The sequence below is a fragment of the Bubalus bubalis genome, chromosome 6 (assembly GCF_019923935.1).
Source record: "Bubalus bubalis isolate 160015118507 breed Murrah chromosome 6, NDDB_SH_1, whole genome shotgun sequence".
Classification (NCBI taxonomy): Eukaryota; Metazoa; Chordata; class Mammalia; order Artiodactyla; family Bovidae; genus Bubalus; species Bubalus bubalis.
The window spans coordinates 117820920-118390152 of record NC_059162.1 but is presented as its reverse complement, the minus strand read 5'-3'; the positions used below and the strand labels follow the sequence as shown (position 1 = coordinate 118390152).

General features: G+C 53.7%; 1 protein-coding gene and 2 long non-coding RNA genes across 13 annotated transcripts; 1 reads left to right on the top strand and 2 right to left on the bottom strand.

Annotated features, from left to right (window-relative positions):
- Nucleotides 1–17618: 17618 nt before the first annotated feature.
- Nucleotides 17619–22378, bottom strand: LOC123334189. Of its 3 annotated transcripts, none has more exons than XR_006641237.1 (4): nt 21931–22300; nt 19292–19424; nt 18261–18336; nt 17619–17946 (listed from the first exon to the last, which is right to left on the bottom strand). It is a non-coding gene; the product is annotated as an uncharacterized LOC123334189 (long non-coding RNA). The 3 variants fall into 3 exon arrangements; XR_006641236.1 differs by having other exon boundaries at nt 17619–17930; nt 21931–22299; XR_006641235.1 differs by lacking the exons at nt 17619–17946; nt 18261–18336 and having other exon boundaries at nt 19164–19424; nt 21931–22378.
- A 212858-nt stretch (nt 22379–235236) lies between these two features.
- Nucleotides 235237–531354, top strand: HDAC4 (histone deacetylase 4). Of its 9 annotated transcripts, none has more exons than XM_044945378.2 (27): nt 235237–235379; nt 285192–285429; nt 381463–381534; nt 415744–415988; nt 433473–433623; nt 444292–444412; nt 452236–452357; nt 461111–461242; nt 465201–465313; nt 468631–468747; nt 468842–469040; nt 474907–475145; nt 479623–479880; nt 481979–482165; nt 484438–484571; nt 489126–489231; nt 494845–494891; nt 498680–498787; nt 500886–500941; nt 502276–502363; nt 503843–503962; nt 504638–504735; nt 514155–514273; nt 515693–515826; nt 525119–525203; nt 526118–526259; nt 526663–531354. In XM_044945378.2, the coding sequence occupies exons 2-27, from the start codon at nt 285408–285410 to the stop codon at nt 526700–526702; spliced, it is 3255 nt and encodes a 1084-aa protein (XP_044801313.1). In that variant the 5' UTR covers nt 235237–235379; nt 285192–285407; the 3' UTR covers nt 526703–531354. The 9 variants fall into 9 exon arrangements, with proteins under 9 accessions (XP_044801313.1, XP_044801314.1, XP_044801311.1 ...); XM_044945376.2 differs by having other exon boundaries at nt 235238–235379; nt 489126–489246; XM_044945382.2 differs by lacking the exons at nt 235237–235379; nt 285192–285429 and adding exons at nt 334666–334803; nt 335378–335500 and having other exon boundaries at nt 489126–489246.
- LOC112585748 lies at nt 333589–335278 on the bottom strand. The gene is made up of 3 exons (XR_003110324.3): nt 334724–335278; nt 334009–334177; nt 333589–333846 (listed from the first exon to the last, which is right to left on the bottom strand). It is a non-coding gene; the product is annotated as an uncharacterized LOC112585748 (long non-coding RNA).
- Nucleotides 531355–569233: the final 37879 nt, after the last annotated feature.

Here is a 569233-nt window from a genome sequence, read left to right as displayed (position 1 = left end):
ACTGGGCCCTCCCGCCTGGAGAACCGTGGGTGGGGGGTCACGTGGAGGCCATGACCCTCTCTGGTCTCCGTTTTCGCCTCCTGCGTGGCTCCCCCGGGGGCGCTGCCGTAGACCACCACAGACCTGGGTGCGTGAAACCGCGGCAGTTTCCCCTCTCACAGTTCTGGAAGCTGGACATCCAAGGTCAAGGTTGTAACAGAGTCTCGCTCCCTCTGGAGGCCCCAGGGAAGAGCCTGCGGTGGCTGTCCCATCCTTGGGGCTCCGGGAGCTCACCCGCCACTAGGCCAACCCCTCCCTCCCTCTGCCTTTGCCTCGCACTCGCCCCTGGGGTCTCCATCAGCCTCTCTCCCATCAGAACACAGATCGTTGACTTAGAGCCCCTGGATCATCCTGGAATGAGCTCACCGGAGAGCCTTACCTTTGGCTCTCTGCAGACACCCTTGTTCCAAACCTGAGTCCTGCTCTGAGGTCTGGGTGGGCATGGCCCTCTTCATTGCCCTCCATCTATCAGCCCTGACCTGCCTTCACTAATCCGAGTCCAGAGAGGAGGCCCTCAGTTAACTAAACTGTGCTTCAGAGAGGTTTTTTTTGCCAATTTTCCTTGACAAACCAAGGATTACAGGGTGAGGAACCAATGTCCTTGATTTTTTTTTTAATGTACTAACCTCAGGGTATTAGAAATTTGCAAGAATAGTTGAACAACAATTTCTGGCAGTTTTGTGTAAATCTAATTTCGTATTAGCTTCAGCTCAGATGTCTGGAAAGGAGGCAGTCTATTTGTTCTCCCGATGTTGATCTGGCGTCCGCAGTGTGCCAGGCCTGGGGGCGCAGCGGGGAGTGAAAACAGACGGGAGGGTCTGCATCCAAGGAGAGGCCCGTCGGAGGAGAGCAAGGTGGCCACGCAAGGTCCAGGCTGCACAGACGACCCCGGAGCCTGTACGTGGGCCTGGCACAGCCCGCGAGACAGCCCGCCCTGAAGACCCCCCAGTGGTGCCCTGAAGACCCCCAGCATCGCGACCGCTCTGGTAACACCAAGGACGATGGTTTAAGTCACAAATCACCATCTCAGTTGCAGAATTAGAAACACGCAGGTCAACTGACCCTTGAGTGGCCATACACCGCCTCCCCCATGTCGCCCTCCACCAAAGTGCTGGCCCCAGCAGGGCACCACGCAGGCCCTGGGGCAGGGTGGAGCTTGCTGGGACCAGCTAACAGGGCCCCCAGCAGGGCACCACGCAGGCCCTGGGGCAGGGTGGAGCTTGCTGGGACCAGCTAACAGGGCCCCCAGCAGGGCACCACGCAGGCCCTGGGGCAGGGTGGAGCTTGCTGGGACCAGCTAACAGGGCCCCCAGCAGGGCACCACGCAGGCCCTGGGGCAGGGTGGAGCTTGCTGGGACCAGCTAACAGCGCCCCCAAACTCCCTGACATCCTGAAGCCCGGAACCTGTGGCAGAGGAACTTTGCAGGTGTGATTAGCTTAAGGGCCTTGAGCTGGGGAGACAGTCTGGGTTATCTGGGCGGGTCCAGTGTCATCACAAGGGTCCGGGTAAGAGGGAGGGGGATTGAGAGGAGGAGGCAAGGGAACCACGTAGATGGAGACTGGAGTGACGTGGCCACAAGCCAAGGAGCACCAGGGGCCCTCCAGAAGCAGCCGGAAGAGGAGGGAATAGGCCCTCGCTGGGTCTACTAGACCCTCCCACTGAAGGACACGCTGCAGTCCTGTCCACAAGTCTCATTTCAGCTTTCTGGCCTCCGGAACGGAGAGACAATAAACCGCTATTGTTTTAAGCAGCTAAGCCTGTGGTCCCTTGGCAAAGCTGCTCCATGTGGCTAACCCTGAGAAAAAACATCAGGCCAACCCAGAGGGACCGTCTACAAAATGCCCAACCGGCACTCCTCAGCCTTTTGATGATGAGCCGGGGCTGGACCCCACAGGAGGCACAGGGCTGAGGGTCTAAACACCTGCCCGTGAGAACGGACAGTAGAGAGTCTGGGGGTGAAGAGCCAGAAGCCAGAGGTCAGCGGGAGGAGGCACAGCAGAGCCAGAGCAGCGCTGGGAGAGGCCCACCAGGAGGCCCCACGTGAGGCCGGGGCGTCCAAACGAACCACCGAGTCCGGGCGGAAAGAAGAGCAGGACGCCACCCATCACCCCCAGTGCCCAAGAAATGCTCCCAGCTCGGGGCGGCGGGCTCACCGCCCCGACCCTCCCTGAGCCTCTAACGTCACACAGCCGGCTCCCAGCGCCCGGCCTGGACTGATGCCCCCGCTGTCCACCCAGCTCAGCTCAGCCGCCTCTCCTCCGTGCGCGTCCATTGGCTGGAGCCGCCGGTCCCCCAGGGCGCAGTGATCCGTGAATCTTCCCCGGGATTTTACTCCGGGCAGGGTTCCCCTTCCGACCGTGGGGGAAGCGGAGCCTGGCCCCTTGCCCGTTCTGTGGCCTTGAGTACCTGATCTAACCTCTCTGGGACCGGCCCTGGAGAGGGATGTTCTGGGGCAGCTGGAGAAAGAAACCATAGGAGGAGGCGTGGTAAAAAGCGCATCGCCCTCCGAGCTCGGCCGTGAACGCGGAGGTGTCAGCGGGTTTCGGCCCTCAGATGGATCCCAGGGGAGGCTAACCTTCTGGGTAAGATCAGAGGCCCCGCCGCCTCTGCCCTCGGAACCTGGAGGCCTGGAGCAGAGTCGACCCTGCCTTGTCTCCACGCGGCGGCTCTGACAGCGGCGCTGGGGGCAGGATGGAGCCGGCCCCTGGTCTCACCCTTGCCCACACGCGTGCCCTCCCCGGCCTGGTCTGCAGTGGGAACATCACAAACCCATAGCCTGCCTCCTGCCAGCTGGCTAGGGCAGACGGCAGCGGGCCAGGATGGAACTTGCTGGCACTGGCAAAAGTGACAGCAGACAACAGACCCAGGCCCTCCCGACAGGCAGCGGAGAAGGGCTTACATGAAATCCCACTTGAGAAGCGGGGAGGCCCGCGGGGCTGTGTGGGCGTGGGGGCGAGGCCCACAGGCGACCTTCCCCGATGGCTGGCGCCAGGAGCCCCGAGCTGGGTCATCTCTCACGCCGCCTCCCTCCACTGCCTCACCGGGAGGGCCAGGGCATCCCGTGGAAGGGCTGTGCAGTGTTGAAAACGACGTGAGAGCCGAAGCAGGCATGCAGGTGGGGAGGCCGAGCACCGCAGACCGGAGCGGGGTTACGGCAGTCTGGGAGGGGCTGGTGCCACCCTTATGGGGGCCGTCAGGATGGGGGCAGCGTCCAGGGGCCCTGGAGAAGCTAGCTCCAGGGGCTAGTGCGCTGGGCTGGAAGGTATATAAACAACTGAATGCGAGGAGCCATGGCAATCACCGGGTCCTGCTCTCAGGGACTCGAAGCTGGGCCAGTGGGGCCAGGATGGCAGCCTCAGCTTCCTGGCCAGGAGCCTTGCCTTGGGCGGGCTGCTCTCCAGTCCCGTCCAGCCGACCAGGCCTGCTCTTCTTCTCATTAGCTGGCCCCAGGGCCTGCCGGGCACAGACGTTTGTTCTCCTGACTGCCAGAATGGAAAGGCTTCCCTGATGGCTCAGTGGCAAAGAACGCACTTGCCAATGCAGAAGACGTGGGTTCGATCCCTGGGAGGGAAGATCCCCTGGAGGAGGAAATGGCAACCCACTCCAGTCTTCTTGCCTGGAGAATCCCACGGACAGAGGAGCCTGGTGGGCTGCAGTCCATGGGGTAGCGGAGAGTCAGACATGACTGAGCAACTCAGCAACAACAGAAAGGAAAAAGGGGTTGCTGGTCAGCCTCACTTCACATGTCCCCACGCTCAGCCTTGCAGACGGTGGGACTCAGCTCCACGCAGAAGCTCCCCCCAAATGGGAAGCCCTGACCCTCACCCAGTGGGCTCCAGGCCACTCCTCCCACCCCAAGGCCTTCCTGAGAGCGCACACAGTCACACCTTCCTCTGGACAATGAGGTCCCACCTCTGGTCAGCACCCCACTCACCCCACAGGAACTGAGCCTGAGGGGTGGCAGCTGCGGGGGTCACGTGTACGGCCTTTCTCCTCTATTTTCCATTAATCTGCATATCGCGGAAGCAGAAGTTAGCTACCGTTTTCAATAAAAGCCTGATCAAACAGCAGCTGTCCCCCACCCACCTCTGGGTCTGGGTGGCAGGCTGTTGGTGACACCTTCAGATCACGTGCCCTCTCACTGGCTCAGAAACACACTCACGGGATGTGCTGTGTCCCATTGCTGGGAGCTACGGAGAAGGAGCCTCAGAAGGGGCAGTTGCGTCTACACACGGCCCTCTCTGTGAGTCTCTGCAGCCCCCGGGGAGGTGGCTTTTATCACCGCCCATGTGGCGTGTTACAGAAGGGTCTGGCATTTAGGTCTGGGCCTCCCCGGCTTCAGTGGTTCCCAGAGACCTCAGCAACTGCAGAGCCCCACTGCAGGGGGACGGGAGGGAGAAGCAGGGTGCAGCGGGGAGCTCACCAGCCAGGACGGCAGTGCGGGACCGGCAGCAGCTCCGCCTCATGCTGGGCCCTCAGCACCGCCCTGCAGGGGCACAGCCTCAGTCCAGAGGAAAGACAAAGCCACGGACAAGGGCCTGCCCAGGGTGTGGGCCTTTCCAGGGTCCGTGAGCTCACCTCCTTTGCAGCCACACTTTTCTGCACCTCCTCCTGTCTCCCTTCTGGCCTGCAGATCCCTCCACTCTGGCCTCAGGGTACCATGGGCACTCTGAGACATGCCCAGACTCTCTCTGTCTCCCTGCTCCTTGGCCTGGGCAGGAGGGTGACCCTCCCGGCTGTTCCCGCCTGTCCATCCACCCCAACTCTCTTCAGTCTCTTCTGGGATGCACTTTTCCCTCCAGTGGCCCCCTGGGCCCTTCAGCGTGGCCAGGAGCCCCTGCCCTCCTCCAGCACCCCTTCCCATAGGATGAGCTCACCTGAATGCAGGTGGTCTATCCGTGATGGGAGGGGCCGCCCACCCTCCTCACCTCCGAAGTCTGAGCCTCACTGCTGATGCTGTGTCTCCCCACAGAAAACAGGAGCTGAAGGGCAAAAGGACCTGGGTTTCAGCCCCGATCTGCTTTCTAGAGACCAGGAACACCTGCAATGTCCCTGAACCTCCATGTCTGTGGATGAGGACAGTGCCCCCATGCCCACGTGTTGTCACAAAGGTGGCAGCCTGTGTGAAGGTACCTGGCAGACGCCCAGAGGCCCCTGTAAATACTCGGGTCCACACAGAGGAGTGAGCAGAACCAGAAATGGCCACTGTGTGGATAACTATGAAATGCTAATATTTTAAATGTTTTAAAGCAAGTTAACCTTTCAGCTAAAAAAAAAAAAAAATGGAGTTAAAACAGAAGTAGAGCTAATTTGATAATTACAATAAATACGAATGGTCTAAACACTTCAAAGAAAAGGCAGAAACTGTCAGACTGGATAAAAATCTGGACCAGACTATGAGCTGTTCAAGAGAAATGCACTTTAAATATAAGCATAGAGCAGAAGTGAGAATGCTGAAGGAGAGACCATGTAAACCCTGATAACAAGGGGTTGAGTGGGCACATTAATGCCAGACAAAGTAGACTTCAGAATGAAGAATGCTGCCAGGAATATTCCTGAGACTGTGACAAATCTAAATACACGAGGTGAGAACTGGAAGACGTGAAAGGTCAGACTCGTGAAGATAGTCGGAGGGTTGACGATAGCCTCTCATGACAGATGGAACAGGCAGACAGAAATCACTACAGGTGCAGAGAACTTGAACAGCCTCATCGAACAATTTGACCCATGGAATGTTATAAGCACGTCACCCAAGAGCTACAGAGCATATTCTTTTCAGGAAGAGTTCTCCAAATACACAAACTTCATGGAGGATGGAGGTGCTACCTTAGGTCAAAGAGAAAGAATTTAATGATGATCTGGGAAATTTGCTGTTCAGATGGAAATAAAATAAAATTAGCTCCCAACTCACATGATACCCAAAGATAAAATTCAGGTGAATCAACTTAATTGTGGAAAATAAATCTTTAAAAGTTTCACAAGGAAATATAGGGAGATATTTTGTGACTTTTCAGTAAGGAATGATTTATTAAGGAAGTCTTTAAAAAGGCAAATCATAAAGGACAAAAAATTGATCGATTCAATTGTATTAAAAGTGCAAACTATACATTAAAGGACGTCATAATCAATTTAAGAAAACACCACTTGGACAAAGATGTCTGCACCACAAAAATGGCCAAAGGATTAAAATCCAATGTATGTCAAGCATTCCTGCAACCAATATTAAATAATAAACAGTACAAACAATTTAAGAGCTGTAAGGTGGTTAATGAGAGAAAAGTACAAATGGTAAATAAATCTGGAAATATTATTAACCTCACTAATAATCAGAGAAATGCAAGTTAAACTATAATAAAATTCCATCTCATACCCATAAAATCCCCCAAAATCTCATTATTCCAAATGCTGCAGAGGCTGTAGAGGAAAGAAAGAGCTTGTAGGCATTGCTGTAGGTAGTGTAAGCTGAAATAACCCCTTCAGAAAATGAATTGCCAATATCTAGCGAGCATGAAAATGCATGTCCACAACAATGGAAAACTTCCAGTCCTGGCTGTACACACACGTGTGGCTTAGAGGAACTGTAAGTCCATAAGGAGGGTTTTACAGAACTGTCTGTTCCTAACAGTATTGAATCTTGCTTGGAGATAGAGACATATTTATTATAAAATAAAAGTGTACAGAACTTCTTGGTGAAGATAAACATCCAATCTAAGATGGTGACCAGCTCTTGGAGACGTGCTGAGGGAAAACAGGATCAACTGTGGTTCCAACTGTGTATTTAACACTTTATTTCATGGATACATGTTGCATTATTCTTATTTTCTATGTCTGAAAATTTGCATAAACTTCAGTTATTGCAAATACTTTGTAACTTTGTACAGATAACTACATTCATTACAAAAGTGTTGTTCATACAATTGCTGGTTTTTAAATTGCATCTGTTGCTGTAAAAGTCTTCAGTAAGCTTAGCAAACTTCCCTTAAATGAACACCATGTTACATAGTTTTAGAAACTGAAAAGGGGAGGAGGGTAAAGAAATTAGGCTTGTTGCATGATCATTTGGCTAAAGCCGTATTTCTCAAAGTGGACTGGGACCCCTTAGGGTCTCTGAGACCCTCTCAGGAGCCTGTGAGGGAAGACTCTTTTCTTAGCACTGAGTGTTACTCTGTTCACAGCATTGACGTTTGCACTGAGAGTTCATTGGCAGTGACTGGTGACCCGGCAGGTCCGCGCTTTGAATCCGAGCTGGCAGCAGTTCTGTGCTTCTGAACCAGGCGCTCACCGGAAGCTCCCTTCACTGGAAACTGTTCTGGGCGAAACAACAAAATTACAAGTTCTAGTGAGCCTCGAAGCTTGAGAAGACTGTCTTTAATATTGGAAGAGGGAAAGCGCACACACAGAGCTTCTCTGCAGACTGGAGCACAGTGTCTGTGCTTTTCAGGAAAAGCCGGATGGCTGCGTTGTCAGCTGCACTCACGTTTTCTGCGGAACATCATTTTTACTTGAAAGAACACCTTACAGACAAACTAGTGAGCGTTTCCGAAATGGTCGTTTCAAAGAAAGCCCGTGCCAGTGTTTGTTGCAAGTGATAAAATACGGACTTTCAACTGAAAGCTACATTTTGAAAAATGCGTATCTATCCACCACAGAACCCTTCCCAGCTTCCCATGCCTGAAAGAATTTTCTGATAAGATGGCAGGAGATGTTAGCCAATGTGATTTTTTTATGTTGTACAATGAAATGTGTCTACATTTGAAACTCTCCAGATCTCAGTGAACCAATATTTCCCATGTGACCAAGACAGAATGCCATAAAACCAGGCAAAGGCTGCAGATCCGTTCATGGCAGAAGGTAAACCAGTGCCCTTTCACATAACAGAGAAGAAAGAGTTCACTGACGGTGTTTCAGATTCTTCGTTGCAACTAACCCTTGGGGCACTGGCAAGTCTGCGATGGTGTCAAAGAGTGTCTACCGTTTTATGGACAAACTGTGAGGTGTTTTTGGACAACCCGGCTGCCAGCTTTTCTTCATACCCTCCAACCAAAAAAACACATTCACCTGATGATTATTGAAACACGGTTGAGAACCAGTCAGACTCTGGGGAGATCTGTCAAGTTATAAAGCAAGACCACTGTTTATACTGAATTTTTTAATGGAAATACAGTGGCTTTCATAAGCATGTTATTTATAGTAATATGTAACAGCTTTATTATTGTTACTTTCAGTGATTAGTCATGTCCGACTCTTTGCAACCCCATGAATCGCAGCACGCCAGGCCTCCCTGTCCATCACCAACTCCTGGAGTTCACCCAGACTCACGTCCATCGAGTCAGTGATGCCATCCAGCCATCTCATCCTCTGTCGTTCCCTTCTCCTCCTGCCTCCAATCCCTCCCAGCATCAGAGTCTTTTCCAATGAGTCAACTCTTTGCATGAGGTGGCTAAAGTACTGGAGTTTTAGCTTTAGCATCATTCCTTCCAAAGAAATCCCAGGACTGATCTCCTTCAGAATGGACTGGTTGGATCTCCTTGCACTCCAAGGGACTCTAAAGAGTCTTCTCCAACACCACAGTGCAAAGGATCAATTCTTCGGCAGTCAGCCTTCTTCACAGTCCAACTCTCACATCCATACATGGCCACTGGAAAAACCATAGCCTTGACTAGACGGACCTTTGTTGGCAAAGTAATGTCTCTGCTTTTGAATATGCTATCTAGGTTGGTCATAACCTTCCTTCCAAGGAGTAAGCGTCTTTTAATTTTGTGGCTGCAGTCACCATCTGCAGTGATTTTGGAGCCCAGAAAAATAAAGTCTGACACTGTTTCCACTGTTTCCCCATCTATTTCCCATGAAGTGATGGGACCGGATGCCATGATCTTTGTTTTCTGAATGTTGAGCTTTAAGCCAACTTTTTCACTCCCCACTTTCACTTTCATCAAGAGGCATTTTAGTTCCTCTTCACTTTCTGCCATAAGACTGGTGTCATCTGCATATCTGAGGTTATTGATATTTCTCCTGGCAATCTTGATTCCAGCTCGTGTTTCTTCCAGTCCAGCGTTTCTCATGATGTACTCTGCATATAAGTAAATAAACAGGGTGACAATATACAGCCTTGACGTACTCCTTTTCCTATTTGGAACCGGTCTGTGGTGCAATTCATGGGGTCACAAAGAGTCGGACACAACTGAGCAACTGAACTGAATGAACTGAAGATGTTTGACCTTAATTTCTAATATGGTAAATATTGACAAATATGACCTTTATGAGCAAAAGCTCTCTGAGGCAGTTTTTACATGTATAAAGGGGCTGAGACCACAACATTTGCTCACGTGTGGGGCAAGGCACACCTGTGTGTCTCCTGTCTCATGACTGTGGACACACGGTCACAGGCAGCTGACTCTGAGGACATGGGGAGGGAAGCAAGTGTTTTCTGGAAACATGTCTACACTGCGTCACCGGGCCTGAGTGTGTGGGTGTAGAAGTGCAGGCTTAATAAAGTTGTGCAGAGGAGACATTTTGGAAGGAGTATGTTAAACAGCCACAGTTCTATTTCTGGCTGAGAGAAAAGTTCCTATATTTCTTTGTATTTAAAATATTTAGGTTGGCACAGACTTAGACAACGAGCTTATGGTTGCCAGTGGATGGGGGGTGGGGAGGTGGGGGATAGGATAGTTTGGGAGTTTGGGATGGACATGTCCACCATGCTGGGTTTAAAGTGGATAATCGACAGGGACCTACTCTACAGCACAGGCCACTCTGCTCAGAGTTATGTGGCAGCCTGAAGGCAGGGGAGTTTGGGAGGAAATGGGCGCAGGTATACGTGAGGCTGAGTCCCTTCACGGATCACCTGAAACTCTCACGGTATTGTTAATCAGCTGTACCCCAATACAAAATTTAAAATTTAAAAAAATCAAATAAAATACTTCAGTTGAAAACACGAGCCATATCGAAACATAACATTGCTAACTAAGCGCTGATCAGGAAAGAAAGGGCCCCTTTCCTCAGGCGGAGCGGGGCCTCAGGCCTGCAGGAATTATGCTGGGTGGACCAGGAACCGTGCCCTGGGCTTGAACCTCGGTCTGGTTCAGCCACCTCCAAGGGCTGCAGTGGGTCTTTCGCACCAGCTGCTGTGGCCGAGCACTCAGCTTTGTCGGTGTTCTACCTGGAGCGCTAACTGAAGGCTCACACATCCACCCAATCATTACTTCAGATATTTACCAAATACTGATGGACACCGTACCCATGTTGCACTGTTATGTGGGTGCTGGAAACATAGGGTCAGGAACTGACCCTATGGGGTTGGTTGGGTGGGGGGGAAAGCAGATAATAAGCAATAGATGAAGGGGTGTAATTCTAAGCATCAGAAAGGGAACCGTGACTGACGGCTGAGCGCTGCCTTGGTTGGAGTGGGCAGAAGAGGCCTCTCTCCAGGGGACCTCTGGCAGGGGGAGAGGGTGGCTGTGAGGCTCTGGGGAGAGTGTTCCAGGCTAAGGGGACAAAAGCTGGACTTGATGGGGTGGATGTACAAGCTGGAGGTCATCGGTGCTTCTGAGAGGTCAGGCTGCATGTCCAGTCAGATGCCAGCAAACAGGCCCAGCATGGTCTGAGGTGAGCACAGGGGCCTGCAGGTCGGTGGAGAAGCGGAGCCCAGGTGCATCCCTCTGCCGCTGACGAACGGACGTGAGAGCCTTGCAACAGCAGCCTCTGCCCTGGAAGACCCCTGAGCAGGTCTCGGTTCTCCAGGGACTCTTATCTCAGCTCTTTGCCCACCAGTCAGAACGGCTAAGATAAAAACAGTGACAACACCAAATGCTGGCGGGGATGCTGGGAAAACGGACTCCTCGTCCACCGCCGGGGAGGGCGGTGCAAAGTGGAACGGCTGTTGGAGCAGAGATGGGAGTTTCTTACCCAAACGAACACGCAGCTACATACAACCCAACTCCATACTCCTGAGCATTGATCCCAAAGAAGTGAAGATACGTTCACACAGGAGCCTGCCCATGGACGCGCATAACAGCTAAGACTGGAAATGACACAGATGCCCGTTGGCAGTGCCCATGGTAAATAGATTCCTCCGCACCATGGACCACAGTAAAAAGAATGGACTATGACACAAAAGCCTAAATGATCTCAAGGGAGCTACGCTGAGTGAAAAAGCCAGTCTTGAAACAATACAGTCTTATATGGGGCATAACCTGCCTGCAGTGAAATTGCAGCAATGGAGAGATCAGCGGTGATGGGGGCTAGGGAGTGGGGGGAGGGGGAGGCTGTGGAAGGGGGCCCGGGGGCAGCTGTGAAGGGGCTGTCCCGTGTTGCACTGCGCTGGGGGATCCGGGAACTTACAGGCGTGATTAAATTCATAGGGCAGAATGCCTTCTTTGTTGGTGTTCTACCTGGAGCGCTGGAGGTGGGGCGGGTGGGCGCATGAAACCGGTGAATCTGCACGGCTGGGTGTTTCGTATCAATGTCAATGTCGTGGTTAAGGTGCCACACTCCAGTCACCCAGGATGCTACCTTTGGGGGAAAGCGGGGGAAGGGTGTGGACGTGTCTCTGTATGGTTTCACAACTGCACGTGAATCTGCAGTTATCTCAAAATGAAAAGCTTGTTTGTTTGAAGACAACTAAGACAAATCAACCCTAAAGGAGGTCAAACCAGTCCATCCTAAAGGAAATCAGTCCTGAATGTTCATTGGAAGGACTGATCCTAAAGCTGAAACTCCAATACTTTGGTCATCTGATGTGAAGAACTGACTCCTTGGAAAAGACCCTGATGCTGGGAAAGATTGAAGGCAGGAGGAGAAGGGGACGACAGAGGATGAGATGGTTGGATGACATCACCGACTCAATGGACATGGGTTTGGGTGGACTCCGGGAGTTGGTGATGGACAGGGAGGCCTGGTGTGCTGCAGTCCATGTGGTCTCGAAGAGTCGGACTTGACTGAGTGAGCTGAGCTGAAGACAAATCAGGGGATTTCACGCCATCGCCGTGGAGAGTACTCAGGCACTGTCGCCCAGAGCAGAGGAGAGCAGGACTGAAGAAGGTTATGAATCAGCCGTGGGCCCAGGGTTTCACTCAGTGGCTCTTGGCTTGTGCGGGGCTCGGGTCTCTGAACAGAAGGTGCGTCTGCCAGTCTCCCTCCTGCCCTATCACTTGGGCAGGCCTTGGGCTCCATCACTGAATGTTCCAGGCTCAGCGCTGGACAAGACCACGTGAACCAGGACAGAGGAGGGCCGGGGAGCGTGGACACGGCCTCAGGACCTGCCCTCCAAGCCTAGGTGGCCACTTCTCCAGCCCACATCTTCATTTGTCCCCCACGTACCCCTCTGCTACCACCTTCCAGAACATTCCAAAGGCCCCAGTTCCAACCTTGGTACCAAGTTGATCAAAAACTGTCTGAAACCTTCTCAGCATTGTCCTGACGCCAAGGGGGAGAACTCAGACCTCCGTCCTCTTCGGTCTGCAAAGCCTGAAGTTTTCACAGAGGAAGTGAGGATTGTTCAGCAGGAACCATATTATTTTTCCTTCAAAGCCCGGTGTGGGTTTAGGAGTGAAGGGAACTCCCAAAGCACAGTATGGATCTGCCAAGCCACAAACACTTAAAAACAGATTCTAGACCTTTGCCAAACCCCCAAATTCCATGGAATCCTTTGATCCCTATTGAAGCCCTATAAAGTCAGACCACGTGTAAAGGGGCTTTCTGACCCATTTCCTAGGTTCGGTGAGTCTCGTGTGTCCGTTCAGCAAGGCAATGTGTTCTGACGGGCTTGAGGCAGCTGGTACCAACCCTGCTGATGGACCCAGCCTGCAGCTGGACCTGTGGACCACACTCTGTGACACAGGGTAGCTGCTGTCTTGGACTCCAGGTTGGCCCTGGCTTCTTGGTCTCCCTGGTGAGTGTTCAACCCTGCCTGACCTTGGTTTCCTCATCTACAGCAGAGACCACCTGCCTAGCAGGGGCTTGGAGGAAAAGTGCTGCTCTCTCTCTGCCCCTGCAGGCTTAGGTTTGAATTAAAATATTGACTCCCTAAGCACTCAGCAGGCAAAAAATCCACCTTCAACACAGGAGACACAGGACATGTGGGGTCAATCCCTGGGCTGGGAAGATCCCCTGGAGAAGGATGTGGCAACCCACTCAAGTATTCTTGCCTAGAGAGTCCCACATACAGAGGGGCCTTGTGGGCTACCGTACACAGCATCAAAAAGAGTCAGCCATGACTGAGCAAATAAGCATTTATACAAGACCATGTAACATACCACTTGTGCCTATAACTTGCCTCTTTTCCATGAAAGTCGAAGTACTGTACCCCGTTAAAACCCACCTGCAGGCTCTGTCCTCCCTGGGGTTGCCGTGGGAACCCTGTGTATGGACGAGCTTCTGGCGGGCCTTGCCGGAGAGCCTGCTGCACAGAGGCAGAGCTGAGACTTTGGCTGGTCACAGACCACCTAGGCGGCCCATTGCCAGTGAGGATGTCAGAGTTGATTGGTTACAACTGATGAATGACCGTGATCCCTGGACCTCACACCAGGCTCTGAACTTCCTCCTGCCCCATAGGCCCATCTGTACATCAGTTTCCACCCACCCTCCCTGCCTTCTAGAGGTTTGCATCTCTGGGACTCTTTGGTCACAGATGCAGGAAAGCCAGTCAAAGATGCACAGAGCCGGGGAGGCGGCCACAACCCAAACAATGGTCCCATTGCATCTTGGGAGGTTCTAACTGAGCCCACGGGCCAGGGCCCTACTCCCCTCCATCTCTCACCCACACAAAGAAAGAAAGAAAAGAAAGTCACTCAGTCGTGACCGACTCTTTGCAACCCCATGGACTGTAGCCTACCAGGCTCCATCCATGGGATTTTCCAGGCAAGAGTACTGGAGTGGACTGCCATTTCCTCCTCCAGGGCATCTTCCACACAAGCATGTGTAGAAATGTCGACAGCAGCATTCAGCAGCGGGCAAAAAGTGGAAACAATGCAAATGTCCATCGGCTGATGACTGGATAAACAGAACACGGCACCCACACAAGGGAACATCATCATCATTCAATCACAGGAAGGACTTAAGTGTTGCTGCGTGCTACACGGTGGATGAACCTTGGCAACACTATTGGGGAAAGAAGCCTGGAACTAGAGTCAGTATATTATGTGATTCAACCTCTATGAAGAGTCCAAAGAGAAACCCATAGAGACAGAGGGTGGATCAGGGTTTGCTTAAGGCCAAGGAGGGTGGTAAAGGTGGGAACTTTGTGGGGTGACATGGTTTCTTTGGGGGTCGATAAAAATGGTCTACAATTAACAGTGGGGATGGTCGCACCACCCTATAAATGTACTAAAAGTCACTGAATTGTGTACTTTAAATGGGTGAATTGGGTGTGAATGGTGGCCCTGCAAAGCTCTGAACAAAAACAGAATGCTCCCTCCACGCCTGTGGGTCTGTTTGTGAGCCTCGTCAGGTCCTAGACATCACTGGAGTCCCAGCTCTGATCCTGGCTCTCCCAGGAAGCCCCGGCAGCTGAATCAGGGATCTCCCTGCTCAGCCTCTGTGGTCTCTCTCTTTGTTCGGCCCTGCACACAGTCTGCCTCCAAGGCTCAGCCTCGCCCAGGAAAGAGCAGCCTGAGAGCCCTGCCCTGTGGGGAAAGGACTGTCCCCAGCCTGAGGCAGATGCTGTGTTGACAAGATACAGCGACGTTCCCTGAAGGCCGACCTCACACCAGGTGGAGCCACGTGGTTTCGGCACCAGTTCCAGTGCTCCCAGCAGCGACTGCATAGGCCAGGAGGAAGGGCTGGTCCTCTCCTTTCCAAGATGGACCCCTTGGCCTTGGGCCTTAGGGAAGAAGGAGCCTGCAGCAATCTGGTTTTGAACCACTGGGGGGATAACATCTTGGGCTGCAGGAAAGAGCAGCTGAAGGCAGTCTCTCCTGATGGCGGGCCCAGCCCCTGCAGTCCCCTCTCCCAGAGACCCAGAGAACAGCAGCTGTGTTCATGTGAACCTCCAGAATCAGGATGCTAAAAACATCTTTGTGATAACGGGCCCCTCTGAGCTCTGGTCTGGCCCCCTGTCCCAGGAGGCATCCAAGTCAGAGGCAGGCAGGGTCTCTCCAGGTGGGGGGACAGGGCCTGCTGGCACCTAGAACAGCGGAGAACTCGATCCTCCCACTTTCTGGAGGGCGCAGGGCTGTCTGCCTGGAGCTGCCCCCGGGCGAAGGCCACGTGCGTCAGGCTGTGAGCACACCCCGCAGCGTGGGACCAGCCCCCCAGAACCCGGGCCCCAGCAGGTGACCGGGGCGGACCCCCGCCTGCAGCCAGAGGCAGGACGCCTGGGCCCGGGACCCTGGGTGCCATCTCGGAGCCCCGTCTCCTCATCAGGTGGGAGAACGCGCCCACCAGAGGAGGCCGCGTGAGCGTATTTGGAGGAAGAGCCGGAAGTGACTCAGACGGAAGGCGCCGCTCCACGTGGGCCCAGCCCCCTCCTGCCTCCTCCTCTCTCTGGCCTTCCAGTCCCTCCCCAAAGTCTCAGGACGCTTCTGATGTCAGAACCGGGTCTAGACCTGCAGCCCCCCGCCGAGGGGCAGAGCCCGCCCGGGACCCCGGCGCTCCCCTGGGTCCTGCAGAGTCAGGGTCCTGGGAATCCTCGGACCAGGCCCTCCCTGCTGCCCTTCAGGCGACACCTGACGTGGAACGCGTGGCCCTGGAGCACGTGGAAGGCGGAAAGTTGATTCTTTCGATTCCCCGCCCCCCCCCCACCCTTTTTTTCCTGAAAAGCAGTATTGATTTTTTTTTTTTCCTGCTAAATAAAAATAACCTAAAAAATGGCAGATCTGGAAAAAATATCATGCTGAAATTGTTCATGAATAGAAAAGGAGTCAGCAATAAGATATTTATGCAGATTCATACAAACATACAACTGGGAAGGAGTCGAGTTGCTCCACTGAAATGACTCTGGGGGGGAGGATTTGATGTGTTTCCTTCTTGTTTTAAGCATTCTTAAAGGTCCCCAGTTCCTTTGTTATTCACATGGATAAAGTGACATTTATATAGATTGGCACATGCGTTTATTTGGTCCCCTCAGTGGAAACCGCTCTTCCTGGTGGTCCTCTCTCCTTCTTTACTGTGGGAGACCCCGTTAGTGACCAGGCTGAGGCCATCTGTTAGCTTTAATTTTCAACCTGGGATTCCTGAAGCACATTAGTAAAATTTCAGACATACTGAAAAGTTCGGGAGATCTTTATTTTCTTATGGGAGACCATGTTTTCCTTCTGGAGGCCAAGCCAGCTCCACGACAGGTGTGCAGGGCTTATTTTGACCCCTTCCGTGGAGCGTGGGTCCTGGTTCCAGCCACCCCAGGTTCCAGCCCCTGCTCTCACCCGCTGCAGGAGGCCACACGCTGTCCCCGATGCCAGTCTGGATTTGCCCACACACCTGCCCCAACCGGGGGTCAGCTTCGTGCTGGCCGACCGCCTAGCTCCCCATGGAGCCTACCACTTGGGACTTGCCTTTTCTGCCTCTGAACTCAGCTATGTCTTTAAACACACTCACGTGCATGCATGTGTGTTCTATCCATGAGAACTGGATATTTTTGGCTGAACAAATTTCCGCATCAGCTTTGTGCGCTGTTGTGCAAAATCTGTGTGATGTTAGTAAGTAGAAAGATAAGTGTTCTTTTCAAATGCATTATCTCTTCCTACTGTGTATTCCCTGATGCCAACAATCTGAGAGGTTAAAACAATGGTCTTACGAGGAAGCATGGTTCAGTACAAAACCCAGCAAAGGAGTGAGAAGGGCTGAGAAAGAATAAAAACAAGTAAAAGTACAACCTTCTCAGGAAATTGGGTGTTTTGACATTAGAGATCGTGGTGTATTCCAGACACCAATTTCGACATCCCACAGTGTGCTGGGCCAGGAAGATGAGTGATCCCCTACATACCCCCTGCATATTACTGGAATGGATCATTCTTTTGAATGGCTCAGGGAAGCCGCACACTCCACTCTACCTGACCACACCTGGGAATCACCTGAGGCCAGGTGTGCTGGGCCCAGGTGTGGGTGTGAGGATACCCCTGCCCTTTCCTAGTGCTGGCCCGGTGCTGGTCCCGTGCAGAGGGGGCCATTCTCATCTCAGTGACCGTCACACTTTCACCAACAGTCCGGGCTGTGTTGGACGAGGGCTTGGGAGCCTCCACCTGTGTATAAGGAGAGCTTCTCCAAGCTCCTCCCTGCCCAGCAGGAGTTCTGATGTCAGCTCCTCAGGAAAGGAAATCTTTTCATCCTTGTTATTATGAACATGGGTATTATTATCCATAATGATACTCAGGGTGTATGCAAGGTTTTATACTCTGCATTTTCTGACTTCAAACATCACGCATTTTTCTTGTTTCCTCATAATCTTGAGAATCATAGGAGAAGCAATATAATATCCATTCCAGTCAGTGTACCATAAATTACCTAACGTTCTCCAACTGACAGGCGTCCAGAGTGCTCTGAGAGTTGGATAATTCTGCAATAAGCCTCTTCACGCATAGGCTTTTATCCATTTTTGGAATTTTCTTTCAGAACGATTTCCCAGAAATGTCACTGAGAGGTCAAATGGAACAAACAATTTTATGGTTCTTGTTAAGTGCCGCCAAATGCTTTTCTAAACAGCTTGTCTGCTTTGCCGTGCCCGGGGATGCGGGGGCAGGCAGGTAGAAGGCTCTCGGGGTGGCATCAGGCTGCCTATGGCCTCCAGAGGGTCACTTCTGCAAGGGCTTTGGAGACGATCAGGAAGTGGCCTTAGCAGCCGGTCTGGGGGGATAATACTAGCTGAGTGCAGAGCGGGCAGTCCTGGAGGTGAGAAGCCACATGTCCAATCTGGCCTGGCTCATCCTCCAGGCTGGCGAGAGGAAGAGGTCCCTGCAGGCTGGAGGAGATACAGGCTAGAAAAGCAGATTAAGCCAAGGAATAGATACCTGGCCCGATTCTGATCCACTGCTGCTGCTGCTAAGTCACTTCAGTTGTGTCCGACTCTGTGCGGCCCCATAGATGGCAACCCACCAGGCTCCCCCGTCCCTGGGATTCTCCAGGCAAGAACACTGGAGTGGGTTGCCATTTCCTTCTCCAATGCATGAAAGTGAAAAGTGAGGAGTTTGTTAAAACAACCAAGGTTTCCCCCTCGACCAGTCCATCCATTCATCCCACAATCTTCAAGACCCATGGGAGCCTATACGGGTATCACCAAGAAGCTACTTACTCAGATAGTCCCTTAATGGCCAGCAATAGTGACAGATTATAACCCACAGATGGACACAGCAGTCCATGGGATCACACTGAAACAAGGGGGAAAATGGAATAAGGGGGAAGGAAAAGCTCTTTCCTACAGTGGCACGCACGTGAGTTAACAAACGTGGAAGGTATAGTGGGCTTAGAGAAGAACACACTGCAGCATCACTGATAGCAATTGTTCAGCCTGGAGCCTCCACTGGCTGCAGATGGCTGGTGTGGAGTTGAGAGCTGTCTTGGGCTGAGGCCTCCCAAGCAGAGAGGGGAAGTGATGGAGCCGCAGGTGAGCCTGGAGGCTGCAGCTCACCAGGTGCCTCCACACTGGCTGCACCACCCACAGCCTCACCTCTGGGTGGACCTGCCCAACTGCACCCATGGATTCAACCCTGGGGCCACCCTGCAAACACCTGCCCTATGCACTCCACCGCTGTCGAGGTCAGGGCAGGCAGAGGGGCTGAGGAACAGTTCTAGAAAAGAACAAGCCCAACCAAGCACGACATTCAATGTAGGATGCGATCCTGGACTGGACCCTGGGCTGAGCAAAATGGCCACAGAGGGAAATAAAGGACAAGCTGACACAGGACTGTAAGCTCCAGGTTACTTACAAGAACTGTATTATTGCTTCATTTCCCATTAAGAATATCTTTATTTTCAGGAAATATTCAAAAATATTTAGAGGAGGGGATGTGGTGTTTGCAGCTTACCCCAAATAGTTTAGGTGAAAAGTATCTATCTGTTATCCATCCATCTCTCTATCAGTCTTTCATTGAGAATGGTAGCCCCAAATGGGGAAAATGTTTGTAACTGAAGAACCTGGGTAAAGGTTGTAAAGGAATTCTATGTTCTACTTTTTCAAAGAAGTGATACAGATGAATTCTATATATAAAGCTTTCAGGATTTTTTAATACTTTCTTCCCATTTAAGTGGCAAGGGGTCCAGGTGAACACCGGCTTGCAGTTGTGGAAAGGAGAGGTGAAACAGCTTACTGAGAGTGATACAGACCATACGGTGCAGAGATGGGTCATGGCTGTAATTCTGGCTCATGATGTGATGGGTCAGCAGCATGGGTTACCACTGGTCCTCCACCCAAACCAATCCCAGTGATGCAGCAAAAAGCAGAGGGAAGTTGGTGAATCTAAACAAACAAACAAAAACCTTGACAACATCTGTGTTCAAGGATGTGGAGAAAAGGGAACCCTCGTGCACTGTTGCTGGGAATATAAGTTGGGGCAGCCGCTGTGGCAAGCAATATGGACAATCCTCGAAAAATCAGAAGTAGAACTACCATATGATCCAGCAATTTCACTCCTGGTTATTTCTCCAGAGAAAACAGAAATGCTCATTTGAAAAGAGAGACACACTCCAATGTTTACTGAAGCATTGTTTACAACAGCCAAGACACGGAAGCAATCTAAATGTCCATCAACAGACACAAACGGATGGAGCAGATGTGGTGTTTATATGCAATGGAATACTACTCAGTCGTAAAAAAAAAAGAGTGAAATCTTGCCATCTGCAGCAGTATGGAGGGATCCAAGTCAAAGACAAATATGACAAGTATGATTTTACTTATATGCATAATCTAAAAAGCAGAACAAACTAAATGAAACAAAAGCAGATTCATAGAACAAATGGTGATTGCCAGAGGGGCAGGGTAGGGGACTGCATGAAATAGGTGAGGGGAATTAAGAGGTACAAAACTCCAATTGTAAGATGCGTAAATTGTGGGGATGTAATATGGAGAGAAGGAATAGTGTCAATAACATTGTAATAACCTTGTATGAGGACAGGTGGTCCCTTGACTTATCATAGTGATCATTTCTCAGTGTATGAAAATATCAAATCACCATGTGGTATACATGAAATTACCATGATATTGTTCTATTTCAATTTTTAAAATTCCAGCACAGGCGAAGCCCTTTCTAGGTGAGCTGCATTCACCAACCATTTACTCTCCTGAGGGCATTTTCTGAGTCTGAGCAGCGGCTGGTGTTGGGGCTTGTCCTAGACAACGGGGCTGTCTTGGGGAAACATAAGTGCATGAATATTTTGAAAATCACATGGGCTAGTGTGAGAGATTAGAATCTAGAAGAGACCAAGATATGTAGCTGTTTTCTTCTGCAGATTCCTTGCTAGGTACTGTGGATGCAAGAGATGGAGTGGCTAGGCTGGAAAGGCAGTGAGGTTGCCAACCGCCTCCTTTACTAGGGAGACCCCCAGTCAGCCTTGTAACAGTCAGTGTTATGTGTCAATTCGACTGGATCCAAGGACACCCAGATAGCTGACTAAGCCTTGTTTCTGGCTGTGTCTGCCAGCTGTTTCTAGATGAGATTGGCACTGAACTTGGTGGACTCGTAACGTAGATGCTGTTTTTGGTAGTTTTAGTTGCCAAGTCATGTCTTTTGACCCCACGGACTAGCCTGCCAGGCTCCTCTGTCCGTGGGATTCTCCAGGCAAGAATACTGGAGTGGGTTGCCATTTCCTTCTCCAGGGGGGTCTTCAAAAACTAGGGATCGAACCCTGGTCTCCTGCACTGCAGATTCTTTACTGACTGAACCACCAGGGAAGCCCAATACTGTGAAGGCTTAAAAAGAATAAAAAGGTGGAGGAAGAAATCCGTCCCTTTTCTTTCTGCCTCATTGCTTGAGCTGTGAGTCAGTTTCCATGGGTCTACTCCTCATAATAAGTCTCCTTTTCTATCCTACTTGTTCTGGTCTCTGGAGAAGCCAGACTAACACAGGTATTAATCCATTAACATGGATTAATCCTAATGCTGTGGCCCAATCTTGACCCAGCTCAATTTCTAACTAGGGTCTGTGGGGGCGGGGAAGGGGGAAACCTCAGAGGAACAGTCATATCAACTGTAGACTCGGTTGTTTTGTATGCACAGCATCTGGCTGACAACCAAACTTACATAAATATGAAGTATGAAAATATGCTGCTACTGCTAAGTCGCTTCAGTCGTGTCTGACTCTGTGCGACCCCATAGACGGCAGCCCACCAGGCTCCCCCGTCCCTGGGATTCTCCAGGCAAGAACACAGAGTGGGCTGCCATTTCCTTCTCCAATGTATGAAAGTGAAAAGTGAAAGTGAAGTCACTCAGTCGTGTCCGACTCTTCGAGACCCCACGGACTGCAGCCTACCAGGCTCCTCCGTCCATGGGATTTTCCAGGCAAGAGTACTGGAGTGGGGTGCCATTGCCTTCTCCAATGAAAATATGAGTCATTGCTAAAAAGCAGACAATAAAAGTAGACCAATAGATGATTCAGATACTAGTGTTAGCTCTAGGACTTAACGTTAACAATTACAAATCTGTCAAAGACAGCATGGGAAAGATGCACTCAGTGGCTGAAAAGAAGGACATTTTCCAAAAAAGATTAGAATCTATAAAAAAAAAATCAGCTAGACGTTGCAAGTGAAAAGCATAGTATCTAAAATTAAAAACTCAGTGAATAAATTTGTCAGCAGACAGGGCACAGCAGAAGACAAGATGAGTGAACAGAAAGGAAAGACTAGAAAGAACAGACCCGAATCCAAGTCAACCGTACTAACTTCTATTTGGAGTCTCAGGGGAGGGGTGGGGGAGGGTGAAGCAGAAGTAGTATTTGAAGAGTTCATGGCTGAGATTTTTCAAGACTGACCTCAGACTTCAGTCCACTGATTCCAGAAGCTTCATGGAGCCCCACTCAGTCTGTGTGAGAAGAGAAGGCATCTTAGGGCTTGTGGGGCTGGTGGATTAAATCAAGGACTCAACTACACTCTCACTGGGGTGAAGAACAGTGCAAAACTGGTCCTTCCGGACTTTCCAACCACTGAGCGTTCCTTTCTCTCTGCTCAGGTGTGAGGTCATCACAGTGGGGAGGCAGTTCTAGAACAAGCCAGTGCCAAGGAGGGGGTGTGACGTCTGGCACCAGACACTTTCCACCCTGAGATGCAACCTCCTTCCTCCCCACGAAGTCTTCGGAAGCGGACCTGGCATGACTTTATCCTCTCCCCTCAGATACCCGTTCCCAGAGAAGATAGAGAAGATCCCAGGAATGCATAACCTCCCAGCAAAAGTAACAAGACTTCTTAGGAATATGACTGCTGTAAAGAGAAAGACAACAGAATGAGGAAGAAACGCATTCCAGATGAAGCAGGATCAATGGAACAAGAATTCCATTTACTCCATTAAAGCAGAACAGGAAGTTTTGAAAAGCCTGTTCGATCTCTTCTAAGAAATAAGACAGAGGGTGGAGACTATTGCGAAGATGAAAGAGCAAGTAATTATGTAGAAAAGAAAAAACAAGGGAGTATTTATTTATTTAAAAATATCAGTAGCTAGGTTTAATGTGAAAATTAATTTTACTTGATGATAGTAAATGAAAACACCAGTCTTAGGAATCGTCTAAAAGAAACAAGGAAGATAGGAAAAGGATTTTTCCTAGCAGAAATTCAAGTGATACAGAACACTGAAGAATTAACTTTCCAAATGTTTGGGTCCCAGAGAAGATAAAACAATAAGAATGAAGGAGACAAATTTGAACAACTCTTGACCAAGAATTTCTCAGATTTGAGGAATATGTACAATCTTAGTAAGCAGGGGAGAGAGCCAGCCACACCTCAAGACACTGTAGAGAAACTTATGATTATAAAGGAGATGAAATGATAAAACTTCCAAAGGGGGAAAAAAACAGTAATTTTTAAAGGCACACCAATCAGATTGACACCATATTGATCAATGACAAATGCAATAAGAATGCAATAAGATGTAGAGTGAAAGAGGTCCATGTCAAAAGACCACAATCTTTAAACTTATAGTTTTATACCCAGCTAAGTTATTATGTATGCTTTGGCAAAATAAGGATATTTTCAGATGCCTAAGGAAGCCTTGGGGCTTCCCTGGTGGCTCAGTGGTAAAGAATCCACCAGCCAGTGCAGGAGACACAGGAGACTCAGGTTCAATGCCTGGGTTGGGAAGATCCCCTAGAGAACGAAATGGCAACCCACTCAAGTATTCTTGCCCGGGAAATCCCATGGACAGTGGGGCCTGGCAGGCTATAGTCCATGGGGTCACAAAAGAGTTGGACATGACTGAGTGAACTAAACAACAAAAATAAAGGAAGCCTCAGAAATTTTATTTTACAAAGACTGGGAGACATTTTTTTTTAATTCCTTCAGTGAGGAAAAAAAAAAAAACTCTTGAAATGTAAGAAGTCTCAGTGGCAAATCACTTATTAAAGCAAGGACTAGACAAAACTCTAGATGAATACCCACATGCTATGGAGGAGGGTATAGGAGAGTCAGAGAAGACATAGATACTGATAAATTTAAGAACTGATAAGGAGAATAAGCAGGGCTTCCCTGGTGGCTCAGATGATAAAGAATCTGTCTGCAATTCAGGAGACCCAGGTTCAATCCCTGGGTTGGGAAGATCCCCTGGAGAAAGGAATGGCTACCCACTCCAGGGTTCTTGTGTGGAGAATTCCATGGACAGAGGAGCCTGGTGGGCTACAGTCCATGGGGTCGCAGACAGTCGAATATGACTGACTGACACTTTCTCTTCACTTTCAAGGAGAATAAGCATTATTATTAAAAAGAATAAGCAACTGGGAGTTTAAATTGACTATTATTATTGCTTATTCTTGTTAATTATTCTTCCCAATCCCTCTCCCCCAACCCAAAACCCTGTTCCAAGTTAAGTGCTGATCAGTAAGGAATTGACTTCTGTAAAGGATTCCAAGGAACTCATCTCTGAGGAGGGCCCGAGGCTCGGGTAAGAAGAGGCTGCCTGTAGCCCCAAGAAGAGGGCTTTTGTGGGCCACTGGGGCTCAGTCCCTGTGTGACAACTGGACTGCAAGGCAGCTGAGGGAGGCAGCACCCTGGCCGTGCCCTGAGGCTCCCGGGACCTCTGGCTCCGAGCTGCAGACGGGTGCCAAGTCCTCCTACTGGCAGGAGATGCAGGCTGAGCTGGCCTGGGCCTGAGATGCCAGCCAGGTCTGCACCATCTGACTTCCACTGAGTATCTGGGAGGTGAGTGGCTGTGACAGCCGCACATTACCCGGACAATTAGGCCGTCCTGTCCTGAAGGGACCTAACAGGCTGATGGGGGACACAGATGTGCAGACATATTTCAGACACACGCCGTGGTTAAAAGCGCAGGCTTAGGTTTCAGGAAGACTCAGGATAAAGTTCCTGACTCACCACTATGTAGCTCTAGGCAAACTCAGTTTTCTCCCTGGAACCTCAGCTTCCACACCTGCAAAACGGGGATGAAATCAAGAGTACCAAGCGAGAAGAGCTCTCCATAGGATCTGAACTGATGTATAGAGAGCGCTCAGCCCAGAACCTTCAGCTAGGAGGTTATTACCTGGTTGCAACTTGTACATTAAAATAGTGACTCTTGAGAAAGAGGGAGCATCTGTCGTGCACAGCTTTGAGAACTGTATTCAGTCTATTTATTGCTGTGTAGTTTACAGTCAGCTAAATCTTTAGACAGCATCACCAACTCAATGGACATGAATCTGAGCAAACTGTAGGAGGCAGAGAAGGACAGGGAAGCCTGGCGTGCTGCAGTCCACGGGGTAGAAGTCAGACACAACATAGCGACTGGACAACAACATCTTTGCAGCAGGGGTGGCCCTGGAGGCGACCCAGCAGGGTAAGGGGAAGGGGCATGCAGGGCCTTGGGATGGATGAGGACATGACCTGCAGGATGGAGGTCAAGTTGAAATAAGACAGAGCTGGCCCATCTGGCCTGGGGAGCCCAGAGCTTCCTAGAAGAGTCTTCCATCTTGACCAGGGGCCTTGGGAGGGAACAACCCTGCTCACAGTGGGGTGGGCAACACAGACCAGGTCCAGGGCCAGTTCTGAGAGGGTTCAGGTACCACTGGGGGAGCATGGAGGTGGCTGGGCCTTAAGCAGAGAAAGGCATGGCCTGGTGGTCTGAAGGAGTGTGCTGGTGCAGACTTGAAGATGGGAGACAGAAATCTGGGTGAGAAGACAAGCGGGCTGACCCCGAGAGTGGCCGTGGCTTAGGACGGGGCCACGTGGGTGGCCACATTCAGTGATCAACCATGGTGGGAGGAGCGAGAGAGGAGAGACGCCTGAGGCCTGGGTCTTGCCCTGGGCGGCCCCTTCTGCCTCCTGGACCCGGAGCACCCAGGGTCTGCGACACTCCTCTCGCCAATGCCAGGACAAAGCTGAAGGGATGAGCCATCCATGAAGCTCACAGCCAGGCTTGTCAATGCCTGCAAGCGCTCCACATCTTATTATACAAGTGCACAAAGAGCCATTTGCATAGTTCTGACTTTTCATTGCTCGAAAATAGACAAGAATCACTACCCAACAGTTGCTATAGATATGCTCTTACCAGTACTAGATTTTATTTTTAAAAATAATTGGCTTTATTGTGCTAGAAATAGTCACTGTACATATTTTATGCATTTTTAAAGTTGGCTTGCTTTGACTTCCATGGACCTGATAAATAAAATTAATTCTGTGTCTCACAATGAACGAAGTTAATTTGTTACGCAAGTAATTGAAAGACTATTTTGTGCTTAATTGCCTAGTGCTCTTGCTAAGTGGTACCTCTGTCCCCAACCCCGGAGGCCCCGGAGGATGGAGCCCGAGGGTGACTGTGGGTATCACGTCTCCAGGCCCAAGGCGGTTAACTGGGCCCACAGGAGGCACGTGGCCACCCAGAGAGACACACAGGGCTGAGGGTCTGCATAGATGGGGCCTCTGATATGTTCTATCTCCCCAGGGGGACACGGGAGAGCTGCCAGTTCTTTAGATCAGAAGTCTCAGCCTGAGATGCTGGTGCAGCCGGCGCGGACACAGGTGTGGGGGCCACCCCAGGGAGGACACAGGGTGCCCAGGGGCCTAAGACTGGAGACGCTGGGCCACCGTGCGCGCAGTACATAGTTTTGGTCATGATCGACTCTCTGTGACCCCAGGGACTGCAGCCCACCAGGCGCCTCTGTCCATGGGATTTTCCAGAGAAGAATACTGGAATGGGTTGCCATTTCCTCCTCCACAGGATCTTCCTGACCTGGGAACTGAACCTGCATCTCTTTACATCTTCTGCATTGGCAGGTGGGTTCTTTACCACTAGCACCACCTGGGAAGTCCTGGGTGACTCAGTCCACAAGCTGCCCGGTGGCCACACCTGTTGGAATGACGGGCCTGGTGTCAGGCCTGTGTGCTCAGATGGGGACTTACTGGGACCCAAGCGGCCAGGCCAGGAGGGAGGAGGAGAACGCTGGGGTCAGTGGGATAGGACAGAGGCAGACCTCCTCCCCCGTGAGCCTGGAAGCTGTGGGGCTCCAGGAGTGGCTGATTGGGCTGGAAGCACAGTAGGTGTCAGGGAGGCCGGGCAGTGGAATAGAGTCTGGTCTGTGATCCCGAGGTCCTCCCCACCCAGGAAGAGCCCAGCAGGGACTGTGGAGGCAGGAGCAGGTTTGCTGTACCCCCCACCCCGGATCTGGCTCTGCGAAGAGCAGCTCAGGGCCCGGCTCCGGACTGCCCGTGCAGCACTGAAGCCTGGGGGTACAGGGGCGAGGGCTCCCTGGAAGAGGTGTGGTGATCTGGGACACCATTGCTCCCTGGTGTAGACAGGGAAAGAGCAGAGGGGCCCAGTGCATCCTGGGAGGATGAAAAGAGAGTGTGCACAGGAGAGACTGGTGTCGGGAACCACCTGGTCCCCGGGGATGGGATCTGACAAGATGGAGGTGGGTGGAGTCTTTAGCGCCAAGCCTGGCCTTGTTGACAAGTAGCCCCATTAGAGCAAATATTTTCCCTTGGTGGACACACTGCAGCATGCTTCCAGGCACAAATGCACAAAAGACAACTTTCCAAAGCTGCTGCATTCGGAGTAGAAGGTCTTCTCCTGTCCAGGGCAGGGAGGCGCGGGCTGATCTGTGCCCACCAGCCCTGCCATGGCCCCTTCTCCTGTTTCTCTTCACTGGCTTCAGTGGGGAGTCACCACTTTATTGGTCAATAACTTCTGAAATTTTAGTTTTGTAAAAAAAAAAAAAAGTCAGATAGTTTTCTTCCCTGTGGGTGTGGGGAGGTATGTATATGTGTGAGTACACAAGGGGTGTGCAGGGGGGACACGCATGGGGGGGCGTTCGTGGCAGTGAGAAGCGTTGGAGCTGATGATGCCTCCTCTGAAGACGACGGCTCAGTCAGCCTCTGACCCCCGGGGAGGAGCAAGGGATGTGCGGGAGGCGTAGGGGGGTGCTCTGTGCTGCTGGCTCCTCCCGGGACACTGAGTCTGTGATCTGCATCTACTCAACAGTTTCCAGGCCCAGAAGCAGTTTTTGAATGAAACAGGCAAAATTTAATTGGAGATGACTGTTTCTAAAAGCTTCTTGCAGCAAGATGGCATTCATCACATCCATGGGATTAAGGGACGGGCGACCTTGGGGGGTCTCACGCCTGGATCGAAGGCACGTAGGGCTGATCACTTGTCACTCTGCCTGCCGCTCGAGCCGGGCATCATAGTGAAGTCCACCACAGGTCAAGGGACCACTGCCTGTCACGCCCTGGCCCCACCCACAGCGTCCTCAGTGAATGCGTGAATGAATAAATGAACACATGGAGCTCATGGGAAGCTCCCTGCCCGCACACGTCACCCAGGCCAAGACCCCCACCTTGCTCCTTCTTCTGGGGGAGCCACGGGCCCTCCGGGGGGTGCCCTGGCCCAGCAGCGGTTCTCACCCCTGTAAGCTTCAGGACTCAGAATTAGCAAGGACCCCAAGGACTCTTGGCGTGCAGTTATATATTGTTATTCACCTTACCTCAAAGTAACACTGAGAATTTTTAGAATATCTATTAATTCATCTAGAAATAATAATAATCCCACTACATGTTAACATATTTCTATGAATAAAATAGCATATTTCTGCTGCCAAAAAAATAAATAATTTAGTGGGAAGAATGGCTTTGTTTTAACTTTTATGATTCTTTTCCACATCTGGTCTAGAGGAAAATACACTGTCTCTCTATCTGCTTTCAAGCTCCAGCTGCTTCGAGGTGTCACATTGGTTGAACCGCATGAAGGCAGTCTGGCCTCACACAGGTGTGTCGTTTGCAGAGTGTTGGGTGGCTTTTCCAGGTAATCGTGTGCATTCTGCTTTGATGCTACACCGAAATTTGATGAGTGGCAATTTCTTTTTTTTTAGTTTATTTTAATTGGAGGGTAATTAGTCTACAATAGTGTGATGGTGGAATCTGAAACCTTACCAGGACTTAATGACGTGAACTCCATGTGCTCAGTTACATTAAATTCAAGGGCCAATCTCACTTCAAGTGGATCTTTTACCAAAGCTTGATTTGCCGATGTGACAGTGGGCCGCCGTTTCTTAGAAAGAGTGGAAGCTGTTTCTTCACTGAGTTATGCAGATTTCCTGAACGCTGAAACATTTCCTCATTCAACATTTAGCAAATCTCGTTCATTAATACCACCATCAATTTATCAGAACAGTGCTGGGGACCGGTCAAGCTCATGGTGCAGACAGAAGCTTTCCAAAATTCTAACTTTCATCACTGACAGTGAGGAGGACGGCCCAGGTCGTCTCTCGCGTATGTCTCTGCAGGACACGTATTTGGGACTGACAAGGGTCCCTCAGCATCACTGACACAGAGACCTCCGGACGTCCGCCCTCCCCGGAAGCCCCTCCCACAGAGGACCCGCGTCGCGCGGCAGAGCTCTGGCCCTGAGTCCAGCGCCCACTGGCTGGGCCCCGCGTGCCCCCTCCAGCTGACGTGGACCCCAGTGCCCGCTCCCGGAATCTGGGGAGGGCGTCACCCGCACAGCCGAGCAGAGTGGGCACGTGTGTTCCCGCAGGAGTTGATGCTTTGTTTTTAGTAAACATCTGACAGTTTGATTTTGAAAAATTCTGAGAATGAAAGGCTCAAAAACATGTTCTAAGAAATGGCTGCAAGCACAGGGACGTTTTCATGGCGTCTGGCGCGCGCTGCCGCGTGTGAAAAAAGGAATCGGTCCCCGCAGCCGGCGCAGGTGGGCGTGGCCTGGGGGTCCACCCGGAGCGGGCTCCTGCTCCCGGGGGCAGGGCTCTTCTCTTCTCTTCTGTCTGCTCGGTGCCCCTCTGCTGCGAAAGACACGCGGACACACGGCGTGTCTGGCCTGCACGTGGGCCTGGGCGATGCTGTTTGTCACCCGCCAGCGTCCTCCTCACGACAGCTTCCCCGCGAGCAGGAGGTAAGGAAGGCTCCGGGGGCCCACTTGCATGCCCGCTACCCACCCCAGCCCTCCTTCACCTCCGAGGCACGCCTGCAGGTGCCGAGGTCCGCGGAAGAGCGACCTCGTCTACTGGATTGTAGATGGCCGGAGAAACCTGAGTCCCTCCGCCTCCCAGTGGTCTCGCAGCCCCATCGGTTAGCCCAGACCCCTTCATACCTGCGGCCACCTGTGAGTGGCTGGAGGAGTGAAGGGGGGCTCAGGGGTCTTCCCAGGCCACTCCTTTCAGGAAGAGGCCCATCTAGAAAGTTCCTCCATGTCAGGACACGCACTTCAGCATGTGTTGCCTCTTCCCAGAGTGCACAAGAGGCTGAGGTGGACGTTTGAAGGGCAGCTTTAGGCAAAGCCAATGTCCCCAGGACTCCAAGGCCCTGGTGTCGGACGGGAAATGGCACGCTTCTTTGCCATCTGCTGCCTGCTGCCTGGACTACTCCACAGGCCATCGAAGAGCTTGGGGCGGGGGGTGGCGGGGGTGGGGGGCTTCCCCATCCCAGGAAGCCCTGTTTTCCCCCAGGCATGAAAAGGCCAAAGAGCAAGTCATCTGTGCCCAAAAATCAGGAAACTTGAGACACCGCTAATGAGAGGTGGGGGTTTCTGCTTTGTCCCATCCAAATTGCTGAGGAGCTTCAGACTTTCTGAACCACCGTGTTTAGCAAAATTCTGTCCATATTTGAGGGGTGTGTGTGGTTATGTGTGCAGATGTGTAGATGTGTGAGCAGGTGTATGTGTGTGTATGAGCATGTGTGTGCACACATGCGAGGTGGGGTGTGCATGTGTGTGGGCATGCGTGGAAGGCTGGAGTACAGCGACTCTGTCCCGTCTTGTCTTCTCCACCTACAGGGTTTAAAGACGTTACTTAAGCACACGGCCTGTGTCAACGTGCAGCTGTGGGCAGGGTGTGCACTCTGACACCTCGTGATCAGACTTTTCCTGGGCCAGGAAACCACCTCGGTCCCACAGCCTCCCAGGGGCCTCTTCCCGGACAGGTTTGGTGGGAAGAGATTTCAACTCAACAGATACCCAAGTGCTGGAAAACACCCAAGCCCATGGGTTCCCCAGGCGCTCTCGCTGGAACCCACACATGCTTCCCCCTGTTCTGTTTCTCCTGATGGGCAGGGTGACGTGAGGGCCCAGGATCTGAGGGACGAGAACATACAGCTCCGCCTGCCTCCCTCACTGCCCACCAGCCCTGCAGGAGCCGTGCCCAGAGCAGCCCCAGAGCTGGGCACGTCTTCTTCGGAAGCACATGCGAAAACAGAGATACCCAGCAGGGCTTGGCTGCCAGCAATGCCCGGGAAGCAGGCCCATTTCCTACAGAGAGGATAACAGTGATCCTGCTGACAGGGTGGGAGGAGGACCATTTGGGTCTTAACAACCTGGCAACAATACAGTTATTTTCTTTAAGATGAAGGGTCCTGAGCAGCAATTGACAGTGCTGTTTTTGGAACCTACAAGCTATTTTTACTGTCCCCAAAAGGAGATGGAGATTCTCTCTCTGAACAAACGCCGCTTCTCTGTTTCCACGGACCTCTGTGGATGGATAATTGGGTTTAAATTCATTTTTCTGCACTCCCCAAGACCCCACCCACGGGGAGGAGGAGCCTCCTTGGCCACAATCAGGGAATACAGAGGATCAGGTTGGTACCCCTGGCTCCTCCTCAGCACCTCACGGCTGACTTCCCCATCTGCGCAGTGGGAACCCCAGCAAGCACCTGCTGGAAGGTGGCAGCAAGAATTCACCAAGCCAGACGATGCTTCCTTAGCGGTGCAGGCTCCCGAGAGCTGGGTCTAGTGCCTGCCTGCTGGTGTGGACTGGGGGCCACTGTCACAAAAAACGGGCTTCAAAAGTTAATTAATAAAATTCTCCCGATGTCAGTTTTTTCCTTCCACCTATAAACTCATCTCATGTCTTCCCGTAGCTCCCACTGCAGCTCAGCTCACCAGCCCCCAGAGATGGCAACTGCCAACCAAAATGGCAGCCTGGAGAAGCCCCCGCTGGGCACTACTCACTGCTTCCAAGTGTGGGGACCATCATGGGTAAAAGGACCTCTCTGTGACAAAGAGGCCCTGGTGAGCTGGAGGGGGTTTGTGTAGGACATAAGCCATCAGATGACATGCACCCCTTGGGCTGCTTGCCTCCTACATCTGCTGCCCAAAACTAGGGGGGACCACACTCATTGGTGGACTCCCCAAACCTGGGGTGGGAGGCACCGTGTGCACACGGAGCTGAAGCCTCAGGGGAGCAGTGGGATCCCCCCACCTCCTGTGCGGTTAGGAGCAGGGTGCGGGTGGGTTGTGTGTGTGTGTGCACATGAAAGGAGCATGTGTGTACATACATGTGTGTACACACATGTTTGTGGGCACATGCATGCATCTGTGCACATGTGTGTGCACGTGTGTGTGTGTGGCGGGGCCTGGCTTTGGTGGGAAGGGGAGAATGACTTCAAACACACACCAAAGATGCCTCCTCCAACAGTTTGGCACATCTGAGCAGGGCCGGAGAATGGAACAGATGGAGCCAAGACAGGCCGTCTCCATGCGGGGTGGGCCGGGCTTCAGGGCGCAGTCCTGTAGACCCAGGGCGCCGCTCTCCTGGCGGGAGCAGAGCCTCACTGGGGGAGCCACTTGGCTGTCCTTCAAAGAAAGACTTTTCCCACCCCAGGCAAGCCTGGGAACCGAGGGAGGAAAAGAGTGGGGAGCAGGAGGGAGGGACCCGACCACAGAATCTGGTTAGAGAGAGAAAATAGGCAGGGCGGGGCCCGACAAAGCCAGCACCTGGCGGCCCGGAGCCCCGGCTCTGTGCCGGGTGAGCAGAGACCAACCAGCCGCGTGGTTCCTGTCCTAGAAGTTCCTCCAGCCCTACCCCGATCACACCGGCCTAGGACAGTGCAGACTGGCCTGCACCGCACACCCACGTGTCCCAGGGAGGCAGGTCAGACGGCTTCCAGGGGAGGGAGGCAGGAGCAAGGTCTTGGAGGGCCACGGACGGGAGACATGCAGAAATGTTGGTGGGGATGGAGGAGAAGCCTCTGGAGCCCTGGAGGAGGCTCATCTGACCTGCCAAGTTCAGTTCACACCACAGAGAGGAAACGGGGTAAAAGCCAGACTGAGGTTCGCTCTGGACCCTTTGCTGCCTGAGGGCCCTCAAGAAATCAGAGAATCTTACGTCCATATCAGAGAATTAAAATGCTTGGCTTCTTTAGCCCTCATTTGATGCCATTTGCATGTAAAGCATAAACCACAGATCAAAACATGGTGATTATCCCTCATTCCACGGCTCCTCCCTGACGTCTTAGGGTAATTGCATCAGCTCGGGTTAAAATCTCCCTGTCCTGCACTCCCAGGGCTCAGTGTGTCTTCGAAAGCTTGGTCTACATGTTTGCTGGGATTGAAGCCCCAGGGCGCCACGTGGAGGCACTTGGAGCAGAGAGTGGAGAAGGGGTGAATCCACCTGGTCCTGCTGGAGACACGTGGGGCACCCAACGCCCAGCCTCCGGCTCTGGCCTCGGCTACCGCCAGCTTCTGCATCTGCTGCTGGGCTCTGGGTGAGGGAATCCACATGACTCATATTTCGAGTGGACAGAGGAGCAGCAGACACAGGCATCCACGCTAGGAACCCCAGCTGACGATGGTGGCGAGACCCAGACATATGAACATCTGAGGGGCTTTCTCTCAATACTGCCTTCTGCAGGACCACACAAGGGGCACCTGCCTCCTGCCTGGGAATTTCCTGGGTGGGCAGCTCTGCAGATGGGGGAGTCTCCCCAGGGTCTGCTCCAGGTGGGGGGAGTGGTCTTGCATCTGTTGGAAGAAGCAGAAGAAAGCACGTCCAGTGGGGATAGAGGAGCTGTCCGCCCAGCAGTGGGGGGCACAGTCAGTAGGGAAACATGGGAAGTGGGGGCAGGGGCAACCGGAGGCAAACCCCCAAATCACAGGGGTTGGCCCAGGTGGAGCCGTACCCAGCCTCTGGGGAGCGGCAGGGACCCCTGAGGACTTACAGGATGCTGCCAGGGGAGGAGAGGGAAGAATCGTGAAAAGAACCTTGAGTCACGTGGGGCCTCAGCAGCCATGGAAGGGGAAGGGGTTCAGGGGAAGAGACTGGGGCACAAAACTCTCGGCAGGTCTGAACAGGATCCTGGGGCGGGGCAGGGGGCATTGCTGTGGGGCGCGGTAGGGCTTGACGTCAGGGATCCTGGCGGGACTCCCACAGAGATGGCCCAGAAAGATGAGGTCAGACTGGGTGGTATTTTGGGTGAATGGTAAGGTGGCCCAGATCCAGACAGGAGGAGAGATGAGGAGGACGCTGAGAGGACCGAAGTGGCTTTAAGACTCTGGCCAGGGCCAGAACTGCCAGAGGGAAGAAGGCAGTGGTGTCTGGATGGAGACCCAAGAAGGTCTGGAGAGAAGGAGAAGGAAGAGCCAGGTGTGGGGAGAAGGCCATTGGTCAGCCCAAAAAGCGAGGTTCGCATAAAAACAAGAATAATGATAATAAAAATATAAGATGCTTCCCAGGTGGCTCAGGGATAAAGAATTCGCCTGCCAGTGCAGGAGATATAGAAGATATGAATTCGATCCCTGGGTGGGAAGACCCCCTAGAGGAGGAAATGGCAACCCACTCCAGTATTCTTGCTGGGAGAATCCCATGGATAGAGGAGCCTGGCGGGCTACAGTCCATGGGGTCACAAAGAGTCAGACACAGCTGAGCAAGCACAATCAAGAAGCAGTCAAATAAATGCAAGAGACTGAGGAGAGATGGAGACAGTGAAATAGAGGCCAGGCTGCAGATGAGGGTCTGGTGCCCAGCGATGAGCAAAGAGCGTGAGAGGGGAGAGTGGGCAGGAGCCCCACGGAGAGGCGTTACGCACGGGCAGAGGGACAGGGCAGCCGGAGCTAGGACGGCTCATCAGCACTGCCCCTCACTGGCCCGTGTCCAGCCCTTATCCAGCCCGTATCCCCCTGCCTCGAGCTGATGCTGCTACAGAGGGTCTGGTGGTTCCAGGGCCTGCTCCCACACACCCACCGCTGGGCCGACAGCCCTCCCCTGGAGGAGACCCAGGGCGGCATCCCCTTGTCCATCACACTCTACAAACAAGCCCTCCTGCCAGAGAACCCCACTCACGCCCCTGAACAGGCACCGCAGCAGCTGTTTGAGCCCGGCCACAAAGGTATGCAACGAGGTCTTTTTCCACTGGACGTGACTCAGCTCTGACGTGTCCAGTCTGTGGCCCTTTACTGAGAGCGCCAGGGCCTCCGCACGCCGTCCATCCCGCCAGGGGGCGGAGAGACAGGCTGGGTTACAAGGAGACACAGGCTGGGTTAGAAGCCTGGAAGGCAGTACATGGTGTAGAGAATGTGGCCCCCAGAATCAGACCACCTGAAGCCCCAGAGCGGAGCCCACATCCAGCCCACAGGGCTGTGACTCCGGGCAGCTTGCTCAGCCCCTGCCTCTGTCTCCTCAAATATCAAGGGTAAATAATCAGGGTTCTTCTTCTCAGGGTTAAGGATAATCAGGCAAAGCATTCAGAACCACGTCTGGGTCATAATGACAAGTCTTTAATTGCAGTTATTTTTGGAAGAAATAAAACAGCTGGCTGTTGGTGCAGCTAGGTGGAGAGAGACGGTGGCGATCATAGCCAGCAGGAGAGATAAATGTGGAGTTACACCAACAAGTCCGGGATGCAGAAGAGGTCACATGAGCCCGTCACACCCCCAGCCCCCTGGGAAGGGGAGAACCAAGGACACTCAGAGCAAGGCAGGAAGGCGTGCTCAGGAGTAAGCGGAGAATGGGACAGCTGGTTCCTAAAGATTGCACTCAGCAGCCCTGAAAGAAGGGTGGCCCTGCCCCAGCCACCCTGTGCATGTTCCGCAGCATTTTTAGAAGACGCTACTGAAAGAAATGGTCCCCTTCCAACCTAAGCACCAGTCAAAGATGCACACGTGTCCTTCACAGAAAAATATAGGAAACAGCATTGTCATCAAGGGGTGAGAGAAAAGACACTTTCAAAGGAGAATAAAAACACTTCAAGTAAAAAAATTCCCCCTGATGACAAAGGAAAGTTAAAACACAGTTTCCTGAAAACAAAAACTGAAGGCAGAGATCCAGAACACATAGATGCCAAGAGATTAAAAAATAATAATAATAATAATAATAAGGTGCTAGAGTTCGGATAAGGAAATGTAAGAGAAATTTTAAGATATACAGAAATAAAAGTCACAATATAAATAGAAAAAATGAATAGATATTGCTAAAAAATGAATAACTTGAAAGATCAAAATGCAACTGAAGAAAAGAGTATTAACGTGATTAGAGAGAAAATAAAAGATCTGGAAGAAAGACAAAAAAGGGATAATATACTCAAACTTGGTGGTCCCCCCAAAAGAGAACAGGACAGATAGAACAAAAAAAAAAAAAATTGCGAAGATACAATAGAAGAAAACTTAAAAGAAGACCTGACTCTGCTCATTGAAGGGACGTACTGTGTCCCAAGAAAAGTTTAAACAGAGCAATCACGTTCTAGCCGAATGACTAGATTTCAAGAATAAACCACCCCATGAGCATCCGGGAAAGAAGACGTTGAATTGCCACCACAGGAGAAACCAGACTGGCCATCGATTTTCTCCATCTGCAGAATATCCCCTGGACAAAAAGCATATAGATGTCTTGGAACACGCAAGAATGCAGGGCATGGCAGCCCCAAGCTCTCTTTGAAAACAAAGGCCTGAAATCCAGTCAGCGAGAGATGAAGGAGGACGTCATCAAAGCTCTGATTGTATCCTAAATACAAATTCAGAGCTATAGCTAAACTACTGTGCAAATTTCAATTACAGAACAGAATTGAGTCTATCAATTTCCTGGTGAAAAAATAATACAGCAATAAAATCAGGAGGTGGTGGAGGAAATAAATACTTAAACTGGTTGATGAAGTACTAGAAATTTTAGTCTTTCATAAAAATGTTTAAAGATAATCTCAAAAAATTAAAAATATATATTTAAAAAAAAAACCTTAAACTAGGAGGTTGAAGAGAGGAAGGAGAGTTAGGAAAAAGGATAAAAAAAGTAAGTGCCATGGGGCTGGGAGAGATTAGAGTTGTCCAACAAACAGAGGTTTTACTGTATTAATAAAAGCTGTAAGTAACTGCTAGGCCACAGACAGGCCATAAACACCCAAATCACGTGCACATAGGTGTAAAAATACACACGCAAGTGGTGTGAGTCATATAGTCATTCTTAAAGAATCTTTAAAAAGGCAAAATGACAAAACCAGGAAAAAATGGTCATATTAAATATAAATAGATAAAACTCATCTATTAATAGGAATAAAAGATTCTAAGCCCAAACCCTGAAATGTACAGAATGTGCTGCTACCAGACACGGGGGTCGTGCGAAGGAGCTTGGGGTGGGCTGGGGGGAGAGAAAAAGGATTATGAGAAAAGCAACATAAAAAAAAAAACAAAACAGAAGACAGCAATCCAAAATAAAAATCTGTCAAATTTCTTCCGTGCCACATAATACAATATTAAAATGCTTAAAGCAGAAACTGTAAGAAACGCAAGGGTAAAACTGCCGGTCCTCCCAGGAACACATCACTCTGATGCTGGCCGAACTCTTCCAGAGGAGAGGTGGAAAAGTAAAGCTGCAGATACTTTTTATTGTCAGCATAATAGCAGCACACAAAGATGACTGAATGCAGACAGGCTTCAACACAGTCTCCTTCAGACACGTTAATGTAAAAATAATAGACACGTGGAATGGAGCAGAGCATGAAAGGCATAACACACAACAGTCAGGGCTCAGTCGAAGAGCTTTGATTGATGTAAGAAAATCTATTACATCACCCACCAAATGAGTAAGCATTGGAGGAAACCCATATGGCGAGCCCATTGGAGGAAACCCAAACTCCTCCATTGGAGGAGCCCCTTAGGTTTCTTAGCTAGGCTTTTTATTTTGCGATATTTATAGATTCACATCCAGTTGTAAGAAATAATACAAAGAGACCCCCTGACCCTTGCTAGCCAACGGCAGCAGCTTGGACCACAGCACCACGGTGAGGGTGCTGACACCCGTGGCACCTGCCCGTCAGCTCAGGGTGCCCCGAGCGGCACGCCCCTCCCCTCCCCCGTCCCATCCCCTCTGCTCAGTCCAGTTCAGTCACTCAGTCGTGTCCCACTCCTTGTGGCCCCTTGAATCGCAGCATGCCAGGCCTCCCTGTCCATCACCAACTCCCGGAGTTCACTCAAACTCACGTGCATCGAGTCAGCGATGCCATCCAGCCATCTCCTCCTCTGTCGTCCCCTTCTCCTCCTGCCCCCAATCCCTCCCAGCATCACAGTCTTTTCCAATGAGTCAACTCTTCGCATGAGGTGGCCAAAGGACTGGAGTTTCAGCTTTAGCATCATTCCTTCCAAAGAAATCCCAGGGCTGATCTCCTTCAGAATGGACTGGTTGGATCTCCTTGCAGTCCAAGGGACTCTCAAGAGTCTTCTCCAACACTACAGTTCAAAAGCATCAATTCTTCGGCGCTCAGCTTTCTTCATAGTCCAACTCTCACATCCATACGTGACTACAGGAAAAACCATAGCCTTGACTAGACGGACCTTTGTTGGCAAAGTAATGTCTCTGCTTTTGAATATGCAATCTAGGTTGGTCATAACTTTCCTTCCAAGGAGTAAGCATCTTTTAATTTCATGGCTGCAGTCACCATCAGCAGTGATTTTGGAGCCCACAAAATAAAGTCTGACACTGTTTCCACTGTTTCCCCATCCATTTCCCATGAAGTGATGGGACCAGATGCCATGATCTTCGTTTTCTGAATGTTGAGCTGCAAGCCAACTTTTTCACTCTCCTCTTTCACTTTCATCAAGAGGCTTTTTAGTTCCTCTTCACTTTCTGCCATAAGGGTGGTGTCATTTGCATATCTGAGGTCATTGATATTTCTCTGGCAATCTTGATTCCAGCTTGTGCTTCTTCCAGCCCAGCGTTTCTCATGATGTACTCTGCATATAAGTTAAATAAGCAGGGTGATAATATACAGCCTTGACGTATTCCTTTTCCTATTTGGAACCAGTCTGTTGTTCCATGTCCAGTTCTAACTGTTGCTTCCTGACCTGGGTATAGGTTTCTCAAGAGGCAGGTCAGGTGGTCTGGTATTCCCATCTCTTGAAGAATTGTCCACAGTTTATTGTGATCCACACAGTCAAAGGCTTTGACGTAGTCAATAAAGCAGAAATAGATGTTTTTCTGGAACTCTCTTGCTTTCCCCTAGAAACCACTAACCTGGACTAACCACATGCCTGTAAATTTGTCTCTTCAAGACTTTTATGTGAACATGATCATGTGCAGCAGTTTTGGGGATAGGATATTTTCACCCTGTAATTCTCTGACAATTCATCAAGTTGTGAGTATCAGTACTTGGCCCCTTGTTAATTCTGAGTGTCTGCTCCATAAGGTAGACACACTGCTGTTTATTCAACCACTCACTCCTTGAAGGACGCACAAGTTGTTCTAACTTCTGCCTATTACGAATAAAACTCCTATAAATATTCATGTGCTGCTTTGGTGTGAGCATAGAAGTTCATTTCTGTGAGAGAACACGCAAGAGAATGATTGCGAGGTCATATGGTAGTCCCACGCTTAGTTCTACAAGGCACTCAAAACTGTTTTCCAGAGAGGTTGCACCATTTTATGTCCTGTCTTTCATGGATGAGTGATCACTTTCTCCACATCTTTGCCAGAATTTAGTGTTATTACTTTTTTTTGCTTTAGCCATTCTGATAAGTACGTGTTAATAACTCACTGTGTTGTAGAGAATCCCAGGGAGCCTGGTGGGCTGCCGCCTATGGGGTCGCACAGAGTCGGACACAACTGAAGCGACTTAGCAGCAGCAGCTGTGGCTGATGATAGTGAACCTCTTCTCACTTTTCATGTGAATTTTCCATGTTTAGTGTCGTTACTCATTTTCTACCTGAGTTGTTTCCTTTTTTCTATTGTTTTAAGAGTTCTTTATGTGCCCTAAGATCAAGTCTTTTGTCAGATATATGGTTTGCATGTATTTTCCCCGACTCAGGAGCTTATCTTTTCATCCTCTTCATAGAACAAAAGTTGTTAACTTTAATGAGATCCAATTTATCAGATTTTCCTTTTTTGATTTCGGTGTCAAAATCTGAGAACTCTTTACCTATCCCTAGGTCCCAAAGGTTTTGCCTTTTTTCCCAGAACTTTTGTGATTTTGTATTTAAGCTCACAATCCCATTTCAGTTGGTTTTTGAGGAAGGTCTGAGCTCGACATCGAGGGGAGGGGGTTTGGTTTGGTTATTGCCCGAGGATGTCAGGTTCCTTCTGCATCATTTGTTACAAATGCCATCCTTTTTGTATTCAGTTGCTTTTGTATCTTTGTCAGTAATCACTTGTGAGTGTTTTCATTACAAACTCTAACCGTTTTAGGATTAATCAGTTTATCTATTTCATTTTAGTTGAATTATGGTAGTTTGTAGTTTTTGAAAACTTGGTTCATTTCCTCTAAGTCGTCAAATTATGAGCATAAAATTGTTTGTATTAATAGTACTCCTTTACTGTCCTTGTCATATCTGTAGGCACCATAGTGACACCCCCTGTTGTATTTCATTACTGATACTGGTAATTTGTGTCTTTTCTCTTTTTATCTCAGTCATTCTTGTGAGAAGTTAATCAATTTTATTGATTGTTGTTCAAAGGACCAGCTTTTTCTTCCACTGATTTTTCTCAATTGCTTTCCTGTTTTCAATTACATTGATTTCTGTTCGTTACTGTTTCCTTTCTTCTGCTTGCTTCTGGTTTACCTTACTCTTATTTTTCTAGTTCTTGAGGAAGAAACTTAGAATGCTGATTTGAGATTTTCTTCTTTTCTAAAGTGATCATGTATAAAGTTATAAACTTCTCTTCCAGCTGTATTCCACATGTTTTGGTTAATTGTGCTTCCATTTTCACAGTTCTATGTATTTCTTTTATTTCCTTTCAAACTTCCTCTTTGACCTATGGATTACCTGCTGATGCTGCTGCTGTGTCGCTCAGTCGTGTCCGACTCTGTGCGACCCCGTGGGCTGCAGCCCACCAGGCTCCCCGTCCCTGGGATTCTCCAGGCAAGGGTACTGGAGTGGGGTGCCATTGCCTTCTCCGTGGATTACCTAGAAGGGCCTTATTTAATTTCTAAGTGTCCAGAGATGTTCCTGTTGTCTTTCTGTATTGATTACTAATTTGATTCCATTATTGTCACAGAAGATACTGTATATGATTTAAATCTTTGAAGCTTGTTGAGGTTTGATTTATGACCCATATGATCTATCTTGGTGAATGTTCCATGAAATAAAAAATGTATATTCTGCTGTTTCTTACAGAGTTTTGTCTGCATATCAGTTAGATATCACTGTTTGATTGTGCTATTCGGTTTGTGTTGATCACTAAAAATAGGGCACTGAAGAGCCCGACTAGAGCTGTGGGTCTGTCTTCTCCCTTAAGCTCCATCAGTTCCTGTTTCGAGTATTTTAATGCTCTCTGTTTGATGCACAGCCTTCAGGATTGCTATGTCTTCCATTTGTTTGATCCTTTTATCATTATATGATGTCTCTCTTGTCTCTAGTAATTCTTTTTGATCTGAAGTCTGCTTTATCTGATGTTACTAGTGCTGCTCCTGCTTCTGTCCTTATTAATGTTTGCATATTTTTTCCCCGTTAACTTTCAAACTACCTGTGTTGCTCTATTTGAAGTGTTTCTTATACATAGAATATTTTTGGATTGTGGCTGTTCTTATGCATGGAATACTGTTGGAGCGTGGTTGTTGTTTCTAACTCCACTCCACCCATTTTTGTCTTTTAAGTGGTATATTAAGCCATTTACATTTAAGGTTATGATTGACGTGTTAAGGCTTAAGTTTCCGTTTTCTTTGTGCTTTGTTTTTATTTCCTGCTTATCCTCCTTCTGCTTCCCTTCTTGTACCTTCCTGTGGGTTACCTGAACAATTTTTGGAATTCCATCTTGATTTGCTCATAGTGTTTTTGAGTCTATCATGCAGTATTGGCTTAGTGGTTGCTCTGTACAATTCACATAGGTAACTTACGGTTTCTAATACAAAGAGCTTGCTGCTTTGAAGGGAATGTGGTGACCAAGCTCCCACTCCTTTGCCACCCCCTCACTTTTTAAACGGAGTTCCCTGGTGGCCCAGACAGTAAGGAGTTTGCCTACAAGCAGGAGAGCCAGGTTCAATTTCTGGGTCAGGAAGATGCCCTGAAAAAGAGAACAGCAACCCACCGCAGTATTCTTGCCTAGAGAATTCCATGCACAGAAGAGCCTGGAGGGCTACAGTCCACGGGGCCACAGAGTGTCAGACACAACTACACAACCAACACTTTTCATTTATTTTGCACTTTTTAACTATCGTGGCCTTGAGTATTTCACTTCAACACCTCGAGCATCATGCCCAGTGTTGTATATTTTGCGGCAAGCATCAAGTACATTTAAGAGATTCACCAGAAAAAAAGTGTTATGTATGAGATTTACTCCTATTTTGCCAATTTTAATGTTTTTCTTCCCTTTCTGAAATTCCAGTCTTCTTCTGTTACCAGTTCCTTGATGGGGAACACATGTACACCCATGGCTGATTCATGCGAATGTATGGCAAAAACCACCACCACATTGCTAAGTAATTAGCCTACAATTAAAATTAAAAAAAAAAAAGAAAGAAATTCTGTTGGCTATTTTTCAAGGATAGATGTATTATCAACAAATTATCTCAGTGTCCCTTCATGGGAAAATGTCTTTATTCCCACTTCATTCCTGAGGGATGTTCTCTAGGATTGAGAAGTGGCTGCCACTTGCTTCTGGCTTCCCTGATTCCAGATGAGAAATCCACTAGCGCTGAAGCTATTTTTTCCTGTGGGTAACATATCGCCCACAATATATCAAGGCCATGGCATTGAAAAAGTACTTGGAAGCAATCTCAAAAATGACAGAATGATCTCTGTCCGTTTCCAAGGCAAACCGTTCACAGTGATCCAAGTTATGGCCCGACCAGTAATGCTGAAAAAGCTGAAGTTGAATGGTTCTATGAAGACCTACAAGACCTTTTACAACTAACACCCCCCAAAAAATGTCTTTTTCATTATAGGGGATTGGAATGCAAGAGTAGGAAGTCAAGAAACACCTGGAGTAACAGGAAAATTTGGCCTTGGAGTACAGAATGAAGCAGGGCAAAGGCTAATAGAGTTTTGCCAAAAGAATGCACTGGTCATAGCAAACACCCTCTTCCAACAACACAAGAGAAGACTCTACACATGGACATCACCAGATGGTCAACACCAAAGTCAGATTGATTATATTTTTTGTAGCCAAAGATGGAGAAGCTCTATACAGTCAGCAAAAACAAAACCGGGAGCTGACTATGGCTCAGATTATGAACTCCTTATTGTCAAATTCAGACTGAAATTGAAGAAAGTAGGGAAAACCACTAGACTATTCAGGTATGAACTAAATCAAATCCCTAAAAATTATACAGTAGAAGTGAGAAATAGATTTAAGGGACTAGATCTGATAGACACAGTGCCTGATGAACTATGGACAGAGGTTCATGACATTGTACAGGAGACAGGGATCAAGACCACCCCCGAGAAAAAGAAATGCAAAAAAAGCAAAATGGCTGTCTAAGGAGGCCTTACAAATAGCTGTGAAAAGAAAAGAAGCAAAAAGCAAACAAGAAAAGGAAAGATATACCCATTTGAATGCAGAGTTCCAAAGAATAGCAAGGAGAAATAAGAAAGCCTTCCTCAGTAATCAGTGCAAAGAAATAGAGGAAAACAACAGAATTGGAAAGACTAGAGATCTCTTCAAGAAAATTAGAGATACCAAGGGACTATTTCATGCAAAGATGGGCTCAATAAAGGACAGAAATGGTATGGACCTAACAGAAGCAGAAGATATTAAGAAGAGGTGGCAAGAATACACAGAAGAACTGTACAAAAAAGATCTTCACGACCCAGATAATCACAATGGTGTGATGACTCACCTAGAGTCAGACATCCTGGAATGTGAAGTCAGGTGGGCCTTAGGAAGCATCACTATGAACAAAGCTAATGGAGGTCACGGAATTCCAGTTTAGCTATTTCAAATCCTGAAAGATGATGCTGTGAAAGTGCTTCACTCAATATGCCAGAAAGTTTGGAAAATTCAGCAGTGGCCACAGGACTGGAAAGGTCAGTTTTCATTCCAATCCCAAAGAAAGGCAATGCCAAAGAATGCTCAAACTACTGCACAATTGCACTCATCTCACACGCTAGTAAAGTAATGCTCAAAATTCTCCAAGCCAGGCTTCAACAATTCATGAACCTTGAACTTCCAGATGTTCAAGCTGGTTTTAGAAAAGGTAGAGGAACCAGAGATCAAAGTGCCAACATCCACTGGATCATCAAAAAAGCAAGAAAGTTCCAGAAAAACATCTATTTCTGCTTTATTGACTATGCCAAAGCCTTTGACTGTGTGGATCACAATAAACTGTGGAAAATTCTGAAAGAGATGGGAATACCAGACCACCTGACCTGCCTCTTGAGAAACCTATATGCAGGTCAGGAAGCAACAGTTAGAACTGGACATGGAACAACAGACTGGTTCCAAATAGGAAGGTTCCAAATAGGAAAAGGAGTGCATCAAGCTGTATATTGTGACCCTGCTTATTTAACTTATATGCAGAGTACATCATGAGAAACACTGGGCTGGATGAAGCACAAGCTGGAATCAAGATTGCCGGGATAAATATCAATAACCTCAGACATGCAGATGACACCACCCTTATGGCAGAAAATGAAGAGCTAAAGAGCCTTTTGATGAAAGTGAAAGAGGAGAGTGAAAAGTCAGCTTAAAGATCAACATTCAGAAAACTAAGGTCATGGCATCCAGTCCCATCACTTCATGGGAAATAGATGGGGAAACAGTGGAAACAGTGTCAGACTTTATTTTGGGGGGCTCCAAAATCACTGCAGATGGTGACTTCAGCCATGAAATTAAAAGATGCTTACTCCTTGGAAGGAAAGTTATGAGCATCCTAGACAGCATATTAAAAAGCAGAAACATTACTTTGCCAACAAAAGTCCATCTAGTCAAGGCTATGGTTTTTCCAGTCATCATGTATGGATGTGAGAGTTGGACTATAAAGAAAGCTGGGTGCCGAAGAATTGATGCTTTTGAACTGTGGTGTTGGAGAAGACTCTTGAGAGTCCCTTGGACTGTAAGGAGATCCAAACAGTCCACCCTAAAGGAAATCAGTCCTGAATATTCATTGGAAGGACTGATGTTGAAGCTAAAACTCCAATGCTTTGGTCACCTGATGCAAGAAATTGACTCATTTAAAAAGACCCTGATGCTGGGAAAGATTGAGGGCAGGAGGAGAAGGGGATGACAGAGGATGAGATGGTTGGATGGCATCACTGACTCAATGGGTATGAGTTTGAGCAAGTTCCGGGAATTGGTGATGGACAGGGAGGCCTGGCGTGCTGCAGTCCATGGGGTTGCAAAGAGTCAGACACAACTGAGTGACTGAACTAAACTGAATCAGTTATCAGTTAACTGAACTGATATCGCTCTCCTGACACCACCAGGCAGGGGACTCTGAGTTGGTCACCTGCTTCTGTGAGGTGGGGTGGAGAGAGTGGGGTGGGATGGATGACCAGTTTCCCCTTTTCCCTGCTCAACCCAGAGGGTGGGAGGCAGTCATCCACCCGGTGCTTGGCTGGCGGAGGGCAAGCAATGACCAAAGACTTTCCTGCTCCCAGACAGCCCTTGCCCATTCCTTTGACTGGGGGAACTCATTTCTCTTGACACCTTTTTTGTCGGTGTCTGTTGTGAGTTCAGGGATGAAGGTCAGGAGGGACCCCAGGGACTCCATGCACATCTTCTCCAAGTCCTAAGACCCCTTGGCAGCCCACCTCCTTCCTCCCACGTATCAGTCCTCCTGTGCCTGACTGTGGTGTGCGTCCAGAGCTTCTGAGTTGTGGGAAAGATGGGGCCACTCCATGTGGGTGCAACAGGAGGTCTCCGCTCCTTAGAGGTTGATAGCCACTCTATGAAATTCAATATTCAACCTGTCTTTAAGCAATAATAATGGAGGAATTTGTTGGTTTATACCTTAGAGTCATCAGAATACTTATCTCAAATTTTAAAGTATAATCCTTCTTACTATAAAAGAAAATAAGCCCTCTCCTTAATGTTGAGTGAGCAAGGATATCCCAAAGTGCCACATCATTTAATGCTTTTCTAGAAGTTCTAGTCAATGCAACAAGAGAATGTTACAAAGGAAAGAGGAAGTGGTGTCCAACTATTTGCTTAGGAGACCCAAATAGAGCTGAAAATGTACTTGAAAATGGTTACCAACTTTAAAAATTGGTACCAACATAATGTTGGTCACAAAATTAACATACTAAATTTTTACATAAACAATAACCTGTTAAAGATATGAAAAAACAAAATACCTAGGAATTAATTTAACAAGAAAATTTTAAAACCATATTAAGAAAAGTTTAACATCCTACTGAGACACAGAAGACTTGACTATGTGGAAAGATATATCTTAATTTTGCATAAGAACTCAATTTTCTGAAGAACTGCTACGTTAATGATCTTTAGAAACCTTAATGTGAGCCTAATAAAATAACAGCAGGAACTTGACAAGCTAATTCTAGCTTTTATATGGGAAAATAAACATAATTACAGAATTAGAGCCAGGGAGGGCCATAAAATGCAGAAAACCAAAGGGCAGTTGTCCCAGACTGGAGACTGCCCTTTGCACCCACCACAGTGGAGTGACAGGGTCTGGGTTTATCCTCCGCTTGAAATAAAGCTGACAAAGCAGAAGTGTCCGAGACCCTGCATGTCAGGTGAGGCGGCCCTGGGCTGCCCTGGGTGATAGCTGGAGCGGGCATCCAGGCAGCAGGGCAGGTTCAAGGTGGAGTCAATGCCAGGGACCCAAAAGCAGCCAGCAGGAGAAGGCAGAGCTGGGAGAGGCGACAAGTGCTCAGGGGTCATGTCCTGGAGAGCACTCTCTTTCGAGCTGAGTGCCCAGTAGGGTGTGGGTGAGAGGAAGCCTCCTGAGCAATGCCCCCAAAGAGCTGGAAGAACAACCCTCAGATGGCTGGGGAGGGGGGGGTGGTGGTTTCTATTCCTACCAGCAGCGTGGACACCTTCCTCGCTCACCAAGATTCCAAAGGATCAAACCATCCTTGCAGCATCCCTGCATCTTGGAACAAAGCTCAAGGACTTCCACAGGAATGCCAGGGTAACCAGCTCCCTGCAAGGGGAACCTCACAAAGCCTGGCTCTGTTCATGTCTGCCCAATGCTGGGAGAAGCCCAAACGCCCTTAACATGTGAATGGACAGCCTGCGGCATCTGCAGGGGAGCACGACTCACCCACAAAGAGGGCAAGCTGCCCACATCCTTGCTGGCCAAAACGATGCCAACAGTATCACATGCAGGAAAAGACTGACCTCAAAGTCTCCATATCATAAGATTCTATTTTTATGTCATTCTAAAAACAGACAACTGTATGATGAAGGACAGTTGTTGCCAGGGGTTACGATGGGGAGAAAGTGAATGTGAAGAACATGTTAGTCCTGGTATCTGTGACCCCGTGGACTGTAGCCCACCAGGCTCCTCTGTCCTTGGGATTCTCCAGCAAGAATACTGGAGTGAGTTGCCATTTCCTCCTCCAGGGATCTTCCCAACCCAGGGATAGAAGCCGGCTCTTCTGCATTGCAGGCAGGTTCTTTACCATCTGAGCCACCAGCGAGGCCTCTACGATGGAGAGAGATGACCATAAAGAAACTTTCAGACCTGTTGTGATGATCCCATGAATGAGATTACTTGCTAGCACTCATGGAACTCTAAGCCTAGAGAAAAATGTCTATTTTACTATCTGATTGCTTTTAATTTTAAAAAGAATAAGAATACATACTATATTTCTATTAACAGATGATTCTAGAAAACGAAAATGGATCTGCAAGGTGAGAATGCAGGTCAGCAACTGCCTGTGGATGGCACCGTGGGGACAGAACCAAGGGGTTACCGAGGGGTCACAGAACCGAGGGTCACACACTCCCCCCACACGGTCCACGCATACAACTCACACACTCACAACACACATTCCCCCACACACACTCCACATACCCAACTCACACACTCACAACACACACTCTACACACCCAACACACACACACCACACACTCCCCCAAACACACACTCCCCACACACACACTTCATGCACCCAACACACACACACACACTCACACAAACACATCCAACATACACTCTCTGACAAACACTCCACACATGCAACACACACACTCACAACACACACTCCCCCATACACTCCCCCCACCCAACATACTCCACGCAGATAACACACACTCCTCCACACACACTTCACACACCCAACACACACACACTCACAGACACACCCAACATACACTCCCCAACAAACACACCCCACCCATCCAACACACACACAACACACACTCCCCGAGACAGACTCCACACGCTCAGCACACTCACACCACTATGCACACCACACACACACACACGTTCTGCACTCACACACCCTCTGAATGCAAAGCCTGCCTCTCTGTAGGTGTCTGAAGGTGTCCCCCACCCCTGGCACACGCCCACCCCCCACAGGAGTCCTCACTCGTCTCAGGTAGGTCCACCTGAGGACCTCAGGAGACGGTGGTCAGGGTCTGACGGTGCCCTCCTGGGTCCTAGCCCTGATGGAGGTGCAGGAGGGAGACACAGGAGCTGAGGTCACTGTGGAAGTGGCCCGTGCATGTGTTCAGGGAGGGCGGAGTGTGACGTGTGTGCATTATACGGATGGGTGAGGTGTGTGAGGTGTGTGGTGCATTTGTGTGCGGTGTGTGTGTGATGCTTATTGTGTGGTGCTGTGTTCTTGTGTGGTATGTGGTGTGTGTGGTGTTCACTGTGTGTGATGTGTGCGGTGTTTATTGTATATATGGTGTGTGTGTGTGTGTGTGTGTGTGCGATTGGGCAGTGTGTGTTTGTGTGTGATACCTGTGTGTGTGTTGGAGGGCTGTCACTCACACAGCACCCCCTCCCCTTTCACCCCAGCAGCCCAGCCCCTCTACAACTCACGTGCACACACCCCGAGCCTTGAGCCGAAGGCCTTGAGTGGGAGGGACGTGCACACACCCCAGGACCCGGGGGCTGAGCGGGGCTGCGGAAGAGGGGACCCTCATCTCCACTCAGGACACAGAGCCCCTCCTCCTGTCACCTAGTTCATGGCTGGCCCGCAACTGTCCCCAGCCTCAGTCTCTTCTCAAACATGAAGGCTTCTGTTTCCTCTGGAACACAGTCCAAAAATGTCCCACAGCCAGAGAAGATTCCTGCACGCAGGGGTGCACAGCCCATGGCAAGAAGGGTGTCGCAAGGCCCCATCGGCTCCCGGTCACCGGCCCCCTGGGAGAATGTGCAGACCTTCCATTCTGGGGCTGACACTGGCCCAGATTTTGTGTAGAAAGCCTGCCCAGGGAGGCTGAGACGCCGGCCCAGAGCTCGTGCAGAAAACCCGCTGTGGGAGGGTAAAGGGACTTTGGCAGGGGTTCCCCCAGAGAAAGGAAGCCCTAGGGGCGGAGAGCAAGGTGGGCAGGCCTGGGGTTTGCAGCCAGACTGGGGGACGAGGGCCCAGCCAGCCTGTCTGCTCCAGAAAGCCCCAGATCACTCTGCCACCCAGCTCCGTGGAGCACTCTGTTGCCCAGATGATTTTTTTTTTAGCAAGAAAATAAGTTAGACTAGTATTTTCTTTGCAAACCTGGCTCTGACAAGGGTCTGAAATGTCTGTTTTAATCTGCTTATGTTGAGCGGGGAGCTTCCTTTTCTAATTGACTCTTCACTGGAGAGTAATTAACCTCAAAACTGTTTACAGCCGAGGAATTACAACATGGCTTAGAGATCGCAATTTGAAGGATGGGTGTATGTTAGATTAAAAATCTTTCTGAGTTTGCTATTACCCTCTCTAAACATGGCAAGGCCCTACACGGAGGAGCTCAGATTTGGTATAATTAACTTTTAAGGACTTGAACCTGTCTGGATGTGTAATTTCTTCCCACAACATTTGGGAGCTATTATGTAGTCCATGATGTCATTAACATAATTATTGTCAGCATTTCACGCTGCAGTTTCTTCCTCTTATAGCTGAACTTGCATACATAATCATTTCTCTCCTCTATGGGTCATATTGCTTTACTCAGTTCCTCAAACACCATGTGGCTTCCTATTTCTTTAAGATTGGATCACCTCTTTTTAGGGCAGGGCTCTGTATCCAGGGCCATACCTGCCTCTAAGCTCTAGTCACAGAAGTAGAATCAGGCCCTGAAGACACAGCATGAGGCTTTCTTTGCCCTAGAACACACTTTCTGTCCATGGTCCAGCTAATCCTTCACCCCAGCAGAGTTCAAATGTCCCTTCCTACAGAAAGTCCTCCAGGATTTCCACCCTGTGGTTCACCCAAGAGAGGAGAGATGGAACCAGCTGCCCCAATCTCTTTTTTGCTGGGAGTCTCCAGGGAAGCATCAGGATGATGGAAGTGGCAGGTCCAGGAAGAGCTTTGTTAAAGGTCAAGGTCAAAGTTCTGTAGGGTCTGGTTGTCTGGCTCCAGGACAGGAAGGGGGCTCAGTTGGCAAGGAAGGGCTGTGACCAGCTTCTTCCTCTGACCACAGTTGGTCTCAGACAGTGGCACCTGCTACCATCACACCAGACTTTGTTCCTGAAAGATGCTCCCCCATGGTCAGGTTCCAAATCAGTTAGATAAGTACCTTGCAAGACTAACACACAAAGATAAAGTCAGGGGTCGTACTTGGGATCAAGCTTTCTTTTAGCCATTTTGTGCTGGGAAATTTGGTTACTTGTCTTTTAGATAAATTTATGATGACCAAGTTGCTCCTCTCTGGTTCAGTTTTCAGGGGTTCTCAGTAGCAAAAAAAAAGAAGAAGAAGAAGAAAAATGCTGCTTTCAATTACTTGAGGATCTTTGAGAGGGCTTCCCTGGTGGCTTAGATGATAAAGAATCTGCCTATAATGCAGGAGACCCAGGTTCAGTCCCTGGGTCAGGAAGATCCCCCGGAGAAGGGAATGGCAACCCACTCCAGTATTCTTGCCTGGAGAATCCCATGGACAGAGGAGCCTGGTGGGATGCAGTCCATGGGGTTGCAAAGAGTCCCACACAACTGAGCAAGTAACACTTTCACTACTTTGGGAGGGTGGGGTTCAGAGTATCCATAAGGTAAATGGTGAGGACCTGGGAGGAAGGGGGACCCGGTGCACAGAACACCGTCCAGCCCAGAGCAAATCGGTGGGGTGGACGCTGTCCATTCACCTCCAGGATGCCCCCCACCCCATCTGCCTATGAGAGGCCCCCACCATGACTGATGGGCTCTCTGCTTCCAGTGGATTTGCACCCTTGACCCCCTCTGTCCTTGAGCTCCAGAGGTGACTGTCTGGGACTGCTGGGTGATCCCAGAGCCTGTACCCCGGCCTTGAAAACAGGCTCAGGGGCAGACCCCTGCAGGGCTTCCGCAGGGCACCCACACGCTCCGCCTCCATCCCGCGCCCTCGACGCTCCTGTCTTCTCTGAAGAGCCTTTCTGGACAAGCCGCGTGCACACAGGCACGCAGGCTGCATCTCAAGGTCCGATCCGCAGAGGACAGGCTGGGCCCTGGCACCACCGCGACTATGGCCGGCAGGGCAAGGTCCCCACGCGGCACAGCCAGGAGCAAAGGGGCGGGAGACGGGGCCCCGGTGCTTTGGGAGGATGCGGTGCGCCTGCGGGTGTGGCCGGACTCGAATCCCCTGGGTGCGCCGCTTGCGCGTTCCCGAGTGAAAGCGGACGCTCGGCGGAGCCAGCGCGCCTGGTGCCTGAGCCTCTACCTTCCCAGCCTCGGGCATCCCGTCGCCCGATGTCGCCAGCCTCCGGCTCCTCATCAGGGTCTTTATCTTCCTGACTTCATTTCCTCTGAGGGTAGGAGACCATTAGGAAAGTAAACGGACGTCAAGCGTAAGGCTTTAAAAAGAACAAATGACGGCATCTCAGGCGACTGTCCCTTCCTGTGACTCGGGGTGGGGGGTAATCACAGCTGCAATCTGGGGGCAGAAGCCCCCTGGGTTCCACTGAGGACGTAGAAAGTTCTGCTCACACTCCAGCAGGGCCCAGGGGAGACTGAAGCCGGGGCGCCCAGGGCCCCAGGAGCCGGGCTCCGTGGAGGTGGATGCAGGGAGGGCAGGAGGGCAGGAATGAAGGGGGCTCGGCCCCCGTCTTGTGGATACAGAAGGCGAGGCCAAGGTCACACAGTGCCAGAGCTGGAACTGGGGCTGGACTCCTGGTCCTCCCACGCCCTGGGCTGCATTTGTACCTGTGCCAGGTGGGGATGCCCCTCTGTGTGGGTGAGGCCAGCAGGGCAGATGTACCAGCCTCTCCCCATCCTGCACCCACACGCTGCATGGTTCCATGGGCGCAGAGAGGCACCGTGACCAGCCGGGGTTTCCAGCCTGTACTCAGGGCCTTCTGGGCGGCTTGGCAGGCAGACAGTCGCCTCCCCGTTTACTCTCCCACCCTCGCTCTGCAGGGAGAGCGTTTCAGTTTCCTCTGGGTTCAGCAGATTCTAGCGACAGCCCTCTCCCACCAGACACCCCGCGGTTTTTCCCAAGCCTGACTCTGTTGAGACAGGGGCTCTGACCCTCCCGTCTGCAGTCACCGGCTAGCCGCTTGCCCTTTTGTGTAACCTCCTCAATTTCTGGCTCCGCTTCCTTTGTCTTCTTGTGATACCTTGTCATCATCCTGATTACAGCTCTTGCACCAAGTTCTCATATAAGCTTGTCGCTAACGTTCACAGGCAGCCCGGTTCCTTCCCCTGCTTGAAAAATGTGTCTGCTTCTCCTGGCTGCCGGGGGCTCCTCCCGCTAGTTTTCTGGGCATTCGATTTCTGGGAAGGAGGGTGTGGGGCCTGCCCTGGGAACCAAGAGAGGACAGAGCTGTATTCTTCTGTCACCCACAGTCCTCACCCAGGTGGGCTTGCTGGCACCCGCGGTGAAGAAGGAGGGGATACACCTGGACCAGAGATGGTCGTGAAACAAAAGCCAAGAGGATGAGTGACCGTGACCTTGGTCACCCTTGACCTTGATCATGGCCACTCACCTCTCGGCCTTCTCTCTGGTCGCCTTGAGGAGTCTCTGGGATTTCTTCTCAACACTTAAACATGGCCTCTGTCAGGGTCCTCGGCCTCTCCCGCAGGCGCTGGCAGACCACAGAGGCGAAACAAGGAGACCCTGAACGCGTCCCTGTGGGTCCAGGCAGTGCTCTGAGCACTTAGATAAATCTTTCAGTAACTCCGCACAGCCAGCAGCACTGCTGTGCGCTTCGTACAGGTGGGAAGAAGGCTTAGAGGGCAACGCCCAAGCAGGGCGGCCACACAGCTCTCTGAGTCCAGAGTGCCCACGCTGAGAGCCACGCTCACCCACACGGGCCGGGACCGACGGGGTGAGTGCGTAGCCCCCACAGCCCCTGCGTCTTCTGTTTGGATCCTGAGGAAGCAGCATTTGCACCATCTACTGCTGCACAGAGAATTCCCGCAGGTTTATTTGTTGGTTGTGATCATTCCCACATCTACTCTCTCACAGTGTCTGTGGGTCAGAGGTCGGCAACCTTAGCTTTGGGTCCCACAAGCCTGCAGTCGAGGTTTGGGCCAGGGTGTGGTCTCCCCTGAGGCTGGGCAGGGGTCCACTTCTCCACAGACTAAACACGGTGGGCAGGGGGTCCCACGGAGATGCTGCCGCCCACAGGCATCTTCTCCACTTGGCGGTGGTGCCATGGGTTCTGTGTGATGGGCTGTGGGACCCGAGGCCAGACCTGCCGACTCTCCTGGGCTCTTATTCTGGGGCTCAGAGAGGGTGTGCAGGGATTCCCACCAAGACGAGGGTCCTGGAGGAAGGGCAGGGATCATGCTGAGGAATGGCCACCGGTCCAGAAGGACCCCGAGAGGGGTCAGATAGGGGTGGCCACAAAGAGGAGGCTTCAGATGGCTTCAGGCTTCAGGGCCTGGACTCCGACACGGCGAGTCGTGATGCAGGATTGTTGGGGCCACGGGTTAGGCACCTCCTGCTGCCATCAAGCTTCCTGGATATCTAACCTCTTGAAACAGCAGACATTTATCACTGCACAGAGTTTCCAAGGATCAGGGCTCTTGGCACAGCCAGGTGGGTGGCTCTCACTCAGGAAGCTCCAGACAAGCTGAGGGCTGGAGCTGTGGTCCCTCCTGAAGGCTTCGCTGGGACCGCAGTCTCCACGTTCACACACGCTCCAGACAAGCTGAGGGCTGGAGCTGTGGTCCCTCCTGAAGGCTTCGCTGGGACCGCAGGCTCCACGTTCACACATGTGCTCGTGTGCAGGAGGCCTCTATGCCTTGTCCTGTGGGCTCCGCTTGGTGGCTGGCTTCCCCCAGAGCAAGCGATCCAAGAAGGTGAGACAGAGCAGCTAAGACGGAAGTCACTGCATCCTCAGCCGTCTAGTCTCAGAAGTGGCAGCCCAGCCCCCTCCATCACCCAGACCGCCCACCCTGGTACAGTATGGGAGGGGACTGCACCCCCGTGTGGGGGCGAGGGGGCCCAATCAGAGGCTGACCACCACCTCCTCTGATGTTGCAAAGAGGGGGCAGCTCAGAATGCAAGGTGCTGCTGAAAATAATGGCACACCTCCCTTACTCCCTCCACACGTAGCACGGGTGTGACTCACTCACCCTCCCAGGAACTGGAGAAGTGGCCTTGTCCTCACACCCACTGGACAGGCTGCACGTGTCCGGTGACTCATGCCTGGGGGGGCCGGGGATTCCCCGCGGTTACAGGGGAAACTTGGAGTCCCACACTCACCCCACTGGGGGGCAGGCTGTGAACTGGAGGGTGGGGAGGGCCCCACACACACTGGGGTGCAGGCCTGGGTGGTGGGGAGCTGGATCAGGTGGGGCCTGCACCCCGGACCTGCTGACCCCCAGCTCCCCACATGGGCTACGGTCTTGGCCCAGGCATGGGGCCCTCCCAACCTGACAAAGAGGAGGACAAGAGAGGCCAGAGGGGTCCTCTCGCCAGGGCAGGAGGAGGAGAAAGGCCCAACCCTGGGGCAGCTCCTGAAGAGCAGGTGCCACCGAGACCCGCGGGAGATGGTGGTTTGAGGGGCTGGCTCACCAGCAGGAAGGCCCCAGGCGTGCGGAGAAGAGGGCATCACCAGTACACCTGGAGCTGCAGAGTCAGCGGGGTCCGTGGGCAGGGGTCTCGCCCTCCAGCCGCCCAGCCCGCCCCTGCGCAGGGTGGTCAAGGCGCTGCTCAGAGCCCGAGGAGTGGTGAGAGCGGGTCTCATGAAGGCCAGACCAAGGGAAAGCGGGTCGCAACTCGACCCATACCTGGCACCTGTGCTGAGCACTGCACGCTCTGCCCCACTCACCCAGAGGCCTTGGGGACAATGCTGATGTCCCCCGCATCTGGGGACGTGGAGACCCATCTCAGAGTGAGCAAATTGCCCAGCATCCCACAGGAGGCGCCTGTCACTGCCTCTCGGTCTCCCCATTCCCGGTTCCGGGTGGAGAAGTACAGGCTCGCAGAGGCGACAGGTCCATGCACTTGAGGGTCCCTCTCCATGGGTTCTATCCTCTCTTAACTACGTCTTCAGTAAAGTGCACGAGGGGAAAATGCCACCCTCTTGGCACTGAACTGGCAGGAAAGGAGGCCTAGGAGAGCGGATGAGGGCCAGGGGAGACCCAGCCCATCTTACCTGCAGACCCTGGGAACAGAGGCGTGAGGTGGGGAGGTGAGGCTGGCCTAGGCTGAAGCTGGGGAGGTCCCTGCAGAGTCTGTCCTTTGGGTCAGAAGCAAAGAACGGGAGAGCATCCTGAATTGGTTTGGATGCCTTGGAGGATACAGGAGGTGAGGAACAGGGGAGCCCAGGGGACCTCAGGGCAGGAGCGGGCCCCCGCAGGAAGGCTGCCCAGAGGCGGCGAGGCCAGGAAGAAAGTGGTAGAATTTCCTTTTTCAGCTCGTTGCTCCGTCCTTTCTCTTCTTGTTGTTCAGACGCTCAGTTGATGTTCTGAACTTATTGATGGGACCGAATGCCGTGATCTTCGTTTTCTGAATGTTGAGTTTTAAGCCAGCGTTTTCACTCTCCTTTCACTTTCATCAAGAAGCTTTTGAGTTCCTCTTCACTTTCTGCCATAAGGGTGGTGTCATCTGCATATCTGAGGTTATTGATATTTCTCCCAGCAATCTTGATTCCAGCTTGTGCTTCTTCCAACCCAGGGTTTCTCATGATGTACTCTGCATATAAGTTAAATAAGCAGGGTGACAATATACAGCCTTGACATACTCCTTTTCCTATTTGGAACCAGTCTTTTGTTCCATGTCCAGTTCTAACTGTTGCATCCTGACCTGCATACAGGTTTCTCAGGAGGCAGGTCAGGTGGTCTGGTATTCCCGTCTCTTGAAGAATTTTCCACAGTTTATTGTGATCCACACAGTCAAAGGTTTTAGCATAGTCAATGAAGCAGAAGTAGTTTTTCTGGAAGTGAGAGATTCGAGCGATTAGCTCCTTTCTCTACACGTCTATAAATCACACTACAGATTCTATACATGCGCCACTGCCCTGACTCTTCAGTGGGTGCATATCGTGGGGGTCATTCTTAAACTCCTCTTTTATAGGAATGTAAGATCTGGAGACCTTAGTAGGAGCAACGCTGGGCCGGATTGATGCTTTGTGTTTTCCATCCTACAGGGGCCCCGACACTTGAGAAAAAGGGAACAAGGAAGTGGAAAGGCCCACGATCTGGGCCAGGTCATTTGGACCCCGGGCCAGGCATGGTGCTGGGCGTCCCCGCCCACCTGGCCACTGGCCAAGCTGCCAGTGGTGCCAGGGTGGCGTCGATGCCCCTGTGCCCCTGGAGACAGTACTTCCTCGGGAGGGCAGGGCTGCAGTTCCAGCACGCCCAGGTGTTCTGTGCTCCTGCACCCGGAGACAGGAGGGAAGACGACGGGGGAGGCTGCCGGCCTCTGTGCCCCCATGACCACTGCTAGGGAGCCCGTGGGGATGAGAGCCCCCCAGCCCCTCCCGGAAATGCAGGGAACACCCCCTCCCTCCCCACCAAACTCTCACCTGCTTTCAAAACGCTGCCCTGGGGCCCAGCTCTGACTCCATGCCCTCCTCCTACTCGGAACGCTGGTGTCCACTGAGGTGGTGTGGTTGTAGGAATAGCCACTGGGCTTATATAATAAAGCAAATTATTCATAAACCTAGTACTTTAGATATTCTGGGTGATAAATTTACAGAAACCGCCTCACCACTGGTTTTGACCTACAGGTGTTCTGATGCTCTGTCTGCGCTTCTGGGGGTGTCCCAGGAAGGTGTGACCTGGGGGGGGGGGTCCCAGGAAGGTGTGACCTGAAAAGGGCGGGCGTTCCAAGGAAGGTGTGACCTTCTGGGGGGCAGGGGGAGGATGTGACTGGTGCCGGAAGACCTGGACTTTGAGCTGAGACCCTCCATGACGCCCAATGGCACACCAGCCTGCCACCAAAGGCACAGCTCACATGGACCGTTAGAACTTCAATGACAAGGACGTATGCACACGAGTCATCGCTGTACAGCAGTGATTAACACAACCCCGTAAGCAACTACAGTAAAAAAAAAAAAAAAAAAAAAAAATTTTTAAACTTCTCAAAAAAAGTAAAACAAAATATGGAAAAAACTTTAGTGAAGAAACTTTAAAGGTGAAAGTTTTCTCCCCAAGGGTCATGCAAAGAACACCAAGAGGAAACTGTGAAGAAATGAGGAGAATTAGGACTGGACCCCCACCGGGTCAAGACCAGTCTTTTGTAACTTGATATATACTAAACTTTGCAATATGGATCACTGTTGAGTTAATGGGAGAATTATAATTCTCTAACTCTCCATAACCGGTCTCATTAAATCGAAGCAAACATTTGGTACTTGGGAGCCCTGCATTACAAATCTAATTAAGACTCCATAAAAGAAAATAATTCCAGTCTGCATTCAACCATCCCATTATCTCGCTCGGTATATGATTGCTGTTTTATTAAACATCAACAAAGAAAAACAAGTTCCAAGCGGGTCTGTCCGTTTGTTTGGGAGTTGGCGAAACAATATGAAACTCAATCACTCATAACAATGGGCCCCATCTTGGGAAGATTTTCAGCTGCAGCGTGCACGTTGCTGGCCAGGCAGATTCTCTGTGGGTTCAGGAACCTCGGAGACGCAGAAGCAGAGACCGGTTCCCTCCGGGGACTGCAGCTCTGCTTTTTAAGTGTAGGATTCTGGAGGTCAGAGTTTGGCTGGCTGGACAGGGGAGTGAGATCACCCTGGGCTCAAAAGACTTCTCGGGTGCTGGAGCAGGGAACTCTCTGCAGAGGGCAGCCTGGGACGACCACCCGAGGATGGCAGAACGGGGCTGGCTCACTCACGTCAGTCCCAGGCCCCCCAGAAGTGAGGCCCACCTTAGGACAAGGCTTCCTTTGATTCCTGGGGGGTGCTGCCGTGTCTTCCGGACATGTCCCCCACCCCCAGGTGTGTCCACGGACTTGCCTTCCCTGTGCGTCCCCAACTCCCGGCATCATTAATGGAGACTCACTCCATTTGGTTTACAAAACAAAATTCTGAAACCCAGAATTAACTATGCAAAAGTCTCCACAAGATCAAATGTGCCCACCAGCTGGTTCCCACCAAAATCCAGGCAGGGCTGACCTGTGCTTTCCCTGCACCTGAATTTGAGACGTTATTAAGCGATTGAAGGAAGCGCCCTGAAGGTGCTCATGCTCACACAGGGAAGCCTCTTAGCTCCGAACTCCCGTCTCTGCTTCCAGCGTCTGACCCTTCCTGTTCTGGGCTGTGAACAACTTGCAACATGGGTTCTCTTCCTCTGTGGGACCCACTAATGGACTCCAGCTGTCCGCTTGCAGCTGGTTGTCACACCAGTCCTCTTTATGGGGAAACTTGATGGATTTTCTTTTACTATAAACATGCACAATTGGAAATGCCGGTTCCTTTCCGAAGTGTGAGGGGAAGACATAACAGGTAATCGTGCCTTCAAAACATTAGCCATGAGAACTAAAGCTTGATTTCCATCTGCATCCCCCTCCACGCACCTTGGGAGATGGACGAGCTGTCAGTTAGAATGGCTTTTCACAAACGAAAACTTATGTTTGGTGGGAAGTGACTTTCTGTTAAAAATCAGAAAAAAGCCTGAAATGGATGAGAAAGAATCAAGTAGAAGCTGCGACGGTGCAGATTCTCACGGTGACCTATCGGTAATTCACCACACAGGGCCGTAGAGTAAGCCCTTGAGGATTTTCTGTGTGTGCTCAGTCGCTCGGTTGTGTCTGACTCTTTGCGACACCATGGACTGTAACCTGCCAGGCTCCTCTGTCCTTGGGATTTTTCAGGCAAGCATACTGGAGTGGGTTGTCATTTCCTCCTGCAGGGGATCTTCCTAACCCAGGGATCAAACCTGAGGCTTTTACGTCTCTTGCATTGGCAGGCGGGTTCTTGACCACTGAGCCATCTATCTGGTAAGTATTTCAGCTCTCATGAAATAAGCTTCACATTCGTTTCTACAGTGTGAATCCAGATTCTGCAAGAGCTCAGAGGTGCTCCTGCTGTTAACAGGGCTCCAGGGCGCTTCCTACAGTGTTCTCTGTTGCAGGAGCTGAAGGTTATTCTCACCTTCATACAATCCGAGATCCAGCTGTCTAGGTAACTCTACGAGCCTGCCATGTCAGCCCTTAACTAAGCAAATTTTAAAATATAAAGGTGACTGCACAAGAGTTTATCTCAAGCACCGATATAAGTAAGAGTTTTGACCTATCGAACATCTACTACCACCACGTACCCTCCGACCTGCATCAGCCCACCCGGTTCTTCCTCTGAAAACAGAAGATGAGACTTTGAAGGCCTGTTGTTAAGGGTTCCCAGGTGGCGCTAGTGTTAAGGAATCCACCTGCCAATCCACAAGATGTGGGAGATGGGGGTTCGATCCCTGAGTCCGGAAGATCCCCTGGAGGACGAAATGGCAACCCACTCCAGTATTTTTGCCTGGAGAATCCCATGGACAGAGGAACCTAGTGGGCTACAGTCCATGAGGTCGCAAAGAGTTGAAGACGACTGAGGACTGTTAAGGTTAGTGAAGTGTGTGCAACCCAATGTCCACTTGAGCAGGTTTAAACAGGAAAAGGTTAATGAAAGAACTATTTGGTAATTTAAAGAATCCCTGAGGAAGACATTGATGAAGTTCCAAAGGCCACCCAGCCAGGAACCCGCAGGCAAAGATGACACTTGGGGACAAGTGGCCGACCACGTGGCTCTGGGGGGACGCTGAGGCCCTGCCTCTCCCAGGGTCATGGGTGATGCTCATGACGGGACCAAGCGGCTCACCTCTGCCCCTGTCTCCAGGACACCCGCAGGGTGGACCCAGGGCATCTAAGTATCCTCCAGACAAGGGCCCTGGGGAGATGTGATCACAAGGTGCCTCCAGCTGGGAGGGGCTGGAACAGTGTTGAGTGGGGTGACCAGCTGGAGCCACTGGGGGAGTCCCAGGTTCACCCACTAGTGACCGACACAGAAGAAAGGGGATCAAGAATACAGACCAGGCCGTGTGAGGGGCTGGCCAGGACTCAAAGCCTGGTCACCCTTATTGACCAGCTAAGTAAGGGAGCCATGCAAAGATGCTCTGTGAACAGGGCATCATTCCCTCCTGTGGGGTCTTTAAGGAGAACCCCAACACGGCCACAGGGACAACATGCAGAGAAGCACGTGAAATTGAGGGATTCATTATTCTCGAGGCCCCGGAGGGCGGGCCAGGACCACAAGGAAAAGCGTCTGCAGAGTGGGCACCGCCAGGAAGGAGGGGATCTGGGGGAGGGAGCCCTGGGCCTTCACAGGGCTGGGGTGCAGAGCTCAGCAAGACGGCAGGGGTTTTCATGGGTGCGGCTGAATGTCAGTGAGTTACATGGGGGCGTGTGAAGGCGAGCTCGCGCCGGGGCGGCCTGGCCACCCTCCTGCGCCTGGTCCCCTGGGGTGGGGTGTTCATAGGCTGTTTGTGGGATGTTGAGGCAGCAGGAAAATATGAAGCTCTAAAAACAAGCAAAAGGAAAATCAAATAAGTGCTGCACGAAAATAGTGTAACATCTGCCCAACCGAGTTGTCGGAGTTCTCGTTTGGTCGTGGAAACTTCTCTCTCCAAGTTCTAACTGCCAGCATCACTGGTGATTGGCCTAGCAAGGTCGGAGCATCTCGGATCCGCAGGATCCAGCCTCCCCTGGGGTCCGGGCGCCTGTTTCTACCGGCCTTTCTGAAGTACCTGCTTCCTGCCTAGCCCAGGGCGAAGCTGTCTTGCTTCCTCTCCGCACTCTAGGCTGGTGGCGGATGACTTCACCTCTCAGCTGTTTTACATTAACCTTCGCCTCGGGCTGTACCAGGGAAAAGATGAGGCATGATTTAGGGTGAAAACACTCTCTGTAAAGCTGGCTTTTTAAGATCAGTCTGTTATTTTCTTTTAACTGCTCAAATGTTCATGAGAGACAAAGGGTAAAGTCCTTTTATGAAGCCGGGTTTGAGGAAAAAGTCAGAGAAGCCGCAGAGGCGTGGTAATGAATAGCCATCAATACGGCCCACGAAAGAGAGTTCAGGGGAAGGGGAAGCTGAGCTGGTGCAGCCCCAGAAGCTGGAGGAGACTCGTGTGCTGGAAAAGAGAAGCAGAAGAGAGTTTTCTCCTACATCTCTGTTTGGACCTGCGAGTAGAGACTACTGCTGATGAAGCTCAGTTGGAAGGAGGGCTGAATCTGCTGAGTTACCACGGCTATGAGGGACCAACCCACGTTGCCATGGCACCAAACTGGCATCTCCAAGGCAATTCACACACTCTGTAAGACTCCTGACGTTTCAAACTGAACATTCTGGTGAGGAAAAGACTGTTTCCTCTCAACCTGGGAGGTAAATCCAGAAGTAAATTAAGAGGAATAATTTGGTAATTGTACAACTCAGCTTCTCGATAGTAAGTGGTGTGCATGGCTTTTAAATATGTTACCTCTTAATTCTCTTTATGACCAACCTAGATAGCATATTGAAAAGCAGAGGTATTGCTTTGCCAACAAAGGTCCGTCTAGTCAAGGCTATGGTTTTTCCAGTGTTCATGTATGGATGTGAGAGTTGGACTGTGAAGAAAGCTGAGCACCAAAGAATTGATGCTTTTGAACTGTGGTGTTGGAGAAGACTCTTGAGAGTCCCTTGGACTGCAAGGAGATCCAACCAGTCCATCCTAAAGGAGATCAGTCCTGGGTGTTCATTGGAAGGACTGATGCTGAAGCTGAAACTCCAATACTTTGGCCACCTCATGCAAAGAGTTGACTCATTGGAAAAGACCCTGATGCTGGGAGGGATTGGGGGCAGGAGGAGAAGGGGACGACAGAGGATGAGATGGCTGGATGGCATCATTGACTTGATGGACATGAGTTTGAGTGAACTCCGGGAGTTGGTGATGGACAGGGAGGCCTGGCATGCTGCGATTCATGGGATCCCAAAGAGTTGGACACGACTGAGTGACTGAACTGAACTGAACTGAACTGAATCCTCAAAATGGTGCTGTGAGGCGCAGACATGTACCTATTTTGCAGATGAGAAAGTGGAGCTCGGCTAACTGGCCAGAGCCCCACAGCCGGCACGTGGTAGCACCAGCCCAGAGCATGGGCCCCTGCAAAGGCTTGGACGGAAAAGAAGGACTTGATTCATGCCATGGCGTCATTTTCTATAAATCTTGCTTCAAGCTATTTTTTCTTAATATTAATGTATGAATGGGTTACTTTGACTATTCTTTATTTAATTAAAAAATTAGCTATTAAACTTCAAGTTAATATTAAATCTCTATGGTTTGTCCACTGCACCCCTACACCTATCATATGTCTTGGACACAGTAACTCACTAAAGATTGGGTGCATTAATGGATTACTTGGCTAATCCATCAACTAATCAAGAGTGCAGCTGGGCTACAGGCTGCAGGATGTGAGCGCTAGAACTGTGCTCCGGTCTCATCTACAGAGTGACTGGTAAACAGCTGACCCATCCCCACCGCAGGACACTCAGTGGTGACCCCCAGAGGTGCCCGTGTGGGTCACTGGCTTCTGCATGTAAGGATGCTCTTCTCCCCTCTTCACTGCCCTCCACCCGCAAACACCTGTCAGCACATCCCTCAAAGAGGAAACAGTCACCTCCTGTCCATGAGGACAGGCCCCACCTCAGTGACCACAGGGACCACCACTGTCCTTTAAATTCCAGAAGTAGCAGGCACCTTCATCAGACCTTTGCAGTTAAGAACCAAGCTATGCAGCAGCAGGAGGCAGGGGCCAGTGCGCCACCTAAAGCCTGAACTCTGAGCAAGCGTAAGAGTTGGCACCAGCCATCCACTGATCTGCCCACAAAGCATGCATCAGGTGCCCATGGCACTCCCAGAGTGACTGCAGACACTGGGGACTTGGTGTGACTAAAATTAGTAAGATCCTTTGTTTTTGGAACTCAACATAAATTAGGTGATGCAGGGAGAAGATAGACAGTAGACAGATAATAGATTAAGATGGAGAAAGAGATGATAGACTGATAGACAGTAGAGAGATAACAGATTGACAGATGAAAGATGGACGGATAGATATTCAATAGGTAGATAATAGATTTGATAGATGGCAGATGGATTGAAGCGCCGAAGAATTGATGCTTTTGAACTGTGGTGTTGGAGAAGACTCTTAAGAGTCTCTTGGACTGCAAGGAGATCCAACCAGTCTATCCTGAAGGAGATCAGTCGTGAATATTCACTGGAAACACAGATGCTAAAGCTGAAACTCCAGTACTTTTGCTCTCTGATGCAAAGAACTGACTCGTTGGAAAAGACCCTGACGCTAAGATTGAAGGCAGGAGGAGAAGGGGACAACAGAGGATGAGATGGTTGGATGGCATCACCGACTCAATGGACACGAGTTTGAGTAGTCTGTGGGTGTTGGTGATGGACAGGGAAGCCTGGCGTGCTGCAGCCCATGGGGTCACAAAGAGTCAGACACAACTGAGTGACTGAACTGAGATGGATAGCTAGATAGATTAAATAGGTAGGTCAAGAGATGGAGATCAATAGGAGAGAGTCAGAAGGGGGAAGAGAGAGAAAGGAGGAGGGGGTGACCCTAGAAGAGCCTCCCAGATGGAGGGATGGTGGGATGAGTGCGTGCAGAGCTCGGGTGGGGGCACCGTGAAGGGACGGTGCAGGGGTGCTGGGCAGGGAGGCCATGCCGAGGCCCTGGGACTTTTTTCCAGGAAACAGGAAGCCGCTGAGAGACTTTAAATAGGACGGCACTGACCCAACCCACCTCTGTACTTTATGAGCCGTCAGCTGGAGAAGCAGCACTTCTTCACAAGCCAGTTCTGCTGGAGAGAATCTTATTAATAAATCAGGCAGACGACTTACTGCTCACCTGGCAGATGAGCCTCCTTCCTACGGTCGGGTGCTGTTGGACTGTCTCTGGGAGGATAAACCCTCCTTAGGTGTACGCAAGAGAAGTGCAGACAAACACTTTGGTTTAGTGAACATGAAATTGTAATCACACTGGCAATCCTGGTCAAGGTGGATGCCAAACCACGGAGCCCACACGCTCCGGCTGTCAGCCAAGAAGGGGGAGGCTCAAGAGGTCAGCCCTGTGTGCCCAAGGCCAGCCTCACCACGAGCCACGGCACTGCCCTCCCACAGGCCATCGGCCCTGGTGACCACAGGGCATCTAGAGCCCCTGCACCTTGCTCTGTGCCAGGGACAACCCAGGGCCCACGCACCACCTCCGTGCCGCAGGGTGATGGGTGAGCTGGCCCCAAACTCCACGTCACCTCCTGCTTTCTGGGGACCACTTGTGTGAGTGCCTGTCCTCAGAGGGAGAACGGGGTGGGCTGGGGAGGCTGGAGGCCGTCAGGCTGGGAATCGGGGCTGATCCTGGGAAAAGCAGAGAGGGAGCTGGGAAAAGGATCTCAAGAAGTCAGCCTCCAGTGGGAAGTCATCAAGCCCAGGTGATGGGAGGGCCCCACACCCCTTGGGAATCAGCCTGACTAACCAGCCACGTCTGCTCATCAGCAGGAAGCAGCCTGTGGATAGAGGCGTGGCCGTGTGAAAACCATGGTGGGTGTGGAGCCCAGCGGTGGCGGCCGGTGAAGGTAGGAAGCACACACCCTGGCCTCCCCTGGGAGAGATGCCCACTCCCCATTGGCAGGGGGATATGAGCTGAACACCAGGGAACTGGCCATCCCTCTTAGAACCAGGGTCTCATCCGCTCCAAGACTGAAGCTGACTCTGGAAGGAATCGGCCTCCTGGCATGTCACCGAGACCCTGTCCCCTACCTGCTGAGGTCACCCATCCAGACCTCGCTCCCCCCAAGAGGCTGTCCTTGTCTCCCTGCATCCACACCTGTTGAGTGTCCTCCATGTCCGCCCATGACCTTCACACCTGGGTACTGCCCCTCTCAGAGCTGTGCTGATCAGAGCAGGGGCTTCAGGGCCCACTGGCTCCTGTCCACAGCCTGGTCTTTGGACCTTGACAAAGTCATCCGACATCCTCAGCCTCGTATTGCTCCCACCTTGCCAGAGTTCCAGGAGGGCCTAATGAAATAGTCGGGAGTGGAGGGAGGGAAGGGCAGTCTCCCCACGTCCTCCCTGCTGGCCCTTCTCACTCCTTCCAGGGCTCCTGGGACGTGGCCTTGCCCCCTCTGCCACGTAGCAACCTATACTGAGCCCCCTCTGTCTCCGTCTCTCTGTCTTGGGCCAGCACAGCATCTCTCGTGTTTGGGGCCCTAATCCTCACCCCCAGCTTGGAAGTCTTGGCTCAGCCAGGACCTCTGCCTCTTCCTGGGCTCACCGCAGCACCGAGTATCTTGGGTTTGGGATGTCCTCTCACAGACAGTGCTTCTAAATGAGAATCAGTCAGTCCCACTGGAATCCTAGTTCACATCTTAAAATTTATTAGACATTTACATTATTCATTAGAAAGCTCAATCCAGGTCCCATTGATTCACATGGTGTCTAGAGACCAGGCGGGCTATGATTACAATTAACATAATTGATGCCAACACTCTTCTCTGAGAGCTTCCTGGCCACATCCACTGTTTCCTGGGTTTAGATGTGAATGAGGTGAGAAGAGACCATACGTACAGGAGACACCAAACTGAGCTACGCTGATGCCGAGCAAAGAGGCCGCGCTGCTGTGCGGACCAGCAGATGGGCTCTCCCTGGACTAAAGAAATCTGAGCCTCTGGTCGGGGAACTCGAGCTCCTGCCTGTCCCTGCACCTCGCGGCATGACATGCAGTCGCCGTGGTCCATCATCCAGGTTTAGGTCCAAGTGAAAGTGGGGAGCTTTTGTCTGAGTCGAGGGCCCAGGCAGATGGTTCGTATTCCAGAGGCCATCACTCTCAATGAGATCAGCAGTAGAATGCACGCAGGAAGCCCCAGCAGGGAGTGAGGTGCCGAGCTCAGCTCCACCACCTCCCTGCCTTTCTCCCTCTGAGTTCTTTCCCCCGCTGATTCATTGATTCCAGTCCTCTCCCTTCTGACCTTCTCCTTCCCTCCTTCCTTCCCCTCCCCCTCCCTCCTCCCCGCCTCCCTTCCCTCACCAGGTTTCTGGCCAGCCTCCTACCACGTGCCAGCTCAGCGCTGGACCAGGGGGAGGCAGGACAGCATGGGCGGCTGGCCCTCAGGAACCACGTCCTCTCCAAAGATCAGTCTCTCGTTCCTTTCTCACATGTCCCCTGTGGCTGATTGTCAGCCATCACCCCTGGACAGCAGGGTCGATTGCTGATAACCAGCTCAGCATTTCGAGCCTCAGCAAAGTCCCAAACGTTATTAATAATCGAGCAGCAGGTTGATTTATATGGCCGCTTGCGAGAAGGCCGGGCAGATGGTCCCTGACAGTGCTGAAGTGGCGCCCACGTGCAGGACGGCGGCTTCCTCGTCCACCTTCTCAGCCTGGCTTTGTGAGGACTCCTGGTCCTGAGAGAACCACAGACAGAGGCCAGGTCCTGTATGTGCCCGGGATGCAGGGCTGGGTGGGGGTGCTCACAAGGTAGCCCGACCCCGCCCTCCTTTCCCCCCTTGAAGCTGCGCGCAACCCCAGTCTCTGGTCGTCTGGTCCTGAGGACATCCAGTTTCCTTCTCGCCAGTGTCGTCTTCGGGTGGCGGAGCTCTGTCTCAGGTTCATGGCCGAGGTGTCATCTCCCCTAATGCATAATTAACACTTCTCCATGGCTTCTCAGGGCTTCCAAGCGCAGGCCAGCCATCGTTATACTTCTTAACACTTTAAAATAGTTTCTTAAATATAAATAAGGAAATAAAGACTCAAATATATGGTGGTTTATGCTGAACGTATTTTATTATATGCCAAATAACTGCTGCTACTGCTGCTGCTAAGTCGCTTCAGTCGTGTCCGACTCTGTGCGACCCCATAGACGGCAGCCCACCAGGCTCCCCCGTCCCTGGGATTCTCCAGGCAAGAACACCAGAGCAGGTTGCCATTTCTTTCTCCAATGCATGAAAGTGAAAAGTGAAAGTGAAGTCGCTCAGTCGTGTCCGGCCCTCAGCAACCCCATGGGCTGCAGCCTTCCAGGCTCCTCCATCCACGGGATTTTCCAGGCAAGAGTACTGGAGTGGGGTGCCATCACCTTCTCCATGCCAAATAAATGACAGGTGTACATCTTATGTGGCAGAACTTAAGGTCAATTTCAAAGAGATTAGGTAGTTATGAGTAATCTTCTCTCCATCACCCTCCACGGTTCACATTTACAAGTTTCCCATCCTCAGAAGGCAAGTCTAAGCTGGTGGTGCCTCCTGGACACACAGCATCCCTCAGTCTCTCCCCTTCCCGGCCTCCTCTCCCCTCCCCCAGCCCTGCTTCCAGGGACCCACTCCCCACAATTTCACAGCCTGCCCTGGAGTGCACCTCACACTTTTGCAAAGCTTCTTGACCTGCAGGAGCAGGGATGAATCTGGGCCCCAGTCTCCCTGTTTGCTAAGCTGATAGGGCCAACAGTAAGGACTTCTCCAAGAAGCATTCACTCTGGGGTTCCCCCACCAACCCCTTCATTGCACCTTCCTGCATGAACCAACCACTCTCAGCTTCAGGACCATGAGGCCAGGGAGCCTGAGCTGGGATGCCAGCACACCCCATCCCTTCCCCACCGACCCCCACTCAGCAGCCTCTCAAGAGATGCCCCCCAGCCTGTGTGCCAATGGCCACGAACACTCCGTGCCTTGCTGCTCAGCAGAGCTTCTACACATTCACCGGCAGTGGCTGTGGGTGGCTTCAAGTGAAGCAGCAACAAAAGCCGCAGGGAGGACACGTGCGCTTCCTGAGAGAGCCAGGCTTTTGTCTAGTCGTTTCCAGCCATAGGAAGTGTCGTGTGGCTGCGTGCGGAGCGCCCACACCAGGCTGTACCCCCCGAGGAACCACCCCACTCCACACGAGCGTGTGTCCTGGACAGGTGTATGCTCTTCTTGACAGTCACCCTTCCCCTCCCCAAGTTGCAGGGGTAGCCGGGCAGATGTGGCCGCGGTGTCCTGCTGCCTCTGCACAGAGGGTGGGTTTGCCGGACTCAAGAAGGAGCTCGCCCTGAGGTCTGAAGCCCCCCACACCTGGCCCGGGGTCAGGAGCTGCCAGCTCTCCTCTGCTGCTGCTGCTGCTGCTAAGTCACTTCAGTTGTGTCCGACTCTGTGCAACCCCATAGACGGCAGCCCACCAGGCTCCCCTGTCCCTGGGATTCTCCAGGCAAGAACACTGGAGTGGGTTGCCATTTCCTTCTCCAATGCAGGAAAGTGAAAAGTGAAAGTGAAGTCGCTCTGTCGTGTCCAACTCTTCACGACCCCATGGACTGCAGCCTTCCAGGCTCCTCTGTCCATGGGATTTTCCAGGCAAGAGTACTGGAGTGGGGTGCCATCGCCTTCTCCGAGCTCTCCTCTGACAGCCCCCCAATCCATCCACTGCCACCACCATGGCCTCAGCAGGTCCCTGTCTATCTAGGGCTTCTGCAGGAACCCCCTAACTCACCTCCCACGTCCCTCCTCTCCCTCCTGCTGGGTGTCCAGGGAGACCACTGATGGCCACGAAGCCCTGCAGCCTGCCCACTGCCTAGAGGACCAGCCCACTCCTCCCAGGTCGCTCCAGACTCACCAGGGCTGGGCGCCCACTCTCCCCACAAATTGCCTTTAGTGCCACACAGCCCCGCCCCGAGCACCCCATTGGGTCAGGGGGCCTCACACACACGCTGCCCCCTCAGCTCAGTCTCGGGCCACCCTTCAGAGCGGCTTCTGTGGCCGACCCCCCACCCCCGCCACCACTGCCCGGATCCAGGCTGAGCTCTCCGAACCTCCATCGCACACACACCTGCCCTCCTTGCTTGCACTCACCCGGGGCTGGGGGTGGCCGTGTGCCGACGGGCGCTGGCTGTCCTCCACCCGCTCTGTGGTCCTCAGAGATGCAGAGGCCGTGCCAGGATGGGCATGACGCGGGGCTCCTCCAAGCTCCTCCTCCAAGGCCTGACCACTCCGCCAGCTCCTGGGCAGGGCAGTGGGACCACACGTCCACCAAGCCCTGGCCCTGATCTAGTCTGGGAGCCTCTTCCCAACCAGCTCCAAGGGCTGTGTCGTGTCTGGTGAGTTGTCATTCCTCCAGCGATCTGCAAATGCTTATGTCTGTCTGAGCTAACACTCCCGAGTGCACCTGCGTGTCAGGCACCCCTGGATTGGCCCGTCTGATTCCATGACAACCTCAGGCCTGGGAGTTATGATCCATCCCAGGGTGAGCTCGCCATTGCCGTGACAACAACACCGTCCTCAGACAGCCCCTCGCCCCTCTCTCCCACGCCCCTCCTCCAGGCCAGCCCTCCAGATGCCCCGGCCGACCCCATGCCCCCACGTGGCCCCCAAGCTGGCCGTCATCGCACAGCGCGTGCTCCACGCCCACCTGGACTCACACATGCCCAGCCTCTGCTCCCACCCAAATCCTCATCTCAGTAAATAGCACTGAGCTCTTCCGGCCAAGAACGTGGGAGTGGCCGCGATCCCCTGTCAGCTGACATGCCTGTGTCCTGCCTCCAGTAGAAGCCGCCCCAGAAAGGCAGCCCCATCAGCCAATCCATCAGCAGTCCTGACAAGTCTCCTCCCAGCACAACAAGCTCTGATGCCCTCACGGTCACCTCCACAGGGGACCCCGCCCTCCCGCCCTCCCCCCTCACCTGTGCCTCTATGTCCAGCCTCCGTTTGGCCAGAGGGATCATTTTCAACCATCACACAGGTCATGTGACCCTCCTCCACTTAAGACTGTCTCACTTCCCACCTCACTCAGAGCAAAGTAAAAAATCCATACCACATCCCAGAGCACCATGGGTGACCTGCAACCTGTGACCTCCAGCCACTCACACTGGCCTCCCAGTTGAAGCAGAGCTCCTGCCACAGGGCCTTTGCACTTACCGCTCTACACCTGGAACGCTTTTCACCCAAATAACGAGGCTGGTCCCTCCATCCCTCAGACCCTGCAGGATCTGCTCAGCGAGCTCACCCTCGATGGCTGTCTGCACCCCTGCCCTTGTGGTCTTGCTGAGCTCTTGTCCAGGGAGCGAGGGTCCTGGTACATATGTCTCCTGCCTCCGCAGAAGCAGCCCGTGAAAGCCGGTCTCAAGTGGCTCTGAGCTGCATCCCGCGCTCGTGGCAGAGTAGAGATGCCATAGATAGTTGTTGAACAAATGAGTTTCAGTTTTTCAGATGAAGAGAGAGAGGCAAGAAAAAGGGTGGGGTGATCGTCCAAGGTCACACACTGAGTGCCTAAGTCCCTTCAGGCCAATGCAACGAAGTACCCCAGACTGCAGGCCTGAAATGATGTTTATTTATGGAAGTCCAGGGTCAAGGGGTCAGTGGATTGGTTACCTGGTGTGGGCTGCCATCCCTTCCCTGTGTCCTAACAAGTGGGGAGCCAAGAGCTCTCTGTGGGGTCTCTCATGGGGCCCCAGGCTCTTCTCCTGACACCACCGCACTGCAGCTAGGATTACATTTGACTCTGGGGGCACGTTCAGCCCATGGCCGTGAGCGGTGGAGATACCAAAAGTCCAGCTGCAGAGCTCAGTCTAACAGAACGGCTACCTGGCCCTCAGCATCATCCCTGTGGCTGATGGCACCTCCTGGGTCTCTGTGTGCATCCTGCCTTTGGGTGGCCTTAGGCAGAACTAAACAAATAGATCCATCAATAATCAGATAATCACTCTCTGACAAGCACTATAAACAAAGCACGCAGAAGTAACCAAACCAGGGAGATCTACCTGGTTGTCCAGGTGTCTGAGGACGGGGAAGTCAGGGCTCTGAGCAGAACGAACCAACTGCTCATCCAGACGTGGGGCCAGAAGGAGATTTGCTCTCATGAGGCTTGCAGAGGCAGGGATGTGTGTTTGTGCATGCATGTATGTGAAAACATGTGTTTATGCATGTGTGTGCATGTGTATGTTTGAATGCATGCGCATATGTTTGTGTGCTTGTGCCTATGTACCTGTGTGTGTTCATTCATGTATGCATATGTGTCTTGTGCAGATATATATGCATGTATTTGTGTGTATCATGTGTATACATGTGCATGCATACATATGTGTGTGTGCGTGCATTGGTGTGTGCCATGTGTGTACACATGGATGCACACATGTTCACGTGTGTGCGTGCATTTGTGCGTGCTGTGTGTGCATGTGCGTGCATACATATGCATGTTTGTGTGTGTGTGCGTATGTGAGCATTGCGCATCTGCAACGTGTGCACTGGAGCTGAGGAGGTCTTGGAGCACTTGGAAGGACAGAGTCAGACCGACAGACCCGAACCTGGCTCTCCTCCTCAGGGCAGCCTTGGGCCAGGAGCTTACCTCCTCTGAGTCACAGTTTCCTTCTTTGCCAAAAATTCAATGATCCTTTGGCACCGCGGCCATGGGGCCACTTGTGGGACACGTGAGACAACATAGAGGCACACAGTCAACTGTCCGCCCTGTCCCCCACCCACCCGCATTCCTGCTAGTGGACCCCAGTTCTGTCCCGTCAGCAGAGTGACCGCCAGATACTCACTTCCCAGCCATCCCCCGCCCCCCAAGCTGGAACGGCAGCCTAGCAAAGGTTTGGCCAATGTGATGGATGTGGTAGACTGGCCAGCTTTCGCTCTCCTCACGTGGGGTGCACCCTGCTGACACTGCCCTTCTCACCTCCTCCCTTCTGCTGTGAGACACTGAGCCTCACTGGCCGCGCCCCTCAGGCTTGGTGGGGAAAGGCAGCCCCACCCCCATCGCCTCGGAAGCGAGGTCTCTGTATCTTGCAGCCAAGTGCATGCCAGCTGGCTCCAGGCTGACGAAGCAGGCTTCCCATAGGCCCCCTGTGAGCTGCACTTCCCCAGGGCTTCCCGGGGCCCAAGCCCCGGCCCAAGCCTATGAGCAGTCAGGCCCCCAGTTCCAGGATGTCCCTGGTTGCAGGACATGGAACACACAGTCATTTGTCACTGTTGAAGTGGGTTCTGATGATTTAAGTCATGTCCAGCTATTTGGGACCCCATGGACTGTAGCCAACCAGGCTCCTCTGTCCATGGGATTCTCCAGGCAAGAATACTGGAGTGAGTTGCCATTTCCTTCTCCGACCCAGTGATCAGACCCACATCTCCCGCATTGGTAGGGGAGGTTATTCATCACTGAGCCACCAGGGAAGCCCAGGTTCTGATGACAGGGGTGTCCAGTGGCCAGGGGATGGTTGGATGCTGAAGAATGGGGAGCAGGGCTGGGGTGTGTGCCAGCCCTGGACCCTCTGACATGGCCCTCTCTGCACCAAGCTGGGCCGAGTGTGGTCACTGCCATATTAACTTGGAGACAGGGAGGTCTCCAGCGAGGGGTCTCCAGCTGGCTCTTCCCAGTGTGGGCAGGAAAACAGATGGCGGGGGTCCCACTTCTATGCCCAATGTGCTCCCCGTGGAAGGGCATAGAAACCCGGCAACACAGGGAAAGAAAGAGAAACGACCCTCCTCCTGCGCTTCCCAGCATCTTGCCTGGAGCGGGAACCCTCCGTCAGCCTTTGTCCTGCCCCCTGGCCAAGACCTGAGCCTGAGAACAGCCCTGGGGGCTGCAGGCTGGGGCGGGGCCCCCGCAAGCCGGGCCGGGACGTGCCTTCACAGCACAGGCCAAGGGGAAAGGCCGCAGGGCGGCCCTGCCCCAGCCCCGACTCTCACTGGGGGTGGGCGCTCTGTCTTCCCAAGGACGCACGGTCACATTTTCCCAGGAAATTCTGTAAGGGGCTTGGGAACGTGGGGTTATTTCTTTCCTGAAACTGCCCAGAGACCTAATTATAGGACACAGAGCAGCTGGGCCCAGTTCCCTTAGATGTTATGAAAGAGCTAAATGAATGTCAGATTTCTTCTTATAAAAAGAAACAGAAAACTTTACCAGAAAGCAGTGGGTGGGTCAAAAGGAAAAAAAAACAGCAGAGGAAATGAAGCAAAGGTGAAGTCAGGGGCGTTGGGCAAATGGCCTGCCAGAGAAAAATCCAGAAAAGGAAGCTGGCAGGGGAGAGAGGAACTCACCCTTATATGGCCGTGGGGTCAGCAGGGAGCCAGGTTCTAGAATGTCGCCCCATGTCCTGAGTCCCGAGGTCTCAGGTCCATGTGCTTCTGGCCCCTGGCTCATTCCACGGTTCCCTGACCAGGAGACCCCTGGGGCAGAAGGCCCTCTGGCTTGTTCCTCCACCCCCCATCCAGCTGACCTTTCTAGATCTTTCTTTACTGGCTCCTTCTCCCCGCTGGACTATAAATCTGCTATGACCAGAGATCCCATCTTTACGTTCTCCTCCTCACCCCGCCTGGAGTTTAAACAGCATCACCTCCTATGATTCAGAAAGTGGTACCACCACCAGCTTCTCCCCTGAGCTCTAGACCCATGTATCAATCACCAGGATGGATGACCAGGGGCCTGACTTGAGCCAACCCTTCCCTCCAGTGTGTGGACGTGGAGACACTGGTTTCCAGGGCAACCATGTTAAGGAGTTTGGGTATCCTTCCACTGAACCATCAGATGGTCTACTGGACCCCCAGCTCACTCCTCCATCACACAGCCTCCATCTCCTTTAAAGTCCCCTCTGCACCCCCCACCTTGGTGAGGGTGCCACCATCCCCCAACCCCCAGTCCTGATGCCGGGCCTCTCTCTCCTGGTCTGTCCCACGTCCTGCTGCTCATTCACTCTGAACTTGCGTCTAAGCTGGGCTCCAGCAGAAGAAAAGGCAGATGGGAGTCCTGCCCCAGCTGACAGCCCTGGACCCTCTCCCACAGCTCTCTGTACCTCTCCCCTCCTCTCCGCACCCACTGCCCCAAGCTGGAGGCCCCCCCACTCTCTCATCTCTCTCTGAGCTGTCACCCAAACACAGGCCCAGCATCTCCCGGGCAGTGCTACTTCCCCAGGATGTCCAGGCCTGCCTGAGGGCAGACATGAGTTCTCAGAGCCGGGCCCTGGGGGGCAGAGATGGGGGAACTGGCAGGTATGGAACCCACAGAGGCGTGGTAATCCCACAGATGTCCATGAAGTGCTTAGTGGAGCCATGGGCCAGCGAGATGGCAGGACTCACCAGGCAGCAAAGAAAGTCATGACAGGACATTAGTTGCCACTTGGCCGGGTCAGACCATCAACTCAAATCACTCAGAAGGATGTCTGGGGCCTGACTTGTGCTGACCCTTCCCTCCAACATGCATACGTGGAGCCTCTGGTTGCCAGGGCAACTGTATCTGCATGTCCTTCTGTTGTACCAGTGCATCCCCCTGGATGCTCCCAGGGCCCATGAGAGGACACGACTGCCCCCTGAGGGCATTGCTCAGCCCCAGGGGGCTGCGTCAGAAGTGGGTATGGTCAGGAAGGAGGCCAAACCCACCGACTCAGCTTCCTGCTGCAAGCACTCCTGAGGGCAGGCCCATCAGGCACCCTTGACATTTAGAGGGACTGAACCACTCCAGAGAAATTGCATTTTGATCTTCGTGAGATATAAGATTGTTCCTTAATTCTTCAATTTGCAATAACTCAGAAAATCTTCCTTGTCAGGTTTCTGTACGTATTCTATTGGGTGTTTGACGTTCTTAGAGAGAAAGGGAAATTATTTAGCTTGTGCATGCATGTTAAGTCGCTTCAGTTGTGTCTGACTCTGTGCAATCCCACGGACTGTAGCCCACCAGGCTCGTCTGTCCATGGGATTCTCCAGGCAAGAATACTGGAATGGGTGCCCACGACCTCCTCTAGGTTATTAAGCTTAGAATTGCAGTTTTAGTTATACGGGGAATTTAACTAAGTCTGTAAGTAAAACTAAGGATGTGATTTAATTTAAATTAATAACAATACTTAACTTCTTAAGCACAATTACATTTAATGTAACATTTACTAGATTTCTAAGAAGGATAATGTGATTTTGGAAAGAGATTTCTAGGTATGTAGCTCCAAGGATTCAGAGTTGGACCAATTGTGAAAAGACTCTTCTCTGGAACCTAGAGCATCCTGCTGGGACCACAGCGTGGGCACCGTGGGCACAGCAGGACGACCCCACCCTGGTCACTGAGAGGTCACCCCCTCTGATGCCCACAGTGAGGCCCGTCACCCTGGCTCTTCAGGCAAAGCTGAGTGGGTCTTCCCGTGTCCAAGTGAGGGCCACCACTTGGAGACAGTCCCTTCCCCTGGACGGGTCACGCTTGGCGTGTGTGGCATCATCATCATTGAGACAACCTGCCTCCAGGGGTGGGAGAGGCTGGATCCAAAAGGGACCTTTGAGGAGCCGGACGACCCTGCCCTCAGCCACGGGACCCTAGACGAGGATCAAGCCTTTCCAGTCTCCCTAGCTCCAGAAGGATCTCCCGGCTGCACAGGGACACCAGGGGTCATTGTGGACACTAGCTGGCGCTCTCCGGGCAAGATGCGGAGCGGTGTCCTGGGGGTCAGTAGAGACATGTTCTCACTGTTTCCCTCTGACCTGGTGATGGAATTGCAGGTTGGGTTCCCTGGTCCTCAGCAAAGAGTGAGCAAGGCTGAGCCAGGAAACATATCCCAGACCCTGAGCAGGACAAGTGGGATCCCAGGACCCTCCGCAGCAGGGTCACATGGATCTCGATCTAGTCCTTCTGGAGGACGGAGAGCACCCTCTGTCCCCTGCAGCTGGGGGAGCTCTGTCCAGTAATGAGGTGCGGACCACCCATGGAAAGCTCCAGAAGTCAGGGGGCTGTGGAGGAGGCCCTGGAGGGAGCTTTGCTTCACATCCCAGACCACCCAGACCCCAGACTCAGAGCTGGACTGTTTCTCCCAGCTCCGGTCCTGGAGCGGGGACATGGGGAAGCGGGCTGGTGAGTGGCCAATGTTCTGTGAGTGAGGCCCCCCACTGGCCAGCACCCTCTCAGGGTCTGTGCTGACCGCAGCACGCCCCTCAGGCCAGGTCACACCCAGTGACACCAGTGATGTGCCCACACTGCCAGCCGACCACGTGGCCCCTTGGGGACCTCAGCTTACCCTCACACACCTGGGCATCGCCAGCCTATGTCATCCAGGCCTTCCCCTGCCTGCCACCCTCTGGGCACTTGCTGTCAGCCCTGGACCCCGTTCAGCAGGGCCCGTCCTTCCTGGACCCTTCTCTCCCAACACGGTCACCTCCCTGAAGGGCAGACTTCATCCTCAGTGACAGCCACAGAGCACCCCCGAGCCTGCAGGCAGAGGGGCGCCCCTGCCCAACGTGAGCATCCGGGCTCCAGGAAGAGACTGGGTGTCGGGAGGAGCCAGGAACAGACCCCGGAGCTTCCTGGGTGTCTGGGCTCCCCGTGTGGGCTTGATCAAGACCCCCCGGAGGAGGGCCGCGTCAGCAGGCTCTCTGGGGTCCTGGGACGCTACACCTGGGGATTCCAGGGCCGCCCCCACCCCCCAGAACCACTGTCAGCCGGGCAGGCCCAGCCCCCTCACTGCACAACACTCACTTTGCACTGATTATGTGTCTTCACAGAAAGACCCCCTTTCTCACCACCCTGCATGCATATGTGTTCAGTCACTCCGTCGTGTCTGCGACCTCATGGACCAGAGCCCTGCAGGCTCCTCTGTCCATGGGATTTCCCAGGCAAGAATACTGGAGTGGGTAGCCATTCCCTTCTCCAGGAGATCTTCCCAGCCCAGGGATCAAATTGGATGTTTGATGCATTGGTAGATGGATTCTTTACCACTGCGCCACCTGGGAAACCTACAAGATACACAAAGACCAAGACCCCAACTTCCACTTCTAAAGAGCTGGGAGAAACAGCAAGGTACTGCGCGTGCCCGCTGCACACACCACCACAGGGGTGGGCAGACCACCTAAGCCACCGCTCCAGACTGCCCCCTGGACCCACCCCCACCCTCACCCCATGCAAGAAACGAGCTCGCCCTACCTCGGAGAGCGACCAAGAGAACCTGTTACCTGTTCTCACGCCTCCTGCTGCAGCAGGAGCCCCAGAAAAGCCTTGCCTGAATTTCTTGCCTGGCCTCTGATCAATTTCTATCGACTGGGGAAAGCCAAGCACCCTGGCCAGTGTCACCTCCAGCAGGGAGACCTAGATCTGACCCACACGTAGTTCCAACAAGCCTGCCTCAGAGTTGAAATTTCAGTTTTTTCAGACACAGAGCATAGCAGAGAAAGCCCTCTGCTGAAAAAACACCTCGTTTTGGGTGCTAATCTTGGCCCATGTTTTATAGGAATGTTGCTTTCATGGTGTGTTCAGTCCATAAAAGTCCAGGACATACACACTTAACGATATGTGTGCTTTACTGCATTAAATTAGATTTCAATATAACATTTAAAAAAAAAGACTGCATTTCAAGGCAATTTTCCCTAGAAAGGCCTTCCTCCCAACTGCTTTTGAGTTATTCCACTCCTTCCTCAAGTTTTCTGGCAGTTAGAGCCTCAGTCCCCATTTAAATCAGAAACACAATATTTAAAGAATAATTTCCCTTTAAAATGATTTATAAATAATGGAGTGCTGGGCAACTATTTCAGAGAAAATGGCGTCTCTTTATGAACTGATATAAGTAAGTCTTCAAAGGGCACTGTTAGGGTACAGAGTCAGGTATATAGGAAGGTACATTTGCATCATTAAAAACTGAAGAAATAATAGAATGTATGTGCACAGAGGTACCCAGGACAACAGAAGAAGCTGAGGACCCTGGGTGACTGGGGAGGCACTCCTCTGCGCAGGTGAGGACAGGGCTGAGTGAAAGCCGCTTCTTTTTCCATCTGTTAAAGCTGTTTCCTTTTATGTCTTTTGAATTCTGTTCCATGTGAATTGTTATGTGTTAAAAACCAATTTGAAGGACTACCCCGCAGTCCAGCGCTTAGGACTTCAACTTCTAACGCAGGGAGTACGGGTTCAATCCCTGGTCAAGGAGATAATAACCCACATGCCTTGAGGCCAAATAATCCAAACATAAAACAGAAGCAGTACTGTGACACGTTCAGTAAAGACTTTAAAAGTGGTCCACATCAAAACAGCTTTTAAAAAAGTAATTTGATTTTTAAAGGGTAAGCCTTGTAAAATGAAGGTCATGTTTCTATCATCACCTATTGTCAGATCTGCTTCATTTTTCCTGGGCTCTTTGTACCTAAAACGAAGAATTCAGAATGACTCCTAGAAATTTCCTTTGTAATGTCAAATGGCAAACATCATAACCTTGAATCATCAGGGCTTGCTCTTCAACAGCTGAAAGAAAAAGGTGTCATTGCTCCTGAATTAAAAATATGCAGGAATGCACTTGCTCTAAGCACAATCTGATCAACATTCCCCAAATGACATACAATCAGAGCTTGTTTTTTTCCATTAAAAGAAGAGACATACTTAAGCTGTGAAAAACAGTATGACAATTTCTTTAAAAAATAAACATAAAACTTCCATATGACCCAGTTCTGGGTATACATCCAAACAAAACAGAGCTTCAATCAGATATTTGCACATCAGTGTTCAGAGCAGCGTTATTCACAGCTGAAATGTGGAAACAGCCAAGTGTCCATTGACAGCTGTGTGGATAACAAGACGTGGTTCATCCATAAAGTGAAGATTATTCAGCCTTGAAAAGGAAGGAAACTCTGACATACATTACAATTGGGATAGACTTTATAGATATCACGCTAAGTGAATAGTTCAATTCAGTCGCTCAGTCACGTCCGACTCTTTGCAACCCCATGGACCGCAGCACGCCAGGCCTCTCTGTCCATCACCAACTCCGGGAGTTTACCCAAACTCATGTCCATTGAGTCAATGATGCCACCCAACCATCTTATCCTCTGTTGTCCCATTCTCCTCCCGCCTTCAATCTTTCCCAGCATCAAGGTCTTTTCAAATGAGTCAGCTCTTCACATCAGGTGACCAAAGTACTGAAGTTACAGCTTCAGCATCAGTCCTTCCAATGAACACCCAGCACTGATCTCCTTTAGGATGGACTAGATGGATCTCCCTGTAGTCCAAGGGATGCTCAAGTGTCTTCTCCAACACCACAGTTCAAAAGCATCAATTCTTCAGCGCTCAGCTTTCTTTATAGTCCAACTCTCACATCCATACATGACTACTGGAAAAACCATAGCCTTGACTAGATGGACCTTGTCGACAAAGTAATGTCTCTGCTTTTTAATATGCTGTCTAGGTTGGTCATAACTTTCCTTTTAAGGAGTAAGCATCTTTTAATTTCATGGCTGCAGTCACCATCTGCAGTGATTTTGGAGCCCCAAAAAAATAATGTCAGCCACTGTTTCTACTGTTTCCCCATCTATTTGCCATGAAGTGATGGGACCAGATGCCATGATCTTAATTTTCTGAATGTTGAGCTTTAAGACAACTTTTTCACTCTCCTCTTTAACTTTCATCAAGAGGCTCTTCAGTTCTTCTTCACTTTCTGCCATAAGGGTGGTGTCATCTGCATATCTGAGGTTATTGATATTTCTCCCAGCAATCTTGACTCCAGCTTGTACTTCATCCAGCCCAGCGTTTCTCATGATGTACTCTGCATATAAGTTAAATCAGCAGGGTGACAGTATACAGCCTTGACATACTGCTTTACTGATTTGGAACCAGTCTGTTGTTCCATGTCCAGTTCTAACTATTGCTTCCTGACCTGCATACAGATTTCTTAAGAGGCAGGTAAGGTGGTCTGGCTAACTCAATGGACGTGAGTCTCAGTGAACTCCGGAGTTGGTGATGGACAGGGAGGCCTGGCGTGCTGCGATTCATGGGGTCGCAAAGAGTCGGACACGACTGAGCGACTGATCTGATCTGATCTGAAGATGGTCTGGAATTCCCATCTCTTGGAGAATTTTCCACAGTTTATTGTGATCCACACAGTCAAAGGCTTTTGCATAGTCAATAAAGCAGAAATAGATGCTTTTCTAGAACTTTCTTGCTTTTTTGATGATCCAGCGGATGTTGGCACTTTGATCTCTGGTTTTTCTGCCTTTTCTAAATCCAGCTTGAATATCTGGAATTCCATGGTTCACGTTCTGTTAACGCCTGCTTTGGAGAATTTTGAGCATTACTTTACTAGCGTGTGAGATGAGTACAATTGTGCAGTAACTTGAGCATTCTTTGGCATTGCCTTTCTTTGGGATTGGAATGAAAACTGACCTTTTCCAGTCCTGTGGCCACTGCTGAGTTTTCCAAACTTTCTGGCATATTGAGTGAAGCACTTTCACAGCATCATCTCTTAGGATTTGAAATAGCTAAACTGGAATTCCGTGACCTCTATTAGCTTTGTTTGTAGTGATGCTTCCTAAGGCCCGCTTGACTTCACATTCCAGGATGTCTGGCTCCAGGTGAGTCATCACACCATCATGATTATCTGGGTCATGAAGATCTTTTCTGTACAGTTCTTCTGTGTATTCTTGCTACCTCTTCTTAATATCTTCTGCTTCTGTTAGGTCCATACCATTTCTGTCCTTTATTGAGCCCTTCTTTGCATGAAATATTCCCTTGGTATCTCTAATTTTCTTGAAGAGATCTCTAGTCTTTCCCATTCTGTTGTTTTCCTCTATTTCTTTGCACTGATTACTGAGGAAGGCTTTCTTATCTCTCCTTGCTACTCTTTGGAACTCTGCATTCAAAGGGTATATCTTTCCTTTTCTCCTTTGCTCTTCACTTCTCTTCTTTTCACAGCTATTTGTAAGGCCTCCCCAGACAGCCATTTTGCTTTTTTGCATTTCTTTTCCATGGGGATGGTCTTGATCCCTGTCTCCTATACAATGTCACGAACCTCCATCCATAGTTCATCAGGCACTGTGTCTATCAGATCTAGTCCCTTAAATCTATTTCTCACTTCCACTGTATAATCATAAGGGATTTGATTTAGGTCATATCTGAATGGTCTAGTGGTTTTCCCTACTTTCTTCAATTTAAGTCTGAATTTGGCAATAAGGAGTTCATGCTCTGAGTCACAGTCAGCTCCTGGTCTTGTCCTTGTTGATTGTATAGAGCTTCTCCATCTTTGGCTGCAAAGAATATAATCAATCTGGTTTCTGTATTGACCATCTGGTGACGTCCATGTGTAGAGTCTTCTCTTGTGTCGTTGGAAGAGAGTGTTTGTTATGACCAGTGCGTTCTCTTGGCAAAACTCTATTAGTCTTTGCCCTGCTTCATTCTGTATTCCAAGGCCAAATTTACCTGTTACTCCAGGTGTTTCTTGACTTCCTACTTTTGCATTCCAGTCCCCTATAATGAAAAGGATATCTTTTTTGGGTGTTAGTTCTAAAACGTCTTGTAGGTCTTCATAGAACCGTTCAACTTCAGCTTCTTCAGCGTTACTGGTTGGGGCATAGACTTGGATTACCATGATATTGAATGGTTTGCCTTAGAAACAAACAGAGATCATTCTGTCGTTTTTGAGATTGCATCCAAGTACTGCATTACGGACTCTTTTGTTGACCATGATGGCTACTCCATTTCTTCTAAGGGATTCCTGCCCGCAGTAGTAGATATAATGGTCATCTGAGTTAAATTCACCCATTCCAGTCCATTTTAGTTCGCTGATTCCTAGAATGTCGACATTCACTCTTGCCATCTCCTGTTTGACCACTTCCAATTTGCCTTGATTCATGGACCTAACATTCCAGGTTCCTATGCAATATTGCTCTTTACAGCATCGGACCTTGCTTCTATCACCAGTCACATCCACAGCTGGGTATTGTTTTTGCTTTGGCTCCATCCGTTCATTCTTTCTGGAGTTATTTCTCCACTGATCTCCAGTAGCATATTGGGCCCCTACTGACCTGAGGAGTTCCTCTTTCAGTCTCCTATCTTTTTGCCTTTTCATACTGTTCATGGGGTTCTCAAGGCAAGAATACTGAAGTGGTTTGCCATTCCCTTCTCCAGTGGACCACATTGTGTCAGACCTCTCCACCATGACCCGCCCGTCTTGGGTGGCCCTGCATGGCATGGCTTGGTTTCATTGAGTTAGACAGGCTGTGGTCCATGTGATTAGTGTGGTTAGGTGTCTGTGATTGTGGTTTCAGTCTGTCTGCCCTCTGAAGCCCTCTCTCAGTGTGCACCATTTTACTGGGGTTTCTCTTACCTTGGACGTGGGTTATCTCTTCACGGAGATACTAAGTGAATAGGCCAGACACGAAATGACACGTGCTGTGTGATGTCACTTACATAATGTGCCCAAAGTAGTCACAGTCACAGAGACAGTGGAGGGGTGGCTGCCAGGGCTGGGGAGGAGGATGGGCGTGAGTGTTTAGCGGGGACAGAGTTTCGGTTCTGGAGACAGACGGTCAGACGGTGACACAGCAAGGTGAGCATCAGGCCTGCCCCCTAACTGGACACTGGAGAACAGCTAAAACGGCAACTTTTAAGCTAAATGGTAAATTTATAAACATTTTGCCATAAGATTTTTAAATCTAAAAGATATTTTTGAAAAGATACAAATGAGCTTATTTATAAAACAGAAATGTTCGTCACGGACATAGGAAACAGATTTATGGTTACCAAAGGCGAAGGCAGTGAATTAGGAGTTTGGGATTAATGTATGTACACTACTATATGCAAAGTAGATCACCAGCAAGGACCTACCGTCCAGCACAGGGAAGTCTGCTCGGTATTTAGTAATAACCTATAAGGAGAAAGAATCTGAGGAAGAGTGTGTCTGAGTGTGTAAGTGAGACAGTGCGCCACACACCTGAAATTAACACACTACTGTAAATCCACTATACTGAATACAATTTTTTGTAAAAAATAGATCCTTTTTTAAAAAGCGTATTTGATGAAAAGCACCCACTTTAAACAGAGTAACCGTTTGTAAAGACTTGGGAGCTGACGTGAGTTGCAGCGCGCAAGTCCACTCTGCACGTAGTGGCGTGACATGTCAGTTTCTCCCCCAGCCTGGGAAAAGACAGGTGTGAGGCGTTTGTAGACCTGGCCATGGTAACAGACAGACCTGTCTGAGGACCCAGCGCTGGGCCCCGGCCGTCCTGTCTGCGGGATGAGATCATGGGTTCCTCCCTCCTAACTCCCTCCTTTCTCACTCTCTCCCCACCTCCTTCCCCTCCTCCCTCTCACGATGCCTCCAGCCCACCCGAGGAACTTCCCGGCCCCCTTCACCTGTAGCTCAGTCAGCCTCCAGTCACAGAGTAAGTTAAATATTTCCGAAAGTCAGTTTTCCTATCTCAGTCTCCTGGAAGCTCCAATGTCTGGGGTGCGTGTATGAGGAAGGGAGCACTTCTGTTCCCGCCTCGGCCCCCCTCCACCCCACACAGGGGGCCCCGCCAAGGCAAGCAGGCTCAGGTCCTCACCCAGGCACTGAAGCTCAGTTTGTTGGGGAAGAGGATGCAGGAAGTCAGGACAAGCTGGGCCTGGTGGAGAGAACACTCCCAGCCCCACCCAAGCCCTCCTCACTCAGGGGGCCTTTGGGAGCTCGGAGCCAGGACAGCGTGCTCACCGTGCAGCCACAGCCCAGCCCCGGGGCTCGGGGGGCTCTGACGGCTCCCCCCGGGGCTGTGCATAGGGCCAGTCCCAGCCCGACTCCTTCTACACTGGCATGAGAGACCATCATGGAACAGGACAGACCTGTGCTGGGGTCCCCGGAGCCTCCAGCAGCGGACCTGGAGCCCTCAGACAGTCCTAGGTCAGCCAGGGCCTCACCCTGGCCGGTTCTCACAGTGGAGGCCGAGGTCTAAAGAGGAGCCCCTGGGCACGCTCACTCCCCATGCGTGCTGTGGGCCAGGCAGGTCATGACCTCAGCCCAGACTCAGAGCTGGAGGCTGACCCCCACGCTGGAGGCAGGAGCCCCAAGCTCATCGCCGAGAGAAGTGGAGAATCACGCTAACTTCCCTATGTACCTCATTATGGAGCAAAGCAGCTACGGACCCTGGAGAGCCTTGAGCTTTTTTATCGAAAGTGTCTACCTCGGATTCGTCCAGGAGAAGAGAATCAGCCAGTGGACCAGCACCGGCTGCGTATCCGGGTGACAAGCCCTGGCCTGGGCCAGTGACCCATCATCAGTGGGCATTTCTTCTAGAAAGCCATGATTCATCCAGATGGAAACCCGGACCACAGATGCGGGGACTCTCAGATGAAAGTCCTTCCTCTGCAGACAGGTCGTGGCTTCTAGGGAGGGAGGTGACTTCCCGAAGACCAGCCATCCACAGGTGAGAACCAGACTGAATCTGGGTGTGTGAGCCACCCCACCCTGCTCTTTCAACTAACACAGTATCTCCCAAGTTTCCCGGCAAGCTCCTTTCTGCATCTGAAAAGATAAGTGGTAATGACTAGAGAGGCAGTTGAAGAGTTTCGCTCACATCCTGGTTTTAACATATACTGATCCAATGCAGGGCTCTTGGACGTAAACATGAAAAGGAACAAAAATTAAAAAGAAGGAAAACCTCAGCTAGAAACGTCTCTAATCAGGCACTCACGCCTTGGTACACAGACGCTGTTAACTTTTGCAGGACCACTGCCAAGTCTTCCCAGGCCATCGGTGCATGAAAACAATGTAATATAGCGATTCAATTTTCTAAAGAATCAGTTAGCAATTAAACCGAGAATGTTTGGGAACAGATATTAAATTCTAAAGAGAATTGCCATTTAAACTTTAACTTTTCTGAGCAACAAAGGAATAATAGGGAACAGCTAGAAAGTTTCTCTTGAATTTCAGTGAGGAAATTATAAAAATTGAGGTCAAAGGCCCTTTGGGATTCTTTAAATGAATCAGTAACCTTGATATGGTACTAGAAAGCAACAAGGGCGTTTAGGATTGTCTTGTGGGGTGCTCATTTGCTCTTGTCCCAGTTATCAGATCTAGGGATATCCAAGAAATTCTTGGCACACTGGTTAAGGATCATTTTGTTGTTCAGTTGCTAAGTCGTGTCCCAGTCTTTGGGACCCCATGAACTGCAGCAAGACAGGCCTCCCTGTCCTTCACTATCTCCCAGAGCTTGCTCAAACTCATGTCCATTGAGTAGATGATGCCATCCAACCATCTCATCCTCTGTCATCCCCTTCTCCTCCTGCCTTCAATCTTTCCCAGCATCAGGGTCTTTTCTAACTGTTGTTAACTAACTGTTGTTCCCAGTTGTTCTAAGCAGATGGTTCTAGAAACACAGGCCAGCTCTGTAGGAAAAGTAAGCTTGGGCAAGAATCATCCACCTACTTCTTCATTCATCCAAAGATCTCAAGGACTTAGAACCTGCCACGCCTGGGTTCATACATGGCCACTGGAATACTGCAGTGTGGAACCCTCTTCCTGCGGTTCACCTTCCAGGGCCAGAAGCCTCAAGACTGTGTTCCCCAGACTCCACTCTTGTTGAAGAGGCCCAGCCTCCACTTCAGCGTCCAGCCCAGCATCCAGCTCAGGCGTGGACAATTAACCCGAGTCTGAGCTTCCTCTCACATGTGAAATGTGTGTTAGCCCAGATTGCCTCCAGTCCCACCAGCAACACCAAGTTGTGCCCGTGGCAGCCAGGATTCCATAGCACTAGATGGAGCTTTAATAAGTCCCTGGTGCCCTCTTGTTCAGCCAAATGGGCCCGACCCATTCACCCAGCTCTTCCAGGTTTAGCTTTGTGTCCACACATAAACACAACATGAATTTATCAGAAAGGGGCTTTGGAGATGTAGTTAATTGCTATGGAAATTTGCTATTTGTGCTGACCGTCGACTACTCAGACTGAAATATGTCAAAGGTCAGCAATCTATTCAGAACCAGGATAACGGGGACCAATAAATCAAGCATGGTGTGTGCGTAGATCCCACGAGAGAACTGGGTCCCCTGCTGGAAATTCCGCTTGCAGGAGGAACATGGAAAATGTAAATAAAGCTCCACCAGGAAAAAATGGCCCCAAAGTTGAAAATGCTAAAATAAAATGAACAAAAACCCCCAAAACCATACAGAGAATGGTTGGAAGAACTTGTGTGGAAATCCTAAAGGAAGGGGCTGCGTTTTCTCAGTGGGATTCTTCCGAGGGGAATCAGGCCCGGTGGGTGGAAGTGACCGAAGATGGTTTATTCACTCAGCAGGAAGGTGGTCTTGGCATAAAGGAATGGATGTGTCAGAGTGTAGATGGGTCACCTCAGGAGTGGTGGACCCCACGAGTCTATCCTTCTAAATTACCCCACCCACCTCACAAATCCAACAACTTCCTGCAAGGGGCTCTGCCCCCGGTGTGCAAAGGAAAGCTTCCCGCGGCCCCCACTGCCCACCAGGCACCCCCAAGCCCTCTCCTCCTTCAGGGGCAGACTTCTGTAAGGACGAGGCCCTGTTTGCTCCGCACACCCACTCGCAGTCCCTCCTCCTCCTCACCCAGCCGTCGGGCTCCGGCTCCTCAGAGGCGGCGCCTCCTCCTCAGCCAAGTCCCAAGCACTTTGCATCCTCATCTCAGCCCCGGACCCACAGAACCACGCTGTCCCGCTGCTGCTCCTACAGGGCCGTGCCCAAACCGCCTTCCCTGTGCTCCACCACGCGGCTGCACTGAGTAACTCCCCCAGGACCGCCCTGCGCCCTCTCCTCCCCTCACTCTATCTCCCCAAGCAAGTCCCAGGGTGGTGGGGGGTCTCCATGACCAACTGACGGGTGTGACTCACAGACTCACGTTTAGTGCAAACTCCTGCCCCGAGCCCCAGACCCAGCTACCACCTGCCCGTGAAAGCTGCAGAGACGCCTCTGGCTGAACTCCGGACACCGCCTGCCCGACCATGCGCCTCCCTGACGTGGTCCTCCTCCAGGGTCCTCACGAGCTCACAAACCAGGGCCGTCCTTCTCTCCCTCTCTCCACCTATCTAACACCAAATCCTGCTCCCTTCAGCATCTGCGTTTTGCTCGTATTTACCTGTTTATCTTCATCCACACTGCTGACCCCGTAATGCCATTAACCCCAGCTTCTCTCACCTTGATGCCTGCGATCACCTCTGACTGATCCACTCCCTGCCTTCTGCCCTTTGCACTGCTGCCCAAAAGCCAAGTCCATGACATCACCTTCTGCTGCAAGCCCTTCCCAGGCCCCCCATCCCACTGTGGCCCCCCCCACCTGCCTTCTGCTCACTTCCCTCACCTTTGCATCAGCCCCCACCACCAGCACCTCGTCCCCCTCCTTCACTTAATTCTCTCTATTTGCCTGCTTTTCCCTGCGAAGCTCTCCAGCCCCCTTGACCGGGTCAAGCTTCCATTTATCACAAGCTCTCAGCACTACACACCACGTCTCTGTCTCCATCAATTGCTTCTCTGCCCGCAGCCTCTGAAGAAAGAAAACCAGATCAGATTTCTCTGCTGCAACATCGGCCAGTGAATTCTCACCTACGCTCAGAATAACACTTACCTTCCTAACCGTGGCATTTGAGGCTCCCGTTATGCGACTGCTGACTTGATCTTCCACGGGGTCCCGAGTGTGCGGACCCCTCACACGCTCCTGAACACGCAGCTCCGGTGGCCTGAAAACTTCCACAAACCACCCCTCATCCCGGAAGGAAGAGGCAAGTCCTGTTCATCCTTTAGGGAGCCTTTGGGGTCTGCGTGGTAGGACCCCTTCACGTGTGATCTGTCCTCTTATCAGAACTGCAGTGCGTGATTCAGCATGGATAGCGGGTTCTACAGGCAGTGCTGTGGAGTGAAGTCTAGACCTGATTCCTCTCGGGTGAGCGAACCTTCACACCACTGAACCATTTCTCCCCACCCCCTCCTCCCAGCCCCTGGCAACCACCACTCTGCTCACAGCTTCTATGAGCTTGACTGTGTTATAAACGTCATATAAGTGGAATCACATAGTATTTGTTTTGTTACTGGCTTATTTCACCAAGTCTACTGTCCACCAGGAAGGGCTTCCCTGGTAGCTTAGACAGTAAAGCGTCTGCCTGAAATGCGGGAGACCCAGGTTTGATCCCTGAGTTGGGAAGATCCCCTGGAGAGAGAAATGGCCACCCACTCCAGTAGTCTTGCCTGGAGAATCCCATGGACAGAGGAGCCTGGTGGGCTATAGTCCATGGGATCACAAAGAGCCGGACACGACTGAGCGACTTCACGAATTCACACTCACTTTCACTGTCCTCAGGTCTCAGCCATGTAGTCACATGAGGCTGGGTTTCCTTCTTTCTCATGGCTGAATTTGTTGTTCAATCACTCAGTCATGACTCTTTGCAACCCTGTGAACTGCAGCACGCCAGGCTTCCCTATCCATCACCATCTCCCAGAGCTTGCTCCATCTCATGTCCACAGAGTCCATGATGCCATCCAACCATCTCATCCTCTGTGGCCCCCTTCTCCCTCTGCCTTTCTCAGAATCAGGATATTTTTCAGTAAGTTGGCTCTTCATATCAGGTGGCCAAAGTATTGGAGCTTCAGCTTCAGCATCAGTCCTTCCATTGAATATTCAGGGTTGATCTCCTTTAGGATGGATTGGTTTGATCTCCTTGCAGACTCTCAAGAGTCTTCTCCAACACCACAGTTCAAAAGCACAATTCTTTGGTGCTCAGCCTTTTTTATGGTCCAAATCTCAAATTCATACATGAATATTGGAAAAACCATAGCTTTGACTACACAGACCTTTGTTGGCAAAGTGATGTCTCTGTTTTTCAATAAGTGTCTAGGTTGGTCACAGCTTTGCTGAATACCATTCCACTGAACCGCCTCTTCTCTGTCTCTCGATGTATTTTTAGGTTTTCCCACACCTTGGCTCTTGTGAATAACCTTGCAATGATCTTGGGAGATCAGAGACCTTTTCAGGATTCCGATTTTATTTTTTGGGTAGAAGTGGGATTACTGGATCATATGGTAGTTCTATTTTTAATCTTTGGAGGCATCTACTTACTTCTTTCCATATCGGCTGCAACAATTTACATTTTCAACTCCCACCAACAGTGCTCAAGGGTTCCAATTTCTACACATCCTCACCAACCCTTATCCTTTCTCTCTCTCCCTCTCTCTTGTAATAGCCATTCGAACAGGTAAAAGATGCAAAGTGGTTTCAATTTGTATTTCCTCAATAATCAGCAATGTTGAACATGTTTTCGTGTACCTGTCGGTCATTTGTACGTCTTCTTTGGAGAAATGTCTATAAAAGTCCTTTGCCCATTTTAAAATATAGTTGCTTGTTTCTTTTATTACTGACTGCTTCTCATATATTTTGGTTATTAAACCCCTATCAGATATAGGGTTTGCAAATATTTTTCCCATTCAGTAGGCTACCTTTCTGCTCCGTTGCTTGTTTCCTTTGTGCAGAGACAACGTTTGTTTCAGTGTAGTCCCACTTGTCTATTTTTGCTTTTATTCATGTGCTTTTGGTGTAATATCCAAGACATCATTGCCAAGACCAATGTCATAAAGTTTTCCTGTAAAGTCTTCTAGGATTTTTACAATATCAGGCCTTATGTTTACATTTTTAATTCCTTTGAGTTGATTTTGTGTATAAAGTAAGATAAAGATCCCATCTCAATCCTTGGCATATGGAAATCCAGTTTTTCCTGACACCGTTTGTTGAAGAGAGAATGCTTTCCCTGTTGTGTGTTCTTGGTATCCTGTCAAAGATCAAATGGTCATACATGCATGGATTTGTGTCTACACTCTTTTCTGTTTTGCTGGTCTATAAGTCTATTTTTATGCCAGTGTTACACTGTTTGGATTACTGTAGCTTTGTAATATACTTGTAAATCAGGAAGTGTGATCCTCTAGCTTTCTTTATCTTTCTCAAGATTGTTCTGGCTACTTGTGGTCCCATATGAATTTTAGGAGAGGTTTTCCTATTTTTATAAAAGTGCCATTGGTATTTCCATGAAAATGAAATTCACAGTGATTGCAGTGAGTCTGGAGATCACTTTGGGCAGTGGGGACACTTTAACAATATTAAGTCATCCAGTCCATGGACATAAAATGTGTCTTCATTTATTTGTGTCTTAATTTAATTCATCAATATTTTGTAATTTTCAGGGTCCAAGTCTTTCACCTCTTTAAGTTTATTCCCGAGTATTTGATTCTTCATGTTGCTACTGCAAATGGCATTGTTTTCTAAATTTCCTTTTCACGTGGTTCATTATTAGTGTATAGAAACAAAACATTTTTGTCTGTTGATTCTGAAACATTATTGAATTCATTTATCGGTTGTAACTGCTGCGTTGATGAATCTTTACAGTTTTCTCCATATAATATTCTGTCATCTGTTTTTACTTCTTCCTTTCCAGTCGGGACACCTCTTATGTCTTCTTCCTGACTTGTTGCCTCCTCTGTATCTTCCCCTTATGTCTTCTTCCTGACTTGTTGCCTCCTCTGTATCTTAGGTGTCATGGGGCCCCTTCCTCAGGCGGGCCTTCCCTGTCCACCTGCCTGTGTTTTTCCATCGTGCCACCGTCTTCACTGTTTTCACAGCACCTGTCTATCACAACTAATTATATTACACTCATCAGTGTCTTCACACGTGTGCTCAGAAGCAGGGGAATTTCCACGGCAGTGGGACAAGGGTCTCTACTAATTCCCCAGGGTCAGGCCCAGTCTTCATGATGGCTCAGCACCCCACACTGAGGAGTCCCGTCAGGGCTTCAGGAGTCCCCCCAAAAAGGCCCCACCTCTTCAGGGTGGCAAGGGGTGCTGAGGAGAGACTGTCTGTGGGTGCTCAGCTCTCTCCAGAAGCTACAACGAGGAGCAGAAACGAGATGGGGGCATGCAGAGGGGGCAGGAATGCCTCCTGGGGAAGAGCCGACGGTCACAGATCTGGCTTCGCCCACCCTCGGGTCGGGGCCAGCCTAGGGGCTGAGCGGTGAGGGGACACGCTTGCTCACTGACCACGATGATGACTCCAAGGCCCTTGGCTCGGCCCCGTCCCGTGACCGCTGGTCCCCACCCTCTGGGTCGCCAAGGATCTCCTTAAACGCCGCACAGTCGACGTAACACTCGCACCTCACCTGCGGCTCACCGCTCCGTGTGTCTCTGCACTGGATCAATACCATCCACTGAGGACCCTTCACCAGAAAAACAGGTCAGAAACTTTGGCCAAGACAGGAAAATCGTGACGGAGGAGCCACTGCCATGGGAGGAGTCCATCCACAGCTCACGTCACAGAATTCACTCGGCTCAGGGCACAGGCTTCAAGTTCCCAGGCTGAGTTTCCCTGACCGTGTGGGAACAGACAGGGGCTTGCCGGGAGGGGAGCACGCCGCCCACCCCCCCCAGCCCCCCGCCCCGGGTTGGATGCGCAGGGGGCACATGTCCTGGTGTATGGGCCAGAGTGATGTGATGCTTCACGGGGATCCTTCCAGAGACTAGCAGAGCTATAATTTCAGAGACAAATCAACACTCCTTGGCCGGCCTTAAACACAGTGTGCGTGTAGAGCCTGTCAGACTGTGATTTACCAGTAAACAGTGAGCGTGTCAAAGATTCATTCAAGTCGTTACTGACAGACCCAGAGGCGGCCAAGCTGGAAAAGAGCACTGTGGGACCTGGATGTTTACAAGCAAGGGACCAAGGATGCTGAGTGAGGCTGCTAGGTTAGAGGGAAAACGGGCTCGCATCCTACAGGGCGGCTGCACCCTGAGGCTTGGAGCTTTCTCTTCTTGCCACCTGATGTGAAGAGCGACTCCTTGGAAAAGACCCTGATCCTGGGAGAGATTGAAGGGAGGAGGAGAAGGGGGCGACAGAGGACGAGATGGTTGGATAGCATCACCGACTCATGGACATGAATCTGAGCCAACTCTGGGAGTTGGTGAAGGACAGGGAGGCCTGGCGTGCTGCAGTCCCTGGGGTCGCAAAGAGTCAGATACGACTTAGGGACTGAAGAACAACAGAGTCAAGAATCATTTGCATCTCTATTGAGCAAAAATCTGTAAGCTCCAGCATAATTTCTCCAAGTCCTGGCACTGCTCAGTAAATAGCGTGTCAATAAGGGGGTTCATTCCGCTAAAGAATGACACTGCCTTCCCTAGGCCTGGGATGACACCTCAGAAAAGACAACAGCCACCTTTTTCTGAGCAGAATATTAGAAAAGAGAATGGCCATTATTTGCAGATGATATTAGTTGTTTTTGTTGTTCAGTCACCAAGTCATCTCCGACTCTTCACAACCCCATGGACTGCAGTACTCCAGGCTTCCCTGTCCTTCACTGTCTCCTGGAGTTTGCCCAAGCTCATGTCCACTGAATCAGTGATGCCATCCAACTGTCTCATCCTCTGTCACTGTCTTCTGCCTCCAATCTTTCCCATCATCAGGGTCTTTTCAAATGAGTTTACTGTTTGCCTTGGGTGGCCAAAGTATTGGAGCTTCAGCTTCAGCGTCAGTCTTTCCAATGAATATTCAGGGTTGATTTCCTTGAGGATTGACTGATTTGATCTCCTTGCAGTCCAAGGGACTCTCAAGAGTCTTCTCCAACACCACAGTTTGAAAGCATCAATTCTTCAGTGCTCAACCTTGTTTATGGTCCAGCTCTCACATCCATACATGACTACCGGCAAGACCACAGCCTTAACTATTCAGATCTGTGTCAGCAAAGCGATGTCTTTGCTTTTCCACACTCCGTCTAGGTTTGTCACAGCTTTGTTGCCAAGAAGCAATAGTCTTCTAATTCCATGGCTGCGGTTACACAGAGACAATTCAGGGAGTCACTAAGAAGCCTTTCAGTTTATGGGCTGTTCTGTTCCCCCAGGTTTGTATAAGAACACTGTGACTGGTGCCTCAGACTGCATCTGGGTGGGGCCTGCGGAGAGGCGAGCCCTAACCCCTCACAGCAGGGGTCCTTGCAAGAAGAGGAGGTCAGGACAGAGGGACAGGCAGACGGATGACCCCACGAGGACACAGGGAGGAGACGGCCGTCCACAAGCCAAGAAGAGGCCTCAGGGGCCCAGCCCTGCTCACACCTCGATCCTGGACTTCCAATCTCCAGGCCAGTCTCCAGGACTGTGAGACAAATGTCTATGGTTTAAACCACCCACTGTGTGGTCTTTGTGACACAGCAGCCCTCGCAGACTAATAAGGAGCACATCACCAGGTGTGAGCAGTCACGGCCAGCGCGTCTGGGGGTGCAGAGAGATCCAGGGGTGGGGCAAGCGGAGGTGCATCCACACCCACTGCCCTCCCCTCCTCCCCACGTGGGCCCGCGCGCCCCAGGCCACTGGCTTCTTCTTGCTCCCCTGAAAGCAGGAGCCCCTGAACTGGGGTCCAGAAGGGACAAACAGCTGAGGCTCCCCACTGACAAACATAAATGTTATAGAAGAGAAATCGTGCTCGTATTTGAAGGAAAAGTTGTGAAATATCTGGCAACACATTTAATGAGAAACATGCATAAATAACATGCACAAATATAATCTTCTTACAAAGAAGATTATAAAACTTTCCTGGAGGACATACTAGGAGGTCTTTTTAAATAAAGATCCATCTTGTTTCTGGATGTGAAAATGTTCTAAATAAAGATATGACGTGTCTTAGACTAAAAGTTACAGTCACTCCAACGTGAGTTAATATCACAAAAAAAACTTCTATTTGAAAGGTTGATTCTAAAATTCTACTGAAAGCATAAAAATATAAATATTGCCAAGAAATTTATGAAAATTAAGACCATCATGAGAGAATTTCCCTATTGCCAACAAATCAAAGTACAGAGCACTACTAATCAAAACAGTTAGATGCTGGCACAGAAATACACAGATCAGTAGTTCAATAGATCAAAACACAATGGACACATAGTTCAAAAGCTACTCCAGAATGGCCATTTATTCTATTATAATATATATATCATACAGGTGGCAATTCAATTCAGTATAAAAACTGTTCATTAAAATCAAAGTGGACACAACACTGTAAATCAACTATACTTCAATTAAAAAAAAAAAAAGATTGATGGACTTTCCTGGTGGTACAGTGGGTAAGAATATGCCTGCCAATGCAGGAGAAATGGGTTCGATGCCTGGGCTGGGAAGACAATATGCCTTGAAGCAATGAAGCCTGCACCCTAGAACCCACGAGCTGCAACCACTGAAGCCTTTGCACCCAGAACCCGTGCTCTACAAGCAGAGGAGCCGCCGCAGCGAGAGGCCCCCACACCATGACGGAGAGTAGCTCCCACTCGCCGCAACTAGAGAAAGCTCGCGTGCGGCAGTGAGGGTCCAGCACAATCAAAAAAGAAAAAAGATGGAACTGATTAAAACTTTTAAAAAAATAGAATTGCAAAAATAGGTTTCTCATTTGAAAACCAGATTATTCCTATCATATTCAAACTTTAAAAATTAATTCTTGACAAATAAAACATCTGAATACTTCTAGCTATCAGCAGAATAAAACATAGGAAGATAAATGTTTATAACCCTGGGGTAAGGAAGGTCTTCATAATCGGGATGTGTGTGTGCTCAGTCTCAATCGTGTTCGACTCTTTGCAACCCTACGGACTGTAGCCCACCAAGCTCCTGTGCCCCTGGTATCTGGAGTGGTTTCCACTTCCTCCTCCAGAGGATCTTCCCAACCCAGGGATTGAACCCCTGACTCTTGCAGTGGCAGGCGGACTCTTTACCTCTAGCGCCGTCTGAGAAGTCTCATAATCAGCATATGAAACTCAAAATTCTTAGAAGGAAATACTGACAGATTTGGCCTCAGGAATCTTTTAAATTTCCAAAGAGTAAAAGTTAAAATGACAGATGAGGAGAAAACATGTGTATAACTGTAGCAGGCAAGGGATCAAGTCATTTCCTAAGAAGGTTTTGTAACTTAAATTTCTGATTCTGAATTCTTAATGAAAGCATTTGCTGTTGTTGTTAGTCACTAAGTCATGTCTGACTCTTTTGTAGCCCATGGACGGTAGCTCACCAGGTTTCTCTGTTCGTGGGATTCTTCAGGCAACAATAGTGGAGCGGGTTACCATTTCCTTCTCCAGGGGATCTTCCCGACCCGGACTGAACCCGCATCTCCTACATTGCAGGCAGATTCTTTACCACTGAGCCGGCAAGGAAGCCCAGTGAAAGCATAAATATCTAAAAAGTGACAAGAAAATTGTATATGTCTCAGTAAGACAATATTGTCAGTAAGGCAAATTTAGAAATATATTGGGAAAATTGGGCCACTGCCGCCTTGACCTGGTGGTGGACCCAGGATGTAACACAGGGCCTTGAGGTAGGGAAAGAGACGCTGGGCTCCGAAACAAGGGGAAGTTCCCACCTGGAGGAGCGAAGTCAGGCCACAGGGTCCAGACAAACCTCCAGCCCAGAAGCTCCCCCAACCCGCACGCCTGGTGCTAGTTTTATTAAGAGAAGTGGTGTCCGTAGTAAGAAAGGTATCTTTCCCTACCACCTCCCTCCTAACTGATGGAGGAGAAGAGATACAGGCTTTGCCCAGGGGCCCCCGGCTCTTCTATTTCAAGGCAAGGAGGTCACCTGGTCACCTGGTTACCATTCTCCGGAGCCCTCGCGGCCAGTGGTATCTGGAACACTAAATATCAAAATTAAATGAATGTGGGATACCCCGCTTTGCATTCTCTGCACAAATTCTCCACAAACCTACTGTCTACGTATCGTCTCAAAGTGTTCCAAAGGCAGATACTATCATAGAAAGTTTCTGTCTAAAAGCCCAGGGGTTCTGAGGTTTAAGATGCTTGCCTGGGGAAGAACCAGAGCAACTGAGAGCTCTCGAGCCTGCCACTCTGTTGCTCTGGGGACACCAACCCCCATGGGGGGCACATGGTTCCAGGGACATCTGGATGCCCCTGGGCCCTGTGCTCCTTCACAGCTGGCCCTGCCAAAGGTGCCAAGTCGCCAGCACCTTGTCAGATGCCCCTCGGCCACCCAGGAGTCGGGCCTCCCCGTCTGGGAGTCAGTCAATCCATCTCAGGGTCTGAACAAGGCTCCCACTGGAAGCAGCTCTGAGGCCTCCCTGAGAAGGGCACGATCCGGGGATGCATGGAGGGGAAGCAGGGAGGGGGCCCTGTCTGCTCTGCGCCCCAACCCCAGGAGCCAGAGCCGCACCTCGATTCCCAGGGGTTGCCGCCCACTGGGGAGCAGTGTTCTCCTGGAGTCACACCGAATGAATTTCCATGTTTATAAAACCATGAATTATTGAAGAGCACTTGGGAGCCGTGTTCCATTTATACGAATCAATGAGCAGAGAGCTGCATTCAACCTTTGCTTTGCTGCTCACGGTTTATAAAGACGGAGCAAACCAACGACATCCAATGACATGCAAAGCAGCTGCCCCAGCTGCGGTAAATAAAAAGAGTGGCCTTTAAAAGAAACCGATGCAGAACCGATGAACCAAATGACAGGGTCAGTAGGTAGATAGATAATTTTTTTTTTTTTTTCACGGATATTTAAAAGGCACACGAGAGCAGAGAAGACTGTGTGAAGAATTCCTGGGAGCCCGCCAGCCAGCACCAGTGTGTATCGGCGTCTTGCACGGCTTCCTGTATGCAACTGCTCACTCTTCTCAAAACCACAGCAGAGTAGAAGATAAATGAGCTGAACACCTGGATCCACACAAATGTATTTGCAGAGGCACCAGATAGTCAACTCAAATGTTATAAAAATGGCAATAATTCTTAAATAAGATCAGCTGCCATCTCAACAAAAAATTCCAAAAGGACTTTTCTCACACTATCAAAATAATTCTAGAATTTAGGCAGATAAAAACAAAACACATTAAAGTTGCCAAAATGCATTTGAGAAAGAGGGCAAGTTTGATATACTATATATGCAACCTTAAACCATAAAAAGACACCATCAGAAAGAGTAGGCGGGGTTTTTTTAGAATGTTGGGGTATGAAAGGGTTTTCTAAGCCTAACTCCAAAGCCAGAAACCATTAAGAAAAATATTAAATAATTTGGTCTTATAAAAATTTAAAACATTCCCATACTTGCAAATCTAATAATTTAATGACGCACTATTATAATTAGTCAGTGCATTTGGTAAACTTAACCTGTTATAAAGTCAGGGTTTAAAAACAAACTGTATTTCCATATAGTTAGCACACAGACAGAAAAAGAAATGTGTAGAAGACAATGGTTATCTGGGAATAAATTTAACCAAAGAGGCACATAAACTTTAGCAGAAATCTACAAAACATTATCAAGAGAAATTGAAAATGTCCCAACAGAAGAGGTACAAAAACCTCCTCACAGAAATCTGCAAAGTGGTGTTGAGAGAAATTTTTAAAGTCCCAAATAATGGAAAGGTTTACCCTGGTGAGGGCAGTTCTCCTCAAATCAATCTGCAAATTCAGTGGAGCCCAGCTGAAATTCCAACAGAGAGCTTCTGCAGAAATTCACAGGCTAACTCAAAAACTGTCATCAGTCCCAGGTAATCTCGACAAAGGACAAGGCTTATGCTGTAGTGATTGAGAAAGTTTGATGCTGGCCAAGGACAAACATGCCCAGTGTCCAGAGTAGGGCCCAGCAATAGACACACACACACACAATCTATACGGGAAGGAAAGGGTTTTTTCTTTCATAAATGAGGCCGAGTCCACATCTCTGGAGATGTCTAGAATCCTGTGTGCATTTGATCGAATGGCTTTCTAGAAAAGCTGTGCAAACCTATAAACTACTAAACCGCTAATCATCACCACCGGCAGCTTCTCCAGCGGCTCAGCGGTAAAGAATCCGCCTGCCAGTGCAGGAGACTCGGGTTCAATCCCTGGGTCAGGAAGATCCCCTGGAGGAGGGCATGGCAACCCACTCCAGTCTTCTTGCCTGGGAAATCCCAGGGACAGAGGAGCCTGGTGGGCTACAGTCCATGGCATTGCAGAGAGTCAGACATGGCTGAGCAGCTGAGCCCAGCAACACCTCATGTCAGGTTTTAATTTTGTCCTTCCTTAGGACATAGTAAGTCACAACTTCTTCACAGTGTGCGAGGCCACGTGTGTTCTCATCTCCTTGTTGTAGGTCTGTCCTGCTTCCCTGATGACCTTGCTGCCACGTCTGCGGTCCGTCCTTCTGTCGGGATGGTCACAGTTTCTCTCAGTCACTTGTCACATGTTTTGCAACCTCTCTTCTTATCAAAGGCTCATCTCTTTCTCTGGAGCATTTTGAACCTACCGTCCCAGAGTCTCCACTGTCTGCCGAGTGCAGTGTCGAGGGGCGGTGCCCTACTCTGGTGCCCCCATCCTGGCTCTTGTGATAACCAGTGGATGCAGGGACTTAACGCCCAGCCCCCACCCCAGATCATGGTGCCCATGAAGGGTCGCCTACTTCAGGCCTCTCTCTGGGCTAGGCTGGGCCCCAGACCTGCCCTCTCCTTCCCTTCCTCCCTGTGGTCCCCAGAGCTCCCATGAGTAAATGTCCTGCCTACTCATCTCTGCATCAGACCCTGCACATGGGGGTGCCTACTCTGACCCGCATCGTGGATGCAAGGAGGGCCTCATGTTGTTAAAGCTGTTCGTCTGTGTCGTGGGTTTTGCCTCTGTTGACTTCTATGTTCCTGAGAGTATGGGAATGCTAACTATTTAGACTTAGCATGTTAACGCATCTAGAACAAGCTGTAAAGGCTCTAACCTCATCTTTCTCCAGAGGCCCAAGCAGCAGCCCCAATTCCACTGAATGACCAGTCAATTCTTATGCCACGGACTTGAAACATCCCCGTAATCATGGAGTCAATGATTGAGGACCCTGGGTTTGCTTCTGGGCTTTCTTCCCTGCGGATCTGCTTGTCCGTCTGTCCCTGGCCAGGGTCTCCACCCTGCAGCTCGTCACTCCAGCCCCGACAAGGGACCCCCACCCCCAGCAAAGATCTGTGGGTTCAGAAATTCTTCACGGGGATGGCTCAGCTAAAGGCACCACTCTGCCTTTCGATGGGCGGTTCTGCTAGAAACAACTGCACATGTTGTTCCTGCTGTTTCTTTCTCCATCTTTGACAGCCCCCCTCTCACTCACGCCTGCCCCTGGGGCTCAGCCCCGGACGTTCCAGCTGAGTCAGTCCGGGGATGTCACCCCCTGCCTGGGGGCACCTGCCCGTTTCAGGACCAGGCCCTGCACCACCTGCCCGGAGGAGCCTCCACCATCCCTGCCCCTTCCCCCAGGGCAGGGATTCTTCAGTGTCCACTCCTGCTCCGTCCCCACTGCCCCTGGGTCTCCGGTGCCGGCGTCTCACGTCAGGGCCGATCACAGAGCCGCATCCGCAGACCCACCATCACTGCGGATTCCTCATCACCCTCCCCTTTGGCCGAGCCACCCCTGTTCAGAATTTCTGAGCCCACAGAGCTTTGCAGGGGCGGGGGAGGGAGGGTGCTCCTAGAGTGTTCACCAGGCGACATTGTGTCCCTGGCCCCAAGCTCTCCTTTTGCTCCAAGCTTCGGGGGTCAGTGGGGCGAGGCAGAGATGAGAGAGGTCGTGGGGCTCCCTGGGGTATGCAACTTAAAAAATCTGTAGAAACCTCCAGAGCCAGTAGCATGATTTTTTTTAAGTCTACTTTGAAATACATTTAAACTTCTTTAAAAGTCACAAAAACAGTGGAGAGAGTGCCTGCACATGATTCACCCAGCTCCCCCTAAAGTCAGCATCTTCCATTGCCAGGACGCAATGAGCAGAACTGAGAAACCAACCTTGGTGCCGCAGGACTAGCTAAACCGTGGGCTTTCTTTGGACTTCATCTGTTTGCCAACAAATGTCCTTTTTCTGTTCCAGGATCTCATATTGCATTTAGCTGTTATGCTTGCCTTCCTTTAAAAGATCTCCAAGAACTTATTTATTTTTTCAGGGTGTCCTTCGAAGGACCTCACACCGGCTTCATGAGAAAGAAGTCCAGGGCGTGGGTGTCCTGGGGGCACAACCTATTACTCCATCTGGCAAGTGTCCACCGGCACTCGCCGAGGAAGCCGATCCAGCCTTTGTAAATAGCTAGGTGGATTTTGGAGCCCGACCGTCACAAGGTAGCCTCAGGTCACGCCAGCTGTGGGGACAGAGAGAAGTGCCCAGTTCTTCCCCCGGCCGGGGCTGGCAGCTTCCTCACCAGCCACACGCCACATAACACAGTCATCTGGAAAGTGTCCTAAACCTGCCTGAGCTCAGGAAGGATGACAAAGGAGGTCTGGAGCCCATGAGGGCACAAAGGCCTGACATCGTGCAGGGCGTCACTGACAGGGCGGGCCTTCTTCTAGAAAAGCTCGCGCCCCCGAGGGTTGCCCAAGATACGGGGTGCTTCCCCCATGGGCATGTCTTCCTGTAACCAGCATCTCCACGTGAGACTTCACAACAGAGCAGTGCCAGGCTCGCAGCATCCACATGCTGGGGTGGGCGGTTGGTGGGACCCAGTGTGGGCTCAGGTCGGGAGTTCAGGCTGCAGACTTTAAGTTCCCGAGGAGAGAAACAGCACAGCCCTGGCCCCAGAGGCTCTGCCCCGACCGGGTCCCAGGTTGGGCAGGATGGCAGACCTGGAAACCTACTCACACAAACTCCTAACAGCAATTTTGCTGTCCAGGCCAAGCACAGAACCCAGAGTAGGCGGGAGAGATGAGGTCCTGTGTGGTCCCCTCTCTCACAGGGCTGCAGGCGGGCACATGTGCCATCTCTGTGCCTCCATCACCCCTCACCAGCTCGCCTCATCCCCTGGCACCGAGAGGATCCCACAGCTACGTCTTCCTGGATGCTGCCCCCCAACCCAAAGACCCTCACCCATCTCCGCTTGCGGCTCCAATGCCCCCGCCAGCACCCCATAATCCCGCACAGAGGGGAGTCTCCCAGCGTGTCACCTGGCTCCAGGAAGCTCTCACTGCACTGCCCGGAAATTCCATGTTGGCACACGGCTCTCACCTTCCAACTGGGCGTCCACGTGGGCAGGGTCCTCAGGAGTTCACATCTGATGCTCATGGTCCCAGCGCTGAGCACGAGGCCTGGGATGGCCTGGGCTCCCAGGGAGATGGGTGGGAGGAAGGGGAAGATGGAGGGAGGAGGGAAGGAAGATGAGGCACGCCATTTCTCTAGGAAAAGATGGTCCTAGCAGATCTGCACGGCAGAGTCTGAGGGGCTCTGCCCCAAGCCCCGGCCGTGTGGTTCTGGCAGGAGGGGAGCCCAACCCTTCTCACTCAGAGGCCCCGAACTCCCACCCAGAAATCCCCAGATCACCTGCCCAGGTGTCATACAAGGAGGTGGAGTCCTAGAAGGGGAAAGTGCCCGAGGATCCTAACGCCATGCAGATGCCTCCCTTGACTGGAGGATGCATCCCCAGAACCAGAGGTGCCCAGAGCACCCATGTGAGCCGGAGGCTGGCTGGCCAGGAACATGAACCCACGCTGAGTCAGAGGAAACCCTGGGACACCGGCTAACCTGGGGAACCAGAAGTGTTTCTGGTGGTAGTACAGCAAATATTACAGTTAGGTATTCAATATAATGGAATATTTGCAGAGCTTGGCATGGTACAAGAATGATTCCACTCATGCCACAGATATTTACTGGAAACCCGTTATGGACCTGGCACTGCTGTGGATGCTTCGGGACATTGGTGAACCAACAGAACCAGTGGTCCTGCCCTGGTGAGCTGTCTGCACAGAAACAGCTTTCTGAGCAACTAAAGACTGCAGCCGTGGTCACAAGGCACACGCGTGACCCAGAGGCCGTGCTCCCCTCCCCTGGAGACACACACAGCTCGTCTCCTGCTCTAGGCCCCCTCCCAGCTCCTCATAATCGGGAATGTCCGGACCACAGATGCTTCGCGACCGATGTTGATAGAGATGACTTTGGATTTTCTTCCTTAAGACTCAGGGAGGTGAAATTGACATCTTGTTTTTAATTCAGCCTCATAAAATGCAAAGAATACCATTAGCTTTTCTTAAGACACTGAAAAGAAGATACAGTTTGCAAAGGTTATCTTTTTGTTTAGTTTTATAAAAGATAGCATTCCTCCCCCCAAAACCTACAAGGACTAGAATTGTAATAGGATCTACTGCCCATTAATCTGCCTGGTCTTATTACTGAAATGTTTATTTGGAAAAGACCTGATGCCTTTTCCAAAGTTATCCAGACAGCTCACTCTCTACCAACATGTTCATAATAACTGTCAATCTAGTTTTCTATCTACTTAACATTTAAAAATTCTGGATAACGTATACATAAAATTAAAAGCTCCTCCAAGCATATTAATTACGGCAGAAAGCGAAGAAGATCTAAAGTGCCTCTTGATGAAAGTGAAAGAGGAGAGTGAAAAAGTAGGCTTAAAACTCAACATTCAAAAAAACTAAGATCATGGCATCCAGACCCATCACTTCATGGCAAATAGATGGGGAAACAATGGAAATAGTGAGAGACTTTATTTTCTTGGGCTCCAGAATCACTGTGGATGGTGACTGCAGCCATGAAATTAAAAGACTCTTGCTCCTTGGAAGGAAAGCTATGACCAACTGGGACAGCATATTAAAGAGCAGAGACATTACTTTGCCGACAAAGGTCCCTCTGGTCAAAGCTATGGTTTTTCCGGTGGTCATGTAGGGATGTAAGACTTGGACCATAAAGAAAGCTGAGCACCAAAGAATTGATGCTTTTGAACTGTGGTGTTGGAGAAGACACCTGAGAGTTCCTTGGACTGCAAGGAGATCCAACCAGTCCATCCTAAAGGAAATCAGTCCTGAATATTCACTGGAAGGACTGATGCTGAAGCTGAAACTCCAATACTTTGGCCACGTGATGGGAAGAACTGACTCATTGGAAAAGACCCTGATGCTGGGAAAGATTGAAGGCGGGAGAAGAAGGGGACGACAGAGGATGAGATGGTTGGATGGCATCACCGGCTCAATGGACATGAGTCTGAACAACTCCAGGGGTTGGTGATGGACAGGGAAGCCTGGGGTGCTGCAGTCCATGAAGTCGCAAAGAGTTGGACACAACTTAACCACTGAACTGAACTGAACTCTTGCTAAAATATTCATATACATCTGCAGTTTAGCCAACATAAAATTTCAGTATAAAACACACAAGGAGCTTTTCAGCCCAAGTGAGACCTGTGTGCTTCCTTATTAGAAAGTGAAGACAAGCTGGATCCCATCTCCCCCGCTGCCTGCATCTGTGACCCTGGGTGCACGGCCCTCACGTTCACGGACATCATGCTGAAGTCTGCACTCCACTGTCCAACACGACGAGCAAAGCGAGAGCCACAGGCTGTGGAGCCGGAGCGTCTTGGCGCTCACAGAGGCCAGCCAGCGGTGACCCACTCCATCCCACATACAGAGAAACCGTGGCTTTCCTGTTCTCCAGACACACAGAAGAGGCGAGCCATCCAATGAGGAGGCGCCCCTGACCACCTGCACATCGTCGGGCAGCAGCCCTGGAGCTTGGCTTTCCTCTGGAGCCGTGATGACTTCCTGAGACACAAACGGAGGCCACGTCCGGGGCGGGTAGAGGCGTGAACACCCTTCCAGAGAGGAGAGGCTCCCTCGGCTCTAGCTTCCAGAAGAGCCCGCGGACACTCGTCATCCAGATCTAATTCAGAACATCGGACTTTGGACCTGAAGACTTTATCGGTCTCCTGGTCTATGAAGGTGTTTGCAAGTCAATGAGAAACGCCCCACCTGCATGCGTGTGTGCATGTGTGTGCGTGTGTGTGAGTGTGCGCGTGCATGCATCTGTGCATGTGTGCGTGCATGTGTGTCCATGTGTGCGTGCATGCATGTGTGTCTGTGCATGCATGTGTGCGTGTGTGTGTCTGTGAGTGCATGCGTGCACGTGTGCATGCATGTGTGCATGCGAGCGTGTGTGCGCACACGTGTGTGTGCATGCGCGTGTGCATGCATGTGTGCGTGCAAACGTGTGTGCGCGTGTGTGCACGCATGTGTGTGCGCGTGTGCATACGTGTGTGTTCACTGAGACAGATCAAACTACAGCATTCAGGCGCTTAAATGAGCTGGCCAGTTTACCCAGGACGGTGCCAGGGTCCTGCTGTCTCCTGGGGTCCTCTCATCCACCCTTTTGAAGAAAGTGCAAGGGGTAGGCTGACCCACATGCAAGAATGTTTTGAAACTCTTTTTCAGTTGTAACAAATTCCCTTCCCTTAGAGAGAGGGGTTCTCCTTAAAATGTTGTCTGCACACCTGCTCAGAGTCTTCACTCACTGACTTTCATAAAATCACCGCTTTTCTTCAGTGTCACCTTGTAAAGCAGTGGCTGTCGGATCCAGCAGCCAGTGGCCCACCATCCGTGGTGGCTGGGCCCTGGATTGATTAGCCTTTGTTCTCCGTGGCCACAAGGGGTGCATTTTAACCTCTCAGGAAGGGAAGACCCCTTCCCAGCTGATCAGCTAGAGACCCAGAGAGTCCAGCCCATATCCTGAGATGATCAGACAGGGAAGACGGTGACAGCTTGGAGTGACCAGTGACTTCTGACCCACAGTGTCCCACCATCACGCAAAGCCGTGCAGAAGGGAGTCAGTGCCGCGCCGCTGCCCACTGAGGACTGTGGTGCTGACCCAGTGCGCTGGCCGGGACGGGGGTCTTGCAAGGGCAGGGGGCTCCTCTGAAGGCTGGGAAAGAGGGTTAAAATCCCCAGCAGCCACTGCCCCATCCAGAACCAGCGCCTATGGTCAGTGGTGAAGGGAAGCAGAGACCTGGAGAGAGGAAGATACTTCTTTTCAGAGTGGGACAGCCACAGGAAGTAGGGGACCCGCCCTGACACGAAGCTCACCCCTGCTCCACCTCAGAGGCCTCACGCCAGCCTTCCAGCACTGCACACACGCTGGCCTGCCTCTCCTGCCCCCACTTTACGGTCAGCAGAGCGGTGGCCCCCCAGGAGGCCCACATCCGAACCCCTGGAGCCTGTGAACACGAGACCCCACAAGGCAAAGGCGCTCTTCAGAGATGGTTCGGTTGAAGATTTCGAGATGGGAAGGCTGTCTCTAAACCACAGGGGCCGCTCAGGAGTAGTTAGTAAGTAGGATGGCAAAGGGCAGGCCAAGGACTCAGGGCAGATCCTGGAGGACGAGCCCTAGCAGCCAGCATGGGCAGGAAGGTCTCTGGCTCTCATCCCTGAGCAGAACCACTGCAGGGATGGGACAGAGGCCCCGCTGAGCAGGCGCTGGGTGTGGAAGGGGAGGCAGGATGGAGCCAGAGGGCAAGGTGGGGTGAGGGCGCTTTCCCGGGGAGAGAGCAGGACAGTGTGTGTGCAGATGGGTATGACCTTATAACCCAGGAGGCGGCCACGCCCAGGAGGACCGCAGAGGCAGAGGCTTAGGGACCCTGTGACGAGAGGGCAGTGGGCAGGAGGCCCAAGGTCAGGAAGGGAGCATGAAGGAGCCTCTGGAAGCTTCCACTTCCTCCATGAGAGGAGACTGACGAGGGGAGTGGGAGGAGGGTGGAGAGAGAATACAAGAGGAGCCCACAGGCCAAGGGTGAGAGGTCCCTGGGCACCTCAAGGGCTATGGCCACAGCTGTACTTTAAACTGAAACAGTAGCTCAGTCGTGTCCGACTCTTAGCAACCCCATGGACAGTATCCCGACAGGCTCCTCTGTTCATGGGATTCTCCAGGCAAGAACACTGGAGTGGGTAGCCATGCCCTCCTCCAGGGGATCCTCCCAACCCAGGGATCGAACCCAGAGCTCCCACATGGTGGGGAGAAGGGGATGAGCTGGTCTCTCTCAGGGTCGTGCGGTGTGATCCAGGGAAGACGTGGGAAGGGGTGGATGGACCTTGAGGAGCAGCTGTTCTTGGCGCTGCAGGTCACAGCTGGGACCCTGGGCCCAGGCAGGAAGCGGGCAGGGCTGAGAGGGGGCCCAGAACTGCACAGAGCAGTCTAACTTGGTGCCCACCTGCCCATCCTGTCTATGGAAATCCCACAGTGTCAGTGGGCAGCCTCGTGGGAAAGAGCAGAAGTGAAGTGAAGTCACTCAGTCGTGTCCGACTCTGCAACCCCATGGACTGTAGCCCGCCAGGCTGTTCCATCCCTGGGATTTTCCAGGCAAGAACACTGGAGTGGGTTGCCATTTCCTTCTCCAGGGAAAGAGCGGGGAGAGGTGTAAATGCAAATTTGTCCTGCCAGTCCTCCAAACTGAGTCTCAGAGGGGTCACTCTGGGGGTCCACCCTCACCATTTGTCATGTCTCCCAGACCAGTCGTGAGACAGCCTCTTCCTGAGGTGGAGGCAGGATCCATGGGTCAGTCCTGACCCACCCCACCCCACCAAGCCCAGCAGGAGGCCTCGGCCAGGTGGAGCCGCCAGCCCTGTGGGCAAGGCTGGTGAGCATCACACCCAGGGGGGCAAGAACCCCACAGGTCACTCTTGACCTTCCCGGGAAGAGGTGGGGTGTCAGGACTGCTCGCGAGCCCCACCCGGCCCCAGGGGCCTGGTTCAGACAAGACGGCCCCGCACACCCAAACACCCTGCGCGGCTGTAAGAAGCCCCCGGCAGCCCCCACCAGCCCTGCGCTGATCAGTAATGATGTGTTTAATAGGAATTTCAAGGTTCATTACGGAATGTGGATTAATTAAGTTGAGAGGGAAGATAATGAAAAGAATTCCCACTGGACGCATAACAGAGCAGGCCTGCTGCGAGGGGAAACGGGGAGGAAATGTGTGGCCCTGCCAGACCCTCTACCTTCCCCACTTGGAAAGGAGCGGAGTCTTCTGCTGTGTCCTCTGAGCAGAGTCGATGGCTGAGCCCCCACTCAGGGGGCCGCAGGCCGCCCGGCCGGCCTCCCGTTCTTGTTTGGAATTTGGGGTGAGACGAAGTTGGTCCCCACCGGGCTCAGCATCACGCTCAGAGTCACTGGATCAAAGACACTGGAACATGTCCTCCCGGGAGCTCACAGGGACTCCTCTCTGCACTTTCTTTCCCAAGTGTCGGGGAGGGAGGCTGGAGGGAAGCCTGCCGCAGTCACCGGGAGGTGACCTCCCAAGGGGAGATCAGGGGAGGAACAGCCTGACCAGAGGCTCCGAAAGCCCTGCAGGTCAGGGGGTCCGGGACATTCCCCCAGAATCTCCTCGGATGCTGGCGAAGTTGGCTCCGAGTTCACTGACAAACCAGTGAAAACGCAGGAAGCGACTGAGTTTCAGAATCCTGAATACTGAGCCTTCAACCCCAGGGTCCGTGCTCTCATGGCAAGGAGGGTCCCGGGTCCTGTGTCGGAGCAACGGCCTCTGTGCTCCCTCCTCTTGGGCCTCCGTGGCCCACCTCGTCCCGCCCTCACCGGAACCCACCTGTGAGGGTTAGTGCATCCATTTTACTGACAAACACGAGGTGAACCACTGCTCCATACAGCATAGCTACAGCTCACCAACAAAAATGCTTCTTACAAAGCATAGAGTTACAAGGATATGTAGCATGCATCGTCAATTATGTAGCAGGTAGAAATGTTTAAAGGCAAGACAGTGGTTGCCTTTGAGGAGGTGGGGTCGGGCGGCCTAGAAAGGGACATGGAGACTCTGGGCCCTGGCAAGGACTTCTTGCTCCACACGGGCGGAGGCTGCATAGAGACGTCTATCGTGGGATCCCACACTCCCCTGACATGGAGGTGTGGGCACTTTTCCACTGTACTCCAGCTAGAAGTAACTGTTCTAAACATGGCTGAGCCCTGTGTCCATTAAGCTGCCCTGCAGAGAGCATATTCCTTTATCCACTTCACTATTTATCCTCCTCAATTTATTCCAAATGAGAAATTTTGATGTCTCATAAAATGAAGGTGTTTCTATTACAAATGGGTGTTTGGAAATGGATTCAGGTTCAGGGTGAGTGGCCTGACCAGGGCCCTGGAGCTGGAGCAGACCTGGGTCTCAAATCCATGTCCAGAGTCCTTCTGCTCCTCTGCACCAGAGTAAAGCCCTCTTGCCTAAAACTGGACCAAGGCCCCAGGTGGCTATGGTTGGGTTCTCAGTACCAGCAGAGCTATTTTGAGACGCGTTTCTCATGGCTCATGAGAGCCTCAGGGCAACAGTAGAAATTATGAACTTATGACCCTGGAGAGTCCGTGGTAAGGCCAGGAACGCACCTCCGCTCTTGACTCTCAGCCTGTTGTGCTGACCAAGTCCACTTTCCATGCGCCCAATTATCTTGAAATTTTCCTTCATCCTCCTAAATCAGCAGGATTTGCCAGGAGGCACAAAGGAGGTTGAAATTCTTTTCCTATACAGCAATTATTCACACCAGCCAAACCTCATTCATCCAGATAAACTTCTCTTCCAATTTATATTCCATAACTCACCCCTCTTTAAGTAAGGGAAAATGACAGCCTGCTTCAGGGGAAGACAATTAGTTTATATGGATCTCAAAAGCTCAAGCAGCTCTTTGCTTTGGTGTCTGCATTGTATTTGCTGACGTCTTCAAGCAGGGCAGAAGTGATGGAAGTGCAGATTCTACCCGCAGGGCTTCACCACCAGGAGTGGGAGGAGATGACGGTCAGAGAGGAGGTACCAGTGAGGGGTCCACAGGTGGTAGGAGGTCAGGCCTGCCAAGTCCCCTCTGGACCAGAGCTGGACCAGACTGCTCCTTTGTGCTGGAGACCTGGCAAATCCGGACTCTGGACCCACAGCGGCCACTCAATGGAGGGGACTAGTCCCAGGGTGAAGACATGGAAAGACAAACCCCCCTGGGGGTGGAGAGGACTCCACGCGGTGGGACAGCCAGGTCTAGCTCTTCTTCCTGCAGCCCAGCCCCGCCCACTTACAGGGGGTGGCAGAGACCCGAACCCAGTGCTGGGCCCTCTGCTGGCCATAGGGCCACACAGAGAATTCAAGGGAAGGGGACCCTGACCTTCTTCATGTTTCCGTGAGGCCTTTAACACCTAAGCATCCTTACAGTGACCGTCGTCTGGGGTGGATGTCTCTCATGTATATGGCTACTGCGAATCTCATGGAACTAGCTCGCATCCTGGGCTCCAGGATCTTAGAACATGCAGAAACCACCAGAGTCTACCACCCACAGATGCATCCCTGGAGAAGCTGTTGAGGAAAACATTCCAGAATGGAGGTCCTGGGTGGCATGGAGAAGGGGTGAGTAAAGACTAAAATGCAGCAATTCTAAATACACACTGACATTAAAATCATCAGACAGAAATAAAACATGAAGCCTAATAATGCTGTCAGCAATACACAATTAAATTTCAAGCATGCTAAGTCACTTCAGTCTTGCAACTTCAGTCTTTGCAACGCTATGGACCATAGCTCGCCAGGTTCCTCTATCTATGGGGACTCTCCAGGCAAGAATACTGGACTGAGTTGCCATGCCCTCCTCCAGGGGATCTTCCTGACGCATTGATTGAACCTGTGTCTCTTACGTCTCCTACATCGGCAGGCAGGTTCTTTATCGCTAGCACCACCTGGGAAGCCCACAATTAAAGGCAAAATAGTCTAAGTTTCTTGGATTGTTCAGAAGGAGGGAAGAGGGTTCCACTGAGTCTAGTTTCCGAGTTCAGTTTGTAGGTTAAATTCTAAGGGTAACCACCAGAGGGACAAAAGAGGTTGTAGCTTTGTAGAGTTCAAGACACAGAGGAGGGGACGGGGATTGTAAACATGAAATCAATTCAAAAGAAGGCTGGAAAGAGCGTGAGAAATGCAGAAGACAGAGAAACCACAAAATAAGAGGGTAAAAACAATTCAAAATTTACCAGCAACAGGGACAGAATTCAACAGTTCAGAAACGGTCAGATTTGACTTTTTAATTTTAATCCAGTTATAGTTTGTCTAAAAGTATTTAAGATTTTCGTAAATTTAAAAAGTTGCAAAAGAAATATATCAGACCAATATTAGCCACATATATGGAAAAACAGATTTGAAGGCTAAAATATTATGAAAATGAAAGAGTCACTGGTGAATAATGGTCCATTTTGTTTAGAAACTTTGTCTTCCTGGTGAACTGAACTTTTACCATTATTCACCAGTGACTCTCGACCCAACAAATGGAAAATATATACTCTTCTCAAGTAGGTATGCATTATTAATGAGACTTGACTGGATACTAGGGCAAATTTCAAAGACTTCTTAAATATCAATTTCAAACAGAACACTTTCTGTGACCATAATTCAATTAAGTTAGAAATCTATTATAAAAGCAATATACTTTTTGGAAATTTACAAGCACATTTCTAAATAATTCAAGACATGTAGATTAAACTTTAAAAATACTATTTTATTGAAAAATTCTTTAGTTCAGTTCAGTTTAGTCACTCAATCATATCTGACTCCTTGCAACCCCATGGACTGCAGCACACCAGGCTTCTCTGTCCATCACCAACTCCCAGAGCCTACTCAAACTCATGTCCATTGAGTTGGTGATGCCATCCAACCATCTCATCCTCTGTCGTCCCCTTCTCCTCCTGCCCTTAATCTTTCCCAGGATCAGGTTCTTTTCAAATGAGTCAGCTCTTCGCATCAGGTGGCCAAAGTATTAGAGTTTCAGCTTCAACATCAGTCCTTCCAATGAACACCCAGGACTATCTCCTTTAGAATGGACTAGTTGGCTCTCCTTGCAGTCCAAGGGACTCTCAAGAGTCTTCTCCAACACCACAGTTCAAAAGCATCAATTCTTCGGCACTCAGCTTTCTTCACAGTCCAACTCTCACATCCATACATGACCACTGGAAAAACCATAGCCTTGACTAGACGGACCTTTGTTGGCAAAGTAATGTCTCTGCTTTTTAATATGCTGTCTAGGTTGAGCTGAAAAATTATGTAAAGCCTACATATCAAAATGTACAGATGCAGCTTAAAATTTTAGGAAAATGAGTGGCCATAAAACTTGTCCATAAAGAAGAAGAGCTGACAAACGGTGGGCTGAAAATCCGCCCTTGAGGTGAGCAGTCAGGAGAGTTCCCAGGATGAAGACCAGAGCAAGGACATGGCTCCTACACACGGGCTTGGGGGTCCAGCCAGCGCTGCCCTGCACTCTGGTCCCCACACGGTGACCGCCCCGCATTTTAACATCTGAAGCTGCATATTTTCTCATTAACGTCACTGAAAGCTGCTTGAGTTTGTAAGCCACAACTCAGTCAGTCTCTGTGCCTCCCCTGTGAGGACAGGCTGAGACGGCTCCTAGTGCACCTGGCACCTGCCTGCCCCTCCCACCCTGGGTCTCGCAGCCTTACAGGCTGACACTTGCTTCACAGCTGCTGGTGGCCATGGCTTAGGGCACATCCTCAGGACACAGACCCTACTGGTGAGCCGAGGGGCCTGTGGGCTCCTCCAGCATGGCCCTGTTGAACCGTTAAACGCTGACATTAAACACAAGCATTGAATAATCTAAGCTAGATGAAGCCAGCTACCATGGCCAACGAACCACCCACAGTTCCTCCCACCAAAAGGCCGACAGTCTAATAGTGAAGAGTCATTCTTCAAAAGTGAATTGTATTAAAGCTACAGAGAGGCTTCACTCCCCATGTATCTACCAGAATGACGAAAGTGAGAATGACCCCAACGTGGGTGAGGACGCAGAGGAACCTCGTATGCTGCTGGTGGGGGCACAGAATGTGCAGCTATGGGAGAGGACGCGGTTTCTTACCAAAGTGAACACGCCATCACCAGGTAACCCAGCAACTCTACCCCTGGGCATTTACCCCAGAGAAATGACAGATATTCAAAATCCTGTAGTGTTCATAGCGGCTTTCCTCACGATAGCCAAACCCCGGAAATAACCCACATGTCCTTCAATGGGTGAGTGGATAAACAATCAGTGCCCCTCCCAAAATAAGATAAAGCCTGATTGTCACAAATATCACCAAAAAAACAAAGAAAGTAGTGGTCCACGCCCCCATGGAACACTACTTAGCAGTGAAAAGCAACACATTACTGGTACCCTCAGCCACAGGGAGGGATCAAAGGGAATTATGATGAGAGGGGAAAGCCAGTCTCAAAGGGTGACATAGTATTCAACCTGCTTGCAATGATGAGATTACAGAGACAGCAGATCAGTAGTGATGGAGCTTAGGGAGCAGGAGGAATCGGGAGGCTGCAGGAGCCTCAGAGTCCCAGGGGGACTGTGATAGGGCTGCCCCTTGTCTCACTGCGCTGGGGGATTCAGGAACTTACCCATGTGATTAAATTCATCAAACGAAATGCACTCACGGGGCCGGTGGGCACAAAACACTGGTGAATCTGCGTCACTGGGAGTTCTGTCAGTGGGGTGGTTATGACGCTGTGTCCTACTCACCTGGGACGTCGCCTTTAGGGGAAAGCAGGGCGCTTTGTGCATTGTCTCCTGAAACTGCATGTGAACCTATAATTATCTCAAGATAAAAGTTTTCAAAAGGACACTAAGCATGGTATAACTTCAGTAGCAGAGAAATACCAGAAGCAATATTTATAAACGTCCAGTATGTGGACTGTTTTAGCTTCCCGCAGCAGCTACAACAAATTCCCACAAACTTGTTGGCTTAAAACAACAGAAGTTTATCACCTCACCATTCTGGAGGCCAGAAATCAGAAATCCAGGAAGGTCACACTCCCCTTGCGCATCCAGGGGAGAATCTACAGCCACATGGCTTTGCACTCTGCCCTGTGGTCCACAGCCCCCGACTCACGCCTCTGTCTTCCCGCTTCTGTCCAAACCTCCTCTTTCTCCTAAGAGGTCAGTTGTCCTTGGATTGAGGGCTCAGCAGGATACTTGAGGACACTCCCATCTCAAGATCCTCAATTACTTCTGCAAAGACCCTTTTCCAAAGAAGACAACATTTATAGGTTCCGGGGATTACGATGTAGACACGTCTCTTACGGGGAGCCACAGTGCAATCCACGGCATGGATGAACTCATCTGTGCCCTTGCTTTTGAGAACCCCAGGTAGGGTGGGGTTTGCAAAGAAATCTGTGTGACGTCAGAAAGACTCCCAGCCCCGCCCCCACACCCAGCCCACCACACCCCCAAGTGTTGACTGCTAAGTTCTCAAAGGAGGTCGGCAGCGGATGGGCTGTGGTGGCCTGGGCTTCAACCTGGCTGGATGGCTCCTTTGGGAAGGTCTCCAGAAATACCCCTTGGGTCTCGTTGCTGAGTCCACAAAAGCTGGACAGGGTGTGCAGTCTGGTTTGGGATGGTGGGGTCCTCCGATGACCGAGAGCAGAAGTGGACACAGGTCTGGCCTGGATGAATGCTCCTCTGGCTCCCTGCAGGTGTCTGCCGGGGAACCGTCCCTGGAACCGCTTGCCACGCTGAGCGCAAGCCCCAAGTGAGGAAACCACAACCGTCTGGGATAGTTCACGTTTTTAATTACTCCAGGAGAAGTTAATTACATCTCAGGGACTGCTTACTCTGCTGTTTTCGTGAGCAAACAGACACCAAGCAGCCTGGGCTGCGGAGCTGGGATCTCGCTGTGTGGGGGGCTGTGTGGGGGCCATGTGGAGCTCCGGAGACCCAGGTGCTGGCCAGGCATGGCCACCACCACCAGGTGACCCAGCAAGAGTCCCCTCCTCAATGTAGCTGAAACGAGGGAGCTAGCCACAGCACTTTCCCAGCTGTGAGACGCTTCGCCCTGCTCTGACCCTCCTCGCGGGGTCCCCGCTTTCCTCCTTGTCCCAGACTCCTTCTGATTCTGAAACCATCACCCCAGCATCTGCATGGCAGGTACCAGGCTCTAGGATTGGCCTCCCTGGGCTCAAGTTCTGACTCTGCCCCTGAGCATCTGTGCAGCTCCAGGTAAATTACACAACCTGTCTGAGTCTCAGTGTCCACATCTTTGAAACAGAGATGACAGCAACCTACCTCAAAGATAAAGACAGACTCGTGTGCACTCATCACATGTCAGCCCCACGGACACTGATAATGACGTCACCATTCGGGGCTTCCTTCTGGTCCTTCCCACACGGATGCCTTGTTGGCCCTCACCCGCTGACATCCCCCTCTTAAGAATACCTCATTCAGGACAGAACAGGGGCGGGTCAGCTTCACCAGGTCACAAAATAGGAAAAGGCATGGGCACAGCCCTCTCCTTTGGCTGGCAGGCCTGGTGGGACATCAGCCTATCCTAGCCCAGCCTGCAGGCTGCCTCCCAATGGCCAGGACTTGCAAGGAGAGGCTATGCTCCTATCCATATTTCTGCAGTAAGTTGAACCCCCCTGGCTCGCATGTCTCCTCTCCATTGTAACCTCTCCAGGGGAAACTGACTTCCTCTCTGCACCCCAACTTTTGCTCCGGGTGCCCCCAAGACTGCCCTGAAAGTCAGAGCTTAGGGTCAAGAGTTGGAAAAGGAAATGGCAGTTCCACTCCAGTATTCTTGCCTAGGAAATCCCATGGACAGAGGAGCCTGGTGGGCCACCGTCTCTGAGGTCACAGAGTTGGACCCAACTGAGTGACTGAGCACACAGGGCTGAGGGTGAGCTTAAGATGCTGACTCAGGGAGCTGGGTGGGAGCGTGAGGCCTGAGTGCATGCTCAGGAAGGCTCACGGGTGTTCAGAAGAGGTCACCGCACCACCTTAGAGGATTATTTGAAAAAGGAAGAACCTGGAGCAGCCTTGCGGTGAGAAATGGAAATCACGTCAGGATCATCAAACCATTCCTGTGACTTAAACTCCCGCTAACCCAGTGCATCCTGCATCCATTCAGCCAGAGCACACCAGGCCCCCATCTGGAGGCACATGGGCTCCGGTCCAAGGATGCGCAGGACAGGGTCCGCCACAGGCTGTGATGGGGCTGCCTGCGGGCCAGGACTGGCAGGGGAGCTACTCTGTTCAGAGCAGTGACCACATCACTGCCCAGGTGTCCCCGCCAGACCACAGAAGCCCCGAAGCAGGGCCTGGGCATCTGCGCTTCAACAAGCTGGCTGGAATCCGGGGGGCGCAGGGGAGGGGCTGGCCTGGATGGGGGCAGGAAGGGGGCTACAGGAAGACAGTCCACCCCCGGACAGGAGCAAAGCGTCATCCGTGCATGTGCTGGTCTGTCTGTCCAGAGGGGAACACTAACACGGGCGCCTCACCGTCCAGGCCCTGCGTCCAGATGTCCGGTGTGGACTCCTGGCTGCCGCAGTCAGTGGGTTTGGGCTGCCGCGTCTGGGAGCCACAGGCAGGATGGGGCCGGGTGCACACAGCCTGGGGAAAGGCCCCTGGAGAAGGGGCGGCTCAGTGGGGAGCCCGAAGATGGGGGGGGATTGGGGTGGAGGGAGACGTGTGTTCCAGAGGGGAGCCACGTGCCATGGTCAGAGCGGGCACGAGGCCCATTCAGGGACCTGGAAGCACCACCTCGTGGCCAGCGGGCAGAGTGTGCAGGGGAAGCAGGACCCGAGCAACCACGCGGCAGCCCCCTGCTGCCGCCCCACGCGGAGCTCCTCTGAGCTCTCCCACAGAGCCCCGGCAAGACCTCCTGCAGGCGGGAGGCCTGAACTTGCTGGTGCCCCGAAGCTGATGCACCCACCCGCCACGCCTCCCCCGGACCCACCCAGCTCACCCAGGCAACTGTTTTCAGGATCCAGTGTTTAAAAACATAGGACAGGAGGAGAAAGGAGAGACAGGATAAGATGGTTGGATGGCATCATCAACTCAATAGACATGAATCTGAGCAAACTCCGGGAGATGGTGAAGGGCGAGGAAGTCCACAGGGTCACAGGGTTGGACACAGCTGAGCAACTCAACAACAACAGTGTGTAGAGGCGATAACCAGTTCTCTGTACCCAGATTCTCCGAACAACTATACACATGGGAAAACATCCCAACAGAGCAGGAGCTAGTTCAAGAAGTGCTGGGAGACAGAGATGTGCTGCATGACCTGGAGCTGCCCAGGGGAGCTGAGAAAGACACGGGGGAGGATTGACTCAGGTCCTGGAGGACTCGGGCTTCCCTGCTAGCTCAGCTGGTGAAGAATCCGCCTGCAATGTGGGAGACCCCGGTTCAACTCCTGGGTCAGGAAGATCTGCTGGAGAAGGGATACCCACTCCAGTATTCTTGGGCTTCCCTTGTGGCTCAGCTGGTAGAATCCGCCTGCAACGCTGGAGACCTGGGTTCGATCCCTGGATTGGGAAAATCCCCTGGAGAAGGGAAAGGCTACCCACTCCAGTATTCTGGCCTGGAGAATTCCATTGTCCATTGGGTCACAAAGAGTCGGACACAACAGACTGACTTTCCCTTTCACTTTGGAGGACTTGAGCTAGCTCCCCAGGAGGGACAGGAGAAGGGTACCCCTGGAGAGGCCGGGGCACAGCACGTGCAGAGGTGCTGGGGCACATTGCCAGGACCACCAGGCACGCTGACCTGAGCCCTCTCTAACTCTGGGAGGGAGAAACAGCGAAGGAAACTTCTGACTCTTCCACAGTCAACGCTGCCAAGTCGGCTCGACCTCACTGCTCCTGATGGCCATGCCGCACCAGCCCACTTCTTCTGCTGTCGGCCCATGCCTGCCGTGGGGAGGGAAGGGAGCCCCTTGTTCTCCAGACACAAACAGACAACTCTTCCCAGAGGGCTTGGCCTGGTCTTTGGGGAGAGTCCTCATGTCAGGTGACTCTTTCTCCCCAAAAAGAATCTTGAATACTCCCCAACTCCCCCCAGGACACACTGGACACCTGACTGCCCACACAGCTCTGCCCCAGTGAGCGCTGGACCCGAACTTCCCTATCGGGGGCCAGCTTCTCCACCCATGAAACGAAGAGACGGGACAAGACCAAAGGGTCTCAGACTGTCTCCCAGGGCCATGGAGGAGCAGGGGGCCAGAGGGCAGGCAGGAACCCCTCCCCGGGCTCAGCCAGCCCAGCTCCTCCTGGGTCTGCTTTACAGATCCAGTCTCCATGCACACACACACACACACATGTACTGTGTGCACACACACGTGCACATACTGTGCACACACACATACATCCACACACGGGCACACACAGAAAGTTCTCTCGTAAAGAAAACACCGTTGGTAACAGGCAGCGGACTGATGGCTCCTCAGCGCCCCTCCGACCCTGCCCCTGCATCCTGAAGGCTATCTTCCCGTTAACAAGTGATGGCATCACACGAAATGCAAAGAAAGGCAAAGTGGTTCAGAAAGGTCAATAAGAAATGCATAATTCAGGGCGCGCCTCCCGAGGGACCGCTGATGGAGGAGCTGTGATGAGAGCGGAGTTGCAGGAGGGGACAGTCACTCTGCCAACAGCCTCTGCACGTTTGGCAGAGGCCCAGGGACACGGCCACACTCGGCCACCCAGGCCAGTGACTCAGGAGGGGCAGGGAAGGGCATGGGAAAGCCAGTGTCCAGGAAGGGAGCCGGGCTGGCTCTGCCCTCTAACTGTGCGGGCACCCAGCTGTCGCCTGGCGACCGAAGATGTTTTCTGTCAAAGATGCAGAGATGGGATCGGATGGGGCACTTGTTTTTTTTCCGTGTCATCCACCAGCTTGGAAATCATCAGTGTTGCCTGGCTACAAAGTCAGCCCTGGCCCCTGGGTGTCCCAACCCGCCCAGTACTGGACCCCAGGGAACTCTGGGCCTCCTAGTGGGTTGGTACAGCATGCAGGGCACAGAGGAGGGACTCAAGTCAGCCTTCAGCCACCCTGAGAGCTCTGGAGCTTGCTCAGCCTTTCTGTAATGCTCGCCCCCCAAGCCCTTCCAGGTTGTCAAGTATCACATGAGGTGATCCTGGGCCGCCGGGTGTTGCAGAAACGAGGCTCCTTGCTCCCTGCTCCCAGCTCTGTGCCTGCACAACCCGCCTTCTTGGGGGTGTCCCAGTTTCTGTCCAGCAGGAGAAAGGAGGGCCAGGATTTTTAACAAATCAGCTGCACTGCTGCACTTCCTCTGCAGCTTGTTTTAATCCATTACCAGCATATTTTGTAGGCGTCTCCCAGGTCAGTATGAGCACTTAGCTTTCTCTTTACAGCTCTGTGGTATTGCATAGTGTAGACATACCCAAATTCATTTTTATGTTTCTGCGTGTTTCTCTTCCACCAGGGATGTGCATTTCAGATCTTCACGCACGGTCTTTCTGCAGCCTGGGGAATTTTCTTCTAGCATATCTTTGACTTCTGTTTCTATTTTCATAACAAAGAGCTGACATTGACTGTTTCCATTCATTAGGAACTGTTCTGAGCTTCTTAGGCATGTATTTTATTTACTCCTCACAACAAGCGTGAAGGACAGTTACTTTTATCCCTTTACAGATGAGAGTCTAGGCACCGAGAGGACAAGTAATCTGCCTGAGGCCACACAGCCAGCAGTACTGAAACGGAGTCTGGTCGCCCCTCCCTCTCAGCCAGGATGCCGTGTGGCTGTGCCTGATGAGCAGGGAGCGGCTCCTCCCTGCTCCCTCTCGCTCTGCCCCCAGAGCTGGCACCTTCTCTTCCTCCCCTCAACCTTTGCGTACACCTCTGAGGGCATCCCCATGGTGGATCTTCCACTCTGTTGCTCTCCTTTTTAGCACTGATGTCTTTTAATGTCCGGCCTTGAGCTTCCTGGCTCTGCGGAGAGGCCCTCCTCTCTGCCCCGTATCAGCATGTGCATCTGCTGAATGGGATCCACATCTACAACTGCACCATCCTGTCTGCCCTGGCCTGGCTTCTTCCTATCTGCCCCCCTCAACCTCTATGTGGACTCCCCTCTATGAGTGTCCTGGGGCGATGGTAACAGGTCACCACCAACTGGACACCTTGAAACACCAGGAAGTTATTCTTTCACCATCCTGGAATCCAGAAGTCCAGTCCACCATTCATTCTCTCTCCTAAGGCTTCAGGGGAGGGTCCTTCCTGCCTCTTCCAGCTGCTGGTGGTTCCTCAGCTGTGGCCACATCCCCCCAGTCGTTGCCTCCGTCTTCACATGGCCCCTCTCCTCTGTGTCCCCTCCTCCTCCTATAAGGACACTGGTCCTTGGTTTTAAGACCCACCTGCCGGGAGCCGGCATATTGCATATTGAGTGAGGATCTGGAATAGCTCAACTGGAATTTTATCACTGCCGGGAGCCAGCGTGAGGCACTCCGCCCATGACAAAGGTCATGAGGAAGGAGGCTCGGCATACGCAAAGGCGGGATCGAGCCTCAGGAGTCTCCCTGGAAATTCTCGAGCATCTACCCCCAAAACCAGAGTCTGCCTACTTTCTGCTTTGTGCTTTCACCTACACCTCTGACTTTACGGGGGGCTGTCTCCCACTACCTCTCTCTGAAAAAAAGAGTTAGCTTACAGCTCCAGTTAATAATTCCTGGGTGTGACAGTGTTTCAACCTACAAACTCCTTTGGAAATCCTCTAGCCTGCCTGAATGGGTTTTTTCCGGCCACATGTGATTGTTCAGAGCCTCCCAACTGTGAGAGGCAGGAGATGTTCTAAACTGCCTAAACACAGATTCCTTTGAGTAGTTAAAAGATTGATTAGAAATTGTATTGGTGAAGGGTTTTTCACTTGTTGGGCCAATGTTTGCTGCTAAGTCTCCATACTCCTTACCTACTGTGTCTTTGGCAGTGTATTGATTGATATAATGGGTGTATAGAAATGTAAAATGCAGCTTTGTCCAATGCTTTTTGGAAGGCTGGTGCCTGACTTTGGAATAATCACCTTTAGAGAAAGATAAGTTTCTTAAAATGTTAACAGGCCTCCTGGCCAGAAGATGATGTCAATCACCTGAACTTTTACATATGATAAGTTTGCAGGAAGAAAGCCTGGCTTGCTGCATGACTCTACCCCTTCCCCCATTATCCTCTATGCATAACTTAAGGTATAAAAACTACTTTGGAAAATAAAGTGCGGGCCTTGTTCACTGAAACTTGGTCTCCCCATGTCACTCTCTCTCCCAAATTCCAGCTGAGTCTCCAGCTGGAGCGCGGAACCCACCATGCTTGCTAATTATGCCTGGGCTTCTAAGATCCGACCGGGGAGGCCTCAGTGTCTCCTCTCCTTCGGGAGAACGGAAGGACGCCTGCGGCCTACGTAAGTGGTGCAAACTTCTTGTCTTGAAGTTTTATTGGTCTCCCGCGTAAACCAAGCTACTCAGCCTCTTTTCTCCACTGAATTTTCCTACTGAGCTATCCTTATTTCAGCCGCTTTTCTCCACTGAATTTCCTCACTGAGCTATCCTTATTCTATTACTCTTTATATCTTTGATGAATAAATAATTAAAGAGGTCGCCGACGCCGTCCCCGCTTCGAATACCCTGGATCAGCCGGGGCTGGACCCCGGCACCCACCTAAACCTAAAACAATTTATCCGAGGCCCTTAACCATTAATAACTATGTTTGCAAAGAACTTACTTGCAAGTCAGGTCATGTCTGAGGTTGCAAGTGGGCACCAGTCTGGGGGCCCATCCCATCCCCTGCTCCACCCTCTCTAGCTCTTCCTCGAGCGGTTTCCAGGGAGCACCAGCTCTGACAGATTTAGGAGGATGGGAGGAAGGAGGGCGCTGAGGACACCTCCCTGCAGGTGACATGGGTGGGCTGCCTTGGGTAGGTCCCCCGGGCGGGAGACAAGGGTCCCTGTCTGTTTTCAGAGGTCTCTGCTTCCCAAGGCGCCACACCAGTGGCAACACCCCCCTCCCCGCCCCGTCCCTCTCACGTCTTCCCAGGTGGGTCTGCATCTCGTCCACCCCCAGGTGCCCCCAGGGTCAGGATGGGCCGCACCTGAATCCCATCCGGGGTCCTTAGAAACAGGACTTGGGCTGCTTTCACCCACCCTAGTGCTCATCACCCTGGAGGGCTGGCTGGCCCCTGTGTCCCCTACTGAGTGCGCAGGACAGTCTGAACAGCAGGGAGGAAGGGCTCCAGAGCGGCCTCGGGAGGACTTCCTGGGTGGGGTTCACCTGCTTTCACAGAAGCAGCATTTACCAGCCCCTCCTGCCCGCCAGGTCTGTGCCAGTTCCTCTGCTCAAGCACCCCCGCTGGCTTCTCCAGCTTATGTAGAGGAGACGGCTTCACTGACATGGAGCCACCTCCCCAGGGTTACCCAGGGAGCAACAGGGGACTTGAGACCGAAGCCCATGCCCTGGGCACACATGGCTCCTGGCACACGTGAGCTCCTGGAAGCCAGATGGCGCCCACACCTTCGGGTAACAGCAACCTGGAGTGGGAGGACGGGGTGGGGCAGCACTGGCCTGGCCATGCCCCCTGGCAGCCACCTTGCCCTCACACGCCCCCCAGCAGCCTGCCTTGGAATCAGGTCCCCAAGGTGAGAACAGAGAGACAGAGGGAGCAAGCCCCCCGGGGCCGACCCCAGGCTCTGGACCGCGGCTCCTGTTTCAGGCCCGGGGGCTTGGGGACAGTTGGCATGGCACAGCTCACAGCCACCTACCCAAGGCCAGCACCCTGGGGACAAAGCAGGTCCCACTCCGGTGGCCTGGGGTGGCGAGGACAGGGAGATGCAGGGTTGCAGTTCCTGGCCACCGGGATGAGTTGAGACTCAAAGCCACTGCTTTGCGGGCCCTTGAGGGCATGAATGGTGGGGGGGGGGATCTCCCCGGCCACCTCACCTGGTGCCTCCTGGCCCACCTTCCCTGACGGTCTGGGTCACCTCTGAGGAGACCCTCCCAGTCAAACACATCAACCAGAGTTTTCCATCCTGCTTGCGTACAGTTTAAATCATCACAACAAGATGATTTACTTACTCATCGCTGCAGGAACTGGGCAGAGGTCAGCAAGCAAAGAGGGAGCTTCCGGCCTTTCCCAGGACCCTGTTCCTCCCACCGAGGAATTGCCAAGGGGCCAGTTCCCACACGCACACGCAGCTACCCAGGCCAAGATGAGCCACCAGGGTGCCAGAGCCGGGGGCTGAGGGTGGCATGGCCTCTCTAAGCTCCAAGACGGGCAGCACAACACTGCCTGTCGCCCCAGGCTGGCGTGGGGGTGGCGGGGGCACAGCCAGGGCTCTGACGCAGGCCCACCCCATCTCAGCCCTGTCTGCTGCCGCCCCCTCCCCGGTGTCCCCTGGGGGCTCCACACCACTCACCTGGCGCACTGAGCCCTGGAGGGTGGCCGGGTCTGGGCCGTGGGCCTGGCGCATGGGCGGCCCCAGGTACAGCTCTGCTCTCTGCCCACCTCAGAGCCAGCCGCCAGCCTGCCAGGTATGTGGTCAGTGACACTGCGGCCCCTGCTGACAGGCCAGCAGGAGGGGCAGGCAGAGCACAGACATTCACGTGACCCCAAGAGTACAAAGTGCCAGACGTGCCCGGCACCCTGAGCAGTGTGCTGGGGTCTCTGGTCTCTGGGTGTCCATCGGAGAAGAGGGTGGAGGGCGATGATTTTAGGGAGATTCGGGGTCACTAGCGAAGAAGGGGAAGGTGTTAAATGCAAGCCTGAGGCAGGGAGTGAAGAGTGGGGGCAAATAGGACGGGGAGCCCACAAGATGGGGGCCGCAGCCCAGGACCCCCGCAAGCCCTGTTCCTGTTCATGCGCCTTGTCCTGCTTGGACCCCCTGCTCTGTCTCAGCAGCTGTTTGCAGACCAGCCAGTAGGGCAGCTTTTCCCAAACTGGGTCGCACAGAGCACACGCCACAAAGCGCCTCCTGACGCTGTTTCTGTGGAGAAGTTACTTCCTGAAACCTACAAGCTCCACCCCTTCTGGGAGAATCCCAGGGGGCATTAACTCCTCAGAAGTACTGATAAGTCCTGCAGTGAGGGAATTGCATGCTGCCCTTCTTAAGGGGCCACCTCACCTGCCCACTCACGCTGCCTCGGAGCCTCCTCAGAGCCTGGGCAGCGACGCAAGGGGACTTGGGCCGTGGGGGGCTGAGGAACCCCCGCTGAGAATCACAGAGGCCGTGTCGAGCCAGAGTGCTTTTCTGCTTCACTGGGCAGAAAATAGTGCATTAAAGCACCCCTTCCAGCTTGTCTTACTCCACTTAGGGGCAGCCCATTTGGGGGTCACCCCCCCTGCTCTGTCTTCTGAGCTCTGGGGTGCTGAGTGATGGGAGTTGGGAGCCCGCCGAGCACACTCCTCGAGGCCCGCATCCCCTAGCTCACAGGTGATGAGCCTCAGTGAGGGCCCAGATGGCTTCTGAGTGGTGGGGGGGGGGGGGGGGGGGAGGCGGTGCTCTGCGAGGAGGGCCAGCTGTTAGCACAAGGGCTCCCCCTGACTTGGGAAGAGGGGAGGTCACAGCCCTGCTCTTGGGGCTCACAGTCCAACACGCAAGGCACCGCGAGGGGCACGGGACTCCAGGCAGGGCCCCCGGGAGCCAGGAGCAGAGGGAAGGGACAGGCTCCCTCCAGGGCAGAGATTCCGGAAGAGGCGGTGCAGACGACCTTCAGACCCGTGTGGGCCCTGGGCCGCGTCCACTCCGTCCCCGAGAGCTCTGACCCCCGCCGCAGTGCTTGGGTGGGCCCTGCACTCACAGCACCCCCGCCCGGGGAGGCAGCCTGAGGGCTGAGTCAGGGGCCCGGCTAAACCCCCCAGAGGGTGGGCAGACCCCTGTGTCCAAAGTGCCCCAGAGCTGACCCTGGGCCCACGCAGGTGGCCAGCTTACTGGGTGTCCCTGAATTCCCGGTGCTGTCCCTCACTATCGGTACCCCCCTCCCCACAGGGTGCGGCTCGGGGGGGCAGGGTCCCTCTCCTCGGGGGCCCCCGACAGCTTCTCATAAAGTGCCCCCAACAGAGTGGGGCACCAGAGCCCTGGGCTCGGCCACAGGCTCGAGCAGCTCCGCCACCTCCCAAGGGGCCGCCCACTCGGAGGGGCTCACGCCGGAGCTTCACACCCCTCCGAGCGCTCCAGCCCCTGAGACCATGTTGCAGGGGAGGGGCAGCTGGGTCCACTGGACTCAGGTGAGCTCTGGGGCACTTCTACTTCTCGCCTGACGCTTGGCTGGTACAGCTCCCATGGCTTCATTCACAAAATGACCTAAAGCAGCTTACGAACTCCAGACTGCTAAAAACAGAACTTCTCCCCGCTTCCCCGTCCCCCACCTCCCTGCTTCTGGCAACCACCGTTCTACCCTCCGGTTCTGAGTTCAGTTTGTTTTAGATTCCATATGTAAGTGAGATCATGCAATGTTTCTTTCTGTATCTGGCTTATCTCACTTAGGCTTCCCTGATAGCTCAGTTGGTAAAGAATCCGCCTGCAATGCAGGAGACCCTGGTCTGATTCCTGGGTCAGGAAGATCCGCTGGAGAAAGGATAGGCTACCCCCTCCAGTATTCTTGGGCTTCCCTGGTGGCTTAGCTGGTAAAGAATCCGCGTGCAATGTGGGAGACCTGGGTTCGATCCCTGAGTTGGGAAGATACCCTGGAGAACAGAAAGGCTACCCACTCCAGTATTCTGGCCTGGAGAATTTCGTGGACTCTATAGTCCAGAGTCGGACATAACTGAGCGACTTTCACTTATCTCACTTAGCACGACATCCCCCAAGTTTACCCATGATGTTGAAAACAGCAGGACTTCCCACTTTTTCTTGTTTAAGGCTGAACAATATTCCATCGTGTATGCACAGCACCTCTTCATCCAGGTGTCCACCGATGGACCCCGGTAGCGTCCACATCCTGGCTATTGTGAATAATTCTACAATGAGTATTGGGATGTAGACGTCTCTTCAAAACAGATTCAAAAAATTAGGCTTCAGGAAATGATTTTACTTCTCTCTGATAAACACCCCAAACTGGGACAGCTGGACCGTGTGTGGTCCTGCCTTTAACTGTCTCTCCATCCTGTCTTCCACAGCGGTTATACTAGTTTACACTCACGCCAGCAGTGCATTGGTCAAAGGTACCGAGCTCTGTGATGCGTATGAATAAGTCCTAGGGAGGGAGCATGCGGAGTGGTGACTCAGGTATAACAGAGCTGTGCACTGGAAATTTCCTGGGAGACTAGATCTCGGCTGCATCACCACACACAGAAGGTACCTACCTGAGGAGGTGGACGAGTTCACTAGCATGACCGGGCGATAATTTCACAGTGTGTGGACGTGTCAAAGTGCGTGTTGTGTCCCTTGCAAGAGTGCTCAGCTGTGTCTGACTCTCTGCAGCCCGCCAGGCTCCTCTGTCCATGGGATTCTCCAGGCAAGAACACTGGACAGCAAGTGAAGAGAAAGTGAAAGTCACCCAGGCGTGTCTGACTCTTTGCGATCCTGTGGACCGTAGAGTCCATGGGATTTTCCAGGCCAGTATACTGGAGTGGGTAGACTTTCCCTTCTCCAGGGGATCTTCCTGACCCAGGGATCAAACCCAGGTCTCCCACATTGCAGGCGGATTTTTTTACCAGCTGAGTCACAAGGGAAGCCCGAGAATACTGGAGTAGGTAGCCTATCCCATCTGCAGCAGATCTTCCCAACCCAGGAATTGAACCAGGGTCTCCTGCATTGCACGCAATTTCTTTACCAACTGAGCTACCAGGGAAGCTCAAGAGTGGGTTGCCATTTCCTCCTCCAGGGCACCTTCTCAACCCAGGGATGGAACCCATGTCTCCTGCTCTCCTGCATTGGCAGGCGGGTCTTTATCACAGAGCCACCTGGGAAGCCACACCATACATACAATTTTAAACAGCAGACCAAACTTGCCTGAAGGGCACCCTGTCACAGGACCACCAGGAGCCAGCCGTGCCTGGCAGTGGTCGGGGGCAGAGGCCCCAGGGACACACAGGCTCAGGGACACTCTCTCCTTCCCAGAGCCAGCCCCAACCGCAGCCGCAGGCCACAGAGGCGGCGCCGGTGCGGGCTGCCTGGCTGGAGCCCCCTTCCCCTCATCCCCGCCCCCAGCTCCCTGACCCCACGGCCTCTGTGCTTGTCCACAGGGAATCGAGCCCTGGAATTTGGAGCCCTCTGTTCCCCTTTGACACAGGACAAGATGTCTGGCCCAGGTGACTCTGGACTTGCAAAGGGCACAGTGACCACATGGGGCAGGGAGCGGGCAGGAAACCATTCAGACGGGGGGTGTGGCGTGTGCGGTGACAATGACGGAGGAAGGCCTGGCCACGGCACCCCAGTGACGAGGGGGGAAGAGCAGGGCTGCAGTCCTCAGGCATGAACCTCCAGCATGAAGGGTGGGACCCACAGGGCCACTCCCCCCGGCAGCAGAGATGCCCACTCCAGCCCGGGTTCTCCCTCCAGAACTCAGTCAGATGGTCTCGAAGCTTCCTCTGACTCCCCAGGGCCCTAACTTCGTGGTTCAGGGCGCACAAGCGGGAGCTGGTGGGAGGTGAACCTGAATGTCGAGGGGGCCCCATCCACAGGTTCCTTTTTTCCCTTGTCTCCTTGCTCCTCACTTCTCTCAAGGTCATTCCAGAAGGACACAGAACCTTCCTGCAGCCCAAGTGGCACCTCCAGGCCTTTCGAAGCAGCTGGTCCACCTCTCGGCAGTGGGTCTGGGGTCTGGAGCCCAGACACGGTGTCACGTCCAGACTCCCGAGTGTGCTGCCCCTGCAGGAGAGCTCAGACTCTCTGAGCCACGCCAGTCTGCCTCCTGGCCTCCACCTCCAGCACCGGCAAGCCCATCTCTGCACATAAAAGCCAGCAAATCATTCTTTCTGCCTTCTCCCCTAAGAGGAGAAAGAAGGACCTGGGGCCCAGCCTGATAAGAATCCTCCCAGCATATATCACAGTCAAAAGCTATTAAAGATTTAGCATAACACAGACGAGAGCCGATCTCCGGGGGCTACAGGGAGCAGCATCTTAAATAAAACCACCGTAGATCTTTCTTCTTGACAACAAGGCAGGCAGTGTGCGGCACGCGGAATCGATCCCTCCTCCCACCCAGATGGGCCCTGATTATTCCCTTAGAAGATGTCAGATCCTGGGCGGCAAGACATAAACCCCCGACATTGTCTTCTGAGGATTTTTGCAGATGGTTACAAATGGAAGGCCGGCAGGGAAACAGGAGGGCCTGTGGTTTTCAGACCACACGAGCCCATTCTTGGCGCTTTCTGATTTTCACCTTCTGGGTCTGGGGGCATGGCCAGCCAGGAGCCAGCCCCATCCTCACCTGCCCTAGAGGCCCTCGCCTCTGCCTCCAGGCTGCATGCCAGGCAGCTCCAATCTGTGCATCACCAAGGTCAGCTCGGGGGTAAACTGAGGACCATCAGACACCCATCAACAGGTACCTGGGCACCTGAAAATGGATAAGAGCAGCAGCAATTGAAATGGGCTTCCCAGGTGGCGCAGTGGTAAAGAACCCGCCTGCCAGTGCAGGGGACGTGAGACGCGGATTCGACCCCTGGGTAGGAAAGATCCCCTGGAGGAGGGCGTGGCAGCCCACTCCAGTACTCTTGCCTGGAGAATCCCCAAGGACAGAGGAGCCTGGTGGGCTACAGTCTATGGGGTCGCAAAGAGTGGGACATGATTGAAACGACTTGGCACAATTGAAATGGGGTCCCAGGAATCCCACCCCCTACCCCAGGTAGCATGTGAAGCCAGGTGCGAAAGGAGCTGGTCCTCTGCAGGATGCTCACGTCCCCCTGCTCCCCCAGTGGTCATGGGGAGAAGCTGCTCAGAAGAGCCAGCTCCATGGCCTGGGGGCAGGGGGGTGCATCCTCCAGACTCACTCTTGGTGGGCTCTGACCCCGCACCTCGGGGTGTCTCCCTCTGCCTCATGCTGGGCAGAGAAACTGCTCCCAGGCCGGTGAGCATCCCAGGGGGAGGAGGGGAGCCTGCCACTGCTAACTTCATCACCTGACTTCTCCATAGAGCCCCGTGCCTGTGGCTCAGGGGTCTGCATCCGCGGCTCAGGGGTCTGCGTCCAGGGCTCAGGGGTCTGTGTGGCGCTCTAGGCTCGGAAGGGGTTTCCGAGGGTGGTATCCAGCGGGGAGACCCCACCGGCTCCCCAGCCGGGCCCCCCGCTCCTGGACCAAGACTGTGGTCAGGGCTTTCTGCCTTCACCCGAATGGCATCCCACACCCTCACTGCACATTGTGAACCACTTTAAATTCCCAAAGCCTTAGATGAGGATGGAGTTCCAGGGCTGGGAGCCCAGGACGGGTGCTCCACGTGGCAGCAGCCACACAGAGGGCGTTGCCGCCCCCGCCGGACCCCCGGCAGCCTCAGCACTAGAACCAGCCAGTCGCCTGGAAACCAGTGAGTCCATCCAGCCCTGGAAACCTCGTTCCAAAGATGGAGGGATGGAGGGAATTTCGTTAATCCGCAGCCGTTTTAAGAGCTGAAGTAACAGGTTCTCAGATTTCAAGGCGTCCACCCAGCGCCCTGAATGTGAATCAGGAGTCCTGGGTTTCACGAGGTTCTCGGGACTAGAATGACAGGGCTGGCACCCTGCTTCCCCTGCCCGAGCCCAGAGTCAGCAGAACAGGGTGGGTGGAGGCAGGGTGCTTGGCACCGGGCCATGAAGAAGAGTCAAGAGGAAGTTTCCAGAATCAGCTGCTTCCTGCTCTGCCCTGTCAATGATGGGGCTGGTGCCACTGGGGCTCAGCATCCTGGGGTGGGAAGGCAAGGAGGTGGCCCACCTGCCAGGGGTCCCCCAGGGTCCAGCCAGCCTGGAAGCAGGACGTTTGCCCCCCCGACTCCCAGGGCACAGCTTCAGGGCAGGGGGTCGGTAGACCCTTCCCCGAGGGCCCAGGAACACCACTGTACAGCCATCCCCCTGGCTGGTAACTCCATCTTCCTGCAGGCCCCCAACACACACACACACACACACACACACACACACACACACACCCTCTCCAGCCTCCTGAGGAAACTCTGCTCTTCCAGAGGGCAGGGTCACTGTCCAAACTCAACCACCCCTGTGATGGTGGATCCTGTGCATCGGCTTGGCCAGGCCATGGTGCCCAGATGTGTGTCACATGGAAAACGCTGAGGTCCTGAGAGAAGTAATTCTGCCTTAAGGCTGCCACATCGACATGCAGGGTGGCAGAGGACGAGATGGTTAGGTGGCATCACCGACTCAAACGACATGAACTTGAGTAAACTCTGGGCGATGGTGAAGGACAGGGAAGCCTGGCGTGCTGCAGTCCATGGGGTCACAGAGTTGCACATGACTGAGTGACTGAACAACAGCAGTCAACATGCATGAAGACGTGTGTGTGTGTGTGTGTGTGTACCTGTGCTGTTGGTTGTCTTTCTCGGGAGAGACTTGGACTGATACAATCCCTTGTTGTTCAGTTGCCAAGTCGTGTCTGACTCTTTCTGACTCCATGGACTGCAGCAGGCCAGGCTTCCCTGTCCTTCACCATCGCCCAGAGTTCGTTCAAACTCATGTCCATGGAGTTGGTGATGCCATCCAACCATCTCATCCTCTGCTTCCACGTTTTCCCCTTCTCTTTGCCGAGAAGCGATGGGACATAGCCTCTTAATGCAGGGTTATTGGAGAAGACTTAGATGTGGAGAAGTAAGTGTGCAGACACGAGGGCTAGCGGTCTCGCTCGGTTCCCACTGCTCCTGCAGGGGCTGGGTCTGCACAAAGCCTGAGTGCCGAGGGGAGGAGATGAGGGCGGCAGGGAGGGGCTGTGAGCCCTCAGCTGGCAGCACTGGCCTGAGTTCCGTCGTCCTCCCGGAGCGAGTGCACCGTGTCTTCCTGGATCCCAGAGCCCATCCTCTCCAGAAACTCTGACCCCCCCATGGGGATTTTGTGGGGACTGTCCCTCGCTGGAGACCTCCTGGCCCAAACCAGTCCCAGCCCATCCCCCACAGAAGCCCACGCACCCACTTCACGGCCATGCATCTCTGCACTGGTTCAACAGCCCCGCACCTCACCTCCGTGGGCAGAACTCTCTCCGCCCTCCGCCCTGGGTGCACTGCCCAGGTGCCCGTCTAAGGCAGAGCTGCAAGGCACGTCACCATCCACTGCCAGCCCCTCCAGGGTGGCCTCAGCTGCCGTGACCTTCTCACTGGCGCCTGGCCTTCCTGGGACCAGCAGTGCCCACCGGTGGAGGGTAAGGACCTGGCTCCTGGGTCGTCCCAGCCCAGCCATTCTTCCCCACAGCCCCCAGCGAGCTCCTGAGGCTGTCCCGCTTCCATCACAGCTTGGCCCCGTGCCTGCCTGCTCCAGCTTCTCCCCCACCCCTGGGGGTCAGCCTCAGCACGCATCCGGCAGGCCAAGCTCCATCCCTGTGCCCACAGGGGTCCCAAACTGCACATGGCCTCAGGGGCTACCACACGCTCATCCCTGGTCACCAACAGGCACCCTAGAGGCACCGAAGTTCTCCAGGAGGAGGGTGCCATGTGGGCCCCTACTCAACACACAGCCCCCGCCACTGCCCCCACCTCCACGGCAGGCTCTTCCCCCGAAGATCCAAGAAGTCTCAGGATCCTTCTCACCGGGCAGCCCCTCCAACCCCTCAGAGCTCACGGGAGAAGGAGACCAAGTCTGTGTGCCTCCAGAGTCACGTGTTGAGGCCCTAACGCCCACTCCACAAGTACTGGTCCCCACTGAACCCAGCCGCGAAGATGCCCACTCTGGGCGGGACATCCCAAACCCCGGGTCTGCTCTGCGGAGGAAGAACACGTCCTGTAGGCATCTGGCTGCACAGCCTTGGGAGGAAGGACTGGACCACTCACCTCTGCGGCTTCTGTGGCCCTCAGGATAAACCCAAATGGGACTTCAGCTTCTGTCCTGAAGCAACTGAAAGAACAAGCAGGTAAACCATAGCAACCACGGTTCTCAAGACCCTGGACATCAGGTGAAAAGGACAGTGATCATGGGATGGGAGACAAGTGATGAGAGGCCTGAGGTTGGCTTGAGGCACAGAGTGGGCAGACACAGTCACAGCCGCGTGGATGCCCTCGATTTAGATGCTAAGGGCCAGGCAGGAATAAGCCTCCAGGCTCAGGTCAGAGCACGGGAGGCGGGGCATCTACAAGGGCAGACGGCTCTGGAGGTCTTCAGAGGCCCCTCGAGTATTCAGGTGAAGACCCATAAGTGCATTTGTGTGAGGGAACTGACCAAAATTGGAGCAAGAGCCACCTGGAAGGATTAGAGGGCAGAGTGCATGACACTCACTCGCGGGCGGGAGGCGCCCCATCCCCGCGGACAGCAAGGAACCCTCACCATCCACGGGGCCTCGGGTGCGCGCTCAGACAGCGCTGTCTCAGGACCGGGGCAACACTGCGCTGAGCACTGCTCTGGTCCCACCCGGCCACGTCCGCCAACAAGACATGAAAGCTCAAAGTGCTGCCAGGAAACCCCGCCTGCGCGAGGCCAGGAATGTCCCTCGGAATACAAACACACCCAGCACCCAAAAGGCGAGATTCACAATGTCCAGCATCCAATTAAAAACTACCAGACATGCAAAGAAGCAGGAAAATGTGACCCATAGTGAGGAGAAAAATCATCTGAGACCAATCCAGAAAATAGCACAAATAATCCAATTAGCTACTAATAGTTGGGGACAACAATAGAGTTATAACTGCTCAACAAGCTCAAGGAAAGATAACAACTAAAGAAATAACCAGTGAACTTTTAGAGATTAAAACAAATCACAATATCTAAGATGAAAAATACCCTGGATAGGATTAACTGCAGATTAGACGCTGCAGAGGAACAGATCAGTAAACTTGAAACACAGCAATAGGAACTGACCAAAACGAAACACTGAAAACAGCTTGGGGAAGAAATGAACAGCTTGTCAGAGAGCTGTGAGACCTCTGGCCTCAATGCCCAGGACAAGCGCTGCTCCCCTGCACCCTCCCTGAGAAGCTGCCCAGAGAGGAAGACGGTCCCCAGCATGGAGAACATTAAAACAAGGAGGAAAGGGATGTCTGCAGACCCAGCGGTAGGTCAGCCAAAGAAGGAGGTGTGGTCACAGTCGCTCAGCTGCTCTCAGAGCTGGAGCCCCACTGAACACCGGCATGCATCCATGTGTGCAGCATACATGCCCACACGTGTAGGCACGCACCCTCGTGGACACATATACGCACACTGCACTTCTCACTCCTGCAGGGAGTGTGGCAGACGAAGACCCCCCAGCGAAATCAGGGCTGGGATCCTGACGTCTGGCTCCCAGAGGTGCTAACAAACTCAAGGCCCAATCACACTGACCTCTGGAAGAGCCCTCACAGACAGATGGCCAGAGAGTGAGAGGGACGCCAGTGGTTGGTTGGCCAAGGCGACAAATACCCATGGCAGCCTGGGAGACCAGAGAGGGGCCCCACCCACTTTCAGCCCAGGAGATGCCTTGATGGGTGGGGCCAGGGGCACTGCAGTGAGCATCCTGCAGGGAACCAGGAAATGTCCTGGGTGGAGGGTGGGGGTGCAGACGAGGGAGGAGCCGGGCAGAGGTAGGAGCACAGAGAAGCAGGCACAGGTGAGGCTGGGCAAGGGGCCTCTGCGATTCCATTTCGGAGAGAAAACAGTTTCTCACACATACATGCACACACACACTCAGCACACACATGTCCCTGGAAGAGAGGTACCACACGGCACGGTTTCCCCGTTATCACTGCTCGGAATCATACTTAACACCATGCCCTGGAACAAAAATAGAATTCGTTTCAAATCTCATTTCAAGAGAAACACAATGTAAATAAAGAAATGATTTGCTAATTAAATCCTCCTTAAATTTAGTATACGATTAAACAGAAGCTTATGGAATCTGCGGGTTGGCACAAGGCAACATTCTTTTTTCCCGAAAAATGTTAATTTAGAAGTGGACTGATTTAGCCCCGACGTGATACTGCTCTTCTAAGCACCACGATCGGGAGATTCCGCACGAAGCCTGGAGTGCGAGTTTATTCCTGGAGAACATCTGCCTCTCCGGAAGGAGCAGGAAGCCAGGCGGGCAACGGCTGACCCTTAGCCACGACCTGGAGTGCGGGGCCCCCAGAGAAATCCAAAGAGGGTGGGTGCAGGGCTCCTCCTCTGTGGGGCTGGTCCCCCAACCCCATGCTGCACCCACATCTCCGACCAAGGCTTCTGAATGGAGGGGCGTCGCCACAGCACAGCCCCATCCTGGGCCCCTTGCCTCGCTCCCCAGCGCTCCCCCTCCTCCTGCCAACTGCTTGGAAGCATTGCTGCTGGAGGGCACTTCCCAGTTCTCACCCTAGCTCCACCCCACACCCAGCCTTTGACCCACTCCTTCCCCTCCCCCCACCTGCCCAGCTCACCCACTTCCAATTCCCCAGGCCAGTCGTCCAGCGCAGGGGTGGCAAAGACAGACATGTGTGTGCACATGCATGCCTCTGTGCCATGCCCTGTGAGCACGTGTGTATATGTCTATATATGTCATACGTGCTCATGTGCCTGTTAATGAACACACATGGACATATGCACACTTCTGAGTGTTTTATCCAACATTTTAATCAAATATATAAATTAACGATAAAGCCACATGCATTTTTCAAGGATGCAATCTAAAATTTTAAATGATTTTTTAAAATGAATGGCAGATGTGACCTATGATAAGTATTGACACTTTAAATCAAAGTTATTTCAACAAAGCTGATTATTATTTAATTTTCTAGCAATTAAGTCACTACTTGGAAATGAAATTTTGTTGTGCAGGAACCGCTTGCACTCACACTGTCTGAGAAGGAAGCTTGGCCCCTTTAATTTGTCTTCTTTTACTGAAACACTTTCACTGCCTGACCCTCCTGGCCTGCGTGTCTGCCCACCCCACCGTCAGCAGCACACAGACCACACGGCCGGACACGGCCCCTGCTGTGCCCAGCATGAGGGCATTCCTCTGGGGCCTGCTGGCTGAGCGTGCTCTCATACCCTGGGTGTGAGCGTGTGAGCGTGCAGTACGTGTGTGTTCCTGACGGGTCCTCACCACAGTGCAGAGTCCAGGGCAAGCGCCTCGGTGGCTGAGTCTAAGGGTCTGAGGGCAGTAAGCTATGTGTGCACCATGCCCACACACACGTGAGGATGTGTGTGCATCACGTGACGGCATGTGTGTGTGCATGGGGGTGTGCACCGGAGTGCTCAGGCTACCTGCACATATGTGAGTACGTACCTGTGTGTACACACGTGTGTCACGTGGACAAGTGAGCCTGGGTGCACACACAGGGTGTGCGTGTGTATGCACGTGTACGCAGGGTTGCGCACGTGTACCAGCACACGCAGGTATGCCCGTGGTGCACACAGGAAGGTGCCAGACACCAGACAGAACTGCTGGCGCTCTGCCCAGATGCGACTCCGTGCCCCATGCATGAGGACGCGCGCCCAGTGGGGCTGCCTCTCACAGCGTCCACTTGCGTCTAGCAGACCCGGGCTCGTCCTGGGAGCCTGAAGTCCTCTGGAAGGACTTGTCCTGATCCGTGGCTCTGCGCCCCCTTCCTTGGGGTGGGGAGTGGGGAGTCACCGCCCTGCAGGCAGGGCGAGCCCCTCCCCACCCCCCAGGGGTCTGCAGGCCTGTCTGAACCCCAGGACCCTTTTCTCCCGTGCTGGCAATTTCAGCCTTGGGAGGATGCTGTGTTTTCTGTTTGGCTTTGTTTTTTAGCTTTTGGTAGTAGTTATTAATGTTTTTCATTTCCTCAAAAATTACAGCTGTTGCGATGTTAATGGAGTTAATTGTTACATTCCGCAGCTGGAGGGGCAATTTAGCACCTGCTGATAAAGACGCGGGTTTGAAGTTTGGAGAAAATGACCAGATTACCCAGTGTCATCGTGTCAGTCGCTGGCAACTGGAAATTATAAAGGCAGGGCGTGCGGGGGGCGGCAGTGGTGGAGAGCCTGCCGGGCGTGTGGCACGTCCCGGCCAGCCGTCCATGCGGGTCTGGCCCAGGATCCCCTTGTCTCTGCGACAGGTCCTGAGAGTTTCAATCAGACCCACTCTGAAGAGCATCTATCTCCATGTGTCGAGGGGTGAGAATGAAGCCGGATCCAGCGGGGCTGCTGCAGTCCTGAGAGGCAGGCCAGCAGGGTCCTCGCGGAGCCTGGGGCTGGCCTGGGGGTGAGGTGAGCCATCGGGGCAGACCCTGCTGCCCTCCTGCGTGGGGCCCTGTCTGAGCCGGCTCATCTCCCCACAGTCACAGGCCTGCAGGCTCAGCCTGACGCCGGCTCGCCTCTCTGCTGGCGGAGACAGAGGCCGGGAGGAGAGGAGCCGCCTCCTTCCCCTCTCTCCATCCCACCCTGAATTCTCAGGCTGAGCAGGGACGAGACAGCAGGCCAGGAACCAGCACCAGGGAGCCTCGCCCGGAATCCCATCTCCTTTGAGAAGCCGCAGTTGTCCCAAGCTGCCTTCTCTTCTGGGAGTCACGGGTCTCTCTGCTCCTGGCAGCTTCCCTTCTAGGCCTTCAGATCACACACCCAGCCCCTCCTGGGGCTCCCGGGCTCTGGGACCTGGAGGTGCTGCCTCCCTGCCCGTACACACGCGGCCAGGCCAGACGCCACCCCAGGCCCTGCGCCAACGTCACCGCCGGTCACCATCACAGCACCCCCGGGGGTCCTCACTGCACTCCGTGGGGTCGGGAATGGATGCCCAAGGCCCTCAGGGGTGGATTCTGTGTTGGAACCCGCCTTCATCTCCTAGGGCAGTAACCAATGACCACAAGTCAGGGGCTTAGAACAACGGGAATCTCTTGGCTCACGGTTCTCAAGGCCGGAAGCCTGAGCCCAAGATGTCATCAGGGCTGGTTCCTTCTGTGGCTGTCTCCTAGCTCCCAGTGATGCCAGCAACCTCGGCTTGGAGACGCCTCATGTTCCAGGGGGAGACTGAGGAGCTGCTGGTCTCCCCATGGACTGACAAAGAGAACCGAGAAGCCTCTTCCCACGCACCAGCTAAGGGGTCTGGGTCCAGCCCGCAGGTGGCATCCTCCTGGAAATGACAGCCACCACGTGCTCCCCGGCCTGTGTAAGCCGGTCTGTGCAGAGGGTGCCCCGGGACAGGCCACTCATGACACAGGACAGGTGTGGACACGAAGCCCCCACCTTCGCTCCCCAGGGCGGCCCGCCCAGCCCCTCACAAGCAGACTCCCTTCCTCTCTCTGTCCCTCTGCGTGTCACACACACACGGAAGCCCTCTCAGACTTCAGGTGACCAGGTGACGGGCTTCTCCTGGGAGACGCGAGGTCTGCCTTTCCAGAGCCAGAGGGGCAGCGGCTTGCTGGGGCGGCCCCCGCCACCAGCAGACACGAGAAACCCCATCTCTTCCCCCATCCACGGTGAGGGCCTCACCTCGACGGCTGGAAATCAGCCACCCAGAAGCGTTTACACCCCAGAAATCTGCCCAAGGCAGGAAGAGCACATCACGGGCGTGGGCCTCCCAGGACATCCTGGTCCCTCTGTGCAGCTGGGGTCAGTGTTGGCGCATGGATGGTCTCCTTGTTGTCTCAAGAAGCGAGGGCAGAACAGGCGGTTTCCAGGAAAATGCAGCAGGGAAGCAGGCTTGTTCATCACGAAGGTCAATACTTCTGTTTCTGTTTCCAGGTTGGCGGGCTCTGCCCTGAGCCTGGCTGTTTTTCCGGTGCTGAGTACCTGAGCTTCGTGGCAGCTTTCATGGACTCCCGGAGACCCCTCCTTGTTGCGACTGCATCTTTCAGCCTCACGGGCCACCAGGAGTGGGGCTTCTACCCGCAGCAGCTTCTCAAGAATGACAGCTTCTCAAGAATGACAGCTTCTCAAGAATGACAGCTTTGTTCCAAAAAGTCAAAGACAGAGGCCAGTGTGTCGCAGGTCACACTCATTCTATTGTTTGCACGACGTAGGGTAAATATTTAAAATGCAGCTTAGACACCTTCTAAGAACAAGCCACGGAGTCTGCTGTGAGTGTGCGCGCGTGTGTGTGAAACGCCGCCAACTCTGCTGTGAGTGTGCGCGCGTGTGTGTGAAACGCCGCCAAGTCTGCCGTGAGTGTGCGCGCATGTGTGTGAAACGCCGCCGAGTCTGCTGTGAGTGTGTGCGCGTGTGTATGAAACGCCGCTAAATCTGCGCTTTCAGACACAGGCGTTCAGCACCCAACAAAGACCAGACCTGCTTACGGGGCTTAACTGCATACGAGGCTGCTCACAGAGTCTTCACCACGTGGTAAATCTTGTTTTTAAACAACAGCCCTTCGAATGTTGCTTGTTGGCACCTCGTGGACATTGTCAGGAGCTGCTTCCTAAGTAACACAGATCAAGGGACGCGGAGCCGGGAGGAAATCAAATCGCCTGGGCTGGAGCTCAGGCCACGTTCGATTTTCTGGGAGAATCAGATTCATTTCTGTCTCTGAGGACTGGCAGGGCCTGGCCTAATGAGGAAACTAAGCTTCTGAGACACAGAAAACCCTCGAAGTTTTGAGGCTCTTGCATCTCAACAGAGATTTTGGACAGAAATCCAGGCAGCAGGGGTTGTGGCAGGTCAGAGCCCCTCGGGCCGGGCCGGCTCCCCCGGTCACTGGGCGAGTAGACTCGGGCAGGACGCGGTCCTCCCCAGGACAGATCTGTGCACAGGTGGGCCACTCCAGCCTGACATGCCGTGAGTCCGCCACCCCTGACCCCCTCCCCAGCTCCAATCCGAGGTGCAGCCAGGGGACCAGCCGGGCTGGGTAAGGAGGGAGCAGTGAGCGTTAACCGTACATGTCAGCTCCACCAGGCCACGGGCACCCAGAGAGACGACCAACCGTGACTCTGGGGGTCTCCGTGAGGGTTTGGGGTGGCATTTACGTCAGGAGACAGGAAAGCAGCCTGCCCTCCCCGGTCTGGCGGACCTCACCCAACCAGCTGAAAGTCTAAACAGAGCAAAAGGCTGAGCCTCCCCAAATAAGAGAGACTGACGCCTGCCTGACTGCCTTCCCGCTGGACAGCCGGTTTGTCTTGCCTTTGGACTCGAGCTGAAACATCAGCTGGTCCAGGGTCTTGACCCTTTAGCCTTTAGACTGGAACTTACGCCATTGGCTCTCCTGGGTGTTCAGCCTGTGGACTGCTGGTATGGAGAACTGGCCACCACAGCCACATGAGCTAAAACCTTTTCATAAGTACCCTATAAGTTATCATATATCGTAAAATATATAGCTTCTTATATATGTGTGTGTGATAAAATATATGGGCTTCCTCGGTGGCTCAGTGGTAAAGAATCTGCCTGTCAGTGCAGGAGACACAGGACAGGCCGGTTTGATCCCTGAACTGGGAAGATCCCCTGGAGAAGGACATGGCAACCCACACCAGTGCTCCTGCCTGGAGAGCCCCATGGACAGAGGAGCCTGGTGGACTACAGTCCGTGGAATCACAGACTTGTGGCAAAGAGTCATGGCTTAGTGACTGAACGACAATATAGGTATATATGTGTGTGCAGTATATATATATATATATATATATATATATATACACACACATGGAAGGGGAAGTTTCAGGAAGGACCCACGGCCCAGCTCCCCCCCGCACCCACTGCCAGGCTTACTCCTCTCCCTGGGTCGTGACTCACGCGGGTCCCACAAGAGCCATCTCTACACCAGCAGACTGAAAGGAGGGACCACCAGGTCCTCGGGCAGAGAATAGACAAGAAGTGTGGGCTTCTGTGGGCTTCAGGGGTCAACCTGATCATGGGGTCCAGGGCTCCCCAGGGTCATCCTGCCACCTCCCAGCATTGACCCACAGCAAGCGACCTGGCCCCCGACCCCCGGGAGAGAAGAGGGGGCCCCTCACTGAGCTGCCCTTCGGGGCCGACAAGCTGTGTGTGAGCTGCTGCATCACCTGCGAACATCCCTGAAACCTGCGGCGTGGGGACATCAGGAGCAGAGACAGCAGGCCTTGGATCCACCCACCGCCCCTTCCTCCCTCCACCAGCCTGCCCACCACGTGACTTGTGGAGTTTCCGGGCAGAACGCCTTGGAAACACAGCGGGACCCCACAGCCCAGCCGCCTGGGTCAGTCAGCCAGCATCTTCCCGCAAAGCTAAGGCCCCAGCCCCGGGACGAGGCAGGACAGGCCTCAGCTCCAGACAATGGAAGAGCAGAGATTCAATAGCAAAGTCCTCTTGGTCCAGGCTTCTGTGTTAAAGAAAGGACTCGTTACAAGCAACAGAACCTTTAAGTTAGACAGATGGGGGAGAAACTCTGAAATGTGCTTGTTTGCCTAATTTAGAATAACTGCAATCCGCTCCATTAGGGCATCAGGTTTTCAGCATCTTAGTGAGAAGCTTGGGGTGAGAAGGGGAGCGCTTTCTGGCAAATTCAGATGAAGCTGAAAAGGCCAGTTTCCTGGCTGGGACCCAGCGCCTGTCATTCTCCCTTCGTCTCCACGGGGCCGTACCCAGCTCCTAGTCATAGACAGCTGGCCGGTCCAAAGCCAACTGCTAGCAAGTTGGAGACGAGAACCCGGAGGGGGTGGCGAGGAAGAGGAGCAGGCGGCCAGGCCCTGCTGGGCCACACGGGCGAGCGCAGCCACCCCAGCCCCTCTGTCTGCCCCCCACGCCGGAACACCCTGAAGACGACGTGCTGGCCTCGCCTGGCTTTGTGCCTTTATGCAACCGAGTCCAGTGCCATTCCGGAACCTTCATGCCGATCGTGGCTCCCAGCCAGCCCCTGCCGGTTCACAGTCCTGTTTTGCCAAAGACTCAGGGAAGGAGACTTCTGCTGCTGGGACAAATTCAAGAGTCTCAATCCCAACAGCCTCATGCTTCAGACTGTGGAACTGAGTCCCACACCTGTGCCCAAGGGGAGGAAACTGGGTGGAGACCGCCAGGCTGTCTCACTGCCCTGAACTCCCAGCAGATCCGAGGGCTCTAGACCCAACCACCACCACTTGTCCCAGTTTTATCTGCACCAATCCCACCAGATTCCTAGTAAGTAAACCAGTGCCGTAGAGATAAACATCAAGACGGCACACCAAGCCACTCGTCATTTCTCTGAGTCCCAAGTCCTCGAGCCAGAGACTCAGGATCCTTCCTTTAAACCCCAAGCTGTGGGTCCAAGATATGGCCCGTGGAGGTGGACGAAGGGCCCAAGCCATTGACTTTCACGCCAACAACGGCAGCTCAACCTGACCCTCGAGATGCAGAGAAGACTAAAGAACAGCCCAGTGTGGTTTCCATGGAATCAGGGCTCTGGCACATCCTGCTTCCCACTCAAACAGAGCTGAGCAGGGGCCTGCCCCTCCAGGTTCCCACATGCCACTCTGCCGGGTGGTCAGTTGGACAGGCCACCCTTCTGCTCCCCGCAGTCCAGCCGCTGGGTCCAGATCTTCAGAGCCCCTCAGGTCCACCCTCCACTTAGTTCAAGTGTCCCCTTCAAGGTGGACACAGAGCAATGCACAGCTAAACCATCAGCCACAGCCAGGAGTTTATATTTCCTCAAACCCTGCTCTAAACTACTTTGTAATCTTATCCAGAACCCAGTAGGGGCCTCGTGAATCACAAGTGTTCACAGACATGCAGAACCGACTCAGCCTTAAGTGCGCTAACAAGGACGACTTAGTTGAACAATTTAGGCTGCCCTTAAGTTTTCTTTTCTGTATTTTTTTTTTTTTTTTTTTTTTTTTTTTTGGCCACATGCAGCATGTAGGATCTAGTTACCTGACCAGGGATCGAACCCACGCCCTCTCCACTGGAAGCACAGAATCTTAACCCCTGGGCTGCCAGGAAGTTTTCATTTTTAAGGCTCAACCATCAGTAGCCAGTGATGGGCTGGGGCAGTGGAGCCCTGTGCAGGCAGGCTCCATCAGATTCATTCCTAAGAGCCCTGGCATCACATACATTTCTGCCACAAGAGGACCACCAGCCAGGGAACTGGACGGGCCAGGCTGCAAAAGCTGGGTTCCCACCTTCAGACTGCGTGCACCTGCCCCTCACCAGGCCTGCTCTCCCGCTGTCTTCCAGGATGCACCCCTGCCACCCTCCCTGGTCCCAGCAGGGACATCCGTGGACTCTGGGTGTTTGTCCAGCTGGTCGCCGCCTGGAGAGGGCTCTGCGCCCTCCACCTGGTGGACCCTCACTATGGATTCAGGACGCAGACGGGACAGGTGGTGACAGGACCCCGTGAGGGGCAGGAAGAGGGTGCTGAGGTCGGGACATCAGGCGTGGGGAGCGCGGCAGACGTGTGGAGGTCCCCAGGATAGAGGTCAGTGCAGGGCACACCCTAGGCCTAAGGGTGGGGCGGGTCCCCGGGGGCTCAGCTGGGATGCTGGGGGCTTGGCGGCTTCCTGGACACCCATTGCAGCCAGACCCGGGTCCATCACTGTGGCTTCCAGATGGAACAGTGCGGCCTTGGCGGCCACAGCACCAACCTCCACCCTCGGGTTCCTGTCCTGGCTGCGAGCCAGGCTCAGGTCTCTGAAGCTGCTGGATCATTTAGAGTCGGCAGTGAAGACACCTCACAAACTGGAAACACCGGGATGTTTGTGCGTAGAGGCTGGGGGTCAGTTGCTTTGTGGGTTGTTTGTGCGGAGTGTCCCCTTGTCTGCGCTGACCCCCTTGGCCATAGTCCCTAGGACGAGAGGGCCTGACCTGCTGGCTTTCCTTGTCCAGCAGGTGCTCTAACAGGATCCAGCCTCTCCCTCCGAGAATCCAAGGGCACTGAGACACAGGGGCTCTCCCCACAGCACCAGCCACTAGGAGAAAGAGCGTGCGGCCTGGTGTCCACGGCTGTCCGTGTTGGTCAGACCTGCAAGCCCCCTCTGCCCTCAGCCCTCCAGCACACCTCTACTCTGGCCACTGGCCTTGGCCCCCACCTGAGTGTTAGGCTTGAGTGCTGGTCCCCACTTGAGTACTGGGCTTCACCACACAGCCTGACCCGCTACCTGGTGGGGAGGCACTTCGTAAGTGGGGCCTCAGCATGGCACAGACACCTGAGGGAAGCCAGGAAGAGTAGGCAGTATCCCCCACCCCCTAGCAAAGAGCTTGTCCCACAGTGGTTAGGGACAGAATGACCTTCAACTGTGGCATCTCAGTCACCAAAGTGAGACTGTCTTTGGAAGCTGGCTTTTATAACCATGGGGCTATCACTGATGGGCTGGCTTTCAGAAGAATGGGATGTAGCCGATTGGCTGGCTTTCAGAAGGGCAGGGTTGTCACTGATTGGCTGGCGTCCAGAAGGGCAAGGCTGTCACTTATTGGCTGGCATCCAGAAGGGCAAGGCTGTCTCTGATTGGCTGGCATCCAGAAGGGCAAGGCTGTCTCTGATTGGTGGGCTTTCAGAAAGGCAGCGCTGTTAGTGGTTGGCTGGCATTTGGAAGAATGGTATGTAGCTGATTGTCTTGGTTGCAGAAGGATGGTGCTGTCCCTGATTGGCTGGCTTTCAGAAGCAGTGTGTACTGGTTGGAGGCTGTTAATCACTGATGCTCAGTTTCAATACTGTCCTGACGGTTAACAGGGTACTATGGTCAGAACAGCAGTGGTATTTCCCTAGGAGGACAGGCTCTTCCTTGTCACTCACAAGCTTCCAACAAGCCTATAATAGGCTACTCCCAAAACAACCCTGAGTGACCTTGACCCGAAATCCCAACAGATGCATGGGTTTAATGCATATCCGGGCCAGGTGGCAACCATGACAATGATCAGCGTTTTCCTTTTTGTCAAGGTGGCGGCCATGTGTGGCTGAGTGGACATGCAAGGACTCTGGGAGGAAAGCCTTGGTTCAGCTCAGCCCTGTTCTCCAGGAACCCGTTTACCCATCTATAGATGGGGGCAGCCACATTTCTCTCTACTGGGACTGCTGCAAAGATTCAGTCAGGTCACAGAGGGTTTAGCCAGGCAGTGGGCCAGGCCACCAAGGCTCGTGACTTTGAGGTGACACCATCCACAAGGAAGCAGGCGTGCCTTGGCTGGTTGGCATGTCCCGGCAGGTGCAAGAATGCATTCAGGGATGCCTGACTGGCCTGCCCTGAGCAGCCGTTCTTACCGCAGAACGTGCCTAGGAGAAGGCCTTACTTCCTCACTCTTTCTGAGAACTTGCAGTTCAGAAGCACGGAGTACTTCAGTCCTCAGGGCCGTGGGTGATGGCGTCTCTCCTGCTGAACGCCTGTTTATACTGGATGTTAGCTAAGGCTGATCACGTTTTGTACCTAACATGGACTGGCATCTTTTGAATCTCTGCATATTGCTGTTTTCACCAAGCCACATGTAACACTTCAGAGTGCCAAATGCTTTTTAAAAAATAGATCTGGCTCTGAAAGAGTGCTACAGAATAACATGGATGGAATATGGCTTTTATGAAAACACAAAATGTTACTGACAAAAAAAGAGAGAGAGAGAGAATTAAAGAATTCTCTGGAAAGAGATGTTTTGCAAAGAGACATTTGTTCCGAGCACATATTTCAGGGGAGAAAGCACGGGAGGGGAGCCGTCCACATGAGTCCTGGTTCTTTGGCGTCTCCAGCTGAGAGGAGACAGTGCCAGTTCCACTCTCCCCGAGGTGGGACTGGCACCCGACTCTCCCGGGATGTCCGGGTGTGACTGGGGTGAGGGACCCCGGAGCCCTCGGAAGTGGAGGCTGCACTGCAGAGCAGGTCCTTTCTGGCTCCTCGCCACCCCTCACAGGCCTCGTCCCCTGTCAGCCACCTGCACCCTTGACCCTCTCCCCTTTCCTTCTGTCATACAAGCCGTGCCAACCTGGCTTCACATTTCAGTGGGTTTTAATCACTTGCAAACTGTGGTTTCCACTTGTCATCCGTGCCCCTTGCTGCCCAGCTTGCCGTCTCCACGTTCATTCTCTTCCCTTGTTCACCCTCCCCTGCCCCCCACAAGACAATCCCACACCAGCAGGCTTCTCCAGGGCACCCCTGCCTTCCCGAAGCGTCCTGTCTGTGGGGCGAAGGCTTTCTCCCTTCCCCTGCAGACTCCTCTGTGCCTGACTTCCCCGGGGGCTTGCCCTCCAAGCACGCTCGCTCTCCTGACACCTCCAAGCTCTCTTCTCACAGCTGTCTCCCCTCATCCTGTGCACACAAACCATCCTCCCATTTTAGGAAACAAACAAACCAGGCAAAACTACAGAGGCAGAAAAGGGTGGGTGGCCGCCGGGGGCCAGGGCAGGGGCAGAGGATGAGCGCGTGGCCCAGGGAATTTTTAGGAGGGAGCAGCTGTTCTGTATGACGCTGTGATGGGTCCACAGCAGCCTGCCTCTGTCGGCACCCTGGGGCTTTACAGCACAGAGTAAACCCCAGAGACGACTAGGAACTGTATCAATAGTTACTAATCATCTACCAGTATTGGTGCATCAGTTGAAACAAACGACCATGCGCCAGGGCATGTGGTTAATAATAGAAGCTATGAGGGAAGGGCACCCTTGAGAACCCACTGTACCTTCTGTGCAATTTTGCTGTAAACCTGAAAATGCTCTAAAAAATAAAACTTTTAAAAAACAAATGAAACCCTTCCCTTGGTGACTTTCAAGTGAATGGCATAGGAAGAACAGGTGTTTAGCTCACAGAGTTGGTAGGAAGAATTTTGAAGCTGGGGAGGCCGGCACAGCACAGAAACGAATGCCCTGTGCTCCGGAACTTTTCTGCTAGGAAGACAGAGTTACGAGCGCGTCGAATACAAGTAAAAGGGCCGGTCCACGGCCAATCTGTCTCTGAAAGAGCAGCAAGGTTTAGTTAGACGGACGGTGCTCAGCATCACCCCACAAGGCCCCGTCTCTGAGTCACAGGAGAGGCAGTCGGCAAAGGCAGACTCCTGGGTCCCCCAGACACGTCACCACGTGGATGAACCCAGTGGAAAAGGGTTTCTCAGGATGAGACTATAAAGAGGAAAAGAGGCTTGTGTTAAGGAAGCTGCAAAGCAGAAGATACAGGGAATAAAATGGAGCCTTGGAAGTCAAGACAGACAATGTGGACCTAAGGATGGGACTACAGGTCTCCTGTGTGGGATTCTGCCGGGGCCATTCTCAGCCAACAGAAGGACGTTCTCGTACAGGCAGGATTTCTCTAAGTGTACACCCAGGAACCCTTCCTCCATACAGACTTTTCCAGAGGCTTACGCAAACATATTCAAAGGGCAATCACAACTTACAGCTTGAGCATGGAAAGTCACTGAATAAAGGTTCTGCTAGGAAGCGCTGTAACCAAGTAACCGTGGGTCTAAAGCTAAATGTTTATTACCAACATGGCCACACACGAGACACACGTGTTAACAACAATTCCTCACAGCGGAGTCAGCGCTCCCGCTTAGGAGGCAAAGAGCGATGGAAATAAATCTAGGTCACTGTCTCTAAGAACAGGCAATAGCACTATCAACCCCCCGAAACCCAAATAGTAAACTGAAAAATTCTCAAAACCAATACGTATGCCAACTAAGAAACTAATACATATGTGTGTATATATATATGTGTATATATATATATATTCTGATATATATTCATAATTCTGATATATATATATTTTTTCTTGGTCATTCCTGTATATTAGCAACTATTAGTTCTCAAAGTTAAAACAAATTTCTATTACTGAAAAGCAACACTCGTCTAGGAACAAACCTATCGGAAATGAGGTGAAACCTATTTATCCTGCAAACTGTTCTGAGTCACGTGAAGAATGTTTGGATAAACAGACTTTGGTGGTCGGTTCCTGAAGAGGAGGGCTCAATGCTGAGCAGGTATCTATCCCCCAGAATTAATGGGTATGCTTGGTGCCCCTCCAGTCAAAATTCCAACCAAAGTTTGGAGAGAACCTGACAAATTAATTCCAAGTTTTATTTGAGAAAAAGAAACAAACAGAATTGGCCTCGAAACAAAATTTCATTGTCGGCAGGATGAAGAGTCGCGACATGGAAGACCACAAACAGTGCCAGGAGTTAACAGTCGTCTCCTGAAATCCCAGATGGGCACGTCAGCAGCCCTGAAGCCGGCTGGCAGCCAGGAAGCCTCCGTCTCTTCCTCCAGCTCACTCCCTTTAGTTCCTCACCCTCTGGGGAGGGCCGCGGAGAAGGTGAGGTGGCAGGGGACCCTCGGATGATGTCAAAGTGGGTGTAGGGTGTTGAATGGTGGTGTGTCCAAGCCCTCACCCACAGACCTTATTTGCAACGTGACCTTATTTGCAAAACGAGTGTTTGCAAAGGTAACTAAGGGTCTCAAGATGAAATCGCACTGGGTAACTCAAAAATGAAAAAGTGAAAGTGTGAGTCACTCAGTTGTGTCCAACTCTTTGCGACCCCATGAACTGTAGCCCACCAGGTTCCTCTGTCCATGGGATTCTCCAGGCTAGAATACTGAAGTAGGTTGCCATTCTCTTATCCAGGGGATCTTCCTGACCCAAGGATCAAACCCAGGTCTCCCGCATTACAGGCAGATTCCTTACCCTCTGAGTCACCAGGGAAGCCCCAGCTGACTCAGGTAGGCCCTAAACCCAACGATAGATTCTTCAGAGGAAATGGAAGAAGGGACACAATGAGAAGCAGAAACAGCCACATGCAGCTGGAGAGCAGAGTGGCGTGGCCACAAGCCAAGGCTTCCTGGGGCCTGGCAGCTGGAAGGACCCTCCCCCAGCACCTCTGGAGGGAGCACAGCCCTGCCAACCCCTTGACTGAGGACGTCCGGCCTCAAGAGCTGGGAGAGCTCAGATTCCTGACCCACAGAAACAAGTGTCTATTGTTCAGAGCCAATATATATGGGTGATGTGTTACAAAGCAATCAATAAGCAATTAAATAATAAAAAGACTCATCTAAGTTGAACTGGACGATCCCTCACCTCCAACCAGGACCCCTCATGTGCTTTGCAGGGAAAGAGCCTCAAAAGGGACATCTCAGCATCACCTCTCAACAAAATTATGGTGGAACCACCGGGGCCAAAGCATTGAAAGAGCAAAGACTACCTTTACAAAGTCAGCCAACCCTCCTCAAACATGCTATTCAAAGTTGTGCTCTGATTGGGATTTTCTTCTCCAGCAGGTGGTGGAGTAGGGGAGAAAGCTGACCCAGGAAAAAATCTTGCTGTGCCAATCATTAATGCATGAAAAAAAATACATAATATTTCAGTATAATGGAGACCCACAATAGGTACCCAATAAAAGGCAACTAATATTTACATGGTGGCCACTGATCTTAACAAAAAAAATCCTACAATTGTATTTTAAGATGCTGTGAGAGATTTCTTGGTTGACCATCCTACCATTTTCTTCAGGGTATAAATTTAGTCTTTGTTGGAGAAAGTTTGGGTGAGTAGATGGATGGGTGGACAGATATTTGGATGGACTGAGCAACTGATATGTTGATTAATTGCTTGACCACAGCATGCCTTTTTTCATGCTGTGCAAAACGACCTCAACACGCAGAGCTCCTGAGGACAGATGGACAGTGGCCTGGAGGAGGGACAGAGGAGCAACGATGGGCACAGGGGGAGTGGATGCTCTGTGAGCTCCTGGCCACAGCCTGTGCAGAAAGGGCCACACGTCAGCAGCCTAACCCCACGGGGAAGTTCCACTTGCCCTCCGCAGTAAGCTGGGCCTACAGGACCAGGCCCTGAGAGAGCTGGCCCCTCACTGCTCCCCTGTCCCTTGAGTCGTCAGTCCAGAGTCTCCTAAAGCCACAAGGATGTCCCCAGGACAAGGACCTCAGGGACCTCCCCAACCAGGGTGCAGAGAGCTTCCCGGCAGTGGTGGTGGCTGATCCCCAAGATGATGGCAGAGAGGGACAGCCCAGCACACCCAGGAGGAAGACAGACAGACCCGGGACGTCTGGGGCCTCCCGGGAGCCTGAGGGGGCACCGATTAACGGGTCCTGCCTCCACTGCACGAGGCGTCCATCCTCCAACTCCCCTGCTCTCTCTTCCCCTCTCCCACACTCAGAGGGACATGTGCACCTCTTCCTGGGACTGGGACAGGGACCAGTGACAGGGTCAAGCTCTCCAGGCTGGGGGTCAAGCGGGGTTGGGGGAGGCGTGCACACAGCTGGGAGGAGGCTCAATTCGGGATGGCGTGTTTGCTGGGGAAGGGGCCAGGGGCATGAAATTTGAGCTCATCTCAAAAAGATCTTAGGGTGGAAATACATCATCTTTCAATTAAAATTTTACTGAATTTTCACTTGAATTTCCCCATCTGCTGCCTTCATTATGCCTAACCCTGAACCTCGCTCAAAGCCATCTGTGTTCTTATCTCATTAGAGTGGGGTTATTTGTGTTTGTCCGATTCCAGCAGGAAGCAACGAGTCCCTCGCAGGGAGGAGCCAAGTGGGGGACGTTCTGGATCTTCCAAAGCCGACAGATGCCTGTCACTCCACAGGGTCTCGGAAATGGCCTGGTTGAGCAGACACTCCATCAGCGGTGAGGGTGGGCCAGAGCTCCTCCATTAACTGGCCTTGACTCAGAAGCTGTGGCCCCATGACCTGGGGCTCCAGACGGATGCCTTGCTCACACAGCCCCTGAGAACGGGTGGGCCCCACGCTGCAGTGAGGAGCAGGGGTCCTTATTGTGTGCAAACACGACATTCACACTCACTGCCCCACCCAGAGCCCGGGCACTGACGGAAATGACCCTGTATGGTCCCTCACGGCACGCTTGGCACACAGTAAGCGCTCAATAGATGCTCCCGCTGTGTTAGCAAGGGAAACCCCACAGCAGAGCTCACTCAATGGAAGGGAGCAGCTGGGAGCCCTGGCCTCACTAACCTGGCACTTCCTCCCGGGGCACAGGACACAGCCAGGGCACCCTGGTCCCCCGCCCCTCACTCACCTAGGGCTGTCGCCTATCCCACGGGCGATGTTCCACCTACAAGTCATGAGTTTCTGGGTCAGAACCAGAGAAAACACACGTCCTAACCACTCATGACCGGGCTTCACGGCCAAAGGAAGGGCCGACCGGCCACTCACAGGTCCGCACAAGCCATCCCTGCAAAATGCACATGTCACCCAGAGGGAGGCGTCTCCGGAAGTCCTGCAGAAATGTTTCCGGCACTGCCGGGCATGTGGCTTACCAGCAGGCATCATCCAGAGCCTGGGGCATTCATCTGGGTCCACAGAAAATGTCTGCGAGCCTCAGGCTGCGAGGAGACAGAGGAAGCGCAGCCTGGAGCCTGCAGCCACGGGGCCCCAAGAGCACCCATTCCCCTCCTCCCGCCCACCAGCTCCCCCAAACGCCCCGGGCCTGAGTCCCAAGCCAAGCAGCCGCTCCCTGCTCACCCGCAGCCCGGCTCCCACAGACATACACAGGCATGTGTGCACAGTGGCACACGCGTGCATGCACGCAGCACACGTCAAGGCTAGGCCTCTTACAGACACGAGCACGTCTCCCCCCCAGGAGGCCGGCTCTGCCATCACCCCACCTCATGGTGAGGCAGTGGGGACACAGGGCAGCTGAGAGGCCAGCCCAGCTGGACAGGGTCCCCGTCGCTGCTCTGCATGGCTGGTGTCCCGCAGCAGCTGTGGAGTCGGGGGTCCAGTGATAGGCCCATGGTCCCAAGCTCAAGTCCAGCCAACTGCAGGCCTAGATGTCTTCCCAACTTCCTCTCCCGTATCGGTGCCCCCTCAACACACACACACACACACACACATATTGCTAACTTAGAAAACTGACTTTGGGGAAGGGACAAGAAATGAAAATGCTTAAATCACAAATGCCCATCAATCCATAGAGAAAACAGTTCACCCCCTCAAAGTAGGAAAAACATCATCCAAGAATCAAAGAGCTTCCAATTCGCCTGCTCTTGCCATCAGCTCAACTCTGTGTCCTGGTCTGCCCGCATCTCACACCACTAGCAGGAAGGGGCTGTCGCTGTAGACCACGGGGGCCGGAGGCTCCAGAGGGGGACACGACAGGCCGCGTGTGATAGAAAGTGGCTCTGGACACAGGAGAAGGGCCAGCAGCAGATGGCTGGAGAGGGGCCACAGACTCGGACGTGGACGGGGCGGGGGTCCTGAGTCCCGAGGGCAGGCCTGGGCCTGACCACGCACCCCAAGCCCTGGTCACCTCTGTCAGACCAGCAGGCAGTCTATGGAAGATGCCTGGGAGAGAGGGGAGGGCCACAGGCTGGGTCCTGGCCCCAGGCCTCAGTCCCCCCATTGCCCCGAGAAACCAAAAGTAATTTCAGGCTTTGGCTAAAGAAATGCTCACTAATTATGGAAGCGGAGAGACTGTTTCTGTTCTCAGTAGGAGGCATATTTACTTCTTTGCATGAAGGTATTTCTAAACACAGGTAATTATAAAAATCATTACCCCCCTCAAACCAGCGTGGGAAACCATATGGTCGGTAATACATTCATAAATAATTACCCGGCTCCAGCTCTCTAAAATAATATTTCCTATTTGTTTTATGTCTTTCTGCAGAAAATAAATCTTCCAGCGTGTTCTCTCATTTGGGAAACAGGTTGGCAGCAACTTTCTGGGTACTGGTAGAGACAGGAAGGCAGGGAGAGGGCCTCAGCGCCCCCTCCAGACCTAGAGGACATGCCCCCTACCCTAGGCCTGCAGGCCCACCTTGTGGGGGGCTGAGGCCCCGGACACCCCAGCGTCCTGGCTCACCCCAGTAGAGGCCCTGCAGCAGGACCAGCATGGGGCTGCTTCTGTGGGGGGCCCTCTGCCCCACGTGGGCCGAGCTTTACTTCTCTCCCTCTGACTTGTCAAAACCCCTCTGTCCGCCATTTCATGGACGACTCTTATTTGGCATCAGGTGGATTTCAGGTCCATCCACGCGTGAGGAGCCCCGCGAACCCAGGCCAGTCCTGCCGGAGTAACCTGTCCAAGCCGGGTAGGGGAGGGCCAGGTCAGGCCCAGGGAGAGTCAGCCAGCCGGGCCTTGGTGACTTTCCGCCCCTTCCCTGCTTCCCAGGCCCCCCGCCTGGGGCAGGAGCCCCGCTTCGGCACTGACCCTCAGCAGGCCCCATCCTGCCTTTCCTCCCCTCTTCCAGGGTCTCTGTATTCTGGTGTCTTTTGCTTGAACGTAGAAAGTAAACCCTGCTTGTAACTCTGCTGGTGAGGGCATGGAGCATTCTGGGTACTGCAGATGCAGATTTTAACAACCATAAAAAGCTATCTCAGCCTGCTTTTCAGGGAAACAGTCTCCCTGCGAAAGCTCTCCCAGCCCTTGGGCAATGGTGCTCCCTGGAGCACTGTCGCATCCAGGAGTTTGGGGTTCTGTTCACTCGCCCAGGGAAGTTGGCATCACTGCCCATCACCTCATCGGTGGCAGTGCCCCATCCAGGAGTTTGGGGTGCTCCCAGAGGGAAGGGGATCTGGGGGGCACTTGGAAGGACCCTGGCAACAGACCATCCTTTTTGACACACAGCATCCCACCCCTGTGGCTCTTCCCTCACCAGGCAGATCTTCTGAAGGGTTCAGTCTTTCACTCCACAAATGTCCAGGGAGCAAGTGTTGGGGGGTGGGGAGCGGGGGCGGGGGGGCGGTGCTGGGCTGGGAGACCCGCAGGGGCCAGTTCATCGCACTTGGCCTCCAGCAGATTCTCTCTGATGCCAAACAAGGAAGCATCTTGTCACACCTGTGGCTGCTGATTCAGTGTCCTAGAGATCGCGTGACTCTGCTTTTCCCAACCTTGCTGTATTTCCAGAAAAGCCCTTCAGAGATGGTGCCCTGATTTCCCTGCGGTTCTGCTTCTTCTGAAGGAGCTGCTGCTGTTTACACTTGGGCTTTCCAGGCTCTAGCCTCAGGGCGCCCCAGAACCCTGCCCCCTTGTTTAAAGGTGTTCTCATTCCTTCTTGTTCTGATCCATGGCCCGAGTTTATCTTCTGGTTCACTCACTGAAGCATGGGCACCGTCAGCCTGGTTCTCCTGACTTGCATGCTGACACTCACGATGGTCCGGCAAGGCACCTTCAGGTCCAGACTCTGGTCTTGGGCAGGCACTCCTGCTTTTCTTCCCAGTAAACCACTCCCATCCTCCCAGCTCTCCTTGTCAGAGAAACATTGAGAATAAGAGTTGCTGGTTGTAAGTTCCAACTTACTGCTTTTTTCTTCTCTTTTCAGGAAAAACTGTTACGTTAATCCAGAACATTCTCTCTCTTTGCTTATTCATACTTTCTTCCTTGATACATACATTCCTTCCTTCATACATACTTCCTTGCTGGTTCCCATGGTAGATAGATTATGTACCCTACACGGAGAATGCTCAGCGCTGTACCTAACACGCATCGAATGCACAATGGGTGTAACTGCTGATCGTGACCAAGAAAGTTGTCCTATTTCATCCAATAGCTGTTCTAACATAACTGATGGGCTTCTCAGGTGGCGCTAGTGGTAAAGACCCCGCCAGCCAATGCAGGAGACATAAGAGACGTGGGTTCGACCCTGGGGTGGGGGAAGATCCCTGGAGGAGGGCAGGGCAACCTACTCCAGCATTCTTACCTGGAGAATCCCATGGACAGAGGAGCTAGGGGGGCTACAGTCTATAGGGTTGCAAAGAGTCAGACACGAATGGAGGGACTTAGCACAGCACACAGTGACATAATGAAGGCTGACTCCTCACTGTCATTGTTCATCTGTCCCTCCGAGGACCCCAGGTCAACCAGCTAAAACCCTCCTTGGAGAAGGCTGTCGTGCACAGGCTGCCATTCGGGAACTGTGGGTTTCTCAGGACAAAACGACCACCGCAGAAAGTTCTGAACAGAGAAGAAAGCTGACGTTGGCCTTGATCTTTGGCCATGCACCCAGAGCCCCACTGGGCAGACTCCACCAAGGGTGACTGACCAGAATACCTGCAGCCTCCACCAGAGTGAAGGGGTCACCTCCAGCAGCTCAGAGGAGCACACGACACAAGGCCCTGGGAAATGGACACCAATGTGTCCCCTGGACGCGTAGGCTCCCTCTGAGCATTGTCCTTGACATCTTCAGACCTTGGCCCAGTCAGAATGGTGCCCTGAGGTGAGGAATTCATGAAACCTAAATTGCAGATTTCTCATTTAGAATGTTGTATAGTGAATACATGATAGATGTAAAATCATGCCAGAAAGATCCTTTTTAAAAAAAATTTCTATTGAAGTATTGCTGCACCAGGCTCCTCTGTCCGTGGGATTCTCCAGATGAATATTGGAATGAGTTGCCATGCCCTTCTCCAGGGGGTCTTTCTGATCCAGGGATCAAACCCACATCTCCTGCTTGGCAGGTGGATTCTTTACCACTGCATCACCTGGGAGGCCCAGATATATATACATATATATACACACATTCTCCACTCTTTTTAGATTCTTTTCCCACACAGGCCATTACAGAGTATTGAATCATGTTCCCTGTGCTACACAGTAGATTCAAGGTTAGCATTTTTATATTTATTGGCTTTTTCTTGCCCTGGTTGCTTCTTTGCAGGCTCAGGCCTGTGTTGACACCCGTGACAAACAAGGACGCCCACAGCCGACTCTCCCTCGAGACATGCTGGTGGTGGCATCAGACCACAACCGTCGCTGGTTCGGCAGCCAGGCTTGCCCTCCAAAGGCCACCCAGCATTCATTAATTGGTGCATCCGATGACAAGCTTGCGCTATATTACGGTTGCTAAGAAAATGACTCATGCCTATGAAAAGGAGGGTCTAAATAGCAATCCTTGGTTATTTTTAATGTCTACCAACACTGAGACCATCAGGGAAATAGACTGATTTATAGCCTTACATATATTCACCATGGCAACGACTCGGCTCACGTTAGGCATTTTATATCAATGGGACAAAGTTCATGTAATCACCATAAATGTGCATGTTAGTAACACTGACCCACTGAAAACCCCAGACTGACGTGGTGGGCCAGGAGACTCGTGTTCCCTGAGTACAGAGACTGACGTGGCGGGTCAGGAGACTCGTGTTCCCTGAGTACAGAGACCTAATTGATTCAAAAATATATTTATAATAGTTGAGTATATTGGTACCATTTTTTAGCTTCATTGAGGTATAACTGACAAATAAAAATAGCATTTTGAAAAGGCAAAAAGATATGACACTGAAAGATGAACCCCCCAGGTCAGTACGTGTCCAGTATGCTACCAGAGAACAGCTAAGAAACAGCACCAGAAAGAATGAAGAGGCTGAGCCAAAGCAGAAACAATGCCCAGCTGTGGATGCGTCTGGTGGTGAAAGTAAGGTCCGATGTTGTAAAGAGCAATACTGCATAGGAACCTGGAATGTTACGTCCATGAATCAAAGTAAATTGGAAGTGGTCAAGCAGGAGATGGAAAGAGTGAACATTGACATTTTAGGAATCAGTGAACTAAAATGGATAGGAATGGGAGACTTTAATTCAGATGACCATTATATCAACTACTGTGGGCAAGAATCCCTTAGAAGAAATGGAGTAGCCCTCATAGTCAACAAAAGAGTCCAAAATGTATTATCTGGGTGCAGTCTCAAAAACGACAGAATGATCTCTGTTCGTTTCCAGGGTAAACCATTCAGTATCACAGTAATCCACGTCTATGCCCCGACCACGAACGCTGAACCATTTTCTGTCTTTTTTTCCTCCCATGGTGAGAACACTCATCCACTCAGCGAATTCCAAGTACACAATACGGTGTTGTTACCAATAGTCGCCAGGCTGTACACAGGCTAGCCAAACCCATCCTGCATAACTGAAACTTTGCACTGTTGAGGACTACCCCCCCACCTTCGCTCCCCCAGGCCCTGGCAACCACCCTTCTCTCTGCTTCCATGAGTTGGACGGTTTCAGAACCCACAAGTAAGTGCATCACGCAGGGCTTGTCCTTCTGTGTCTGGTTTATTTCCCTTATCATAATGTCCTCCACATGTCATCCGGACTCTCCTTCTTTACGCATATGTATGTAATTATGTATACACACACACATAAATGTATTCCAATTTTCTTTGTCCACTCATCTTTCAGCGGACATTTAGACGGCTTCCACATCTTAGCTTTTGTGAATAAGGCTTCAGTGAGCATGGGAGCGGACATATCCCTAAGGCCTTGATTTCATTTTTTGGATGAAATCCTGGAAGTGGAATTGCTAGATCATGTGGTCATATAGTAGCTCTATCTTTTTAATTGTTTGAGAATCCTCCATACGGTTTTCCATTGTGCTGCACTAATTTACCTTCCCACCAGCTGTGCACAGGGGCTCCCTTTTCTCTACCATCTCACCAACACTTGTTATCTTTTATGATAATAGCTGTCCTAACAGGTACAAGGTGATATTTTCTTGTGCTTTTGCTTTGCATTTCCCTGAAGATTAGTGATGTTGAACGTCTGTTCATATACCTGTTGGCCCCTTGTATGTCTTCTTCAGTGGAATGTCCAAAGGACAAGGACAAAGGACAAGGCCCTTTGTCCATTTTTTGATTAAGTATTTGTCTTTTGCTGTTGAACTATATGAGTCCCTTATAACTTCTGAAGATTAATCTCTTATCATATAGTTTGCAAATATTTTCTCTCATCATAGGCTGCCTTTTCATTCAGTTGATTGATTCCTTTGCTATGCAGAATTGTTTGGTTTGATGCAATTCCATTTGTTTGTTTTGTTTTGTCTGTGTTTTGGGGATCATATCCAAAAAAAAAATAATTGCCAAGACCAATGTTATAAAGTTTTTCTACTATGTTTTCTTCTAGTAGTTTTATAGTTTCAGGTTTTATGCTTGTCTTCAACCCATTTTGAGTCGATTTTTGTATGTGTGAGATAAGGGCTCAGTTTCATTCTTCTACATGTGAAAATTCAGTTTTCTCAACATAGTTTGTGAAGAGACTATGCTTTCCCCAGTGTGTGTTCTTGGCACCTTGCTGAAGAGGAGATGAGCATGAACGCACGGGTTTACCTCTGTTCTGTCTGTTCCGCTCCATTAGTCTACATGTCTCTTTCTATACAAGCACCAGACTGTTGTGATTACTGTCGCTTTGTAATATATTTTGAAACCAGGAAGTGTGCCTCTATCTATGTTCTTCTTTCAAAAGATTACTTTTTCTGATCTGGGTCTTCTGTGGTTCCATATGGATTTTAGGATTGCTTTTTCTGTTTCTATACAAGGATGCCATTAAGATGTTGACAGAGACCGCACTGATTCTGAAGATCACTTTGAGCAGTATGGACCTTTTAACAACATTGATTCTTCTAACCCATGAACGCAGAATATCTTCCCATTAATCTATGTCTTGAATTTCCTTCACCAATGTTTTAAAATTTCCAGTCTACAAGCCTCTTTGGTTAAGTTCATCCTGAACGATTTTACTTTTTGTTGCTACTATCAAAGAGATTATTTTCTTAATTTCCCTTTTAGGTAGTTCACTGTTTGTGAATAAAAATGTCACTGACTTTTGTACGTTGATTTTTGTATCCTACAACTTTACTAAATTTATTTATTAGTTCTAATAGTTGTTTAAGTTCTAACAGTCTTTAGAGTTTTCTACATGTGTGATCATACTATCTGAAAATAGAGATAATTTTAAGTCTTCTTTTCTGGTTTGGATTTCTTTTATTTCTTTTTCTTGCCTAATTGCTGTGGCTAGAATTTCCAGTAGTACTATGCTGATAGAAAAGGTGAGAGTGGGCATCCTTTCCTTGTATCAGGTCTTAGAAGAAGAGCTTTTATTTTTCCCCATTGATTATGATGTTCAGAGATCAGATCAGATCAGCCGCTGAGTTGTGTCCGACTCTTTGCGACCCCATGAATCACAGCACGCCAGCCCTCCCTGTCCATCACCAACTCCCGGAGTTCACTCAGACTTACGTCCATCGAGTCAGTGATGCCATCCAGCCATCTCATCCTCTCTCGTCCCCTTCTCCCCTTGCCCCCAATCCCTCCCAGCATCAGAGTCTTTTCCAATGAGTCAACTCTTCCCATGAGGTGGCCAAAGTACTGGAGTTTCAGCTTTAACATCATTCCTTCCAAAGAAATCCCAGGGCTGATCTCCTTCAGAATGGACTGGTTGGATCTCCTTGCAGTCCAAGGGACTCTCAAGAGTCTTCTCCAACACCACAGTTCAAAAGCATCAATTCTTCGGTGCTCAGCCTTCTTCACAGTCCAACTCTCACATCCATACATGACCACTGGAAAAACCATAGCCTTGACTAGACAAACCTTTGTTGGCAAAGTAATGTCTCTGCTTTTGAATATGCTATCTAGGTTGGTCATAACTTTCCTTCCAAGGAGTAAGCGTCTTTTAATTTCATGGCTGTGTGGGCTTTTTAAGTGTAGGCCTTCTTGTGTTGTGATAAACTCCTTCTATATCAACTTTGTTGACATTATTTTTCATAAATGAATGTTGAATTTTGTCAAATACTTTTTCTGCATCTGCTGAGGCAGTCTTGTGGTTTTTATCTTTCATTCTGTAAATGTGATGCATCACACTGCTTGATTTGCATATGTTGAACCATCCTTGCATCCCAGGGATAAATCCCACTTGGCCATAATGTGTGATCCTATTAGTGTGCTGCTGGATTCAGCTTGCTAGTGTTGCACAGAGAATTTTTACATCTCTGTTAGTCAGGGATATTGGTTACCAGTGGCTTTAAGGGTTTCCCCATTCAATCAAGAAGTCAAAGAAAAAATTCCTCCCAAGATTTAAATGCAAAGCTTCAACCAATCACACTGGTGGGTCAGAAGACTGTCCTCTACAGAAACTTCCCATACACGATACACCCTTCTTCATGGCCTGCAATACTTCATGTGGGGACCTTTGGTCAAAATCCTCCCCTCTGATAAAGCCCCAGCTGTCTGACACAGGCTTCCTGGTAGTAATTTGAATCAGTTAGTCAGTTCAGTCGCTTAGTCATGTCCAACTCTTTGCGACCCCATGGACTGAAGCACACCAGGCCTCCCTGTCTGTTACCAACTCCCAAGTTTACTCAAACTCATGTCCATCGAGTCAGTGATGCCATCCAACCATTTCATCCTCTGTCGTCCCCTTCTCCTCCCGCCTTCAATCCTTCCCAGCATCAGGGTCTTTTCCAATGAGTCAGTTCTTTGCATCAGGTGGCCAAAGAATTGGAGCTTTAGCTTCAGAATCAGTCCTTCCAATAAATATTCAGGACTGATTTCCTTTAGGATAGAGTGGTTGGATCTTCTTGCAGTCCAAGGGACTCTCAAGAGTCTTCTCCAACACCACAGTTCAAAAGCATCAATTCTTCAGGATTCAGCTTTCTTCACAGTCCAACTCTCACACCCATACATGACCACTGGAAAAACCATAGCCTTGACTAGATGGACCATGGTTGGCAAACTAATGTCTCAGCTTTTTAATATGCTGTCTAGATTTGTCATAACTTTTATTCCAAGGAGTAAGCATCTTTTAATTTCATGGCTGTAGTCACCATCTGCAGTGATTTTGAAGCCCCCCAAAATAAAGTCTGACACTGTTTCCACTGTTTCCCCATCTATTTGCCATGAAGTGCTGGGACCAGATGCCATGATCTTGATTGTGCTAGAATCAAGATTGCTGGGAGAAATATCAAAAACCTCAGATATGCAGATGATACCACCCTTACAGCAGAAAGTGAAGAACTACAGAGTCTCTTGATGAAAGTGAGAGAGGAGAGTGAAAAAGTTGGCTTAAAACTCAACATTCAGAAAACTAAGATCATGGCATCCAGCAATTGGAATCACTAAGTCATTATTCCGGGCTACCCTTGTGGCCCAGCTACTGGTAAAGAATCTGCCTGAAGTGCAGGAGACTTGGATTTGATCCCTGGGTTGGGAAGATCCCCTGGAGAAGGAAAAGGCTATGCACTCCAGTATTCTGGCCTGGAGAATTCCATGAACAAATAGATTCAAGGGATTAGACATGATAGACAGAGTGCTTGAAGAACCATGGGCAGAGGTTTGTGATATTATACAGAAGGCAGTGTTCAAGACCATCCCCAAGAAAAAGAAATGGAAAAGGGCAAAATGGTTGTCTGACGAGGCCTTACAAATAGCTGAGAAAAGAAGAGAAGTGAAAGTCAAAGGAGAAAAGGAAAGATATACCCATTTGAATGCAGAGTTCCAAAGAATAGCATGGAGGGATAAGAAAGCCTTCTTCAGTGATCAGTGCAAAGAAATAGAGGAAAACAATTAAATGGGAAAGACTAGAGATCTCTTTAAGAAAATTGGAGATACCAAGGGAACATTTCATGCAAAGATGGGCACAATAAAGGACAGAAATGGTATGAACCTAACAGAAGAAGAAGATATTAAGAAGAGGTGGCAAGAATACACAGAACAGTACAAAAAAGATCTTCATAACCCAGATAATCATGATGGTGTGATCAGTCACCTAGAGCCAGACATCCTGGAATGCAAAGTCAAGTGGACCTTAGGAAGCATCACTATGAACAAAGGTAGTGGAGGTGATGGGATTCCAGTTGTGCTACTTCAAATCCTGAAAGATGATGCTGTGAAAGTGCTGCACTCAATATGCCAGCAAATTAGGAAAACTCAGCAGTGGCCACAGGACTGGAAAAGTTAAGTTTTGATTTCAATCTCAAAGAAGGGCAATGCCAAAGACTGTTCAAACTACCTAGCAAAGTAATGCTCAAAATTCTCCAAGCCAGGCTTCAGTAGTATGTGAACCATGAACTTCCAGATGTTCGAGCTAGATTTAGAAAAGACAGAGGAACCAGAGATCAAATTGTCAATATCCACTGGATCATAGAAGAAACCAGAGAATTCCAGAAAAACATCTATTTCTGCTTTATTGACTATGCCAAAGCCTTTGACTGTGTATATCACAACAAATTGTGGAAAATTCTTCAAGAGATGGGAATACTAGACCACCTTACCTGCCTCCTGAGAAATCTGTATGCAGGTCAAGAAGCAACAGTTTAGAGTCGGACATGACTGAGTGACTGAACTGAAGTCACTATTCCAATTACTGAACTGATTTTTAACTTGCTGTGCTCAGTCACTCAGTCGTGTCCAACTCTTTGTGACCCCATGAGCTGTAGCCCACCAGGCTCTTCTGTCCACGGGATTCTCCAGGCAGGAACACTGGAGTGATGTAATCATAGACCCAAATTCCCACTCCTCTGTTTGCAGAGATGTTTTCATTATATTATACTGCTCTCCATTGCAGATAACTTCCTCAGTTCTTTTTGTCCAGTCATTCTTTCTGTCCTTCAACAACTGCCTGTGCCGGGGTCTAGGGGACTTTGTCCCCTTTTTGGGGACAAAGCTGACCCACAGACCATGTTCCTTCTCGCAGGTGAGCCCGCCATTGTACAGCAGACAGATTAAGGCAACAGAGGACGTGACCCGAGCTGGGAGGAACTGAAATAAAGCCAGGGAGGAGGTGGACAGCCATGGGCACAGAAGCAGCAGGACCCGTGGGTGTGAGAGGGGGCAGGCCTGTGACTACAGAGGACAGGACGGCGGACGGAGCAGGAGAGCAGGATGAGAGGGCAGGAGAGCAGGCCGGAAAGGCAGGGGCACAGCAGGAGGGGCCTTGGTGCATGCCTTGGGAGCCAGGTCATCTGCTCCGGACTTTTTAAAGACCCATCCTAGGGAAAACAGTACGGCGGCTCCTCCGAAGATTGAACAGAATTACCGTGTGATCCAGCAATTCCACTTTAGGGCAAACACCCAGAACAATTGAAAGCAGGAGCTCAGTGTATTTGCACACCTACGTTTACAGCAGCATTATTCCCAGCAGCCAAAAGGTGGAGACGAGCCAAGTGTCGTCGTGGATGGATGAAGAAGCAAAACGTGGTCCGCCCATGGGATGGGAGCGTGGTCCAGCCTTAACAAGGAAGGAGGCTCTGATGCCTGCGATGATGTGGGGGAGCTTCAAGGACGGACGTGCTAAGTTAGTAACCCAGTCAGAAAAGGACAGATACTGCGTGGCCCCATTCATAGCAGGTCCCTGGAGGAGCCAGACCCACAGAGACAGGGCTGAATGTGGCTGTCAGGGGCTGTGGAGTGCAGACAGTTTCATCTGGGAAGATAGAAACTTCGGTGGTGGATGGTGGTGACGCTTTTTCAACAAACTGAACGCGCCCCAGTCCCACAGAACTGTGCAGTTAAAGCGCTTAAGAGGGCGAAGTCCACATTATGTGTATTTTACCACAATCTAAAAAAATTACATTTAAAATATCCAGTCTTGCTCCTAAGCAAGCAATGGGCTGGAGACGGAAGCATGAGGCTGGGAGCCAAGTCAAGGGTGTCCCCGTGTGTGGACGAAAGATGCCGGGGCCAGAACTCACCATGCAGGAGGCCCCGCAGGCGGCCAGGGTGGCCAGAGGCTGAATAGCCTTTGGAGACGGGAACTGGATGGGAGGCGGGGCTCGGGAAAGGAGAAAGGGGCCACCTCCTGGGTGTGGGGCTGAAGCATCTGGCTGTCAGGCGGGGATGCCGGCGACAGTGAACTTGGGCATGAAGGTGAGGGCTGAGCTGTGACCCTGTCGAGGGTCCAAGGCGTCTAAGAAAGGCCGCAGGAGCCAGGCCAGCGGCAGGCGGGTCCCGTCGGGGCGTTTCTCACTAGGCACGTGCTGACATGGCCAAAAGCACGTCAGCATGACGGGAATGGCGGACACGTGACTGGGAAGGAAAGCCATTTTCCTGCCATTGGAAAATATTTATACAGCACTTTCAATGAAAAGACACACAGACATTCTATTTTAACTCATAATAGCACAGGAGGAGGGAGACGCACTGAGCTCATGTGGAAAACATAGCAAGGCTGCAGGCATCAGAGGACCGAGGAGCTGGTGACTCTAGAGAGCAAAGGCCTCCGAGGGGGCTGAGCCCAGGTTGGTCTGGTGAATCCAAGCGCCGGACTCACCAGTCCGCACTTTGCCTGCTGTCCCCTGACCCGACTTCACTGACTTGCTCCCATAACATCCTGTTTGTCGACAGCAAGCGAAATGCAAGAGAACCTTCTCGTGTGGGTTTAAAATCAGCCCTTTGAGGGGGGTATGCCCATGAGGGTTTTGCCTGTAAGACCAAGAACGACCTGGAGCCTCGGTCGGCCCGCAGAATGCAGGGGACAAGGTCCCGCTCCTCTCGGGCCTTGGTGCTCCCAGGGGGCCCTGTGGCCAGTCTGCCAGGGGCAGCTCTGAGCCCCACAAGTTTCTCTCTCCCTGAATGGAGGCCGGAAACTGAAACTAAAGTGCCCGTGCAGCCTCCTGCCCTCTGAAGGCACTGGGGAGGGTCCTCCCCACCGCCTCCAACCTCTGGGGGCTGCAGGCAGGCCTCACTCTGTGGACACAGCCCTCCGAGGCCTGCCTTGTCATCGCATGCTGACCTCCCTGTGCGTCTGTCTGTCTCTCTCCTTAAGATGACACCGCTCACAGAACTTAGCGCCCACCCTCACCCAGGATGACCTCACGTTAACTTGATAGTCAAGGCTACGGTTTTTCCAGTGGTTGTGTGTGGATGTGAGAGTTGGACTATAAAGAAAGCTGAGCACCGAAGAATTGATGCTTTTGAACTGTGGTGTTGGAGAAGACTCTTGAGAGTCCCTTGGACTGCAAGGAGATCCAACCAGTCCATCCTAAAGGAGATCAGTCCTGAGTGTTCATTGGAAGGACTGATGCTGAAGCTGAAACTCCAATCCTTTGGCCACCTGATGCAAAGGCCTGACTCATTTGAAAAGACCCTGATGCTGGGAAAGATTGAGGGCGGGAGGAGAAGGGGACAACAGAGGATGAGATGGTTGGAGGCATCACTGACTCAATGGACATGAATTTGAGCAAGCTCTGGGAGATGGTGATGGACGGGGAGGCCTGGCATGCTGCAGTCCATGGGGTCACAAAGAGTCGGACACAACTGAGGACTGAACTGATCTGCAAAAACCTTATTTCCAAAGAAGTCATACGTAAAGGCACTGGGGGCTAGGACTTGACCTGTGTCTTCAGGAGATAGTTTAACTCACAAAAGTGACCCACCCAGACTGTGAAGCCCACAGAGTAATAGGAGTGTGAGTGCCAAACGCAGTGTTTGTTCTAGAACAAGAGAGTCCTCAAGGAGCAATATTTTCTTAGATAAGACACCAGGCTCGATGGCCAAAGAGGATAACAAATGACTGTGTCTCTGGCTGGAGAATCATTTCTGCAGGGCACTGGTTCCAGGAATTAGCTTTTAGATTTTGTGAAATCAAGCAGATCCTTTCGTGTCAAAAAAATATTTGTGACTGCCTGCTGTACGCTGAGAGTGGAGCCAAGCAACACGAGGCAGGGACAGACTCGAGACCACAGGTAAAAGGAGAAGGGCCGAGTTCTTTCCTGGCAAGAAGAAGACTCTGCACGACTTTCCTGGTGGTCTTCACAGAGGAGAATGAATGGTCTGGGGTGACCCATGGCTAGACTTCCTCGGGGGAAATCGAAGTGTCATCACGGATGCTTTTCATGACAGCAAACGTCCACGCCTGCCCGGTGAGTTCATTCGGCTCCAGCGGCATAGCCAAAGGAAATAACAACAAAGGAGGAAAACGCAGCAGAGGCGGCGGTGTTGGCTCTGCCAGCCTGGCGGGGTGCCCCCAAGACTGTGGCCGACCTGGCGCTGCCTGTGGGTCAGCGGGGGACACTGGGCTAATCCGGGCCAGGCCAGTGGTGGGCTCAGGGCCGCCTGCCCTTCCAGCCAGAAGCTTCCTCCTCTGTGCCAAGAGTAGCTCTTTCCCAGGGAACTTATCTTTGACAACAGGGGCTCAAAAAGGTTTAAAAGAAAAGGAGCAAAGGTTGGAAGTGACCGTGTGGATGGCGGCTAGGTGAGCAGCTTGATGATAAGCTCGACCTCTTACACTGTTCTTCCAACCTTTGCACACGTGGCGTGCGCTGGGAGGTGCCTGTGGCCCATGTGCCCCACAGGGCAGAGACCACCTGCCCTCCCCACCCCGTCTGAGGGGAGAGCCACTGCCTGGGCCCAGCCCCTGGAAAGAGGAATCTTCCTAGAGGGTAAAAACCCACCTAGAAAATGATGCTAGGGAGCCCCGCAGCGCTGACCAGGAGGGCTGGGGAGTGAGGCCCGAGCCTCCCCTGGGGGCAGAGCAGGACCCCAGGGGCTCCCACGTAGAGACCCCAGTGCGTGGGGTTGAGGGCTGACTCAACCAGAGGGTCTGCATCGCCGTGGCCAGGGCCGGGCAGGGGCCTCCCGCAGCATGGGGCACCAGCCCCACCCGGAGCACCTGGGTTGGGGCCTGAGAACCTGCATTCCCCACAAGCCAGGTGGCGCTGGTGCTGGGGGTCCGGACTCCACCTTGAGAAGCTCAGCGCCCGTTCCTGGGTGGGCCACTGGTAGGTTTCATCACCCAAGTGTTGAGCAGACTCTGTGGTGTGTGTGCTACCTGTTTCTGCTGTTTTTACTTACGGGTAGAGGAAAGTGGGGGAGAGTCCCCCAGGAGCCTGGAGGCTGGTGGGGCCACACGACTCCAGCTCAGAAGCTCTCTCTTGCTCCTCTGTCCCGTGTCGCCAGCAGAGGGGACAACAGCTGCATCTGTCCTTGTGCAGGGAGGGCAGGGCCTCATGCAGAGACCCCCAGAGACAGGACTCCCCCCTCCACACCACCGCCCACCCCCCAGGCCCCTGCAGAGGGCGGGACAATTCTGTCTGGGGCCTGAAGGTAACACTGTCCCCAGAGGCAGTGAGGGTGGAAGGAGAAGCTGCCGGAGCCCCTGAGTGTGGCTCAGAAACAGCAGGGCCATGAGAGCCCCCTACCCAACGTCTCCCCAGCCAAGACCACTTCTCAGTGCCCAGGTCCCAGGGACCCCCACCATCAGCCCCCAAGCTCTGCCACTCAAGCCTGACCTCAGGTGGGCCTGGATTTCCTGAAGGCCCCCCAAGTTTCCAAACCCTCAAGGTATCAGGGTTTTAGGCTGCTTTTTTAGAAATTAAAATGAAATTCCCAGAACATCAACTTAACCATTTTTAAATGCAGCATTCCGCGGCATCTAGCGCGTTCACAGGGTCCTGCAACCAGCACCTCCGCCCAGTCCTAAGGCCGCTCACCCCTAAAGGAACCCACCCACCCCCCTCCCCCAGCCCGAAACAGCCGCTGTCTGCCTTCCGTCTGTGGACTGGCCTGAGCCGACACTTCGCAGGCACAGGGTTGTACTGCACTGCCTTCCGTGTCTGACGTCTCTCACCGAGCCCCGTGTTTTCTGAGGCTCACGCGCTGTGCACCCCCCGTCACCCCTGCCCGTGGCTGGGACAGCACGTTGAGTTCTTCGTTAATCATGGAGGTTTGCTTCGGAGACGGGAACTGTGCTTCTGTGAGCGCACGTGTGCAAGCGTGTGTCTGGGTTGGAGATCAGCTCTTTGGGTCTGGTCCCCAGGGAGGGGGACAGGTCCGGGGTGCGGGGGGACATGGAGACAAGCATGGAGGGCATCGTTTCCATCTCCACTTCTCACCAGCTGGGGCCCAGCGATCCAACGCCTGCCTCTTCTGAGCTCGCTGTGGCAAAGGTCATGTGAACGCGTCTGGATCTGAAAGCGGGGCAGTGTTTACTAATGATCGACGGGCTCTTCATAGAGTCACATTGTCTCCAGGTCTAACTGGCAACAGAGAAGCTCCGCGGGCTGTTGAAGTGACCTACTTCCGTGAAATAGGACACCTACTTTCGTGTCCGACTCTTTGCGACCCCATAGACCGTAGCCTACAGTTTTCTCTATCCATGGGATTTTCCAGGCAAGAGTACCATAGTGGGTTGCCATTTCCTTCTCCAGGGGATCTTCCCAAACCAGGGATTGAACCCAGGTCTCCTGCACTGCAGGCAGACGCTTTACCCTCTGAGCCACCAGGGAAGCCTGACCTACTTCCACAGAGACCATAAACCAGATTTGTAGGGGGCCCCCTGAATCCCCCAGAGACCTGGGCTACCCGGGGACACGGCCCCGCCACGCCTCCAGCGAAGTGCAGAGGGAAGGGCTGAGCCCAGGTCCCCCATCTCAACGCTGTGTCCATCTTCCTAAGTGCCCACCCAGCCATGTACCACCGGCTCTAGAACCTTCTCTGGCTCCCTGCCACCTTCCAAACCAAACCAGGCCCTGATGGGGGGAGCTCACAGGGTGCTCCCAGCTCTCCCAGCAGCCTCTGCCCCGGCCCCTCCATGCGCCCTGCAGCCTGCTCTGCTTCCTCACACCCTCCGCTCCTGTGGGCCCCACTGCAGCCCATCCAGCCCACCACCCTCACCCCACCTTCAGCACCGCCTCACTGAGGGGTCCCTCCCCCACCCACCCACCAGGGGCCTGACTGCATGGACCTACCAGGCCACCTGCTGCTCTGTTTGCTGGAGGTACAGGCCCTGCCTTGTCCCGTGTCACAGCTCTCCCTTGCTGACCTTGGGCGGGCTCCTGGGCATGACTGTGGTCCATCCTTCCAAGAATGATGGGGAGGCTGGAGCCCCCAGAACTGAGGCCAGAGAACCTGAGCTAGACAGTAGGTCTTTGTTGTTTATCTGCTTTATATACAGTAGTGTGTGTGTATTGTTAATGATCCCAAATTCCTAATTTACCCCTTTTCCCATTTGATGACAGCAAGTTTGTTTTCTATGTCTATGAATCTACTTCTGTTTTGTAAATAAGTTCATTTTAGATTCCATGAATAAGTGATATTATATGATATTTGTCTTTGTCTGACTTCACTCAGTATGAGAATCTCTAGGTCCATCCATGTTGCTGCTAATGGCCTTATTTCACTCTTTTAAATGGCTGAGTGATGCTCCACTGTGTATATGGACCACATCTTCTTTATTTTTTCATCTGTTGATGGACATTTAAGTCACTTCTATGTCTTGGGGCTTCCCTGGGGGCTCTGTGGTAAAGAGTCTGCTGCCAATGCAGGAGATGAAGGGGATGTGAGTTCCATCCCTGGATTGGGAAGATCCCCTGGAGGAAGGAATGCCAACTCCCTCCAGTGTTCTTGCCTGGGAAATCCCATGGACGAGGAGCCTGGAGGGCTACCATCCACAGGGTCGCATAGAGTCAGACACAACTGAATGACAGAGCACAGAGGCTGAACAATGACATGTCTTGCTTATTGTAAACAGAGTTGCTGTTGATGTGGTAGTCACGTTGATTTGTAGACATTGAAAAAATCCTTGCAATCTTGGAATAAATCTCACTTGATCATAGTGTATGATCCTCTTGATGCACGGTTAGATTCAGTTTGCTAGTATTTTGTTGAGGGTTTTTGCATCTTTATTAATATGTGATTTGGCCTAAAACTTTTTGCATGTGATATCTTTATCTGATTTTGGTATCAGGGTGATGGTGGCCTAATACAATGAGTTCAGAAGTGTTCCTTCCTCCGTGATTTTTTTTTTTTTTTTTTTTTGGAAAAGTTTCAGAAGGATAGGTGTTAACTCTTCTCTAAATATTTGGTAGAATTCACCTATGAAGCCATCTGGTCCTGGACTTCTGCTTGTTAGGAGTTTTTAAGTTACTGATTCAGTTTCAGTACTGGTAATGTGTGTGCTCATATTTTCTATTTCTTCCTGATTCCGTCTCGAGAGCATTTACCTTTCTAAGAGTTTCCATTTCTTCACGGCTGTCCATCTTATTGACCTGTGGTCACTTGCAGGCATCTCTTGTGATCCTTTGTATTTCTGTGGTGTCCGTTGTAACATCTCCTTTTTCATTTCTGATTTTATTGGTTCGAGTCCTCTTCCCTTTTTTCTTAACAAGCCTGCTTAGAGGTTTAATCAATTTTGTCTTTTTTGAAGAACCACCTTTTCATTTCATTGATCTTTCCTATTGCTTTTTTTAGTCTCTATTTTGCTTGTTTCTGCTCTGATCTTTATGATTTATTTTGTCTACTTAAGCTTGTTTGCTCTTCTTTCTCTAGTTGCTTTCAGAACATCCTTCAGTATTGAGCAGACCTCCAGCTCCCCACTGTAGACTGTACCCATCCCGCAGTAGGGGCACCTCTCGTTTGCTCCCCTCCCCTCCGTGATCTTCTATACCCCAGGCTCGAGCCACTGGAACCCTCTCACAGCTCCCTGAGCTCAGTTACTCACGAGGACAGTTTCAGTTGCAGACGATAGACTCTCTACTCAAAGCAGCATAAGGCTGAGGGGGATTCTTTGTTTCTCTTGATGGGAAGGATACTGGTGGGACTGAAGAGAGAGCTGTGGGACTTGAGTTTCAGAAACAGGAACTCAGATTCTGCCTAGTAGGTCCTCCTCCAAGCCCACTTCCTCTTATCAAACTCCTATTCATCCCTCAAGACCCACAAGTATGACCTCCTCCAAGAGGCCTCCCAGCAACACCCCTAAGCAGAGGCCACTCCATCCTCTGGGATCTCAGAGATCATGTTTGTGCCTCTTTTATTGTGTTGGGAGTATTTTTCACTACTCACCCACCTCCTCCAGGAACCTATGGCGTCTTCAAGGACACCTGCTCTGCGTTCTCCTCTCTCGCTCCTGTGAGCAGCCCATTCAAGCACACAGTAGGCTTTCAATAAATAGAGGAAATCAGGGTTAGCCTACAGCCTGTGTCTGTTCACTCTGCCCTGGGCCTGGGGACATAAAGGAGCTTCACATCAGGACTCTGTGGCCTCCTGGGGGAGGGGGGCTTGGTTCTTGCTCACTTAACACATGCAGACCGCCCCCTCAATGTTTGCTTACTTGATACACGTCACACTCATCCTGGATAATTGCAGGCTGCCGTGGATCTGTCTCTCCTGCCTTTGGAAGGTCCAAAAGCAATTACCACACACCTCCCTGTGCTCACAAGACTTGAGTAATCAGGGCTAATGACACGGCACTTACTGTGTGATCGCTCTGCCGCTACGCTGTAATTACCATGTAATTAACTGGTCACCGGTTGCCGCGTAAACACGGCTTACACGGATGTGTCTGTGGCCTAAACAGCCCAACACACTCATTTTAATTTCAAAGTGTGGAATGGAAAACAGTTGGCTGGCAGATAGAGAGCCCAGGATGGGAAAACCGTTGAAGGACCCTCGGGAAAGAGGAAGAGATCTTTGCCAGCGTCAGCTCACAGGTGTGGGACCAAGGGTGGGGCAGGCCAGGAAGAGGGTCTGAGGGTCTCTTTGCACCAGCTGAAACCCTCTAAATCTTTCCAGTTCCCTTTTAAAAATTCATTACAAAAGTTATATGCACTATAAACAACTTTAAAATATAAGGTATAAAAAAATAAAATGGGAAAAATAACCTATAATCCTCAAATAATAACTATTAACATGTTGGTATTATTTATTGTCTCTTTTTTCCTGTGTATGGATACATGTATGATTTTTTGTAATAAAGATGGCTTATATAATACTGTTCTAAAACTTGCTTTTTTCCTATAAAAATGTCAATATTTTACATGACATTTAATAGTCTTCTGTAACAAAAGCAATAACAACATAAAACGGTCCGGGCACCACATGCAAACCATTTTATAAACAGTAAAGTGCCCGCCAGGCTCACAGACTGTATCAATATTAGTTTGGCAACGCCTTTTGGATTTTCGATTTAAAGGGAATTCATCTCAGACCTTCCAACAAAACACCCTAAAAGGACCTTCTCTTTTCCAGGGAAAAAATTCCTAGTCTGGCGGTTCAAGATTTCTATTCTACTTGTGCAAGGTCCCCGGCAGGCTGGACGGCAGCACGGAGGGGCAGTTCTCTCTTGCGTCCGGGTACCCTGTGAGCCGGGGTGGCAGCAGGCACCCTAAGGACAAGGCCAGGCAGCAGACCCTCCCCGCACGGCCACGCCCTGTCCTCCACGCTCTCTGCTTCACCAACAAGGTGAAGGCATGGAACCGGAAGTCCTCCCACCCACTGCGTCCCACCTCCATCGCACTCCGCGCTTTGCAGTCCTCCGGCCAGGACAGAGCCTCGTTCTTCCGAGCCGTGCACACCACCTCTCTGATCAGGACGGGGGGCTCTTCCTGGCTCTTCCTGGTCCTCTGTGTCAGCAGAGGCAGAGCCCGAGCTCAGCCCTGGCCTCCTCTGGCCCCCAGGAGCAGGCGCTATAGGTGATGACATCCTATTCCGAGGCCCACGTTCCCCGCTTCTGGGTTCCATGCTCCCCTGGGGTCCGGCTGGTCTCCTGGCTGCTCCTCTTGGGCCCCTTCATGAGACCCTCCTCTTCCAGAAAACCGAGCCCCCCACCACCATTCCAGCCGCTGAGGATCCCACATTCTACCCAGCAGCTAAAAGTTATTTTTCACCCGGTTACTTCCATATTTCTCCCTCCGCCCTCCTCTCCTTTCTCAACCACCGACATGCTCCAAATGGCCTATCTGAAGTCTCCCACCTAAACGAGGAGCGTGCATCCATGCGCGGCAGGGTCTAGGGGGTGCCATGTGGCCCCCAGAGCCCCCTGCAGAGCGGGACAGCTGCCATCCCAACCTCCAGGTGTGTTGGCCGCGGACACCGAGGCCCCCCAGGGAGTTGCCCTCACCCAAGACTGCACCCAGCCAGACCGCAGGGAACCTCTCCAGGCATCATCCATCCAAGGGTGGCATCCTGCGGAGAGTCCACAGGCCCAGACTCTGCCTCCTTGGGCGACAGGTGGAGAGGGCCGCACCCCTGAAGAGCTCCCCGTGGGACCCGCAGAAGCCACCACCACCTCCCAGATCCCTTCTCGCTCCACCCCATCCAGCCTCTCTCCCTCACAGGTATACTTTCTGAGATGGAGATCCATGGGTGAGGCATGTTTCCTGGGCAAACAGATCTAGGGCAGTGGGTACCAGGAGGGTACCCGAGGAAGCAGGCTCGAAAGGGAGTCTGGATCCGGATCACTTACCAGCCAGCTGGACATGAAGGGTTGTCACGGGTCATGGGTCACACTGCCCCAGCCCCGCAGGCTGTGATGGCACCATTGTGAAAACTTTCCTGGTTTGGGAGCCACAGGGATCTCTGCACACGTGAGTGGGCGCGGCAGCCCAGGCATTTGAGCAGTTCGGAGAGGTGGACCAGCGGGCTGGATCTGAGCAATCAAATGGTGCCCGCCAGGTGCTCCCCAGCTGCCCACCAGGTACCAGCCCGGTGCTGTGAGGTTGCCTGGGCATGCTGCCTAGTCCTTGACTTCTCCTCCCCAGAGCCCGACACCTCCCAGCCCTGCACACAGCGGTGCCCCCAGCGTTTCCTATCCCAGTGGGTTTTCGACCGCCCGGAGCACAAATGCTCCCTCTGTGTCCCTGGCCACCGCCTCCTCCCCATCTCCCTCTTCCCCCAGGCAGATGCATGCCTGCATGCATCTCTCCTTTCACCTGAGGCTGCCCACTGACCCCTCAGCCTTCATCTAGAACCTCTCCATGTAGACGCACCCCCAGCCTGTCCTCAGAGCTCACGGGCCAGCCCCCCTGGCGGGCCCCTGGCCCCTAGAGTGGAGTCCCAACCCCACACACGGGCCCCTCCAGGCTCCTTCCTCACTGAGGGACCCCCGCAGCCCCCACTCCCAGGCTCCAGGTCAAGGCAGCCTTTGTGCCTGTTCTCACCACCCTGCCCCCGGCTGTCCCCCTAGCTTACAGTCACAGCGCCCCCACCTTGAGGTCCTGACCCCTTCCCCTCCAGGGTGTCCAGACCCCCAGAGTGGCAGCCTACATCTTGGCTGAGATAATAGCCAGGTTTCGACTTGTCTGCCAGCTCTGACTGATGGGGGAGGCCCCCGGAGCCTCGGGTTGAGAAGCATTCTGAGGGGCAGCTGCTGGACCAGCCGCGCGTGTTGCAGGATGGGGAGAAAGGGCTGAGGCCACAGGGTTCAAGCTCTCGGTGCCTGAGAGCCCCAGGAGTCCATGAGGTGGCCTTACCTTCCTCAGCTCCCCTGCTTCTGCCAAGGGGAGCCTCCAAGCTTGTGGCCGAGTGGGCAGGGGGACCAGTGAACCAGCTCTACGAGGGTGGTCACCCTGCCACGTGGTGGGCCCCCAACTCAAAGTCCACACTCTCCTCCCCTAGGTGGTGAGGGGTGAGGGTGTCTGCTGCATCCCAAGACTATGCTCCCCGAGAAACAAGATAACCCCCTGTCCAAGAAACAGCTGAGAGCATCCATCCTAGCCTGGGACAAAGGGTCCAGAGCTGGTCCCCTGTACATCGGTGAGACTGTACCTGCCCGGCCTCCCTCCAAGAGGTCAGCACCTCCCAGAGCACCACCCCACACGCACAGTCCTGACCCTTTGTCTTACAAACAGTAAGGCCAAGAGCCAAACAGGAGCCCTGGAGCCATTGTTAATGGACGTGGGACCCCAGAATCTGGTAAGCAGGGCGGGCTCCATGTCCAGTGTGGTGTCCAGCCCCCTCCAGTGGGCCAGGGGATGTCCACTGCCCTACCTCACACCTCCTGTGCATGCGCCTGGGTCCTGCTGCCTTGCAAAGTGGTTTCCCGTGGACACTGGCCATGCAAGTGCTATGTTAGGAGCCATGAGCACCAGCCTGATGTTCCAGGGCCTGTTTAGAAAGATGACTTCTTTTTTAGGTGATCTTCAGCCATTGCTATACCTGTTTAAATACAAGAATGAGCACATCTGTCAACAGCACTCAATTCAGTTCAGTTCAGTCACTCAGTTGTGTCCGACTCTTTGTGACCCCATGGACTGCAGCACTCCAGGCCTCCCTGTCCATCACCAGCTCCCAGAGTTTACCCAAACTCATGTCCGTTGAGTCGGTGATGCCATCCAACCATCTCATCCTCTGTCTTCCCCTTCTCTTCCTGCCTTCAATCTTTCCCAGCATCAGGGTCTTTTCTAATGAATCAGTTCTTCGCATCAGATGGCCAAAGAATTAGAGCTTCAGCTTCAGCATCAGTCCTTCCACTGAATATTCAGGGCTGATCTCCTTTAGGATGTACTGGGTGGATCTCTTGCAGTCCAAGGGACTCTCAAGAGTCTTCTCCAACACCATAGCTCAAAAGCATCAATTCTTTGGTGCTCAACTTTCTTTATAGTCCAATTCTCACATCCACACATGACTACCGGAAAAACCATAGCTTTGACTAGACGGACCTTTGTTGGCAAACTGATGTCCCTGCTTTTTAATAGTCTGTCTAGGTTTGTCATAGCTTTCCTTCCAAGGAGCAAATGTCTTTTAATTTCATGGCTGCAGTCGCCATCTGCAGTGATTTTGGAGCCCAAGAAAATAAAGTCTGTCACTGTTTCCACTGTTTTCCCATCTATTTTCCATGAAATGATGGGACTGGATGCCATGATCTTAGTTTTCTGAATGTTGAGTTTTAAGCCAACTTTTCACTCTCCTCTTTCACTTTCATCAAGAGGCTCTTTAGTTCTTCACTTTGTGCCATAAGGGTGGGGTTATCTGCATATCTGAGGTTATTGATATTTCTCCAGGCAATCTTGATTCCAGCTTGTGCTTCATCCAGCCCAGCATTTCTCATGATGTACTCTGCATATAAGTTAAATAAGCTGGGTGAAAATATACTGCCTTGACATACTCCTTTCCCGATTTGGAACCAGTCTGTTGTTCCATGTCCAGTTCTAACTGGTGCTTCCTCACCTGCATACAGGTTTCTCAGGAGGCAGGTCAGGTGGTCTGGTATTCCCATCTCTTGAAGAATTTTCCACATTTAGAGTAGGGATAAGACACACTCTTAGGGAGAAAGGTGATTCAAAACAAAACACAGGGCAGAATGAGCCTGGGGGCAGCCCCCCACAACCATGACCCTTGCCCTGCACTCTTGGGACCCTGGGACACAGGGTCACCAGGCAAGGGGGCCACTACCACCCTCCCGGCAGGAGTGCAGGAGTGATAGGCCCGCAGGGCGTCCGAATAAGTGCTTACGCCCCAAAGTGTCATCCAAACCACGTACCACCAGTCCCTCCATCCTCTGGATGGGAGGTCAGGAGACAACTAGGAGCGATTTGTATCATTGGACAATTTTGCCAGGAAAAGGGAGGCTGTTCCTGTTACAAATGGGTCCCCAGTGGCCAGGGTCAGTTGATTCAAATGATCAAACTGTGACCTTCATGCAATATAATGCCAAGCAGGGAGAGGGTTCCCTGGTTAAGGGAACACAGACATGTGCTGGGCAGGCTTCTGTCTGTTGGGGCTAAAACCAGCCTGTCAATTCCAGGAATGGAAATGGACAGATGCTCCCCAGTTCCTCCCAAAGCTTTGAGGGGAATAACCTCATGTTTATAATCTCCACTTAACAGGACCAAAGTGATCCATGAGGCCACCAGGGCCCAGGGCAAGGCGGGCAATGTTGTTACAGGGACCTACTGTGATTTTTAAAGATGAAGAATAATTTCTAAAATGACAAAGACATTTAGCTATTATGCCAACATCAATGACATTGACGGCAATAATCACAGCTGTGGACTCCTTTGAGAATCCAAAGGTAATAATAAAATTTCCAAAGAAAATCCACAAACAATTCTACCATCTGGAAAACAGGACTGATCTCAAGCATGAGGCTGTTTTCAAACAAATAGGCCAAATCGCACGCATCCAGGTGGTTACAGGAAGAGTCAGGACCAGTCATAGGGATCATGGTCTGTGCAGAGCTCTGCCAAGCGACGGAGGGGCTCCTAGACAACCTCGTGCTCTGGGTGGTCCCCAGACCTCCAGCACCAGAGTCACCTGGGACCCACCTAACCTGAATCTGCATTTGATAAGATACCCGGGATATGTGTGTGCAGGTTGAGGGTTGAGAAACACCATCTAGAGGACTCCACTGTGTCTTTGCCACGATTAACACCCAAGCAGGTGACCTGGAGCTCACCGAGGTCTGTTTTTCCACATCTGGGGTTTTCTGCAACTTTCTCTCTCCTTCTCATGCCTTCCATCCCCCTGGTTAATAGAGAGCAGTGTGTAGACAGATTTCATCCACCCACAGTCTGTCCATCTACTTCTCATGCCTTCCTCATGCCTGGGTCCCCTGCCCCCCAGAACACACACAGCCCGTGGGGACCACTCTGCCAGGCACATGGACCACTCTGGCTGGAGGGAGATAGTTCTGGATAGAGCCAGGTTCCCTCTGTGCTATCTGCTCCCACTGTCCTTACATGAAATTTCTTCTCTGATTTTCCTGTTTCCCGTCACCTCCCTGGCAGGGGCAGCCAGGACTAAAGCCAGCCTGTCCAGGTTTGGCCTTTAGCCTGTGGCTTCTCCTCCAGTGCACCTCTGCAGCTGGAGAGCCAGGTAAGCTGAGGCTCCAGGGAGGGCGTGGGGAGGGAGGGGTGCTCGGGTCCAGCTCTCCATTCACAGAATCACGTGGAGCCTCAATGTGCCAACCTCAGCTCCCTTGCTCAGTGACCACGGGTGTATTTATTTGTTTCTCTCATCAAAAAAGAGCACGCAAGACTTCAAATGTCTTACATCCATGTGTTTGCTTCTATAGGCTGAAGAGCCCAATGAAATGACCAAATAGAGGTAAACAGAAATATAATCTGTAGTAACAACTGGAAACAGAGGAGGATTGTGCTCAAGGAGAACAAAGACAATAATGAAAATTTGGGGGAAGAGCTGGGAAATATTCCTTAAGGACCTAAGTATTTTTAAAAGTGTTGAAAAATGAATAACTGATTTTTTTTCCAAAAAAAAAAAAAAACCTAAATGGGTTTAAGAGCAGTCTTTAAAAGCATAGCTGAAGAGAGAATTGGTGAACGAGAAGATAGATAAACAACAAATATCCAAAGTGAAGTATGAAATACAAAGGAAGAAAAATGAAGAGGGACAGTACATGGAGATTTGAATGAAAACAATTAGTGCATGTTAAGTTTAAGTTGAGGGGAAGGGAAGAGAAGAGAACAAGAGTGGGGCAGAAGCAATATTTGAAAAGATAATGACTGAGAATTTTCCATAACTGATGAAACACATCAATTGACAGATGATTCACAAAGTTTAGTGAACGCCAAACTAGAGAAATAAAAAGTAAGTTAAACCTAGACACTTCACAATGGAAGTGCAGAAAAACAAAGACCAAACAAACTCTCTTAAAAGCAACTGGAAATGGAAATTATTACCTGCAAAAGAGCAACTATAGCATGGACAACTGACATCCCAAAGGAAACAGCGAAAGTCAGAAGGTGCCTTTAAGGTACTAAAAGAAAAGAACTATCAACCTAAGGTCACTTTCTCAGGGGAAAAAAAGCCTTTAAGAATAAATGCAAAATAATGACTACACACTCTCAGGCAAAACCTAAGAAAATCCATCACCAGAAATCTATTATTAAAGAAAACTCCAGCATTTTCCTCAAGAAGAAAGAAAATGATTCCAAAGAGAAGCCTAGAACTACAGGTAGGAATAAAGAGCAACAAAATTAATAAGTATATGCATAAATCTAAATAAAAACTGATTAAAATAATAAAGAGAAATTAATATGGTTTTTAAGGTTTCCCTGATGGCTCAGACAGTAAAGAACCCGCCTGCCAGGGCACAGGAGACGTAAGAGACAACAGTTTTGATCCCTGGGTCAGGAAGTTCCCCTGAAGAAGGAAAAGGCAACCCGCTCCAGTATTCTTGCCTGGGAAATCCCATGGGCAGAGGAGCCTGCCAGGCTACAGTCCATGGGGTCGCAAAGTCGGACACAACTGGGTGAGTAACACACACACATGATGTGGTGTTAAATAGAGGGAGAATTCAGCACATGAGAAGAAAAGCGTGTAAGTAAGGGGGCGAGGGGTGAATGAGGAAGGTGAAGTCAAAGACCAGCCTCACCACACGGAGAAGTATGACCGGAGACTGCCCTGCTCTGTGGCCCCAAAGTTCAGTCTACGAAGGCCTAGACCTCTTTAGGTAAAAACCAGCAACAACAACAGCAACAGAAAGCCTAGCAGGAAAATTGCCCTGGTCCTAACCAAGCGGGGAGAGAGTTTCTGAGAAAGTACACCCATGCCGGCCCTCATAGAACTTATAACCTTCATTCACACCACCTGTACGGCTCATCAAGCCACAAGTGTCTAATCTATTTTAAAGTGTTCCTGTACTATAAATTCCCCTGAAAACTGTACCCAAGAGGATGTATATTATTTCTAGAGGAGTTCATCTTCACCTTAGGCCTCAAAGAATATCCACACAAGTTTTTAACAAAGGAGAGTTTCCCATGAAAATTAATCAAATGCACGACAAAACAAGTCGCCATCAGTGAGGCATGCAGAAACAACAGGTGGCAAAATCTGACCTGACATCTTCAGACATTGTCATTTTCAGTCACAGATTTAAAACATGTCTGTACTAGGAACAAAACACAGCTTTGTGCCCTATCAGTTCAGTGGTGTCTGACTCTTTTCGACCCCATGAACCGCAGCACGCCAGGCTTCCCTGATCATCACCAACTCCCGGAGCTTGATCAAACTCATGTCCATTGAGTCAGTGATGCCATCCAGCCATCTCATCCTCTGTCGTCCCCTTCTCCTCCCACCTTCAATCTTTCCCAGCATCAGGGTCTTTTCCAATGAGTCAGTTCTTCGCATCAGGTGGCCAAAGTGTTGGACTTTCAACTTCAGCATCAGTCCTTCCAATGAATATTCAGGATTGATTCCCTTTAGGATGGACTGGTTGGATCTCCTTGCAGTCCAAGAGACTCTCAAGAGTCTTCTCCAACACTACAATTTGAAAGCATCAATTCTTCGGCGCTCAGCTTTCTTTATAGTCCCACTCACATCCATACATGACCACTGGAAAACCAAAGCTTTGACTAGATGGACCTCAGTCAACAAAGTAATACCTCTGCTTTTTACTGCGCTGTCTAGGTTGGTCTTAGTTTTTCTTCTAAGGAGCAAGGGTCTTTTAATTTCATGGCTGCAATCACCATCTGCAGTGATTTTGAAGCCCCCCAAAATAAAGTCTGTCACTGTTTCCATTGTTTCCCCATCTATTTGCCATGAAGTGATGGGACCAGATGCCATGATCTTCGTTTTCTGAATGTTGAGCTTTAAGCCAACTTTTTCACTCTCCTCTTTCACTTTCATCAAGAGGCTTTTTAGTTCCTCTTCACTTTCTGCCATAAGAGTGGTGTCATCTACATATCTGAGGTTATTGATATTTCTCCCGGCAATCTTGATTCCAGCTTGTGCTTCATCCAGCCCAGCGTTTCTCATGATGTACTCTGCATATAAGTTAAATGAGCATGGTGAAAATATACAAGACTGATGTACTTCACTGCAGCCATGAAATTAAAACACTCTTACTCCTTGGAAGAAAAGTTATGACCAACCTAGATAGCATATTCAAAAGCAGAGACATTACTTTGCCAACAAAGGTTTGTCTAGTCAAGGCTATGGTTTTTCCAGTGGTCATGTATGGATGTGAGAGTTGGACTGTGAAGAAAGCTGAGCACCAAAGAATTGATGCTTTTGAACTGTGGTGTTGGAGAAGACTCTTGAGAGTCCCTTGGACTGCAAGGAGATCCAACCAGTCCATTCTGAAGGAGATCAGCCCTGGGTGTTCTTTGGAATGAATGATGCCAAAGCTGAAACTCCAGTACTTTGGCTACCTCATGCGAAGAGTTGACTCATTGGAAAAGACTGTGATGCTGGGAGGGATTGGGGGCAAGAGGAGAAGGGGACGACAGAGGATGAGATGGCTGGATGGCATCACTGACTCGATGGACGGGAGCTTGAGTGAACTCCAGGAGTTGGTGATGGACAGGGAGGCCTGGCGTGCTATGATTCTTGGAGTCACAAAAAGTCGGACACGACTGAGCAACTGAACTGAACTGATGTACTTCTTTCCTGATTTGGAACTGGTCTGCTGTTCCATGTCTGGTTATAACTGTTGCTTCTTGACTTTTTGTGCTCTATAGCACACAGTAAACTAGAAAATATAATTTGGCAGATTTTAAAAATATTCAGAACTTAAAGCAGTCTAAATTATAATAATCAACATCAAAAATACAAGGGATAGAATTAACAAGTTGTTTGATACAGATGAGGAGAGAACTAATAAACTGGAGGAAAAAGCAGAAGAAATTATCCAGAATGTACCAGAAAGAAACAGAGAAATAGAACATTTAATAGAAGGGTTGATAAATGAATATTAGGAACTGAAACTAGACAGATTCTCTAATGAGATTGTGTGCGTGTTAAGTCGCTCATAGTGTCCCACTCTTTGAGACCCCATGGACTGTAGCCCACCAGACTCCTCTGTTCATGGGATTCTCCAGGCAGGAATACTGGAGTGGATTGCCATGCCCTTCTCCAGGGGATCTTCCCAACCCTGGGATCAAACCCATGTATCCTGCATTGGCAGGAAGGTTCTCTATTTTTAGTGCCACCTGGGAAGCCCCTTCGAATGAGATTGTGTGTGCATGCTAAATCACTTCAGTCATGTCCGACTCTTTGTGACCCTATGGACTGTAGCCCACCAGGCTTCCCTGTTCATGGGATTCCCCCAGCAAGAATACTGCATTTCACTAAAGACAAGGAAAAATCTAAAATCTGAAAGAGGGAAAACAAGAAGGAAGAAAAACAAATTGAAAGGGACTTCCCTGGTGGCCCAGTGATTAAGAATCCACCTTTCAAGGAAGTGAGGCCGACCTGATCCTTGGTTAGGTAACTAAGACCCCACATGTTGTGCAGTTCTGCAAAAAAAAGAAAATCTTTTTCCCAATGCATATAAAAGCTAAGTTTACAGTATACTGTAGTCTAGTTAGTGTGCAATCGCATTGTGTATTTGTTTTTCACATGTATACCTTAATTAAAAATTCTCCTTTGCTAAAAGTGCTAACCATCATCTGAGCCTTCAGCGAATCATAATCTTTTTGCTGGAGGAGGGTCTTGTCTCTGTTGCAGTTGCTGCTGATAGATCAGGGTGATGGTTGCTGAAGGCTGGGGTCAGGGAGGCGATTACTTAAAATAAGACAATAAAGTTTGGTACATCAATTGACACTTTCTTTTATGGACATTTTCTCTGTAGCAGGCAATGGTGCTTGATAGCATTTTACCTACAGTAGAAATTGGAGTCAGTCCTCTCAGATCCTGCTGCTGATTCAAGAACCAAGTTTACTACATAATATTCTAAATGTTTGTTGTCATTTCAACAAACTCCAAACCATTTTCACCAGGCGTGGATCCGTCTCAAGAAACCGCTTTCTTTGCTCATCCCTAAGAAGCAACTCCTCATCTGTTCAAGTCGTATCATGAGATTGCAGCAATTCAGGCACAACTGAGGCTTTAATTCTAGTTCCCTTGCTGTTTCTATCACGTCTACAATTACTTCTTCCACTGAAGTCTTGAGCCCTCAAAGTCATCCGTGAAGGTTGGCATTCAATTCTTCCAAACTCCTATTAATGTCAATATTTTGACTTCTACCTATGAATTGCAAACATCCTTAATGACATCTAGAATGATGAATCCTTTCCAGAAGGTTTTGACTGGATCCATCAGAGAAATCGTTGTCTATGGCAGTTATAGCCTTGCAAAATGTATTTCTTAAATAATAAGACTTGAAATTCAAACTTACCCCTTGACCCATGGGCTGCAGAATGGATGTTGTGCTACCAGGCATGTAAACAACATCAATCTTGTTGCCCATCTCCAATCAAGCTCTTGGGTGACCAGGTACGTTGTCAATGAGCAGCAATATTTTGAAAGGAGCCTTTTTTCCTGAGCAGTAGGTCTTAACAGTGAGCTTAAAATATTCAGTAAACCATGTCATAAGCAGTAAACCAGGCTTTGTTGTTCCATTTCTAGAGCACAGGCAGAGCCGATGTAGCATAATTGTTAAGGACCCTAGGTCTTTTGCAATGATCAATGGGAATTGGTTCCACCTTAAGTTCACAGGCTGCATGAGCCCCTCTTGAGAGAGCCAGCCTGTCCTCTGAAGCTTTGATGCCCGGCCTTGACTTTTCCTCGCTATGAAAGTCCTAGATGGCATCTTCTTCCAACAGAAGGCTGCTTCACCTACGCTGGAAACGTGTTGTTCACACGCCACCTTCCTGAATATCTCAGCTGGATCTTCTGGAGAACTCACTGCAGCGCCCATGTCGGAACCTGCCGATTCACTTTCACTTTCACATTTAAGGATGCCTTCTTTCCTTCCGTTTCAGGGACCAGCTTCTGCGAGTTTCAGACTTTTCTTCTGCACCTTTCTCACCTCTCTTGCCCTTCACAGAGTTGAAGGGAGTTAGGGTCTTGCTCTGGCTTAGGCTTCAGAGAGTGTTGTAGCTGGTCTGATCTTCCACGCAGACCACTAGAACTTCCTCCCAATAAGGCTTTTTTCCTTTCTCAACATCCATGTGTTCACTGAAGCAGCACTTTTAATTTCCCTCAAGAACTTCTTTGCATTCACACCTCAGAGAATCGTTTGGCATAGGAGGCCTAGCTTTTGGCCTCTCTCGGCTTTTGACTTGCCTTCCTCACTAAGCTTAATCACTTCTAGCTTTTGATTTAAAGTGAGGAACACGTGACTCTTCCTTTCACTGAGCACTTAGGATTATGAATTGGGCCTAATTTCAATATTGTTGTGTCTCAGGGAATAAGGAGACCTGAAGAGAGAGAGGGAGGTGGGGAAGCAGTCATTCCACGCAGCAGTCAGATGCACACACTTATCAATCAAATTCATCACCTTTGATGGTGCCCAAAACAATTACAGTAGTAATATGAAAGACTGGAGAAGGGAACGGCAACCCTTTTCAGTAATCTTGCCTGGAGAATTCTATGGACAGAGGCGCCTGGTGGGTTACAGTCCATGGGGTCAAAAAGAGTCAGACATGACTGAGCAACTGAGCAATTAACATGAAAGATCACTGATCACAGATCATCATAACAAAAATAATAATGAAAGTTTTGAAACATTTTGAGAATTACCAAGAGAGTGTATCAGTCACTCAGTCAAGTCTGACTCTTTGCAGCCCCATGGAGCCCACCAGGCTCCTCTGTCCAAGGGATTCTCCAGGCAAAAATACTGGAGTGGGCTGCCATTCCCTTCTCCAGGGAATCTTCCCAACCCAGGGATTGAACCTGGATCTTCTCCATTGCAGGCAGATTCTTTACTGTCTGAGCCACCAGGGAAGCCCCATTTGAGAATTACCAAAATGTGACATAGATACACAAAGTGAGCAAATACTACTAGAAAAAATGACACCAATAGATTTGCTCAAAGCAGGGATGCCACAGACTTTCAATTTGTTAAAAAAAAAAAAAAGCAATATCTGCAAAGTGAAATGCAATAAAATGAGATATGCCTATAATAATGAAAGATAGCTAAAAATCCCCATATTATTGGAAATCAATATGCTTCTGAATAACCCATAGGTTTGAAATCATCACAGGGGAAATTGGAAATTATTTCTATTGAACAATAGCAAATACTACTTAACAGAATTATGAGATGCAGGTAATGCTGTATTTAGAGGAAAATATATAGCCTTATATTGTCTGTGAGGTGGGAAAAACACTAAAAATAAATGAGTTAACCATTCATCTCAGGACGTTTGGAAAAGAACACCAAAACAAGTAAAATGAAAATATCAAGAAAGAATATTAAAAGGACCGTGGATTAAAAAATAAAAAGAAAACATTTATTAGAGTAGATGCACATACTGGTTATTTGGAAGAAACTAAAATTAGTGTCACTACCCTGTGAGATTCATCAGGAATAAAGAAAAAAGGCATAAGGGCTTCTCTGTTGGCTCAGTGGGTAAAGAATCTGCCTGCAATACAGGAGACGAGGGTTTGATCCCTGGGTCAGGAAGATCCCGTGATGAAGGGAATGGCTGTCTACTCCAGTATCCTTGCCAGGAAAATCCCACTGACGGAGGAGCCTGGCGGGCTTCAGTCCCTGGTGTCGCAGAGAGTCAGTCACGACTGCGCAGGTACAGCACAGAGCGTCAGCAGGCCGAGACTCAGACGCACCAGTAGGTAACATCAAGCATGAGAAGAGAAACACCATCACAGGCCATCAGATAGGAGAAAGGCAATAACGGTATTGTTTTAAAAATCCAACAATTCTCCAAATAAACCTGAAAATGAAGATGGAATGGCCAATTTATAAAACCTTAGCACTTAAAGCATGGAAAGCCTATAATTATTAAAGAAACTGAATCATAAGTGAATATTTTTTCCCTCAAAGAAAACTCCAGATCTAGACAGCTTCACTGGAAAATTCAACCAAAAAAAAAAAAAAAATTAAGCCAGGATAGATAAGTAAATTTTATGAATCCAATATACTGAAATACTTACAGCAATAAAAATGAACAAACAACAGCTACATTTGAATAAAACTCACAAATATAATTTTGAACCAGAAGAGCAAAGTACATAAGTATATCTAGGAGAATAGTCCGTCGATTTGAAGGTCAAAACCCTGTGCAGTTGGTAAAGAATCCACCTGCCAATGCAGGAGATGAAAGAGATGCAGGTTCAATCCCTGGGTCAGAAAGATCCCCTAGAGTAGGAAGTGCCGATCCACTCCAGTATGCTTGACTGGGAAACTCCATGAACAGTGGAGCTGGGCAGGCTCCAGTCCAGGGGTTGCAAAACGTGGGACACGGCAGCACACACGTGCATGCACGCAGTCTGTCATGATGAACTGGGAGTCGCCTACTTCCTGGGAAGAAAGGGCAGACCATTCTCCCACAGCCAGGACAGCACTTAAAACCCCTGCCTCTTACAAAACTAAATCACACAGTTAATTCTAGGACCTGACACTGTCTAGGAAACTGAGCTGCACGTGCATGATGAGTTTATACGCTCCTTTCTTCATCCTTTGCCAGTTACTCAAGGCCTAAGCTACAAGGCTGGCACTCAATAAAGTTTTGCTGGTTGAAGGAAAAAAAAAAACATAAGTGTCTCTTTCCACTTCTCAGATATATTTAGGCTATGGATCCCATCAAAGAGGCTGAAAGCTTTGGCAGTTTGGAAAATGCTGAGAATGACAAAGAGACATTTCCAAGGCACAACCTGGAACTGCCCCTACATCTTTTACGAAAATCTCCCTCTTGACATTCTTGACAAGTACACTCCCTCTTCATAACTTCTTTTCAATGCATGGAAAAAATCCTAGAGGTCAGAACAGCTCTACCACCACTATGTTGGAAACATCAATCCTTCCTACATCATGACATCATTCATATCAATGCTGTTATAAATACAATATATGTTTGAGATACAAAATGTTAAAGGCAATGCTGATGAGCAGACTTTCTGATGATAAATTGGGCTTTTCTCTACTTAGTTATCTAGTGGGGAAGTCCCACATTCTTAACACATTGAAAAAAAAAAAAGTCCTCTGTTGCCAAGAAGTTTTCAAAAGTTACTATTTTTGTAGAGCCTATAAGAATTCAGCACATTCGCTGTGCATGCTGACTGGGCAGAAGCGTTTAACTCGCAGACCCTATTTCCAGAGCCGGGTTGCCATCTGGGCTGGGCACAGATGTTTTGGCAGGACAAGAACTCTTCCAAACACAAGTTTTTGTTCATTGTATTAAAACAAAAGCAGCCCTGTTAATTTCAGTCCCATTCAGGACCAAGTTTGGCGGGGGGGTGGAAAGAATCAATATTTGCTAAGACGAGAAGAACAAAATCAGTAGGGGGAAAACAATTATTTGCTGGCTTTTCAGAGAATATTACAAATAATGACGGTTCCAAACCATAAAAAAAACTGTTCAAAGAATTGTCTGACACGAGCCCTTTAATTTGTGGTTCAGTTTACCCTTTGGTTCATCCTTTCTATGGAGAACTTGAATCCATGAAAATTTGTGTAGGAATACAAACTAATTGCCATGCAAATACCAACCCTCTCTGGAGCTGAACGCTTTCAGCTGGAAGGGATCACACAGCAGCCAAGCTCATCGAGACATGCTCAGATCGGCAAGAGGGCGAAAGATGTCTGCTGTATACAATAGCAAGAGCTTAGGTGCTCTCGAGACAGGCAAGCGTAATACGTTTCACAATTCCAAGCATTAGGCATTCTGGAAAAATGAACCGATTCCAGCCAACTCCTTCAAAGTCAGCCAAGAAAAACAGACCCTGTTTCTTCTACTAGCTACTAGCTAGTCCTTCCTTAAGACACCATGAAATTAAAAGGTGATTGCTCCTTGGAAGGAAAGCTATGACAAACCTAGACAGTGTATTCAAAAGCAGAGATATCACTTTGCCAACAAAGCTCCATGTAGTCAAAGCTGTGGTTTTTCCAGTAGTCAAGTATGAATGTGAAAGTTGGACCATGAAGAAGGCTGACCATGGAAGAAATGATGCTTTTGAATTGTGATGCTGGAGAAGACTGAGAGTCCCTTGGACAGCAAGGAGATCAAACCAGTCCATCATAAAGGAAATCAACCCTGAATATTCATTGAAAGGACTGATGCTGAAGCTGAAGCTCCAGTGCTTTGGCCACCTGATGCAAAGAGCTGACTTATTGGAAAAGACCCTGATGCTGGGAAAGATTGAAGGCGGAAGGAGAAGGGGATGACAGAGGATGAGATGGTTGGATGGCATCACTGACTCAAAGGACATGAATTTGAGCAAGCTCCGAGAGATGGTGATGGACAGGGAGGCCTGGCCTGCTGCAGTCCATGGGGTTGCAAAGAGTTGGACATGACTGAGCAACCGAACAACAAGATGTTATTAAAGTATAAGCACTGGTAGAAGATAAAATAACGTTTCATCAGATGCAATCATTCATAAATAGATTATCACTCAGTAGAAATCATGTTCTCCCTGGAACAAAGGGATCATTAAGCCCATACATGAGTCACTTTATTAACATGAGAATTCAGGTTGGATTTCTCGAAGCCAGAGGCTGGCCTCTTTCAGGATGCCAGGATTCCTTCAAGGATGGGGAAATCAAGGGTCCCCGAAATCAGAGAGAAGGAGCCTTCTGATGGAGAGGGTGTGCGTATGTGCTCAGTCACTCGGTCACGTCCGACTCTTTGGAACCCCATGGGCTGCAGCCCACCAGGCTCCTGTGTCCATGGAGGTTTCCAGACAAGAATACTGGAGTGGGTTGCTGTTTCCTCCTCCAGGGGATCTTCCCCACCCAGGGACTGAATCCGTGTCTCCTGCATCTCCTGAATCGGCAGGCAGATTTTTTTTTTACCGCTGAGCCACCTGGGAAGCCGCTCTGATGGAGAGAAGGGCATTGAAATCGCTCTCTGCTGTTTCAGGACTAACGAAGACTCCCAGCTCCTGGCACCCACATCAGAGGTTTCTCTGCCTTCGGTGATTTGCCCAGCACACCTGAGGATGGGGCAGGTGGTGACAGCCGCTGACTCCGTTTGCTGGTGGGGAAGCTGAGTCAGCGCTCCGTGAACCAGCCGGGCCGAAATGAGCCTCTGACACAGCTCTGAGACGGCTCCCGCGTCCCCGGGCCTCATCTGTTTAGACAGTGATCGTGCAGCTGGGTGTGGCCCCACTTACCACCTGGGTGGTTCCCGCCGCATAATCCTAGACTCCAGACACTGACGTTCTACTCAGCTTTCTCTGCGTGTGTTCTTCTTCACAATAAACAAAAACACACAGCTCGGAGGTGGAGGGCCAAGGCCAGCCCATCACTGGGCTCCAAGGCTGGCATCCTGGACATCCGTCAGGATGGGAGGAGAGTCCTCCGGCTTCCCCAGAAGGTGAGCCATCGCTCGCAAACCAGTCTTTCCTGCCTGGTGAGGCAGGAGTCCACGTGACCTCACATCAGTCAGGAAGGAGCCACATGGAGCCACCACCCATGGAGGGACAGAGGAGCAGGTTCTGAAGGGCGGGGCCTTGAAGGATGGTGCAGAAGAGCCTCTGGAGTGAGAGGACAACGGGCAACGGGGCCACAGAGGCCCCAGGGGCAGCGCACAGGGCAGGGGCTCTGATTAGGGAGACAGGGCTGGGAGAAGGTGAGAGGTGAGAGAATTAAGCCCAAAACGTCAATGATGGGGGCGTGATGACCCGCCAGCAGGTCTTGACGAAGAGCAGGCAAGGTAGGAGGTGTCAGGAAGAGGGGACGGGTCCCTGGGCATTACCATGGCGATTCTTGGAGATCGTTTACTGCAAAAACTCGACCTGCAGGGATTTGAAAGCTTTCCAGATTGTTGATCTGTGTCCACAGTGGAACGCATCCGGTTCGGGAGTGTAGTCTGGGGATAAGGGTCAGTTCCAGGAGCGATGCCTTCTTCCCCGTTTCCAGGGGCCCATGTGGGGAGATGCTCTACAGACAGCCCAAGACTCCAACAGGGAAAAGCTCAGGGCAGGGACCTTGGCCGGAGCTGGAAAAGAGCAACTTTAGGAGAGAGCGCTCAGGACACGTGAGGGCCTCTGTCAGGCGGCGGAGGCGCTTCTCATAGGCGACGGGGGGGCCCTTGGTGGAGCTGTAGGATGCAGACCGGAAGGCAGGAACGGGGAGATGGGGAGATTTCTACAACGAGCCAGACTGTCCAGCAGTACCAGGGCCCCAGGCAGGGCAGAGGGCTGCAAGGCCACCTCCGCAGAGCATCTCTCACAAAAGACAGTCCTGCTTTGGCCCAGAGACCAAACAAGAGGCTTCCAAGCTCCTTGGTACCAAAGTGCTGTGATCACACCCGCACCCAGAGAAGCTGGTCGCAGGGAGCACACCGCTGCCCACGAAGAGGCCCCCACAAGGCAGGACGTGCCCGTGGGCTCCCCTCCCTGGACCACAGCCCTGCCCATCAGATGCCCTTCCTGCATCACCCCAGAGGCCTGGGCTCCCTAGACCTGACCTTGCGTCTCCCCAGCTCTGCTTTGAGTAGCTCGAAACACTTGCCGCTCCAGGAGGATTCACAGCAGAGCAACCAGCAGATGCTACTGATCCGGGCTTTTTGCTTTTCTTTCTTTTCAGGCAGCTTGGCGTTAAGCCTCTACCAGCGCACCACCAGCTCGGGGCAAACTCCACGGGAGCCCAAAGCGTCAGAGTCTTGCTTCTCAGAGACATCCCGTCTGGTCGTCTCTCCATGTCCGTGCCCGACCCAGGAGTTCACGTCGGTCTCACTCAGGGAGCTGCACCTGACTCCCCTCCCCTGCCCTCCCGCCCCCCACCGCTCTCACCCCCTCTCACACCATCTCACGGCACACGGGCGGTGAGCAGCAGACACTAAGCTGAGAGTGAGCTCACTAGATCTTCCAGCCAGCCTCGGGGTAGGCCTTCTCCTAGCACTGCCCCCAGGCTGCTCTGCAACTTGCATCCAGATAACCCCCAGCAACGTTAATCAAAATGCAGCTCCTCTTTGGGGGAGCGGGGGAAGACAGCACATAATTTCAGCATAGATTTAGCCCCTGATGGCTTGTGCTTTATCTTCACCCTGAGTGAGACTGCCTTCCCCCTAGGAAAGAGGCAGAAGAGAGTCTGTGATTACAACTTGCTGAAGAAAATCAACAGAAAGGACTGTTTTACGTGGGTACCAATTAAAGCGCTCACATACACACACAGAGTGGAGCGGGAGCCTGTGCTGACATGCGGGCCTGGGAACAAGAACGAATTCCCTTTAGATGCTTTCGTCCAGGAGACGTCTTTTGACGTGTAGGAACGAGTGGTCTTGGGCGGTTCCACAAACCTCTGAGTTTCTCCTTCTTTATGTGTGAGACAAGACAGTCTGCTCTTGCCCCTCCTGTAGGACCACAGGAAGGAGAAAACGCCTGTGAAAATACAGCGTGGATTAAAAGCCTTTCATAAATGTGATTCTGAGGACCTAGCTGATGGTGTTATGAGCCAATCTGTAATGAGAGCTCGGCGTTTAGACTAGAAAATTGAGGCCAGGACGCTTCCAGATGTCCCAACAGAACATCCCAGCTTCGGGAATCAAAGGGGGCCTTTGGTGTCAGGTTTTTATGGACATCTATCCAGAAGCTACGGTTTTTCCAGTGGTCATGTAGAGATGTGAAAGTGAACCATAAAGAAAGCTGAGGGCCGAAGAATCGATGCTTTTGAACTGTGGTGTTGGAGAAGACTCTTGAGAGTCCCTTGGAGTACAAGGAGATCCAACCAGTCCATCCTAAAGGAAATCAGTCCTGAATGTTCATTGGAAGGACTGAGGCTGAAGCTGAAACTCCAATACTTTGGCCACCTGATGCAAAGAACTGACTCATTGGAACAAACCCTGATGCTGGGAAAGATTGAAGGTGGGAGGAGAAGGGGACGACCGAGGATGAGACGGCTGGATGGCATCACTGACTCAATGGACATGGGTTTGGGTAAACTTCGGGAGTTGGTGATGGACAGGGAGGCCTGGCGTGCCACGGTCCATAGGATTGCAGAGTCGGACACGACTGAGCGACTGAACTGAACTGATCCAGAGGCCCAGAACCTTTGTCCCGTGCGCTGATCCAGCGCTTACAGGGGCAGCACCGTGACTGCAGAGAACAAAGGAGCGGCCACCCCCTCCACTGGGCTTCGGGGCTGGAGTCTCACAGCTCGAGGCCGACGCGGCTGCTCCAGGGGTTTAGAAAACCTGCCAGAGGGAAGGAGCTGGCCGGCGGGCCACTACCAGGTACCTGGGAGGATATAAAAGCCACTCTGCATTTTAGGGTCGTGTCCACCTCGGACTCTTTCAAGGATGAGGAGAAAACAGACTTCCCTCCCCAGGCCCTGGAACAAACCCTGCCCTCTACAAGCTGGCCAGGATGGCTGATCCGGAGAGTATTTTCACAGCTGTGAGGAGACATTTCCACTGGAGTCTTTAAAAATAAGTTGTCATCCCTCCCACCACCCCCCAGCACTCCCAGGAGGAGTGACCCACGTAGAGCTCACCTCTCACTCCAACTGAAGGAAGCTCAGGGACAGGCGTGCTCCATTTGTGCTCTGTCCACCAGCCAAACCCAGCCTCAGGCAGCGCGTAGCCCCCGAGGGTCACATCACCTGTGCCCCAGGGTCTTCTGTGGCCTCTGAGAGTCTGAGCCAGCAGGTTTCCAGCAGGCGGGCCAGAGGGGAGAGAGAGACCCCCTGCCCGCATGGCATTCAGCAGCTCCCCAGGGGCCTGCCAGGCTTGTTTAGCCAGCTGAGGCCTCGAACCTGCCAAGACTTCAGAGAGAGTGCGAGAGAGGCTGGGCAGAGCCAGGGGTTGGGGGAGCGAGGGGGTGGGGACAGGGAGCCGGTCTTTACTGCCCTGGCCCAGCTTCACACCAGCGCTGCGCCCCCCGCCGTCCGAGTCCAGGGCCCACCTGACTGTTGATACACGTGCCCCTCACACTCCAGCCTGCAGGGCGACCGGCGGCCGTTTCAAGACAGCAGTGTGCAAGGTAATTCTTCTGCGTGCGTTGGTCAGAAGACAGAGCCGGCGCAGCTCGGCCCCACCCCCACCCTGGGGAGCCTGGCGCGGGGGCGGAGGGGAGCAGAAGGGCTGGGGGGCCGCAAGCCCAGTCTCCTCCTTCCCTTCCACCGAGGCCAGACCCCTGGTGGCCGATGAGACGGCAGGTTCGGGGACCTAGAGATGCATTTTCTATGCAGTTCAGTAATTTTCTGGAACAGCTGCACGAACATGGGCCATTTCCCTGGGAAGATGCCCTCCCCACTTTTCTGTTAACCCGCTGAGGACTCTGCCTGCCAGCGCCTGGGAGGGGGCCTGGGGATCGTGCAGGCAGGCGCCAAGGTCTGAGCCCAGGGTCGGCGGGGGTCACATCCAGTCCAGGATGATACCGCACGTCGAGGTCCCAGCCTGCTACCCAACACTGCCCTGGGGGCTGGAATCTGGACAGGGTGGGTACTCACCCGCCTTGAGGAACTTGAAGACCATGGGGAGGTGGGCAAGAGGCAGAGGGACCCCACCTGGGACACAGGGCTGCAGCCGCACCTCGGAGCCATGGCCGAGGACCCAAGGGGGCAGGGCTGCGGTGGTGCAGTCAGGGCTGAGAGGTCTCTGAGCACCTGGGCCAGGCTCCGAGATGGCCTCGCACCCCAGCAGCTACTGTGTCCAAAGCCTGTGCTGACGCCAGCACGTGCCGCTGCCATCGCCCCGGGGAGACCGAGACAACCACGGCTTAGGGGCCCCTGTGGGCTGCAGCATCTACCCACCATCAGCACCACCAGCCCGTTAGGGAAGAGCGCGGCGTCCAGTTTCACAGAGGTGGAGACGGAGACTCGAGCGGGTTGACAGCTTTGCCGAAAGGTGCCTGATAGGAGATGGCGGGGTGAGACCAGGCCCAGAGCCTCTTGCAAGTGGGTCCTCCTCAGGACGTCCCCCCGCGTGACAGTGACCCAGCTCCTCGGAGGCTCAGCGCTGCGCCCCGGAACTCCCCCGGACAAGGCTGGGAGAGTGGTCCGCAGCGTTTCAGAGGTGCTTGCTGCCTGCGCATTCTCTGCAAACACGAGCACTCAGCGAAGCCGGTTTTCCCTTCTTTCGTCATTCTCCTTGCCCTGGTGTGAGAACAGGAAGGCCACCCAACAAGGACAAAGGCTGCTCGCCCCCGCCCCGAGAGCTGGCTCTAATGAAGGACTCAGCCACCACCAGCTTGTCTGGCCCAGACTCACAGCAGGGAGCTGATAGGGGGAGAGTTACGGTGGACAGAGGAATGGCTCCAGGGTGCCCTGCTCAAAGGTGGGGGCCCAGGGAAGCGGAGGTGGACCGATGACACGGGGGGTGCCCCCCGTCGTTGGTTGGGGTGATATCTGGCTTTCTCTGAAAAGCTTGAAATGGACTCAGCCCAGGTTGTTTCTTGGTCGGGCCGCCTGACGTCTCTGAGTCCCCACTGCATAAAGGGGTGCAGAGCCCCTGACTAGGCCACCTGATGATGGCCACCCCGACCTGGGGTGGGGGTGCAGTGAGCAGCCGGCTGAGGCTGGCAGGGTCCCGGCCCCTTCTGCTCCTGTTGCCTCCTGCCTCGACCCCAGGCACCACCTCCTTCCTCCCCATCCTCCCTGTATCTCCTCTCGTCTCCTGACAGGTAGGGGACCCCGACTCTTCTGCGTCAGGGCCAACAGATCACGCTGCCTGTCCCCTCCAGGTGTCCCAAGGGGCCACAGTGCCAGAGCTTTCCTACTGGGTACCAAGCAGGGAGCGCTGCTTCTGGGTCCGTACCTGCTGGGGTAGCTGACCCCGTGTTAGCACCGCCCCCTCCTGCCAGCCCGCTCTGTGAGTGTCCTAGAAAGGGAGGTCCACTCCCAGGAGCATCTCCCACGCCTCCCTCCCCAGGACCATGCTCGCATCAAACCGCCCACGGAGATGTGATAACGAAGCAGTTTTGCGCACACGTGGCGCGCCATCTTCTAAAGGCTTTGGATTGCATTGGCTCAGCATTCAGCCCGGCGCAGCTGCAGATGAAAAGCTTCAGAAATGTGTATTGACTAAAATGTCTCCAAGACAGCACGTGATCTCTGCGAGAGGAGTTTTTTCCTTTCTCTCCCTTGTTCCTTTTCACTTGGCTTTTTCTCACTTTTAAGAAACACAGTCATTAAAGAAGATCCCTAAGGAAATGAAGCCCAGAACACGGTGTTAACATATCATAGAAGTTCTGACTTTCAATACCCAATTCCCCAGAAAATGTTGAATTAAACCAGTTAGTTCCACATTTACAGAAACACTGGAAATTTTCTGGGGAAATTATTTAGAATGAAATGAGTAGCTGCTCTCGTCTCTCTCCCTGCTCTCAATCTGCCCAAAGCTACTCTTTCACTTATGAAATTTTTATGAATGAAAAACCACAACTGCCAGCAGCTTCGGTGTGTCTGCAGCCACGGCCGATCTCAGGTGGGACAGGCCTTGAAATGTGGTTCCAGGGCCTGTGGATGTCATCTGAGCCTCTCTCAGGTCTGTGTCTTAGGACCTGCCTCAACATTTTTGGGAAGCTTAAAAGATAAAGGTGGCTCTATATTTTAACAAGTGACCTTATAAAGTTCACCTTCTTATATAAAAATTCAGTAATTTCTAAATTCACAAATCCCTGCTTCATCTCAGATCCAATGGCACTCCACTCCAGTATTCTTGCCTGGAGAACCCCATGGACAGAGGAACCTGGCGGGCTACAGTCCATGGGGTCACAAAGAGTCGGACATGACTGAAGCCACTTAGCACGCTCACACAATAATTGCTAGTTCAGTATTAAGCTCTCCTGGTGATTACATGAGAGAAAATTTAAAATATGTGTGCATATTTGAGGATACTCTATGATAACATTTTAGTTCAATTAAATGTTTTGGCTCAATTGAAATATAATTATCAGAATTTACTGCATAATTGCATTGCATGATCATTCAATATGAGACAGGGGTCATTTCAATAATTCTTTGCATTTAATTATTCCTCAGAAAGAATAACTTTTGTCATAGAGACATAGCACATTCATTATAACCAGGATCAGTTCAGTTCAGTTCAGTCGCTCAGTCATGTCGGACTCTTTGTGACCCCATGAATTGCAGCACGCCAGGCCTCCCTGTCCATCACCAACCCCCGGAGCTCACCCAAACTCATGTCCATTGAGTCGGTGATCCCATCCAGCCATCTCATCCTCTGTTGTCCCCTTCTCCTCCTGCCCTCAATCCCTCCCAGCATCAGAGTCTTTTCCAATGAGTCAGCTCTTCACATGAGGCGGCCAAAAGACTGGAGTTTCAGCTTTAGCATCATTCCTTCCAAAGAACACCCAGGACTGATGTCCTTTAGAATGGACTGGTTGGATCTCCTTGCAGTCCAAGGGACTCTCAAGAGTCTTCTCCAACACCACAGTTCAAAAGCATCAGTTCTTCGGCACTCAGCTTTCTTTACAGTCCAACTCTCACATCCATACATGACCACAGGAAAAACCATAGCCTTGACTAGATGGACCTTTGTTGGCAAAGTGATGTCTCTGCTTTTGAATATGCTATCTAGGTTGGGCATAACTTTCCTTCCAAGGAGTAAGTGTCTTTTAATTTCATGGCTACAGTCACCATCTGCAGTGATTTTGGAGCCCAAAAAAAATAAAGTCTGACACTGCTTCCACTGTTTCCCCATCTATTTCCCATGAAGTGGTGGGACCAGATGCCATGATCTTCGTTTTCTGAATGTTGAGCTTTAAGCCAACTTTTTCACTCTCCACCTTCACTTTCATCAAGAGGCTTTTTAGTTCCTCTTCACTTTCTGCCATAAGGGTGGTGTCATCTGCATATCTGAGGTTATTGATATTTCTCCCGGCCATCTTGATTCCAGGATAGTTTTCCCATAAACATAGTCATATAATCTACATGTTGCCGAATACTACTCTGTCATTATACTCGTGTTCAATTACAAATCAATTATAAATTTAAGATTTTTTAATTAGCATGAAGTAAAATTGACTATGGATTTTAAAATGTGGAGAAAAAGAAAGCTTTGTGCAGTTTAGAAATAATTTCATCCAGCACTTTTCAAACATTAATATGACAAATACATTCTAAAGTTCTGAAATGAGCTAGCAGAAAGAGAAATTAAGAAAACAGTCCCATTTTGAATCACACAAATAAAGAATAAAATACCTAGGAAGAAATTTAACAAAGAAGGCAAAAGACCTATACATGAAAACTACTGGACGTTGTAGAAAGAGACTGAAGAAGACACAGATAAATGGAAAACTACTCTGTGCTCATGGGCTGGTAGAATTAACATTATCAAAATGCCCATGCCACCTAATAAGTATACACATTCAGTGCAACCCCTGTCAAAATCCAAAGGATGTTTTTCACAGAAATAGAAGGAAAAAAAAGTCTAAAATAACATGTGGAACCACAAAAGACCTCATGGCCAAAACAGTCCTGAGGAGAAAAAAAAAAAAAAAGCTGTAGGTATTATGCTCCCTGACTTCTAACTATATTACAAAGCTATAGTAATAAAACAGCACGGGACTGGCAGAAAAACAGAGACGTAGATCAGTAGAACAGAACTGAGAGTCCAGATATACACCCACATGCACATGTGCAATTAACTTGTGACAATGGAGCAAAGAGCATGCAATGGAGAGAAGACAGTCTCTTCAATAAACGGCACTGGGAAAGCTGGACAGCCGCAGACGGAAGAATGAAACAAGATCCAGGTCTCACACTGCACACAAAGGTTAGCTCGGAGTGGGTCAGAGACCTGATGCAAGGCCTGAAGCCATGAAGCTCCCAGGAGAGAGCACAGGCGGCATGCTCTGGCATCAGTCTTTGTAGTAGATATCTGGACCCGACTCCTCAGCAAGGGAACAAAACCAAAATAAACAAATGTGATTACATCAAACCTAAACGCTTCTGCCCAGAAAAGGAAACTGCCAATAAAATGAAAAAACAACCTATCAAATGGGAAGAGATAGTTGCAAATCATATATCCTATAAGAGGTTACTATCAAAATTATATAAAGAACTGTTTCGGTTAACAACAACAAAAAAGGAACCTGATTTTTTTAAATGGGCAGAGGAGCTGAATAGATTTTTTTTTTTAAAGAAGACACACAGAAGGCCAGCAGGCATGTGAAAACATGTTCAGCATCACTAATTATCAGGGAAATGCACTCAAAACCACAGTGAGATATCATCTCACACTTGGCAGAATGGCTGATATCTAAAAGACAAGAAATAGCAAGTGTTGGCGAGGATGGAGAAAAGAGGGACCCTCAGACGCTGTTGATGAGAGTGTAAAATGGTATGGGAAACAGTGAAAAAAAGTTGAGAATAGAACCACCATACGATCCAGCTATCCCACGTCAGGGTATTTATAAAAGAATACGAAAGCACTAATTTGAAAAGATGTATGTATCCCTCTGTTCACTGCAGCATTATTTACAGTAGACAAGATATGGAAACAGTCAAACTGCCCATCCATGGATGAATGGGTGGAGAAGATGTGATACACATATATAAAAACATGGGTAGATGTAGATACAGATATAGATAGATATATACAGTAAAATACTACTCAGCCATAAAACATGAAATCCTGCCATTTGCAACAAATTGTATGGAACTTGAAGGTATTTTGCTAAATGAAATAAGTCAGATGGAGAAAGATAAATGCCATATGAATTCACTCTTACATGGAATATACTTGTTGTTCACTCGCCCAGTCACGTCTGACTCTTAGCAATACCTTGGACTGCAACATGCCAGGCCTCCCTGTCCCTCACCATCTCTCAGAGCTTGCTCAAACTCATGTCCGTCGAGTCAGTGATGCCATCCAACCATCTCATCCTCTGTCATCCCCTTCTCCTCCCACCTTCAATCTTTCCCAGCATCAGGGTCTTTTCCAATGAGTCAGCTCTTCGCATCAGGTGGCCAAAATACTGGAGCTTCAGCTTCAGCATCAGTCCTTCCAATGAATATTCAGGACTGATTTCCTTTAGGATGGACTGGTTGGATCTCCTTGCAGTCCAAGGGACTCTCAAGAGTCTTCTCCAACACCACAGTTCAAAAGAATCAATTCTTTGGTGCTCAGCTTCCTTCACAGTCCAACTCTCACATCCATACATGACCACTGGAAAAACCATAGCCTTGACTAGACGGACCTTTGTTGGCAAAGTAATGTCTCTGCTTTTTAATAGGCTATCTAGGTTTGTCATAACTTTCCTTCCAAGGAGCAAGCGTCTTTTAATTTCATGGCTATAGTCACCATCTGCAGTGATTTTGGAGCCCAAAAAAATAAAGTCTAACACTGTTTCCTCTGTTTCCCCATCTATTTCCCATGAAGTGATGGGACTGGATGCCATGATCTTGGTGCTTTGAATGTTAGAGTTTTAAGCCAGCTTTTCCACACTCCTGTTTCACCTTCATCAAGAGGCTCTACAAACAAAATAAAATACATGAACAAACCAAACCAGACAAACAAACAGAAAAGAACAAGTAGGAACAGTGGTTACTAGAGGGGAAGGGGTTGGGGAGGCGAAGGAGACCAACTGAATGGTGACAGGCAGAGACGAGACATTCGGCAGTGAGCAAGGCCACGAGGGATATACAAGTAGAAATATAATGTCATACACCTGAAACTTATATAAAGTGATAAATCAGTGTTATCTCAATAAAAATAAGTAAAAAGAAATCCCTCGAAAGTGTTTTTAACACTGGAAGAATTAATTTTAAAAACAGCATCTTACCCATTACTATAGAGTCAGAGATACTCTTTACAATATTCTAAGGACAGCCAAGGAAACAAACCTAAAGCTCTTTTACTGAATTTTTAGTAAAAAATCCCCGAAAATGTTGTGTTTTTATACACAATTCTGGATCTTTCAATATAAACACGAGAGAGAGTGAGGTCATTTCTGTGATTTTTATCTTACTTGCCAACTCTGGTCAGAATCCTCCTCTATCAATTTTTTGGGTTTGTCAACATTACAAAACCTGTGTGCGACCTCTATTAGGTATTCCCCCTTGAAATAAAGTAAACAGAAAAGTATAATAACATAAAACAATTTTAACAAGTCAGGATTAGGGATTTTTAATGCAAATTAATATTTAACAGCAAATCTTTAATGCCTGTGAATGAAGATGCTGAGTTCAAGAAAAGCAATGAACTGGTCCAAATGGTGAAATTGTAAGTTTCATTATATAATATGACTTTCTTATCCTTCTGGGACTAAATCCAAGGGATTTTAAAATTTTTATCAGACTCCTTAAAACCACTTTCAGGAAACAGGACCAGACTTCAAGTGTGTGTAAGGAGATAGGGGGAATACAGTTCTCTGAGCAGCTAGACTCAGAACTGGGTTTAGAACCGAATCCACTGTCACTGCAGACTTTCGCGCAGAAGGTGAACGGTTCCTGCAGAGGCGGGGTCAGAAGTAAGGAAAGGTGTGCACAGCGAGGGCGGCGGTGACCTGCACGTCTGGAGGCGGAGTCGCTCCTCAGCTCGGAGATCGCCTTTTGGAGGTGGGTGGCATAGTGTATTCACATATTCATGTCTTTCTTATTAAATAAATCTTTCTCTTTGTAAAAATTTCAATCATTACAGAAAAAGCTACAGTCCCTCTCAACCATTCCCCCACCATCCCCATCACCCTCCCAAAGGCAATCCAATTCCTAGGTTTGGTATGTAAACTTTTAGTCCTTCCCTCCCTGTGTTTCTTGTAAGAATGGGTTTTTTTTTTCCCCTCAGTTCTGTTTTCTATGTCATGTATCTATTTTTTTTTAATCAATGGAAATATAAAGACTATAAAACACAGACATGAGAGAGGAAATATTTGCAAATTACATATCCAACAATGATATCAGATCAGATCAGATCAGATCAGTCACTCAGTCGTGTCCGACTCTTTGCGACCCCATGAATCGCAGCATGCCAGGCCTCCCTGTCCATCACCAACTCTCGGAGTTCACCCAGACTCACGTCCATCGAGTCAGTGATGCCATCCAGCCACTCTGTCGTCCCCTTCTCCTCCTGCCCCCAATCCCTCCCAGCATCAGAGTCTTTTCCAATGAGTCAACTCTTCAAATGAGGTGGCCAAAGTACTAGAGTTTCAGCTTTAGCATCATTCCCTCCAAAGAACACCCAGGGCTGATATCCTTTAGAATGGACTGGTTGGATCTCCTTGCAGTCCAAGGGACTCTCAAGAGTCTTCTCCAACACCACAGTTCAAAAGCATCAATTCTTTGGTGCTCAGCCTTCTTCACAGTCCAACTCTCACATCCATACCTGACCACTGGGATCACAACAATGATATGTATCCAGCCTACTTAAAGAACACTCACATTCAACAATAAGAAGTTAAACAATCCACTTTTAAAACCAGCAAAAGAATTGGACAGACCCTTTACCAAAGAGGCTTTATAAATGGAAACTGAGGACATGGAAAAGCCTTCACCATCAAGAGGAAATATGGAAATATAGCTTTAAACTATAACTATGCATTTACTGCTGCTGCTGCTAAGTCGCTTCAGTCGTATCCAACTTTGTGGGACCCCATAGACAGCAGCCCACCAGGCTCCACCGTCCCTGGGATTGTCCAGGCAAGAGTAGTGGAATGGGTTGCCATTGCCTTCTCCAACACACTTACTAGAAGGGCTAAAATGAAAGTAAAATAAATACATGTATACATATATAAGTAACCAGTCCATCCTAAAGGAAATCAACCCTGAATATTCATTGGAAGGACTGATACTGAAGCTGAAATTTCAATACCCTGGCCACCTGATGCAAAGAGCCATCTCTTTGGAAAAGACCCTGATGCTGGAAAAGATTGAAGGCAAGGGGAGAAGAGGGCGATAGAGGATGAGATGGAGGGATGGCATCATCGACTCAATGGACATGAGACTGAGTAAGCTCTGGGAGATGGCGATGGACAGGGAGGCCTGGCGAGCTGCAGTCCATGGGGTCACAAAGAGTCACACGGCTTAGTGACTGAACAACAACAATATACAAGTAAGGAAGCAAGTTGGTAAGTCAACAGAGCCTAACAAGGTGCACAGGGCTGGCAGTCTCACACTGCTAACAGGAATGCAGAAAGGTGCAGGCCAGTCACTCTGAAAAACAGCCTGCAGCTCCTCACACATCGGAATACCCACTTACTATATAGCCCTGCAATCTCACTGTGTTTGTCCTAAAGCAGTTAAAATGTGTGCTCACCCCCAAACCTACACATAAATGTTTGCACAGCTCTGTTCATCAAGATCAAACTGGGAAACAACCAAGTGGGACATCCAGGGTTGCTTCTGCACTGATGGATGTGGATGTGGAAGAGGAGGCTAATGGGCTAGTGTTTACATTTAACAGCTTTTGGGGGCTTAAAGGACAAAAACTAGAGTCCTGGGTCCTGGTTGTTGCCCTTGGCAACAACCCTCCATTTTAGGTGGAGACCCCAAAGAGCTGAACTCATATAGTAATAAATAAATTTTCAACAACTAGATCTCCAAGATAAAAAGTCCTGATTTGCAACATTTGCTGGTTTCCATGGTGTAAATACACCCAGGAGAGCCAATTTCAAGCTACCACTGTGACCTCACTGAACACGTCACTGGGAAAAGCCGCACAGAACCAGTTCTGATGAGCCCGTGCTGCCTGGCCCCGGCACACCACTTCCTAGATGCCCGATGAACGTGAGTAAGCTGCCTCTCGTACCAGCTCTGAATCAGCAGGATGGTGCAGAAAAATCTCTTGAATCCTGAGACTAGATTAAAGTGACTGCAGAGTGCCCGTGAGTCACAGGGGCCACGCACATGACTCATAAAGAAACGAAACTTCTCTGAATGAAGAAAGCACAGCACAGTTCTCAGTTTTCTCCTGGGAAGAAAATAATGCACTGTCCACCACACCAGCAAGGGTAAAAGATAACCAGGCAGGTAAGCAAGCAAGACCACGTAACAAGAACCAGCACAAGCAACGGATTGCAGCAACCGGCCTCCAAGGTCCTCCCAGAAGGGAAGAGCGGAGAAGAAGCCTACTTCTCAGAAAGACTGCTGTGCGGTCACTTCCATTTAGTGCATGTCAAAGTGTTAGTCGCTCAGGCGTGTCCTACTCTTTGCGACCCCAGGGACTGTAGCCCACCAGGCTCCTCTGTCCATGGGATTCTCCAGGCAAGAATACTGGAGTGGGTTGCCAGTCCCTTCTCCAGGGGAATCTTCCTGACCCAGGGATTGAACCCAGGTCTCCTGCCTTGCAGGCAGATTCTTTACCATCTGAGCCACCAGGAAAGTCCTGATTCCATGTAGCTGGTGGTAAAATGGCAAAAATGAGATTTAAGTGTTTGGAGAGACATATTCAGGTTGAAACCTGTAAGGAAAATAGGAAGTCAATACAATAAAAGCCATAATTGTGGCTGGTTTCGGGGGTGGGAAGGGCTGTTGCTGGGAGTGAACCTGAGGGGAAGTTGTTTCTTCTCCGAGATGATGAAGACCTGGTGCTCAGTACACAGCAAATTGTTAAACTGGAATGTTTGTCTTATGCATTTTCTTATTTTTCACAGGGAAAAAAAAAAAGTTTAAAATAGTACATTACATGCAAGGAGTCTATCCAAGTAATCCAGAGGTGACTCAACATGTGGGAAATAGATCAGTGTCATCTCTATAATAGATGAACGGAAGAAAGACTCTTAATTTTTATTCACCAAATAAAAGAGCTTTGATGGATTGAAACTGCGTGTGCGTGACTAAAACGAAAACTCTTAGGAAACTCAGAATGAAAGAAAACGTATCTCCTTGATCAGAAGCATCTACCGGTTACCTGAAGGATGGCCAGACTTAATGGTGAAGTCGCAGAAGTGGTTTTCACTGATGTCAGGAAGAAAAGAAACCCTGCTCATTACCCTTGCTGTCAGGCAGCGTTTTAACCAGGAGTTGCAGGCAATACAAAGGTAAGAAAAAGGAATTCAGGGAATGACAATTCAAACAGAAGAGAAAATAATTGTCACTCTTTGCAGCGTATGTTTATCGGCAGAAAACCCAGGAGAATCAAGTGGTTCCTCCCGGATGCTCGCCTCCCAGAGCTGCCGTTTGAGAGCGAGCTTGTGTGCAATGTGGCTAGGAAAGCACTAGGCTTGAGAGGAGTGTTGGAGGAGACAGGGTCGAAGACAGAGACACAGCGTTCACCCCGAAAATGTAACAGGAAAGGATCCCTCAGTCACAACGTCAACACAAACTAAAAAGCCTCAGATGCATCCAACACGAGGCATGCTTTGTCTGAAAGGAGCTGTGAGGGTGCGTGGAAGGAGTCTGCTCACTCTGACCTCAAGAAAACAGAAAAACGGCACCTCTGTTGATAAATTCAAACCATGCAGACACCAACACTCCCGGAAGTTAATCCAAGAATTTGATGAAATTCGAACCAAAATTCGACCAAGGTTTCACACGGAGGGTTTCAGACGGTTCCTACAATTGGTGTAGAAGACTCACGAACAGTTAGGAAGCTTTAAGAAAAGAACAGTGGGAACACCTGCCAGCCAGATATCAAAACCCATCGTAAAGCCATGGTAAGTGGTAAGTGTGGAGTCAGCCATGAACTGACAGGTCGGTCCTGGTTCTGCTCCCTGGGGAACCCGTGGAGCAGCCAGGTTCCACCCCCACGTGGCTGTGCCAGTGGCCGAGACACACCAGCTCAGCCACGGGCAGGAGTTGCTGGGGTTCCTGTGGCTACCGGTCCACAGATGTGCTCACAAGTCCTGTAGAAGATTCTGAACTTCATTAGAATCTGGAGTTGGGGAGGAGGCAACTTCTGCAGGGAACTTTCTCTGTTGATGCAAAGGGCAGGAGGCTCCCAGCTGACATAGGAGCCTCGCACATGTGTCCACCATTAAGAGGGACGTAAAAAACAATAGGGGATCCGTGAGGTAGAGAGTTGATTAATAAACATGTGACCTTCATTCATCGTCAGGATTTTCTGAAGTTACTTTTCCAAAGATTTATTTCATTTCAATTTTAAATTGTATTAATTTTTATTGTTACCACATGCTTAACATAAGTTTTTTTTTTTTTTTTTTTGCATTTCTTTTTCTTGGGGATGGTCTTGATCACTGCCTCCTGTACAATGTCATGAACATCCGTCCATAGTTCTTCAGGCACTCTATCAGATCTAACCCCTTGAATCTATTTGTCACTTCCACTGTATAATCGTAAGGGATTTGATTAAGGTCATACATGAATGGTCTAGTGGTTTACCCTAAGTTCTTCAATTTAAGTCTGAATATTGCAATAAGGAGTTCACGGTCTGAGCCACAGTCAGCTCCCAGTCCTGTTTTTGCTGACTGTATAGAGCTTCTCCATCTTTGGCTGCAAAGAATATAATCAATTGGATTTTGATATTGAAAGAGAAGCTAAAGGCAAAGGAGAAAAGGAAAGATATACCCATTTGAATGCAGAGTTCCAAAGAATAGCATGGAGCCATAAGAAAGCCTTCCTCAGTCAGTGATCAATGCAAAGAAATAAGGAAAACTATAGAATGGGAAAGACTAGAGATCTCTTCAAGAAAATTAGGGATACCAAGGGAACATTTCATACAACGATGGGCACAATAAAAGACAGAAATGGTATGGACCTAACAGAAGCTGAATATATTAAGAAGAGGTGGCAAGAATACACAGAAGAACAGTACAAAAAAGATCTTCATGACCCAGATAATCACGATGGTGTGATCACTCACCTAGAGCCAGACATCCTGGAATGAGAAGTCAAGTGGGCACTAGGAAGCATCACCATGAACAAAGCTAGGGGAGGTGATGGAATTCCAGTTGTTCTATTTCAAATCCTAAAAGGTAATGCTGTGAAAGTGCTGCACTCAATATGCCAGCAAATTTGGAAAACTCAACAGTGGCCACAGAACTGGAAAAGGTTAGTTTTCATTCCAACCCCAAAGAAAGGCAATGCCAATGGATGTTCAAACTACAGCACAATTGGAAACATTTCACACAGTAGCAAAGTAATGCTCAAAATTCTCCAAGCCAGGCTTCAACAGCATGTGAACCATGAACTTCCAGATGTTCAAGCCGAATTTAGAAAAGACAGAGGAACCAGAGATCAAATTGCCAACATCCGGTGGATCATTGAAAAAGCAAGAGAGAGTTCCAGAAAAACATCTACTTCTGCTTTATTGACTATGCCAAAGCCTTTGACTTGTGGATCACAACAAACTGTGGAAAATTCTTCAAGAGATTGGAAAACCAGACCTCCTGACCTGCCTCCTGAGAAATCTGTATGCAGGTTAAGAAGTAACAGTTAGAACTGGACATGGAACAACAGACTGGTTCCAAATTGGGAAAGAAGTACATCAAGGCTGTATACTGTCACCCTGCTTATTTAACTTATATGCAGAGTACATCATGCGAAATGCCGGGCTGGATGAAGCACAAGCTGGAATCAAGATTGCTGGGAGAAATATCAATAACCTCAGATATGCAGATGACACCACCCTTATGGTAGAAAGCGAAGAGGAACTAAAAAGCCTCTTGATGAAAGTAAAAGAGGAGAGTGAAAAAGTTGGCTTAAAACTCAACATTCAGAAAACTAAGATCATGGCATCTGGTCCCATCACTTCACCTCGTGGCAAATAGATGGAGAAACAATGGAAACAGGGACAGACTTTATGTTTAGGGGCTCCAAAATCACTGCAGATGGTGACTGCAGCCATAAAATTAAAAGATGCTTGCTCCTTGGAAGAAAAACTGTGACCAACCTGCTGCTGCTGCTGCTAAGTCGCTTCAGTCGTGCCCGACTCTGTGTGACCCCACAGACGGCAGCCCACGAGGCTCCCCCGTCCCTGGGACTCTCCAGGCAAGAACACTGGAGTGGGTTGCCATTTCCTTCTCCAATGCATGAAAATGAAAAGCGAAAGTAAAGTCGCTCAGTCGTGTCCGACTCCCAGCGACTCCGTGGACTACAGCCCACCAGGCTCCTCCATCCATGGGATTCTCTAGGCAAGAGTACTGGAGTGGGGTGCCATTTCCTTCTCTGGTGACCAACCTAGACAGCATCTTAAAAAGCAGAGACATTATTTTGCCAACAAAGGTCCATCTAGTCAAAGCTATGGTTTTTCCAGTGGTTATGCATGGATGTGAGAGTTGGACTATACAGAAAGCTGAGCACCGAAGAATTGATGCTTTTGAACTGTGGTGCTAGAGAAGACTCTTGAGAGTCCCTTGGAATGCAAGGAGATCCAACCAGTCAATCCTAAAGGAAATCAGTCCTGAGTGTTCTGTGGAAGGACTGATGTGAATCCCAAAGGTTGGGATGATTTAGGAAAGGAGGCTTTCTGTTGTGATTGTTTTTTGTTTATTTTTTTGTTTTGGTTTGGGGGGCTTTTTCAGGTATAAGTAAGGTGTAGTGCAGCATTCATAGAACAAACAAACTCTCAGGGAATCACACAGCTTTTATCAAAACGAATCATTTATACTTTCTGAAGCTGATCATTTCTACTTTATAGTTGCCTATGGAGTCTGATGGAGAAGGAAATGGCAACCCACTCCAGTGTCCTTGCCTGGAGAATCCCCTGGACAGAGGAACTTGGCCAGCAATAGTCCATGGGGTCGCAAAGATTCGGACATGACTGAAGCAACTTAGCACATGGAGTCTGAAGGAAACGGTGGGGAAATGACAGTCCCTTACCCATGCTTTGTCTAGCCAGGGCCGCCTCCCTAGTGGCCTGAGGAGCTGTGTGTGGTCCCAGAGCCTGGCCTGGCCGCGTGAGAGCATCTCTCGGGAGGGCTCTGGGGACCGACCGCGTGCGCGCCTGGCCGCGCAGCACCACCCGCGGCCCACGCGGGGCGGCTGGTCCAGGCGCATGCGCTCCAGCTACCGCCTCAAGCCCCTTGTCCTCGCGTTTGCGGCAGGAGGAAGACGGCGCTCTCCCTGGTGTGCCCGGCTAGGAGAGCGAACGGTTGTGCATCCGTTCTCCATTGCGCTCACTGTACCGATCGTGAATCAAGAGTTAAGGAAAATTTTTAAAATTAAATCTGAAACCACAGGATATGTACAAGAGGGTGATGATTATGCCTGGGAGTTTTTATCAGCCACAGCTGTTCCATTCTGTTTGTTTACTTTAGGGTAGAAATGGTCCTTTGAAATACATGACCAAAATAAACACACTGGCAGCTGTACTTAGCATGGGCAAGTGAGCAAGCGAGCACAGCCCGCCCGGGAGGCTGCGGGTTCACAGTCGCCCCTGTCAACGGCAAAATAAATAACTGTGCTCGGGGCCTAACGACACCCATGAGCAGAAATCTTCTATGAAAAATCCTTTTGGAATCTAGAAGTTAGGAAATGTTGTGAAATGCTGCAGTTCCAGCAAAACTCAAATGGTTTTTTAAAAAAGCAAAAAACATTGGATATGGAATTAAGTGTGATGCTACAAGAAAGTACATAGATAACACATCTGCACCGTCCATAATTAATAAGCACAAAGATTGACTGAGCACTTGTTATGTGCCAGGCTTTCTACTCAGTGCTGGGCACTCAGCAATAAAATGGAAAGTAAATGTTCCTCTCTCATGGGAAAACCAAAATTAACAAGAAAACCAATAAATAATATAATTCCATGCAATGATTAATGCTATTAAAATGTTTCAAGAGCAACTACTTTAATTTATTAAATCTGGTTGATCACATATGTATAAACACATGCTACTTGAATTAGGCTAAAAACTTTATATACTTACGAACCCCAAGCCATCTCTAACCAAAAATCAATAGAGGAAAATAAAAGCAAAGGGAGTCCTAAGGGACTTGTTCACATACAGAAAGTGTGCATGGTCTAATTCACAGAATTCACAGTATTTCACTCCCTTTACTTAACTTTTTCAGAATGTTGGGAAGGAATCAAATATGAAAATTTGAAAACAAATAAATTTGAAATGCTGGCATTGGTGTCCCAATCTGAGATAATTTCATTATGGTTTCTGACAGTGTTTCCCTTTTTATTGTAATTGAAACCACTCCATGAATAAGGAACTGCTTATACAAACATGTTGTATGCAACTATCTGTTTCCAAGACAGAGGGGCTCTCAGTGATACGATCGTTCTCTGAGGTAATGGCCCAGAGAAAAAGGGATCCTGTTTGCTCCTCACTCCCCGGAACACAAAATGCATCACAGGAGACGAAATAGAACCGGTGGGACCGTTCCCTGAGGAGAGACTGTGCTGTGACAGCTGGTGACTCGTCCGGCCCTGAGTCTGATTCTGACTTTGCTGGAACAGGACAGGCTGGAGGCAGTGCTCATGCTGCAAGGCTGCAAAACAGACTGGTGCAGACTGGGGAGCGCGTTGTTCTTGGGGCGACTGAGAGCAGATCCGAGTCTCGGGCTGTTGCAGCTCCTCCTGAACAGGCGGTCCTCCAGTGGCATTAGAGCAGTGTGACTAACAGACACACCCAGCTGTTAATACCACTTTCCAGAACAGCATATCCTTCAGTCTCACTCTGAGACGTCCATCCTGGGTCCTCAGCGTCTGAGCTGCATCTATTTCCATCCAAGATACAGATGTATCCGCTGATTAATGTCTGTACTAAGTGTGTCTGTAAAATGTGACTGAATTCGGTAGGACTTTTCTAGATTACAGAGAGCTAAGGAATGTCCACTGTGGTCCCGTTCCCTCTGAGTGTACGTGAAATCATTTCATTTTGTCTCTATTTTGTCGGCACTGGTTCTTCATCGCAGCATGCAGTCTTTCTCTCTAGTTGTGGCCACAGGCTTAGCTGCCCAGCGGCCTGTGCCGTCTCAGTTCTCCACTGTTATTGGCATTGTTCAGGTGCTAAGTTGTGTCTGACTCTTTGCAACCCCAGAGGCTGTAGCCCTCCAGGCTCCTCTGTCTGTGGGATTCTCCAGGAAAGAATACTGGAGCGGTTGCCATTTCCTTCTCCAGGGGATCTTCCTGGCCCGGGGATGAAACCTGCATCTCTATGTCTCCAGCATTGGCAGGTGAATTCTTTACCACTAGCACCACCTGGGCAGAGAAGGCGATGGCACCCCACTCCAGTACTCGCCTGGAAAATCCCATGGACGGAGAAGCCTGGTAGGCTACGGTCCATAGGGTCGCAAAGAGTCGGATACGACTGAGCGACTTCACTTTCACTTTAGATATAGCCAACCAAGTGAGGGTCGGACACGACTGAGAGACTTCACTTTCACTTTTCGCTTTCATGCATTGGGGAAGGAAATGGCAACCCACTCCAGTGTTCTTGCCTGGAGAATCCCAGGGACGGGGGAGCCTGGTGGGCTGCCGTCTATGGGGTCGCACAGAGTCAGACAGGACTGAAGTGACTTAGCAGCTTAGCAGCACCACCTGGGAAGCCAGGGCATGAAACATAGGTAGCTTTAAAAAAAGTAGCAAATCATATCCACCAGAATTCTTAAAGAAGGAACTGCTTTTGTTGGGAGAGGATTTAGGTAGAGAGGAAGACCCAGGGGAATGGCTAGGACTGTCCCTTGTGAGGCAGGGAAGGGCTCCTCTGAAGATGGAGGAGGAGAAATCCCCAGAGTTCTTGGGAGCTGTTCTAAGCTGTGCAGGGCACTGGCTCACTCGATCCTCCCTATAGTCCTGTGAGGCACTGCTGATCCCAGAGAGGCTCATTTGCTTCTCAGCCCCACGGCTGCAGTGCTGCTCACCAAGGCCAGGCGTCTGTGCTGTTATCTAAAGGGGGAGAGAGGGGCAGCCCCCATGCAGGGCCTCTGCTGCACCTCTTGTGGGGACTCAGTTCACAGATGCTTGAGTGGATCTTGGAGAAGGAAGGGGCATGTGCCAACAGGCGTGAGAAGGCGGAAGGACACTGATGGGGATTCAGGGAGCTGACTCAGTGGTTGCGGGCTGAAAATTATGGAATTTGAGTTTTCATCAGGTTGCACCAGCTCCATGAGGGATGAAGGCCTGGCTGACCTCTGGGCTCTGCCCAGTGAGTACTCTGCAAAGGACAGAGTGGACATGGCCATGGCTTGTGGGCAAGGGGGGCTTGTTAACTGTCAATTGGCTTGGAGAGAGGGCACAAGGACGCGGCTGCCCCAGAGAGCTAGGTTCACCCGAAAAGAGTGGACAGAAAGTTCCCGAGGTGTGGTCTTCATACCTCATTCTGGGGCTCCAAAGAGTCGGACACACTGATCGACTGAGCACACACACACACACACACACACACCACTGTGACACTCTACTTCCAAAGATGCTAAAGGCGCCATAAACGGCAAGCCTCTGAGTGTCTCATCCCAAGACTCAGAATCCAAAGTAAAAAGATGTTCGGATGAATGGATAAAGTTCAGATGAATGTATAAAGAAGATGTGGTACATACATACAGTGGAGTACTACTCAGCCATAAAAAGTGAAATAATGCAATTTGCAGCAACATAGATGGACCTAGGTATTATTACACTAAGTAAATCAGACAAAGAGAAATACCATATGATATGACTTATATGTGGAACCTAAAACATGACACAAATGAACTTAACTATGAAACAGACAGACTCACAGAACAGAGAGACAGACTTGTGGTTGTGGGTGCGGGTACAGGGGGAAGGACTGGGAGTTGGGGGTCAGCAGATGCAAACTAGTGTACAAAATGGATGAACAAGATCCTAGTTGGAGAAGCCTCTTGAGAGTCCCTTGGACTGCAAGGAGATCCAACCAGTCAATTCTAAAGGAGATCACCCTGAATATTCATTGGAAGAACTGACGCTGAAGCTGAAGCTGAAGCTCCAATTCTTTTGCCACCTGAATTCAAGCGCCGACTTGCTGGAAAAGACCCTGATACTGGGAAAGATTGAAGGCAGGAGGAGAAGGGGATGACAGAGGATGAGTTGGTCGGATGGCATCACTGACTCAATGGACATGAGTTTGCACAAGCTCCAGGAGACGTGATGGACAGGGAAGCCTGGCGTGCTGCAGTCCATGGGGTCACAAAGAGTCGGACACGACTGAGCGACTGAACACCTGTATAGCACAGGGAGCTATACTCAATATCTGGTGATAAATCATACTGGAAAAAAAAAGAGGTCCACGTTGCTCAGCCATTTGAGATGGGGGTGGGGGCAGGGACTCGGGGCTCTAAATTGTGAGCACAAGAACCGAGAGCCTGGGTAGGATCACACAGGCCAGCGGGCACCTGGGGACATTGAAGGCACCTGGGGATGCAGGGCTGTGTGGGACTCCAGGGCAGGTGGTGTGTGAGCATCGAATCCATACCCAAACTCCAGGCCTCTGTGCCGGCATATTTCCTACCGGGCTAGGGTGGTCCTCAGGCCTCCAAAGGAGCTGCCCCCGTGACGGCTTTTCCATGTGCTTCCTCCCAACCCCCTGATGGCCATAAGGATCTCTCAGAGCAAGTGTCCAGGGACTCCGTGCTTTACCTGTGGTTGTGTCTGAGGCATGGCGTCAGTAGATGGGTGACTGACATGAGAGCATACGAGCCCCGAGAGTGATGCTGTGAGCACCATCGTGTCTTCGTTCTTGCTGCTGGTCCATTCTTCTCTAACTCTGGAACACGATATCACCTGTGAGCCATGGCTGACATGCTGACGGCTCTTCCTGCCTCTCTTAAAAATGTCATCGTAAAGAGCACGATGCCTTTACGTTTATCAAGGCCCTTCTCTGCCCCAGGTTCCCCCTTCTGTCTCCAGACACTTTCCAGTAAGCCTCACCCCGGCCCCACGTGTACCCGCAAGCGAGGCTGCCTTGCATGCAATCTTCATTTTGATTGGCGTGTAAATTTCAGGTGCTCTCAAAAACCATCTTTCTCTGCCTTTCCTCTGAAACTACCAGTTTGACTTGACTTTTTCTCTCTTGAGATCTCAATCTTGGCCTTGTCTCACAAATAATGTTTCCAGGTCCAGTGCATGCTTGTTAAAAAACAGCTAGGAAAAGTCGTTTTCCACCACGTTGGACCGCCGAGTCCCCGCCTCAGCCATCACTCAGTCCTAATCACCCAGTGCCCTTCCTGGGCCAGGCTCGCTGGGGCAGGTGCTGGTCTTCACTGGGCCCCTTTGGGGTCCCGACGGGGACGCTAAGGATCAGCCTGCAGCGCTCGGTGCTTGGAGAGACAGTGTCGAGACTGAGGAGTTGCCCTCACGTGGGCCCTCATGAACCTGGGGTACAGACCCCTTGCCCCCAATCCCACATTGCCAGCAAGCCTGCCCCTGAAGACTCAGGTCCCTGGCAGGGAGGACAGAGGATGCCTGCAACGGTGCTCCCTCAAAGCCAGTGAAGGCACAGGTGGCCACGGTCAAGGATGCTCTTTGAGAAGTTCTCTGAAGGAAGCCACTCAGGGCTGTAACCAAGGAAAACCGGGCCTCTGCACCAGAGCGGGTACCGGGGGGCCGCGGGCTTCAGTGGGGATAAGAAAAGAGCACAGGTGCAAGGCACCGACTGAACCCAGAACCCGTATTCCTCTTTTTCATAAATACGTGCAGATATCTTTAACGTGATCAACACACCTGCCCACACCTGCACGCGTCGTACTGGCCCCATGTACCTGTTTGAAGGTACTTTCCTCTCCTCTTTCTTGACTTCCACCCTGCTTTTTATATTCTCAAGGGTAACCTTCTCCTCAAAATATGGGGAATGGTTTTTTCAATTGATCCCTTTCCTTCCTGGTCTGCCCTGTCTCCCACAATTGCCCGAGCTCCTGTTGCCTGACTGGCGGTGTGAAGGCAGGGACCACAGATGCAGGTGCCGTGGAGAGGCCATCTGTTAGTGTGTGCTGAGCACTCACAAGTGCACTTGGCCAAAACTGATGTTCTCACAAAGGTAGCTTGGTAAATCACGTTTCTAATTTCCCAGTTATACTTTGAATTCACCAGGGAACCTCTACTGGGGGGGGGGGGGGGGAACCTTTCAATATTTAAGAGGATCACTGGTAAATCATAAAGTCTACTGCTAACAAAAAAAAAAAAAAAAAAAACTGTCTCTGACTCTGAGTCCAGATTTTCATATGCTCAGATTCAGTATTTCCCCCCAGGGGCTGTGATTTCCACCCACGTGTAGCCACAGAAGTTCACGTGGTGTGTGAGAACATACATGGTCCGCCCCTGTCCTCAATTGTCTAGCTGTGCAACTTTGGGAAGCTGCACAGAGTCTGGGAGTAAAGAGCAATAATAATAGAGAGGGGCTTTGCTGGTGGCTTAGCAGTAAGGAATCTGCCTGCCCGTGCAGGAGATGTGGGTTCCATCCCTGGGTCAGGAAGATCTCCTGGCGAATGAAATGACAACCTACTCCAGCACTCTTGCCTGGGAAATCTCATGGATAGAGGAGCCTGGCAGACTACAGTCCATGGGGTCGCAAAGAGTCAGACACGACTGAGTGACTGAAGCACCATCAATAGATAGAGATTCTGGGTTGCAGCGAAGAGTGGTCCATACGTGAGCTGCACAAGGGGCCAGGCGAAACAAAGATGCTCAAGTAGATATAAGTTCCCTTTCCTGCTCATCCTATTTCCCTGAAACCACTCAGAATAAAAATAAGAATCTTACTGGGTAAGAACACATCCCACATAATCCTTCAGTGTGACCCTCCTGTCTTCAGAATTCCCAGGGCAGTTTCTCCCCACCACCCCTCTAACTGGTAGGATCACATCTAGTTGAGCTTGACAGTCAAGATCTGCGATCAAGAAAGATGCCACATCAGGCGGCCTGGATGGGAGGGGTGTTTGGGGGAGAATGGACCCATGTGTATGCGTGGCTGAATCCCTCTGCTCTTCACCTGAAACTGTCACGACTTTGTCAATCAGCTGTACCCCAGTACAAAATAAAAAGTTAAAAAAAAAAGATGACACGTCAGAAGCCCAAGCCTGAGAACTTCATCTCAACATAAGTGGGGACCCTGTGAAATGGCCATGAAGGGGGCTGGGAATCGGAAGTGAGGGGCCCTGGGGAGACTCCCCCGCCCCCCCATCAAAATCCTCCAGATAAGAGTCGCCTGGAGCAGAGCGAGCCCAACTCCAACTCTGGGGCTGGAAATCCAGTGCTGCTTCCAAGGGATGTTGCCCAAGAGTGAGGGTCCAGGTGCCATCCCCGAAAAGCCCTGCTCTCTCACTTCTGCCCAGACCTCCCCTCCTCCCCAGACCTCCCCTCCTCCCCGCCTGCCCCAAGGCAGGTATTTCAGCCACACCCACCCTCTAAAGCCCAGCTCAGGGCCCAGCTCTTCTGTGACCCTTCCCGGCACTTCACAGAAACCCCGGGGTATTTCCTCATATGCAGGTCACTTAGCGCAGCGGTTTGCAATCCTGGCTTCCCACTCTTGATAAACTGCCAAAATTACTCACTCCCGGGGCCCCACCCTCTAAGGTACAAAGTGTGCGTGAACTACTGCGCTGAGTGCTGGGGGAGAGGAAGATGAATAAGAGAGGGTCCAACCCACAGACGTTTACAGTCCAAAGGAAAAATAATGCATGCATGCAAACGATGTTACACAACATGGGGACTGTCGAGTGTCGAAAGAACATTATGCTGTGTTGCACAAAAAATTCAAAGGAAAGATTTCTTCTGGCCGAGGGATCAAGGAGGCTTTGTGGAAGAGAAGGCATTTAAACGTGTCTTTAAGCATGAGAAATATGGGGATATATGTATATGTTTGTGTGCATTCCTTGTCCTCCCCACCACCCTGTTGACTCCTAGGGGTACAGGCACACAAAATCTAGATATTTTCATTAGTCTCTTGAGTGTTTTGAGTCGACATCAGAATAAGTTCTTTTTTAAAACTTATTTTTAACTGGAGGATAATCGTTACAGAATGCTGTGTTGGTTTCTGCCATCCAGCAATGTGAATCCGTCATAAGTATACGTACGTCCCCTCCCTCGTGAGCCTCCCTCCCACCCCCTCACCCCGCCCCTCTAGGGTGTCATAGAGCCCTGGGCTGAGCGCACTGTTACACGGCAGCTTCCCATAGCTGTGTGTTTCATGCATGGCAACGTGCTGTTTCAATCCTGGTGTCTCAATTCGTCCCACCCTCTCCTGCCCTTGTTGTGTCCACAGGTCAGTTTTCCATATCTGAGTCTCCACTCCTGCCCCGCTAATAGGTTCATCAGCACTATTTTTCTGATGCTAGAGAAGACTCTTGAGTGTCCCTTGGACTTCAAGGAGCTCAAACCAGTCAATCCTAAAAGAAGTCAACCCTGACTATTCACTGGAAGTGAAAGTCACCCAATCGTGTCTGACTCTTTGTGACCCCGTGGACTATACAGTCCATGGAATTCTCCAGGCCAGAATACTGGAGTGGGTAGTTTTTCCCTTCTCCAAGGGATATTCCCAACCCAGAGATAGAATCCAGGTCTCCCGCATTGCAGGCAGATTCTTTACCAGCTGAGCCACAAGGGGAGCCCAAGAATGCTGGAATGGGTAGCCTATCCTTTCTCCAGTGGATCTTCCCAGAAATCAAACTGGGGTAAGGGCTGATGCTAAAGTTGAAGTTCCAATACTTTGGTCACCTGATGAGAAGAGCCGACTTATTGGAAAAGTCCCTGATGCTGGGAAAGATTGAAGGCAGGAAGAGAAGGGGATGACAGAGGATGAGATTGTTGGATGGCATCACCGACTCAAATGGACCTGAGTTTGAGCACACTTTGGGAGACAGTGGAGGACAGAGGAGCCTTGCATGCTGCAGTCCCTGGGGTTGCAAAGAGTCAGACATGGCTTCAGAGACTGAACAACAACAACAATATATATGTGTTAGTATATGATACTTGTTTTTCTCTTTCTGACTTACTTCACTCTAAATAACAGGCTCTAGCTTCATCTAATTCACATTGAAGAAAGAATTCAAAACCTTGGTCCACAAGATGCCAGGGTTACCCACTCATCTAACTAATTGCCTTAGAAGACTAAAAAAAATCCACCTTCTACTCATGGCATTTTCTTAAGAAGTGATTCAGTGAGAACCGGAGCGCCACAAAGAGGACATAGAAAAGGCATATCCTATCAGAGGTCTCTGATCTCATTGCTAGAAACAGTTTAGGGCCCAAGAGGACAAGCAGGGGCTTGTCCGGCATTCGCCTCAGGCCACTTCTACAGGAAGCCAGTGGATCAGGGCACGCTGGTGCCATTGACCTGACTGCCCGGTGGCCTGAGAATCCTGCAGGATGGCCCAAGACGCCACCTTACACAGACACGCGTGCTCCACCCAGCGCTCCACAGGACCAGTCTGGGTTAGAGCAGTGCCAGCCCTGCCTGCTGCCATGTCTGCGTGCGTCTTCCTCCGGGCCTCCAGACATCACCCTCGGGAAGTGCCATGACGGTGGGCTTGCATTTTCAAGCAGTAATTGGCTATCAAGTCCCCTGTGAATCTGTTTCGAGAATGAAAGAATCTTAAAAAGCCAAGGTTCATCCTGGGAGCTGGAGTCTTTGTCTCGCCTCCTGCCCCCCATTTTGGAGAGTGTTCCCGTCCGTGTCGTCCTCTGTGGGAAATGGATTGTTATCAAGAGGGCAGGCGCTGGAGAGGCCCTTCAAGGGCAGCAGACAAAACACAGCCTTTCAGGGTGAGAAAGAGGATTTATGGGCGAAACGCAGCTATTCCAAGGCTCCTCAGTAAAGATATACAACCTGAACAAAAGGTAAGTATTTCACTCAGCCTATGAAAGCCTGTGAAATTTATTTTTTGCAAGCTTTTACAGTCCATGGCCTTCCCATTCAATCTTGAATAATAGCACTGAATTGAGCTGTAAAAGCTTCCGAAGTTTGAAGCCTTTTGACAAGTTAATTTAGCAGTATGGTAAAAAGTTTTTCCCCAAGATAGAATAAAGCCATCATATCATGAATGTAACAGTCATCCTGATGAAAGAAAACACCATTAGGATTAGAAATGATGTGCTTTATGGAGATAGTTTGTGGTTTCGTGTAATCTACTATCAATATTTCAGGAGAAAGATGCTCTACTCCTCAGTCAGCTGGAAGTCAATATCTCCACTTAAAACCAACACCCAGGGGCCAGATCACATGTCTCTGTTATTGGAAAAATAACATTCTGTGCATCTCTCCTTCCTGCACTTCTCTAGATGCTAATCATGAGGGGGTTTGTGAGATATATATATATATATATATATATAAAACAAAGAGGTCCTTTTTTTGTTTCTAGAAAAAGAAAACAAGGAAAAGACAGAAGTGATGTTTTCTTTGTCTCTCCCAGACACACACAGCATCTGCCACCCACGCTTCTCCTCCAGCGGCTGGAAGTGGCTTTTCGTTGGCCGTTCAAAGTGAAACAGAATAAGCTGAGTCACTTTCTTAGATAAGAGGAAAGCCAGTTCTGTGTGGTGGTGGTGGTTTGTTTGTTGAAATGTAAGTCAGGAGCCCAAAGTCCAGGCCAGGGACGGTCCTCCGTTTCAGGAGACGTGGACCAGAAAGGGAACAGCACTAACTGCCTGCCCTTCGGCGTGGCATCTTGGTGGTCGTTGCCGAGACTCTTCGGGGAAGGGACGTTTGCACCTATAAATAGGATGAATGGTACAGCTCCGGCTTTGTCATGATGGAGGAAAAAAGCCAGGAAAAATTAATTATATTTAACAAAGAAACGCTCGGATGCCATTTGGTCCTGTGCCCTGAATATAAATCTCCAAATGTTTCTCACTTGAATATTTTAGTGGGAAAATAAAATTAAAATTAAAAAAACAGATGCCCTATTATTGTGTTTACATAGTGAACACACCGGTTGCTTTGCAGCCCTCCTGGCTAGTCAGGCAAGTTTGGCGATGGTCTAGGGATGTGAGTTCCCCAGGTTTTGGCTGGTGGGGTCTCGGGAGAGGCCTGAAGACGCCATGTCAGTGTCCAAAGACAAACTGCACACCGTGCCAGAGCGGAAGGGAAAACCCTTCCTGGATGACTCTCACCTTTGGCCCAAAGAGCAGGGAGTGATATTTTCCTTTAGGAAGAGAAGGGTTATTTAATTATTCCTGTTTTACTGGAGCATTTTAGCAAGACAATGCCCAACAGGTTGGGATTGAAGAGAGATTTAACAAAATTTATGGGCCTGATTCAAAAAAAGAAAAGGCACGCGCTTTGAATCAGCTAGACCTGGGGGCAGACGCTATCTCCACCTCGGTAGAGGATGCTCCCTGAATAATCCTCTGAGTGGGTGCTCTCTGAGTGCCTACTATGTGCTGGGCAGTGTGCTAAGCGCTAGGGCTACATTTTGAGTGTGACAGACTTGTCTCCCCACGCCCACCCTCATCCGCGCCCCGCCCCCACCACGGAGTTTATAGTCCAGACGTGTGTCTGCAGGTAGGGTCGCCTTCTTCTTGTCTTAATTTTTATTAGAGTATAGTTGCTTTAAGGACTGATGCCGAAGCTGAAACTCCAATATTTTGGCGACCTGATGCGAAGAGCCAATTCATTGGAAAAGACCCTGATGCTGGGAAAGATCAAGGGCAGAAGGAGAAGGGGAGGACAGAGGATGAGATGGTTGGATGGCATCACCTACTCGATGGACATGAGTTTGAGCAAGCTCCGGGAGATGGTGATGGACAGGGAGGCCTGGTGTGCTGCAGTCCGTGGGGCCGCAGAGAGTCAGACACGACTGAGCAACCGAACCTTGACAACAATAGTTGCTTTACTACGTTGCGTTAGTTTCTCCTGTACAGCAAAGTGAACCAGCTAGATATATATATATATATATATATGCATCCCCTCTTTTTTTGGATATAGGCAGGTTCTCAGGTCACCAAGTCTGTCTGTCTGTCTTCATCCGCACTGCAGATAATAAGAATTCCTGTCTGGGGAGGCTGCTGTAAGGCTTAAGTGGAGAAAGGTCAGTCTGTGTGCCTGGCACAAAGTTGCTGCACGAATGTCTAAAATACGATTAGATGGCTCAGTTGGCCCAAACTATAAACTGTGGCAACGTTTTGGGGGTCAAATATTTAAAAGATTTGCAGAATAATAATCATTTTCACTTAAAAGTGAAATCATGATAAAACATCGTGTCTCCTAGTTTTCTAAACAAAAACAATGCAACATGACATGGTCACTGCAAGGTAAAAAGTTTGCCCACCTTTAGATATTTATCTGAATGATCATTATGATATGCTGAATTTTCTTTGGTGTCTACAAATAGCAACTACTTGTTGGTGAACCTGTAATTTGATTTTCATATAGAAATAACTGACTCCAACAGCATCCATATCCAAGACATTTATATTTAAGACTAAAAGCCAATGACATTTTATGAGTTTCAATTGTGCAAATGGATCTGCTCCTAAATGCAGTTAATACATAATGTACAAGTCTTGTCTTTTTGGGATCACAGAAATGATTTTGTCCACTCAGGATACATTTATTGAGGCCCCAGCAGCTGAGTGAGGTGGACAGAGTCCGTTCCAGGGAGCTTCTTGTCTGGTGTGGAAGACACGCATTGAGGAAATAACCACTGGCATTTAAATACTAATAATATCTTGAAAGAGAAAGGTTCTGGTCTTGAAATATTCTCCATAATTTTCTTATGTAGGTATGTATTTTATTTTGTGTATCCCTATTAAGTATTTCAAGCTTGCAGAAAAGTAGAATAGCAAACACGCGTTCAGACGTGTTCCTGCGTGTTTCAGTAACGGTTCGTTCCACGTTGCTCTTGTCCAGAGTTCTGCTGTGCGGATGTGCTACCGTTTGTGTGTTCACTCAGGGCTCTGAAACTCTGAAATTTCTTTTGTGTCTACAAATAGAAACTACTTGTTGGTGAACCTGTAATTTGATTTTCACATAGAAATAACTGGCTCCAGCAGCATCCCTAGACGTTTATATTGAAGACTAAGAGCCAATGAAACTCCATGAGCTTCAGTTGTGCGCATGAAAGGCCTGTGGCTTGTGTCCAGCTTAGGGCTGGGACGCATGGAGCTGCTCTAAGCGAGCATGCGGGGATTCTCATGTGAGCGTCACTCAGGCGTAGATCTTCATGGGAGCATCACTCTCATGTCTCTGGGAGAAACACTCGAAAGCGGGGCTGCTGGGTCACGTGGCAGGTGTATGCTTATCTTTAGAGAAGAAACTGCCAAGCAACCTTTCGGAGTGGCTGTGCCGTTTTGCATCCCCACCAGCACATTGTGAGTGCCCTCACTGCTGAGCATCCTCGCCAGTGCTTATTAGCTTCACTAATTTTCACTCACCACTCAGAGAGGTGTGAAGCAGTTCCTCATCATGGTTTAATTTGCATTTCCCTCATGGTTAGTGATGCCAAAGTTGTTGATATTTTCATTGACAGTTTATGCTTTTTTGTGCGTCCTAGAGAAGAAATCTTTAAAAAAAAATTTTTTTTAAATCCATGAATTACAAAACTGGCCCACATTTACTGCTAAACTTTAAAGTTTTGCTTTTTACATACAGATTTTTTTCTGCCAAGTTTAATTTTTGGATGTGAGATAAGACTTGTATTTTTTTTTTTTTAGCATGGTTAACCAATTGTCCCCTCCACTCCCCAGTAATGCAATCGCTGTCAGAGATCAAATTTCTATAGCCCGTGTGTCGCTGTCTGGACTCTACCCCGTTACACAGCTCTATACGCCCCCAGCCAGTACCACATGGCTGAATTCCTAAAGTTTAGACGAGATCATGACACCAGGTAAATACAGCTTTCTCCACCACCATGTATTCATTAACATCGCCTTGCCTGCTCTCAGTTGTTTGCTATTCAATGGTTTTCAGAAGCAACTCGCCAAAAATTGCTCTTAAGTTACAAAAGACCCTGGCAAGAGGGGCCCATTGCTAGTCTTTCCATCCATTGACATGCTACTCATTTAAATTGAATCCAAAGGCCATTGAATGAAAGACATATTATTTTATGTGCTGCACAGAGAGAAAAAGTGCTGCCGATTGATCTGTTACCTATGACACAGAGTAAGGGACCATTAATTTAAAGACGTTATCTGATTTTTGAGATGTTAAAAAGGTGAAAAAACGCATGTTTCAGAACTGATGAAATTTGGTGTACATCTCCAGTTATCTGGGTCCTTATTAGATATTTCTCAATTAAGTTTCACATGTATCCGTAGATACATTAGGCACATTTTGCTGGATATATGCCTAGGAATCATAAGGTTTTTGCTTTATAAATGGAACTTTCCTTACAGTTCTGAGTCTTTCTTTCTACCTGGTCTGCAGAGACACAGTTAAGTTTGATAAATGGATCTTATATCCCGCAATCTCATCAAGTTCTCCTACTAGTTCTAATAGTTTGCTTACAGATGTTCTTGGAGTTATGTCTTAGGAATTGGTTTCTAACTCAATCACATTGTAGTAAAAGAAGGTGGTCTATGTGGCCAGTTCTTTGGAGCTTGTTGAAATTTGCTACGTAGCTTAATGTGTGGCCATGGCCAGTGTTTATACATGTTCTACGTGTACCTGAAAATAATGTGTTTACTAATTTAGGAGGGCAGAATTCCTTTGCTATGGCATTTGTATAAACTTACTAATTTTATTATGCAAAACTTGCATCAGTTCAGTTCAGTTGCTCAGTCGTGTCCAACTCTCTGTGACCCCATGGACTGCAGCACGCCAGGCTTCCCTGTCTATCACCAACTCCCAGGGCTTGCTCCAACTCATGTCCATTGAGTCGGTGGTGCCATCCAATAATCTCATCCTCTGTCGTCCCCTTCTCCTCCTGCCCTCAATCTTTCCCAGCATCAGGGTCTCTTCAAATGAGTCAGCTCTTTGCATCAGGTGGCCAAAACTTGGAGTTTCAGTTTCATCTTCAGTCCTTCCAATGAATGTTCAGGACTGATTTTCTGGGTGGGTCTCCTTGCAGTCCAACAGACTCTCAAGAGTCTTCTCCAACACCACAGTTCAAAAGGATCAATTCTTCAGCGCTCAGCTCTCTTTATAGTCCAACTCTCATATCCACACATGACCACTGGAAAAACTACAGCTTTGACTAGATAGACCTTTGTTGGCAAACTTATATCACTGCTCTTTAATATGTCTAGGTTGGCCATAGGTTTTCTTCTGAGGAGCAAGCATCTTTTAATTTCATGGCTGCAATCACCATCTGCAGTGATTTTGGAGCCCAAGAAAATAAAGTCTGTCACTGTTTCCATTGTTTCCCCATCTCTTTGTCATGAGGTCGTGGGACTGGTTGCCATGATGGGACCAGATGCCATGATCTTAGTTTTCTGAATATTGAGTTTTAAGCCAACTTTTTCACTCTCCTCTTTCACATTCATCAAGAGGCTCTTTAGTTCCTCTTCGCTTTTTGTCACAAGGGTGGTGTCATCTGCATACCTGAGGTTATTGATATTTCTCCCAGCAATCTTGATTCCAGCTTGTGCTTCATCCAGCCCAGCATTTCTCATGATGTACTCTGCATAAAAGTTAAATAAGCAAGGTGACAATATACAGCCTTGATGTACTCCTTTCCTGATTTGGAACCAGTCTATTGTTTCATGTCTGGTTCTAACTGTTGCTTCTTAACCTGCATACAGATTTCTCAGGAGGCAGGTAAGGTGGTCTGGTATTCCCATATCTTTAAGAATGTTCCACAGTTTGTTGTGATCCACACAGTAAAAGGCTTTGGCATAGTCAATAAGACAGAAGTAGATGTTTTTCTGGAACTCTCTCTTGCGTTTTCTATGACCCAATGGATGTTGGCAATTTTATCTCTGGTTCTCTGTCTTTTCTAAATCCAGCTTGAACATCTGGAAGTTCTCGGTTCACATACTCTTGAAACCTCACTTGGAGAATTTTGAGCATTACTTTGCTAGCGTGTGAGATTAGTACAATTGTGTGGTAGTTTGAACATTCTTTGGCATTGCCTTTCTTTGGGATTGGAATGAAAACTGACCTTTTCCAGTCCTGTGGCCACTGCTGAGTTTTCCAAATTTGCTGGCATGTTGAGTGCAGCACTTTCACAGCATCATCTTTTAGGATTTGAAATAGAGCAACTGGAACTTCATCATCACCGCTAGCTTTGTTCATAGAGATGCTTCCTAAAGCCCACTTGACTTTGCATTCCAGGATGTCTGGCTCTAGGTGAGTGATCACACCATCATGGTTATCTGGGTCATGAAGATCTTTTTTGAATAGTTTTTCTGTGTATTCTTGCCGCCTCTTAATGTCTTCTGCTTCTCTTAGGTCCATACCATTTCTGTCCTTCATTGTGCCCATCTTTGCATGAAATGTTCCCTTGGTATCTCTAATTTTCTTAAAGAGATCTGTAGTCTTTCCCATTTTATTGTTTTCCTCTATTTCTTTGCATTGATCACTGAAGAAGGCTTTCTTATCTCTCCTTTCTATTTTTTGGAACTCTGTATTCAGACAGGTATATCTTTCCTTTTCTCCTTTGGCTTTGTATATCAGAAGTTGTATATCAGTTATTAAAAGACTATTGTTCTCCAGTACTGTGAGTTTATAAGTTTCTCCTAGGAACTTTGAGGAGAAGGCAATGGCACCCCACTCCAGTACTCTCGCCTGGAAAATCCCATGGGCGGAGGAGCCTGGTAGGCTGCAGTCCATGGGGTCGCTAGGAGTCGGACATGACTGAGTGACTTCACTTTCACGTTTCATTTTCATGCATTGGAGAAGGAAATGGCAACCCACTCCAGTGTTCTTGCCTGGAGAATCCCAGGGACGGGGGAGCCTGTTGGGCTGCCGTCTATGGGGTCGCACAGAGACGGACACGACTGCCGCGACTTAGCAGCAGCAGCAGCAGCAGCAGCAGCGACAGGAACTTGGAAAATTGTTGCTTTATATTTTTGGAGGCTATTATTCATTTGTGTGAATGAAAGTCACTCAGTTGTGTCTGAATCTTTGCAACCCTATGGATTGTCATCTGCTGGGCTCCTCTGTCTAATTCTCCAAGTAAGAATACAGGAGAGAGTAGCCATTCCCTTCTCCAGAGGGTCTTCCTAATCAGAGATTGAACCAGGGTCTTCTGCACTGCAGGCAGATTCTTTACTGTCTGAGCCACCAGGGAAACCCTGCTTTATATTACTTGAAGGTTATTATTACCAGATGGAAAAACATTTAAACTGATAATCTCCCTGAAGAATGTCCCTCTTGCCATTATGCAGTGGCCACTTTTATCACTAATGCATTCTTCCCTTAGAGTCAGTTTAACTGATACTATAGTAACAGGGACTTCTTTTGATAAGTGTTGGCCTATGACATAATTTTTTGCCTCCGCCGACTCTCAGTTTTTAGCGTTTTCATGTTTAGGGCCACCACGTGAAAAACATGTTGGAGACAGATCACGTTTTTAAACCCAACCTGACAACCTGTCTTTAACTGGAAAATTTAGTCTGCTTACGTTTGTTGTGATAACTGATACATTTGGACTTGTTCCCAGTGTTATTCTGGGCTTTCTATTCAACTTGCTCTTCCCATGATTCTATTCTTCTTCTTCCTTAATATCTATTGGACTGATTTCTTTCCTGTTTTCTTCTTTTTTCCTCTCACCCACAGCATCCCGACTCTACTGCCATGGAAGTGGTATATTCTAAGTCTTCACGTGTCTTCTTCAGATCTTGTAACAGTGCTTCCACTTAACAAAATCTGACGTTCAGCCACCCTGACCACAGCAGGACGCTGAAATGCGCAAGCTTCAGTGCCCCGGCCGCCTGTCCAGCTCCCCTCACTGGGCAGCTGCCGTCTTAGCTTAAATCCTGGCTTGCTGCAGTGCACACCTGCATTGCCTCGCTCGCATGTTTACAATTTCTTGCTCAGAATTTTATTTTCAGCTGAGGCATGGCCTTGACCCGAGCAGGAAGTGGGGGCAGGCAGCCAGGAGGCCTGTGAAAGGGCTTCCCCATGGCCTTTCCAACCATGAAAGCTGTTACTCCACAGGTGAGGGAACCAAGAGAAGAGCTCTGTCATCTTCAGGATAAGTCCATCCCAAGCTTCAATTCAAGTTCCTGCATGGAAAGAATTCTGCACTCCTAATCAGCAAACATTTCTTTTTAGGCATATACGGAACACTGATGAACTCTGGCCATGGCCACATACTGAGCCTCAAAACAAAACCTTAGCCGGTCCTGTGAAAGGAACTGGGCAAAGACCATAGGTGGGCCTGCAAACCCAGAGCCCTGTGGGAGAGACTTGGGGTGTGAGGAAGAGTGCCCTATGGCCCTGAGATTCAGAGCCTTCTGGATCATTTCCAGCTCATCCTCCTCTGGGAGCCATGGCAAGTCTGGCCCATCCATCGTCCACTGCCAGCCACTGTCTCCATGTTTCCAGGGGAAGTCCTGGGGATCTACAAGTTCCAGCTCCTGCTGTCCTTGCCAGGACCTGAGCGGCAGAAGAGGACCGCCCTCCCTCCCCTGTTCACACGCCCCTCTGCTTCTGCTCTGCCTGGACCACAAGAACCAACTCCTGCCACGGGAGCTGTCAGCCCGCCGCCCGGTCCACACGTGGAGCTGACCTTCACTCTAGAAGCCAAGAGGGCAGATGAGGGGGCTCTTGAGCTGGGCAAGGGGGACCACCATCCCAATTGAGGCCTCAAAGACCCCTCCTCCTGCTCGGGCGAAGACCCTCCTTTTAGGAGACCGCAGAGGCTGAGGTTCTGGGCACACTTTCTCAGCATCCTCTGCACTCAGGATCCCTTCCTCCCCGACCAGGCCCTTGGCTTTAGCAGCAGAAACTTGAATGGGAGGAAGTCAGCCTCCCTGGTAATTCAGCCTGCTGTACTCAGAGGTCATGCTGATTTTTCAGGACAGTTTGCCCTCCAACCACAGAAGCCGTGGCCATTTTCCAGTGTGGCCTTCTGCCCCAGGTGTCCTCTGACTGGTTGGCCTTTTGTTTTCTTTCTTCCAGGGCTTCTGCTGCAGCCAATAACTGTGAAATCAACTCCATCATCCTTAAAATTGCCCTCTGTGCCCCATCTTCCAAGCACTGGGGTTGGTGGTTTAGTTGCTAAGTCATGTCCGACTCTCTGTGACCCCATGGACTGTAGCTTACCAGGCTCCTCTGTCCATGGAATTTTCCAAGCAAGAATAATGGAGTGGCTTGCCATTTCCTTCTCCAGGGGATCTTCCCGACCCAGGGATCGAACCCCTGTCTCTTGTGCTGCAGGCGATCTCTTGCAATGCACACGGATTCTTTACCGACTGAGCCACCAGGGAAGCCCCTCCAAGCACTGGAGCCCCACACTACTCAGAGCACTTGCTTCCTCTTTGGTCTGTGTCCACCCACTTTGGGGGCCAATTTAGTAACTGCGATGCCTGGACTCACAAGGGTTACGCTGTCCCACGTCCCTCCAGCAATGAGGCCCTGTCCTGAAAGGCAGCTTCACAGGACAAGTTCTGGTGTCGCGTCCCCAGTTGGGACTCCATCTGTCCCTCAGACAAGGGTTCAAGCGCATGTAGCTTACCTGGGGAGGTGACCCCCTGGGCACAGGACAGGGGAGCAGGAGCCTGAGAGAGGGAAGGGAGGAGGCTAAGACAGGGTGTCTGAAGGCACAGCTTTGGACTACTGGGGCTCGTCCTGATGGGGCCCCTGGAAGTTGCCCAGAGCATCCCACAGAGGGCCCCTGCAGGGAGAGGGGCCCAGTGTTACCCACTCCTCTTGGTCACTGGAAGGCTGGCCCAGGGCACCATGTCCTGCCATGTGCAGGCTGCCCTTGGGCAGAAGGCAGCAGGTGCAGCAGTGGGACTCCTGGGTGCTGGTGGTCCCGAGCCTGAGCACCCAGGGCCGTGTGGGTGGAGGGTCACACACGACAGCTGGTCTAATGTCCTTGCTGAGTTCTGTCAGTGAGCCTTGCCTTGGTAGATGCTCTCAGTGTTTGTCTGGGAAATGTCATGATTTTACCTTCATCACTGAATGAAAGGCTCACTGGCCCAGAATTCTAGGCTAACCTGTATTTTCTCTTCGCACTTCGAACATGTGGGTTCTAAGATGTCCAGAAGGCTGCTGTCGACCCAGCTGCCAGAGCACAGGAGGGAATCTGCCGTTTCTTTCGGGTGCTTTTTATTATTATTTCAAGTTGAGGATAATTCCTTTATAATATTATGTTGCTGCTTCTAAGTCGCTTCAGTCATGTCCAACTCTGTGCAACCCCATAGACAGCAATCCACCAGGCTCCCCTGTCCCTGGGATTCTCTAGGCAAGAACACTGGAGTGGGTTGCCATTTCCTTCTCCAATGTATGAAAGTGAAAAGTGAAAGTGAAGTCACTCAGTCGTGTCCGACTCTTAGCGACCCCATGGACTGCAGCCCACAGGCTCCTCCATCTATGGGATTTTCCAGGCAAGAGTACTGGAGTGGGGTGCCATTGCCATACATTAACATGAATCAGCCATAGGCATACATATGTCCCTTCCCTCTTGAACCTCCCTCCCTTCTCCCACCCCATCCTACCCGTCTAGGTTGTCAAGAGCACCGGGTTTGAGCTCCCTGCCTCATGCAGCAAATTCCCCCCAGGTGTCTATTTTACAGATGGTAATGTATATGTTGTGAAGAAGAACTAAAGAGCCTCTTGATGAAAGTGAAAGAGAAGAATGAAAAAGTTGGCTTAAAGCTCAACGTTCAGAAAACTAAGATCATGGCATCCAGTCCCATCACTTCATGGCAAATAGATGGGGAAACAGTGGCTGACTTTATTTTTCTGGGCTCCAAAATCACGGCAGATGGTGATTGCAGCCCTGAAATTAAAAGATGCTTGCTTCTTGGAAAGAAAGTTATAACCAACCTAGACAGCATATTAAAAAGCAGAGACATTACTTTGCCAACAAAGGTCCATCTAGTCAAGGCTATGATTTTTCCAGTAGTCATGTATGGATGTGAGAGTTGGACTATAAAGAAAGCTGAGCACCGAAGAATTGATGCTTTTGAACTGTGGTGTTGGAGAAGACTCTTGAGAGTCCCTTGGACTGCAAGGAGATCCAACCAGTCCATCCTAAAGGAGATAAGTCCTGGGTGTTCATCGGAAGGACTGATGCTGAAGTCCAACACTTTGGCCACCTGATGCAAAGAACTGACTCATTGGAAAAGACCCTGATGCTGGGAAAGATTAAAGGCAGGAGGAGAAGGGACAACAGAGGATGAGATGGTTGGATAGCATCTTCAACTCAATGGACATGAGTTTGAGTAAACTCTAGGAGTTAATGGACAGGGAGGCCTGGTGTGCTGTAATCCATGGGATCGCAAGGGGTCGGACATGACTGAGCAACTGAACTGAACTGAACTGATGTACTCCTTTCTGGGTTTGGAAGCAGTCTGTTGTTCCATGTCCAATTCTAACTCTTGCTTCTTGACCTACATACAGATTTCTCAGGAGTCAGGTCAGGTGGTCTGGTATTCCCATCTCTTGAAGAATTTCCCACAGTTTGTTGTGATCTTTCGCGTTAGCATTGAGCAATAGCACCACTGCATGAAAAACGTGTGATTACTGTTATTTCCCATCTCCGGGACTTGGAGGACTTTCTGAAGCTGAGGATCCTCTTCCTCAGTTCTCGCAACCCCTCTGGCAGAATCTTGCCCCTCCTCCACTCTCCACTGCTGGAACTCCTTGCGGTGGATAAGGTATCCCAGAAGAGCTGGAGTCAGGATGCTCATGCAAACATTTCACTGGGGAACTGCTCTGGAGGCAGCACGGTGGTGCAGGAGAGACACTCGGCAGCCTTGTGATTCAGGCTCAAGCCTCAGCTCAGCCCAATTCCATGGGGAACTCAGGGGGAGCTGGCCTTTTCTACCACTATCAATCAGACATTGGCCTTTTGTGGGGGGTGTCCCCTCTTGGGGGAAGGGGGTGACTTCCCAAGCACCTCCAGGTGAGGCAACTCCTTTTGCCGGAGGACAGCTCTCTGCAGAAGGACGCGGCTGGGAGCCGTCAGCAGACCACTCCTCCAGCAGCTGGGGCTGGGCACGTCCCGGGCAGAGGAGAGGGGCTCACAGCATCATTGCAGCCCCTCTCCCCCGGAACCTCTACTTCCATCTCTTCTCGCTGGCCTGCTTTGGATAGCTTCCTCAGAGCTGTCTTCCAGTTTGCTAGCAATGTTTTCTGTTATTCTAACATGCTTTTTGTCTTCCCCACTGAATTTTTAATTTTAATGACTTCACTCTGCGTGTCTGAAAGTTTTATGTGGTTCTTTCAAAAATTCATCTTGTCTTGTTCTTTTGTTACTTATTCAATTCTTCCTCAATTTCCTTAGTGATCTCTCATACATGTGTGTTAAACTCTCCTCTCTGACCTCAGTTCCTTGGGTGGAAGTACGATCCTTCTGTCTATTATTCTGCTGACTGTTGTCCATGGCTGAACTAGTCCCTTTGGGTTTTGTACTTTTAGGCTGTGAGCTCGTTTCGATGAGGCTTGGCCTGTGGGTTGCAGCGTTTCCCTGGCTAGAGCTGTCAGCTTCTACCAGGCACTCCTGAGAGTACCCCATCCCTGGACTAGTTTTTATGTGACCTTTTGGGCCTGAGTTCCCAGATCCTGAAGGTGGTGTGAATTCAAACCTGAAAGGGGAAGCCCTGTGGCAAGTTCCCAGGGGAGCCCTTTCCCTATTGAGAGCCAAGGTAAAAAGAGATACACTTCCTGGTCTGTTCCAGTGGGCAGATTTCTTCCGAGTCTGTCCTTTCACCCAGGATGCAGAGCTTGAAAACCCCAGGTCCGTACAAGGACCTCACACCCGACTCCACAGCTGGGCATCAAAACCCAAGCCCTGGTTAGAGCACCCAGCAAAGGGTCCTCCTGATGAAGACATCACTGAGGAGACTGCTCATCCACGTCTCCTTCTTCACAGCTGCCCTCTGGGATTCCCCTTACTTTCTCATGCACTTGGCTCTGGGTTTTTAAAAGCCTTATCTTCGAGACAGCCTTCCTAGGTTTCCTGCAAGGAGACTCTTTCCAGGCTGTCTGAGTCCTGCTCTCTGCCCTTTCCTCCACTGTCGAAATTAAACTGCAAGGAACAACATCTTTCCATGGCCTTCCACATCTCCAGTTCTTTCTGCCCCTAACCCGAGCCCGCCTGTCGATGCAGTTCACAAAACCCCCAGTTCCTCTGCTCGGCCCTTCTTCTAGCTCTCCCCACTTCCTGTCCCATCCAGCTGGACCCCATGGTGAATCACACCCCCACTGTGGCCAGCACCCAGGGTCCCCATTCTCTGGCTCTTCATTCCAGCCACTGACCCTTCATCCATCCAACTGTGCACCTTCTTTGCATGTAGCTTCTGAGTTAACAGAACAAACAAAGGGCCTGGTGCCATCAAATACACACACTACCTGAGGCTTCAGCCAGGCCCTTGACACCACTTGGCTATGCCTTCCAGCCCCCTTTCCAACACCCACTCAGGCTGCTTCTGACAGACTGGGCTGCAGCAGGCATGAGTGCTGCTTCTGTTACCAGCCTGCGCTGGTTCCCCTCTCAGCTGTGACCTTATCTACTATACAATCAAGATGCCATCCCCAGCCTCCCACCCCCACACCTAGAAACATGTCTCTATCTATCCTTGTACCATAAAGAAGGCTGAGTACCGAAGAACTGATGCTTTTGAATTGTGGTACTGGGGAAGACTCTTGAGTGTCCCTTGAACAGCAATCAATCCTAAAGGAAATCAACCCTGAATATTCGTCGAAATGACTGATGCTGAAGTTGAAACTCTAGTACTTTGGCCCCCTGATGCGAAGAGCTGACTCATTGGAAAAGATCGTGATGCTGGGAAAGATTGAAGGCAGGAGGAGAAGGGGACGACAGAGGATGAGATGGTTGCACGGCATCCCTGACTCAATGGACACGAGTTTGAGCAAGCTCCGGGAGACAGTGGAGGACAGAGGGGCCTGGTGTGCTGCAGTACATGGGGTCGCAGAGTCAGACATGACTGAGCGACTGAACAACAACAACAAATCCATTCACAGCCTTTCCTCTTTGTCTTTGGAGTCTCCTTCTGGTCAAGGCTTTTCCTGCCTGGGCTTTTCGGTCCTTCTCTTTGACCAGAGAAGAGGGGCCCTTGACCTGGACTCACACTCTCCAAGACCCCCTCTGCCCCTCCTCCAGCAGGTCTTACCCCCAGAGTGGGAAGTGTGTGGGGAGGGGGTGCTGGTTCCCACCTGGGGCCCAGGCTCCCCGTTCCAGGTCCGGTTCTAGTAACTGGAGCCTCAGATTCCCCGCCCAAATGGCAGAACCCATTTCCTGCAGCCACGCAGGGGCCTCTTCTGCAAGGGAGCACTCGGCCCTGTCCCGCCCTCAGCAGATAGTTCTGGCCAGTGGGACAACACAGCCTGGCGTCGACCCTCCCTACTTCCCAGCCCCCTGTCCCCAGCCCCTCTTTCCATCACCCCAGGCCCCTGGGATCATGGCTCCAAGCAGCTGCTGGTGCTCAAGCCCTGTGTCAGGCTCTGCTCTGGGGGACCTAGGCTAAGACCCTCGGCAGTTAAACCCCTCCAAATGCCCTCATGCTCAAATGGATTTCCTCATCCCCCATTCACTCACCTGTCTGCAATGGCATCTCACGAGAATCCCTTCCAGGCGCCCCTGCCTCCGGCCTCTGGGTCCCCTTCTTCCTCCTGCTGTTTACATGCAACCCTCCTGCCCACCCCCTCCTGAGCCTCCCTCCTCCTATGACGGCACCTGCATCCACACTGCCGACCTCCAGATTGTATCTCAAAACCTGAGACGGCTGCAAACAAACACGGAAGATGGGGTAGCCCTCTCTGGCAGGTGTCGATGGGAGGGACCTGGCGAGGTCTCCTCCACCCATCAAGGATCGGAGCCCGACGCCTGGCTGGGAGGAGCCCAGCGGCCTGGCACACTGTCAGGCTGCAGAGAGAGGTGCCTGGAGGAGACGGAGTTCTCAGGGCTGGGGGACGAAACTTGAGCCCACCCCCTAACACCCCTGCACACACTGCCCTCTCCAACTTGGCAGCTTCTCCCACCTGTCCTGCAGTCCTGCACATCACTGACTGGCCTGACAGAGTCTCTCAGCTACTTGCCCCTGGGTTAATTTCATGTCCTTTTGGAGAATCTTTTTTTTTTTTTTTTTACATGGAAGTAATCCATGTGCACTGGAGAATTCAGAAAGCTAGGATGAGCAAATGGAGAGCAGCACCTTGTGTGAACCAAGCCCTGGAACTCTGATAGATGTCTTCCTGTCTCCTCCGTGTCTACACATGCTCACGTTTATAAAACCTGTACTGAGCTGTGATGATGTTTAAAGCTCTTCCTTGTCACTTAGAACTATCGTGTGAATTTCTTTCCATGGTATTAAGTCCCCTATTTTTGTAAACTTGGAGACATACAGATATCCATATATCTTCCAATCACTGTTGGATGCTTGTAGCTAAGTCTTTATCAACATCCACATTTATTTTGTTAGAATGAAGCTCTAGAGGTAGGGGGTCACAAGATGAAAATATGCAAAACGTTCCGGTAAAATAACTAGTGTGTGTCTAGTTAAGTACCGGTCTGAAGGTTTCTGCCCATTGACACCCACTGTCAAGGTGTAACAGTGCCCACTTCTTTGCATTTGGTGTTATAAAACAGGTAGATAGGGCATCAGACTTCTCTTATTGTTAGGGAGTGGGGTGTTTCACCATGTTCACAGGGCATTTCTCCCTTTGTGCTCCCTCTTCATGTCCCAGCCCACCCCGCTCTTGGAATGTTCATCTTTGTCTCTCTTCTTGAAAGCAGCGTACCTGTGAAGGAGACCAGGCTTTCCTGAGACACGATGACCTTCCCCAGTCATTCGTCTGTTAAGCTAATTTGTCTTTTTACGCACCGGGAGGCCCCACTCCTCCCCTTACTCCAGCCCCGTATCGGGGCCGTACTAGCTTCAGCGCTCTTCCTTTTGAGGTTAAGATCTCTGTGACGGGCACAGCTCTTAAATCTCGAGAGTTTTGCTCAGTGTTCACCCCGTGTGACTCCCAGCCCAGTAATGTGTCTCCACCGCTTCAGAGAGTGCTCTTATGCCTGGTTCTCAGCTGGTCCCCTGTCTGCCCCACCACAGAACCAGGCTCCTGACTGCCAGCCTCATAAACAAGGAGTGGTTCCCGAAGTTCATGTTAATGGAGTCATGTAGTATCTAATCCTCCGATCAGATGTTTTTTTGCCATGTTTTTGACATCCATCTATCTGTGATTTGTGTCAGTAGTTCATTCTTTTTATTACTGAGTAATATTCCCTTGCAGGAATATGCCCCAATTGGGATGTATCTAGTTCCTTGCCGATGATACCCCAAATTATAATTGTAACATAGTCAAATTTATCAACATTTCCCTTTACAACTGTTGGCAGTGTCCTATTCTATAACCCTAGAGAGATGTCAACTAACAACTTTTTCTTAATACTTCTATGGCCTTTATTTTTTAACACTTAAATCTTTACTCCATCTAATAAGGTAGGAATTCAACTTCATTCATTTCTCTCTGAATGATTGACAAGGGTCCTACCACACCGTTTTCTCACTGATTTGAAAAGCTGCCTTTATTATATTTTAAATCCTTACAGGAGTGATGTTCAAAATATTTAGAAATTGGTACTTGCACAGAGCGCACATACTGGCTGGATATCTGATAGAGTTCTTCCACTTGCTTGGGGCTGTTTCTTTTACTTTCTATTATTTTCCATCGATCTCAGCCAAGACCGAGCAATTGTCATTATGGAGCCTGGATAATACATTTTGTTTTCTGGGAGCACAGTTTCTCTCTGATTTCTCTCCTTTTGGACTGTTGTCAAATGTTTATCTTCCAGATGAACTAGTCAACCATTCTGTCCACTCCCACGAAGTTCCATTGGGATTTTATGTTACCTTTAGGTATTGAAAACGATCTTTTGCTAATGTAGATTGGGAAATTTCCATTGTGTTTTTCTAATGCATAAAAAGTGCTTAGCACAATGGTTGCCGCATGGCAAATATTCAATAAATATTAACATATATAATTACTGTTTAGAATATCAGTTTTTTATCCCCGCTGCATGGGTCACAGCCTTATCCTGGCACAGGGGCTTGCGTAACTCAATGAAGCTCCTAGTTCTGCTGTGCAGGGTCACCAGAGATGGACGGGTCTCAGTGAAGAGTTCTGACAAAACGTGCTCCACTAGAGGAGGAAATGGAAAAACCACTCCGGTATTTTTATTGAGAGAACCCCATGAACAGGATGAAAAGGCAAAAAGATATGACACCAGAAGATGAGCCTCCTGGGTTGGAACACGTCCAATATACTATTGGGGAAAATCTTTATAATTGACCACCTTGCTGTACTAATTCTAAATTTTTAATTTAATTTTTTCTGAGTCTTTAGTGGCATCTTTATTTTTGAGCAAAGGACTTTAATTAACACCGGGATTTGTGTTCTTCTGAAACAAAGCCCTTCGAGTTGGGACCCTGTGCAACACCTTTGTAGGAAGCCTCATGAGGACGTTACTTGGTGTCCTGGCCATCCCTCCACCTTGAATCTCAGCCCCAGCCTTAGAGACTCCCCTCATAGTGTGCAGACCCGCGGTATTGAGCTCTTGCTACCTGCTATGAACAGGTCTCCTTCGGCCAGACGGTGTTTCAGAGATCTGTGGACAGACACAGCTGCCCAGGCCCCCACATTCCTCTTCTGCAGAAAAGGGAATTGGGCCTCATCCTTGCCAGGCCCTCACTCACCTGGAGGAGCTCTCGGGACTCCCGGGAGGCCTAAGTGGCAGGGAAAGGAGCCTACTCATTTCTGGGCTGGGGTTCTACCTTTTAACAAGTCTGGCTTAGAATCCACATCCCAGAACCCCTTGGTGGGAATTTTGTGGCCCGTCTCTCTCGTTCTGCACATAAATGAGTTTTACTAGACATATAGGCAGCATTTTCTCCTGACTGTTGCACACATTATATCATCTGTGAAATGACTTTGTACCTTGATTTTTATCTAAATGTTCCTCAGCCTCTGGTCTTGTTTCACCTTCCATGAAAATCTGATAAGGGTACTGCTTCCATTACTGCCCAGGTCACTAGCAGTCATTTCCTTCAGCTGTGTCTGTTTTAAATTTTTGCCATTCACCACTCATTTGCTTCAAAGTTAAGCTATCTCAGGACAGGCACTATTTACACTGCCCAAGGTTTGCTAATCATTACTTATTATTTCAAGACATTTTCAGTTCAGTTCAGTTCAGTCGCTCAGTCGTGTCCAACTCTTTGTGACCCCATGAACCGCAGCACGCCAGGCCTCCCTGTCCATCACTAACTCCTGGAGTCCACCAAACCCATGTCCATTGAGTCAGTGATGCCATCCAACCATATCATTCTCTGTCATCCCCTTCTCCTCCCGCCCTCAATCTTCCCCAGCATCAGGGTCTTTTCAAATGAGTCAGCTCTTCGCATCAGGTGGCCAAAGTATTGGAGTTACGTATTGCAAAATACTTTTTCATTTTGAAAATTGTGTTTTAACCCATGTAGCTACATTTCTCCTAAGAACCACCTGCCAAGAATATTAAAACCAATCTCTGCTCATTTCCAAACGGAAAGGCCCTCATAAGGCATCATGGGTCTCTGTCAGCATCCTATCCATTGACTTTGTCAGACTCTGTCTCTAGGGTTATTCTAAGATTGACAGTTAAACTGGCCTATTCTCCAATTTAAACTCTGAAGAATTTAACAAAATAATCACAAAAGATGACACAAAGCAGTGATTTTTATTAAAACAGAATTCCTTCTACTTTTCTCCTCTGAAAAAGCATCTGGGCCATGAAACTTGGAAAAGCTCAAGCTTTAAGCCAATCAGTGATGAAGGTTATCAGTGCCTTTTTTTCTCGGTGTAACAATGGCTAGAGGGTGTCCGCTCAGCACCCTCCCTTAAGGCAACTATCTCTGATAACATCATCAGTTTTAGCAGTCTGTCCACCCGATTTTTCTTCTCGACCAAGTTCTCCAGCTAAGAAGTGTTCCTGTTTTATCCGACCTGCCTGTATGTATATCGTCACCTGTGCTGCTGTGCTTAGTCGCTCAGTCGTGTCTCCTCTCTACGGCCCCAAGGACTATAGCCGGCCAGGCTCCTCTGTCCACGGGGGTTCTCCAGGCAAGAATATTGGAGTGGACTGCCATGCCCTCCTCCAGGGGGTCTTCCCAACCCAGGGATCCAACCCAGGTCTCCCGTACTGCAGGCGGATTCTTTACGGTCTGAGCCACCAGGGAAGCCCATCCTCACCCTACAACTCTGGTCTTCGGTTTCACGTTACAAAGCCTGTCACCTAAGGACATTTTACCTTTGAGGGGGAAAAAAACACCCTTGGATGCAGTCCTCAGGTGAGCTCCCCATATTCTGCTTTCTAGCAAAGAAGCCGCTTTAGTTGAAACACAACACTGTTATCTAACAACATTTGGCTGTTAAATCTCAAGTTTTTTGAGCACGGGTCACCATGTTTGGTGTGACATATCCTGAAAGGTTCAAAGTCTCTTGCAGGGAATCAAGTTTCATGGAAGCGAAGTCATTCTAGAACCACAGAGATCCCATGCAGCATTTTTACTACAGCAAGCGTTTTGTTTTGTTTTTGTTTTTTTAAATAAACAAAACAGTTCCGAAAGGGCTGCAGTTTGAACACCACTGTTTTAAGTGTTTTCTTCTCTGGAGGCTCCATCCTTTGCAGGAGCATCCCCCCACGCCGGCAGGGCTGTCCCCACGCAGGTGTGACACTCGGGATGGGCTGCCCAGTGGGCTTCACAGCTCCGACCTCGCCACAGACCCCATCACGCCCTCCGGGGGTGCGGCTCAACGGGAGTCTCTGAAGGCCTCGGCAGGGCACAGCACAGACGCTGAGCACTCGGGGTGAACGGATTGGCCTGGACCCCCGCCCGAGGTGCACGCGCGCCCGGAACGACCGGAAAGTGGGTGGGAGGCCGTCTCTGCGGCCTCCGCCCGGGACCGGGAAACTCGGACCAGACTCGGAGAGCGCTCGCGCAGCCCCTGGCCCTCCGCCGGCGCAGGCGCACTACGCTCGTCCCGCGCCCGCCGGGAAGGCCGGCCGGCCCGGCCCCGCGCCCTCAAGGCCGCGTTCCCGCCGAGGGGCAGGGCGGGGCCCTCCGCGCCTGCGCACTCGGCCTTCGCACCGCCCTGCGTCGCCGGGAGCAGGCCGCACCACGTGACCGCTGCCCGTACCCAAGATGGCGGCCGCGGCCGGGCCTCACCGGTTCCCCTCTTCAGCCCGCGCCTCAGCCTCCCCTCGCCAGAAGCGTGGCCCGTCCGGCCCTCACCGCTGGGCCCTGCGGCGCAGCTCTCTGGGGGCGGCGAACGAAGATCGCCTGGGCCACGGCCCGTGTTGACAGTCACCACCCGCCTGTACTCCCAACACTTTCCCAACAGTCCCGCGCCCACCAGCTGGTGCCTGGAGCATCCTCTGATAGCTCCGCCCCTGGGATTGGCAGCTTCGGCAGCCAATGGGGACCAGGAGGCGGGCGGGGGCGGAGCATCCCTGGCATTCGGAGGGCGTTGGGCCTAGCGAGTTGGAGGCCGCGGGGCCGATGGGCGGGACCAAGCAGGGCTGTTCCCGCGACCCCCCAGTGGGCCAATGGGAGGGCCGCCGGGCGCCCAGGGAGGGCGGGCAGAGGGCGGGGCCGAGCCGTAATTGACGAGCTCTTCATTAGAAACCGGGCGGGAGGGAGGGGCCCGCGAGGGGAGGTGATGCAAGGCTGGTGCAGCCAATGGCCGCAGGGCCGACGGCGGGAGGGCGGGGCCGGGGCCGCTGACGGGCGTCGGAGCTGACCTATCAGCGCCCGCCTCGGTGCCGGAGGGGGGGAGCAGCATCATGGTTCAACGTGGGTCAATTTTTTGTGAATGAGGAGGGGAGGTTGTGGGGCCGCCGCTTGCGGAGCACCGTCCCCGCCGCCGCCGCCGCCGCCGCCGCCGCGCCCGAGCCCGCGCGCCCGCCTGCCCGCCCGCGCCGCCGCCTCAGCCGCCTGGGCCCGGCGCGCCGCGGCCGCGTCCCCGCCGTCGCCGCCGCCCGAGCGCCCGCCCGCCCGCCCGTCGCCGGCGGTGGTGGTGGTGGTGGCGGCGCAGGCTGAGGAGATGCGGCTCGGAGCGCCCGCCGCCGCCGCCGCCGCGGTAAGCGCTGCCCCGGCCCGGCCCGCGGGCCATTGTCCGCCCCCCGCCCGCCCGCAGGCCGCCCGCCCGCCCGCCTCCACGCCCCCGCCGCCCGGCCCGGCAGGTGGACGCCGGGGGTCCGCCCGCCCGGCCGGCCTGGCCCCGGCCCGGCCCCGTGCGCCCAGGCCGCGCGGCCCCGCGGTCGTCCGGAGCGGAGCCGGAGCCCGTCCCGGACCTTCCCTGCTGCAGCCCCCCGGCCCGGCGGGGCCCGCCCGCGGGGCAGGGGCGCAGGACGGCCGGCGGGCCTCCCCGGGGCGCCCGCTCCCGTCCAGGCCGAGCCCTCGGCAGGTGGGCCGGGGGGCTCCGGAGCCCCGGCGGGCGCCGTTTATATAACTTTGTCGAGGCTGTGAGTTTGCAGAAAAACGTCCCTCCCGGGGCTGGCGGGCGGGCGGGCGGGCGGTCGGGGGTGCGCCGTCGCCGGGTGTGTGTGCCCCGGACCGGAACGGCAGGGGTGGGGCGCCCGCGACCCGAGGGGTGCGGGCAGGCCGAGCCCTGGGCCCCGTCCTGCCCAGGTGACGGGAGCCGCTCTTGGCGGCATCGCAAGCTCACACTGTGGCATCCGAAGCAAATTATCTCGTATTTACATTGAGCGTTGAATTATTTGACACTGTTATAGCAGGAGATCGTGCGTATCAGTCGGAAAGGCCGGGGGTGGAACCCAGTGTACTCATTTAATGCACATCAGAAATTTGTAATAACTTGCAGCAGCTGATACGAGTGTTTTCTTTATTGCATGTTGTAAATTGACCTGCTGTGACACAATTTTCAAATAAAGTGTTGCAGAAATTAAGCTCAAGTTATTTTAAAACTAATGACTTTCTTAACTAAATCCTAATTGCATTACTGTAGAGACCTACCTAATTGCTTGCAGCAGCTCTCTGCCTGCCCTGGTCGAGGGAGGGAAGGGGCCTGTGGAGTTACTTTCCTTCCCTTCTTCCCTCCGTTCAGGCATTTCTGTTTATTCCCACAAGCCACCTAAGCAGGGGAGGCCTGGAGTAAACATGTAAACAACCCTCGCCCAGCGCCAGCCTAGCAAGACTGGGGTAATACTGGTGGGTCTGCACCTTGGCCTGGTTTCACTTTTTCTTTTGTACCGTGATCATCCTGTGGCCTGGAGTTTTAGTTGCTTCTGATAATGTTCTTTGGGTTGAGCCAGGAAAGGTGGTGGTGGTGACTGGGGGAGGGGGACAGGCAGGGGGAGGGAGAGGGATTGAATTAAGAAAACTCAGCTGCTTGTACACAAATATACACTACAGCAATTACAAAGCAACAAAAGTTATTGCAGAATTTTGCGGTCACTATGGCAACACAATTACTCTATTATAATTGGAAATGCAAAATGCCACCCTCTTAGAAGTTTTCATCAGAATGGAGTTTTGGATATCAAAAATATGTGAGATTTAATTTTCTTTTTTTCAGGTAGCTCCTGAGAATTCTCAAATCTGTGTTCAATTATCTATTTTTAAGACCCATCAAGCTTTCCCAGATATTCTCCTCCCTGGGCCCTGTGGCATCTTTCCCCAGAACTCACATTTGTGTGGGAGGGAAGTATTTTCCTGCCTTAAAAACACACACCCTGACACATTGTTAGACTTGTATAGCTTTCTGTGTTCTGGGCTTTTATTTTAAAGATTAAATACCTTCCTAAAGAGAGCAGTAATCAATCAGAAAAGAAGCACGGTTTATGCGGCAGGCAGATGTAACACTGCCCTCTTTAGGGTTAGTTCTCTGTCCTGCGATCGGAACTGGCAGCAGGAGAGCCCTGGGCTGGGGGTGTGTGCGGGGGTGGAGGCCTGCGAGGCCTGGGGACCAAGGACAGATGTGGCCTCAGCAGCCCTGAGCCAAGAGAGAATGTTCTGTGGTCAGCAGCTTCACAGCCATGCGAAATAAAAATCTCTAGATGCCATGTTCTCGGAGGCCTTGGGGGCCGTTACTGTAGCAAGATGGGCAGGACAACATGGCCCCTGGGCCACGTGGGTCCAGAGCGTGGAGCTTGGCTCAGTGGCCAGAAGCGTGCTTTCTAAGGATGCCCCTCGTCGTGTTTACCAGGAGGACTCCAGTTCTGGAAGTTTCCCCACGTCGTGGGGTTGCTGCAGTTGAATTTTGTTCTAACTCTTTGCTTTTAACTACTGCATATTTATGTCCAGTAATCGACTTCCATTTTCCAGCTGCATTGTGAGGTTTCAATGCAGCATGAATGGCTTTGAATTCTCATCCTTTGATGTTGGGGGTGGCACCCAAGGAAAGGCGACTTTGTGCCGTCTTAATTGCCAGAGCAGAAGAAACATTTCATCACTCCTGGAGAATCCGTCCCTACCGTTCTCTATTGAAAACGGCTGGGCTTTCATTGCTCAGAAGCTGCCATGAGCTACAGATTGGTACCTGATGGAGGGAGCAGGGGAGATGCAGAGAGTGGGGTACGGCTCCGCTGGGGGTGGCGGGGCGACGGCCCCTGGACCCAAAATCCCTGCTGGGGATCAGCTGCCGGGAACCCGCGTTAGCCCCACCTCCATGGAAGCTCCCTCGCTCCGTGGCCTGCAAAGCTGAGCCCGAGTCCCCACTGTTCTAGCCGGAGGGCAAGTTCTCCCCAGTGGTTGCGGCCCTTGCTGGTCCTAGGGTGGGGACTGGGGAGCCAGTCTGGAGGAGGCTTGGTTTAAGTCTCAGACGGTCAGTTGGGATACGTTGCGGTGTGCAGTGGGTTGGGGTCTTTTGGCCTAGAGTTAGAGAAAAGCAAAGGGTCTCTGATTCAAGTCAGACGAGGAGCCCTGTGTCAGAAGTGATGCTGCATCTTCACACCCGTCAGTAACGTGTGTTCACAGGCCATTTCTTTGGGGAGACGCGTCACCGAGCTCAGATCAGCGGGTTCTGTTAGGAGGTCATTTTCTTCTCTTGGGCTTGTGTGACTGAGGAGATGGGGTATGTGGCTCTGTTTTGGGAGCGGGGTGGGCTCTTGGCCGCCTTTTCTGACCGATGGGCCTTCTTGGTACCCTCCAGTGAAGGGCCAGGGCCCCACACAGGTTGCCTCCCATCACGGCGGGGGCGGACTGGCCCCTGTATCAGCAGAGGTGGAGCCAGCCTGGTTCTCTTTCCTAATGAGATGACACTCATCCAGTTGACCCTTGAACAGCGTGAGCTTGAAGCACGTGGGTCCACTTATCCACGGGTTTTTTCAGTGAATACTACACAATCTGCTGTTGTCTGAACCTGGGCTGTGGAGCTGTGGATACGGAGGGCTGACTATAAAGTTATCTTTGGGTTCTCCACCGTCTGCGAGGCTGGCACCCCTCTCCCCCACGGTGTGCAAGGGGCAGCTGAGTGTAGCTTAGCCCAGTAGCTGCCGTTTAATGAGCAGCTACTTGGGGCCATGTGCTGTTGTGAGTAGTCACCATGGGTACCCCGTTTCTCTCTCCCCACGGCCTTAGGAGGTGGCTCCTCTTACCACACCCGTTTTGCAGAGGAGGAACCTGAGATGGACCTGAAAACGTAGCGCCTGGTGCCCTTGCTTGTGTTAAGCCCCCGAAGCTGATTCTTCTCTTCCATGCCTCTGCTTCTGGGCCCCTGATAGTCTTGAAGCTGAAGTTCAGCATCATCCGTGGAGGTGTTTGGGAGAGCATAGCCTCTGAGAAGAGGACGGTTCGGAACGCCTTTTGGGTGTAGTTGTGTTGGGTGGTGTTGGAGCGGTCATAGGTGATTCTGTGTTTCGTAGGGTTTCTTGCTGTCTTCTGTGCTGTGTGTGTGGCGCTGGGAAGGCTCTGGACAGTCCTGTCGGCCGGCGGTGGTTGGCCCCACGCTTGGCTCTTCTGGGGCTGTCTGGAGGCGGGTGAGGGTGGTGGGGGCCCCTGGCGCCCCATGCCCACTTCAGCCAGAGCACAGTGGCCTCCACCGTTCTGTCTGTGGGATTGCCTTGGAAGAGAGCATCCCAAAGACCAGAAACTTTGAAAAACCACTGACTTAATCCATTCATGTTGTAACAGTAAGCCAGAAACTTTAAAGAAAATATAGATTTAACACTCTTAAGAGTTAAAGAAAATTCTCCTTGTCAAAAGACTCCATAAGTGAGGTTAAGGGATAGTGAGAGAAAAAAAACTCTATAGTATATTATGCCAGAGAAGGCAATGGCACCCCACTCCTGTGCTCTTGCCTGGGAAATCCCATGGACGGAGGAGCCTGGAAGGCATAGTCCACGGGGTCTCTGAGGGTCGGACATGACTGAGGGACTTCACTTCACTTTTCACTTCCATGCACTGGAGAAGGAAATGGCAACCCACTCCAGTGTCCTTGCCTGGAGAATCCCAGGGACGGGGGAGCCTGGTGGGCCACCGTCTATGGGGTTGCACAGAATCGGACTCAACTGATGCGACTGAGCAGCAGCAGCATACTATGCTTACAGAAGGTTAATAGTCAATATGTAAAGAGCTTTAACAAACCAATAAGAAAACGGTGACCATTCCTATTGTATGATGAGCAGAGCACATGAATCTGCAAATCACAGTGGCTAACAGTAAAAAGACCCAGCCTTCCTAATAAAGAACTGTAGCTGGAAGCATTTGTTTATGCCCCCATATCAGCACAGGCTGTTCGCTAGCAGCCGATGGTGGTGATAATAGTGATTCTTATCTTCCATGGGTTTTGTGAAATTTAAATGCGCTAATATATGCAAAGTGCTTAGAGTAGTCTGGCACATCGTAAGCACATGTAAGCTATGGCCATTGTTAGTTATTAATTACTTGGTTACGCTCAGGAAAAGTTTAAGTGTCAAATTTTTAAATGGCCATTCCTTTTCTTCCAGCTATTCTACTTATTGGAATTTATTCCTAGGAAGAATGTGATAAGCACATGGGTATCCAGATATGTACAGAATGTTATTGCTACATTGTTTATAAAGGTGATACTTACTAAACACATTTCGGTGTCTTTATCCTGTGGAAATCTGTGTATGTTATTGCTGCATTGTTTATAGAGGTGAAACTTACTAAATACATGTTGGTATTTTTGTCCTGTGGAAATCTCTGTGCAGGCTTGCTGGGGAGCAGAAGCGTTCGGTGTGTTCAGTGAAAGGAGAAAGGGGGTCTGGGACAGTACCCAGGGGACCCATTCTTTGTGCTTTTCGAGTTCACGGGTCTCCAGAGTGATGGCACTGGCCTTCTGCGGTGCCAGGAAAGTGGGATGTGAGCAACTTTCATTGTCTCTTTATGTTTGTTAAGTGAAGTAGGTGGAAGTCACTCAGTCGTGTCTGACTCTTTACTACCCTAGGGACTATACAGGCCATGGAATTCTGCAGGCCAGAATACTGGAGTGGGTAGCCTTTCCCTTCTCCAGGGGATCTTCCCAACCCAGGGATGGAACCCAGGTCTCCTGCACTGCAGGTGGATTCTTTACCAGCTGAGCCACAAGGGAACCCCAAGAACACTGGAGTGGGTAGCCTGTCCCTTCTCCAGGGTGTCTTCCTGACCTAGGAATTGAACCGGTGTCTCCTCCATTGCAGACAGATTCTTTACCAACTGAGCTATCAGGGAAGCCCCTTTTATGTTTGGTGATATTGTTTAAATTTTACACGATATATAAAAATGGTTTCTGTAAGCATGTATGGCTTTTTAATAGTAATACTTTCTCTTAAAAAGTCTGATATTTCCATGGGGGAGGGGAGAATACTCTTCAACCTCCTTATTTATAAGGGAGGAAAACCAAATCCTTGGTAAGTTGATACGTGTGCTTAGCATCGAAGAATCGAGGGGATCTGTTTCTCTGGCTCTCGTAAGCTCTGAGGCAGTGCTGGCCTCCTGGGTCTGGCAGGCTCTGGCCCGGGTTGCGCTGTGCAGATGGTACCTGGGTGGCCGTGACCAGGGCAGACCCATCCCGTCATTCCCATGCTCACGCCCTGCCATGTGGTAGGACCCTGGAAGGCCTGTGGTCCTGCCCTCTGTTCCGCTCACCTCATCCCGTGTCCCCGTCCTGCTCGTCTGCTTGCCTCCCTGCTCCCTGCGAGCCCCCTTGGTCCCTGGGCCTTTGCACACACTGTTCGCAGTTCTTGGAACTGCCTGTCTTTATCTGGTGTCTTCTCTGGCCCCTCAGTCCAAGCAGAGCCTTCAGTCCCTGTTGAGCACGGTCTCGCACCCTCTGCCTCCTCCCTAGCGGGATCTGCTGTGTAATTTCAGTGGCTCATTGCGACATCGCGGTTGACTGTCACCTTTCTTCCTGGCAGGGGCCTCCGAGGGGCGGAGGGGCCCCGAGGGCCTCCTGCCGGCTTGGTGCTCTGCGCCTGGCGGTGTCCGCATGAGTGGCTGGGCGGCTGGGTGCACAGCACTGCACGGGGCCTGGGAGGAGAGCCTGGTGCGGGCTGGCCCCCTGACTTCGCGGAGCCGCCCGTTATCTGCCCGAGCCCTGGGATTGCCTGCTTCCTCCCGCCTCAGTCTGGGGACTCCTGATTCTGGAGATCATATGCTCTTAAGTAGATGCCATAAATACAAGGGAAGTGGGTTTGTGATGCAGAGAGGAACGAGAGGAGGAACAGCTTTAAACTCACAGCTGTCAAGTGGCCAACGGGGCCCTCGTGCACAGCCCATAGCATGCAGTGTGACCTCGGCCGGAGGCCCGGGGCCCGTGCTCCCGGCAGCCAGCCGCTGCCTCCGTCAAAGGCTCTTTCCCCTGCTGGTTTCAGATCACAGTTAATGATGTTATTTAGTCTTTTCTTGTTTAACCTCATCATTTAACATGATACCTTCATATGGTCATGTCTTTGAACATTTTGGAGTCTGCTCCCTTTAAAAACACGAATGTTGGGCTGTGTTTGTTCACTATTGTTCATGAAGTATTCTGTCTGTGTGGGTCAAGTGCTTCTGCTGGATTGCTGTTTGAGCTAGAAACAGTAAGTCCGTTCTTAGGACCTGAAAGCCCGAGCCCGCCTTCCAAGTGGGAGGGCTGTTGTGCCCATGGTTGGTGGAGCTGCGTGATCTTTTGGGAGCGACCATCAGCTGGCTGGCATGGTGCTCTTGGCTGCAGTGGGTCTTTTTCAAACTCGGGGAGAGCAGTTTTGGTGACTCCCTGCCCCGCTGCTACCCCATTCCCCCACCCCAGCTTTGGTAGGGGAGGTGAAGGGCGGCGGTGGTGACAGGGAGCCTGTTTCTAGAAAGTTTCTAATTGATCAGTTGCTCAGTGGTAAAGAATGCGCCCGCCATTGCAGGAGGAAATGGCACCCCACTCCAGTATTCTTGCCTGGAGAATTCCCTGGACAGAGGAGCCTGGTGGGTACAGTCTATGGGGTCGCAAAGAGCCAAACATGACTGAGCGACCAGACAACAAGAATTTTGCAAGCAGTCTGCACCTCACCCACGCGGGATGTTTTCCACGAGAGAGGAGGGAACTGAACAGATGCTCCGGTGTCGAGGGGCCCAGAGGCGGTTCCCGTGGCTCTGTCTAGGTCAGGCCTCAGCCGCAGGGAGCTGAGTCGTTGGTCGGGATGGGGTGGGGGTGGGGGTGGGGTAACCCCACGCAGCTGCGCCAGGCCGTGGGAGGCGGGCTGGGAGGGGAGCACCGGCATGCTCAGCTGGGGCAGCCCACGCCTAGGGGCAGGGGTCCTGGTCCCACACCCTCCAGTGGGGTGGCCCTTCCTCCCTCCCCGCCACCTTTGTGACCCGGAACCGTCTCCCAGGCCCAGGACTCCTAGGAGTAGCCGTCAGGACCCAAGCCTTGGCAGTCAGTGTCAGGGACATTCTGGAAGGGGCTCAAGCCAGTGTCTCATCCAGCTGTTGGTCTTAAGCATCAGGGGGGAGCGTGCTCTGAGCCCCTCTGCCCCAGGGGCTTTCCGGCAGAGCCTTTGGAGTCACAGCTGGGGTAGGACGCCAGCAGGCCAGCAGAGCCCGGCCTCTGCTCAGGAGGGCGGGCTGGGGGGCTTCCAAGACGATGCTCGGGGCCCTCCCAGAATGGAGGTTCCAGCCTCAGGGCTGACGGGTTGGGGGGCCTGGTGAGCCCGCCCCCAGCTCTGGGGCTGTGGATGCAGACGACACCCCGGGGCAGGGGCCTGTAGTTGACGGAAAGTGCAGAGGGAAGCGCTCCGGGGGTGTGACCTGTGAGGAGAGTCGTGGAGAAGTGATCGGGCAGTGCTCCAGTGGATCGGAGCCCTCTCTGCCAGGAATGCATGCAACGTTTTGCACTGAAAGTCCCCAGTAGGTGTCTCAGCCCTGTTCTTTGGAAAGCCTTCCTTAGCCAGCGTAAGGGCCGAAGCGAGGCTCCTTCCCGGCCCTCCGGGGTGGAGGGGCGCGCAGGACTTGTCACAGGGCGCTTACGGCCTCCTGTGTCTCCTCGCGAGGGCCTTGTTTTCCTTTCGCCTTGTGGTCCGCATCTGGCTGGATTTGCAGCGGCCTAAGCATGACCTCTGACCTCTCCCCGTCCTTCCAGCTGGGAGGCCCCAGGGTGCGTGGGGCTGCTGCCATCCTGCTCAACACCTCCCCGCCCAGGGCTGGTGGAGGGCTGACCTTGGGGGTTTGGAGTTGACAACCCGCAGTGTAAACGGCATCCCCTAAACCCTCCCCCGAGGAAGGGTGTCTCTGAGTCGGAGTGGATTGTCTTCGTCCCCACTTGGGTGCATCTTGAGGGAGCTCCTGTTTTCAGAATTCCTCTCATCAAAGAGAGGACGGAGCTGAAACGCAGAGAGGTATACGGTGGGCCTCTGCTCTCGTCTCGGGGGCCTTCCTCTCCTCGTAGCTCCTCGGACCTTGCCCTACGGGTGTGGGTCCCGCCTATGGACACTCCGCGTGCTCAGCAGCAGGCGTTCAGGACGGTGTCCGCAGCCATCCGGGCTTCTTGTGGCACGGGGGTGCAGAGGACAGACCTGGGTGTTGAGGAGGCTGGCCTGAGGGCTCAGCCTCACGGTGCGCTCGCCCGGCGGGGCTGCCTCCTCTCTGCGAGCTGGGTGTCGTGAGCGGGGGCGGCCGGGAGCCTCTCCCCAGGCCGGGTCTCACGTGGGATGCTATCTGCAAGGGGAGGGCTGGCGGCTGGGCCTTTGATGTCTGTTAGGCACTCGCAGGCTCCCCGAGGCCCCCACACCAGCTCCAGGCATCTCTCTGCCTGCGTCTGCTGAAGTCACGGCTGGGTGAGCGCCTCCCTGGAGGACCTCAGTCACGTTTGGGAGCCAGTTGTTGTCTGTCTTTGTCCTCGCAGGCACCCTTTCGTGGCTCGCAGAGATCCTGTTCTGGAAAGCTCAGCAGCATGCCTTCAAGTGTTGGCTCCCAGAGCGCTGCCCTGGGTGAGAGGTGCCTGGTGCAGGCCCAGCGGGGACAGGGGCTGCTCCCCTGCCACGCGGGGCCTTGACCGCTGTGGGATCTGCCCCCGGCCAGCGGTGCCGAGGTCCCTGGTTGCCAGGTGGTCTGTGAGCCAGAGTGGTGGATGTCCACGGCACTTCTGGTGTCCACAGAGGGGCCCCTCCTGGGATGACGTGGACATGCGTTGCAAACCCAGTTGCGAATTTGCGTTTCCCCCTCTTTTCACTGTTGTTGAGGAGGCACCAGCCGGGACCCCGAGGACAGCGTGCCCCTCGCCTGCCGCAGCCTCGGGGAAGCGGTGCGGCCTGCGCACCTGGGCCAGGATGCAGCCGTGGGGCTGGCTTCTGGTGGCAGGGTTCCCGGGGATGTGCTCCCAGGATGGGGGGAGGGGGACGATTTAGAAACAGAGGGGTGGGTGCTTCTGGTGCCCGGGGGTGCAGCCCTCGGGGGTGGCTCTGTAGGTGTGCCCCCGGGGCAGGTGACGGTGTGGTCGGATTAGGTGGCTTTCGGCAGATGGAGGAACAGATCGGGGCCAGACTGTCCTCCCTGAGGTTGTGGGACCTGCACTTGACCAGGAGTTCTCCACGAGCGGCTCTCAGCGTGAGCAGGAAGGTACTCAGAGGGGACCCATCACTCAGGGAGGACCTCTCCACAGCAGGTTCCCAGCGCACGGGATGGACTGACGTGCTTTGGGGAAAGTGCAGGTGCGGCAGGGTTCAGGCACGGCTTGATCCAGCTCCCCTGCAGCCTCAAGACCTTGTTTCTTCCCCCTGTATCGGGAGTCCACTTCCCGGTGCTGAGATGGCTCTGCCGGCTGCTCTCAGGACTACACGCTCGCCAGTCCCTGCCCATCAGGACGGACAGCAGAACTTCCTGGATTCACTCGCTCACTCTGGCTTAGGCCCCTCGTCCACTCTGAACGGTCGCTTTGGCCAGGCAGGGATGTTGGATGCCCCATGTGGGTCAGCCTCTTCCAGAAGCTGGCTGGGGAGTCAGCTGCCCTCCTGGGAATGTTGCTGCTGACGGAGAGGAGAGGGAGGGGGCGGAGGCTGAGGTGGGCCCCGTAGGCAGCGTCCCCCTCTGGCCGTGTCCTCTGCAGCCCTGGTGGCAGTTCCAGACTGGCCTGCATGTGGGCACCCTGTGTGCAGCGCCACGCTGACCGTCTCACAGACCTCGTCTCATGGAGCCACAGGCAGCTCCCTGGAGAGCACTGGCCCCCATTCACGAGGAGGAGAGAGGGCTCAGTGAGGTCGGAAAGCGAGGCCTTGGCCAAGGCTCTCTGCTGGCCTCCTGGGTTTTGTTCCTCTGCCTGGTCCTGCGCCAGGCCCTGGAGGTTGGGCTACTGGCCGATGGCAAAGTGGGGAGAGGTTAAGTAGGAGCCTGTTGGGGGTTCCCTGCCCTCTTCCGATGGCTGACTTGCAGGATGTGGCAGTCCCACGGAGCAGCCCTTAGAGCAGGGACAGTGGAGCCATGAGACGGGGGACTGAGCCCTTCCAGCCGGCCTGCTGCTCTTAGAGGTGGCCACATGCCGGGATATCCTGAGACTGTGTCGAGCTGGTCCTGTCTGCCTCGCCCGCCTCGTCACCTCAGCCTGTGTGCGGCGGGCCTGAGGATGAGACAGATGGGCTGACGCATCGGGGTGCCTCAGTCTTCCCATCTGCGAAGTGGGCACGAGAGTTTCTGCCATGGAGGATTGTCATCAGGCTCAGGGGCGATCACAAGGGGCCTGGCCCAGCCCTGCCAGGCTGCACCAGAGGAGGACGTGCCCTTATTGCTGGGCTCCGGTTCCCCGGATGGGAGCCCCTGCCTGTGTCTGGCGGCGTTTCTTTCATGCCAGGCTCCCTGCTGTGGTTAAACACGCTATGTTTGTCCTGTGCCCGTGTGGCTTGGCTCCCCTTCCTGCTCCCGGCTGACTGTGGGGCAGCTGACACCAAGGCAGGGAGCCTGAAGGATGGGGCTTGCCCCTGTGCCAGGCGGCGCGCCTGAGCCTGCGCCTTTGTGTTCACGCGCAGGTTGCGACCCTAGGTCGGAAGCGCAGGCCTTGTTCTGGGCTGCACTGCTGGGTGGGAAAAGCGGAGTGTGCAGGCCTTGCTGCAGACAGGTCCACACCACCTCAGGGCGCTCTGCCCTCGCCCCCGGCTTCGGTGCCCCCTGCTGCAGAGTCTGAGCAAAGAGCCCTGGCTTGGCCGTGTCGTGACAGCGGGGGGCGCAGGCCTGCTTCATTCGGTCCCTACTCCCTGTGCTGGGTGCTGTCCCCTCCCTGGGGTGGGAGGTGCCCCCGAAGGGGAGGCATAGAACCTCTGGCCTGTGCCCTCCCTGCCTGGAGCAGTTCTTTCTGGGGGAGTGGGGCTCTTCCCTGAGCCTGGAGGTGGAGGCTCTCCTGGCCGTCATGGTGATGTGGCTGGCCCTGGGGTCCTTGCTGGGCAGGCCCCGTGGGATAGTGTGAGGAGGCACAGCCTGAGCTGCAGAGGGAGCTGGAGGGGGGTGGGGGGTGGGCAGGTGCCTGGTGCTGGCGCTGGAGCTGTGGGTAGGCTGGCCCTGCCGCGGTGACCTCCTCTGGGCCCCCCTTCTTCAGCTCACGGTGAGGTTCTGGGGGTGCAGCCTTGGCGAGGGCAGCCCTCCACTGCACACAGAGACATGTGCACATGTGCCCAGGCACGCACACACACAGACAGGCACACGCGTGAACATTTGTGACACAGGTCAGCCAGCTCCTGTCGTGGTCCCGTCGGGTGTACAGGAGCCGCTGGCCGAGCTGACCCCGCCCCTCCCCCTCCCAGGAGCAGATTCCGGGGCAAGGGCACCTAGACGCTTGGGTGCTGAACCCCCTCCTCGCGGCACAGTCCTCCCCACTTCCTCATCGCCGAGCGGAGGGGCTCTCAGCTTTGAACCCTGCCAGTCGGGCATCCTTGGGCACGAGGATTGTGAGAGCTGTCCCCGCGCAGGGCTGGGGGCTGGGTGGGGTGGGACGTGCTGGTTCCTGGCAGGCTGAGCTCCCGAGGCTGCTGCGTGGCAGGGCTTCCTCCAGCCGCACGGCTCTTGTCCTGCCTTCCCGCCGTCACGTGCCAGCGTTCCAGCTGGTCTGGAGGCACATCGCAGTGAGCAGGGCAGGTGCGGAGGGGGCCTTGGGCCCGTCGGTCAGTGGGCCCCCTGGGCCCTGCACCCTCTTCTGTTCTGAGCCCACCCGTCGGGGTGCCCTTCTCCCCTGCAGCCCCAGCCCACAAGTCTGCGCCGGGGGGCCACGGACGCGTGTCGCGTGGCTCCTCCTGTAGCTAGGAAGCCGTCACGTGAGTGTGGTGACCCGCTCTCGCTGCCCGTCTCTGCTCTTTGCTCTGACAGCACTGACTGCCGGAGCGCCCTGGCCTCAGCAGGGCCCCGAGTGGCGCCGACGTGGGCAGGGCCACGTCTTGTCGCTGCTCTGAACCACTCCCTTGTCCCAGGCTCGCGCTCCTGCCCGAGTTGGGGCCGCGTGGCCACCACAGGAGGCTCCTGGCTGCCTCTGAGGGGTGGCGCTGGCCCCCTTCAGCTTTGGGAGCGAAGGAAGGTGTCCTCCCTTCCCGGAGCCTGTGACCCTGGCCCCTGCTTCTCCTGCCCGCCGGTGCCCTCCGGGGGCCATCACGAGGAGCGGGCGAATCTCGGTGGGCCCTCCACGTCCTGCTGCCGCGCTGTCCTTCAGACGCGCCCAGGGCGGGGTCCGCAGGAACGGGGGCCTGCGTGTGCGTGCTCCCCTGTCTCCTGAGCTGAGCGCCGTGGGGAGCTGCCGGCCCTTCCCTGTGGCCCATCAGCAGAGGACAGGCGCCATCCACGCTTCCCCAGGACCGTCCCTGCTCCAGCTCCGGTCTCAGGACGGCCGCCTGCCGCCGAGCCGCAGCTAGGCCTGCCTCCTCCAGCCCCGGCCCCGCCACCGCCTGGGCCGGCTCCTCAGCTGCTCAGCGGCAATGCTGAGCGTGGGCACTTTTCTTTGCCCACCACGACGTGAAGAGGTTTGGGGGCCCTTGAACTAGGGGAGCCGAGGGTCGGGATTTCTCCGTAAGGCCTGGAGTCGGGCTGTTACCTGAAGGGCTTGGGGGAGGAATTGCTCCCACAGCAGGAGGGGCCCTGGGCCTGGGACTACGCCAGTCCCGCGGGGGCTGCATGCAGTGCCGAGGGGCCTGGGCTGGTGAGAGGATCAGGAACGGGGGACGGGGTCCCCGCAGCCGCCCCTTTGCCCGGGCCCTTGCCGTCTCCTCCCCTGGGCTCACCTTGTGCCGTGCTGGCCTGCACTCCAGGGGTATGGGGGCAGCTGGGCGTCGCCAGGCCTTCCTGCTCCACAGACTGCCTTACTCGGGGTTTTGTTTAAGCTGCTGTGAAAACACTATCTGGGTGTGTTCTTTAATGTCAGAGGTGGGGCGGGGCCCTTGGGATTGACAGCAGCGTAGCCCGTCTCTGAGACAGCTGACCCACCTTTAGGTCTTAACCATGCAGAGTCATTTTCTGTTTTATTAATGTTTCCCTGTGAGAGAGACATACTCAATGCCATTTTGCATGTCACTTTGGGGACTTCCTGGACCTTTTCAGCCCATCAAGGCCCAGGTTAAGCTTCCTGATAAAGGGGAGATGGGAAGCGAGCAGCCCCGATGACTCCTTGGGTCCAGAGAGCCTCAGCTTTCCGGCCTTGCCTGGGGGCACGGGGTGCCCGGGTCACTCTTTCTTGTCCCAGGGTGTTTGTGGCTTCCCGTCTTGAGAGGTGCACGCGGGTCTCATTCTGTCAGCCGCCGACACGCTCAGGATGTCCGTCCTTGCCCCCAGCTTGGGTCGCGCGCGGGAAAGCCTGCCCACGCTCTGGGGTGGATCGCCGCAGCCTCACTTCGTCTGCCCCCTGTTTCTGCCTCGTGGCCAGCTTTCTCGGGCTCCAGTGTCCAGGCGCGTCCCCGCTGAGTGCTCCAAGCTGGGTCAGGGCACCGGGCCGTGCACCTGCCTTCCAGCTGCAGCCCTGGCAGCCTTGGGGAGCACGTGGGGCAGAAAGGAGTCAGTTGTCATGGGTTATCCGGCCGCCTTTCAGTGGTCGGACTGGAAAGTGAACATTTCTCTGTGGCGTCACTGTGGACTGTGTGCGTGTTGAGGACTTTGCTGTAATTTTCGGAGAAGTTAGGCACTGAGGCACCTGTTCTGGCCGGGTGGTTAAGAAACTGGGCCCTGTCCCGACCCCCAGCCCCGACCCTGAGCTGGCCCCTGGCCTTGCCTCCATCACATCTGTTCCCGCTCTGGCTCCATCTCCCAACAGCCAGTCTCATTCTTTTGGGATCCCAGCTCAGGACAGAGGAGTTTGCTCATGAACACTCAAGCCTCAGAATTGCAGTGTGAGTGATGGGTCTGCTTAGCGAGGCTCAGAGCAGTGCAGGATCTCAGGAAGGTGGGCCCCAGGAGGCTGCTGGGGGAGCAGCTGGGGGTGTTGGGCACCAGAAGTAGGCATGTCTTCCTGGGCATTGGCAGCCCGGCCAGAAACCCGCGAAATCAGTGGGCGAGACACATTAATGTGAATATAAAACGCAGGTAACGTGGGTGTGTTTTGAAGCAGGATGCATGCTTTACCTGATTTCTTAGGTAAAATAGAAGCTGTTACCTGAAGCTCCCACCTGCAGTGGGCTGGCTTCTCCTGGCCTCCCATTGCCAGGAGCTCAGGGGAGGAGCCAGGGAGACCCTCTGCCATGGCCCTCTGTGCCCGAGGTTCCGCGGCCCACTGTGTGGAGGGCCCTGTGGCGGTGGGGCTATCCAGTCCCTGGGGGGCCGTCTAGGTCACTACCGGGTGGCCCTGTAGCTCTGGGGACAGAGAGGCGGGAAGTAGAGAGGGTTTCTCTTGCAGGGCCTCAGAGTGTTTTACTGAAGCATTTCCAGTATCATTAATATTGGGCTTCCTTGGTGGCTCAGTCAGTAAAGAATCCGGCTGCAATGCAGGAGACCTGGGTTCGATCCCTGGGTCAGGAAGAGCCCCCTGGAGAAGGGAATGGCAACCCACTCCAGGATTCCTGCCTGGAGAATCCCATGAGCAGAAAAGCCTGATGGGCTAGTGTCCATGGGATCACAAAGAGTCAGGCACGACCGAGCAGCCAATATTAAAGGAACAAAACTGGGAGAAGAGATCAGCGATATAAACAAGCAGTCACTGTAACTGGGAAAATACTAATGATTTAATTTGCATACGTGGCCGAAGCATTTTTTTATGACTGCCTCGATAATAAAAGACGGGCTGACGATCACATTGAAGCAAATAAAGAAATCCATTAATTCTCCTATTCATTTTCTAAAAAAAATGGTACTCCCGGCTCTCACAGTGACAGTTTAATGATTGGGGTGCCTAATTTTAATCCGTTACGTGGGTGCATGCCCCGTCGAGCTTGGGAACCCAGCTCCTGTTGGTGTGGTCATGTGCGGTGAAGAGTACAGAGATCCGGGGGACCTCGGGTGAGATCAGAGTCTGGCAGCCCTCTGCCTGCTCCCTGCCCTGCGGGAGCACCGGCCTTGGTGGGCAGAGCCCATGTGCACGATGCCCTGGGTGGTGACCTCAGGGAGGCGGTTTCTTGCCCCAAGACGATTTGGAGGTCTCCACAGCCAAGGTTGAGAAGCCCTCCCATCGAGTGCAGAATATACCATTTCCTTAAGCGTGAAGGCAAATGGCACTGCGTTTGGTTCAAGGCGGATTTGGTTCTACAGCACAGTCATGTGACTTGAAAGAGTAATCTTGAAACCACTTGGGGACAAGTTACATACGTCATTTACCAGGTTGGGGTGAGGACCTGAGGTCAGCTTGCAGTTACATTTTTCTGCATGTGAATAAAATGCACCTTTATTCTCTCCTTTTCATTTCTTTTGAATTTGAAAAATGGGTTTCAATTCCCCAGACCTTACATTTTCCTAGCTAAAGCATGTTTTGCATGCGGATGCAGTTAGATAACAAAGAGGCATGTTTGTGTTGTAGTGACTACATTAAAAAAAAGATATTGCTGAATTGTAAATTGTATTTTTAGAACATGCTAAACCGAAGTGCGAGGGTCATTTGTCTCCCGCTGCAGCTCAGCTGGCTTCATGTTTTCATTGTAATGATTGAGAAAGGCCTTTCGGGAAGGCAACGCCCCTGCTCTTAATTCTTAGGATCTGCTGCTTTCATCACGAGTGTGCGTGTCTGTCACCTGCTCAGGTGACCGCTCTGTTGCTACAGATATTTTTCACGCTGTGTTTGCTGGGTGAGGGGGTTTTAGTCGCGTTTGGTCACTTTGTCAAGTTGTCGGGACACAGGCGTTTGTTCGCTCTGTCACATCCTGGAGGTTATGCTGAAGAGGGGCCTCTGATGAGCAGTGAGTAGCACTGTGTGCTGGGAAGTTCAGATTCGCACATTTCCTTAGTTTCTGAAACAGGATTGCAAGGCTAGGTGGAGAATGACGCTCAGCAGGCATCCGTGAAGTTGGGGACCAAGAAGGGAAGTAGTCCACGTTGTAAAGAAATTGGGCAGCTCACTGGGTGTGTGTGTATCTGAGGAAAGAAGGGAGCAGGACACAGCTGTTAACGGCAGGAGACGAGAACAGACAGCAGCCACCGAGGCCCGAGACGACAGAACGTCCTGCTTCCAGTAGACCCCGAGCCTCGTTATCTATATTGTAATATGTATATATAGAGAGAGCTCATTGTGATATATTCACATCTAAATGACATACCCGCAGGAACCTCGACCATAAAAGGCCAGAAAGTGGGTGGTGCCCCAGTTCCTGGAAATGCCCATCCCTTCTTGAAGACGGAATGTTCCTCCCACTTGTCATGCTGTGACGTCACCCAGCCCATAAACCCCGGCCCCCACACTAGGGGCCTCTCGCACTTTCCAAGGCGGCCCCGTGCCTCCGGCTGCGCCTGGACTGCTGAGAGGCCTGTGCTGCCTGTGCAGCGTGCATCTCTGTAAACGAGCCTGCTGTCCTCACTCTTGAGTTCTTTCCTGCATGAGGCAAGGACCCTCACTTGGCAGCCCGTCCCAGGAATCCCTCAGTACCTGGGACACGACCATCCTCTTGTGCCCCATTTTCCCCCTGCAGCGTCTTTTCTGGCGACCATGAAGGGACCCCAAAGGGCATAATCCGATCCCCCTATTGGGCTAGGGCTCCCCTCAGCGCAGGGCGGCTGGGGCTTGTACTGAGCTGTGTCGTCTGTTTGACTCGGGGCCTAGCTCTCCCTTCGTCCGTCTCTGAAGAGTTCCGGCCCTGGGACTCTGGTTGCCTTTCTTCCACTGACTGTTGTTCCTTTCCTTGACTAATCCAAGGGGCCTCCTCAGGCTCACCAAACAGGCAGATTTTTGGGTGCCCACAAGGACCCCACTGTTGCTTTTCCCAGTTTTGGTTGCTTAATTAAATACTTTTCTGCTGAATTCCAGGAGTCAGGGTTTTTACAGATCAGTCCAATTGTCCCATCTCTTGAATTGCCATTGAACTTTTCTCCATGGCACTCCCTTGAGGGGGTCCACCCACGAAGGTCCCTGCAGCACACTCCCTTAGATTTTTTGAATATCAGGGAGAGCGCTGGGACAAATGGCCACTATCTGCCCAGGACCCATCAGACCCTTGTCTTGTGGCATCTTAACCAAAATGGGGAAGACCCATACATCCAAATGTTCACAAACCTATCCCACAGTCCAGGTCTAAAGACCTCCTGCCGGGTGTGCCTGGCTCACACCCCCTTGAAGGTTCCTTCTTTCCCAGCAGGAGCCTGGTGTTTTAGACAATCCCTTTATGAGACCGCCTCCCCAGGGCCCGCCACTGGGAACTGGTGCCAGCCGCAGTTCTGAGAGGCCGACGGTCTGCTGGACTGTCTACCCCTAACATCACACCTGGGGAGCTGGAGATCCCAGACCCCTGAGAATCAGCTCATGGACTTGGCCTTTGGAGCATTCAGTGACAGAGTTAAGGTGAAGAAGCAGGACGATTCAGGGACAACAGCAAAAGTCACCATTGCCGGTGGCGGCCCTAACGCCTGCACCATCCAGGCTTACCATCCCTACGGAAGCCCATGCTGGGGACAGGGTCCAGGAAGCCCGGATCAGAGCCACTGTCTTTCCAAGAAAGGGTCAATCTGTTTTAAGCGCGGCCAAGAGGGCCACTGGAAGGACGAATGCCCCCATGTGGGAAAAGTCCCGAGGACCCTGCCCAGTACACACATGACAGGGCGATGGCAGAAACTCAGCCTCCGTGTGCCAGAGCCGAGCTGAAGTCTGGAGACAGTGTTTTGGATGAAGTAGAAAAGAATAGCTTTATTGCTTCGCCAGGCAGAGGGGACATAGCAGGCTCCTGCCCTGGAAAGCTGTGTGTCCCAACCCGGGAGGATGTGGTGAGGAGTTCCCAGCAGCGGGTCAGGGCAGGGCTGCTGGTAAAGGTAAGGATGAGGGCAGGGCCTGCACCCCTTTAATCTGGCCTCAGGGGGTCCTGATGAGCCTCTCAGGGATATCAAACTATGATTTTTTTTTTTCCTCTGGAATGAAAAATACTAACGTCTTCCATTTGTCGGGGTTTTTAGTTCTGTAAAAAGCTCAAAGACACTGTTATGTGTATTCCGTGAGGCAGAGTCAGGATCCCGCCCCAGGCTGCACTGTTTCTTGGCCGTCCCTCCCTTGTCTCGGCATCCTCTCCTGTCCCTGATGAGCAGCTGTTTGAATCTGCCCTTTAGAGCTCAGGGAAGGTCAGAGACGAGTCTGTTCCCTACAAACAAGAGACGGACATGGGAACCCCGCAGGGTTCTGCTTGGTTTCTGGGGCCACTGGAAGCAGGGCATTCCCCAGTCCCAAGGGGGACTCAGGGCTCCCAAGCCAGTGATGGCCGAGAGGATCAGAGACTGACAGGCCCAGGACCTTCCCTGGCTCCCAAAGGACACCTGGTCGTTTCTCCAGCGGAGCCTCAGGTGACCCTCGACGGACAGGTGGGACAGTTATTTCCTTACTAGATACGTGGTTGCCCGCTCCTCGCTGGCTGGTATCCTGGGGCCCTTGTTCCCCCAGTCCTGTATAATAATGGAGATGGAGGGAAGACCCCAAGCCAAGTGATTGACCCTGCCCTGCCCCCACCCCCCACCCCCCTCTCCTTTTGGGAGACTTTACCAAGGAAAATGGTTGCCCTTGGTCAGGGGAGCCTCTTGGTCCTAAGCCAGAGGAGGTCTCCATTCTACCCCATCTACATTTTTAAACCGTTTCACAGAGCTGGAACTAAAGGTCACTTTCTTCTGCTTGCCCCCTGCACCCAGACTCCCAGAATCTCTTTGCCTTTGAGTGGACGAATCCAGACAGTCATGAACAGCAGGAACGCCCACACGCTGTGTGCTTATAAAATTGAGGTTGAGATGGAAATGGAATGGACAACAAAGTTCGGCTAAAACTGTCAGGCTGCCTTTAGAGATGGAGCCATCTGAGGCTGTAGGCAAGCCTCTTAGCTTGAAGGCCACACTTCTCAAATCCAGAGAGGAGCCTCGGAAGTGTTTATGATCAGATTACGCAAGTGGGAGGCCACTATCTGACAAAACTGGCCAGAGCTGAGGCTCGGAGCCGGGGCATCTGGGCGGAGGCCTTCTCCCGGAGCTGAAGGACGGTCAGTGAGACTTGCCAGCAGAGCTGCGTGGCTGGCTGTCCTTTGATAATCATTGAGGTAAACCACCCAGTTTCCTTTGAGGAAACAAAAACGGCCCTTGTTTTAAAAATCTAGGCTATACCAGACAGATGGGTGGCTCCCGAAGTAATCCAAAGCCCACCAATTCTTTTACCACTCGTAAGACCTCCCCTATTTATTTTCAGAGACTAGTAAGTACTAAAAAAAAAAAAAAAATTTCTGGCTTTAGAGGAGGAGGTGCGCCAAGGAGGAACTAGCATTTCTCCTATACCTTTGAGATGCCAATACTCTAACCACGTTCCTCCAGGATCCCTTATTTCCCCTAGCCTTTTAAAGCTCATATGTCAGGAAAGAGGGTAGGTGATTTGGAACTTGACTTGTTCAAGAAGAATAGGAATCTTAAGTATCTTTTCCATAAATAGTAGTGAAAAGAGTTTAGTCGTCTAGACAGATGAGCATGATTTGTTTCATCTGCCTGAAGTCCAATTTGAATCCAACTCCTTGTAACTGATAGACTTTACATTGTTTTACCTGAATCACGACAAAACGTCACTGCAGGAGGACATGGCAAACTGTCCCAGTATACTTGCCGTGAGCACCTCATAGACTGTATAAAAGGCCAAAAAGATATGACCCCAAAAGATGAGTCCCCTCAGGTCTGACGGCGTCCAGTATGCCACTGGGGAGGAGCAGAGGAGAAGTACCAAGCGCCCCAGAGTGAATGAAGCGGCTGGGCTAAAGCGGATTTGATGCTCAGCTGTGGTTGTGTCTGGCAATAAAAGTAAAATCCGATGCTGCAAAGAACAGTATTGTTTAGGAACCTGGAATGTTAGGTCCACGAATCAAGGTAAACTGGACCTGGTCAAGCAGGAGATGATAAGAATAAACATCGACATCCTAGGAATCAGCGAATCAAAATGGACTGGAATGGGCGAAATTCAGATGACCATTGTATCTATTACTGTGGGCAAAAATACCATAGAAGAAATGGAGTAACTCTCATAATCAACCAAAGAGTCCAAAATACAGTACTTGGGTGCAACCTCAAAAATGACAATGATCTCTCTTCATTTCCAAGGCAAGCCATTCAACATCACAGTAATCCAAGTCTGTGCCCCGACCACTGATGCTGAAGAAGCTGAGGTTGATCAGTTCTATGAAGACCTTGAAGACCTCCTAGAACTAACACCTAAAAAAGATGTTTTATTCATCACTGGAGATTGGAATGCAAAAGTAGGAAGTCAGGATTATACCTGGAGTAACAGGCAAGTTTGACCTTGGAGAACAAAGGGAAGCAGGGCAAAGGTTCACTGAATTCTGCCAGGAGAATGCACTAGGCATAGCCAAGACCCCTTTTCAACAACACAAGAGACGACTTTACACAGGGATATCACCAAAGGGTTAGTACTGAAACCAAATTGATTATGTTCTTTGTAGCCAGAGATAGAGAAAGCAAAAACAAGACCTGGAGCTGACTTGTGGCTCAGATCATCAGCTTCTCATAGCAAAATTCAGGCTTAAACTAAAGAAAACCAGGAAAAACACTAGGCTAGCCAGGTATGACTTCCATCAAATCCCGTATGAATTCACAGTAGAGGAAACAAATAGACTCAAGCGGCTAGATCTAGTTAACAGTGTGGGTGAAGGATGATGGGCAGAGCTCTGTAATATTGTGTAGAAGGCCGCAAACAAGACCGTCTCAAAGAAAGAGAAAAGCAAGAAAGCAAAGTGGTTGTCTGAGGAGGCTTTACAAATAGCAGAAGAGTGCTGCTGCTGCTAAGTCGCTTCAGTCGTGTCCGACTCTGTGCGACTCCATAGACGGAAGCCCACCAGGCTCCCCTGTCCCTGGGATTCTCCAGGCAAGAACACTGGAGTGGGTTGCCATTTCCTTCTCCAATGCATGAAAGTGAAAAGTGAAAGTGAAGTCACTCAGTCGTGTCCGACTCTTAGCAACCCCATGGACTGTGGCCCATCAGGCTTCTCTGTCCATGGGATTTTCGAGGCAAGAGTGCTGGAGTGGGGTGCCATTGCCTTCTCCAAGCAGAAGAGTGAAGAGAAGCAAAAAGCAAGGGAGAGAGGGAAAACTACTTCCAATTAAACACAGAGTTCTAAAGAGTATCTAGGAGAGACAAGAAGGCCTTCAGTGAACAGTGCTTAATAATGTAAGAAAGTAACAAAAGGGGAAAGACTGGAGATCTCATCAGTAAAATGCGAAATATCAAGGGAGCATTCCGCCCAAAGATGGGCACAATAAAGGATAAAAATGGTAGAGACCTAGTAGACGCTGAAGAGATCAAGAGGAGATGGAAAGAATACATGGAAGAGCTGTATAACAAAGATCTTAATAAACTGGATTAGTACGATGGTGTGGTTAGTCACCCAGAGTCAGACATCCTGGAGTGCGAAGTCAGATGGTCCTTAAGAAGCAGTGCTATTAATAAAGCTAGTGGATGTGATGAAATTCCAGCAGAACTATTCAAATCCCTAAAGGATGGTGCCATCAAGGTTTTGCGTTCATTATGTCAGCAAATCTGGAAGCCCAGCAGCGGCCACAGTACTAGAAAAGGTCAATTCTCCTCCCAATTCCCACCAAGGGTAGTACCAGAGAATGTGATAACCATAGAACAGTCGCACTCATCTCCTGTGCTGGTAAGGTCACGCTTAAAACTTTGCATGCTAGGCTTCAGCATTATGTGAACCAAGAACTTCCAGATGTCCAAGCTGGGTTTAGAAAAGGAAGAGAAACTAGAGATCAAATTGCCGACTTTCGCTGATTATAGAGACAGCAAGGGAATTTCAGAAAAACATCTATCTCTGTTTCATCAACCACACTAAAGCCTTTGACTGTGTGGGTGATGACAAAGTCTGGAAAGCTCTTAGAGAGATGGGAATACCAGACCATCTTACCTGTCTCCTGAGAAACCTGTATGCGGGTCAGGAAGCAACCGTTAGAACCCTGTACGGAACAACTGACTGGTTCAAGATACAGAAAGGAGTCTGACAGGGCTGTCTCCTGTCAACCTGTTTGTTTAACCTATATGCTGAGCACATAATGAACAATGCTGGGCTGGATGAGTTACAAGCTGGAATCAAGAGAGGCGGGAGAAACATCAACAACCTCAGATATGCTGATGATACCATGGTAATGGCAGAAAGCGAAGAGGAACTAAAGAGCCTCTTGATGAGGGTGCAGGAGGAGAGTGAAAGAGCCAGCTTAAGACTAAATATTGAAAAAACAAAGACCATGGTATCGGGCCCCATTACTTCATGGCAAACGGGGAAAAGGTGGAAGTAGTGACAGATTTCCTCTTCTTGGGCTCCAGAATCACTGTGGACGGCGACTGCAGCCATGAAACCAGAAGACGATGGCTTCTTGGCAGGAAAGCGATGACAGACCTAGACAGCGTGCTGAAAAGCAGAGACGTCACTCTGCTGACAAAGGTCCCTATAGTCAGGGCTGTGGTCTGCCCGGGGTCAGGAACGGTTGTGAGAGCTGGACCGTAAAGAAGGCTGAGCACCAAAGAATTGACACCTGTGAACTGTGGTGCTGGAGAAGACTCCTGAAAGTCCCTTGGATGGCAAGGAGATCAGACCAGTCAATCTTAAGGGAGATCAACCCTGACTATTTATTGGAAAGACTGATGCTGAAGTTGAAGCTCAAGTATTTTGGTCATCTGATGGAACAGACGACTCACTGGAAAAGTCCCTGATGCTGGGAAGGATTGAGGGCAGAAGGAGAAGAGGGTGCCAGGGGATGAGATGGCTGGCTGGCTGGCATCACCGATGCAATGAACATGAACTTAGGCAAACTCCGGGAAGCGCTGAGGGCCTGCGGCCGTCCACGGGGTCGCTAGGAGTCAGACACGACTGGGCGACTGAATCAACAACAACCTGAATTGTGGCTGAAGTTTTGGAATGGGAACTATGAGGTCTCTATGTTTTGTGTGTTTATACGAATCTATATGTGTGTTGTCCATGTGTGGTACTGCCAAAACTAATTCATAAAAGGTCTCCAGTTAATTGGAATAAAGAAACTAAGAGCTTATAGAAATACTCAGAAATTAAAAAAAAATCTGGCCAGAATGCATTTCAGGTTCACACGACCTGGGAAATACTGAGTACTGAATTGATATCTGGTACTGAAGGTAGCTTAAGCTTGTGGTTTGATTCATATAGACATGACTTTATGAGTCATCAGTGTTAAGAATACTTCTGTTATACCTGGGTTTGAAAAAAAGTGAAAGTGTTGGCCGCTCGGTTGTGTCCGACTCTTTGCGACCCCTGGGCTCCTCTGTCCGTGGAATTCTCCAGGCAAGAGTACCTAGGTTTATTAGAAGTGTAGTAAGACCTTATTATATCTGTTGCAAATTTGTCAGCAAGGAAAGTAACTCGTAAGTAAAAAACAAACAAACAAACATTTAAATAAAGTAAATGTAAATGAGATAAGGTTTAGGTAAACTCTGTAGAAATAATTGTTTTGGGACTGTCTATCTAAAATAGTCTCTCTGTATTTTGGTAACTTAAAACTTGACTAAATTAAATGGGGAGAACTCACTGACTCTGGGTCATTTCAGATAGGATATGGATTAGAGTATTAGTTCCGGGGTGGGGGTGGGGTGGCGTCTAAATTCACTTACTTTGCCTTAGGAGAGGAAGACTAAAACGTAAGTTTTCCAGCCAGGAAATATGGACATGACAGTTTACAATGACTTTCTGCTCATCAGTTTTGCTGGAGGTAAGGTTGTTAAGGGTAAAATGATATAATGTCGTTAAGCGAAAGAAAGTGGGAAAAGTGAAAGTGAAAGTCACTCAGTCGTGTCTGACTCTTTACAACCCTGTGAACTATACAGTCCATGGCATTCTCCAGGCCAGCATACTGGAGTGGGTAGCCTTTCCCTTCTCCAGGGGATCTTCCCAACCCAGGGATTGAACCCAGGTCTCCTGCATTGCAGGCGGATTCTTTACCAGCTGAGCCACAAGGGAAGCCCAAGAATACTGGAGTGGGTAGCCTATCCCTTCTCCAGGATGTCTTCCTGACCCAGGAATTGAACCAGGGTCTCCTGCATTGCAGACGGATTTTTTTTTTTTTTTTTTTTTTTTACCAACTGAGCTATCAGGGAATTAAAGCTAGTAAAAAAGAAGAACCATTTCAGTGCGTCGGGAAACTAAGGTGTGAATTTCAGTGAAAGAAGATGAGGAATGGAACGCATTTGTTAAAATTACCTCCAGAAATTGCCAGTCTTTTGTCCTGGAGCTGGTTGTTTCAGAATGGGAAAAAATTAGGGACAAGTAATATGGATACAGATAGTTGTAGAAGGTTCATGGAAGAGAAGCCCTGAGATACTAAATTAACTAGCATTATTTAATATGTTAAATTACATGGGAAGCATTGTCAAAGGAGTGATAAGCCTCTGATTACACCCTGGGTCGATGTTATTCATAGCGATAGACTTTTGTAGAATTTATGTGAAGTTTCCATAAGGTTGAGTCATAATTCTGGTAATTCTTGCCAAGTTTCTTTATCGGTTACAGCGTCGGTCGTCAGATGTTTAACCTGCCTTTTAAGTCTCTTGTCATTTATAGACCTTTACTGTTGGGCTCTGATGCTGCTGCAAAGGAGCCCCGTGAAGACCCCTAGGAAGGCTCTGGAAGCAGTTACGAGAGTTCCACACCGAGATGACGTCTGCGAGGACTCCAGCCCATACTGCCACCCAGACTTAAAGCCAGATGCCCTCCTGCCCCCGGGGCCCCCAGAGGAGGCACTCAGAGACTTTTTACTCCCTGACAGGGTCACACCCCTACTCAGCCCCCAGAGAAGCAGTGGCAAAGATGGACCCTTGTCCCTCTGCTTCTCATGATCATGGGACTCAAGCCTCAGAGGCAGGAATGAGACTGGAAGGAAGGGGGCAGGACACAAGCTTCACAAAAGGACACCGCGCTAAAAGCAGCAGGGTGCAACAGCTGGTTCCAGCCAACTCAGCCCAGGGTTGCAGGCGGTTGTGTCCCCAGGAGACCCGAACCTCATTGCCTGTTCAGTGTAATACCTTACATCTAAAGGATGCACCCGCAGGTGCAGCTGCTCTGGAAGGCCGGAAAGTGGGTGGCGCCCCAGTTCCAGGAAATCTCCACCCCTTCTTCAAGACAGTTAGAATATCCCTCCCTCTTGTCATCCCGTGAAATTGCCCAGCCCGTGAACCTGAATCACCCCACACTCTGTCCCTTTCTAAGATGACCCAGTGCCCTGGGGCCGCCTCTCGCCTTCTGGGACGGCTCACACTCTGCTTACAGAGCGTGCTTCTCCCTAAATAAACCTGCTTCCCCTCACTGCCTTGCTCTTGCTTTCTTTCCTGCGTGAAGCCAAGGACCCTCACTTGGAGGCTCATCCCAGGGGCTCGCTTGACCCTGGTCTGGGAACAACCACCCTCTCACAGCCCCATTTTTTCCCTGCACCACGTCCAGCTTTTAAAAAAAAAAATTATTAATTGTGGTACTTAGCATTTAACATAAGATTTAGCATCCTAACCATTTCTAAATGTATATAGGTCACTGGTGTTAGGTGAATTCACAGGGTTATACAGAAGTTCTCTAGAACCTTATCTTGCAAAATTGCAGCTCTGTACCTGTTAAACATCAGTTCTGTTAGATTTTTTAAAAGACGTGTGGTTCTTGCTCTAACATTTGCCAGCTCTAAAGGAAAAGAGGGTGAGAGACATATATATACGATAACTCTATGTATATGGAACTATATAAAGTATAAGATGTGCAATCAATATATACTGCTTGACACATTCTATATGAGGTTACTATTAAGTGATAACACTGGATACACACGTGTGTATGTGCACACGTGTGTATATGTACACAGGAGCATGTACATAGGAGCCTTGTCAAACCTCCTTTACGAGGAGCCTTTGGGGACTGTCTCTGTGAGGGTCGCTGTAGCGCATCCCCCCTTATTACTGTGGTCCATCTTCTTGGGCCTGATCCTGTCATCCTCTCCCCTCAGTGACCCGGTTGCCAGCACCAGCCAGGCCTATGCTGGGTCCAGGGCCCCACGTCCCACCCTCCCTCTTCACCCCGACTGCCCAGAGAAGCAGGCGCGACCCTGGCCGGGGCTGAAGCCCTGGGTCTGGGCCCTCCCCTGGGCTCCCACACCCGATTCCACACAGCCAGGCCCTTCAGTGCCTTGGTTCAGGACAGACTCCTCCTGTCCTCCCCCATCCCTCAGACAACACCGCTGTGGAGGCTCCCGGGGTCCCGGGGAGGCAGTGGCCAAGCGGCCCCGCAGCTGGCGGGCGCCCCAAGGAAGGGCGGCACTCAGCCAGGGTTCAGCCTGGCGCTTGGGTGGGCCCCACGGTCTCCCATGGGTGCAGAGCGGAGGGGTGTGGGTGGCTGGGACTGGAGTTCGGGGCCTACGGGGAGGCCTGGAGGTGAGCAGGGCCCTGCGGACATGTGGCATCTGAGTTCCCAGCCCGATGGTCACCAACAGGGCAGATGTCACGGTGCTTTCTCCTCTCGCCATCGCAGCCTGCTTGTCTGCTGGTGCTCACGCACCTCCAGCGAGGCCCCAGGGCTGCAGGAGCCCCCGTGGCCGGGCCGGCCCCCGGTCCCCACCGCTGACCTCCCCGCCCGCCACCTAGCACTTGTGAAGCCCCTTCACTCCAGCGGGGCGGCCCCCCTTCCTTCCCGAGGCCCAGCCTTCCTCTGGGCTCGCCTCTCCCTTCAGCTCAGCCCTCCCCGGGGGACACGTGCCCCCTGGGGCCCCCTGTCCCGATGACGATACTTCCTCCTCAAGGTGCTGTCCATCCCTGGGCCCGGGGGGCCTGCTCCAAGCTGCCCTCCCGCCCTGTGGCTCTGGGTCCCATGCCACACCTTCTCTTAATCTGCAACGTGGGGTCGTTTTCCTTCAGGATGAAAGGGGGGAAAAAATGGTTCCTGGGATGCTGGACAGACGTTGAAAGTCTGCAGAGGTCTGTCTGTTTCCTGTTCATTTCTGGGAGGCAGTTTTACCCAAGGAGGCCAAGGAGAGGGTGGGCCACAGGTGAACCTTTGGGTGAAAAGCAGGGTCTGGGGACAAGGTGGGGTGGCTAAGAGCAGCCCAGTCAGCATCCCGCTGTGAGCGGCCCCTCGCCCCCAGGCTCTCAGGATTCCCCTGGCCCCCAGCATCCCTGGCTGCCCCCCAACCCCGCCCTGACTGCCCTGGCCGCCTCCCAGCCCTCATCACCCCGACATGCCGTGTCTGCTTGTCCGTCTCCTTCCGAGGCCCAGTGCGCCGCTTACCCCGGGTGCCTTCCCTTTGCTGGATGGCCTGGCTGGGCTGGGGGCCGCACAGATCTGCACTCCAGGGCCCCCCATGTGCCCCGGGTGCGGGCCGGGCCAGGCCGGGGCGTCGGGAGCCGGGTGTTGCTCGGTTTCCCCTGCGGCCGCCTCTGTGTCTCACTGTCTCCTTCCTGCCTTTCTTGAAACTCAAGGAGAGTTTGGACACTGGTCAGTTTGATCTCTGCCCAGGTCAGTGTCTGGAGGAAGGCGGAGGTCCTGGAGAGGGGCAGCTCTGGGCCGGTGTGGGGGACGGCATCCGCTTCCGGGCTCAGCGGCGGCGGTGGAGGGGGGACACCAGGGCCTCCGTCTCAGGGCCCAGACCTGCCGGCCTGCGTGTGGGTCGTATCGGTGAGGTGTGCCCGAGGGTGCTGGGTGGTCTCGTTGCCCCGGCCGCTGTGCCAAGTACAGGCATCACCAGCTGGACGTGCTGCCTGTCCTGCGCCTCCCCGGGCAGCAGGGCTCTGGGCTCCCTGCCTGCTCACCTCGGGGCCGAGGGGGTTTGCCTCCTCTAGGTCACACTGGGGATGCCTGGGGTTGCTGAGGGCAGGACCCCTGGGGCCCGCCTTCCTTGCTGGAGGTGACAGAGATGTGTAGGCCCTGCCAGTGACTGGGAGGGCCTTGGGGCTGGGTGCAGCCAGCTGGACAGGGGTGCTGTGTTTGGGGTGGACGGTGCTTCTGGAACCGACGGCACGTGGATGCATGCAATGGGGAGGACCCCGGACGCCTGGACACACGGCGGAGGCAGCGGGCGCAGGTGGGCGGGTCTGTCTGGTGACATTTTCCTGGGCTCGTGTCGATGACGTTTTCAGAGGCGACTTAGGTCAGTGACAAGGTCACGGACAGAGCCAGAGAGGGTGTTGTTTGGAGGCACCGCCGGCCCCGAAATAGCCGTCACCGCGGCCGTGGGGCGGCCAGGGCGTCCGGGGAGGAGGTGCGGGCCTGTCCCGGGGCCCATGGTGTCCATCTGCGCGTCTTGGTGTCTGGGCGCAGCGGCTGGGTGTCGGGGGCAGCAGGGGGCAGCCTCTGTCCAGAGTGGGCCGCCTCGGAGTCACCTCCCCCGTCAGTAAAGACCCACCTCCGCTGAAAAGCCACGTGTGTGCCTTGTAGGCGTTTTCTCTGTCGTGCTGCAGCCCCCTCGATTGCCGGGAGTGTCTTTGCCTGGGGCTTATTCATGATTGTGATTCGTGATTGTACAGCAGCGTAGGGTTTCTTTGCCCTCTGCTGGGTCTTCACTCTGCTTCACTTGTAGCTGACAAAGTTTTATGCGTGTAACCTGTGTACATGGTGAAATGATTCCCATGATCAGGTTGATTAACACGAGCATCCCCTCATGCATTACCTTCTCAGCGAGTCACCTTCTTCCCGTGTGGGGACGCTGCTCACAGTTCATCTCAGCACACTGCCAGTGCTCAGCGTGGTGTGATTGACCAAGGTCCCCACCCGGCACGTCGGACCCGCGCTCATCCGTCTCAGGCCTGGAGGTGTTGTCACCACGCCCCTTCCTGCTGCTGATGTTGATTCTTCACTGTCCTGGGTCTTCGTTGCTCTGCACAGGTTTCTCTAGGCGAGCAGGGCTGTGCGGTGTGCGGGCTTCTCTTGGCGGGGGTTCTCTTACTGCGGTTTCCAGGCTCTGGAGCACAGTCGCAGCAGCTGGGGCACACGGGCTTAGCTGCTCTGTGGCACGTGGAATCTTTCTGGAGCAGGGACCGAACCCGTGTCCCCCGCCTTGGCAGGTGGACTCTTACAACCATACCATCAGGGGAGTCCTTCCCTGCTCTTTTCTTAACTAACCCTCTCTCATGTCTGGCCACTCAGGCTGTATCCGGGGACACATGGAGCTGAGAAGCATCAGGGTCTGAGGCAAGCGAAGTCATCAGGAGGGCCCTGGACTGGCCCGTCTGCTCTCTGTTGGGTCCGTGACTGATGGGTGTTCATCACCTGTGGCTGGCCACCGAGCGCAGTGGCCAGGAGGTCACAGATCTGGGCCTGGCCGGGGAGGCCCGCGTCACTTACCGCTGCAGACACACACCTTACGGCCAGCATCTGCTGACTGTCACAGCGACGGGCCCTGTCTAGAAGGTTCGCCGAGGGGGCCGTGACCAGACGTGCCTTGCTTGGGGCAGAAGGAGCATTCAGAGCCCAGGAGCCAGTTCAGCAGGCAGCCGGTCGCCTGTTGCTGATGAGAAGCGCAGAGCCGCCCAGTGCTCACTCGCGTTCACGTCTCGCGTGTGACGTGGTTCCCTCTGAAGCTGCTGGAGCTTTTCTTCACGCTGGTGTTCTGACATTTTATAACGTGGGGCTTCGATCTATCCTGGTTGGCACACAGGACACTCCTTCTTTCTTATTGTGGGTTCATTTGCAGGGGAGTTTTCTTTTCCTTCCCTCATCACCGTCATCATTCACCACCATCCCCACCATTATCTCACCATCACCAGCATCACCACCACCACCACCACCATCATGACATCACGACCACCACCATCACCATCATCACCACCACCATCACCATCATCACCATCATCACCACCATCACCACCACCATCACCATCATCACCATCACCATCACCATCACCATCATCACCATCACCATCACCACCATCACCATCATCACCATCACCATCACCACCATCACCATCATCACCACCACCATCACCATCATGACCATCATCACCAGAATCATCACCATCACCACCACCATCACCATCATCACCACCACCATCACCATCATCACCACCACCATCACCATCATGACCATCATCACCAGGAGCATCACCACCACCACCACCGCCGTCGTCACCGTCGTCATCTCCTCGCTCCCCTCTGTCTCTGTTGCCCGTTGGTGGAGTTCCCGTGACTCCATCCAGGGCACCAGCTTTGTCCTCTGAGGTTTACTCGGCTGGGAACCCCCCCGACCCCGTTCCTCTGTGGGTTTCTTGTCTTGGCGCTTGCCTGCTTGCAGTCCCAGCACTCTCCTTGTGGCCCGGCCACCCCTGCTGGCATTTTCAGGGCTGTGTTTTGCCCCTGGTGTGCATTCTCTGTGTCACTTGTTACAGGGGCTCCAATTACCTTGGTGTCTTCTGGGGTCAGTGTTTCTATTTATCTTGGTCTTATTTTTTTCTTATTTCAACTTTTCCTTAAATGGCCGGTGAATTAACTGTTCATTTTAAAGAAAATGAAGGGAAGGCAACTTCCAGCAAGGTTCAGGGTGTCAATATAAAAAGCAGAGCCGTAGGAATCTGCAGTGACAGTCACCCCCTCGCTGGGCCCAGGGTCCCCAGAAGCTTCAGAGGACACCTCTGACAGTTTAAAATTTAGGACTTTTGATCGGATAAAGATACCATCAACAAAGTCCAGGAGTCAATGAGAGGTTTGGGGAAAACGTGTGTAACATTTGACAGCTAAAGAAGAATGTTTCTGTTCTCCAGAGGCCTCTTAGAAATTGGAGAGACAGACAAGTTTAGGAAGTGAACACGGGGCTTCCCTGCTGGCTCACTGGCAAAGAACCCGCCCACCTGTGCAGGAGACACGGGCTCGAGTCCTGGCCTCGGAAGATCCCGCCCACCTGTGCAGGAGACACGGGCTGGAGTCCTGGCCTCAGAAGATCCCGCACGCTGTGGAGCAGCCAAGCCCGTGCATCACATCTCCTGAGTGTGCACTCCAGAGCCCAGGAGCTGCGACTGAAGCCCGAGTGTGGCTGAGAGCCCACGCCCTGCAACAAGAGAGCAGCCCCCTCTCTGCGCAGCTGGAGAAACACCTGAGCAGCAGCGAAGACCCAGCACAGCCAAGAATAAATGCATAAAATTATATATATATATATACACATAAAAAAAAATGTGAACACAGACTGGGCAGCACAGAGAACACATCACAGTGAAGAGATGGTCATAGGCCCCATCAGCAGCATGAGGAGATACAGGCAGCAGGGACTCTGCTTTTCAGCCAGAGCGGAGAGAGACATGACGTCTGCAGCAGGCGGACTGTGGGGCGGCGGTGACCTCGGGTGGGGCTGGAGCAGGTGTGAGCGGTGGCTCAGCTCTGAAAGATGTCCTGCGGCTGCGTCCTGAGACGGGAGACACATGGTCCCCGACTCAGCGTCCTCCCCCAGGGAGCCTGGGCACCCGCAGGTAAGGATGTTTGTACTGAGCCGTCCGGCAGTGACACCCGTGGAAGGAAGCCTGCGCCCGTGAGTAGGGCAGTGATGGGCCAGATTTTGGTACACCCACACGATGGATGGGACGTCCCAAGAAGTGCTGTTGAGGGAGAGAAGCAACACACTGAGGAGTCTGTGTTGACAAAATCTCACTTTTGTAAGGCAGAGCGTGAACACCTGGGGTTTGTGTGTGTGGGTATGTGTGTGCATCTCTGTGTGTAAATCTGTGTGTGTAAGAAAATGGAGAAAAGTATGGACCGTACCCACACAGAGATGACCTGCTCTGGCTGGTGGTGGAGAGGGGAGGAAAAAGAAGGAAAAAAGACAAGGACTCCAAAGACGGAGCAGTGCAGATACCCTCCGTTTATGTACACCGAATGCGTGTGTGTACGTGTAAACGACGAGGGGGGAGACGCAGCACAGCTCCTGGCAGACAGGGCCGGCCCTGAGGTCGCAGAGTGGTGGTGTGGTGGTGGGGTGAGAGGGGAGCCCGCTGGGGAGTTTGCGGGCCCGTTTGCTGGTGGGAGCCGTGGTCAGGATGATGGAAGTCCTTGCACGTCTCCGCTGCATCGATGTGCTTTGTAAAGGAAGGACAAGGATGAAGGGTGGCTTCCTGGGGGATGAGGGGCCCAGGGGTCAGAGTAGACCCTTGAGTCCCTGCTCACTCCTGGCCTCTGGGATCTGTCCTCAGGCCTTTAGTGGAACATTGGGGACATCGGACCGCCGGTACCTCCCCACCCCTGGGGATTCTTCACAGTCCTGGGTTTGCACTGGTTTTCTCCCTTGACCCCCACTTAGTGAGACCAGGCGGGGAACCGCACAGGGGCTTAGCACCCCATCCTGATGCGGAATGCCCTGGGCGCTCTGGCCATGGGAGTGTCTGGCCTGCGCCTGCCTATCCCTCGCCCCATCTGACTTCTCTGCTCATGAGTCAGATCTCCAGCCCCCTGCCTGACTGCTGGAACCTTTTCCTCTAAAATTATTTTATTCAGCAGTTCAGGAAACAAGTGTTGTTTTATCTGGACGCTTTATCCATTTGGATGCTTAATCTAAAGTTTGTTTTTGTGGCTAATTATCAATCAACAGACACGGCCGTGTGGAGAAGCGATCCAGGGTGCTGGGAGGCTGCCTACTTCAGGGGAGAGGGTAGATGCTGTCATGCTGCTGATGGTGTGTGCACATGCGTGTGCAAAGGATAACACAGTGCCCGTCCCCTTTGTCCTCTCAGGGTTAAACCTTCTGGCCTCTCCAGAACAGGCGGAGGGAGTCAGGGCTGATGGAATCCTAGCCCTCTGCTCACCATAGAGCCTAATTTCAGAGTTAGTGAAGTTCCTGTTTGAACACAGAAATGAAGGCTTATTAGCTTCAAGTATAGAGCCTACTGGGGTTTTCCCGGTGGTACTAGTGGTAAAGAACCTGCTTGCCAATGCAGAAGGCATAAGAGAGGCAGGTTTGATCCCTGGGTCGGGAAGATCCCCTGCAGAAGAGCATGGCAGCCCACTGCGGTATTCTTGCATGGAGAATCCCATGAACAGAGGAGCCCAGCAGGCCACGGTCCATAGCGTTGCAACGAGTCGGACATGACTGAAGCAACGCTGCACACATAGAGCCTATTACACAACTAAAATATAAAACTGTCCCAACAGATTATGGGGAAAACATCTTGTCTTTGACTGTGTGACCGTCCATCATCAAATGTCACTCTTACAAAACATAGTTGCTCAACCTTATGGCCCGTATTTCATGAAGGGCGTCTGGTGAACAAAACGATGCTTATTTAAGAAGCTGGCTATGGATAAATAGGGCTCAGAAAAATCATACAGTCAACAGTTTGTTTTCTGACTGAAACTTATTTAAACTTAATCTTAATTCAAATTAAGTTTACTATTTAATTGAAAAATATTTGAATTAAAATTATCCCACCATACGCTTTTCTGTCTGACAGCCTGGCTTGGGGCCTCCTGGGACTTGCCTCAGTTTGAATCCCCTCTCCCCCTGACACCCGTATTTGCGTTACAGACTCGAACTCATGCATCCTGTGCGGTCTCTGTGAGCTTTTGCTGTTTCCAGACGAGGTGATTTGGTAAATATTTCCCGAGTATGCAGTGGTTGTGAGAGTACAGTAGCAGGAGTCTGCTTTATTGTGAGTATGGTAGCCCAGAAAGCCAGTGTTCTGCTGGAACAGTGCAGGTGAAATGGACCAGCCCAGTAGGTATGATTCTGAGTCTTTCTTCTGTGCAAGATGACCTCCGAGTGCTTGATTCCCTGTCTCTGTTTAGCAGCCCAAAGCATTAGGTGGGTGAATTTCTGCCCGTTCATGGAGTTTTCACTTGGATCAGGAAGCAGAACATTACCCACACCCCTTGGTTCTTCCTTCCACACCCAAGGGTCACTTGTGCCGGCTTCTGACAGCACAGGTCATTTGACCTGCTTTGGCCTTTCACACCGTGGAGTCACACACGGTGCACTCCTGAGTGTCTGCTCTCCCCCAGCCACAGAGCTCATCTGTGCTGCTGCTCTTAGGTGCGCTTTGCTTGGTCTTGTTGCTGGACTGTGTTCTCTGGAGGACTGTGTTTTGATTCACACTTTATTTACTCTACTGCTGATGGACACGTGGCGGGTTTCCAGTTTTCACCGACCGCAGACGATGCTCCTGTGTTGCCCGTGTGTGGCTGGGGAGCCCGTGTGTGCCTCTGCGGGTGTGTCTGTGTGGTATCACTCGTGCATGGCTCCGGGGAGCCCGCGTGAGCCTCACAGGCTGGTTGAGCATCACTTTCCCATAGCTGTTTTCTCCCGCCCACTCTCAAGGCAGCACCTGAGAGGTCTGGTCGCTCCACCCTTGCCAGTGCTGGGTTCTGCTCTGCTTTTATATTTTAGCCTTTCGTGGGATCCTGTTGTGGGTTTGATTTGCACTTCCTTAGTATTTCAGTATCACAGTATTCCTGTGATGACTGACCTTTTGGAGCTCTCTTTTGTAAAGATGCCTGTTCATAGTTTTTGCCCATTTTTTATTTGGGTTGCTTGCCTTTTCTTTATGATTAGTGAATTACTTATTTTGGATTCTGATCCTTTGTTGGATGTATTGGGCAGATTATCTTCTCTCTGGGTTGCCTTTTTGCTCTTCTGCTGGATCTCTTGACAGACTGAAGTTCTTCATTTGGATGCAGTATAATATGTCATTTTCTCTCCTCCACGGTTAATGCCTTACATTTTTAAATTATTAAATAGGTTTAAGAAATCTTTTCCTTAAAATTTTGTCTTCTAGGTGAGGCTTTCTAGTCTCACCTTTAGCATTTACGTCTGTGCTCCATCTCACGCTGATTTTCTTGTTGATGTGCTGTCCAGCTCATAGTTCATTTCTATTTCCATAAAGATCCTAGTAACTCAAGCACTGTTTATTGAAAAGACCTGCCTACTTCCCTGTGGATTTGGAATGCAGCCTTTGCTATAACCATATTACTATGTGTGTGATGGGCTCAGTCTAGAATATTCTGCTCCTTGTTTTATTTATCTACTCTTTCACAATGTCTTAATTACATAGGTTTATAATGTGTGTGTTAGTCACTCAGTCTTGTCCAACTCTTTGCGACTACATGGACTATAGCCCAGCAGACTCCTTTGTCCATAGAATTCTTCAGGCAAGAATATTGGGGTGGGTTGCCATTGCCTTCTCCTGTACAGGGTATATTCCTCCATTTGTTTACATCTGTGACTTGTAATTTGTTTCATGGACTTCCCTGTAGCTCAGATGGTAAAGAATCTGCCTGCAATGCAGAAGACCTGGGTTTGATCCCTGGGTTGGGAAGATCCTCTGGAGAAGGGAATGACAACCCTCTCCAGTATTCTTGCCTAGAGAATCCCACGGACAGAGGACTTTGGCAGGTTACAGTCTGTGGGGTCACAAAGAGTTGGGCATGACTGAGCGACTGACACTACTACTCTAATGTTTCATAGTTTAAGTACAGAGCTCTTGTATATATATTTTGGTAGATTTAGCCCTGGATATTTGCGATTTTAGATGTTATTGTCAATGGTATCTTTTTTAAAGATGGTATCTTTTTATTTTCTATGTGCTTATTGCTGGAATGTAGAAGTACAGTGGCTTTTGCATGTCAGCCTTGTCATCTGGTTCAGCTCATTCAGGAGTGTTGACGGTTGTTAGTCCATTATGTTGGGCTTTCTGTGTCTGCAGCATATTGTCTATGAGCAGTGCCGTGTCTTGCCTTTCCCCTCCTTGTGCCTTCCATTTCTTTTTCTTGCCTTGTTGCATTGGCGAGCATTACCGGCACGGTGTTGAATGGACGTGGCGTGGGGGGACACCCTGGCCTCCCTCTTGATGCCGGGAATGGCTCTCCCTGTCCTCGGCTGATGACTTGTTTCCTTCGTCCTGCTTTGGGGCGCTGCAGGCCGTGGCTCTTGGTTCTCTTTTTGGGCTCGCTGGCAGCATGCTGTTTCTCCAGCAGCCTGGCAGGCTGAGGCCACGGTGGGGAAGAGCATGGACTGTGAGCTGCGGTGGTTTCTTGTCCATGTGACGGGATGCAGAGGATTGCAGAGAGTGGCAGAGCATGTCCTCTTTGTGGTCACTTAATAAGATTTTATAAAGAATGTTCTCTTAAGGATTTATAGTTCCTAAGACTTTTACCCTTTGGAAAGTTTATGGCTTATTTTGTGAAATTAGGTCAACTGAAATTTCCAAGGGCCGCTGCAGGAGGGAACAACTGTAGGTGATTCTTGATTCAAAGGGTTTGGTGAAGGAAATGTGAGCACACACAGGCAGTGGTGATGCGTTTGGTCTCATCTGTTTTGTATGGAGCACAAATAAATAAAGAGGTGTCTTCATATAAATACATGCACAGTGTCAGAGACTGCTTATTTGTGGATGATCATTCCTGTCTTTGTAAAAGTGCCAGTGACTTAGCATTACGTCTTCCTTGCTAGTGTTCACCTTCACACATGTGGGCTCTAATTTATACGATAAATCAGGAAAGAATGAAGCACAAGTGCAGTGGCTTTTATAGCCATCACATGTTCAACATTTGTCTAATATTTACCAGAAACATATAATTCAGTTAGAGCTGTACAGATCTAAATTTAAAATGTTATTCATGAATAGTTCTCACAAACCTTCAGTTCAGTTCAGTTCAGTCGCTCAGTCGTGTCTGACTCTTTTCAACCCCATGAATCACAGCACGCCAGGCCTCCCTGTCCATCACCAACTCCTGGAGTTCACCCAAACTCATGTCCATCAAGTCGGTGATGCCATCCAGCCATCTCATCCTCTGTCGTCCCCTTCTCCTCCTGCCCCCAATCCCTCCCAGCATCAGAGTCTTTTCCAATGAGTCAACACTTCGCATGAGGTGGCCAAAGTACTGGAGTTTGAGCTTTAGCATCATTCCTTCCAAAGAACACCCAGGACTGATCTCCTTTAGGATGGACTGGTTGGATCTCCTTGCAGTCCAAGGGACTCTCCAGAGTCTTCTCCAAGACCACAGTTCAAAAGCATCAATTCTTTGGCGCTCAGCTTTCTTCACAGTCCAACTCTCACATCCATACGTGACCACAGGAAAAACCATAGCCTTGACTAGATGGACCTTTGTTGGCAAAATAATGTCTCTGCTTTTGAATATGCTATCTAGGTGGGTCATAACTTTTCTTCTAAGGAGTAAGTGTCTTTTAATTTCATGGCTGCAATCACCATCTGCAGTGATTTTGGAGCCCCCCAAAATAAAGTCTGACACTGTTTCCCCATCTATTTCCCATGAAGTGATGGGACCACATGCCATGATCTTAGTTTTCTCAATGTTGAGCTTTAAGCCAACATTTTCACTCTCCTCTTTCACTTTCATCAAGAGGCTCTTTAGTTCTTCACTTTCTGCCATAAGGGTGGTGTCATCTGCATATCTGAGGTTTTTGATATTTCTCCTGGCAATCTTGGTTCCAGCTTGTGCTTCTTCCAGCCCAGCATTTCTCATGATGTACTCTGCATAGAAGTGAAATAAGCAGGCTGACAATATACAGCCTTGACGTACTCCTTTTCCTATTTGGAGCCAGTCTGTTGTTCCATGTCCAGTTCTAACTGTTGCTTCCTGACACACACAAACCTTAAACTCCTCTAACTTTTGAGATCTTAATACCAGGTGCTGCCTATGTGTGTTTTGTTTTGTTTTGTTTTAGAAAAACAATAATCTACTGGTTAGTAAAGTGTCATCAGACATTTACATCAAGAGGAAAGGAACTATTTCACACTTGAAATTTATTTTGTGAAGAGGTTAAATTCCTAGTTAACTTTTACGCTGGGTTGTGCACCTGAAGCGATACTGATGCGGTGGGGCAGGGGCAGAGGAGAAACGTGGTTACACCTTGGGCCACAGTGTTGGTGGGTCATCCTCTTAGACTGAATAGAAGAGACTTGCTCTCCTTGTGGGGTTGAGGTGGTTTGCTTCCTTTGTTAGGAGTTAATTTAGTTTTCAGCTGTAAAACAGTTTGCTCTTAACTTGTCATTTTCTCCTATGCCCTGGTATCTTCATGACAGTGAGCGGGGTCCTCATGCGACCCAGGAACCCCGAGGGTTCACAGGCGCCTCAGTCACCCGCGGGGTCCTCATGTAACCTAGGGTCATACCGCCCAGAGAGGGTGGGAGACCGGTCCAGGGTCTTACCGCTGACTGGGAGATGCGGGCCCAGACAGAGCTTAGCCCCCAGCTCCAGACGGATGGGCGCTGTGCAGGGACAGACGAGTGCGTGCTGACTCATGGCACCTCCTGTGAGCGCAGGAGGCAGACACTAATCTGATGGGGGCACATCGGGGAGGCAGACACTAATCTGACGGGGCACATTGGGGAGGCAGACACTAATCTGACGGGGCCCATTGGGGGGCTGGGGAGGCCCCAGTAGTGCTGCCCCTCGGGGGACCTGCCTCAGCCCCCGAGTGTGACGCTCGGGCCCAGTCCTGACTCCTCGCAGCACCTCAGCTGGCCTCTGGGAGTGAGCCCTCTCTCACTGGGTTCACTCTGGGGGGCTGCCAGTTGAGGCGCCCGGCCCCAGCCTGGCCAGGAGGCGTGCGTCAGGGCTGAGCCCTGAGTGCCCCCTGGGAGTCAGTCTCGCCGGCTGCTGGGGGCCGCCCCTTGCGTCCCGCCTCCAGACCTCCCCCTCCTGCGTTCTCCAGATCCTTCCGGGGGTCTTTGTTTGCCCAGATCGCTCAGGGGCCTTTTCTGCCGCCTGTGACCCTGAGTCCCTGGCGGGTACACTTTCCCCCTCACAGGCCTGTGATCTGGAACCTGAGTTCTCGCCTTGCTTTGCACTCTGGAGAGACGGGCTTACCGTCTAGGCACCAGCGTTGCGCCTCACAGGTTCGAGAACTGGTTCCTCCGTCTCCTGGCTCCTGGTCCACAGTTCCAGACTCACTCCAGAGTCTATCCTCCAACCCCAGTCCACTGCCTTTCTCCCAGGGGAGCCAGGGGCCCTGGCGCAAGCTGCTCTGAGACGGGCGTAACCAGCACCAAGCAGGGGCTGACGTCCCTGGGCTGGCAGGGGCTGCTGATGGCCACAGCGGACCCCCGGCCCAGGGAGGTGCCCTCTGGAGGAGGAGGCGCGTCTCCGTTCACACTGTTGCCCTGGCCTGTCCTGGGCCCGGCGCCACGTCTCAGTACTGCTTCAGTGCCCTTCTGTTTCCCCCGAAATAGAGGGCATGGTGTCATGCAGAGTGCATTGTTTGTAAGAGAACTGGATCCTGAACACACCAGATCAAAGGAAATGTCTTATGCAGCAATAGGGTTCGCTGGGTCCCCCCTGTCAAGACCGTGCAGCCACCTTTGGACCCTCCAGTGCGTGTCGCAGGGTTTGCAGGGGAAGCAGCCTGGCAGGGTGCCTGCCGACAGTCCCTGGGTCTGGGTGCTGCAGGCTCGTTATTACTACTGTGTTTACCTCCTGTAGGTTTGAATATTCCGTAAGACCAAAGCTTGCTTTCTTTAAGCAAGAGAAGTTCACGATAAAACCCTGTAAAATCTTAAATTTAAAACATCAATATGAACATGTGTGTGGTGTGTTGTTTTTTTTTATATTTAAAAAGTTTGTATTTCTTACTCTTCATATGTCCAAAAAACAAACAGTTAAAACCAACCAGGATGTGGGAGAAACCAAAGTGAAATACACACAGTGGCAAATGAACCAAGTTCTAGCACAGGTATGTGAGCCCTGTGCACCGAGGGTTGCAGAAGAGCTGCCCGGAGTCACCGTGGGGCGTGGGGACTGTGTCCTGACCACACACTGCGAGGCCGGGGGCAAGAACAGGGTGTGAATTCTGAGTCTCGTCACGTGTGTGCCACATGTGTGTGGGCCAGCTGTTCTGAAAGCACTTTATACTAGAGTTGTATCCTGGAGCTGAACAAGTAAGCAGATGCATTGTAACCAGTAAGAACCAGGTTTCCCATTGTTGGAGAAATCCGTGAAAATCGGGACAGGAGGAGACTAAACTTGGCCTGTGACAGTGGGTTGGCTCTGAGGTGTCAGTGTGAACTCATGATTTAACCAGTGTACAGAACATGGAAGTGTGAGTTGGCATCCAGCGTCCTGTGTGCAGGGTGGACCCTACAGCGGCAGCAGCTGGCAGTAACCCTGCAGCTCGGGCACCCAGCTCTTGCTGCCCACACACAGTTCTCCAGAAAAGGGAGCCAGGACTCCCAGGAGAAGTGGTTGAGTCCCAGGCTGTGACAAGGCTATCTTGTGGAACTGGAAAGTAAGGAAGTGCTAAGAAAAGATAAAAGATGGGGATGGGGGCTTGTCAGAAAAACATAGGAGCTTCCAGTGGCCAAAGCTTGAACAACAAAGTAAATAATGATGGTTGTGATGACCATGCACGGAATAAAATAAAAATCCATAATTTCATAATGATGCAGATAGATGATTGAATGGCAAAATGGGCATGTGACAGGCCCTCGTCTCAGTGGGATTCTGTAATCGATGCGTGCAGAAGGGAGGGGAGTTAAACATCACCCTTGGGCAGATAACCAAGACAGGAGGGTTCAGATGGGATGTGGTGGGTGTGTAGCCATGAAGAAGCCCAGGGCACTGATTCTGGTCTTTCTCTCCTTGAGTGAGCTTTGATAGTTGGGGTCTTTTAGGGCATTTCTTTATTTCATCCAAATTCTCAGATTTATTCACATAAAGTTGTTCCTCATCTCCCCTTATCATCCATTTAGCATCTGCGTGGTCTGTGGTTCATCCTCTCTTATTCTGGATTTTGTTGGTTTGCTGCTTCTTTCTCTGATTTTTTCCTGGTCTGTTTAGCTAGGCTCAGATGGTAAAGTATCTGCCTGTAATGCAGGAGACCTGAGTTTGATTCTTGGGTCAGGAGGATTCCGTGGAGAAGGGAATGGCTGCCCACTCCAGTATTCTCGCCTGGAGACTCCCATGGATAGGCGACCTGGTGGGCTCCAGCCCATGGGGTCACTAAGGGTCGGACACGACTGGGCAGCTTTACTATTGCAAAGAATCAGCATTTACTTTCATTGGTTTTTATATTTTGTTGATTTCTGCTTTTTGCTATTGTCTTTTTTTCTGCTTATTTTGGGTCTGATTTGTCCTTTTTCTGGTTTCTTACAGTGAACCCTGAAGTCACTGACTTGAGACCTCCGTCTCTGACACGGGTTTTTGGTGCAGTAAATGTCCCTTTCAGTGTGACGTGTTTTGATATGTTGTGTTTCATTTTTGTTCATTTCGAAATACTTCATAATTTCTGTTTTACTTTATTCTTTGACCGATGACGTGTATTCTTTAGTTTTGGTTTTAGATATCTGGTTTATTATATTTGTTATTTAGATATTTGGTTTTCCAGATATCTTTCTGTTACTGATTTCTAATTTAATTTCATTTTAGTCAGAAGACAGTCTTTCTATATCTTGACTTGAGTGCTTTTAAACTTATTGAGACTCTTTGGATGGCCCCAAAGATGGTCTGTCTTGGTCAACAGTGTGTGTATTTAAAAAGAACGTGGGGCATATGTCTTCTGCTGTTGTTCACAATGTTCTATAAACGTCATTTTGATCAGGTTGGGTGATGGTATTGTCCACATCTTATATGCTTTTACTAATTTTCTGTCACTTGTTCTAACCACTGCCACGACCAGGGTGCTGAAGTTTACAGCCACACTTCCGTCCACTGTTCCTTACACACACTTTCTCCCTTCACTGTCTTGTGCTTCATGTATGAAGCTCTGGTATCAGCTGCATACGTGTTTAGGAACGTTATGTCCTTTTGGTGAGTTGACCCCTTGATCGTTATGAAATGACCTTCTTTGTCCCTGGTAATACTCTTCCTTAACATTTACCTTGTCTGAGTAAATGGTAGCCGTTACAGCTTTCTTTTGAGGAGTATTTGCATGCTGTATCTTTTTCCATCTTTTACTTTTAACCTATTTATGTCTTTATAGATAAAATCTGTTCCTTGTAGGCAGCTCTAGCTGGGGCCACACGTCTTGGGGAAGGTTTGTTTTACAGGGAAACGCGTTCCCTCTTCTCCCCCGTTTTCAGTCCTCCCCCACACAAGCCCTCTCGTACTCCGGAAGCAGGGTCTGGCTGTTTTATCCGCTCTGACAGCATCTGCCCTTTAACTGGGGGTGTTTAGGCCGTTTGGTCACTGACACCGTTTGGTTTAAAGCGACCGTCTTGCTTTATGTTTCTGTCTGTCACTTTTCTGCTCTTTTTTCTCTTTTTCTGGCTTCATTTGGATTGAGCCTTTTTACGATTGTATTATATTTTCCTTATTGACTTGTTCGTTACTTGTTGACTAGTTGGTTGATCATTTTTTTAAGTGGGGGTTTAGGATTTATGGTCTACATTTCAGCCTATCATGGTCTTATCTTCAAGGTTAAACCGCTCCGTGTCTCGTGTAGCAACATGCAACAATATACGTCTCTTCCTCCCCTCCTAGTCTTTGTGTTGTTTTTGACACAAGTTTCCTTAGTACGTATGATATAAACTTAATACATTGTTATTTTTGCATTAAACTGTTCTCTTTAAAAGAGATTCAGCATCAGAGAAGAATCGTTTATATTTACATATACAGTTCTCATTTCTGAAACTCCTCTCTCCTCTCTGTGGATCTGTGTTTCCATCTGACATTGTTTTCCTTTTGCCTTTGAGATTTCTTTTAGTGCAGGTCTGCTGGTAAACATCTCTATTTCACCTTTGTTTTTGAAAGAGTTTTCTCGTGGGGTGCAGCATCCGAGGCAGGAAGTGTGTGTGTGTGTGTGTTAATGTGTGTGTGTGTGAGTGAGTGTGTGAGTGTGTGTGTGTGTGTGTGTGTGTGTGAGTGAGTGTATATGAGTGTGTGTGTGTGCATGTGTGCATGAGTGTCCCAAGGAAAGGTGTTGCCCCATTGTCTTCTGGCTGGCATTCTTTCCACTGAGAAATCTGCTGTTCCTCTTATTTTTTTTTTCTGTCTGTGATGTGACTTTTCCTTCCCAACTGCTTTTAGGACATTATCTTAAAATTGGTTTTAAGTAATTTGATTATGTTCTGGCCTGGTGTAATAGCGTGTTTGTGCTTGGAGTTTTTTGAACTTCTTCCATCTGTGGGTTTTTGCAGGTGAAAGTGTGAGTTGCTGTCACGTCTGACTCTCTGTGACTGTATGGACTGTTGCTTGCCAGGCCCTGTGTCCATGGGATTTTGCAGGCAAGAATACTGGAGTGGGTAGCCATTCCCTTCTCCAGGGGATCTTTCTGACCCAGGGATGGAACGTGGGTCTCCTTCATTGCAGGCAGATTCTTTACTGTTTGAGCCACAGGGAAGCCCTGTGGGTTTATGGTTTTCGTCAAATTTGGGAACTTTTAGGCCGCTGCCTCTTTGGGCGTTCTCTGTGCCCGCCCGGCGCTGCTGTGTGGACGCTGCCTCTTTGGGCGTTCTCTGTGCCCGCCCGGCGCTGCTGTGTGGACGCTGCCTCTTTGGGCGTTCTCTGTGCCCGCCCGGCGCTGCTGTGTGGACGCTGCCTCTTTGGGCGTTCTCTGTGCCCGCCCGGTGCTGCTGTGTGGACGTTCTCAGTCGCCTGGGCAGTTCGTCAGGTGTGTGTCTCCTCAAGGGCCCCGCGCCTGATGTCAGCGTCTGGAAACCACACAGATTTTGTCTTTTGTAGGTGCTTCGTGTGGGAGACTAGATCTGGTCTGCATTATTCTATTTTGACTAGAAGCAGACTTCTGATGTTTCCCAAGGAGGTTGTCAAAACCTTATTAGCAGCTCTTGGTTTGGAGTAGATGATGGCCGTATCGGTAGCTGGTGTTTGGATGTTTCCCGTGTACCAGGCCTGACACGGGCTCCTCCTGCGCCGGCACCATTGTGTCGTCTTTTCACACCCCCGTGGCGTTCTCCTTCATCCCCGTCTCCACAGGTGAGCCGCTGAGGCAGAGCGAGCTCAGGTCTCTTGCTTGCAGTCACGTCCATATTAAAGTGCTGTTTCTGAGCTTTGCGTCCGGGGCCCAGCACACTGTCAGCCTTGGCTCTCCTGCTCGCGCTCTCAGCTGTGGGCCAGAAGTTTCTGGTTAGGACTCTGATTCCTCTCAGAGACCCAGGGTGCAGAGTCTCCCGACAGGCTTGGTGTGGCTGAGGTCGGAGGACCCGGGCCAAATGAGGCATCCGGAGGTTCAGCTGAGAGCAGGGCAGGAGACCCTGCCCCGCTGCCTTCCCTGGACGCACAGAGTCTCCGTCGGTCCCTGTGCCACGTGGGGCTGCTCTCCAGGCCCTCTGCCTCTCGGCCTCATGGTGTTAGGAGCATCCAGCAGGAGCTGACCTGTGTGGGATGTGGTCTGGTTGCAGTGCAGGGGATTGTGAGATGGGGGAACTGTCAGCTTCACACAAGGCTGGCAAGGCTGGCGGGGAGCCCCTGGGGAAGGCCCGGGCACCCTGTGTCCTGGGCATTAGGGCTGGCACTGTGCCTCCCTTCCAACAGCTACATTGCAGTCCTAACCCCCAGCACCTCAGGGTGTGACCCCGTATGGAGACAGGGTCCCTGCAGATGTAATGCAGATGAAGTCGTGCTGAGGTCAGCTGAGCCTCTAATCCTGGGTGACTGTGTCCTGGGAAGTCAGCCAAGTGAAGGCAGACACACGAGAGATGAGGAAGGCAGGGTCTGGAGCCCTGCAGCTGCTGGCCCGGGGACCCCAAAGATGCCAGCAGTCCCCAGAGGTGGGAAGAGGCCAGGGCAGGTTTCCTGCAGCTTTGGAGGGAGTTCGGCCTCGCCAGCACCCAGACTTCAGATTTCTGGAAACTTCACGGCTCCTGACCGTGAACAATGCGTTTCTGTAGTTTTCACACCACTCAGTCTGTGGTCCTTTGTTCCTGCGGCAGCAAGAAGCGGATCCACTGGGGTTGGGAAGCTTCTTTCACATACATCCTGCCCTGGAACATGGCATGTTTTTGTGACTCAGAGTAGCTCACGTCCTCCCTGTACCTGGTGGGGGGTGTCGGTGTGATGCAGACGTCGAGCTGGGTCTGACTTGGCTTTTCCTGCTTCAGCAATGCTTCTTAACTTCAAGGAACGGGGTGTGACCACTGAGGACCCTGGCAGGCGCCTTCACACGCCCTCCCCCTGCCCCACCGCGGCTCCTACTTCTTGCTCGTGTTGGCCATGTGCTCTTTCTTGAAATTGGTTATTGCGTGGTTTTCTCCATCTTCATGCATTCTGTCCCTTGTTCCATGACCCAGAAGCTTCAGTTCTTCCTTTTAACCTCTCTCATCAAACCGTTGCCACCTTTTATAAAACTCTACCTTTGCTAGACATTGTATTTATTAGGAATTTTACATATGTTTTTAAAAACTGATGATTTTAAAACTAGAGTTCGTATTGATTTTGTAGTATCCTAGTTATGAAACTGCAGTTTTTGAGAGTCTGCTCCAACCTTTTTTTTTTTCCCATAAACCCTGGTATTTTTATGCAAGTTTTTGGAGCGTGAGTTTTCCCCAGAGTGTGTTATTGTATTACAGCAGAAGCTTCTTAAAACAGAAGGAGCTGATACAGATAATAACTCTTGCAGAGTCCTTCTGTGTCCCGTCCTGTCTGCATTGGTTTGTCCCAGCCCCTCAGCCCTGTGCTAGCTGAGAGCCTGCTGACGCTGAGCACTTGTCTTGGGTTCTGTGCGTGTCAGCTGCCAGAGGGGCGGCTCTGAGAAGTGTTTAGCCACTGTTACAGTGGACAGAGAAGGGGTAGGACCGGAGGTACGCAGTCTGTGGGCAAAACTCGGATCTAGACCACAGTTATGTTCACTTGAGGATAAACAAACAGAAGTAAATCCCTACCACGGAATGTCAAAAGGTATTCTGGCATGTGGTGGAAAGGCAACTCTCCTGAAAGCAGAAGAGAACAGTCAGTCATCAGAATCAGAAAAAAAGAAGTTTCAGAAGGCTTTGGCCAGAAATACACACAGAGCAGAGGTCATAAGGAGGGACTCAGCTGAGAGGAGAAGGTATTGGAGTGAGTCAATAAAGGAGATGGTTGAAGACAAAGAGCTTAAGGTTTAGTTAAAATCTGTATGAGAAGCCGTAGGAATGAAGTGGAGATCATGGGAATTCGCAGCAGTGACTTGGAGAACACTCCGGGAAAGGCACTTGGGTGCAGAGTAAAGCACGAGGCGCCAGTGCCGAGAGAAGCTGCATACGAGGGGTTCTGCTTCCAGCCAGACAGTGTGGGAAGCTATGAAGACACCAGAAACAGGTGTAGCAAAGCAGTCACCAAAACGCGATCAAAGAGCATTTTCCTGAGCAGAAGAGAAGACCTGTGTGTCTTGAAAGGTTCATGTTTGGAGCAAGATAAATGAAAAGAGATTCTAACCGTACATCTTCTGACAACATTTTTGAATTTCAAGATTAAAGTAACAACAAAATCCTGGCAGAATGCAGACAGAAGAAAGCATCAGAAATCAGCCCCCTGAGGTTCCCTGGAAAGGAAGTGCTGCCTGGCTGGTCAGAGGTTTTCTGTGTCTGACGGCGGGACGGCAGCTAAGGCCTTGCGGGAGAAATAGTTGTGATGCAAGACTTTTATACCCAGTGAAGTCGTGACTTTTGGGTGGAGGATACAGAGATTTGTTGTTGTTCAGTTGCTAAGTCGTGTCCAGCCGTTTGTGACCCCATGGACTGCGTCATGCCAAGCTTCCTTGTCCTTCACTATCTCCAGGAGTTTGCTCAAATTCATTTTCATTGAGTTGATGATGCTATCCAACCATCTCATCCTCTGCTGCCCCCTTCTCCTTTTGCCTTCAGTCTTTCACAGCATCAGGGTCTTTTCCAATGAGTTGCCTTTTTGCATCAGGTAGCCAAAGTATTGGCGGTTCAGCTTTAGCATCAGTCCTTCCAATGAATATTGAGGATTGATCGCCTTTTGGATTGACTGGTTTGATCTCCTTGCAGCCTGAGATTTGTAAGAGTTTGCAAAATATACCACCTACATTACTTTCAAGACTGCAACGTTTCTTTCTGGTCAAGAGATGAATAACCATTCTGTTTATTTTTAAAGTTTTGCTGAAGTACAGTTAATTTACAATGGGTGAATTTCTGCTGTACATCAGAGTGACTCAGTTATGCCTAGACATGTTCCTCTTCACACTCTTTCCCCTTCTGATTTGTCACAGGTTGAATGCGGTTCCCTGTGCTACACGGCAGGGCCTTGTCTCCTTCCTCTGTATGTTGATAGTCGGCAGCCGCTCACCCAGAACTCCCGATTCGTGCCTCCCTCACACCTCCTTCCGCAGTTGGCAGCCACAAGTCTGTTCTCTTTTTGAGTCTGTTTTTGTTATGCAGACACATTTATTTGTGTCTTATTTTAGATTATGTAAGTGGTATTAGATGGCATTTGTCTTGTTCTTTCTGTCTTAACTTCACTTAGTACAATAACCTATAGGTTCATCCGTGTTACTGCAAGCGGCGTTGTTTTGCTTTGCTGTCTGTTACGGCTGAGTAATGTTCCGTTGTATATGTGTACTATATCTCCTTCATCTATTCAAGAGAAGAATAAAAACTCTGAACGTGAGATAAGTCATTGTGTTTCCTGAGGAAGTAACCATGTATAGAATAATAATCGTAAAGATGCTGGTCAGTGATGTGTTATTGGGTACCACCTAAGCAGACACCTTATGGGATTTAGTTCTTTACATGATAAATAGGTTAGAGGCCTTTGGTTATAAGCAATAGGGGGGGAAATCCTTGAACAGTTTAATCAGGAACAGGGATTTGTCACACTGTTGCAGGAGCAGATAATAAGCCTTAGAGGAACCCTGGCCAGCGTCAGGATGAGGATTTTCATGATTACCGTGTTCTCAGTTTACGTCTACATTCCAGTTGTAACACATGCTCATCACAGCAAGGACTTTAGAGAGTCCTAAGTGATGCCGCATCGCAGGGCAGACGCTCGGCGGTGAGCGTGCGTGCCCCTGTTTCTGCGGGTTCCTCCGTTAGTGACTGTGATCTGGGGAAGAGGCTGGACTTGGGAAGAGGATTGGTGTCCGTCAGGTGTCACCCTCCCGGGGTCTGGGGACGGGGCCTGTGATCTGACGGCCGGGGCTGTCAGAGCCGCCCGCGGTGGGGGAGGAGGCAGGCGGCTCCCAGCACAGCCTCAGAGCAGTGTTCCCAAGAGCGGATCCTGACGCCGGGGAGTTCCCGGCCGTCATGCTGGCAGAGAGGGCAGGGTGCCCGGCTGTGGAGCCGGCAGTCTGTGCGGGGAAAGGTGACGGAGCCCAGCGGCAAGGACACGCGTCACAATGCTGCCCAGCGTCTGCCCATGTGTCACGGCATCGGGACGGCTCTTTAGACACTTCCTGTGATGAGTGTGTTGTCCTGTTAAAATCAGAACATGGGAATGAATCGAGGAAATGGTTATTGTGAAGGTGGAGACCTGGGAAACTATTTCGGGCACAAATGAGCAAAGCTGAATTTAGACAGACTCTCAGATTGCTGCCGTGTAAGATAGAAATTTTGCTGGGGATATCACGAGAATGGAAAAATGTTTGTGGGGGGGATCGGGTGGGCTTCAAGTGATTTCTCTTTTTAAGTGTTTTCCGTCAACGGTTCCGAGCTTGCACTACAGATACATTATTACACATATCCACATATATATATTTACTAACAGAACCTCAAGTACAGGAAGTCCCCCATCTATGAGCCTTAGAACTATGACTCTTCAAAGATGCAAATGTGCGTTCACACGTCAAGTTAGTTCACGTGTCTGACATCTGTAAGGTTGGGTACGTAGATGAACTTGGTTGGGCTTATGAACAAAGCAGACTCACGAATGGGCTCTCAGAAGGGAACTCGTTTGTATGGAAGGACTTCTGTAGTTTGTAGGACTAGAAACGGTGAGTCTATGCGAGTGTTTTAGCAATCCACTGAAGGGGCGGGGAGGCACATACATGACTGAGTCCTGGCTGCACTTCCTAACCGAAGCCACCCCTTTCTCTGCCCACACAGGTTGTCTCCTAAGAGCCCCTGGAGATCCCCACCCTCCTCTGGATTTCTGGGCCCGCGACGTGGTCAGCGAGACCAGGGTGCTTTGGTGGCTGTGGGCCGGCCCTGCCCGTTGCTGGACTTGTATGTGCCGCTCGGACTCCGGGCTCCTTGGAGCTCTTCTTTACGTGGAAGTTTTGAGCCATTTTGAATCTTTTGAAGGAGAAGCCGCTGCTCGCAATGAGCTCGCAAAGCCATCCAGGTAAGCCGGACCCCGGGTCCTCGTGGCGGTTGGGTCCCGGGTCTGTCTCTGTGTTCATGATCACGAGCGTGGCTGGTTTAGGTCGGCCCCGTGGGCCGGGCAGCCGGCTCTCCGTCTCAGCGGCAAAAAGACGAGTGGGGCCTCTCAGGAGTCGGGGTCCAGGCTTGGCCCTGACCCACGCACCGACGTGAGCAGCGCACACCTCCCCGGCGCCTCAGGGAGGCGATGGGCTCGGGGCCATGTGTGGTCTGGAGAGCCGCTTCCTTCTCCCTCTGCTTTGATTCTGGGGGCCGTGGGGGTGGGCTGCCCCTGGGCTGGACACGATTGGTGCCCCTCGGTGGTGGGTGCCCACGGGCATCAGTCCTGGTGCCCAGGGCTTCACCAGGCACAGCGCTCGCATCCTGCACACAGCGAGTCTTCACAGGCCCCGACGTCCTCCACCCGGTGGGAAGAGGTGACCGGTCCAGGGTCACAGAGCTCGTGGCTGGCTGGATCGGGGAGCATATTTGTGCGGTTCTCGGGTTCAGAAGCTTGTGGGGACACACGCTCAGGCTTCTCCAGCCCCGTCACTGAGTCACCCCGCCACCCCGTGGCAGCAAGCCCTGGCTCGTCCAGCCTCACTGTCCACTGCAGTGTGGCCCCTGGGCCACTTACATCTGTCATCCTGCATCCACTCGGGCAGGCGTGGGGTGTCCTGGAGTCCCTGCTTCCGTCAGTGTGGCTGGGGTCCCCACTGGATGAGAGTGAGGGGCTTGCTCCGCTCTCCTCCCTGGGGATCGGACCCCTGCACGTCCTCTCCTGGCCTGAACAGAGCTGTTTGAAGTTCCAAGAGCAGGTTTCCTGCTTGTATTTAGATACGAAGCCTTTATTGATTTAGATTGTTCATGTATTGATTGATACAGAGTGTAAAGTATAATTTAACAGTCTGGATCAAAATGGGTGAACGTGGACTCCCTCCCACTCAGAGCTGGGGAGCCTGCCTTCCTTCTGTGTCTGAAGATAAGGGTGTGTGAAGAAATGTTTTAATAGAGGATAATCATTCTATCTGTGGAGTTCTGTGTTTCATTTTTTTTTTTTTTTCCATTTAGTACCTTATGAGCATCTTTTGATGTCAGTATGTACATAAACCTAACTTATTTTTGGTAGCTTACAGGTAGATACTTATGTGGTTGCAGCGGTATTTAGAACAGCCCCAGATCATAATCGGACAATTATTATATATACGTTTTGTTCGCACACTTTGTGACTATCTCCGTTGGATCAGTTCCAGGCAGTAGAATTGCTGGGTGGGTGGGCACCTGCATTGGAAACTTCGTTTACTTTGCACGTGGCTCCAGAAGCTCTGTCTCAATTTCTCCCCTTAATCCTAGTTTATGATCATATGTATTTTTCTACATTTGCACAGGCACTAGGTGGATTCAGTTTATTTCATTCTTCTTAGCATGCCAGGCGGAATTTACTGTTTGAATTTGCACTATTGTATAAATGAGGGTGCACATTTTTAAAAGTTTTATTTTATATTGGAGTGTAGTTGATTTATAATGTATTAATTTGTGGTGTACAAAGTGATTTAGTTTTACATATGTGTGTGTGTATGTATGATACATATACACACATGTATCTATTCTTTTTCAGATTTTTCCCACTTAGGTTAATACAGAATCTTGAGTAGACTTCCCTGTGCTATGCAGAAGGGCCTTCTTGGCATCTACTTTATGTACAGTAGTGTGTGTATGTTAATCCCAAACTCTTTAATTTGTCCCTCCCACCTTTTTCCCCTTAGTTGACCATAAGTTTGTTTTCTAAGTTTGTGAGTCTGCTTCTGCTTTGTAAATGAGTTCATATGATGTTTGTCTTTCTCTGACTGGACTTCACTTGGTGTGACAGTCTCTAGGTCCATCCTTCTCGCTGCAAATGGCATGATTTCACTCTTTTTAGGGGCTGGGTGATAGTCCACTGCCCGTATGCACCACATCTTCTTTGTCCTCTCCTGTGCTGATGGGCATTTAGGTCGCCCCCATGCCCTGGCTGTTGTGAGTCGTCTGCAGTGAACACTGAGGTGCTTGTATCTTTTCAAATCACGATTTTCTCTAGATCTGTGTCCACATATTGCCGTGTCATACAGCAGTTCTGTCACTAGTTTTTAAGGAACCTCTATATTGTTCTCCATAGTGACTGCACCAGTTTACATTCCCACCAACGGTGTAGGAGGGTTCCCTTTTCTCACACCCTCTCCGGCATTTATAGTTTGTAGACTTTTTGATGATGGCTATTCAGACCAGTGTGACATGATACCAGATTTTTTATGAGCTGCTATAGACATAAATCTCATACATGCCAGTAGGCATTTGAAGAGAAAAAAATGCTTTTTTTTCTCGCTATTTTTTTTCTCACTCTTTTTTTAATCTAATGAAGTCTATGTGTATGCATCAATACTGTCTGTGAAGTTTTCTCATGCGTGTGCATTACACACAGTGGACCCTGGGCCCGCCTGGGAGTCAGGGGTGCCAAGCCTCCGCACAGTGGAAAATCCACGTGTGGGTTATAGTTGGCTCCCCGCATCGGAAGTTGGCTACCCTGGATCTGTGATTCCAAGTCTGTGGATTCAGCCAGTCGCGGATGGTGTGGTGCTGTGCGTGGTACTAACCATAAAAAACCCTGCTATATGCAGATTGTGTGGTGGTTCAAGCACATGCTGTTCAAAGGTCAAGTATATTTATATATAGGAGTGTATGTATGCATTTTTCTGTATGTGTTATCTATACATAATAACTTCAGTTACTTAAATCAGTGATTAAATTATTACATCAGCATAACTTTATCTTGTCTCTGATTTCTAGAGAAGCGTGTACTTTCTCTTATGATTATAGTTTCTGGTATTCTTTTACAATAAGACGTTTGTGGCTTTGTTTTTCAGTGCTTAAAATCTAACGAATGTGTCCTGGTGGCCCCCGTCTCCTAACAAAATACTGTGTGTTTGTTTCTGTCTGCTTTGTGCCCCTTTGCCCCAGAATTGATCAGTCTCCTAAAAGTGTTTCTGCCCTTGGGTTCTCTTGGCTGACAAACGCTTCTCCACCCACTTATCTCCAGTACTCTCGCCTGGAAAATCCCATGGGTGGAGGAGCCTGGTGGGCTGCAGTCCATGGGGTTGCTAAGAATCGGACACGACTGAGTGGCTTCACTTTCACTTTTCACTTTCATGCATTGCAGGAGGAAATGGCAACCCACTCCAGTGTTCTTGCCTGGAGAATCCCAGGGATGGGGGAGCCTGGTGGGCTGCCGTGTATGGGGTCGCACAGAGTCGGACACGACTGAAGCGACTTAGCAGCAGCAGCATCTTCACGTCACAGACCTCCTCCTCGAGGCTGGTCCCTGTGAGCAGCAGAGATCTAGCGGGGTGTTGCTTTCCCCTCCTTCCCAGAGTCCTCGTGTCTCGTGCGGAGGCCTCGCCCGTGGCTGTGACCGTGGTCGGGTCCTGTCCACTGCGTGTGTCCCTCTTGGTGGATGGGCCTGGCCCCCGTCCTCCTCTCTGACGCCCCCTCCTCCCAGGGCAGTCCTGGAGCAGCCTGGGTAGCTGACGCCCGGCAGTAGCATCTGCTGACGCGAGGGTGGGCTTGCTGGCGGGTCTCTCCCGGCTGCTTTGCGGCCCACCCCCCATCCCCACCCCGGGTGGGTGCACGCTGGGGGTTGGGCTGAGCGATGGTCTGCACGCCCCTCTGCCCTGTCCACAAGCCCGTGGCCTGCCGGGGTGACCGCCTTCTCACTCGATGGGGGATCACCATCCCCCATCACTTGGATCCCCAGACGGGCATCTCCTAGGAAGTCCCTCCCTGTCCCTCAGCTGACGCCACTGTGCTCCCACCGTGTAGACTCGCTGCGAGTCTCGTGTTGGTGTTTGTGCCTTGTCGTTTTAGTGGATTTGCGGGAGGAGGAGAGTAGTTAACACCGAACATGTTCGGTTTGCTGTTCAGAGCCAGGCCCCTTCCGGGGTTCCCCGTCCCGTCTTCGGCCCCAGCCTCCCTTGGGTCCCGCGTCCCTCTCTGCCTCCCTGGGCCTTGCGGTGTCCATCTGTCTGGCCGCCTGCAAGCCCCGCCGCGTCACTGGCTGTCCCCCGTCCCTCCCAGCCGCGGCCCCCCAGCCCCTGTGTGGCCCTCGGGCGCCGCGGAGCCGGCCGGCTTGGCCCCGGTGATGAAATGAGCTTTTCACTTGGCGAGCCGTCTTCTCCCCCGGCCCCCGCGCCGACCCCCTCTGGTGCTGGGTGAGGCTCGTGTTATGGTTTTATTGCCGCTCCTTCTGCACTTTGCCAGAGCCCGGCCCTGGCGCTCTGACGTAAAACTGCTGACTGCTGCGGCTTTTATTGCTCTGAATAATGATTGCGAATGCTGCGAGTGGCCCGAGGACGCGGCCCGGCCCGACTCAGGCCGAGAGAACTCTCTGAGAGCAGGAGGAGTGAGGAGAGGTGCTGAGACGCGATGCCTCTCCCACCCCAGCGCTGCACTCCCTTCTGCGGGGCTGTGCGGGGCTGGGGGGTCGCTGTGAGGACGCGGGACCTCCACGTGGAAGGCGAGTCCCCCTCCCACACTGAGGGCCCGGGCACAGGCTCCCCTCCTTCCCTGCCTTCGTGTTCCTCAGATGACAGGCTGTGGCCGTCCCCGTAGCCTGAGTGTGCTGGGAGGTTGGGGCCTGGGTTGGCTCAGAGCGGGACCAGAGGCTGTCCCTCGGCCACGTTGTTACCACCCCCGCCCCGCCCCGAGCAGCTCAGCTTCCTCACAGTGACATTTCCGCCCAGAGGGCATCTGGAGGCACGGCTGTAAACCTTAGGGAGCCTGGTGTGCAGTCCCCTGGACCTCGTGTGGGCATCCAAACCCCACTCTCGACAGGAAGCTGGCCGAGCAGGACTGGGATCCAGTCACTCAAGTGTCCCGACCCTCCCGGGAGCTAGGTGAGAGGCTTGCATACTGTTAAAGCACAAGATGAGCCATTTTGAGGGAAACCTGTATATTTTAGACCTGTGTTTTAGTTTGGACCACACTCTAATTTGCACGCATTCTCTTCACTCTGAAATGCCTCGTCCACATGAAAGCAGCTGAACGTCTGCGTCGACAGTAACTTGGTGATTGATGAGTTTTGACATAGTTTGATTTCTTCCGACCGCCGTGAAGTTCTCATCCTGCAGGTTCCGGGAGGAGGCTCTCCGCTCCACCGGCCCAAGCCCGAGCCCTGGTCTTGGCCTGTGGGATCTTGAGTCTTGTTTCTTTCCACTCGGTTGGCCACCAGGGTTATATTATATTTCAATTTAGAAATGGCCTCAGAAGGATGCATTTTTCTGTCTTTTAGATTGTGCTGTGCAAGGGTGGAATGTTTCAGGAGTATTGCAAAGTTTCAAGGGGAGGAAATGAATTTTGAGGACCTGCAGGGAGCACAAAGGGAACATTGATTCTGAGCCGCTGGTGGTGGGTCGTGGGCCCTGTGTGAGGCGCTGGGCCACAGGGAGAGCTGGGGCCCTGGGACAGGTCGCGGACGAGGCCGCGGGAGGCCCAGGCCAGGGCTTTCAGGGGGCGGGTGTGCAGCCGTGGAGTCCCGGGGGCTCAGGCCCGGAGACCTGTGCTCACGCCCTCCAGGAGCCGGGGGAGGGGCGAGAGCTTCTTCAGGACGGATCTGGGCGTGGCAAGTCCCCAGCCGTGGAGTCCTGGGGGCTCAGGCCAGGAGACCTGTGCTCACACCCTCGGGGAGCCGGGGGAGAGCTTCTTCCTGACTCATCCGAGTCCCCAGCCGCTGGCGGGCAGGCCCAGGGGCTTCTGGACAAGACCGAGGCTGGGGACACAGGGAGAGGAGCCCTGGTCCCCAGTGTCCTGTGGAGCGCAGAAACAGACTCGAGATCCAGCAGAGCAAGCCCAGGGCTCTGGAGACCAGTGGAGGCAGGTGTCCTGTGGGAGGGGCAGCCTCGCTGTTTAGCCTGACCCTGGGGAAGGAGGCGCTCACGGGCCCCTCATAGCACCTGCTTCTGCTTCCTCCAGGGCGGGTGCAGAAACGGCCGACGAGTCTCCCATCTGCGTGCGGCCCCAGGCTCCTCCGGGCGCCCGCCCGCACAGTTTCGGCTCCTGAATTGTTGCGGCCCGGATCCTCCATGCCATGATTATCCAGGATCTTAATCAGTCAAGGTTTGTTCTGGAAATCATGGAGACATAACGGCTTCTTTTTCAGCCTCTTTTTTTTTTTTTCCTCTAAATCCTCAAATTGTGTTTTGTCTTTTAAAAATCACGAATGCTCAGTCGTTATGAAGAGCTGAGAAAATTCTCTGTCAATGGAGCGTTGATGGTTTATTTTGGCAGTTCTCTGAAAATTCTTATACGGTTTGTGGAACATTTGCATTTATGTCCTCTTTTTCAAAACCGCCATTGTAGAAATGCAAATTTCTGAATTCCGAGATGCTGAATGTTGGATGATTAATGATATTGAAACTTAAGAATGAACTCCCGGTATGTGTTTGACATAGAAAGCCCTGAGCCAGGATCATTAGAAACCACAGCACACAGCTTGTCGGTGGAACAGAAGGGCGGTGATTGAGGCACCCAGCAGAGGGGCAGGTGGACAGGTGGGTGCTGGGCGCCCACCCCAGACGCTGGGCTGTGAAGGGCCAGGGCTGCTCTGTCTGCAAAAATACATAGATGTTTCAAGCTTCTAATAGTAATAAATCGACAACTGGTTACTTGCTTACTGCTAGTCAGACCCTGCTGTGCTCTTAGGGGCCTGGAATGAAGAGCGATGTGGTTCTGAACGGTGCTTTATGGTTACTTCGTGGTTTTCCACGATGAGCCTGGCAAGTGAGAGGCATGCAGGTGTGCTAAGGCGTTCAGTCATGTCTGACTCTTTGTCACCTCGTGGACGCCTGGCTTCTCTGTCCATGGGATTTTCCAGGCAAGAATACTGGAGTGGGTTCCCACGCTCTCCTCCAGGGGATCTTCCTGTCCCAGGGATCAAGTCACCCTCTCTTTCACTTCCTGAATTGGCAGGGAGTTTCTCTTCCACTGGTACCACCTGGGGAGCCCAGAAAGTGAGATAGAACACGGTCATTCCTGTTCTGTCCACAAGGAAACCAGTATTGACGGCCGTCCAGGGCTTGGGGCAAGGCCAGGTATCTACTCAGAGACCAAACTGGAACCAGAATTGGTCATCTGCCCTTGAGGGACGTGGGCCCCTCTGCCGGACAGATGCTGGGCACCCTGGACCAGTTAGCAGTGGATCCCGACCATTTATGTGGGGTGCCTGGGCTGGGCCAGGTGGAGGGAAGCATGAAGCCACCTCGACATAGTGGGGTTCACGGGGAGAGAGGAGATGGGCCAGGGGTAGGGGCCCCCGGAAGGGATGTGTGAGCAGAGTTGGGCGCAGGGCAGGAGCTCCACCGCCCCGTGGGGCATAGAAGGGCCTGGAGGTGAAAGTGGGCTGGCAGAGGAGGGAGAGGGTGGAGAGGCAGGCGTCGGGAGAGGCAGGAGGGTCTGCTGTGCCCAGGTCCACACAGGCCCACCCCTGGCTGTTCTGAGAACCTGTTGGCCTGGAGGAGGGACCCTGGCCTGTCCCCTCCCAGGACGCGAGCCTTGTTCTCTGCTGGTTTAAGGCAGCAGGGCCCTGCCGCGCCTGAACCTCGTGGCTCCTGCAGTGTTTCCACTGTGTCTCGAGTGTGGTTCTGAACTTCTCGAGCTTCTCTCTGCCGATCCTTAGAGCTGGCTGAGGGCCTGGCCAGGTTAACGGGAGAGATTTTGGTTGAAACCTTTTGTTTCATTTCCACTTTATTTGCTTATTTCACGAGACCATGATTCAAAACTGAACATTTTTTTTTTTTTTGGAAAAAGATTAAGAAAAAAATCAAATGAGGCAAATGACTGTGAAGTTTGTCGAATCGTCTCTCAGTTCAGTTCACTCGCTCAGTCGTGTCCGACTCATTGGGACCCCATGGACTGTAGCACGCCAGGCCTCCCTGTCCATCACCAACTCCTGGAGCTTGCTCAGACTCATGTCCATCGAGTCGGTGATGCCATCCAACCATCTCATCCTCTGTCGTCCCCTTCTCCTCCTGCTTTCAATCCTTCCCAGCATCAGGGTCTTTTCCAAGGAGTCAGTTCTTCGCATCAGGTGACCAAAGTATTGGAGTTTCAGCTTCAACATCAGTCCTTCCAATGAATATTCAGGACTGACTTCCTTTAGGATAGACTGGTTGGATCTCCTTGCTGTCTCTGGCTTTGTGTTTTTAAATGGGTTTTCTCGTCCCCACTTGGTGAGAGGAGGGGTATCAGCCTGTGACAGGGAATGCTAAGCGGGGTGTGATGGAGAGAGACCTTATCGTGTGATTTTCATATCTCCCCCCACCCCCCACAAAACAAGCAGAAATGAGAGGGGTGGACTTGGCTTCTCTTAGACACCGGTGCAGACACTGGTCCTCAGGCACGCTCGGTCCCGGCAGGCTCCTGGCAGAGCTGTGTCAGGCTCTCAGCTCTGGCTGTTGTCAAAGTCAGAAGCCCTGCCGTCCGACGGCGGCCTCGCCCTGTTGGGCTTTAGGCTGTGTGTCCCCCAGCCCTCCTCCTTCTCCTCCTTGGTACAGGGTTCCTGCTGCCGCTGCTTGAATGGGACAATCCTGACGCGGAACCGGAACATTCCAGGCTGCAGTGCACCTTCAGCGCTTTTGGGGTTTTAGGATGAAAAGCAGTGTTCCATGTTACAGCCATTCTCTTGCTTCTACAAATACTGGATGCTTTTGAAAGGTAGCAGGAAGGCTTGGTTAAAGGTGATATTAAGAAAAATACATATATCTGCTACATCTGCTGCTTTTTTCTCTGTTTGCAATAATGTTTGTAAGGACTTCCGTGAGATGGTGTCAGCATCCTGCTGGAGGTTGTTCGGCGCTCGCACCTGGGGGCTTCGTTTTCTGCACAAGACCACGTTCTCCTGGGGCTCCCATGTGCCCTCTGATACTGTACGCTTGCTGGATCTTGATGACGTGCTGTTGTTAAGCCCTGTCTTCAAGCCTCTTTCGCTGAGGGAAATTTTGTGACTGATGGCGAGTTATTTTTGCCTTGAAACTCCGAGGCTGTCTTGTAGAAGATTGCTTCTGACGGTGCGGTTGTTCAAGGTGCTGACGCCAAGGGAAGGCCTCCTGTTCCAGGAGCTAAAGATTCTGTTTTGATTTGTTTGCATTCATAGCCAAGTTTATTGCTTCTTAACTGTTTTGAGTTTCCCTGTGACGCCCTTTGTAGAAACTGGGCGTTGGTTAGAGCTGCGGCTCTCGCTGACCTGTTGATTCAGGAGGACCTGTGCCGTGCTGCTGGAGTTGCAAGCGAGTCCACGGAGTCTGCTCTCAGCACAGCTTCACTGCACTGTGCTGTACGACGGGCCCTCTCTGGCGTGTTCGCATTGCTTGCAGTAGATGTATTTAGCGAAAGTTCCTCCGGGGTTGAACAGCGTGATTCAGAATTCTTAATGCTCCTCATTTTCACACGTTTTATTGATTTCATCCAGGTCAGGAGCTGACTGTTTCTTACGGCCCCGCCCCCACCAGGGTCTGACACACAGAATGCAAGCCTGCTTGCCGCTTTTTGTGCTTGAAAAGCCGCCCATCCCAGCGCTTTGCCCGAACACCTGCGGTCTCCACGTGGCTTTTCATCCAGACCCGTCACGCCTGGGCCCGGGGAGCTGGCTGCTTTATTGCACTCTCACTGAAAGAATCAGGGAATGGGAGGAAGGCAGGGTAATGGATCTCTTTCTTAGGTGCTAATACACGGAAAGGGCTTTTAGAAAATCTGGGAAGGCGCTGGGGAGGGCGGAGACCTTGGAGGGCAGCGGTTTTCACTGGGAGGTTTAGCCGAAGCTGGAGATGAGGGCCCTTGTGTTTTGCCGTGCCGGACGCTCAGTGCATGTTGGAATCCAGTCACTGAGGGTGATGGGACGAAGACCAGGCAGTGGGTCAGGATCGCATCGGCTGCTGGTGGGTGTCTGTGGTCGCCTGTTAGCTGTAGGTCCGGGACGTGAGCAGGGACAAGCCGTGGCTGCCGGGGAGGGACAGGTCAGAGAGGCGCTCCTTGCGGGGGGTCTGAGGCTCTGGAGTGGGGGCGGGGTGCAGGCGGCTGCTGTCTGGGGGCTGTGCACGTGGGGTCCCCATCACCTGGGCCCTTGTGGGGGACCCTGCATCCCCATCCTCCCAGACGACGCTGCACCCTGGGGAGCTGCTTCTTTGCTGGATACGGTTTTGGCTGTCTGTGTCCTTAAAGACTTTTTGGAAGGTGTGGGTGTTAGTCTCCAATTCATCAGCTCCACTGGGAGGGAGCCAAGGCAGGTGAGGGCTGGAGGATCGCAGGGGAGAATCTGAACTCAGTGCCTGCAGGAGACCTGGCCTGGAAGTGCTGAAACCCCACTGCAGTTTTTCCGTCCCAAGGAGCCCAGCCTTCAGGAAACGCACTGCCTGAGATCTGAGTGGCTGGCAAGGTGCCCAGTTCAGCCACCCTACCAGGGCCACTGGGGCCTCTGAGAAGAGTGTGGCTGTCTGTCTGCCCTTCCATCCTTCTGGGATCAGGCTCCCTTCTGTTATGTCCCTGGTTATCTGTGGCATTTGTGGTGGTGTGGAAAGGGGGCTGGGGCCACACTAGTGGGTGAGGGGCCAACTGGGCACGCCGGGTTCCATGGAGGGGCTGGAGCGGTCCCGGAGGCGGGGGTCAGCAGGGCCTGCTGGGTCATGAGCCGCTGCGTGGAGCCGGGAGACCCCAGACTCGGGAATCCATCTATCCCTGCCCGGATATGCTGCAGAGGGAGACCCCCGGGCGGGGCGTGCTCCCCGCTCTGCCCTCCTCGGCGTCCAGCCTTCCCGCCCCTTCCTTTCTCGTCTCAGCGCCTCGTGCTCCACTGGCTGGCCCCACTGCCCAGGGTCAGGCTCACACGGCCGCTGGCCCTGACCTGGACTGAGACGTGGACTTCTCCGTTCTCAGCTGGGCTTTCTCTGAGCTCCCATGGGGCCAAGGACTTGGCGCCTGAGACCCTCGGGGCGAGGGTTTCTTCACGTTTATAGGCACTCCACTTTCTAAACCGGAAACTCCAGCTTCCAGTCCACGTTACGTGGACCCTGTTATGAGTGGATCGGTGACCGATCGGTACAGACACGGCCTCAGCAGCTGTGGTTCCGAAGGAGATGCTGTTTCTAAGGCCTTTCCCGTGTGTGTTCCTACGGGGTGAGCCTGCACTGACTGAGGGGTACGGTTTCAAACATCCGTGTTATCTGTGAGAAGAAAAGAGCCTTTCTCACGTTGCGTGTTGTCTGAGAGAACATCACGCTAGTGCTTCTCAACCGTTTCCAGTTCTGGAACAGCTGGAGGCGCTGGGGGTGGGCAGGGAGGCTGGCCTAGCCGCTGGGCCGAGCAGCCGTGTGTTCCCCGGCTCCCGTGTGTTGGCAGGGCCGCCTCCGCGGGAGGACGGCTGGGCTCTGAGCCTGCCGTGGTGCCTCCCAGTGGGGGCTGCACCGTGCCAGGCCTTCGCCCTTCAGGAGGACACTGGCCACTGGACTTTGCCTTCAGCCTGGTACCTGCCCATGCAGCAGGTGGACAACCCCATGTCTTCTCCTTTGGGAGCCCCGCACTGGAGCAGAGGGGGACAGGGGTCCGTGTAAGGTGGCCCCGTATTCACGGTCAAAATCCAGACCTTTCTACCCTGGAAACGGGTGGGCCTGGCCTGCCACCCCTGGGTGGACAGCCACACACTGGAGGGGTACGTATCCCCCCTCCCCTCAGAGGGCGGCTGGACTCCACCTGGACGGGGCAGACAGGTGGCTCGAGGTATGAGTTTTTACATTCATTTTAAGACATTGGTTAAAAATCACTGATCAAGACAACATCTTCACCCATATTTTCTACAAAGCCAGGATCTATATTTTCCAGTTTTATGTCAACTAAATCCATAGATTTCCCGTTTCGTTGTTGTTCAGTCGCCAAGTCATGTCCAACTCTTTGTGACCCCATGGTCTGCAGCATGCCAGGCCTCCCTGTCCCCACCATCTTCCAGAGTTTGTCCAAGATCATGTCCACTGAATAAGCGATGCCATCCAGCCATCTCATCCTCTTTTGCCTTCACAATTATTGTGGCTCCCTTTCAAGTGAGTTCTACACAAGCATGCTTGCTAGAAACAAAACCCTGCCCTAGGAAGCAGAAGCTCAGGTCCTAGTGGACGCCAGACAGGGACAGGAGCTGCTGGGCCTGCCCCACGTGACCTGAGCGTCTGGCTCTGGAACCTTCCACCGCTGGCTGAAGTGCTGTTCGCGGCTGAGCCTGCCTCATCCTTTGGAAGCTTCTGGAATCTAGACTGACTGAGCTCAGAGCCTCCCTGATTGCAGTGGCCTCTGTCACTTCTAAGCTGTACTCATCCAAACCCAAAGACGTTCCATGACAGCTGCGGCAGATTTAAGAAAAGGCCTGGAAAAATACGAATTTGTCTCGCATTTTATAGAGTGATATCTCAATTCTGATTATCAAATTCTAGTTTTGGATTTAAAAAGCAAACACGGAAAGACTCTGCGTGTGGAATGGTTCCTTGTTTGGAACGTTCACGCCGTTGGATATTGACACCCGTCCTGGCGGCAGGGGTGGCTGAGGCTCAGCCTGGAGAAGTACAGAGTCCCACGTGCTCTGCAGGGGCTGGAAACGCATTTCAGGTCCCGCCCCAGTGAAGGGGAGTGGGGACCTGGGCCTGCTGGGGTGTGAGGAAGGAATAAGGGGCTGAGCAGGGAGGCGAGGGAGAGGAAGCCCCCTGCCCCTGGGACACACCAGCTTCGGGGTGCCAGCGAGGCACACCAGAGGGCCGCAGGGGGTTTGCTTGGGGACCAGGGTGAGCCGCTGCCCCTGGGGTCCTGGGCCCCCAGCTGGGAGCTGAGCTTCGCCCCCTTGCAGCCCGCGCTCCTCTGTGGGCAGCCGGGACCTGGTGGGTGAGTGGGATGGCGGCGCCGCTTCCCCAGGGCATGGGCATTGTGGGGTGCCCTCCTCCAGCCTGCCTTGGACTCCAGGCCAGAGACTCACAAACCCACCTCCACTTCTCTCTGTCTGTGCCCATCCGCGGGGAGGAGGTATCTGAGCCGTTCTCCCCTTTGTCGCTTTCCCTCCCGGCAGAGACAGCAGCGAGGAAAGGCGAGCCAGCAGCGCTTGCGTTCCATGTGAGTCATCACTTGTCCCGAGCCGGGCCGCTTCCAAGCTGCTCGCGGGTCCCATCGGGGCCGAGGCCGTGGCCCTGGGCCGAAGCAGCCGTTTCCCCCCTGAGCTCGGGCCTCGCGCCATTCCTGGGAAGGCAGGGCTGTGGGGTGCGCCTGTCTGTCTGGGGGCAGAAGTGGGCTCTGCGGATGCGGGCGCTGCTCCCGCACCTTTGCTGTGGGAAGCTCGTGGGGCTCCAGCGGAGGACCAGCAGCGGCGGCCATGGGACACGGCTGCCCGTCACCAAACGCGTGACTGGGACGAAGCCCCGGCTCTTCTCCCCGTCTGCCAAACTTGGTCTCACGTTGTTTACTCTGATGAGTCCTAATCTCCTCCTCTTTCAGAGAGGTAGCCAGCTTCCTTCCCCTGGAGTTTTCGGTCGATGGGGCTTCCTGCTGGTGAGACGGGAGGGAGGCCCCGAGGCATGCCAGTGTCGGTCCGAGCCCCACAGACACCCCACGACCTGAACCTGGGCTGTGTGTCCTGCGGTGAGGCCACTGAGGCCAGCGTGTGCCTGGCCGCCGTGCCTTCAGGGAGTCGTCTGCCCCGTCCCCTCAGGGCTCCTGCTGTGCCCGCTCGCTCTTCGGTACCGCCCGTGCGGTGGCGTGAGGGCGTGTGTGTTCTCTGGGAATTTCCGATTGATTTGTGTGGAGACGATGGCGCCTTACTTCTGTGATCTTCCTGCCCATGGGCAACCTCGAGCCCCGGTCGTGCCAGCCGTCCGACCCCCTTAGAGGTGTGTCTTGTGATACACCTGCCCAGGCCCCCTGCCCCACGCCTCCAGACCATCAGCGTCGTCGGCAGCCAGATGCGCAGCTCAGGGGAGCCTGGGGGGACAGATGTGAGGACTCAGCACAGCGCGGGGCCCGGACAGGCTCCTGGGGTGGATACGAGGGGATCTGAAGGGAGCAGTGACCTCACTTAAAAATACCGTTATCAGTATAAAGAACGGTGTTTTGCCACGGGCGGCAACATGGGTAGACTATAGATCATCACACTAGGTGAAGTAGGACAGACAGAAAAACACCATATGATCCCCCTTATGTGTGGGATCTCAGCTGTGACACACAGGAACTTCTTAACAAGTACGTTCAGTGTCCTGTAATAACGTGTAATGGAAAAGAATCTGAAAAAGTAGATGTCTGTAAACCGGGCCACTCGGCTGCACGCCCGAAGCGTGGTCACTCACCGGCACTTCACTAAGAACGTCTCTGTTGGTGAGCACTGTCCTGCAGCTCGCAGAAGGAAGTCTAACCCGAAAAAAGCTGTGTGACAGCCCCTGCCGGGGGGGCAGAGTGTGGTGCTGGTTGGTGGGGCATGTGGGAACTCTGCCTGTCTACTCCGTTTTTAGTGAAGTCTATCGATAAACTTTAAAAAAATAAATGCATAGGTGTTCTCTCTTGCCCAGTCTCTATTTATGAATGATAGTAGATTGCAGATGCTTAGGCACCCAGCTTTTAAACTTTTTTCTTTGGGGATTGTTCTAAATTAGTACAGAAAGTGAAAGTGAAAGTCGCTCGGTGGTGTCTGACTCTTTGCCACCCCATGGACTAGTCCATGCACTTCTCCAGGCCAGAAGGCTGGAGTGGGTAGCCATTCCCTTCTCCAGGGGATCTTCCCAGCCCAGGTCTCCCGCATTGCAGGCGGATTCTTTACCAGCCGAGCCACAGGGGAAGCCCAAATTAGTACAGAACAATCTCCTACTCTTTTTTATGGCTGTGCGTGGGGGTGACGTTGCTCGTTTAAGGAGGCACTCGGTGGATCCTGGGTTTCTTTCCAGCCCTCTCACTGCCGCTGCGAACAGCACTAACTGAGGGTTGTCACTGCTGAGTGCACTTGGTATTGGGGTAAGACACGCGTCTCCTCTAGATGCACAAGCCATCGGTGCTTCTCTTGAATTCTCACGAGAGGAAAACACTGGTGAGCGCTGTGCACAGTGGGAAGAGGGGAACTCAGGAGACCCCAGGAGCCCTTATGCAGCCCCTTCCCTGCCCCCCCCCCACCCCGGGAATCTCCTTTTCAGCTTCTCACACCTTGGACCAGTTTCTCCTGCTGTTGAACCTAATATAAACACAGCCACAGAACATCTGCTTGTTCTGTCCGGCATTCTTCCCTCAACGGTTTGTCTGTGAGACTGACACCATGTGACCCAGAGCTGTGTCCTCTTTGCCTGAGTGTGTGACATTTCATTGTATATGCAGATCACAGTTTATCTGTTGTCTGTTGACGACACCTGGGTGGTTTCAGGCTGGGGCTTTTACACACAGTGCTCCCACGCATTCTTTTGATAAGGTGTGCGTGAGCCCACTGTTCAGATTTCCTATGCCAGGTTACGCTCCGAGAGACCTACTGGCTGCCCACTGGCCAGCGCATGGCACTCTGGCTCCGTTTTTGTTTTGGCCACTGTGATGCGTCTCATATTTCCACAAGTACTGAATTTGTTGAGCATCCTGTCGTATATTTGTCAAACAGCTAGATGTCCCCTTTGCTGAAGTGGCTGTTTAAGTCTTCTGCTCGTTTAAGAGACTCCATTGTCTTTATTTTTCCTACTGACTGGTCGTTGTTTTCATAGGCGAGAGATGAATCCTTTGTTGATTGTTTCCTTGGCTGTTTTCTCTTAAGTCTGTGGGTTGCTTCTTCACTTTCTTAATGATGCTCTTTGATGAACAGATGTTCTTAATTTTCACATTGTCCAGCTACTGGTCATTTTATTTATGCCTGCTTGGATGCATTGGAAACAGCCTGTTATTTTCTGTTGTAGTTGTTGTTCAGTAGCTAAGTCATGTCCGACTCTTGATGACCCCGTGGACTGCAGCACGCCAGGCTTCCCTGTCTGTCACCGTCTCCCGGAGTTTGCTCAGATTCATGTCCATTGAGTTGCTGATGCCATCCAAACATCTCATCCTCTGTCGTCCCCGTCTCCTCCTGCCTTCAGTCTTTCCCACCTTCAGGACCTTTTCCAGTTGAGTCTGCTCTTCGTATCAGGTGGCCAAAGGATTGGAGCTTCATCTTCAGCATCAGTCCTTCCAGTGACTATTCACGGCTGATTTCCTTTAGGATGGACTGGTTGGATCTTGCAGTCTATTATTTTCTAGAAGTGTCATTTTGCCAAATGGATCTGTGGTCTACCTATAATTGATTTTTTAAGAAAATAGGATGTGCAGTAATGACCGAGGGCTGGTTTTCCCGTTAGGATGTTCCGTTGGCCCGTCAGCTTGTTAAAAGCTGCATCCTTCCTCCACTGCTCCGTGTTGCCACTGTGTCCGCAGTCACGGTCACACATGTGGGTCTGTTCCTGGGCTTTATCTGTGTGTCAGTGAACACAGAGTTAACTAACGGGGCTTTATGACTGCTTCTAACAGCTGGTATTGTGTGTCCTCCAGCTTTTTTGAATCATTTTAAAGACTGTCTTGGTTCTTCTTGGCCCACTGCCTTTCCATATGAGTTTTAAAATCAGCTTTTCAATTTCAACAGAATACCTACTGGGATCTCGATTGGCATTTCACTGGTTTGTGTATAAAATCAGTTTGTTTTAATCTTCCAATCCGTGGATATGATACATCTTTCTGTTTGGGTCTTCTTTAATTATTTCAATCACATTTTTTGTTTTGTATTCCATGGGGCAGAGTTCTTTCACATTGTCTATTAGATTTGCTTCTAGATATTTTATGGGCTGCCTTTAAAAAACTGTACCATTTGTTTGTATTTAGAAATACAGTTAGTTTTTGTGTAGCCACTGTGTCTCTAGACAGCTTTCAGAGTTGGCTTATTATTATTCTAGTTTATCTGTGGATTCTTTGGGATATTAATGTATACTGTTTGTGGATAGTAGACATTTTATTTTTTTGTTGCCAAGTTTTAAACTTTTTATGTATTTTTCTTGCTTTAGTGAATTATCTGGGGCCTTCAATCAAATGTTAAACAGAATTAGTGGTAGTGAGCATCTATGTCTTGTTTGAATATCAAGGGAAATACTTTCAACATTTCATCGTTATGTATGAAATTTGCTGTAGGTTTTCTGTAACAGTCTTAATCAGACCAGTGCAGTTCTCTTCTGTCCTTATTAGTTGAATTTTCTCAGGAGTCAGTGTTAAAATACTAGATTGAACCACATGGTGTGCAGATGTTTGATCTTTTTCAATCTACAAAAATGACACGTTGATTTGGTTGAACTTAATATATTATAGGGCTTCCCAAGTGGCTCAGTGGTCAAGAGCCCACCTGCTAATGCAGGAGATGTGGGTTCCATTCCTGGGTCGGGAGGATCCCCTGAGAAGGAAATGGCAACCCACTCCAGTATTCTTGCCTGGGAAATCCTAGGGACAGAGGAGCCTGGCAAGCTGCAGTCCAAGGGGTCGCAAAGAGTCAGAAGTGACTTAGGGCTAAACAACAACGACAAACAACAATATATTACATTTTGCTCTGCATCTGTTAATTGTATGATTCCACCCTTTTGTTTCATTAATGTGATGAATTTTCTTGAATACTTTCTGAATGTTAACCAGCCTTACCTTTCTTACTAAATCTGACTTGATTATAATATATTATCCTTCTTTTATCTAAATTCATTTTTGCTTCTATTTTGCTTAATTTTTTTCATCTAAATTGATGGGTGAAATTGGTTTGTGGTTTTCTCTCCTTGAAATGTCTTTGTTCAATTTTAATATGAAGTTTATACTGGCCTCTTAAAATGGAATGAGATTATCCTCTTTTTCTATTCCTAGAGTTGACAGAATTTTTTTAAAAGTCAGATGGTAAATATTTTGTGGAACACATATGGTTTCCATTGCATATTTTTCTTCTTTTTTTTTTTTTTAAAACAGGCATTTAAACTTGTAAAAACCAGTCTCACTTGTACAAAGTGAGGCCACAGATTGATAGGGCCTTGGGCCATAGTTGTCTGATCTTCAATGGATTAGAGTTTATCTAAGGTTTTGTTGTTACTTCTTTCTTAAATACTTGGACGAATTCATTGGTGAACCCATGTTGTAGTTTTCTTAGTAGGATGATTTCTAAATTATACCCTCAACTGATGTAGGACTCTTCAAGGTTTCTAGTTTTCTTGTGTCAGTTTTGATGTGTTTAGTTTTTCTCAGAATTTTTTTCTTTCTGTCTAAAATTTCAAATGTACTGGTGTAGGTTTTTAAATACCCTTGTGTTATCTTTGTGGTATTTGTAGGACTTATCCTGATGTCTCTTTCATTCACATCGCTTGTTCATTCTTTCTCTTTTTTTTCTCCACTGGACTTTCTGGGACAGTTGTTTTAATATTTGCAAACAACCATGTTTGATTTTCTTCATTCTATTAGATATTCTTTTAAAAAATCAATTTCAGATTTTATTGCTAGTATTTCCTTTTATTCTCTGGATGTACTATTTTTTTTCAGTAATTGAGACAGATATTTATGTCATTGAATTTATTCCCAGATTTTCTTCTTTCATAATGCATGCTCTTAAAGCAGTAATTTTCACCTATATTTGACTTTTCTGGATCACATATGTATTTTAATATCATTTTCATTGTGATTCAGTTTAGAATAATAGCTGATTTAGTTTTTGATTTCTTCTTTGACTCATGGGTTATTTTATTTCTTTATTTCAGCCTTTTGTGCATTTCTTAGTATTTTGCTTTTGTTACTGATTTCTACTTTAATTTCATTATGGTCACTGAATTCTTATTTACTTTCAGTGTTTAAAAACTTTTTGTATTTTCCTTTATTGTGATATAGTCAATTTTATAGATTTTTATATTTATTTAAAGAGAATAATTGAGATTCGTCAATTCTGCGTGTGTCTATTGAGTCAAGCATGTTAATCGGCATGCTCAGATCTTCTGTTACTTTCCTGATTTTTGTGGTCTGCTTTTTCTGTCAGTTACTAAGAAGGATACTTTAAAGTTCCTCATTGTGATTGTGAGTTGGTGTTCATTCTTTTGCTGTTGTTCTTGTTCAGTTGCTAAGTCCCGTCCGACTCTTTGTGACCCCATGGTCTGCAGCACACCAGGCTTCCCTGTCCATCACCATCTCCCGGAGCTCATGTCCATTGAGTCAGTGATGGCCATCCAACCATCTCATCCTCTGTTGCCCGCTTCTCCTCCTGACTTCAGACTTTCCCAGCATCAGGGGCTTTTCCAAGGAGTCAGCTAATATGTAAGCGTCCCAGTGAGGAGACTCACATGAACCCTCCACACAGGCAGGCTCTGAAGGCGTTTCACTTCCCAGGGTCTGCTCCTCACCCTCCACGTGGAACCTGGTATGTCAGCAAATGCCTCTTGGAGGAAATGGGCTCAAACCGTGCCCTCCTCTCTCTTTCTTTCTCTCTCCTGTCTTGGCCCCTCAAGTCTGCCTTGGTAGCTCTCTGACTCCAAAGCCTTCATGATACACATGTATGTTTTTATGCTAACCACTGTGCTGCAGGGCTGCCCGACGTGGGCTAGTTGGCCGGAGCCGAAGTGGAAGGTGCCACATAGTGTGTGGAAGGGTTCCCGGGTGACTGTCCCGGCGTGCCCTGACCTTTCTGTTCCAGTGAAGTAACTGCCGGGCACACTTTATAGTGGACCAAAGTGTACCTGCGGCCCGGGGCTGCTCTCGCAGCACTTCTGCTCGGGTGTTTTACGAGGTGATTGATGTCACACCTTATAAACGTCCATTCCCCAGATCTGAGTGCAGCGCACACTTGGCTAGCGCCTTCCTGCCAGCCTGCCTCCCCCGCCTCCTCCCCTTGCTTTTAACTTACTTGTTTCCACCCCCCCCCCCCCCCAGAGTGAATAAAGAATTCATTCCAGATTTAGCTTGAAAATTATTTCGTAAGACATTGCTTGTCATGCCTGTAGCGGGGATGGTTTCTGCACTGGGCAGGGGGGAGCTCACATAGCCCTGGCCCTGTTTGCATTGTGTGTTGAGAAGGGGGTAGGGTCGGGTAGTAAAGGGTCCCTCAGCTCCTTCCTCCTCTGAGATTCCATGGTTCTCACGTTCAAGTGGCAGCCAAGGCTGGCAAGGTTGGAAGTAAGCCACAGGTCAGCAAATAGTGACTTGGGGATTTTTATACTTAGGGGCAGCATTGTGAGACAGCATCTCTTTCATGGCTTCTGTTTTTTTGTGTGTGAGGGGGAGGCTGTGGGTGGAAACTACTTTCCCCATTAAAATTCACTTTTCCTGTTTTCTAACACATGCATTGCATATAATGTGGTTATCTTATAAATACCACATTTGGTTTTTTAGAAGTATATTTTCTTCCTGTAGTTGCTAATCTAGACCTTTTGAAAATAAATGTAATTTTGTTGTTGCTGTTCCGTCAGTAATTTTGCTGTTGTTCAGTTGCTCAGTCATGTCCGACTCTTTGTGACCCGACCCCATGGACTGCAGCACGCCAGGCCTCCCTGTTCATCACCAACTCCTGGTGTTTACCCAAACTCACGTCCATTGAGTCAGTGATGCCATCCAACCATCTCATCCTCTGTTGTCTCCTTCTCTTAGCCTCAGCCTTTCCCAGCATTCGAGTCTGTTCTTCACATCAGGTGGCCAGAGTATTGGAGCTTCAGCTTCAACACATAATTTTACTTACAGATAGTTGAATTACAGATTGCTAGTTTTCAGGATATGGAGAAGGCAATGGCACCCCACTCCAGTACTCTTGCCTGGAAAATCCCATGGACGGAGGAGCCTGGTTGGCTGCAGTCCATGGGGTCACTAAGAATTGGACACAGCTGAGCGACTTCCCTTTCACTTTTCACTTTCATGCATTGGAGAAGGAAATGGCAACCAACTCCAGTGTTCTTGCCTGGAAAATCCCAGGGACAGGGAAGCCTGGTGGGCTGCCATCTATGGGGTCGCACAGAGTCGGACACGACTGAAGCGACTTAGCAGCAGCAGCAGTTTTTAGGATATGGAGAAGGCAATGGCACCCCACTCCAGTACTCTTGCCTGGAAAATCCCACAGACGGAGGAGCCTGGTGGGCTGCAGTCCATGGGGTCGCTAAGAGTCGGACACGACTGAAGCGACTTAGCAGCAGCAGCAGCGTTCAGGAAGCCAGCGCTTCCCTCCCTGCAGGAGGTGAGGCTTTATGACCAGGAGACCACCTCAGCACTGCAGTCAGTTACTTTGTTTTTCCAGAATGCGCGTCGCACGTCCTGCCTAGAGATAACCAAGCCTGAGGGTTGGCTGCCCTGGGAGCCCCGGCTCCTCCCTGGGGTCAGCGGAGGTCCGCACCTTCTTGGTGGCAGGGAGCAGCCTCTCTGAGGGGCCCCGACAGGCCTGCTTGGCCACGCGCCTCGTGGTGGGCTGCTGCAGCCCTGCCTGCCCTGCTGAGCGCCGAGGCCTGTGTTCAGGCAGCTGACGGGGCCCGGTGGTTCTCGTCCAGAGACCCAGGCAGGACATGCTGCTGCTGCTGGCCTGGCGGCTCCTGCTCTTGCACAGGACTCCCCCTCCCTGGCCTTTTGGGGTGCCTTGGTCCAGGTCACCACGACGCCACAACCAGGCTCCCCCGTGTGGTCCGGGAGGTGCTGAAACCAGCATCCGTGTTGGCGAGTGAAGTGCCATTGTGACATGGTGCAGGGGTTTCCCTGGGGGGTGGCAGCTGGTGGGTCGTCAGTTCGGGGAGGGGGAGGCTCGGCAGTGGCGTGGCCTCCCTGTCCCTTCTCACTGTGCTCCCTGCAACTGGAAGGATGGGGTGCTCGTGATGGGCCTGGGGAGCTGCCCTCGGGCACTCACAGCCTCCTCCGCCGAGCTCCCCAGCACTGTCTGAGTGCCCTCTAGAAGCGGACTGCAGGGCTCCCAGCCTGGCCCCTCGGGAACCAGTGACCGTCCCTCTGGGCTCGGCTTCTGAGAACTGAGGTCACATGGAGAGGCTAGTCCTGGGGACTGCCGTGACGGCTGGCGGGGTGGACGGGGCCAGCATGCGGGGTGGGCGGGGCCAGCATGCGGGGTGGACGGGGCCAGCGTGGCCCCTGGCCCGGCTGCGCCCAGTGTGGCAGCTGCCCTGCTTGTCACGAGGCCCAGGCCCGGCCCCGAGCGTCTGGCACGTCTCACGTTCATCACCCTGGTCAGGCTCAGGCCCTTCTGATAAACATAAACACCCCGTGTCTTTTCGTGTTTGAAACTTGAGAACCGCTGACATCATTTCTGAAAGCGGATTCCAGCGAGGGTGTTTGCACATGTCTGCCCATCAGCCTCCCCTCCCCCCGGCCAAGACCAACTGCTGGCCTGGTCCAGACGGTCCCACCTGCTGCTGCCCGGGCACAGGCGGCACAGAGTGGGGCTGCCAGCGAGGGGGGGGGACCCCGGCAAGCAGGGGGCAGGCGTGCGAGGCCAGCGGGTGGGTGGGGGGCTGTGTGACCTTGTTCCCCACTCCCCCCAGCACACGACTCTTGGGCCTGCTGCCCTGAGACCATGGACCGGGACCAAATGTCCGTGTTTTCACGTTTTTCTCCTTGGTGATTAGTGATTGCAAAGTTTAAAGGCCAGCTCTTGAGGAAGGCATTTTGCCAACATAAAAGATGGGGGGCACGCATTGCCCCAGCAGGAGAACCTGCCTGCAGGTCTGCCCAGCCCGCCATGGTCCCCCAGGACCTTCTGGAGTCACCTGGGCCCCGGGAGGGCTGGCAGAGGCCCTGGCTTCCGTCTGGGGAGAAGCGGCCCGCGGAGGGCAGGGTGAGCCGTGCGGCTGGACTCCGCACCTGGTTCTGGGCCTCGCTCTCCCGGCCCGGGAGCTCTGCCCACGCTCGGCCCTGTGGCCTGTGGGTCCCGGGCGCGCTGCCGCTCCCTGGCAGCCCGGGGCCTGGAGGGAGAGCTCCGCTTACACTCTCAGCCCGTCAGGCGGGCCGTGGCCGCCGAGTGGTCTCTTAAAAAGAATTCCTCCTCCCCCGGTGGATTTCTGGCATGCGGCGTCGGGGCGCTCTCGCGTCAGTCAGTCGTCATAAGCCCTCCGTTGTCCGGATCAGACATAAACAGCCTGCCCAGCCCCGCCGTTCCTGACTCCCGGCCAGCTCGGCGGCCCTGGGAGAGCCAGCAGGGGCGGCTGGGGGAAGGCGCCCAGCGCCTCTGTGTGCGGCCAGGCCCTTCCTCCGAGGGCCCGAGCTCCCCAGACAGTCACTGGGATGGGGCTGGCAGAGACATGCCTTCTGTACTGAAGTGTGCATTTCTTCCCCCGGCCTCCCGTGTCAGTAACACCACGTCTTCACCATCAGGAATGTTTGCCTCCCCCCGGGGGGCCGTCTGTGCGTGAGGTTTCAGCCTCATTTTGGCCTCTGGGAAGGCCTCACCCTTCAGACCCTAAGCCTGCGTAGCCTCCTGTAAAACTCCTCTGACGCTTTGCATCAGCACGTGCCATCTCCTGCGAGTCCCTGGGCTGAGTCCCATCCCGAAATTCTCTCTGTGGAAGTTTTTCCACCGAGGCGCCCTGGCAGTGCTCCCCCCGTGTCATCAGAAAGGGCTGGAAACCAAATGACACGCCATCCCCAAAGCCCCAGTTTACAAGGGAGCGGGCTCGGGCCTGCGTCATGGTTCCTCCAGGGTGACTCGGAGACAGAGCCTGGGCCTCCAGTGTTTCCATGGGTCATTCGGGCAGTTGGTATGGTGTAACTGAGCCCGGCTGCAGGTGAGTCCTGCAGAAATCCTGGCCTCCAGGACGTCTTCAAGGAGCTTGCCTTCCTAACCAGCGTGGCGAGGGGTCCAGGGGGACAGGCCTGGGGGAGTGGGCTTGCTTCCACCTTCAGGAGGAGGAGCGATGGGCCATCTGGGCCCCTGGCTGGAGGGTGTGCAGGCAAGCCCTAAGAAGGCGGTTCCGGCCACCCGGGTGGCCTGTGGGATGCTTGCTAGCAGGTGCAGGAGGTGTGGGCAGAGTGTGGCCATTCCCTTGGGCTTGGCCAGTGGGTCGCAGGCTTGCTCCAATTTCCAGGCGCCCGCAGGGCCCAGAATGCTCCCTGGGGACCTGTGTCCAGGCCCTGTGTCCCGATTCCAGTCCTGTGAAACAGGCACAGGTTTTTAGGGAGAAGGGCAGCCACCGGGCCAAGTCCACGCCAGCCAGAGGCTGAACCCAGTCGTCCGGCCGCAGGGCCCTCCGTCTCTGCATGTTGCGGCCTGTGCTGAGGCTGGGACGAGGACCGCACTTTCCAGGAGCACCCGTGAGTGAGCAGCAGAGACCAGGCGTCCAAGATGCTGACTTCCCTGCCGGGCTGATGAGAGGACCGCCCTGTACTGGGTGGGCAGCGGAGGCCAGTCTTGCCGCCTGTGCCTCGGGGCTCCACACCATGGCCAGAAGCAGCATCTGGAAGCTAGTGCGCCTTCTGCTGCAGGGGGCAGGGCCCCTCCGCTCCCCTGCTGTGCCCCCCATCACCCTGGAAGGAGCCTCCGGGAGCATCAGCTCAGCCACGGGGCTGGGCGCTGCCCCCCTGGGATGCCGGCGGGCCGGCCCGCGCTTCCTCGCGGCTCTGCACATCAGAGACTCGCAGACACTTGCGCAGGAAGCCCGTTGGTTCATCGTTGGGGCTGAAGCCTGGCAGCGGGTGCAGCTGCGAGGAGCCACGGCTGAGGGCTGTGGTCGCCTTGTTCTCTGCGTCTTGTGTGGAGGCCTCTGGTTTGTGTCTCTTCAGGAACCTGGCCGGGTGTGTTCCTGGAGAGACGCTTACCAGCCACAGGTGGCCGCCGCAGTGGAGGCAGGGGCCGCTGGCTTGGGCGGTGCTCAGTAGGAGGGCCAGGGAGCTCTTGAGAAAAATCTCCGGGCTTTAAAGAGCCACCTGTTTCCTTTTCCCAACCAGCCCCTCTCAGTGTTCATCCTTCCGTCCTCAAGTTTTTTCCGTATCAGTTAATAAAATGACTCCTCATTCACTTGATGCTTGGCTGTTATCTCAGTCCCTTTACCAACACGTATGCCAGTTTCTTTGTTTGCTGTGCTCTTTTAATTGTGGTGAAATATAAATAACACAGACTGACGCTCTGAGCCGGTTTAATGTTGCACCTTCAGAGTGCTGTGCCATCATCAGTGCCATCTATTTCCAGAACGTTTTCCTTATCCCACACAGAAGCCCTTTCCTGTAAGGATTAGCTCCGTTCCTCTCTGCTGTTAGCTCCTGGTTTGCTTTTCTGTCCTGTGAGCCTGTCTCTTCTGGAGGTCTCATACAGGTGGAATCATAGATGTTTATCCTTCTGTGTCTGGCGTTTTCGGCAGTCATCCATGTTGCACAATGCATGAGAATCTCGCTCCTTTTCAGGCTGGTGACGCCCCACCGTGTGCACAGCTCGCACTCTGTGTAGCCGTTCACCATCGAGGGACCCTGGGCTGTCTCCACTCGTTGGCCGTTGTGAACGCTTCTGCGAACACTGATGTGCGCATTGTCTGTTGGTCTCTGCTTCTGCATCTTCGGGGAAGATACCTAGGAATAGACCCGCCGGGTCACACGGGGATTCTGTTTTTAACTTTTGAAAACGACTGAATGGTCTCCCACAGTGACGGTGCCGTTCTGCATTCTCTTTGGCGATACCAGAGGGTTCCAATTTGTCCATATTTCCCCCACATTTGTTATTTTCCTTCTTGGTTTGTTTGTTTGTTTGTTGATGATAACCTTCTGCTGGTGTGAAGTGGTGTCTGAGTGTGGTTTTAATTTGCGCTGCCCCGATGTCTAATGGACTGAACATCTCTTCCCGTGCTTGTCAGCCATGTGTTTCTCTCCTTCAGACAAATGTTTATTCAAGTCCTTTGTTCATTTTTGAATTGAGTGGTTTGTATTTTGTTGTGGAGTTGGAGGGGTTTTCCATATATTCTGGATTTATGCTCTGCAAATGGTTCCGCCTATTCTATGGGTTGTCTTTCTACCCCATAATGCCTGTCCTTTGATGTGCAGACGTTTTAATTTTGATGAAGTCCAGTTTATTTATTTATTTTTCTTTTGTTCCTCATCCTTTTGGGGTCGTAACGAAGCTCCGGCTGCCGACTCTACCGTCATGAAGGTTCCCCTGTTTTCTTCTAAGAGTGTTCTGGTCTTAGTTCTTATATTTCGGTCCTTGATCTGTTTTGAGTTCAGTTTTGCACATGGGGTGGAGTCGGGGTCCAGCTGCGTTGTCTTTGGGTATCCCTTTGTTTCAGCATCACTGGTTTAAGAGGACATGGCTTGTTTAAAGGTTTTGTTTGGAAGCATTCAGAGCTACAATCTCAGATCAGTATAGACCTTGCTTTTTGTAAAAACCTGATTAAATAACTGATTTATCTTTGGCTGCTCTGGGTCTTCATTGCTGCTCTCAGGCTTTCTCCAGTTGCAGCGGCCGGGGTTTCTCTGTCGCAGTGCGGGGGGCTTCTCATTGCCGTCACTTCTCTTGTTGGGGAGGGTGGGCCCCAGAGCCCAAGGGCTGCAGTGGGTGTGGCACACGGGTCAGTTGCTCCACAGCACGGGGGATCTTCCCGGACCAGGGAGGAAACCCACGTCTTCTGTGTGGGCAGGCAGATTTTTAACTCCTGGACCACCAGGGACGTCCTGGATCTTGCTTTTCCTAAACAGAGATGTGGGCTCCACAGTCACGGTTTCTCTTTCTCTGGCTCCAGTCCCTGCCACTGTGTCCCCGAGTCCACACCTCCCTTACCCTCCCCCACTCAGGTGCCCCCCTCTCCAGGGATGCTCCAGGGATGCAGAGTTTGAGAGCGGTGGGCTCGACTATACAGGGGACAGAGCAGGTGGAGTTTAGCCGAGGTTCACGGTTGACGCCCCCCTTACTCGTAGCCTCACGGGATTAGGGCCCTGCCGGCCCCGTCCTCATGATTTTCTGCCCAGGGATCCAGGACATGATGTGCACGCTGGCGATGTCCAGCACCTTGGGGGCACACACACACCCCTAGCCTCGCCCAGGGCCCACCAGGAGCACGCACACAGAGCCATGGGCTTCATGGAGAGCTTTATTTATGTAGGATTTATTTATTTTATTTTAATGGGTTTCAGCGTTGCTGTTCTCATATTTAATTGACACCCTTTAGAGACCCAAGTTGCTATGTCCTCTTGGCTCTCGTTTTCCTTCTTTTCCTAACTCTCCGAGACCATGCAGAGCGGCCTCTCTGTTCACGCTGGTGATTTGCAGCAGGGCTGGCTCTCTTGTCGTGCCTCCGGGCGGTGTTTCTTTCCGCCAACTGTGGTTACATTTTGGCCTTTGCTTGTCCTAGTTGGGTTTGCAATTCAGGTTCTGTGAACACTTTCTGTTTGAAAATATTACTCAGATGCCAAAAGTTTCCCCTTGTTATACTACAGCTGTTTCTTTTTCTTTTTTAAAAGCTGCCATCCAGTTTCACACTTTCAATTATCTTAATCCTTGGCCTTTGAAGAGTTATATCAGACTTCCTCAGTGCTTAATAAATGCACACCATTGTGTATGTATCCTGGTCCAGATAGACATTTTGTAACTTACATTATAGAGGGCGCTACAGAAGCTGTATTTCATTCTGAAATTGTTAGTGTTTCCTACAAGTGAAACATTTTAAGAGCAATGCACAGTTCTTGCCTTTTTTTATTTTTAGTGAGTTTTACCTTTTATCCTTTGTGTTTTTTTTTTTGGAGTGAGCCATTTTTAAAGTCTTTGTTAAATTTGTTACAGCATTGCTTCTGTTTTATTCTTTGGGATTTTCGCCGGGAAGCATGTGGAATCTTAGCTTCCTGACCAGGGATGGAACCTGCACTGCCTGCATTGGACGGCGGGGTCTCAACCACTGGACTGCCAGAGAAACCCCTAAACTGAGTTTTTGTGCCACTTCTGCCTGCTCGGAAGTGGGTGTTTCTTCCTGCGCAGGCCTTGTGGGTTTGTGCCCTGGCTGTCCGCTGGCGCAGCCCTCCCTGGCCCTGGGCCCGAGCTGCCGTCCTTCAGATGCTCCCCTCAGTCCTGTGGGACCTTCCTCCCCCTCCAGGCCTGGCTGGGGACGAGCTGGAGGCAGAGGCGTGGCTGCAGGCCTCCCCCGTCCTTTTGCGCGATCCGTTGTGTTGCTAGGCTGTGTGTTCTTGGAAAGTGGAGGCTGACGTTTGTGACTCTGTAGGCTTGCCCGGCACCCAGTAGATATGCTCCACAGAGCAGCCTCACCAGGAGTCGGCCAGATCTACTGGATGGCTTTTGTTTTCATGAGAGCAGTTTATTTAGTAAATGGGCAGGGGTCCCCTAGCCCCTTGGGGGTGGTCTGTAAGAGTTCTGAGACAGGACTTTCCTTCTCGCTACGCTGCTGGGTCTGCTGGTGGCCGGGAACAGCGGTGGTGACAGTGGCTGGGCCCCAGCTGGCGGCAGAGCGGCGCCGCAGCACGCCGGCGCCGCAGCACGCCGGCGCCCAGGGCGTCCTCCCCGCCGCGCGTCAGGCGGAGGAGCCGGGGTCAGCTAGGACTATTCTGGACGAGGCAGGACGGCTGTTCCTTCCGTGCAGTGCCTCCAGCCTGGGGGCGCACGTCTTTTTGACATCCTGGGCGATGAGGGGACGTGCACAGATAGCCCTTCTCCTGCACTGAAGCCGAAGCACCATGATCCGCTCAGCCAGCGAGTTGCCAGCTGACCTAACCACTCTTTTCACGGGACACAGTCCTTGCCAGAAAGAACCACCACAGATCAACTGCGGTTATTCAGACCTGAGGACCTGCCAGGTATTCCCCTTAGAAGGAAGTCAGTCCGTCACGTGAAGGAAAAGAGCCACCCGTGTGAGCCACCACGGTGACCCTTCAGCTGGAAGTCAGCGTCCTGGAGCGGTGCGTCCCCCCGGGTGTCTGCTGACCCGCAACGCCTTGGGCAGCCCCGGCGGGAGCAGCCTCTTCCCGGGCCGAGTGCTGACGTCGGGGGACGCGGTGCGGGGCTGCACCGGGGTGGTGGGCGTGGCCGGGCGCGCAGCTCACCCGGGATGGCCCTCCGGCAGTCCCTGTGTGCCCGGGCCTACTCCCGGCGTCATGTCAGACAGGCCCACCCACGGCCATCCTGAAGCCGCAGAGATGCTCCCCCGGATCCAGCCGCGTCCCCGCGGCACTTCCCCACATCACTGCCGCCCAGACACCTGTCACAACACACGGAGCTCGGAAGCAGAGGTGACGGCTCCCCTCCTGAGCCATCCTGTCGGGTTGGCAGACAGCGCCTCCTTCCACCAGCTTTTTTTGGTTTTAGGAAAGGTGCTTCTTCCCCCTTCCCCCTAAAAATAGGTGATTTGTGTTCATCACTATTTTGAAATGAATTAGGTGAATGTTTTCTTAAAAACTCTCTAACTTCTAATACAGTAAATATTGATTGGGTTTCTCTGCTGTCTCAGCAGTGAAGAACCCGCCTGCCAGTGCAGGAGATGTGGGTTCAGTCCCTGAGTCGGGAAGATCCCCTGGAGAAGGGAATGGCAGCCCACCCCTGTGTTTTTGCCTGGAAATCCCATGGACAGAGCAGCCTGGCGGGCTGCGGGCCATGGGGTCTCAAAGAGTCAGACATGACCTTGCAGCTAAACAGCAACAAACACCATTAGGTCCCACCACATCGTGAAAGGTCTTTGGGGTCCTGGGTGATTTTTAAGAGCATGGAGGGGCCCTGAGACTTGAAGTTGTGGGAGCTGCTGTTCTAAGCCATCTGGGGTGGACAAGCATATATTTCTTAAGGCACTTAAAAAGACTTTGTCCTCCGTGATCTGAGGCCCCAAGGGGGTGTGATGGGCTGTCAGGGGGAGTGTTGACCTCCCTGGGTGTGTGTGTGCCTGTGCCGGGGCTTGCGGGGCGCATAGGCCTGGCAGGTCAGGGTTTCTCCATGGTCTCCCTGAGCGGCAGGTGGTCTCACAGGTGACAGGAGCCCTGCGGCAGGCCCATAGGCATTGCCGCATAGGACTTGTAGCTATTTAAAGCGATTGCCTGCCTGCGCATGCATTATACTTACATTACATTGAATTAGGGATGATTACGCTTATCCCATAAATAGGTGCTAGCTGATACAGAGGAACTTGCTGGAATTTTTCTCCTCATTGAACCTTTTGTCATTTTGCAAAAAGACGAACTTCAGGGAAGACAGTGGACCCATGTGGATCTTTGGAAAGCTGCTTCTGAACCCAGGTTCTCAGAATAAATATAGTCACCTTGAAGATAAATGCCAATGTTTGAAGTGCCGAGTCATAAAGAAAACAGTTCCAGGAGGAACTGGGAGAAATCTCCAATAAGAAGCTTAGACAGAAACACTCTGAGTAAATAGCCTTTTCTGCCTTCCGTAAAAGTGCAAACACATTTGCTCTGCTCTTAGAAACTTTGAGCTCAGCCTTCCTGGCCTTCACAGGCGGTGAGAGTGTGCTAGGGGCTGGTGGTTTGCGTGTAAAAGACCCATCTCAATGTTTCTTTTCTTAAAAAAAAAAAGCTTATTGACGTATATTTGATTTACACTGCTGTGTTAATTTCTTCTGTATAGCAAAGTGACTCAATTATACATGTATATACATTCTGTTTTGCATTTTTTCCATTATACTCTGTTATGGTGTATTGCATATAGTTCCGTGTGCAATACGGTAGGACCTTGTTGCTTATCCGTCCTATAGATGGTAGTTTGCCTGAATGTTTCTTTAAAGCATCTGCTCCTTACTCAATATTTCCCCAAAGTTTATGTGATGGCGACCCTCCTTAAGAGTGCCTCTAAACCTAGAAAAATATTATCAAATTCCGTGAAACTGAAAGTGCCTTCATTCTAGAACCTGCTGGAGACAAAAATGAGACAAAAATTCTGTGCAGCTTGTACTTACGTGTGGAGATGTAAAACCCTACCCAGAATATTGGGGAAAGACTTCGAGAGCAGCTTCTCTGGTTATTCCCAACCTAAGGTTCTGTTGCAAGAGCGTTGTGGCACAGGGAAAGTAGAGAACTTAGGAAATATGTGAGAATGTTTTTTTTTTTTTTAAAAAAAACGATGAGATAAATATTCCAGTTTTCGTAATGAATACCGCAAAGTCCCCAAATTTGGAGGAAATGAACAGTTTGTATAAATAGTTAAGGATTATTTGAAAGCAGAAGCAAGCCTTTTTCACAGTGGGAACTTCTAGACGCCTTGTCCTCACAGCAGCAGTTTAGTAAGTCACCTGTTCATTACATTTGAGATGTCGACAGGGCTTCCCCCATAGCTTGCTTGGTAAAGAGTCCACCTGCAGTGCAGGAGACCCCAGTTTGTTCCCTGGGTCACGAAGATCCGCTGGAGAAGAGATAGGCTGCCCACTCCAGTATTCTTGGGCTTCCCTTGTGGGTCGGCTGGTAAAGAATCCACCTGCAATGCAGGAGACCTGGGTTCGATTCCTGGGTTGGGAAGATCCCCTGGAGAAAGGAACGGCTACCCACTCCTGTATTGTGGGCTGGAGAAATCCATGGGCTGTATAGTCCACGGGATCGCAAAGAGTCGGGCACGACTGAGTGACTTTCACTTTCACTTTGAAATGTCGACAGTGTCAGTAAGATGTGAAAAACCAGCAGAGATAAACAGGAAACTCCTAACAGATTCTCAGATTGTAAGAAACCCATGATAATCCGTCTATTTTGCATTTGCCGGTAATTAATAGAAAAGTGCAATAACAAAGTAGACAGTTTTGATTACGTGAGAGTCCCGATTTCTGCAGAAAGGATCATTCTGCAGACTCTACATTCCCTTGTTTCCTGTTTAGCACATTTGGACCTACCCATATCTTCTGTCCCGGGCTGGTGGGGTGCAGCGGTCAATTCTCCGTGATTCCCTTCACTTTTATTTTCTGTATTGACTTATTAGTTTCTTAACCTGCTTCAGGTATACCTTTAAAATTTTTCCCACACATATTTATTTTAATTTTGATTATGGAATATTTTACCTCCTGAAGAATGTGGGGAGTGTCATTTAAAGGAGAAAACAAGCCGGAGCCGTGCACTCCCTCCCCGCTGTAAGCTAGGGGCCGTTGGCAGGGCTTCTGTGTTTTTGCTTTAAGAAATTCATCCCCTGACTTTAAGAAATTCATCTGTCCATGTTCTTCAACAATGCGACTTCATTTTACGTGTTTTTGAACCTGATGTAAATGGAATCATACTGTATGTTTCATGGTTTTTTTGTTTTTTTTGAACACAACTATTTCGGAGGCTGATCACGTTTATGCGTGTAGCTGTGACTGATTTTCGCTGGTGCTGAATGATTGGTTTTGTGAGTTTTCACAGCGTGCTCGTTTGCCTGTGGATGGCCCTGCAGCGGGCTTCAGACGTGGCTTTTGGCATCCTCCGCGGTACTTTCTGGCACATGTGTGGGGTCCTCTGAGGGTCCCTGTCGAGGAGTGGAGTGCCAGGTAACTGCGCCAGTCCGTCTCCAGGGGCTGCCCGGCGCCCGCCTTCCCTGACCCCCACCCGGGCCCCTGCCAGAGGCTCGGAAACTGGACCTTACCGTGTTCGCCTTAGGTCCCAGGGAACGGAGCGGCCTGCTTTGGGCATTGGTAGCTTCTCTTCTGATGTCCCCATTTTCCTGCTCAGCTGTGTGTTCTCTTCTCTTACTCATCTGTAGAACCTCTCTCTCTGGCCGTGCGTGTGTGTGTGTGTTTGTGTGGGGCACACACATGTGTGTATTTCCTTCCAGTAGCTGGATGCAAAGCCATTGTTAGACGTGTATGTTGCTTTTTACACACGTGTCCTATCTTTTCACTCTGTTGTCTTTCTTAATGAGTACAGCTTCCTAATTTTAATCTTGCATTTACTCTGTTTGCATGCCATTGCTTCTCTTTGGATCTTACTCTGCCGACCGTGACATCCTTGAGAAGTCTCTCTAGCAGCTCTTGCAGTAATAAACTCTCGCACTTTCTGTCTGTCCGAAACGGCATTTTGTCCCCAGCACCGTGGTCTGCTGCCATGGGTGGACACTTCTGGGTGGACAGCTGTTTCTTCCAGCACTTTGAAAACACTGTCGGCCCGCAGAGTTGCACCGCCGCCGTTTAAATGTCCCTGCCCACACTCCTGTCTTTGCAAGGATCTGCCAGTTCTCTCTCGGTGCTTCTGTAGTCTTAGTCTCAAGTATTTTCAGCTCCGTTTTCACTGAGTGTTTTCATTTTATCCATCTTGATTTTTTTTGGAGTTGCTGAAGGTGGGGGGGTTAAGTCTTTCAAAAAGTTCTGGGGAAATTTTAGCCCTTTTTCTGTTTTTCCTTTTAACTTTGAATTTTGCTATAATTTCAGGCTTACAGCAAGAATAGTACAGAAAATTACTGTATACGTTTGTATTTTTAAAAATGAACTTTCTCAGACTCATTTGAAAGTGAGTGGTTGAGATGACACCCTTCCCCCAACTAATGCGTCGCCCAGGAACAAGGGCAGCTTGTCAGCAGCCGGCGTGGCAGCCGACCTCAGGGAGCTATTAATACCAACCACGTCGCAGCGTTATCTCCTCGGGGGCCTGACGCATGTTTTGCCAGGTGTCCTAATAAAGCCCTCGATCTCAAAAGGGGCCTCCAGGGCATTCAGGGCCCCCGAGTTTCTGACTCTGGTTTCTGCATCCAGTGATGATTCGCACCTGAAGCTGTTCCTGTGCTGATGGTACTCTTGGTGATCTTCTTTCTGTCCTGTCTTTCTTGTTAATTCAGCCATTGGCTTTTTCTTGTAAAAAAGAACTTCCCTTTCTTATATATTTGTTTACGTATTTATGTTTTGCTCTTGTTTAGTCGCTGAGTCGTGTCCAACTCTTGTACCCCATGGGCTGTAGCCTGCCAGGGTCCTCCGTCCATGGGATATTCCAGGCGAGAATACTGGAAATTGCCATTTCCTCCTCCAGGGGATCTTCCCGGCCCAGGGGTCGAGCCCACGTCTCCTGCTTGGCAGGCAGATTGTTTACCACTGAACCAGCTGGGAGCCTGACAGACTTCTCCAGCCGTCAGAGAGATCATGCTTGGGCTCGTTTGGACTAGTGGGCTGTCTTACTGACCGGCTCGTAGTCCTGTCGTCACCATGGTGTCGTTTGGTGCCCAGACTGTGTAGGTCTGGCTGGTGGGAGCCCCCCGGGCTGACCCCACGCCTGTGAGCCCTTTACTCTCTGCGACACAGTGAGGTGTTGTTGTCTCCGCGTGCCCTGCCCCGGAGTCAGCTGGTTCTCCGCAGAGGCCGGGCTCTGTTTCCAGGGGCTGGTATTGAGGAAGCAGGCTTGGCGTGCTGGAGGTGCCGCCCAGCGCCCAGCGCCGGGACACGGATGTCCGTATGAGCACTGACTCGGGCACACACGCACACACACTCACCCCGTGAACGCGCACCGTGCTCCCAGCTGCAGTCCAGCCTCACAGGGCCCTTCACTCACCTAGAGCCCCGTGAACACACACTGTGCGTCCAGCCGCAGCCCAGCCTCACAGGCCCCTTAAAGGCCCTCGCTCTTGCCGTGCGTGTGACCGACTCTTCGTCTGACGCTAGGAAGCGTGGCTCCCGGTCTCCACAACGTATTTACTCATATGTCCAACCCCAGAATGCCCAGAAGTTGTTAATCTACGCCTCTGTGAGAAACACTCTTATAACTGGAGCTCAGTCCTTGCTCAGGGGTGCAGTCCAAGCATCGTCCAGATACCGCGTCCCCAGGCTGCGTGGGCCGGTCTTACCTGCCCCTTCCTCCGGCCCAGGGCGTCACGTGCTTCACCTGTGGTGGGTTTGGGGTCCTCCTTACTGCTTTTATCTCATTCGTTTTTGTTTTTTGAGTGCGTAGAACACGAGTGTGGCCCCTGAGGCCAGTGCTGTGTAGGAGCCTGGACTGAGCAGTGGTGTCCATCACCCCAGTCCTCTGGCTTCCGTCCCTGGGCCCTGCGCCCTCCCCAGCCCCACCCTCGCCCTCCCGCGTTGCCTCCTGGACAAAGGAGGAGCATCCCACAGGCCACTCCTGTGCACTCGGCTTTTCCGCCCCAGCACATTCGCCCCATCCCTCCCGGGGCTCCTCCCCGCCCCGGTCCCCGACCTGCGGGAGCGCTCACAGCTCGCCGGGTCTTGCTCCTGCGTCCGGAGGTCAGACCTCCAGGAGGGGCCCGCATCGCTCCTGAGAGCCGTGCCCCATGGTCCCCTGGTGCTGGAGCGCTTCCCTGCGGTGGGAGGTGTGTCTCCAGACTCATGAACTGAGTGACCATGGACCGAGGTGGAGCAGGCGTCGTGTGGGGCTGGGGGCCAGGGGCCGGTGCTGGGCAAGCGGGTGTGGGCACATGCGTTCCCGGCACGGTGCGCAGGTGGCCTGCTCTGTTCCCACACCACGCGGGCAGAGGCCCTTACCGTTTGTCCATCTGACCGATAAGGGGGTACCGAGGCGTGAGGCCTCTTCTCTATCTTTATGCCTTTGACCTGGTTTTCGGTCAGGACTTTCGTCTCTGTTCCCACAGTTTTTAAGACTTCTTTATAGGCAGGGGGTGTTGGCTTTTATCTGCGCGAGTCTGCAAACAATTTCTCCCAGTTTGTCAGTTATTTTGTGAATTCTTTATGGTGAATTCTCCATATTCTTTACGCTTTTGCCCTCTTAACTGCCTCTCCCGCCTACCCCCGTGGTGGTTCAGACTTACCAAGTTCTGTTTTTCCAACTGCATCTGGCTTTTGAGTTGCAGTTAATAAACCTCCCTCTGTTCCCAGGCCACCTCCTCTTCTGGGCTCGTCTCTTCCATCCTGGGCATGTAGGGCCCGTGTCCGTGTGGAGATTGCTCTTGGATGTGCTCGGTTTGGATCTAGTTTTATCTTTTCCTGGGGGCACCCAGCCCTCCGTTAGTGCCAGTTTCCTCTTCTCCCGTCCTCTCTCCAGCTCTATCTAATCGATCATGTCGCTCATTCATTCATCTTCGACCTTTCATCATTAGCGTTTTTATCGATACCAGTTCTGTTCAGATCATTTTCAAATGTGCCTGGCCGCTTTCTGCAACAGTAGCGCTCGTTCGCGATCAGCGGAGCCTGCGTTGATGGTCTCATTCACCCCTCCCTCAGCTGTTTCTTGGGGAAGCTGCAGCTCTCACAGTTTCTCTCTGGCTGTTGAGAGACTGAGACGCAGACAGGGCCTGGGACCCAGGGCTGAGCAGCTGCTGAGTGGTGGCCCCGGATCATCTGCTTTCTGCTCCGTGACCCTTCGGTGGCCCTGTTTCCTCAGACCTGTTGTTGAGATGATCTTGTGGTCACATTAGATTTTCCTGTAATTGTAGTTTGTTCTGGCCTGACTCCCGCTGCCTGGATTTTTTTTTCCCTGTGCTGTGATCTTCAGCTGTGACTTTCCGCCCATGCAGTGTTCCCCGGGCATCCTGGTGCGGCTGACAGCATGTGCGGCCAGGGAGGACGTGTGCCTCGCGCAGGCGCAGCAGCAGCCCCTGTGGGTGCAGTGCTACGCCCTGGTGTCGGTCGGGTCACGCCGGTCCCCGCAAGGTGGTCTCTGACCGCCAGGTCTACCCCAGCCCCCGCGAGGTGATCTGTGACTCTCCAATCCCATGGGGGCTTCCTTCTTGGTCTGTCCCCTCCCAGCCAGCGTCCGGCACAAGCGTGGACGCATCCCTCCAGAGGAGCTGCAGTCTCTCTGCCCCTTGCATGACTTGTCCTCCTTCCCCGAGGGTCCTTAAACAGTGACAGTGACCCCGTGAGCTGTGGCTGAGGTGGGCAGCCTTGGGGCAGCCTCAGGAGGGGCCCCAGGCCCCACGCCCTTCCTTCTCCCTGAGTTTCTGCCCTTGGAGCGGCTTCCTTGCTGTCCTGCCAACTCAGCTGGATGCAGGTGGCGAGACACAGACTTCTCTCACGTCGGGCTCGGTCACCAGTGCTCTATGCTGGCTGTCTAAAAAATGCTTATTTATTTACTCTGCTTGTTTATTGGCTGCACCGGGTCTTCGTTGCGGCATGCGGGATCTTGGCTCCCCGATCAGGCATCAAACCCGGGCCCCCTGCACTGGGAGTGCAGTCTTAGCCTCGGGCCACCAGGGAACAAGTGATGTCAGGTGGAGAGCCTGGAAGATCCGGGGTGCGGCGTGCCGGTGAGAGACGTGGAGAGCCGCCGGCGACCACTGCCTCAGCCTCCTGGTAGCTCATGATGAGGCCAAGCTGCCCTGTCCCAGGGCTGGGTAATGTCACGTGGAGAAGGGGCTCCGGGGAGCTGCATGCCCCGAGCTTCAGTCCTGACCTTTTCGTACCGGAGAGCAGGAGATCCCCAGGGCGCGATCCCCTTTTGGTTTCTAAGCCTCTCATGTTTCCACTGCTGCAGGTGGTCACTGGCTGCTGCAGGGATGTTGACATCGAATGGTTTTGCACCTACTTTTGTTGCTTTGCATTCAGTGTGTTAGTCGCTCAGTCCTGTCCGACTCTTTGCAACCCCGTGGACTGTAACTGGCCAGGCTCCTCATCCGTGGAATTCTCCAGGCAAGAGTACTGGAGTGGGTTGCTATTCCCTTTTCCAGGGGATCTTCCCAACCTAAGGACTGAATCCGGGTCTCCTGCATTGCAGGTAGATTCTTTACCGTCTGAGCCACTGGAGAAGCCAGTGTAGCTAAAAATACAAAATAAATTCAGGCAGCAGCTGGACTCCGGAGCTCAGTGCATCCGTCTGCCGGTCGGAGGGAGGGGCCAGGCCGGAGTGGGGGGCAGACTGACAACCCTCCACGTATAGAGGTGCAGCCTGAGCGAGGGGACCCCCGACCACCAGCTCTTTCTTCAGCCTGTGGGCTCCCCTGTGCTGGCGTGGCACGCAGCCCTGTCTGCCCGGCTCGTCTCCTCCTTGGCTCCTTGCCCCCCACCCCTGCTGGTGGGGAGCACGTGAGGACCCTCCAAGAGCCCATGAGCACAGCGCTCCTTGGGGTTCACATCCGGGAGGGTCGGAAAAGCTGCACTCTGCAGAGGAGGCCTGAGCCCTGTGCTCCAACCAACCCGGGCCTGGCACTAGGGGTGTGCCCGCTGCCGCCGCCGCCCTCTCACCCTCAGGCCAGGCCATGTTCCGGGGACACGTGACGGGCCACCCGATCTCTCCTGCCTGCTGCAGTGTGAGTGCGGGGGGCCCTCCCGGGGGTCAGACATTGGCTGTGCATCCTTGGGCCAAGCCAGCAAAGCGCTGCGGTCCTTTTTCTCAGGGCCGTTCTCCTCGTCATAGGTGAACGAGGGGGCTTTACTTTAGTTGGATGCACAAAGGAAAGAGTGGGCTTGGCTCTCCCGTGTGGCGCTGGAGAGGTTCATTCTTCTGAAGAAAGCTGCAGTGAGCAGCAGCGCAGCCCAGCCCTGCTGCGGACGGCAGGGGATGTTTCTACTTCTGGACTTCACACCTAGCTCCGGCTGGCCGGCAGAGGACCGAGGACGAAGGGTAGGCTATGGAGCCTGCGCTCGGCCCTCAGGGCTGCATTCCACGCAGGGCTCGTGGTCTGGAAAGACAGGCCCGCAGGCCGTCTGTGGGGCACCAGGTGTCTCTTAGCTGTGGTGGCAGCATCTTCCTTGTCGCCCCCTCGTAGCCTGGAGACCAGGGTGGGTCATGACCCTGGCCCTGAGGTCACTTAGGAGGGGAGTGGCCCCCAGACCCAGGTCCCTCCGTGCAGCAGGCTCACCTGCCGGGTCTATTGTCCAGTCCTTGTCCAGGTGGTGCCCTGCGTGGCCTCCTTGGGTGGCAGTGGGCACTCTGGGTGTCTGGATGCCTCTCTGGTGGTGAGGGTTTTATCTTAACACTGCACGTGAAAGTGGACTTCACTCATTTGTGTCTGCCTCTTTGTGACCCCATGCACTGTAGCCACCAGGTCCTCTCTGTCCATGGAATTCTCCAGGCCAGAATACTGGAGTGGGTTGCCAGGCCCTCCTCCAGGCGATCTTCCTGACCCAGGGATTGAACCCAGGTCTCCTGCGTTGCAGGCGGATTCTTTGCCGTCTGAGCCACCAGGGAAGGCCCTTAATGCTGAGCTCCCTCAAATGTCAGCTGAGGATATCTGCTTGTGGTCTTCGTGACTTGGGGTTTTTCCTTGAGACGTTCGTGGAGCAGTCTTCTCTGTTACTTCAGCGCTGCAGGAACCACGCCATCCCCCCTCCTCTCTGAGCTCCGTGTCCCCGGGGAGGCCTGGCGCACCCCTGGGATGAGGCTGGCCCTGGCCCTGAGCTCCCCCCCGCCCCCGCACAGCACACCAGGGAGAAGATGCTGCTTCGTCATCTATAGCACGAGCGCGATTACAGTCTCCGTGGAGGAATCTCACATGAAAACGCAGCTTAACACCTGCTTTTTACTGTTTGTTTAAGACGGAAGCGTGAAGTTCTGTAAAAACCTTGAGTCTTGTGTGTGCCCTTGAGGGCCTGGGCTCTCCTCTCCCGCCGGGCCTGGGCCCTTTCCTCAAGCAGTGATCACACCGGCCCTCTGCACTCAAGCGTCATTCATTTCTGGAGTCTCATTTTCAACTTGCCGGTAACACTTGGGCCTTGCATTTCCCGGATGTTCCCGATGCCAGTGGACGGGACACAGATGTCCCATGTATCTGTGGACAGGGACAGCTGACACCCGCGAGGACTCCTCATCCTGCCCTCTGCGCAGCCCGTGACACGTGCCTCCTGGTGGGCCCGTGCCAGACGTTGCGACACAGGGCAGAGCCCGTGTGCCGTGGGCTGCAGTCGTCCTTACTCACATGCCGTGGAGGCTGCTGAGAGCCAGCCTGGGCGTCCCGGCGTCCAGGTGCGCAGAACGTCCCAAGGAGGCGATCAAGCTTTCGCCTTGGGGGGCTGGGCACCCTTTCTGGGAGATTCTGTTTTTTTCTTTGTAAAACAGAATGTGTTCTTCCTGAACTGGTAGAAATATTATGAGCCAGTCAGTCTATCCCATGCCTGTGTGATTTTTTTTTAACTGTTGGTGGACACCGTTGAGGTCTGTTGCAGAGATGATTGTGGATGGGTTTGCAGCGTGGCTTGATGGGTGTGGGTGAAGGGGCAGAGGGCTGCCCGGGCTGGGAGTGGGCAGCTGCTGGAGCTCCTGCGCTGGGCATCGCAGTGTGCACCTCCTGCGGCGTGGGTCTGTGCGCTTTCTTAGCCAGCCCTGCGGCCTCCCGGTGGCGCGTGCCCCAGGACCCTGGCTCCACCCTCCCCCCTGCCCCAGGGAGCCGGCCACCACCCCTTCTGGCCGTGCTTCACCTCCGCATGTCGCCGGGGCTGAGGCCTTGTCCCAGGTGTGGCCTCAGGTGGCTCCTCCGTCCCTCATGTTTGAACGTGGGTGGAGGGATTAGGAACAGGGCTCGGCTGAAGTGAAGAGCTGCAAGCACGTGGCGTGGTGTTTACTGCATGTGTGGTGTGCCAGCCAGGGTGTGTGGGGTTCAGTCAGGGTGCAGGGTTCAGTCAGGGTGTGGGGCGCCAGCCAGGATGTGCGGGGTTCAGTCAGGGTGCGGGGTTCAGTTGGTGCAGGGTTCAGTCAGGGTGTGGGGTTCAGTCAGGGTATACAGGGTTCAGTCAGGGTGTGGGGTTCAGTCAAGGTGTGGGGTGTCAGGGTATGGGGTGTCAGTCAGGGTGTAGGGTTCAGCCAGGGTGTGGGGTGTCAGCCAGGGTGTGAGGTGTCAGTTAGGGTGTACAGGGTTCAGTCAGGGTATACATGGTTCAGTCATGGTGTACAGGGTTCAGTCAGGGTGTGGGGTTCAGTCAGGGTGTACAGGGTTCAGTCAGTGTGCGGGGTTCAGTCAGGGTGTACAGGTTCAGTCGGGGTGTGGGGTGTCAGCCAGAGTGTGTGGGGTTTAGTCAGGATGTGTGGTGTCAGCCAGGGTGTGGGGGGTGTCAGCAGGTTGTATGGGGTGTCAGCGGGCTGTGTGGGGTTCGGTCAGGATGTGGGGCATCAGCTGGGCTGTGCAGGATCAGCCAGGTGTGGGGTGTCAGTGGGCTGTGGCCTTGGCTCTGAGCCTGGTCTGGTGGCCCTGGCCCTGTGTAAACAGGACTCCGGCTGAGCTCCAGGAGCCCTGAGCCCGAGTCTAGGGTGACCCCGCGTCTCATCTGTTCGTTATGTAACGTGACAACATGGGCATGAAATAGAAACCAGATGTCGGGGCGGAGCCGGGAGTCGCTCACCCGCGAGCGCGGCGGCACCACTGGGGTTTCTGCTGCGATCCAGCCCCGTGCCCTGGGAGGCCCGGCTCCGGAGGGCCCAGTCCCGAGACAGAGGCCTGGTGGGAGGTAGGGAGCAGACGCGCAGGCCTCTTTCTATCGGGAACTGCGCGGGGCTTCCTCCGTGCGGTGTCGCGCTCATGGTCCTGGGAGGCCCGTGACTCATTCTCGAGGGCCCTCTTGGACGATGAGGCCAGCGAGGGGTGAGAGGGCTCCGTGCTGCCCCACCGTCCTTGTGTGCCGGGGCTCCGCCTAGGCCGAGACTGCAGGGTGTGGGCCTGGGGCTGGGGAGTGGCCGGAGCGCCTGGTGGGGTCAAGTAGGGGCTGCTGGCAGCTGGTGGAAGGACTGGGGGAGCCCACTCTGGGCGGCTCAGGGCAGCCTCCCGCCGGGCCAGGCCCCTCCCGGACGCCTGGAGGCCTTGCTGAGCACCTCTGCCTGGCCCACACCCGGGGTGCAGGTCCCTGACTCTGTGAAATGTGATAAACGAACTCAGCTTGCCCACCACGTCGAGCCTCCTCCAGGAAACGTCAGGCAGCCACGGGTGGTGGCTTGTCACCCTCGTCTAACAAACGAGAAGATGCCCGTCACTGTTATTTTCCGGAACTTGACCCTCCAGTGGGCCACGGGTTCCGGACTCTCTGTGGAGACCCTTCTGGAAATGGGCCTGCGTTCTTGGCTGTGAGCTTCGTGCCCAGCCTGCTTGAAAAGCTCGCGGAAGTGTTGCCTTCTCAGTAGGAAAGCCCCAGCCGGGAGCCGCTCAGGTCACAGCGTGCGCCTGTGTCCAGGGCCGTCCCGCAGAGCCACAGAGGGACGCAGGCTCCTAGTTCTGAGTATGGACGCCCCTCGGGGTCCTCAGTCTTGTGTATATAAAGTGACCGCCCACGTGTGGAATGCTTTCTGGGTGCTGGGCTACGCTCAGTGTTTTAAAGAGCTTCTTACACAGTCCTCAGAGCACTCCTATAAAAGGCACAGGTGGTCCCCGACATAGGAGGTTCGACTTGACGATGACGTGAGAGTCATTTGAGGTCAACAGAAACTGTACTTTGAATGATGGTTTTTGCTCTTTTCCGGGTCAGCGGTGGGTCCGACCCCCTCTTGTGATGCTGGGCAGTACAGCGCCCCCCATCAGCCCCGTGATCCCGGGGAAAGCAACCGATACACTGACAGCCATTCTGTTTTTCAGTCTCCGTGTTCAGTACGTCACATGAGATAGCCAGCGTCTTCCTGTGAAGTGGGCTTTGTGTTTGACGGTTTTGCCTGACTGTAGGCGGACGTAAGTGTTCTGAGTACCTTTAAGGTAGGAGGCTAGGCTGTGATGGTCAGGAGGTCACAGCGTTCAGTGCATGTTTGACTGACCATATTCTCAACTTATCGGGACGTAACCCCGTGGTAAGTCAAGGGCAATCTGTGCTTTTAGGACTCCATTTCACAGATGAGGAAACAGAGGCCCAGGGACAGCGAAGGACTGGCCCAGGCCGTCCCATGGCGGGGTCCCGCCCCGGCAGAGCCTGGACGTAGTGCGGTCACTTGCGTCCAGGTGGACAAGGGGCCTCACTGGGCATCTGCTGCTGGGCCTGTGTGCTCTCCCCCTGTGGATGTCAGAAATGAGGGCAGGAGTCCTGGTGCTGACGGAGCGGGATGCTGTGGAACTCTGTGTGCAGCGACTCCTTAATCCGGGTCCTGGGAGGAGGATGTGAAACACTGGGACATCTTTATTCCATTTTGTGTGTTCTAAAAGAGAGCTTGAAAAAACCCACCGGCAGCGTTCGGCAGGCCAGATGCGGTCATTAGGAAATGCTCTGAGTAAGGAGAACATCTGAAGCCATTCTCTTGAGCAGGCGTTGCCCTTGACGGTAGAAAAGCGTGTTTAGAATTGCAGGTGGTGACGGCGCCATGGAGCCCACGTTCTGTAGACGAGGCGGGGGCTGCCAGGTGGCGGGCGGACGTGTCCTTCTGACCCAGGTCCTGGGGTCTCCCTCTGCGGCCCTCCGCCCTTGCGGGCCCCTCGCCTGGATCCCGGCAGTGGCCGCTGTGCAGCACTGGGAGGCCGCTGTCGTCTAGGTCTCAGGCTTGGTGGTGTTTTGTTTCTAAATGTGACCCCTTCTTCACGTTCCCAAAAATAGCCCTGCTCCCCTGAGGGTCCTGGGTTTGGCCGCGGCCTGGCTGAGGGCATGGAGCCCATGCCAGGACCTGGGCTGTGCGCCCAGGGCCCTTCTCCTCCTTGGTGTCAGGTTTCCAGACCCTGCTGGGCACCTGAGGCTGGAAGAAAGCAGAGCGTGCAGGGACCTGGCTTGGAAACGGACAGCTGACCGCTTGGTCGTGGAGGCTGCCCTGCACTGTCGCTCCTGGAGCGTGGACCGGAGGCCACGGACAGGCCGCCCCAGCCCTGCAGCCCCGTAGCCCTGCTGCTGCCCGCTCAACGCTGGGCTCGTAACATCCGGTGCATCTCAAGCCCTTTCCAGAAGCTTCTCCATGTGAGCAGCCCGTGCCCGGCACAGGGCTCAGTGGGACACAAGGCTGGGTCGTCAGTCGTCATCCGGTGCAGGGAGATCCTGCCTTGGCTTTCACTGCCCCCCACCCCCGCTCACCGTTCAGAAGCGGACGGGTGCTGGGGCCGGGCTCTGCTGTGTCCGGCGGCCTCCGTCCCGCCATCCTGCTTTCAGCCGAGCCCTTGGGGCTCGTGGGGCGGGGGCCCCGCCCTGACGCCGAGCAGATGTCCTGTGGCTTGTTTGAAGTGAAGAGTGTGTTTTCCAACGTGTGCTTCACGTGCAGTCGTGAAGGCTGTGGAGCTGGGGTGTGTTCAGAGCTGCCTCTGCACTGATAGGCCGAGTGTGGGGCCCAGACGTGCATTCACTCAGGAAGGAGCCCGCAGGCCTGGAGCAGGGGTCAGAGAGGTTGCTGGGCCTTGGCACTCAGCTCGACACTCTGCAAGCAAACAGCCTGGCCAGGTCACCTCTCAGGTCCTGGTGCCCGTCGTGGAAGTCAGCTCCTGGGTCATCACCACTGACCTCAGGGCCCTGGTTGGCGACTCACATCCAACCAGTGGACCCTGGGAGCCACTCCAAGCCTGAGCACAGTGCACGAAGCAGTGGGAAACGAGAGCAAAACAAGTGGAGACCAGGGATTTGTTCAGAAAAGTGACTTCCTGGGGGAAGAGCTGGGATGCCTATGACCCCACACTCATCTTCAGTTTCTAGGAGCAAGACTGACTGGTCTGCCAAATTCTTAGAGCTTGAGTCCCCAAAGCACCGTTTCGATACTTAGACATTAGGCCAGACCGCCCAGGGCACCGGGAATAATCCCCGCTGTGGGATCACCGTCGAGTGAGTTCACCCACAGGTGTCCATTCATCTGGATGCTTCTGTGTCCCAGCTGCCCGAAGGCTCAGCCTGCTGCTGTCCAGCTTCATGGCCTGTGAGGGCAGTGACCACTGTGTCCCCAAAAGCCTCCAGATAAAGGGAGGTGGAAAAGTGTTTGCTGAAGATTCACCTGTACAAACTCAGAAGTGTGTGTGTGTGTGTGTGTGTGTGTGTGTGTGTGTATTTACACTTGAAATACAGGCTTGATTGTTCCATTGGTCTGTTATTGTTCAGTCGCTCAGTCATGTCCAACTCCTTGTGACCCCGTGGACTGCAGCACGCCAGGCCTCCCTGTCCATCACCATCTCCTGGAGCTTGCTTACACTCATGTCCATTGAGTCCATGATGCCATGCAACCATCTCATCCTCTGTCGCCCCCCTTCTCCTCCTGCCTTCAGTCTTTCCCAGCATCAGGGTCCTTTCCATTGAGTCAGCTCTTTGCATCAGGTGGCCAAAGTATTGGAGTTTCAGCTTCAGTATCAGTCCTTCCAATGAACATTCAGGGTTGATTTCCTTTAGGATGGACTGGTTTGATCTTCTTGCAGTCCAAAGGACTCTCAAGAGTCTTCCCCAACACCACAGTTTGAAAGCATCAATTCTTCAGTGCTCAGCCTTCTTTATGGTCTAGCTCTCACATCCATACATGACTACTGGAAAGACCCCAGCTTTGACTGTCCCGAGAGCCCCATTGGTCTAGGGATGGCTGGAATTTAATAACTAAGTGAAGCGAAGCTGCACATGTGCAATAATTTGAACATTATTGAAAACCAAAGTTTTTATTTACTCTGCCTACAAATCTGTAAACTTCTACAATTCATTTTGGAATACTGTTTTGAAAATAGTTCACACAGAAAGTGTTATAGAGAAAGATAGCCCGCCTCCTGCATCAGCTGCCCATGTGTCTGCCCCCACCGTGAGAAACCTAGCCCCTGCAGTGGGTGTGAGCACTGCCCACTAGGTTATTGTCCTTACAGTTACAGAACATGGCAGAAGCAGTCAGACGAACGTGACTACATTTATGCCATTTAGATGGATTTTATCGCTAGTGGTGAAGAACCCACTGGCCAATGCAAGAGACGTAAGAGACGAGGGTTCAGTCCCTGGGTCAGGAAGATCCCCTGGAGGAGGGCATGGCAACCCACTTCAGTATTCTTGCCTGGAGAATTCCCACGGACAGAGGAACCTGGCGGGCTACAGTCCATGGGGTTGCAGAGTCAGACAGGACTGAAGCGACTGAGCACTCACGTGTGCGTTGTCTGCGCTTGAAGGAAGGAACCCTAACTGCCTTCAGCATGTGCCCTCGAGGCGGTGTGTTTGCCCCACAGGCAGGTCTTGCTAAGACCGGGGCCTGCAGGCCAGGTCCTACCCTCTACATGCCCCCAGCCAACCGCTCCAAATGCCCTTTGCTAGGCTAGAGGGAAGGGGCTCACCCTGAAGACTTTGGCTTGAAGTCATTTGCATTTTTATAGGGCTTTTTTGGTTTGTTTGTTTGTTTGTTGCTAACTTAGAGGATCCCATGTGGAATCCTGTTCCTCTGAGGGCAGAGGCTCTCACTGTCCTTCCTAATCCTCAGCAGTTTAGAAAACAGTTACCCGCTGTCCACAGACACGGGGAGCAGCCCTGGGGCTCTTGACTCTGGGGGCCTCGGCACAGGAGCCTGGCAAGGGGGAAATGCTCCTGGGTCAGCTCCTCTTTTAAAACAGCCTCTGGAAGGGGCAGGACGTTTAGAGGACTTGGGCAGTTAATTCACACCGAGCGTTTAGGATGTTCTCCTGTGTGTTCTGTTATTCCATCTGAGCCTCGCAGGAGCCCCAAGAGAGTTAAGCCGGGCCTGGTGCGTTAATCTGCTTTTTCAAATCGTTAATAATGAAACTGACACCAGGCCGCCATCCAGTATCACTTCGTGCTCACGACCAGTTTACACAGCTTAGTGCGTGTGATCCTCATAGGAGGTAAGAAGATTCCTGCTCCAGGGGCTGGGCTTGTGGGCTCCCACTGGGTGGAGCAAGGGCCTCCCCAGCTCCATCCTGTGCTGTGCTCTCCATCCTGTGCTGCGCTCCCTGTCCTGTGCTGTCCTCCCTGTCCTGTGCTCCCATCCTGTGCTGTGCTCCCATCCTGTGCTGTCCTCCCATCCTATGCTGTGCTCCCTGTCCATCCTGGGCTGTGCTCCCCATCCTGCGCCGATCCTGTTCACGCCTGGGGACCGCTCAGGTAGACCTGGCTGAGGTCAGCGGTTGCTGGCAGGGCAGCCGGGCTGGGGTGCAGGCCATTCAGTCCCAGTGCTGGGCTGTGCCCTCCATGGGTGCTCAGCAAGGTGGGGGGTGAGGCGAGACGGGTCAGGGAGGACCTGGGAGACCTCGGACGCAGTGGAGAAGGGAGCGAGGCCCTGACGCTGGACTGTGCCGGGGACACCAGGGCAGGGCCTGCGTCCATGCAGGACACGTGGCGGCCAGAGCTTCCGTTAGGAATAAGGAACGAGGCCCCTGGTCGCTGCGGGACGCACTTTACAGATGAGCTGTTTTTATCGATGACTGGGACGGCGTTCTGGTCCACCAGGACACTTTCACTTGATGGGCAAATCGTGGAAGCAACTCAATGGGTTGGTTTTCTCAACTGTGAGTTAAATAAAGAAAAGAGCTGAAAACTCTCTGATGACAAGTGATTTCAAGAAGAGAACAAAGCAAAACAGCTGGAAGATCAACAGAAAAGCAGACCTGGCCCCCGAGGCTCGTCCGCTGTGCTCAGCATGGGCTGGCCTCTACCCTGGGGCAGGCCACACCAGAGACCTTTGGGGTTGATTGCAAAAGAGTGGAAAATATTTCCCTTTACAGAGGACAGGTCTCGAGGAGAGGAAGTGGAATTTTAAGCAGGCACTACAGAAAGACAAAAATAAACACGCTGGAGTAGATAGAAAGTAAGACAGAGCTCCTTCAAATCGTCAAGCCCTAAGGGCTTCCTGAGCCCAGTCCTTAGACCACTGCACACCTGTCTTTGCTCTAGTCCCCAGGCCAGGGCTGAGCGCGGGGGGGACAGGCCTGGCCAGCGTCCCCCACACTTAGGTGGGGTCCCCCCATTGCCCGGGTGTCTGGGTGCCCTCCCAGGCCTCTCTGGCTCCGTTGCCCAGGGCACCAGTCTTCACTGCTAAACTCACAGCAGGCCACCCTGGGGCAGAGTGGATGTTGTCTCTCGGGTGCTGTGATCACGCTGGCCTCCGCAGGACGAACGAGCCCTGGTCGGACGCTCTGCTCAGCAGCCTCACCAGCAGCGGCCCCTTGGTAATGGCTCCGTCTTCCGCTTGCGTTTTTTTGTAAAGAAGCAAATGGATGAAGCGCCAGCAGGACTGAGACGCGCGGGCCGGTGTGGAGAGCCCAGCGTGGCCTCTCCCGCTCGTGGGGACTGGAGCAGGAGGAGGACAGTCCCTCTGGGGGACACACAGGCGGGAGGGACGTCCTGCAGGAGTGAGAAGCCCACAGTTGCTCCTGATAGTGGCCGGGAAGGAGGCTGACTTGTCAGGATGCGGCGCGGGGAGGGGGCCTTCTTTCACCAGGGGGCCTCGGGCTGGTGTTTACAGGCGATGGAGAGAGCTCCCCACCGCCACCGCGGAGGTGCTGGTACCCGCCCCAGCCGCCCCGGGGGCCAGGGTGGGGGTGAGGAGGGAAGGCGGGTCCTGGAGCAGCTCGGAGCGGACGGGCGGGGTGAGGCTCCCTCATTTCTCCGGCGGCCCCCGCCGCTGCCAGCGTCGACCGTGGACGGGGCAGAAGGGGAGGGCCGCGCTCCGACCATGGGCTGGCTGCACTTCAGGGTTCTCATGCCCATTCTGCAGGCAAACTCGGTCAGATTAATCCGTGTGTGCAGCAGAGAGTCGACTCTACTTGAGAGGGCTTTTCCCTGCTCACCTGGAAGAAGAAAGACCCTGATAGCGCGGTGCTTAGTGAGGAAGAGCCCTCCCCCCACCCTGCCCCGACCTCTGAACCAGGCCGTGCACGTCCACGTCCACGTTGTCGGGGGGGTCTCAGCTCCACGGTGGAGACCACCTGCCGTGTGTGGCCAGCACTTACGTGTGGCCAGTGCAACCGAGGAGCCAAGTTTTCATTTTCCTTTTAATTGATTTCAGGGTTAGTTGTCACAGGTGGCTCGTGGCTCCCACACCCCCACTGTGAGCAGGGCTCCAGGCTGAGGGCTTTCTCCAGCTATTGGAAAATACCCCGCTGACTCCTTTCGAGTTTCCTGATGGGGATAAAAAAGGAGGGGGCTTGTGTGGGGATGGGGCGCTCTTTAAATGATCCTGCCGCGCTGGGTCTTAGCTGTGGCAGGCGGGATCCCGATCCCTGGCCGGGGATTGAACTCGTGCCCCGTCACTGGGAGTGCTCGGTCGTAACGCCTGGACCACCAGGGGAGCCCCGGGAGTGGGGCAATCTTGACAGGGGCCGCCTGGGCAGCCCCTTCTCACCGCCGTTAGGGGGGCGGGCAGGGGACGTCCTGAGCCCCTGGGGGCCCACCCCCGTTCTGGGGCGTGGCCATCTGGCCCCAGCGGTGTGACGGAAGCGGGGGTCGCTGAGGGACCGCGGAGAAGTCCTGGGGCCGCGGCGCCTGCCCCACCCCTCTGCCCCGTGTCAGCTGTGTCCTGTCACCGGCCCGTCCGCTGCGGCCCTCTCGGGTTACAGCAGGAGCAGGGCGGGACGCCGGCCGCGCAGGCAGACGGCGTCCAGATGGGCCTTCTCTGGCCGGAGCCAGCGAGCCCGCAGGAGCCACGGCCAGCAGAGACAGACCCACCTCGTGGGCCCAGCCCGGGCCCTTCTCACGCGGGGAGGCGTCTGCTGCGGCTGTGCGGACGGTCGGCAGTTCCTCGGCCCGTAAGTGACCGCCAGCCACCAGCCTGTGAGGCATCGGTGCCGGCGAAGACCTGCGTATGTCCCTCCGCTGCACGCGTGTGGCCGGAGGCCCCAGCTCCGCCCGCCGCCCCTCGTTTCTGATGCCTGAGCGTTTGCGTGCGCCCGGGCCGCGCACAGAGTTCCTTAAGGTGCCGAGATCACTTCCAGCCCTTTGCGCTCCCTGCGAGGCCTCTGTCCAAAGCAGCTGTGCTCGGCGCGGCCGCCCTTCCTAAAGGAAAAAGAGATTGTGGGGACTCTTCTCTGGTGGCAGGCTGCCAGCCAATCCCAACTTTTAAATACGTGACAAAGGAGGGGGTTTTCCCGATCGTGTGTATGTAAGGGAATAATGTTGTCCACTGTATGACACGGTTACGTCTATGAGAGAATCTCAGTAGTTACGTGAAAATGGTTCTAAAGTTGTATTCCTCTGCGGTGAGTGTCCCGGCACCTGCGGGTGCAGTGTGTTGACGTGCGCATCGTCGGGCTCTGGGTACCTGAGCTGGGCTGTGGTTTCGGGGCTTGTGGACGTGATCAGATGTCCATCTGTGTCGCTCAGGCCCAGGCTGCTGGCTGGCATTTAGATGAAGCAGACTTTAGCAGAAGGACGGCTGGGAAGATAAGTGAGGACTCTCCTGCAAAGTGCGTCCCACCCGGGGACTCGCCCGCTCAAGTGACGATGGTGAGAAAGGGGCCTCAGCCGTGGGGGGTTCGGGGTGTGCACACTTGAGCTGAAGAGCCCCGGGGTGCCCCCTGAGAGGCGAGGGCTGCGGTGTCTGTGGTTCCGACTGTGAGTCAGGTTCTGGAAGCGTCTGCCCACTCCCTCGTGATGCCCGGGTGGGCTGCCAGCCGCCGCTCACCCGGGGGCCAGCCAAACCCAGTCCCAGAGCCTGGCCGCGGTCCCGGCCTGGCTGCTTCCGGATGCCCTGCCCTCACCCTGCGGTGCCCCGAGCTCACTGCCCTCCTGGCGTTTGGTGAGAAGTGTTTGGTTTGGTGTTTCTGGTTCATGGTTTAGTCTTTGGCATTTTCTTTTGATCCTGAGGGTGTGCTGCGTGTGCATTCACCTCTGCTGGCCTCAGCAGACTCGCATGCCCGGGCCACGTGGGTCTCTCTGCTGTGCTTCCCTCAACCTCTGTCCCTCCTGGGCATCTTCTCGTGCCTGTGGTGCTGTGGGCAGACGCGTGCACAGCGGCAGTGGGCATAATGGGGGCGGCCGCCCCGCGGTTAGGAGACCGACCCAGCTGCGTTGGGAATTAGCTGCCACTCACTGGGCCTCAGTTTGCTCCAGGATTCTGGGGGTGAACGCAGCCTTCGGAAAGTCTCTCTCCGTGTCTGAGGTCAGGCAGCCTGGTGGGTCAGAGAGTACGGTGGGCCTCAGCAGGGAGGCCTGGAGCCGCAGTGGCCGGCATCTCCACAGGCAGTGAGGTTTCTGCGGGGCGGGCCTGGGGGATGCTGGCGTGGCCTGCTCCCCACGGAGCTTCATCAGCTCATGAGCGGTGGAGAGGGCTCCTGAGGACGTGCTGTCCTCTGGGTAGAGGGGCCGTGGACACAGGCTCGTGGTCACAAAGACTGACCGCTGGTCTGAACCTCGGAGCCTCTGTCTCTGCCCTGGGCTGTTCCGTATCTGAAACCACGAGCTCAGTGCACCAGACACACAGGTAAAGGCCGAGTGCTGCCCTCTCTGCAGGCCGTGACCCTGCTGCACCTGGGCACAGAATGCGGTGCCCACCCCGAGCCCTGGTCCCCGAGCACCTGTGCTGAGCTCACGGCGTCAGGCAGGCTGGTTTGTGGCTTCCCGAAGGGCAGGGCTGCCAGGCACAGCCCCTGAGAAGGTGGGGGTCCCTCTTGCGAGGCCCGTTCTCTAAGCAGACCGTGCATCCATGGAGTCTGGGTGCCCCTGGTCCCCATATTGGGGAAAGTGCACACCCCCGTGGGAAGTGGGAAGTATAGAGGCCGCCTGGCCACTCATTCTGATCCCCACTTACTCCCTGCAGAGCTAAGAGCCTGGCTGGGTCAGGGAGCAGGCCGGGAGGGGACCCGAGACTGGGAGAGGACTCAGGCCAGGAGGGGACCTGGGCCCGGAGGGGGACCCAGGCTGGAAGAGGGTCCAGGCCGGGAGGGGACCTGGGTTCACAGGGCCGTCTGATGTTCCTGCCCTGGGGGGGGGGGTTCCCCCCCGCCCCCGGCTGAGAGCACAGCCCAGCCTTTATATTAAGTAGCATAAAACTAATTCATTTTTTTAAATACAAAAATAAACAGAAATGAACGTTTTGTTATTTTTTTTTCCTGAGCCCCAGGGAACATCTTTTGGAAGCCATCGAGATCACTGTGTCATTTCTTTGGCAAGAATAATCAAATATTGAATGTCAAGGAAAATTAGAGCAAATAGTTCCAAGACCGTCTGATTCATAGAGGCCTGATGAGCAGGTTTCACCATCAATCCAGTGTTTTCTAAACGTGTCCGCCAGCCCCCTCTGCTCAGGTGCAGAGCCCCAACACTTGGGCCCCTCCTCAGCCCCACAGAGCTGGTCCGCAGGGTCCAGTGTGTGACCAACACCCAGTCCACTATCCCCAGGCGGTCGGGGAGTCCTGCCTAGGTTTCTGATTTTATGACTGATGTTCAAGAAAGAGAGTCAGAAGTTATCAGATAAACGCCAAGTGCAAAAAAAAGAAAGAAAGAAAGCAGTGAAGGCTCTCTTAAATGCCAGCCAGCACTGTGGCCCTGACCGCAGGAAGCCCTGCAGGGGCCCCAGGAAAGACGGTGACCTTTAGAGGCTGAGCGTTAGTGCTCAGTTCAGCCGGCCGTCTGCGTGGAAAATACAGACAGCAACCAGCGGGACCAGGAGAAACCCGCGGGCGCGGCACTGCACGTGGCAGGCCGGGCCGGCCCTCTGTGGCCTCAGCGCAGGCACTGTGCTCCGGGGCTTGGGGTGAAGACCCCTCCATGCCTGAGCGTGCCACGTGTGCCTGTGCGTGTGGCGTGTGTGCTGCACGCGTGCTTCCTTTCCGTCTACGCCAGTGGAGGGCCCGGGGCGCTGCTGGTCCCCCCTGCTTAGGCTCCTGTGAGGGTGCTGTCCTTGCCTTCCACTGACCCTCTGGGCCTCAGTGGGGTCATCTGTAGAATGGGTGCTCACATCCTCAAAGATTGGAGTCCCCGCTTGTGAGCTCCAAATCCGTGCCCCTGACTTCAGGGCCGGGTTGGACCCGGAGACCTGTCAGAAGCCGCTGCAAGTGAAGCGTGAGTGTGTGACCAAGCAGGGAAGTGTCTTAGAATGTAGGTCACAGGGCTCTCCGTTCCCGAGACGCTCCCCACCTGGTTTGGAATACAGGTGGCTGCCCCTCCGGTCTATTCTTGGAGAAAATTGTCGGTGGTTTGGGTGAGGACATCTTACTTAAGAAATTAAATGAAGCTCAACGGGAACAGTCAACTGGACACAAAACAGGAAAGCTTTAGGGAAGTTCAAGCATGGAGGAAGTGAGAGATTATACGATAATTACGACGAGAGCATTCTCTTTGAAGAAGCAAGGGTGCTTTGTCCTTTTTCGATTGTAAAGATGGGAACTGTTTATTGCAGGACATTTTTAAGAGTGTAGAAGCGGGTGCCTCCTGTCCCCTCCTCACCAGATCATGGGGGTCAGCGCTGCGACCACGTGGGATGGCCTTTTGCAGCCCCTTCCCTCGCATCCTCCCTGTTGTGGTATTTCTGCAGGCCGGCTTCTGGGTGACCGTGAGGTTTGCTAGTTTGCCCCTCACACAGACGGTTGCCGTCATCACCTTTATCAGGGCCAGGGGACCCTCCGTGATAGCTGGCCTCCAGAGCGGTGCTGGCAGGCGTCGTCCCGAGCTGGCCTGGCGCATCCCCTGCCGCTGGGCATGGGCAGTCTGCGGGTGGCCTATGGGATGCGAACAGGAGCAGACCCCTTCTGCTCGCTGCCCGGTGTCACCAGGACTGAGCAGGGACACCCACGGTGACCATGAGGGAGACGCAGAGGAGCCGAGGCTGGAGCGGGTTCCCCCCCCCCCCCGCCCCCACCTCACCCCCAGGCCCTTCTGTGTCCCGCCGTGCACCCTGGCCTGAGCCTCGCCCGCCGTGGACTCTGGGGGCCTGGGGACAGGGCTTCGTGTGCCCAACTGTTCCCGCCGTTGTTCCCCCGCCGCAGAAATGACGGCTCACCCCCAGAACCTGGCCTGATGGGCGCATGGACGGGCCCCTGCTCATGAGAGGGGCCTGCTCTGTGTGCGGCAGATGGTGGTGGGGAGGGGGGCGGGCGGGGTGACTGCTGGAACAGCCCAGTGCTTTCTAGAAACTTGTGTCCTGTCTCGCTGCAGTGCTTGGATGACTTGACGTTGCCCTGTTGCCTTTAGCCGCCGGGGCCCCAGAGCTGCTTAGCAAGTGCGTGTAGTTCGGTGTTTTCTCGCTGAGGTCCGAGGAAGCATGGGGCCGGCGTGCCTGTCTTCAGGGTGCTCGTGCTGCCCATGTAGACCTGTTAGCCTCACAGGCTCAGTGCCTGGGGGTGCTGGGCAGCAGGGCAGGGGCTGGGGGGCACGCCCAGCGCTCCCTGAGCCCTGGTGGAGGGGGCCGCCCCGGACCTCAGGCACAGCCTGGCGGCCCCGGCAGCCTCCAAGGGCCTGTCTGGACCCTGTTCCTCTCCGTGGTCCCCCGCCTCCGCCGTGCTCAGGTCCTGGCTCCCATAGGTGCAGAGGCGGGGTCCACTGCTTCAGCACTGCCAGGGCCCCCAAGTCTGAGGGCCCCGGAAGCCCTGCACTGCAGGCCTGCCAGACGTCTGGGGCCCTGTCTGTGCTCCCCTGGCGGGTTCCTATCCGCCTGGACTGCAGGGCGGCTCTTCTAAGACAGGGTTTTCTGGGACCCCGGATCTTACAAGATGTTTACCCTCACCTGAAAAGCTGCCGGGGGACCGGGTCCGGCATCTGAACCCAGCAGAGTCCTTCTTAAAGGGCCCACTCCAGCCTGCTGTTGGAGCAGCCTGCTCCTGGTCCTCTCAAGGAGGACAAATCCGAGGGGCAACTGAGCAGAAGGTGGCAGCAAGAGGGACGCTGTCCCCAGGGCCGGCTGGCAGGGACCCGGGGCCAGTTCCTGGGAAGCCTGCCGGGTGGGCAGCCCTGCCTCATTTCTGGAGGGGTGTGCAGCTCCTTATTATTATTTTTACTTCTAAAGGTAAAAGTACGTCTTGTGGGGCTTCCCATTTGTTGTTTGGACGGTAAGTAAGTGGAAAGTTCGTTTCCCACCCGGTGTCCTGCATGCGCTCTGCTTTGAGTGTTAACAGGCTGACGTTTCAAGGGGGCCGTCCATCCCACATTGCCCGGAAACATCTCCTGGCTCTTGGGAGCTTCTCCTACTCCAAGTACAGAGAGAAAAACTGGAACCTGTATTTTCCCTGCCTGCCCACCCCCCCGCCCCCACCAACTCACTGCTACCAGTGAGTGGAAAACCAGGGTGGTCCAGAGTGACACATGTTTTTTGACTAGCTTGCTCTTTAACGTCCAGGTTAAAGATCAGTTTCTTCTGCAACTGAAGTTAAACATTTTAAGTAATGTCGGGGTCGGGGGGTGGTGCCCTGTGTCTCCCGGGCCCTGCCATGGCCAGCAGCGGTGTCCAGGGCCGGGACGCCTTGGCCCAGCGCCCCTCCCTCTGCCTGTCGTTGGCGCGCTCACCCTCCGCTGCCGTCCGCACCCAGGTGTTCCGGCAGCCTTGGCGTCACTCCTCGAACAAACAACAAACACTGGAAGGGTTTATGTTCTCAGCCAGAGGAGCAGCCAGAGCCCTGGGTTTACTGCGTGGCCGGCGGGGCCCTGGGCCCAGCCAGGCTGTGACTATGCTGAGCCGCGGGGCCGTCTCCACCGGTGTCCCGGGAAAGGCTCTGCTGGTCTCTTGGACCCCAGGGCCCGGTGCTCACAGCCTCCCCAGCACCCGTGTCACGGCCCCGCCCCACCTTCCAGCGTGGGCCGGGCCGAGACAGCTTCCTGCTCAGGGAGCCTCTGGGTGCTGCAGGCACTGAGCAGCACCCTAGGAACTCCTCTGATCAAGGCTCTCCATCCTCATGCAGGGCAGCCAGCCGGCACCCAGAGCAGCACCCACTCTCTGGAGCTCCCAGGCCCTTTTCTCCAAGGTGCGGGCGGATGTTTGAAACCTTCCTGACGATATTTAAAATGTGTGGACTTGGGAGAACAAAGCGAAAAAGCACCCACATAGATGTCTCCAGGGCTGCACCCCCCCCCCCACCTGCCAACCCGGGCTGCGAAGTAGAAATTAACCCAAATTAGGAAGATAATTGTTCCCATGTTAATTGCAGGTTGTCCTCTAAAGCTGTTTTCATTTGTGAGGTCTCAGCGGCAGGCTGGCGTTGGGCCCGCTGGGGCCTTCCTGCACGCTGGGGCCCCGGAGCCCGGGTTCCAGAAGCCAGCGGTCAAATCTGGGCGTTTCCCCAGCCAGCCTCCTGCTCCACGGATGCTCCCCAAGTCCCTACTGCCGGCTGCGTGTTCCCGCAGACCCCTTGGCCCAGCAAACCCCAGCAAAGGGCTGCGAGGCTGCCTTGCAACACAGGCGACATAAACAAGCAGGCGGCTATTTTCGGCAGGCCCGTCGCTGTCACAGCTGTTCGGGCCTGTGCCCCGGCCAGCGGGGCTGGCCCCCGGCCCTGCACTTGGCCTTGGCCAGCTCGGGCCAGCGCTGGTAGGCGGCGATGACCTAAAACCTTCTTGGAATAGGCTTCACGGTAAGGATCGTGTCCAGCGGGGCCTGGGATGGTTCTCTTGGGGTTTTTCTTTGTCAGGAGCTTGGCTTTCTATTTGGAAGAGCCGTTAGAACGTGGGGTCAGCCGTGTCCTGTGCGGCACCACCAGATGTAGGCTTGGCTTCTGAGGTGCTTTTTTCCCTGTTTTCATCAGTCCTTACTGGATAAAAGCCTTGAAGGAGAAGAAAACCCAACCCCAGTGCTCCCTGTGTGGTGAATAATCGCTGGTGAATGATGTGGCCCGTCCCCCCCAGCCCTTCCCAGCGGCTGTGCAGAAACAGTGTGATGGTGGATGCAGTCGTGTGTGCGCATGCGTGAGCACATGTGTGTGCCTACATGGGTCTTATGCACGTGTGTATGTGCACATGTGCGCCTGTGTGTGCCTGTGTGTGCACGCGGGCGGCCCTCCCTGGCTGCAGCTCGCCCTGTCCGTCCTGCCTGCTCTGCAGACCACTCCCCCGCGTCCTCTGTCCTCGTCCCTCCATACTCTCGGGGGGGACATCTCCAGGCCATCGGTTTCACCCGCTTCTGCCCTTCAGCAGGTGAGACAGGCTGCTCGTGGAGCTTGTGTGTTCCACGTCAGTGCTGCTGGGCGTCCCATGGCCTGACCGTGTTATGGTCTCAAAGTTGACTCAGAAGGTAGGGAAGTGGGTATGAGGAAGTCTGATCATTTGGAAAATGTTAGCTCACACTTGGAAAAGAAATAGCAAATTAAATTTAGTGGAAGTCATTGACACATTTGAGGTTTTAAATGGAGACTTTCTGTTGGTGAAGCCTGTGTTTGGAGCAAAAACGTGCATCCTTAAGTCCCGGTAGCTTCTTCTCTGGGGCGCTCCAAGTGAAAGCACCACGAACGTGCATCCTTAGGTCCCGGTAGCTTCTTCTCTGAGGCGCTCCAAGTAGAAAGCGCCATGAACGTGCATCCTTAAGTCCCGGTAGCTTCTTCTCTGGGGCGCTCCAAGTAGAAAGCGCCACGCTTCTCTGCGGCTGACGGAGCCCTGTTCACCTTGTTGTTGTCGTTTAGACACTCAGTCTTGTCTGACTCTTTTGCAACCCCATGGGGTATTGGGAGCAGGGAGACCGAGTGTATGGAGGGGTGTCTTTAGAGGCCAGGCAGAGCCACCTGGGGCGGCCAGCCCCGGGCCCGTATCGGGCTGGTGGTCTTGGGGTGCTGCTCCAGGTCCTCGTGGGCTCCCATGTCCGGCAGGTGAAGTCAGGGCCCACCTCGTGGGCTTGCTGCTTCCGACCGGGGGTGACTGCCTCTCTGCTGCTGGGGCTCCTCGCCGCGAATCGCACTCGTCCCTTTATTTTCTGCAGCACGGTCCTGGGCACACGGTTGGGCGGTTGGGGTTCACTGGAGGCTCAGAGAGCATGTCGACGTTCACCCTTGCCATCTCCTGTTTGACCACTTCCAATTTGCCTTGATTCATGGACCTAACATTCCAGGTTCCTATGCAATATTGCTCTTTACGGCATTGGACTTTACTTCCATCACCAGTCACATCCACAGCTGGGCGTTGTTTTTGCTTTGGCTCCGTCTCTTCCTTCTTTCTGGAGTTATTTCTCCACTCTTCTCCAGTAGCATATTGGGCACCTACTGACCTGAGGAGTTCACCTTTCATTGCCATATCTTTTTGCCTTTCATACTATTTCATACTGTTCATAACACAAACAAGTGGTGTGCAAAAATTGTTCCTCCAAAATTATGACTTGCCCGCACCAAAAAGAGCCTTTCCTTTTGTAGTTAATGCTTATTAAAAACAGGATACCAAAGAAAACCTGCCAAACCTCAAGGTCATGGAGGTCACGTTGGATAGTTCCCTTCTGTAACTTTTTTCTCCTGACAGTGAATTTTCTTATTTAAAATTGCGATAAAATACACACAACATAAAATTTACCATTTTGGCCATTTTTTAAACTTATTAGACTTTGGGTTTTTAGAACACTTTTAGCTTTATGGGAAAATTGAGACATGACAAAGAATTCCCATAGACCCGCTCCCTGGCACTCAGTTCTGTTACTAACATCTTGCATCAGTATGGCACGTTTGTCATTGTTCAGTCACTCAGTCGTGTCTGACTCTGCGACCCCATGGACTGCAGCACGCCAGGTTCCCCTGTCCTTCACCATCTGCTGGAGCTTGCTCAAACTCATGTCCATTGAGTCGGTGATGCCATCCAGCCATCTCATCCTCTGGGGCCCCCTTCACCTCTTGTCCTCAATCTTTCCCAGCATCAGGAACCAATGTGTGCATGCCGACTCTGTGTCGTATCCGACTCTTTGAGACCCTAGGTCCACCAGGCTCCTCCGTCCGTGGGATTCTCCAGGCAGGAATGCTGGAGTGGGTTGCCATTTCCTTCTCCAGGGGATCTTCTCACCCAGGGGTCGAACTCAGGTTTCCTGCGTTTTAGGCAGATTTTTTACCATCTCAGCTACCAGGAATGCCCCCAGGGAACCAATACTGATACATAATCATTTTATGTGATTCTATAATGATAGACACATGACATTATGCATGTGTCAAAACCCACAGAACTGTACCAAGAGGGAACTTCAGTCCCTCCTGTGACTGTTCGTTTTGTCTCTCACAAGGAAGTCTTTGATTGCTGTGGGCTGGGCAAGGCAGGGATCGGTTCCATTTTCTTGATCACGAGCTATGCCACACCTCCCTGCTCTGTCCCTCTCCTCCAAGGGTCCCAGCGCCCCTGGGCCTAACCCCACAGATGGAGTTCACTGGACATGTTCCTCTAAAAAACTGAATTGGAAATTTCATTGGAATTGCATTGAACATACGGATGAGTTTGGGGAGAATTGGCATCTTTATCACATCTTCCCCTTTCTTTGTTTGATTGCTTTTTCACTGATTAGATCTTTTAATAGATTTTTCATAATTTTCTCCATACAGACTTTGCAGATTTTAGGTTATACTTATGTATAAATACATATAAATCTGTGTGTGTGTGTTTAGTCAGTCCCTCCATTGTGTGCGACACTTTGCAACCCCAGGATTGTGCCTGCCAGGCTCCTCTGTCCATGGAATTCTCCAGGCAAGAATGCTGGAAACCGTTCTCTTTTCCATGGGGTCTTCTTGACCCAGGCATTGAACCCGGGTCTCCTGCATTGAGGTGGAGTCTTTACTGTCCAAGCCACCAGGAAGCCCTATAACGTTAAGATACCTTTTTTTTTGTTTTAAAGCAATTTGTCCATTTCATCTAAATTTTCACTTTAGTAGCAATGGAGTTTTTCAGTGGTATTTTCTTATTGTTTTGAATCTCTGCTGGATTTGTAGTTACGCGCCCATATCCTTCTTTCTGAGTAATCTTTGTTAAATTTTCAGGAACCAGGTTTCTATGCCTGGTGGGCTTAGCTGTTAGTGAGCACAAGGTTTTGGGGTTTCTCGTCTTCCTCCTCCTTGCTCTGGGTGTCGTCTGTGTTCTTTCTCTGGTTCCTGGGCTTGGGTGGACCGCTCACTCCTTCTCAGCCCTCCTTCTGTGGAAAGTCGCCTGTGTCCTTGGAGTAGTGTGCTGTGCATCCACGCTCAGCATCTTTATTTACATTCCGTCACCGTGATCGTATCCACCCGTGCTGTGATGGCAGGAGAAGGCACTCACCTCCATGGTCTTCCTGCTGAGCACACAGCCCCCCATCCAGGCCACCCCCACCAAGGGATTTGACAGACCACCTGACCCATCCTCCTCAACTGCCAAGGCCGCCAGCAAGAAGGAGCATCCTGGGACCCGGGACAGCCGAGGAACCAAGGGGACGTGATGACTGAACATCACTTGAAGTCCTGGGTGGGGTCCTGGGATGGCAGGAGGGTGTTGGGGGAAAACAGAGGATCCTGAGCAAAGTACAGGCTTCAGTTAACGATGGCATGTCAATGCTGGTTCACTCGTCACTAATGCTGTGTCCCTGGGAGCTCAGCTGGTAAAGAATCCGCCTGTAATGCAGGCGACCCGGATCAATTCCTGGGCCGGGAAGATCCGCTGGAGGAGGGAAAGGCCACCACTCCAGTATTCTTGCCTGGAGAATCTCATGGACAGAGGAGCCTGGTGGGCTACAGTCCATGGGGTCCCAAGAGTCGGACACAACTTAGCGACTAAAGAGAGACACACACACACACATACATGTGCACAGATATACACGGGGACAAGACGTGGAGGACTCCGTAGTCACTGGTAACAGTGGGCAGCTTGGGGGACGTCTCTGGGTCAGCAGGGACTCCAGGTCCTGGCGGAAGGCCTGTGTGTGACCCTTCGCAGGGCGGTCTCCTCCCACCCTCTGCGCTGCTGTGAGCTGGTGCTGAGTCGGGGTTGGTGGGGGCAGGCAGCGCCCGCGTCATCCATCACGTGCTCTCGCCCCTTGGAGGGACCAGCGGGCTGGACTCAGTTATCGCACCCAGGCCATGCCCAGAAGCAGCTCTGTGCTGCGCCACATCCCTGGGGGACGTTCACCTGCAGGGGACTTGGGGCAAAGGTGTTTGGGTCCGAGGCTGGCTTCTTTGGCTGAGCATCACAGGGCGACGCGGCACACTGGCCTCTGCCTCTGTCCCTGCCTCGGGGGCCTTTGGCTCGATTACAAATGGGAGAATGTGAAGGAAGAATTTCCAGATGACCAACATGTCTTCCAGGGCTGACAAAGCAGAGCCGGGCGTGTCTCAGGTGTGTCAGAACTTTGGTCACCATGGAAGCCGCTGACAAGCCTGGAATCCCAGAGCTCTTGGAGACGAGGTGCTCTGGGTGGGGGGTTTCAGAGTCCTCCCCTCTCTGGGTTCCTGTAACAAGGAGACACTTGCGAGCAGGGACTGCACCCTCCCCACGTGGAGACCATCGCCAGGGACTCTGGGGCATGGGGAGGGAAACGCAGAATCTCACGGCTCTTGGCCTCAGCAAGATGCTTGTCAGCTGTCCTCCAGAAGGCGTGGAGCAGCCTGGCGCCCGGCCGGCATGCGCCCTCTCTCCCTGGAGGCCGCCCTCCAGTCACTCAGGCAGCCGGCTCTGCGCGGTCCGGGTGCGTCTGCCCGGGGGGAGACGCACCTTCCCTTCCCTGCTTTCCCGTCTCTCCCCGCAGCCCGGGCGGTTTCAGGTCCCAGGGTCATCTGCTCCCCGGAGGCCTTCGTTGGTCAGGCACAGAGAGGGTGCGCTGCAGGTTCGCGGCTTCGCTGCCGCTGCTGTTTCTGTTTCAGGCTCACTCCTCCCCCGCCTGCCTCTCCCGGCCTTTGGCTGGACCAGCCCCGTGTGTGCTCCATGTGGGGAGGGGCTCCAGGTTCTGCCGGCACTGGCTTTCGAGTCATGAGACCGGGACCGAACCCCAGCTCTGCTGTTTAGATAGCGGGTGCACGTCTAGTTTCTTGCAGCCTCGACTACCCTCCTCTGTAAGATGGGCATAATGAGACCCAGTTCACGTTTATCCTGAGGCTTCGGGGCGGGTGTGAGCATGAACGTGCACCTCGGTACAGTGTAGACAGTCTGTCCCCTGGATCGTTAATAACTCAGTCAGTTGCTGTGTCTCCATCACCTCCGCGGGCACGAACCTCAGGCCTGGGTCTGGAAGAAGGACTGCAAATCATGACTTCATTTTTGCAGGTGAAGGCTGGTTTTGAGTGAAAGTGTCCGGACACCTGTGCCCTGGGGTCTGGAGGAGGCCGTAGGGGGCCGCTGCTGTGCTGAGGCTGCCCTGGGCGCCTCCCCGCCTCGCACCTGCCCTGCCCTTCCCGTCTGGCGCCTGCAGTGACCCCGGACGACGGCCTTCTCTGGTTAAAGAGAAGGGGCGCTGCGTGTGCATCTACAGGCAGGGAAGCCGGCTTTGCAGAGAGGTCTAGAACTGTCTGAGGAGGCAGGCTGCAGCAAGCCCGGCATGTTATTGGGACACAAGGTCCTAGACATGTCACTGCACGGGAGTACTTTTTTTCTTTGCAGGTGAGATCGTCAGTATTTCTACAATGCTCCTGGTAGCAGAGGCACCTCTTTTCGGGGGACACCCCCTCTCTTCGGGAGCTCACTCAGAGATAACTGGGCCACACCGTTCCTGGCCCCCGGCCCTCTCTTGTGGGTCTGTTTCTTTCTTGCCATTTGAAGATGTGACTGTCTGAAGCCCGTGGCGAGCACACACCGTTTCTCAGGAACGCCGCAGCCTCCAGGTGGGCCCGGCAGGTGGGGAGCCAGGGTGCGGGTGGCCCCAGTCGTGGGGAGAAGAGTTGTCTGATGTATCTCCCAGCCCAGAGAACCTGGGCTCTTGGAGTCACCGCAGACCATCTGGGGCCGATGGCCTCTCTGTAGGAGAACTACCCGGCCTTCCATCCCCAGGCCGAGTGCTGGTGGGAGCAGGGGGCCCGGGGGCGGGGCCGGCTTTTAAGGTGCCCAGACAGGCCTGGGAGCGTGCAGAAGCACCCCAGAAACAGAGGTCTCTGCTTTGGACTGTTTCCTAAAATTTCATCAAGGATGTTGAGAAACTTGCCTTTGGGTGTGTGGCGGGTTCAAGGTGGGTCGCGGTTGTGGTGGAGATGTCAGCGTCTCTGCTAGGCCTGCCCACGCCGCAGAGGGAGTGGCCCTTGCCCCCACCCAAACCCTGGCCCCACCCTGCGCCCCCACCGCCCACCTCCCCTCCCAGCCTTGGTCCCACCCGTGTGAAGTAAGACAGGAAATGGGAGAGAAACGGCTGTGCCATACACTGGGGGAAGCGAGAGGAACCGAAATGCTGGCGCTCGGCCGTCAGCAGCCGCCCCTCGCCCCCGACCCCCCAGCCGCGCGGAGGAAGCCGCGTGTGGCGGCTTCTGTTCCTCCTCCGCAATCCTGCAGCCCGTGATGTGCCCAGCAAGGGGCTGCCCCCAGCTGCTTCCACGGGTCCGACGGCCGAGGAAGGAGACGGTCCCAGAACGCCTTCCGGGCCGGGTCTGGGTGTGTCCCAGGGCGTCCGCGGAGGCAGACGGAGAGCCCGGAGGCACCCGACTCCTGGACGTGTCCCCAGCGCCCGGGGGGTGCATCTGGGCGTTTGCGCAGGGGTTGGGGTCTTTGGGGGCGTTCTGTGAAAGAGGTCCAAGAGTGACGATGACGTCAGCCCCGGCCGGCTCTGTCCTCCCCAGGCCTGGCTGCTCAGCCCGCTCACCGGGCTGCATGCACGGAGCTGGCAGCTCCCACCTCCCCCGGCGCTCCCGACCAGCTTTGGGGGAAGCTCCCGGGGCCCTGGAGAAGGATGCGGCACCCCACTCCAGTGTTCCCGCCTGGAGAATCCCAGGGACAGAGGAGCCTGGCGGGCTGCGGTCCACCGGGGCGCACAGAGTCAAGCAGGAGTGAGCGACTGACACGCTCTGTCCTGTCCAGCTGGGGGTCCATGACGGCCCGTGCGAGGGCAGCGCAGGGGGGACCTACCGACCCCCAGGGCACCTGTCCCACCCGGTCCGGCAAGCGGAGCTGCGGTCTGACGGCCCTGCCAGGGAACGAGGCACGAAGGGGCGAGTAGACCCAGTCAGCAGCGCAGACGCCTGGCTCACAGGCATTTTGTACATCCTCCGCTCCCTGCCAGGCCCCTCTCCGTGCTGGGGATCAGGCCTCCCCGTCTCCGTGGGACCGGCTGCATCTGCCCAGGGGTCCCGGGCTGTGGCCTTGTTGCCAGCTGGTCTTCCCAGCATCATCGGGCTGAGTGTTTCCTGTGTCGGGTCCTTCCCTGGTTCTCCCCACCCCTGGAGGAGGGCACCCCCATGCCTGCGAGCAGTCCCCCAGCCCCATCCCCCCTCTCTGAGCCTCCTGCACCCCCTTCCCTGTCTGCCTGAAAGCAGCCTGCCCACCTGTCACCTGCTAGGCTCCGGCTCTCAGCTCCTCTGGGATGCCCCCACCGAGGCAAGACCCGGGGGCTGAGTCCTCCGTGCCCCTCACACAGCCCCTCGAGGGGGCACTTGGCACTGAGGGGAGTTTCTGGGGCCCCCTCTTTTCATCTCCCCAGGGGTGGTGGCTTAGTTGCCTAGTCGTGTCCGACTCCTTGTGACTCCACGGACTGTAACCCTCCAGGTTCCTCTGTCCATGAGATTTTCCAGGCAAGAATACTGGCTCGGGTTGCCATTTCCTCCTCCAGGGGATCTTCCTGACCCAGGGATTGAACCCTCATCTCCTGCCTCTCCTGCACGGCAGGCAGATTCTTTACCACTGAGCCTCCTGGAAGGCAGAGTCCTGGCTTCTCATCTTGCCTCCTCACCCTTCCCTCACCCTCCTCACCCCCCGGCGGGGGGAGGGGGGGTGGTGCTGGGAAGTCGGACCAGGGAGCTGGTGTAAGAGGGCCCAGTGCCCCCGGCCCGGGGTACCCTGCACTTGGGCACATGAGCACCAGGGCCGGCCCAGGCTTCTGGAGGCTGCCCCGTTGCACGCCTCCCTGCATCTGCCCTGCGATCCCCGCTCTGTGCTGTGTCCGGCCACACCATCACACTCTGAGCAGCTGAGTGCACGCGTCCACGTGCAAGTTCGACCCAGCAGCGCCTCCTGGAAAGGGGGACATTTCCCAGTGACTCAGCAGGCTCGCATCCGCCCCGTCTGTGTGTGCCCTGGGCCCGGACCATCGTGAATCACCCACTTGCCTCTTGATTTGCGTCAGTCAAACCACATGTGAAGAAAGCAGCAGCCAGGGAGGTTTTGCTCGGGGATGCTGGCCCAAGACGGCCCCAGGGCGGCCCCCCACCCCCCGCCAGCCCTTCCCCACCGCGGTGACCCAGGCACTCTCTGCTCTTCCCGGTCCCCTCCCCACCACCTCACAGCCACGGATGGAGTCACAGTTCTGGGAATGCTGACGGCCCAGGGAAAATCATGTCGGAACTTGGCTCTCTTTGAAAAGATCTCTCGTAAGAACAGCTTAATTCAAAAGGGCTGTCGCGTGTATGACTGGATCGCTGTGCTGTCCCCCGAAAGGAGCACAATGCTGTAAATCAGCTGTGCTCCAACAGAAAACAAAAATTTAAAAAAGGAGGGGCTGTGACCGTTCCCTGCCCATCTGCACCTGGCGGAGGGGACGGTCCCATTGGCTGCGGGAGGCAGGGCCCCACCGCCCTGGGAGTTGGCGGGACCACGGGCGACTGGAGCTCCCACCTTGCCACCCCAGGGTCGCTGAGCCTTGTCCAGCAGCCCTGGGCGGACGTTCTGCCCCCGTGCGTTGCCCGGCAGCTGTGCCCTCTGCCCACAAGGAAGCCCCCCAGCCAGGGGCTGGCTGTGCGAGAGCAGGCACTGCTGGTTTCCTGGTTTGGCTCAGTTAGTTCTGCCTGAAGCAGGCCCATGAGGTTCTCATTTTGACTGTAAAGGTTACTGGTATTGCTCTCGTCGTTGAGACTGTAGCTGACGTCCACGTTCCCGGCCGCTCCCAGCTCCAGCTGCGTCTGGGAGCACAGACCCTGCCCCGCTGCCTGGCATCACCACCAGCACATCCCGCTCTAACCTCAGAGGGTGGTGGGCCCAGGCGTGCCCAGCTTACCCGGTTCTGCCTGCTTCAGCCATGACCGGAAGCATGCTCCAGGGAAGGCAAAGAATGTGGGTGCCCCCGAAGGCTTGTCTTTGGAAGTTTCTCTCTGGACCAGCTTAGAGAGGGTGGCCGGTCCAGACCTGGAGCCCAGGTTTGCTTCTGAGCAGCCTCCAACAGTCCGTCAGCACCAGCCAGGAAGCGGCAGAGGAGCCGCCAACTCCAGGTCCAGTCCTTCAGGCGGGCATTCTTCTGTTTTTTATTATGTAAACTCTCCAGCGTCTACAAAGGTAGAACAGAACCCCGAGTGACCAGGTGGCCACCCCACGGCCTCCAGGCCCTCTCCAAGGCCAGTCCTGCCCATCTGTGGCTCCTCTGCCTGGCCCCGGCTGTCATACGTCTGTCCTCAGAGATCAGGACTCTTTGTGACCTGCAGTCACCATACCATTATCCCTGCTGAAACACTGATGCTTCAGATGAGATCAGATCAGTCGCTCAGTTGTGTCCAACTCTTTGCGACCCCATGAATCACAGCACGCCAGGCCTCCCTGTCCATCACCAACTCCCGGAGTTCACTCAGACTGACATCCATTGAGTCAGTGATGCCATCCAGCCATCTCATCCTCTGTCGTCCCCTTCTCCTCTTGACCCCAATCCCTCCCAGCATCAGAGTCTTTTCCAATGAGTCAACTCTTCACATGAGGTGGCCAAAGTACTGCAGTTTCAGCTGTAGCATCATTCCTTCCAAAGAAATCCCAGGGCTGATCTCCTTCAGAATGGACTGGTTGGATCTCCTTGCAGTCCAAGGGACTCTCAAGAGTCTTCTTCAACACCACAGTTCAAAAGCATCAATTCTTTGGCGCTCAGCCTTCTTCACAGTCCAACTCTCACATCCATACATGACCACAGGAAAAACCACAGCCTTGACTAGACGAACCTTTGCTGGCAAAGTAACGCCTCTGCTTTTGAACATGCTATCTAGGTTGGTCATAACTTTCCTACCAAGGAGTAAGCATCTTTTAATTTCATGGCTGCAGTCACCATCTGCAGTGATTTTGGAGCCCCCAAAAATAAAGTCTGACACTGTTTCCACTGTTTCCCCATCTATTTGCCATGAAGTGATGGGACTGGATGCCATGATCTTTGTTTTCTGAATGTTGAGCTTTAAGCCAACTTTTTCACTCTCCACTTTCACCTTCATCAAGAGGCTTTTTAGTTCCTCTTCACTTTCTGTCATAAGGGTGGCGTCATCTGCGTATCTGAGGTTCTTGATATTTCTCCCGGCAATCTTGATTCCAGCTTGTGTTTCTTCCAGTCCAGCATTTCTCATGATGTACTCTGCATATAAGTGAAATAAACAGGGTGACAATATACAGCCTTGACGTACTCCTTTTCCTATTTGGAACCAGTCTGTTGTTCCATCTCCAGTTCTAACTGTTGCTTCCCGACCTGCATACGAATTTCTCAAGAGGCAGATCAGGTGGTCTGGTATTCCCATCTCTTTCAGAATTTTCCATAGTTTATTGTGATCCACACAGTCAAAGGCTTTGGCATAGTCAATAAAGCAGAAATAGATGTTTTTCTGGAACTCGCTTGCTTTTTCCATGATCCAGTGGATGTTGGCAATTTGATCTGTGGTTCCTCTGCCTTTTCTAAAACCAGCTTGAACATCAGGAAGTTCACGGTTCACATATTGCTGAAGCCTGGCTTGGAGAATTTTGAGCATTACTTTACTAGCGTGTGAGATGAGTGCAATTGTGCGGTCGTTTGAGCATGCTTTGGCGTGGCCTTTCTTTGGGATTGGAATGAACACGGACCTTTTCCAGTCCTGTGGCCACTGCGGAGGTTTCCAAATGTGCTGGCATAGTGAGTGCAGCACTGTCACAGCATCATCTTTCAGGATTTGGAAGAGCTCCCCTGGAATTCCATCACCTCCACTAGCTTTGTTCGTAGTGATGCTTTCTAAGGCCCACTTGACTTCACATTCCAGGATGTCTGGCTCTAGGTCAGTGATCACACCATTGTGATTATCTGGGTCGTGAAGATCTTTTTTGTACAGTTCTTCTCTGTATTCTTGCCATCTCTTCTTAATATCTTCTGCTTCTGTTAGGTCCATACCATTTCTGTTCTTTATCAAGCCCATCTTTGCATGAAATGTTCCTTTGGTATCTCTGATTTTCTTGAGAGATCTCTAGTCTTTCCCATTCTGTAGTCACTTTTTAAAATCCTTATCTTAAAGGATTCCCCCCAACCAGGGTGTTTTTCAGATAAGTGTTAACTGGGGTCCACATGCGGTCTCTTTCCTTGCAGTGTGTTTGTTGAAGAAACTGACTGGTTGTCCTGGCCTGTCGGGTGACCCCAGGTGGGACCTCACTGCTCATACCCTGTGGTGCCCGCAGCGTGTCCCTGGCAGCTCAGGGCTCCCTTCTGGAGGCAGGAACACACCGGCTGCAGGCTCTATGATGGGCAGCGTGGAGCCCAGGGGTCAGCTTCTGCCCCCAGCACCCGTCTGGCCTCCTCACGTGGGGTCCGGGGCCTCTGGGTGAACCTTGACAAAGGGGAAGGGCTCCCAGCGCAGAAAGGCCGAGGGAGGCGCTTTGTGGCTTGTGACTAGCAGGGATGGACGGGCACCTTGACTCACTGGTGTTCGGCCTCAGCTTTGTTGAGCTGAGCTCACGGGGCTGGCAGTGTGTCCTCGGGCTCTGCAGCCATCAGTCTGGTCACGTTAGATCCTCTGCCTGTTGGACTCCCCCGCCACTTCCGCTCAACCCCCGGGCAGCCCCGGGCACCTCTAGCCAGGTGTCTGTGCTAGGCATTTCTTTCCATGGAGTAACAGTGAGCGGCCTTTCTGTGTCTGGCTTCCTGCATCAGCGCGTTTCAGGTCCCCACGCTGTAGCTTGCATCACTTCCCACCCCTTTCCCGTTGCTCCAGGAAGGGGGCATTCTTGTCCAGGTTTTTGTGGGGTATTTGTTCTCAGCTGTTGTGGGGATATGCCTAGGAGTGGAATTACTAGATCAGATGGTAACCTTGTTTACCTGTTGGGGGGACTGTCACACTGATCTCGACCACCTTCCGTTCCCGCCAGCATGTGTGAGGCCTCTGGTCTCTCCACATCGTCACCAGCAGTGGCCCTTGCCTCACTCTCTGACTGTAGGCTTCCTAGTGGGTGTTAGGTGGTGTCCCACACAACGGCGCCCACTCCAGCACTCTCGCCTGGAAAATCCCATGGGCGGAGGAGCCTGGTGGGCTGCAGTCCATGGGGTCGCTGGGAGTCGGACACGACTGAGCGACTTCACTTTCACTTTTCACTTGCATGCACTGGAGAAGGAAACGGCAACCCACTCCAGTGTTCTTGCCTGGAGAATCCCAGGGACAGGGCGCCTGGTGGGCTGCCGTCTATGGGGTCGCACAGAGTCGGACACGACTGAAGTGACTTAGCAGCAGCAGCAGCACTGTAATTTTGATTTGAGTTTCCCTGACGACTAATGATGCTGAGTGTTTCTTCATGAGCTTATTGGCCACTTGTATATCCTCTTTGAAGAAATGTCTGTTTCAATCTCCTGCCTTCTTTTTTTTTTTTTTTTTAAGTTGGGTTATTTGCCTTTTTGCTGTTGAGAAGTAAGAGTTCTTTGTATATTCTACATGCAACTCATTTGTCAGATAAATGATTTGCAAGCACTCTGTCCCTTTTCTGCGGGTTGCTTTTTCATATTCTGACTGGTGTCCTTAGAGGCACACAGGTTTTCAATTCTGATGAGGTCGTTTTCTTTTGTCACTGGTGTTTTTGGTGTCATATCAGAGCTGTTTGTTGAGTCGAATCTGATTGACGATGACGATATGGCCCCCTCTTAGGGCTCCTGACGGTCCGCTTGCTTGTGTTGAATGTAAACGCTAAAGGGCTTCTCTGGCTGTTACAAGAGACACTTTCTTCATTGCCTCGATGGCCTCTGCAGCCTTCCGACCACGATCCTCTTTTCCCACAGTTGGTTTTAATTGAATGTCCGTGGGAAAATGGCCAAGTGAATTGAGTCTCACAGAGAGAACCGAGTTTCCCTCTTGATTTCTTTCAGCCGTGTTTTTGGTCGTTACTGTGCAGTTTGTTGGAGTTTGCACCCTGTTGTGAATTTCCATTGAGAGTGATGTTTCTGGTCTTGCTGACTATCCTGGCGTTATAGAGGTCCCTTCTCTCCCCAGACAAAAACTCCAGAACATTCTGCAGGCCCTGGGTACCGTACAGAGGTCCCTTCCTCCGCTGGTAGTTTAACTGTGGGGCACACACCCATCGCAACTCCACACAGGGAGCCGGGCATCCTGGGGGAGGCTGGGAGCAGGGGCCCTGGCCCTCGGTCGCTCAATGTCACCAGGCTCGGCCACCCAGGCTCACATCTATGAAACAGGGCTGATAGCAGTCTCTGCCTGAAAGTCGGGAGGACTCACTGTTAGGGATGGAAGCTGTTGGCTTTGGGAACGCTCACCCCCAATTCAGTGGCACTTTCTGAACTGTTCTTCAGTCCCCTTAAGTGTTCTGGCCACTCAGAAAGTGACCACGTTGGACACTTAGCAGCTTGTGAAATGTGGGTGACTTCCAAGTCAGCTGCAGTTTCTCTGGCCCTCTGAAAGCAAAACACTAAGCATCAGTTTCTTCCTAGGATGAATTTTGCATCTTTCATCTCCTGCAGATAGTTTCATGAGCAAGTAAAGAGCTGTGTGTCTTCTAGGGTTAAGCTTTGCAAGAATTTTTTTGAGCAGTGTAACTAATTCAGGTGTGTTGTTGTTCAGTCACTAAGTCGTGTCCGACTCTGTGACCCCCATAGACCGCAGCACGCCAGGCTCCTCTGTCCTCCACTGTCTCCCGGAGTTTGCTCAAGTTCATGTTCGTTGAGTCAGTGATGCCATCCAACCATCTCATCTTCTACTGCCCTCTTCTCCTGCCTTCAGTCTTTACCAGCATCAGGGTCTTTTCCAATTTGGATCTAGTTAGTGTTAATCCTAAGATCAGTCCTGAATATTCATTGGAAGGACTGATGCTGAACCTGAAGCTCCAATACTTGGGCCACCTGATGTGAAGAGCTGACTCATTTGTAAAGACCCTGATGCTGGGAAAGATTGAAGGCAGGAGAAGGGGACAACAGAGGATGAGATGGTTGGATGGCATCACCGACTCAATGGACATGAGTTTGAGCAAACTCCAGGAGTTGGTGATGAACAGGGAAGCAAAGAAGGGTCCCTTTGCATTTTCTTTACGAAAAGCCAGACTGTCGTATGTGATTTACTCTGTATTTAGTCTTTGCAAGTCTACATAATGGGTCTGAACCATGAGCTGCCAGGCACCTCACAGGTAATACCCACATCCATGGTGATCTGTCAGCCAGCTGGCTAACTTCCTCGTATTAAGTGACTGTTTCAGTGATTTAAAAATGCAGGTCGTTCCCTGTTTGCATGCATAGCACATTAGAAAGATTTTGAGTGTATGCAGAATTTACTTGTTGGGGATGAGGAGCTTGGTCCAATTCCCAGGAGCTATCAAATCCCTAATTAAGGTGCACCTGTTTAGTTTCTGAGCCCCCGGCAACTTTGTACTTTCTCTCGATTCTCATTTGGAAGCCTTTTCCTCCTCTGCTTTGTCTCCGCGCTTTGCTGCAGCGTTTCCTGGTTCTCTTTTTTGCACTTGGTCAGCTCGCCCTTCCCTTTCCAGCGTGACACGCAGGGGCCACGGCCCAGTCCCCCGACCGGCTGAGCACGTCCCTCCCTGTCGCCACCGTGCTGCCGTCGGCATTCCCACAGGTCCTGACGTGGGCCAGGCAGCGAAGGTTGGCACAGGTGTCCCGGCGAGGCTTCACGACAGCTGACGGTCGGTGCCGCCGCTGGGCTGGGCTCCCTGGGCCGCCCCAGGGGTGTCCAGGCTCTGGGGGATGCTGGCTCTGGGGCCGCCCTGCACAGCGAGCTCTTCGGCTCAGAGTCATCTCTTGTGTTTTGTGTCAGCTCCTCATTTAAGGGGAGAGAGCAGGTTCGGGGAGCGGGCGCCGGGAGGCCTTGGCAGGTCCCGCTGAGCCGTGGCTGAGGCGGCGGGATGCGCCCCGGGCCTGTGGCCGCTGGCGTGTCCTCGCACGTGGCGTGGCCCGCACACCCTCGCCGTGACTGGGGCGGGTGCTCCCACCTGAGAGTCACCTTCCTGTGTCCAGCCTCTGTCCAGCTCAGCTTCTGAACACACGGGGGCTGGTTGGGCTGGAGAGGCGGGTGGGCCTGGGGCAGGCATCCCGGTGGCCGGGGCCTCGGGCGAGACTGAACCCTGCCTGAGCTGGCAGGAGGGTGACGTCCTGACCTCAGCGCCTGAGCGTACCAGGCCCGGGGACTCGGCACTATTTGCCGCTGCCACGCAGGGCCGGAAGGCCCCCCAGTCCCGGGGGGTCACTCGGAGGCTGCCCGGTGCTGCCGCCCCTGTTGGAGCCCGTCTGGTGGCCGGGGTGGGCGGCAAGGACATGTGGGTGCCTTTCATCCATTGGTGGGCTAAGTGCAGATATGCACATCGGGGTGCTTCTGAGCAACGCTGTCCACAGGAAGGACGAGGCTGCTCTAAGCTTGGCCGTGGGAGGAGCTGGCCCTCGGTCCCCCGGCCAGTGTCCTCCCCTTCCAGGCTGCAGGGTTCACGTCCAGCTGCCAGGGCGGTCCTGGGCCTTCCGCCCCTCGGCCCCAAAAGGGGCTCCCCGCTGGCCTCTCTGCTCAAAGCCTGACACTCGGTTCCTCCCAGAGCTGCTCATTTTCCCCAGTTTTTTCTGATCTGTGCTTGGCCGATGGGGATGAAAGAGCAAAGGGAAGTTCTGCCTCCTGCCCCGGGTGACGTGGTTCCTGGGAAATCCTGTTCCCTTTTCTGTCGCAGCCTCGAGAGGGTCCTCGCCTCCGACAGGAGACCGGACTGTCGGCTGGCCATGCTGTCCACCTGGGACCCCTGCTCTCCTGAGGCCTCCAGCTGCTTCTGTCTGCTGGGGGAGGGGCCGTCCCCCAGGCGGTTCGGACATGAGGCGTGTGTGTTTGTGGAACACTTGGTAAACGTCAGCACGATGAAGTATGTTGATTCCTCTTTGCGATAACTCAGACCCGAGGACAGAAATGTTTTCACTTTTCTGATGAATATCTTCATGCTTGACATACAAGCATGTTGACTCAGCATCTTTCCAGAATCACATTTAACCCGAGAAATTCTAAACCTCTTCCAATCTTCTCTCTGATCTCTTGGCTTGTCTGAGGCTCCTTGCCCGTCCCCGAGAGGCTCAAGCTTGCTGTGGGAGGTCAGCAGCCTGACCCGGCCACCTCCACCCGGCACCCATTTGTGCCTCAAATGGAGAGGGAACAAATGAAGTTAGGTAAAGTTAACAATGACAGTCAAATAGATCGTTCCTGATTACTTTGATAAACCTTTGATTTCATTTAGGCAGGAAAGAAAATGCTGATTTATGTATGCAGTTGAAGCATAGCTTGTAGTTTGGTGTACAGTTTTTTTAAATGTTTGATTATCTTTGTCTTTTTGGGAGAACACCTTTATTTGGTGAGATGGCATTTGAAAGACTATGCATTAGTAATATGAGGAGTTACTCTCTCAAAGTCCAGAAGCTGGAAACCATGAGCAGCAGACTTTGTGATGAAAAGTGACCAGCTGACCTAGCCCAGTCCCTGGTCCTCCGCACGGACAGTGCCCAGTGGCAGAGGCTCTGGGGAGGGAGGGGCTGCCATCCGCGTCCTCCCCAGGATCTCATCCCTGCAGCCCTGTGGCAACCACGTGGAGGCAGAGGGCTGCTGGTGCGCAGGCCCTTTCGTGTGGCAGCTCTCATGGTCCACTTGGACACTCACACCCTCCCTGCACTCTCCTGAGGAAGTGAGTGCTGCAGAGCTGTGGTTTGACATTTCCGGCTCGTGGTTAGTTTTGTGAGTGTACAAGTCTCTCTATAGCCGTCGGCGTGTGTGGAGCCCTTCCCGGGACGGTTAGAGATTGCAGCTGTGTCCACGGCGTCCCGAGGGGTCAGGTCGCCTCTGCTGATGGCCGTGCTCTGGAATCTGTGGCTGTGCTGGGCTGAGGTGTGGCCAGATGCCCCTGCTGGGGCCATGGGAACGTGATACCCAGCAGATACGATCAGCTTCCCTGGGAGGGTCCAGCTCCCAGCTGGAGGGGGTCTGGGCGCCTCCAGCAAGAGAGGGACACTTGTCCAGATGGGGGCAAAAACCCAGAAGCAGGTGCCTGTCCAGTCAGCGTTCTCTTGCCCCCTGGGGCTGTCCTTGGTCCCACCGCCACCGTGATGGCACCAGGGAGAGCTGAGCGGCCTGGCCGGCTTTGCGGGCTGGGGTCAAACACTGCGGTTTTTTGTTTTTAGAAAGCCTGTTTTTGAGTGTGAGCCCTTGGCTTCTTGGGAGGAGTGGTTTTCTTTTTGAAACCACACCCATTGTTGGTCTCAGAGTGATTTCCTGATAAGAAAGTCAGTTGTATTTGCTGAGAAATCACGTTTGGAAAGGAGGCAGTTCACAGTTCCTTTTATGAAGGAACCTTGTTAGAAGCTGTGATTTTTTTCCTTTCCTGAGAGGCGTGCTTGACCCTGGGGGTCAGCACACCTTGTGCAGAGGGCCTCTCGTCCCCTGGGGTCAGGGAGCTCTGTGTTGGTGCACAGGCTGACCTTGGGTGACCCCGGGCCGGGGGACCAGGGGGCCCAGGGCTCACTGCCAGCCCTCAGCTTCAGTGGGGACTCAGCCGCCAGGCCCCGAGCCCCCTCCTGCCTCAGTGGCCTGGGCCCTAGCATCCATGTTTGGCCCCTGGCCTGCCGTGTGGAGGGAGAGGCGTTTCCTGAACCTGGAATGTTCTGAGCCAGCTTCCAGCATATGGACCAAAGAGAAATGAACTGACATGAACAGCGTTGGGGGCTTCCTGATCAGTGTCACATCCAGGAAGGAAGGACAGGGCAGGTGTGGCCACCCCAGCTCTCCCCCTGCACCGAGGGTGACGGCAGACCCCAGGCCCCCAGGTGGGCACTGCCACCCTGGGTAGAAAAACGTGGCACAGCCTTCCTAGGAGACAGACCCTGCCTGGCCTGGAAACTACACCTCGTCTCTGGGGGGAAATAAGTGGGGACAGAGGTGCCTACAAAGAGACCCAAGGGTCCTCCTGAGAAATGGTGGTTTATTCTCGCCACCCTGTGGCCCTAGCGCCCACCTCCTCCTCTGCGGGGTTTGGAGTGGGCGTGTATTCTCGCCACCCTGTGGCCCCAGCGCCCACCTCCTCCTCTGTGGGGTTTGGAGTGGGCATGTACAACTGCGCGGTGAGAGGGTCCTTTGTGGGCTGCACTGGACGGAGAGCCTACATCACCCATAGGGCATGTTCTCGGTGAGTCACATGCGGTTGGCCATCGCACGGTGCAGCGGACACCATGTCTCTCTGGCCAGGACAGAGCATCCAGGCTGCTGAGTGACCTCCATGGAGTCCCACATTCTCACATCCCTTGTAAACACTGGAAAACCAACACAAGGAAACCCATTTCCTGCCCCCACGCTCTCTCAGAGCCCTCGCAAGTGAAAATCACGTTTGGAGATGCCTGTGCTTAAATTTAAAACCTACACCTGATGTATCCTTCAGCGACGCTCCAGAGTTTTGGCTGAATGGACAGAGGCAGCTGCACCGGGGTGTCCTGGTTTCTTCCCCGGAGTCCCAGGGAGCCGGCAGGAAGCTCAGCTGGGCAGACGGGAAAAGGGAGCCCTAGCTCCCCTTCCTAAAGGGGCTTCCCAGGTGGAAGCCACCTGCCAACGCGGGAGATGTGGGTTCGATCCCTGGGTCAGGAAGATTCCCTGGAGAAGGAAATGGCAACCCACTCCAGCATTCTTGCCTGGAAAATTCCATGGACAGAGGAGCCTGGCGGGCTACAGCCCATGGGGTCACAAAGAGCCAGACAACTGAGCACAGCACAGGAGGGACCTCAGGCCCCGCTGAGTTGACTCCCCTCCTCCGTGCCCCCACCGGCTTCCCCGTTTGGATCAGTGAGGCAAGCCTTTCTCCTTCCCGGGCTGTGCACTGCCACCTCGCCCTCACCCAGCCCTCCTCGGGGCCCTGGGCAGCATGAGGGATCCGGCGGCCTGGAGGTAGTGCCCGGCCGGGGGCCCGGTAACCAAGGCCAGGTCCCAGCTCCCCGGTCCCATCTCAGGGACAGAGCCCTTGCAGCGTTAGCCTCCCCCCTGCACGGGTGGTTGACGCCCTCTAAGCCCCGCTAGACGTGCTGACCCCGACGGCTCTCCTCTCCCGTGCCCGCCAAGAATGCGCCCTCAGCGGTTCCTTGTGAGCCGTGTGGGTGGGGCCTTCCCTCCCTGACTCCTGTCCCTGGCTCCCTGTCCTGCACAGTAGATCCACCGGCCTCACAGCACCACCTGGGGGTCGGGGCTGAGGGTCACCCTGCCCAGGGGAGCCTTTCCTGGAGAATAGAGGATTCCAGAGCATCTCGGGGTGGACATCTGGACCTCCACTGAGAGAGGGCCCCCCACCCACTGAGAGGGCCTCACACTCCTCCTCGCCCGAGACACCAGCCGATGGAACAGAGGCCGGCGCAGTGCTGCAAACAGGCTGTCCAGTTGCTTCAGGGTGTCAGAGCAGGCCCCGGACTCTTCCTCCTGCACGGGAGGACTGGGGGTGTCCTCACGCGGCCCCCGCATTATCAGCTGGGCCCCCTGCACCTCTGCTGCGTATGCTGAGCGCTGGGACCTCGGGACCTGGGCTCTCCAACTAGAAATGTATGCACCGTGGGTTGTGGTCAAAGGGTGTCCCAGGTGCTGTTTCAGGAAGATGGCGCTGGCGAGAGCGTTTTCAGGGGATTAGCAGGAGGGAAGGACTCAGGGGAGGCCTGGGGTGTGTGAGGGGAGGGGGCCGGAACCGCAGCAGTGACCAGGCTGCTCGGTCTCCCGTGCCCTTCAGCCTTGCTGCCTTGCTTCGCTCACAGAGGCGGTGCACGCCCTTTGTTAGTCGTTCCCCTGGCTGGTCGGTGCTCTTGCATTGGTGCCCATTAGTGACCTCTGCTTTCCGTGTGGTGCTGGTGTGTGCTCGCTTGGACTTCAGCCCTCCAGCCTTCCACATCCATAGCATTTTCCTGGCAAGCATGTTGGAGTGAAGTGCTGTTTCCTTCTGCAGGGAATCTTCCCACCCCAGGGAATGAACCCATGTCTCCCACCTCTCCCGCAGTGCAGGTGAGACTTCTTTCCCACCGAGCCACCGGGCCTTTGGTTGACCTTGCTGAATCCTAGTACTGCTGTGTCTGTCAATTCTTTGTCATTTTCTACATGCTGATTGCAAGCAGTGACACTTTTGTCTTTCTGTTCCATTTTTCATGTCTCTGTCTCTTTCCTGCCTCGGTGCGTTGGCCAGGAGCGCTGGTACTGCTTGAACAGTGGTCATTCTCCCTGGCTCCGGTCTCAGAGGAGAACTTCCAGTGTATCACTGTCGATACGATGTCGCTGTGGGTCTTGCTGGCTGGTTGGTTTTTGTAAGAGCCCATCGTCACATCGGTGTTGTAGCTGTCTGTTTCTGGTTTCATATGAAGTTAGTTTTTGTTAATTTCCTCATGAGTGTATGCAGAATTATCAGATGCTTCTTTTCTCTCTATTGAGATGATATAAATTTTATTTTGTTAATGTGGTTAATTTTACTGATTAAAAAAAAAAAATTAAGCCCACACCTTTCATTCCTGAACTGAATTCACATTGACCAAGATATAGTATCCTTTTTGTATGCTATTGGATTTGGTTTGCTAATAGTTTATGATTTTTGCTTTTGTCTTAGTGAAAAAGTTTAACACGTAAAATTTTTTCCCGCCAATTTTTCCTATCAGGGTAATGCTATCTCATGAAAAAAGGTCAAGAATTGTTTCCTTTATATTCTCTGAATGGCTTTGTGTCAGATTGGAAGTTTTCTTAACTGAAAGCTTGATAGAACTTTCAGGTGGAGTCATCTATGTCTGGAGTTTTCTTTCTGGGGAAGTTTTAAATTACAGATTTTATTTCTTTCAAAGTAACTGGACTATTGAGGTCTTCTATTTCTTCTGATACCAGTTTTGGTAAGTTGTGGTTTTCAGGCAGCTTTCAGATTTTATCAGTATTTGCGTGGAGATTGTTTTAAGGTCCTCCTGGTTAACCTTTTTCATATCCGTAGGAGCTATACTAGAGTTCCTTCACTGTGACACGGCTGTTCTTTGGGGCCACTTAACTCTTTGTTTTGAGGTGCTGTCCTGCACGTTATAGGATATTTAGCAGCACGTCTGGAATCTCCCCCAGCTTTCCAGGTGGCTCAGTGGGAAAGAAGCCGCCTGCCCATGCAGGAGACTCGGGGTCAGTCCTGGGGTCAGGAAGACCCCCTGGAGAAGGAAACGGCAACCCACTCAGCATTCTTGCCTGGGAAGTCCCATGGACAGAGGAGCCTGGCGGGCTCCACTCCATGGGGTCTTAAAAGAGTCAGACACGACTTAGTGACTAAACACCAACGGCAACCACTGGCGTCTCCCAGGTGGATGTCAGTGAGGCCCCGGTCCCAGCTGTGGCAGCCACAATCCTTTCATTGGTCTTACCAGAGCTTCTTCTATTCTATTAGTCTTTTTACAGAACCCATTTTTTTTTGTTTAGTTGATCCCAAGTTATTTGTATCTCTTTTCTGTTTCATTAATGTTTACTCTTTATAATTTCCTTTCACTTTTCCTGAGTTCAACTTCCTGTTCTTTCATAAACCCTTGAGCTGACTCATTTGAAAAGACCCTGATGCTGGGAGGGACTGAGGGCAGGAGGAGAAGGGGGCAACAGAGGATGAGATGGCTGGATGGCATCAACAACTCGATGGACGTGAGTTTGAGTGAACTCCGGGAGGTGGTGATGGACAGGGAGGCCTGGCGTGCTGCAGTTCATGGGGTCGCAAAGAATCGGACACGACTGAGCGACTGAACTGAACTGAACTGGATGGACCCTAACACAGGCATTTTAAGGCTGATTTCTTCTCTCCACAGCTTCAGCTTTTTTCTGGTTGTCATTTAGGTTGCGTGCTAAGTCGCTTCAGTCGTATCCAACTCTTTGCGACGCTATGGACTGTAGCCCGCCAGGCTCCTCTGTCTTTGGGACTCCAGGAAGGAATGCTGGAGTGGCCTGAGACTAGGCTGAGACTCAAATGACCTGTTTCATCTTAAGTTGCACCTTGTGTTTTTTTGAGAAGTCAGGTTTATCCATCCTTCAAATATCCTTCAAATATTGACATTCTGAGTGTATTTTGTCCAAACCAAATTTCATCCTATATGAATCCGATGGAAGAATGAGTAGCAGAAGATGTTTAGCAGTTTATCTGGGGAAATTAGTCGATTTGAAATGTAATTAATAACAAAATTGACCATTAAAGGGATTGTTAGAAGGTTTAGAGTTATCTGTACAAAAAGACATTCAGGAGTTTTAATGGCAAGCTTATATGAAAGCAGATGTTCATTTTGAGAGGCCTCTGAAAATACCAAGACTTTCCCCCTTTCCTCTCCAGCCCACTCCATGGAGATTTCCGTCTAATGTGTCTGATTGGTAATATGTCTGCATTCTATACAAATGGAATGGTAAAATTAGTATTATTAATGTTTTGAGATCCCACTGTTTGCAAGAACTCTTGATTGGGTAGAGATCTGGAGGTTGTATTTGAAATCTGAAGGATCTCAGGCCAGTTTTTTCATATTATCTGTTTCCTCATTTAGAGCAGGATTTATTTCATCCACACACCCATCCACCCATCCATCCAGCCAGCCTCAACCAGTACTGAACTGATCATTGATTTAAGGTCATGGATTTAAAAAGAAACACCGTCAAGATTTCGTCCCTGTTAGGAGCTCTCGATTTTGTGGCAGAGACAGCAGAGGGATCCAGTGAACTTAGGATGCCAGGGTTGGCAAGGAGCCTCCCACATCGGCACCCTCATCGCAAGCAGAGGATGCAATGGGGTGAGGGCAGAGCTTTTGAGGGGAGCAGCCTTGCTCCTGCGTTGGGTGCTCTGATAGCAGCCTCATGCCACCCAGTGTCTCCTTTCCAACATGTGTTTCTCTTCTGAGTGTATTTTCCCAACAAAGGAATTTATAAAAGGCAATCCTAATTTTTTCCTTAGTCAGAACCATTAAAAAAGAAAATCCCACACAGAAAGCCCAACTGCTTCAGAAGCAAGTTCTGGAATTCAGTCTTGGATATGTTTCTCTCTTGCCTAAAAGCGAAGAAGCCTGCGCAAGAGCCGCAGGAACCGTACCACACTCGCTGGCTTCCTGCTCTCTTCCCTGCCCTTCCTTTTGTGACGCTGGCTCTCTGGAAATCTGCTTCAAGCTCTAAAAAGCAGCTGGAACACACTTGAGTTGCTCAGCACAAACTACAAAGCGGTGGCATTGACTGTGCAAAACAGATGCTGTTTGCATTCAAATAAAAGACAAACATAATATTTGCATTAATAGAGAGCATTTGCAAAAGTCTTTGCATAAAGTGGTTTATCCTTTTCCAAGAGCTGGTTACTTTGTACTAATTTCCGAATGTAGCAGAGGATAAGCAATCTTTTGTTGATTATGTCTCGTAAAGAGTTGCTTTTGCACAAGTGTAGCTGATTTCAGAGAAGGGCTCTCCAATATGCAAATACAGTGTCAAGTGGAACTCCGTATTGATTGCTGTCAGTCATGTTCTTGTAGCTTTTTGTGTTTAAAAGTTGGATTGATGAGCTATTACTGTGTTCTCAGTGCTACCAGACTCTGCTTCTGCACAGAGTTTTGTAAAGAGCTACTCAGGCTGGGCCATGTCTCACTGGTTGCCTCCTCTTTGTCAGGAGAAGAAGCCAGACCGTGTGTGGAGCACTCTGGGACCCAGCCAGTGCCGTTCCAGAGGTAGCTATAGTTAATTCTTATTTCATTAACAAGGGCTAGATGAGTAAAGATACAGAAATCAGAGCAAAGTACAGATGATGGTCCGTCAGAGAGAAGGAGAGCCCAGAAATGCATATTTTTAAGTCCTGCACACCAGCTTGCTAAGTTGCTTCAGTCGTGTCTGACTTTTTGTGACCTCTGTGGACAGTAGCCTGCCATGCTCCTCTGTCAGTGGGATTTCCCAGGCAAAAATACTGGAGTGGATTCTCCTCCAGGAGTGGATGCTCCTTGGATTGCCATTTCCTTCTCCAGGAGATCTTCCTGACCCAGGGATTGAACCTGTGTCTCCTGCATTGGCAGGTGGGTTTTTTTTAAACCACTGAACCACCAAGGAATTATTCAAAAATGAGCTAAAATTTGGTCATTAGTTTCCTACCTTAACAGAGTGAAGAGGGGAAACCTGTTTATGTTGAGGATTTTCATCGTTTTTAAGAGGAAAGCAACTAGGTATTTTAGGCAGTGGTTTTGACACACACACACAGCTGCACTGAAGCAAAGGTTGAGGAAACAGAAGGACGTGTAAGGAAAGCCATCTTGGTAGCTCTGTGACCCTTCGTGTGAGCTCAGTGGCCAGTCCTTATCTGTACACACTTACATGCTTAGTGGTCCATTTCCTTACCCTTGCTCCTAGCAGCATGCTCTTCCACGCTGGAAGTGACTTTCTGAAATAAACCATCAGTGGTCATTTCAACAGGAGTTTGTTTGGGGTAGACTTTCTCAGTTTCTGCTTGTCAGAAAAATGTCCTTTTCTTTGTCGTGAATGATAGTTTGGCGGGGTATAGAACTGCAGGTGACTTGTATTTCACTCAGCTGTTTTAAGGCATGTTATTGCCTCTTGGATCTTTTGGTTGAAATGTTAGCTCTGAGTCCGGTGTTGTTTCTTCTTAGGTAATCTGAGAATTGTATAGAATTCTTTGGATGACTTAAACCTAACCAGGCTCAGAAGCCCAGAGGCTCCTGATTTTGTGTCTTAGTCAATTTGTCGTCCATTCTATGTCTTGTTCACCTCTGTGCGTCGAGTGCTCGTGGTAGCCGTGTTTCCCAAAGCGTGAATCGGATTTTGCTACAGGTGCACCTGTTAATTCAGATCATCAAGCAAGCAGCCCAGATTTGACCACTGTTATTTCCCAGTTCCTCTTTCCTGCAGTTGCATTAAAAGGTTTGCCAGTCTTTCTAATTGTTTGCGGTTGCTTTAATGCTCCATCAGTCATAACTGAGTACCCACCTAATGGTGCTCATTTTCATTTCATTACAGATTGCCCTCATGCCTAAGCAGTCAGACATAATCTGTCTGTATAGGTATAAGAACCAAAGGAATTGGTTATAGATTAAGAAAGGCTCCTTTTTTTTGGTTTTGGTTTGGTGAAATTTCTGCAGATTTCCTTTGTCTCATGATTCTATTAGTTGTTGGTAAATTAACACAGTGGAGGGCTACATACATGATTTCACATCTGTGTTGAATTTTGAGGGATAGGAAATGACTCTGTTCCAATGATTATAATATTTTATGAGAAGATGAAGATATGTCATCAGTTCAGTGCAATCCATCAAGGAGGTAAACTTTGGGGATAGAAATATGCCCCAGGCTCTTGCTTTGCTCTTCCCACTTTGGGCGCCCAGGATGCTTGCTGGGCAGTGAGAGGTTCAGGCAGCTTAGCCAGGTGGAGCCTCTGGCCACCCAGGCCAGGGGGCTGTTCATCCTGAAACTGAAATAGGTGGGCAGGGAGCAGGGCACAATATTTAAAACAATATCCATATCCATACGGCATGACAAAAGCTGGTTAGAGCCACGTAGGTCCAAGATGGTGGAAGATTTGACTTCCTGTCGACCTTTTCCAACAAAGGTCCGTCTAGTCAAGGCTGTGGTTTTTCCAGTGGTCATGTATGGATGTGAGAGTTGGACTGTGAAGAAGGCTGAGCGCTGAAGAATTGATGCTTTTGAACTGTGGTGTTGGAGAAGACTCTTGAGGGTCCCTTGGACTGCAAGGAGATCCAACCAGTCCATTCTGAAGGAGATCAGCCCTGGGATTTCTTTGGAAGGAATGATGCTAAAGCTGAAACTGCAGTACTTTGGCCACCTCATGGGAAGAGTTGACTCATTGGAAAAGACTCTGATGCTGGGAGGGATTGGGGGCAAGAGGAGAAGAGGACGACAGAGGATGAGATGGCTGGATGGCATCACTGACTCTATGGACGTGAGTCTGGGTGAACTCCGGGAGTTGGTGATGGACAGGGAGACCTGGCATGCTGCGATTCATGGGGTCACAAAGAGTCGGACACAACTGAGCGACTGAACTGAACTGAACTGAACTGAGACCTTGAGCATCATTGTATGCTCATTATGATACATCAGTTCAGTTCAGTTCAGCCATTCAGTCGTGTCCGACTCTTTGCAACCCCATGAATCAAAGCATGCCAGGCCTCCCTGTCCATCACCAACTCCTGGAGTTCACCCAAACTTACATCAACATATGCTAAATAATGCACAAACGTAAGCAACATGACCATGTAAGGCCAAAAAGTGGGTGGTGACCCAGTTGCTGGAAATCCCCACCTCTTTTCCCAAAATAGTTTGAATAACCCTTCCACTCATCAGCCTATGAAATCGCCCAGCCCATAAATTGCCCACCTCGTATTTCAGGGCCTCTCACCTTCAGAGATGGCTCGCTCACTGTCTGTGAGGTGTGTTTCTAAATAAATTCACTTTCCTACCTAGAACTTTTGTCTCTCACTGAATTCTTCCTGTGAAAAGACATAAAAAACCAGAGCTTCATTAAGTCCAGAGACCACCTGTGTGATTTCACTTAAAAGGCAGTGAGTTCAGGTCCCAGCCTGGGGTGTGCGGTTTCTAAACCGAGGGCAAGTGGGCGTTCACGGGGTGACGTGCCTTTAGAGCCCCATCTGCGTGGTCAGAGTGTGCGTGTCTGTGTTGAGGGGAGGAGGAGAGAAATGCTTTGTTCCTACTTTGTTCTTCTTTCAAAAATTAGTCCATATGGAGTAAAGAAGATAGAGAGTATCGTCTAAAAATTTGGATATATCTCTGTTTTTAGAACTATGAAGCTTTCAAAATTTGGAAGGTTGTTTGAAACAGCCATTTTTAACATACTGCCGACTGGGAAGCAGTCTGCCACTTTCCAGTGTGGCTGGGGGCCATGTCTGTACTTGGGAGGAGCAGGGTGGGGGTGGCCGGCAGGGGCCCCTGGGCCCGGCCCATGCGGGCTCCACAGGACTCCGGGGCTCCGGGGGCAGAGCTGCCCTCCTATTCTGCTCCTTCCCCGTGCCTCCTTAGTTATGGCTTAATCTTCTGAGAACTAACCCTCCTGCTGGCGGGAGGGGGCATGCCTGGCCCTGGGGCTGGGGTTTCCCAGGCAGCCTGCCCCTTGGGCCTGGGGGTCACTCAGGGTACTACATGGGAGCCTCTTCTCATCCCGTCTGCCCTGCTGGGTGAGGACCGCCACTTTGCCCATTTTACGGATGTGGAAAGTGAGGTCAGGTCATTCATGTGACGTCAGGGGCACCCAGGAGCAGATCTGGGCCGTGGCACCGGGCACCCGGTCTCGGTGGACCCAGCCAAGCCTTGGTGCCGCCCACCAGGGTGTCTGGGCTCCCCGGCAATCACTCAAGCCACCCACGGAAGAGAAGGCAAAGGACAGAAATCCATATCCTGTCACCGACATCCGCACAGCTAGTGTCTAACAGCAAACTGCTGCTCCTGTCAGTAGCTCTATTTTTAGAAGGTTAAAATAGAGCACAGTGGAGTGCAATCGCTGTGTTTTTAGAAACTGAAGTTCGCATTGTATAAAAATGGTTCTAAGAGGAATAATGATAAGGTTCAGTTCGTCTTGTTTCGGGACAAGCTGCACTCTGTAGAGTGGATCTATATTGTGTGTAACAAAATGTAACGGTGATTCTGCTGCTTGTACACCAGCTTTTCACAGAGCCTGGGAAAGCTAGCTTTACTGGAGGAAGGCATGTGCTGGGGAGTTTTGAGTTAAATGATAATGATGACGTTCTCCTGCGCGCGTGGACACCTTTGAACTAGCTTTACTGGAGGAAGGGGTGTGCTGGGGAGTTTTGAATTAAATGATAACGATGCCGTTCTCTTGCGTGCGTGACACCTTTGAACGGCCGGCAGCTCGTGCAGCGAGACAGCATCCTCTCGGCCACGAGGGGCTCACGTGCGGTTCGGAGCAGGTGCCGGTGCAGCCACGGCTGCAGGAACCCTCCAGGGGACTGTGCCTCCGCAGGGCTGGCCCGCATGTCCCCTCTTGTTTCTATAAAGTTACTTTTTAGAAAATTAAGACAATGGAAATCATTAAAAAAAAAAACCCAGAACTACAAGCTGTATATTATTAGGTAGCACAAACATGAGAGAAAGGCAGACTTCCTGAGAAGGTTCAAAGCCCGTGTTTCAGGCCTCCCCGTCCACTCCACAGTGGCCCCTCAGCTGCACTTGTAAGTTGACTTGAGATGATCGTGGCTGCAAGGGGAGGCTGGCGCAGGTGCCGTGCAGGCGGAGGCGGCCCAGGTCCGGGCAGCTCCTGCAGCTGTTGGCCTGGTGCCACTCCCATGCCAGTCCTCTGCTGCCTTCCTCGGGCCGTGACCTCCCAGCACAGGAGTCCGTGCCCCCAGAGCCTGCAGGATGCGTCCCCCGTGAACGCGCTCCAAATGGCCGTTGTGGGTTTATTGTTCTGCGTTCGTGACTCACTTCTCACAAGCTGCTTATTAACATGCACCTCTTTTCTGGCTCCCTGTTGCTTAACCACCGACACCTTCCAGCTAGTCTTTAACACTCGGCGGTGTGGAAGGCGGGCTGGGCACCGGCTCATCCGTCCAGTGGTTTTCCTCGCTGACTCAGGGTTTCAGGAGATGCTTCGTCCCATCAGCTGCCGTGGGACTGGGCGTGCATTGGTTCTGCATGCAGACAGGGCCGTGCGTGTCACAGAGGGGCAGGTTAAGTGGGAGGGGCATGTTATGTACCTCGTCCTTCATTTACGTTCTTTTATTTACCTCTGGGTCAGTTTACGTCCCCACTTGACACACGAGGAAACTGAGCCTGGGTTGAAGCGACATGACTACTCACCACCCTCCGTGTTCGGGGGAAGCCTGGCCTGGTGAACCCCGAATCCCCTGGGGCCACGCATGCTCCAGGACGTGGCCTTGTCCCACGCAGAGGGCCGCTGTGTCCCAATGAGGGGGTGGCCTCAGGGAGTTATGTCCATTAGGCCACTCGGCAGTTCAGAGGTCGTTAGTCAGAAAGTAGGAAGCCTGCAGAATTCACGGAGGCGGGTTTGCCTGTGGCTTTTCAGAGGCGTGCGGGCTGGTCTGAGCAGCTGGAGGAAGCCTGCTTATCGACAGGTGGGCCTCAGAGCTGTGTTACTTTTTGCCGTTCTTCTTAAGTCACGGAGATGCAGGCTCACCATATGCGCCTGCTCGGGCCCCTGTGGACCTTCTGTCGTCTATGATTTCTTACTCGGACTCCGAGAATCTGCACATTCTGCCTCCGAGGTCATTTCCCTTGTCCGCCTCCAGAGCTCTAGCAAACAGCTTTGGAATGACTCACCCAATCGCGTCCTCCCTGCAGGGCAGATGGACATCCTCCCCAGAGCAGAGACGGATCTGTTTTCAAAGGCGGGCTTAGGATATTCTCTCCTGATTTTCTAAATCACTTATTAACGGTTGAGCTGGGCCAGGCTGTGGGGACAGCTGAGAGCTGTGGGCTCCACTTGGGGAGGCTGAGGAGGGGCAGACGGTCCCTTGAGGACCGTCGTCCGAAATGCGGGCTGGGAAACTCCCTCCAGGAAACGAGGCCCTGGGTCAGGGAGGACAGAGCCGGCCTTTGTCTGGCCTCCAGGGCTCCAGCACTGCCCACCCGCGAAGCATCCCTCCCTGGCCTTCCCTCCTTCCCCTCCTGCAGCTCGAGCTGGACGTGAACCCCAGGGACGGGACAGCGTGTGCTCCACCGCCGGCAGCGATGTGGTCCAGGCCCCTCCTGGGAGCTCGTGATCCCGCTCACTGCATGTCCTTCCCCACGACCCGGCTTTCTGGTCTGTGGGTCGTGTCTCACATAGGTGAGGGCCAGTCCACCCTGACCAGGGCTGAGGTCAGCCTGACATCAGCTGGGGTCTGTGTCCCATGCATCTCAGAAGCCCAGGATCCAATCACCTTACAAAGTGCTCACAGCCTCAAAGTTGAGAGTTATACCTTATTCCGCAAGGATTTTTAGGACTTCAAGCCAGGGAGACGGCATCTCAGTAGCCCTGAGAGAGCTGCTCTGAGGAGGCAAGGGGAGGAGCCAGGTTATGTAGAAGTTTTACAACAAAGGGCAGGTGATCTGAACATCACGAAGTCATTGTTAAGGAAACCAGATAACCCAGTTTCAGGGATTTAGTGCTTTTCTACGGGAAGATGCGAGAGTCTGGGCTCACTGAAATCACTCCTTTCGCATGTACCGCAGCTCTCTGGGGCCAGCGTCCCGAGCTCCTGGGTGCTGCCCGCAGGGCGTGGCTGCAGCCTGGTGGCTGCCGCGTTGCTGGTATTGTTCTCCTTCCTGAGTGCCCTCAGGACTCAGAAATTAACTTTTGGAGGGCCGGAATTGCTGATGACCGTGGCATCCGTGTTTACTGATACAGCAGGAAATACCCGTTTCTTGACCCCTTCGCTGAGCTGAATGTGTGTTTGGAGGGTACGCTTGCCTACACAGCTGCTGCTGCTAAGTCGCTTCAGTTGTGTCCGACTCTGTGCGACCCCATAGACAGCAGCCCACCAGGCTCCCCCGTCCCTGGGATTCTCCAGGCAAGAACACTGGCGTGGGTTGCCATTGCCTTCTCCAATGCATGAAAGTGAAGTCGCTCAGTCGTGTCCGACCCTCAGTGACCCCTGGACTGCAGCTTACCAGGCTCCTCCATCCATGGGATTCTCCAGGCAAGAACACTGGCATGGGGTGCCATCGCTTTCTCCGGCCTGCAATCGCTGGAGATGGTTAGGAATGCTCGTGAGAGAACTGGTTAGACTGATGCGCCGGCCTCTGTGAAGTGAGGACAGACGCTACTGAACAGGAAGCACGGGCTTGTGTTGGTGCCTCTCGGAAACTTACCGTCAAGAATTCCAGGAAAAAAAGATGAGCTTTAGTTGGTGCAGTGAGAGCCCCCTGTGCCCATCAAAACCCCAGGCTTTCTGACCATTCCCACTTCATCAGGCCCCCCTCCCCAAGCTTTATCTCCTGGAGAATTTAAAACAAGTCCCAAATGTCACAGCCCTTTCCCATAGATACTTTGGTGTGTGTTTCTAGCAGGTGTAATCCCCTTATCACACTCAACAAAATGAATAATAATTCCCAAGTATCATCTTACACCCAAGCTGTGGTCCGCTTTGCTGGTTGTCTTTGTCGCTTTTTCAAGTCAAGGTGCAGACCTGGGCCTGAGCCCCTGAGCAGCAGTCCCTAGCCTGCAGTGGCTCGCCCACCACCCCAGGGAGCCAGGGCATTTGACCTGCCGTCCTCTCCTTCCCGCCTGCCGGATCAGAGCCTCCTGGTGGCCCTGGCTGAACCTGTTTCTTTAAATGCATATTTCCTGTAATCTGGTAGCTAGCTGGAGGAGATTTGATTTTCAGGGGAAGGACAAGAAAACCTCATAGATCAGCCTCGACCTTTGTGAAGTTTGCCTGCTTTTTCTGCAGAAAAAATACTGCTCTAGAGGAAAAAGGTCCCGCTTCCGTTTTTATTTTCTCTTAATAAATATCCACAAACGGTATTGGACGTGCCTCAGGAATTCATAACACTTAGCTCATTAAAGTTTAATTCACATTAATGGGCACACACAAGCTTTATCATAGAACTGGGCCATTCTTCCACAACTTGCATGATGAGGACAAGAAGCATCTAATGGTCCGGGATGCTGTTGGCTCTTAGCAGAGCTTGCGGGGGAGGCGCCCGCCTGGCCGTCTTGAGTTTACGGAGCCTGGAGCGGGGCTGGTATCAGCTGGGTGGGGGCCCCGTGGGACGTGGACTGGGAGGGAGAGGGGTTCTCGAGGGCCTGTTGGCAAAGGAGGCAGGGAGCTGAGAGGCGGCAAAGGAGTCAGGGAGTGGAGAAGCGGGAGGCCAGGATAGGAGGGGCTGAGTCCTGCCCGAGCAGGCGTTGGAGACCCCGCCACGTCAGACGAAGGGGCCTGGGGGGATGCACGTGTGTTCTGACCTCGTGAGCCGTTTGTGGCTGGGACACTTGAGTCTACTGAGCCACCTTCCGTGGTGTGGATGAGCAAGAGGGTCAGGCTCCCGGTAAGAGGGCGCCACAAGTCCACGGGGCAGGGGCAGGGCACGCTGGCGTCCTGCGACACCCCACCCGCTCCGCACAGACCTGGACATCATGGGAGGGTCTGAGCAGCCCCCGGGCCAGGGCGGGGTCAGCAGGTGAGCCTGGCCCTCAGACCCCGGCCTGTGCACCCACCCTCCCGCCCAGGCCGGCCCCTTCCGTCCTCACTGGGGCTTGGTCAGCAAGCCTCTGACCAGACACGAGGACTGCCTGCTGGTTTTGTCCTTCTTATAAAGGGGGACCGATTTTTATAAAGCTCTCTTCTGTCAAGTTGAAAGCACCACACACACAGCAATGCACACATCCTGGAGCGTGTGCTCACCAACACACACATCCCCACCGCAGGAGCCTGTCTTTTCTCCTCAAGTCCGTCTGGAAGGACCCGGGGCATCTGTCTGGGAGGATCGGCCCTCGTGGTGGCCCCACACCCAGGGCACTGAGCACCTTCCCTCCGACGGCCCCGGTCTGCCGGACCCTGCCCATGTGTGGCTCCAGATCTGGAAGCCTTCTCCTCGGCTGAGGCCCCACGTCTATGAATCAGGGCCACCTCACCCTTAGACCCTCATCGCAGACACGTGCCCGGGAGCCTTCAGGATCCAGGCGGCAGAGGGAAACCCCAAACTCAGGCACGTGCTGGGGCAGAAGCCCTTTCCTTTGCAGACCTTCTAGCAAGTTCCCTGTAATACCAAGTTCACGGGGAGGGAGGGGAAAGGGGGGACTAAGACCGTCATTCTTACTGAGATGTGCCAGCTTCTCACCAGGCTCCGGAGCCCTGGAGGTACAGAAGTAACTTGCACGCTGACCTTCCAGGAGCGTGCATCTGGGAGACGCAGACCTAGGGCTGGCCTCCCGCCGGCCCCACTGGCCCCAGCCAGGGTTCCGGCCGGGTCCTGCCCCCCTGCACCCATTCCTGCCTCCTCCCGGGGGTCCCACGACCGGGTTCCCCTGGGTCCCCTGTGTTCCTGTGGCCTCCTCAGGAGCAGGTCCACTCTTCCTAGCTCCTGGGGAGTGTGGGGAGGAGAGCTCGGGCCCTTTTGACACGTGTGGGCAGCTCATCGTGGCTTTCTTCCAATGAGCACTGTGTGGAAGGGGAACAAGCGAGCACCTCTACTGTGGAGAGGCCTGGGGGACAGGCGTCCACCCGGCTGGTCAGCACCAGCACCAGCGCGGGTTCAGTCCCTGGTCCAGGAGCTCAGATCCCACATGCCTTGCGGCACGGCCAAAAAATAAAAATGAGTAAAACAGCAATAAGGATAATAAAACAATTCTAAAAATTAAAAAAACGAACCGGGTGACAGGCAGCCTTGTCATCCCCGCTTCATTTTGGTGACCTACATTGAAAAGTCCCACTAAGCACCTTTCAGAATAGTACCTTTTCCTGTTCTTTTCCGTACATGACAACAGAGCAAGTATGGAACTAAGGCAGAAACGTGAGGCTGGGCTGCCAATGCTTTGGAATCGAAAGTAGAACAGATTTCAGACCTTGCTCAAATTCCATCTATCAGTATGACTTCAGCCTTTCCTTTTGTCTCAGAACTCACTGGACCTGACCAAGTCCATTTATCCCAGAAATGCAAGTTGGTTAGACACGAGAAAAGGAAATTATCAGATGAAAAGGGAAATTATTTAACTGTATGAATCAATACGGAAAAGTTTAATAAAGTTAAGCACACACACATGATTTTAAAGTAGTCTTTGCAAAGTAGAAATAGAAGGGAACTTTTCTTAAACTAATAAACTTACGTCAGAAACCGACAACAAATGTTATACTTGCTGGTGAAATAGTTGCGAACATTCCCAGTAAGATGGCAAGCCAGACAGGGTGTTCCCTTTCACTGTTTCTGTTCAATCAGATCAGATCAGTCGCTCAGTTGTGTCCAACTCTTTGCGACCCCATGAATCTCAGCACTCCAGGCCTCCCTGTCCATCACCAACTCCTGGAGTTCACTCAGACTCATGTCCATCGAGTCAGTGATGCCATGCAGCCATCTCATCCTCTGTTGTCCCCTTCTCCTCCTGTCCCCAATCCCTCCCAGCATCAGAGTCTTTTCCAATGAGTCAACTCTTCACATGAGGTGGCCAAAGTACTGGAGTTTCAGCTTTGGCATCATTCCTTCCAAAGAAATCCCAGGGCTGATCTCCTTCAGAATGGACTGGTTGGACCTCCTTGCAGTCCAAGGGACTCTCAAGAGTCTTCTCCAACACCACAGTTCAAAAGCATCAATTCTTCGGTGCTCAGCCTTCTTCACAGTCCAACTCTCACATCCATACATGACCACAGGAAAAACCATAGCTTTGACTAGACGAACCTTTGTTGGCAAAGTAATGTCTCTGCTTTTGAATATGCTATCCAGATTGGTCATAACTTTTCTTCCAAGGAGTAAGTGTCTTTTAATTTCATGGCTGCAGTCACCATCTGTAGTGATTTTGGAGCACCAAAAAACAAAGTCTGCCACTGTTTCCACTGTTTCCCCATCTATTTCCCATGAAGTGATGGGACCGGATGCCATGATCTTCGTTTTCTGAATGTTGAGCTTTAAGCCAACTTTTTTCACTCTCCACTTTCACTTTCATCAAGAGGCTTTTTAGTTCCTCTTTACTTTCTGCCATAAGGGTGGTGTCATCTGCATGTCTGAGGTTCTTGATATTTCTCCCGGCAATCTTGATTCCAGCTTGTGCTTCTTCCAGTCCAGCGTTTCTCATGATGTACTCTGCATATAAGTGAAATAAACAGGGTGACAATATACAGCCTTGACGTACTCCTTTTCCTATTTGGAACCAGTCTGTTGTTCCATCTCCAGTTCTAACTGTTGCTTCCTGACCTGCATACGAATTTCTCAAGAGGCAGATCAGGTGGTCTGGTATTCCCATCTCTTCCAGAATTTTCCACAGTTTATTGTGATCCACACAGTCAAAGGCTTTGGCATAGTCAATAAAGCAGAAATAGATGTTTTTCTGGAACTCTCTTGCTTTTCCCATGATCCAGCGGATATTGGCAATTTGATCTCTGGTTCCTCTGCCTTTTCTAAAACCAGCTTGAACATCAGGAAGTTCACGGTTCACATATTGCTGAAGCCTGGCTTGGAGAATTTTGAGCATTACTTTACTAGCATGTGAGATGAGTGCAATTGTGTGGTAGTTTGAGCATTCTTTGGCATTGCCTTTCTTTGGGATTGGAATGAAAACTGCGCTTTTCCAGTCCTGTGGCCACTGCTGAGTTTTCCAAATTTGCTGGCATATTGAGTGCAGCACTCAATATGCCAGAATACATTCTGTTCAATAATGTACCCTAAGTCTGAGCTGTAGAATAAGGTGAGGAAAAGGCATTAAAAAGGTGCAGGTCTGGAAAGCAAGAGCAAACAGTCATTATCAGAAGTGACATGGTTCCGCATGTAGAAAGTTCAAAATAACTTCGAGTGAGTGATTAGAATGAATGTGGGTTGATTAGCAAGACGCTATAGTGCAAAGCTACCATATAAGCATTGATTGTGTTTCTACATACCAGCAAATAGCAATTAAAATTTAAAGTACTATACATAATATTTGGGGGCTTCCGTCGTGGCTCTGAGGGTAGAGCGTCTGCCTGCAACGTGGGAGACCTGAGTTCGATCCCTGGGTTGGGACGATCCAGTGGAGAAGGAAATGACAACCCACTCCAGTACTCTCGCCTGGAGAATCCCATGGATGGAGGAGCCTGGCAGGCTACAGTCCATGGGTTACATAATATTTTACTTGAGGTATCAAGTGTCTGGCAATAAATCTAAAGATGTTCAAGATCTCTGCACTCAAAAGGCTAAAACTGTTTTGAGAGAAATGAGATGAAGTGATGCTCCATGTTCATGGGTTGGGAGACATGGTACCGCCAAGGTTCTCTGCTCCCAAAGTCTGGGCACGATGTGGTCCCAGTCAGGCTTCCCTTTTCTTCTTCTTTGCTCCCTCCCCGATTCTCTCTTTCCCAGCCCCTCACAGTGTGTGTCCTGTCCCCCCGGCCATTGCCCTTCACAGAGGGGTCCGGGGTACCGAGGGGGTCCCAGCTCTGGGCCCATCAGGGGGCAGCAGGCTCGTCCTCAGGCCGAGGGAACGGCTCTTCATCTGCCAAGGTCTCCTCCTTCACAGGAGGATGGGGAGGCCGCCAGCGCCCCCAGCTCTGCCTTGCGGTTGGACGTGTGGATCAGGGCCCCGGGAATCTGGGCCCGGCTCCGAGGCTCCGCTGCCTCTCCCGGGCTGGCTCCCTCGGCGTGAGTACCCCTCACTCTGTTCTGCGCTTCAGCTGCGCTGCTGTGGGGTGTTGTGTCCGGGGCCCAGGGGAGGGCTGGGGAAGAGACTGCAATGCCTTTTTTTTGCGGGGGTAGGAGGCATTTGAGTCATGTACGGATCAATAAGAGATTTTTAGTCTGAAAAAAACAACGCCCTCCCTTCCTTTTTCTCTCTGTCTCCCCACCTCTCTCTTTTCCTTTCTTTGGGACTTAACTGATTCTCAGATTTCTGTGGTTAAGGCCCAGTACCGCCCAGGGTGATTCTGCAGAAGGCAGAGGCTCTCACCTGGCCGGGTGGTAAGACCTGGCATCAAGTTATGGCTGTTAGTGTGACGATTGGCACAGGTATGAACAAGGTGGCCTAAAGGACAGAAGTTTGGCTTGTAACAGAATCAGCGTTGCCGAAAGGTCCTGAAAGTAAGGCTTCTTAATAATGGTAATGGGACATTTGGCTGTTCTCATAGAAGAAAAAAAAAAGACGTACTTTATACCGTATACAAAAGCAATACCAGAGAGATGAGATTTACACACAAAAGGGAAAAGCCACGACACTCTCAGGTGGCAGTAAGGTAAAGTATCTTTGCAACCTCCGCGGGAGGAAGAGCTTCTTAAACCTGACACAGAAAGGAAAAGCTGTAAAAGAAGGACTGATACCTGTGACCTTGAAGAAGGAACCTATGCTCTCTGAAACCAGCCCTGAATATGCACTGGAAGGACTGATGCTGAAGCTGAAGCTCCAATACTTTGGCCACCTGATGTGAAGAGCCAACTCATTGGGAAAGACCCTGATGCTGGGAAAGATTGAGGGCAGGAGGAGAAGGGGACGACAGAGGATGAGATGGTTGGATGGCATCACTAATTTGATGGACATGAGTTTGGGTAAGCTCTGGGAGTTCATGACGGACAGGGAGGGCCTGGCGTGCTGCAGCCCATGGGGCCGCAAAGAGTCGGACATGACTGAGCGACTGAGCTGAGCTGAACAGCTTTGTTTTGTGAGCCCTGAGACCGGGACCTGGATTTGTGAGGCCCCCGGGGGTACTCGTCACCGGCTCTGGTCACCGACGTGACACGGAGTGTCGTCCCCGGGGCTGATGTCCGTTCCTGACACAGTCGTGTGCCTGCTGAGCTTGCCTGCCTGCTCGGGGCCCTGCCGCCCCTGTCCGTGGACCCGATGCATCTGCCCTCTGTGTCCGGGTCTGAATCCCCCAGGGGCTCGAGGGGGCCCCGCACGCCTCCGTGTTCTCAGTCTGGGTCGTCACCCTGTGACCTTAGGAGTCCTCCTCGTGTGCCCAGGGCCGCACACCCTGGACTGGCAGCCTCAGGCTCCCAGAGCTGCCGGCAGGCAGGGAGAGGAGGCCTGGCGCCTGTGTGCCCTCCCGTGGCCTCATCTCCCGGTACCCAGTCCTGCCTTGATTCAGGTCCTGCCCCCTGCCATCCTGTCTGCTGCCTTCTGCGAGACCTCTCACGTCTGGGCCTCTGAGATCCCCCTTTCGGAGTGAGGAGTGCGGAGTTTGCTGGTGGCATCGGGCTGATGGGGTGGTCTGTGGAGGAGCTGGGAGACGTGGGCCGTGTGCCCGGCACCCTGGGCTCTCCCGGCTTCCTGGCTCCACGCTGCGGGCGTCGGAGCTGGGCTCCAGCCCCCGACGGCCCCTCTGCGGAGTCGGCTGTCAGAGGGTTTCATGTGGAGACACCTCCTGAGAGACAGGACGCCTCCTCCGCCCTCACACTGAGGCGGGATAGTCTTCCCGTGCAGCTTTCCTGCCTGACCTCACTCGGCAGGGCTGGGAGGATGTCCCCGTGGGGCTCGGATTTGCAGCGTGTGGAGCACAAGCTGGCCCAGCTCGAGAACGGAGCCCAGTGGTTCCCTTCCCTGGCCCGGGCGGGCAGGCCAAACATCAGCTCGTGTGTGGGGTCCGTCATGCTGTGAGCAGAGAGCTCCAGGCCCACGACACCGCAGAGGCCTCCCTGCTTCCTCGGGAGACGCTGCGGGGTCTCCTCAGGGTCATGGTGTTTGTCCTTGGATTTTGACCGTCTCCAAAGACACACCAGGGTCATGGAATTATGTGCTTGAAGGCCACGAGGTGACGTCCATTTGGGGTGAAAAGCAAGGCTTTAGGATAAAGTCGGTAGACCTGCTCTTATCTTACTTGCTTTTGTCCCAGTTTGTAAGCTGGCCCAAGGGAGCCGACGGCTGCTCTGGGAAACCAGTGATTTCCCGCTCAAGTCAGTAGCGAGAGTGACCACACGCCAGTGTCTGATGACGCCCTTGTACCGCGGGCGTTCACACCCATTGTTGAGGCTAATTTTACATGCCAAGTGTGATTCCTGGAAGTCTTCCCGGTGTTTCCTTCTCATCTGTGGGAGAACGTGGTCTGATGGCAGCTTGTGCCGAGTGAAGGGCACGTGTGGTTCCGGTTCTGCCATCTTTGCGGTCAGAATACAATCGAAAGGTAAACCCGTCAGAAACGGTCCCTTCGGCTCTGGGAGCCTGGCCCGGGGTTTTCCCGGGAGCGGGTCTGTGAGTCTTGGTTTCCTTGCCTGTCCCAAGAGCGGGAGCAGCCTGGGTGCGCTCGACGGGGCCTCGGGGGCTGTGGCTTGGTGGCCCCGGGCCCCTACACTGTGTCTGGGAAGGCAGTGAGCAGCTCTTCTGTGTGTGCTGCCCTACCGCTCCCGGTAGCTCCAGAAACGCTCCGTGGCTGTCAGCTGGCTGTTGGCCTCGGCCAGATGCCCACAGGCCAGAAACTGGTGTTTGAACTCTATTGGAGATCCGAGCTGGTTGGCTTGTTGTGCACGGGGTCTTTTCTTTTTCTGATTCCCCAAATCAAAATAGAACCCGTCTCCTTTAAAAGTGAGAAGGACACATGCGTTTCCATTGTCTGCAAGGAAGTGCTCCTTGTAGGCTCCGTGTGTGAAATACTTTCATTGAATCACGAGCAGTTTCTGAAGCCAAATGCTTTCTCTGTCCTCCAGATGGACTTTCTGGCCGAGACCAGCCGGTGGAGCTGCTCAACCCTGCCCGCGTGAACCACATGCCCAGCACCGGTGAGTCCACTCCCCAGCCGTACTGGACACTAGATGCCCCCAAAGGGGTGTCTGGGGTTCCACTGTCCTGGGGGTCTGTGGAGAGAAAGGGGTGGGGTCTCAGGTCCAAGGAGGTCGCGTGCTCTTTCCTAGGGTAAAATAGGGTGACGGTTTTGGATATGAAATGGGCGTGGCTTAATGCTGCTTAAGTGGCAGAGAATTCTGGGTCCTCTGTGTCCTGAGCTCTGACAGGGTGTGTTCTTCCCAAAGGTGAGAACTGCTCGTGTGGGGTCTAACTCCAGGCCTCTAAGGAAGGAGCCCTGCACTTGAGCTGGGGACACCACGGGGCAGGTCTCATTGGATCCAGGGCCCCAAGCTCCTGGGGGAAAGTGTCATTGATGTTTCTCAAATCAGCTTTCCTTCTGTAATTAGCAAAAAGCGTCAGCTGTGATTAGGAATTTCTCATTCCGTGTATGCTATTTCTGCATGCCATGCCCTGGGCAGTGTTTTCCTAATCTACACGGCTGTGGAAGCTTTTCTTTCTCCTTCTAGTAAAATGCTTACCCTCCATCTGGTATCCTCCGGGATTTCAGCTCAGAGACTGGATCCCTTCCTCTCGGGCTCCTTGGCCTTACTGAGAATAAAACCGACCCGAGGAGGCCTGGGGTGGACGTAAGGGAGCCACTGTCCTCCGGGATTTCAGCTCAGAGACTGGATCCCTTCCTCTCGGGCTCCTTGGCCTTACTGAGAATAAAACCGACCCGAGGAGGCCTGGGGTGGATGTAAGGGAGCCACTGTCCTCCGGGATTTCAGCTCAGAGACTGGATCCGTTCCTCTCGGGCTCCTTGGCCTTACTGAGAATAAAACCGACCCAAGGAGGCCTGGGGTGGACGTAAGGGAGCCACTGTCCTCCGGGATTTCAGCTCAGAGACTGGATCCGTTCCTCTCGGGCTCCTTGGCCTTACTGAGAATAAAACCGACCCGAGGAGGCCTGGGGTGGGTGTAGGGAGCCACTGTCAGCGTTTTGAGGTCAGCACTGCCGGGCCTGGCTTGGCCGTGTCCTGAAGGCAAGGCCCCTTCTATGTGGTTTGCGCTCCGTGGCACCTCCTGGACGCCGGCCTGCCTGCGCCCACTGTGCCCGCTGTCTGTGTGTGCAGGGCCGGCTGGGACGAGGAGGGGCACGCAGACCCCCGCCTCTGCCCCGGCCCCCGGCCACACCACCTGTGGCTGCACCTTTCCCATCCAGCTAGAAAGAAGTCGAGGCTGAGCTGGAAGCGTCAAAGGAGAGACTCCTTTCTTCACTAGCGACTCTCGGAGGCCCGCTGAGCGCCGTCTCTGGCGTCTCCCCAGACACACAGCTCGGGTGTCTGCGGTGCTCCTCGAAGGTGCTGTGGCCCCGGGCTGGCGTCCACCTGCCCAGCAGGTTTACGTTCACCCAGGATGGCAGGGGGTGAGGGGAGGGCTGAAACTAGCAGCTGGCGATGCTCCTCTGGGCTGTCTGACCCCCGCAGAGTCAGAGGGCCGCTTTCCCTTTCCCTGAGTCCGTCTGGCCAGGGCGGCTTTGGTTTAAACACTGAGTCCTTGTGTAGCTCAGGCCTCTCCAGGCAGTTTCCTGATGCTTGCCCAGGTGTGGGTGGAGGGGGTTTCAGTAGCTTGATAGACTGTGAAAAGGTGGTTCCCAAGTGAGCCAGGAAGTGGGTGGCTTCCCGTTCGCCTCCCAGCTTGAGAAGCATGTCCTGCTGGTGGAGACTTCGTGCGGGCCTCCCAGCTCTGTGTACAAACATGGGCCGCAGTTCTGGATGGGGGTGCGGGGGGGGGAGGCCTGGAATCCTGGTGACCACGGACTGCGTGGCTTCAAGCAAGCCGCCCAGTGTCTTGATTTCAGTCCTGGATGGGATAATCACGTCGTGTCTGCAGGATTCTCAGAGACCAAGCCTGTGTCTGTTCGTGGTGGTCCCTGGGTAGACGTCAGGCGGCCAGACTCTGGAGATGGCGTGGACAGGGCCATGGCCGTGCTGGCTCTGATCCCAGCACAGCCCTTGTTGTCTGCTACGCCCCTTCTCTCTCTTTGAGGGAAGCCCCCCACTTCAGAGATGGCATGTCGGGGAGGGGGCCCCAGGACACAGGAGCCAGTAGCCCTGCACCTCCAGATTCCATTGGTCAGAGTCAGAGGATGACGCTGCGCTGGCTGGTGACCCCACGGGTCAGTGTGTGCAGCGTGGCTCTAAAACCCGGAGAAGAGACGCCCATGAGCACCAGCCTGCAGGAGGAGGGCCGTGCCGGGGGGCTGCCCGTGCCGCACGCTGGCCACGGAGTCTTCGCCATGAGCTGCCCCTTAGAAGCTGCTGAAGCGAAGAGCATTCTTTAAGACTATGTTTTCGATCATTCTGAGCACTGTACTGGAGAAGGAAATGGCAACCCACTCCAGTATTCCTGCCCGGAGAATCCCCTGGACAGAAGAGCCTGGTGGGCTGCAGTCCATGGGGTCCCAAAGAGTCGGGACACGACCGAGCACACAGGCCCCATTTATATAAGCACTGTACAGTGTGTTCAACAAAGAAATACGAATCTCAGCCTATATGATAGTTTGAAAATCAGTATTGACAGTTTCTGTCAAGCCGTGTTTAAATAGAACATTTATTTACGTTTGGCTGCGCTGGGTCTTTGCTGCAGCGAGCAGGGGCTCCTCCAGTCGGGGGGCACAGCCTTCTCATTGCGGAGGCTTCTCCTTGCAGAGCACAGGCTCCAGGCACGTGGGCTCTGTAGTTGCAGCTCGGAGGCTAGGTAGTTGTGGCTCACGGGCTTGGCTGCCCCGTGGCACGTGGAATCCTCAGGACCAAGGGACCGAGCCTGCGTCCCCTGCATCGGCAGGCAGATTCTCAACCACTGGCCCACCAGGAACGTCCTAGAGCCACGTTTTTATGATACGGGAGTAGAGACATTTTCAGGTGTGTTTTTGTGTCAATCCCGGTTGAGCTTAAAGTACTCTTTTGACGCTTGGTGTGAAAACAAACTGTATAATTTGCAGGAATTACTCCAGCAGTCCCTGTGCGAACCTGCTCCCGTGAATGTGCGCCTTTTACCGTGCGCGGGCAAGCGCCCACGCGGCCCTGCCCACCTCCACCTTGTGCATTTCTTGTCTGTTCCTGGCTGTGAAAGGCAGCCCTCTCGACAGCCTTTCTGACAATGGTTCTCTTTAAACACAGTCAGTCCTTGTGAAGTCTTACTTCAATAAAAAAGCACCGTTCATCCTTTCTATTTGTGGGCCACCTTGACTCAAGACTTGAGCTCCTTCCTACAAGAATCTTTCTCACCAGAAAAGTTTGCATTGTAGAAGGCACAAGCTAAAATGCTCTTTGTTTTGGTGTTCTTTCTGATTTCTCCACCTTCCCCCTTAACTTTTTATATGTTAACAAGCCTTTCCTTCTTTTTTGCATTTTTTTTTTCTTGTTTTAAAGTTTTTAGTTGTGAATAGTTCTATTATAAAAGAGAGAAAACATATAACCGTTTGCTACCACTGGGGCATCACAGCTCCTCCATTACTGTTGTTCTGCGGCGGGGGCGGTGGGCGGGGTGTGTGTGTGTGTGTGTGTGTGTGTGTGTGTGCGCGTGTGCATGCTCAGTTGTGTCCTTTTGCAACCCCATGGACTGTAGTCCTCTAAGCTCCTCTGTCTGTGGGATTCTCCAGGCCAGAATACTGGAGTGGGTAGCCATGCCCTTCTCCAGGGGATCTTCCCAACCCAGGGATCTGTGTTAGTATCTATCGTATTTCCTCATTTTTTGGATAAAGTGGAATGTCACCACCTCATCCTTCCTCGGGGGGTTGTCTTTTCCTTCCTGGGTGGGGACTTGGGGTGCAGGCAGAGTTACGGGCACTCTGTGGGCTCCTAGGAAGCTCAGAGTATGGTGGGGAGAGATGTGGGACTTGAGGGCAGAGGAGGCGAGAGCTGGGCCCTGGCAGAGAGCTTGTGCACCCGCTGTGCCAGGGGACTCTACAAGCGCTTCGGTTCTCCATTCCTGAATCACTTTCGTTTTTTTTTTTAAAGTAGCATACTTTTTTTTCCTGATCATAAAAGCAGCGCATGTTTAGTCTGGAAAAGAGGCCTCATGGTGAGTGTGTGGGGTGCTGGCTGCAGACCCGGCAGGCGAGCTCCCTCAGAGCCGGACCGTGGAGACGCTCAGCACCTGGATGGTGCAGGGGCTGGAGGAGAAGCCCCTGTTCCCGGGAGCAACGTGGAGGAAGCAGCCCTGGGGGCCCACGAGAGGCACCACAGTGGTGGCTGCCAAGGGCCCGCTCCCCACCGGAGGCGAGGGGCAAGGCGGCTTCCCCAGGGTCAGCCGGCCGGTCCGTGACGGGGAGGGGCCCATTTCTGCTCTGCAGGGGCCACCTCTCAGAGAAGGCCGGGGACCTCTAGGCCAGCCCAGCTGCTAAGACGAGGTGCCAACCACACAGGAGCCTCGCCGTGGGCACCGTTGCCCTCACCCTAAACGTGCGTTTCCATCAGAGTTCCCGAGCTTTCCTTTCAAGGCTGTGTAACAAGGGTGTCATTTTTTTAAAGAGAATTATGGAAACTTGAAGACACTGCCGAAACTCTGGAGAACTTACCCAAACCCAATTTGAAAAAGTGAGGTCTGGCTCCAGCCACAGATTCCCGAATCTTCCCGAGCGTCTGACCACCGCACCGTGCAAGGGTTACTGGATTGCTTGACCCTCCTCAGGCTTTGGAGCAGGGACCACTTGAGGCTGGCTGGAACTCAGGATGCCTCGCAGGCACGTCTTGCTGTTCTTGTTGTCGGTTCCCTCTGGCGAGAGGAGAGGCGGGGCAGGTGCCTAGCTGAGGACTCACGTGGCCTGGGGAGGCAGCTTGCCTGGCCCTTCCCCCACAGGAAGCAGTTCATCCCGGTATCATAATCCTCCCGCGGCAAAGCCTCACCCTTGTACTGCCCGCTGGCCCCTCCCTTGTGTGCTTTTCCTGTAAGGCTGGGCTCCTGGGGTCGGGATGGGGCTCAGTGAAGGCCTGATGCCAGCTTCGGGGGCCCCCACGGCTGCCGCCTGCTCAGTGCTGGAAGGGAGAGTGGACTTGGGCTTCCTCGTCCTGGGCCCGTCCTGACGCTGCTCGTCTCTGTTCTGCGCAGGCCAGGGGACTGCCTCCTCTGCTCACAGCCTCTCACATGGCACACATCAGGCTTTTTGTCCAGTTTCTCCTCCTCCTCCTCCCGGTTCCCGAGGCTCCACCCCTACCCTCCCACTTTGGGCTCGGTGGTAAGAAGTTAGTGCAGGGTCAAGGCTGGGCCCAGATGTGTTAGCCACTCAGTCGTGTCTGAGTCTTTGCGACCCCATGGACTGTAGCCCGCCAGGCTCCTCCATCCATGGGGTTTCCCAGGCAAGAATACTGGAGTGGGTTGCCAATCCATTCTCCAGGGGATCTTTCCGACCCAGGGATCGAACCCAGGTCTCTGGCGTTGCAGGCAGACTTTTCCATCTGAGCCACCAGGGAAGCCCTAGTGACTCAGCTGAGCTACTGTTACTGCAACGCCTGGGGCCCGGGCGGCGGGATCTGCCGGCCTCCCCGAGGCCGTGTGACCTCGAGCCACCGGCACGTCCTCTCTCAGCCTGGCAGAGTGTCGGGGGCCTAGAAAGCGGGGGCTGGGAGGGCCCTGCAGTGCTTCCCATCCTTCTCTGTTCGCTGACCCCCAGCTCACTGGTACCCTCGGGTCTGCTCGTCCCAGTGCCCCCCCCAGCATGACTGCGTCCCCCCGCCACCAGCCCAGAGGCCTTAATTACGCCCCCGTCCCCCAGGACAGCTGTTTAAAATGAAGCAAAACTAGCCGGTGTAGAGAAGCTTAATGACAAAGCGCTCGGAGTTACATTGAGAACGAGGCTTCACACCTGCTCGGGCTTTTTCTTGGAATCATGTCCGAGGCACGCCTGCTCTCTGCTGCACTGAGTGCAGACCTCCTGAGTGTTTCATGCCCATGTAGCTGCTTTAACGCCGAGCCTGGTGCACGGGTCTGCCCACAGAGGGGGGACTCGGGTTGCCGCGGGCCCCCCCCAGAACGGCAGCGCAGGTGCACGTCTGGCTTTGAGCGGCGGCCACGAGAACCGCCACAGCTCAACCAGCAGCGGCCAGGCCACCCTCAGCGCTCGGGCCAAGGGGGTGCTCCCCGGAGCCCCCGCCTGCCTGGGGACTGAGCTCCCGAGAGAGGAGGGACTCGAGGCCTCGCCCCCTGCCTTGGAGGAACACTGGGCAGTGGGATTTACAGGCAAGGAGGTGGATACTTCCCCCGGTAGTTCTTCTCGGGAGAAAGCTATGGGTTCTGCGCTGTGGATGGCGTCTCCAGAGGAGAGACAGGCATGCGCTGGCGCTTCTGCCTCTGGACCTAAATCCAGCCCCGCCTCCCGCCGTTACTTGCTGCCTTTGGCCTTGACAGTCGGTCCCCAGGGCCCCGAGCGGAGCGGAGCCGAGCGCGTTCCTGCAGCTGCGCGCCCTTGGGGGCAGAGCCGCACCCGCTGCACTGTCTGCACCATCTGGGCTTTTATGCATCCCTCGGTTCCGAGTGGGCCGGGAGCCCGCGGACCCGGCTGGGTCTGCAGAGAAGGGCACACGTGCCCTCTGGCTCTGCCGCTGCTCCTGGGGCCGCTGCTCCTGTCTCTTTCACTGCTGTCCCCTTCTTGTGTTTCCCAGGCACTTTCACTCAGGTCTCACCACGTCCCGGGCAGCTCTGATGGCTCTGGGGGCGCTTTCCCTCCCAATACTGAGGCCTGGCCCCCTTGTCTGCTGAGGTCAGCTTCCTCCCTGAGGGACATCGGGCAGTGGGGCCACCCTCTCTCTCTGCGTGTCTCTCGATTTTTAAAAACATTTATTTATCTGGCTGCACCAGGTCGTCGCTGTGGCAGGTGGACCTGGTCCCTGACCGGGGACCGAGCCGGGCCCCTGCACTGGGGGCACGCGGTCTTAGCCTCTGACCGCCGCCCTTCTCTCTGGGACGGCCCTGCTGGCTGGCTCCCTTCTCCTTGGGCAGCAGGTTCCCTGCAAGGTCCTGCCGTCTGTCTGTCTGGGTCTGCCTTCTGTCATGACGGCTTTCCTGGCCTGTCTGCTCCCCTTTAAGGCAGGGCACCTAGAGACCAGGGACCCTCCAGGGGTGCCAGTGGCTGGGGCCCCCTGCCCCGCTCAGGCGTGTCTTCCGTGGGGCTGGGAGGCAGGCGCCCCTTGTTCTCGCGTGTGTTTTCCCCTAGAACCCTGCTCTCTCTGGTTTGCCTTTTATCTGCGATTGTGTAGCTAACTTTTTTTTTTTTTAATGCGCACAGAGCTTTAGTGGGCTCTGGAGGAGTGTTCCATTTGCCATCTTTAACCACCCCCCAATGCCGTGCCCCTGGGTGCCCCGCCCCAGGCTGGCTGCTCGCACCCTCCTCCCGCACCCCCACGGCCGCCCCTCCAGGCACCTCTGCTCCGCCTGGCAGGGCCTGGCTCCCAGCTGCGTCCTGGCAGTACCCACGGTGCTGGGGGAGGGAGATAAAGGCCTCCCCGCTCTGGGGGGAGATTGGATTGTTTGGCTTATTTATGTTTATCACCGACTGCCCCGCCCCATTAAGTCTGTACTGTGGTTGTTGCCATAGACGCCGAGTTAGAAAGAGCCTGCTGGGGGTCCCAGAGCCTTGAGGACCGAGCGGCCCCGGTTCAGCGAGGCGGGCCCCGGAGGAGGCGGGCAGGCAGGGCCTTGCGTCCCAGGTGCCCCTGATGCGGAAGTGGCCCGTGACCGCTGGTGCCCAGTGCGGGGAGGTGGGCCACCGGCTGGCTGTCTGCTCCGGCCGCCGTGACCCTACGGTCTGCGCTGATACAGAAACTGTAGCATGAAACCTTAGTGTCCTCGTGCTGTATCTGAAAGGGGTGATTAGGCGGAAGGCACGACATTTTTCCGGCTCAGGACTTGGTTCTGTTTGGGCGTTGGACTCAGGCCTGATGCCGGAAGGGAGGGGGTGTGCGCACGTTATCGGAGTGTAGAGCACTTTTCGTCTTTTTGTCTCTCTTTTTTTTTTAAGCCAGCTTTTCTGTTCTCTTCTTGGGGCTGCAAGGTATGAGTGGGTTGTGTCCAGAGTCTGTGAACCCCTTACGAGTGTCTAAAGGAGTGTGTTCTGCCAGGGTTAGCTCTCGTCCACGTCTGTCGTGTGTTGGGAAAGCGCTCACACTTAGCCTGCTGTGACTTCTCAGCCTTGTCCCCTAGGAGGGCAGAGTGCCATCCTTTAAGGAGAAGCCGCACAGCTTCGCACACCATCCCGCAGCCGCGGACCCACACCCCGGGCCCCCGCGTCCCTGGCCCACGGGCTCCCGGGCGCTGCAGTGGGCCGGGGTCTGACCAGTGACCTTGGGCAGCCATGCGAGGTGGGAGTAGACGGGGAGCAGAGTCGGGAGCCCGAGGGGAGGGGTCGGGTGTGCCTTTCAGTGCCGCAGGTGCCCCCTGAGCGCCCCATGTGTCCAGCCCGGGAGGCCCACCGAGGGCTGCCCACAGCGTCCTGCTGGCCGGGTCTCCCCCTGAACCTGCCCCATGCCCCCCCAGGTGTTTCCAGTGGGACAGGGCGCGTGCAGAGCTGGTGTCGTGGGAGCCAGGGCACCTGTCTGTCTGATCAGGCTTTGTCTGTTTTGTCATCTGTCAAAGAACCAGCTTCTGCCTCTAGTGATACCTGTGTATATTTATTTTCTCCTCCCTTCATTCCTGTTCTTATTTCTGCTTTTGGTGGGGGCGTGGGCTGCGGGTATGTGGATATCCTTGCTCCAAACTCTCAGGTTGAACGTCTTCTAGCCCACTTACATTTTGGCCTTTCTTCTTCCTGAGGGAGGTCATGGGGCTCTCTGGAGACAGGTGCAGATGCTTTGGTAAATTCCCGTTTGTAGGATTCAAGTTCTAGTTGATCGTAGCTAATTTGTAGCCTCTGGAAACTTTGATGCTTCTTTTTTCTTTGGAAAAAATGACATTTACAAGTGTTTTTCATCTGGAGGCATAGAGTTTTTCAAGTCATCTTTTTGTTATTGATTTCTAATATTACGGGTAGAGATTACCAAGCCTCTGAATTTGAGAGTTGCTTTATGGTCAGTGCTTATGACTCTCCAGTATGTGCTTTAGAAAAGTTGTATTCTCTAGCTGTCAGAGGCAGGATTCCAAATGGGGTCATCAAAGCCTACTTGGTGACGGCAGATGATATAGAACACGAGCAGATGCAAGAAGGCCACCAGTGCTGTGGAGGGCAAGAAGCAAGGGCGGACGGGGGAGCTCGCGTGGGGAAGGGTCTCTGCAGTTTTAAAAAACGGGGTCCAGAAAGGCTCACGGTCAAGGCGGGCTTTGGTCACACTCGCTCACTCGCTCATCCCTCCTCCACAGTGATCGTGCTTCCCAGGTGTCCGTCAGCACCCTTGGCTCTTGGGACACATTTATTTATGAGTAAAGCCGAGATCCATGTTATTTGTGGAGCTTAAATTGCGGGCAGGGGTGGGGAGCTGGCATGGACGCAGTGGGTAGGCTGAAGCTGCCCCACATGTGGAAATAGGGGGCTCGCTGAGGGGCAGGCGGGCCGGGATTGATGCCGAGGAGTGCACGGTGGCCCCAAGGTCTCAGCTCTGCAGGTCGGGAAGGCGGAGCTGCCGAACAGAGATGGGAGCTCCAGGGGGCTGCCCGCAGGAGCCGGTGAGGGCTGGGGTGGGACACGGGCGTGCTGGGAGGGGGCTGGGCTGGGGCTGGGGCCCTGGAGTGGCTGCACGCAGCCCACGTGGATGTGACGTCTCCGCAGGGGGCCCCGCCCCTGCACGCCACCTGTGTCCTGGACGGTGTCCGTGGTGTCATCCTGCGGGCAGCGCTCTCCCAGCCAGGGGCTCCATGCCGCGGATCAGGCCGCCCACCGCCCTCATGAGGGCTTGGCATCCCTGCATTGGCACTGCTGCTGGCAGGGGTGGTGGTAACCACGGTAACGGGTACTCTGCCAGCCTGCCGGCCCTTCAGCCACGACCTGTGCTGGTCGCTGCAGAGGCTCGGTCACTTCCACCGCTGTCCCCGCACATGTGTTAAGTGTCGGTCACTCAGTCATGTCTGACTCTGCAACCCCATGGACTGTGGCCCGCCAGCCGCCTCTGTCCAGGGGATTCTCCAGGCAAGAATGCTGGGGTGGGTAGCCATTACCTTCTCCAGGAGATCGTCCCGACCCAGGAATCGAACCTGGGTCTCTGATGCAGGCAGATTCTTTACCGTCTGAGCCACCAGGGGCTTCAAGTGTGTGAATTTTTGACAGGCGTCCCAGCTGTTTCTTTCAGACACTGAAATCTGAGCCTGACCGCCTTCCCTCCCCACCCCCAACACACACTACATCCCCACACCCCTGGCCCTACTCCCCACCCTGCAGAGCCCCCAAAGGATGCTGCCTTCCTCGTTGGGCACCTTGGTGTTCAGGAGGCGCTTGCTGAAAGAGGCCAGCCCACCCCCCGAGAAGCTGGGGTTGCTCCCTGCTTCACCCCCTGCTGCCCTCCCTTCTCTCTCTGCTGCCAAGTGGAAGAAACACCTTCTATTTTTAAATATTTCAACTGTTACTATTAAGTAATATTGGCTCCTACTGCAACCCAGCTGTTAGGTGAAACCCATAACCAAACGTTAGGGGGTTGCTAAGAGGGAAATTCTGAAATGCTTTCTTCTCTGTGTTATGTAAACTTGACCTTACGTAACTGAAATGGCAAGGACGCTTGCAGAGGAGATCTGTGGCTTTCCTAGACCACCAAAACTATTTTTAATTTTCAGATAATGTGTTTTTTATCCATGGGGTTTAGGGTAAACCAAATGGCTTTCAGGGGGTAACCTAATTTATGGTAGAGTGAGCACAGCCCAGGCACAGAGTGTGGGCAGGTGAGGAGGGCCCGGGGCTGCAGGGGTGTGGCCAGATTGAACCCAGGTGTCAGCAGTGACTGACTGAGCAGCCGGGCAAGGTGCTGAGAACTCTCCAGCCTAGCTCGCGGGTCCCCGCTGGGGCCACAGCTGAGGGCCTTGGGGGCTACAGGGGCGCTCTTTTAGTAAATGTTGAGGATGAAACGCTGGGCTTTCTGCTGTTTCTGTCTCACTGTCCCTGCATTGTAATCGTGTGTGAGTTCTCGTCCACTTGCACCGCTTCCAAAGTCACGACGGCAGAGCCCCCGCTGGATTCCTCCGCCAGGCGCCTCCTCTGGGACTCACACGTGTCTTCATCGACTGCCTTTATATGTGAGAACTCAGAACACGTCCCCCCACCCGCCCCCCCTCCACTTTTTTTTTTTTGCACCGAGCAGGCCTGCTTCTATTTTTAGTTTCCCGGAAGCACATTTGTGCAGTTCTCGAAAGCCAAGTTCCCCCACTGCTCGCCAGGTTTTTATTTACAGCCTCTTGCTCAATTTGCGCTTGCAAATATTTCCCAAAGACAGTTTCTCTTCTTGGGGGATGCAGAACAAATTAGAAACAGGCAAAGGATTTTCTGAAGAGCTTTAAGGAGAAGTTCCGAGATAGAGAGTGGGGAGTGGGGTGGGGACCCGACGCCCGGCTTCATCTGGACTCACAGAGCCCCGAGTGCAGATGGTCTGCTCTGTTTATGCACTCCAGATTCCCGGAAAAGAACGCCACAGGTTTCAGGGAGGCCAGGAAGAGTGCAGCGCGACGGCGGATGTGTCCCTGCGCCAGAGTTACGCTGCCCTCCTTCTGAACCGCCCGGAGAGGCCGGGAGTCGGGGAGGGGGCGTTTGGGGACCCAGAGGGCTGAACCTGGAGACCCACGTGCCATCTAAGTCACTTTATTTTCTGTAGACTCAGGTTTGGAATGCTTTCTTCATTGTTGATACAGTGTGTTTATTACTCTGGAGACTGTTAAAGAAAGCCTGTCTCTTCCGAGCAGTCCCCAGAGGCTCAGATGGTGAAGAGTCCGCCTGCGCTTCAGTAGCTTCGGAGGGTCACCTAATCCGACCCTTGAAAGACGCGCACCAGATGAGAATCAGACTTGGGTGGCGGGTAGTACAGCGGCGCCTCCACGCCCGTGCAGTCCGGCTGAAGATGCGATTGTCCCGTTTATCGTCCGTTTGGAGCGCTGTGTGGAACGGCTCTTGTTCGCTCTGACGTTTTCCCATGTCCTACCCTCGTCACTCACGGATGGGATCGCAGAGTCGGACACGGCTCAGCGACTGAACAACAGCGATGTTGATGTGAGAAATCTGTTTCTTTTAAAATGACTCATTGTCTGCCATCTTTTATCAGTTTAAAAGCTGAGATATTTTGTCCCGTGCAGTTACCAAAAAAATGGATGTTAATAGATGAAACAAAATGTTGATCATTGTACAAAGCTGTATATGAGGGTATTCCCAGTAATCATCTCTGGTTTTGTTCCACGGGGAACGGGCTTTTTGTTTGGTTTGTAATGTTCCAGCCTGCCTGGTTCTTCAAAACCTCCTGTCATTTCCACAGTTTTGCTCCCATTAAGCACAGACAAACTTTGTCCGCATGGCATACTTTAGCAATTCTATGGATTTTCTGTTTCTTGAGTGAGTATTTCCTTTAGTTTCTTTTACTCTTTATTATCTTGTTCCTCTTTTTTTTCTTGAATGAGATATGGCTTAATTTTTTGGTTCCTTTTCGAACTTTCTGAGTCCAATGCTTGTTTCGATTCCTTTTTGAAAACATTGCCTAAGTGTGTAAGACTGTGAATTACTCTCTGAGCTCAGTGTAATCCATCCCTGAGATTTTCAGTATATGATGAGCTCATTAGATCTATTTTGTAAGTTTTCTTCACTTTCCTTTCAGATTTGGAGCATTAGAGCCAGGCGTTCAGCTGAATTGCTGCTTCTCTTCCAGTTTTACTCATCTCTTTTTCCGTGGCAGCATGCACAGGGCTTGGGGCCTGCACGTTGGGTCCTGTGTATTTACGTGGAAACTTTCTGTTTATGTGCCTTGCTCGTCTTAAACATTTTGTGGGAGTTCGCAAGTCATAAATTCTCTGATTGTACAGCCTTTCCAGAGGCTCGCCTGGCTGCAGCGTCCACTGTGTGACTCAGGGTCTCCGTGTCCACGTTTTGTGTCCCTGGTGTCAGGTGTACCAGAGCAAGTTCAGGTCTGTGGTCAGTTCTGTGTTCCTGCTCGTCTCTTCTGACTTTTCTGCACTGTCCATCTTGGCTTTCTTTAGAGGACACACACACAGCTCCAGGGCACCCTTTTCTCACGGTAAACTGTGCACCAACTGGCTTCCCTGGTTGCTCAGTGGCTAAAAAATATGCCTGCAATTCAGGAGAGCTGGGTTTGACCCCTGGGTCAGGGAGATCCCTGGAGAAGGGAATGGCAACCCACTCTATTATTCTTGCCTGGAAAACTCAACGTTCAGAGGAGCCTGATAGGCTATAGTCCATGGGGTCACAAAGGATGACTGATTTACACACACACACATGTGAAATGGGCCTCATCTTGTGACTTTCACACACACACACACACACACACACGTGAAATGGACCTTGTCTTGTTTAGGTTTTGTTTTGGGGCTGACCTTTGCAATACTGATGCTTCGACCTCAGATTTCTTTTGGTTGCTCTTTGCCCGTTCTGTTCTGGGTGCTTCCTAGGTGGACAGTAATTGTCATTTTGTTTTTTACCCAATCTGCTCATTTTTGTGTGAATAGATCCTATTTACGCTTGGTGACACAACAGATAACGTTTAGTTCTGAGCTTTTCGTCGAGTCTGTACGCTCTGTTTTCTGTGTTAAGTGCTTCTGTTTTGACTTCTTGTCTGTGGGCTCTCTGGCCTCCTCTTTGGTTTTAGAGTGAGTGGTTGTGTTGTCCTTCTGGTCACTTGGGAGGCTGTATCCTCTTTCCACATGTTACTGCGGGATTGTTTACAAGCCCATATATTTAGCTAAATGGCTGTTTCTTGACACAGCCACTTTAGGCAGTGTTCATGGATGCCTCATGAGAAATTAGATAATTAGCACATACGGATTCTTTGGCCTTTTTTTTTCTTGTTCACTTTCTGATTTTTCTAGTTACAGTGTTATTTTTTGTTCAGGCTATTCTGTTTATAATATATAAATGATATAGTTCAGTTCAGTTCAGTTGCTCAGTCATGTCCAACTCTTTTTGACCCCATGAATTGCAGCACGCCAGGCCTCCCTGTCCATCACCAACTCCCGGAGTTCACTCAAACTCACGTCCATTGAGTTGGTGATGCCATCCAGCCATCTCATCCTCTGTCATCCCCTTCTCCTGCCCCCAATCCCTCCCAGCATCAAAGTCTTTTCCAATGAGTCAACTCTTTGCATCAGGTGGCCAAAGTACTGGAGTTTCAGCTTCAGCATCAGTCCTTCCCAAGAACACCCAGGGCTGATCCCCTTCAGAATGGACTGGTTGGATCTCCTTGCTGTCCAAGGGGCTCTCAAGAGTCTTCTCCAACACCACAGTACTTACTGTCTACCATTTGCTGATTTATTAACCTTAAAGCAGTATTGGCCAATTCCTGAGAAAGCTGAGAAAATGAAAATACATTGTTCCTTCTCCAACACCTTGGTTTGTTTCATTACAACTCTGTACAATGTGAGGAACTTTAAGTTAACCCCAAGGTGTCTAGCAGTAGGGCCCAAAGATCCCGTCGGCTGGGTCCTCACCGAGGCAAGGAGGGCACCCTGCTCTTTGGGGCAATGCTGCCGGCCCCCGGGCTGGGCCAGTGGGGCCACCCAACATGCTCCCTCCTGCCTGGGGGCCAGTGACCCTGGCTCTGCCCGAGCCTTGCTGGTGGCCCGAGTCCTCAGGGTGGCCACGGGATTCTGTTTGTATGTGGAGAGTTTTCAGTGTACCCATCTTGGGGGTGATATGCTAGTGTGGGGGGAGGACAGCCTGAAGTGGACACTTGTTTAGACACATCTTCTGTCACTTCTCTTCAGCCAAACCAGGGATTGTGGCATTTAGGCATCGTTGAGGATCCAGGTCCCCAGACAGACCTTCTTTCGTGTGCCGGCTCTGCCTCTGCTGAGGACACACGTCAGGGTTAAAAACCAGAGGTTCCCTGGTGGCTCAGTGGTAGAGAACCCGCCTGCAAAGCAGCAGACGAGGGTTTGATCCCTGGGTGGGGAAGATCCCCTGGAGAGGGAAATGGCAATCCACTCCAGTGTTCTTGCTTGGAGAATCCCAGGGACAGAGGAGCCTGGCGGGCAAAGCCCATGGGGTCGCAAAAGTGAGACAGGACGTAGCAACTAAACCATCACCAAGCAGCCCGCTGGAGGTTCTGAAGGCCGAGTCATCAGTGGGAGGGGCTGCAAAAGCTGTGGGTGTCAGAGCGTCTCGTCCAGGAAGCCGGACACTGCCCTGTTCCGGCACCCACGACGCGCAGGTGTAAATACTCAGCAGATGCCCTGTCACCAGCTCTATTTGTTCCAAGGGCAGTGCGAGTACAATCTGATCACTTAGAGCCAATGTGTTCTGGAGGCTGTTTCTGTTTTCCTCTAAGAGAGTAAATGCATGTATTGTGCTGAGTTGCTTCAGTCGTGTCTGACTCTTTGCAACCCTTCACACCATAGCCCACCAGATTTCTCTGTCCATGGAATTCTCCAGGCAAGCATACTGCAATGGGTGGCCATTTCCTTCTGCAGGAGATCTTCCCGACCCAGGGATCGAACCCTAGTCTCCTACATGGCAGGCAAATTCCTTACCACTAAGCCACCAGGGAAAGCAGGGGAGGAGTTCTATCCTGACAATTATAGAGTCTGCACCATGGCGGCGAGTCTTGCCTTTCTACTTGTATTGTTACCCCTTAGCCAGCTCCTCTGCAGTGGTGTTGCCTGAAATCTTGTCTCAGTCAGCATTCACCTTTAAAAGCAATACTTGCTGTATTTTTTTTTTTTTTAAGAAATCCCCTTTTCAGGCTAAAGAAATTTTATTCAGTTTGCTAAAGACTTTTTATAATGAATAGTTGTTGGATTATATGCTTATTTTTATTATGATTAAGTCATTATTAATGCAGTGAATTACATTTATAGATGTTCTATAGAGATGTTGCATTCTCATTGTAAAATGCTGCATGTTTTGGTCAATTATCTTTTTTTTTAGACTGCTGGATTAAGCTTGCTAATAATTCATTTGGGAATTTTGTGGTTCTATTCATGGCCAGGATTGTAATTTTTCTTTTTTATAATGTCTTTGGTTTTTGTAACAAGGTTTTATACTAGCCTCACAGAGGATGAGCATATTTTTCTAGAAGTGTGTCTATTTCTGTAGGTTTTTTAATTGACTGGCTTCAAATTTGTCATTGTATTTTCCATTTCTGCTGTATCTGAATTTTGGTGACCTCTTACATTCCTAATGTTTAAGTCTGTGCTTTACTCTCATTTTCTAAGTCACTCTTATCAGAAGTTAGTCTATTTTATTGATCTTTTCAAAGAACCAACTTCTAATTGTGTTGCTGTATAATGTATAATGGTGATGGACATTTTCCATTTATCTGTGTGTTTACTCTCTCCTCCCATCTGTTTTCCTTGGATTTGTTCTAGAGTTTTTTCTAAAGATACATCTTTCTAGCTTATGAATTATATGCTTATTATTGGCAAGTATAATTATTTAAGTTTGTCAGTTTCCTCCAAGTAAGACCAGAAACTTTCAAGTTACTATAGGTAATTTTTTTCATTATCTTTCCGTTCTGCTTATTTTTAAGTGGTTGTTAGGATTTCCTGTTTGACTCAGAAGATATTTAGAAATGTAATTAAAAATTTCTTTTTAATTTTGTATCATAAAAAAATTTTAGACACATTCAGAAGCAGAAAGATAAGTAGCAGGGCTCCTCACATCCTATGAGCCAACTTGGCAGAGTCAGGTCCTGCCCAGCCGTGTTTGTCCAGTGCCCCACCTCACCTCTTAGCTCCAACCATGGACGTTGTGAACCAAATCCCACTCAGTGTATCATATCATCTGTAACTATTCCAGGGCCTGCATCTCTAAAAGACAGGGATCTTCTTGTTTTCAAAATATGTACAATGCCATTTTCATATTAATGCAGTACTTGGATGCAATCTCAAAAACGACAGGATGATCTCTGGGATGATCTCTGTTCATTTCCCAGGCAAACCATTCAATATCACAGTAATCTAAGTCTGTGCCCCAACCAGTAATGCTGAAGAAGCTGAAGTTGAATGGTTCTATGAAGACCTATAAGACCTTCTAGAACTAACACCCAGTAAAGATGTCCTTTTCATTATAGGAGACTGGAATGCAAAAGTAGGAAGTCAAGAAACACCTGGAGTAACAGGCAAATTTGGCCTTGGAGTACAAAATGAAGCAAGGCAAAGGCTAACAGAGTTTTGCCAAGAGAATGCACTGGTCATAACAAACACCCTCTTCCAACAACACAAGAGAAGACTCTACACATGGACATCACCAGATGGTCAACACCGATATCAGATTGATTATATTCTTTGCAGCCAAAGATGGCAAAGCTCTATACAGTCAGCAAAAACAAGACCAGGAGCTGACTGTGGCTCAGATCATGAACTCCATATTGGCAAATTCAGACTTAAATTGAAGAAAGTACGGAAAACCTCTAGACCATTCAGGTATGACCTAAACCAAATCCCTTATGATTATACAGTGGAAGTGACAAACAGATTCAGGGGATCAGATCTGATGGAGAGAGTGCCTGAGAACTATGGGCGGAGGCTCGTGACACTGTACAGGAGATAGGGATCAAAACCATCCCCAAGAAAAAGAAATGCAAAAAGGGAAAATGGCTGTCTGAGGAGGCCTTACAAATAGCTGAGAAAAGAAGAGAAGCGAAAAGCAAAGGAGCAAAGGAAAGATATATCCATCTGAATGCAGAGTTCCAAAGAATAGCAAGGAGAGATAAGACAGCCTTCCTCGGCAATCAATGCAAAGAAATAGAGGAAAATAATAGAATGGGAAAGAATAAAGATCTCTTCAAGAAAATTAGAGATACCAAGGAAACATTTCATGCAAAGATGGGCACAATAAAGGACAGAAATGGTATGAACCTAACAGAAGAAGAAGAAATTAAGAAGAGGTGGCAAGAATACACAGAAGAACTGAAGAAAAAAGATCTTCATGACCCAGATAATCACGATGGTGTGATCACTGACCTAGAGCCAGACATCCTGGAATGTGAAGTCAAGTGGGCCTTAGAAAGCATCACTACAAACAAAGCTAGTGGAGGTGATGGAATTCCAGTTGAGCTCTTTCAAATCCTAAAAGATTATACTGTGAAAGTACTGCACTCAATATGCCAGCAAATTTGGAAAACTCAGCAGTGGCCACAGGACTGGAAAAGGTCAGTGTTCATTCCAACTCCAAAGAAAGGCAATGCCAAAGAATGCTCAAACTACCACATAATTGCACTCATTTCACACGCTAGCAAAGTAATGCTCAAAATTCTCCAAGCCAGGCTTCAATAGCATGTGAACCATGAACTTCCAGATGTTCAAGCTGGATTTAGAAAAGGCAGAGGAACCAGAGATCAAATTGCCAACATCCGCTGGATCATGGAAAAAGCAAGAGAGTTCCAGAAAAACATCTATTTCTGCTTTATTGACTATGCCAAAGCCTTTAACTGTGTGGATCACAATAAACTGTGGAAAATTCTGAAAGAGATGGGAATACCAGACCACCTGACCTGCCTCTTGAGAAACCTATATGCAGATCAGGAAGCAACAGTTAGAACTGGAGATGGAACAACAGACTGATTCCAAATTAGGAAAAGGAGTACATCAAGGCTGTATATTGTCACCCTGCTTATTTAACCTATATGCAGAGCACATCATGCAAAACGCTGGGCTGGATGAAGCACAAGCTGGAATCAAGATTGCTAGGAAAAATATTAATAACCTTAGATATGCAGATAACACCACCCTTATGGCAGAAAGTGAAGAAGAACTAAAGAGCCTCTTGATGCAAGTAAAAGAGGAGAGAGAAAAAGTTGACTTAAAACTCAACATTCAGAAAAGCAAGATCATGGCATCTGGTCCCATCACTTCATGGCAAATAGATGGGGAAACAATGGAAACAGTGGCAGACTGTATTTTGGGGGGCTCCAAAATCACTGTAGATGGTGATTGCAGCCATGCAATTAAAAGACGCTTACTCCTTAGAAGGAAAGTTATGACCAACCTAGACAGCATATTAAAAAGCAGAGACGTTACTTTGCCAACAAAAGTTCGTCTAGTCAAGGCTATGGTTTTTCCAGTGGTCATGTATGGATGTGAGAGTTGGACTGTGAAGAAAGCTGAGCACCAAAGAATTGATGCTTTTGAACTGTGGTTTTGGAGAAGACTCTTGAGAGTCCCTTGGACTGCAAGGAGATCCAACCAGTCTATCCTAATGGAAATCAGTCCTGGGTGTTCATTGGAAGGTCTGATGCTGAAGTTGAAACTGCAATACTTTGGCTACCTGATGTAAAGAACTGACTCATTGGAAAAGACCCTGATGCTGGGAAAGATTGTAGGTGGGAGGAGAAGGGGACGACAGAGGCTGAGATGGTTGGCTGGCATCAGTGACTCAATGGACATGAGTTTGAGTAAATTCTGGGAGTTGGTGATGGACAAGGAAGCCTGGTATGCTGCAGTCCATGGGGTTGCAAAGAGTCAGACACAGCTGAGTGAATGAAGTGAACTGAACAATTCTTTAGCTTTATTCAGTGTTCACCTAGTGTTTATATGTTCCTGATACAAGTTTGTGTGTATGTGTTAATTTAAGTAAAATTGATCTACAAACCTGTGTTGGTTCCAGGTACAGAACACAGTAATTCCCTGGTTCTATACATTAAAAAATGTCCTCATGATAAGTCTAGTTACCACTTGTCACCATGGAAAGATACGGTAAGTCCCTTACATACAGACCTTCAGGTTGTGAACTTTCAAAGATGCAAATCTACTGTCCATCAGCATCAGGCGTGCGTGAGACAGCAGCTCGCCCCCCGTCTCCTGCTGCTGATGCCCCTTCGGCTCTACCATCTGCCCTCCTCTCCCTCCTCCCGTCAGTAAGCCTTCTTCCCTGTTCTGTCCAGGCCAGGCCCTGTGTGCCGGCTGCTGTGTTGGACTGCTGCGCTTTTCAAGGTGCTGAGCTGCGGAGTGGAAGGAGTCTTGTTTGTTTTTCCCTGTGTTATGTGTGAGACGTGTCATAAAGCTGTAACAGTGCAGTGCTACAGAGCTGACTGTTAGTCGGGCACCCAGGCTCCCGTGGCTCAACCTGGGAACACACTCTGGGAGCGGAACTTGCTCGTGTGTGGGGACTTCCTGCACTGCCGTCTCACTGACTGTGTCCCCTGCGGCCGCCGTTACAGCCCTGTGACTGACTGACTGAATCTGCGAGTCTGGATCTTGCACCTCCCTCACCTGCTGCACTCACCCCCCAGCCTCCTTCCCCTCTCGCGTCCACCAGTTTGTTCTTATCTTTGAGTCTGTTTCTGTTAGGTCTGTTCATTTTTGGTTTTAGAGTTCACATATGTGAAGTCATGTGGTTCTTGACTTTCTCTACCTGACTTACTTCACCTAGTATGATATCCTCTAGGTTCATCCACGTTTTCACAAATGACAAGATTTTCTTCTTTCCTATGGCTGAAGTTCCATTGCATTTGTATACCGCCTCCTCTTTATCCCCTGTCACGGCTTCACGGCTATCCTGGTTTGCCTGATAGCTCAGTTGGTAAAGAATCCGCCTGCAATGCAGGAGACCCCGGTTCAATTCCTGGGTCGGGAAGATCCCCTGGAGAAGGGATAGGCTACCCACTCCGGTATTCTTGGGCTTCCCTTGTGGCTCAGCTGGTAAAGAATCCACCTGTAATGCAGGAGACCTGGGTTCGATCCCTGGGTTGGGAAGATCCCCTGGAGAAGGGATAAGGCTACCCACTCCAGTATTCTGGCCTGGAGAATTCCATGGGATGTATAGTGTGTGAGATCACAAAGAGTCGGATACGACTCAGCGACCTTCACTTCACTTCTTTATCCCTTCACCCTGATGGTGTTTAAAGCACATGTCTCTTTATTTCATTGTTTGACACGAGGTCCATTTAATGTTCGTGCGTGGTAGCTGGTCTGTCCCTGGCTCATCTGAAAGGTCCCTCCTGCCTTTTTGTGAGCTTTGCAATCTGTCCCCGGCTCATCTGTAAGGTCCCTCCTGCCTTTTTGTGAGCTTTGCAGTCTGTCCCTGGCTCATCTGTAAGATCCCTCCTGCCTTTTTGTGAGCTTTGCAGTCTATCTCTGAACGTACTGGCTTGTCTGTCCTGCAGGGTCTCCCTGGGTTCTAGATTTCACTTGATTTCCTCCCTGAGTTGTCATTTAAAGCGGACCTCTCTTGCCTGAGTTTCCTGTCCGTCGGTGGTTAGACCTGGAGATTTGATCAGAGTCCATTGTGATTATTTCGGGCCGGAGTCTAGGTGCAGGCGTGTACGTCCATTGGGAGGACCAGCTCTATGTGTGTAGGTGGGGGCGCTTAGCAGCCTCCTGTCTTTTTCTTTCTCCTTAAAATCATTTCTTGACCTAGCCACACCCCCCGCCACTGCCCTGAGGACCCTCCTCTTGGTCTCCAGCAGGTCTGTGTGGCAGCCTGTGAACCTCTGTCTTCTACCTCCACCCCTATGGGGGGCAGGGGTCCCAGGGCCCTGGGACGCTCGCACCTCCCCACCGGCCCCCAGGGTTTCCTCTGTGACTTCATCCACAAGTCTGACGCTGCCGTCCGCCTCCTTGCTGTTTGTGTGGACTCATTTCTGTGTGTGTTGGGTTCTCCACTCACCGTTCCTCCCGCGTCTCAGACTCGCCGTAGGCTCTTCCTTCCCCGAGGGCTCATCGGCGTGCCTGCAGCCTTCTCAGTCTGATGTGGCCCCGTCTGTGTGTGCTCTGCATGCAGTCTTGACCGCCGCTTCCCAGCACATGGTTCTGGCTTGGCAGGCGCTCCTCTGCTCTCGGAGCTGGCTTGCTGTTCTCTGGCCGTTTCCATGCGCCCCTCGTCGGCAGCTTGCTCGTCCTCAGGGTCCGCTGGCCCTCTTCTCTCGAGTCTGCGGTTCCGCTTGGAAACTGTCTTGATTGCTGCCGTTTGCTGGGGTCCCTGCTTGGTTGTGCCTTCGTGTCTCCCACCAGTTCTGGAAATGCTCAGCCATCTGCCTTAGGTACTGCCTCTGACCTCCAACCTTCTCTGCGGGGAGAGGAGGGTGCCCACACTTTGGAACCCGCCACTGGGCCTGAAACACAGGCTGTACCCTCCCTGCTGGCGGTGGGGCTGCCACACTGCAGGTGCCCAGGGGCCCGGGCTGGGGGATGGGGCAGGTGGGGTGGGTGAGAAGGGAGTGGGAGGACCTCTATGGTCTGCTTTTGCAGAACTGTGAGATGACCTGGATTCTGCCCCATTGTCTGAGTTCTCTCCCCTGCGTGCTCCCGTCCTACAAAGGCCTTTTTCTTTCTTTGACAATAGGAGAGAAGGGGGTGGAGGGGTCCCTGACCTACACTCCTCAGCAGCTGCCGCGGGATCGGCACCCCGCCCAGAGATGAGGCTAGTGCTTGTTCTCTGTCTGCATCAAATACACACCCTCTCGTTCCTTGTGAAGCTGGCGTGTCTCCACACCCTGTTCCCATCCTTTAAGTTGAGAAGCTCTCTTGGCTCCATGTCTGGGGGACCCGGGGCCCCTCACTCACACTGCAGGCCCGCCCTCCGGGGCCTCCGCCCCTGGTGTGCTGGAACCTGAGCCTGGGTGCTGTGGACGCCTGTCCCCAGGCGCGCTCGTGACTCAGCCTTCTGTTGTCACGTGTGCGGATGCTGAGGGCCAGCTTGTGCCCTTCTGGGGGTCTCCTGCATCCTGACCACCAGGTCTTGCCTTGGGTCTTCACCACCCTCAGTAAAGTCACCTTCTGGGCCCACTTTAGAGGGAGGGCGTTCAGCAGCTCGGGAGACAGGATGGACTCAGCTCAGCCCACTGCACCCAGATACCCCTCCCGCCAGGTCAGCTCCCCTGGAGTCTTCTCCCCGCATTCACACCTCCCTGCCATGGGGTCGCCCGGCTCGAGGCTGTGTCTTGGCTCTCAATGGACGCTGGTCACATGCAGGGCCCCTGGGCGGCCGCTGGTCCTCATGGGGATTTGGACTCACATTAGCCCTGAACCCCACACTGGACCTTTGAGACCAGGTTCCTGTGCCGGGGGCCCAGCCTCTTCTCTCTCAGTAGCATCACCTGGACACACGTCCTGGTGCCTAGAAGTGGGGTCCTGGGCGTGCTTTCCACGAGGGGTCCCACCTCCCGCCTGCTGTTCCCTGACCGGGTCCTCGCTGGTGTCTGCAGACATGCGGGCACATCAGGGACCTCGAAGAGGAGGATCATGGCGGCTGCAGGAGAGGCCCTCACGGTGGTGGGTGAGGGGTGGCCAGGCCTCGGTGTGCTGATGGCCTTGGACTCTCCACCAGGGAGAAGCCGTTGAAAACTTGGTGCTTGGGGAGGAGGTGTGAGTGAGTGGAGGTGAAACCCAGCTTAGGGGAAGAGGCAGTGGAGTAAAACGTCACCTGGTGTTGATGGTGACTTGTTCTTTTTGGCGGCGAAAGTGAGCCATCAGGAGCGTGCTGTTTGCATCTCTGCTCGGCAGCCGGGTCTGCGTGGCGGTGCTGGTCAGCCTGTTTCCCAGGACCGGGTGGGTGGTGCAGACCCGGGCTGGCTGCACCCTTGGGGCTGTGTCTGGGCCATGAGCAGGGGCTCTTGGAGTGGACCCCTGTGAGTCCTTCAGGAAAAATAGAGGCTTTTCTTCGCTGGAAAGCCCAGGCCTATGGGGTACTGGAGCAAGCTGGCGATCCTGGGGGGACGCCCAGCCCGTGGTCAGGACAGAATCCACAGCTGGAGCCGTGGGCAGGGACTTAAGGGGTCCGCCGGCCCTGGTGGGGGGAGTGCTCTCAGAGCCCCAGAGCGTGCGTGATTGGGCTGCAGGGGGCCTCATCACCTGAGCGCTCCTGGAGCCCCAGGTACCCCGAGCACAGCAGCTGAGCAGGGCCCAGCCTCCACGGCTCCCAAGTCCCCAAGCCGCTCACACCACCCCACCTGAGAACCACAGTCCCACCCCAGGGTGACCTGTGCCACCCTGCCTGAGAACCACAGCCCCAGGGTGACCTGTGCTGCCCTGCCTGAGAGCCACAGCCCCAGGGTGACCTGTGCCGCCCCGCCTGAGAACCACTGCCCCAGGGTGACCTGTGCCGCCCCGCCTGAGAACCAGAGCCCCAGGGTGACCTGTGCCAACCCGCCTGAGAACCCTGCCCCAGGGTGACCTGTGCCCCCGCCTGAGAACCCTGCCCCAGGGTGACCTGTGCCCCCGCCTGAGAACCAGAGCCCCAGGGTGACCTGTGCTGCCCCGCCTGAGAACCAGAGCCCCAGGGTGACCTGTGCCAACCAAACTGAGAACCACTGCCCCAGGGTGACCTGTGCCCCGGCCTGAGAACACCCCCAGGTGGCCTGTGCCCCTCCTCCTGGCTCTTCCTGCTCTGTCGCCCGTGCGCATCCCGTCGCCCCTGGTTAGTGTCCAGTTCCGAGTTTGCCGTGACACTTGCTGTGTAGCCTTGGGCACGTCACTTAGACTCTCTGAGCTTGTTTCCCTGCTTGTCTGTGGGGATGATGCTGGCACCCACCCGTGTCCTGCAGGGTCCCTGTTGACACGTGAAGCTAGCCCAGGCCAGCAGCCTGCAGACTTGTGGTCCGCAGCGACTCAGGGCCGGCCTGGGGGCTTGCCGTGTCTGCCCCCGACACCCTCTCCTGCCTTCGGCTTGAGGCACTTGCCCTGTCCCGGCCTGTCTCTGCTTGCTTTTGAAGGGTAACCCACTGCCTTCTTGTCTGGAGGCAGAGCCTGGGCCGACCAGGGCCTGAAGGTGCATGCTGCTCTCTCGTGACATGCAGGTGTGTGCAAGGCACCCACGTGCAGAAAGCGGCTCAGAGGCGCCATGCGTCGCCTCTCTCCCCGCCCCAGGCCAGATGCAAAGAGCCTTCCCGTGTAACACGTGGATAAAGTGTGAGTCGCTCTGTCCTGTCTGACTCTGTGTGACCCCCTGGACTGTAGCCCACCAGGCTCCTCTGTCCATGAGATTCTTCAGGCAAGACTACTGGAATGGGGTGCCATGCCCTTCTCCAGGGGATCTTCCTGACCCAAGGATCAAACCTAGGTCTCTGGATATACGTGTATAAATACCACTGCTGCTGCTGCTGCTAAGGAGCTTCAGTCATGTCCGACTCTGTGCGACCCCATAGACGGCAGCCCACCATTCTCCCCCGTCCCTGGGATTCTCCAGACAAGAACACTGGAGTGGGGTGCCATTGCCGTCTCCAATGCATGAAAGTGGAAAGTAAAAGTGAAGTCGCTCAGTCGTGTCTGACTCTTAGCGACCCCATGGACTGCAGCCTACCAGGCTCCTCCGTCCACGGGATTTTCCGGGCAACAGTACTGGAGTGGGGTGCCACTGCCTTCTCCGATAAATACCACTATATATGTTTATTTCTTTACATTCTGATCTCGGCTGAAAACAAAACAATATAAAACATAATAGTATGCTCTTGCTCCATACTATTTGTTATTTATTTTTATTTTTCAAGCATAATCTATATTCTGAGTTGCTCACATAAGCTCATTTCTTTGGCATCGCCTGTGTACATACATCTGAATGAGGCAAAAAAGCAGGGAGAGCCATACCCGTCTACACGAGAAGCTGAGATGGGACCACTTGGCTTATTTACCTTCCCTACAGAATATTTTTAAATGTTTACGTTAAAAAGCACTTCTGACTTCTCTACCTCATTTCCCCTTTATACACACACACACAGTATTAAACAGAATAATTGTAATTCAGTTAAGAGCACCTTTGGGGAAAATGATACTGCATATAAATCAGTATTTTGAATGGAACTTGATTATGACTGTTCAGCCGTTTTGAATAATATTTCTAATAAGTTATGCACCCAAAGTTCCATGGTGAGCTGACAGATTGAACACATAGATCTAATTTCACTCACTCCTGAAATTCACAAAAGCTCCAGTAAGGATATACACATTACAAACTGTGGCAACCAAAACCCAGATTGTGGTCTCCGTGTTTCCCACTGAAGGAGCCCAGGTGTCCTTGGGGACCAGGAAGTGCAGGGGCATTTCGGGACAGATGTTGCAGCCACACTGAGGGCTGTCCCCAGGGCCGCTGGTGGGTTCTGGGTGACCTGGTGCCATCACGCAGGCTGCCCAAGGATGCGTGTGAGCATCAGGACAGGACTGCCGAGGCTCGGTTCACTGCGATCCCGAAGCCAGACTCGGTGCGGCCAGCTCAGTATTGTTGAAAATTGGCAAATAAAAGATCATCAAGCACTGGCCCTGCCTCTCTGCTAAAAGCTGTCTGTGGGGATAATGTGACAGTTGACTCGGGGCCCTTTCTCACCCGGCCAGCAGCTCAGGACTGGCAGATGGGGCTAGAAGGGCCGTGTTGACAGGCCCGACAGCATCATGGGGGAACCCCTTAGCTGCTGGCAACACAGGAGCCCGGCGGACACAGGACCGTCTTGGGGGGCGGCTCTGCTGGGAACTGGAGCTGTGTCCCCCGGGACTGCAGACCCATTTCTGCTCCCAGGGAATCCGTCATGTGGATCTGCACCTGAGATGCAGTCAGCACGGGACAGGTGACCAGAGTCTTCAGCCCGTCAGCTGGAGAGGGTGCGGGCAAGAGGGAGAAGAAGGGGGATCTTTAGGTCACAGAGAATGCACAGACTGTGTCAGCCAATTGCAGCGTACGGACCTTGCTGAATCTTGATTTGTTTTTGGCTGCACAGGATCCTCGTTGCACCGCGTTTTGCTTCTCACAGATTCTTGAGCTGTGGCTCGAGGGCTTAGTTACCCCATGGCATGTGGGATTGTCGTTCTCTTGACCAAGGATCAAACCCACATCCTCTGCATTGCAAAGCAGATTCTTAACCACTGGACCAGTAGGGAAGTCCCCGGTTGAATCTTGAGTTGAATAAAGTCTCAGAAATGTATATGAGACTCTAAAAAAAATGATAATGCTTTTTGGCTATTTGATAGCATCATGGAGTTGTTAATTTATTTGGGTAGGTTGACTGTTTTCTTAAGAGTTTATTTAGGGATGCCACAGTCCTTATGAGTAAAGCGCTCTGCTAGCGGGTCAGCTTCAGGATAATCTAGAAGGAAGGGCTGGCCACAGGGCGGCAGTTGTTGGGAGCTGGCTGAGGGATCCTTGGGAGGCAATTATACCATTTTAGTTGGCTTTGTGTTTTTTTTTTTTTTTTTTTCCCTAAAAAATTGTCTATCTATATCTGTATTCCAGAGAAAGGTCATCAGCTCACAAAGGTGGGGGAAACAGGGACTTCCCTGGTGGCCCAGTGGCTGAGACTGCGCTCCTAATGCAGGGGGCCCGGGTTCAATCCCTGGTCAGGGAAGTAGATCCCCTCTGTCCCAGTGAAGATCAAAGACCCCGCGTGCTGCTACTAAGACCCAGTGCAGCCAGACCTGTAAGGGGCATTCAAAACACAGGATGGGGAGCAGAAAAGGCCACAGCATCGACAACTGTCTGGAAGGTAGAAACTGAAGTCACAGGTCACACTGGATTTGGCAGTTTGGGCAGAAAGAGCCAGACTGCACGCCGCCCGTGGGTGCAGCCAAGGTCCCAGTGGGTGGGTGCCACGGCATCCTTGGAAAGCAGCCCCACATCCCGCCTCCCGGACAGGACTGGGGCAGGAGGGGGCCAGGCCGAATGGAGTGGAGGCTGGAGGGCAACAGGCACGGCACACACATCCCCCCCAACAGCCTCCTGCCCTGCGGCTCCGGGCGCCTCAGCCCCACCCAGCAAAGCTCAGCCTTGAGTCCCCTCTCCGCTCGCAGCTTAGGATCCTTGCCTCCACTCGTCCTCAGGGACACAGCCACAGAAAGTATGCAAAACTCAGTGAGAAAATACATTTAAGGGAATCTTGAATAGAGTTGAGTGTTGGACACAGAAAACAGGGGAGAAGCAGAAAGAAAATCAGTGATTGTTGCAGATTTACCACCAGGTGCTGGAAGTTCCCGAAGGGGAAAACAGAGGAAAGGGCGATGGTCTGCACGATGACCCGGGGAGATTCCCCACGGCTGGAGGCCTGAGCTGCCAAACTGGACAGGCAGCATGGAGCTCCGCAGGGGGTAAGGGAAGACTCTTGCTTCCAGAGCCTCCTGCTAAGACGTGGCGGCCAGGAGCTGGTCTGCCAGAGGGAGAGCAAAGGGCATGCGTCCAGAGTCAGAGCGGCTCCTCACTTCTCAGTAACAGTCTTGGGAACAAGGAGGTGGGGACATTGTCTTCACCGTCCTGGAGGAGGTGACTGCTCGCTGGAGTTCTGTGTGCAGGCAGAGGGACGATCCCTGGACTAGGACATGAGCACACATTCAGACAGGAAACCATGCGCCTCCTTCCCAAGACACAGGAGGAGGCTGAGTTCCTGCAGGGAGAGAACAGCCCAGAAGGAAGAGGAGTGGAATAAAGGGGCCTGAACGGAGACCCTGGGCATCCCTGGGAGGGCCGGGGCTGGCCTCGGGGAGGGGGCAGCTGTGTGGGAGGCGCTGTGGAGGAGCTCTGCAGCCCCCAGGGCATCTGGACCTCCCTGCCTCTTGCCCTCACTCACCTGAGGCCGTGCTTCTCCACGGGGCTCCTGGGCCCGGCACCTGGAGGTTGCACCTGGAAGACGCACCTGGAGGGCACACCTGGAAGATGCACCTGGAGGACGCACCTGGAGGATGGCCGGCTGGAGGGGGCATCTGGAAGATGGCCGGCTGGGCCGGCAGCAGGAGGCAGGGTGGTTCTGGTCCCAGTGTTGGTCCCACTGCGGGGGGTGGCCGTGGTTTTCCCGGAGTCACTCTTGGCCTCGCCCCAGAGGAGCTCTTCCTGTCAGCTGTCCTGGAAGCTGAAGCAGCCTGGCCCCAAGACTCTTGTCTTTCCCTGGGGGCTTTCGTCTCACCTCCCCCCGCCCACCCTCCACAGCTGCTGAGTGCAGAGGACGAGTGTTTAGGGGTGCGTCCTGGAGATTGTGACCACAACACACGGGGGTGTTGAGCAAAGAGTCAGCACGGGGCTGGGGGTCTGGGGAGCAAGGCGGGGGTGTGCCAGTGTCCCCCGGGATGTGTGACATGTTTTGTCATTAAAGTTGAAAACATTTTGAGATAGGTTGTGCTTTTTTAATAGACCCCCGTCTTTCTCCTGCTCCTCCTCCTCGCCCCCTGCAGGCGTCTCGGTCCTCCCCTCACACAGGCAGACCAACGTCAGTGTGAGAGGAACTCGTGCTGACATGGATGAAACATCTATTATTGTCCCCTAGATTTGAATGAGCTGTTCTTTACTTGAACAGAGCCTACACTCTGGCCCTGTTTGCTAAAGAATAGACCTTCTCTTTATTTGCTGTCTATATGATGACATGAAATAGTGTTATGAACAGAAGACCCAACCCATGTAATGGAAAATTACAGTGTCCTTTTCTTCCCCCCCTGATCATTTATTTTTTTTTAAAAATTAGAGACTAGCAGATTTTTTTCTATTTCTGATTGAGAACTTATAGGTCACGGCCCAGCCTTGCCATTTCTTATTGAAACTCTGAATATAGTCTTTGTGCTTTTACTAACGTCATGAATCTGATTGTATTAATATGTTTCTCAAGGCACAACCTATAAAAGCAATTTTCTACTCTGCCATAAAATATTCATGAGAATACAGGCTTTTTTGTTTTGATGCCGCATTCTTTTAAATAGAGAAAGTCTCATTGTTTTCTTCGGGGCACTTTGGGTCAAAAGCACCAGCAGCTTCTGTTGGGAACTCGTGGCATTTCGGCGAGTTTTTGATACAGAAATAGTCGCGGGCATGTCTGACGCACCCTCCAGCGGCGGAATGAATGGGGCTGTGGGTCTGATCCCACAGCTGGGGCTCCGGCCGCCTGGGGGGCCGGCCTGGCCTCCCGAGGCTGAGCTCAGGCGGGGAGAAGCGCCTGGCCTGGGCCCGCGGCCACCCCCGGGCTGGTGCGTGTGTCCCCCGAGGCGGCGGAACGGCCGGCGCTGGGCATGGCCTGTCGGGCGGAGGTGACGTCTGGCTTTGCACTCTTTGCGTGAGACTTTCTTTAGCAGAGGATGAAGTCTTATGTGAAACCTCAAAAAGGGAAATCCAGCAGGCCTCGCCTCCGTTTCTCGCAGTAAATGGTGAGGACAGCCCGTGACCGCCCCCCGCCCCCGGCCTGCTCCCCTCTGTTCTCTGCAGACCTGACGGTGTTGCCTGCGGGTCTCCTTGCCGTCCCCTCCCTGGGCCCACCGGCTCTGGTGTCTGGAATGACCTGGGGGAGGGGGGTGTTTCCTCCTGACGTTCCCTGCAGCTCCAGACTCAAAGGGAACCCGAGGGAAGGGGCAGTGGACACAGGGAACCGTGGTCCTCCGCACCCCATCCACGCCAGGGCGCCTGCCACATCCTCCCTTCCCGCCTTCAGCCCCCGCCTCGTCTCTCACACCCAGCACCCTGATGCCGGCCCCTCTGCATCTGAGGCCTGGCCTCCCTCTGCTGCTGGCACCCCCACCTGGGCCTGCAGGGCCCCCGAGGATCTGCGGATGCAGGTCCCATGCCCCAAGCCAGCAGTCCAGGTGCCTCCTGTGTCTCCGCCCCCACGCCCGCCTCTTAACACTGGCCATCTGGGTCCTGGCTCGCCGGCCCCTTCCCACTCAGAGCTGCAGCCCCTGTGTGGGCCCTTCCCCGGGGCGTCCCTCAAGCCCTCTGCCCTCTCCTGTCCCTTTGCACGGCAGACCCGCTGCAGGCTGGACTGGGAGCAACCCCCCAACACGCAGCACAGAGCAGCAGGCCCTGGCGTTTTTCTGTAGTGAGGGGATGCAGGCGTAGGAAACATTTGGCCCATCCTATTTTTGAAGTTAATAAAACGGATCCCTCAAAGTTATTTTATGTTCAGTTTTTTAAGATGTTAACTATTGGACGTTTCTGATCATCTTCCTGACCTCGCCTGTGAAAAATTAGAAACAGAGAGATGGTATGGTACAGTGAGGGCTTCCCTGGCGGCTCCAACAGTAAAGATCCGCCTGCCAATGCGATGCGAGTTTGATCCCTGGGTCGGCAAGATCCCCTGGAGGAGGGCCTGGCACCCCATTCCAGCGTTCCTGCCTGAAGAATCCCACGGATAGAGGAGCCTGGCACCCCGCTCCAGCGTTCCTGCCTGAAGAATCCCACGGACAGAGGAGCCTGGCAGGCCACAGTGCATGGGGCACAGAGCTGGATGCGACTGGGTGACTAACAGCAGCAATCGACGCAGTGAGCGGTGTCTTCTGTGCAGTGTCTCAGGCTTGACCTTGTTGCTGTATAACATCTCAGGTCACCTTCTCATGTCCCCTAAGGGGGCCAGCCCTGCCATCAAAGCAAGTGAGGTGATACTGCTTACAAAAGGCAGGCAATACGGTTATTTCGTTAATTCTCTGTGGTTTCTTGAGCTAAAATACCGCTCCCTGACCAGATAAGAAGAGTGTCAGAGACACTGCAAGCCAGTCCAGACATATGAACATGGACCCAGATGTGCCCAGTGAAACGGTTGCAGGCTTAATCTGTCAGTGATTCTGTGTGTGTGCGTGTGTGTGTGTGTGTGTGTGTGTGTGTCTGTAACCCAGGAAGACAAAGTCGGCTTTATCTTTACAAAGTAAAGGCCAGCTAACCTGAGGGGATCTGCCAAGTAACTCACCTGTTAATCCATGAAGGAACTAGGCGGGTTAACCGGTTAATGAAGAAAAACTTTTCATGTTCTTCCAGGGAAGCAGAAAGAAAAGCCAGAAAGCCTGCCGTCATACACATCATGATGTTTTCCAGGCAGCATTCAGCGTGGTCATTAGTGAAAGCAGGAAGATGCACAGCCCTTCCCCACCCCCGGGAGAAGGGAAAGCTGAATTTCCTTTAAGACGTCAAGTCACTTTCTCTTTCCTCTGAGTCCCTTTCCTAAGCCCTGCTCCGTGTCTGCCATAATGTTCTATTCCTTAAAATAGAGTCTGAAGCAAATGGAGGAAAATCTTGAGGTTTTATAAAACTGGTGTTGTTTACACAGGTTTTCCATCCTGCTATGTTTCATAATAAAAATGATCCAAGAAAGAAAATAAAGGGAGTCAGCAAGACCCCATCTCTACCAGCTGCGTGTGGTGGGGGCGGGATGGGGCACTGATGTCGTCTGGGCCTGCTCATGGCAACAGTTACTTGTGTCCGCTTTTGTTAAATATCAAGTAAAAAACCCTTCACACATCAAGCCTGACACCCAACTAGAAAAAAACAAATACATTTAAAACAGGGTTTGCACCTCACTGATTTTGGGAAAAATCAAAGAGCTGGTTAGGCTTGTTAGGACTTCAGAGAGGGGAGAATTAGATATTTTCTGGAAAATGATTGAATATTGAGGATTTTCCTCCATTCCCTGGGGCCAGGGCTCAGGCCTTCCTTGCATGCAACCTACCCCGGGCTCTGGGGGCCTCGGGTGGAATCCAGGCTTAGTTCTGGCCGGGGGGGGAGGGAGGTGGTGACTGCATGAGCCAGGCCCCCGCTGTCCCAGCCAGCGCCCCACACCCTGCCCAGGTGAGCGAGCCTGCAGGTGCGAGGCCGCGCGTCGGTCCAGAACACCAGGGCCCCGGGCGTGGGCTTGGGGGTTAGGACCCAGGACTGAGCTGGAGCCAGGCCTTCCCACCTCACTTCGCTCATCAGCAGGACGGCCGGCAGGGGCCTGCCTGCGTGGTGACTGCTGAAATGGGCTATCCCGAGGGGTGGTTCCACTCCTGGGTCATTTTCCTAGAATCCACCAGAACCTAGGTGGAGCCGGCCTGTGGTGTCTCTGACGGTCCGCTTACCTCATCAAAAAGCAGTATTTTAGCTTAAGAAAATAAGCACAGAGAATTAACGAAATGGCCATACTGCCTGCCTTTTGTAAGCCCCTCATTTGCCCCAGTGGCAGGGGCGGTCAGGGCTGGAGGGCACTTCCAGAGGCACGGGGTTACATCCAGTCTCACCCGGGAAGACCCTGGGACCAGGTCCAGGCCATCAGAAGGCCTGACTGCAGAGGGCCTGGGCAGAGGTGCTGAAGCAAGGCCCCCTCGTGGGTGGCGATGACTCTGGAGGGGAGACTGGCCCGGGGGCCCTGTCTGCTGAGCAGGGTCTCCCCCAGACCTCTGAGCCCCTGGAGGAGAGGCCCAGCCTCCGGCCCTCTGGCCTGTGACTGAGCAGGTTGTGAGCGGACTTTCTGGTCGAGGCGGGGCCCCAGGGCCTCTGCTGGACTGTCTCCACTTTTGGGGTTCAGGGGGTGTCTCTGACAGAGCCCAGGATGCTCACCTAAAGGGAGGCGGCCCCGGAGCCTCTCTGGGAAGTCGGAGGCCCACAGCCAGTGGCCCGGCTTTTCTGATATAATCCCGCCCTGAGAGGAGCGCCCCCGTGGGGGTATTTTGTGAGACCCGTAATTGGAGACCTGGTTTCTGCCTCCTCTTCGCTTTTAATTTGGCGTTGATCTACAAGCGTTTAGATCGATTCCGCTTCCGTTTCTAATCAGAGCCAACTCGTGGCTGTTCGTGGGCCACGCTGCCGTGCGATGAAGGCAGTTTGTTTCTTAGCAAAGCGCAGAAGTGGTCCTCCTGCAGCATGAGCCGAGCAGGCGATCCGGGGGGCCTTGCACTGGCTGTCTCCCAGAGGGCGCGCCCGTCACCACGGAAACGCGCTGCCCGCCCTGCGTGCCTGTCTGGACCACTTCGAGGGCACACGCTGTTCCGTGGGCCCTGCGCACAACTCTTCTGTGGCTCCTTGCAAATGAGAAAAGCACACCGCTGCCCCTCTGCCTTCGGGTGGCCAGGGCTCATCAGAGCCTTTTTCCTGCTTGCTCTCTGTGTCAACTTTCAAACACAGCGTCAAAAAAGGCCACCGGGCCTGCACCCAGGTCCCCTGAGTGAGCAGGGCCCCTTGGTGCAGGGTGGGGCAGAGGCAGGAGAGCCCGTTTGAGTGTGTGTCCCGGTCCAACCTCCCGCTGGCTTCTGCCTGAGGGGTGGGCCTCTCGGAGGAAGAGGGCAGAAGGCCCCTGAGTCCTGCCTTTTGAGCCTGTTGAGCTGGAAGGGGGAGGAGGCATCTCACTGCGTGGGCGTCCCTGTGGTGGTAGCGTGGGCTCCCGGGGAGGGTGGGTGGGGCCGGGCCAGGACAGCGGGCCACCCGGTCACCGGCGCCTCTGTGCTGTGCTCTCTCCACAGTGGACGTGGCCTCGGCCCTGCCTCTGCCGGTGGCCCCCCCGGGGGTGCCCATGGACCTGCGCCTGGACCACCAGTTCCCGCTGCCCGTGGCAGAGCCAGGCCTCCGCGAGCAGCAGCTGCAGCAGGAGCTCCTGGCGCTCAAGCAGAAGCAGCAGCTGCAGAGACAGATCCTCATCGCCGAGTTCCAGAGGCAGCACGAGCAGCTGTCGCGGCAGCACGAGGCCCAGCTGCACGAGCACATCAAGGTCAGTCCCCGGCCTTGGGCCCAGGGCCAGCCCGCCACGCGCACCCAGATCCCGCCGCCAGGGCCGGCCCGCCACGCGCACCCAGATCCCGCCGCCAGGGCCGGCCCGCCAGGCGCACCCAGATCCCGCCGCCAGGGCCGGCCCGCCACGCGCACCCAGATCCCACCGCCCAGGACCTGCCCAATGGCCCCCGTGCCGGCCCGCTCTGTGCCCCCCACAACCCCGCTGCCCAGGACCTGCCTGATGGCCCCCCGGGCCGGCCTGCTCTGTGCGCCCCAAGATCCCACTGCCCAGGACCGTCCCCGAGCCCCCGGGCCGGCCCACTGTGCGTGCCTGCGACTCTGCTGCCCAGTACCAAAGCCTGAACCCCGAGCCCCTGGACTGGCCCCCCGTGTGTACCCACGATTCCACAGCCCAGGACAAACCCCGAGCCCACGGGCTGGCCCACTGTGTGTGCCTCAATCCTGCTGCCCAGGACCACCACCCCAGCCCCCAGGCTGGCCCGACCTGTGTGGCCCTCTATCCCGCCGCCCCTGAACCCCCAGCCCCCGGGCTGGCCTGCCCCGCGTGGCCCTCTATCTCGCGCCCAGGACCACCCCAATGACCTGCTGCCACGCTGAGGTTGATGCCTGGGGATGTCCCTCCCTGGGCCGTTTATACCTGCGTGTCAGGACGTGGAAGCTGGTTGAAGGGATCCTGGCTGATGTGGCCAAGAGTGGAAACAGCATTTAAAGTCACCCTGTAGAAGCCTAAAGCGGGGGAGAATTCTTATCGCTGGACTTCATCTACAAACATATGTTCCTAAATAGCGACATTACTGGCAAGAAGAAGCACCAAAATATTAGCAGTGGTCACCTCTGGGTGAGGTGTTTAGGAATTGTCTTTATTTTCTTCTTGGGACTTGTCCATCTTCTCTCCATTTTTCCCACTGACATTTTATAACTGGGGGGGGGGGAGCTAATATTTACTTTGATTTAGATGGGATAAGGAAAAAACTAACATAATTTTTTCTTTTTGGTATTTACTGTCTGGTGCGTGCTAAGTCGCCTCAGTCATGTTCTTTGCAACCCTATAGACTGCAGCCCCCCAGGCTCCTCCATCCGTGGGATTCTCCAGGCAAGAATACTGGAGTGGGTTGCCACACCCTCCTCCAGGGGATCTTCCTGACCCAGGAACTGAACCCTCATCTTTTATGTCTCCTGCCTTGGCAGGCAGGTTCTTTACCAGTAGACCACCTGGGAAGCCCCATTCACTGTCTGCATGTATTTATTCTGATCCCAGGTTTTAAAAGCAAACGTTCTAGGAAGAAAGGTGCACCATTGAGGCACAGAGAGGTCCTGTCACTTGGTTGGGGACCACTTCCAACGTCTGTGATCACGTGTGTCACCGCACTTAGAACCTCGCAGAACCTTGCTGTTCAGTGGAAATGTGCACACGTTAAAATTCATAGGTAGTTTTACATTTCCTGTAGCCACCTTAAAACACCCAAAGAAACCAGGTTGTGTGAGTGATTTATTGTTATGTAACAAATTACCCAAAAGATTTTTAGCCGCTTGAAATAACAAACGTGTGTTATCAGACAGCTCAGCTCCTGCGGGCCGAGGATCTGGGGGCAGCTCGCAGATGGCCGGGCCACAGGGCCTCTCGTGAGGTGTGGTCGGGCGTGGTCAGGGCAGCGGTCTCATCTGAGCATGGGGCCAGGCCTGCAGGCCCCCCCTCCCCAGCTCACTCACCCCCTGGTTTGGGGCAGGAGGCCTCAACTCCTCTTCACCTGGGCTTCCAGGATCCAGGTGACCAAGAAGGAGGTCACGGTGTCTTCTGGCCAAATCTTGAAGGTGACCCCCACCCCTGACGTGGCTCTGCTGTCATAGGCTTCAACCCTCCCAGCAGGGGCCCAGCCAAGGGGTGGACACCAGGAGGCAGGAGTCTTTGGGGGGCCACTGAGGACCTGGCTGCTAAAGGTGAAAGTAATTTCAGGGTATTTTATTTAACCTCATATTTCTAAAGTGTCACTTCAACCCGGGATCCACACAAGCGGTAGTGTCCATGCTGAGTCTGGGTGCACGCCGTGGGCCAGACACGTAGAGCCCATTGCCCTGTGGACCAGCTGCACCGGGGCCACCCGTGGTCAGTGGCTGCGGGACTGGGCAGCAGTGACGTGGGAGTTAAGATCCCACGTGGTACGTGGTGCTCCTGAGACGTCCTTCCCTCAGAGACCAGCGCCACCCGCAGCTGGACGTCACTCGGCCCGGCCTCGGCTTCCTCAGGCGCCACCAGCCTGTGCCCCTGGCTTGTGCCTGCTACTGGCGGGCAGAGGGCCTGTGAGCCACCTGTTTCTGCCCTGGCTGCTTGGCGCCTCGGCTGAGGCCCAGGGGCTCAGCAGGGTTGTTGCTGCCACTGCTCCTCTCCACGCCAACTCCAAGGAGCTGCTGAGGCCAGCGTCCGACAAGCCCAGCAGAGAGCAGCACCCTCCAGAGCTGCTGGAGGCCCAGGCCTCAGGGCTTTGCCAGAAAGGTCTGAGCCAGAGCGCTCCCGCCTAATCGAGATGGCGCTGGTCTCCGTGGAGACAGCCCCCCCAGCCATGGTGGTCCTCTGCGTTTTAATCAACACCCTTGGGTTCGGGATGGATCGGGCGAGGGTCCTTAGAGCCATCGCCATGCCCTTTGCCCCCTGACGCCAAGCGCCTGTTCTGCTGCTGGGAGGAGACGGAGCCCCCGGGGGTGCTCTGTGGGGTGCGGCCTGGACCTGCCCTGCCAGCGCGGGAGCCGAGGCCCCATCACGTGCAGGGGGGATGGGTGGGAGGGGCGAAGGAGGGGGTGGGGCTTCCCGCTGAGGCCCCGCCCCAAGGGGGGTCTTTGGCCCTGAGCCGCACCCGGGTTTGCAGGACTGGGAGGAAGCTCCGGGCGGCTGCGGGACTAGGTCCTCACAGAATCAGTCTAGTTAACTGCCTTTTGGTACCAGCGATTGCCCCCCGCAGGCTGCCCGATCCGTCTTGCCCTTGAAGCTGCAGCCTCCTTTTCTGTGACTCCCGAAAGCAATCTAAAGAGCCCGCCCTGCCCACTCGCTCTGCTCGCCCTGTGATGCGGTTTCCTCTCCTCCTCACCAGCAGGCTTCTTGAACTTTCGCCATCAGACTCCTGCATCTTGATGTCATCTCAGAAGCCTGAAAGGTCAGGGCAGCCGTCTGTTCCGAGTCCTTTACCCGGCCTCCCAGTGACCCAGGGACCCCCATCTTTGGAGGCAGGGCCCCTCCGCCAGGGGTCCCCCAGCCCCCCAGGCCTTCAGGCCAGAAGCCCGCAGAGAGGATGGGAGCCCCAGAAACGCACTTCAGAAACCTTCTCAAGGTGACGCGTTCTCTGCACTTTAATTGTTTGTTTCTCCATTTACAGCAGAGATCATTCGTCTGAAGCCATTTAAAACTATGTCACCGTCATCCCATCAGCCGGCCTCTGTTTTGACGATTTCCGCTCTCTTCACAAGCCATCACCTTGTTGGGGACATTTGGCAGTGGTGTTTGTCAGACAGATTTCTTGAGCACACAATCTAATTTGTGTCATTAAACCATCAGTGAATTTGAATAGGATTTTATAATTAAAAAGGGAACAGTGTTTTAAAAAGGGCTTCTCTGGTGGCTCAGATGGTAAAGAATCTGCCTGCAATGCGGGAGACCCGGGTTCGATCCCTGAGTCAGAAAAATCCGCTGCGGAAGGAAATGGCAACCCACTCCAGTATTCTTGCCTGGACAATCCCATGGACGGAGGAGCCTGGTGGGCTACAGTCCCTGGGGTCGCAAGGAGTCGGACACGACTGAGTGACTAACGTAGAGTGTTTAAAAGGTAACCGCAGTTGCTAACCTTGGGTCAGGATGCTCTCTCACTGGGGTCCCGACACTCAGCGTCACACTGCTTCTGGACGCTTGCTGGTTGCGGCCGCTCGGGAGCCTGGCCCTGTCCTGCCCTACAGTTAGTTCTTTCTCCCTGGAAGGGGGTCCTGGAGCGTGGTCACTGGGGCCCAGGGTCGAGGGAGTCGTGAGTGTGGTGTTGGCGGGTGTTTATGCCCAGAAAGTCTTTTATCAGCTGGGACTGCTGAGCGGATCACCCGGCAGATGCGGCGTTCCCTGGGTTTGCCACTTTGATGTGTCATTTAAAATTTTCTAAACCTGTTATCGAGGGAATCCCTCTATCTCATGTTTCCAGTTGAAACGCATCGCGGTGAGAACAAGCAGAAGCGGCCCTCCCTCCCTGCTCTGCCGCCCGACCCCTGAGAGCCCACCTCGACTCCGTCCGCAGCTCGGCCGGCGCGGACCCGGGACTCCCCCTCTGGGGCTCTCGTCGGCAGTCTCAGCAGCCTTTGCTCCACTTGCTGATAGACCTTCTAGCCAGCCGTTGCCTTCTGTCAGTCTCTAGTCGTTACTTGTGGATTTTTTCGATGACTGGCTCCAGCATAGAGAGGAGACAGGAGTCTTCAGAGAGTGCTTCCAGGAGGGTGATAGGTGCTTCTGTCCTGCCAGCCCCAGGACCCCATGGGATCACTGGCCGTGGATGGACAGGAGCCTGGGGATGCCGTCAGGAGCTGGTAGAGCCCGCACACGCCTGGAGTGGGTAACACCACAGAGCCAAGGCTGAACCCCGTGACCCCAGTGCCGCCGCCTCCCAGTCTACACTGCAGGCTTCCCTCCCTGTCTACACTGCAGTCCCCCCTCCATCTACACTCCAGCCTCCCCTCTCCATCTACACTGCCACCTCCCCTCCCGTCTACACTACAGCCTCCCCTCTGCGTCTACACTGCCACCTCCCCTCCCATCTACACTGCAGCCTCCCCTCCCGTCTACACTACAGCCTCCCCTCTCCATCTACACTGCAGCCTCCCTCCCCATCTACACTGCAGGCTCCCCTCCCATCTACACTGCAGCCTCCCCTCCCCGTCTACACTTCAGGCTCCCCTCCCCATCTACACTACAGCCTCCCCTCTCCGTCTACACTGCCGCCTCCCCTCCCATCTACACTGCAGCCTCCCCTCCCGTCTACACTGCAGCCTCCCCTCCCCATCTACACTGCTGCCTCCCCTCCCGTCTACACTGCAGGCTCCCCTCCCATCTACACTACAGCCTCCCCTCCCCGTCTACACTGCAGGCTCCCCTCCCATCTACACTGCAGCCGCCCCTCCCTGTCTACACTGCAGCCTCCCCTCCCGGTCTACACTGCTGCCTCCCCTCCCGTCTACACTGCAGGCTCCCTCCCATCTACACTACAGCCTCCCCTCCCCGTCTACACTTCAGGCTCCCCTCCCATCTACACTACAGCCTCCCCTCCCCGTCTACACTGCAGCCTCCCCTCCCTGTCTACACTGCAGCCTCCCCTCCCGTCTACACTGCAGGCTCCCCTCCCATCTACACTGCAGGCTCCCCTCCCCATCTACACTGAGCCTCCCCTCCCATCTACACTGCAGCCTCCCCTCCCATCTACACTGCAGCCTCCCCTCCCCATCTACACTTCAGGCTCCCCTCCCATCTACACTGCAGGCTCCCCTCCCCGTCTACACTGAGCCTCCCCTCCCATCTACACTGCAGCCTCCCCTCCCATCTACACTGCAGCCTCCCCTCCCATCTACACTGCAGCCTCCCCTCCCCATCTACACTGAGCATCCCCTCCCGTCTACACTACAGCCTCCCCTCTCCGTCTACAGTGCCGCCTCCCCTCCCCGTCTACACTGCAGCCTCCCCTCCCCATCTACACTGCAGCCTCCCCTCCCCATCTACACTGAGCATCCCCTCCCGTCTACACTGCAGCCTCCCCTCCCGTCTACACTGCAGCCTCCCCTCCCATCTACACTGCAGCCTCCCCTCCCATCTACACTGCAGCCTCCCCTCCCCATCTACACTGCAGCCTCCCCTCCCCATCTACACTGAGCATCCCCTCCCGTCTACACTACAGCCTCCCCTCTCCGTCTACACTGCAGCCTCCCCTCCCGTCTACACTGCAGCCTCCCCTCCCCATCTACACTGCAGCCTCCCCTCCCCATCTACACTGAGCATCCCCTCCCGTCTACACTACAGCCTCCCCTCTCCGTCTACAGTGCCGCCTCCCCTCCCCGTCTACACTGCAGCCTCCCCTCCCCATCTACACTGCAGCCTCCCCTCCCCATCTACACTGAGCATCCCCTCCTGTCTACACTGCAGCCTCCCCTCCCGTCTACACTGCAGCCTCCCCTCCCATCTACACTACAGCCTCCCTTCTCCATCTACACTGAGCCTCCCCTCCTGTCTACACTGCAGCCTCCCCTCCCGTCTACACTGCCGCCTCCCCTCCCTGTCTACACTGCAGCCTCCCCTCCCGGTCTACACTGCTGCCTCCCCTCCCCGTCTACACTGCAGGCTCCCCTCCCATCTACACTACAGCCTCCCCTCCTTGTCTACACTGCAGCCTCCCCTCCCGTCTACACTACAGCCTCCCCTCCCATCTACACTGCAGCCTCCCCTCCCATCTACACTACAGCCTCCCCTCTCCGTCTACACTGCCGCCTCCCCTCCCGTCTACACTGCAGCCTCCCCTCCCGTCTACACTGCAGCCTCCCCTCCCCATCTACACTGCAGCCTCCCCTCCCGTCTACACTGCAGGCTCCCCTCCCATCTACACTGCAGCCTCCCCTCCCGTCTACACTACAGCCTCCCCTCTCCGTCTACACTGCCGCCTCCCCTCCCGTCTACACTGCAGCCTCCCCTCCCGTCTACACTGCAGCCTCCCCTCCCGTCTACACTGCAGGCTCCCCTCCCATCTACACTGCAGCCTCCCCTCCCTGTCTACACTGCAGCCTCCCCTCCCGTCTACACTGCAGCCTCCCCTCCCCATGTACACTGCTGCCTCCCCTCCCATCTACACTGCAGGCTCCCCTCCCATCTACACTACAGCCTCCCCTCCCCGTCTACACTTCAGGCTCCCCTCCCATCTACACTGCAGCCTCCCCTCCCCATCTACACTGCAGCCTCCCCTCCCGTCTACACTGCAGCCTCCCCTCCCCATGTACACTGCTGCCTCCCCTCCCATCTACACTGCAGGCTCCCCTCCCATCTACACTACAGCCTCCCCTCCCCGTCTACACTGCAGGCTCCCCTCCCATCTACACTACAGCCTCCCCTCCCCGTCTACACTGCAGGCTCCCCTCCTATCTACACTACAGCCTCCCCTCCCCGTCTACACTTCAGGCTCCCCTCCCATCTACACTGCAGCCTCCCCTCCCCATCTACACTGCCGCCTCCCCTCCCGTCTACACTGCAGCCTCCCCTCCCATCTACACTAAAGCCTCCCCTCTCCATCTACACTGCCGCCTCCCCTCCCATCTACACTGCAGCCTCCCCTCCCGTCTACACTGCAGCCTCCCCTCCCCATCTACACTGCAGCCTCCCCTCCCGTCTACACTGCAGCCTCCCCTCCCCATCTACACTGCTGCCTCCCCTCCCGTCTACACTACAGCCTCCCCTCCCCGTCTACACTTCAGGCTCCCCTCCCATCTACACTACAGCCTCCCCTCCCATCTACACTTCAGGCTCCCCTCCCCATCTACACTTCAGGCTCCCCTCCCCATCTACACTGCAGGCTCCCCTCCCCATCTACACTGCAGCCTCCCCTCCCCATCTACACTACAGCCTCCCCTCTCCATCTACACTGCCGCCTCCCCTCCCGTCTACACTGCAGCCTCCCCTCCCATCTACACTGCAGCCTCCCTCGCCATCTACACTGCAGCCTCCCTCGCCATCTACACTGCAGCCTCCCCTCCCCGTCTACACTGCCGCCTCCCCTCCCGTCTACACTGCAGCCTCCCCTCCCGTCTACACTACAGCCTCCCCTCTCCGTCTACACTGCCGCCTCCCCTCCCGTCTACACTGCAGCCTCCCCTCCCGTCTACACTGCAGCCTCCCTTCCCCATCTACACTGCTGCCTCCCCTCCTCTCTACACCGCAGGCTCCCCTCCCATCTACACTACAGCCTCCCCTCCTTGTCTACACTGCAGCCTCCCCTCCCGTCTACACTGCAGCCTCCCCTCCTGTGTACACTGCAGCCTCCCCTCCCCATGTACACTGCTGCCTCCCCTCCCATCTACACTGCAGGCTCCCCTCCCATCTACACTACAGCCTCCCCTCCCCGTCTACACTTCAGGCTCCCCTCCCATCTACACTACAGCCTCCCCTCCCCGTCTACACTTCAGGCTCCCCTCCCATCTACACTACAGCCTCCCCTCCCCGTCTACACTGCCGCCTCCCCTCCCCGTCTACACTGCAGCCTCCCCTCCCCATCTACACTGCAGCCTCCCCTCCCCATCTACACTGAGCCTCCCCTCCCGTCTACACTGCCACCTCCCCTCCCGTCTACACTGCAGCCTCCCCTCCCGTCTACACTGCCACCTCCCCTCCCTGTCTACACTGCAGCCTCCCCTCCCGGTCTACACTGCTGCCTCCCCTCCCGTCTACACTGCAGCCTCCCCTCCCGTCTACACTGCAGCCTCCCCTCCCCATCTACACTGCAGCCTCCCCTCCCATCTACACTGCAGCCTCCCCTCCCCATCTACACTTCAGGCTCCCCTCCCATCTACACTGCAGGCTCCCCTCCCCATCTACACTGAGCCTCCCCTCTCCATCTACACTGAGCCTCCTCTCCCATCTACACTGCAGCCTCCCCTCCCGTCTACACTACAGCCTCCCCTCTCTGTCTACAGTGCCGCCTCCCCTCCCATCTACACTGCAGCCTCCCCTCCCATCTACACTGCAGCCTCCCCTCCCGTCTACACTACAGCCTCCCCTCTCCGTCTACAGTGCCGCCTCCCCTCCCCGTCTACACTGCAGCCTCCCCTCCCCATCTACACTGCAGCCTCCCCTCCCCATCTACACTGAGCATCCCCTCCCGTCTACACTGCCACCTCCCCTCCCGTCTACACTGCAGCCTCCCCTCCCATCTACACTACAGCCTCCCCTCTCCATCTACACTGAGCCTCCCCTCCTGTCTACACTGCAGCCTCCCCTCCCGTCTACACTGCCGCCTCCCCTCCCGTCTACACTGCAGCCTCCCCTCCCGGTCTACACTGCTGCCTCCCCTCCCGTCTACACTGCAGCCTCCCCTCCCATCTACACTGCAGCCTCCCCTCCCCATCTACACTTCAGGCTCCCCTCCCATCTACACTGCAGCCTCCCCTCCCCATCTACACTGCAGCCTCCCCTCCCCATCTACACTGAGCCTCCCCTCCCGTCTACACTGCAGCCTCCCCTCCCATCTACACTGCAGCCTCCCCTCCCATCTACACTGCAGCCTCCCCTCCCATCTACACTGAGCCTCCCCTCCCATCTACACTGCAGCATCCCCTCCCATCTACACTGCAGGCTCCCCTCCCATCTACACTGCAGCCTCCCCTCCCATCTACACTGCAGCCTCCCCTCCCCATCTACACTGAGCCTCCCCTCCTGTCTACACTGCAGCCTCCCCTCCCCATCTACACTGCAGCCTCCCCTCCCCATCTACACTGAGCCTCCCCTCCCCGTCTACACTGCAGCCTCCCCTCCCGTCTACACTGCAGCCTCCCCTCCCATCTACACTGCAGCCTCCCCTCCCATCTACACTGAGCCTCCCCTCCCATCTACACTGCAGCCTCCCCTCCCATCTACACTGCAGCCTCCCCTCCCGTCTACACTACAGCCTCCCCTCTCCGTCTGCAGTGCCGCCTCCCCTCCCGTCTACACTGCAGCCTCCCCTCCCATCTACACTGAGCCTCCCCTCCCATCTACACTGCAGCCTCCCCTCCCGTCTACACTACAGCCTCCCCTCTCCGTCTGCAGTGCCGCCTCCCCTCCCGTCTACACTGCAGCCTCCCCTCCCATCTACACTGCAGCCTCCCCTCCCCATCTACACTTCAGGCTCCCCTCCCATCTACACTGCAGCCTCCCCTCCCATCTACACTGAGCCTCCCCTCCCATCTACACTGCAGCCTCCCCTCCCATCTACACTGCAGGCTCCCCTCCCATCTACACTGCAGCCTCCCCTCCCATCTACACTGAGCCTCCCCTCCCGTCTACACTGCAGCCTCCCCTCCCCATCTACACTGCAGCCTCCCCTCCCATCTACACTGAGCCTCCCCTCCCATCTACACTGCAGCCTCCCCTCCCATCTACACTGCAGCCTCCCCTCCCCATCTACACTGAGCATCCCCTCCTGTCTACACTGCCACCTCCCCTCCCGTCTACACTGCAGCCTCCCCTCCCATCTACACTACAGCCTCCCCTCTCCATCTACACTGAGCCTCCCCTCCTGTCTACACTGCAGCCTCCCCTCCCGTCTACACTGCAGCCTCCCCTCCCCATCTACACTGCTGCCTCCCCTCCCGTCTACACTGCAGGCTCCCCTCCCATCTACACTGCAGCCTCCCCTCCCCATCTACACTGAGCCTCCCCTCCTGTCTACACTGCAGCCTCCCCTCCCCATCTACACTGCAGCCTCCCCTCCCATCTACACTACAGCCTCCCCTCCCTGTCTACACTGCCGCCTCCCCTCCCCTCCCCGTCTACACTGCAGCCTCCCCTCCCCATCTACACTGCAGGCTCTCCTTCCCATCTACACTACAGCCTCCCCTCCCCGTCTACACTGCAGCCTCCCCATCTACACTGCAGCCTCCCTCCCCATCTACACTGCAGGCTCCCCTCCCCATCTACACTACAATCTCCCCTCCCCGTCTACACTGCAGCCTCCCCATCTACACTGCAGCCTCCCCTCCCCATCTACACTGAGCCTCCCCTCCCTGCCTACACTTCAGGGTGGAGACCCATCCTGACGCGTCAGTCTGACGGGCGCGATCCTGGGAGATGGGGCTGGTCTTCCGAGGTTCCTACTTGTAGCCCAGACTGCCAGCACCGTCCGTTAGGCAGATTTCCTCAGAATAAACCCCTTCCTATGAAAGACACGCTACGGTGTGTGTGTTACACGTTTTGGTGGTCTCATCGGGTCTCCGTCCAGAAGTATGCCTGCTCTCTGCGAGTTTGTGTCCAGCTTGGCTCTTCTCTCCCCAGGTCTCAGGCTATCTAACAAGTGAAAAATAAAAGTGCTTTCCACTCTTTATTTGCACATCCTTTTTCACTAGTGAGGCTGAGTGTGTGTGTGTGTGTGTGTGTGTGTGTGAAACCTGCTGTGGTTGGTGCTGTCTTCTGGACAGGAGAGCTTTAGGAGCTGTTTAGCCAGCACGTGACACTTTTCCTTGCAGGGAAGTGGATAGAATTGAAAGGAGCCTGCTTTTCCGGTCTGGGAGCCAGGCCGGTGTTTACTGTCTTTATTACCTGCCCCGGGTAGCTGAGCGACGCTGCCTGGACCCCAGCTTCTGGGTCGTCTGAGACAACTTGTAATGAGCCCAGAGGACACGCTTTGGCGGCCGTAGCCCCAGTGCCCGGGAAGGCGCGTGGCTGACGCGAGCGCCGCGTCATTCCTGAACCCGTCGGCACCCCGTGAAGGCACTTACGGTCAGGGCTGGCTCATAAGTCTGCACTCCGCGTTTCTAGGAAGTCACCGACAGGGCTGGCGGAGGGCCGCGCTTGACCTGCCGCCCTGGGGGCATGGATGGCCGCTCCATGCTGTGCTGTGCCCTGTGCCGCCCCCGGCTTGTAGGAGGGAAGAAGCGCTGAGCGTGTTTCCAGAGGTGGCAGCCGTAGTTTGTTCTGCAGAGAAAACCGTCTCGTGTGGCCTTGCACCACGGTTTCTCTCTCATCTCTCCTATCTCTCCTCACTGGCTCTCGCTGATCAATGTGCTGCCTTTGGTCCAGCCCGAGACCCTCATGGGCACATGTAGACCCACTGTGTGCTGAATGGCAGGGACAAGCCAGAGGACATGGCCTGGGTCTTTGTCAGCTCCAAGCCGCCCCAGGAAGTGTGTCCTGGTGGCGGTGAGCCCCGTGGAGAGGAGGGGTCGGGGTGCCCTGCAGGGGGAGGGGACCGTCTGCTGGTCTTCAGGGCGCCCACCTGAGAGGAAGCGGCGTGCAACAGGAGTAGAGCTGGGGTGGTGGGGGTGGCGGGCTCCCCCTGGACCGCTGTCACCTCCCCCCTCCCCCCACCACTCGCAGTGGTGCCCTGTCCACGGCGTCCGGGGCACCGAGCATCTGTGATGCAGGCCCTCCTCTCTCTGACCCGCCTGCGGATAGCAGACCCTTTGTGGCATTTGAGTATCCAATTTGGGGGGAACCTGAGTGACACGTCCACGGGACCTCTTGGTTACTGCTGCTGTGCTCCATGAGGCTGGAGGGGAGGGTGCTTTTGAACTTAACTGAAATGAGGGTGCCTCTTTGATTTGAGCCAGTAAATCCACATGGTTCCATTTTGGAGGACCCCGTAGGCAAGAATATTTTAGTCTCGAGTGGGCCCTGACCACCGTGGCCAAGTAGCCCGTGAGCCTGGAGACGAGCAGCCTAGAGGAGGCCCCCTTCATCAAACTGGTGCTCTGGCCCCCGGGGGTCACTGGTCTGCCCTGGACTTCTCCCCGAAAGCGGGCCACCTGAGCCTTAGAAGCTCCTTAGCCATCTTGGAGAAGCTCCATGACCGCCGCCTGTCGAGCCTGATGCACAGGGCTTGTGGGTCCGGCCCCAGGTGGGCGTGGCCTTCACCGTGGCAGCCTCATGCCCCCAGGGTGACCCCCGCTCTGCCCCAGCCATGCCAGGCTGTGATAGCACCTCGTGTTCTGTGATGAGGGGCCACCTGAAATCCGTGTGTTTATTTTCACAGTGACACAGGAAGTGGGTGGCAAGAGCAGCCACCACGTCGGCCAGAGGCGGGGGTGAGAGGCCTCGGCCAGCTCCCTGCCTGCACCCTGGGTGCACCTGCTGCGTGTTGAGGTAGAGCCTCCCCAGGAGACAGTCTCGTGAGTGGCTTAGAGGAGCCGGGAGGGCCCTGCGCTGGCCCACTTGCTCAGCTCGGGCGTGGCCTGGGCCCCTGGTGGTCCTAGCCCCAGGGGACGGCTCAGCCCCCACGGAGCCTGGCCTGGCTCTCCGGTCCTGGCCCTGCCAACCCAGGCTGTCCTGTGTGCAGTGTGGACCTCCCCAGCCTGAGCCGTCAGCAGAGGAGGAACGACAGGAGCAGGCGGTGCCCACCACCTGCGACCAGGAGCCCTGCTGAGACGGGCCAGGGGAGCCTCCAGCTGCTCTTGGCCTGGAGCAGATGGGCAGCTGCCAGCGGCCTCCACGTTCCCCTGGGGCCCAGGCTGGGTGCAGAGACCATGGCACACCGTGCATCCCTCCTGCATGGGCACGAGAGCTTGGGGGCAGAAAACGTGCTGGACCCCTGTGTTCAGTTGCCCAGTCGTATCCGACTCTGCAACTCCACAGACTACAGCAGGCCAGGCCTCCCTGTCCCTCACCATCTACCGGACTTTGCCCAAGTTCGTGTCTATCGAGTCGGTGATGCCATCCAGCCATCTCACCCTCTGCCGCCCCCTTCTCCTTCGCACCATGATGCTGGGGAGGCCAGAGGCCTGGTTTCTTAATGTTCCTTTCATTAAACTGCACAACAGTCGTTTTCCGCGAGTTGTGTCGTCCTGTGAATTTTAATCACCGGGATCTAGGGTGGTTGTTTCCAGTCTCTTTGTAATGATAATTGAAAGATCTCACTTTCCTTTTCTGGGTTCTGGCTGAAACGTAAATATTGTGAGACCAGATTCAGCAGATTTCTGCCTGCGCCTCATTTATGCATTAAATGAACGCTGAGCAGCTGAGGGGAGCCCGGGCTGTGTGTAGGCAGTTTGGGGGGATCGGTAATACCAAGAGCGCCAGGTTCTTCATCCCAAGATCTGTTGTTCTGGGCACCATCTTGGCTTCCCGACACCAGACAGCCCTTTGAGGTGTCCGTTCCCAAAGGCTGACGATGCTGGTGGAATCCCAGAGTGGCTGGCAGTGGCCTGGTGATGCCCATGAGGGCCTGTACCCCCGGACATCGGGTACAGTGCCATCGGGCCCCAAGGCAGGATCGTCTGAATCCAGGCAGATCAAGACATTTCCTCTGGTAGAAGAACCTCCCTGGGTGAGCAGCCCTCCTTCCTGGAAGGAAACTATGACAAGGGACGTGGCTCATTTCCACTTCGTTTAGTCTTTTGTCCCCGTGGTGTCATTCCGTGTTCCTTTTAGAAGAGAAGAGAACACCCCTTTTTAAATCATTTGCAAAGTTCTCGAGCCGGTCTCACAGACACGCACAGTAACGCCAGCTGGAAGCACTGAAGGTCAGACCCAGCTGTGCTGACTGCCAGCGACAGTCACTGCAGAGCCGGGGAGCCAGGGCGGAGAGCTACTCTTGAAATCCCGTCACCCAGAGCGGCCTCTGCCGCCCTTGTCCTGCCCCAGCTCCTGTCAGCCGCTTGTTGGGAAGGCGGTTGTTTTTGTTTCTGCCATAGAGAGAGGTCGGCCGTGATGCTCAGCGTGTATGGAGCACACGGGTGGGCGCTGAGCTGGGCGTCCGCTCCTGCCCGTCGCCGCACAGTCTGCCGCACGATGTGGCCTGGGAGCCCCGGGCCCTGGCGGGGGCAGGTGTGCTGCTGCCCGGGGGCCGTCTACACTCGCTCCTCTGCTGCCCGGGGGCCGTCTACACTCGCTCCCCTGTGTGAGCCCCGTCCCGCACCCTCTGTCCAGCGGCCGCCTCCCTCTCCCTCCCTCCCTCCCTCCCGCGCTGAGTTTGGGCTTCCTCACACCCACCCCTCTGCATTCTTTCTCCCATAGTCCCGGCTGGAAAGCAGCCCCCTCCCCTCCGGGGAAGGCGGGAGGCGGCAGGGCTTGTGGACTCGGGCCCTGGGTGCCCTGCTGTGTGTGCGGGCACCTCTGTGACCACAGGGGCGTGTGTGTGTGTGTGTGTGTGTGTGTGTGTGTGTGACAGCTGTAATCTGCCTGCCCGGGCTCCATCCAGTCGGGGCTCAGCCATCCGTCCTGTTCCACAGTGGGCTGGTGAGGAGGTGTCTGCAGGGCCCCCAGGAGTGGCCACGGGGGCGTCCGCCCTGCGGCGTCTCATGCACGTGGTGGCTGGTGTGGGGGTAAGCGTGCTTGTCCACGGAGAGTCCCAGGGCCTCGCAGGAGACAGATGGCGGCCCCCCATCCCCTTGGGACAGGGACAGAGCGAGACCCGCTCCAGCCGAAGGAGAGGGGTCGGGAGTGAGTCACGGCCGGGACACAAGCACCCCCCGGGAAGGTGCTGTGGGCAGAGGCCTGCCCTGGGTGGTGGCCAGGATGGCAGGGGAGGCCCTTGGGGCTTCCCGAAGCTCCACGTGGCTGGTGGGAAGCTGAGGCCGTGCAGGGGTGGCCAAGCCCTGGAGCGGGAAGGCAGGGGGCGGGGCAGGACAGACGGCTGGGAGCAAGCGAGTCGGAGGGGCCATCCAGTGGGAGCAGGCAGCTCTGGCCGTCATCGGAGGACTTGGCTGGTTGATGTTCCAGGAAAACCTGTCAGGTGTCTGGGCTTGATCGTGTCTCTCCCACACCCCCGTCAGCGCTGGCCCGCTTGTCTGTTCTTGCCTTTTCCAACACGCTAAGTGAAAATGGGATTCAATGGCTAGTGAGGTTGAACATTGTTTCCTATTTATTTCTAACCACTCTTTTTGGTGACTGGTTTGATCTCTTTGCTGTCCAATGAACTCTGAAGAGTCGTCCCCAAACCACAATTCAAAAGCATCAAACCAGTCCGTCATGAAGGAAATCAGTCCTGAATGTTCATTGGAAGGACTGATGCTGAAGCTGAAGCTCCAGTACTTCGGCCACCTGATGCAAAGAACTGACTCATTGGAAAAGACTCTGATGCTGGGAAAGATTGAGGGCAGGAGGAGAAGGGGCCGACAGAGATGGCTGGATGGTATCATTGACTCAATCTACAAGTTTGAGCAAACTCTGGAAGATAGTGAAGGACAGAGAAGCCTGGCGTGCTGCAGTCCATGGGGTCAAAAAGAGTCAGACATGACTGAGCGACTAAACTCTTTTTGGTGAATCTCCTGGCCTTTTTTTGCTCACCTTTTTAGTGGACTGCTTGTCATATTCTTATTAACATGAAACAGCCATCTGCATATAAAAGTTGGTTTGTACACCATGAGTATGGCAAAGAGCTTTTCTCATTCACCTTTTGCGTTTTAATTTTGTTGACAGTATATATTGTGAAGGTAGCTTCTTACATTGTCAGTTATGTCATTTTTGGCAACGTGATCACACATACATCCTGAGTGTGTGTCCGTGGACAGTCGTGAGTGTCTGTGTAAACGCTGCCTCCACCAGACCGTGCACACCCTGGGAGGCTCCCCCAGCTCGTCCACTGCCTCACCCAAGAAGCAGCCTTCTCTGACTTTTGTCTCCTTGTCTTGGGATTTCCTGTTCCAGAACTTTGTGTGAATAGAGTCTGCAGGTGGACTCTTTTCTGTCCTGTTTCCACAGCTGATGCCAGACCTGCTCATTTTGCTTGTATTATAGCCTATCCTTGTTTTTGCCAGTATGTCCAGTTTATTATTTCGCATTGCCGGGTGGGATTCTTACATAAGAACGCGCACCCCTGTCCCTGAGCTTACGTCTGGAGGACGTCGGGGGTGTGTCAGGCAGGGCTGCTGTGAGCACAGTGGCCACGCACGGTCCTGCACAGGGTTTTGCCCAGATATGTTCCCACATCTCTTGGGTTAGTCCTGGGTGTGGGATTGCTAGGTCTCGGATGGGTGTGTGTTTAACTTTGAAAGAAGGTGCCAGGCAGTTTTGCAAAGTGACCACACTCTTTCACGCTCTTTTGTGTCACTCTCAAAAAGGCATTCCAGTCACTCAGTCGTGTCTGGCCCCACAACCCTATGGACTACAGCACACCAGGCTTCCCTGTCCCTCACTATCTCCTGGAGTTTGCGCAAACTCATGTCCACTGAGTTGGTGATGCTATCTAACCATCTCATCCTCTGTTCATCCCCTTCTTCTCCTGCCTTCAATCTTTCCCAGCATCAGAGTCTTTTCCAACGAGTCAGTTCTTCACTAAGGCAGCCAAAGTACTCGAGCTTCAGCTTTAGCATCAGTCCTTCCAATGAATATTCAAGATTGATCTCCTTTAGGATGGACTGGTTTGATTTCCTTGCAGCCCAAGGGACTCTCAAGAGTCTTCTCCAGCACCACAGTTCAAACGCATCAATTCTTTGGTGCTCAGCCTTCCTTATGGTCCAACCCTCACATCCATACATGACTCCCGACTTCCTAGATTGCATAAAGCGTCATGCGTATTTTCTTCCAGGAGGTCAGTCGTTTTTATTTTCACTTACAGCCTTCAGCATGAAACGAGTAGGAGACATCCTCGAGCAGCCCTGCTTCCTCCTTGGTGATGCGAGCCCTGCTTCCTCCTTGGCGATGCGGGCCCTGCAGGGGGGAGCGAGGCCCGGGGTCCACACCGGCAGAGAGGGGACCCTGGCCCCCTGCCGCTCTTCTCATGCGTGTCTGTCTCACTGTTCCTTTGGGGCGAGGTTCTGACCGTCTACTTCCCTCCCACAGCAACAGCAGGAGCTGCTGGCCATGAAGCACCAGCAGGAGCTGCTTGAGCACCAGCGGAAGCTGGAGCGGCACCGGCAGGAGCAGGAGCTGGAGAAGCAGCACCGGGAGCAGAAGCTGCAGCAGCTGAAGAACAAGGAGAAGGGCAAAGAGAGTGAGTGCGTGCCGGGCGGGCGGTGGGCGGGCACCCTTCCCTCACCCGTGATCACCTGGGACCCAGGCCCCGGAGCCAAGCTGCATCAGGAGCCACCTCGCCCGTGTGTTTCTGGGCACCCCAGCTTCAAGGCTGGGCCCCGGCTTTGTCTTCATGCAGGGACTGCAGAGGGCATCTGGCCCCACTTTTGGTTTGGCTTAAGCATTTACAGGAAAGTTTGCAGACTCTTGGCGGACTTAGAAATGACTAAGACCCGTAAAGCATCACAGTGAGCTTCGCCTATGAGTTCAGCCTCAACTTTTTCAAAGTTGCTTTGTCTGAGAGCATTTGTGAGCGGCAGATGGTAGGATGGCCTGTCACCAAGAGGAAGCGCGATAATTCCTGGGTTGCACATTTTTGCCCTTTGACCCAGTGTTCGCTTTCCATCCTAGCTGTGCTTGTGTGAAGACCAGCGGAGTCCGTTATCTTGCAAGAGGCGCCCAACTTAATCTTAGACAGGAGACTCTTCCATGTGCTGTCTCTGGAAATTAGGTAGACTTTCCGAGGCTCTGGTCCTTTCCGCCAAGACCTCAGAGCTCAGGTGCACGCGTGGGTGCCCTGTTAATCCTGAGGGTGTGTCAGGCTGTGCACTTCTGCCCATGTCAGGACTCGATGTCCTGACCAGATGGTGGTTTACTCTTCTCATGCTCATGAGTAAAACAAGAAGTCTTTACACACTTTACCAATACATACTAACCTCCAAAAACCTCGAAATTCCTTTATCCTCAGCTGCTGAAAGTGGTTGGGTTCCCCCAGTGGCTCAGTGGGTACAGAGTCCACCTGCAATGCAGGAGCCACAGGAGATGCAGGTGACGCAGGTTTGATTCCTGGGTGGGGAAAATCCCCTGGAGGAGGGCATGGCAACCCACTCCAGTATGGACAAAGGAGCCCGACGGGCGATAGTCCAAAGGGTTGCAGAGTCAGACATGACTCAGCAACTGTGCACACGGGCACACACTGAAAGTGGTTAGCCATCCATACAAGTCATTTTAACAAGCTTTTAAAGTTTATATACACAGTTTTATGTACACACGAGATACAGCATAAGATGTCTTAAAGATTCTTGTAAAGTCTATTATTTGAAACTGTTTAAAAAGTCTTTTTACTGGTGTGTGTTGTACATAAAGAACAGCGCACAGACTTCCGTGTGCAGGGCGTTACCCACAAGTACACATCGCTGTGCAGCCACCCCCAGCAGAGCGCCTGCGACCGGGTCAGGAGAAGCCGCCACGCCCCTCGGCCCTGCAACTCCGACACATAACACTGCTTTTGAAACTGATGTCAGTGGACTCACTAACGTGGAGGCTTTTGTATTTTTCTCCTTTCACCCCACACTATGCGTGTGGTGTCTGCTATGTCCTTGTGTAGCAGGAGGGCTTCACTTCCTGCTGAGGTCCCCGCTGCTGTGTCCATCCACTTGAGAGTCAGTGAATGTTTGGGCTGTTCCTCGGCTCTTACAAATGCGCTGCTCCATACACCCTTGGCCATGTCTTGTGGAGCAGGTCAGCTTCCATAGGTGAGGCCAGTCTCCGGAGTGGCTGGACCACTTGTCACCCCCATCAGTGACATCATAGGAGTCCTATAGCCCTGCATCCCTGCCGTGACTTTAAATCTCAGCTCCGAGCAGCAGCCCCTTGGTTTCAGCTGCTTCCTCTGATCATAGCGGGACTCAGCGTCTTCTCCTGGGCTCCTGCCCACGGGCCTGTCCTGTCAGGCTGAGTCCTTGTTCCAGTCTCTTGCCCATTCTCTGGTCGGTCGTGGGTGTCACGAGGGTCTTCCTTCACCTGCCCTGTCCCTCCCCTGGTGGTGCCTTTGAAACCACAGAAATCTCAGCTCTAATGCAGCCTAACTTACACTGGTCTTTTCTAAATTAAAACGTAATCTAATCTGTATTATTATGCCTATATTATTTTGTACATTTTTATAATTTCTTTCAAAAAGCATATTATTTTTCCTAAACGGATATAACTAATTTAGTTTCTTCATATTCACTTTATGTCTCTGTTTATTTGCACATTCTTAGTCATTGTTTTTATACACAAAATTAACAGCTTTTCCAGTCAGTTATTACAGCATTCACTCTTGAAATTAATAAATGTATTTTAACATATTTGCACTTTCACTGTCCAATAGAATTTTAGTGTAAAAGCAGGTCAGCAGAGTTTGTTTCCCACATGAAGTCTAGCTTATGTGCCAGTATTTGAAAGGAATCGGTAAATCCGAGTCCGATAGCTCATTACAGCACAGCGATTAGACCAGATGACGACGAGCCCACAGTCGGGACTTCGTAAATGAGGGTGGAAGGCCGGCAGGAGAAGCGGACTTGCAGGCTTGGCTGGCCACCTGCACCTTGTTCTGTGAATACAGATCGCGGCCCTGCCGTGGGCAGCTGTGCCAGACGGCGCCCATCACACTTGGTCCCCGCTTCCCTGCCCTCTGCCTCCCATGCCCCTCATCTGCCACCTGCCAGGCTGGTCCACACCACGAAGTTCAACCACACCAGGAGGCTGGTCTACACCACAGGCCGCTCACCACCACTCGTGCTGAGGGTGTGGCCGGGGCGCTGATCGCACCTGAGCCTGCAGCCCTGATGTCACTAACCACCAGCACACAGGCTGTCATGATGGACTTACCTGGGGCGGAGGGTAGGCGCCAGCTTTCGTTTCTAATACTCCCGGGATGACTCTAAGGTGCAGTGGAGACTGCGAGCCGGGGTTGGGGTGGTTGCCCTCGCTCTGAGTTAGGGACCTCAGCATCCTGGAGGCCCTGTGGCCTCCCACTGTGTCCACCGCGTGGGGACTGCCTTCCATAGACCCCGCCCCACGGACAACAGCATGTGGTCCCACAGGCGCCCTGTGAGGGGCTTTGCTGTGGGACAGTAGGTATGTGGCACCCAGAGCCCGCACAGTTGCCTACCTGGTCCCCGAGTGGACCTGCTATGGCCCCGCCCCCTCTCCTGCCCCGCCCTCTTCTACCACCCCGCCCCATAGCCTTCCCCGCCCTCTACTCCCGCCCCGCCCCGCCCCACCCTCTACTTCCGCCCCGCCCTCTGCTCCCACCCCACCCTCTACTCCCTCCCAGCCCGCTCCCGCCCTGCCCCATAACCTGCCCCACCCCCTCCCGCCTCTCCCCCTCTCCTGCCCCGCCCTGTACTCCCACCCCGCCCCACCCCGCCCTCTACTCCCGCCCCGCCCTCTGTTCCCACCCCACCCTCTACTCCCACCCAGCCCGCGCCCCGCCCCTGCCCCGCCCTCTACTCCCACACCACCCTCTGCTCCCTACCCCGCCCCTCTCCCGTCCCGCCCTAACCCCTCGTGATCGTACAGGGCTCTTTGCAGCGACGGTAGGTTGTTCTTTGAGGAGCGAGGGCTAGGTGGAGAGGGTCAGCAAGTCCCTGTGCGCCCGGCTCACCAGCAAACCCAGGGACTCACCAGGTCGCTCAAAGGCAGCTTGGTCTACAGTGCTTCCTCCCCGTCTGCCAGAAACTTCCAATAAAAATAACATCTCAGGCCTCACAAAATATGAAAAGATTTGACTTCTGAAAACAGTTTCAATCTGTTCAAAGTCAAAAACAGTTTCTTCTGCCCACCAGGCAGCCCCTCGACAGGCTGTAGGAATGTTCTCTTCTCCCCTCCAGGCTCACAGCTGCAGCCCCAGCGGTTCAGCTCGTGGGTTTGGGTGGTCGGGTTTATTATTAATAAAGGACTGTGTACAGTGGGTACTTGGCACGCCTGCATCGGCCCTGCAGCCCTCAGAGTGTGGTCTTGAGAGAAGGCAGGCTTGGCAGGCCGCATGCTGGACGCTGCTCGGGCCTCACCTATGAAGGAGATTCTTGTTTGTGTGGCTCACGGAGGCCCTGGCGTTAGCATCTCCAGTTTGTAAGCATTTGAAAATGTAGTGCAGAGCTTCCGTTGTGTCGTTTCTTGGGGTTCTTTAAAAAATGAATTTCTTTTTGAATATTTCATTGAAAGGTTTGTTACATTTAACATTCATGGTGCTTTTAATTTTAAATAATTCTGCAGTTTTCCTGATTGATGCCAGTTAATGCTATTGATTTGGTAAAACAGTGAATTCTTAGAGTTGATGGCAGTTTTACTCAGCATGAACACATGCTGTTTCATCTGTTTTATTTAATATAACCATGTTTAAGACTCTAAGATACACTGTCTTTAAATTCATTTAAAAACAAAAAGTCCAACAGAAGACCTGTCTTTGTTCTCTGGACAGTTTGGAACTGACACTACTGCATATTTCTCTCTGGTAGTTACAGCCACAGCCTGGCAGGCGGGGGCAAGGCGCCCGCACTTGGAGAAGTTGTTAGCTTTGCCTAAAAATGGCTCAAAAGGGTGGAGATAGGGACTTCCCTAGTGGCTAGGTCCAGTGGCTAAGACTCCCCACTCCCAATGCAGGGGGCCTGGGTTCAATCCCGGGTCAGGAAACTAGATCCCACATGCCACAGCTAAGAGTTTGTGTGCCACAACTAAGACCAAATAAATAAAAATAAACATGAAAAAATGTAAAAGGGGAAAAACAAAGATGGAGCTAGAAGATGGGACACCAGCCCGCGAGAGTCGTTCCTTGTCCCGTTTGTAGGGTGATCAGTCCCTCCACGGGCGCTAACCTGGGAGACATGTCTGGTGGCACCTGCTTCGGGGACCACTGAGCCCCCGGCTTCTGCCCCATCAGGTGGGCCCCACCCAGAGCCCCTTCCCTACCTGGGTTTCCTTGAAAGCTTGTCCTCTGACTACCCCGACACCCCCCCCGGGGCAGAGGGCTGTCTGTGTCTTGCTTACCTCTGTCCCCACCAGCTAGTTCACTCCTGGCACACAGTATATTCCCTGTAAGGCTGTCAGATGAATGAGTGATCATCAGCAGAAATTAATTTTTTTAAGTAAAAAAATTCAAAACACGTGTTCTCATGTACTGAACGCGCTTTGCCGCTGCTGGAGCCCTCACGTAAGGTGGAGAAAGAAGTCTTGAGAGGCGAGGGCGTGTATAACCAGAGGGCGAGGACCAGAGCCGGCACCGTCCACTCCAACGTCTCTCCAGTCAGGGTTTCCCAGGTCTTTTTCATGGGGAGGAAGTCAGGGCTTGGGGACTTGCATTTGTTTTCCTCTGATTCCGTGAGAGCCTGGCAGGGTGCCCGCGCCCACCCTGGAGCTGGATGAGGGCCTCGTGTGTCCGCGGCGGCCCAGGGCCCGTCAGATGCACCTCCTCCTGTGAGGACCCTGCAGGCGGCTCAGGGAACAGGAATACCATCCGTGTCCCGGCCTGGTGGGCGCCTCAGAGGTCCCTCAGTGCCGCCCAGGGATGGGTGGTCGTCTCCCTGGACGGCGCAGGCGCTCCTGTCCACGTCTGGGCCCTGCTGCCCGGCCCGACACTGTGTTTGTTACGGGTGTGCCCTCTCTGCTGGCACCGGACATCTGTTCTTGTTGCTTCTCAGAGCTCAGGAGCCCATGGTGCGAGCCTGGGTTGTGGCTAAGCGGGGAGGCCAGCACTTCCCCAGTGTGGCCCGTGCCGTGCGCTCTGCAGGGCCAAGTGCATCCGTGTTAACAGGGCTTCCTGGGCCAGTCGGGCCAGCTGACACCCAGTGAGCAGGGTCCTGTGCCCCGAGGACCCTGCTTCTCATCTGCTTGGTTTACTCCTTCGGGCCTTTTGGACGGACCTGAGGGTCAGCTCCTCGGACAGGCCCTCAGGTCGTCCTGCTGCTCGTACTCCCAGTGGACGTTGCCCCAGCCCAGCACTGCAGCCAGACACCAAGCCCCGCCTTTGGTCCCCGTTTCTCCCACCCCGCCCCTGGTGGGGGTGTCCTGCAGGACTTTGTGTCCTGCTGTGGTCTACCATTTGCATTTTGTCGAGTGTCCCCCTGGGGCTGAGAGGCCATCAGGAATGACAGGGGGCTGCGTGTTGGGCACCTGATATGCAGATTTCGGCATTTCTCTGAGTGGGATTTTTCAGACGAGACAGACACAAACAGGCTGAAAGTGTTCAGAATGGTCCGAGTCCAGCCCTGGCTGCATTTGGAGGGAGCCCAGGGAACCTTGCTCGAAAGCGGAGGTGTGATTTTACACCTCCAGTCACTTCCCACCGCCTGGTCGCATCACCATTCCCTTGGCCTTTCGTGTGGGTCTCACTGGGTCTGTCACACAGTCTGGGCCGCTCTGCCAGGCAGCTGGCTCACGTGCTCACACTTCACCATGGAGCCTGGGCAAGCCTCGCTGCTCCAGCGATGGTGGGTCGTCTCCTGGGACACCGAGAAGGCCTGAGGCAAAAGCCCCGAAGCCCCAGTGGACCGTTCCTGGTATGCTCAGTGTCGGGCACTTTCCTTGTGCCTCCCTGGCGGGTCTCGTTCAGGTCCTGCCGCAGCGTGGACGATTCTGTCCGCAAGGGGTTCCTTCTGCCTGACCCTCGTCCACGGCACCCTGAAATCCGTCGTGAAATGGCCTCAGTGGAGTGCTGCCTTTAATGTGAACCTATTTATGAAAACTCAACACAAGAAAAACAAGGATAAGATGAAACTGATTATTTTCCCGAACCAGTGTAAAGATCAATTTCAAAACTTCCAGGAAATTGAAAGAAAAAAAAAAAATCACAATAAGAAAACTAGAATAGATTCCATAAAAACAAGCTCTTGAACGTTTGAGTTAGGAAAAAACAAGTCTTTTCTTTCCAGTGTTGGGAAAGCGCAGCTCTTTGGTCTCATGCTTTTCCTTTAGTCTTGTGTACACTCCGGTCCCGCAGAGGACTTCACCCCGACACTGCTGGTCACCAGGCACGTGGAGGATTTCCCCACAAGAGGCAATTCCTGCAGCTCTTGAGTGGGGGCGGCCCTGCAACTTAGCTCGGTTCTGACACTATCTCCCCAAAGGAGGCATCAGATCTCACAGCTTCGGGGCTGAGTCGAACAAGAAGATGAGGGACTTCCCTGCTGGTCCTGTGCATAGGAATCTGCCTGCCAGTACAGGGGACACGTGTCTGGAAAGATAGCACATCCATGGAGCAGCTGAGCCCGTGGGCCACGACCCCTGAGCCTGCGCTCTGCTGCAAGTGAAGCCACCGCGGTGAGAAGCCCACACAGCACACCTGGAGAGCAGCCGCCGCTCGCCACAGCTAGACAAAGCCCACGGGCAGCACCCAAGACCCAGCACCGCCAATAAATGAATAAGGAAGTCTAGGTTTTAAAAAGATGAACAGCCTGAGGAACAGATACAGAGGGTGGTGTGGAAAAGTTCCAAGTGCAAAAGCCTCTGATGTATGGAGTTGGGGGCCCCCATCCTGGTGTGGATGTGCTCAGCAACCTGGACACCCTCTGAACCCCTACAGTGGGGGTTTGTGGAGGCTTCCTCACGTGAGCGTGATCAGTTACCAACCCCACCTCCAGCCCCTCTCCTCTCTGGAGGATTCAGGTGGAGCTGAGAATTCTGAGCTTCTCATGAGGCTTGACTTGCTGGTGACCCTCCCCATACAGGAACACCCACCCCCAGAGTTACCCGATTAGAACACAGGGTGCTTCTCATGCTCTCATCACTCAGGAAATTTCAGGGTCTTGGGAGCTCTGTGCCAGGGACTGAGGGCAGAGACAAGTATTTTCTGTTACCTCATAGCATCAGAATATAAGCCACATTTTAAAGAGAAACGAGAGACCAAGGCCGACCTCATGTGAAAAGCAGAGTGTGGAGCTGGGAGCCAGGGGTCTGATGAGACTGAATCAGAATGATTTCACCTGGACTGCCCAACCTCAGTGACCCCCGGACCACATGGTGATGTTAATACCTACTTACAGCATTAATCACTCCAAAATCACTGCAGATAGTGCCTGCAGCCATGAAATTAAAAGACGCTTGCTCCTTGAGAGGAAAGCTATGAGCAACCTAGACAGCATATTAAAAAGCAGAGACATTACTTTGCCAACAAAGGTCCATCTAGTTAAAGCTATGGTTTTTCCAGTAATCATGTATGGGTGTGAGAGTTGGACCATAAAGAAGGCTGACTGCTGAAGAATTGCTGCTTTTGAACTGTGGTGTTGGGGAGGACTCTTGAGAGTCCCTTGCACTGCAAGGAGATTCAACCAGTCAATCCTAAAGGAAACAAATCCTGAATATTCATTGGAAGGACTGATGCTGAAGCCGAAGCTCCAATACTTTGGCCACCTGAAGTGAAGAACTGACTCCTTGGAAAGATCCTGATGCTGGGAAAGATTGAAGGAGGAAGGAGAAGGGGACGCCAGAGGATGAGATGGTTGGATGGCATCACTGACTCAATGGACATGAGTTTGAGTAAACGGTAGGAGTTGGTGATGGACAGGGAGGGCTGACAGGCTGCATGCAGTCCATGGAGTCGCACAGAGTCAGACACAACTGAGCGACTGAAGTGAACAGCATTAATGATGAGGTTTAAACATGCCTTAACGTGTGATGGCTGACGATAAGTATATTACTGAAAAAAAAAGTCACACTGAAGGATACAAATGTAAAGTGTGCACACAGACCCGCGGCAGCACCGCTGCACGCACCACAGGAAGGCTCTGAGAGAACACTGAGCCAGTGCGTCTGAAGAGCATCACTCGGGAGGAACAGCAGTGCATCCTGGGGTTGTCAAGGACCTGGCGGAGGCTCAGCCTCCTCGTTCGCAGCAAGTGGCGCTCCAGAGTACTATCATAAAGGCTCAGGTGGCACCCCCAATACTATTTTAGAGATGCTGGGTCAGGTAGTACTCATAAGTGCTAATAGACAAGATTGAGTGGCACTTCGGAATCCTGACAGACAAGGGTCAGGTGGTACTCTTCAGTACTGTTATAGAGACATGGGGTCAGGTGGTACGTGCGAGTACTAATCGACAAGGCCAAGCGGTATTCCTGAGTACTGACAGACAAGGATCAGTTGGTACAGCCTAGTATTGATGGATACTCAAGGTCGGGTGGCACTGCTGAGTACTGATGGAGACGCAGGGTCAGGTGGCACCCCCAAGTACTGATCGAGACAAGGGTCACCTGGTCCTCTGAGTACTGGTGGATACTCTAGGTCAGGTGGTACTCCAGAGTACTGTTATAGATAGAAACAAAGATTAGGTGGTACCCTGGAGTACTAATGGAGACACACGGTCAGGTGGTACTCCCAAGTATTGATCGAGACAAGGGTCATGTGGTACTCCGAGTACTCGTGGATACTCAAGGTCAGGTGGTACTCCCAACTCCTGATAGAGGCACAAGGTGAGGTAGTCCTCCTGAGTGCTGATAAAGACTATGAGTCAGGTGGTACTCTTGAGTACTGTTATAGATAGAAACACGGGTTAGTTGGTACTCTCGAGTACTGATAGGGAAATGTTGGCTCCTGGTCTGTGGCCAGTGCGGTGGCATGTGGTGGTCATTGTATAGACACATTTTGGAAAACAACGTAGATTCTTCAAGGGTTATAATGTTGTTTTGTTGTTCATAGCTGCTCTGTTCATCTCTTCTATGGGAATAATCCTACATGTGGGGGATGATAAGCGTTAGTTGCTCAGGCATGTCCGACTCTTTGTAGCCTGACAGGCTCTGTCCGTAGGATTCTCCGTAGAGAATACTGGAGCGGGCTGCCGTTTCCTTCCCCGGGGGTCTTCCCGACCCAGGGGTGGAACCCGCGTCTGCCCCAGCCCTGCAGGCAGCCTTTACCATCTGAGCCGCTGGGGAAGGCAGTGGGCGGGTGATACTTACTCATAAATGTTGGCCAACATCGTTCTAACAAAAACAAAAGGAAATGTCTGAAACCATCTCCCAGTCAGAACCGGGTTTTCTAAACTGGGCTTTGGTCACCTCGTGAAGCCTTTTCCCACCATTGCGAATGCTGTGTGCATTCTGTGGACAACAGGGGAGACACCGTGTTTCTGATGGACGGATCCCACGTGCCCTGGTGTCTCACTGCAGCTCTGAGGAGGACAGATCAGATGCCAAAGGCCCCTGAGACAGGGCAGTGGCTTTGGCCTTTATTAGTGTCTTTTCCCCCATTTGCCGGTTTTCTTTAAGGGGGCTGTGAACAACCGCCACCACCACCAGAAAAGCACAAAACACAAGATTTCAGCTTTGTCCCGCTTGGTGAAACACGCCTTACCTAAGGAGGTAGCTGTAGGCTGGAAAGAGCAGGACTGTCCCTCTGGCAGGCCTGGCCAGGCCCCCGGCTGCCCTGCCCGCCGCCCTTGCCTTGCCCACTCCCCGCGAGGTGGCCCACATCGCTGTCACTCTCGTCCCTATCTCAGACACGGTTCTTCAGTTGGCACAAAACCTCTTCTGAGGCTCGGCCTCTCTTTGCTGCAGTGAAAGAAAGGCCACACAGCTGCACTGCTAACTCAGGCCGTCCTCTTATGGAAGACCATTAGAACTTCCTTCCGCAGGGGATTTGTGTTAGGTAGTGCTGGGTCTGCGTGCTGATTCCGTCTGCACTTTAAATGAAAATTCAGTTGTATAAAATGTTCCTGGGAAGAAGCTCTCTCCCTTCAACCCCTTGATCCCCCTTTCCCATGAGATGCTCTCTGGTGTCAGCAGCATCCTGAGTGGGAACCACCCTGCCCATCACTGTCCTGCCTGTTCCGGCATGTGGTGCAGGGGGCCCTGGGCTAGAGCCTCTAGTCACCCGCCCCCGCTCTCTCCCGCGCCAGGCGCTGTGGCCAGCACGGAAGTGAAGATGAAGCTGCAGGAGTTTGTCCTCAATAAAAAGAAGGCCCTGGCTCACCGGAACCTGAACCACTGCATGTCCAGCGACCCTCGCTACTGGTACGGGTAAGTGGAGGGCACCGGGCACACGGGGTCCGTGGGAGACCGGAGGGACGCTCGGTTCTCCACCCGGGATGGCGTGGGATTAGATGCTCCCTGAGCCAGCAGCAGACGCGCTCAGACCCGAGTGGTCCAGTGGTCAGGACACATGGCTGTTGTCCAGATGCAGAGAAAGCCACTCTTTAAACAAACATTAAAGGGAAACTCGTGGGGCGGGTGTCTGACCATATTCTTGGCTTCTCATGCAATTTTTGGCCACAAAAGGCACCTGTTAAACCGGAACTCTGGTCTAAATCGTCCGTATGCACCTACTGAATTTCTGCCCAACGTGTTATTGATTACTGGTCAAGTCAAAAGCACCTGTGGTCTTTTTATTGTTTTTATACTAAGAATCCCTCCCAGAGCCTGCGTAACTGACAGAGACCACAAAGTGCCTGTTCATGCTCAGAGGCCGACAAGCCTGGCAAAGAGGACTTGAATTTGGTGGGGGGATTGCTCATGTGTTGGGTCTTTCCTCTGGGCCTGCGTGTGGCTCTGAGGGGCTGGCCACCAACCCAGGCCGAGCCGGACGTGCAGTGACAAAGCTCTGCAGCTTCAGCCCATAGTCCGGGCTGCCCCACGGGTTTTTTTGCTTTGGTATCATTTGCTTCTCCTGTCAAGGGTGATTCTGTCCTGGAAGAAGCCTCATCAGGCAGTTTTCATAAATAAAAATGGGATTATCATTCCTTCATGGGAGGAAAGCTTAGCTCTTCCTGGATCCCTGAGATGGACAACAGTCTTGCTAACATGCCACCAGATCGCATTGAAACGAACGCGTTTGTTTCAGTAGATTCGGCCTAAAGGGCGTTTTGGTTCTGAAGCCGTCTCCACTCTGAGCGTCAGCAGCCCCCGCACCGCACAGCCACTCCGGCTGCACCCACACCCGCTGGCTGTGGGCTCAGCGGCGCCACCACCCCCCCACAGCCACGATGGCAGCGGCCACCCCAAAGAGCCGCGCATGGCGGCCACGTGCCCTGAGCGCTGGGCACTGGGGCCCGTGGGCAGTCCTGGGGCCATGCTCCTGGGGGCCCCACAACACAGCAGCACTGATCCATCGTCTCCCCACTAGTGACCACCCCCTGGGTTTTGTGCTGGGAAGGCTCTGTTGTCCTCCTTTGTAGGGGGGGCTACCAGGCAAGTGCCCTGCACTGTAGTAGGTTGGGCAGGGCAGGAAGAGAAGCTGGGTGGGGTTGGGGGGGTCCAGGAGCCCTGGGAGTAGCCTGTCGGGTAAAGGTGGGCAGTGCTTCTGGATCCTCCCTCAGGGGAGGTGATGTGATCCACAGGCCAGGAAGCTTTTCAGCAGAGGCCCTGTTCTGAGAGCAGCAGCGGTCTTCAGGAGCAGCGTAAGAAGGCGGTGGGCCCAGAGGAGGTTGTGGTGGGAGGAGGGTCATGGCTGACCATGCCGGAGTCCATGGATGGTGGCCACAGGGATGCGAAGGGAAGACTGGGGTGTCAGGACGCCCGTGACTGGAGAGGTGGGGCGTCCAGTCTCCAGGAATAGATGCCATGATGATGTACCTGCATGTAAAGAGGAGGACAGAGTCCATGGGCTGCACTGGGGGCTGCTGGGGAGGGGCTCAGCAAGGAGCACCTGGGGACTGGAAGGGGGAGGCGGGGACATGCAGGCTGGGCCTGGGGGCATGGTGAGCAGGGTGGCCCAGACTCGGAGGAGGCTTGCTTGCCCTGGTCCAGTGCTTGGTGGGGAGATCCCTCTTTCCCAGGGGACGGGGCCGTGCCCGCTGCAGTGGGGGAAGGACTCGCCTCAGTGGAGTCAGAGGGAATGGGCCTGTTTGCCTTGGACGTGGTAGGCTTCTTGATTAGTCACACAAAGCAAAGCAAACCGTGGGTCATGTTCACTTGCTGCATGATGGCAAGATGGGAAGACCCGTCCTTATAGAGAAAAACCTCGCCTTGACTCCAGCTTCACTCCACCCTGATGGTCAGCTCAGGTGTCATGGACCTGAACATGAAAGCTGCATTGTTAAAACTTCCAGAAGAAAATGTAGGAGAAAGTTTTCGTGACGTTGGTGAAGAGGTAAGCAAGGAGATCTTTGAACACCAAAATCATCAACTATAAACCAAAAATGTAAACTTAATCAAAACTTAATACTTTCATCCTTTGAAAGGCACCCTTAAGAAAATAAGAAGGCAAGGCACAGACAAAAACAAAATATTCACAATGAATGTGAGCAACCGAGCCCTTGATCCAAAATATATAAAGAAGTCCTACAACTCAAAGAGCTTCCCTGGTGGCTCAGATGATAAAGAATCTTCCTGCAATGCAGGAGACCCAGGTTCGATCCCTGGGTTGGGAAGATCCCCTGAAGGGAATGGCAACCCAATCCAGTATTTTTGCCTGGAAAATTCCATGGACAGAGGAGCATGGCAGGCTACAGTCCTTGGGAACGCAAAGAATCAGACACAACTGAGCGAGTAACACTTCACTTCACAACTCAGTAACAAAAAGACAAGCACCCTACTGAAAAAATATAGGCAAAAGACATGAGCCAATACCTCACAATGAGTTGGAGCAAGCTCCAGGAGTTGGTGATGGACAGGGAAGCCTGGCGTGCTGCAATCCATGGGGTCGCAAAGAGTTGGACACGACTGAGTGACTGAACTGATTACCTCACAAAATAAGAAGCAAATGGTCAGTAATTTCACAAAGATCATTAGTCACCCCAGAAATGCAGAGCACAGCAAGACGCCCCCTCACACACAGGGACAGCTGAAATTGAACAAACCCATTGCTGGCTTTCCAGGTGGCTCAACCATAAAGAATCCATCTGCCAGGAGATGCAAGAGACAAAGGTTCGATCCCTGGGTCAGGCAGATTCCCATGGAGGAGGAAATGGCAACCCACTCCAGTATTGTTGCCCATACGCCCACTCCGTGCCCCATGACCCATTCTCCTAGGTCTTTCCCTAAGAGCAGGTGAGGTCTTCCATCCGGGCAGTGACTTGTGTTCTGATGGTCACAGCAGTTCTGGTTATTGTCTCCAAAGCATGGAAGTAGCTGAGTGTCTGCCAGCAGGTGATGGCAACATGGGCACCTGCTTTGTCATCTGCTCAGCAAGGCCCGGGGCGGCCTGCCCACACCTAGAAACATTAGGCTTCGGAGAAGATGCAGAGTCTGTGCCTTGAGATGCCGTTTGCATGCAGTCTTAGAATCAGCACAGCCAGTCTGTAGGGACAGGAAGCCAGGTGGCCATGACCGGGGTGGGGGCAGAGGGCCTTCCCGTGGAGGTGACTGTTTTCTGTCCTTACTGGCGTGGTTCTATGGTGTACCTGGGTCAGAACCCCCAGCATTAGGCTTACCAGAGGAGACGTGCTGCCCGTCGCGGTAGCCGCCAGCCACGTGGGCTCCGGGGCATCGAAATGGACTGTTCAGATGGAGACAAGCTGTGAACATCAGACATGCCAGATGTGAGAAAAATGAGAACCATCTCCTTAATACTTTTTAGTTGCAATGAGAGGATTGGGGTGTATTGGGTTAAGAACACTGAACGTAATTTCACTGCTTTCTTTTTGTTCCTGCTCACGTGGCCAAGAGAGAATTTTAAATCACACACACAGCCTGTATTACTTCTGTTGAACGGTGCTGGTGTGAGCAATTACAAATGTTATTCACCTGCATAAATCTGAGGTCATGGGAAAGGACAGTTGTTGGTAGAATTTAGTTAAATTGCTAAATTTACTAAATCACTTGGTAAATGGCTGAGTTTGTGTTCGGCTTCGTTCTGTATCATGGTCAGAGCAGTGTTTAGAAAGAAAAGGCAGGCGTGTTTGTCTTCCATCTTCTTCACTGAGGACCGATGGTCTTTAAGACACGGTGCCCTTTCCGTCAGCCAGGATCACAGCAGAGCTACCCCAGGTGCTTCCTCCCGGCTGGAAGGGCAGGTCGAACACCTGGACGGTGATTCTGGCTGGAGCTGAGTTAGAAGAGCAGCTCCTCACGTTCCACCTCCGGGGTACAAGGGGTGTGTGTGTGTGGTCTGTCTGTGTGTGTCTGTGTGGTGTGTGTGTGTCTGTGTGGTCTGTGTGTCTGTGTGTGTGTAGTATGTGTATGAGGTGTATCTGTGTGTATAGTGTGTGTGGTGTGTATGTCTGTGTGTGTAGTATGTGTGTGTGTCTGTGTGTGTAGTATGTGTATGAGGTGTATCTGTGTGTATGGTGTGTATGGTGTGTATGTCTGTGTGTGTGGTCTGTGCGGTGTCTGTGTGTGTGCCATGTGTGTCTGTGTGTATCTGTGTGGTGTGTATGTCTGTGTGTGCGTGTGGTATGTGTGTGAGGTGTATCTGTGTGTGTGTGGTGTATATGTGTGTAGTGTGTGTGTGTGTGTGTGTCTGTGTAGTGTGTGTGTCTGTGTGTGTGTGGTGTGAGTGTCTGTGTGTCCTATGTGTGTCTATGTGTGTCTGTGTGGTATGTGTGTGAGGTGTATCTGTGTGTAGTGTGTGTGTGTGTGTGTGGTGTGTATGTCTGTAGCGTGTGTGTATGTGTCTGTGTGGTGTGAGTGTTTGTGTGTCTATGTGTGTCTGTGTGGTATGTGTGTGAGGTGTATCTGTGTATAGTGTGTGTGTGTGGTGTGTATGTGTGTGTAGTGTGTGTGTCTGTGTGTCTGTGCGTGTGGTATGTGTATGAGGTGTATCTGTGTGTATAGTGTGTGTGTGGTGTGTATGTGTGTGTAGTTTGTATGTGTGTGTGTCTGTGTGGTGTGTGTGTCTGTGTGTGCGTGTGGTATGTGTGTGAGGTGTATCTGTGTGTAGTGTGTGTATGTGTGGTGTGTATGTGTGTAGTCTCTGTGTGGTGTGTGTGTCTGTGTGTGCATGTGTGCGTGTGGTACGTGTATGAGGTGTATCTGTGTGTATAGTGTGTGTGTGGTGTGTATGTGTGTAGTATGTATGTTTGTGTGTGTGTGTGTCTGTGTGCGTGTGGTACGTGATTGAGGTGTATCTGTGTGTATAGTGTGTGTGTGGTGTGTATGTGTATGTAGTGTGTGTGTATGTGTCTGTGTGGTGTGAGTGTCTGTGTGTCCTATGTGTGTCTATGTGTGTCTGTGTGGTATGTGTGTCTGTGTGTGCGTGTGGTATGTGTGTGAGGTGTATCTGTGTATAGTGTGTGTGTGGTGTGTATGTGTGTGTGTATAGTGTGTGTGTGTGTATCTGTGTGGTGTCTGTGTGTGTGTGTGATATGTGTATGAGGTATATCTGTGTGTATAGTGTGTGTACATGGAGAGGGCGATGGCACCCCACTCCAGCACTCTTGCCTGGAGAATCCCATGGATGGAGGAGCCTGGTGGGCTGCAGTCCATGGGGTCGCTAAGAGTCGGGCACGACTGAGCGACTTCACTTTCACTTTTCACTTTCATGCATTGGAAAAGGAGATGGCAACCCACTCCAGTGTTCTTGCCTGGAGAATCCCAGGGACAGAGGAGCCTAGTGGGCTGCTGTCTATGGGGTTGCACAGAGTCGGACACGACTGAAGTGACTTAGCAACTTAGCAGTATAGTGTGTGTGTGGTGTGTATGTCTGTGTGTATAGGTGTATGTGTGTGTCTGTGTGGTGTCTGTGTCTCTGTGTGTCTGTGTGTATAGTGTGTGTGTGTGTCTGTGTGTGTGTGTGGTATGTGTGTGAGGTGTATCTGTGTATATAGTGTGTGTGTGGAGTGTCTGTGTCTGTAGTGTGTGTGTGTCTGTGTGTGTAGTATATCTGTGTGTCTGTGTGTATGTCTGTGTGTATAGTGTGTAGTGTGTGTGTGTCTGTGTGGTATCTGTGTCTGTGTGTGTAGTGTGTGTCTGTCTGTCTGTGTCTGTGTGTGTGTGAGTGTGTGCCTGTGCACTGATTGCGTGTGAGCGTGGGGTGAGCGTGCACATGCCCCTGCAGACAAGGACAGGCCTTGCCCTCGCTCACACCCCCGGCCATCGCCCGCTGCAGCGCGTGTGAGCCCTGGGCTCTGTGACGAGGGCCGGGTCCCACAGGAGGGCAGGTGGCCACTGCTCCCGGGGAGGCCTCGGCCTCTAGCGATGAGCTGGTTTTTCTCCGTTTTGCATGGTGTTTGGAGGCCTGGGGAAGCCTGGCTGCTGTGAAGTCTGGCTCCATCCTCGTGGGCACCAGCGGGGTCCAGCCCCGCTGGGTCAGCCTGGCCGCTGCCCTGGGCCCGAGTGCCCTCTCAGACGGCGCGGAACAGCGGCTCGGGGGCCAGACCCCACCTGTGCTCCTCCATGTCAGGGCTGGACGGGAGGGAGGGTTTGAATACTGACGGTGTCTCAAGAGATCAAGACAGGAGAAGGTCTGCTAGATGTTACGCTGAATGTACTTCTGGCTTAACTGCAAAGCCCACCATCAGCCTACTGACAGCAGCTACTAGTACCTGTGAGATTTCATTAATCGTGATGACCCGTGTTTTAAGATTATGTAACACACACCGGCCTTTCCATGTTTCTCACGAAGGAGAAAGTGAACTCTCTCCCAGCTTAGACCTCGGCAGTGACGGCGCAGTTTGGGGCCACCGAGGCCGCACTCCCTGCAGGCTCTGGCCTGGAGAAGTCGTGTAGAGAGACGCCCTCAGACCTTCCGTGGGGTCGTGCCAGGCCGGACCCCCGAGTGAGGCCTGGCGGTCCGACGCGGCGAGGGCGCAGCCAGCATGAGCATGGCCGGTCCGGCCCTGAGCCTGCGGCCCTGGCCCCCAACATGCGTCCTGGGGGCAGTGGGGCTGCAGGCGGGCAGCAGGCCTGTCCCAGGGATCTGAGCGCCCGCTGTGGCCTGCCTACAGGCATCCTCGGATCCAGCTTCGTGACCACCGTGTTCTTTGCACCCGTGTGCACTCTCAAATATTTAAACATCCACCTGTAAGCGTTTAAGCGCTCACGTTCTCAATTCAAACAACACCAGGTGCGTGGGGACGTGGAGTGCTGTGTATGCAAATAAATAGTCTAACAAATTCCAAATAAGTAAGTTGGCTGATTTGTTTCAAGTCATTAAGAGATTACACCGTGTACAGACTCTTGGAATTCATTACACCTTCAGTGTTGCCAGCGAGACGCAGCACGTTTGCAGACGGTCATCGCCAGCTCAGCCAGCACCCCCTCCTGAGGCCTGAGCCCACCTTGAGCCGCCTCTGGCAGCGCCCTGCCCGTCATTCCGTTTGGGGCTGTGTCCTCCAACTCACAAAGGAAGCAAATTTCCTGGGACCAGCTCCCGGGGCCCAGGGTGCCACTGACCTCTGCCTCCCCCAGGGAGGGAGATGGCCGGGGTGACCGTCCCCGAGAGGGGGACAGTCCCCACGCAGCCCCTGCCCTCCAGGACCCAGAGGCCGCCAGCACTGTCCCTACAGGCCCCGGCCAGGTCTCGGCCGGCTCCAACAACAGCTGTGTTCCTCGCATCTGGAGCCCCCCATCTCCCTCTGCGTCCTGAGGATAGACCCCTCGGTGGCCGGGGGTAACACCCCCCTCAGCCTGAGGCCTGCCAGGCCAGGAGACCCCAAGAGCGAGGGGGCTGGGCAGAGCCCAGGGATTGGACCAAGCGTGCAGCCCCACGGGCCGCCTGTCCTCAGCCCCACAGGCCCAGGGGAGGCTGCAGGCGGCCAGGTTCGCAGGCTCACAGGCGGCCTTGTATCATCGTTTCAGTCCTGCCCTGGGAGTAGGCCAGGCTGCCCAGCAGGCCGGCTGCTGAGCCGGGCCCACACGTCAAAGGGAGAACCACCCGCGTGGGCGCCCAGGGGTGCTCTCCCTGCACGACCATGGCTCCGGGTCCCCGAGGGTCACTCAGCCTCTGTCCCCCACTTTCTCTCCAGGAAGACGCAGCACAGCTCACTGGACCAGAGCTCCCCGCCCCAGAGCGGGGCGTCAGCCTCCTACAACCACCCGGTCCTGGGCATGTACGACGCCAAAGATGACTTCCCCCTCAGAAAGACAGGTGGGTGCGGGGCCGCTGCAGGGGTGGGGGGTTGGGGGGCCCACCAGGGGGTCCTCAGGGTGACGTCGGCCTCTCTGTCACAAGCCAGAAGAAGGATGTTTAGACACAAGCGAGGTGCACGGGACCCCTGGACTCTGTCCAGCAGTGACTCTGTAAGCGGGCAGTGGCTTTTAAGAAGGATCAAAGCGTCCCTGGGTCTTGCACTGGGGCGCTCAGGAGGGCAGGGGCCAGCGAAGCGAGCCTCTCCCCAAAGCTGTGCCCCCGGGAAGCCTGGCCACCCTCCTGGTTGTGGAGGGCGGGGCTCTGCTCTCGGAGACGGCAGGTGGAGCCCGGCCCTCGAGGGGAATGCCGGGCTTCATGGAGTGGGGGTGTGCGGCAGCTGCTTTTCCACAAACATGAATTTGTCTTCATTCGAAGGATTTTGGTCAGTTCCAGACAGAGAAGCTTTGGAACATCTTCTCCGCCCAAGTGGTGGGGTACAGGGAGCAGGCTGGGGGCCCCTGCCACCCCATCCTAAGGACACGGGGCCCCCTGTAAGCAGTGTGCCCCAGAGAGGATGTGGGGTCACCAGCCCCAGACAGCCAGACGCGAAGGGGGCGCTTCTGCTCAGCACCAGGGGACTTGACCCGCATCCTGGGTGCAGGAAGGAGGGGCCTCGTCCCAGAGCTGGACCCTGGTGGGCAGCGGGGTCCACAGAGCCTTGCCCTGTCAGAGAGACGTCTGCACGCGTGGCTGGGGTTCCGCGTGGGCTGGCAACACTTTATTGCTGAATGTGCGAGTGTGGCGTCTGCCCTCTGCCCTCCAGTTTGAGCGCGTGGTTGTCCCCTATCGTGTGCCGAGAAGGGCCGTGCCTCTCACCTAGAGAGCCTGCAGGCTCCACAGAAAGAGGTGTCTGTTGGGATCCGGGCCAGCCGCCCCCAGGCCTGCCCTCCACGCCCCGTCCTGGAGCTGGCGCTGCGATCAGCCACACCGCCGTCAGTCAAACGGGGCCCTGTGCGAGGAGAGACCCCAGGCGCCTGCCCCAGGAGGCCTGGGCCTGGAGGGAGTGGAACCCAGGGAGCTGGGGGCCTGGCTCTGAGCGAGTGGCTGGTGGTTCTGCAGCTCAGTGGGTGTCTCCCGCCTGCTTTGCAGCCCTGGGCTCCACGACAGATTCCCTAGGCTCTCCTGACCTCAGTTTCTCATCTCCAAAGTGGGTACGCTGAGCGCACAGCACTTGTGCCCACCCTGGGTGTGGTGAGTGGTGCCCACAGCCCCTGGAGCCATGGGTGGGGGAGGACATGAAGGACAGAGCTCCTGGCCACCGAGAAGAGCCACCTTCTGTGTGGTCCTGAGCTGCGTGATAATCGGCAGCGCCGCCCCCAGCCCCACGTCCCCAGGACAGAAAAGAGGCCCCGCCCTGCCCTGCGTGGACTGCGGAGGAGCTCAATAGAGATGCGCTTGCACTGTCTTCTAAAACAGCAACCCTGGCACATTAGTAATAGTAATAAGGCCAAGGTTCCAGGGGAGAGTTTAAACCCCTTAGGGGAACAAAATGCAGCACGGTGTCCTGCGTCATTCTTGGAGCACGTATTTTCAAACACATGTCGCTGCTAATTCTAAATAATTTACATCTTTCTATGCATTCAGCTCCCTGGTGGCTCAGACAGTAAAGAATCCGCCTGCACTGCAGGAGACCTGGGTTCGATCCCTGGGCCAGGAAGACCCCCTGGAGGAGGGCTTGGCAACCCACTCCAGTATTCTTGCCTGGAGAATCCCATGGATGGGGGAGCCTGGCGGGCTGCAGTCCATGGGGCCGTGAAGAGTCGGGAACGACTGAGCAGCTGACACACCTGCTCAGCTAATCCCACAGTGACCCGCCTTCCCTCCGTCTTTACGGGCAGCTTGGGGCAAGTGAGCCTCAGGACACTGTGTCAGTGACGGCTGCCCCCGGGGGGGTCCTCTCTGGGCCCTGGGGTCAGAGTCTGTGTCTGCGGGAGCTGTGTGTCTGTTACGGACTCAGGGCTGTGGTCCCCCGGGCGGACGCTCATGCTCAGGCCTTGCTAGGTCACAGGACAGAAAGCTGAAGACCCCGGGGTTCCGGGCACTTAGTCAGGAGGCTGTATGCTCACTCCCAGGCAGGGCCCTGAGCCTGAGCAGCGGCTGGCTCCCCGCGCGTCTCCACAGTGGTTACGGAGCACGCTGGTCGGGTGCTCCCCAGGTACCCAGCCCTGAGCTTTGCGGCAGGCAGGGCACAGGCCACCAATGTCCACATGCTCCAGTCCTGAAGGAGGAGGGGAGCTGCAGAGTCCAGGCCCAGGGTGGACCTGTGGGGCCCCTGGGGAGGGGGCCTGGCCTGTGGAGGGCAGGGCTGGCTTTTTACCCCAAACAAACAGAGAGGACCGAGGCCCCGCATCAGGTTTGCTCAGAAGCCCTGGCCTGATGGCTGCCTCTGGGCCTCAGGGTCCCCCTCCGCAGCCCCTGCCGCCAGGGAGGGCCTGCCTGGGCTGAGACGGTGGGCGGTGTCCGGCGGAGAGCTGGGGTATCCAATCACTGAGGCCCCGTGACACGTCGGTGAGTGTGCACAGCTCGCCCTGCAGTCGTCCCCTTCCTACTCGTCCTAGCTGTGAGTAGCGTGGCTCGAGGTTACCAGGGACGCACATGGCACGCCTCTCTGCAGTCTGGGAAGGGCGGGTCACCTCGCGGTCCGCCTGGTTCTGATGTGGTTTGTGGACCGGGGGCAGCCTGCTAGCATGGGCAGCTGTGGGCAAGGCCCGCACTGCACACCGCTATGCCTGGGTGTGCGTCATGTGGGGCTGGGCGGGGCTGGGGGGCGGTCGGGGTAGAGGCCCTGCGGCCCTGGCACGGGATAAGGCACTTAGCTTTCCGGGCGGGGTGAAAGGGGTTGAGCCCGCAGTTACGGCCGTGCGGGCCCAAGCTTCCAGCCCTCGGGGGGCTTTTGTGTGCTACTGTCTTCCCTCAACTTTGTGCTTGTTGCAAAGTGGGTGTGAATATGTTCAGAGGGTTTTCATAAAGGCTTTGTTGTGCTTTACCAAAGAAAATTCCAGAGATGACCCGTGTGGTTAAGTATTAATACTAGGCAGTGTCTATGTGGAAAAGGACCTCGCTTCACACATTGATGTCCATCAAACCTGGACTCCTCTTCACATGAGAAGTGCCCAGTGAGACCTGGACTTATCTTGTCCAGATGTGCCCTGTTCATACCTGAGCTTGGCGGCCGCCTGAAATACACTATCAAAACGATTGGTGTAAACGCCAGTTGTAAACACCATGTAGAGTGCCTTTTTTTTTTTTTTAAATCACAAAAGGAATGCATCAGTTCAGTTCAGTCGCTCAGTTGTGTCTGACTCTTTGCAACCCCATGGACTGCAGCACACTAGGCCTCCCTGTCCATCACCAAATCCCGGAGCTTACTCAAACTCATTACCATCGAGTCAGTGATGCCATCCAACCATCTCATGCTCTGTCGTCCCCTTCTCCTCCTGCCATCAATCTTTCCCAGCATCAGGGTATTTTTCCACAGAGTCGGTTCTTCGCATTAGGTGGCCAAAGTATTGGAGCTTCAGCGCAGGCATCAGTCCTTCCAATGACTATTCAGGGTTGATTTCCTTTCAGATGGACTGGTTGGATCTCCTTGCAGTCCAAGGGACTCTCAAGAATCTTCTCCAACACGACAGTTCAAAAGCATCAATTCTTTGGCACTCAGCTTTCTTTATAGTTTATATCCATACATGACCACTGGAAAAACCATAGCCTTGACTAGATGGACCTTTGGTGGCAAAGTAATGTCTCTGCTTTTTAATATGCTGTCTAGGTTGCTCATAGCTTTCCTCCCAAGGAGCAAGCATCTTTTAATTTCATGGCTGCAGTCACCATCTGCAGTGATTTTGGAGCCCAAGAAAATAACATCTCTCACTGTTTCCATTGTTTCCCCATCTATTTCCCATGAAGTGATGGGACCAGATGCCATGATCTGAGTTTTCTGAATGTTGAATTTTAAGCCAACTTTTTCACTCTCCTCTTTCACTTTGATCAAGAGGCTCTTTAATTGTTTTTTACTTTCTGCCATAAGGGTGGTGTCATCTGCATATCTGAGGTTATTGATATTTCTCCTGGCAGTGTTGATTCCAGCTTGTGCTTCCTCCAGCCCAGTGTTTCTCATGATGTACTCTGCATGTAAGTTAAATAAGCAGGGTGACAATATACAGCCTTGACGTACTCCTTTTCCCAATTTGGAACCAGTCTGTTGTACCATGTCCAGTTCTAACTGTTGCTTCCTGACCTGCATGCAGATTTCTCAGGAGGCAGGTCAGGTGGTCTGGTATTCCCATCTCTTTCAGAATTTTCCACAGTTTATTGTGATCCACACAGTCAAAGGCTTTGGCATAGTCAATAAAGCAGAAGTAGATGTTTTTCTGGAACTCTCTTGCTTTTTTGATGATCCAGCGGATGTTGGCAATTTGATCTCTGGTTCATCTACCTTTTCTAAATCCAGCTTGAACATCTGGAATTTCACAGTTTACATATTGCTGAAGCCTGGCTTGGAGAATTTTGAGCATTAGTTTACTAGCATGTGAGATGAGCGCAATTGTGCGGTAGTTTGAACATTCTTTGGCATTGCCTTTCTTTGGGATTGGAATGAAAACTGCCCTTTTCCAGTCCTGTGGCCACTGCTGAGTTTTTCAAATTTGCTGGCATATTGAGTGCAGCACTTTCACAGCATCATCTTTCAGGATTTGGAAGAGCTCCACTGGAATTCCATCACCTCCACTAGCTTTGTTTGTTGTGATGCTTCCTAAGGCCCACTTGACTTCACATTCCAGGATGTCTGGCTCTAGGTCAGTGATCACACCATCGTGATTATCTTGGTCATGAAGATCTTTTTTGTGTATTTCTTCTCTGTGTTCTTGCCACCTCTTCTTAATATCTTCTGCTTCTGTTAGGTCCCTACCATTTCTGTCCTTTATTGAGCCCATCTTTGCGAAGTGTTCCCTTGGTATCTCTGATTTTCTTGAAGAGATCTCTAGTCTTTCTCATTATACTGTTTTCCTCTATTTGCATTGATCACTGAGGAAGGCTTTCTTATCTCTCCTTGCTATTCTTTGGAACTCTGCATTTAATGGGTATATCTTTCCTTTTCTCCTTTGCCTTTTGCATCTTCTTTTCTCAACTATTTGTAAGGCCTCCCCTGACAACGATTTTGCCTTTTTGCATGTCTTTTTCTTGGGATGATCTTGATCACTGCCTCCTGTACAGTCTCACAAACCTCCGTCCATAGTTCTTCAGGCACTCTGTCTATCAGATCTAATCCCTTGAATCTATTTGTCACTTCCACTGTGTAATCGTAAGGGATCTGATTTAGGTCATACCTGAATGGTCTAGTGGTTTTCCCTACTTTCTTCAACTTGACTCTGAATTCCAACAAGTTAAAACGTAAGTCAGATGTGTGCATCCTGTGTGTGACCTCCGGAAACAGCTCCTGGTCTGGTTTGGTGCCTACAGCACAGACGTGGTCTGTGCCGGCGTGTGTGTGTAGTGGGGGGGGGGGGGGGGGTCTGTGCGCGGGTGATGCCCGTGGACTGTCTCTGTGTCAAGAAAACACCTGCTTTGCACTTTTGCTGTAGCTCCACTTTTCAGTTACTGTCATATCTGGGGTACCACTCCATTTCAACGCATAAGGTCAACACCTTTCCTATATTATCTCAATTTACAAATATTGTAGCAAATATTGTAGCTAGTTCTCTAGCTTTTAGTTCTGCCCTCAGATATGGGGGCCTATAGTCACTGTTTCTGCAGGATCGACTCCTGAGTTAGAAAGCGTGTGCAGAGCCTACAAAGCCCAGCTTGCTGTGCTGTACCCTCTGCTCGTGAGAGGCCCTCATCCCCCTTCACTCACGCGATGCCTTCCCGGGTCACCCCAGCCAGCCTGATGGGTGCTGAAGCCGTGACCTCTCTGCCTTTTCAAAGAGCAGTTCCATCCCCGTCAGGGATGTGCATGTCTGTTACGTCCCATGGTCCTGCTCGGGAGAAAGCTGGGCGCTGCGTCGCGGAGCCACTGGGCCTCTCCCGGGGCCCAGTGTGGCCCGTGCCCCTGAGCCTGGCAGCATGCGTGCTGGCCAGGCTGTGCCTTCCTTGTGCACCCCCTGTGCCCAGCATCTGCCGCCACGCCATCAGGGACGGTCCCTAATGTCAGTGTTCAGTGGCAGCTCCCCCATACGCTTTTCTCTTGGCCGGTTTTTTTTCTCATTGCTTTACATGCTAATATCCATCCTGTGTCTGTCACATATGCTACAAAAAATTGTATTCCAGCCTATCCTCTGTGTTTCTAGAAAAGAAGAAAAGTTACTCAGTCGTGTCCGAATCTTTGCAACCCCAGGGACTACACAGTCCATGGAATTCTCCAGGCCAGAACACTGGAGTGGGTAGCCTTACCCTTCTCCAGGGGATCTTCCCAACCCAGGGATCAAACCCAGGTCTCCCGCATTGCAGGCAGATTCTTTACCAGCTGAGCCACCAGGGAAGCCCTTGTCTTTCTAGAGTTCTCTTTTTATTGTTATCAGAGTAAGTCAATGTCCCTAAGTCACAGAGCCCCACAAGGCTGCCTCCGGGAGCAGCTGGCCCCACCACCCGGCCCTGAGCTCTGGCGACAGTGAACAGAAAGGACACATGAACCGCCCGTGACCGTGGCTGCATTCCCGCTCGTGTGTGAGTGCCCTTTATCCTGAAGTTGATGATTTGTTTCATTTGCTTAGTTTTCTGTCTGCCTGGATTTTTTAAATTGAGGGATAGTTGATGTACAATATTATAGAGCTTTCAAGTGGACAATTTTTTAAAGTTGTATTCCATTTGTAGTTATTATAAAATATCAGCTCTGCTCCGGGTGTCTGCCTGTCCCGGCTTTTAATTCAGCCCCACGATTTGGCAGACGGAGGAGGCTGTCCTCCAGGGCAGGCGGTCCACAGGCTCTGCTCTGGGCCCTGACTGCCGTTCATGGCCTCCCGGGGAGGCCCAGCCTCTTCCCTGGACTCCACCTGCTCCCGTGTCTCATCTTCTCCTCCGTCTTGGTTGTCCAGCTTCTCCGAGGTTTCTGAGAAACTGTGTGTGGAATGTGACTCTCTGGAGTCCTTGCCTGCTGGCAGATACCTTTATCCTGGCCCCCGAGTGATGATGGATAGTGTGGCTAGGTCCAGAGTCACCTTCCTTCAGGGCTTTCAGGCCCTTGTCTTACCCTGCAAATGACCGGAGCCTGACCCTGCTCACAAGGCTGACCCTGGGGCCCCGAAGCTCTGAGACCTCCCAGGATGCCCCTGTCAGGACCAGGCAGTGTTGCTCACAGACAAACCTCGGTGCCGCCAACAGGGCCCCCCCCCACACTGCGGCGGGAGGGCCACGCACTCCCCCGCTCCGGGGCCATGCTGTCCTTCCTGGGTCTCGGGCAGATTCCTCCCCAGGACGGACACGTGGCTGCAGCAACCTCGTGCAGGCTCAGCTGACATCTTGCGGGGAGAGGGGTTGTGCCTATTAATCTAGTGGGGGGGCTGCGCTTTTTTTTTCTTTTCAAATAATGATAAAGTAAGAAGCTCAGCGTAGAAATAGAAATAAGTGAAACATGAAGCTCCAGTTCTCAAAAATCTGAAAATAGTATTAAATATTAAAAAACACAGAAGCGGGTCCTCTCGCCGGCAGGGATGGCTGTTCCGTTACTGGGTCCTTTTCCTCTTTGGACACAAACGTCCTGCTGGGGAACCTAGCAGTCCAGACAAACTCTGCAGAGCAGAGAGCGTCTCCCCTGGGATCAGGGTCTCTGGAGCAGGCTGCGCATCTGGTGAGGCTGCCACCTTGCTCGCACCTCACACCTCATTTCTCTGGGAAGCACCCTTCAGGCTGCTTCCTCCCTCCTCACAGGACCCGCCTTTACCTCCCAGCGCCCCCCAGGGTCACCCCAATGCCAGGACCCCCGACCCTGCCCCCAGGCTCCCCAGAGCATGGAGTCGCAATGGCCGTGAGATGCACATGCAGCCTCATTCTTATAACCCCAGCCAGCTTACTTCCAACTCAGGGGAAGTCTAATCCTGTTGCTTGTTGAGCTAGAGAGCGGTAAACTTCCTGTTCCAGAAAGATTAAAACCAGCAGGGCTGCTGATTACAAACAAAAACAAGAGGTAAAAGAAACTCGCCAGTTAGCAGATCCACAAGTAGCGGAACCTTGAATGAACTCATAAAGCCTCCGAAGGCAGAAGTCTGGTGGTGAGCTCACCGCCGCCGCGGGCTCCCAAGCTGCCAGCCTGTGGGGCTAAGACTCAGGTGTCCAGAGGCCACAGGCAGGACCCTGCTGAGTGAGGATGCCCCCTTCCCAAGGCAGCCACGCTGACGTGGGACTGGATTAGTCCAGGGTGTGGTCTGGGCTCCGGGTGCAGAGGCCAGACCGCTGCGGGTTTGCAAAGGGCTCCATTCACACAAGCAAGGCTGTTACCAAAAGCAACCGGAGCACCTGTGCTGGGGGGTCAGGCGACATGGAGGGAAACGGGCCTCACCTGCAGGCAGGTGGCTAACCCTCTCATCAGGTGGGTTGGCCTTAGCACCTCTCAGTGGCTGGGATCCGAGTGGGCAGCCGGCCTGGGCCGTCACTCGTTGGGGAATTTTTGATTTGCCGGTGAGTGAGGACGTGTGTAATGTAGAAGTCGTGGTAAACCACCCCCAGTCACCTTGACCCCAGGTGTGTCTGCCTGCTGGTAATGACGTCTCCTTTTCCTGCAGCTTCTGAACCCAACCTGAAATTACGCTCCAGGCTAAAGCAGAAAGTGGCTGAGAGACGGAGCAGCCCCTTGCTACGCAGGAAAGATGGGCCAGTGGTCACAGCTCTGAAGAAGCGTCCCTTGGATGTCACAGGTACTTTGAGTGTAAACCCCACCGCCTGCCTGCCCGTCTCAGAGAGGCCAGCCTGCACCCTCTCCCTTTAGTAGGGAAACCTGCATCTCTCCGCATCCACCTCCCCCACCCCACCGAGTCCCGAGGGCGGTGCCAGCCCCCAGGACTGAGTCCGAGGGCCCCAGGTGGCCCCCAGAGGTGCTCAGATCCCTGTTCCTGTCCAGCCCCCAGCCTGGACCCGCAGGGCAGCTGAGAGCAGTCAGGCCCCTGGACATCCCGGGAGACGATCAGGGATTCTAAGTGGAGGGTTCTCTGGAGCTGTTTAACAGCTCCCGCCCTGTGGGTGGTGAGCCCAGGTCTCTTACCTGCCCCTGCCCATTAAACGGCAGAGTCTTCCTGGGAAGGAGGCGGGAGCTTGGAAGTCTCCGCGCCCGGGTCCACGCGCTGCTCTCGGCCCCCACCTAGTGGCCGACGCGCGAAAGCACACCCACACTCTCTACCAGAACCACCGGGCCCCAGGCCGAGGCCCTTCCTGGTGGTCCGGAGGACACAGCCCACGTCCTGGGGCAGTGCGGTCAGAAGGGCACGCCCCGCTCTCGAGGGGCACCCCGCCTCCGGAGGGCGCACCCCTCGTGCACAGGGCGCACAGCCCCCGTTCCTGGAATCACAGCACAGACGGGTTGCCCAGGTGGCCTGGAAACAGGCGGGAGGGCCCGCCTGCACCAAGGACAGGGTTTGATGGAGACCCGAGGCTCTCGGGGCCGCCCCCCAGGAAGGAGGGGCTCCTGGGCGCCGTGGGAGGGGCCAGTCCCCCTAACCCCACCCCCACCCCCGCCGCCCGCACCCTCAGTTCTGAGCACGGGGTCTGGGGTGAGCTGAGCGCCCTCAGCCCTGCCCTGCAGCCGGGGTGAAGCCTGCCTGGAGCTGGGTCTGAGGCCACGGGCCTGGGGCCCAGTGGTTCTGGTAGAGAGACCAGGCCCCCCTCACCGCGGGTTTCGTGCAGACTCCGGCCTCGCCAGAGGCAGGGCGCGTGTGCGGGCCCCCCCCCCCCCACCGCCAGGCCTAGTCTCTTTGGGGGGCAGCGGCTCCACCCGTCAGGCCCGGCCACTTCTGTCCTGGTGCTGGCTCTGGCCTTCGCGCCCTCCGCCTGTGAGGTCAGGACCAGGCTGGGCGCTGCAATGATGAGCCGCGTCCTCGCCTCCCAGCAGCTTCCTCTCTGACTCCAGAGACCAGGGCGCCACACTGGGGCTGGGAGCACACGGCCTGCAGCGCCTGCTGGGTGCTGGGCAGCATGACCGAGAGAGGGCGCCGTGCGGGAAGCAGGAAAGGCGGGTGGCGGGGCCCCTGGGCCGGGGGAGTTCAGCGGATGGGCGCAGGCGGCACGGAGATGGGGGTGGGTTTCCCGTCCAGCACAGCCCCGGGGGGCTGGGGCGGGGGAAATGCTCTGAGCAGAGCTGGCTTTCCAGAAGACGGGAAAATAAGGCGCTCTGGGCAGGGTGGGGTCCCCTCCCCTGGGGTCCTGGGAGGAGAGGGCCACTGCGTCCCAGACGCGGCTCCTCTGGCCTGTAACGGGAGGCCAGGAGGGACGGAGGTGAGGGCGCGGCCAGTGGCGGCCCTCGGACGCTCATGTTGAGGGATCAGGGGCGTGGCCGCGTCACACCACGTGTGCCTCCTCCCTCATCGGAGCTGTGCCTGGCAGGGCGAGCAGACAAGAGAAGGGCCCCTCTGACCCTGTCCAGAGGAATGCCGTTAGCCTCTGAGTGTATTTCCTTCCAGTCCTTTCTGTGCGGGTCTGGCATGTACCCGGTGTACACTGGATTCCTTTTTCACTCGATATTAGTCACAACACTCTTGCGCCTTTAATGACATTCCACCGTGTCGATGCAAATGATACCATGGTGATTATGCATTCATACTTACTTTCTTAGACCAGTTTCCTTGAAGTAGAGTGAAAAAGCAGTCCAAACACTGTTGAGCTGAAGATGGGTGAAAAGTTGGAGAGATCACATATAATTTTTATTGCCCCCAAAAGTTGTCCTGGCTTCCCACACGCTCTGGAGGGTTTACCTGCCAACCGTGCTGCGACGGGCCTGTTTAAAGGAGGCCCGGAGGGGAGGCTCTGTGCAGCCGGGGGCAGGCTGACAGCAGGGAGGGCGCCCAGGCAGGGGCATGCCTGTGGTGGGGTGGGGTGGGGTGGGGGATCCATCCCTGTCTTTACACGTGACCTGTGACACCTACCAGCCCAGGTGGCCTTCCCAGCTGCCCCCGTTCAGGGAGGCACATGTGAACATGACTTAACCTGGTGGAGACCAGGCTCTGGATCCAGTGGGTAGGGAACCAGGGCCTGGGTTCACCATCTGTGCACGGGGGAGACGAGGGGGTCCCGGGGGGGCTAGAGTGGACAGAGCCACTTGCTGCCAGGGTGTTCCCAGGGGGACGGCTGCTCGGTGGCGAGGACTCGAGTGCTCACGGTCCCCTGGGTGGAGGGGGTCGTGCATGTTACCCTTGGGATTGGGTCTCCTTCTCCATAAGAGCTGGGCCTGCGGGAGTGGGCACTGCCATCCATCCGCATGGCACCCTCAGCCTCCTCACTGTTGCCCCAACTTAAGCTGGAACCAAGTCTCAGAGTCCTCTGGGCCCCACTGGCAGCTCTATGGGCTCGCGCTCCTGGGCCGGGCCTCAGTGTGGGCGGGGAGGGGGGTGCAGAGAAGATTTGCCCTGGAAGATGCCTGTTGAGCCTCTTTGGGGTCCAGCTTTGGGAGATGGACCAGGCTTCCCCTCTGCATGCCTGCAAGTCCAGGTCGGGGTAGAATGTTAAGTCATCAGAGGTCCCACAGTAAGTGCGCTTGGGGCAGGCAGTGAAGTGAAAGTCGCTCAGTCATGTCCGACTCTTTGCGACCGCATGGACTATACAGTCCGTAGAATTATCCAGGCCAGAATACTGGAGTGGCTAGCCTTTCCCTTCTCCAGGGGATCTTCCCAACCCATGGAGTGAACCCAGGTCTCCCACACTGCGGGCAGATTCTTTACCAGCTGAGCCACGAGGGAAGCCCACGAACACTGGAGTGGTTAGCCTAGCCCTTCTCCAGAGGATCTTCCCGACCCATGAATTGAACCAGGGTCTCCTGCCTTGCAGGCAGATTCTTTACCAACTAAGCTATCAGGGAAGCAGGCACTCGGGAGGGAAAGGCAGACAGCTCAGGCTGGTTCCCTCTGAGAGGCTGTACCTGGAAGTGCCAGTGTTCAACACCATCGAGCCAGACGAGAACTCAGAAACGCAAGACACACCCTCGTGTTACCGTAGAGAGTCAGAGGGGCTTCCCATCGCGTGTTTGCACACGCAGGAGTAGTGGCTCCTTCGGCAGTGAGGGTGGGGGGACCGGGGTGGGATACGCTCCATCCTCAGCCCCGGCCACGGTGGGCGAGATGGGGCCACACAGGCCATCACAGCTGCTTGGAGACTGTCTGGGATGCGTTGTCAGATAACCTGGTCAGTCACCGAGGCCACCAGCTGAGCTTTTCCCAGGAAGTCTAAAAAACTCAAGGATTGGCTCAAAGCAGATGTTGACAGAGGAGGCTGTGTACATGGGCACAGCGTACTTGACCTTCCCCTGTTCACAGGCGTTTGGCCTCTGTGCTTTCTCGCCTCTTGTTGTTACAATATTAACGATTGTTCAGGGCTTGTTCTTCTGGTGTTTATGATCATTTACCAAGGAGGAGTAAAATTGACAGTATGTGTTCAGCTCAGAAGGTTCCAAGGGCGCGTCTGGGGTCACAGGTTTGTGAAGGTCTCGAGTAGACAGCACAGCCAGGAACAGGGAATCGGCTCCGTGGCCCCTGGGTGGGAACCGTGGTCCCATCCTTTCCACAGTCGGCCAGCTCAGAACAGAGGGCCGCCACAGCGGGAGGCCAGCCCAGCTCACACCTCGGGGTCCTCGCTGGAACCTGGGTCAGGCTCACAAGTGTCTCTCCCTCCTAGACTCGGCGTGCAGCAGTGCCCCGGGCTCCGCGCCCAGCTCGCCCAACAATAGCTCCGGGAACGTGAGCACGGAGAACGGGATCGCGCCCGCCGTCCCCAGCATCCCGGCCGAGGTCAGTGCGCAGCGCGCTCGTCCGCAGGGCGGTGTCCAGCCGCCCCTCCGTCTTGACCATCGGAGCAGCGTCTCCGAGGCATCTCAGGAACTCCGAGCCTCAGACCACGGGGGGCGGTGCCCCTCACCTCTGCCGGTCAGACCCCAGCTATGCTGCAGGAGAGGCGGCTCCTGGAGAACCCTCCCGGGGGCTGTTCCAGCCAGGCGGGGAGCCTCAGGGCTGGTGGAAGGCCACACCCTTGACCAGACCTGGGTCAGGGCGATGTTCCGGAACCTTCACTCCACGCTTTCATTTTCCTCCTTATTCACTTTGCTCCCCTGGCTCATGCCACAGGTGCCTGAAGCGCCTGCCTTGTGCCAGCCCTGTGGCCCCCGCGCAGGGCCAGTTTCCACTCGACTGGGGTGGGCGGGTGCTGGCCGGAAGGGGAGCCAGCTGCACACCCCGCTTCCCGGGACTGAGCCGGCTGTGCCGTGTGCTTCCTGCTTGGATGGTGCTCCCGACTAGGAGGTTCTTGTGAGGTTTTTTTTTTCTAAGTTCCTTCCAACTTACAGGAGGCTGTCATTTGTCAAACACAGTAATTTGCTCTCTTCCTTAAATGTTTAGAAACGAGTCCTGCCCTCCAGAGGGCTGACAGGTTTTGGTTGAAGTACACAGGCCCACGTGTCCACTCCATTTTCAGTCTTTAGACACTTAAGATAAAAAGCAGATTTTTAGAAACTGAGTTGATTTTATGCTGCTGCCTCTTGCTTGTTAATCCCCCTTTCTTCTTTTCCTTGTACATCTTTATTACCTGTGCATTTCAGCCTCCCTGTTTAAAGACTTGTTTAGATTAAGAGTTTTAGCAATCCTTCTCTGTGAGGCTGAGGTCATAGCTGAGATCTACCTGTTAGCAGCCTTAGAACTCGCCTAGAAATTGCCTCCTGGAACGAGCTGTGCAGGCTGCATGTGGCTTGTCAGTCGTGCTCCCAGATCCTGGCTTTGTTTCAGTGGGTAGCCACTCACCTAATGGTTTCTACCGTAGAGATGCCTTATTTGAGTGAATGCCGGTTTAAGGTGCATGTTAATTTTTACAAATTGCATTTTCATGTAAATTAAGCTACTGGAAATTAATAGAAGGTGTCAAAGGATTTGCAAGAAACAAAGATGGCAGTTCACGTGTTTTATGTTAGATATTTACAGTAATCACAAGGCTAGCCCTTGAAAATGTGGTCACAGTTGGATGTCCTTCGTGGGTTTCAGTCTGGTTAGGCCTGGACAGTTCCCTCGGTGCCTCTGTAAGCTCAAGGCCAGGGCTGGCCACTCCTCCTCCTCCTCTGGTCCAGAGGCGGCGAGGGGTCCTCACGCAGGAGGTGGGCCACTGGCCCAGTTCTGCAGCCCCTTTCCCTGCTGGACCGAGGGACGCTCAGCATCGTCCTTACACGGGGGGAGCAGGGCTCCCCAACCCTGGACAGCCTCGCCCCAGGGAGGGAGCTTCATGCGATGCTGAAAGCCAGGTGGGATCTGGGGATGTCAGTGGGGGTGCTGCCCTGGCCCCGGCCTTCCTGGACAGCTGAGGGGCATGCCATAGGGCAGGTGTAGACGGCCAGCACCGGAAACGCGGGCCAGTCAGCACATCAGACAGTTCCCAGAAGGCTGCTTGATTTCTAAAAGTAAAGTAGGTTTAGTTTGTTTGTTTTTTTTAGAAAAAAGCCTTGGTTATAAAGAGGAAATGACAACTTTCAAGCACTCAGTGTTCGCTTGTTCTATTCCTGGACAATGATAATACAGTGGAATCATGCTTTCCTTGGCAAGCTCAGTCACTTTCTCTAAATCAGAGCTTGCTGATTTTTTTAAAACCAGAAAAAGGGCTACTTTTAAAGTCGCCCTTTAGTCATGACTGTAGCATTTACTATGTGAACAGAGTAAAGTGGCTGCGGCCTTCACTAGGAGAGACACGCTAACCTCCGTCCCCAGGGGCCCTTCCTACAGTGCCCTCGGAGCACAGGTGTGTGTGAGTTTCCACCGACACCGTGCGTGTGACACCAGGAAGCCGCCCAGGGACCGCTGCCTGGCACGGGACTCCAGCACACTCGCCCTGGGGTGGTCATCGCTCCGTGCTCTCTGATGGACCGAGGGGCACTTACCGGCCGGGGCTGCAGCCCTGCCCTTGTTCACAGTAACTTTCAGCTCATATTCTTTCTAACCGTGCCAGTGAAATCTTAAAGCAGGCAAAATGTTTCTCAGCCTTAATTATATGCTCCGTTGTGAGAAGAGCTAGGAAAAAACCGGTTCTAAGTCCATGATTAGTGCCATTCTCTAGGGGGGGGATGGTGTGAATACGACAGTGTCCTTTCTGCCAGGAACCTTCATTCTAGAGGCAGAACATGAAATACGACAGTAATTCAAGCCCTCGGAGACTGGCACCTGAGCACACACGATAAATAAGCTTCCAATCATCAACAGAATTTTTCCGACCTGAGTGTCCCCGTGGAGGGCCGTGTCCTTGTGTGTGAACACGCCTCGTGGATTTACCCTCTGACTGGCTGCAGGGCCCTGTGCGCTGCTGTGGTCCAGTCCGTCTGTCTCCAGCTTCCTCTCCCGAGAGTATGTCCTGCGAGTGGAGTGCGGTTTAAGATCAAAGGCTAGGTCTGTTTTTAAGACTTTTGACATGGATGGCCAAAGCGTCCTGTAGAAGGAGCAGGCTGATTATGGCCCACCCAGCAGTATGGTTATGTTTCTCTGGGTCAGGATGCTGTTGTCATTCTAAAATATCTTTGCCAACTGCATAGGTTTTAAATGTTGTTTTTTTTTTAGATCACTGCTGATTTTTTTTTTCAAATGGGTTTCTTCTCCATCCTGGCTCTTCTTTGTCACTCTCACTCACTGTTGTTTGACTTGCATGCTTTTTATATGTGGCCTTTGTCTGTACTACGGTTGCCAACTTTGGCATCACTGATATCTGCCTTTTATGTGAAGGCATTTTTCTCTAATCAGCATCTCCCTCTCTGGTTCCTACCTCTCACGTAACCTTTGGAAGGACGTTCCCGGCCCTGAGACTACACGTTTAAGTGTATTATCCTGGGTTTATTCTGACAGTTTTACAGTGTTGTGTGGATTGAACAGGAGCAGACAAGAGAGGGGCGGGTCGTGAGTCAGAGTTGACGGCTTTGCGATGCCGTGTCTGCCTCCGAGCTGTCCTTGTTCATACATCTCCATCCCGGGGACCTTGGACTGGACCTCAGCCTGCCCTGGAGGGTTTTCTCTTGTCGCTTCCTGTGGCACAGGCCGCCCAGGCCTGGCCGTGCAGCCTGCGTGACGCCCGTGTACTCTGTCTGCAGACCAGCCTGGCGCACAGACTCGTGGCACGAGAGGGCTCGGTGGGCCCGCTGCCCCTCTACACGTCACCATCCCTGCCCAACATCACCCTGGGGCTGCCCGCCACCGGCCCCTCCACGGTAAGTGGGCGCCCCCGGGGTCTGTGAGGCGGCGGTGCGGGGCAGCCCCCCCCAGGCCCCTGACCCGGGCACCCGGCTGTGTCTGTCTGTCCAGGGGGCGGCCGGCCAGCAGGAGGCCGAGAGACTGGCCCTGCCCGCCCTGCAGCAGCGCGTCTCCCTCTTCCCTGGCACCCACCTCGCCCCCTACCTGGGCGCGGCGCCCCTGGAGCGCGACGCGGGGGCAGCCCCGGGCTCCCTGCTGCAGCACGTGGTCCTCCTGGAGCAGCCGCCCACGCAGACGCCCCTCGTCACAGGTGAGCGGGCCGCGTCGGGCCGTCCTGGGCTCCCCAGGGGAGAGCGGGTGACCTGTCCCCCAGAACTCCTGCACCCAAGCCCTCCCACGCCAGGCTGTGGCTGGAGAGACCGAGTCCACTCACACAGCCAGGGGCGTGGAAGCCAGAGCGTCAGACACACCTTCTGGTTGATTTCCCAAGAGCAGGCTGCCAGCCCCCTGACGTGTCTGCCCTTTGGGTGCTCAGGGTGTGATGGAGCACAGAGCTGGCCCTGCTGGGCAGCAGATTCCTATCAGCAGTAACTTTTTTTTTTTTAATGTGCCCATCTAATGGGTGGTTATGTTTAGAAAAAAAAATTAGGGCTTTCCTGGTGGCTCACATGGTAAAGATTCTGCCTGCAATGCAGGAGACCAGGTTTAATCCCTGGGTCGGGAAGATCCCCTGGAGGAGGGCATAGCAACCCACTCCAGAATTCTTGCCTGGAGAATCCCATGGACAGAGGAGCCTGGCAGGCTACAGTCCATGGGGTCACAAAGAGTCAGACATCATTCAGTGACTCACACACACACACACACACAGATTTGCTATAAAATTTGCATAGCAACAGCAGTGTAAAGGTGTTACTTTCCAAGTGACAGAGTGCTCAGGGTTCACTGTGAAACGAGGGGGTCCTGCTGCAGAGCTGACCTCCCAGGTCCAGGCCATCCAGCTGGGTCTTCGGCTTCCTCCCCAGGTTTTAGGAGGGCCAACAGAGCCCCAGTGTCAATATCAGCAGGGGAGTCCTCCTCAGCTGTTGGTTGCCGTGCTGGTGACGTTTGGCTTTATCGTTCTCAGCATTCACCCTTGCTCTCTCCCTTACTTCCCAGCCGGCCTGTCTGTCCTTCCCAGCATCATGTGGGCCCTTCCCTGCCCCGCTCCCTGTTCCCGGGCCTCCCTGGGGTCACCTTATACTCCTGTGGACACTCCAGGAAGCCCTCCCCAGGTCCAGAGCTGTGGCCATTCACATTGACACTGGAAGTTGTGGGTTTTTTCACTTTTCTTTTTTCTCTTTTTACTTTTTATTTTGTATTAGGGTATAGCCAATTAACAAACAATACTTCCCTGGTGGCTCAGACAGTAAAACGTCTGCCTGCAATGCGGGAGACTCAGATTTAATCCATGGGTCAGGGAGATTCCCCTGGAGAAGGGAATGGCAACCCACTCCAGTGTTCTTGCTTAGAAAAATCCCATGGACAGAGGAGCCTGGCGGGCTGCCGTCCATAGGGTCGCAGAGTCAGACTCGACTGAGCAACTAAGGCTTTCACTTTCATAGCCACTTTCATAGTGAAAATCTCACTTTCATTGTTAACAAACAATGCGGTGACAGTTTCAGGTGAGCAGTTGAGACCCAGCCACTCACACACACATATCCGTGCTCCCTCAAACCCGCCTCCCATCCAGGCCGCCACACCACACGGAGCAGGGTTCGTGTGCTGCACAACAGATCTGTTAGTTCCCCATTTTAAACCCAGCGGTGTGTATGCGTCCATCCCAAACTCCCCAACGACCCCTGCCGCCGTCCCTCCCCCGGACAGCGACAGTTAAAAGCGGAGGCCAGGTGTGGCTTCTCCATCCCACGTGTGACTTACCACGTTCTCACGTGGCCACTGGCTGAGGCGTGGTAGGAACAGGGACCATTCCACCAGCACGGGGAGTGTAGTCAGACGGCTCCAGCCCAGCGCACAGCCCCCAACCCGCGCTGCGCTCAGGGTGCAGGCTTGCTCAGCACTGATGAGGCCCACGTCGCCTTCCGCACGCCCGGCCTCAGGGCCCTTCCTCCGTGTCAGGCCCAGCTCGGGGGCCTCCCGGGTGCTCAGCGTGGGCAGTTTCTCTGCACACCTCTGTCCCCCGGAGCACAGACACCGAGATACCTTGCACAGCCCCTCCCGGCACCCCCTCAGCGTCTGATGCCGGAAGGGTCACGGCAGATACCTCTGCAGTGGCACCTGGTGCCAGGCGGTGTCTGAGCACGTCAGGAAGAGTCGGGCTCACGCTGCAGGCTGGCTTCTGGTAGGTTCTCTGAGGCTCCCAAGGCCCACAGACCTGCCTGCTTGCTGGTGGTCACTGTGGACAGATAGACGGTGTCAGAGCTAGGGCCACATCATTCCACAAAGGCTGACCATGCAGGAGGAGCAGCCAGCCCGGGTCCATCGGGGAGCGGGCATGCGGGTGTGAGTTCCATGTGGTGCCCGCTCAGAGTGGCTCCCACAGCCTGGGTCGTCGCCGCTGCAGGAGGCTCCTGACAGCCGGTGATTCTGTGCTCCAGTCTTCTCCTGAAAAGAGCCCCAGACAGTCCCCAGGTTGAGCTCTGAGCAGCTGGTCAAGGTACTTTAAAGACTCCCCAGCTTTAAAGACTCTTTAAGATGGGCAGTGGGCGTGTAAGGGCTCAGGCCACAGGAATCACCTGTCTCACGTGGATTCCACTTGAGAATCCATGTGGACTGAGCAGGATCCCCAGTGCCAAGGCTGGCGCTGCAGAACCAGGCCCAGAACACAGGGCGATTTGGCTTTTCAACTTCTCTTTTTCTTTAACCCCCATACCTGGTGGGGGCATCTGTGCGGCACCTTTGTTTGCAGATCCACTCACTGTTAGTGCAGGTGAAGGAAACCTTCAGCCCAGGTGTCCACGGAAGGGCTGGGTGCTCACCAGGAGCTCCCGTCCTGTTGTCCTCTTCACCTCCTGCTCCAGAAAGGACCTCTGAGGACAGGCTGGCCTGCCCTGTCCCCGGGAGGAGCCGCTCGGCACCGGCCACCCTCAGGTCCCTTCACTGGGACTGGACGAGGGCAGCCGCAGGCCGCCAGGGCCTGCTGTCCAGCCAGCCTCTGCAGGCCAGCTGGTCACGGGGACAGAATCGGATCCTAACGTACTGGGCCCTCGTGCTTGAAAGTTTCACAGCACATTCCAAAAACCAACCAGTTTCCAGTTACCATCAAAAGCTCCTGTGAATGGTCTGAGGGGTCATCTTCCAGTTCTGAACCAGAAACTTCTGAACTCAAGTGTGGTCTGGGTCCACATTGGACCAGGTGTGGGGTCTTTCTCCTGGCAGGTCAAATGTCCAGTTTTAAGGAGTGCTGACCACGACGCTGTCCTCGAGTGCGGGGGCCCCGCAGCTTTACCCCCACCCCTGGAAGCACTAGAGCCCAATCTGGGGTGAAGGGGATGGAGGTGAGAGGGGAGGGGAGGGAGCGGAACCAGACCAGGGTCTAGCCTGAACAGCCGGGGCTCCGTGTAGACACGGGCTCCTCTGGTGTCCCCCGGAAGTCAGGCCTCTCACCGCCAGCCGCCCACACCCTGCAGGGACAGAGGCCTGTATCCTCAGGGTGGTGTCATCCTGGCCAAGGAGGGCTTCTGGGCCAGCATCAAGCGGCTGGAGCCCCAATCACAGGGAGGGGTCCCTGAAGCAGCCACAGTCCCCGCCTTTCCAGCTCACTTGGGATCCTGGTTCCCTAACCTGGATCACAGCAGACACTGGATCTCTGGAATTAAGTGTTTCCTCCTCTAAAACTGAGAGACGCTTCCCTGTGGATACGATGCATGGCCAGGCCCGTGGCCTCAGCTCAGGGCTCTGCAGCCCCGCCACCTGTGACACCCTCATTCTTGGGGGCCCAGGAAGCTTTAAAAACAAGTGATATCTTCTGAGAGGGCGCCTTTCTGTAACTAAGTGGACTTTTAATCCCATAAGTCCAGCATCCAGTGGCTGACATCCTTCTTCCCTCCATGAAACAATTTGCTTGCTGAGTCACTTAGGGCTTCCCTGGTCTATCAGCTGGTAAAGAATCCGCCTGCAAGGCAGGAGACCCTGGTTTGAGTCCTGGGTCAGGAAGATCCCCTGGAGAAGGGATAGGCTACCCACTCCAGTATTCTTGGGCTTCCCTGGTGGCTCAGGTGGTAAAGAATCCACCTGCAATGTGGGAAACCTGGGTTTGATCCCTGGATTGGGAAGATCCCCTGGAGAAGGGAAAGGCTACCCACTGCAGTATTCTGCCCTGGAGAATTCCATGGACTGTATAGACTCTGACTTTCACAGTCTCGTTCGACTCTATGCCACCTCATGGACTGTAGCCACCAGGCTCCTCTGTCCATGGGATTCTGCAGGCAAGAATACTGGAGTAGGTTGCCATGCCCTCCTCCAGGGGATCTTCGCAACTCAGGGATTGAAGCCACGTCTCTTATGTCTCCTGCATTGGAAGGAGGGTTCTTTACCACTAGTGCCACCTGGGAAGCTGGTGAAATGATTTAATGCCCCATAATACCCAGACCAAGTGAAAGAAAGTGAAAGTGAAGTTGCTCAGTTGTGTCTGACTCTTTGCGACCCCATGGTATGTAGCCCACCAGGCTCCTCCATCCATGGGATTCTCCAGGCAAGAATACTGGAGTGTGTTGCCATTTCCTTCTCCAGGGGATCTTCCCAACCCACGGATTGAACCTGGGTCTCCTGCGTTGCAGGCAGACTCTTTACTGTCTGAGCTACCAGACCAACAACTGCTGAATTCTGAAAGACCTTCTCTACGTGGATGCTGTGTTTCTGTTTGTTTTTAACTTTTCTATGGATAGAAAACCCAGGACAGAATTGGTTCTACCTTTCGAGTTATTCACTTTAGTTTGCTAGCCAAGCAGATAAGGTTTAAGATAACTTATCTTTCCAGAAAACTGTTTGGGTTGGATAAAAAGTGATGGTGGTTTAGGGACTGTGACTGATTAACTTTTTGAAAAGGTAGCGAGGGACAATTTTGCTAGAGTTGAACCTTTTTTTCTATTTGTACACAAAGTAAAAATTTTAGTACAGAAATAACCTGCAGGAAGGGACTAGGAAAAGACTGATAGTCAGTACCCCCTGGAGGGGGCTTGGGTTTGACTAAACATGGCAACACAGCCCCTCCCAGGAGTCAGCACTGGGCAGCTGAGAGCTGGCGTGGTCTGTCCACCCATGTTTTTCCTGGTCCGACGCCCTGATCTGGGGTCACGGGCAGCCTGAGTGATGTTGTGTAGTTTCTCCAGCTCTGGTGCCAGGGGACAGATACTCAGGTGGCCTGGGAAGAGTCGATTACACCCTTCTGCCTATGGTACCAGGGAAAATGGTCAGTTAGTCAGTCAATTCAGTTGCTCGGTCATGTCCGACTCTTTGCGACCCCATGAATCGCAGCACGCCAGGCCTCCCTGTCCATCACCAACTCACTGTCTAAACCCACAATTTGTAAAAGAAAAAGTACTGCTGGTCGAAATGAATGTAGAAGGAGGATGTTCCACCTGCTGGTTCACATGAGGAGGTCGCATTCTGAAGCAAGATTCAAACACAGAGTCAAACCTACCCTCTTATGTCCACACAGATTCTTAATTTAAACACAGCCCAGACACGGTGCAGCTGAGCTGCCCTTCTCCTGGGCAGCAGGTGACAGCCTTTCCCAGAAATTTGCAGAGATTTTGACAACATGCATCAGAATTTTTTTCAAGTGTTGATGCCCTCTTTGTGTATAAAATCAACGTCTTGAGACCCTTAAAATGGTTTGGTTCATAAGGGCAGGTGTCTTCCTCACACCCGGGTTTCTGAGGCTGTCAGGGAGGCACCCACTTGCTGGTCTTCCAGAACATTCTGGAGCCACCAGACTTCTGGCCCCTTCCTCAGCCAGGCCCCTCTGAGGGCGTCTGTGCTGGGGCTGCCCACTTACGACCTGGACCTGAGTATGGGGGGACCAGATGACTGGCCGCTGCCCCTAAGTCCAGGCTTCGGGTGGTCAGCGTGGTGGAGCAGGCCTGGCGGGCTTCGGGGAGGCGGTGGCTGGCCTCCGTCACAGACTCACCAGGCCTCGCCCCTCCCTTCTGTTCCTCCCCTCCCCGTGCTCTCTCCAGACCGCTACCTTGCAGGCCTGGGCGCGCTGCCCCTGCACGCGCAGCCCCTGGTAGGGGCGGAGCGCGTGGCGCCCTCGGTGCACAAGCTGCGGCAGCACCGCCCGCTGGGCCGCACGCAGTCGGCGCCGCTGCCCCAGAGCGCGCAGGCGCTGCAGCACCTGGTCATCCAGCAGCAGCACCAGCAGTTCCTGGAGAAGCACAAGCAGCACTTCCAGCAGCCGCAGCTGCACCTCAACAAGGTGAGGCGCGGGGCGGGGCCCGGAGCCGTGGGGGCGGGGCCTGGAACACGTCGGGGCGGGGCTGGGGCTGCGGGCGGGGGCGGGGACACACGGGCAGTGAGCAGCTTGTCGCATTGGTGGCATGGAGGAGGCAGGAGTGCGGTGGGCTATGTTCCCGAAGCGTCTGTGCCGCTGGGTGGCTTATTCTCCTTGCCCCTCAGGAGTCTCTGGGGTTTCTTAAGGGGATTTATCCTCTTAAGCAAACTCTCAGCAGAGAGTCCCCAGCAGAGAGTGCCCAGCAGAGGCACGGGGCCCCCGAAACACAGGTTCCAGGCCCCTGGACACTGGCGCTCTGCCTGCCCATTGCAGCAACCTCGGCCAAAGGGCTCCTGCCCAGAGGTCTGCGTCCCTCCATCCAACATCTGGATGGTCACTCCCGGCCTACTTTCAGCAGCAAGCGGCACTGAGGTCAGTGTGGCCCTCCTTGCTGGTTACTGAAGCAAGAGCAGCAGTTTCAAATAACTGGTTCCAAATGCTGACATTGGAAGCAAAGCCCTTTTCTGATAGAGAATGAGAGGAACTACTCTGGAAAGCCGTCCAGCGGTTCCTCCAAAGGTTAAACACAGAGCCATCACGTTGCCCGGCGGCTTCTGTCCTGGGAGAACTGGGGGCCCTGAGCAAACAGCAAGCTGCCCCAGGCCAGGCCCTACTGCCCGCCCAAGCGCTTGGACACAGGCTCAGCACCCCTGCCCCAGAGCCCCTCTGGCTGGCGGGCTCCCCTACCAGAGGGCACAGGGCGGGGTCAGGGGTGGGTGGGGCCGCTGAACGAAGCCCCGCGGGGCAAGAAAGGCACCTTTAAGGTGGGCAAGATGGATGCCAAAGTGTCAAAGGCACTCTGTGTCACCTTTCTGATGCCGACTGTCTTCTTAATTGTGTTATGTCGTTCTCTGAGTGATAGGGTAGGAGACTAGAAAGACAGGAACACCTGTTCACGTGTGCTGTGTTCTCCAACAGAGAGACAGACGCTGTCTGATCTCTCTGGATTTCACTGCGTGATTGGTTTGCTGCCACCAGCGACAGTTGATTGAAGTGTTTATACACTGATCTCCCGGAGGGTGCAGGGAGCTGACAGCCGTACCCAGCAGTGCCAGCACCCACATTTCTGCCCTCTGTCTTTCGTGCCCATGGCCTGAAGGCTCCTGAGCCAAGGCCCACAGCCCTGGCTGGAGTGCACCGGGGTCTCAGCCATTCCTCGCGTGTGTTAACTGCTCCTCAGCTCAATAGTGAACATGAATGCTGGGTCCCATTTGTTTGGGCATCTAATGGTGAGCGTGTCCAGTCATCTTGAACGCTGGCCTGCTCACCAGTTTGGTTTGGGCCCTGAACTCCAGTCTGGCTTTTAGAAGCTTGTTGTTCCAAACAGGCAGTTACCTCCATTCTCGTTTAGTTGGCAAGAGGGTGCTCCTGAGGTCCAGAAGGCCTTGGGGAGACAGAGCGGGTCTTCGTGTGCCGTATGCTGCTGGGTCACCGCGGTCATTCCCAAGGTCATGCGTGCCCACTCAGAGCTGACCTCCTGGCAGAGCCTGGGGCAGCCCCGGCTCCTCCAGGATAAGACACAGCTTCTCCAAGTCCCCTGAGGGGGCCCCGCCCACCCCCTCTCTGTCCCCTGGGTGAGCCTCTCCTGCTCCCTCTGTCCGCATGCCCTCCCAGGCTCTCGGCCACCCCGGCTCCACAAGCCTAGCCTGGAGCATCCATGCTTCCCACCTCTGTTTCCCGTCTGCCTGCTTCTTCCTAACCATCACCTCCAGCCCTGGCCCATCGCCGGACCCCTCGCTCGGATCCCCCTTCCCTGGACAGCCCCTTGCAGGTCGCCCAGAGTTTGGGTCACAGCCTCTCTGCGGCAGGCCTGGGTCCCATGCACCTCCCACCCCGACCTTTATCCATGCAGCTGTCCTCAGGCGCCTGGCCTGGAATCCCCAGGGTCCCCCTGTGCGCCTGGACCAGCCCCTCTGCTGACCTTCCGCCCCCTCCCTGCTGAGCCCCCAAAGGGTCGTTTCTCTGCAGGCAGTCCCCTGACCCCACCTGTTCTCAGCCTGACTCTTTGGGATCTTCCCACAGCAGAGAGGAGCTTGCCTTCCGCTCTGAGACAGCACCTGCCTCCCAGACCGTCATCTGGAGGCTTAAGTTTGTGGTGCTGGGGACTCCCGTCCCCATGTCCCTCCCGCTGTCCATGCCCCGTCCCCGTGTCCTCTTCTCTGACCCCCACCCAGTGCCCACAGCCTCTTCTCTCACAGCCTCACCCTGGAGCACATCACAGGGGCTTTGCCTTCTCCCACTCTCCCGTGTCCTTGTTCCCTCCCCATTGCTCTGCTGTGACGTCTACTCACCAGTCTGTCCCCCAGCCACCTTCCCAGGCCCTGCGCTCCCCAAACCTCCCATCAACCCTCCCCATCAACCCCAGCCTGCTACCTGTTGGGCTCTGCACCAGACGCTGAGGGATGACAGAAACTCGAGCGCTTTGACCCCGTGGATCGTAAAGCTGAGGCTCCTGATGCCACCTGCTGAGGTTTCCAGGCCCCTGTGGACCTGGGGGGCCCGGGAGAGGCCCGGCGCCCTCTGCTGGTGGAGATGGGTCCTCCTGCCCCCAGCCCGATCAGGGAGTGGTGGTCTCACCCTCAGTGGACTCTGTCCAGGCACAAAGCTCATAGTGGGGCTTCACTGGCTCCAGGTATGTGGGAAGCAGATGAGATGGACAGATCCCCAAATCTTCAAAGACAGATGTTCAGAACACTTTTTTGGATGAACCACTGTGAGAAGTCAGTCAAATCACCAGGTGTAAGGTTGGAGGATTGTTCACTCGAAACGGTTCGGAGCCTGTCTGCCCGCTGTCCGCCCCACGGCTTTGTCCCCACTCACACCCCTCACCTTCCGCTGGGCACAGACCTGCTCCCAGAGCGGCGTCCTCCGTGTTCCGGCTAGATTGGAACTTCCTCAGGAGATGGTGCCTTGGGGCGGATGTAGAGGGGCCGGGGCGTGCCTTTCACAGCGTGCTTGCTTTGCAGAGCTTAGCACAGCAGCTTAGGGGACAGTCACTAGAACAAGCCCCTAGCCCAGTGAAAACTGCTCACTCGGCAGAGCAAGCCAGCTGCTCCGGAGGGTGTCAGTGGGTCCGTCCTCCTCTAGGGCCTGGCCCTGGGGCCCACGGTACAGCTGACCCCAGCCGGCTACCGCAAATGCAGCCCAGCCCTAGCACAGGCGTCCCCAGTCCTCCCCTCAGGGGCCAGGCTGCGCTCGTCCAGGCGTGGGTCAGGAAGCAGGTGGCTCCATAAGGACTTTTTAAAACACAAGTGCTCAGGTCTAAAACTTGAGGCTTCTTGGAAGCCCTTGCTTTCCTTCTAGAAACAGTCAGGACATGGGGAAGGCTCCGTCCTTCCTGCCAGGGCGGGGCTCTTGCGTGTGGAAGTTCAGCAGGGAGGGGACGTGGTGTGCCGGCCGCGGGCTCAGGGCCAGCGGCACGGGTGAGCGGACTCAGAGGCCGCCTGTCCCCGTGGTGCCTGGGTGTGAGCTGCTGGGGTGGCGGGCGGGGTGACTGAGAAGGAAGGAGGGTGCACCCCCCCCGGCCCCACTTCACACCCAGGTACGGACGTGGGTCAACACCTTGCGATTATGGTGAGTGACCGCATTGCGATTCACTGGGCCTGGCACACAGGCATGTGACAGCAGGTACCACGCTGCTGCCGCTGCTGCTAAGTCACTTCAGTCGTGTCAGCCTGTGCGACCCCATAGACGGCAGCCCACCGGGCTCCCCCGTCCCTGGGATTCTCCAGGCAAGAACACTGGAGTGGGTTGCCGTTTCCTTCTCCAGTGCATGAAAGTGAAAAGTGAAAGTGAAGTCGCTCAGTCGTGTCCGACTCCTAGCAACCCCATGGACTGCAGCCTACCAGGCTCCTCCGTCCATGGGAGTTTCCAGGCAAGAGTACTGGAGTGGGGTGCCATCGCCTTCTCCAAGGTACCACACTAGGCTGTGTTTTATCTCAGCACCACGGACAGCGCCGGCGTGTGTGTGTGTGTGTGTGTGTGTGTGTGTGTGTGTGTGTGTGTGTGTGTGTGTGTGTGTGTGTGTGTGTGTACACAGCACCTGGCGTGTATGTCTATGTGTGTGTGTCTGTGCGTGTCTGCATGTGTGTCTCTGCGTGTCCCCTGCCTCAGCCAAGAGTGACAACATCCTCGGAGGGTCAGCCCATTGTTCCTGAGACAGGGGCTCTGTGTGTGTCTGTGTGTGTCTGTATGTGTGTGTGTCCTGCCTCAGCCCAGGGTGACAGCGTCCACGGATGGTCAGACCCTCTGATCCTGAGACGTGGGCTCTGTGTGTGTCCTGCCTCAGTCCAGGTCAGCCCCACTGATCCCAAGACGTAGGCTCTGTGACCACACCCTTCCTGTCCCAGCACCTCCCTCACGCCCGTCCCGCCACGCTCCACCTGGTATCCCTGTGTTACAGATGATCCCCAAACCCAGCGAGCCGGCCCGGCAGCCCGAGAGCCACCCCGAGGAGACAGAGGAGGAGCTGCGGGAGCACCAGGCGCTCCTGGAGGAGCCCTTCCTGGACCGGCTCCCGGGGCAGAAGGAGGCCCACGCGCTGGCCGGGGTGCAGGTGAAGCAGGAGCCCATCGAGAGTGATGACGAGGAGACGGAGCCCCCGCGGGAGGCGGAGCCCGGCCAGCGGCCGCCCACGGAGCAGGAGCTGCTCTTCAGACAGGTGCCCACAGAGCAGGGGGGCGGGCAGCAGGGTGTGAGCAGGGCCCCTAGAGCAAGTCCAAGGGCGTCATTCTCCAAACCTGCGGGTCCAGGCCCCTAGCTTTCCCTGTTGATACAGGAGGCAGATGTGATGTGAGCCTTGCTTTGCAGGCATCACCCCCAGAGACACTGGCCTTCTGTCCGCTGTGTGTATTTATGCACCTGCTTCTCAGCTGAACAAGCCCCAGACTCCCTAGGGATGGTTCCTCTTCAGGCCCAAAGGCTGCAGATTAACCCAAATCTGAATGCTGGTGGATTCAGCATAGAAGGGGAAGAGGGAGGCTGACTTAATCATTGATCAAGAAGGTTTGCAGCATCTGGTCAGAAGCCAGGACCTTTGGGGCCAAGAAGACACTAGTGACCAGCCTGACAGATCCACAAAAGCAGCCTGGTCTGGACACCCAGAGCCAGTGAGGTTCCCTGGCACTGACACACAGCTAACAGACTCCTAAGAGACTGATGAATATACCCAATGAATGATTCATTAACTTACAGTGAAGAGTAATACAGCCGGGACGAGAAAACACTGGGACAGTCAGCTAGCGAGTCAAAACCCCGTGTTAGAGGCCTGAGTGCCCCCAGGGAGCGGTCTTGTTCCTGAGAAGCTGGGCCAGGGTGTCCGAGGGGTGGACTCTAAGGTCTAACGGGTGTCCTTCATTGTGGAGCTGAGCACCTGGGATGTGGGGCCCTGGCTCACCCAACCCTCCCCGTAGGCCCGGTGCTGGCCGCCCAGGCAGACTCCTCCCCCGACAGCCCAGGGGGTGCCTCCCCCACTGCCCCTGGGACCAGGGTGGGAGTTGACACCCAGGCTCAGCTCAGCACCTCCGTTTCCCAGGAGCCCCTCTTGGGTAGCAGGCCAGCCTTCTCCGCATTTAAAGGCGGGACCACAGGTGGCTGGCGGTCACTTTTGCTAGTCGTCATTCAGAGGGCAGCCTGTCTCACGTCTCAGCCGGTGTTAGCGCTAAGCCCCTGCTCTTCAAGAGGCCCTGGAGCCAGTTAATGACAGTAGGAGGTCAGGGCAGGGGAAGCCACTGTCCCCGCGGCCGTGTAGACTCCAGCAGTGTGAGCACGCCAGGCGGGCCATCCGGGCGGCAGGCCTCGTTCCCGCACCGGGGGCTTAGCTCAGGGCCTCACCCGTTCACAGAGGCGGCGGCCTCCTCTTATAACTGGAGTTCAGCGTGCTCTTACTGCGCTGGTGTGAAACTGGGAGGCAGTTTTTTAGGGCTGGTGTCTTGCCAATGATAAGGTGGTCGGCATTCTCTTAGGGAATTATTCCTGGGCTCTGAGCCTGAGGCAGTGAGCAGAGGCGCTGGGTGTCTGGTTCTCGGGAGAACCGCAAGCAGAGCTCGTCTCGGGGAAATGCGGTGCACGCGCAGGAGTCTGCAGAGTCACCTTGAGACAGGCACCTGCTCCGGAGGCGTCAGGTGTCACGTCTGGAGAGGCCGCGGGAGGAAGCACCTGAGGAGGGAGGCCCAAGGCAGGGGCGGCAGCCTGCTCTTAACCCCCCTGCAGGGGGGGTCCAAAGTAGGGTGTCCTGCCCTTCCCTCCTCAGCCGTGCGGGGAGGAGACCCCCCGGGTCCCCACAGAAGCAGCCAGGCCCCCGACCCATCCCACCACCTCTCCCTGGGCTCCATCCACCTCCCTGGGCAAAACCGGACCTGCCCCGAGTCCCTGCCTTCACACCCCAGAGTCCACCCCACCGCCAGCACCCTCTGCCTGGGTACTGCCACCCTGCCCCCAGGTGTCACCTCCTCAAGGAGCCTTCCACGGCCCCCAGGCTACCCGGACCCCCCATCAGCTCTGAGCAGGCTTTTCCACTGACAGTCTGTCTCCCCATGGGGATGTCCAGACTCATCAGCAGGGCCCTAGGCCACGGCCTCGCTGGCCGCCCTCCTGGCCCAGAGGGCAGGCTTCTCCCCAGCAGCCTGGCACGAGGCTCTGCACTGGGAGCCCGGGGACAGTGCAGTGGAGGGTCTGGGAGAGAGGGGCCCCCGTAGCCCTGCAGCTGGGGCCGGGAGACACCGGGAAGCAACAGAGTGGCCCCTTTTCTCCACCCCCAGCAAGCCCTCCTCCTGGAGCAGCAGCGGATCCACCAGCTGAGGAACTACCAGGCGTCCATGGAGGCCGCTGGCATCCCCGTGTCCTTTGGCGGGCACCGGCCCCTGTCCCGGGCACAGTCCTCCCCCGCATCCGCCACCTTCCCCATGTCCGTGCAGGAGCCCCCAGCCAAGCCAAGGTTCACCACAGGTACCATGGGGCAGGGTGTGGGGAGCCGGGGGAGGGCGAGGGCCCCCGCTCGGGGGAGCTGCAGCTGCAGACGCGAGGGAAGTGCCACGCAGGGCCTGCAGGGCCAGAGGGCGAGGCTCAGGCTGGGTGAGGCTCCCGGGTGGTGCCCAGCCTCACACCCACATGACCTTCTGCCCGAGGCTCAGCCCCAGGCTGGGGGCACCAGACAGAGAGAGGTCACCGGGGGTCTGTCCTGGCCAAGAAGCCTGCCTCCTCGTCCCCAGAGAAGCACGGCCTCAGAGAACTGCCCATCCCTAGGCCTGCCCCCACCAGCCAGCTTCCCGCCCGGGGTCGGCGGGGTCACCACCTTGCCCTCCTTCGTCTGTCCTGTCCTTGGACTGAGGCTCCACCCAGGGCCCTGCCTGTGAGGCCCAGGCAACTCCTGGAGCGTGCAGGTGGAGAGCAGGGTGTGGCCGGCCCAGACGCTCACTCTCCGCTCCTGGACAGCCCACAACACTGCTGCTGCCTGCCGTCTCGCCGCGCCCCCCACCTACGGCCTCCCAACCCTGCAGAAGTCTGCGGGCAGGACTCTCTCCGCCTGAAAGCGTTCCCCGGGAGTCAGGGCAGAGGTCTGCAGCCAAATGCAGCGTGCACTGGTGTTGAGGCGCTAGACTGGCTGTCCCGGCCCAGGGGCTCTGGGTTGGCCCCTATCACCGGCCCCCACCGTGCCTGGGATGGAGGGCCCCCGGGACAGCGCCTCACCCCGTTCTCTGCTAATGCATCGGGTGTTTCTTCCCAAGGACACACTCAGGACAGGTTATCTAAATGCAGTTCCATTTCATCCCGCGCCATCAGATCTCACGGAACACTGTCTGCACGCCGTTACGTGCAAACGTGGCTACGTTCTCCTTGTCAGATTTTGGAAGGAGACTAATTGTATTCGGAGAAGAGTTTCGTAGTCGGTTTCCAGAAGTTAAATTCCTGCTTTGCAGTAAGAAAACCAGAGAACTGCAAGGTGTCACAAGTAGTCAGCAGGTGACTCTTTAAGAGTGAGTCCTCGGCATTGGCTGAGCTGGGCCCGTGCTTAGAAGCCACAGCTCGGACGACCCCAGGACCCCAGTGGAGACGCTCTCACATCACGTGTGCCCCCTGGGTGCTCGGGGGTCCCCACGAGGGAGCCCGTGGGCCAACATGATGTCACCACGAGTGTCCCGGCCGGCAAGCCCCGCTCTGTTGCAGTTTCCCAGTTTCTCTTCATTATTCCTTTTTGAAAAACTTATGAAACAGTGCATATTCCTTGAAAGAAAGCGCACACGGTGGAAACCCTGAGAAGCCTGGGTGGCCCCGAGCCCAGCCCTGGGGCCGTTGTCAGTGTCAGGCCACATGTCCAGGGCTGTGTCTGCACATAGCCAGACAGACAGGTAGACACAGACACGGTGTATTTTACGAAGCCAGGACTCTGCGGGGCCCACACTGCTGTGGGTCACTCTGGGCCTCTTCCTGCATCCACACGCACCTCCCCAGTGTCCTGGCCACTCCCCGCTCACTCTGCTGCCATTCCCCGTCTGCAAAAGGGGCACGGGTGGCTTCACCTTGAGGTTCCTGCCTCGCACGCTGTGAGCAGCAGCACGCGACCGTGTCGCTGTAACGCTGTCGGCGGGGCCCGTGTCCTGCCTCGCACGCTGTGAGCAGCAGCACGCGACCGTGTCACCGTGACGCCGTCGGCTGGGGCCCGTGTCCTGCTGCTGTTCACACACGCGCGCACCTGCAGTCCACGTGGACGCACATGTGCGTCTATGCTTCCATCAGCCTGCTGCTCTGTTATTGGAAGGCCGCGTCCCACCCTCCCCCGCCCCACTGTCTAGGCTGATTTCAAATGCAGTTGTGTCCCTGTGTGTGTCTCTGTGTGTGTGCACACACGTGTGCTCCTCTCCAGCGGCTCTGCAAGTTTCTGCAGGCAGAAACCGAGCCTTCTGAGCCCCAAGAACCTCGGACAGATGGATCTCAGTCCATAGGGGCAAACTACTCCGTAGACAGGGTCCCTGGCAGACCTGAGTTTGGGACCAAAATCTCCCCACTGTCTGGGTCAGCCCGGTCCCTGTGATATGAGAGCCCTGAGTCCTGGGGACAGGGCTGCCTTTTCATTTCTTCCTCCCTCGCCGGCTCCCCCGGGTGTCGAGGACTCTGGCTGTTGGGCAAGTGCCCTGAGCTCCGCTCCACTGGCAGGGGGACCAGCTGCCGGGTACCCCAAGGGCTTCTCTGAGCGCGGCCACCCCTGCCTCCCCCGCTGCAGGCCTCGTGTATGACACGCTGATGCTGAAGCACCAGTGCGCCTGCGGGAACACCAACAGCCACCCGGAGCACGCCGGGCGCATCCAGAGCATCTGGTCGCGGCTGCAGGAGACCGGCCTGCGAGGCAAATGTGAGGTGAGGCCGGCCCTGCGGGCGTCGCGAGCCAGGGCGTGTGTGTGATGACCTGGAGGGATGCAGGGCCCTTGCACAGGCAGACACGCAGGCCTGCCTTCTGGAGGAACCCGAGGGGTCCTTCCCCAGCCCCCTCTCACCCACTCCCCTTCCTGGTCATCCTCTGGGAAGCCTGCCTCTCGCCAGGCTCCCTCTCATCACCCAGGATGCATGGCCAGGCCATCCCGGTGCCTCTTCCACGGATGGGATCTGGTGGCCCTGACCTAGGGGAAGACCGTTGTTTCTGTTGGCTCTTCATTGAAGGTTCTCTTCCTTGAGTTTTTGGGAAAGCTCCTCTCAGGGTGTGGGTAGAGCCTCAGGCCTGCAGGGTGGGGGTGGTGGGCAGACTGGTCAGTCTGCCTGGAATTCGGTCTCCACCTCTGCACCCTTGAAAATCGGGTCCTGGAGGACAGGTCTGCTGAAGGACCTGTGAGGTCCCTCCGCCCCTCTGATGCAGGAGTGTGGCCAGTTTGGGTCTGGGGCGGGGGGTCGGGGTAGAAGGGCGTCTGTCTGTGCACAAGCAGGGGGGCTGCAGGCTGTGGGTGCCATGGCATTGGCGCCTGTGGAACAGGCAGGCGACACCACCTCCCAAGAGCCCTCCAGGATGACAGGGCCTGGCCTCCCATGTGCCCACCCAGTGGGGACCTGCTGTGTCCCCCAAACCATGAACTCCACAAAGCCAGGGATAGGGGACTGGAAGGGGGTTGCTGCTCTGCAGGGTGACCCCAGAAAGCCCGAGCCTATGGCTGAGCAGAACTGTACCGTCCATCCTTTGGAGCCCAGTGCCACCTGGAGGGTGTGGTCAGAGCCCGGGTCCCCATCTGCCCCTCATTGAGACAGGGTGTTGAGTTGAGGTCAGCCGGTCTCCGGTGACCCCACGGATTTGCCAGCTTATGGTGACCCACGATCTCTGGAGGAGATGGCTGGAGGTCTGGGCCCAGAATCCGGCCCAGGAGTCCCTCTGTAGAGACGACAGGGAGTCCAGGCGGCCGGGCTGGGGCCGCTGCACCTGCTTCCAGATACAGTGAGGACGCACCACTGGGGGGCAGCATCGGCCCGGCAGACACGCCTCCTCCAGAGGACCCCTGCCCAGCCATCCCTGAGCTGCTGCTACGCTCACAGGACGGGCCCTCAGGCCGGCGGCCACCAGGCTAGTTTCAAGGCAGGAGCTGGAAGATGGGGTGAGGACAGCAGCACTGAAGGCGGGCGCTGACGGCCCGGGGTCCCCACACCCGGAGATGGGCCTGCAGACAGGCCGGAGAACGGACCCGGGCGAGAGACGCAGGCTGGGGGGACCCGGGCGAGAGACGCAGGCTGAGGGGACCCGGGCGAGAGACGCAGGCTGAGGGGACCCGGGCGAGAGACGCAGGCTGAGGGGACCCGGGCGAGAGACGCAGGCTGAGGGGACCCGGGCGAGAGACGCAGGCTGAGGGGACCCGGGCGAAGGACGCGGGCTGAGGGGGGCCCGGGCGAGAGACGCGGGCTGAGGGCGGCCCGGGCGAGAGACGCGGGCTGAGGGGGACCCGGGCGAGAGACGCAGGCTGAGGGGGACCCGGGCGAGAGACGCAGGCTGAGGGGATGGACTCGGGGAGGGAGACGCAGGCTGAGGGGGACCCGGGCGAGAGACGCAGGCTGAGGGGGACCCGGGCGAGAGACGCAGGCTGAGGGGATGGACTCGGGGAGGGAGACGCAGGCTGAGGGGGACCCGGGCGAGAGACGCAGGCTGGGGGGGACCCGGGCGAGAGACGCAGCCTGGGGGGGACCCGGGCGAGAGACGCAGCCTGGGGGGGACCCGGGGTGAGAGACGCAGCCTGGGGGGGACCCGGGGTGAGAGACGCAGCCTGGGGGGGACCCGGGGTGAGAGACGCAGCCTGGGGGGGACCCGGGGTGAGAGACGCAGCCTGGGGGGGACCCGGGGTGAGAGACGCAGCCTGGGGGGGACCCGGGGTGAGAGACGCAGCCTGGGGGGGACCCGGGGTGAGAGACGCAGCCTGGGGGGGACGCGGGTGAGAGACGCAGCCTGGGGCTGAGGGGCACCCGGGCAAGAGACGCAGCCTGAGGGGGACCCGGGCGAGAGACGCAGCCTGAGGGGGACCCGGGGCGGGAGACGCAGGCTGAGGGGGGACCCGGGGTGAGAAATGCAGGCCAGGGGCACCTGGGGTGAGAGACGCAGGCTGGGGGGACCCGGGCGAGAGACGCAGGCTGGGGGGGACCCGGGCGAGAGACGCAGCCTGGGGGGGACCCGGGCGAGAGACGCAGCCTGGGGGGGACCCGGGCGAGAGACGCAGCCTGCGGGGGACCCGGGGTGAGAGACGCAGCCTGGGGGGGACCCGGGGTGAGAGACGCAGCCTGGGGGGGACCCGGGGTGAGAGACGCAGCCTGGGGGGGACCCGGGGTGAGAGACGCAGCCTGGGGGGGACCCGGGGTGAGAGACGCAGCCTGGGGGGGACCCGGGGTGAGAGACGCAGCCTGGGGGGTACCCGGGGTGAGAGACGCAGCCTGGGGGGGACCCGGGGTGAGAGACGCAGCCTGGGGGGTACCCGGGGCGAGAGACGCAGGCTGAGGGGGACCCGGGCGAGAGACGCAGCCTGAGGGGGACCCGGGGCGGGAGACGCAGGCTGAGGGGGGACCCGGGGTGAGAAATGCAGGCCAGGGGCACCTGGGGTGAGAGACGCAGGCTGAGGGGGGACCCGGGGTGAGAGACGCAGCCTGGGGGGTACCCGGGGTGAGAGACGCAGCCTGGGGGGGACCCGGGCGAGAGACGCAGCCTGGGGGGGACCCGGGCGAGAGACGCAGCCTGCGGGGGACCCGGGGTGAGAGACGCAGCCTGGGGGGGACCCGGGGTGAGAGACGCAGCCTGGGGGGGACCCGGGGTGAGAGACGCAGCCTGGGGGGGACCCGGGGTGAGAGACGCAGCCTGGGGGGTACCCGGGGTGAGAGACGCAGCCTGGGGGGGACCCGGGGTGAGAGACGCAGCCTGGGGGGGACCCGGGGTGAGAGACGCAGCCTGGGGGGTACCCGGGGTGAGAGACGCAGCCTGGGGGGGACCCGGGGTGAGAGACGCAGCCTGGGGGGTACCCGGGGCGAGAGACGCAGGCTGAGGGGGACCCGGGCGAGAGACGCAGCCTGAGGGGGACCCGGGGCGGGAGACGCAGGCTGAGGGGGGACCCGGGGTGAGAGACGCAGGCTGAGGGGGACCCGGGGTGAGAGACGCAGGCTGAGGCGGGGACCCGGGGTGTAGAGACAGGCTGAGGGGGACCCGGGTGAGACACAGGCTGAGGGGGACCCTGAGTGAGAGACACAGGCTGAGAGGGACCCGGGGTGAAGAGACACAGGCTGAGGGGGGACCGATCCGGGGTGGAGAGGTGCTCCATGCAGCATTATGCTTGTAGGCCAGGCCCGCCCTCTGCACACTTGGGAGCAGTCACCGTGCAAGGCATCTCCTGGTCCATAGGACACAGCTGTGGGACTTGACCCAAGGCAGGGGAGGTTAGGGGACCTGCCGTGCCATGACTTCCTGAGACCCTCAAGCCTCCAGCCAGTACCCCCACTCTATGGGTGGGCTCCCCTCTTTGAGCCACCTGGTGTGGAAGGTCATGGTGTGGGTGGGTCAGCCTCCCTGCCACCTTGTACCCCTTCACACTGGAAGCCAGGCCGCGAAAGCCTTGGCCACAGCCTGCCGGTCTCGGGCTCCCTGTCCTTGGCCCCCGGGCAGCAGGCAGGCGTCTCTGGGAGCCTGTCGCCCAGTTAGGAGTGGTTACAGGGCCCCCTGGGGGTTTCCATGGGAGTGCAGCTCCTGGTCCATGTCTGCCCAGCGTGCGTCTGGCCCAGAGAGCCCAAGGCCTCCCCCTGCACCCCGGAGTCCGGTTGGCTCTCCCTGCATTACTCCGACTCTCGGAAAGTGTAATGTGTCAACCGAAATCTTGCTTCACGAACTCCTCTGCTTCTGAAAGGTTAAGTAAATGTAGCTTAGCTCAACTCAAGAACAATGATGTTCATGGTAATTTCTGGGGAACATCTGAAAATAGCCAAAGATCTGAGGAATATCCAAAGTGAAGAAGCATGCAGACGGACACAACCTGGGGTGTCAGGCTGGTTATGGGCCGCCTTCCCCTCCAGGAAGGCTCTCGATACCCGGAGAGCTGGGTTCTGGCCTCGTGAGAGCTGAGCGCAGCCCCACGTGTGAGGCGGTTTCCGTCTATTTTAAGACCAGACAGTTGGAAAGCAAAATAACAAATTGATGCCAAATCATTGACGTGACAGTGAAGGCTAAAGCGTTGAAGGCTGGAATTATCTTTTTTTTCTTTTTCTAAAGCGTCTAAGTTGTAATTAAAGTATACGCCCTCTAAAATATTTCCCAAATATTTTTCAAATATCATGTGGGGTGGTGTTTGCTTTTGATTTCGCAACAACCAAGTCACACTGTGCTCATGCGCTCGTGAAATCCCGCTCCGTCGCGGGTGCTGGTTTGCTGCTGAGGCTGACGGCGGCGGCCTCCCGTCCCCTTTTGTCCCGCAGTGCATCCGCGGACGTAAGGCCACGCTGGAGGAGCTGCAGACGGTGCACTCGGAGACGCACGCCCTGCTCTACGGCACGAACCCCCTCAACAGGCAGAAACTGGACAGTAAGAAACTTCTAGGTATTTCAAGGCCTTCTTTACCTTTACCGCGAGGCTGCTCCTGGCCCGGCCCGCGTCTGAGGCCCCGCCGTCCCGCCCTCGGGGCCCTGGCTGGTGGCCGAGTGTCGCCCACCAGGTTGTGAGTGGGCAGCAGGGGCAGAGGCAGCCCTTCTCCGTGGTGCCCAGGCCAGGCTGTCAGGTGAGGGTCCGAGGAGGAACCCGCCCTTGGCGTTCATGTGGGCACTTGGCTTCCTGCTTTGCATCGGGCATGTTGGGGGGCAAGCGGGCTGAGCACCGCTGGTTTTGCGGAATCTCGACTAGCTGAGTTGTGACGGGCGAAGCTGGTCAGGGCCTGCAGCCACCACCCGGCCACCCCTTTCTGGGCCTGGAGTCCACCTGGGGACGCTCGTCCAGGCTCCTAGGGGGACAGAGGTGGCCTGAGCCTTTCCTGGGGGCTGGGGCTTCATCTGGAGCAGGCAACCCCCCAGATGAAGTGGCGGGATCTGGGCCTGGTGGAAAGAACTCCTTCCCCCTAGGGAGGTGGTCAGGGTCCCCATAGGCAGGTGGGGCTGACAGACAGCTGGGGTGCCCAGGCCCGCAAGGGCAGAGCCCCCCATCAGAACACTTCCTGGACAGCTTCCGCCCACTATCACCACCACCGCTTCCTAATCATCTTGAGCCAGGACAGTTGCCAACCTGGGTTTCCCTGCCTGTCCCAGCCCCCTGGGGCGAGACGCCCTTCAGGGCGCTTCCCTGAGCCAAGGCAGGCAGAGAGGGTCCTGGAACCAGACTCTCGGGTCCCTCTGGGGTTGGGGGAGATAGGCCATGCCCTGTTTGCTCTCGTTTCTGGGGTGGACATGGAGCGGGTTGGCCCTGTGCCTGGCCCTCACTGCGTGAGTGTCACGCCTCCCTGGGGACCCTGCAGTGCGGCCCCACCACCTCCCTGTGCACCCACAGGCCCTGACTTCACCCCCTCGTGCACGCGGGAGACACATCTTCCCTGCTGGGCGCCTTGTAGGTGCTGAGCCCTTGGAAAGCACATAGCTGGAGGCGGGGTGCAATAGGAAATGTGCTCGGGTCTGGGCAGGGGACTGTGTGCAGTGACTGGGCTTTTAGATGTCAGAATCCATCACACTTGGGAGACAGGAGGGGGCTTGAGGCACAGAGCTGGGCGGCACATGCCAGGAAGTGGGTCCAGGGACAGACGCCCCCACCTCTGCCTGCTGTCAGCCAAATGACAGGGACTGCAGAGACCTGGCCCCGAGGTGCAGGCAGGCAGGACTCAGGGGACCAGGCCACAGGGCCTGAGAGGTCTCCATCACGTCCCCTTGGCGGCCTGGTAGCCCCAGACAGACAGGCAGGGGGCCCCTGGGCTGGGACAGACTCAGGCCCAGAGGAGGTGAGGCCACCGGCCCTCCCCTCTCCGTCCTGGGCTCCCGGCACACTGACCTTTACCCCCGGCAAAGATGGGGGACCTCCTTCAGGGTCCATCTGCCCAGACGGAGCTGACGGCGGGGCACCCCAACACGTCACACCCTGAGATCCTCGACAGTGGTGGTGACGGTGCCTGAGCCCGCCGTGTCCCCGGACCTGCCACCAGCTTCACACCCTCACCCTCAGCCAGAGCAGAAGGTCAGGGGTTGCGGGCCCCTGGGAAGGTGCTCACCACTCGGAGGCCAGACTTCTGGGAGTTGGCACAGAAGCCGAGACTGGCCTTTGAATCATTGGAGGGGAGGCACCATGTCCACAGAACGCGAGCAAAGACAAGAAACAGAAGAAAAAATAAAAACATTCGGGGGGAGTAATGTGAAACATGGTCTCGGAAATAGAGTTCTGGGCTGGACAGGACAGGGAGTCGAGGAACGTGACCAGGGCTGGACACCAGGAAGCCGGAGAAGAGAAGAAATACGAGGAGCGTCCCTAGTGTGCAGGCCCAGGAGCTTCTGGAGGACGTGGAGAGGAATGGCAAGCACTGGGGGGCCACGCAAGGGTCCCAGGATGGGAGGACCCTGCAGGGAGCACCCTGGAAAGCCTCAGAGCACAGGGGCAGACGCGAGCGGGAGGACCCTGCAGGGAGCACCCTGGAAAGCCTCAGAGCACAGGGGCAGACGCAAGCGGGAGGACCCTGCAGGGAGCACCCTGGAAAGCCTCAGAGCACAGGGGCAGACGCGAGCGGGAGGACCCTGCAGGGAGCACCCTGGAAAGCCTCAGAGCACAGGGGCAGACGCGAGCGGGAGGACCCTGCAGGGAGCACCCAGGAAAGCCTCAGAGCACAGGGCCAGACGCGAGCGGGAGGACCCTGCAGGGAGCACCCTGGAAAGCCTCAGAGCACAGGGCCAGACGCGAGCGGGAGGACCCTGCAGGGAGCACCCTGGAAAGCCTCAGAGCACAGGGCCAGACGCGAGCGGGAGGACCCTGCAGGGAGCACCCTGGAAAGCCTCAGAGCACAGGGCCAGACGCGAGCGGGAGGACCCTGCAGGGAGCATCCTGGAAAGCCTCAGAGCACAGGGCCAGACGCGAGCGTGCTGCTGCCTCCCAGGAAGAGGACCAGGGCTCCTGGGATCCAGGACGATGCTGGGCCGCGGCTGCAGGGCAAAGCCTGGCCAGCTCCGGGGAAGGCTCTTTCCAGTCTGAAGTCTCCAGCCAGCCAGGCTCAGGCACGTTGTCCAGACAAGCCCCTGCCCCAGAACTGGACTTGTGAGTTCAGGGTGCCAGCGTGGTGGGTAAGAGCCTCTGCCTGGTTCACGGCCAATGCCGCCTCGTGGTGGGAGGGGTGGGGAGCGCTTTCTTTATGAAGAGCACTGATCCCACTCATGAGGGCTCTGTCTTCACGGCTTAAAGCCGCTGCCAAAGGCCCCACCTCCCAGCGTCACACTAGGGTCAAAGTTCGACTTGTGAATCTGGGGACACATACACTGAAGCTGGACTAATCACAGAGGGCAGCCCTGGAGAATGAATGCTACCCCATTGGGTTTTCCAAAGCTCGACCACATGGTTTAGGATACCACACAAGAAAGCAGAAGGAGCCACGTGGGTTCACTTGGCGCAAAGCTGGGCAGGGCCCCGGTCCCCGTGGAGGGGCGCCCTGCTGTTCCCTCTCCCTCAGCTGAGGCCCTGTGCGGTGCAGACTGGACACAGACTCTTCAGTGTGGACAGCATCTTCCACTCGGCCCCTGAAGCACATCTGTGTCCTCTGAGCTTGGGAGGGGGTGTTGGAGTTGTCTAGGCCCCACACCCAGAGTCATGGGGAGAGGGGAGGGCAGGGTGGTCCAAGCTGGCCACTCCCAGGAAGGGGAGGACAGGGGACACTGAGGAGCCCAGAGGCCAGCCTATGGCACTGGAAGTGGTGTAGATACGGGCCGAAACATCTAGAAATGAGACGGCACCAGCGGGGGGCCCAGAGGAGAGGGCCCGGCCTGAGGCATGGTGGGGCTTGGTGGGAAGAAGCCCCCAAGGACAAAGATGGTGCAGCTAGGGGACAAAGTCAGTGGCCACGGAGGGAGGCGTGGAGCTGGCCAAGAGCAAGGTCTGCAGCCTGGCCCCGGATCCTCCAGGCAGCTCAGCTCCTTCCCCTGTGGAGCCCCGCTCCTGGAACGCTCTTCAGCACAGGTGGGGCTGCCCATGGGTCCCGTGGCAGCAGTGGGCTGCATATGCAGTCCCAGTAACCCCCACTTCTGTGGGCCTCAGGCCAGAGAGTGGTCGGACTACCTCCGAACACACCCCGCGGCCGCCAAGCCCACTCATGTCCTTTTCCGACCAGCGCAGGTCTTCCCAGCTCACCCTGATGCTCCACGTCCACCATCTTGGTCAGCCCACCCCTTTTGCGTGCCCATCCACCCGGCATGTGACGCTCGAGGGACAGGAGACAGGGTGATGGGGGAATGGTCCCCATGCTGGGGTGCAGGTGGACTCAAGTCCCCCACCAGGAGGATGGATGAGGTTTTCAAACTGGTTCCAACGTTTAAGGCAGGTGATCAGAAATGAGAGAGATGCCAGAACGGGGGTCACCGGGAAGAGTAAACGGGGGCGGGGTGTGGGGGATGAGCCGGGAGCTGTCTCTTCCCGCCCGCCGAGCCAGGCCCGCCCCCACGGGGTCCCTCCTCAGTACATCCGGGATCGTTCTCCCTGGAAGCCCCTCTGTTGCTGTGGTGTCTTTGTTGAAGTGCTCCTCCATCATCTCAGACCCCGATCCCTGCCCTCGGCAGCTGTGTGAGCGTGTGTAGTGTTTCTTTTATGAGCCAAGGGTATCGTCACACACACACACGTGTTGTGTGTGTTCCATTTACATTAATGACAGTACAGCCCGTTCTGTTTCCTCTTTCTCTACTGAGCTCTGTGTCATGCCGTGTGCCCTCATGGCCGTGAGCTCTGTGCCATGGCCGTGAGCTCTGTGTCATGATGTGCGCCGTAAGGATGCCCGGGCAGATAGCGTCTTACTGCTTGAGACCTGTTTACATGTCTGGTGACTGTCCTGCCATCGGGACATCTTTCTGCGTATCCCGACCTGGTGGTGACTGGTGACCCCGATGATGGTAACGGTGCCCCAACACTGCCCTGTGATCTCCCTGCCTCTTTCAGTTGAATCCGCACATTTCTAAGCCATGTGCAAAAAGACCTGTGTGGTTAGTGCAGGGCAGTGACGCGGCTTGGCCAGACTGATGTGGGCAGCAGACCCTGGAGGGAGCTGCCTGGTCACCGCCTTCTCACGGCAGCGAACTGCGGGGGAGCCTGGTCTGGTGGCTGAGGCTCACGGGTGCGGTAGGAGACGCTGCCATGCTCGCGGCCTCACAGAGAAGGGGGCTGGAGGCCGTGTGGCTCTGACAAGGGGCAGTTTGGGAACCACAGTCCAGAGCCCCAGTGGCAGGCGATGGGGGAGGCCCTGACCTGGAGGAGAGCAGTGTGCACAGGCAGGACAGGCCCACCATCTCAAGGGGCAGGGAAGGTCCCCAGCGTGGTCCCGGCCAGGAGCCCAGATGAGGTGGCCACAGGCCTTGCCTCCCTTTGGGGAGGGGCGACTTCTAGGCTGGTCGTCGGCCTGCACTGGGATCACACCGAGGAGGAAGACAGTCCCTGACCTTGTCCCTGGGTGGGGACAGTCCAAGCCTCACGGACCCTGCGCAGGCCTTCCTGGATGGCCAGCCCCAAGGCTGTGTGGTTTCTTAGCTGGGCACATCCCAGTGAATCCGGAACACTCCTGCATGGGGAGGGGGGCCTGCCGTGACTCGCATTCCACGTCTAAAGGGCTCCCCCGGGATGGGGCAGGGGCAGCGATAACCCCAGGCCTCCTGCTCACTGCTGGGGAGGGCGGCAGTCAGAGCTCAGGGCTGAGAGCGCGTGCTGGGGGCAGAGGCTCTGGACGCTGCCGCTCAGGTGGCTCTCTGCCAGGTGCACAGCTCGGGCTGGGAGCAGAAGCCCCCATCGGGCTCCTCGCCCCTTGAGGAGCAGCTGCTGCCCAGGGGAAGGTGGGGTCTCTCCCCGGGGCTGGGCCCGCTCAGCCTGGGACCCTCTGCTGGCCAGGTGTTGCCCTGGCAGCCGCACATGCCCCCTTGGTGGGCACACTGCGTCCCCACTAGTGGCTGGCGACCACGCCACCTGACCCGGGCTCTCTCCTCCCCGCAGGCTCACTAACATCCGTGTTCGTCAGGCTGCCCTGCGGTGGTGTCGGGGTAAGTGTTTCTTTAATGTGTAAATAACGTCCTGTTTGTTCTCGGGGTCCCGATGGTCATAGAAACCGCCGCCCCACTCTCCGAAGAGCAGGTAATTGCTGCCAGGTGTTTTCCATAAACAGGGTCCACGGGGCGGGGCCGCCCCACCAGGCACACGTGCGGCTTCAAAGGCCCCGTGAGCCTGTGAGCATTTTGATGGTGGGTCTGGGGCACCGTCCTCCGGGGAAGGCCGTCTGGCAGCAGGGCTGGCTTCAGGAAACGGGATCTGGTGTGCGGCCCATCTCATCCAACCCGCCCAGCCGCGGTCCCCGTGGTCCGGCTCAGCTTGCGAATCCCATCGCCTCATGGGAGCATGTCGACCCCGATCCCAGAGCCGAGCTCCAGCCCGAAGCCCCCGATGCCACTCTGACCGCGGGCACGAAGTTTATGGGCCATGAGAGGTGGGCAGAGCTGTGGCCCTGGGGTCAAGCCCTTGAGCAGAGGTGCATGGGCAGACACACAGGAGAACTAGGGTCTGTGTTTCACCCCGGCTCTCCCTGCCCGTGGTGGGGGCGCTGAACCTGTCTGGGCGCCCAGCTGCCCCCCAGCACAGCCAGAGCTTCTCCTTCATTCAGGGGGGCTGCCCCCCAACCTACCGGCCTCTGGATGAGGAAGGGCGCGGGCAAGGAGAGTGTGCTTGGTTTGGGGGTCAGAGCAGCCCCCTCCCAGCCAGCCTGCTGGCCGTGGAGCTCAGCGGCCTGTCCTGGTCCCAGAGAGCCCAGAGGCCCCAGTGGGCACAAAGGCCTCCCTGCTGGAACTGCGCAGCGGTCGAAGGTCCGCGTAATGACAGATCGCACGGCGGAGCCCAGGTCTGGATTCTGTTATGGAAATGAAACAAAATTGTTTTCTTCCTGAGTCTTTACAAAAATTGCTGCTTTGAAAATTATCCCGTCAGAAAGAGAATAAACGGCATTTATTCATACCACCACCAGGCCCTCCTAGAGTTATTGTATTTTGTATTGTAAATAGGCTGCAATCTCTTAATTCGGGGCAAATTTTTGGCCAGACTTGAAAAGGTTTGGATCTGCACTGCCCTGTAGCCGCTCCGCGCGAGGCAGGATTTATAATCCGCAAACGAAAGCGAAATGGGGCCTGGGGGCTGGGGCCTTGAGCCAGGCGACCCCTCCCCAGTGTGGAGTCCAGGTCCCACCCCACCACGACGGGCTGTGGCACCCACCTCCACGTCCAGGCACAGAAACGCGCAGGAGCACGGAGACCTGGAGAGTCTTACCAAGAGGAGCCAGGTCAAGAGGGGAGTCCGTCAGAGTAATCGGGGGAGTGTGAGCCGTGCAGTGTCCAAGGGGACTGTTCACTCCCAACTGTCTGCTGTAATTACTCCTAACAGGAGGGCTTCCCTGGTGGCTCAGATGGTAAAGAATCCGCCTGCAATGCAGGAGACCCAGCTTCTGTCTTTGGGTCGGGACGATCCCCTGGAGGAGGGCATGGCAACCCACTCCAGGATTCTTGCCTGAAGAATCCCATGGACAGAGGAGCCTGGCGGGCTGCAGTCCTCAGGGTCGCACAGAGTCGGACACAACTGAGCTACTGACACAGACAGACGGGCAGGGCCTCGGTGCCCGCCCTCCTGCCAGGCTCAGCGGGGCCTGGCCACACCACTGGCGCAGCCGCAGCCCTCCTGGGCCTCAGTGTCTCCTTCCAGACCCGAGGGCCAGCGCCCGGGGTGTCGGGGTGGCCACGGAGACCCCAGGCACCCAGGTGTGGTTGGGAGGGTGTGGGCCAGCTGTGGAGACCAGGAAGGAAAGGTCACTCAAGTGAACATCCAAGTGGTGTAATGGAGGTTTTTCTTGTTTTACACTTTTCCCCCCCTAAACCAAGTTGACAGCAACTTCTGCTTTGCTCTCCTCCCGATTTTTGCATTTTTATTCCAGCCCTGACCTGGCTAGAGGGGGCAGCCCCTCGCAGGCCCTGGGGGCCCACAGCCCACCCAGAAGGGCCACCCCGAGTGTCCGTTTGAAACCTCCATGTGAGGTCTCCCCAGCTGTCCTCCCGTCCACCTTCGCTGTGGGGAACTGTGGAGGAATCGGGCGGTGGGCCGTTTCCCCCACCTCCACCACTCCCGTGTGTGGCAGTCACCCCGAGCGGGGCCACCTCTGCGGTGTCGCACTCCCAGCGCCCTCCCTGGAGCCTCGTTCTTCTGGAACTCAGGGCTCCAAGCCCCCCATCCGCGTGGGTCCATGGGGAGCTGCTGGCCAGCAGCTGGAGGCCCCGAGGCAGTGCAGATCACCATCAGTTTCTCGGGCGGCAGTGGCAGCCTGCGGTCTTGCAGTGTGGGGCTTGGGGTCTGTCCCTTACCCTGGACACAAGGTAACATGGGAGCTTCTGGGCCCTCGAGACAAGCGCAGAGCACAAAGACCCTTCACTGAACGCGAAGTGTCGGTCCATTTTACCCCCTGGCTCTGGTTACTTAGCCGAAAGCCCAAGTTACTACATTTGGAGGAGAAAGAATCTGAGTGGTTTTTTGCCCAAACCGCCCCTGAGTATCAGGGATGGTACTCTTATGGACTGCAGCACATGCCTGGGACTCCCATGCCCTTCTTAGAGAGGGCTCTGGGAAGCCTGAGTGACAAGCTGTCCACCTGGAGTGGAGTCTGCAGGGCCTGTGAGAACCTGCTGCCCACGGCAACCCTTTCCAAGCCCTGAATGCTCGGGGCCCAGACACAGGGGCTGAGCTGCAGGTGAGGGTCTGGCACCCCGCCCCCGCCAGGGTCGGCGCCCAGGCCCTGATCATTACGTGGGATGGATGGGTTTCTTTCAATGAAGTCTTGAGGCTTCATCTTCAAAGCAAGATGATTTAAAATACATTTACGAGCGGTTCGAGCTATTTCCTGAGGAGCGTTATTCCGTGCGGGCTCTTCTTTTCAATGACCAAACCGCTGTGTTCTTTAAATAGCTTCCAAATGTCAGAAGAACGCTCTGCACTTAGTCCGGTCTCCGCAGCATTAATATTCAACGTTCAAAGACAGGCTTCTGTTCTAAATAATGGTGTGCTGTTATTCATTGCAGTAGCCTCTCAACTAGAATATTGGGGACCAGTTACTTCAGCTCAAGCATCAGTTCAATAAAATCAACATGAGAGCCGGCCTTCCCAGAGGCTAGGCTGGGGATCTTCCCAACCCAGGGATCAAACCCCATTCTCCCACATCGCAGGCAGATTTCTTTACCATCTGAGCCACCAGCAAAGCAGGAGATACAGGTTCGATCCCTGGGTTGGGAAGATCCCCTGGAGAAGGAAATGGCAACCTGCTCTTCTTGCCTGGGAAATCCCATGGACAGAGGAGCCTGGCGTGCTGCAGTCCATAAGAGTCGGACACAACTGAACAGCGAACAGCTGATTCTAACCCTTCTTAACATTTGCTTCTGTTGACTGTGAGTGTAACTCAGCTGCAGTTGCAGTTTAAAAAAAGAGGTTGGGGGAGCTAGGTAACCTTGACATCACCACTCTTAGCTTGGAGTCACTTGGAGCCACTGAGAAAAGAAATGACACCTCAGAAAGGAGTGAGAACGCAGGTGTGCTAATTTGGGTGCATTTACCATTCTTTTCTTGTTTAGTATTTTTTGGCGTGTCTTCAAAAAAAAAAGTAAGCTGGAATGTGAGCCGTGTTCTGTAATTAGGGAGAGACGAGACCCTCCAGTTTCAGAGGCAGAGCACAGAGGACATGGCTGGGCGGCGGCGGGGGCGGTGTGACCCTCGGGGCACCGGGCTCACCGCAGGCGCGCTCTCTCCGCAGGTGGACAGTGACACCATATGGAACGAGGTGCACTCGTCAGGGGCCGCCCGCCTGGCCGTGGGCTGTGTGGTGGAGCTGGTCTTCAAGGTGGCCACGGGGGAGCTGAAGGTCAGTGAGGACCCGCAGGAGGGGCTTGGGGTGGGGGGAGAGTGCCCGGGGAGGGGGCAGCCGGCCGCCTCTGCTCCCCACTTCTGCAGGGCACCGGGCAGCTGCGAGGGGGGCAGGGCGCCCAAGTCTGTCCCCACCGTTGACCTGCAGGAGACCCTGCCCCTTGTGAGAACACACAGAGCCACGCAGCGGTTCTCAGCGAGGCCGATCTTGGAGTCCCGCCCTCTCACGGTGGCTGAAAGACCAGGAGAGCTTTTGTCCATAGGAGTTGTATCATCCATGGCTGACTAGTCATCAGAGATTGAAAAAGGAAGCTTTGTAAATATTTATTAATTTAAAAATAATAGTACATCTGGCTTCGTGGCTCAGCTGGGATCGTCATACCCGCTTCTGCATCCATGGCTGGCGACACGCGGCCTTGGTTGAAGCACACGGAGGCACCCCAGCCTGGCATAGAGCAGGGCAAGGGCAGGGGGTCCTCAGGGGACTGCAGGCCTGCGTCTCTGACCCTACACCCCAGCCTGGCATAGAGCAGGGCGAGGGCAGGGGGTCCTCAGGGGACTGCAGGCCTGCGTCTCTGACCCTACACCCCAGCCTGGCATAGAGCAGGGCGAGGGCAGGGGGTCCTCAGGGGACTGCAGGTCTGCGTCTCTGACCCTACACTCCAGCCTGGCATAGAGCAGGGCGAGGGGAGAGGGTCCTCAGGGGACTGCAGGTCTGCGTCTCTGACCCTACACCCCAGTTTAGCGAGGGGTGCTGTCCTGAAGATGTGTTGCTGTGTAGACCCTGAAACACACCAGCGGCCTCTGTCCTCCTGCTTTATGAGGGGCCCCGTACCCTGAGCACGTCATTTTATCCTGACTTTGCACCGTGGTCGGTTATCCAGAGATGAGGGGTCACGGAGGGCCCCAGAGCCTTCAGTCGCCTCTTCCTAGGCAGTGTGCACTGCGGCCCACACCCTGGGAACCGTGCCTGTCACCTCCCGTCTCGTCAGGAGGGTCTCCTCTGCACAGGGATTTTTACCAGGAAGCTCAGATCCCACGCTGACCGCAGTCTCGTTCTCCCCGAGATGACAGCCCCGCCGGGCTGGTTACACATCCCCTGTCTTTCTGTATGGGCGTTAAAGAGATGTCAAGGTTTAATGACGTTGATAAGTTTCACTGCTTCCTCAGGGCGCTGGCATGGAGCTGCCGCTCCCCTGGGAACCTGTGTGCTCCCCCCCCCACCACACCCGCCGCCGGTCAGCTCTCAGCTACACGGGAGTGGGGGTACTGGAGAGGCCCGGGGTGTGGGGTCCTGTCCAGGGATGGGGAGATGGTTGGGCGGTGCCGAGGAGGGGCTCCCACCAAGTGCACCCCCAGCCCAGTCTCCGCAGAAGGCTGGGCACACTTCCCATGCCTGGCCAGCGTGGTCCATGGCCCTGGGGGCTCCGTTGCAGACCTTGACCACACAGCTTCCTGGGCTTGCAAGACCGGGCGTGCTGGTCTAAACCGTCTTTATTACGGCGGCTGCAGGATGGTTTGCAGATGGTCCTTTTAAAGCATAAGTGATTTCGGGGCCTGGAGGGGGCAGCCTGCAGCTCTTCTCCAGCCTGTAGACTTTGCTCGCAGGCGATAGTGGTCCTTTTTTCGCACTGCCCAGTCCCCGGGGAGCTGAGCCGCAGAGACAGCAGGGAAGCTGACATTACGGCCCAACCAGGGAGCAGCCAAGCCCCGTCAGATTCATTTGCTCCAGCGTTCCCATCCAGTTACTTCCTGCTGGTTATAATCAGAGCAGGGCCACAGGCGCCCCTTCCCCTCCTTCCCAGACTGCCCCGCTCAGCAGCCTACAGCCTGGCCAGCAGACTGTTGCGGGTGGAAAGCCAGGAGCGAGCTGGCCTTTTGTCTCAGTGATCTGTGATGGCAGCAGGCGTCTCGCAGAAGGGACCTGGCGCCTCCTAAGCGCTCCAGGGAGCCCTGGGTCCTGCCCGCGTCTGCGCCCGGGGCTGGTGGGAAACCATGCAGACTCGGCCTGTGCTCAAGGGCAGTCTGTGATCTTTTTCTCACTGACCTGAAACCAATCTTCTGTCCCTGTCTCTCCCCGCTGGTGTTGTGCCTAGAATGGCTTTGCTGTGGTCCGCCCTCCAGGACACCACGCAGAGGAGAGCACGCCCATGTAAGTGGACACATGGTCGCTCACGGGCAGGGGACACACGGCTGTCTCACACCCCTCCCGTGTGCCGGGCCAGCAGGATGTGCAGCTGGAGTTGGCTGTGACTCTGGAAAGATGCGGGTTGGGGTGGCGGGGGGCACAGAGGGGAGGCCGAGGGTGCAGAAGTGAGTCCAGAGGCGCCACCTCCATGTCTAGCCCAGGAACAAGCCCAGGAAAGGGAACATCAGCTGTCCCAGGAGGAGTTCAGGGGGCGCGTCCTTGCTCTAGACCTCGGGTCTGCTCACGTGTGGCCTTCCAGCCGACCTGCTCATGCTCTGGTACCGTGAGGCTCAAGTCGCCAGGCCACGACCACAGTGGTCAGCTGTCCAGCCTGTGTTTCAGGTTGTGGAGCTGGCCTAGGTGGCGGGGGTGGCGTGTGGACTCGGGGCCCACCCCTGTCCAGAAGCCCCTGCAGGAGTCACAGGACTTGACCCCACAAGTTGTGCCCAAAGTGGACCCAGGAAACCCTCAGCAAGTGCCATATGGGGCTTCTACCCGGGGCCTGAGACAGAAGACTCAGGGTTGGGGTCATCAGGAGGAGGCGACGGGCGGAGCCTGGAAGGCTGAGCACCGGCCCGTTGGCGGGTGAGGCACACGCATGCAGACAGAGCCGCAGGGAGAAGCAGGAAGCACGCAGGCAGGGAGCCACCTTGACCCCAGTGGGGCGTCGGGACGCGGCTGCAGCAAGGGCCCTTGCTGTGGAGGGAGCTGTCGCCACCCGCGTGCGTCCCTCCCTGGCCCAGGACAGTCCGCGTGACCCAGCAGCGGGTGCTGACCGACTGGGTATCTGCTCTGAGGTCACCTTTCTAATCTGAGTCTGGCTTGTCACATATTCTAGAGAGTGGGCTCAGGGGGACCCAGATGGAGCCTGGAGGAGTCTCGTCGCTGGAGGCTGTCTTGGGGGTCCAGAGGCCAGCAAGGCAGGAGAGGCTACGGGTGCTTGGTACCCCTTCCAGACAGCCAGCCTGCACCCCCAAAACAAACCCACCTAGGCTTCTCAGCTCCTGTTCAGGTTTAGGAGATTTTCATTTTTACTCAACTCACTTTCTTAGCTTGTTTTTCCCATCCTCTCGAAGCCTCTCTAGAATCATTGTATACATCCTAGAACACAGAAAGATAAGCGGGGAGCGAGTAAAATAGTAACTTCTGTGTTCCGTGGGCCTTCGTGCCTCTTGGGAGGCTGGTCAGTGCATGTCCCAGGAGGTGTCCTCGGGATTCTCGAGTGTTCTCGTACAAGCTGTGTACAAACTAATCAGAGCCCACAGTTTGTCTCCGTTTCTCCTGATTCTCCCCTGTAGGGGGTTCTGCTACTTCAACTCCGTGGCCATCGCTGCCAAGCTTCTCCAGCAAAGGCTGAGCGTGAGCAAGACCCTCGTGGTGGACTGGGTGAGTTGGAGGGCCCTGGGGCACTTCTAGCTTGTCCCTACCCAAGCCCCGCTCCAGCAGGCAGAGGGAAGGCAGGCTTTCCCACCTCCGCTGACGACTGGATTTGCGGATCTGCACTTTGTGGAAACTCCCTCAAAGGTGCAGAAAGTAAAAGCCCAAACCCGAGGAGTGTGCCAGCTCCTACCAGCCGGTCCTATCAGTGACCCTGGTTCTGAAGTGTCCGGAGACAGGCCGGTGGTTGAGGGCAGCACCTAGAGGGTGGTCTTGCCAAACCTCGTAGGAGGGTGGGGGGCAGGCGGGGCTCGTGGGCCCTTGGCACTGACGGCGGCCCGGCCAGCTGCCTCTCTGTCACTCCTGCTTCTGCCGGGTGACCCGGTTTTTACCAATGTAACCCCCTGCCCCATTTTCGCACATGACGGGCCGCTTCTGACAGTGCCCTGCCTCAAAGGGTACAGTCTATGAAAAACGCTGTAGAATAACTGAATTCCAGAAGTAGGAGGTGGGTACTCAAGGTGTTCACTTTATTATTGTTTTTCAAGCCATAGATGGCAAGGGGAGGGGAGAAAATTCCCTTTGGAGTTTATGATCCATTTCATAATTTTTTTAGTTAAAAAAAAATCAGATACTTCAGGCGGGATTATCCTTTATGCTGCAGAGTTCCTCCTGGGTTTGGGAAAAGTAAAACCGGGACACCCCAAGCTCCAGGCGCTTGTGCCGGGGCTGCAGGGCATGGGCTGCTGACCCTGGTCCTCACACGCCCAGTGCCTGCTCCATTCAGCCCAGGGAGCCCGCTTTAGCCCCCCGTGGGGAGCAGTCAGAGATGCTGGGGGCGTGAAGCCCCTGGAGAAGGCGGGCGCTCGCCGGCTGCCATCCAGGGCTGTGCCAGAGGCTCTGCTGTGGCCACAGACGGCAGCGGGCGGCACCTGCCCCGCCCTCACCCTCGGGCCTCTGTGGAGTGCGGCTGGTCCCCCGCTTCCAGCTGTCCTTCTGTGTTTTCTCCAATGAGCTCAGACAGCATTCAGGCGCGGATTCTCAGCAGTTCCTGGGCTGAAAACCGCGGTTCGTCTGCAGCCCGCAGCTCACGCAGTGGCCGCCAGCCACCCACTCGTGTGGCTTGGCACCCTGCTCAGGGCCTGGCACCCCCGGTGTCCAGGGTCTGCCCCCAGCTCTCAGCCCCTGGTGGAGCCGGCTCTGCGCCCGCGCTCCCGAGTGGGCAGCCGGGAGCCGCAGGCTGGCAGGAAGGGCGTTCAGTCCAGGAGTGACTCTGCTGCAAGCCCCCCCCCCTGAGCCCCAGGCTCGGGGCAAGACTCTGATCAAACGACCCTGCCTGGAAGCAGCAGCCCCCGGGGCAGTGAGGCACCCTGCAAACCTGCCGCAGGCCGGGCCCTGAGAGCCCCGGGCCAGGGCGCTTGCCCCCGCTGGGCGGGAGGTGCTGGCTCGCGGGAGGGCGCCAGCGCTGAGCACCCCCCGCCCCCACAGGACGTGCACCATGGCAACGGGACCCAGCAGGCCTTCTACAGCGACCCCCGCGTGCTCTACATCTCCCTGCACCGCTACGACGACGGCAACTTCTTCCCGGGCAGCGGCGCGCCTGACGAGGTGAGCGGGGCTCTGTCCACGGGCGCAGCCTGGGGGCTGGGGGCACGCCCGTGAGCAGAGGGGGCCCGGCGTGACGGGGGGAAGCCGTCAGCCCGGATCCCTCAGGTGTGCCATGCGGCCACGTCTGGTCCGTGTGCCCCCACAGGCTGCGTCTGGTCCGTGTGCAGACGACATCCTGGGAAGCCTGGCTCTAGCCTGGGCAGGCCGAGGGCTTGGGCCAGTGGGCGCGGGCGCCCTCGCCCTCGGGAGGGGCTGCTACACAGTCACCACGTGTGTCCAGGGCGGCGGCCCTCTCGCCGGTCGGGTGCCCACAGTGGGCTCCCGGGTGACCCCCGAGACTCCAGCGAAGGTCCCTGTTCTGAGCAGAGAAGCCCGACAGTGGGCAATCCCGTCCAAGGAGAAAGACGGGCCCGCCCGCCTCGGGGTCTCGTCCTGGAAGGGACGTCAGGGCAGACGGCCAGCTCGCAGCGGTCCCTGCGGCCCTTCACGGTGTGGCCCCTCCCTCAGGCAGGGCACACGGCCCCCACACTCTGCACGTGCGGGGGAATGGGGTTCCTGCCTCTGAAAACGCCCCATCCTGAGAGGCAGCGTGTTGGGGGTGAATGGGTGGGCGAGGGGCACACCCCAAGGGCCGCCCAGGTCGGGTCATGGCACGCATTTCTCTCCTCCGTGCAGGTGGGCACAGGCGCCGGCGTGGGCTTTAACGTCAACATGGCTTTCACCGGCGGCCTGGACCCCCCCATGGGAGACGCAGAGTACCTCGCGGCCTTCAGGTGAGGGTCCTGGCTCCCGCCCCATGGGGCACTTAGGGAGCAGTCGGGAGCCCCGCGCTCTCCCCTGGCCTTCGCCCTCCCTCGCGAGCGCCCCCTCCCCTGGGCAGGGCTGCGTGCTGGCACTGCAGGTACCGGCCTTGCTGCCTCTGCGTTTTGGGGCATGAACCCCAAGGCTTCTCACACTCTGCTCTTCAGGCCAGAGGTGGCATCCCCAAGACTGCTTCTCACCTTCCGTCTGCAGGGTTCCCGTCTCGTGCGTCTCATGGAAACCAGGACTCCGTCTGGGGTCTCAATAGTAAGAAAGTGAGGGAGGCTGGGGGAAGGTGTCAGAAAGCATGAGGTTAAGGAGAATCGGGTGCTGCGGTCTGAAAAGGCTCCTGATCTCCTAATTCTTCTCTCAAAAAACCTTCTGTGAGATGATGGGAAACAGAAGTGAACATCCCTCCTCTGCTGACATAAAAATCGGGAGGTGACTCCCCCGGTCACCCCGGTTCCGTCGTGTTAGGCTGGGCTGGGGGAGTCGGGTACAAGGCAATTCTGTAAAGCCGTCTTTGCTCCTGTCATCGAGCCGTGCTTTCTGCTTCGATCTGGGCCACACTGAAGGGACTCCTGGGGCCGGTAGCACTAACCAGCTACCTCCTGGTTAGTAGGAGATTAGTAGGAGGAAACCCCTCCTCCTGTTGCGGTCGGAGCAAGTGGCTGGAGGGCAGGGGGCGGGGAACAGGGGGGCAGTCCCTGGCAAGTGTGCGTCCAGGGCCCCTTGGAAGGAGGAAAGTTTTCATCAGTAGCAAAGCCCAACAGACCTTCCGTCTTTGTTTGAGACATGGCCTCTGCACCTGGCTTTGGAGTCCATCAAGTTTCCAAGGGACTTTCCTTCCTTCCTCTTGAGTGCGTGCTCTGGTTGTCCTGCATGCGGGCACGTGTGTGTGTGTGTGATGTGCCTGTATCTGTGTGTGTGTGTGTGTGATGTGCCTGTATCTGTGTGTGTGTGTGTGATGTGCCTGTATCTGTGTGTGTGTGTGTGTGATGTGCCTGTATCTGTGTGTGTGTGTGTGTGTGATGTGCCTGTATCTGTGTGTGTGTGTGTGATGTGCCTGTATCTGTGTGTGTGTGTGTGATGTGCCTGTATCTGTGTGTGTGTGTGTGATGTGCCTGTATCTGTGTGTGTGTCTGATGTGCCTGTATCTGTGTGTGTGTGTGTGTTGTGTCTGTATCTGTGTGTGTGTGATGTGCCTGTATCTATGTGTGTGTGTGTGATGTGCCTGTATCTATGTGTGTGTGTGTGATGTGCCTGTATCTGTGTGTGTGTGTGTGATGTGCCTGTATCTGTATGTGTGTGTGTGATGTGTCTGTATCTGTGTGTGTGTGATGTGCCTGTATCTGTATGTGTGTGTGTGATGTGCCTGTATCTGTATGTGTGTGTGTGATGTGCCTGTATCTGTGTGTGTGTGTGTGTGTGATGTGCCTGTATCTGTGTGTGTGTGTGTGTGTGATGTGCCTGTATCTATGTGTGTGTGTGTGATGTGCCTGTATCTATGTGTGTGTGTGTGATGTGCCTGTATCTGTGTGTGTGTGTGTGTGATGTGCCTGTATCTGTGTGTGTGTGTGTGATGTGCCTGTACCTGTGTGTGTGTGTGTGATGTGCCTGTATCTGTGTGTGTGTGTGTGATGTGCCTGTATCTGTGTGTGTGTGTGTGATGTGCCTGTATCTGTGTGTGTGTGATGTGCCTGTATCTGTATGTGTGTGTGTGATGTGCCTGTATCTGTGTGTGTGTGTGTGTGATGTGCCTGTATCTGTGTGTGTGTGTGTGATGTGCCTGTATCTGTATGTGTGTGTGTGATGTGTCTGTATCTGTGTGTGTGTGATGTGCCTGTATCTGTATGTGTGTGTGTGATGTGCCTGTATCTGTGTGTGTGTGTCTGTGTGTGCCTGTATCTGTGTGTGTGTGTGTGTGCGGGTGTGACCCACCTGTGTGTGTGTGTGTGGGCATGCATGTGTGTGCACATGGGCATGTGTGTGGAGGCGCGCATGGATGTGAGCACGGCTGTGTCCCGCCTGCAGCTGAGATCCTAGCGAGGGCCAGGCCATCAGAGCTTGGCTGAGGGCCCTCCCTGCCGCCAGCCTTGGTCTGGGCTCTGGGTGGGGTAGCCGTAGGGGTCACACGACCCATCACAGCATCTGCCCCCTCATCTGCGCCCCAGCCTCAGGGGCAGCTGTCTGGGTCTAGGGATGCAGAGGCCGGGCCCCAAGGAGGGGCTCCGCCGCCATGAGGCCCCGTCGCCTGCCACTTGGTTCCCACAAACGGTGGCTCAAGCGACGAGCTGCGCAGACAGTGAGAGCGGCCGGTTCAGACAGGACCCCATCGCCTCCTCAGAAGTCCCGCGGGGTCGCCACCCGGACCACTCTCTCCTCCAATCTCAGTGGCTTAATGCTCTTGTTTCCTCTTCCTCTTGGTAAGGTGTAATGCAATCGTGACATTGTCCCCCCCTTACTTAGGGGAGAAGGACTCCCCCCAGACAGACACCACATCTGAAAACCGCTCACATACACGGTTAAATGTCAGCTTCAGGAAATCAGAACTGGCCTCTGTGGAGGCCATCACCGCCTGCCCCGGGACGCCCTCCAGCCCCACCCCGAGAACTGGCCCTCCTCAGGGGCTTCCTGGGGAAGAAAGTGTCTGGACTCGGCCCTGAGAGGCATGAATACAGCCCAGTGACCTCTGATGCCTCAGGGGACCCGGCATGGCTGAATTCTGGTGGAGGCTGTCTTGAAACTATGGGTTAAAGTGGTAAAAATGGCGGTTCCCTCTTCCTTCAGACCAGGTTCCGACTAAACCGGCCTCCAGGGCTGTCTCAGGGTGCTGGGCACGCTGATGGGGTGGAAAAGCGGGCAGGAGGCGGGTCCTGGGGGTCGCCCCCTCCCCGCCCGCCAGCATTACGATGGACCCCTCACCCAGAGTTGCTGTTGATGTCCCGTTTTAATCTCCTGCCAAGTGTATACATGGTGATGCCCTATCAAGTGAACTTTTTAAAGCTCAAATAGCCTCTTTGAAAAGGAAAATTGTTTCAGGGTTTTTTTCTTTTATTGATTTTAATGTAAAATAGCACTTTGAAGTTTACAATTTATGGTTCCCTGGGCATCGATCGGAGTGGGGAAGGAGGGTCAGAAGCTGTTTCCCCTCCTCTGCCCGCTCCCCGGGGGCCCGGACGACGCTCGCCCCATGCCTTCCAGGCGGCACCTTCTGCTGAGACCCATGCCTGCCTTGTTGCATTTCAGGAGATCAAGCCCGAGATGAAGAAGAGATAAGAAAATTGCCCCTAATGAAAGCCAGAGGCAGCAGCACTTTCTCCCGGGCCTGAGACTCTGGGAGAAAAGGGGACCTTAATTCAAACCAGCCAGGCCAGCAGCTTTGAAGTCTGCTGAGCAGCGGAGGCCTCCGGGCCAGGAGATCCTGGTGTACTTTTCTTAACCCCTCACTTCCCTGCCGCCTGGCAGTGCGGGGTGCAGGGGCCGGGACTGCTGCTGCCCTCAGAGCAATGTGTGGGGGGAAAGGTCGTGTTAACAAAGGTGCTCAAGGATGGTGGAGCCGGACCATCCCAGAGATGGTGGAGCCAGGACTGCTCATGCTTTCAGAGCCCAGTATGGGGTACAGGCCGTGATATAAAGGTGCTCAGGGATGGTGGAGCAGGGACTGCTCCTGCTCTCACAGTGCCCTGTGGGAGGAAAGGCCGTGTTATAAAAGTTATCAGAGATGCTGGTGAAACTGCCTGTTTGCAAGTGGAAGTCTTCCTCTCTGAGTGAGGTCGGCCTCTATTCTGAGCAGCTGAGCAGGTTCATTTCATTTACCCAACCTTTGAAGCCCTTCAGGAAGGTTGAGGGGCTTTTGTTTCTTCCATGTTCTTTTTTTTTTAAAACACTGGTTGGTTGTTGTTGAGCTAAACTATACATAAAATTTGACCCTCTGAAACACGTGCGAACGTCTAGTTCGAGGCGCTGGCTGCGTTCACGATAGCGTGTCTGCTCCGGGGAGACTGTCCCTGAGGGCCCAGCCCCTGGGGGCCGTGAACACACCCACCTGGACTCCTCTAGCAGCCACTGTAGCTCTTCAGGGGCATCCAGGTCTTCTCGGCAGAGTGTTTATCCGAGGACATTTCTACTGCAATGATCTTAGAAGCAGAAGATAGAAGTAAAACCTCGGAGTTGAGCGATGCCGTGTTTAGCCCGCGGTCACTGCACCCATGTACAGGTTGGGGGTGCACACGCCTGTCCTCGTGGGTGGCAGGGCCCCAGGTGAGGTGGGCCTGTGCCGATGGCGTGCGGCGTCCTCCTGCCCTCGGGTGGGGGCCTTGTGGTGTCGGGGCGGGGGACGCTCCCATGGCTGGTCGTGGAGCCTTCAAGCACAAGGCTTCCTGGGGGCGCCTGACAGGCGGGGCCCGGAGCGCAGGGCCAGGAAGGGGGCGAGAGTACATTGGGGTCTGGAGTGGCGAGGTGCCCGCCCGCTGCCCAGGAGCTTGCCGGGGGTGGGGAGGAAAGACGTCCACACCTTGGCAGATGGAGGTTGGCGAGCAGAGAGCTAAGAGGCCAAGCCTCGGGGATGCGGCTCCGGTGGGGGCCAGGGTGGGGCAGGCCTGTGTGGGGAGGCGGCAGCAGGGGCGGCCTTCAGTGGCTTTCAGCCTGGCTGAGGCCACGGCGTCACTGCTGGGGGGCCCGGCCCGGGCAGTCACATTCCCGTCATCACTGTCTTCCTTTACATCCCGACTCTCAGCAGAGCTCGGGTACTTGATGAGCAGGTGCTGGGCCCCTGGCCTGCAGTCCTAGTGGAGAGGGTGGGGTTTCGAGAGGATGTGGGCCCCCATAGCAGGGGCTCAGAAGCCAGGCTCCCAAAGCAGGGAGACTCAGAGGCTGGGACCCCCAGGGCAGGGGCTCAGAGGCCAGGCCCCCCTAGGCAGGTGTACAGATTCCAGATCCCAAAGGGCACATACCTCCCCTTGCAGAGCATAAACGAAAGGAAGTTTTTGATGATCAAAATGCCATCACTGAAATTGTGCTGTCGGCTCCCAGCAGCAACCTCTGTAAAACCAGGTCTGGACTCAGGGCTCGGCCACAGTCAGCGTCCTCTGCCTGGAGCCTCCAGCCAGTGAGCGCCCTCCTGGTGGGAGACGTGAACTGTGGAACCAGCCAGAAACACAGGGGTGAGCATGAGCAAGGAAGCCTGTGGGGCGAAGGCTCCGGGGGGCCGCGTGCGAGGGGTGTTTAGGGCCAGCTTGCGTGGACAGTGCCCCAGGGCATCGGAGGGCAGAAGCAAGCCAGGGGCAGCATAGCAGACAGAACCTTGGTTCCAGCCAAGGCCCTGGAACCAGTGGGCACAGCCCCCAAACACAGCACCACAGCCCACTGGCCACCAGGTCATGTGCCCCCAGCTGGCGTTGACCGCCAGTCTGGCGGATTTGTGCAGGCCCCAGTTGGGTGGTGTATCGAGAAGTCATTTCTTCTTTAGAAGTTGGAGCCAGCTGTTGGAGCCAGCTCGTGCATTTAGATTTCACTGTGGGTTGGGAGTTGGCATGTTGGCACAGCAGAGTCTGGCCGTGCGAGGTTATAGTGCAGCTGATAAGACACGATTCTGGGAACTGCAGGGGCCCCGTAGCACCCCGGGCACTGCCGCCTTCATGGAACAGCCAGGCTGGCCCAAGCAGGAACAGGCCCATCAGCGACGTCCACCCTGTCGTCCGGCCTGCCGAGCCCTGGCGCCCGGTCTGGCTTTTCCCCATGGAAACCCAGCTGCAGGTGTGAACTTTCCAGCGAGCAAAGGATGGAGGGATGGGCAGAGCGTGTGTCCAGGGCAGAGGCGCCAGGCCGGGTCCCAGGCGTCACAGGCCAGGAGCTCAGCTGTGCGGGTGGTTTGCGCGTTTGCGTCCCACCCCACAGGGCACGGAGGCCCCGGGACCTCCGCTGCTCATCCCTGTTGCCATCTCCCCCACCCCCCGCTTTCCCACGTCCAGAGCTGCACCTGGCCTCCTCTGTCAGGGTCTCCTCCCTGAAAGTGGACGATTGGTGGTCTGCTGCCCTGGGAGGCTCCTGGCCCTCAACGCTGTCCTCCTCAGTTTTCCCACCGAAGGTCGCCAAGGACCCCCTAGACCCATTCGCCTTAGAGCAGCAGTTTGAGGGAAGGCCTTCAGCAGATATTTAGATCTTGTTATTTTCAGACTAAACTGATCATTAAAATGTCATCCTAGAAATAAATGTCAGGCAGTTTCCCATTTTCTTTGCAGCACCTGTTAACCAGCCACAGGCTGGCAGCTTGCTTCTGGCACGAGGGTCCCGGGCAGGGTGATGCTGGGAGGTCCAGAAGGCAGGCTGGTAGACAGTCAGCAGTGACGCGTCCAGCCCTCTCCTACCCACTAGGAAGCCAAGTCCTGTCAAGGGGAGACTACGTTTCTCGGGGCTTAGGGCACACTAAAAATGTGTGCTGCACACCCACTCAGCACACGCCGGGCAAACAGACCGTTTCAGATTTTCTTACTGTAGCAAGCATTCGGGATTACAGTGTCGACCGTCCCAGTCAGGAAGAGGAAAGGAAGGTGTGTGCATACGGGCATCCGCTTTCCCAGGTGCTCAGACTCCTGCCTGGACGGTGCACCAACCCCCCTCCCCAGACCCTGCACGCACGCATGCACACACCACACACCCACACGCCAACACGTGGGATCAGCCGTGCTTTACAACTTGTTATGATTGGCTTTGGGGCGAAGCCACACACCAAGCACAGACGCCAGGGACCCTCTCCGTATTCACCTCCTTTAATGATGATTTTCACAGGGCTGTTTTTTTTTAATTTTGTGGGGGGATTAGAAATGAAATCGCTCCGCGATACTTCAAAGCAGAGCAGCAGAGCGCCCACATGCACTTGCTTCGAAACGTCTGCCGGAGCTCTATGAATGAGCCGGCGTCTGCTTGGAACGTCTGTGGTTTTCATTGAAACACCGTGCCGGCTTTAAAATCCCTACCAAGATTGCGGCCGAAGCCGGTCTCCCGCCCAAAGACAAAGTTTATGTGACAAGAACTTCATTAAAAATAATTGAAAACCAGCCTCGCTGGAATGATGAGGGCTCGTGCAAAGGGGCCCGCCGGGTGCTCGCAGTGGGGAACAGTGGCCTGTGCGTTTGTGGGCACAGACACAGCTGCCGGGTGTGGAGAGAGAGCAGACGGCTCTTCCTGGATCCCAAGGCGCCCCCCCCCACCACCACCACCAGCCTGGACCAGGAATTTCCACACAAGCCCCAGGGCCTGCTCTGATGCCTGTGCTGTGTTTAGAAGACCGCGCTCGCAGACTTCCCTGGTGTCCAGCAGTTAAGGCTCTGCGCTTCCAGCGCAGGGGACACAGGTCCGACCCCTCTTCGGGAAACTAAGATCCCACATGCCGTGCGGTGCAGCCAGAAAAAGAGGCCGTGCTCTCTACATTGCGTCTCCAGTTCCTGTGAGCTCTCGCCCCACTGGCACCGAGAAGCGTTCAGGGCGGGGGCTGGTGTCACGCATGGAGCAACTTCAGCAGAGTCAGAATGGCCGGAGTCTGGGGCAGGGCTGGTGGACGGCAGCCCAGGGACCAAGTCCCACCTTGTGTTTTTTTAAGTCAAGTGGCCCAAAGATGGAAGTGTCTGCTCCCTGGCCCTCGGCAGGAATGCTCTCAGCCCCTGGTCTGATCCACATGCAGTGTTGCTGGGCTCTGAGGGGTGGCCCCCAAGGCCCAGAGCCTGAGTCCCTGAGAGCATTTCCATCAGCTCCGCAGAGGCTTTTCAGGAGGAAACTGAACTGGACCCAGCCTCAGAGGAAAGAATAGAAGTGGCCAGCTGCTGAAAGGCCCACCTGGCCTGTGACTCCCTGGTTCCAGAAGGGGATTTCCTGGTGGACGAAGGGCCAGGGGTGAAGTTGGTGAGTCTTGGTGGTAGATGCTCCCAGCACCTGACCCGTCACAGGTGGATGTCCCCTGGGAAGCCCCCTGGGCCATGCGTGGTCGCAGGAGTCTGGCCGGGCCTCCTGGCTCCTCACCACGGATCCTGCAGAGCAGGAGCCGGGTCTTCACCTGTGTGTGGCTCTCCGGGGTTCTCGGCCCTCCCCCACCTGAAATCAGAGGGACCTCTCAACAGGACTACAAACCAGGATAGTTCCTAGATGGAGAAGTATTTAACACTGAGCATTCTGTTTCTTATGGACATGAGTTTGGGTAAACTGCGGGAGTTGGTGGTGGACAAGGAGGCCTGGCGTGCTGCAGTCCATGGGGTCGCAAAGAGACACGACTGAGCGACTGAACTGAATTGAACTGAACTGATTCTGTTTCTTTGGCCAAAGTTGTCATCTTCCAGAGTTGACTTTGCTGTCATAAACGGTGATTTTATGTCATCCTGATGAGAGCCTGTGGGATTACAGGGGGGTGTCCCGTACCCATGGTCCTCCCTGTGACCCGGCCTGTGGCCATGGTGTTCCCTGGGGCCTGCCCCGTGCCCATGGTCCTCCCTAGGCCTTCCCTGTGCCCATGGTGCTCCCTGGGGCCCGTCCTGTGCCCATGGTGCTCCCTGGGGCCCGCCCCGTGCCCGTGGTGCTCCCTGGGGTACGCCTCATGCCCATGGTCCTCCCTGGGGCCCGCCCCGTGCCCGTGGTCCTCCCTGGGCCCACCCATGCCCGTGGTGCTCCCTGGGGCCTGCCCCGTGCCCGTGGTGCTCCCTGGGGCCCGCCCCGTGCCCGTGGTGCTCCCTGGGGCCCAGCCCATGAGGGGTGGGGACCACTGGTCATGCCCAGCACACTGAGCCCCTCGTGCAATCTTCTGAAGACCTGGCAGGGGCAGGGGTGTATCTCAGAGGTGAGGAGCCGGGCAGGAGGAAGACAGAAAGTCAAGGGGGACTTTCCAGGCCCATGAGGCTGGCTCTGGGTCAGACGCTGGACTAGACGGACGGGAGTCTTCCTGGTCTCAGCAGGAACTGAGATTTCCAGGCTGAGCCGTACACTCAGGCTGCGAGCTCCTGAGGCAGTTGTGTTAACAGGAGCTTCCCCCCACTTTTCTTGCCTTGTGTCCCAAATGAAACTTAGCGCCTGACCTCCTCAGCGTCTGTTTATACTACTAACCAGTTGGTTCTCTTAAACTGGGGCATCGGTTTTCCCTTTAGGGATCCTAAGTGTTGAATTTCTTTCTAATTAGCCTTACACGTCCCTCCTGCACCCCAGTAGCGGGTCATTTGGTCCGTCGCAGCTGACGGCATAGCCTCGGGCTGTGGTCGTCGAAGGCCAGGGTGGGGGCTCCAGGACGCCCTCACCAGCTCGGCTGCCCGGCCCCAGGTCCCCAGTGCTGGGCGGTGCCCTGGAAGCCCCAGCAGCCAGCGACAGTGGCCATCCTGGGCTGACGCAGCGTCTCCCCTTCTGCCCCATGCAGGACCGTGGTCATGCCGATCGCCAGCGAGTTCGCCCCGGACGTGGTGCTGGTGTCCTCGGGCTTCGACGCCGTGGAGGGCCACCCCACGCCCCTCGGAGGCTACAACCTCTCCGCAAAGTGTAAGTCAGGTTTGCGGGCGGCCAGGTGTCAGATGCGCGGTGTGCACACCAGGCTTCCCCTCCGGTGGCCGTGGAAGGAGACTCCACCCCAAAACCCAAAAGACATTTTACTGAAACCACAACACCGGCTCCCCGGAGAGCACGAGGCCTGCGGCAGGCGTGCAGCCAGAAGGCCAGCAAGCCTGGGGCCTGCCCTCTGCTGCTGTCAGCTGGGGCAGGGTCCCCCCTCCTCCTGAGGGCTGTCATCCCATGCGGGGCCTGTGGGGGGGCCGGCCCTAAGCGCTGTGAAGACATAAAGAGCCGAGAGCAGGCTCACTCCAGTCAGGGGAGGAAAGACATGTGCGTCCTCTGTCTCAGCAACTCACGCAGGTGACAGCGCCCCCCACCCCAGCGCCGGCCCCAGAAAGGCCTGGACGCCCCCACCCTGACCAGCGACCTGGGGGTTGCAGTGGTCTGGGTGCCTGGGGTTCCGGGGGGACAGGGGAGCCTGTCCCCCGCCCCCATGTGGGGAGAGCATGGTGCAGCAAAGAGGAAGCCCAGCAACAGCACAGCCTCGCAGAGTCCACCTGCCCAGCCGGGGGCCGAGAGGCTGAGTCCCTGACAGGGCACCAGTGCCCTCCACGCCCAGATGGGGGACCCACGCCCTGAGTGCTTCCTGGGGTCCTCGCAGTCGCCTCCAAGCCAGCGTCGCTGTTGCCATCGGAAACGAAACCGAGGCTGGGGGGCCCCAGGGCCTCGCCGGCCCCCCCGGCTGCCCGGGGGCAGAGTCCAGCCTCGGGCCCGCTCTGCTGAGCGCCAGCCTCTGCGGACAGATGGGGTCAGGCGGCCTGGATCCCCGAGGAGGGTCGTTCTCGTTCTCCGTGGGGAGGGTGTTGGGCTGCACTGCAGGGACCGTGGCTGCTGAAGAAAGCCAGATGGGGATGCAGGAGGGCCCTGGAGGGGCTCAGCGGTGACACGCACAGTGACACAGGGCGCAGGGGCCCTGGCGGTGACACACACGTGAGTGTGTTGGCACACTGTGCCCAGCACTTCGGCCGACGGGAACGCCCTGGGCCCTGGGACGGATGTGGCCAGGCCCCAGCAGCTGCCCTGCCCACCGCCCTGCTGCCTCCCGGCTTCTGTGGTCCCGCAGGCGAGATGGGGGCTCCCCCGGGGCTCCTCCCCGCCCCGAACGAGATGATTTGCAACATTATAAAATCAAAGCCCCGAAACCGTAATTCCTACTCCCACAGAGATCAAAAAGAATCCCAAGCCGAAATCCTCCAATGGATTTATCACAAGCCAGTCTGGCTTCCATTAGGTGTCTCACTCGGAGTGCCGGCCTCGGGGCCTCGGTAAGGCAATGCAGTGCGCCCCTGGCCGCTTTGATCCGCTGCCAGGCGCCTCGCCCGCCACTTGCCTCTCCCCTGTCCCCCGCAGGTTTCGGGTACCTGACGAAGCAGCTGATGGGCCTGGCCGGCGGCCGGGTTGTCCTGGCGCTGGAGGGGGGTCACGATCTCACAGCCATCTGCGACGCCTCGGAAGCCTGCGTCTCTGCCCTGCTGGGGAATGAGGTAGGAGGGCCCCGCCCTGCCCCGCTGTCCCGCGGCCTGGGCATCTGCACTCGCATCCGAGAGGAGGCTTGCCCAGCCAACAGGACTGTCTGGTTGTGGCCGGAAGTGGGTGGGCAAAGGGACAGTTAGAAGCCATGTCTCCTGAGCAGACGGCTCAGCATCTGTCTTTTAAAGGCACTCGCCTTGATGTGGGGCTCACACGGGAACACCTTTACCTGGTTACCTCCTCGTGGATGGTTGGTTCTCTGGGACGTCCTGAAGCAGGTGTTGGGGGACATGTCAGCACGCCATCTCGGGGGCTGGGGCGTGGGCCCGGGTCCCTGTGGCTCTCCTGCTGCTCTGACCCTCAGGTGATGCCCAGGACTGAGTTCAGCAGCCCGGCCTGACAGCGGGGCTCAGAGTGAACTTTACAGGGTTCCATGAAGGGAGGCCCACTGGGAGAGAGTTTTCCAGGCTAAAATGCCATCGGCCCGGGATGCTCACGCCCACTGGCACTCCTGGTGGACAGAGCCACCCGGCTGCCAGGCGGGGAGGACGGGGGTGGGGATACTGCCTGGGTCGGTTCTGAGAATCTGAAGTTCCTGACAGAAACCCACTCTGTAGCTTCCACCTTGGATTTTGGAACCGTGCTCTTCCTGAAGCTTTAAATGCATCCACGGCCTTGGACACGAGGCCACATCCCAGTCTCCTGACCCCATCAGGGAAGCGTGGGTGGTTCCCACACCCACCGCATGGCTTTCTCTGGCTGCTTTTCCCACGGCATTGCCGTGAGGGGCCAAGGAAAGAGCCGCTGGTGTATGGGTAGCACTGGCCAAGCGGCTCGCTAGGTTGCCAGCCAGCCCACAGCGGAGCAAGGCCAGGGTCCACACTCCCCAGACACAGAGGGTCTCGTGGGGGCCTTAGGGAGGTGCAGGCCCATGCAGGAACGCCTGGAGGCTGCTCCCCTCCCCAGGGCCCGTCAGATGAAATGGGGCTTCTCCACATTCGCAGAGTGCATGGACCGTCTCTCAGTAGGGTCAGGGTTACCTGGTGCCCTGTGGGGGTGCCTGAGCCCCGCCCCTGGACGGGTGTGTCCTTCCTGGAGTAGCAGCTCCCAACGGCCAGGCCCAGGGGCTCACGGAGGGGATCTAAGACTCCAGGCATGGAGGGAAAGAGGCAGAATCTCAGGACGGCTCCCTATAAGGCCTGCCTGCGATGCTCCTTAGCCCAGGCTTGTGCTCCACGACCTGGGCTTGTGCTCCCTGAATCGGGTGCGTGCTCCCTGGCCCAGACTTGTGCTCCCTGAATCAGACGCCTGCTCCCTGGCTGGGCACGTGCTTCTTGGCCCAGGGTTGTGCTCCCTGGCCCGGGCTTGTGCTCCCTGGCCCGGGCTTGTGCTCCCTGGCCCAGGCTTGTGCTCCCTGGCTGTCTGCTGGGACAGGCCACTGGCTGGCATCAGGGGTGGAGGTGGTAAGCTTGGGTGGGCAGGCACCTGGGAGGGCTCTGTTTTCTCCTGTCAACCTCTGCGTGTCCTAGATGGTGTCCATTGTAACCTGAGTCACACCTGGGTCCGGGGGCCTGCTGGAATCTCCGCTCTCTGGTCAGCTTGTTAGCAACACGTGTGAATGTTCTATGGCAAACACCCGCCTGCTTTTGCTTTCCAAAGTGTGCAGGGGTCTTCACCTTTCCTCTCTTCCCATAAAGCGATCTCCTCACCCCTTTTACTAGAAGGCAGCTGATTTATATATTCAAGCCATCTTGAGGGCTTTTGATTCTGAGAGCCAGCTATTTTAAAATAGCGGTAGAGAACTCGGCTTTCAGCTCAGCTGCTCGCGCTCTTCTGACAAAGTATTCCTTTGGTGAAACACATCAAAAAGCAGGAAGCCCTAGTTTTATCGAGGTCTCTTAAAAATCTTTTTAATGCCAGAAAGTTGGAGGGAGCCTCACCCCTCGGCCTTTGATGAGGCTGATGCCAGGCGCAGGGACGGCTCGCTCCGGGGTGGGGGAAGCCGACTGTGCACGGCCGGTGTTGGGGGCGCCCACCCGTGGGGGTCACCAGAGGGGCACACACGGGGCTGGGCCTGGAGGGCCTGCCCCGCCACAACAGCCATCGTACCAACTACTGAACTGAAGTTGTGTGAATTGACTATTGAACACGAAGCCGTCGTATTGAGTAGCTTCAGCTTCACGCCATCTGCAGCCCTTGGGGACGATGACAGTGAGTGAGATGTCACTTACGGGAGCTGGGTGGGGGGTGTGCCAAGGACCTGCAGCCCAGGGCAGGGCCCCGGGCAGGTGGGGAGTCACTTCCCCTGTCACAGGTCTCCCCCAAGGGGAGGCTCCTTTGGGGCCCATTTTCTGTTTAGCCGTGCGGTTTCTGGGGCGTCACATGGCACCGTGTCATTGATCCCAAGTCCAAGACCCCGGGCAGGAGGTGGTGGGGGATCAGGTGGCCGGCAGCCGTGGTAGTGTCCCTCCCTTGTCCCACTGCGCTGCCTCGCCAGGGCGCAGAGTGAGGCGGCCCCGGGGGGTTAGAAGCAGCGGGTGGACGCAGGAGACGCAGGGTTGACCGAGCCTGCTGTCAGCTTCTAGCCCGCCAGCTGTGGTTCACCTGTGCTCACCTCACTGAAGTGCCCGCATGCAGGCCATGAGGATGGAGCAGGCTGTCCCCCAGTCGTGTTTCCAGGACACGGCTTGTGCTGAGTCGGGGAGGTGGGCCACGTGTCTGAGTTGTGCCCCAGCGGGCCCGTCAGCTCCCCACCCTCCCCCGGAGAAGTGGCCCTGCACCCTCTGCAGGCAAGAGGGGACCCGCCCTGGAGCTCCTGGGCCTCCTGCTGCGGGGAGATGAGGAGCTGAGCCCGAGGGGGACCAGAACCCACCTCGGGGGCCCCAGGAGCATCCCGCCATCCTGGGTGCACGCCCTCCGCTGTCTGGTCAATGGAGCCTCAGTCTTCTAACCTTTGTCCGAAGGAGTTGCGGGTTTTTGGTGCCATGTGGTTCATTTTCACTAGTGTTTAAAAACTGTCGCAAACCAGGAATGTCCTCCAAGCCTCTGCGCCTCACTAGGAGGCTCAGGAAACGCCATGTGGCCGGCCCCTGATAGTCGCTGAGTCCGGCCCTGTCGCCAGATACAGTCCATGCGCTGAGGCTGCAGAGCCTGAGCAGACGGACGTGCAGGCCCTCCTGCGGGGGAGGGGACCCCACCCACCACCCAGCCCCGCAAGGACCCCAAGGAGGGGATGTCCCGGGAGGGCTCAGCACCAGCCCTGGCGGGAGCGTGCTTCCCTGAGGCCCCCAGAGGAGCTCGGCCAGCAGGTGGGAACCTCAGTCACAAGAGACTGCAGGCGGCCCCGGCCCCTCCCCGGGGGAGCCAGCAGGGAGGCTGGGGCTGGGCCTGAGGGCAGAGGACTCGGGAGAGGAGGCCGACCAGAAACTGATCTCTGGAAGAGGTCCTGGAGAGGCCGAGAGAGAAGGGAAGACGCAGCAGAGCAGGCTGGGGCGGCCTCCGGGCCCCCGTGGCTCTGAGTACTACAGGGCCCTCTGCCCAGAGAATCCTCGAGATGGGGAGGGGGGATCGCAGAGCCAGCCTTCAGGCAGGGGGTGTGGTCGGCTGGAGAGCCCCCGGGGACGTTGTCTGTCTCCTTGGGAAGAACGCGGGGGCCGGGGCACCTGCCGGGGTGGCCAGGCGTCTGAACCCGGGCACGGCCGTGAGCATCAGGTCCGTCACAGGCTGGGCGGACGGCGGGGCAGCTTCCGGATCGTGGGACAGGGCGTGAGCCCCTGAGCATGGGCTGGGGGCTCCGTCATCTCTCGTGTTCCCTGCGGGCCCAGAGATGCCCACCAAAGTGCAGTTTCGTTTTCTGGAAAACACACGCTGAGACCTGGGTTCAGCCAGGATTTCGTGAGGACCCTTTTCTTTGGTGCTGCAACCTCTCTGGTTTCTGCTCGCTCAGGGTGTGGTGTGAGCTCTTGTAAACTGCAGAGTAGCAAGCCACACCCATACCCACAACCAGGCACTCTGCACAAGGCTTTTCTTGCGCACTTTCCCCGAGGCTGGCTTTTTAAAGTCCGAGCCTCCTTTCTGATTCGGTTGTGACGTGGAATACAGGCGAGGTGAACGTGCCCAGGGGTGGCCAGGGGCTCCTGTCTATCACTCGGACTTGGCGTTACCCACAGCCGGCCCTCTGTTCTCTTCCAAGTGAAAGTGAAGTCGCTCAGCCGTGTCTTGACACTTTGTGACGCTGTGGACTGTAGTCCACCAGGCTCCTCCGTCCATGGGATTCTCCAGACAAGAATACTGGAGTGGATTGCCATTTCCTTCTCCAGGGGATCTTCCTGACCCAGGCACTGAACCCGGGTGTCCTGCATTGTAGGCAGACGCTTTACCGTCTGAGCCACCAGGGAAGTCCTCAGAGCCTCTCCAGCTTGGCTCCTTCCAGACACAGGCAGGCAAGCGAAGGCACACAGCCCAGCTCTCCGAGCTCGCTCGGCCAGGCCAAGAGCAGGATGGTGGCCCGTCTGCTCTCCTCCTGGGGCCACTGGACGCCTCCATGTGCCTCAGATCCCTCTGCCAAGCCCTATTCCCTGCTCCCAGTCGCACCTGCCCCCTAGTCCCTCCCCTGCTTAGCACGGCCTGACCCCCTCTCCCCTGCTTTCCCTGCGGCCCACCGCCCTGGCCCCTGCGTGAACATCACCCCTCACCCAAGCCGGCCCCACAGACGCGGGCCCCTGCTCTGCGAGGCTGGGTGGAGGTCTGTCTCTTGGTCCCTGATGTTTCCTAAGTTTGTAGGATGGATAGTGGTTGGTTCTCCCTGGGCTGCTCAGTGATGTCTATTAAATGAAAAATAAGACCCCAGGTAATGAGAGATTTATATTTTAAGAGCTAGAGCCTCCCCCACTGCCCAGCCCTTGTGTGTAAAGTGGAGGCTGGATGTGTGCTCAGGGCAGACTGATGCCCAGAGTGGCTGGAGATGGGGAGCCGCCACAGAAATGGTGGCGGGGGGCAGACGGCAATGTGGGCGCCAAGGTGCTCACCGGACGTGACCCAAGCAGAGGGTGCTGGAGGAGGGCCATGCAGCCCCCTGGAGGGTCAGCCCCCAGCCACGTCCACGGCCCCCTGGGGAGGTTAGACGTGGGGGTCCCCCCAGGACTGGGAGCAGCAAGACCTGGGTTGCATTTTAGAAAATTCCTGGCATCGTGTTCTGACACACCTCTCTGCCTCCAAGTGATAGGCATTTTATGGAATGAGTTATTTTCTAAAGAACTGCTTTTTTCTTAAAAGGGATAAAATCCTAGCAAACTATCAGAGTTGTACTGCAACAATAAGGCCACAGCTGTTTAATGCACAGTGAGGACCCCAAACCTGAAAGGCGTGTTTCCTGCTCCAGCTGCGTACCCACAGGGGACCTGGGCTCTGCCCTTGGTGGCCTGCTGACGAAGGTGCTTAAGTACACTCCTGTCTTCACAGAGACACTCCGTTTTCATGGGGACCTGCAGGTGTTCCTGGAGGGGCTCCCCATCTGTATCTGCTCTCTGGCCCAGGACTTACCAGGTTGGCCCAGGTTGGGAATTACATCAGGGTCCCACCCTGTGCGGTCAGCCATGGCCAGAGGGCAACTGCGTCCCTGAGGCAGATCCCAGTGGAGGGAGGGGTAGTCCCACGACTACGAGGTGGCATCTGAATGTTTGTCCCTCAGGCCCTCAGTAGTGGGGGACCAACCTCAGCAACATGGCATCTCACATTTGACCCTATCAGTCTGCAGGACAGCACAGCACCCAGTTCAGCAGAGGGGTCACTTCCTCGTTCCTCAGAGGCTGAGCACCTTTTCATGGGTCTCTTGGCCACTTTGCCTTTCTCTTCCAGTTTTTTGCCCATTTTTCTATTAGACCATGTTTTTCCAATCTATTTTGGGGGGAGAATTGGTTGGATGGGTGGGTGGATGGCTAGATGAACTGGTGGATGGATGGATGGTTTGGTGGATAGGTGGATAGATTGATGGATGGATGGGTGGATGGATGGATTGGTGAATGGATGGATGGGTGGGTGGGTAGATAAATAGATGGATTGGTAGAGGGATAAATGGATAGATGGTGGATGGTTGGATGGGTGGGTGGATGGATAGACAGATGGATTGATGGATGGTTGGATGGATGGATTGGTGAATGGATGGATGGATAGATGAACTAGTGAATGGATAGATGGGTGGTGGATGGTTGGATGGATGGATGGGTGGGTGAGTGGATAAATAGATATATTGGTAGATGGATGGATGGACAGATGGGTGGATGGGTGGATGGTTGGATGGATGGATGGGTACATGGATGGGTAAATTGATGGATTGGTGGATGGATGGATAGATGAACTGGTGGATGGGTGGGTGGATAGATAGATGGATTAATAGATGGATGGATTGATGGATGGATGGATGGATAGATGAACTGGTCGATGGATGGATGGTTTGGTGGATGGATGCATAGATGGGTGGATGGCTGGGTGGGTGGGTGGATGGATAAATGGGTGGATGGTTGGATGGATGGTAGGTGGTTGGATGGGTAGGTGGAGGGATAGACAGATGGATTGGTGGATGGTTGGACAGATGGATGGATTGGTGGATGGATGGATGGATGGATGGGTGGGTGGTGGATGGTTGGATGGCTGGATGGGTGTATGGATGGATAAATGGATAGATGGTGGATGGTTGGGTGTATGGATGGGTAGATGGATGGATTGATGGATGGCTGGGTAGATGGGACAGATAGATGGATTGTTGGATGGTTGAATGGATGCGTGGTTGGATAGTTGGATAAGTGGATGGATGGTGGATGCTTGGATGGGTGCATGGATGGTTAAATGGATAGATAGTGGATGGTTGAATGGATGGATAGATGGGTGGATGGATAGATTGGTGATTGGTTGGATGGATGAGTGGTTGGATAGATGGATGGATGGATGATGGTTGGAGGGATAGACAGACCAATGGACAGCTGGGAGTACCCTCTTCTCTGTAAAAGTGAATGTAGTGTCAGAATAATCTCTTCCTTGACTGAAAGGGCTTTCCTGGGCCGTGGGTCTCCTTTGGGCGAAATTTTTAAGTGACTGATTTTGTCATTTTTTTTTTATCCCTTCTTGAGTAAATTTCAGAAGATTACATTTTACCAGGAACTTTTTCTATCTCAGCCAATTTTTCCAAATTATTGACTGAAGTTAACAGCGTTCTTGTGCTGTCTTTTATCTCTACTGTTCCTGTAGTCGTGGTCCTTCTTATCCTAACATGTTTATCTGTGCCTCCTCTAATTTTCGTCACCAGCCCTACCAGAACTTAACTTTTCATTTCAGTTTTAAACGATAAAGTAATCATGTTTAATATATTAGAAGTAAGATACTAATGAATGATGAACCAGAAATCGCTGAAACTGAAATGGGATGTTTTAAAGAGAGCCAAATGGAATTTCTAAAAATGAAAACATATTAGCAGAAAATAGAAACTCTGTGAGATCAGCTGGAGAGAAGACTAATAACCTGGAAGGGATGTGTGTGTGCTCAGTTGTGACTGACTCTGTGCCACCCCATGGACCGTAGCCGGTCAGGCTTCTCTATCCATGGGACTCTCCAGGCAAGAAGAGTACTGGAGTGGGTTGTCATTTCCTTCTCCATGGGATCTTCCCCACCCAGAAACCAAACCCTCATCTCCTGCCTTGGCAGGAGGATTCTTCACCACTGAGCCACCAAGGAATCCCACAGCCTGGAAGCAACAGCTGAAGGAATGAGGCTGAGCACAGCCCAGAGACGAGGTGCAGAAGGGGGCTTGTGTGTCTGTTCAGCGTCCCCACCAGAGTGAGGCGTGGATGACTAAAAGTGACTGATGGAGGCACCGTCCTCAGCTCTGGAAGGCAAGGGGGCCCAACCCAGAGAGTTAAAAAAAAAAAAAAAAGCTTGCATCCAAGCTCATCTGAGTGACTGCAGGACCACAACGACAAACAGGAAGCTGTGAAAGTAGCCAGAGAGCAGACAGGCAAGCCACAAGGAGCACTGTTAGCCAGACACCAACCGCTTCACAGCGAAGGAAGCAGAGGCAGTGGGGAAGGTCTTCCGTGCCAAGAAGAACCTGCCAGCCCAGAACCTCAGGCCCAGTGGGACTGTCAGCCGCGGGGCTGGGGTGGGTGGGACTAGAGACATAAACTGGGAAAGCTTGACCCATGAGACCTTTTCCAAGGGAAACTCTGTAGGAGGAAGCTTCAGGCAGAAGGATGACAGCCCAGGCAGCTGTCTGTTGAGCAAGACGGGGGCGTCAGTGCAGGAAAGCCCGAATCAACAGCAACTCCAGGAGACAGGAACAACGATGCCAAGTCAGTGAAAGTAAAGAAAGAAACACAGTGAGGGCCACGAGCCGTCAGTCAGGGACGACAGGGAACTCGGCCGGGCGCTGGAGCAGGGGCTGCCTGTGCAGCAAATAAACACACAGGGCGCTGGCTGCAATGCATCTGTGAGAAGCAAGTACTTGGTGATGGGTTTAACCCCGCGTGCTGGGCGGCTCTGTGGCAGACACCCGGCGCGCCCTGTGGCCCTCAGACGGGCGGGCCGTGTGCGCCTCCCCACTCCACCTGCTGCAGGGACTTCAGGGAGAGCTCGGAGCAGAGATGCTCACACCCTCTGTCTACCTTTTCTCTGATCATTGGAAGAAAACCCTAAAGGGCAGATGTGCTTGTCGCTCAGTCGTGTCTGACTCTTTGTGACACCCTGGACCGCAGCCCACCAGGCCCCTCTGCCCATGGGATTTCCCAGGCAAGAATCCTGGAGTGGGTTGCCATTTCCTCCTTCAGGAGATCTTCCTGACCCAGGGATCAAACCCACGTCCGCTGCTGGGCAGGCGGATTCTTTACCGCTGAGCCACCAGGGAGGGCCAAAGTGGGGATATTCAAGCCCTGTCTATAAAACCCTGGTTTACAAGTGCGATGAAACTGATGTTTCCGAAAAGTCATCATCCCTGCCCCTGACGCTGTGCCGTGCATCCAGCGGTGGAGCCCACGCCACCGCCCCTCTGCACCAGCTGCCCCTGGACACCAGCCAGTGTCCTGCCTACAACAGGCACCCACGAACGTACCCGAGAGCCTCCTAGGGGAAGCACCTTAAGGAAAATGAGTCTACTTCTGGGAAACATTATGCACTGCCACAGCCACCTCTGGCTTTTTCAAGCTGGCTTCTCCGTTAGCATGCGCACATGAGGAAGACGCTGATCCGGACGTCCCATCCGAACACACACGGGGATTCTACTGACGACCTCGAATTCACCGTGTATTCTTCTTTCGTCCCCAGCTCGATCCTCTCCCAGAAAAGGTCTTACAGCAGAGACCCAATGCCAACGCCGTGCGGTCGATGGAGAAGGTCATTGAAATCCACAGTAAGTGGCCTGGCCCAGGGCTCAGTAGGGAGACCCCCCCAAGGGAGGAGCCCGACTCCACAGCCCTTCTCCCACCCCCCCACCCCAACCCCCTGCTTCTCTCTCACCGCCAGTAGCGTCCCCAGACCCACATGTTGAGACCTGGCTTTCAGGGTCAATGTGATGAGCCGGTGACTCTCCTCTCACCCCCATTAACGTCCCAACAGCCTGCCACAGCCAGGTCACCAGCTCTGCTTTGTGGAGCGAAAGAGCTGCGGTTCAGGGGGTGTGTGAGGTCCCTTCTTCAGGCTCCCTGCTGACAGGCTGGGACCCGCACGGAAGCCTGTGTCCTCAGGTCTATCCTCTGCCCTTGGACCAGCGAACCCCACTCCATCAGTTCAGAGCACCCTTGGCCCAGAGTGGCCGGGCCTAGGAGCCCAGGGGCTGCACACAGCCTGGGACTTCTGCCCTGCCTTCGTCCTGGGTCTGCGGGGTGGCCCCGTCACAAGTGTCTGTGTCCGTGGGCAGGACCCAAGGTCTCCCTGCTGTGCACTGAGCTCCTGGCCTCCTGAATGAGGAGCCCTGAGGCCCAGGAGACACCAGGAGGCTGCCTGCACCCACCCCCATCATCTCCGGACTCCCGCTGAGAGTCAGGAAGTGCCCGTCCCAGCCGCCCCACCCTGAGGGAGGGACCCTCCCAGGAGCCCACCCCCACCCAGCTGTCCTGCCCCTGAAGGTCCCAGTTCTCCTGGCCACAAGGAAGCTTTTCCAGACTGCCACCCTCTGTGAGTTTCTAACCAGGCCACGTCGTGGCTTCTGTCTCTGGAGAGCGTGGTGCTTTAAAGTCGCCACCGATGGGTGCTGCTGGAACCCCGTGGGTCCAAGCGCAGGGTCGGGGTCCCATATCTGAGCAGCCACCGCCCCCCCTTCCGCAGGCCAGTACTGGCGCTCCCTGCAGAGGCTCGCCTCCACCGCTGGCTACTCCCTGGTTGAGGCCCAGAAGTGTGAGAACGAGGAAGCCGAGACTGTTACTGCCATGGCCTCGCTGTCTGTGGCCGTGAAGGCCCCCGAGAAGAGGTGAGCACGGACACTGGCCGGCCGTGGGTGCTGCCTCCGTCTGCGGGTGACCCGGGTCTTTGCTCCGGGGGTACTGGGGGCACGTGCTAGCTCAGCAGGGCTGGGAGTGCGTGTCCTCACCCTGGCCCCAGGACAGACTGCACCGCCACCTCTTTCCAGAAGCAAGAGCTTGAGAAACGCGTGAAGGGCGTCTGGGCCAGAAGGAACACTTCCCTAGGGGAGGGGCGGGGGTCGCAGGGAGTTGAGGGGGCAGGTTAGCTAGGAGTCGGGGCGGGGGTGGCTAGGAGTCGGGGGCTGGGGTGGCTCAGAGTAGAGCATGGGGTGGTGGGAACCTCGCACACCCACCTTCCGCACACCCACCCTCTCCTCTGTTGCCACCCCACCCGCCCGCCCGCCCCAACAGACCCGACGAGGAGCCCATGGAAGAGGAGCCGCCTCTGTAGCCGCTCCCGCAGCTGCGGGTCTCTTGTTTGTCTGTCTCCGTCTTGAAGCTCCGCCGAGAAAAGTTGCTGCCGCCCTGCGTCCTGCCGGCCTCCTCCGAGCCCGCGGGCGCGGCGGGGCGAGCCGCAGCCGGCGGCCCTCTGCCTGCCGGACCCGGGCAGATGCCGGGACGCGCGGACACACGGACGTGCGCGAGCGGGCGCTCCGGGCGCCCCAGGGCAGCCGCGGAGGGAGGGAGCCCGCGGGGGCTCGGGGCAGAGCCGCCTGCCGAGCGAGCCGACCCGAGGAAAAGAAAATGAAAATCAAAGATCTCACGACACAAAACAAACTTGATTAAAACTGGTGCTTACGGTTTGGTGATTCCCCACAATTCCACAGTCTCCGTGTAAACCACTCAACTCATCCTGTAGCTTATTTCTTTTTCAGAGAAAAGTCAGCCGCTCCGGCGCTGGCACACCCCGGGTGCGCGGTGGGGCTGGGACACGGAGCGGGAGAGCGGTTAAGGAAAACACAAAAAAAACTGGACAAAAGCAGAAATGTGAGCCCGTGCGGCTTTGGGTTTCTCAAAGCCGACGGAAGATGCGCGTTTGTGCCTTTTTTTTTTATTGCTCTGATGGATTTTTGTGGCTGGGTTTTCCGAAGTCCGAGGAACAATGCCTTAAGAAAAATAAACAGCCGGAGTGGGTGGGACCGCTCCCTGTGGCCGGTGGGGCCGGAGGCCGGCTCGCACTGGCCTGGCGCTTCACAGGTGGTCCCCGCCACGGCCAGCAGCTCTGGAGGGCTGAGGTCCTGCCACCCTGTTTCGCTTTATTGCTGTTGAAGAAAAATGGAGGTAGTTCCAAAATAGTGGCAAATACTGTTGGGGGTTTCGAAGTCCAACAAATTTTAAATGAATCCAAAGTGTTCTTTTTCTCGTACATCATATAACAATCGAGCATCTCCATTTGGTTGTGAAGCATGTCCTAGGCACACTTTCAGTGTTACGATCGGAATGCTTTTTATTAAAAGCAAGTAGCATGAAGTATTGCTTAAAATTTTAGGTATAAATAAATATATATATGTATAATATATATTCCAATGTATTCCAAGCTAAGAAACTTGATTCTTATGAAATCTTGATAAAATATTTATAACGCATTTATAGAAAAAGTATATATATATAAAATAAATGCAGATTGTAAAGGTCCCTGGCGAATGAACGGCTTGTGACTCAGCTCTCAAGGTGCTTGTGGAAAGGGATCTAATTTGAAGCTCATGTTATTTCTGAACTCCAGAGTGGAGAGCTTTCAATCACAGGCTCGCCATGGGACACCTGCCCTGCAAGATTGTACCTTCATCTTGATTATTTTCTGACCTGACCCCTCCCCACTCCAAGCCTCCATGCACATGTGTACCTGATAAGTTTTTATAGCAAGGATATCAATTTGCTGTTGATTTTGTATGAACTTTTTCACAAAAAGATCCGGAATAAGCATTGTTTTGTGAATTTTACATTTTTTCTCACCATTTAGCAGTTTTCTGAATGGTAATAACGTCAACCTTTTTCTTTCTAAACTTTTGCTTGTACATTTTTTTTTTAAACTCTGGAAGGTATTTTTTTTATTATTATTATTATTTTCATTTTGTTTATTTTTGTACAGTGAGCACAGAGTTTATTTTCAGAGTGAGCACGGAGGTGCAGCGGGGTCTGAGGTCTGCCCGCCTGGGCCCGCCTGTGGCTGCACATGGAGCGTGGAGCCTTCCTTTGCCGCCCGTGCTTTGTGGGCAGGGGGCACCCTCGCAGCGCTGAGCTGAGGGGCTTGCCAGCCACCACGGGCCATCAGCATCCATGAAATTCACGTGTAAACGTCTCCGACCACGTGGTCAGGATAGCATTTTTCACTTGGCTTTTCCAAAGAGCTTGTAAACTTGGCCACGCGTGGGGCCTGGGGGCCTGTACACCCTCCCCAGGCTCTTCTGCGGCAGCCACGTGGCAGGGCCCTGGCTGGGAGCAGCAGGCCTGAACTTTGAAGCCTGTGGCCGCGGGGAGCCTGGACCCTCGCTGGCTGGTGACCCCGTGGGGATAGCAGACTCCCCATCAGGACGTCCATCCTTGGCTCTTTTTTTTCTCTTTGACAGTAACTGAAAAGGATCACTTTTTAGTGGTAACTCATTTTCCAGCCCTCGAAGCCACCAGTTTCATTCCAGAGTGTGCATCGGGTTCTGACAAGGAAGCGCAGACACAGCTTGCCCATGGATAGGGAACCCCAGCCAAGTCTCAAGTCTGGTGACATTTACAGGGTAGCTTCTGGAAGAGACTCTGACGCAGCCAGACTTGGGACCAAAAGAGTCCAGATTCTTGGACCGGCTTGGTCATCGGGTTGCTATTGGTTAGACTCAAGACAGTGGTCAAGAGCAGGACAGGAAGGCCTTGGGCCATGTCTGGTGTTCCCTCTCCTCCTGGCCCCTTGCCCTGAGGCCCAGGTTGGTGGGGGAGCTGGAAGTACCCAGCCCCCAACAGTGGAGGCAGGCCCCAGCCAGTCGTCTCTGCTGGCCTCCTGGGACGCCCCTCCCCACCCCTGCCACCTGCCCACTCCCTGTCGGCCGTGGCTCCTGGGGAGAAACACGTCACCCGATGTTTTTACAGGTGATGGGATAACAGGTGACCTTGGTGGCCAAGTTCCTGTTGGAAGGGTTTACTTCTAATCTCGTCCAACGGAGACCTCCTCTGCAGAAGGCCCGACGGGGGCCGTTTTCATTTGTCAGCTCACTCCAGCTTCACAGGCGTGCTTAAAGCAGTACCGTGTAGCCTTTTGTTTTCTTTGAAGACACACTCAGCCCTTCTCCACAGCCAGCCGTCCGGGGCAGAGGGCGGAAGGCCCACCCGGAGCTCCCACCGCCTCAGGGAGGGCACCCACACCTTCCCGCTGTGGTCCCTGGACCTCTAGCCTTTTTGTTCCTTTTCAGAGGCCTTGGGGGCGCTGGCCGGGGGTCAGCAAGTGAGCACTTTATACCCCTTTGCAGGAAACCCCGTGATGCCGCGGGCCTCGTGGTGTCCCCCTGCCCTCCGGGCCTTCCAGCTGCGCCTCCGGGCGCCCGAGCCCCACCAGCAGGCAGCCGTCCCCCGGCCACCTCCGGCCGCCTGGGATTAGCCGCCCCTCCGGTTCCGAAGGGCCACTTTGTCAAAGCGTTTGGGTTTTTCTTGACTTCCTTTCCAAGTTTGTTTCCAGAGGAAGGACCGTTTTGTCCTGGTTCTGACACGAAAGCAAGTCTGGTTTTTGCAGCACTAAACAATGGAGTTTCTTGTTTTTAATTTTCGATCGGAACATTCCTCCTTTCCTGGTCACAGCCACACGCTCATTCCATTCTTCTTTTTGTAGACTTTTGGGCCCACGTGTTTTATGGGCATTGATACATATATAAATATATATATAAATACATATGAATATATTTTTTTAAGTTTCCTACACCTGGAGGTTGCATGGGCTGTACGAGCGGCATGTCTTTATATTGTATACGGATTTTGCACGCAAACGCGGCAGCTTGGGGAAGAAGAGAAATGCCTTTCTGTTCCCCTCCCATGACATTTGCAGACAACAAAAGATGGGGATTTTTTTTTTTCTTTCTGTAAAACAAAACCTTGAAGGAGAGTGGGGGAGGGGGGAACGTTTGCGTCTTATTGAAGTTATTCTTAAGAAATTGTACTTTTTATTGTAAGAAAAAATAAAAGGACTACTTAAACATTTGTCATATTAAGAAAAAGTTTATCTAGCACTTGTGGCATACCAATAATAGAGTTTATTGTATTTATGTGGAGACAGTGTTGTAGGGCGCCTACGCGGAGGTCGAGGTGGACCGCCTGTCTCCCGCGGTTGCTCTGGAGGAACTCGTCCCGTGGGGTTTCTTCCCTGGTCCCCCCCTCCCCGGGGAAGCTGCGGCCCCTGCGGCCCTTTCCGCACAGCCTAGCCCACTTTTCCTGACTTGTAGGCGATGGACGGCTAGGATTTCACTTGACACTCAGCAGTCATGAACTGTGCTGCACTGTGGTTTAAAATCATACTTTGCATTGAAAGGACACCATTTCTTCCTTGTAATGAAGCAGAGTTTTCACAGCTCAGCTCACTTTGTGTCTTTGACATGATTAAAAGCCTCCTGTTGAAGGAAAAAGAAAGCAGACATTTTCTGTTTGTGGTTGTTTTTTCTTTTTTAATCTTCTTTTTGGTGTGTGTGCTCCACAGTGGAGGCGCTATTTTCCAATTTATGAGAATGACAAACATTATCATGTGTCTGTAAGAGGGGGGCTGACCCTATTCACCCAAGAGCTCCTCACGGTCTGTCGCAGAAAACGCGGTGGGACGTGTTCCCGTCCCCCCGACGCCCGCTTCCCGCTCCTGCGGGCACCACGCGGGCGGCAGAGACCAGTCTCCTCTGTAACTTCGCATCTGTTCTCTCGATTGTCTGGACCTTCCTGGGGTCCTTTGCCTTTCTCAGTGGAGTTGGAGATCCTGTCCTTGGTTTTCTCACTCTTGTTTCATCCTGTGTGGGGGGTGGTTTGCACCGACTGCGCTGTCCTCCCCCGACGGCCGGCTCCACTTCACCGGAGTCCAGCATTTGTACCTCATCATGCGACTTGTCACTCTTGTGGTGTAAATAAAGAGCATTAATTGCCCTCCGACCTGTGGTTTCTCCCGTGTGCTCTCATGCTCGCCGGTTCCGTGCCAGGGTCCCTGCAAGGGGCGGCGGGGGCGGGGGGGCACCTGGGCACCAGCCCGTCAGCAGCCCTGCCACCTTCCACCCGTACAGACAGCCCACAGGTGTATCTTCACTTAAATGTCCAGTAATTCAAGTCCAATAATTCTATTTTCTCCCCAAAATCCTGGTCTGGAAACAGCCTTAGAAGGGATCGAGGCTGAAGGGAAAGGACCAGAGGCCTGGCCTCTCTGGAGCTCGGCGCTGTGTCCCTGAGGCTGTGAGCCTGCAAACACAGCCACCTCCACGTGGCCACCGTACCTCCCCGCCCGTCACACCCTTCCCAGGCGCTCGCATCCAGTGACATAACTGGGGGAGGTGGGGAGGGTCCAGTCCCATTGGCCGGGCAGACAGAACAACTCAGGGGCGCCTCAGCCCGCTCCCAGCTGGGCTCTCCCTCTGCCAAGTCATATTTCCTTCCTCAACCTTTCTCAGCTGTCGACCCCAAGGACGCTCTTTAAAAAATATCGTGCTCACCAGACTCCACCCAGGGTCTGCTTTCTGGGAACCCCAAATGCTACACCCAGGGGCCTCCACGCCCCCAGAGAGACCTATGCAGCACAACCACCTCCAGACACAAGCAGAGCTGCCCCAGGCGAGACCTAGGAGCTGCAGTCACTGAGTTGGGGGGAGGGGCGGATATTTGTTACGCAGCATCGTTGCAGCAATAGCTGACTGATGCAGACAGTGTGAAGAGATAGGAGGCTCCAGTGTAACCTGAGTCTTTTCATGCTTTGCTGGTATTTATGACGATATATTTATTAATTTACGCAAAATGAGAGGATCTTATTCCAATAGGAATTCTCTTTTCCAAGCAGACTCAGATGTAAAGAAGCCTTGAAAGAGTGTGTCCTTTCCAAGCTCTAGGCAAGGAGATTTGTGAGGGCAGCTTTTCTTCAGATGTATTTTTGCCCTGCAGGTTTTGTGTGACATCTTTATAATTTTTATCTGAAAATTATTTTTTAATGTGTGTTATAAAGCACTGATTTTTTTTTTTTAACCTTTTGAAAGTGTGAAATGCTTCAACCACAATGAGTAGAGAAAATAACACACGTATGAGTACCCATCCTTCAGGGTGAGCACACAGTCACACTTTGCTATGAGCATTGCGGTAAATAGACGCAGAGGGCGCAGGTCAGCTCCATGTCCTCTTCCCTTCCTTCCCTGGGTAAACGCTGCCCTGGAATCGGTGTGTGGACTCCATGTCCATGTTTCTGCATCTTTGCTGCATAATTTTATCTCTACAGAAGTAGAAGTTAGTGCAATGGTGCCGGAATTTTCTGTGAATGCCTTTTTCATCCATAGTGTGTTATTGGGCTCGCCTTATGGGCTTCCCTGATAGCTCAGTTGGTAAAGAATCCGCCTGCAATGCAGGAGACCCTGGTTCGATTCCTGGGTCGGGAAGATCCCCTGGAGAAGGGAACGGCTACCCACTCCAGTATTCTGGCCTGGAGAATTCCATGGACAGCCCATAGGGCCGCAAAGAGTTGGACACGATTGAGTGACTTTCACTCGTACTTTCTACCCATGCGCACACCTCTAGGAACTCATTACAAGGGCTACATGCTCGTTCACTGGGTGACCCGCACTCACAGCCCAGCCCTCCTGACTTAGGCCTGTAGCTCTCACCGCGTGGTCTCCCCCACACATCGCGCTGCCCTGGGTATCGTGGGGGCTCCCTCTCCAGGGGAGTTGCTGGTCCTGCAAGGTGTCAGCTCTTGTTAAATCAGAACGGTCACTCCCCATAGCGGTTCACCGACTTTCGCCTCCACCAACACTGACCGAATCAGGAGTCTGGCCAAATACAGAGCAGCAGAAAGAGGGGTCCTGAGACCATATGTGTCCCCAGTTATTCTTTCACTGCAAACACCCCACGTCTGTGGAGTCTGCACCTCTCCCCGCAGACAGGGTGACTTTGAAGCAAATCCCAGCAGCACGTCACCCACCTGCAAATATTTCAGTAGACATCCCTGGAAGATAAGGACTCTTCACAAACATGGCACAATACCATATCATGCTTGAAAAATGGACAGTTCCTTCACATTGTCCAGTAACCAGCCAAAGCTGAGGTCTCATTTTTTATCTTGTTTCCTTGCTCGTTCTTCACAGTTGGCTACAGTGCCTACAGGAAAAAAGTAAGCCCTGGAAGGTGACAGTTACCAAAGGAAAAAGTTTCCCGTTCAGTATCTCAGTGATACTAAATATTTCAACCAAAACTGAAAGGCTAATATTACATGGTTTAAGTCAATATGCAAGACTCAGAGTCTAATTTTAAAATGCACTTAGCATTTCTGTTCAAAATACACCCTTAGTGGGCTTAAACTATTGTCTTGGTTTGAATTTAAAAGTAACAATATATTTTATTTCTCTGCTGGTAGTGCGAGCTCCAGTTTGGAAAACGGGGATGAAAAGTGTGCATTTTGATTCATGAAAGTGTTGGGATTCATGCACAAAACTAAACCAGTGGGGCATTCCCGGTGTCTGAGGCCACTTAAACCCCTTTTTCTGGTGTTTGAGTGTATAAAAACTGGGGTTCTCCTCACCCACTGCCCATGGATCAGGCCCCGCAGCGACTGCGCTAAAATGTAACCCCATGTCCCAGGGGTCCTTGGAGGAGGCAGTGTGGTCACAGCCATTCACCCTCGAGGAAACTAAGGTCAGAAAGTTCAAGTACTTTGCCCAAGTTTTCACATCAGGCATGGGGTCCTAGACGCAGGGCGGTCCCCTTGCCGAGCCTCTCGTCTGAACCCCTGCCTTCTGCCCCCGCGGGCCACACTCTGATGCACAGGCCATGGCTGACTGGAGGACCCACGGGGACCGATGCCTGCGGTGTCCGGACCAGGTCTGGTCCCCTCCGCACGAGGATGCGTGGGGCCGGTCCTAGGGGCACTCTGTACACGGCCCAATGTACAGAGAGCTGGGCAACCCCACCCCCACCCCAGGGAGGGATGAGGTTCTGGGCTGCTCCCCTCCCCACCCAGCCATCCTCCCTGAGATGGAGGCAGGCACAGCATCCCTGGGTCCAGCCTCCCAGCTGTGCTCAGACCAGGTGCCCTGACGCCCCGGCCCCCGTGTGGCGGTGACGCTCAGATCTCGGCGCCACCAGGAGGCCCAGGCCGTCCCTCCCAGAGGCCCCACACGTGGAGCCCCTACCAGGTGTCCTGCGCAGGCCAGCTGCGGGCAAAGCCCACCCACCCTCCAGGAGAACGTCCCTCCAGGCCTCGCCCTTCCCAGATCCCTTGCCCGAAGGCAGGTCGGGCAGAGAAGGCTTGGAACCAGGGTGTGACCTTTGACCTCGTGGGACCGCAGTTCTCTCCTTAAAAGGAACAGGTGAGTGGGTGGCCCCTCAAGTCCTCTGCTGTCCCCACAGTCGAGGAGAGGCTCGCGCTGCTACCGGAGCTGAGCTTGTGCCCCTGTAACCACTTCCCTGCGGTATTTTCCTAAGGGCAGAGTTGCTGGTGTGACTTCAGGTCAAGATTTGAATGGAAATTAGATGGGGTGGGGGGGATTGTATGCAAATGACGCCCTCAGCTCAGTTCAGGGAGGGTGTGAGGACCGAGCTCCTCACTGGCCAAGCCTGGGTTGGGGATGGTCAGGGCTGCAGACAGACCTGTTTCCAGATGGCTGAGCCTCAACCTGGTAATTCCACTCCAGGAATCGGTCCCAGGGACAGAAATCTAATCACAGAAAGTGTTTCCTGCGCAGAGATTGCTCACTTCAGCATTATTCAGTGGAAAGCTGGAAACACCTGGACATATTAATGTTTAACAGTCGGGAGTGGGCAGATGCCTGGTTGCTGGGCACGTGGGCGCTGGCACCCCCCTGGGGCTGGGCTGACCGACACCGCTGGTCACCACACGGAGCACATCTTTCGGGGCCAGAGGGTGGATGAAGCACCATATTCGGTGTCGACCTGATGAAGAAACCCAAGCTGGGACTTTGAACTTGGCATCCAGACAGGACAGGGAGGGGCCGTCACAGTATACTGAGGGCAGTTCTTCTGTCCTTCTGTGATGGAAGGAAGTATACCAGCTGCGAGTTCATCTCATTTACATTCACGAACAACGACCCTAAAGCCATTGTCGACTTAAAAAAGACACGCACGGTGTGACAGTTGGGAGTTGAGGTTCACTTGGGCCAAGTGAGGACTGCGGCCCGGGACACAGCGCCTCTGATGGCTCTGAGAGGCTGCTCCGGCCGAGGAGGGGAGGCCAGGGTGTGTGGTTTAGGTGAGGGGGGAGCACACACAATCAAGCACGTGCTGCTTTGCCGAAGGTTGCTCCTGGTCACGAGGAGCAGACATGATCATGAAAGATTTTAGTGCGTTTTCTGCATTTCTAGGTATAAGGAGATGCAAGAATTAGGCTGATCAAACCAGCTCCTGAAAATACCTATCTGAAGACCCGTTCTGCCTGTTTTCCCAGAGCACAGAGGCCTCGTTTCTGCTCTGCACCCTGACCTCCTTTCAGGGGGCAGTTGACGGTCAGTAGCTACAGAAGTGCCTGATTTAATCCTTGTAGGGGTAGATGGCCAGTGTCCATTGGAGTTGACAACATGTTTCCCAGCTTCTGTCCCACAGAGCCGTTTCCTTAAGGAGTCGGTTAGCTGTCCTGGAGGAAAACCAAAAATGCAGGGAAAGTGGTTTCTAGCACGTTCCCCAAGCTCCGCCCCAGCCCAGAAGGGCATTCCCGCCCCACCTCCTGTGTGCTGAAGGCCTCGGAGGGTCCCCCTGGGGCACAGCCCCTGAAGAAGCCAGCTGCCGGGGGCGGGGGATGGGGGGAGATGGTGCAGGACACCAGCCGCAAGGCGAAGGCCCAGGGGAGGCAGCTGAGCTGTCATGCAGGACCCCTAGAGGACCACCTGAGCACCGCCCGGCCTCCGAGGGCTGCCATCAGCACTGTGACCGCCCTGCCGCAACGTTGACTTAAGAATCAGTTCAGTTCAGTCGCTTAGTCGTGTCCAACTCTTTGCGACCCCATGAATCGCAGCACGCCAGGCCTCCCTGTCCATCACCAACTCCTGGAGTTCACTGAGACTCACGTCCATCAAGTCAGTGATGCCATCCAGCCATCTCATCCTCTGTTGTCCCCTTCTCCTCCTGCCCCCAATCCCTCCCAGCATCAGAGTCTTTTTCCAATGAGTCAACTCTTCGCATGAGGTGGCCAAAGTACTGGAGTTTCAGCTTTAGCATCATTCCTTCCAAAGAAATCCCAGGGCTGATCTCCTTCAGAATGGACTGGTTGGATCTCCTTGCAGTCCAAGGGACTCTCAAGAGTCTTCCCCAACACCACAGTTCAAAGGCATCAATTCTTGGGCGCTCAGCCTTCTTCACAGTCCAACTCTCACATCCATACATGACCACAGGAAAAACCATAGCCTTGACTAGACGGAACTTTGTTGGCAAAGTAATGTCTCTGCTTTTCAATATGCTATCTAGATTGGTCATAACCTTCCTTCCAAGGAGTAAGCGTCTTTTAATTTCATGGCTGCAGTCACCATCTGCAGTGATTTTGCAGCCCAAAAAAATAAAGTCTGACACTGTTTCCACTGTTTCCCCATCTATTTCCCATGAAGTGATGGGACCAGATGCCATGATCTTCGTTTTCTGAATGTTGAGCTGCAAGCCAACTTTTTCACTCTCCTCTTTCACTTTCATCAAGAGGCTTTTTAGTTCCTCTTCACTTTCTGCCATAAGGGTGGTGTCATCTGCATATCTGAGGTTGTTGATATTTCTCCCAGCAATCTTGATTCCAGTTTGTGCTTCTTCCAGCCCAGCGTTTCTCATGATGTACTCTGCATATAAGTGAAATAAACAGGGTGACAATATACAGCCTTGACGTACTCCTTTTCCTATTTGGAACCAGTCTGTTGTTCCATCTCCAGTTCTAACTGTTGCTTCCTGACCTGCATACAAATTTCTCAAGAGGCAGGTCAGGTGGTCTGGTATTCCCATCTCTTGAAGAATTTTCCACAGTTTGTTGTGATCCACGCAGTCAAAGGCTTTGGCATAGTCAATAAAGCAGAAATAGATGTTTTTCTGGAACTCTCTTGCTTTTTCCATGATCCAGTGGATGTTGGCAATTTGATCTCTGGTTCCTCTGCCTTTTCTAAAACCAGCTTGAACATCAGGAAGTTCACGGTTCACATATTGCTGAAGCCTGGCTTGGAGAATTTTGAGCATTACTTTACTAGCTTGTGAGATGAGTGCAATTGTGCAGTAGTTTGAGTATTCTTTGGCGTTGCCTTTCTTTGGGATTGGAATGAAAACTGACCTTTTCCAGTCCTGTGGCCACTGCTGAGTTTTCCAAATTTGCTGCCATATTGAGTGCAGCACTTTCACAGCATCATCTTTCAGGATTTGGAATAGCTCAACTGGAATTCCATCACCCCCACTAGCTTTGTTCATAGTGATGCTTTCTAAGGCCCACTTGACTTCACATTCCAGGATGTCTGGCTCTAGGTCAGTGATCACACCATCGTGATTATCTTGGTCATGAAGATCTTTTTTGTATAGTTCTTCTATGTATTCTTGCCACCTCTTCTTAATATCTTCTGCTTCTGTTAGGTCCATACCATTTCTGTCCTTTATTGTGCCCATCTTTGCATGAAATATTCCCTTGGTATCTCTAATATTCTTTAAGAGATCTCTAGTCTTTCCCATTCTGTTGTTTTCCTCTATTTCTTTGCATTGATTGCTGAAGAAGACTTTCTTGTCTCTTCTTGCTGTTCTTTGGAACTCTGCATTCAGATGCTTATATCTTTCCTTTTCTCCTTTGCTTTTCGCTTCTCTTCTTTTCACAGCTATTTGTAAGGCCTCCCCAGACATCCATTTTGTTTTTCTTCCTTTCTTTTCCATGGGGATGGTCTTGATCCCTGTCTCCTGTACAATGTCACGAACCTCATTCCATAGCTCATCAGGCACTCTATCTATCAGATCTAGGCCCTTAAATCTATTTCTCACTTCCACTGTATAATCATAAGGGACTTGATTTAGGTCATACCTGTATGGTCTAGTGGTTTTCCCTACTTTCTTCAATTTAAGTCTGAATTTGGCAATAAGGAGTTCATGATCTGAGCCAAAGTTGGCTCCTGGTCTTGTTTTTGCTGACTGTATAGAGCTTCTCCATCTTTGGCTGCAAAGAATATAATCAGTCTGATTTTGGTGTTGACCATCTGGTGATGCCCATGTGTAGAGTCTTCTCTTGTGTTGTTGGAAGAGGGTGTTTGTTATGACCAGTGCATTTTCTTGGTAAAACTCTATTAGTCTTTGCCCTGCTTCATTCCGTATTCCAAGGCCAAATTTGCCTGTTACTCCAGGTGTTTCTTGACTTCCTACTTTTGCATTCCAGTCCCCTATAATGAAAAGGACATCTTTGTTGGGTGTTAGTTCTAAAAGGTCTTGTAGGTCTTCATAGAACCGTTCAACTTCAGCTTCTTCAGCGTTATTGGTTGGGGCATAGACTTGGATTACTGTGATATTGAATGGTTTGCCTTGGAAACGAACAGAGATCATTCTGTCGTTTTTGAGATTGCATCCAAGTACTGCATTTCAGACTCTTTTGTTGACCATGATGGCTACTCCATTTCTTCTAAGGGATTCCTGCCCGCAGTAGTAGATATAATGGTCATCTAGGTTAAATTCGGCTTAAGAATAACCACAGCCTAAATACTGAGCGTGCCTGCTCCGTCACGTCCAACTCCTGTGACCCCACAGACTGTAGCGCGCCAGGCTCCTCTGTCCATGGGATTCTCCAGGCAAGAACCCTGGAGCAGGTTGCATTTCCTCCTCCAGGGAATCTTCCCAATGCAGGTATCGAACTCACAGCTCCTGAGTGTCCTGCACGGGCAGGCAGGCTCTCTATCCCTGAGCCACCTGGGAAGCAATTTGTTGGGTTGGGATTTTTAGGACTTCAAGCCTGGGAGACAGCATCTCGAGTGGCACTGAGAAAACTGTTCCGAGGAAGACAGGCTCAGGGGGAGGGTGTCGGGTTATACAGAAGTGTCCACAAGGGTCAGGGGCTCTGAACATCAAAAGATTAGCAGTAATGAAGAAAAACCAGGTATCTCAGGTTAAGGAGTTTAGCACTTTTCCATGCATGGGAAGACACAAGAGTCTGGGCTCACTGAACTCGTTCCTTTCTTGCACGTCCCAGCGGCCTGGGGCCAGCACCCTGCGATGTGAGCGTCACATCCTTCGTTTCTCGCGTGCCGCTCACACGTGGCAGGCTCAGGAGTTCACGTTTGAAGGGCCGAGCGGCTGCTGGCTGTGGCAGCCTCGTTTACTGACGCGGCAGGAGACGCTCCATTCCTCAGTCCTTTCCTTATCCGTAGCTGCTCCGCGCACTTACAGGAGTTGGACCTGGTTCTTGGAGGGAAGAGGGCACAGGTGCCCCTGGACCCTGCATGGTGGAAGGTCCAGCCCTCAGCCCTCAGCCCAGACCCGAAATCATCAGGGGCCCACGGAGGGCAGCCCCTCACCCGGGGGCCAGCAGGGTGGAGGACCGTCCATCCCTAGAGCTGCGGGGAAGCTGAAGCCTTCGCTGAGACCTCATCGCAGCTCAGAATCTCCCTCTGCCCAGCCCTGCCCCCGCCCCTGGCCTCTCTGCAGGCAGATCCCCGCAGCAACCAGCAGGCCTGCTTCCTGGGGAATCAGCGTAGCTGCTACCACACAATAGGGAAGGAATGCGCTCTAGGAAGGTGAAAATGGGGCAAAGGCCCATCTTGGAGCAGAGCAGAGAGAGCCTCCCTGAGGCTGGAAGGACGGAAGCGCCCCAGCACCCACCCCGCAGCCCCCGCACCGACCCTGCAGCCGCAGGTAAGGAGGCACCCTTGCCGCAGAGGTGGGCGGGTGAGGGGATGGACGGGGAGGCGCCCGGCTCCTCCCTGGGCAGCGCCCTGCTTGCTCGCCAGCTGCCTGAGTCGAGGGGCCTCCCATGTCCCGTCCAGGTGCCCACAGCCCATAAAACAGCGAGGGGCCTACCCGGGGGCCCGGCCGGCCGTCCCTGAGCTTGGGACCTGCTTTCACACGTGCACCCCCCCGGAAACTGCCAGCCCGGGGCAGGATGCCACTCAGCACTGTGGGCGGGCCTCCTGGAAGGCACGGTGGAAGCCCTGCCTCCCGGCCTTGGCCTCCGCCAGGAATGCCTTCCTCCCGTCTTCCTGGGACCCCTCTTCCCCCCTGAACCCCACTTTAAGTGGAGCCACCTTCCCATCCCCCTCCCCAAATGCTGCAGAGACAGAGGTGACCGGGCAGGCAGGGCTCTTCCTGAGCCTGGGGGTGGTGGCTCTTCCTCCCAACGGTGACCTGTGCCCCGGAGACTTGACACCAGACCCGCTTGGTGGCAGGGGCATCGGGCAGCAGCCCCACAAGGGTGGGGTCTGCTTCCACGTCTTCCATGGGCACGGGCTGCCAGTGGCCCCTGAGGCAGTGAGGGTGGTGGCTGGGATGGACGGTGATGGATGGGGGGTCACGGCCATTGCACACGAGTAGGGAGCATCCTTGACGGGCTTCGGCCCCTCCCTGCACTGAGCTGCGACGGAGTGGGGCACTGGCCGCATTTGCCCAGGGACGCTCACTCCTGGCAGCCAGCCCTTCTGACCTCGAGACAGGCAGCAGTGGGTGAGCGGTGGTCCCTCAAGAGACACCCGCATCCCGCCCCTGGGAACCAGCGTGTGTGCGGATGGAATTACGTGAGAATCTCAAATGGAGATCATCCTGATGGCTCAGGCAGCTCTCAACCCAATGACAGGTGCCCCCGAAAGAGACAGAGGAGGAGTCCCGTGGGGACAGAGGCAGAGACTGGGGTGATGTGGCCACAAGGCGAGGGGGGACGGGAGCCCCGGATGCTGAGGGGGTAGGGAGGCTGCGCCCTGAGCCTCGGGCAAGGGGGGGCACCCGCTGGCACCTCACTTCCAGCTTCTGCCCAACAAACTGCAAGGGAGTCAATTTCAGTTGTCTCAAGTACTCTCTTCTCTTTTCACGGTGAGAACTGGACCATAAAGAAGGCTGAACACTGAAGAATTCATGCTTTTGAACGGTGGTGCTGGAGAAGACACTTGAGAGTCCCTTGGACAGCAAGGGGATCCAACCAGTCCATCCTAAAGGAAATCAACCCTGAATATTCATTGGAAGAACTGATGTTGAAGCTGAAACTCCAATACTTTGGCCACCTGATACAAAGAACCAACTCATTGGAAAAGACCCTGATGCTGAGAAACATTGAGGGCAGGAGAAGGGAATGACAGAGGATGAGATGGTTGGATGGCATCACCAAGTCAATGGGTATGGATTTGAACAAACTCCAGGAGTTGGTGATGGACGGGGAGGCCTGGCGTGCTGCAGTCCATGGGGTCTCAAAGAGTCAGACATGACTTAGCGACTGAACAACAAGCCCCCCGGTTTCTGGTGGTTTGTTACCAGACCCCCAGGAGACTCACAGGGAGCCTTCCAGGGGGAGCCAGGGGACACTGGCCCTGCTGGGCCAGCGTCTGAAAGGGTCCATTATATCAGGGTTCTTGACCTGGTGTCCCCAGGAGTCTGGGGGCTTCAGAGTTCTGAGACCTCCTGACGCCCTTGACATTTCAGGCAGTGTTCTCTGACGGGAGGGCATGGGGCTTCCAGCAGCTCCCCGCATCTCAAGGCAATTTTGAGCCTCTGTCCCCATCCTTGGGGGCCCCTCAGGAAGGGCGATGTCCATCCTCCACTCCTGTGGGGCTCCTGGGCACTGGACCAGGGCCTGGGCCAGTGTCCTCAGATCCAAGCAGAATGGAGCAGAAAAGACAAGCGTCACCTGCTTGGCAGACCCCGCCCAGCCTGGGACCCTCTGTCCCTTGTCCTCCTGAGTCACCCAGCTGCACCTTTGGGGTCTGGGGGACTGAGGGCCGGAAGAGCTGGATGTCGCCCTGGGCCCCAGGTAGTGTAGGGTGCTGTGCCCTGGAGGAGGGCAGGTCCTGTGTGGCATGAAAGGGGAAACAGAGGTGAGTGAGAGCAGGGTGGCCGCACGGGACCCCGGGAGCCAGGCGGGGGGCAGCCCTGCACCACAGGCCCTGCACCACAGGCCCTTCCTCAGGGATGGATGTCGTCTCAGCCCCGGCTGTGGGTCGGACAGGAGAACCGGGCAGAAAGCCAGGGCCCAGATGCTGCGGAGTCACCAGCGATGTGTGAGCGGGGGTCTGCTCAGCCCAGGGAGGGGCAGGAGCAATGACACACACGAGGGCCTCAGGAGGGTCCCACAAGCAGCGGTTCCCAGGGGCCCCTTCATCTGGAACCTTCGACGCCACGAGGCAGAAGGGCTTGGAAGACCCCGTTGGGCCTGTCTCGTGCTTGAGGCCCTTGAGACCCCCTCTCTGCTGCCTCCCCCCCAACCCCGCCCAGGTTTGGGCGTCACTGAAGACACCGCCCCCACTGGATCAGGCTCTGTTGAGCGCCAACCCCTGCCTGATCCCCGGACGCATGGCTGGGGACGCAGAGCCGCCCCCCTGGGGCCTTGGGGATGTCGAGAGATTGATGTCAGCTCCAGACAGGGCTTGTAATTAAATATGTCCAGTGGATTTGACCGAGTGTGAGAGACGGTCCCGCACTGGTCACTCAGTCTGATGGATTTGCAGAAGGCCCTGCAGGAGCCAGGGTTGGGGGGGAGGTCCACCCTCTCCAGGCCTCTCTCTCCAGATTGGGGTGTTACCTGGGGCACCCCTGGGCCCTGTCCTGCCCTCATCAGAGGCGAGAGGGCAGCAACAGAGGAGGCTTTCTGAGGTTTGAGGAGACGTCGCCACCATAGGGCGCCGCAGAGGGAGCGGGCTGCTGTCTAGGGGGCAGAGAGGAGAGTGGGTGCAGCCCCCAACCCGTCCAGATGCTCCTGGGGGAGCCTTGCGATCCCAGCGCCGCCTGCTGGCGATTCCTGGAGCTGCAGCCCCAGGCAGATCCCCAACCTTGTCCACATCCCCCTGAAACCCCCCACGCCACCCCTCAACCCCCAAAGCCTGAGCCCCAACCCTGCTTACCCTTTGGGGGTGACAGTGGAACAGCTCATCAGACACCGAGAGCCACCCCCACTATCCGGGGAAAAGCTGACTTAGCAAGACTTCCTGGTTGGGCAGGCTTAGGGTGGGGTTCTCCTAACGTCCCCTGCTCTGCTGGGGGACCCTGGGTAAAGCCCACCACCCCAGGGAGCGGAGAAGACTCCCAGCTGCTCTGCCGTTCAGGGCTGAAGAGGGGGCCAGGCACCCTGGAGAGTCCATCCTGCTGGCCCTGCCGCTCGGCCACCATCTGGGCCGTCACTGCCTCTGTGTGGATACACCGGGTGGTCTATCCACCTGGGCACTGGCGGGTGGACGGGAGAAGTGTCCATAAGGGGGCTCACATCCCCGTGGGGGCGGGAAGGCAGACACACAGCACAAAAGAAGGTACCTGTCTGCGCGCCGGAGGGTGGGACATGTTTGGAATGAGAAGAGGAGGGGCAGAGTCAGGGGCTCCAGGGTCCCGGGACAGCAAGCAGGGGCGATGCTGAGCCAGTGCCCAGTCCAGTCAGAGGAAGCGGACCCAGGCTGCTGGCTGCTGGAAGCCCGGGAGGTCAGCCGGGAGCAGGAGCGTGGTGACCGCGGCTCCCCCAGGACCCGTTGTCCTGGGGGACAAATTCCTCAAACAACATGGTCCCTGCATACCCGGCCCCAGGAGACCCTTCACTCAGGGATCCCCATGTGTCTACAGCTTCAACCTGATGACTGTAGTAAGATGATTGTATTTATTGGGGGTTACGATGCTCCAGAAACCATGCTACCCTTTTCTGGGTACATTTATTGTTGTTCAGTCGCTCAGTCGTGTCCGACCTTTGAGACCCCATGGACTGCAGCACACCAGGCTTCTCTGTCCATCACCACCTTCCGGAGTTTACTCAAACTCATGCCCCTTGAGTTGGTGATGCCATCCAACCACCTCTGGGTACAGGGAAGGGGGTCAACCAGCTGGGACTCAGCGGCCAAGGCTGGTTGCCTGTTTTAACATCATCTGCCCTGGTGCCCTCCTCAGAAACAGAACCTTGATTGTGTTCAGGGCTGCAGGCACCCATTTCCACCAGACAGCTGTGGCCATGAGACTGAGTTCGGCTAACGGTCGGTGAGCAGAAGTGAGTGTGGGATTTTCCAGATGGTTCTTCGCAGGGGATGCAGCAACCTGCAGGTTCAAAGAAGTCACTTCCAGCATTAGAAGCAGAAAGGAGCTTCTCAGGAAAGAATCCATCTGCCAATGCAGGAGACGCAAGTGCAATCCCTGGGTTGGGAAGGTCCCCTGGAGGAGGGCATGGCAACCCACTCCAGTGTTCTTGCCTGGAGAATCCCATTGACAGAGGAGCCTGGTGGGCTACAGTCCCTGGGGTCTCAAAGAGATGACACGACTGAGCACACACGCGTATTAGAAGCAGAAACAGGTTCAGCCTGGGCTGTAAGGACTTAAAGATCCCTGTGAGCTGGGGCAGTGAGGGGGGTCTGCTCACACAGGCAAGGCAGCGGTCCCACCCCTGAGGCCGAGGAGACCAGGAACCCCCCACCCCGCTTTTGCTGTGACCATCACCACATTTGGCCACACACGCTTGCCAGCCCCTGCCTACAGTGGCCACATCTGCCTTCCAATCGCTCCTGAGTCCCTGCAATCAGGCTGCACCCAAACTACATCCAGAACACCAGCTATAAGGGACTCTGGGAACTGCAATTTTCCTAGTGGTGACCAGACGGGAAATACAATTTGACCTTGTTATGAAACAAGCAAACAGATTCATCCAAGGAGAGGAAGAAATGAAAGTCGCTCAGTTGTGTCCGACTCTTTGCAACCCCACGGACTATACAATCCATGGAATACTCCAGGCCAGAATACTGGAGTGGGTAGCCTTTCCCTTCTCCAGGGAATCTTCCCAACCCAGGGATCGAACCCAGCTCTCCCTCATTGCAGCCGGATTCCTTACTGGCTGAGCCACAAGGGAAGCCTGTAAAGCTATTATAGTCCAGTACAAATTAAAAACAAAGAAGCAACCAACACTGCAGAAGCCAGAGTTAAAGTTGTGTCTCTGCAGCAAATGACAGTGAATGTTGTACCTGGAATTTGGAAGGAGACAGACTTGGTAGTTTTGCTAAGGTGGAAATTTCTGAATGGGAATGTAAATATACCTCGGCATTGCTATCAAAAATCTTCCTCGTGTTTAACCTCTGATGGTGGCCAGAGGATTTAATGTCTCCTCCAAACTGAGACGAATTCTACAAAAGCTGAGATGCTGATGGAATCTGTCGCAGTTACGGAATGCACGTAAAGCATCCGCCTGGAAGGAGAGGGACACAAATGGCCAGTGGAAGGAGCCCCTGGCCCGGGGGAGGTGTGGGTGTGACCGTGATACCAACCAGGGTTCTTGCTCCTGAATCAGCAGAAATTGATCAGAGTGCAGACAAGAAGTCCAGGCACAGCTCTGTCGGGGCCCCTGCTGCAGCAGGAGGACAAGAACAGACAACAGCTTCCCCTGCTCTTTCCCCAGGAGGGGCGAGCTGGTTCCTTATATGGAGCGAAGGTGGGGGTGAGCCCGGGGGTGGCTTGGGTGGCTTGCCTGCCCCTTGTCGGTGCTGCGTGCAGGGGGCATGCACAGTGCTCTGCTTTTGTGCCTGGCTCCTCAGAAGTGGCAGTGGCTAAAAGAAAGTAAAGATCTAGATAATTGGAGAAACACTCCAGGTTTAGGAATCAGAAAGACTCAATATTCTCAAAATCATAATTCTCCCTAAATTGACTTATACAGTCAATTAAATCTTATAAAGATCCCAGCAGAATTTTTTAGTAGAAATTGGCCCACTAACTGTAAAATTTATTTGGAAATGCAAAGGACTCGGGATATCCAAAATGATTTTGAAACAGAAGAACAAAAGGATGATTTAGACTTAAAGGAGGAATTTAAACTTTCTCTAAAGCCACGGTAAGCATAACTGTACACCTGGCATAGGGTAGGCATAGAGACCACGGAGTAAAAACTAAGGGTCCATAAATAAATGCTTACACTTATGCTCGCTTGATTTTCAACAAAAGTGCTAAGGATAATCAACAGAAAAGAGTCTTCTCCATGAAGGTGCTGAGACGAGTGATATCCACGGGCCAAAGGACAAATTTAGACCCTTACCGCCCGTCGTCCACAAAAATTAACTCAAAGAGGATCGTGGACCTAACTGAACACTATAGAGAACAAACACAGAAGAAAACCTTTGGGAGTTTGACTTAGGCAAAGAGTTCTTAATCTTGATGCTAAAAGCATGATCTATGAAAGGAAAAAAAAGGATACATTGAACTTCATCAAGATTAAAAACTTTTGCAGTTCAAAGGACATCTTTAAGGAAAGGAAGAGACAAGTCAGGGACAGGGAAAATTACTTAGAAATTATGTATCTGGTAAAGGACCTGTATCCAGACTACGTAAAGAATTTTGACAATAAGAAGATAAACAATCCAATTTAAATGAGTAAAGATTGGGACTTCCCTGGTGGCCCAGTGATTAAGGATCTGCTTGCCAATGCAGGGACACGGACTTTGATCCCTGGTCTGAGAAGATCCCACGTGCAGCGGAGCAACAAAGCCCGTGAGAACAACCGGAACTACTGAGCCTGAGCTCTAGAGCCCACAGACTGCAGCTGCTGAAGCCCGCATGCCCTCAAGCTTGTGCTCCACACAAGACAAGCCACCACAGTACGAAGCCCACACACCACAGCTAGAGAAAAGCCCGCATGCAGAAATGAACACCAAAAGTTAATTAATTAAAAAGTAAAATCCTAAAAAAAATTTTTTTGGGAAATGAATAAAAGACAGAAACAGCTATTTCACCCAAGAAGATGCACCAACAGCTAATAAGGCCATTAAGAGATGATCTTACTTTGCCAACAAAGGTCCGTCTAGCCAAAGCTATGGTTTTTCCAGTAGTCATGTATGGATGCGAGAGTTGGACCATAAAGAACGTTGAGCACCGAAGAATTGATGCTTTTGAAGTGTGGTGTTGGGGAAGGCTCTTGAGAGTCCCTTGGACGGCAAGGAGATCCAACCAGTCCACCCTAAAGGAAATCAACCCTGAATATTCATTGGAAAGACTGATGCTGAAGCTGAAATTCCAATACTTTGGCCACCTGATGTGAAGAGCTGACTCATTAGAAAAGACCCTGATGCTGGGAAAGATTGAAGGCAGGAGGAGAAGGGGACGACAGAGGAGGAGATGGTTGGATGGCATCACTGACTCCATGGATATGAGTTTGAGTAAGCTCCAGGAGTTGGTGACGGACAGGGAGGCCTGGCATGCTGCAGTCCATCAGGTCGCAAAGAGTCGGACACGACTGAGCAGCTGAACTGAGATGCTCAGGCTCATTGGACATGAAGTTCATGCAGACAAACCGCAGAGACTCTCCGTTTCTCATCCGCTAGAACAGCTGTCATCTGAGGGACAGGCAATCCTAAGTGAGGGAGTAGAGAGTGGAGGAATCGAAGCTATGGTTTTTTTCCAGTCTGGGGTGGCAAAGAGTCGGAAATGACTTAGAGACTGAACAACGGGGAGTGGGGTGCCATTGCCTTCTCCGTCATGGCTGGTAGGAATGTTAAATGGCAAAGCCACTGTGGGAAGCAGCTGGCTGCTCTCCGAGATGTTGAGAGTTGAGTCTCCATTAGTATCTACGTGCTCTCGTCTGAATGTTCGAGTCCCTGCAAAATTCACATGTTGAGATCCTAATTCCCAAGGTGACAGTGTTAGTGGGTGGGGCTTCGGGACATGGGTAGATCGTGAAGGTGGACCAGTCATGAATGAAATCAATGCTCTTATGAAAAGGACCCCAGAGAGCTCCCTGCCCCACCCACCACGAGAGGACTCAGCAAGAAGACGGCTGCTTACTAACTAGGAAGCGGCTTCCCACCTGACACCTGATCTGCCTGCACTTTGATCTTGGACGTCAAGCATCTGGGACTGCGAGGAATGAAGGTTTGCTACGTTCAAGCCACCCGGTCTGTGTCGCTTGTCATAACAGCCCGAGTAGGCTAATCAACACCCCAAAGAAGTGAAAACACAGGTCTTCACGAGGACTTGGACGACAATGCTCAAAATGGCACCATCCATAAGAGACCTAAAACATTCCAAGTGCCATTAGCTGGTGACTGGACGGACAAAATGTGGCGTTTGTACAGTAGATACACTCGGGGATAGACAGGGGCAGAGTGCTGACCCAGCTGCATCAATGAATGTCAAGAACCTGATGCTCAGCAAAAGCCTTGCGTGAGTCCTCTCATGCACAGTGTCAGAAGAGGCAAGTCTCTGATGACAGAGCACGGTAATGTTTGCTGGAGCTGGGCATGGGAGCCGAGACTGGCTGCAAACGGCCACAAGGGAGCATTTTTGGTTTGGGGTAATGGAAATGTTTCAGAAATGTTTTTAAGTTGGATTGCGGTGATGACTGCAGAACCCTATAAATGTACTGAAAATCGTTGAATTGCACACTTATAATGGGTGAATTCCATGCTACATAAATTATACCTCAATAAAAATACACCATGCTCTGAAAGAAAACTGCTCAGTAGGATCGGCATCAGAATAAAAACGCAGTTTTCGCTTTTCTAGGCTTTGTCGAGTGAATGCTGAGTGAACGCTTGCTGCTGTTCAGTCGCTCAGTCGTGTCTGCCTCTTTGCGACCCCATGGACTGCAGCACGCCAGGCCTCCCTGTCCATCACCAACTCCTGGAGCTTACTCAAACTCATGTCCATGGAGTCGGTGATGCCCTCCAACCATCTCCTCCTCTGTCGTCCCCTTCTCCTCCTGCCCTCAATCTTTCCCAGCATCAGGGTCTTTTCCAGTGAGTCAGTTCTTCGCATCAGGTGGCCAAGGTACTGGAGTTTCAACTTCAGCATCATCTTTCCAGTGAATATTCAGGGTTGATTTCCTTTGGGTTGGACTGGTTTGAGTGAATGCTTAAATAGTTAATGAGAAGATCCAGTTGCATTGTTCACGGTGACAGGGAATGCTGTGTTACTGGGGAGTCTGTGAGAGTTCAAAGTGGAGACCAAAACCATGTAGGTCCTTCAAGGCGAAAGAAAGTCCATACAAGGAATGAGATGCTTATCGCTGTAGGGAGAGCTCAAGTCCCAGGCTCCAACCTGGACCTCAGGCTCTCTGGCTCTGAGATCATCCTCAAGTGGCCTGGGTCCCAGGAGGCTGCCCAGCTGGGGCCCCCTACCCAGGAAGCAGAGAAAGCATGCGAGACGTGACATCACGAGGGCCTGTGGCTTCCAATCCCAGGTGCCAGGGAGCAGGGGTGGGCAGCCCAGGTCTCAACCCCCAGGGGAAAGCCATCCCAACCCGGAGCCGCCTGGGGTGGTGTGGAAGCTCACAGGGGACGGAGCCCACCCCCGGGACCCTCTGCTCGTGGTAAAGCGTCCTCATCCAGGCGAAGCGTCCTCATCCAGGCATGGGGGCTGCCCCTTCCGGGGCTGTTGGCCCAGCACCTCCGGGTGTGGAAACGCTCTGCCCAGAGGACTCATGGAGGCCTGGCCCGTGCATCACACTCCAGGGACCATCCAACGCCCGTCGCCCTGCCCGTCAGCCTGTCCAGGAGCGGGATTCACCATCCGCATTTCACAGGTGATGCACAGCCCGAGGGCACACAGGCCCCTGGCAGAGCTGCTGAGCCCAGGGTCCCGGCCTCAAGCCCTGTGCTGTGATACCTCCTCAGGGAGTGGGCACTGGCATGAGAGTTGGTTGAGGAAGGCAGTCTACTCGGGAACAATGCTTCCAGGAATATCAACAAAGAGTTTATTTTATTCATTCAGTAAACGCCTCCCTGTGCGAAAGGGCGCCCCCTCCCTGCACCTTGCGGCTGGGCCCCTTGACCTGCCCCTCGGCACCCCGAGTCCCCAGCCCCCGTGGTCTGCATCTCAGACCTCCTGAGAGGGGCGCTGCGTCCTGGGAGTGGCTTGCATCTCCATTGTTAAACACTGGAAGGTCTGGCCTGTCTGGAGACGGCCGCGCCCACACCGGGGCGCGTCTCACCCTGGCGAGGTCACTCGCGGCAGCGGACACCAGGCTGCTGCACCCACAGTTGCTGGTTCTGCCGCACTCCGCAGCAGCAGATCCATCTCATTCCCAGCGTCTCGACAGATGTTCACTTTTTAACAATCCCGCGTTTTACCCCTAGGGCTTGCCGTGTCCCACTGGGGGCCACGGTCCTGGTGAGGCTACTTAAATCCAAATGAGTTCAAGTCAAATGAAATGGAAGATGCGAATGTCGGGTGTCGGTCACCCTGGGTGCATCTCGACGCCCCGTGGCACATGGTTAGTGGCTGCCACACTGGGCGTGGCAGGGACGGGACTTAGAAGGGGTTTGTGGTCAGTGCTGCGAGAGGTGATGGGTGCCCTCGCTCACCACGAGCCCGGGAGGCAGGCGGCTCGGGGCACAGCCTCCCCCCGCTGACCCGCCGCGGCCCCAGGCCCTGAGGACAGCCTTTCGACAGGCCGGCCGGCAACCCTGACCCCACGACCGCCCCGCCTGGTTCATGCCAACCAACCCGCTAGGGGATTTGGTGCTGGGAAGTCGGGGGCTGAGTCAGGCCCTAGGAAAGCCCAGCAGAGCGATCATGAGGCCAGCCCGAAGCAGGGCGGCTCCAGGGAACACTGAGCCCAAGGGGGCGGGGACGGAGCTGGGACGGCAGGAGGCGATCCCTGAGCGTGGAGCCACTGAGCCTGCGGTGTGAGCTCGTGACCCCGGAGCCTGCCTGAGTGTGGCTCTGGGCTCCACAGGGTCCTGGCAGCTCCAGGGGCCCGGCCTGCTCCCCGTGGCACTGTGTGAAGGGCAGGCTGCAGCCCTTCCCCTGTTTGGAGAAACATCTGGATCTGATTGTTGTCCTAGAAAAAGATTAAAACTCTCCTGGGGCGACGAGGAGGGAAAGATGGGCCCGATGGGCCGGGGGCCTGGTGTCCTCCCCGTGTGCGACTGGGCCTGCCCACCCTGAAGGCTGCCTGCGGGGACCTCAGCACGTGCCCAGCCTGCCTGGGAGAAGCGCAGAAATGCCAAGTCCGTCAGGGGACTCAGGCCCCAAGGAGCTGCTGGCCCGGGCTGCCGCGGCTCCTGACACCAGGCCAAGAGGGGCTCCTCAGCCCGTCTGCTTCCCACGGTAGAAAGTTCTCTTCCCACCCCTGGCGGGGTCATCCTCACAAGGCCGAGACCACCTTCCTGCGGTGACCAGCCCCCGGGCCATCCGCGGAGACGGTGAGGGGGGGGGAGGGCAGGAGGGGGGGCGCCTTCAGGGTGGGGTGGGCCAGCCTTCCTGTCCTCTGAGAAGGACATCCACTCTGCCCTCAGGCCTCCTTGTTTCCTTCTCTACTCCTTGTTGTCTAAACCCTTTGTTATTTTCGGGGTTTTTTGCTGATTTTTTCCTAGTGTCTCGAAAGTCCTGCCCATATTTCAGAGCACACTACCCTGAATGAGACGTGAACTCTCGCTGAGTCTTAGGCTCCAGGTGGACAAGAATAGGCCTGGACACACGGGCCTCCCGGAGAGGGTTTGGCCCAAGGCCTCTGGGCCTTCTGTTCACGCACCAGAGTTCCCACCGGTGGGTGACCTCCAGGCAAGAATTAACATGCTTCCTGAGAAGATGTGTGTTCTCATTGCTGACAATGGACTGGAAGAATGTTGTCTTCTTTTATCATACATTTAGCTGCATTTCTGTCTTCCTATCCCCAAAGTGAGTTAACATTTTGCTTTAAGCCCCTCAACTCAACACAGCTGAATTTTAGTCATGTTACCAGGAAGCATGGGCTTCCCTGGTACCTCAGATGGTAAAGAATCTGCCTGCAGTGTGGGAAATCCAGGTTCGATCCCTGAGTCAAGAAGATCCCAGGTGAAGGAACTGGCAACCCACCCCAGTATTCTTGCCTAGAGAATACCATGGACAGAGGAGCCTGGTGGGCTACTATCCATGGGGTTGCACAGAGCAGGACATGACTGAGCGACTAACACAGTTGATTTCAGCTCATGCTAGACCAGGAGGCTCAGTGGTAAAGAAACCACCTGCCAATGCAGAAGACATAGGAGATATGGGTTTGATTCCAGGGTAAGGAAGATCCCCTGTAGGAGGAAAAGGCCACCCTCTCCAGTGTTCTTGCCTGGAGAATCCCACAGACAGAGGAGCCTGGTGGGTGACAATCCATGGGGGTCACAAAGAGTCAGACATGACTGAGCGACTAACACACACGCTCCCCGGAGGGGAGGTGGTTGATTTCATCTCACACTAGCCCAGTAGACAGGGTTTGCTCTGCGGGGATGCTCCGAGGCTGCGGTGGTGTGGACGGGCTGATGTGAGTGGGAGGAGCGCCCCATGGGCCAGTGAAGGGCTCCCTGGTTTGGCACAAATGCAGCTCCTCTCCAGCTCGCCGGGGTGTGCAGTCGCCTCCCAGGTTGGCAGACATTCCGCGTGTCCAACCAGCCACTGCCTGAGCATCGAGGTCCAGAAGCAGCTCAGGCCCCGGATTACAGGGAAACCATCGCTCTTGTCGAGAGGCTCTTAGGACAGTGATTTCAGTTGGATTCTGTTTCCCCGGAGGCCCTGACCTGAGTACTCTACTCAGGCATTAGGAGATGGAAACACTGGTGCAGGAAGTGGAGCCTTTTGAAGGGTCCCTGGGTCCTGCTCCCAGTTTCCGGGGTCTGCCCCTGGGGAGACGCCTGCGGGGGGTTGCTCATCCGGCTGGGCAAGGCCCTGGGAGCACATGGGGGTCCCGGAGCCTGTGGGAGTTAAGGGTGGGGGCCCTGAACATCGCAGGCCCCCTCTGGGGTCGCACACGCTTTTCTTTACGAGCTTCCCCTGGGCTGGCCCGCGCAGGCCACGATCCCTGGGCCTGAGCCCCCGCCTGGCCCCGAGCATGCTGGGGGGACAGACCGATGCAGCTGCGGCCACCCACAGACGCGGCCACGTCCAAACGCCGGGGAGGCAAGCATGGTGAAGTGAAGCGCATACTTCTGTCCGAAAATAGATTTTATCTGAAAAAGAAAACAGATGGAGCTGGAGATGAGTGTTTTTTTCTTTTATGAAAAGCACAGGAAGAGGCAGAAAGCTGCTGTATGCTCCCCTCCCCCGCCCCTCCAGATGCGCTTGGAAACCTCTAAGGACCCCGCTCCACACTGGATCAGCTGATAAGGTCTGGCCAGGCAGAGGGGCTGCAAGGTCAGCAGGTTTCCTAACCAGAGCCGGTCAAGGGATGCCTCCCCTCCCCTTCTCCATCTGTGGGGAGACAATGTCAAAGACGACCATGGGAAGCACCTCTGTCCTGCAGGGTGGACCTGGAGTGACCAGGAAGTCAGCGGAGAGACAGTGCCGGGCGAGCCTGGAGCTAGGCGGTCGGGCCCTCCTGGCTGGGAGGAGCCCTGGGCAGCAGCTCTGGGCCCTCTGAGCTGTCTCCCCACTGGGCCTTGCAGCAGTCAGGCCTGGAGTCCTGCTGTTGGGAGCAGGGGGCGCTGAAGGAGCCCAGTGAGGGGAACCAGTAAGCCTTTCATAGTGTGATCAAGAATGAGTCTGGAAACAGGATCTGAGTGAGTGTCCTGGCTGCCTTTTCCAGTTGACTATAAGTTCTTGTTTGGGGAAAGCCTTAGAGTGTTAACAGGTCTGTATCATGATTAATACTATCTGAGTAAAGCCTTGATTCAGCAAAATTCCTCTTGACTCAATTTGTCATCACATGACTCACCGCGGAAGCATCGGGAGAGAAAAGTCATTAAACTTCCCCATGAAATGGCTCCATTTATTTGTGTTAAACTTGTTCTACTTATCTGGGACGATTATGAGCGTGGATCACAAACCTAATTCTTAAGATAAGGTTTTATGACCAGCCATTAGCTTAGAGAGATAGGTTTCCTTCTATTCGATAGGTTATTGATTTGTGCCACGGGGAAGGATGCATTTCTTCCCAGATACCCTCAGGGTGTGGCCGTCATAGTTCTTGTCTCCAGCAAAAACTCAGGACCCTCCCCTTACACACAGACGGAGCCTCTCAGCAAGACCCCGAGGAATTCACGGGCATTTAAAAGGCTTTGGTTAGGGGGTGAGGCCAAAACCATTCCCAAACGACAGGCCAGAAGGCAAATCCCCTGCAGCAGTGGAGAACTGAGCTCCACAGTCTTACAGAGTGCATTGTTATCTCAGATCCTGTGACCAAAAATTAGCTGCAGCTGCCACGTCCCATGGCCAAGACCAGCGGGGCAGGAAGCAGAGGGAAGGCCCAGGTCACTAGGGGACAGGGACCGGCGCGTGCATTCACAGGGGTGGCTCCCAGGCATAGGCGTGCGGAGATGAAAGGCCTCAAACTGCAGGGCGGGCAGGGAGGCTCTCTGCTGGCGGCCGGGCCCGCTGGAACCACGAAGCAGGACCTGGTGACTGGGGAAGATGGGGGTGTCCATCTGTCCCTCGGGTGATCGTGGAGGGCTGGAAGCGGCTGAGCATCCTCACGTAGGCTCCAGGGGCCTGATCGGGTCTCTGGGAACAGCCGAGCCTTGAACTGCTCTGGTGAGGGAGGTCCTCTCACCTGGAATCGGGGGTCCCCTCAGGGCCCGTCCCAGCTGAGAGACAAGCACTCACAGTCGTCAGGATGCCCCGGCCCGCTGCACAGACGTGCGGGGTGGCTCCCAGACCCTGCAGGGCAGTCGGGGCGGGTTTGTGTTTGTGGGAGACAGCATGACCCCTCTTCTACTCTGGGCTCTAATGACTCCCCTGAGGACATGGAGCCCTGTTCACACAGGGGCCCCCAGGATGGGGCTCCCCATGAGGCCTGTGTGGCGGCCACAGGGTAGGGCTGCTAGAGTCCAAAAAGGGGGACTTCCCGCCCGCCACTGCCCGTCAGACTTGGCGCTGATCACCCCTGAAAGACCATCCACAGGTTTCCCAGAGAGGAGTGCTTGCAGACGGTGAGCACCCGGCCCTTGAACTGAACCCAGCACCAGGACGGCCACACCTTCATCCCGGTGGGGGGTGGACAGAGACCACCACGGGGTCATGAGCGAGGCTCCCCTCTCGCCACAGACTTTCCTGGCAGCACCAGGCTTCCCTGGTGGCTCAGTGGGTAAAGAATCTGCCTGCAACGCAGGAGACACAGGCGATGTGGGTTCGATCCCTGGGTTGGGAAGATCCCCTGGAGAAGGGAATGGCAGCCCACTCCAGTATTCCTGCCTGGAGAATCCCATGGACAGAGGAGCTGGGAGGGCTACAGTTGCAGAGCTGGACACTACTGAGTAAGCACACGCGCACACACACACACACACACACCTGTCAAAAACATGGATGCTATGAGTGACATTGTGGCAAAGGGAATAAGTAAGAAACCAATGAAGACAAGAGTCTAAACAGAATTCAGAATGAACACCCTGTGTTCCTCTGCAGCTGTTGGGCATGAGGGTGCATGCATGCACGCTAAGTCTCTTCAGTTGTGTCCAACTCTTTGCAACCCCACCGACTGTAGCCCACCAGGCTCCTCTGTCCATGGGATTCTCCGGGCAAGAATACTGGAGTGGGTTGCCATGCCCTCCTCCAGGGGATCTTGCCGACCCAGGGATCGAACCTGCATCTCTTATGTCTCCTGCTTGGGCAGGCAGGTTCTTTACCACTAGTGCCACCCGCGGAGAAGGCAGTGGCACCCACTCCAGTGCTCTTGCCTGGAAAATCCCATGGACGGAGGGGCCTGGTAGGCTGCAGTCCATGGGGTCGCTAGGAGTCGGACACGACGGAAGCGACGCTGCAGCAGTCTCCTCCATCACACCCTCGTCTGAGGCAGCGTCCCCGCCAGCAGTGTGTCTGCCCTGACTCCTGACCAGTCTGTGCTGTCTGCCTGCCTCTCTCTGAACTGCCCCAACCCTGCCCCGGCAACCCCACTTCCCCTCACTGTGCATGGCAGCAAACTCCTTCTGCCCAGGTCTTGGTTCGGACCCCTTATTCTAACTGTCCAATGTTTTTGCCCCGACCTGACAGCTGTCCACACCTGTTTTGCCACAAGGTTTGGGGAAGAGGTGAGGATCGTGCAGACAGCAAGTCCACCTCCTGGAAGGGAAGCCCTAGATCCCCCCAACAGGGGACACACAGAGGGGAGGCCCCCCAGCTGACAGCGTGTAGGAAGCCAGCACCCCTAGGAGCTCGTGTCTACTGGTTTTTCATTGAAATGTACAAATTATTTTTTATCCAAATGTCTAATTAGTCTTTATAAATCATGATTGACAAACCAAGAGGGGGTATTATTTCCTTATGAACCAATCAGTTGATTCGAACGTTTCCACGATGCCATGTTGGTGAGAAAGGGTGTGTTTCTTCACCTGCTACCCCTGTGGCGGCGGATGCTCTGCCAAGGACAGGCGGCTCGAGGGCACTTGATTCTGTCGATGGGGTTGGTTCTGGTATTATTTACCGTGTTCCAGACAAGAGCCTCTCACACTGTCCGTGATTAGCATTTCAACATGTCCAGGCCCCTGGGAACCAAGATGAACGTGGACAAGGCACCCACAGCTTGCTCCCGGTTTTGTCCGGCCTCGGGGTGGACGGCTCGAGGACTCGGCTGCAGGACTCCCGACCCTGCGGGCAGTGCTGGGGCCTCTGGACCGAAGCCTGTGCTCCCCGCTGGCCACGAGTGACCATCCCTCGGTGACCCAGGGAACGGGCTGGAAGCGTGTGGCACTGATCTGCCCTCCAGCTCCCTCCGTGGCTACTGGGCACGCTCGGCCGTTTTGGGGTGACCTCACTGATTTAGTGGCACTGACGTGCTTCAGGCACCAAAAGGTGACGAAAAAGGCAAACCTGAGCTGTCAATGGTAGGATTTCAGGCAGCTTTCCTCCCCAGGCCTGACGGCCTTGTGTGCTTGTGAGACTCACACACAAACGCAGGAGCAGCTGTATGCAAGGAGTGAGGAGGGCTGGCCTCAGGAGTGAGTGAGTGAGTAACGTTGCTCAGTCGTGTCCGATTCTTTGTGACCCCATGGACGGTGGCTACCAGGCTCCTCCATCCATGGGATTTCCCAGTCAAGAGTACCGGAGTGGATTGCCATTTCCTTCTTCAGGGGGTCGTCCCGACCCAGGGATCGAACCCAGGTCTCCCGCATTGCAGGTGGACGCTTTATCCTCTGTGCCACCAGGGAACACCCCAAGTAGTAAGCCAGTCCCTGGCTCCAGCGGGGCAGAGCAGGGCCCGGGGCTGAGGGCCCTCCCCCCTCGATGGTCTCTCACCCGTGATCATGGAGGCTGTCGCCTGGGTGACGAGACCGGATTCCGGGTGGTCCTGCGCTGCTCCATGTGAGTCACTGCGGGGAGCGAGCCAGGCTGGTTCCCCGGCCCCACGCATCCTCACAGCTCGATTATTCTCTGCACAGCTTGGTATTTGCAGGCAACTCTAGGGACTGTTATAAGCTTGTAAAAAACACAGCTATCGATGGCAGAGAAAACCATGTCTAAGCTGAAACGCTGTCCAAGGGCAGGAACAGGCTGGGCTCTGGGTGAGGCAGAAGGAGGGGGCTCCCCCAGGACCGAGGCTCAAGGAGGGTCTCCAAGAAGCCGCCCCTGCTGGGACCACCTCTCCCTTCCTTTGAGGTGGCCCTAGGGTCCCAGGCACTGGGCACCCTCTGTGCTCAGCTTCAGGGTGCTTCTGGGAGTGCCGCCCCCCACCCATCCAGGCCACGTGGTCCGACAGCTAGTGTCCGGTGGTCCGCCCGGGCCCTGTGTGCCTCCCCATTCAGCGTGGCCTCGTGGAGTATCCCCGGGGCTCCCGGAGGAGCGGCTCTCCAGGCTCTGTCAGCTGGTCAACTTGAATCAATTATTCTTCTCCAAGCTGATCCCATTCCTCCTGATCTAAAGATTCCTCGTGGTCCTCGGGATGGGAGATTTTTCCAGCCTAGCCATTGGCTAGCTCTTATTCTGAGCACTCTTCCGTCATTTCACTGGGGCTTGGGGGAAACGAGGGCTCATGTAGACACAACCTATGGCCTTGAGGGGACATTCCTACCTGCCTCGCACACTCCCGAGTGCATCCTTCACCAGGGCCTCCATTCTGAGCCCTGATTGTGCAGATACAGCCCTCAGCCCCTAAACTCAAGAGCCTCCTGATAAAGGTGAAAGAGGACAGTAAGTGGGCTTAAACCTCAACATTCAGAAAAGTAAGATCATAGCATCCGGTCCCATCGCTTCATGGCAAACAGATGGGGAAACAGTGGCAGATTTTATTTTCTTGGGCTCCAAAATCACTGCAGACAGTGACTGCAGCCATGAAATTAAAAGATGCTTGTTCCTTGGAAGAAAAGCTATGACCAACCTCAGTTCAGTCTCTCAGTCGTGTCCGACTCTGTGCAACCCCATATACCGCAGCTCAGCAGGCCTCCCTGTCCATCACCAACTCCTGGAGTTCACTCAAACTCATGTCCGTCATGTCAGTGATGCCATCCAACCATCTCATCCTCTGTCATCCCCTTCTCCTCCCGCCTTCAGTCTTTCCCAGCATCAGGGTCTCTTCCATTGAGTCAGTTCTTTGCATCAGGTGGCCAAAGTACTAGAGTTTCAGCTTTGGCATCAGTCCTTCCAATGAATAGTCAGGACTGATATCCTTTAGGATGGGCTGGTTGGATCTCCTTGCTTAGACAGCGTATTCAAAACCAGAGACATTACTTTGCCAACAAAAGTCCATCTAGTCAAAGCTATGGTTTTCCCAGTGGTCATGTATGGATGTGAGAGTTGGACCACAAAGAAGGCTGAACATTGAAGAATTGATGCTTTTGAACTATGGTGTTGGAGAAGACTCTTGAGAGTCCCTTGGACTGCAAGGAGATCCAACCAGTCCATCCTAAAGGAGATAGTTCTGGGTGTTCATTGGAGGGACTGATGCTGAAGCTGAAGCTCCAGTACTTTGTCCGCCTGATGCTGAACACTGGCATGTTCAGTCCGAGGAGCCACCAGCCGCTGGAAGAACAGAGCCCAGGCACTCGCCTCTGGAAGGAGGCCGGCAGGGGCCTGCCAGGCTGGTCCCGATGCCCTGCAAGGTCAGGGCCACACTGGCCTGTCCATCTTCATGCCCAGAGTCCATCCTCGGCTGACGTGGAAGGGGCTCCAGAAATGTTTGTTGATTGACTTACTGATGGACGCCTCCCACTCTTTCCCGGCCCCGCACACTCGGCGTCTTCTCCGGGTACACTATCCATGAGGACACGGGACCCCGCTGCAAGATGTGCACGGCAAGCAGCACTGCCCGGGGGCCACCAGGCAGGGTGAGCGAGTGCTGCCCTGGGACCCTCACCGTAGGCTCTGCACCCCGCGGAGAGACACCGGCCCTGGCTGGGTGGGGGGTTGGGAAAACTCAGCTCACAGTGCAAAGGAGAAGCATCTGACCCAACCCTGAACTCTTCTGGCAAGGAAGTGAAATCCACCAGGAGATACGAGGAGCCTGGGCTTCCTCACACTCTGCGGGGAGCCGTCTGGGGGGCGGTAAATCAGCGTGGGAAGCAGGCAGGGAGGTGGGGAGGACAGGGTGGGCGCAGGGGCCTTGACTTGAGGAAGTTTGCTTTCTGGGAACGGTGACGTTGCAAAGTGCGAGCTTGTATGAGCACATGTGCACGTGTGTGGTTGAACTTGGCAATGCACACTTGCCGTGCATGCACACATATGTGACTACATGTGCGTGCACCTGTGGATCTGTGTGCCTGTGTGCCTGTGAGGTCCTGACATCCTCCACAGGAGACGTGTGTTTGCTGCAAACCCTGTGGAACTGGGGGCCCCATCCCCCAAAGGCTGCTCAGCTCCCCTGGGAGGACAACCTCCCCTTCACCCCAATCCACATCGAGGGTCCCCGTGGTCACCCAGAACTATCCAGGGGCTTTGGGAGAGTCATGCGGGGTCCCCATAGAGGACAGCTCTGTGAGCAGGGACAGAGGTCCCGTGAGCACGCCCGCGGTGGTCCTCCCCGTCCCCTGCCCTGCCGTCTCTACAAGCAGAAGAGCCCCGGCCCCCTCCGCAGCTGGTGGTGAAGGCAGCCCACGGTCGGTGGTCTCCTTGAGTCTCTGTTTCTCTTCTGTGCAGGCTGGGGGTGCCCTTAGCAGAAGCCCTGATGGAGTCTAGGAGACATGGCCCTGAGCCCTGACCGTTCCCTGGGAGCTGTGGGGGTGGATGAGGTGAGGTTTGGAGTCTGGCCCCCAGGCCCACCTGCTGTGGTGCCTCATTCCTCTTCGACTGACGCTTATGCCACCCCTCGGAGGCTTACGCTGCCGATCACGGGGGCCCATTCAGCCCGGGTCACGTTCTCCTGGGGCTTCGGGCCCTGTGGGCCTGGGCGTGAGGGTAGCCTGGTCATCCTGGACCAGCAGCAGGAGTGCCCGAGGCCCTGAGGTCCAGCCCCTCTCGGGGTGCTCACGGCCCCCACCCTCTATGGGAACCCCTCCACCTCACCCTTCGCCCCCAGAAAGTCCTCCAGCAGAGGGGTGGCCCCCACGGAGCCACGCAGTGTCCTGAGGGGTTTGCAGGATGGATACGGGCGAGCAGCAAGCTTGAGCTGCCGTCCAGGTGGATCCCTCACAGCTGGGCAGATGCCTGAGCCCTCACAGGGGCGCCGGAGCGTCAAAGGCAGAGGCCTGATCGGGCAGAAACTGTCCAGGAGGGCACCTCCCGCCGCCCCACCTGGGGTTCCAGCCAAGTCCTGGAGGCTGGGGTCCACCGAGGCCGGGGCAGCGGGTGCCCGGGGCGCAAGCTCGCCTGCACTCAGCCCTGCAGATGAAGCCAGCCATTCACGAGGGCGAGAAGTGCCCATGCGGGCAGGGCTGGGACCAGGCAGGCTGCCAGGACCGCCAGGCAGAATTCTGACAACTTGGCAGAAAAGCCACAGTCCAGGCAAGGGCCATGGCTCCTCCCTGGGGGCGAGGAAGGAGGACGCGAAGGGGTGCTGAGACCGCGTGCGGGGGCGGGGCTCCTCCACGGCAGGGCCCCTCCACGGCAGGGTGCAGGGCGCCCACGGGAGGAGGTGCCTAGAAATGTGATGATTTGAAACTCGTCAGCTCACAAGTGCCCTGGAGCCTCGTGCCCAGGAGAGGGACGGACAGGACCCCAAGGAGAGGCAAGGTGGGCAGGGTTCCCCTCTGCCCCGCCCAGGATGGGCCTCACCTGCAGTCTCTCTTCCTCTGAGACCCAGACAGAGCATCACTGTTGTCCCTCCATGCTGCCCCCTCCCAGCCCAGCCCAGCCCAGGGGTGACCTTCCCCCCAGCAGCCATTTCCAGGGTTACCATGGTAACCTGAGAGCTGGGGCTAGGGGCCTGCCCTCCCCAGCTGGAGGGACGGAGTTCAAATCCACGGAGACGCTGCTCTGCTTGCTGAGTCCCTGTGTCCGGGCTCCCATCAGCAGGTCCTGACGACCCCTGGGTTGGCTCCATCTCTCCTTGCTGCTGCTGCTGGTGCAGTGGAGTGTGACGGGAGTCCCTCTGGGATCTTTGGCCCGTTGCGCCCCTTGCACCCAAAACAGCCAGCCTCTTCCCTCCTGCTCCTGCTCGGAGATGCCCATCCTGTCTCCACGTCTCCGAGCTGCCCCCAGCCCAAATTCCCTGAGCTGCCATCACCATGGAGGGGTCCCTCGGTGTGTAGTCATGACGCGTCCTCCACCCCGGACCCTGCACCCCGTCCCCCATGTCCCAGCACCATGTGGAGGCAGAGGCTCCACAGGTGGGGACCAGCCCCGTCACGCATCCCTCTGCCGTGGAGCTCGGGTCTCTGCACCGCGAGCCCAGCGCTTTCCCGCCAACCAGCAGGGGCTGAAAACCATCTTCCCACTCAGGGGACCATTTCTTAAAGAGGAGCCTTGATCAGAGGGTCAAGGGCACGAGCTCCCGAGGGCGGCAGGGTTGGGAGGCAGCCACGACCGCTTGCCCAGCTCCCACCCCCCACGAGAACGGTCACCCCTGGGGACCTGCTGGGGTCCCGGGAAACCGATTGAAGCCCCTCAGGCTATGGTGCCACGTGGTGTGTGTGTAAGTGTGTTACTCGCTCAGTTGTGTCCGACTCTGTGACCCCAGTGGACTGTAGCCCGCCAGGCTCCTCTGTCCATGGGATTCTCCAGGTAAGAATACTGGAGTGGGTTGCCATTTCCTTCTCCAGGGGATCTTCCCGACCCAGGCATTGAACCTGGGTCTCCGGCACTGCAGGCGGATTCTGTACCGTCTGAGCCTCCAGGTAAGCCCTAGTGCGTGTTCGTGCTCACCGTTACTTCACGATGCTTTTCATCTGGCTGTAGTAAGCACCCTGACCCTTTCTCTAGTCTGCATGGCGCACCTATGCAGGGAGACTCGACAGCCTGTAAAACCAGTCCTTCAGTGCTGGAGACTTCAGTTGCTTCCAGTCCCCCTGCCTTTTTAAACTTGTCATTGAAGCTTTACATCCATGAACGTTTACCCCCCTCCTTTTTTTTTAATGGAGACTTTAAAAACAGCCAAATAGCTGTCTGCTCTTGAGAAAGAAAATGAAGCAACTTTGAGGTCACATGTGTTCCTCCTCCACCCCCAATTGTAGCAGAAGAATTATATATGTTTGCATTTGCCCCCATTAGTCAAATGCTTAATGCACAGCTCTTCTTCGTAAAGGGGAGAGGTCTGTCTCTTTTATGAATCATCCAATTCCCAAAGGTGGAAATACTTCGCGGAGCAGATTAAAATGATTCAAGATTAACTAACCTGTGTTGGCTGGAAAGAGCCGCTCCTGAGAGGAAACGGTGGAGAAGGGGTCAATTACGAGCTGCATCTGCAGCTGAGTCACATCATCGGAAAAGACAGGGCAGCCAGATGGGCCATGCAGAACCTCTGCATGGGCCCCCCGACTGCCCCCCGTTTCCCTGGACCCCCAACTGCCCCATGGCTCACCCCTGCTCCCTAACTGCCCCCAGATTCCCAGTCCTCCAACCCCCGCCCAGCTTGCTCTGATCCCCCACCCCCCCATCCTCACCTGGCTGCCCTGGCCCAGGGTGGTCTTCCCCAGAGGTAGCTCTGATCGGCCACTCTCTGTCCCAAAGCCCTCCCTGGGTTGAGCTGCTCCTGTGACATCATGCCCCAGTTTCCCTGGCATCCCAGAGTAGCAGGGGCTCCGTGAGCTCCCAAATGGATCTTAAGGAAGCTGTAGCTCAGGAAGGTAGTTCAGGGCTGCCTGCAGCTGGCAGTCACTTTGCAGGGCCCCCCTCCCACTCTCCACGGACCCTCTGTCCATCTCAGGCTGGGCCTCTTCGGTCTGCCAGGAATGGCCATCATCCTGGCCACCAGCCCAGGACCAGCCCAAGGCCAGCTCATCCTCCAGACTCATCTGGGCGTCCTCTCTCCAGCCTGCCCAGATTTCCCTTTGTCAGGCACCGTGATGACCTCGGCATCGGTGTGGACATGGCCTGACAGCTGGAGGGCAGGGCCCGGGCTCCCAGCAGGGGTAGGGGCCCTGGATGGGCAGGGATATGGAGGGGCTGAGCCCACTAAACTCTGGTCCCTGAAAACCTCTGACTGCCGAGCATTGCCAGAGGAAAACTGATTTCCCAGCAGAGGGAAGAGCAGCAGTGATTCTTGGAGCAGAGGGGACTGTGGCTGGCACGGGCGTCCCGTCTGCCAGGGCTGAGGGCCTGATCAAGGCATTGCCGGAGGAGACGCAGGGCTTGAGAGCGCTGTGCAGACCACCGCGGGCACCAGGTCTCCATGCCCAAGTGCCAGCAGTATCTTCTCCCTCTGCCTCCCCAGCCCTTCTCTATAAAGATGAAATCATGAAAAGAAAGTAAAAGTCGCTCAGTCATGTCCGACTCTTTGTGACCCTATGGACTATGCAGTCCCTGGGATTCTCCAGGCCAGAATACTGGAGTGGATAGCCTTTCCCTTCTCCAGGGGATCTTCCCAACCCAGGGATTGAATCCAGGTCTCCCGCATTGCAGGCAGATTCTTCACCAGCTGAGCCACAAGGGAAGCCTAAGACTACTGGAATAGGTAGCCTATACCCTCTCCAGAGGATCTTCCCGACCCAGGAATTAAACTGGGGTCTCCTGTGTTGCAGGTGGATTCTTTACCAAGTGAGCTATCAGGGAAGCCCTTGAAATCATACTACAGTAACACGTTCAGCTCGAGTGAAGGAGTTGTTAGGTGATGCCATGCCCATTGTTCTCTTGAAGCCTGTTACCACCGCCGCTGCCTGGTCTTCTAAAAAATTTCCCCACACGTAGGAAATGATTCGTTCTCCCTCGAGAAAGAGAGGTGATCCAAACCAGGGCTTCTCAAATGGGGGTTCCCTGAAACACTGGTCTACTGGGTTGTTAATCGGTTTCCTGTTCACACGGGGTTTGAGACACGCTACATAGAAGGGGTTTATGTTATTGGTTGAAGGGCTTCTCAGGACCTTTGGTGCATGTGGTGAGCTGGCCAGCCTCCCAGGGCTGTGGCCCAAGGTGTCCCCTGCACGTGTGAACAGGACCAATCTCCCTCATTGCCTTCCCCGCTTTGGGGGGAATACCCCCAGCATCTCCCATGAGGGTGCCCTGTGGCACCAGGTATAGGAAAGAGGGGTCTGAGATGCTCTGGGTGAGGCTCAGACACAGGCCTCCGGGGAGCTGCGTCCTGCCAGGGCCGATGACTCAGACGCCCAGGGAACACTGGGTCCCAGACAACGTGAAAGAAGCTGCCTCTGTTAGTACCGAGCTTGACACCCCAACAGGTGTGCTGCCCTTAAAGTCATCTCTGAGCCCCCCCAAATGACCACCAGCAGGTCTCATCTGTACCTGGCAGTCCCCAGTGGTCCTCAGCAGCACCACAATGCCCTACAGACCCGGCCGTACTCAGACGTCCTTGGCCATAACCATCAACGCCCCAAAGCACCCCGCTCACCCCTGGTTGGCTCACCAGCAGTGGCAGGTCTGTGTCTTCCTTTTGTATCCACAGCTGGGAGGGAGGGGGGCCCTGGATCAGCCCAGCCTTGAGGCCCCCTGGGGTCACACAGGCCATCTCAGTGTGGTCCTCGGAGCAGGCTGGGCTTGCTCTGTGGTGTCTCCAATCTAGCTCTGCCCCGAGCACTGGGGAGCCTGCACTGGGCTGTCAGAGGGCTGGCCTGGGGGGCTGCTGAGCTGCTTTGTTCCTTAGCCCCAGGGCTGGCGTGCAGAGCTCTGCCCTCCAGCCTTTCCTGTCCTCGCCCAGCCATTCTCCCCATGCCCAGTCCCTGCCCACATCTGTTCCACCCTCACCTGTGTCCCTCCAAGAGCCCCTGCAGGCCAGAACATTCTGTGCTGGCCACGCAGGCAGTCTCTCCATGGCTCCATTCCCTGCACCGCGCTGCGATGCCCACACTTCCTGCCAAAGTTGTCAAGAAGGGGGCAGTCCTAAAGAAGAGGTGAAATGTCTGGGCTGAACGTGGCCCCAGGAAAGGGAGGGACATCTTCCTGGCCCGAAGCTAAAACCTTGAGTGTCGACGTAATGTGTGTCTCTGGTGTCAGAGCCCACCCACTTTCTGAGCCGGAGGCTCAGAGATAAGCCTCCTCGAGAAACCAGCCAGCATCCAGCCCAGCAGAGCCACGACCCCCCAGGAGCCCTGCCCAGGCCGGTGAGCCCTCGCTGTGGTTGGGAAACAGTAGGGCAGCATCCTCTGGGAAGTGTGTACCAGGAATTGTTATCCGGTCATGGGGTGAATGACTGAGGGGCCAAGAATGCCCTGAAGAGTGCAGGAATCAGGAACCTGCCTCCTGGGGGCCCCGGCAGTTCCCTGGGGAGCCACTCTCTGCAGCCCTGCGAGACCCACTGCAGAGGGGGCCAGGGTGCGTGCCGAGCACAGGGAGGCTGGCCAGGCAGACGGCAGCTGCTGAGACCCCCGTCGAGGGTGTCTCCAGGCGCCCCCAGAGCATGCTGGGAAGCTGCTCTAGGGAGGGGAGCAGCCAACTGGCTGGGGGGCCCCTCGTGTGGTGGTGTCTATGCCCTGCTGGGAAGGACACCTGGGAGCAGAGGGAGAAGCCCTTTCCTTTTCTGGGCCTGGCGATGGCACCCGGTGACAAAGCCTAACATGCGTCAGTTGCAAAGGGATACGTAGTGTGAATGGTGTGGTGGACTGTGTCCAGTGTAATCGTAGGTTACATCGTGATTCAAGGTCTGCCTATAACTTCACTTTATTGCCTACAAAGTCAGGTAGGCCCAAAGAATCAATGGTTTTGAACTGCGGTGTTGGAGCAGACTCTTGAGAGTCCCTTGGACTGCAAGGCGATCCAACCAGTCCATCCTAAAGGAAATCAGTCCTGAATATTCATTGGAAGGACTGATGCTGAAGCTGAAACTCCAATACTTTGGCCACCTGATGCGAAGAGCTGACTCATTGGAAAAGACCCTGATGCTAAGAAAGATTGAGGGCAGGAGGAGAAGGGGACAAAAGAGGATGAGATGGTTGGATGGGATCACTGACTTGATGGACATGAGATTGAGCAAGCTCTGGGAGTTGGTGATGGACCGGGAAGCCTGGCGTGCTGCAGTCCATGGGATCGCAAAGAGTTGGACACGACTGATCGACTGAACTGACTGACTGACTGAAGTGGAAAAATGCATTAACTGGCTGTACTTTCTAAGCCATGCAATCAATTTTCAATTCCATCCATCAATCATGCAAAGATTTTGGTTAAAATTTTGCCTAATCAATGTTCCTCTTCCCTGATGTTAATGAATAATTTGCTCTTGCAACTTAATTGGATGGCGTTGTGTTTTTCTTTTATTTAACTGATGGATTTAAATCTCACTCAATCCTATCATCTGAAAGATTTTTAAACAGGCTAGAAAATTTTGTCCATAAGTTTTTAAAGCATCCAGATACAAGAATTTTTGTGGATGACAAATAGTAAAGCCTCAGTGTTACATAACAGTGGAAAATTTTCAAAACACTCTTGTTCTAAGTACAGTCAGCAGAGAATCATTTTCTGAAGAAACTACTTTCTCACTCTTTACTAAAATGTCAAATTTACCTCGAAGGGCAGACTGTGTTCCTTTTTCCAAAAAAAAAAAAAAAAAATCTACAAATAGCACACAGTTGTCAGCTTCTTGTCATCTAGAAAAGGTCAGCAAATGGAAAACACTTGTGTTTCACAAACAAAAGTCATCCCAACAGTGGAGAGGAAGTCTGGGCGGGGGTTGAGGGAGGGCTGAAGCCTGGACCAGTTTCCTTGCACCCCAGGTCCTCTCTGGAGGACAGTGACCACGGGGCCGGGGAGCACTGGGTGGACTCGCTAACCCTCTGGGAGCTGGGTGGTCAGTGTTAGCAGAGTCAGGGCCTGGGGGGAGAACTGAGGATCTGCAGGAAGCTGACCTGAGAAAGGGGGCTTCATGGACCACGTCCAGGAGCTGAATGACTGTGTCTTCTATGTAAAAGATCTAAATTCCAGCCCTGAAAAGAATGCCCGAAGCTTAAAAACGTGAGTCAACATGGAAACATCCAGCAGATTAATTCAAGAAGATGCGGTGATGCAACCCTTGAGGCGCCGTCCCGGGAGAAAGAGGACAAGAAATATCTCAACAGACAAAGCAGAACGATAAAGAGGAAGATACAGCAAAGGAAAACAGGGCTGGCTTAGAAGACAGAGCAGGAGACCTAACCGAGTTCTAGAAGCAGAGAAAAATAACAGCTGGGAGAAAGGCCACACCTGAACCTGGGGAGATTCCTCTGAGTCGAGGAAAGTCTGGAACCTGCACGCTGAAGGGCTCGTTGAGTTCCAGGGTTGTGAGAAAAGGTACAACCTGCATGGCATCATGGGAAGAATTATAGCTCTGCATTCATGTGATTGGCTGTCAGTTGCTAAGTCATGTCTGACTCTTTCGTGACCCGATGGACTATAGCCCCAGGCTCCTCTGTCTGGGGATTTCCCAGGCAAGAACACTGGAGCACGTTATCATGTCCTTCTCCAGGGATCTTCTGGACTCAGAGATCGAATCCATGTCTCCTGCATTGGCAGCCGGATTCTTTCCCTCTAAGCCAGCAGGGAAGCACCACACACCTCAGTTCAGTCGCTCAGTCATGTCTGAGTCCCTGCGACCCCATGGACTGCAGCTCGACAGGCCTCCCTGTCCATCGCCAACTCCCAGAGCTTGCTTAAACTCAAGTCCATCAAGTCAGTGATGCATCCAACCATCTCATCTTCTGTCGTCCCCTTCTCCTCCTATCCTCAATCTTTCTTAGCATCTGGGTCTTTTCCAATGAGTAGGTTCTTCACATCAGGTGGCCAAAGTATTGGAGTTTCATCATCAGCAACAGTCCTTCCAATGAATATTCAGAACTAATTTCCTTTAGGATGGACTGATTGGATCTCCTTGCAGTCCAATGGACTCTCAAGAGTCTTCTCCAACACCACAGTTCAAAAGCATCAATTCTTCGGCACTCAGCCTTCTTTATGGTCCAACTCTCACATCCATACGTGACCACTGGAAAACCATAGCTTTCACTAGACAGACCTTTGTTGACAAAGTAATATCTCTGCTTTTTAATATGCTGTATATATTGGTCATAGCTTTTCTTCCAAGGAGCAAGCGTCTTTTAATTTTATGGCTGCAGTCACCATCTGCAGTGATTTTGGAGCCTCCCCCAAAATAGTCTGCCATTGTTTCCATTGTTTCCCCATCTATTTGCCATGAAGTGATGGGACCAGATGCCATGATCTTAGTTTTCTGAAAGTTGAGTTTTAAGCCAACTTTTTCGCTCTCCTCTTTCACTTTCATCTAGACGCTTTTTAGTTCTTCACACATCTTATCTATAGTAATAGAAATCAGACCAGTCATTATTAGGGGCCAGAGGATTGCCTGGGATAG

Coding starts and splice junctions, on each gene's coding strand:
- HDAC4 (XM_044945376.2), top strand. CDS start 285,408: ATGAGCTCGCAAAGCCATCCAG. Junction 433,624..444,291: donor CAAGGAGAAGGGCAAAGAGA/GTGAGTGCGTGC, acceptor CTCCCGCGCCAG/GCGCTGTGGCCAGCACGGAA. Junction 484,572..489,125: donor GCCTGCGAGGCAAATGTGAG/GTGAGGCCGGCC, acceptor TTTGTCCCGCAG/TGCATCCGCGGACGTAAGGC.